This window comes from Natrix helvetica (assembly GCF_964273705.1).
Source record: "Natrix helvetica genome assembly, chromosome: Z".
NCBI classification, from domain to species: domain Eukaryota; kingdom Metazoa; phylum Chordata; class Lepidosauria; order Squamata; family Natricidae; genus Natrix; species Natrix helvetica.
The window spans coordinates 57,244,530-57,718,704 of NC_138554.1; the positions used below are offsets into that span (position 1 = coordinate 57,244,530).

At 41.3% G+C, this 474,175-nt stretch overlaps 10 protein-coding genes and 1 long non-coding RNA gene across 17 annotated transcripts in view; 5 read left to right on the forward strand and 6 right to left on the reverse strand.

Annotated features, from left to right (window-relative positions):
• The first annotated feature begins 629 nt into the window (after positions 1 to 629).
• Positions 630 to 99,115, forward strand: MARCHF10 (membrane associated ring-CH-type finger 10). Its single transcript, XM_081971250.1, has 12 exons — positions 630 to 710; positions 14,121 to 14,205; positions 20,590 to 20,695; positions 20,942 to 21,094; positions 38,318 to 38,495; positions 56,186 to 56,335; positions 57,751 to 59,131; positions 70,687 to 70,853; positions 78,799 to 78,908; positions 84,340 to 84,453; positions 85,631 to 85,664; positions 98,493 to 99,115. Exons 3-12 carry the CDS (start codon positions 20,609 to 20,611, stop codon positions 98,519 to 98,521), a joined length of 2,403 nt encoding a protein of 800 aa, XP_081827376.1. The 5' UTR covers positions 630 to 710; positions 14,121 to 14,205; positions 20,590 to 20,608; the 3' UTR covers positions 98,522 to 99,115.
• Positions 99,116 to 100,553: 1,438 nt separating this feature from the next.
• On the reverse strand, positions 100,554 to 209,877 carry MRC2 (mannose receptor C-type 2). Its single transcript, XM_081970080.1, has 30 exons — positions 209,274 to 209,877; positions 173,075 to 173,482; positions 170,296 to 170,469; positions 168,036 to 168,200; positions 165,947 to 166,060; positions 164,753 to 164,896; positions 162,384 to 162,566; positions 161,113 to 161,267; positions 159,187 to 159,291; positions 146,808 to 146,923; positions 146,398 to 146,546; positions 144,038 to 144,255; positions 135,535 to 135,677; positions 135,063 to 135,165; positions 134,349 to 134,487; positions 133,541 to 133,576; positions 131,981 to 132,141; positions 129,253 to 129,320; positions 129,036 to 129,136; positions 125,393 to 125,538; positions 124,643 to 124,748; positions 122,687 to 122,850; positions 119,885 to 119,993; positions 118,702 to 118,940; positions 118,200 to 118,368; positions 117,868 to 118,017; positions 105,729 to 105,848; positions 105,392 to 105,571; positions 104,535 to 104,561; positions 100,554 to 103,646 (listed from the first exon to the last, which is right to left on the reverse strand). The coding sequence occupies exons 1-30, from the start codon at positions 209,374 to 209,376 to the stop codon at positions 103,426 to 103,428; spliced, it is 4,416 nt and encodes a 1,471-aa protein (XP_081826206.1). The 5' UTR covers positions 209,377 to 209,877; the 3' UTR covers positions 100,554 to 103,425.
• Positions 209,262 to 227,988, forward strand: LOC309401116. The gene is made up of 3 exons (XR_014176760.1): positions 209,262 to 209,386; positions 227,047 to 227,172; positions 227,286 to 227,988. It is a non-coding gene; the product is annotated as an uncharacterized lncRNA (long non-coding RNA).
• Positions 227,989 to 234,445: 6,457 nt separating this feature from the next.
• Positions 234,446 to 274,674, reverse strand: DHX8 (DEAH-box helicase 8). The gene is made up of 23 exons (XM_081933335.1): positions 274,408 to 274,674; positions 270,423 to 270,508; positions 269,951 to 270,023; positions 269,099 to 269,181; positions 267,537 to 267,646; positions 266,454 to 266,753; positions 265,857 to 266,001; positions 255,373 to 255,573; positions 253,500 to 253,587; positions 253,001 to 253,098; positions 252,371 to 252,518; positions 248,919 to 249,100; positions 247,645 to 247,839; positions 246,275 to 246,460; positions 245,900 to 246,110; positions 244,420 to 244,601; positions 243,426 to 243,566; positions 242,029 to 242,184; positions 241,659 to 241,796; positions 241,099 to 241,227; positions 240,242 to 240,438; positions 238,405 to 238,584; positions 234,446 to 234,939 (listed from the first exon to the last, which is right to left on the reverse strand). The coding sequence occupies exons 1-23, from the start codon at positions 274,511 to 274,513 to the stop codon at positions 234,720 to 234,722; spliced, it is 3,555 nt and encodes a 1,184-aa protein (XP_081789461.1). The 5' UTR covers positions 274,514 to 274,674; the 3' UTR covers positions 234,446 to 234,719.
• Positions 274,675 to 274,759: 85 nt separating this feature from the next.
• MLX (MAX dimerization protein MLX) lies at positions 274,760 to 284,304 on the forward strand. 5 transcript variants are annotated; one of them, XM_081933337.1, is made up of 8 exons: positions 274,760 to 274,932; positions 276,346 to 276,382; positions 276,902 to 276,991; positions 280,061 to 280,185; positions 280,379 to 280,478; positions 282,124 to 282,223; positions 282,637 to 282,838; positions 283,315 to 284,304. In XM_081933337.1, exons 1-8 carry the CDS (start codon positions 274,912 to 274,914, stop codon positions 283,369 to 283,371), a joined length of 732 nt encoding a protein of 243 aa, XP_081789463.1. In that variant the 5' UTR covers positions 274,760 to 274,911; the 3' UTR covers positions 283,372 to 284,304. The 5 variants fall into 5 exon arrangements, with proteins under 5 accessions (XP_081789463.1, XP_081789464.1, XP_081789462.1 ...); XM_081933338.1 differs by having other exon boundaries at positions 280,079 to 280,185; XM_081933336.1 differs by having other exon boundaries at positions 274,905 to 274,994; positions 280,079 to 280,185.
• Positions 284,305 to 284,954: 650 nt separating this feature from the next.
• On the reverse strand, positions 284,955 to 293,465 carry PSMC3IP (PSMC3 interacting protein). Its single transcript, XM_081933341.1, has 8 exons — positions 293,346 to 293,465; positions 292,494 to 292,597; positions 291,891 to 291,980; positions 288,400 to 288,511; positions 288,080 to 288,225; positions 286,499 to 286,552; positions 285,518 to 285,577; positions 284,955 to 285,353 (listed from the first exon to the last, which is right to left on the reverse strand). The coding sequence occupies exons 1-8, from the start codon at positions 293,380 to 293,382 to the stop codon at positions 285,297 to 285,299; spliced, it is 660 nt and encodes a 219-aa protein (XP_081789467.1). The 5' UTR covers positions 293,383 to 293,465; the 3' UTR covers positions 284,955 to 285,296.
• A 23,907-nt stretch (positions 293,466 to 317,372) lies between these two features.
• On the reverse strand, positions 317,373 to 328,863 carry RETREG3 (reticulophagy regulator family member 3). Of its 2 annotated transcripts, none has more exons than XM_081970082.1 (9): positions 328,403 to 328,863; positions 325,579 to 325,685; positions 324,028 to 324,055; positions 322,995 to 323,121; positions 322,444 to 322,528; positions 322,044 to 322,181; positions 321,660 to 321,742; positions 320,585 to 320,717; positions 317,373 to 320,289 (listed from the first exon to the last, which is right to left on the reverse strand). In XM_081970082.1, the coding sequence occupies exons 1-9, from the start codon at positions 328,678 to 328,680 to the stop codon at positions 319,838 to 319,840; spliced, it is 1,431 nt and encodes a 476-aa protein (XP_081826208.1). In that variant the 5' UTR covers positions 328,681 to 328,863; the 3' UTR covers positions 317,373 to 319,837. The 2 variants fall into 2 exon arrangements, with proteins under 2 accessions (XP_081826208.1, XP_081826207.1); XM_081970081.1 differs by having other exon boundaries at positions 324,028 to 324,058.
• Positions 328,864 to 328,914: 51 nt separating this feature from the next.
• On the forward strand, positions 328,915 to 359,080 carry TUBG1 (tubulin gamma 1). Its single transcript, XM_081970837.1, has 11 exons — positions 328,915 to 329,122; positions 329,529 to 329,641; positions 333,295 to 333,462; positions 334,467 to 334,535; positions 339,446 to 339,525; positions 350,454 to 350,580; positions 351,406 to 351,492; positions 352,259 to 352,408; positions 353,641 to 353,793; positions 354,136 to 354,297; positions 358,713 to 359,080. The coding sequence occupies exons 1-11, from the start codon at positions 329,074 to 329,076 to the stop codon at positions 358,905 to 358,907; spliced, it is 1,353 nt and encodes a 450-aa protein (XP_081826963.1). The 5' UTR covers positions 328,915 to 329,073; the 3' UTR covers positions 358,908 to 359,080.
• A 2,871-nt stretch (positions 359,081 to 361,951) lies between these two features.
• On the reverse strand, positions 361,952 to 378,825 carry PLEKHH3 (pleckstrin homology, MyTH4 and FERM domain containing H3). Of its 2 annotated transcripts, none has more exons than XM_081971025.1 (11): positions 378,437 to 378,825; positions 371,177 to 371,235; positions 369,453 to 369,538; positions 369,150 to 369,344; positions 368,674 to 368,831; positions 367,464 to 367,572; positions 366,792 to 367,089; positions 365,514 to 365,721; positions 365,052 to 365,267; positions 363,419 to 363,630; positions 361,952 to 362,224 (listed from the first exon to the last, which is right to left on the reverse strand). In XM_081971025.1, exons 1-9 carry the CDS (start codon positions 378,581 to 378,583, stop codon positions 365,259 to 365,261), a joined length of 1,269 nt encoding a protein of 422 aa, XP_081827151.1. In that variant the 5' UTR covers positions 378,584 to 378,825; the 3' UTR covers positions 361,952 to 362,224; positions 363,419 to 363,630; positions 365,052 to 365,258. The 2 variants fall into 2 exon arrangements, with proteins under 2 accessions (XP_081827151.1, XP_081827150.1); XM_081971024.1 differs by having other exon boundaries at positions 363,419 to 363,645.
• A 37,185-nt stretch (positions 378,826 to 416,010) lies between these two features.
• On the reverse strand, positions 416,011 to 419,148 carry CCR10 (C-C motif chemokine receptor 10). The gene is made up of 2 exons (XM_081931979.1): positions 419,023 to 419,148; positions 416,011 to 417,169 (listed from the first exon to the last, which is right to left on the reverse strand). The coding sequence occupies exons 1-2, from the start codon at positions 419,065 to 419,067 to the stop codon at positions 416,114 to 416,116; spliced, it is 1,101 nt and encodes a 366-aa protein (XP_081788105.1). The 5' UTR covers positions 419,068 to 419,148; the 3' UTR covers positions 416,011 to 416,113.
• Positions 419,149 to 442,696: 23,548 nt separating this feature from the next.
• CNTNAP1 (contactin associated protein 1) overlaps positions 442,697 to 474,175 on the forward strand; it is a 51,829-nt gene continuing 20,350 nt past the window's right edge. The window contains exons 1-8 of the mRNA XM_081931877.1: positions 442,697 to 442,845; positions 444,650 to 444,751; positions 446,459 to 446,652; positions 460,551 to 460,698; positions 461,267 to 461,470; positions 465,241 to 465,425; positions 465,663 to 465,806; positions 467,619 to 467,892. Coding sequence (XP_081788003.1) covers positions 442,770 to 442,845; positions 444,650 to 444,751; positions 446,459 to 446,652; positions 460,551 to 460,698; positions 461,267 to 461,470; positions 465,241 to 465,425; positions 465,663 to 465,806; positions 467,619 to 467,892 — 1,327 coding nt within the window. The 5' untranslated portion in view covers positions 442,697 to 442,769. The remainder of the gene's footprint in view (positions 442,846 to 444,649; positions 444,752 to 446,458; positions 446,653 to 460,550; positions 460,699 to 461,266; positions 461,471 to 465,240; positions 465,426 to 465,662; positions 465,807 to 467,618; positions 467,893 to 474,175) is intronic.

Consider the following 474,175-nt stretch of genomic DNA (forward strand, 5'->3'; position numbering starts at 1 on the left):
CTGCTGTCACAGCCGATCTCAATTACAGTAGGCGCGCACACAGTCGCCTCTACGAAAAATAACGCAAACATCAAACTGCACTCCCTTATTTTTTATTTATTTATTTAGTTTGTCACTCCTGTACAAGATAACAGGAATAAGAATAAACATGAATAAGAACACAGGAAATGAGTACAAATAAATGGGGACAGTAGGACAGGGACGTTAGGCAAGCTGGTGCATCTATCACTGATAAGGTTACCTAATGAAACGCCTACAACAAAACAACGAAGTTCAAAGAGCGCTAGGGACCCCTCTTGTCAACTTCGAGCTGCAAATATTCTCCTTTATTGATATGAATGTTTATTGGCTCATTTTAAACTTTTTTTTTAAAAAAAAACCCTAATTCACAGTAATCACAGTCAGTGAATTTCCTCGCTGGAAATTTTCCTTCAAAAAAGTCAAAATATTTTGTCTGCGAGGCGAATTAAAGATGGCTTCTCTAAGGAAAAACTAGCTCTCTCTCTTTTTTAGCTCGTTTAAGATTATCTATAATTTCCTATCTCTGTGGTGCTTTACCATCACGGCATAGTGCGCACGCTCGTTCGCTCGTTCTCTATTCCCTAAACCGGAACTATGGGGTTGCTACGGAAACGGGTAGACGCTACCCGACAGCTTGGAGAGGAAGAAAGCGGGAAGGCGCCCGAGGCAGGCAGACCAAAAATAGGAAGGTGAGAGGTTTCTTGGCGAAAGGTCGTTCTCAGCTCATAGTTGTTTAAAAGAGAAATGGTTAAAATGCCCCTCCCTTTTTTGATTGCGAGATTAACTTTTACACATTACAGTTTGCTTACTATTGTGGGCGCAATTCCATTTCTGGCGATGGGCGCGGCGGTTTTTATATACTTAAGGCTCGCTTGTGAAGGACATCTCTTCCCCACTACTCCCTTACATTCTGTTCCCAGTATCATGCGGGTGTTATTTCAAAATAACAGACTTAATGACCGAGACACACAGGTACATATATATATATCCCTAGTTAAAATGTGACATTAATTTAATGTCTGCGAAGCAAACAGACATTTTTGACACTTGTTGCGTTATATGTGTATCTATATTAAGAGAACTGCAGCTACTGGAAACTATCACCTGATGATCCTTGGGGGGTGGGAGGAATTGCAGTCTATGAATAGACAGTTAACCTGTTCCATTTTGTGTTGTGCCTTCAGTCTGTTTTGAGTTTGGGGGATCAGTCAGGTAAGTCCCTGTATTCTTGGCATCATTTTAAAAAGTGCTTTGTCACTGTCTTCTTCCTAGGACTGCGAGTGGACTAGCCCAAAATCACCTAGTTGGTTTTGGGCCTAAAACAAAACTAATGATCTCCCAGTTTCTAGCCTGATCCAGCCTTTAACAATTCCATCAAATTTTATATTTTTAGTAGGACCATCCAAAATATCATAATAAAATTCACCCAAATATAACATCAGGCTAGATAATACAAAAGGCCATGAAGGATCTGCATGATCTACGTAGATTTAATCTAATAATACAGATTATGGTTATTTCATTTGATTGTTTTGTTTAGTACAAGTACAAATTAATTTATCTATGGATTGTCGATCCATAGATAAAAATGGAAATCTATTTTCATTTAGCTTAAAATAATTCAGTTTTCACTTACAACTCACAACTTAAAAAACATTTAAGATATTATTTTATCTTTTTCACAACACAGAGATATCCATCTTGCAATATGGATATAGGAAAAGATTTCCTCACTTATTTAGTTCTCCCTCATAGACAGCAGAAGAGACTCTTTTTAGTCCTGGCAGTATATTATATGTCACTGGCAGTTACTCCATCACTTTTTTCACCCCAAAGTGACCAGGGATTTCACATCATGTTTCTATACAATATTTTGGAATGTTGTTATACGTCAGCTTTTTAAAAAGCTGAAGAAAGAGGATTTTGAGGAAAAGCGAGCCGACCTGGCATGCATTACTGAAACGTGAGTGAAAAGGGGGATTCCCCTCTCAGAGATACGTCCAGCTGGTTTTGGGTTTGGCACCAGCTGAGACCCTAATGGAAGGGAAGGGGGGTGACAGTGGTTATTAAAGAGTCTCTTTTGGACTTCAGAGGCCTTTCTCCGCAAATTTCTGGTTGTGAAACCCTGTTTCTGAAGCTGAACTCACAGGATCAGTTGGGCTGTTTCTAGTATACTAGCTTTCCTGCTGTATGACAACTTCCCTGCCTGAACTGCTGGAGGCTATCTCGGGGCTGGTGAAGGAGTTTCCCAGATTTATGGGAGACTTCAGTCCTTGGGTTCAACCTTGGAAGCAGTCCAAGAATTCATGATCACCATGGTGGCCATGGGTCTATCCCAGATCAGGATAGTGTTCATACACCAAATCTGATTTTATTATTTGAGCAATGGTAACATGGCCTGGTGGGGGATTTAAGATTATCTCCCTTATCATAGTCCGAACATATCCTGGTATCCCTGAAATGCTCTTATGCCAGCTGATGGATCCTAATCTGTTCCAGAGCAATTGGGGGATATCTTGGAGATGTTGCTGCACGGTCCTGTCCAAACCTCCAAACCTTGGACAGGATCGTGGTTGTGTGGCCTCTTGACCCATTGTTCCCAACCCTCCCTGTGGTTCATGGAGAAGTTGCAGGTTTTAAAAGGGTTAAGACAAGCCTAAAGCACTGCTAGAGGAAGAGAAAGAATGACTTGACTGGACATGCTTTAGAACTATAAAAGGCCAACATCATGGCAGTAAGAGCAGCAAACAGTATTATTTCTCTGACCTTATTGTATCCTCAGAGTATCATTTAGTGAGCCTGTTCCAGATCACCTGTTGTTTACTGGAACAGGGGTGTTGGGTAATCATCTTCAGGGCCATGGAGAGGAATTTGTTCAACAACTGACAAGCAAACTCATTTGGATTCGTTCCGAGTTGGATCTCATGCATGAAGTAATTCCATGTGAGATACCTGGGACAAGGTCTTCTACAGTTATCTAGGAATAGTTTGACCCGTTGAACTTGAGGAAGTGGACAGGATCCTTAGTGCTGTCAGCGCACTACCTACCTATCAGTTAAATCCTTGTTCCTCCTGGATGGTGAAAGCCTCCAGGACAATGACTACCAGGTTGATTCAGGCAGTGATTAATATACATCATTATAGGAGGGGATATTTTGAGGGGTGAGAGGCCCTGGTTTACCCTGTCATTAAAAAAAAATCACATGATCCCACCTGCTTGGACAATTTTGATCCTGTTTCCAATCTTCCCTTTTTAGGGAGGTAGTGGAAAAGATGGTTGCCTGGCAGAGAGTTCTACACAAAACAGATTACCTGAATCACTTTCAGTCAGAATTCAGGCCTGGTTACAGGACAGAAATGGTATTGGTTGCACTTGTTGATCTCTGATAAGGGTGAGATGAAAGTAGTTCAATCATCCTCGCTCTTCTTGATCTCTCAGCACCCTTTGATTGACCATGGTATCTTTTAGGGCTGACTGCTGGGGCTGGGGTGGGATGACACAGTTTTGCTTTGGTTCAGCTTCTTTCTCCAAGGCTGGCCCCAATCAGTATTAATAGCAGGGTTGGGCTGCTCCATGATCGCTCGGGTTTGGGCAATCCTCTAGCGACGTTTCGGTGCTATTTGGCGGATTTCCAAATTCCACTCCTGGCTGGCTCTGCCCACCCCGTCTCACCCCACTCCAGAGTCTATGTGGCTGCCAGGTAAGTGCAAGCCTGCATGGAGGATAGGGGAGTGTGAAAAATGGGCCTCCCGGAGGCTCCAGAAGGCCAAGGCCCTCCAGGGTCCAAGGGAAGCCATTTTCACTCTTCCAGAGGCTTGAGGAAATCCTCTGGAGCCTGGAGAGTGCAAAAAATGTGCCTTCTGGAAGTTCTGGAAGGCCGGAAACAGGCCCATTTCCGGCTTCCAGAGAACCCCTGGAGCCTAGGGAGGGAAAACCAGGGGCCCTGCCATGGTGCAACCAGGCAGAGAACCAGTTACTAAAATTTTTGAAGCCTACCCCTGATTAATAGGGAATGAAAGTTTCGGCTCTCAACCAATATGTTGTGGCATGCCACAGGGCTCAGTACTTTCTCCGCTCCGTTCTAACATCTACAATGACAACTCTCCTGAGGTTCATTTCTGCTGGCAGAGGGTTTCAGGAGGCCATTACAGCTGAAAATCAATCTCGGGAGGGGCGCATGTGCCCCTCCTGAGCTCCGTTTTCACTTGCACAGTGCTAGCGAAACAAACTACTAACAAAAGTGGCATTTGATCATAAGGCAAGGAGGCATCGAGAAATGTTTACCCTTTTGCATTTGAGCATCCAAGAAGGGACAGGAAAGGAGAAAGGGAAAGAGGAAAGACAAAAAAGAAGAAGAAAAGGGAAGAGAGCAAGGAAGGAAAAAGAAAGAAAAGGGTAGAAAGAAAGAAGGAGAATAAAGAGGGAAAGAAGAAGAAGAAAAGGGAAAAAGGGAAGGGAGGGAGGGAGGAGATTATAATGAAGGAAGGTCTGAAGGAAGTCCTGCCTTAACACTTGGGCACCAACAGCCCTGTTGCCCTTTCACCATACCCTTGTCTCCTCCTATTGGACCCCTCCTGGTGGTCCATCACTTTTTTCACCCCAAAGTGGCCAGGGATTTCACATCATGTTTCTATACAATATTTTGGAATGTTGTTATACATCAGCTTTTAAACAAGCTGAAGTAGAGGATTTTGAGGAAAAGCGAGCCAACCTGGCATGCATTACTGAAACCTGAGTGAAAAGGGGGATTCCCCTCTCAGAGATGATTTGGGGTTTGGCATCAGCTGAGACCCTAATGGAAGGGAAGTGGGGTGACAGTGTCCTGCCTTAGCACTTGGACACCAGCAGCCCTGCTGCCCTTTCACCATCCCCTTGTCTCCTCCTATTGACCCCTCCTGGTGGTGGCCCATCCTATTGCTGAGGATGCTTTGGTTACAAAGCTGGGTCTTGTGTGGAGAGGGAGTGGGCCTCCCTCTGACCCACACACTATGAATAACCTGGCCAAGGAGAGCAAGAACAGCAGAAGCAGCCTCAAGGAGGGGATAAGCACAGCCAGACACTCCTTCAGGGAAATGGGGTTGGGTTGGGCTGTGGAGTCATGATGCCCTGGGAATTCGAGAGCTGGGCTGGGTGGTTGCCCTCTGCTACCTAGGGCTCTGGACAGCCTGTGCCCTCCGCAAGGCCTGAGGGGGACGGCGAAGCTCCTCTAGAGAACAAGAGTTTGATGGTCTCCCTGGTCTCATCTTCCTCCATTAGAGACAACAGATTCCCCCAGCCCTGCCTGGACCACCAAAACAGCCCCAACATGAGTGATGTTGAGCTGACCATGCCCACCTTGGCCATGACCCCTCCCCCTGAGTTCAAACACAACCCTGATGCAGCTCTCAATGAAATCGAGTCTGACACCCCTGATCTTTTTTTTTTTTTTTGCAGATTTTTAAAATTATTTTTCCCCTTCTACAACACATTATAGTCATTATATCAACATTGTTATGTCATCATATCTGTACATGTATATAATATTTCACTTCTATATTTACACACCTTTATACACAGTTCTATATGTATTTATATATGTTTTTCGGCTTAATTTTCTTGTTTTGAAGCCATTTGCACCAATTGTTCCAAATTTCATAATATTCCGACTCTTTTTTATCTTCTAATTTCAGTGTTAATTTGTCCATCTCTGCACAATCCAAAGTTTTTTTTATCACTAATTCATCCAAGGGGGTATTATTTTGTTTCCAGCATTGGGCAAATACTATTCTAGCTGTAGTTAGCAAATGTGTTAATATGTACTTAATTTTCTTTGTATATATCCCTTTGATTCTTCTCAGCAGAAAGATTTTGGGTTTGTATTTTATCTGTTCTCCTGTAATTTCTTGCATCCATTTCTAGATTTTTGTCCAATATTTTAGTGTTTCCAGGCAGGTCTACCATATGTGATTAAAAAGTCCCTTGTAGTTTTTTACATTTCCAGCAGGTCGGCTTCATGTTTAGGTACATTTTAGCCAATCTTGTTGGTGGTAGATGCCAACGATAAAACATTTTGTACATATTTTCTTTAAGTGCTGCTGATTGTGTTAGTTTATAATTTGTGTTCCAAATTCTTTCCCAATCCACTAGATCTATGTTGTAACCAAAGTTTTTGGCCCACACTATCATGCAACCTTCAACTTTTTCTTGTTCTAATGTTACTTCTAATAAATATTTGTAAATTTTTGTTATGAGTTTATTTTCCGGGCTAATTAAAATTTTATCTATTTGTTGTAATTCTGTCAGTGACGTGCAGTCAGGTGAGGCAAGTGAGGCACAGCCTCACCACTCTCATCATGAAAAAAAAAGTAAAAGGAAAAAGCTGAGCTAGTTGCTGCCTCACCGTGGATGACTCTGCTTAACCTCACTGGTGCTCTCCCTCCCCAAGTGTATTGACTTCCTCCCCAGGCCCCCATTCATTTCTCACACACACACACACACAGCTGGATAAAACTATATAAAAATCTAGCCCAGCTTCACTGATTACAAGTTTGAAAAGGCAACGTGGCTCCACCTGCAATCAAACTACACTTAGGGAGGGAGAGCACAAGCGAGCACTGAGGAGACCACAGGAGGAGGCAGGAAGCCAGGCAAAGAGCCATGCTGTAGTACACACACTTCCCCCCCAGCCTCTTTCTTTTGGAAGGCTCGGCTCGGCTCCCCTACGGCTTCTCTGCCTCTCCTCTCACCCCAGCCTGCCAGCAGGAGGTGGTGGGTGGGCTTTATTGTGTTCCAGGCATTTCCCACCCAGACAGCAGGCTGCATTTGCAATGGTGGAGGTGTTTGGGAAAGGCAGCAGGGGAATGGGGGGGGGGATGGCAGAGGAGCTGCTTTCAAGCCACTGGAAAAGATATCCAATCCAACTTTTGTGTGTGGGGGGGGGGGTTGTTTGAGAGTGAGTGAGAGAGGGAAGTGGTAGGAGAGATAGTCCAATCCAACTTCTCTCTCTCTCTCTCTCTCTCTCTCTCTCTCTCTCTCTCTCTCTCTGTCTCTGTGTGTGTGTGTGTGTGTGTTTGAGAGAGGGGGAGGAAGGGAGAGAGGGAGGAAGGAGGGGAAGGAGAAGAAAAAGAAAAAGAAAGAAGGAGCAAAGGAGAAAAACAAATGCTGTCACTTTAAATTGGAACTGAAGTCCACAAGTCTAAAAATATTTGAAACCCAGCACTGTGTCAGTGCCTTACCAGTCATAAAACTCACCGCACGTAACTGAATTCTGTGTATATTCCATATTCTTTTACATCTTCTTTGTATCTCGATTGTAGTTGGAGATATGGCCACCAATCTATATTTATATTTTGCTCCTTTAATTCTTGATTTGTTTTCAAATTCCCTTGGCTGTCTAAAATTTCACTATATCTAACCATTTTCGATAGATCTAGTGGAAAGCCATGTCGGTATTTTCATGTAATGTTTTTCTCTAATTTTATTCCAGACCTGTATCAGTGCATCTCTAATATAGTGTCTGTGAAAGTATTTTTGTTTCTTTTTACCCTCTTCCCATAGGAAAAAATGCCATCCCGCTTGCAAATCATGGCCCTCTAATGTTAGTATTCTTTTATTTTTTAAATTTATCCAATCCCTGATCCATGTTAGTGCTGCTGCTTTGTAATAAAGCTCCCAGTCAGGGAGTCTCATACCACCTCTGCTTCTGTCATCTGTAGAGCTTTCAACTTTATCCTGGCTTTCTTTCCTTGCCATATAAATTTTAATATAATCTTATTCAATTCAGTAAAAAAGATTTTTTCCTAATTTTATGGGGATTGTTTGAAATAAGTATAATATTCTCAGAAGTACATTAATTTTTATCGCTGCTATTTTCCCTTATAATAATAGTTGTAGTTTCCCCCATAAGTCTAGATCCTTTTTTATTTGTTGCACTAATTTTGTATAATTATTTTCTTTTATAGTTGAGCACTTTGCAGTTAGCCATATTCCAAGATATTTAACTTTCTTTGTCACTTGCAGTCCTATTATTCTTTCTAATTCTTTATTTTGTTCTTCCTTCAAATTTTAGTTATCATTTTAGTCTTTTCTCTATTAATCTTTAACCCTGCTCCCTCTCCATATTTTCCTAATTCTCGCATTAAGCTATTTCCTGTTTTTAGTGGGTCTTCTATAATGAATACCAAATCATCTGCAAAGGCCTGAATTTTATACTCCTCTTTTTAAATTTTAGTTCCTCTTATCTCCGAATTTTGCCTAATTCTTATTAAAAGACTTTCAAGTGTCAGGATAAAGAGCAGAGGTGATAGTGGACAACCCTGCCTTACTCCTTTCATTATTTTAAAGGTCTCTGTACTTTCCCCATTTAATAATATATTTGCCCTTTGGGTGGAGTATATCATTTCTATTAATCTTTCAAATTGGTCCCCTAATTTCATATTCTTAATTTGTTGTATCATGAATTCCCAATTTAAATTGTCAAATGCCTTCTGTGCATCCAGAAAGGCAAGTGCCACTTGTTTCTCTGGATGTACCTCATAGTACTCTAAAATATTTGCTATTATTGTAGTGTTATTCCTGATTTGTCTTGGGAGAAATCCATTTTGGTCTGAATGTATATAGTTATTTAATAATTTTTTCAATCTCTCCGCTATTATTGTTGTGAATATTTTATAGTCGGCATTTAACAACGAGATTGGCCTATAGTTTTGAATCTGTTTTTTATCTGCACCTTCTTTAAATATTAATGTAATATGTGCTCCCTCCATGAATCCGGTATTTTTGCTTTCATCAGTGCCTCATTGTACATCTCCAACATCAAGGGTTCTATCGATTTGTTCAATTCATCTATTATTTTGTACCATTCTGCTGGGAATCCATCTGGGCCTGGTTTTTTTTATTATTTTTCTGTTTCTGAATCGCCTGTTTCAATTCTAGTTTTGTTAATTTTTTTGACAATATTTCTTTCATATCTTCTGTTATTGATGGGGTTTCTTCTCCATTTAGATATTCTTTTATTTATTTTCATCTACTTGTTCCCCTTTATACAGATTCTCAAAGTACTTGTATGCAATCTTTTTCTTCCCTTCCATTGTATGTTGTAGTTCACCAGTTTCTTCTTGAAGTTGATATACTAATCTTTTTTCTCTTTCTTTTCTCAAAATATATGACAGCCACCTCCCCAATTTATTTGCTTGCTCAAAGAAGTTTTGTTTTGTTAGTTTTAGACCCTTTACCGTTTCTTCCTGGTCTAATATATTTAATTTATGTTTTGCTAACATTCAATCCTTTCTAATTTTGTCACTTTGTGGCTTATTTTGTAATTCTATTTCTACATTTTTAATTTCCTTGTCTAATATCTTCTGTTGTGTCCATTTTTCTTTCTTTCTTTCTTTTTTTTGCTGAATACACTATAATAATTCCATGGGAATAAGCTTTCATGGTGTCCCATAAATTTTGTATAAATGTCTGTTCTTTTGTGTTTTCCTTAAGGAATAATTCCAATTCGTTTCTACACTTTTGCATAAATTCTTTTTCTTTTAATATTTGCAAATTTAACATCCATCTTTGTCTAGTTTTTTCCCCTTTCCAGATTATTTTAATGGGGTTGTGGTCTGCCCAAATATTTGGTAATATTTCAATTGTATGTATTTCTGCCCCAATTTCCCCATTCTTCCATGCCATATCAATCCGTGATCAGGATTGGTGTGGGTTGGAATAAAAAGTAAATTGTTTTTTTTTCGGGTTCCATTTTTCTCCAAATATCTATCAGGGCTAGCTCCTCCATCATCTCAAAACAGGTTGGTAATACTTTTTTTATTTTTAGTTTTTTTGTCATTTACATAATCTTTTTTACTGTCTACTACCGCATTATAATATCCTATTACACAGATATTCCTCACTCCAATTTCTCTAATTTTTTCATGCAATTTTTTATAAAAGTCCTTCTGATTTTCATTTGGGGCGTATATTGCTACCAGTAGTATTGATTTTTGATTTATCCATATCTCTTATTAATATTCTTCCCTTTGGGTCTGCATAAATTAAATTTGTCTTTATCCCATCTTTAACTTATATCGCTATTCCTTTTCTCTTTTCTTCTGCTGATGCTGCATATAATTTTCCTAATTTAGGACACTCCAGGTATTTTATATCTTGTTTTTTAATGTGTGTTTCCTGTAAGCATATTATGTCTGCCTTTTGTTTTGTTAATTTTGCCGAGATACGCTTTCTTTAGTTGGCGAATTTAAACCGTTAATATTTACTGACAATAATTGAATTTCTTTTTCCATCCTGCTAATTCTCTACCTGTGTTTGTTTTTTATTAATTCTAGTTTCTTTTTTGGCTCCTTGTTTTTGGTCTCACTTCCTCCTCTCTCTGTTGTTCTTCCTCCTCCCTACTACTTTCTCTCTGTTCTCCTTCCATTATTCTCTGTTGTCGTTCTTCCTTGCTTCTATATTCCATCTCCTCTTTACTGCTCTGTTCCTCTTCCGGGCCTACTAGTTGCTCATATAAATCCTGTGCCTTCTCCAGATTGTCAACTTTAATCTTTTTCTCCTGCCAGGTTACCAGCATCCTTTCAAGTACCAACCACCTAAATAGTATATCAATTGTGTTGCCAGGAATTGATATTCTCTCCTTTGCTCCCTCACTCTTCACGAGATTTGTTTTAGGATTCGTATCTCTTTCCCTTTGTACATCATTGGCTCATCTCTTGTTATTTTATAAATTATATCTCTTACTTTTTTCCTCGCGAATCTGATGTGTACTTCTCTAGGCAATAGGTGTTTTCTGGCATAATTGGTGCTTACTCTGTATATATTGTCCAACTCATTTAGAATCTCATGTCTGTCGCTTTTTAACATCTCTGCTATTAATCCTGACATTATCATTGGTAAATCTTCCTCAACATCCCTGATCTAATGAAGCAAGTGGGTGAAATCATCCGTCACCATGGATTGAAATATTTGCAGTACGCTGTGATAGTCAACTCTATATTTCTATCTATAATGACCAAGTGATGATGTTGCTGCTTGGTGGTGCCTGGAGGCTGTGGGATCTTGGAAGAGAGGCAACTTTGATTGAATCCTGGCTTTGCATGCATGGAGCCCCAAAATCTTTAGTCCTAGATGGGGTGATACTACCCCAGATGGATCCCATCAACAACATAGGAATTCTCCTGGATTCACAACTCCTGCTTGAAGAGCAGGTGATAATCATGGCTAAGAGAGCCTTTGCGCAACTTTGGGTTATGTGCTAGCTGCAGCCTCTTCTGGACCAGGAGTCTTTGTGCTTAATCATTCAAGCTCTAGTCACCTTGTGGAATGACTATTACAATGTGCTCTCTATGGGGTTACCATTGAAGAGCATTCACAAGCTACAGCTGGTGCAAGTGTAGTGGCATGGGCAGTTGTTGGAGTCTAAGGGTGGCCCATGTCACTGCTCCATTACCTTCATTGGCTGCCAGTTTGCTTCCAGGTGCAATTCAAGGTGCAATTCAACCCTTAAAGTCCTTCACGGCATGGGTCCAGGCTACTTGAGGGACCATCTTATCCCACTGGGATTGGCTTACCCCACCCATGCCAGCAGAGGAGGCATGCTGTGGACTCCATCATCCAGGGTATTCCAGCTGGTGGGATCTAGGAGGTAAGCCTTCTCTGCCATTGTACTTGCCCTTTGGAACCATCTTGCTCTCAGAATGAGGTGGGCTCTAACCTTCCTGCTCTTCTGCAAGAGCTTAAAGAACTGGCTCTGCCAGTTGGCTTGCGACTCCAATGGAGGGGTTTCACATGGGTGATGATTGATATATTACTTCCTCCCTCCCCATCTTTTAATTGGGGCTCAGTAATTGAATCTTTACAGTATTTTATTTATGTCTTTTAGGTTTTGTATAGTTTTTACCTTTTTAAGATTGTAAGACACTTAGAAGTACCCTGTGGCAAGATGGGCAGCCAATAAATTTTACAATACAGTAGCAAAGTTGGAAGGTACCTTGGAGGTCTTTTAGTCCAACCCCCTGCCTAGGCAGGAAACCCTACACCTTTTCAGACAAATCCAACATTTTACAAATAAATAAATGTGTTGATACCTAAATTTAACATCCATTTTCTTCTGAATCACTGTTTACGTGGAATTGTATTTTTGAAACAATGTACGCATTTTTCAGAATATAAGACGCACCTTTTTTCCTCAAAAAAGAGGCTGAAAATCTGGATGTGTCTTATACTTCGAATACAGCATTTTTTGCCTCCCGAAGCCCCACCCCTTTACCAAAATGGCTGTGCATACCCTTATGGAGGCTTTCAGAGAGCTCCTGGGAGCTGGGGAGGGCAGAAATGAGCCATTTTGCCCCCCCCCCCCGCAGCCGCCAGCAACACTCTATAAGCCTCCATAAGGCTATGAATGCAAGTTTTTTGATTAAAAAACGGGCCCGTTTTTGTGAAAAATTGGCAGTTTTTTGCTCATTTGGGGGGAGCATCCCCCAGGAGCACTCTGCAGGCTATTCGTGCCTTTTTTTAAAAAACGGGCCCGTTTTTGTGAAAAACAGGCCATTTTGGGGAGGTTTGCAAAGTGCAAAAAAAAATTTCCCCCCTCTCAGAAAGCTCTTTAGTTAAAGTGATTGATGAGAATTAGATTGATCAAGTGCTGTGCCAGCAGAAACAAAATCTTAGGTGCTGCAGATTGTCAGTGATTTCTTTGTCCAGCACATGGATAAATACACCTGGAAACATCTACTTACCTACTTAACTACTCTCTCTCTCTCCCTGCCTACCTACCTACCTACTGTATTTCTCTCTCTCTTTCTCTCTCTCTCTCTCTCCTCTATCTACCTACCTACCTACTCTCTTTCTCTCCCTACCTATCTACTGTATTTCTCTCTCTCCCTACCTACTGTATTTCTTTATTTCTCTCTCTATTTCTCTCTTTCTCTCTCTCTCACTTTATCTACCTACCTACCTACTTAACTACTCTCTATCTCTCCCTACCTACCTACCGTATTTCTCTCTCTCTCTTTCCCTCTCTATATCTCTATCTACCTACCTACTTGGTGCATCTTATACTCCGGTGCGTCTTATACTCCGAAAAATACAGTATTTGCAAATTCCAGTAGATTATTTATTTAAAAAGCTGTAGACTTGATTCACACACTAACTACAGTACGTATTAGCTTTGGCTTAGCATGTTATGTGAATCCACTATTCTGATTTATAAATTACAGTTTATGAATTGTATATTTTAAACATAATGTTTGTATTCAATAAACCATTGTTAAAGAAGCCATGATTTCATAGATATGAACCCGATCACAATGTGTCCAGAAACACATATCTAATGAGCCAACATCAATATTTTTTAATATTATTCATTGAAATGCTTTCAATGAAAGAGATTAAGTTATCAGTATGAAAACAAGCTGTAGGAATTTGTCCAGGCAGTCATCAGGAATCAGAACTGATTTAAAGCTCCTCTTACCCGAAAAACAATCCTCAATCCACTTATTTGACTTGTATATAAATTCAAAATTGTTTTTTGCTGAGTTCAATTTGCCTGAATAGAAGTATTTTTATAAGGTGTAGTTGGTAAATCTAGTCTCCAGATTTCCAGAATTCTACAAATTTATACAAGTAAAATTTATTGCCAGAATGGTTGGATTTCAAGATTATAATTTTTATTTTTAAGGTTTTTTAATTAAAGACCAAAATGTGAAGTTTCTCTTATCAATTTTTATTTTAAAAGTATTGCCCCTCATCCCACAATGAAAAAAATAATAATTGGTTTTGCTGATTCAATGAAATTGTAGTGCATATCCTTTGGAGTCTCAAAGAAAAAACTATTTAGGGAAAAATATAGGCATGCCAGATTTAAAAAAAAATAGTTACCCATCTCTATGTTAGGGCAAATGATCTCACCTATGACGTATCAAAGTTCTCAGTATATTGTTAAGTCATTACATATGCCCAGGAAACAGAATGTTTGGACTTCAAAGAACCAAAGTATTTAGTTGCAACTCTGTTTCTCTGCCTTGTCTATAATATAATCTTCCATTTTTCTCATGTCCTTTCCTCCCCTCTCTGATTACCTTTCCTTTTCCCCATTTGCCTTTCCTTCTACTTTACATAGAGTGACAAGCCTGCCTCTAGAGGATCAATTCTGCACAACAGAGCACAGCAATGAGAGGGAAACAAAAGCTGCAGTGATCCTGAATGTAAGAGCATTTACAATTAATAGAATTACCACACAGAAAAGCAAATGGAAACTTATCAGTATCAGCAGAGAAAATGTTAAATAAACCTTAAATGACAGCAGTTATAACAGTTTGCATGCAGCATGGTATCCAAAGTTTCAACTCACTAGCCATTTGAATTCAAAATGAACTATGTTTAATTCCTTTAATTTTGATAAAAAGGATGCAAGATGTTTGAGTTCACATATGATAGTGATTAATAGAAAATATAGAAATTAGAAGTGCATTGTATTCTGATAGAATCTCTCTAATACTTTTAGAAACAAGAGTTCACATATATGCTGCTTAATCAGGACAGTACTATAGATTCAGAAAAAATATTTTATTTCATCACTGGAACTAACCAGGGGTGGTTTTCACTTACCTTCCCTACCGATTCACAAATGTGCACGTGCCCCATCCAAGCATGTGCTTTGCTCGTATATGTGCCATACATGCATGTGCCTGGCCACAAAAATGTCCCTAAATAGGACGACATAGAGCCGGTGGGTAGGCCCACCCGCAATTTCCACTACTGGTTCGGGTGAACTGGTCCAAACCAGCTGAATATCACCTCTGTACAAAACTAATATCAGATTTCCATTTACCTGAAGTAGAATGAATGATCAGATTTCTGTCTGCAAAGTACAGGTAGTCCTTGATGTACAATAGTTCATTTAGTGACTATTCAAAGTTACAACATCACTGAAAAAAGTTATGACCATTTTTCATACTTACAACCATTGCAACATCCCCATGGTCACATGATCAAAATTTAGATGCTTGGCAACTGATCCATATTTATGACAATTGCAATGTCCAGGGGTCATGTGATCCTCCTTTGCGACCTTCTGAGAGGCAAAGTCAAGAGGGAAGACAGATTCACTTAACATCCATGTTACAAATTTACCAATCATTTAACAAATATTTCACTTAGCAACAGAAATCTTGGGTTCAATTGTGGTCAGAAATCTACTATATTCTAGTCGATTAAACTCCACAGCAAATAGAAACACTGGTAGAAAAGAGGGAGGAAATGGCATTTTATACAATATGGTAATTCATGTTTTTTTCTTACTCTGGGGTCTGAGTCAGATTAAACAAACACTTTTGCAGACTGAATTGCATACAAAGCTATGGATTCAATCCTCAAATTGAATCAGACAATCTTGAATATCAGTATTCTTAGCTGATCCAGGTTACCCTGCCCAGATAATAATTAAATTATTAATTAAAGAGCTGAGTGAATAAAGTTGTTCTGATTTTCTTATCATTGTTATCATTTTAGCATAGATTTAAATTTAAAATTCCCAAGAACTTTTCCAACAATGATTCGTTGCCTTTAATCCTGGAGCATCCACAAATGCAGTAAAATAGAATAGATTAATCAAGCAATCAAGATGCTTCAAACAATACCTTTTCAAACAAACTTTTCTCTTCATTGTTTATTGTTTTCTTAAATTTGATGATATTCCAGCAATATATCTTTCAATAAATGAAACACTGCTTCATACTTTGCAATTACTAAATGTTGTTCCTTGTTACTTCTTGGCATTTGAAACTGTTAACTCCATCCCAGCACAATATTTTTGGTCTTCCACTAATTCTTGACTCATGCACTGTTTTTTCATATATTTGTTTCCAATTCAGTCTTCATTCAGTCTGTCTAAATGATTAAAACTCTTCAGTGTATTTCTTCTGTATTGCTAATATATGTTTTGTAGCCACATGTATTCAATATTCATTAATTACTGACCTTATATCTTATAGATTTACCAGATTTACTCTTGGGTTTTTGATGTTCTCTGAGTTTGCTTCTCTTCACAAAGAAATTCATTATCAGGCTAGGTAGCATTTTAACTTCTTGTGGAAATGTGGTTTATATGTAGTAGCTTGTCTTACCAGCCTCGGTTGGAGTATTGTTTGTTCCTTAATTGCAGGGTATTGTTTCTTTCTTTATTGTTTTTGTTTATCTGGTACTAGTTCTTGTTTATCTGAGGTACTGGTTAATAAGTATGTAGTAAAGAACAACATGTTTAGTTCTGTTTTGATTTTTAGTTGTTTCTTTTAAAAAAATAGTTTGTAAATGAGGTTTATCTCAGTGTTTCTGTTAATGGCTTATTAAATTGATTAAATTAAAGGCTATGGAGATTTCATAGTATCTTCTTGTTGCCAATTGGTGTTCATAGTTCTGGTCTATCAATTTTCTGCCTGGTTATGTGTGGGCCTTGGGATGTTGTTCAGAGTGCTGATGGTAACCTATGCAGCCGTAGGTGACACAGAATGTAGATATTTGTGAGACCATATATTTACAATTAATTAGTTAGGATATTAATTAATTAATTAGGAGAGCATTGGAAAACTCCAGGTTCTATTTATTAAACAATGTCATTTTATCTAAGAGACATGCCTTCTCTGTCACTGTGCCTACCCTGTGCTACTATATTTGAGTTGTAGTTCCCTACGACTGTGTTTGGGTTTAAATTATATACAGTATATTGCTTTCAGTCCTCCTTTATTGATTTAATTGATTGATTGATTGATTTAATTGGTCTGTCACCCAATTTCCCCTGCTCTGGCATCTTGGCTGGTGCCAAACTCTAAAGCAGGCTAAGCATAGCTCCAAGAGGGGAATCCCACTTCCTTCCAGAATCAATCAGTAACACATGCCAAGTCAACTTGTTCCTCTTCAATGAGATTTTGGCTAAAGGGCACCTTATTATTGACCAACCTGGCATTCACCAGGGAATCCAGGGCCTTCAAGTGTATGCTGTCCATGGTCTGGGATTGACCTCAGAAACTGGAAGATGTGACTAGTACTACACGTAAGAGGCATCGTCCCCTGTGATAACTTGCCCTCTGAGTGCCATAGCAGCCCACATGCATACCCACTTTAATTCATTAATCCCTTTAAATGGTGTCCTGGAACTTGACTTGTTTTCATTTTGTTTTTTTATCAGAAGCTCCTTCAAACCTTTAAAATGTCTTTTTTGTAAATCCAAAATTAGAAAATTATCCGTCACTCTTCTGATTTTTTTATTTGTGTATACTTTTAATTATTATGACACCAGCTGGTTTTATTTGTAAATCCAATATAACAACTTTTTTCCATATCATTCTTTTTTAGAACATAGAATAACAGAGTTGGAAGCCATCTAGTCCAATATCATTTCAGATAAATGGTTCTCTGGTCTTTTCTTGAAAGCCTCCAGTGATGGATCTCTCACAACTTCCACTGGTTGATTGTAACCTTTCATTTTTAAATCTATACTTAGTCCCCTTCTCAATCTTATCCAGTGAGGCCTGTTTCTCTTCTGTAATGCATTTTTAATCCATTTTATGATAGTGAACAATCTTAAAAATAATTTCTGAGTGCATTCTGCTCAGATATCCTTGTATCCATCCAAGTTAAGAGTGTTTTGCTCCATTTCTTTTCTTCTTTAATTATAATCTTTAGTTCTTTCTGTTCCTTCTAGTTTCCTATCTTCAAAGTTTCATCATTTTTTAGAAACAGGGTTTAGATTAATCTGTGGTATCAATGCATTTATTCAGAAGTTTGTATGCTCTCAACCATAAAATAGTCCTGATCTATCCAGTCAGATATTTCCAAGAAGTTTGTCTTATAATTTAATAACATTTATAACTAGCCAGATCAGATTTATCACTCGTTTTCAACATTGGGACTTATAGAGCAGAATCAGTTTGGGGAGATCAATATGAAAGAAAGAAAAAGAAAGAAAGAAAAAGAAAGGCCAGATTGGAAGGTCATCTGCATTCATTTTTATTTATTATGTAGGTTCAGATCACCTTCAGCTACTGTTCTGGTTTTCTAAGTGGACTATAAATTTGAAGTTTTTAACAGCTGAAAGTTCTGGCTACAATGGAATTTATAGATGCTGGTGACAATGCTCATATACTACTAAAATGTTCAACCAATTAAGCAGACAGAATTGGTTAATAATAGAGTATTAGTTAATAGTTGAGTAACTACTAACCCACCACCCATAAAACCTATGGTTTTTTTTTCTGACTGCCTGTACCAATTTTCCCCAGTTTTTAAATTTATATTTATTTGTTGTTGACTTTTCAAAATGCTTACTTTTTTTATTTGTGAAACAAATGTGAAAAAAATGATCAATTATGGCTGTTTATAAATCTATAAAGTACAACTATAAGGTACCACGTAAGCTTCTAGCATTCTCTATCAAACCAAAACTTAAGGAATTTCAACTCAGATATATAAGAAGTTGTATTCTTAAGAATTCTTGAATAGAAATTATAAATTGCTGGTATGTGTTTAACAATTTCATTTAGATTCTACATTATATAAATATTGTTTAAACTGAGAAGCAGTGAGAGATATTGGGAAACAGCCTTATCTAATTCTTTTGACTATTTTATTCAGGAACTACCAATTGTACCCATGTCATCCCACATAAGAACAGTTTGCCCCTCATTTTATTTTAAACAGATTGTAGGAAATCATCTACATACAGTTTTTCCTGTACATCTTACTGAAGTCCAGAACTCAGAAAAGGTGAAAGAGTATTGAAGGAGGTAGCCTCTTCTACAGTATGCCAGTCCTGCATATAAAGACTAAACAAGTTCAGGAGATGAAGCAAAAACACCTAGAGCAGTAATGGCAAAAAACATAAAGACATAAAATAACTTTGTCCAAACACAGACGCATGATCATGTCTGAGCTGTGGAGAGAACAATCAGGCAGTCCCACTTTTTTGCTCTTATTTCATCCATAGAATTTGACCCAAACCTGTTGTTCAAGGTTACACAACTCATTGGGCAAGCACAGGGTCAATAATTTCTTTGTAGCCTCAGTAATATATTTACTATTAATTTGTGGATAATATCTCACACATTTGCTCCAACTACAGTATACAGAGCAGAATCTCATAAAATGAGTTGGGCAACATCTGGGATTTATTTTAATGTCTAAGGATTGCATAGGATTTTCTACAAAATGCTCTCTGTTACCTGAGTCTAGATCCATCCTTCTCTTTGGCTCCTTTGGATAGCTAGGATATCTGCATGTGTTGGATTTTAGATATGATAAATGCTTCTTTGGGGAAGATGCCACAATGGACGGAGGGGTGGATGCAATTTTAGGAAAAAGTTTGGTGAAAACAGTGTGGCAATAGGGAGAGGAAGATGGATGCATGTAATACCCCAAAATATAACATTCCCTTTTAGATGAAATAGAAAAGTTCAAATCAATATCTATTTTATTTGAGAGATACTTCTTTCCTTTAACTGTTACTGGCAATTTTACAGCTGTTAAATGCAGAAAGGGAAGGATTAAGATATTTTATTGAGGGGGCAGGGGCAGGAAAACCCAGGTGGACTGTGTTGCTGAAAATGTACAGATGAGTTCATTGCCAATCCTAAATTCCTTAAGAAAAGGGATTAATTATTTTAAGCCAAGCCAAAAGCCAATTTATCTGTGGAGCATAGCTGAGCCCTTTCTCCAATCTTGCATAATTAGAACTTCTACAATTCATTTTTTAAAGAACAATCCTTCCAGTCCCTATAATATTTTTAATATCCCTCTCTAAGTAGAGACAGGGTTTATGGAAGACTAGAGTGTGGGTGATCATACTCGACTTTTGGCTATAGATTGTCTTTTTTTAATCTCTTGGTATTGCCCCATTAATTATGAGTGATAATTGTCAATTCATATGAAAACCAGAAATGGTAACTAAAAACTCATTTGTGTGCTTCTCTCTTAATCTTCTATTCAGTATGGAATATTATCAGCTCAAAGCATTTATTAAACTTTTGTGTAGCAAACACAGAGTATGGATCTATCCAAGACCCAAACTTTATTGCCAGTGAATCCAACTTGTATTCTATCTCCCTATGGCATACTTACTTAATTAAACTAAAAATACCTAAAAAATAGAAGGCCCTTTACTCTGGAACACTGTTATTGTCATGAACATTGTCATATGCACGCACGCACACAAACACACACACAGACACGCACACGCACACATGTACACACATATATATATACATACACAGTATATAACAATATAACCATACACATACATGCATATAGACGCACCCACTTCATCATATTAGAGTGCTTGTAACTTGATACAATCTTGATACAACCTTTTACCCACCCACCCCCCTACCCTCCATTGCTGCTTTCCCTTCTTTTGGATTCTGCTTTTTATAAATATGCTTAGTTTTAATTCTGATATCTTTTATATCTTCTAGTTCTTTATAATTTTTCTTATATTTATATTTTTGGTATACCATTTTCCTTTTTAAATGAATGTATCCTACCTTTCTTATGCTGGTTTGTGTCTGTAATAAATATGTAATTTGAATATATTTTTATAGGTTTTCCTGAAGTATTGCCATGTATGAAGCAAAGGAAAGACAGAAGTTTATCAGTGATGCTCAGTACCTAAGAGAGATGCAGCACAAGATGGATTCAGAATATCAGGTTATAAATTATATTTCAGTATCTTGATTTTCTTACAAAGAACATGAACCAGAGGTAGTCCCCAAATTAAACACTGTTGTCTGGGGATACTAGGATGACACATTCTTCAAGAAATCTGGAGAGTTTCTGATTGGGAAAAATTGGCAGACGGTGCTATGGATGTGTGGCCAGATTCAATTAACTATTGTTTGAATGTAAGCCTCCACATACAACTCATTTAAAATAGATATATGGTTTATTTATTAGGCTTGCCTGAGAAAACAAGACCACATTAAAGACCAGTCTGATAAAAAACGAGAACAGAGCAGACAAGAACTGAGACAGAGAAGTGTATCATCTATCTCTCCAGTACGTAAATATGAAAGGCCATGGATTTCAAGACTTCCTGTTAATAGACAGGCAAGTATTTCATAATTTTAGATGTGAAGTAGAAAAGAAAAATGTTCTGATAAAGACTTAAGCAGCTTTTAAAAATTCATAATCCTGGTGGATCAGCTGTCAATGTATTTTTTTTTAATTCTGGAGCATAGTAGTTCACATTACTGTACATCTTAGAATTATTGTGAAGGCTGAAGACCATAACTCTTGGAGAAGGTTCTGTGGTTTTTTTTTCCCAATTCAAGCAACATTTCATTCCCTTTAGGTCTTGTAATATTCTTACAGAGAATTGGAGCTTAGCGGTAGCACCAGAGGAGAATGGTGGTATTTTCCGGTGGTTTCGGTGGGAGGGACTACGCGTGGTTTGATACAGCCTGATTGGTCCAAAGACTGAGGGATTTTTCTTTTAGTGTCCTCCTTTCCCTCCTGGCCCCCAGTTCCCTCAGTCTTTGGTCCAAGCTAGTTTGGCTCCTGTGAGGTTGACTGTTTAATTGGTATATAATTGGAGATTTAAAATAAATTTATCTTGATCCTCTGCCTTAAGCTACGAGGTGCAAATTGCACTCTCAGGAAATTCCTGAGGGTGGGGGCTCTTTAGGAGCGCCTTACAGCAGCGCCGAAAAAGAGCGAGGCTTGATTTGAGGCTTGCTTAGCCTGGAAAGCCTCAGATTGCTACTTTAAAGCTTGTAAATCTCTCCGGCGGTTGGGAGCTTTCAAGTCGGCTCTTATCAAGCCGATCAGCTCACCGCTAGTTCAAAGAGCTGCCGCGCGGCTTGCCGCAGCTTCAAAGAGCTTCCCGGGCTGTTTGCAGAGCAAAGAAAAAAAGAGGTCGTTTTAAGTGCTGCTCGCAGCCAGCGAGGCAGCTGAAGATCTCCCAGGCTGCGTTTAAGCTCTTAGTGAGGGTTATCCCTCAGAGCTTTTTCCATCGAGCCGGGCAGCTTAATTTCTTCACCCACGAGGCGCGGCGGCCATTTTGGTGCGACCTCGTGGGCGGCGGCCTACTTCCCGAGTGCAATTAGCTGAGCAAGCAGGCCTGCAGGACAAGGGAAAGGCACGCTGAACCTCGTGTGCGGCTGCAACGAGGCTTCTTTACCTGAGACCGAAGCACAACTCTACTGGACACGTGAGTGAGGCATGGCTTCCACTATTTCTGATTCACAAGCCAGCGAAAGGGTGGAGGAGAGCCAGGGCAGGCTTAGGCCCAGAACAGCAGGCCCCAAGCCCTCTGCAGAGCAACGCCCTTCCAGAGCAACTGCCAGGGACGAGTCTAGAAGACAAAGGGCTCTGGAAAAACAGGTGGCCAGGGCTGAGAAGCAAGCACTGGCTTCTAGGCATGACTCCCCTATTAGATCTAGATCTCCTATGGGGGCACGGTCTCAGGCCTCAGACTCTCCTACTAGGGGCTACAGTCCTTCATCCCCTTCGGTCTCCCCGGCCAGGCCCAGGAGGGAAGTGACCTCTCCCTCCCCATCCATTTCCCCCAGAGGTACAATGGAGGATCCAAGAGAAGGGGGATCTGGTGACTATTTACCACCAGCTCAGTTGGCTCCACAGGATCCTTCCCGGGGTCCTTCGGAAGAGGATTTGGAGGAGTTGGAGAATTTGCCTCCCAATATTAAAAGACTTATTTCTACTGCAATTTACAAGGGCATTTCCTCTGGCCTAGCTCACAAGGATCCTCCCCAGGGTAGGCCTCACCCTGTGACTGCCACAAGTAGCAGACCTCAGATTGCTGATAGAAGTCTGGAGAGGTCTAGGGCAGCTTCCCCTTCTGTGGTCAGCGAGGGCTCCTTTTTGGGGGAACCTGCGCATGTTACTCTAGGATTTTCTGAAGATGAGGAGGACACCCCAGAAACTCCAGGCTTTCCAGGTCTTTTCCCTCCTCTGGCATTTAAACCTATGCTGCGCAAAGCAAAAAAGACCACTCAAATTGGCACGGGGCCCCCTCCGGCTTACCAGCGTAAGGACCCCAATCTGGCCATGTTTATCAACCCAACACTGAGAAGGAAGAGGTGCCTGCACCTCCCCTTTTCCTGGAGGTAGTTCAGGATCAGTGGGCTAAGCCTTCTTCTCTTCCTAATCCCAGCAGTAGCGACAAAAGCTACTACAATATGGAGAAGGCCTTCACACAGGCTCTTCAACTGCCCACAGTAGATGCCCCAGTGGCCTTGTTAGCCAACGCTTCCTCCGTAGTCACGGGTGATGTTGCTGATAAATTAAAACCGGAGGATAAGCGAGCAGAACTTGCCCTACGCAAAAACTTTAATGCTTCAGCATGGGCTATTAAGGCAGCCGCAGCAGCTTCTTATTTCAATCGTACATCAGTCATGTGGCTTAGGCAATTGCAAGACCGCATTCCTCTAGAAGACGAGCGCCTTCATCAGGACATTGCCAAAATCATTTCAGCCGCCCAGTTCTTGGCGGACGCCACCCTCGACTCCATTAAATTTTCGTCCAGAGCCCTAGCCACCTCTGTGACTACGCGGAGGCTTTTATGGCTCCGAAATTGGCAAATGGACAATAAGTCCAAATGGAGTCTGGCGGGGGCACCATTCACGGGCCCCAACCTTTTTGGTTCCTCCCTGGATCCTATTCTTGTCGAGAACAAGGACAAGAAAAAGGTCCTTCCGTCCAACACAAAAAAGACAGATAACCGCCCTTCAACCTTCCGTAGGTCATCCTCCTATAGGGCTTCAGAACAGGATTTCCGTCAAAACAGATTCACACCCTACAGGTATGATAGGCAGTATCAACGGAATTATTACCAGGACAGGAACAGGTATCAGGGTCAATCCAAACGGCCCTTTCGCGGAGGGGGCGGCCGTCCCTTCCGCAGGGGCAAATGACTCAAATCCGAGTCTGCCCATAGACGGCCGCCTGGCGTCCTTCGCGGACCAGTGGGATCGGATCACCTCAGATGCCTGGGTCAGATCGACTGTCAGGGAAGGACTCCGGCTGGAGTTCCTGGTCCCTCCCCCGACGCTCTTCAGAACCTTCCCCCTCCCCAGAGATCCGGAGAAATGACGCCTCACGCTTCTCGCAATTCAACACCTGGTCGAAATTCGAGCTGTCGAACCGGTTCCTCAGGGGGAGCGGGGTCAAGGAGTGTATTCCAACCTATTCGTGGTCCCGAAGAGCTCCGGGGGATGGAGAGCGATCTTAGACTTGAAGCGCCTCAACTCTTACATAGTATACCGGCGCTTCAAGATGTCTTCGCTCAAGTCAATCCTCCTCGCCATCAGACGAGGGGATTTCATGGCATCCATAGATTTAACCGAAGCATACTTACATATCCCAATTCGGCCATCCCATCGAAAATTTCTCCGGTTCTCACACGGGGAGCAACACTTCCAGTACAGGGCCCTCCCCTTCGGGTTAGCATCAGCCCCCCGTACCTTCACGAAGGTCCTGGCGGCAATGGCGGCTCACCTCCGCTCGAGACCGGTGAGACTCCATTGCTACCTCGACGATGTTCTCGTCCTCGCCCAGTCCCAGCCTCAAGCAGCGAGGGATGTTCAGGTCACCATTCAATTCCTTCAAAGCCTAGGTTTTTCCATAAACTTTCCCAAGAGCCACCTGTCTCCCTCAACGACCATACTTCACTTAGGCACAGTAATAGACTCAAGGGCGGGTCTGGTCCGACTCTCTCCAGACCGGCTTTCAAGCCTTCAGAAACTCGCCCGCCTCGTTCACTCAAGAAAGTCCGTTTCCATCTTGACCCTGGCACAACTGTTAGGCAAGATGGTATCCTGCATCGGAATTGTCCCGTGGGCCCGCCTCCATTCCAGAACGCTGCAGTGGACTCTAATCCCATTCCAGAGACAATTGCTCAGCAACTCTCCGCGACCCATTCGGATTCCGCCGGATCTCCGGTGGTCTCTGAAGTGGTGGTTGAAACCAACCTTGAATCGCGGGGCCGAGTTCTGGGAACCGGACAGAGTCACCATTACAACAGACGCGAGCCTGTTCGGCTGGGGCGCAGTGATGGAGTCCAGCCTGGCACAGGGTCGTTGGTCCAAATCCGACCTGTGCCACAACATCAGTTGGCTAGAACTCAAGGCGGCTCGCCTGGCCCTTCTTCACTTCCGGGACCATATTCACAACCGTCACGTCCTTCTCTTGACGGACAATGTGGCAGCGAAAGCGCACATAAATCGTCAAGGGGGGACGCACTCCAAAAGTCTATGGCTGGAGGCTCAAAAACTAGGCAGGTGGGCGGAGAAGAATCTGGCCTCGATCATCTCAGAGCACATTTCGGGCATTGCCAACCACCAGGCGGACTGGCTGAGTCGAGCGACCATGGATCACGGAGAGTGGCAGCTCGACCCGACCATATTTCACAAGATATGCCACCGATTCGGGACTCCTCTGGTGGATCTTTTTGCCAGTCCGAGCAACGCTCAGCTCCCACGCTTCTTTTCCCGCTTCCCGGCTCGACATGCGGAGAACACGGACGCTCTGCGGTGCCCGTGGCCTCCCGGCCTCCTTTATGCCTTTCCTCCCATTCCCTTGATTCAGGGCACCCTGAGGAAAATTGTTCTGGAGAAGGCCCTAGTCATTCTGATAGCCCCATTTTGGCCAAGACGCCCGTGGTTCGCGGACCTTATCCAACTGTCCGTAGCCCCCCATTGGCGGATTCCACAGGGGGAGGTAACCTTATTCCAAGGGGTTCTTTGCCATCCGGAGCCCGAGTGGCTCCAGCTGACCACTTGGCTATTGAGCGGAGCATCCTAAGGGGCGTTAATCTTTCAGCCAAAGTAATATCTACCATCGAGGCTTCTAGACGCCCCTCGACCACGCGTATTTACAACTCAACGTGGTCGACCTTTGCTACCTGGTGTGGGAGGTTTAGCATTGACCCGACCTCAGCCTCGGTCGCGGAGGTCCTGGAATTCCTACAACACGGGCTAGATCGCGGGCTGTCCCACAATACATTAAAGAGGCAGACAGCGGCCTTGTCTTCCATTCTTTCGGGGGTGGGGACGGGTTCTTTAACTCAGTCAGCGTTAATTAAGAGGTTTCTCAAGGGCGCTGCTAATCTATGTCCCCCTCCGGTACATAGGTTCCCCACCTGGGACTTGGCGCTAGTCCTTAGGGCAATGACTGGGGCCCCCTTCGAGCCCCTGAGAACAGTACATCTCAGATTCCTTACCTTAAAGGTAGTTTTTCTAGTGGCCGTTACTTCGGCCAGACGCATTTCCGAACTGGGTGCCTTGTCATCCAAGGAGGACTTGTGTCAGTTTCACCAAGATAGGGTCGTCCTCAGACTGGACCCGGTCTTCCTGCCCAAAGTCAATTCTGTTTTCCATCGTTCCCAAGAGATCATATTACCTAATTTTTGTCCGGCTCCTGTTCACGAGAAGGAGGTCAGTTGGCATCGTTTGGATGTCAGAAGGGCTCTCCGCATCTATCTCAGGCGCACCTCCTCCTTTAGAAGATCGGAAGCCTTATTTCTGTCCTTCCTACCAGGGACCCTGGGGGCTAGGGTATCCTCGGCCACCATTGGCAGGTGGGTCCGGCAGGCAATTTCGGAAGCATACCAGGCCTTGCACCTAACTCCCCCTCAGGGTATAACGGCACACTCTACTAGGAGCGCGGCCACCACTGCCGCCTGGGCGACTAGGGCTCCACTGGAGGATATTTGTAGGGCGGCCACCTGGGCCTCGCCCTCTCCCTTCGTCAGGCACTACCGCCTCGATCATTTCGCCTCGGGAGATGCGGCCTTCGGCCGTAGAGTGCTCCAACAAGTGGCGACCCCCCCCCTTCCACGTTGAGTTCTTCCCACCCTGGGACGTAGCTTGGGTATGTCCCACGCGTAGTCCCTCCCACCGAAACCACCGGAAAAAGAGCGTTGGTCCTTACCTGAACGCTTATTTTCGGTGGTAAAGGTGGGAGGGACTACGTTCCCGCCCGAAGTATAGAGGGGTCAGGGGGGGGTCGTTAATTATGATTTGTTGCTTGCTTTTGTGTTCTGTGTATTGTTTCCACGGTTATTTCCTTACATATGAATATCAGCTTTTCCATGCAACCTCGGGAACTGGGGGCCAGGAGGGAAAGGAGGACACTAAAAGAAAAATCCCTCAGTCTTTGGACCAATCAGGCTGTATCAAACCACGCGTAGTCCCTCCCACCTTTACCACCGAAAATAAGCGTTCAGGTAAGGACCAACGCTCTTTCTCCTCTGGTGAAGGAATAATAATATATTTTTGGAAATTTTTCTTTGTGAAATTTGCTAAAGTATAGACCATTCCATTTTCTAAGAGTATTGTTTGAGGGGCTTTCTTCTGTGTTCTGAAAAGAAGATTGCTTGTTTAATAGAGAATTAAGTAAAGATAACATGATAATATATCTCTCATAGGTTTAACTTTTCATATAAGGAACAAATATTAAACACACATATTAATCACTCTGTTGCTTTCCATGGTAAACAAAGTTAGGCAAGTGATAGAAAAGAAGTAAGAAATAATAAGGCAAAGAAATTATAGGATAAGGAAAGAAAAGGACAACCTATGGCAGAAATAGTACGGTATCCTGCATGAACATGAGGATTGGACTAGATGAACTCCAAGGTCCCTTCCAATTCTATTACTGTTATTGTTAATTGCAAAAGAAAATACAGTTAAATCCACAATTCACTATACCTCTCCATAATATTGCTTTCATCACATTTGTAAACTGCTTCATGCATAGCCTTTAACTCTTCAATCATTTCCCCGAAATTCTTCATTATAAAGTGGGTAAAAACAAACTTTTGTGAAAAAGTATATTCTCCTGTGCGCTGCTTGGAGAGTCCAAGCATGGGTTAAATTCAGTCTATTCGCCCAAGGACTGAGTTAATTTTCTTAGCCATGCCTCCTCTCCTCATTGAGGGCCAGTTCAAAAACTCAGTCCAGCCCAGTTCGGACACGTTTTTGGGGAGTTCCTCAGTTTTTGGATGAATAGACTGGAACTCTCCTAGTTAGTGATAGAATTTCTTATTTTTGTTATCTCCTTAGTTAGGAGGAACGAAATCTTTTGCAAGAAGTGTTTTTTACACTGCTGAGTGGATTTTGGAGGTTCCCCGCTCTTTATTGATCTACGGAGCTGTGGTTCGTGGGGGCGCTTCCATTTCCCCTCCCCCCCAGCTGCCAATTAACTGTATTTCGCCCAGAGGCCTCGGCGGAGGCTCCGGTTTGCATCTGGCAGCTCCCTTTTCATCCGAAAAAGGCACGGTGGCCATTTTGAATGCATTTTGGCGTGTTTTTCCAGCTCGGCTGTTTGCAGCAACCGCGCTTTTCCTTTAGCATGCAGATAGCCGCAGGGGAGATTTAGCCTTAGTTTGAGGCGCCAGCAAGGCTTCCTCCCCCAAAGAAGACCAGCAGCGGGTGACTTGGGAGAGCTTTGGCCCTTGGGTCATACTCCTGTCCTCAGGACATATCTGCGAGGCGTGCAGTCATCATCACACTCGCGCTGGTGCCAGGTCTACTGCTTTCCAGCCTTGAAGACCACTTCATGGCTGAAAGAAGCAAGAGGGCACCAGAGGACAATCCAGACCCCTCAGTGAAGCGCAGTAGGCCAGATCCACCTGAAGTGGAACAGAGGTTAATGGGCACTAAAGGGAAGAGGACCCCTAACCTCAGAGGTGGCAAGGCCTTATCCAAGGCTGAGGCCTACAGACATAAGGCCCTAGAAAAAACCTTTGAAAGGGCCAGGAGACTGTCCATTCATCTGGGCAGCCATCTAGGGATCCTAGCCCCTTGCCACAGCCTCAAGAGGTTTTTCCCCAGGGCTCTCCAGGGCAGTGTAATTCTCCACCAGTTATGGAGGAGGAGTTTCAGGCCTCTTCTACTGCAGCCTCCCTGGGGTATCCAGAGTCTTCCTCTATCCAAGAGGAAATATGCCCCTTTGGCTGTTCTGCCCTTGAAGAAGATCCAATTCCTTCTAGACAAGCTGGCAGGGAGGGGCCGGGGCCATCTGGATCCCCTGAGAATCAAGGGCCCAATCTGTCATCCCACATGCAAAGGGCAATTGAGCAGGCAATTGAGAGTGGCATAGATGCTGGTATTCGAAAGAAGCTCCAGGCCTCAAAAGCCACTCATGCCAAGACTACCAAGAAGCCTGTTCCAAGGGGCCAGGCAGCAGGTCCTCCTTCTCCAGGCACCTCTATTGCCACAGAGGAATCTATCCTGGAGGAGGACAATGCAGAGGAGCAGGAATTTTCAGAGGATGAGAATCCTCCTCCTGAAAAACATGCCTTTACGGGCTTATTCCGCCCTTCCATATTTAAGTCAATATTACATAAGGCCAAGGCCTCAACCCAATTGGGCGTTACCACCCAGGGGTCCTCCAACACCTCTGAATCTCAGGGACCCAATGGAAGGCCTCTTTGATGAGACCACCCCGGCACAGGAACTAGTTCCAGCGCCGGACATGTTTGTCAATGTAATTCAGAGCCAGTGGACCCAACCAGGTTCCCTGACCAATCTCAGTGGGGTAGACAAAAACCTTTACTCAGTGGAAAGCAAATTAGACAACTTATTGCAATTGCCACAGGTGGACACCCCCATTATCTCCCTTACCTCCAATTTGGTTCTTCCCTCTGACCTCCTTGAGGGACTCCAAGCCAAGGATAAAAAGGCAGAGAAAGCATGCCACAAAACCCACAAAGAGACCGCTTGGTCCATAAGAACCTCTTCCTCAGCATCATTCTTCACTAGAGCTTCGCTCCTGTGACTGAGGCAGCTGAGGGCTCATCCCCCATCTGCAGGGTCCAGGTGGAGGCACGATCTTAATAAAATAATTGCAACTGTTGAGTACTCGGCTGATGCTTCTCTCAATGCAGCCAAATTTGCCTCCCAGGCCTTAGCCTCTAACGTGACTTCACGCCATCTACTGTGGCTCCGTCACTGACAGGCGGATATGAAATCAAAATGAAAGTTAGCCTCTGCCCCCTTCAAGGGCGGGCAACTGTTTGGAGAACCCTTGGAGAAATTCTTAATTGAAACCAAGGATAAGAGGAAAGTTCTTCCTGCCACAACTAAGAAACCAGACAAGAAGGGAGGTTCCTTTTTTCGGAGGCAGCCTTTTCGGGGGTCTGATTCCTCGAATCCGGGCACCTCTTATCAGAGATCATATCCCCCGAAGAAATGACTGTGGTTAGGACAGGCCCAATTTCAGGGACAAGGGCCACCAACAGCAGCCCTTTTGTCACCCCTTTCGTAGCGGCTCCAACAACCATCCTTACTGCAGGTCCAAGTGACCACCAATGGGATCCTCCCATAGGTGGCCGGCTTCAACTTTATGCCGCCCGTTGGGAGTTGATGTCCACGGACGCGTGGGTCCTCAACACGGTCAGGCAGGGCCTCACTCTGGAGTTCCTCTCCCTGCCCCCAAAGACATTTGTCCTGTGTCTAGTCCCCACATCCCTTCCCAAGAGGGAACGCATGCAGGTGGAGATTCAACATCTCCTACAGATAAACACTACAGAGCCAGTCCCCATAGAGCAGGAAAAAAGAGGGTTTTACTCAATTCTCTTCCTGGTTCCCAAAAGCTCCGGGGGGTGGAGGGCCATTCTGGACCTCAAAGCTCTAAACCGGCATCTAGCCTACAAGCATTTCAAGATGCAATCCCTACAGACCATCCTGGGTTGCATCAGACAAGGGGACAGATTGACCTCTATAGACTTAAAAGAGGCATACCTGCACATTCCCATCTGCAGGTCGCACAGGAGGTTCCTCAGGTTCCACTACGACGGCAGGCACTACTAATACAGGGCTCTCCCATTCGGCCTGTTGTCAGCACTGTGGACCTTCATGAAGATATTGGCGGTGGTAACGGCTCACCTACACTCCTGACCAATACGACTACTCTGCTACCTCGACAACATCTTGATTCAATCAACGTCCAAGCCATCAGAGATGTCCAGCACACTATCTCCACTCTACAACATCATGGGTTCTCCATGAACCGGGAAAAGAGCCAGTTAAAGCCGACCACCCGCATCTTGCATCTAGGTGCACTCATAGACTCGGACTGTTGCAGAGTGTTCCTGTCTCCAGATCGCAGATGCAATCTCACAACCGTGCTCGCAAGGCGAGAGTAAAATAGCTGGCGTACATCATGTCATTGTCTCAGCTCCTGGGACTCATGATCTCTTGTATAAACATTGTTCCATGGGCACGACTAGACGCCCGCGAACTGCAATGGTTCCTACTCCCCATCCAGAGGGCGAAGGCCAGCAACCCTCCCAGGCATGTCAAGCTCCCCCTGAAGGTAAAGCAGTCTCTTCGGTGGTGGGAGCCATGGGCAGTGATGAAGGGGTGCTTCTTCAGAGAACCAGAACATCTGGTGGTCATGATCAACGCGAGTCTCCAAGGCTGGGGGGCTCACTTCCAAGAACAAGTGATGCAGGGCAAGTGGTCGCAGAGAGAGTCGACGCAGAGCATCAATCTCTTAGAACTACGAGCGGCCAGACTACCCCTGCACCACTTTCAGAGAGACATTGTGGGCCACCATGTGTTGCTTCTTACAGCCAACATAGCAACGAAGGCCCACATAAACCGCCAGGGGGGCACCAAGTCCAGGACCTTCAATGCAGAAGCAGAGACTCTAGGGAGGTGGGCAGAATGCCATCTGGCCTCCTTAAGAGCGGACCACATCTCAGGAGTGGACAACATGAGGGCGGACTGGCTGAGCCGGACAACTATTGACAACACAGAATGGCGTCTTCATCCGGACTCCTTTCACCAGATCACACTCAAGTTCGGCCTTCCAGTGATCGACCTCTTTGCCACTCTCAACTCCCGAGGTTTTTCTCAAAGTACGCCACTCCGCAAGCGGAGGGGACCGATGCCCTGCGATGCCATTGGCCGAACGGCCTCTTATACGCCTTCCCTCTGCTCCCGCACATTCCACAAGTGATCCAGAAGATTCTGGCCAGGGACGTGTGGTCAGGGGAGGCAGAGCCTCACCGCTCTCATCATTAAAAGATAAAAAAAGGGAAAAGGGAAAAGGCACACATGGTCCGATTCCCTGCCTTCCTGAGTCAACATGAAGGGGACTGCGGAGCGCGCTCTGCCGGCTCACGCTCCGCGGTCCCCTTCATGTTGACTCAGGAAGGCGGGGAATAGGACCACGTGTGCAGGAGGCTAAGGCTGTCTCAGCCTCCTGCACATATGGTCCCATTCCCCACCTTCTTGAGTCAACATGAAGGGGACCGTGGCTCGCGCTCTGCGGTCCCCTTCATTTTGACCCAGGAAGGCGGGGAATGGGACCACATGAGCAGGAGGCTGAGGCTGTCTCAGCCTCCTGCACACGTCCCATTCCCCGCCTTCCTGATGACATCACCAGCCTCACCAGCCATAAACCTCACCGCACGTCACTGATTCTGGCAGAAGGAGCAGAGGTTCTTCTCATCGCACCGCATTGGCCCAGGAGGTCCTGGTATGCGGATCTGGTCAGTCTCTCCATACGCAGACCATGGAGGATACCACAGGAGTTGCTGTCTCTCAGCCAGCGGGCCATAGTACACCCGGATCCCAATTGACTCCAGTTGGCCGTCTGGTCCTTGAGGGGAAACTCCTGAGGAGAGATAACCTGTCTGACAAAGTCATCTGCACCATACAGGCATCATGACGTCCCTCCATGACCCGCATTTATGACGCCACTTGGGCAGTCTTCGATTCCTGGTGCCGGTCCCACAATGCCGTTGCAGCTTCAGCTACAGTTCCGCAGCTGCTTGAGTTTCTGCAGGTGGGGTTAGACAGAGGTTTGGCACCCAACACCCTTTGCCGCCAAGTTGCTGCCCTGTCCACCATCTTAACTAGACATTCTTCAATCTCCTTGGGACAACATCCTCAGGTGAAAAGCTTCCTGAAAGGGGCTTCCAACCTGCCGCTTGTTCTCAGAGTCCTAACCAAGACTCCATTTGAGCAGATCGGGTCCATCGGTCTTCGTTACCTGACCTTGAAAACTGTTTTCCTCATAGCCATTACATCGGCCAGGAGGGTGTCGGAGTTGGCAGCACTATCGGTTCGTGAAGATTTGTGCATTTTTTCATGGTTACCGTGTCACTCTCCAGTTAGACCCGGCTTTTCTACCGAAAGTGAATTCTCTGTTTCACAGGAGTCAAGGGTAGTGCTCCTCAACTTCTGCCCTCACCCTCAGCATCCCAGAGAACACACCTGGCACAAACTATATGTCTGGTGGACAGTCCGCAGGTACATCAAGAGGACGAAGGTTTTTCGTCGTTCCAAATCACTTTTGGTCTCCTTTCAGCCTGGCTCGATGGGATGGAAGGTTTCTCTTTCCACAATAGGTTGCTGGCTGAGGGCTTGTATTAAGTTGGCCTACCTGCAACAGGACAAGTCTGTACCATCTAGAGTGACAGCACACTCTACAAGAAGCGCTGCCACCACGGTCGCGTGGGCGACCCAGGCCCCTGTGGAGGACCTATGTCAGGCTGCCACATGGATTTCTTCAACCTTATTCATCAGACATTATCGCATTGACTCCTATGCCGCAGCCGAAGCTTCCTTTGGGAGAAGGGTTTTACAACAAGTTGTAGCGACTCCACGCTCCTTGGATGTTCCGGTTTTCCTCCCTGGGACTGCATAGCTTGGGTATGTCCCATGCTTGGACTCTCCAAGCAGCACACAGGAGAATGACCATTGGCTTACCTGAACGGTCATTCTCTGGGTGCTGCGGGAGAGTCCAACTCCATCCTAGGGTCTACTTTCTTTCTACTGGATGGCATTCGGTTGTGTGGAGCAAAGAGGCTATTAGAAACACTGGAAGAGACACCGTGCACACGTCCATCACAGACCAACACCTTCGTTTTTGACCTGGCCCTCAATGAGGAGAGGAGGCGTGGCTAAGAAATTAACTCAGTCCTTGGGTGAATAGACTGAATTTAACCCATGCTTGGACTCTCCTGCAGTGCCCAGAGAACGACCGTTCAGGTAAGCCAACGGTCATTTTGTTTCTTTCAACAAAAAATTATTCTTTATAACAGATGACAGACTATTTCCTATCTTTCTAGGATGTAACATTTTTATCTCCATTTCCTCATGTTATACAAGTTCATTTATTTGGTCCATTTTTTCATCATATGTATAACAAGTTAATATATAACTTGCAATTATATATTCAATTTTCCAATGAAAAAACAACTGCCTCATAGATTAAACTTCTTATTGTATCATGCAATCTTTGTCTTGTATGTTTTAATTTTCAAATTTCTAGTTAACTGACATACGCTCCAAATCAGAATACTGCATCTTCTGCTTACAGAAATACACATGCATTCACATTCCCAGGAAACGTATCTCTAACTTAATCACCACAAGCATTCATATACATTTATCTATAAATATATTTAACACTCTAGATAGTGCATCCCTGCTTGGCATTGTGAACCATTTGTTAAGCATTTCACTTATTTTCATGCATAGTTTACTTTCATCTTTTTTATCATATTCAGCCATCAACTTCAAGTTCCTATTTGCACAATACTGAAAAGTTGCATCTTCTGACTTCAGCTCTGTTCACTTCTCACAAGTAGAGAAATAAGAGCAATTTCTTTGGGAGTTCCGGTTCCGGCGGCTATGGCGACAGGCAAGTCTTTGCCCGCTCCCGCTCTCCCGGTGGGCTTCCCCCGCTTCTGGGGGGGCAAAGGACGCCCCGAAGAGGCGTCCTGCCGAGGGAGCGGCTCGCGGAGGGCCCTGGCATCGGCGGCGGCTGGTGGGGGCTTCTCCGCTTTGCTCTAGGCATCGGGGAGCAATCTCGGAGGGCGCGCCTGCGTCTCGCTCCATGCCGATCGGGCAGCGCAAAATTGAAGGAAGCAGCGGCGGTATGGTGAGGTGCTTCCTTTCTCCATTCCTTCTCTGTTGAATTGATGGACTTTTCAGCAAGGTTATAAGTTAAACTTTCGGAGCTTCGTTGGAGGTGCGGTTAGCGGGGGGGGGATTTTCCCCCTCCTTGGACAAGCGGCTTGAAAAAATTTTGCTTTTGCCCCTAGGAGGAAGGAGGAGGGGGGAGAGCCAACTAATGATGCCTCACCCCTGTAAAAGTGATTTTCACTGGACTTAGTTTTATAATTTGTTGATGATTTGAGAACTTTGTGAACTTTTGAAACTTTACTATGCCTCTGAGCCTAAAGCTGGCAGGGCAAGATGGCACACTTCTGTTGTCTTCATGAACTGTGAAACCTGACTCCACCTTTAAAACTCAGGCTTCCGGTCTTTGTCTCCGTACTACCCAGAAGAATCTCTTGTGGATTGCTATTTCCTGAACCCTCTGGAGAGGAAACCTTTTCTTAATGCTAGATTGACCAAAGAAACTCTCACTTGTTTGGATTTTCTGCCTCCTGGACTCATCTGCCTGCTCTACTTCTCCAGCTGTCCAGTCTCTACACTGACTGACTTCTCTCTGTTTTATAAACTATGTCTCCAAAAAGACCACCACCTGGAAAACCTGGCTTTGCTACTTCTGCACCGACATCTGCAACATCCAGCCCTGCCACACAGTCAAAGATTACAGAAATGATGCAACCTAAGAGTACAGAGTTGGATTTGCTGCAAATGCTTCAACAACTCATACAGGGCCAGGAAGAAATTAAGAAACAATTAAAGGAAATGAAGGAAGAAATTAAAGAGAATCAAGTCCAAATTTATAAGAATTCACAGAGACTGGACCTTGTGGAGGGTGGGGTGGCGGAGGCGAGGGGGGGGTGGAAGTTCTACAGAAGAGTAACAAAGAACTTGATATTCAACAAATGAAAACAGAGTTTGAGAGAATGTCCTTTTATCTTAGATTTCAAAATGTTATAGAAACAGATGGGGAAAATATAAGGGACATTATGACCAACATCTTAGCTGAATACATACACAAAGACAAACAACAGATGGAGTGGGAGATAGATTTGGCCTATAGAGTGAATTCAGCATATGCCAGGACACACAATGTACCCAGGGAGGTTCATATTAAATTCCTTAGGAAAAGCACAAGAGACGCAATTCTGGGTGTACAAAGGGGGCAAACATTGACATACCACGATAGGGAGATAACCATCTTGAAGCAGATCCCCAAAAAAATTAGGGAGAAAAGGAAAAGTTATTCGCAATTGGTGAATAAATTATACCAGAAAGGGGTGTGGTTTAGATGGTTGATGCCTGAAGGGATGTTGATATTCTGGGAGGAGACAAGAATTAGAATTAATACACCCATAGAGGCTCAGGCCTTTATGGAAAAAAATAAAGCAAACCTAGAAAAAACAGAAGACTCTACAACGGTTATACAGGACACGGGAGGGGCCGGAGCTCTGCCAGCGGGGCGGAAGGGGCAATACCAAGAAAGCTCAGATCACAAAAATGAATAAGAAAACCACATTGTTATAAACATACCGAAAGTAATAGTGAAATTATATTTAGAAAATATGTTATAATATATAAGTTGATTGAAAACTTCTATTTCTATATGCTGATTTTACATGATTATGTATTAATGTTTTATACCTAGATGTATACTATGAGTTTGGAGGGAGGGGGCGTCTGCCATACTTGCAACTGCCAAAATTTGTATATTATTCCACATACCCTTTTCCTAGTAAATGTTTTAAAAAAACCAATAAAATTTTCTGGGGAAAAAAAAAAGAGCAATTTCTTTCTAGATGAGAGTTTAGACTAAGTTTATTTCTTTTGATTTTTTTAAAATTTGAATTTATTAGCCACCCAGATCCAATGGACCTAGGAGATATGAAAGGTTTTTATTAGTTTCTTTCATTCTAATATATTATGGTAGGAGAACTTGTTTTGCTCATTCTGATCCTTACCGTCTTGTTCTGATGGACAGATTAAATAATATGGAAGTGCATATGTCCTCCAAGATGCTTCCAAGTGGCCCTGTTTGAGAGAGTAAGAATTGAAGGATATGAGCACCAAGGCAGCTCCAGCACAATCTTTATGGAATAAATTTCCTAGAACAGGGAATTTGAATAGTAATATTTATAAAAGTATTTTTTTTTAAAAACAGTAATTTTTGTTGCAACATACTTGGAGATCTTTTGAATTTGAGTAGAGGCTTCCCACCTTTTTAAGCTTATTTAGAATTTTGAAAATATATATATTTAAAATATATCACAACCATTCTTACAAAGTGGCTAGAATGGAAGATATGGTTAGTTATAATACTTAATAGAAGGCAAATATTACTAGACTGCTCAACATCTTAAAAACATCTGCCTATCATTTTAGCATACCTTTATTTTTGGGCATGTGGACACACTTCTAAATAAATACTGGTAATAGGTTGCAGCTGCCACTTTATTTATTTTCTAAAAATCCTTCTGATATCTACATGGGTTCTAAATGGAAATTAAATTGATGCTGTATCATTGTAGCATGCTACATTCCAATTTAATATTTTTGCTTCAGAGAATCTTTAAAAAAAAAGTAGGGTTTATCTCAGTGGCAATATTAGTAGATGGTGTATTGGATGCCACATTGGAGACGGAGGCGCTTGGGCTGCAATTTACAGTACTTTCATAAACAAAGATGAAAAATAATTTTGAGCCTTATGTTTAAACCAGAAACCTTTCTCCTAGGCATAATACCGGAGGGGTTTAAGAAAGATACACTCTATCTAATCATACATATACTGACTGCAGCGCGCATAACCTATGCACAGCATTGGAAAAAAGAAAATACACCATCAGAGCTAGATATAATCAGAAAAGTGTTGGCCTGTGCAGAAGCAGATAGGCTCACTTTGGAACTTAAAAATAAAGGGGAATCAGAATATTTTGAGGTATGGAATAGATTTTATGACTGGTATAAGTTAAGATGACAAGACTGGAACAAATGTATATATGGCGATCGAACAGAAGGATAGACAATGTATTAAGTAGAATAACTGTTAATGGTTGAAACCAGCTGTACATAATGTGAATATATGATCACCCTGACCCCGCAGCATTGCATTGTTTTAAATGTAAAAACAATAAAATTATATTAAAAAAAAAAGAAAAATAATTTTGAGCCGAAGTATTTCTAATGCTATTAATATCTGTTGCAGAGGCAGAGGCAGGAAATTTCTTCATTTGACGAAAAGGAGTTTAATTTTTCCAGCCATAATCCTAATTGAAAGACTTACATTTGCCTCAATTAACATTAAACAGAAGAAGAAAGAGTAATTCTCCTAATACCGATATATGGGCTGTTAAAATTAATTTTATTGTTAATAGTTAAGTATTTCTTTTCAAATTACCAGACCCCGTCTGATGAAATTTCTGGAAGTGATCCAAAATCCAATGTAAAATCTCATGGGAATAAATCAGAAGCTAAATTTCCTGCCATTGGCAAAACATCTGTTAAACAGAAGCAAAAATCAAGCTCAAGCATGAAAAAAAATGAAAAAAGTGGGTCTGGCCCCCAAAAAGATATGCAAGGTATGTATGGAAAAATATTCTGGAAAATAAATTGTAATGCACATGATTGGAACTAAAGAGATTTTAAAATTAAGGAATTGTGGAAAAGATAGTTTGCAAAGAATACGTTTAATGGCCAAAATCATTGATTCATCTAAAGAAACATTTACTCTCAAAATCAATAGTTTTAATAGACTATTGGCAATAAGGCAATATAGGCAATAAGTGTAAAAACAAGCAAAACAGGAAATTATAATAAGGCTGAGTTATATAAGCACATAAAAGAGTCTTCTGATAAAAAGCAGTCATATAGTCTATTAGTCTGGAGAAAACAGTCATGTATAAAATCCATTAAAACTGGAGTCTTCAACCTTTTAGGCATCAGGGACTGGTTCTGTGAAGAGAGTTTTTTCCGTGGACCGGAGGGGACATGGTATTGTGTGCTGCCTAAATCCCACAGATGGAGCTTTGCTTGTTTGCACAGTCAGTGCTCATCCACAGACTGGGGGTTGGGCACCCATGCCTCAAAAAACTCTTCTTGAACTGTGATAAATATATAAAATACTACCCTCCTTACTGTAGGGTATCGCTTTCAGAATGAAGAACTGAAAAAAATTCAGATCAAAAAGTTTTACATGCATAACCTGAATATAAGAATTCCCCATGCATTTAATAATTTTGTCACTGTAACAAGATTAACCTGATGATAATATTGGAGAGGGTTTTTTTTGAGTCAAAGGGATCTCTGATTATTCAGCCTTATTCTCAAACTAAATGTAAATGTAATTAATATGATTTCTCTGCATGTATGCATTTGATATTTTTATACTTATATCACATTCAGTACAATTTGGTAACAACAATGAGAATTTCATCACAACTGCACCTAATATTTTAGAAGCAAATGGCTCTGGAGCCAAGTCTTTGACATCATCTTCACCAAAGGCTCCTGACCAAATTCATCTGCCACAGGATAATAGGTCAGGTGCTTTCTTAATTTATCAACTACTTACAAAACATAAACCATAAATCGGGAGGGGGGGGCACAATGAGAACTTTAATGGTTCCTCTCTCTCCCTCTTGTGTCTCTATATTTTATACACTACCTGTAGTTGCTGGAAAGCAATGTCAGGTTGAGGTAGGTAGACAGTTCACCTCTTCCAAAAGTCCACTTATTCTTTGGAGACCAGAACATTTTGTGCATTAGCCACACACTAAACAATTTCATGTGAAAAGATTGCTATAGAGTCCAATGGGCTTTATTGCAACTTTTTTCCAGTGTGTGGGTTAGTTAAGGTCTATACTAAAGAAAAATCCTCAACCAAAATTCATTTAAGAGTAGAAAGACATTTACTGCTTTCGCCAGAACCTAAAATAAAAAGAATAAAACATACTCCAAAAAAGAAAAAAATATTGGAATCATGTACAAAATAGTGATAGCCGTGATGGCGAACCTATGGCATGTGTGGTGGAAGAGGCACGCAGAGCCATCTCTCTGGCATGCCAACCGTCGCCCATTGCTCCTCTCCACATGCACACCGGCCAACTGTTCTTTGCACATGTATGCACATCAGAAACCTGAAGACCAAGTTACAAGTGCATGCGCACACTGGAAACCGGAAGCTCAGTTTCACAGAGCATTCATGCGGGCCCGGAAACTGCTCTTCCGGTTTCCAGCACTCCTGCACATGTGCGTACATGCTCCCGTTTCAGCACGCGGTGCCGAAAAGGTTCGCCAACACTGCTATATAACAATACTGTGCACAAATTCTAAGCCTTTAAATTTCACCTTAATCCCATACCAATATACATTTCATTTTATCCAAGTAAGCACAACAGCAGCTGTCGCATTTTTCTGTGTGTGCTTTTTTCCCTTCTGTGTTTATGTATGGTTGTGTCTTTTTGCCTTAGTGAGCATTAATTGACAAATGTCATTTGCCAGATCTACAGGAGAAGATAGGGTAAAAATGTCCTCTACCTGGATGGTTTCCAGAACCATTTCAGAGGCCTTGTTTTCTCTAGGGGTTCTTACCTAATTATAAAAAATAAAGTTCTTTGTTGAAAACAGGCACAACCATAGGCAACACTGATTCCAGCAAAGGTGCTAACTAGTTGTGGCTAATGCAAAATGCCTTTTTAATACGGTTTCCTGACAATGACAGTAAAAGAAGATTATCCAGAAGTGAAATACAACTATGTACATCTGTGCATATGCATACACAAACATATACACATTACATATGTAACTATAAGTGTTAAATAAATTAAAAATTAAAAAAATAACACAGTTCTTAAATCACAGGGAATATGGAAGCACAACATTGAACAGTCTAGGAGGATATATATGGATCCTTTGTGAGACAAAAGAAGCAACAAATAGAAGCCATGTTTTCTACTAGAAAATTTCTTCAGCATAGGATAGAAGATGAAACTTATCCAGGATTCCCTATAGAGAAAATATAAATATAAACCAGGCTGATTTAAACATCAAAGTTGCAGATATGTTACTTAAAAGCATTTTGATGTTTTCATAGCTTGTTAGATAGAAGGTCTCTGAAGAGAATCCTAGGGAGTAGACTTTGTTAATAGATGTTTAGTTAGGCTGATTTAAAGTTATCTGGTTTTTACACTGGATCCAAACCCATTGGAAGAAATATTAACTTTAGCTGTGTTAAAGAAACATACCAATCTCTGGAATCCACAGAGAGCCAGCTCATCTCTAAATATAAAAAAGTATTTTTTTAATATATTTCATAACTGCAAGAATAAATCTAATAAAATTAAACAAGAACTTCAAGGGATTTACCATTGTCAAGGACACTTGGGCATGATAAAAAAAAAGCTAAGAAAAGACTGGGTGATAAAAATTGGCTGTAGGGATGAAGTATGTTAGGGAGAATCTCAGAATAGCTATTATGGTTGGTTCCACAGTCACCCAGATTTGTAGAATGGATGTGGCATCTTTTGAGTCCATCTAAGATAGGCAGATGTTGTTATTAATTGGTATTAAAGGTAGTAATAATGGTTGTCATCATCCAGTTAGAAGCAAAATGCTATTTCAAACCTTACTAAAGGTTATATGTTCAGTTCTTACAAAAATATACAAAAGCAACTAAGGGAAAAGACTATTTGGCCAACTCAGTTGACATCCTGTAGCCAGCTAATTAAAGGAGCATGACACAAGTAGACACAAGTTGAGAGAACTTAAATCGCAATATTTTTATTTCCTTGAGGCTCATTTACAGATCAACATGTTCAGGAACATCTTCAGTTGGAGGACATCTACAATTAGACAACTCATTCATCTTAAGGGTGATACAGATAGGTTATATAACTGGAGTATAACGCTTGCATGTTGGTCTGCTTTTCAGATTTTTCTGGTTGGAAAATCTTGTAATATTGCTCTTTTTCCTATTTATACCTTATCTTTAGTTTATCAAGATACTTGAATAATTCCATATCTTATTTCCACTTAGTACATTATGCAAGAAATGATATACAGTAAGTTTATAAGTAAAGAACAGACCTTTTTCTAGTGAGCCCAATCCCATTATTGAGCCCAGCAAATTTAAAAGTTATAAGATTCAAACTTTCCATATTTTACTCATCATAAAATATTTTAAATCTTATCACTTTTCTGCCAAACAGAACTTATCTAGATTTTTGTGAAACCACTAGGAGTGATTTTTTGATTGACAATTTGAGGTATAATGTCATCAATATATAATTTGATACCTGAGGCCAATGTAGTGACAACATCTTGAACCCCTGCATGGAACATATGAATGTCCAAAATGGAAGAAACCTGATGGCCAACCTTTTGGGAAAAAAACTTTTGAGGGGTGCAGTAGATATACAATTGTATTTCTGATAAATTGATATCATTCTTAGATCATAACAACAAATTTTCTTATATTTGTAGTATTTCATTTGTCAGGTATATAACAAATGCTAATATTCTTTCTTTTTCCACAATTCTATATAAAATTGAATTGCTGATTTCATTTAAGATTCTGCATCTCTGAAGGATTCTAAGATTCCAGATATATCTCTTCAAGATTTCCCTTATGTTTCTAAAGCATCTGGGCCATATTGTTTTATAAATATCTGTTTCAGGTGTATGTATATATTGTGAAGTAGATATTGCAAAGTATTATCTTATATTTGACATAGTCATCCCAGATGTTTCCTACTATCTTTAAACGTGAATTATTCCATGACATCAATTTCTTGTGTGGGTTCTAGATCAGACATGTCAAACTCAAGGGCCATGAGCCAGATCCATCCTGTGATGTGTTTAGATCTGGCCCGCAGTGGCAGCATCACGCTGGTCTGAGAGATATAAAATCAGATGGTCAAGATTCTATGGGATTTTCGTATACAAACGGACAAAATATTGCTCATAACACTCCAGACATCACACTGGTTGAGAAAAATAAGGTTACAATCATAGACATCGCAATACCAGGTGATAGCAGAGTCAACGAGAAGGAACATGAAAAAATCACGAAATACCAGGACCTAAAATTGAAATTCAGCAATTATGGCACAAACCAGCAGTGGTAATTCCAGTGGTAATCGGCACACTGGGTGCTATTCCAAAAGCACTGGAATTACATTTAAAACAGTTAAAACTTGACAAAATCACCATCAGTCAAATGCAAAAAGCTGCACTGCTTGGATCCGCATGTATATTACGAAAATACGTTACGACGTCCTAGGCCCCTGGGTGAGGCCCGACTAGTAATCAATGCCAAATCCGGTGAAACAACTGGCCGCTGTGATACAATTGAATGATGATGATGATGATGATGATGATAATGAGGAGGAGGAGGAGGAGGACGAGGAGAAGAAGAAGAAGAACAACAACAACAACAATCCACTGAAGCTTGATGTAGTTGTGTGGCTTATGTGCTCTGAGGAAGATGAGAACTATGCCAGAGATTCAACCATACAGGATAGGTCTTATCAGAGGAGTCAAAAAGTGTCTCTCCCATAAAAAATATGGTGAGAAATAAATTTCAGAAAGCCATACTGGCCCAAGTTACCTAAGTTAATAAGGTCCACATTAAATGTTTGAGTTTCTGGATATCTGGTGAAAAATGGGCTACAGGACTCAGGACTATTGGCTGAGCACCAGGGCCAGCAGCTGCAAACTACTGGGAGAAAGGGTATTTACCCATTGCAAATATACAGTGATTGAAAACAAAGAAATAAGGATCTGTTATTACAGATCAAGTCCAACAAGAAGAGGATATTTGAAACGAATGCACCAGTTCTAAAAAGAACACATCCAAAATTAGAAAAAATAGAATAGAGGCTACCAAATCAATATTGATTTATAATATGAAATAAATTACTCACAGAAGAGATTTGGAAGAACTAAAAAAGTTTACCCAGAGCAAAGAAATCAAAGCCTGGCCAGAAGAAACTCAGAATATAGAGGCAAACCAGGAGGAATTGACAGCAGAGAAATCCAGTTGAGATGTACAATTGTTTTTATTTGGAAACCAAGCATCCCCTCTTCTGCCTCAGGAAGAACAAAGGCCTCTAACTAATGAAGTAAAAGAATTGAAACAAGGTATAACTGAATATCTAGAACAATACAAAAAGTTCGGAATAAGGCTACCTGCATTGAAGCTTGTTCCAAAAAAAACAGCACAAGCATTAAAAGATGCAAATTCTGCAATATCAAATATAAGCACCAACTCACTGCAAGAAACAAACCAACTAAAGTACGGCACTCCTGCAGTTACAACTAATATCTGGGAGGCAAAATCAACAAAGAAGAAAAAAACAAAGTGCACCACAAAAATGAAAGATTAGACTGGAAAATCAGACACAAGCAAGCTAGAACAGATGAAAGAAAAGAAGCTGAAGAATAAGAAAACCTAATTAACACATACCACTTAGAAACAAGGAAGATCAAGGAAGCACTGGAAATAATAAAGAAGCAAATAACAACTATAGCCAAGAATATCAGCAGATATGAAACTCAAATTGCAAATTAAAGGCAGAGCCTCCAATTTCAATCCAATCAGAAACATTTCTACCAATCCATCAGTGGAGAAATTGCAATGAATCAGTCAGTACCTGACAAGGAAGAAACAGTGCAGTTCTGAATTACAGATAGGTGATAACCCAAAGAAATAAAAAAGATGCAGAAGTTGAAAAGAAAGAACTAATAATAACAGCAGAGAAAAGAGCAAGGAAGAACCAGAATTGGTCAGCACCAGGTGAAGATGAACTGCATGGTTTTTGATTGAAACATCTAACTAGACTATATCCAGGTATTGCCAAGCAGATTAACAACATACTACAAGGAGATGAAATTGAAGAATGGCTAACTTCTGGGAAAAGCTACCTGATAATGAAAGATCTAGAAAAAGGGGCAGTACCAGGCAACTACAGGGCAATTACTTGCTTACCAACATCTTGCAAATCGCTAACTGATGTGATAGCTGATGCAGTCCAACAACATCTAGTTGAAAACAATCTCTTTCCACCTTTTACTTAACTTTATTTAAATTTATAAACCGCTCCCTCTCCCCAAAGGGACTCGGGGCGGTGTACAGTCAGGGTAAAAAACACCATACATACATATAGATAGAGGAGGCAATATACAAACTGTACAGTAAAATACAATTAAGAACAACGTTAAAATCAACCCCTAAAATCTACCCCAAAATTAAAAATAATTAAAAATTAAAAATAACTGCCAGGAGGATAAAAATAGAACTATAGATGGGCTAGGCCAGCTAATTGGAACATGTGGGTCTTGAGTTTCTTACGGAAGGAGCGGAGGTCAGTAGTGGTTCTAATGTCGGGGGGGAGGTCATTCCAGAGGGTTGGGCCCATCACAGAGAAGGCCCTACTCCTGGGCGCCGCCCGTTGGCATTGCTTGGTGGATGGCACCCGGAGGAGTCCCTCCCTGTGAGAGCGAATTGGTCGCAGGGATGTATGCGGTAGGATGCGATCCCGCAGGTAGCTAGGTCCTGTGCCATGGAGCACTTTAAAGATGGTAATCAACACCTTGAAACACACCCAAAAAACCACAGGTAGCCAGTGCAGCTCGCGCAGGAGAGGTGTTATGTGGGAGTATCTTGTACTCCCCATGATAGCCCGCGCGGCCGCATTCTGGACCAGCTGTAGTCTTTGGGTGCATCTCAAGGGGAGCCCCATGTAGAGAGCATTGCAGTAGTCCAGACGAGACGTCACCAGCGCATGAGTGACTGTGCGAAGGGTGTCCCGGTCCAATAAGGGGCGCAATTGGCGCACCAGGCGGACCTGGTGGAACGCCTCCCTCGCCACGGCTGCCACATGGTCATCCATCGACAGCCGGGCATCTAGGAGGACGCCCAAATTGCACGCCCACTCCACGGGGGCCAGTTGCTCGCCCCCAATGGCCAGCGATGGAGTCCACTGGTTGAACCGGGGCGCCGGTAGCCACAGCCACTAAGTCTTGGAGGGGTTGAGCTTGAGTCTGTTGTCCCCCATCCAGACCCGCACGGCTTCCAGGCACCGGGACATCATTTTGACGGCCTTGTTGGGGTGGTTCGGGGTGGAGATATACAGCTGCGTATCATCAGCGTACAGATGGTATCCAACCCCAAAACCACGAATGATCTCACCCAGCGGCTTCATATATGTGTTGAACAGGAGGGGCGAGAGGACCGACCCCTGCGGCACCCCACAAGTGAGCGGCCTCAGGGTCGACCTCTGCCCCCCTGCCAACATGCATTGCGTCCGGTCGGAGAGGTAGGAGCAGAACCACCGCAAAACGGTGCCCCCCACCCCCACCCCCTCCAGCCGGCGCAATAGGATACCATGGTCGATGGTATCAAAAGCCACTGATAGGTCTAATAGGACCAGGATAGAGGAACACCCCCTATCTCTGGCCCTCCAGAGATCATCCACCAACACGACCAAGGCCGTCTCCGTGCTGTGACCGGGCCAGAAACCGGACTGGCGCGGGTCTAGATAATCGATTTCCTCCAGGTGACGTGGGAACTGTTGTGCCACCACACACCTGTACAGAAAGGAAACTGCCCCAATAGGAGAGGAACAAAAGATCAACTCCTAATAGACAAAATGGTTTTGGAGAACTGCAAGAGAAGGAAGACCAACTGAATGTGGCACAGATTGACTACCAAAAGAAGTACACTTCCGGTTGATGTTTCATAGAGAATGGCTGGAAAATAGTAGAGCTCTGCTGGGCTCTGCTGGGCTCCATGAAATGCAGCCAGCAACTGCTTGCTACGAGACCCCCATGGGGTTAAGCTGCCCTGGAAGGGTGGTGAAGAAAGGAGAGGCACTTCATCTATCACAAGGAAACCACAAATTCCTTGTTGATCCGAAGAAAGCTCTCCTGAATGGGAGCAGGGACGATGGCCATTTTTGGTCAGTGACTTGATGGAACAATCAGTCACAATCGGGACACTAAGATCTTGTACTGGAGTGGTGTATGGACAGAGCAATGAAACTGGGTGAGAAAATGTCCAACTGTTACCTTAGAGATTTAACCTAAGTTAAAAGTTGCAAAAAATGATCTCCAAATGTTAAAAAAGCTGTGATTGGATTTATGGAGAAAGATTAAAGACTAAAAACTAAAAAGGAAGATTAAAAATGAAAGATTTAGAAGTAAAAGAAAAACCTAAAGGATGATTTAAAACATTGAAAGCTTGGAAAAGTCAAACAATATTGTGAAAAGTGACTATTTGGAGAAATTGCTTTTCTAAATTCTCTAACTCCCTTGACTGGATGACAATCAGCTGTTTTTCGACTTTTACACTCTGTTGAAGGCTGGAATTGGGAGCAAGGGAGCTCTACTGGAGGAAGAAGTTTACTGCTATGTGTAAAATTGAAAGGAAAGTGATGAAAGTAAACAACATCTGGAAAGCTACCTGACCTAGACTTTATTTTAGTAGACTATTTGGATGCTGGGAAATATTTCCTGAGCTTTTGAAGATTCCTAGGGCAAATTAAATTAAACACTAAAACTTCATTGGAACTGTACACCGAAAAGCGGATTTGAAAGATTTGAAGAAACTTGGTTGGCTAAGTTGGATTTGGGTTATCAACATCACTGGGGGGGGGGGGAGAGAGAAAGAAGAAAAGATAAATAAGACTTTAAAATCTGGACAATTGGGAAGGTGTAAATTGGAAATTATAAAGACTGAAAAGCACAAATTTATAGCATCTAAGAATTAGAAATTTAAGGGACTTGGAGGAATAACTTGGGAATTGACCAAATCTTATTAACAATTTATTTTTTCTTGAGTTTTCAGATATTGGGATACTGGGATATTAGAGGTATATTAGCGCATTTGAAAATGACCAGCAGGGGACAATGAAGTTTTATGAAGAAATGATAAAAATAGCGACAAAGAAGTTGATGGGAATATTTAAAGATAAAGATGTGGAAGTAGAAGGCTCTCAACAAATGGTGGGAAAAGATGAATATAACATACAGAAGACAGATGAGAAATTAGAATGAGTGGTGGAGGGGACAAAGAAAAATAAATTTTAAAAAGCAGATAAAAATAATGGAAAGACAGCAATATTAAATACTAAAAGTCAAATAGACAATCTCTTAAGAGCTTAGAATAGAGGGGGAAAAGGAAGATCTTTAAAAAATAATGAAAGGGTTATGGATGGATATTTAAAAGATGCAGCAGAAGGAGATAAAGGGTAAGGCAGAGGGAACAATCAGTCTGTGTAAAATGCTAGAAAGACATAAGATTCCAAGAGAGAAACATAAAAGAATCACCAAAAAAATCAATAAATGATGAAATTCTGACTTCCGGTGGTGCCGCTGTCCTTGGAAGACGTTCCCTTGGGAACGCCAGCCCGTGTTTGAATAACAAGCGGCCAGGATAGCATAAATCAGCTGTCCAGCAGTTTGAAAACCTCCCCCTAGGGAAAAGGGGGGGGAGGTGAGCAGTCTGGCAGAGAGTAGAGTCTCCCAGTGGCCCCAGAAGCAATTCTGTGGCGTGAAAGGTGCGAGCTCCCCAGGAAGCCCGACGATCTCATCACAGGACGCTTCTGCATTTGCAGAACAAAAGGAAGCGTCCACACCTGCAACTTCAAGTCTATTTTACATCTGAATAAGAAGCAGGCAGAGCAAACCAGGAGGTCAACAAATTGCAAGTACAAGCCTTAACTCCGTAGATTATATCTCTTTCTGTAAATTTAAAAGGAACTTCTTTTTTTAAAAAAAATGGCACCGGAGTAACAAAGGGTGTGTTGAAAACGAAAGTGAAGTGGGAAACTGATTAGCACTTGTTAAGTGCCTGTTAGTGTGGCTGAAAGACTTCAAAGAATAGTTGGACTTTCTGGACTGGACAAATTGGCTGTTTGAAAGCCTGATCTGAATATTTTGAAATGGCCTCTAAACAGACAAAATTCAATACTTCAAAAAGTGCCGGCAGTTCACCAGCACAAACTTCAAAGTTGCAAATTTTATTACCTCTGGTGGAAACACAATCACAAACCCTGACACTGGAGGCTCTACAAAATAACTTACAAAATGCACTAAAAGAACAGGCAATTGTCTTGGAGGGGAAAATTACAAGTGCCTTTAAAGATGTCTCTGATGAAATATCTGGAATTAAGGATTTAATCCAAACACGTAACCAAGAGATAAGGGAGGATATAGTTGAGGCATTTAAAGGATTATTTGGCTACGTGGCATCTCTTGATGAGAAGGTTGAAGAAATTAATGAGGCTAATACAAAGTTGGATAACAAACTTGTGGAGGCACAAATTAAAATTGATAAATCAGAGGCGGAGCTTACGATGATGCAATATAGAACAACGGAATTTGCCCTGAGCATAAGGGGGTTGAAGGAACATACCCAAGAAGACTTAAGAGAGATGTTTGCTGACGCTCTTGTTCAATTAACTGGGGAGCCAAAGGCCGAATGCCTCTGGCAAATTGACAAAAGTTATCACATTAATTCATGGATTGCCAGACAAAGACAACTGCCAAGAGATATTGTAATCTATTTTGTCACCAGGAAAATTAGGAATGAAATATTGCAAGCAACCTACAAAAACAAACTGCAAGTGGCAGGTCAAGATGTGATAGTACTGAAGGAAATCCCCCCCAAAATGTTGAGATCTAGAAAGGATTATGCATTTCTAGTGGACAAACTTAGAAAGCGCCAGATTCAATACAGATGGGAGACCCCAGCCGGATTGGTGGTGAACTACATGGGAGAAAGACATCGCCTCAACTCTGTTTGGAAGGCAAAAGATTTCTATAGTATGGTACTAAAAACAGGACGCCCTCCATCTCCAGGTCCCAAAGAAAGAAAAGAGACAGAGGACCCCAGGCAGCAAGATAACCAGGAACAAATTAGGGTTGTGAGTTTACTGCAGGAAACAGAAGAAATTATGGAACAAAGACAAACCCGCGCGGCTACTAAACGTAAAGAACAAGAATTAGTGTCCCAACAAGTCCAGATGGCAATTCAAGATAATATAAACATGAACACAGAAGCAGTGGGAGGAGCTAGACCGAAGGTAAAGTCCCAGCAAGATTTCCAGGCAGCTCTTTAAAAGCTTCAGTGTGCTAAAGATGACAACTAAATTTCTAACATGGAACGTCAATGGCTTAAATTCACCACAAAAAAGGAAAAAAATATTTCACTACTTGAAACAATTTAAAAATGATGTAATTTGCTTACAAGAAACACACATTAGAACGCAGGACCAGAAATACTTGATGAATGCAAGACTGGGATCGCATTTTGTAGCATCTGCTCCGGAGAAGAAAAATGGTATAGTTATATATTTAAGAAAAGACTTAAAAGCTGAATTAATTGAAGCAGATCCTCAAGGTAGATATATTGCAATTGAATTATTAATAGAAGGAAATAAAATACTCTTAACAGGAATATATGCTCCCAATCAACAACAAGAAAAATTTTATAAGTTGCTTCGCACCAAATTAACACAATGGGGCTACAGATCCTGCGTTTTACTGGGTGTTTAGAATGGAGCACTGGATCCTGTTCAAGACAAGAAGAGGCTTTTGCAAAATACCCAAATACGAACAAGATTACCTAAATCTTTTTTTGACATGATGGATGACTTTGAATTGAGGGATATCTGGAGAGAACGGAATGCTAAAGAATGGGATTTTACTTTTTTTTCTGATAGGCATCGATCCTTTTCCAGAATTGATTTTATACTAATTACAAATGATTTTTTTTCCAGGGTAAAGAAGACTAAGATATGCCCGAGAACTTTAATAGATCACAACCCGGTCTGGATGGAACTTGAATATGGAGACCGACCCAGGAGGTCTTGAAGATTAAATGAAAATCTATTTAGATATGAGAAAAATGTTACGGAATGTAAAAAACTATTGAAAGAATATTTTGCTTTTAATGTGCATAAGGGGATATCAATGGAAATGGTTTGGGACGCAAGTAAAGCATACATGAGAGGCATTTTAATAAATTTGAACAATGTTTATAGGTGCAGACAAAGGGAAAAACAAAGGGAATTAGAGGAAGAGATTAAAAAAAAGCAGGAGTTAATGTCTAAACCAGATGATAAGAAGACAAAAGAGATAATTACTTTACTGTGAGGACAGTTCAATATGTTAATGTCGGACCAGATAATATAGAGAAAGTAGAATATAAAGGGAAAGAAGTTTTTCAACAGGATATGATTAAAAAGACTTTTTTAGAATTTTACACCAGATTGTATGCTGGTGACAAAATACAAGGGTCAGATATAGACCGATATTTGGAGAAAGAGAAAACTCCTATACTTACAGATGAGCAAAGGGGAAGATTGAATCAACTTGTAACTGTAGAGGAAATCCTCCTGGCAATTAAGCAGTTAAAAATTGGTAAAGCGCCTGACACAGATGGCCTGACAGCAGTTTATTATAAAAAGTTATAACTAGAAATGATGGAACCTCTTAGGGAACTATTTAATAAAATTCAAATGGAAGGCAGGGTCCCGCCATCGTGGAAAACAGCTTTTATTTCATTGATTCCAAAAAAAGAACAGGATCCTACCCAGCCAAAAAACTATAGGCCTATTTCATTACTTAATACAGACTACAAAATCTTTGCTAAAATATTGGTAAATAGGTTGATGCCAATTGCGCAACAAACAATTCACAATGATCCATCTGGTTTTATACAGGGAAGGCAAATGAAAAGTAATGTAAGACAAATCATCAATATAATGGAATACTTGGGAAAGTATAACCAAGTCCCGGCAGTGCTTCTATTCTTAGATGCGGAGAAAGCATTTGACCAAGTTAATTGGCAATTTTAAATAAAAATACTACAAAAGATGCAGTTTGGAGAGCATTTCATGCAATCTATCAAAGCAATATACCAGAAACAGACAGCACAAATTATAGTTAATGGAGGCTTAACAGAATCTTTTAAAATTGAAAAAGGAACAAGATAGGAGTGTCCCTTGTCTCCATTATTGTTTATCTTAACCCTGGAATTGTTATTGAACAGAATACGTGGGTCTGACGAACTACAAGGAATTAAGATTAGGCACTACGAATATAGAGCGAGAGCATTTGCGGATGACTTGGTTGTAACTTTAACTCAGCCGGGGGAATCATTTATAGGTCTAATGAATATAATTAACCAATATGGTCAAGTATCTGGGTTCAAAGTAAATCTAGGGAAGACAAAGATGATAGCTAAAAATATGACTACGAATAAAAAAAAGAATTAGGAAGAGTAACAGGATGTGAGATAGTAAAAAAGGTTAAATATCTAGGAATTTGTATTACAACTTCAAATGGGAAATTATATAAGTACAATTATGAACCATTATGGCATAAAATACAGAGAGAATTGAATAAATGGAAAAAATTACAATGGTCTTTGCTGGGAAGGATAGCAACAGTTAAAATGAATGTTTTGCCCAAGTTTCTATTCTACTTTCAAATGATACCAATGCTTAAAAAAGACGCAAATTTGGAAGAATGGCAGAAAGGTATTAACAACTTTGGGCAGGAAAGAAACCAAGAATAAAACTTAAAATAATGCAAGATATACGTGAAAGAGGAGGCTTAAAAATGCCCAACTTAAAATTATACTATGAAGCAGCATCTTAGCAACAATTAGCGATTGGATCAACCTAACAGAGGATAGAATATTGAATGTTGAGGGTTATGATTTGGTATATGGCTGGCATGCTTACTTAATATATGACAAGAAGGTCGACAAGATCTTTAAAAGTCATATTTTAAGGAATGCCTTACTGCGTGTTTGGAAAAAATATCAATATAGGTTAAACGACAAAATACCTTTGCGGGGGGTGCCTAGACATGCTATAGAGAATATAAGTATAGAACAAAAACAAGATCTAACTACATATGTAGAACTCCTTAGTATGGATAGAGGTGCGCTGCAGTTGAAATCTTTGAATGTATTAAGAGATGAAAGGGTAATTCAAACCTGGTTCCAGTATGGTCAGTTACAGGCTAGATGGAAAAAAGACCAGAAATCCGGTATTATGCAAAGTGAGGATAACTTGATAAAACAAATCAGGGATCAGGGTCAAATGCACATAAAAAGGTTGTACAATGTATTGATAGAAATAGACTCAGAAACAGAATTAGTTAAAAATTGTATGATAAAATGGGCACAAAATTTTGAAGAACCAATAATGATTATTGGGATTGATTAAATCTTATTGAAAAATGGCTTTATTGGCATGTATAAAAATTGAGATATTGAAAATGTGGAACACTGAGTGATATTTATAATATTAAAATATTAGGGGTTAATAAGTATATTGTATGAAGAAATGTGATTGATGTTTACACATATTTTTGGGGAAAGTGATAAAAACTCAAAGAAAATAGTATAGTTTAAAAATAATGAGGTAAGAACACAACAAATGGGAAAAATAAAGAAATATAAATTTGGAAAATAATATAATATAGATTGATACATAGAAGAATATATTGACTTTGGAAAATAAAAATTCTGTATATGTAATTGTATTATTACTGTAAGCATTGTGTGAAAAATATGTTAATCTAATCGTTACACTGTCCACAAAAAACGTTGGTTAAAGAAAAACTGCAAATAAATATATACAAAAAAAAAGATTGACTACAAAAAGGCATTCAATTCTCTGCCATGTGACTGGATAATAAAGTGCCTAGAAATAATAGGAATCAATGGAAACATTAAAGCTTTATGCAAAGATCCATGGCACAATGGAAGACACAGTTGCAGGACAATGGTGAAAGACTAGGAGAGGTTAATATCAAGAGAAGAATATTTCAAGGAGATTTACTATCACCACTACTATTTGTCATTGCACTGTTTCCTCTGTCAACAATATTTAATAACTCAGCCATGGCTATCAAACATCAAAAACATCTGCCAGACTATCCCACCTCCTTTACATGGATGATTTGAAGCTGTATGGAGAAACAACATCTGAAATAGAATCGCTGCTCAATACTGTCCTTATATATAGCCAAGATATTGAAATAGAGTTTGAATTGGACAAATGTTCCACACTCACTATCAAATAAGGTAAAATGGTGAAAATTGAAGGGCAAGATGCCCCCTGAAAATAACATTTAAGAGTTTAGATGAAGATGATTACTACAAATACCTGGATTTCCTTCAAGATGACAACATCAAGCATACTGAAGTTAAGAAAAAAGAATTTAGAGGTAAAGAGAGTGAAGGATCTTAATATCCAAACTCAATGGAGGCAATCAACACCTGGGAAATTCCAGTCACTAGATACACAGCTGGAATAGAGGATTGGATTCAAGCAGAACTAAAAGCAATTGATAGGAAAACAGGAAAAAATAATGACAATGAATCATGTCCTTCATGTCCTCACAGTGACATTAACAGACATTAACTCTACCTATCAAGGCAAATAGGTGAGCGTGGAATGTTGGAAGTACATTAGAAGAAAAACGAGGGCTTTAGAAGAATATCTGAAGGACAATGAACAAGATGCATTGAAGTTAGTATACCAGGAAGGCTTACTGACTACTGGAGATATCAAACTGGCCTACAAGAAGGACCAAATGAAGAACGTAGGCATGGGAAGACAAAGCACTACAAGGCCACTACATTTTAAAAAATAGCAGGAAAAACATATAATAATGAGACCTGGCAATGGCTAACAGCAGGAAAGTTGAAGAAAGAGATCAAGGGACTAATTCTGGCTGCACAATACCAAGCCTTAAGGACAAAGGCATACAAAGTCTGAATTGAGAAGACAACAAAAGAAAGTAAGTGCTGTCTGTGCAATGAAGCTGAAGAAACAGTGGACATTTTGTAAGCTGCTGCAAGAAGATTGCCCAGACTGACTACAAACAACAGCATGACAAAAGAGCAACAATGGTGCATTGGAAAATCTGCAAGAAATATCATTTGACTGCCAGAAAGAACTGGTGGTACCATAAAATAAAGAAATTCACAGAAAAAGAAGAAATTAAATTGCTCTGGGATTTTAGAATTCAAATAGGCAGGCACCCATCATATAACACCCCAGACCAATGGTGGGTTACAGGTGGTATGCCCCGGTACAGGCGTACCGGATCCTGCCCAGAGCAGGATCTTGCAAGTTACAATTTAATATTAAAAAACACTTTTTCTAGTTTTCCATTTTTCATAGTTTAATTTTATTGATTTTGTTTTGTGGATTGGTCTATCTCCCAAAACGTGCTGAGGGCAGAAGGAGCTACCCATATGCCTCAGTATTTCAAGACCAGAAGGTGATGCTATACAATTTATTTCATTTTTAAAAAAATTAATATGCCGGAAAAGTTACATTAGGCATATCTTTCTATTATTTATTGATTTAAGGAACAAATGTCAGCTGTGATTTTTTTTTTGGAAGATAGCAGAAATTTATCAAGCTAGTACACCAAAGTAGGAAGTGGAGCTATGTTGAGGAAACTCAGAAGGCTTCTGGGAGGAGAGATTTGAAATCCCCAACTTTTCACTCTATAGCTAAGCTGCTACAGGAATCTAGTAGGTTCAGAAAAATGTCTCTGTAGAACTGAATCCGTGGGGATTTATTTTGGAGAGTGTATTTCTTCTAATATTAGTTACATTCAGAGGTATTTCATATAGAATAAATTGTGATTATCCAGTCTTGATTAAACTAAACTAAACCTTGTGGTTGAAGACTTCATCTGCACATCTGCTAACAACAAAGCAAGAGATTTAAAATCAGCATTTTTTAAAAGTTGAATGTAACTCCATCTAAGGCAAGATGACTCTTTGATTACCAGTATTTTAAAATAAAATAAGAAAATAACTCTGTGTTTGAATTTGAAATCAAGAGTATACCCAATATTACTAATAATTTAGGATTCTTGATGCAACTAATTCTATGCTCAAAAGATCTTTTAATTGAACATACTGTGATTCATCTGTTTGCACAATCCAAATTCTTCTTACAAATTTAAATGTCATAAAAGGCTGATTAATAACAAGATGATCTAAATAATTTTTGTCTATTAACTCCATTTCTCAGGGGAAAAAGATCAAACTCATTCTTCTTTCCCGGTGTTTTCCAAATGCATCTTGCATTCTTTATTATTAGAATCTCTTTAGCCTTCTACATTTATTATTCCAACGTAGGAATGTTTCTAAATTACTTTGATTTAAGATTGTCCCTATCTTAATCTTTCTAAAACATGTGAATTAATGAACCAATGTTTTTAATAGGTTTCCCAAAGCCAATTTTATCAAGAAAACAACAAATGAACCAGAGAAATGTGCTGGAAAATCCAGACTCTGAAACTTTTAGAAAAGCAGAAGGAAAAGGAAGGAAAACGCCACTGCTCCAGGGAATAGCAAAGATTGCTAGAGGATCTGGTAAATTCTTTTGCAAGTTGTGCTAATTTTATCCTTTTTATATATGTATGGAATTTTTCTTTAGATAGATTTCTTACTTACTTTAGCAGACAGAGAATGCATAGAATATTGTCAGGTTAATTGTAGCTGAAGGACAAAACATGAGCAAAGTTGATTAAAGTTAAAAGTTACTTTAAGCTTCTAAATAAGGCAGGTCCATGTATTAAAGTCCCAGTATGCAAAGACATAAAAATAAAGAGAAAAGCAGCAGTGTGTAATTATGTATCATAGTCTATGATTTTTCACATTTCCCTGGCATTTCCTGTAGCACTGATATAACATACTGTGTTGCTTTGGTGATTTGAGACAGAACTGTGGTAGTTATTTCTTTATTTTGGTCAGTAACCAATGTATCATTTGGCAGAATTACAAATATATAATTTTACATGCAATCCTCAATTGCTGTCATATTTAGAAAAATATAAATATTTCATCAAAGAGTATTACCATTTTTCCTATAAATTAAAATTAATTAAATGCAAAAAGTTTTCTTAATATAGAAAAACTAACCAGTTTTTAAATGGACTAGCTCAGAGATGGGGTGAAACTCTTCTTTCTCACTTGACTGAGCCCACCCATCCCCACCCCCGATTAAACAGTTTATCTCAGATATGAAAAAAAATTAGGAGGAAAACTGGGACTCAGGAAGAGAAAAAATAGTGGTGTTGTTTTTTAAAAGCAGCAACATTCTGTATGCAAAACAAAATATCTACTTTGATGTTTGGAGTGTAGAACAGGCTGGGGATTAGAGTACTGGATGGAAAGAAGCATTTCTTTATTTTAAAACTGCTTGTTCTGTCTGTATATGTATTTGTCATATAAATGTATCTGTTTTATCCTTATATATGTAAATTCAACTTTACACACGTGTGTGTGTGTGCGCGCGCGCTCAAGTTATAGAGAAAGAAACATAATATGAAAATATATATTTTCAAAAGATCCATGCACAGAAGGAAAGCAATTGGCCATTCCTGGAACAGAAAAATGTAGGCCCCAGCATATGGCAACCCACTTTTTGCACTGAGTACCTTCAATATCTTATTGCTAAAGCAAAAGTCTGGCTGCATTTTCTTAAACCAGCTTAAAATTAAGCCAGCATTAGTATGAGATAAGTAAGTGCAGATAGGCCTATTCTCTCACTGCATTTGTCAAAATATCTCAAAAATGAAACAACAATTAAATTTTTTTTTACTATAAATAATTTGTGGATCGAAAAACTTAACATTTATTTATTTATTCATCAATTTATAAAGCTTGCATTTCTATTACATAGAAAATGAATGCTTTTTCCATCATTGTTGAATCATTATATTTGATATTCAGGAAATTGGCTATAGACAAATAAATTATAAAAGCTAATTTTCTCTTCAATACAGAAACACAAAATATCACAGGACAAAAAAATGGTCCTATTGAGAAGACAAAGAAAAAAACCCAAGAAAAAAAGAACATATTCCAGTCCTCTAAATTAAACATAAATAGTAAACACCTAGACCATGATCTTAAGAAAGGAAATATTCTTACAGTAGCACAGCAGCCCTTGGCTAATTCAGTGGATTCTTCTATTCAGACTGCTAATAATTCTTCTTTATCAAATGAATCAAGTAATTCAAATCTTCCACCCATTAGAAATACCCCTTTGAAGTCCAAAGAAGATGATTTTTACACAGCACTAGGCTCAAATGTAGAAGCATCTGTTGGAATAAATGAAGACACCAAAAACGATAACTTAGAGCAAGAACATTTTTCAGTTGATCTTAACAAACCTCCTCTTCTTGATCAAAGTAGAGGTAGTACGATATCTTTAACACAAGTGGAACAACATAATTGTGAAACTGGAGTTGGGAGTGATGGAAGTAGAACTGAATTTTCCCATAGATTTTTACGACAACATGATGTAATAGTGGACTCAGCTATTGAACCACATTCATTAGGACAAAGAAAAGTAAGAGATCAAAAAAAATCTTATTCTCTTGAAGAAAACCTTTTGGAAGAGGCTCATAAAAATGAAAGTGAGCATTTGGAATGTAATACAAAAATCCCACAAGCAGGAAGTACAGCAGCTGTTGAGGCTCCTGGTAACTTAAATTCTCCTGAAGACTGGCAAGGGAGCAATGCGCGTGGCAGAGAAAGACAGAGTTTTGAGAGCAATCAAAGATGTTATGCTGGTTTTATTTCTGCTAGATCAACAGTGCAAAGACCTTCTATGCGTTCTACACTTAATATCCCAAGTACCTTAATACAAACTGCAAACAGAAGTGACATGGCAGGCAGTGTGGATGTTGCAACGGGTCCCGTGCAAATCACAGAACCAAATGGAAATCCAAGGTTAACTGCTCGCAGACAACTATCTCCCATAAGAATCAGGGATTCCTTTTCAGGTGCTGAAAGTTGCCAATCTTCGTCACCCACAGTCAGCCACTTTGATGATAGCAATCTGCTTGAGGACAGTATAAGCAATGGTCTAAGTAGCATATCTCCAAGCATTGCTTCTCATGATGAAGATAACTTTCTGAATTCCCACAGTTCTTCATCATCCACAGATTCTTCTCCTCCATCTCTTTTTCGGACAAACTTCACAGCACATCTTCACATGACTGGTCCTTTACCTGATCAAGTTCCAATTTTCCTGACAGTATCTGATTTGCGAAATCAAAGCAACTATATAAGCAATACTACTTCTTGTAATTCAATAAATACCAAAGAGATTAATAAAGCTGAAACAGACCCTGAGAAGCTAAAAAAGTTGCAAGAGAGGTGAGTAAAAACTAGTAGGTGAGGGAACATTGATACTTATATATTTTGTTTAGTGTAGGCTAAAATATAAAGAGTAATCTATTACCTTTGATCTAGAACTATTTTAAGCTATTTCATGCTACCATCATTTTTCAATTCCAGAGTTTAAACTGTAAACTCTAATGTGGAGAAATAGGATATTCTGTATAACTGATCAGATTTGGTGAAACATTTCTAGATTCATATATAATAAACTCTATATTTTCCAAACCTTGCTGCAATGAACTTTGCATACAACAAAATATTATTTTGTAATATGCAACATTAGGTAGGAGTATTATTACACAAATGATGCAATGATTCAAATGTTGTAATGTGCAATATTTGAATAATCATTCTGGCATCATTCAATTTACTGGAGTTTGGGAAATAATGGATACTCTCTTCCTTCACCTCCTTAAGGCTTTTTTGTACAGAGGTCTTAAAATGTGTAATCCATAGAATGTTTTTATTTATTGATTGTGTTAACAGGTTGTTTTCAGCTGTTCCACATGGGTAGATTTTCTCCATAATGATCCATCTCTAATCTGATGTTTCACATCTTCTGACAAAGCACTCATCACCATTGTAACAAGGTACAATAGTGATGAGAGCATTGCAACTGAATCCATCCTCCTAGCTACTGGTTATGTTATTTTGTTCTAACTTTCTCCACATTAGAGTGTTCCCAAGAGAGTTAGGCCGTTGTTGGAGGAGGAGCTGAAGTCACGACGAGACGATGTGTGATCTCAATGCTCTGAGATCGCAGTCGATACTTTTGCTGCTGGGTGGTCCAAACGGACCTAAACCGTCCTACAGAGATGGTGAACAGGAAGAATACGTCTTGTTGATCTCAGGGACATCGCAAAGTCCCTGATTGTTCCAAGAGAAGTTCTTCAAGCCGGTGACAAAAAATCCAGCCATTAGGCTGATGAAGTTGGGGCAGCTCCAAAACGGAAGGATACGGAAAGAGAAAGTGTTTCCAGCTGATGAGGAATTTTTACTGTTTTAAAAGTGACTGCCTATAAAAAACTTAAAATTAATTTAAATTGAAGAACAGAAGAAATAAGTGGCGGAATTAAATTTGGAATGGTTTTGGACAGTGGGTTATCTTACTTTTTAAATGCTATCTTCATGGATGGAATTTATGCAAGCCTTTTAAAATGAATATATTATGTTTTCTTCCTTCTATTTTTTTCTTTCTTTTAACCTATGGACTAAAGTTCTCCTCTTTCATTACTGTGGGTGTTTTTTTAACTCATTTAAGAATCGGACTTTTTAAAACTTGAAATACAAAAAAGATACAAAAAGAAACAAAGAAAATTGCAACATTGCAACAATAACACTGCTACTCGGAGGCTGGAGTTTGTGTATTAGAAACGAAACACTTTTTTTTTCACTGATCATCCTGGCTTAGCACTACAAGGTCTCACTGCTTGTTTATAGAGAGTGATAAGAAGAAAAGCACACAATATTCCTTTGAAGTATATTTTTAACAAGAGAAAGGTGAAAATGAAATGTTATTGTGAATCTATGCTTAATCTTGTTAAAACCTTCTAAGCTAGAGCAGCAGGGTTTGTTAGCTGAAGATAATGGCACAATTTCAACAGCAGAAAGAAGTTTTAAGTCTGCAAAAGATATTCTCAGAAATACAGAAATTATCAAATACATGTGAGAGGATAGAGAAGAAGTTGGAAGACAGTGCATCTAACAGCAAAATATAATGAAGAAGTTGAAGATGTTCATCAAATGGAAAAAGTGGTGGTTAAAATCTTAAAAATCAAAGAGGAAAATGAATATAAAGAAATTAAAATTGCTGATATTTATGGTGATTGGTTTGTTTCTGAAAATGGAAAGAATGGAATACTGAAAGAGGAATTAAATGGAGGGGAAATCTACTCCTTCATTTATAGATACAGAAGAAGAAAAAACAAAAGAATTTATGGATTTAAAGAGAGAGACTTTATTAGCAATATCATTGATAACACTACCGACAATCAAAGATTAGCTGATTAAGGAAAACAGAAGAAGGGCATCAAAATTACATGAGAGATTTTATAAGCAAAGAGTTGCTAAGAGGAGTCCATACAAAGTTGATTAAGGCGATGATTAGAGGACTGACACCACAAATGGCAGAAGATATCAGACTGTTTTGCTATTGGAAAGATACAGGTTGATAAATGGAAGAGTATAATTTAAAACTAGTTAAACTTAGTGAAAATTAGTGACAATAGATATAGTTAAATAAATAATTGATAATGATAATGTGTACAATGTGTAGTGTTATGATAAGCAATAATGGGATATGAATATGGAATGGTATGCATGAAAGAAAGATTAGAAATTCTTTTGGATTATATATAAAGGTTAATAAAAAAGAACTAAGTAAGATACAGTTACGTCTTGATTATTAGGGAGGAAATGTTATGATACAGGATATAATTAAATAAAGGAGGGATAATGATAACAACGTATATATAGGTATGGATACAACATAAGGAAATGGGATGTAAATTGTAAACAGTGATTTGGAAAAAAAGATTAGAAAACTTTGTTATTAAATATTATAGATGTTTAGCTAGAATAGGACATAAGGATTGAGTGTTATTGGAGGATTTTAGAAATAGTAAATGAAATGCCAGTATGTGGTTATGTATTAAATCTTGGTATATTTTATGATGAAGGTTGTTTAAACAATTATAGTCAAATGAAAATGGAGGTATGATGATGATAACATGTATAAATATCTGAGTTAAAATACTTGAGTTAATATGAATTATGTTTGTTGACTGTGGAATAGATGCACCTTTTTGTAACCAACTGATACACTTTCTACAGTATGTAAAGAAGGATGTGTTGTGTTTTGAAAATAAAAAATAAAAAAACTTTTATTAAAAAAAAAGAGTTAGGCCGTTGCATAATATATTCAAAATAGGATAAACTGAGCCTGGGCATTTGTGCCTCAAGTGAGAACTGAACTAATACATTTTTTTTTCAAACAAATTTTTTATTGGTTTTTACAAAAAATAATCAGGGAAAGGGATGGTGGATAAAGTACAAATTTTGACAGTTACATTATGCAGGAAATGGCCCTCCCCCCCATTCTCATAACTTTCATTTATTAATACATTAAATTGTTACTACTTAATAATATTTTGTCAGCATATTTTAACCTTTTATCTTCAAATGATTTCAATCATTTTATATCAGGCAGATTTTCTAGTTCATTTTTGTGATCTAAGTTTTCTCGATGTTGCCTCTTCTCCCCCCACCAGCAAGGCTCCAGCACCTCCCGTGTCCTGTATATCCCGTGTAGTGTCATCAGCTTTATCCAGGAGGACTTTGTTTTTTTCCATGAAGGCCTCAGCCTTCATAGTTGTGTTAATTCTAACTCTAGTGTCCTCCCAGAATATTAATATACCTTCTGGCAGAAGCCACCGAAACCACACCCCTTTCTGGTATAATTTCTTCGCTAGAAGCGAATAATTTTTTCTTTTATCTCTAACTTTCTTTGGGATTTGTTTCAGAATGGCTATTTCTCTATCCTTGTATTTTAATACTTGCCCCCTTTGTGCACTCAGAATCTCATCTCTTGTAGTCTTTCTGAGAAATTTGATGTGAACCTCTCTTGGAACGTTATGTGTTCTGGCATATGCTGAATTTACTCTATAGACCAGGTCAATATCCCATCCCAACTGTTGTCTGTCTGTTTTGATGTATTCAGCCAATAATTTTGTCATAATGTCCCTCAAGTCTTCATCATCAGCCTCAATTACATTTTGAAATCTAAGGAAAAAAGACATCCTTTCAAATTCCATTTTTATCTGGTGGTTCTCAAGTTCTTGATTTCCTCTCTGGACCCCTCTCACCTCCCCCCTCATCTCAGCCATCCCCTCCCCCAAAAGTTCCAATCTCTGTGAATTTTGAGCCGTTCGGTTTTGGTTCTCTCTGAGCTGTTCATTCATTTCTTTCAGTTGATTTTTCAAGTCCTCCTGCCCCTTTAAGAGCTGTTGGAACATCTGTTGGGTTAGGTCCACCTCAAGGGGCTTAGGCTGGAGCAAAGACGTTAGTGTCTGTTGTCCGCTGGGGCTGGACGCTGAAGATGCTGGGGCAGAGCCAGCAAAACCCGGTTTCCCCGGTGGTGGTCTTTTTGGTGGCATTGTAGTAAGAAGAGCTCAAAAATGTCTGTGTCAACACAGGGAAGAAACAATTGTAAAAGTGGATAGCCGAGAGAGATCACGAGGCAGGCAGCCCAGACAAATAAAGACCTTTTCTAAAGCCTAATCCAAGCAGTAAAGTCCATTGTTCCAAGTCCAGGATAAAGTGTATCAAGAGATATCTCTGAGTGTCACGGAGACAAAGACAAGATGCCAGCGGTTTCTGTGGGTGGAGTCAAATTTCAAAGTACATGAAGACAACGGAAGTGTGCCATCTTGCCTTGCCAGCTCCAGGATCAGAAGGCAACAAACCAAAAGTTTTCAAAGTTTTCAAAAAGTCAGATCATCATCTCATTTTCACAATTACAGTAGAAAAAATCTATGAGCGTGACTTCATTCCAGAGCTCACCCCCCCTCCTCCTCTGGGGGCGGAGAGCAGTTTAGAGCCGCTTATCCAAGGGGGGGGGGGAAATCCCCCTCCCTCCAGTCACACTTCCCAGGAACGGGTTGAAAGTTTTTCTAAAAAGCTGACAGTCTTTTTTTTCCCCCTTCAGTCAAGAAAGGGAACGGGGGGGATTTCCACCTCACCGCATTGCAGCTGCAGCCTTCAAATCGTCAATCTTGCCCAGCTGCCTTGACGCGAAAGCGCAGAAAAGCGCCTCCCCTTTTGCCTCCTGGTGCCTAGGGCGATGCAGGGAGCCCCCCCGGCTGCCGCCGACACAGGGGACCCCCCGCTAAACTGCCCCCTCGGCAGGGGCCCCTACAAGGCTCCCTGTGCCCCCCCGATCATTATTTTAAATTTTAAATCATTATTCTAGAGAGGGGGCAAAGATAAGAGACTGCAGTCTTGAATTGAGTGTAGGAAGGAGGCAAATGTTCAGGATAACCACACACTTTCTGTCTTTTGACTTCAAAGCAGTTCCTGATGATCTCTCTGAAAATGATGGGTTAAATGCTCAAGATAATATTGTGGAAAATGACTGGCTTTCTTCTTCTTCTTTGTTAGCTTAACTTGAAACTGCACGTGAACAGTTCATAATTTCCACAATCAGCATCTGGTCATATCTTTGATACTATAATTGAACTTCTCCATCACCTTTATGTTTTTCCATTAGGTGATATGCATGTATAGATGTATTATTTTGATCGTTTGAAGATAATGTTAGCTATGAAGAAATAGTTGGCATGGCAAAAATTGATTTTGGTTTTCTATGCCATACAATTGAACTACATTTTTCTCTTTCATATTTCCAATTTTGGCATTCCAGTCTCTAATCATAAGCAGCACCGCTTGCTTGCATAGTCTATTGATTTCAACCTGAACACCATAAAACTAATCAAACTCCTCTTTTTCTGCATTGATGGTTGGAGCATAAACTTGAATGACTAAAGGGTTGGTCACAATGGCTAATCAACATTATTCTGCCATTGATTGCATTGTAATAAAGTACTGCTCTTCCTATACCTTTTCTAATTATAAAAGAAACACTTTTTTGTTTTTCATGTCCTGAGTAAAACAGTGTAACCTAAATGAAAAAGTCCAATCCCAATCTATCTCGATTCACTACTGCCTAAGACGTCAATTTGTACTCATTCATCTTTCACCATGTTGAGTGCTTCTTAGAGTCCATATTCCTGCTGTAGTTCTGTCTTTGCAGGTACAGATTTTCTTTTTCTGAATGGAAAGTTGATGTCCCAAAGATTAAATCTAACCACATAATAAGCACCATTAGTACTCTGAAAGATCCTCAGCTGTTCCTGAGTAGCAAATTGAGTGCCATCCAATGTGAGGGACCCAGCATATAGCATTATATCGTCAGGCATTTTATATATTCTGTCCATATGATTTTCTTTGTAAAAATACAAAAGTGATTTACTATTGCCTTTTCTCATGTAGTATGAATCGATGCCTTTGCCAGTGTCACTAAAGTGACCATTTGCCTCTAGCACCTTTCCATTTTTAAAAGTAAAACTGAGCTGAACCATGTGAATTTCATTAGAAATCTAACATCGGTTTTCAAAAACAGATTGGGAAAAAACAAATCATAAATGAGAAGCTCTTTAAAAACTATTCTCAGCATACTATCTGTAAATAATGGGCAACTAATTTTTCTAAAATAGAGTGAACTTTTTAAACCAGATTGCTGATGAATGTAAATAACAAAATTTAAGAGCCACAGTGGCGCAACGGTTAGAATGCAGTACTGCAGGTTACTTCTGCTGACTGCCAGCTGACTGCAATTTGGCAGTTCCAATTTCATCAGGCTCAAGGTTGACTCAGCCTTCCATCCTTCCGAAGTCGGTAAAATGAGAACCCAGATTGTTGGGGGCAATATGCCTTTGCCTGCGGTATTTGTATTCATTTCTTTTGTTTATATCCATGTTTATATTTATATCTGCTATCTTGTACATGTTTGACAAACTAATAAATACAAATACAAATACACGGACTCTGTAAACTGCTTTGAGAGGGCTATAAAGCATTGTGAAGCGGTATGTAAGTCTAAGTGCTATTTCTATTGCTTTAAATAATTCTGGAATTTGGCAAGCATTTTTTGTTCTGTATTATAATACAATTTAATTTTAAAGTCCTTCATATTTAAAATCCCTTTGTAATGCGTAATAATTTTTTAATCATTGACAAGGGATTGTCAAATTTTTGTCTGTTACACCAAAAGTGATCATGCAGTCATGCTGCTTTTGAAGTTAATGCCAGAATGCATAACTGTTAATAATTTGTCAATACCAAATTCTAAAGTAGTGTGGAAGAATTTGAATTCCAGAAACTCTTTTTCAAGCAGAATGGCAAAGCCGGAGCAGGGACAAGATAAGAACTTTAGCTGACTAACCTGAGTTTTTTGGTTGGTTGGGTTGGCTGGCTTGCTTTTATTTTCTCTGTCAGTTCTCAAGCCATGCCAATCCCATTTTATTAATGGGATTATATGTAGCACCATTATTCTTTTTCCATTTCTCAATTATCACAGATGAACAAAATTGTAGATATTTTAAAAATTTAGACTATCTGTGGGTAATATTCCTGACTGCCTCCTTCCATAGTCATAGATGGGTGCAGTGAATACCAGTTCCTAGGAAGCAATAATGAAAACTATTATATTTTGATCATATTAATAAAGTTTTTTTTAAAAGCATCTAGCTGATCACGGTATAATAATCTGAAGTAGATGGGCTGTTATGGGAAATGTGCTCTCTTAAGTAAGGAACCAAAACATTTGGAGAAAGTTGCAACAAAATATTCTTGATTGGCATGCCCAGGTACAGTCCGCACTGGACTCCAAAGTCCACAAGATTATATATTTTCTGAAAAGGATGCATAGGACTTAAAAAGCAATATAAATTAGAACATGACCTTTACAGAAGCAATATAAAGTCTAATATATGGAATAAAAATTTAAAAATAAATAGTATCTGCTATTGTGCCCATATAGTCTTTCCCTTTACAACTTGTTTTTTGTTATCTGTCTCCTACCCCTCCTGGTCCTCAGGCAGTTTAGTTTTTCTGCTCTAATATGCTCGTGTGTAAGGTAGAATGTTATTTGTCCCCCACATGGACCTTTCATTTAATGTAGCAAGGTTTTTCTTATATTTCTTATGAACATGCAATCTTTTAATCAAAACTATTTAGCAATTAACATTTAATTAACAATTAAATCCAAATGACTGATATTTTCACAAAATATCTGGGTTCTTTTATAGGTAAGAAGCAAAACTAGAAACCAAAGAAGTTTTATATTTTAAAAAAGGAGGAGATAATTTTATAATTAATTAAAAATAAACAACTAAATTCGAATTCCATCTATTTTCTAAATAGAAACATTTATTTATGGAGCTCTATTCTGTCCTAATTTCAATAAGAAGAAAATCATTATAAAATAATTTATATATTTAGATGTACAATAATACAATAGCAAAGTTGGAAGGGACCTTGGAGGTCTTCTAGTCCAACCCCCTTCCTGGGATGGCGAACCTATGGCACACGTGCCACAGGTGGCACACGGAGCCATTTCTCAGGGCACGCAAGGCATTGCCCTATCAGCTGGCCAGCGTGCATGCTCACGCTGTCCATCTGAGTTCAGTCTTTTTTAAAACTATTTTTCGCCCTCCCCAGGCTCCAGAGGCTTTATAGGAGCCTGGGGAGGGTGAAAAGAGCCCCTCCCCCCCGAGGCCCTCCAGAGGCTTCAGGAGCTTCGCTGAAGCCTTCGGAGCACAAAAAAACGGCCCTATGGCCAAACCGGAAGTTCGGGAACAGACTTCTGGTTTGCTTGTAGGGTCCTTTTTAGTCCTCTGGAGGCTTCAGGGCAGCCTCCTGAAGGTCCCTGAAGCCTCCGGAGGCCTTAAACCGACCCTACAAGCAAACCGGAAGTGACTTCCAGTTTGCTCATAGGGTCCTTTTTAGCCCTCCGGAGGCCTCAGGAAAGCCTCCTGAAGGTCCCTGAAGCCTCCGTAGGGTCTTCGGGGGAGAGACTGTTTTTGCCCTCCCCAGGCTCCTATAAAGCCTCTGGAGCATGGGACGGCGAAAAAAGCATGCAGAAAATGGGGGGTGCATGCAGCACACCTGCACATGACCTCCCTGTGCTCCCCCCCTTATCGCACGCAAGCCAAAAAAGGTTCGCCATCGCTGCCCTATACCATTTCAGACAAATAGCTATCCAACATCTTCTTAAAGACTTCCAGTGTTGGGGCATTCACAACTTCTGGAGGCAAGCTGTTCCACTGATTAATTGTTCTAACTGTCAATACATCAATAATATGTAATATTTTTTTAAAAGACAACCTGATTTATTAAAGAGTAGACTGTGTTTCATGGACCTCTTTCTAAAGCAGGGATCACAACCCTTCACATCTCAGGGACCACTAAATTCATAATTTTAAATTCCGCAGACCACTAATATGATCTGTCTAATGACCGGTTGGGTGGGCATGCCTAGGTGATCATGTGACTGGCCAACTTGATGTCACTCACTTCAAGGGGCGCCTCACCATCCTCTACTCCCCCCTCCTCTCCCAGCCACACCTTGCCTGCCCTCCCAGGCTCCTCCAACAACTCCAAGAAGCAGTTGTTGGAGCTAAGCAGCCATCATGAGAAACAGTTGGCAAAACAGCTGGCTCAGTTCAAATTGGATCTGACCAAGAAGGAGGCTTAGCAGAAGCACCTACTGAGGACTACAAGCAGAGGCTTTCCAAGCAGAGGGAAGACCTGCAGAAGTGCAAGGTTAGGTACTGGCGCCTGGAGACTCAGTGAGCTGAGATGGTCATCCAGTTCCAGGTCATGATGTAGTCCAGTGGGTTGTTGCAAATCCCGTTCCAACCGTACCGGCAGCATCCTCATGCGTTCAAGCACCTCCGTGATGCTCCATAATGCACTGCGACGCTCCAGCTGCTCCGAAGAGCATCGCGCAAGCACTGTCTGCACCTTTAAACACCGGTAAGGAGCTCAGGAGGGCAGGTGGGCCCTCCAGAGCACTGTACCAAAACGGTATCTGGTGCTCCGGGCTGGCTCTGGTACACCCGTACCGGGGCATACCGCCTGCAACCCACCACTGAAGCAGTCCCACTGGAACAAGGCGCTCCGACTCTTCACCACCAACGGCGCTTCCCTCCAGGCTTTGCTGAAGCAGACCCCAAGTTGGAATTATTCCCCCCTCCAACCCGCACAAAAAGACCCCAAAGGGGGAGACTCTCTGCAGAAACACAAAGGTTCATTGCACGTATCCATCCCAGGGGGCATAGTTTGAGCACCCCTGATTTAGGGCAATATAAGAATGCAAATACTTTTTTTGCAGGCCACCAAAATTTTCTCATGGACCACCAGTTGGTGAACCTTGTCATAAGAGTTCTACTTTTTCTGGAAAGAACTTAGTATGCAATTAGTCTGAAGCAATTTCCATTAACTGCACAACATATTTATTAACCTGTGTTATGCCCAGATATTCATTTCTTTCTCTGAAGTGTTGCCCAAAGTTGGCAAATTTGAAAATAAATGATTTTTTTCTTTTAAATTGAACTTTTTTTCAGATATCATATTGAAATGGGGGGGGGGGAGGGCTTTAAATTTTTCTTTCCATGATGAAGAAATAAAGGAGAAAAAATTCTGCTGCTCTCTAGCAGGGTTTTAAATTCTTCAGAGGCTCCAATATTATAACTTTCCAAACTTAAGTAGAATTTGAATAAAAATCAAGTTACCTTGGTGCTCTTTGAGCTTGATAGTTTTCTTGCAGATGTTTCATTATCCAAACTAGGTAACATCATCAGTGATAGTGCAGATATCAATGTCATTATCAGAGGGCACCAAGAATTCCTCATTTCAACCATGATCTACAAATATGTTCTTTAATTGTTAAGTTAATTTCTAAATATAATTAAACAAAACTTACAGAATGCAAAATAACAGAGTTGGAGTAAATCAATCCCTGGTCAAGCAACAGACCTTACTATTCCAGACAAATGGCTGTCCAGTTGCTTCTTGAAAACCTCCATTGATGGAGCACTCACAACTTCTGGAGACAAACTGCTCCACTGATTAATTGTTTTCATTGACAGGAAATTTCTCCTTAAGTCCAGGTTGGATTTCTCCTTGATAAGTTTCATACATGTGGGGTTTTTTTTTCTTTATTTGGAGAATAAAGTTGCTTTGAAGAATAATTTGATTCCCCCTCTTCTCTTTAACAGCCCCTCAAATATTGAAACTGCTATCATCTCATCCATAATCCTTTTCTTCATTAGACTGTTCATCATGTGTTTTAGCCTCCCTAATCATCTTTGTTGCTCTTCTCTGCATTCTTTCTAGAGTCTCAACATGTTTTTCGCATTGTGGTAACCAAAACTCAACGCAGTATTCCAAATGTGATCTTATCAGTGCAATACAAAGTGGTACTAGCATTTCATGTGACTTTGGTATTACCCCTCTGTTGATGCAGCTTAGGTCTGGCTATTTTGGAAGCTGCAGCAAATTGCTGACTCATATTTAAATGGTTGTCCACTAAGACTTCTAGATCTCTCTCACAGCCACTGCTGTTGAGCCAGATACCCCCTATTCTATACTGTTCATTTGGTTTTGTAATAATTAAGTTTGGTATATCTGACCCTTTAATTCTGTAGTTTTTGAGAAACAAAGTTGTCTGCTAATTTCATTGAAGCCCCAAAAAAGAGACACTTATTCCTTTTGTAATTTTGTATTATAATTAAATTGAGTATATTCCGCATGTAAGAGAAAATTGAAAAGTAAGAAATTAATTGCTTCTTCTCACTGCTCCTTGATTTTGATAATTCTCCAACCTATTGTAGGTATGGACTTTTAAATGCCATTCTTCCAGATCTTTGGATTCAAATTTTGCAACATTGAAAAATTCCTTGTATTTCTAGTCTCCTGGCAGAGGACCCTGAAGAGGAGGGAGATCAGTGTAGGATATGCCAAATTGCAGGAGGATCTGTAACCAATCCTTTGCTAGAACCTTGTGGATGTGGAGGAAGTCTTCGATTTGTCCATGAGGAATGTCTAAAGTCATGGCTAAAGGCTAAAATAAAATCAGGTATGGTTACAGGTTCTTAAACAGGAAATTTTTGGTGAAGGGAAATACCATATTTTTCAGAGTATAAGACGCACCAAGGTTTTGTTAAAGGTTTTGTTTTTTAAAAAAAGTTTGTGCACTCTGCAAACCTCCCCAAAACAGCCTGTTTTTTCACGAAAATGGGTCCGTTTTTATTCCAAAAAAAGGCATGAATAGCCTTTAGGGGGCTTGCAGAATGCTCTGGGGGGGGAGGGCAAAAATGAGCAAAAAACTGCCCATTTTTTGTAAAAAAAAGGGGGCATGGATAGCCTCTAGGAAGCTTATAGAGTTCTCCTGGGGGCTGGGGGAAGGGTAAAATTGGTAAAAAACGGTCCATTTTTTGCTAATTTTTGCCCTCCCCAGCCCCCAGGAGGTCTCTGAAAACTTCCTAAAGTCTATGCAAAGCCATTTTGGTGAAAGGAGCGGGATTTCGGGAGGCAAAAAATGCTGTATTCAGTGTATAAGACGCACCCAGATTTTCAGCCTCTTTTTTGAGGGAAAAAGGTACAACTTATACTCCAAAAAATATGGTAGTTCACCTCTCTAAACATTGTCAACAAATACAAAAAGTGACAGACTCAATGAATGGAAGGCTTACCGGTATGTCTGTTATTGAAACTGTCACTGATTTTTTTTGAACTGTCAGAATTGTTTGTAAATTTTGAGTTGTTGGTTTATTATTCCCACTTTAATAGATGACAATAAATTAGTGAGATGGGAAAAAATTCATTTTTGATTTAGTTGCATAATAATTCTGCACACTAATATTTTCCCAATAATTGTACACACAGAGATATTCTCCTAGGAAAGTTCTCTTTTACTTTCTTAAATATCCAGGTGTGAGGTTTATTAACATTCTGGATTGATTGAAAGCACTGTAGTTATTCAATAATAAAATTAATCCTCCAAAATACAGCTTGACTAATAATTGTGCACACAGTGTACGCCTATGTATATGTATATATGTGTGGGTCATATGTGTATTAAAACTAAAGAAAAACAAGCAAGAATATGTGAGGTATGTATTAGACTTACACACATATTTAAAAAATTCTACGTAAACATTTTCAATATATTGTAACAATATATCATTATAATAATTTGTGGCTAATCTTAACTAGATACGGATTAGCTACAGATATTTTGATTTTATTTTTTATTGATTGGTTAGTCCAAACTTAGACTGCAGGTTAAGTTCAATGTACATGCTTAAGTAAGTCTACTTAAAGCACGTCAACTAATTATTTTTGGTGCACACACTTTCCATTGTTTAGCTTAATGTGTCTTAATCATATCTATTGTATTTATCTGAAAGGAAACAGTGACGTGCAGTCAGATGAGGCAAGTGAGGCACAGCCTAACCTCTCATCATCAGGGCAGCGAGTCATTCGATGGGAAACTTGCCTTTTGGGAGGAATGACCCAGCTTGGCTCCCGCTTTCGATCTGCCACCCAACGACCGAACGGAGAAGCGAAGAGGCAGGAGAGACAAAGCAGGAGCCAAGCCGAGTCATTCCTTCCAAGAGGCAAGTTTCCTATCGAATGACTCGCTGCCCTAGACTCGAGGCTCCAGTCCAGCCTGCGGTGCTTGCAGCCCCCGCCAGCTCCTCCAGTGACTCCCATGCTCGGCACCTGAGAGCCGCCGCGAGAGAGGCCGGCCAGTTTGCCTGGGCGGCGGCAGAGGTTCCTTTTGTTCTTTTGGGCGTGGGAAGTGGGGGGGGAGAGGCTTCCTCCACTCCGTCCGCTCCCCACCTGCGCTGCCCTCGCCCGACAAGTGCGCCCCGGATTCCGCGCAGCTCTGGCAGGCGGTGCCGTGGCCGAATCCCAGGATGGAGGGTGGCAGGTCACAACTGAGCATGCCTGACTGTGGAATTCTGGGAGTTGAAGTCCACAAGTCTACAAAAATTGCTGCCTCACAAGCTATAAACTTCACCGCACGTCACTGAAGGAAGATATTCTGAATTTTAGACCACACTGTGATTTCTTACATCAATTTACAAAATTAATTAATGGACCTTATAATGCATGATTTCACATTACCACACTTGATAAATAAATTATCTAAATTCCCCAGTAATCTATTTTTTTTAATATCTGCAGTTTTTGGCATCTGCAATCTAACTTCTATTCACCCAATTTCCCAGCACTCTGCAATATTCTTATATGTGATTGTTCTCTTCCTTTATATTATTTTCTTCACAGCAAAAATAAACAAGTGCACAGCAGAGAACTCTGCATCCATTCCTCCAATTTCCCAGAAATCCTAGAGATCATCTTAGGAAGATCTTCTTTCATTTTTAGAAATCAAGAGCAAGCTCACAATGCTCTGTTATAAATGTTTGCCCAAATTATTGTCCTTGAATAAGCAAGTAAATAAGCTATACTTACTGGCTTGTAGGAGCAGTGCTAGAACTTTATATGAAATTATGACATCAAAAAGTCTTCTATGTAGCAAGGACATGTGTGTGTTTCCATAAAGAAAAGAAACCCGAAATGGATGGATAAATGGCCCTTAAATTAGAGGGATATATGTTATAGACCAGTGTAGTGGTTTGATGGCCTGGGTCACTGGAACCAGCAGCAACCCAGGCCTACCGTGCCCACCGGGTGTTCCGGATGGGAACCAGGAGTGAGGGCGAAGGCACAAGACAACGGCTGGGGGGGGGGGCTGGGACATCTGCGGCCTCTGGAGGCCCTGTTTCAGGGTCATGGATAGGCCTGAACAGTCACCTAGGCCAAGAACAACTAGGCCAAGATTGCCCCCCCACCCATTAAGGAACCCACACTCCTTTGGAACCACCTTGAACAGTCTCCCACCTTCTGGTCATCTCTGCCATTTTACACAACTAGGGGATATTCGATCATTCCCCTCCCCCCCTTTTTTCATCCAAGTACATTAACGCCTCCTACCTCCTATTAAGACTCTAACCCACCATCTATCAACTTTTCTCACCAGCACCCTGATCCCACTGGGCTTTTAATTATCTATTCGAGGTTAGACCTACTCCGCCTGCGGGAGGCCCCTCTCTCGCAGGTATGGCCCTTGGCTCTCTCAAGGGCCTGCCTTGATGACGGGTTTGTGAACCCCGAGAGGTGGAAGAAACGGAAGCTGAGGGGCTTTTTATCTAAATGTTTTGTATTGTTATTAGGGGGTTCCAGGGAGGGGTGGGTGGGTTAACCAGGCCGGGAGAGGAGCCAGTGCCAGACGAACAGGTGAGTCCAGGAAGGAAGTGAGCGGGGTGGGGGGGGAGAAGGAACAAGTTATTCCAACAGAGGGTTGTTTTATTACAACGGTCGCGGGGAGGGGGGATGCGAGGACAAGAGAAGATCACAAGGTCGGTTGGGAGACCGTGGCTGCTGGCTACGCCCGGTCGTTTGTACCAACCCCTGCAACCTAGGTGGCCAGGAACTACAGAGCCAGGGCCTGCGGCTGATGCTTTGCAATGCAAGGTCCGTGACCAACAAGGCCCCCCTCATTAATGAGTTGATCTCTGAGGGGGAGCTGGACCTTGCAGGGATAACGGAGACCTGGTTGGGCCACGAGGGTGGTTTACCCCTCGTGGAAATGTGCCCACCGGGTTTCCGTGCATTCCATCAGCCTCGGGCCCTGGGTAAGGGTGGTGGGGTGGCGGTAGTTATACGGGAAGGTCTAGAGCCGAGGGAGTTCACTGTTCCTCAGATACCCGGGTGTGAGTCCCTTGGTGTGAAATGGGGCCGTGGGGTTTGCTGATCGTATACTTGGCTCCTCGCTATACATCAGCGGCCCTGCCCGAGCTCCTCGAGCTGATCTCGGAGACTGCGGTTGAGATCCCCAAGCTTTTGTTTATGGGGGATTTCAACCTGCCGTCAACGGGAGCAGCATCTGAGGTGGCTCGGGAGTTCATGGCTTCCATGACAGCCATGGACCTGACCCAATTAATTCAGGGCCCCACACATGAAGGTGGCCACACACTGGACCTTGTTTTTGTATCTGAGCAGTGGACGAGTGATCTGGGAATAGGGGATTTAGTTGTTACACCCCTGTCATGGTCAGATCACTCATGTCTCCGGCTGGACTTCCCTGGCGCTACCCCCCACCGCGAGGAGGCAGGACCAGACTGTCCAAGCTGGTACCGCCCCAAGCACCTGATGGAGCCGGATAGGTTCCAGACGGAGCTTGGGCCATTACCTGTAGCCCTGACCCGCGCTCGGTCGGAGGATCTAGTAGCCGCCTGGAATAGGGCGGCGGCTGGGGCCTTAGACCGGGTTGCGCCTTTGCGACCTCTCCTGCGGCAGCGACTCACCTGAGCTCCTTGGTATACCGAGGAGTTGAGGGTGATGAAGCGCCATAGGAGACGTCTAGAGAGCAGGTGGAGGTCCTCACGCTCCGAATCTGATCGAACACAGGTAAGAGCCTATTTACGGACCTACCTTGTGGCATTGAGAGCGGCCAAACGTAGATATTGTGCCGCTCTTATTGCGTCCGCTGATAACCGCCCTGCCGCCCTGTTTAGGGTGACCCGCTCCCTCTTATCGCAGAGGACGCGGGGGCGCCCTTGCAGGGCAGAGCAGAGGAGTTTGGGGAATATCTGCAGGACAAAGTCGCTCAGATCCCTTCAGTGGACCGGACGGGCCCTCAACAGTGAGTCTTGTGAGACCATTCTGGGAGGAGTTTGATTCTGTTGCCCCCGAGGATTTGGACAGATTGCGTGGACGGCTGCGACCCACCACATGTTTAATGGACCCGTGTCCCTCCTGGCTGGTACTGGCAACTTGGGAGGTGACTCGAGGCTGGCTTCTGGGCCTGGTGAACGCCTCATTGGGTGAGGGATCCTTACCAACTGCCTTGAAGGAGGCGGTGGTGAGGCCCTTACTTAAGAGGCCTTCACTCGACCCAATGGAGCTAGCTAATTATCGTCCAGTCTCCAACCTTCCCTTTCTAGCGAAGGTTGTTGAGAATGTGGTGGCGCAGCAATATCCACGACATCTTGACGAATCCGATTATCTAGACCCACGCCAGTCCGGCTTCCGACCCGGGCACAGCACAGAGACAGCCTTGGTCGCGTTGGTCGATGATCTCTGGAGGGCCAGAGATAGAGGTTGTTCCTCTATCCTGGTCCTATTAGACCTCTCAGCGGCTTTTGATACCATCGACCATGGTATCCTATTGCGCCGGCTGGAGGGGATGGGAGTCGGAGGTACCGTTTTGCGGTGGTTCGGCTCCTACCTCTCCGACCGGACGCAATGTGTGTTGACGGGGGCAGAGGTCGACCCTGAGGCCACTCACTTGTGGGGTGCCACAGGGGTTGGTCCTCTCGCCTCTCCTGTTCAACGCATATGTGAAGCCACTGGGTGAGATCATCCGTGGTTTTGGGGTTGAGTATCATCTGTACGCTGATGATACCCAGCTGTACATTTCAACCCCAAACCACCCCAACGAGGCTGTCGAAGTGATGTCCCGGTGTTTGGAAGCCGTCGGGGTCTGGATGGGGGACAACAGACTCAAACTCAACCCCTCCAAGACTGAGTGGCTGTGGCTACCGGCACCTCGGTTCAGCCAGCTGATTCCATCGCTGGCCATAGGGGGCGAACAATTGCCCCCTGTGGAACGGGCGCGCAATTTGGGCGTCCTCCTTGATGCCCGGCTGTCAATGGATGACCATGTGGCAGCCGTGGCAAGGGGGGCATTCCACCAGGCTCGCCTGGTGCGCCAATTGCGCCCCCTACTGGACCGGGATGCCCTGCGCACGGTCACTCATGCACTGGTGACGTCCCGCCTGGACTACTGCAACGCTCTCTACATGGGGCTGCCCTTGGGACGCGCCCGAAGACTGCAGTTAGTCCAGAACGCAGCCGCGCGGGCTGTGATGGGGAGTACTAGGTACTCCCACGTAACACCTCTCCTGCGCGAGCTGCACTGGCTGCCTGTGGTTTTTCGGGTGCGTTTCAAGATTTTGATTACCATCTTTAAAGCGCTCCATGGCACAGGACCTAGTTACTTGCGGGATCGCATCCTTCCACACACATCCCTGCGGCCAATTCGCTCTCACAGGGAGGGGCTTCTCCTGGTGCCGTCCACTAGGCAATGCCAGCGGGCGACACCAAGGAGTAGGGCCCTCCCAACCCTCTGGAATGACCTCCCCCCCGACATTAGAACCACCACTGACTTCCGCTCCTTCCGACAAAAATTGAAGACTCACCTGTTCTGACTAGCAGGCCTGGCATAATTATAATTATAACTGTTACCTCCTGGTAGACATATTATCAACTGGTTATTTTAGGGGAATTGCTTTTAATTTAATTTGTGTGATATTTCTAGGGGTTTTAAAATTATATTTATATATACTGTTTAATTGTACAGTTCTTTTAACTCTCTTTTTAACCTCCTCCATATTTAACTTTACCTATTTATTATATTGTGATGTATTCTTTACATGGACTGTACACCACCCCGAGTCCCTTTTGGGAGAGGGGGCGGTCTAGAAGCGCAGTAAATAAATAAATAAATAAATAAATAAATAAATAAATCCTTGAACCAGTTTCCCGTGTGGCGCCATTAGCGCCATCTTATTTTTCAGTTCTGCGCATGCGCAAAACAATTTTAATTGCACATATTTAAGCCCTCCCCCATTTTTTAACATTTTGCATATGTGCAGACCTATTTATGGTCAACTGCATACACACATGGAGTGTGCTTCAGACGCACGTGCAAGCAAAGCGAGGACACGTGCAAAATTGCATGTGCACTGAACCGGCAGTAATGCTGGCAGCAACCCGCTCCTGTTATAGAAGGATATGTGTATATAAATAAATAAAATCTATAATCCATGGATAAGAGAATGGAAGTACTTCTCAAAGAAGCAGAAATGCCTACTTTTTTGATAATATTTACTAATTTACTTATTATCCCTATTTTTTGGATTTTTACTAATAATGTAGTTCCTCTGTCTATATATTTCTTGTACTTCACAGATATATGAACATATTAAGGAAAGGTAGAAGCTTTCAGGTTTTTATAGAAGCTTATCCATTGTGGTGTCTGTGTGTCACAAATATGGACTTTACATATGCTCAGAATTATTACCAGAAACCTATATAGCTGAGATGATCTTTAGATAGGATTCTCACCTCCATTTTTGCATGACTAGATATATGTCCCCATTCCCTCCTTTTTTGTGTATGTGTTTTATTTTACTGCTGCAGTAGCTGCATTGTTCTGCACACATTTGAACAGTTAACTGGAACCCTTTTTATTGTTGGTCATTTTGTTTTTCTTCAGCAAATTTCTATCTTATTTATTTTTCATGTTGTTTTCTTGGAAAACTGCTAGTAAAAAGAAAAATGAGGTTTGCAGGTACCTGTTTCAGACTTCTCATATTAGGATACTACTAAACAACTTTCTATACATACTCAAAATGTGCAATAAATTGCCTCAGACACATTATATTTCCCTATAAATATAGGTAAGACCTAATTGAGTGTAATGGTTAAGACATTAGACTAAAAATTGGGAGACCAAGAGTTCTAGTCCCAGCTTGGGCATAAAGCCATCTGAGTGACTTGGATCAGTCGTTTTCGCAGTCTAGAAAGCAGACAATGACAAATCAGTTCCAAAATCTTACCAAGAAAACAGGAGGGACCTATCCAATTAGCCCCAATCATTTGAAGGCACACACCAATATTATCTTTATATTTCAAGCATGTTTCAGCTTCTGAGAGTTACTGTGTGGTAAAGTAAATTTTATAAATAAATAAATGTCTTGTAGGCTATAAAATGGATATCAATATGTTAACATCAGTAAACAAAATACTAATTCTATAATGGGATTGTGACTACAAAATTGTAAATACAGTTATGAACTGATCAAATATGTGGTATAATTAGAGAGTATATTAAACTATTTAATCTCCAGTAAATATATCTTACAAATAATATTTGTGTTGATTAGGTGCTGATCTTGGTGCAGTGAAAACCTGTGAACTCTGTAAACAGACACTCACTGTAGATCTGGATGATTTTAATGTGAATGACTACTACAGGAATCATCAACAGTCTCGGGTAAGAAAGCTGATAATCCATCCTTTATTGAAGAAAGCAAATATCTTTGATCACCTTCCTTGATGAAAGCTATATGAAATTGGAGATTCTACCTATACTTAGAAATCCAAATCTTTATATCTTCTATCTTCTTGGCTATTGCTGTCATTTGCTGCTTTATGATTTCCAGTGCTTCCTTAATCTTCCTTGTTTCTAAATGGTATTTCTTGATTAGGCATTATTTGGTGGTCTTGTTCTTCACTTCTTTTTTCATCTTTTCTAGCTACTGTAATTTGCAACTGATCTCACCTTGCTAATCTTATTTTCTAGCCTGATCTTCCATTTTGATGGTGCATTCTTTGGCTTTCAGTTATGACAACATCTGTGTGATTTATTATTGGTTTGTTTCTTGTAGTGAGCAGGTGCTTATATTTGATATTGCAGTAGTGGCAACTTGTAATGGTTATGCTTTGTCTTTGGAACAAACTTCAATGCAGACAACCTTATTTTATTGGTTTTGTGCTGTTCTACATGCTCAATTAGTCCTTGTTCAATTCTATTTTAGAGTTAGTTACTTCTTTGCTCCTTCTGAGGCAAAAGAGAAGTGTCCCTCATAGCTTTCAGAGGTGTTGTCCCAAAAGTTACTTCGTGTGAGTTTAAATTGCTCTCTAGACATCAGTTGAGATTGTGGCTACTGTTATAGACTCTCTGCTGCAAGATGATCTCCCTGCCCGGGCTCCTTGACAACATTTCTGAGAGCAATTTTATCTGTCTTCTCTGTGTATGGTTCTGAGGCTATTTACCACCATGACAGCCATGAGTGTAACCCAGGTCATCCCAGAGCCAGTATGGGACATTGGTCACTACCTGTTTTCAGTTTGGAGCAGTGCCAATTGATCAGAACTTGGAAGAACTGTCTGTGGTTCCCATGTCATGGTCAAATCATGCCCTGATAACCAAGAGATTTTTTTGGGTGTATTATTCCCCACTGCAGGGTGACAGAACTTATTTCATTGGTCCACTGATGGCAACAGAGGGTTCCAGATAGATTCCATAGGAAGCTGGGGCTTATTCAGAATAATAGAGTTGGAAGAGACCTTGGAGGTTTTCTAGTTCAACCTCCTGCTCAGGCAGGAAGCCCTATACCATTTCAAATAAATAGTTATCCAATCTCCTATTTAAAAAATCCAGTGTTCACTTCCGCTTCCGGGACCGAATGGCGACGGACTTGTAGTCTGCCGATCGCTCCCTTGGCGGGCTCCGAAAGGAGCACAGGAGACTCGACCAAGGGGTCTCCTGCCGAAAGGCGGCTTGCTGGGACCCCCCGCAGAGGCGGCAGCCGGTGGGGGTGTTTTTCCCAGCTTCGCCTAGGCGTCAGGGAGCAGTGGGGGGGCAAATCACGTCGCCTCTTCGCTGGACGGCCCTGGGAGGTTTCAGATCAAAGGAGAAGCGTGGCTGAAGACTGGAGGCGCGGATTCCACCTGGTGCTCTTTGCTTACTTTGAAACAAAGCTACAGATGTGTGTGAGTTGGTGTGCTCTGGCTTTTGAAATGGAAATTAGAGGGGGGTAGTTCCTCTATTACCCCCCCCCCCCGGAATAAGCGGCATTTGAAAGGACTCTCTCGGAGAGAGAGAATAATGACTGATTAGTTACTTGGATGAAGGGGAATGAGAATGGCTTTTTACAATTGCCAGAAATGATTTTAAAGTTGACCCTCGCCTTTAAAAAACAGGGAAAGAAAAACTTTTTGTGACTTCTCTCCCTGCGGAAGGGAGGGCCAAGATGGCGCCCGCCCTCCTTCCTTTGTCTACATATGAATGAAACTTGTCCTTTGAAACTGCTCCCAAAGAGAAAGTAAAGAAAAGTGGATTTTTGGCTGCACTCTCTAAGGGAAGATGGCACCTCTTTCTGTGGCTCTTCTGAGCTTTGATTATTGGAATTACTTCTTGGATTATCTCTCTATTGGAATTGTGGGTTTCCCTGCATTTATTTGCCTTCTGAGGCCAGCTCCGCTGTGGAATCCCCGGACACCATTTTCCCTGGAAAGGATTTGTATCTCTGAACATAACCAATGGCGGCAAGAAAACCACCGACTGGCAAGGCGCACTCTGCCCCGTCATCTGCTGCTCCCAGTCCCACAACGCAACAGTCTAAGATCACCTCATTGTTGCAGAAAGGAGGGGCTGGAGACGACACAAAGGAACTATCTGTTACGGAAATGTTTAAAGAACTTATGAAGGGGCAGAATGAAATGAGGAAAGAAATGGCAGAGGTTAAAGAAGAGCTCAGAGACGTTAAAGAACATATTGCTGGGAATAAGCAAAGAATTATGGTGTTGGAGGAGAGAGCGGCGGAGATGGGGGAGGAGCTTAAAATAACACGCAGAGGAAACGCAGATGTAGAAAATTTTCTGACAAAAATAGAATTTGAAAGAATGTCTTTTTTTCTTAGATTCCAGAACATGCCAGAGGAAGAAAATGAAGATCTTAAAGAGATTATGAGTACAATTTTTGCAGATTATATTAAAGGAGATAAGAAACAATTATGGTGCGATATGGATCTGGCATATAGGATAAACTCAGCATATGCCAGAAGTCATAACGTTCCCAGAGAGGTACATGTAAAATTTGTCAGGAGATCCACAAGGGATGAGGTGCTCGCGACCCAAAGGGAGAGACCATTGAAATACAAAGAGGAACAGGTCACCATTCTTAAACAGATCCCAAAAAAAATAAGAGAGAGAAGGAGGAAATTTTCCCCCTTATCAAAAAAATTATATAACATGGGGGTCTGGTTTAAATGGCTGTTACTTATGGTCTTCTGGGAGGGAAATAGGATCAGAATTAATACAATTCAAGAGGCGGAAGCCTTTATCAAAAAGAATCTTCCCCCCCCCAGAGGAGGAATTTAGTGGGAGTAGGGAAAAGGACAGCAAGACGCAAGACAAGGGGGGGTGGGGGGCGTTGAGGCCCCTCCAAGGGGCAGGGAAGAAGAAGCAATATCGAAAAGGCTTAGATCACAAAAATGAATGTATTTGGAATAATTGTAATTGTTGATACTACAAAAGTAACAGAGAAAAAATAGTAGAGCACATGTCTGATAATATTGGTTAAATTTGTTCTGATGCTTTCTTTTATATTTTAGTTCTAAGATTGTTAAATTTGTGAGTTTCTAGGGGAGATTCTCGCCACCAGTATGGAAGCTGCAAAAAAAAAATTTGTACACCCTTTTACCCTTCTCTATATATTTTAAAACCAATAAAAATTCTGCAACAACAAAAAAAAAATCCAGTGTTGGAGCATGCACAACTTTTGGAGGCAAGTTGTTCCACTGATTAATTGTTCTAACTATCAGGAAATTTATCTTTAGTTCTAGGTTGCTTCTCTCCTTGATTAGTTTCCATCTATTGCTTCTTTTTCCTGCCTTCAGGTGCTTTGGAGAATAGCTTGAATCCCTCATCTTTGTAGCAGCCCCTGAGATATTGGAATACTACTATCATGTCACCACTAGTCTTTTCATTAAACTAGACATACCCAATTCCAACAACCGCTCTTTAAATGTTTTAGCTTCATCCCCTAATCATCTTTTTTGCTCTTTTCTGCACTCTTTCTGGAGGCTCAATTTTTTTTAATATTGTGGCAACCAAAACTGAATGCAGTATTTCAGGTGTGGCCTTACCAAGGCATTATGAAGTGGTATTGATGTTTCTCGTGACCCTTATTCTATCCCTCTGTGAATGTAGGTTATAACTGTTTTGGCTTTTTTGGCAGCTGCAGTACACTACTGGCTCATATTTAAGTGATTGTCCACTATGACTGAGATCCTTCTCAGAGTTACTGCTATTGAGCAAGATATCACCTATGCTATGCCTGTGCATTTGGTTTTCTTGCGTAAAACTTACTTTTTTTCAGAATTGAATTTCATTTTGTTAGATAGCACCCAATGTTCAAGTCTGTCAAGATCCTTCCGTATCTTAAGCCTATCTTCTAAAGTGTTGACTATTGGTATCATCTGCAATTTGATGAGTTCCTCATCTATCCCCTTATCCAAATCATTGATGAAGATGTTGAAGAGTACTGGCACTAAAACAGAGCTTTGGGGTACCCCACTGAATACTTCCCTCCCTGTAGATCCAGTTCCATTGAGGACTACATGTTGAGCGTGGTTGGTCAGCCAGATATGAATCCATCTGGTGGTGATTATATTTAACTCACATTTTTTTCTATCTTATCAAGTAGTATGTTGTGATTTATCAACTATTTCAGTGAAGCCCAAGGAAATTATATCCACAGCATTCTTCTGGTCCACTAATCTTATCACTTTTTCAAAGAATGCAATAAGATTAGACTGGCATGATCTGTTTTTGACAAACCCATGTTAGCTTTTCGTTATACTTTGTTTGCCTCTAGGTATTCATTGCTTGATTATCTTTCCCAGAATCTTCCCAGGTATTGAAATCAATCTGACAGGACTATAGTTTCTTTGACCTATTTTTTTCTCCTTTTTTGAAGATAGGAACTACATCAGCTCTTTTCCAGTTCTTTGGTAGCTCCCAGGTGCTCCAGGATCTTTGAAAGATATAGTTCAGTGGTTCTGAGATCATGTCTGCCAGTTCCTTCAGAACCTTGGGGTGTAATCCATCTGGTCCTGGTAATTTGAACTCATTTAGGGTAGACAGGTGCTCATTTACCATTTTCTTGCCTATTGTTGATAGTTTGCTGCATGATCCTATTGCGGTCTTGATTGCCACCTGGAATAAGAGGGCAGAAAAGACACACATACTACCTTTCTTTTCTCACAGATCCAATCACTGTCTGTTATTTATAGAAAAGTTGAGGGGATCAAGTGGTTTAAGAGATGCCTGGACTGCTGCTGGAAATCAATGAATATTGTGGGAAATGTTGATGCTAGCAAGCTATTTCCCTTTTGTGGAAGACAGGATGATGGGATTTGTACTAATTTATCACACATTGAAGTGAGACATATTGAAGTAATGTCAGCACTCAAGTCTTCACCAGCGATAATAGGAAGCATGAATGAGTAAGATGGCTTGCAATTCACAATTGACATCTTAGAGGCATTTTAATGTATCTGGTAGGGCAGTTATCTGGAAAACATAATTAAGATCAGTTAGAAAAGCATAGTGGACTCTGGAATTTTAAAAGTGATGGTTTATGTGAGAAAGTACAGTTTACAAATCCTGTTCTAATTGCATAGTTATTTTTCATGAAATCATTTCTTCCTTCCTCACAAAAATAAAGTCCTCATATCATTTTCCATAGTGATGGGAAATATTCAAAAAATATCCAGTAGAAAAGATTTAAAGTTTTTATAGTTATCTTCTATTCATGCATCTTATGCCAGAAGATAATAGAAATATGCTCAGTTAAAAGAAAACTACTTTTTGATTCTTTTGTGGAATAAACTCATAATGTCTTATTTAACATATAGGCCCAGGATGAGCTGATGAACTCAGGCCTTTACCTTGTGCTGCTGCTTCATCTATATGAGCAAAGGTTTGCAGAACTCATGAGATTAAACTACAATCAAGCCTCCAGAGATAGGGTAAATAGCCAGAATAATATCTATTTTTTCTTTCTGTTTACATAGGAAGATTATCATTTCTTTTGTGTTTATCACATCTATTCACAGCAGCCTAGAAATCTCAGGGTTCCCTGTGTCACCACCCGATTAAATGAGTATAGGTAAATAGGAACACATCTCTTTTTTTAAAAAAAAAACAACCAAATTTTTATATAGAACATGCAGTACATTGATTTATTATTCTCCTGTCTTCTACTTTGTCCAAAACCATAATGCTGAAAGACAGTGTCAAAATCACCCAGCTGGCCTTCATGCCTAAAGGAGAACTAGAACATACGGTAGTCTATTAGTTTCAAATCCAGCATTTTGACCACAACTTTAACCTGGCTCTCATATATTTTACAACTTACGTTCTTTTATATAGTACAAATTATTTTATCTTTTTGTATAATACGCATTTATGTTTACATTTTTTGTAATATGCAATTGTTTTTAATTAGAAAATGTATCACACATTTGTGAAATAATGCTGCTTTAGAAAAGTATAAATTAATTGTAGATGTAATGAAGCTTCATTCAATATTAATACCTAACATATCACAAATGTCCAGCATACCTTGCATAGTCCAACAGTAATCATTCAACAAAGTACTGTTGTATTTAGAATAAAATGAATATTTCAGATACCTCAACAATATCCATTGAGATATTAGAAATCCATACCTCATTTGTGATATCAGCTATTAAATATCCAAGGTTGAAAGACTATGTAGTATCCTCTAGAGCAGTGTTTTTCAACCTTGGCAACTTGAAGATGTCTGGACTTCAACTCCCAGAATTCCCCAGCCAGCAAATGCTGGCTGGGGAATTCTGGGAGTTGAAGTCCAGACATCTTCAAGTTGCCAAGGTTGAAAAACACTGCTCTAGGCATGTATTAGGACATAAGCTTTTATCTAGTCACAAAGGAATCACATTTTTTAAAATTCCAGTAAACTGGATAAAATGTTACAGCATCTTAATTTAAATGATTACAATACTTAAATTTTAGTACTATGCTTTCTCCATTTATTTTACACTGGTTCTATCTTTTAAAAGACTTTTTCCAAGTTATCTCTATAACATTATTAAAGCATTGGAAAATCATGTTTCTGTTTATTATTAATAGAGATGTATATTAATCTTTTTTCTCTTTCCCTAGCTCTCAAGGCAACCTAGAACAGAGGAAAACCAAAGTAGGTTTATATAAGATTATGCAAGATGCATGCTATTTAATAATTTCTAAACATCTTATATGTTTTTTCTTACAGTGCCTAAAAATTCTTAACTAAGTTTACTACTTACTTGTGGCATCATTATGCTAAATTCTTCTTCTAGCATCAAATCAGATAGCAAAAATAAACCTTATATCTTATGTGACTTACCGTTTTTTTCAATCTCTTGAAGCTCTCTATTGAGAGTAGAAAACAATGGGATTCTGAAGTGTGTCCCAATAAGAAGTAGTACAACCAATATTGCATTTTCCAATCTGTTTTACAAAAATAATCAGTGCAGTGGCCAGTAAATTGTTAAGATTGCTTGATTTTTTTTGTTTCAAAAATTATATAGATGGTAGCATTGGTTTATATTTTATGAAGTTCCTAATCTCTCATATATTCAATTTTACAAAATGTGTAGAAAAAATAGTTCTGAGTGAGCACAACTATTGGTGTAATAAATCAGATTTTAAAACTGTATAATTAAAATATGTGTGTAATAACTATCATAATGCAAAACCAGCTATAATAAAAGTTGTTCTGTTCTTATTTCTTTATAATCTAAGCCCCCCCCCCCAACTCATGTTCAGAACTGTGCTGTGGAAGCAATGGGCAGGCAAGCACGCATGTGCAGGCCCATTTGTGCACACATTAGGTGGGCAATTGTACATGCACATCTCCATTTGTGTGAGCAACAGGTGCATGTGCAAGCAGTGGGGGTGCATTTCCACCACTTATGCAAATAGAGCTGTGCACATACTTGCTCCCTGCTTACCTGGAACTATCCCCTCTTCCCCTCCACAAAGCCAGAAAGGTTGGAGACCGCTGATCTAAGTCAATGTATAATTTGCATTATTGCTGAAGCAACAAGTGTTGAATGATACACTTTTATGGCACTCTTTCTCTGCCACACTATTCAGCATTGATTTATTCTTTTAGCAATAGAAAGACTGGTTAACAACTAGGTTGACCAACAGTGTCCCAAAACAGAACTTCGAGACAATAGGACATAATTTTTCTAGCAATTTGCTTAGCTGTTCCAGGATTAATCAACTGAATATTGCAGTTTGAAAGTTAAAGTCAAATGTAACAAGTTTAAGGGATCAGCAACAAATGACATAGATGGAATTGAAGTCAAATGTATCTTTATCTTGAAAATCCCAAAATGGACATTTGGTAGTAATATAATAAATAATAAAACTTGTAGCATTAGTTTGATGAGCTAAAGCCTTTATCAGATGTAAATCAGGATTGGCCACTTTTTATATTGCATAGGGAAATCAAAGAAATGAAATGAAAGCAGTGATAATTTTATGTGACACTTGAATGTATATAAGATAATCAAAGTGAGATTTTGCAACAGCAGAAATTATAAGAATAACAGAGTTGGAAGAGACTTTGAAGGTCTTCTAGTACAACCCCATGCTTAGGCAGGAAATCCTATACCACTTCAGACAAATGGATATCCAACATCTTCTTAAAACATCCAGTGTTGGAGCATTCACAACTTCTGGAGGCAAATCATTCTCCCAAGTTAGTGGAGCCAGCGGTCATCATGGGTTACCTCAGTCAGTAACCAATAGAACTGAATCTACCAAAGTGATGTCATCGTCTCTGAGGAGCATGCTCCCGCTTTTTTAGACTCAGTTCGATTGGAACTGGCTGTGCTAATCGCTTTCTACTCAACTAAATTTGATATATTGACTAAGTTAATTCGATTTAATTGGATTTCTCTAAAACAACAAACAAAATTACTTCGTCTAAAACAGTTTCTGGAGGCTCGAAAAAGAGGCTCGAAAAAGAGCTCTCAATAGCCTCTGAAGGCTAGAGAGTATTTGCCTCGTTTCTTCAAGGCTTGCCTTCAATTGCCTTCGGGCTTCTGAGGCTTTTCGGAGCAGCAGCACTGACTGCAATAGGCGTGGGAAGCTTTGCTCGCTCCTTCCCCTCAGCAAGCGAGTTCCAGGCCTCTGCCTTGCCACCTGTTCCGATAACTGCCGCTGCTGCCACCAGGAGCCTCTGAAAACCGCAGGGAGTCCTCAGAAGCCGCATGGAGCCGCCTCATCGCTGGAGAACGCCGCTGCTGCCGCTGCACCTTGCCAGACGTTCCAGCAACCGCTGCCCTTGTGCGGCTTTGCCCTTGGCCCCACAGCCTTGCTGCAGGGCCTTCAGTGCCCATACTTTCATTGCGGCCTCGACTACCTCGTGGTGCTGGCCCATAGGCTCTTTAGTCTCAGCAGCCATTTTGTTTGAGCGCGAAAATTGTCCAGCAGCCATTTTGAAGACCAAGAAACTGTGAGTACCGGCTATGGCCTCCTCTCCTATTCCTGGGCCTCAACTGCCTCCAGTCTCCGTGAATCCAGCCCCTACCACCGAGCCCCCTGCTCCTAGGGGCCGCAGGTGCAGGCCTGCTCCAGAGGAGACCATTGAGCTCCCTCCCAAGGATCCAAGACCCAACCAGGGGGGCATAGAGGATCCTCCCCCTTGTGAGGAGGACAGGGCCCCGCAGGCCCTGGCTAAGAAGGCCAGGTCCAAGACTAAGCATACTGAGCCTCGCATTTTTTGGGCCCAGAGGCCTATTCATTCCAGCCCTCCTCCTGACTTATCATCTGATTCAGAGGATGACATCTCCCCTGCTGCCTCAATTCTGCAGCCTGAGGAGGCTAGGGTCACAGAGGCTTTGGCCAACCGTGGGGATGATTTGGATTGTGGCAGGAGCATTACCCCTGATGAGGATCCCCTCTACCAGGAAGATATTTCTCCCCCCCCCCCCGCTGTCACCGCTCTTACTCACCAGGCATCTGAGGCCATTGAACATGGTATTGCAGCTGGCTTTAAACACAAGTCTTCTAATCGCTCTGCTTCTCGCAGATCTGCTCTTCCTCTAGCTCCAGGCGCAGGGATGGTGATCTCTTGGCTTCTTCATTGAACGACCTACCCAGCACCTCCAACCAACAGTTGGTCTTCGGGGGAAAGGATCGCCCGGCAAGAGACTCAGATCTATCAGAGGATGAGGGTCTTCCCCCTGATCCACCTCCCTTTGTCAGTTTGTTTAAACCTGCTGTTTTTCGCTCTCTCCTTTTTAAGGCCAGAAAGATCGCAGGCATTCCTTCTCCTAAGACGACTCAGACTGTGGAAGCAGACAAGGCTGACACCACCGATCCGCTCTTCACCCAGCTTATGGTGGAGAAGGAGGTAATCCCATCACCGCGCCTTTTCATAGACGTTGTCCAGAATCAATGGGCATCTCCAGGTACCGCGCCCCTTCCCAATACCTCGGATAAGCCCCTATACAATGTCTCTCCTGACCTCGCCAAGGCTTTGGAGGTACCCTCTATTGATTTGCCTATAATTGCTCTTTCCTCTCCCAACGCAGCCTCAGCAGCTCCTGAGGACACTCTGTGACCTGAGGACAAGAGAATAGAACAACTCTGGTCAAGGGCCACCAGGCCTCAGCTTGGTCTGTTAGAGCGGGCAGCTCCACTTCCTTCTTTAGTAGCTCCCCTCTCCTGTGACTGAGACAGCTTCAAGCTCGCCTTCCATCCAGGGATTCTTGGGCTTGCAGCGACATTAACAAAATTAAGGCAGCCCTAGAATACACAACAGATGCCTCCCTGGACACGGCCCGTTTCGCGTCCAAAGCCATTGCATCTTCCATCTCTACCCACTGGCTTCTCTGGCTAAAACAGTGGCAGGCAGAAGCACAGGCCAAGTGGAGGCTTGCCTCTTCTCCTTACTCTTCATCACTTCTCTTTGGTCCTCCATTAGAACCCCTTCTGGTAGAGTCCAAGGATAAAAGGAAGGTCCTTCATCCGGGGTTTTACTCTTGTCTCTTTATCGTGCCGAAGTCTTCAGGGGGCTGGAGGGCAATCCTCGATCTAAAATTTCTAAATCAATTCATCAGGTACAGGAGATTCAAAATGCACTCTCTCCTTTCAATTATGGAGAGTGTTCGCAGACACGATCTCCTAACATCAGTGGATCTCACGGAGGCCTACCTCCACGTGCCCATTCACAGGCGTCACAGACGTTTTCTCCACTTTGTACATGCGGGCCACCAATTCCAATATCGGGCCCTTCCCTTTGGGCTTTCCTCAGCCCCAAGGGTTTTCATGAAGATTCTTTCAGTCGTAGCCGCCCATCTGCAGGCCAGGCCTATCCGGATTTTCTGCTACTTGGACGACATCCTTTTGTTGTCCAGGTCTCGCCCCCAGGCCCTCAGGGACCTCCAGGACACCCTTTAGGTGTTACAGGACATGGGGTTCTCCATCAATAGAGAGAAAAGTCACTTCATCCCCATGTCTCGCCTGGTGCACCTCGGAGCCCTCATGGACTCCTCTCAAGGGAAAGTCTTCCTATCTCAGGACCGTCAGAGCAGTCTCAAGGAGTTAGCCAAGGAGGTACAAGGGAGACAGCGGGCCCTCTTCTTCAGCTGTCTCAACTGCTAGGGAAGATGGTCTCCTGCTTCTCCGTCGTCCCTTGGGCATGGCTTCACAGCCGCTGCCTCCAGTGGTTTCTTCTGCCATTCCAGAAGACCAACAGCAGCTGTTCTCTAGTGAAGGTCAGCCTGACTCCAGAGGTTCTGCTCCCTCTGGATTGGTGGATCTCCCCAGCCATAGCTCAGGGATCTCTTTTCAGGGAACCTCTGCGTCTCATTGTAACGACGGATGCGAGCCTCACAGGTTGGGAAGCTCACCTGGAGAATCAAGTAGCCCAGGGTCTTTGGACCAATTCCGATATCCCACAGTATGAATTGGCTGGTGTTAAAGGCCATCCACCTGGCCCTCCTCCATTTCCAGAACTCCCTTCACAACACCCACGTGCTGATCCGAACGGACAGCGCTACGGCCAAGGCACATGTCAGTCGCCGGGGGGGACGAGAGCGGTATCTCTCATGGAATGTGCCTTTCACCTAGAGACTTGGGCGGAAGCCAACCTTCTCTCTCTACACGCCGAGCACATCTTGGGGTCAGACAACACCACAGCAGACTGGTTGAGCCGCATAACAATCGACCTGGCAGAGTGGAGCCTGAATCACCCCATATTTCTTCAGCTGTCGTCCAGGTACGAGACTCCATTCCTGGATCTCTTCGCAACTGCATCCAACCACCAGCTGCCCAGATACCTGTCTCGATACACGACACCAGACGCGGAAGGGACGGACGCCCTAAGGTGCAGGTGGCCTCATGGTCTCCTGTATGCATTCTCTCCCTTCCCGCTGATTCAGAGGGTAATTCGGAAGGTGATAGAGGAAGAGACCAAGCTCATCCTAATTGCCCCCAATTGGCCACGCCGACCATGATACGCAGACCTGATCAATCTGTCTGTGGAACCTCAGTGGCTTCTACCAATGATTCCGAGCCTCCTTCATTAGGGCTCCCTCCTACACCCTAACCTGCGCTGGCTACACCTAACCGCTTGGAGGCTGAGCGGGCAGTCCTGAGGGCTGATAATCTTTCAGAGACAGTAATCAATACCATTCAGGCTCATGCCGCCCAGCTATGAATAGGATCTACGAATCCACATGGCAGACCTTCGTAGCTTGGTGCCGGGCCCGAGGAGTAGATCCTCTGAAGGCTTCAGTATCTCAACTTCTGGACTTTCTGCAACAAGGTCTTGATAATGGACTTTCCCCGAACACCTTACGGCGGCAGGTGTCAGCTCTCTCTTCTGTTCTATCTCTTCACCATGATGAACCCCTCTCATTGCACCCTCACATCCACAGATTCATTAAAGGAGCATCCAATCTCTGCCCTCGGGTCATTCACCGTTTTCCCTCCTGGGATCTGACCAAAGTCCTGGACTTCCTTAATGACCCGCCCTTTGAACCTCTCAGGTCGGCAACCTTACATCACCTCACACTTAAGACGGTCTTTTTGGTGGCCATAACATCGGCACAGAGGGTTTCAGAGCTGGCGGCCCTTTCTATCTGATCGGACTTGTGTGTGTTTCACCCAGACCGAGTGGTACTTCACATCGAGCCAACCTTTGTCCCGAAAGTGAACTCAGCATTCCATCGCTCACTAGACCTCACTCTTCCAAATTTCTGTCCTGCTCCATCTCACAGGCTGGAGCACAAATGGCACATACTGGACGTCAAGCGGGCGCTAAAGATCTACATCGCCAAGACGGCGGTCTTCAGACGCAGTGAAGCCTCTTCATATCCTTCCACCCTACCAACAAGGGGCTAAAAGCTTCTCCATCCATGATTGGACGATGGATCAGGTCGGCCATTGTTCAAGATTACAGCATGCACCATCTCACTCCTCCACCTAACATTACGGCTCACTCCACGTGAAGCGCGGCTACGTCAGCGGCGTGGGCGTGGCAGGCCTCGGTGGAAGAAATCTGCAAGGCAGCTATCTGGTCTACTCTAATTCGTTTATACGACATTACAAGTGGAGAGTTATGCATCGGCAGATGCAGCCTTCGGAAGGCGAATCCTCCAACAGGTCCTTCCTTCTTCCAGCTTCTAGGCCAGTCTCATGCCCTCCCGGGGACACGCCAGCTTTGGTACCTCCCATGCATGACCGCTGTCTCCACCAACTTGGGAGATGGGACGTTGGTTCTTACCTGATACGCCCCTTCTCCGGGCAGATGGAGACAGCGGTCATCCCCATCCTTAGGGTCCTGGCCTACCTCGCAGGGAGGATCTGGGAGCATGTTGTGTAGTCACCGAATGGAAAGCGATTGTCCACAGCACAGCAGTCTACATCTCCTTCGTCAAGAAAAGCAGGAGCATGCTCCTCAGAGACGATGACATCACTTTGGTAGACTCAGTTCTATTGGTTATTGACTGAGTTAACCCATGCATGACCGCTGTCTCCACCTGCCCGGAGAAGGGGCGTATCAGGTAAGAATCAATGCCCCATTCCATTGATTAATTGTTCTGTCAGGAAATTTCTCCTTAATTCTAAGTTGTTTCTCTCCTTGATTAGTTCCACCCATTGCTTCTTGTTCTATCCTCAGGTGCCTTGGAAAATAGTTTGACTCCCTCTTCTTTGTAGCAACCCCTGAGATATTGGAACACTGCTATTATGTCATCCTTAGTCCTTGTTTTCATTAAACTAGACATACCCAGTTCCTGCAGCTGTTCTTCATGTTTTAGGCTTCAGTCCCCTAATCATCTTTGTTGCTCTTCTCTGCACTTTCTAGAGTCTCCACATCTTTTTTTACATCGTGGCGACCAAAATTGGATGCAGTATTCCAAGTCTGGCCTTACTAGGGCATTATAAAGTGGTATTAACATGGATATTTTGAGTCCCTTGTAATTAACACTTGTGGGATGACAGAACTCAGCTTGTGTCTTTCCTGGAAGTTCTGTCTTTGAAGAATGAGAGTTCAAGATTAATAATATTGGAATTGTATGTGCTTAAGTGTCAGAAATTTTCATTTTATGTTTTTCTTTTTTTTTTGTTAGCAATTGATCTGTTTTTGCCTACTGTATTTAGGTTACACGAGAACATTGCTGATGCATTATCACATGTACAAACTTTCCCCAGTTCGTTTAGATTTGAATTCTGATGGTCCCCCACCTTGCATAGCTTGGGAAGCCAAGAATCAATAGTTTAATGACTATTCGATGGTCTTACAGCTATACAGAAATAATCAATTAAGAGAGGCAGTATGGTATAGGACTTAATGCATGGGTAGAAACTACAAGACTGTGAGTTCTAGTTCTGCCTTAGGCACAAAGCCAGGTGGGTGACCTTGAGCCAGTCACTCTCTCTCTCTCTCTCAACCCTAGGAGAGAGCTAATGATAAATCACTTCTAGAAAACGTGCCAAGAAAACTGCAGTCCACTGACTTGGAGGGACTAAAAACATATTGTTTAAGAAATATCTAAGATGACCTCTCAACATCCTGAACTTCAGAATAACAGAGTTGAAAAGAACTTTGAAGGTCTTCTAGTCCAACTCCCAGCACAAGCAGGAAACCACATGCCATTCTGGACAATTGGCTGCCCAATCTTTTTTAAAACTTCCAAAGATAAGAGCACCCACTACTTCTGAAGGGAAGTCATTCCACTGGTTAATTGTTCTGTCAGGAAATTTCTCCTAGCTTGGTTCTCTCCTTGATTAGTTTTCATCCATTGCTTCTTATTCGGCATTGTGGTGCTTTGATAAATAGGTTGACCCCCCTCTGCTTTGTGGCAGCCCCTCAAATATTGGAACACTTGCTATCATATCAGCCGGTTCTTTTCACTAGGCAAGATATACCCAACTCCTGCAACTGTTTATGTTTTAATCTCCAGTCCTCTAATCATCTTTGTTGCTCTTTGCATTCCTTCCAGAGGCTCAACATTGTTTTTATATTGTAGCGACCAAAACTAGATGCAATATTCCAAGTGTGGTCTTACCACAGCATTAAAAGGTGGTACTAACATTTCACATGATCTTGATTCTATCCCTGTTAATGCAGCCTAGGATTGCATTGGTTTTTTGACAGCTGCATCATACCGCCATCTCATATTTCAAGTGATTGTCCACTGGGAATCCAAGATCCCTCCTATAGTTACTGCTATTGAGTCAGATTCCACCTATTCCACTGTTTCTCCAAAAATAAGACCCTAACTTATATTTTTGGAGGCTCCAAAATAAGCACTTGGGTTTTCAGGGCGATCAGCCCAGCTGGGCACCCCTCCCTCCTTTTGTATGCACAGGAGATAGCAAGTGTGTAGGAATCAAAGGTATCTGGCAGCAGCTGCAGCCCACCAATCCCTTGGTTGTGGCCTCTGGGACTGCGCAGCCCGTGCAGCACAGGTGAGTTGATTCCTTGTCCAAGCAGCAGACAGGAGCGGGGGGGGGGGGAGGAAGGCAATCCAGATGCAGTGCATGGGCCGTGGGAAAGCTATGTTAGTGGGCCAGAGTGGACAGGCGGCTGTGGGAGACTCATCTTTGTGTGGCGGCACTGGCAGCAGATGAAGGCAGAAACAAGGTGAAAGACATGCAATCCCAATGTGCCGTGCTGGCCACAGGGAAGTTGAGAAATGTGATAAGCCTCCCATGGTCATCCGTCCACTCTGGCCCACTGACTCGCCTTTCCTGTGGCCTCTATGGCTTGCCTCCCCCTGCCTCTGCCTGTTGTTTGGACAGGGAATCAACTCACCTGCACTGTGCCGGCTGTGGCTGCTTCCGGACACCATCGGCCCATGTACGCCCACCCACTTCACTGGGACTTATTTTTGGGATAGGGCTTATAATTAGGCACGCTTAAAAATCAGGCTATAGCTTATTTTCAGGGAAATGCGATACACTTAAATCTTTGGGTTTTTTTCTTACCCAAGTATAAAATCTTGCTTTTTTCACCATTGAATTTCATTTTTTTTTAGGTAGGGTCCAATGTGGAAATCTGTCAAGATCCTCCTGGATCTTGAGCCTATCTTCTGGGGTGTTTGGCTATTCCTGCCAGCTTGGTGTTTGCTGCAAATCTAACGAGTCCTCTTGTATTCCTTTATCTAAATAATTTATGAAGATATTAGATTACTGAATCAAAGACAGAACCTTGGAGTTCCCTACTGCTTACTTCCCTCCACATAGATGTCATTTGATTAAGGAGTACACATTGAGTGCAGTTTGCCAGCCAGTTACAAATCCATCTGGTGGTGATGCTGTCTTTCCCACATTTTTCTAACTTACTAAAAAGTAGTTTTTGGTCTGCTTTGACAAATACCTTACTAAAATCAAAGTAGGTAATTTTTCTTTATGATGATAAGTCGGCTGGCATGATTGGCACAGACCCCTTTTCCTTTCAGTATCAGTTTCATCACCTTATGGATATAAACATGATCTTAGACATAGTTGTGCCAGTATATCCCTTAATGAGAAAAGTGTGTGCTAAAATTGTATTCTTAATCTTTGCAAAGATGCTGTTATAATGAAGAGTGAAAAATTCTTGAGTCAAGCCTCACTACTCTGAAAACTCCATAAAATGTTTGTTTACTTATTTATTTATCAAATTTAGAGATTGATCATCTCACTCTGGCCAATGTACAATTAAATTATAACTCTCAAATAATAAATTGAAGCCATAGTTCAGAATCTGAAACAACTAGAATGCTTGTTATTCAGCTTTACTGTTATTAATAATATATAATCATTATCAATTATCTATGGAATCTTAAAATAATCAAGTTCATAAATGTGATTATGTATGTTTTAGAAAGCCAGAAATCTCTTTATAGAACAGTGATAGTTCCCAATTTTCTGTAGTTACCTATCTTGAAGTAAATTTATTGAAATCAAACTTTATGAGTACACAAATAGTTTACTTTTGTGGCTAGGGACAATATGTTATCTTTTTCTCTTTTGGGATGTCAAAAAAGTTTGCTAGTCAACTGTATATTAAGCTATCATAGGATTTATATTACAGGTAATTCTTGACTTATGACCACAATTGAGACTAGAATCTCAGTTAAGTGAGTTGTTAAGCAAACTACTGCAGTTGTTCAATGAATCTTTTTCTGTGTCTAAATCAAACTTTAAACTGCCAAAATGAAGCCACCTTCTTGGCTCTGTCACTGGCCAGAAATAAGTCATTAGTACATGTTTCTGGTAGTAGCTACGTATCAGATGATGGGCTGGGCTCTGTATCCCTCCACATTCACATAGCATGTTGTTATCCACTAAGAACCTCCACCTGAGCCTATTAATTTTACATTTAGGCACTCCAACTCTCAACCTGTTCAGGGTCCTTCAGGTAATATAAGCAAAGTCAGATCCTCCAGCCATATTATGTACCATTAAGCAAATTTGTCATCTCCTATTGACTTACCTTGTTGGAAGCTAGATGGGAAGATTACAAATGGTGATCACATGACCCTGAGGTGCTGCAACCATCATAAATACATGCTGGTTACCAAGTGCCCAAATTTTGATCACATGATCATAAGAGATGCCACGTGCAAGGGCCGGTCATCACTTTTTTCAATGCTGTTGTAACTTTTAATGATTGCTAAATAAATGGTTGTAAGTGGATCAATCTCTTTATACTTCCTGAATACTTTCTTCATTAAAATGGTGGGAAACTATAGCACCAGGTTTCAGTAATCAAGGGTTCTGGAGCTATTAAAAAGGGAGTTTGATAACTATGCAGTCCTAACCTACCTGATATATAAAATTGGAGTTTTGCCCACACTCCAACATCACCCCCAGCCCACAGGAAACCAGAGTAATATTCAACCTTGATTGCTACTTAGCTGTATCTTAATAAAGATGTTGCAGTGCTGCTTCTTTCAGACCTTTTCATTTGGCAATAACTGCACATTTATCTAGAATACATTCTTTGTTCTTCAGAGTTTTTCATTCACTACTTTCAGCTACTGCCCGCTACTTTTGGTGACAGAGGGTACTTCTAAATAAGGCTCATGTCAGGCAATTATCCCGCTTATTTACAGAATTGTATTAAGAGTTCCAGATGACATGATCTTTCATCGGCATCCTTCCTGTGTTTTTCCATTACTGTGGAAAAATACTTTATTTCTATCTGTGATTAGATGTTTATATGGATGCTACTGTGTTAAGGTGGCAATCTTACTATAAAGGAATTAGGAAGAAAATATCATGATTCCCTAGGTTTCAATTCATGCAAGATGTTACATTTTTTTCTAGTTTTTAGAATCATTGCTCTGCAATGACAATATCTACATCATGGATGAAGACAAATATAGGTGTCCCAGAATAATGTTGCAGGAGCCAATCTGCATTGGTCACTGAGACCAGAAGTTTAGTCTTCTGAGCTCTTGGACTCATGCTGGAGCCAATACTCAGGGAACTTCTCTCTACCAGAATGTGTGCTTTGGGCTTCTACACATAGTATTTATATTATGCCTGGTTATGTGTAACCTCTGGTTCCAGTGATGAGCCAGATTGGATCATATAATATCTATAATGATTACTACCTATAGTAAGTTGGGGGCACATATTTAAAATAAAGAATTTTCTGTTATAAATCCATAAATCACTAAAATGCATTGTGCTATTTGCAGAATTTCAGTATCTATTTTATAGCAAGGAGACACTACAGTTCATTAGTTTTTGTATGGTCAACATCTGACATAAACTTATTTTTATAATCTCCTTGAAGTTAATAAATAAAGAAAACAGTTATCTGGAGAAATGTACTATATATATGGCATTTTTATTATATGACATTTCAGAAAAATACCCAATATATTCTGAGATTGAATGCTTGGAATATTGTCTTCACTTTGACAAATTAATTTGAATGTGTGAAATTCATATATGTATAGTATATGCCATGTCACAAGTACAGTATATTATTCTAGTTGATATTTTGGGATTCCAGTTATTTTAGTTTAACTACTAATAATGAAATGATAAATGTTTATGAATGCATAAACACAATTTTATTACTAATTTAGGAAGATTTTGTTAATACTAATGCATATTACTTTTTAATTAATGGCCAGTCTAATTTTTCTGAATTGTCATTTATTCCTTATTTTTTATATAGTCAATATCACAAACTACATATTTTCATTACTTATATTAAGCAATTTTAGCTAATTAAGGCCTTTGCAAATATAAAAAAATTCAAATGCAATAGTGATTCTAACACTTATTTTTGGATGGTCCCAGTTTGTTACAGTGGAACTAAATACCTTTACTTGGCCTGTTCAGTTCATTTTAATTCATTATATCACTGCTTAGAATTAAGCTAAATTTATTACATTGTTTAGAACTTTGCTGCGTACTTCAACAGCAGTATTCAGTAAGTTTAATATTTTTGCTGTTTTATGAGGCAAAAGAATCTAAAATGTATTGATTTATTTTATTTTATTTACTGCAGATCCAACCAATTCTGCCAACAGTGGCTAAGAACTGTCAAGCAGGATCTGAAGAAGTAAATTCCCTTTAGAAATCTGACAGAACTCTCCTCTACACCCTTCCACTTTCACCCGTTGATAACAGCAGGCCAAAATGAATATGTGCACCATTCATATTCAGTGTCACCTTTTTAAATTTAAAGCCTTCTAAGGGTCTAGGGTTGTTTGTGTGGTTCGGTTCTTGTCTTAAGTTGTATTACTAACATTTTTTTCAATACTATGGGTTATTAATAGCAACTTGCAAAGTGTAAATATCTCCTACTGACTAGCCAGCAACTGGTACTCAATCAACAATGGTAGTTTTGTTTGTGGGTACTTTTTAACTGAAGTTTAACAATCTTCTGGATGCTAGGAACCTGTTTTTCTACCCTTTCTTTAGAAGCCAATCCGCATAACTTTGCTATGGATCAGAGGCTTCTTGAAGATCCATAATCATCTGTATATTAAAATAAAGTTGTATGCCCCATCTGATAAAACAATCCGTGAGACACAGATGTAAATGAATTGATGTACTGTTGTATGAACATCTTGCCTATGATTTGCATGGCACAAGAATTTAATAAAATACACAATATTTTGTTCTCTTTCCAATCACCACCTTACCCTTTTTGCAGATTAGATAGTTTGCTTATATATAATACCACTGTTATACTATCACCCTTTTAGGAAAAGGATGGAAATCCAATAGGTATTTCCATCTAAGTCTAGTATTTAACAGTTTTTGATGTAAATTCTCTTTGATGTAAATACCTTGAGATAAACACAGAGTTTTCTTTAAACCTCACCTATTTTATTTTGCTGTACATCTTCTGGTGATTTTTTTTCCTTGGTGAGGACTGTTTCATTTCCATGCTTAGTACAGCATGTGCCATAAGTTCATGATCGTTTAATGTTATAACAATACCAACAACTGTAGCCCAGATATTTTGCCTCAGTTGGAGCCCTTAGAACCTTGCCATTATTTCCATCCTGCCAAAATAAGCTATATTTGAAGAACTTATTATGCTTCTAAACCTAGAGATAGCTTTTGAAAGTTACATTGGCATAAATTGCAACTCGAGGAACATAAGTTATAAATACAGGAAGTATTTTTGAAGAGTCCCTATGTCCACAGGAGGGAATCCAAGAATACTGATAGCTCTTAAAGTACTTTTGTAGTTCAAACATATAACATTGGTTACAGATTGGTAACCATATTGGTTACAGATGCATGAATCCGTGTCAGAGAAACTTCATTTCTTTGTTGCACTGCATGAACAGTGAATGCCTTCGGTGATCAAGCCGGGTGCAACCTTTTAAAGTTGTGCTGAATACCAATTCCTTAAATTCTTTTTAAATTCAGATTTGCCTATATATGATAGTAACTATCAAAACCTTTGCAACTGCATCCCTGAAAAGGAGTGATTTAAATAAACATATCTAAGACTAAGTAAGCATATTTCATAGATATAATCTAAAGCTTTCACTGGCATTCTGATTTTCATCTTGCTTTAGAGTTGATGCCCTAGTGTTAATTATTCTGACTATTCTAAAGCGAGATCATATGAATAATTTGTGAATCAATTTTAGTGACTATTTTTAGTTCTCTATTTCTAGTATGTTTCCCTTTATTTCATTTCTCTACATACTATATTTTGACTTAATTAGCTACCTTTATAATTCAAAAGGAGCAATGTTGCATACCATTATAAATGTTTGCAATTAAATTGGGATAAATTGTAAAGTTTGGCTAAGGCCAGAATTAAATAATGCTGATTTTTTAAAGTTGTTATGCTTTATGCATTCCATAACACAAAGGACTATCTATCTCATGATTTTGAGTTCTAACTTGAGTTCCATTACAGAGAAAAAATTAACAATGCTTATTTAGGTCATATAAAATAGAGTCTTCCCAATATTTATCAAAGCAAAGATCAGCATTGTAATACATCCTGAGAGAATAAAATAAATCACAAAGGGTAAGAACTGTTTCGATTCTTTGTAACTGTTGAAAACATGGGGGAAAAAAAACATTTTGCTGAAAATGATGGGAAAGTAAGCTTTATTCAAAATACTTATTTTTAAAAAAAGCTATAGCGATCTATTTAAAAATATGCCAGTTTCTTTTTTTAGCACCTTTTCACATTATTAAAAACAAATAGGAAATATTTAATCTGAAACATTTTCCAGTATATTCAAAACCTTCCATTAATGGCAGGATACTTCTCCCCTCCTTTATGGAATTAATAATTTCTAGTTACACTTGATTTACTCTGAAAGCAAACAATAAGCAAGACAATAAGAAACATAATGGCTACAATATAGTCATTATGGATAGAGAAACTGAGGGAATAGCAGCAGCTTGAATAGCTGGGAGAATGAAGAGGCTAATCTTGAAAAGCCTCCTATCCTTTCAGCTCTGCTATTGCACTTACTCCTTGAACACATGTTAGCTGGTCTGCCTGGCACAAGATATGCTTTCAAGACAATTCCCGTTAAACAAAACTGAACAAGCATGCCAGCTGTTCCTGGAGAAGGAACCTGTGCTTCTTATTAAAAAATACCAATTTCAGTGAACACACATGGTCAGTTTCCACAAGATATTTGCACAGAAATCCTGTCCTAAATATTATTGCAAAGTGATTCTACTCCATCAGTAAAATGGCGAATATTTTGTGCCCAATGCTATAAACCTTGACCTCTGCTGTAGCATTATTAAGATGCAGGGGGACTGCTTTGTCTCATCAGTGTGTCTCATCAGTGAGATGAAAAAAACATTGCACATGCTCAAAGGCAACTTGCCCATCCTACGACAGACTTTGAAACATCTAAATGCTCTATCTTGATTTAAATTATCCCCTGAGGAGAAAAATATTGAATAAGAGAGCCAGATAAAAATATATAGACACAAATCAAACAGTTGCCCATGAAACAGGCAGTTATGAAGGGAAAAGAAAGGAAAACAGGAAAGTTAGATTTGCTTTTGAAACTTCCCTTACTATTGTTGGTGTGGAATGTGTTTGGCTGTCTAAATGTCATAGGTATAGCTTTTTTTTTTTACAAACACTTAATATCCAGCTTAAGTGAAAAATCTGTTTTCATATACAATAAATTCCTTAAGTATCTAAGTTGTAAAAATATTTATCCCCACTTCATTGTCACAGTTACCACTCAGAAATATTTAATTAAAAATGAAAACGAAAAATAGAATGGCTCTCACAGGGTCCCTGTTTTAAATGAGGCTCCTTTTATTCTTTATTTTTGTAAATAATTATAATTATTATAATAAAAAGCCACTATTCTAAGCAGGTACAGTATTTTTTCATTGGTTCTTAGCATCTGGTATCCAAACCTTAAGTTGCCCAGCAGCCTATATGCTATTCTTAAATAAAAATAAAGGGTTTACTTTTTTCAAATGATTAAACTCATGTGGAATGGAACGTCAATTCACAGACCAGCTTTCTGTTCCTGAAACATGGCTGCCCAAAGTAGGAGGATAAATAAAATATTGAGAAGGGAATCCAAATGTCATAATACAAACTATGCTCCTATATGCATGCATACAGTATATCTCCCTCACACACAAACGTTTGTGTTGTGCTGGTCATTTTGTGATTATGATGAAACTCAGATTCTGAGCACATCTGGGTTCCAAAATCTGGATGATACCTTTCTGCTGAATCAGGTTTTATACAATGTGCATTATTGTTTCCCATTTGTGATATTACATAGGGTAATTACTGCTTTGGCTGCCCGCATTTATTTTAAGTGCTCAAACATTATTTCATCTGGGGAAATGTAATCTTGCAGTATAACCTTCTCGTTCTGATTATTCTTCTCTCAAAGATATAAAGATCTGAACACCACACCTTCTTCATATTCTTAATTACAAGGTTTTTTTTAATCAACGAATAGTAATTACACAATACTCTGGCCATTTTATGCAGTATTGTATAAAATATTCTAATTGCCAAAACATTTCAACATTCTTATATTGTTTGCCACCCCAAAGCATTCATTTATTTTATTTATTAAATTTATTTGCCAACCATAAATTTAATAAATACATCTACACTGGTGCTTTAAAGTTTGTGAATCCTTTCAATATTTATACATAAATATGACCTAAACCATGATCTGTTCTCCACATGTCCTAAAACTAGATAAAGAGAAACCAATTAAACAGATGAGTCAAAATATTATGCAGAAATATTGAACCTTTAAAGAGATTCACCAGCTTTTAAGCACTGCTGTAAATATTTCTGTCATGAAGCTGGCACTTGTAAATATGAAAGTTCAATGATGCTGCTTTCAATGATTTCAGGAAAAGGCTTTCTATGGAAATGGATTTCATGATAGCATCATGGCTTAAAAAAGAAAAAGTCCCTGGGCAGCAGTGGAATAGAAGATCTGATCTCAACCAAAAGAATTCAAGGGCCTTTCACATGGCTCTGAGAAGTAATGGAAGGACATATCAGAGAAAGAAACAGACAGGGTAGGAAGAGCAAGATGAAAAGATACAACAAAATACTTGTTTTGCTATTATTATCAGAGAGGAAAAAATGCTTATATACTAAGTCTCTAAAGAGATGTGAAGAAGTTGTGTAGCTACTTAGAGATTATAGGTTACAAAATGAGATTTTCCTTCCAAGAGATGAACCATCATTTTTCTCTTCTCTGAGTAGACAAAGGTAAACTGGGATTTCTTACAAAGCTCCTTTTAGTATTTCTCCTTTCACATCTCTCTAGTGGGTCGCTGCCCTGCCTTCCAACCCTTCTGTTGTTGACTCAGCAGTTCTGTTCTCCTCTCCTGAGAGGCTTTTTGAGATTGTTCATGACAGGTTCTTATGACCCTCCCATCCCATTCTCCCACCACCCACCATCCCTACCCAACTCCCACACTTGACAGATTCACTATTAGTCTTGTTGTTCATTCATCTCCATATCAGATACCAGGATGTTCTTCTCAGCAGATTCACTAGGAGTAGCGTTGGTGCGGCTATAGCGAGCACTCTCGAATGTCCCTTGTTCTGAAATCCACCGGCGCTTATACAGATAGAAGGCCACAGCTACCAGTGCACAGAGTGCTAGAGAGGAGAGGATGACTACAACAATGGTTTTTGTATTTTCCAGAAAAGCTGCAGTAAAAGGAGAAAAGTTAGGAGGAAAGATTCATTTTTATAGCTAAACAGTATTCAAAAAAAGAGTGAGGAAAATAACTTTGTGTGTAAAACTGTAAAGCTTGATGAACACTAAGAGATGAATCACTGAAATTGGGAGATTCCAACCCATTTAGAAACGGTATATATTTCATCTAAATATTTTGTGTACTCATAGACTTTGTCAAACTACTCAAAACAGCCATAACCTGCAATTATATATAGATGTGCTAAATTCAATTTGTTCAATTATTTCTACTACTTTTTTTTTCAAAGAATAATAAAATTTAAGTAAATGATCATTAGTAAATGATGCTCTACAAACTTTTTACATACAAGACATCATAGTGGGACTCCCATGGCAGTATCCATGCAAAATTATAAACTACATGTGTCTCATTGTCCTGCCCATCCCCAAAAATCTGGAGAGATACCAAAGCATCCTCTTTGGTAAAGTCAATGCACTCTCCAGTCCTGTTCAAAATTACCTATCCTGATTATACTTCTCAAGTCACTGCTTCTTTCACATCTGAGAGAGAGTGGGTGAAATAAGAGGTAGGAGGCAGGATGAAGAATTAAACGTCTATTTCTGATATGCTGTCTGCCTTTGTTATGCTTATCTAATGTAGTTCAAGTAGTGGAAATCATTAAGTTGAACAACCTGCTTCAAATACCTGCCATACAAAATATATTTATTTTTATTAGTTTTATTTACCTGCTGTTTTTTATATAATTTGGGCACTCATATGCAAGGCCTTGTATTTGCAGCATAATTAGATCAACTCTCACTCTATTAATTTCAACAGTGGTGTTAAAAGCTGTGTTGGGTTAGGCAACTGAACTGAGTGATAAAGGGACAAAGCATACCTGATTTGGAGATGGAGCTTCCTTTCGCTGCCATAGAAAAGACAAAAAAATAAAGAATGTCAGCTTCCTGTCCCAATATCATTTGACCTACCTCTCCAATGCTGTTCAAGCTATTCCATAATGACTCATATTCTGCTATAGCATCACCTGAGTTGTGATCAAATATGCCTTGATTTCAAACAATATATCTCCAATTTAGCCACATACTCAACAAGTAGGTAGATCATTTTTACATCTAGTGGACCCCTTAATTTTTGTCCTCCATCATAATATTAAACAAACTAGAGTAATACCTTAATTAACCCAACTTAGAAAAATGTGAACATATGTAAACCTTTCTGGATTTCTTACAATGCTTAGTCGGGCAGAATAGAAAAGATTATGTGCAATCCACTCACTGTCTTCCCTTTATCTAATAAGAGTTTCTCTTTTAACTGTCATTTTGCCTCTTAAAGAATTCCATAAGCCTACAGAATATTGCAGATTCTTTCCATTTCAATTGGCCCAATCAAAGACCCAATTCTAATTCAGGGCTACCACAAAGCAAGCACAGTTTAGACGAAAATAAAGAACAATGCAACCCAAATAATTCTTGTCTAAACCCATCAGCCTACTGCTTTAAATTCTCCCCGATTCCTCAAATTCATCCGTAGGTCTTCATGAAAAATTTGCTTTCCCCCAATAAAAACAGTTGTTCCAACCATAAAATGGTGTCTGTTATCATTTGTCCTTGCCCTAAAACAGATGGATGGGTAAGAACTTCCAACTCGTTTGCATTCTCCAGTGCTGTAGTTCAATTTAGGACTATTAAAAGCCTACCCTGATTTTATCTGTAGAAACTTAATTCATTTCCTTACCTCGAGTTGTCTTACAGATGACTCCCATGGTTACATTTGAACAAGAGCCCAGACGCCAAACACCATTGCTGCTCTGGATCCAATAGCAGCTATTTGGGCTGATCATGCTTGGTCCTGTATCATGTTGTCCCCAGTTAGAATAGTTTACAGCTGTGCTGTCATGCCAAACAAGCGTACCCCCTGTGCAGAAGGGAGAAACATGCTTTGTGTGATTAGTGAAAGAGCCATGACTTTCCAGCATAGCGCATTGCCACATTGCTGCAAATCAATTTCAAAGTTACCAAAGTTGTCCAAGTGCTAAACAGTAATGCAGTCTTTTCAATTCTGCTTGATTTACCTTTGGGATTAAAGGACATCCCCAGCCATACCCCTTTGGCTTGGCTTTCATAAACTTGTAGATGTTGCCACACAAAGATATTCTCCATCTCATCTAGGATGGACAGCACCGTACCTCCAACTGTGGAGAATAGAAGAGATGCAACAGCCTAAATATTTACAGAAGAGTTTACACTTCCCTGTGAGAGAAAAGCTTTGCCATAATTCATAGGCCTTTAAATTATACAATTCTGTGGAACATTTTCCTCATATGAAGGATATTCACCAGAATAAATATGCAATATATTTTACAATTATTTTTAATTCTAAAATATATTGCATATTTATCCTGGTGAATAAATGCATTTGATTTTATGCAATCTTCCTGTAAGGCTGAAGTTTACAAGAAAGAGAGCTTCACATACATAGGTATCTGCTGGGAGTGTTAAAATCTACAAAATGGCAGCATCATAATCAATGCTTTATCTCTTTTATCTCAGTGTCGGGCATCACAACCAGTACAAAAGGAAGGAATTTTAGCCAGGATGCCATATTCGCCATCCTGCAGATTTTGATTATTTTTTTAAAATGTCAAACCTATATGCCACCTATCTCATCAAAGCCGACTCTAAGCATTATACAAACATTCAACAAAAGCACCATATAAAATGTTTTTAAAAAACAACAAATCGAGACCATACATTTAAAATACAGTTAAGATGAAAAGGAAGAGAGCAACAGAGACTTATTGGGGTCCCAGGGCAATTGGCACTGGCAGGTCTTCAGGCCCTTTCAGAAGGCTAAAAGGGTGAGTACTGATCTCACCTGGGAGAAACAGCATTCCAGAGGAAGGGCCCTTCTCTGGGACCTTGCCAGCCAGAAGTCCTTAACTGCAGGGTCCATAGTATTATTCTTCTGATAGCATGGATGGATAGGCAAATCTCATTAGGGTGAAATGATTCCTCAATTTTCACCACCACTCCATCCCACCAAGCAACTGCATAGATCAGGGGTGTCCAAACTTGGGAACTTTAAGACTTGTGGACTTCAACTTTAAGACTTGTGGACTTCAAGCTATGCTGGCTGGGGAATTCTGGGAATTGAAGTCCACAAGTCTTAAAGTTCCCAAGTTTGGACACCCCTGGCATAGATGCTATTCATTCATCCATACCCCCACCTTTATTATTTCTATAAATAATTCAAAGTGGCAGACATACTTTTCTTCTCCTGTATTCCCCATAACAACCACCCTATGAGGTGGATTGGACTGAAAGAGCGCGACTTGCCCATAATCATCCAGCTGGCTTTCATGACTAATGCAAGACTAAAACTCACAGTTTTCCACCTTGTAGTTGGAAGCCACGCAGAGTCACTTGGGAGCAAGCTGGTCGGCATACAAATTTAATAAATAAATGCATACATACATAAATACATTACTTAACTGTACTCCTTAAAAAAAAACCATATTGCCAATCATACATAAAAGAATTGATTGGAGGCCCACACTGTGTTTCCAAACATCTTCCTCTTTGACCTGGACTGAATCAGAAATTTTCTGATTTGCTTCAAGCTGCCTATTTGTATGAAACAGATGCAGGAGTCAAGTTCCCTTATAGCCTCTGATTTTTAAATTTTATTTTACTGCAGTTTGATAGTGTTGGATAGTATTGGTGTGGAGCTTTAGCTTGGAAAAAGATACAATTTCTGCATCAAAGTTTCCACACATTATTCATGCATCCTGCTTTGCATTAAAACAGAGACAAAGTAGGAATAAAAAGATTTCTCCATTTCTTTTCTATTATTACTTCGTAGTTCTCTTGATATCTTCCCTTTTGTGTTTCTTGCATCAGCTTGGCAACAAAAGATAATTTTAGGATGGGGATGATAAAATGCCAAAAAACACTCCCTACTTTATTTCCTTTACAGAAAATACACACATAATTAATATCTGTATTACAGAAATACAGGTGGAAAAATATGACATTTGTAATGAATTAATGTATTTCAGTTTTGCTAAAATTCTCCTATACTCTCAGGCAGATAAAGAGTTAAAAAAAGAATTGTTGGATAAGAGATGGGCGGCAAATAAATTTCCTAAATAAAATAAATAAATAAAGCTGAAGTTGGATGTATGGCTGAGCTTCTATGGAAGATACTGGTGCTGAATGCCCTACTTGCACCTTAACTTGCTCTTTTTAGCTACTATCGATTGCTTATCCACACTGAATTCCCTTCTAAAGCAACTGAGAAATACAAACTGCCCAGGAAAGATGCTTCTCAAGAAGCAAAAAGAGTCAGAACTTGCATGAAAGAGGCAAAAACAAATAAACAGCAGTCCTCCAGCTGAAAAGAGGAAGTTAAGGACAAACTGCTTATTTAGGATCTGAAGCTGGAGTGAGAGAAATCCTTTATTTTAGTAAAAGACGATTTAGCAGGTAAGTAATGTCTGAAGAGAATTAATAAAAAGTTCAAAGTTTTACCAAAGAAGATATAAGACATAGCTGAGATAAGTACAGGTAGTCCTCGACTTATAATATTTCACTGAGTTCATTTAGTGACCGTTTGAAGTTACAACAGCACTGAAAAAGTGACTTATGACCATTTTTCACACTTACGAGCATTATAGCTTTCCCATGGTCAGGTGATCAAAATTCAGATGTTTGGCACCTGAGTCATATTTATGATGGTTAGAGCATCCTGGGGTCATGTAATCAATCACCTTTGTGACCTTCTGACAAACAAAATCAATGGGGAAGCCAGATTCATTTAACAACTATGTTACTAATTTAACCACTGCAGGGATTAACTTAACAACTGTGACAAGTAAGGTCATATAATGCACCATAAAATGGTGCATTTAACAAGTGTCTCACTTAGCAACAGAAATTTTGGCTCAATTGTCGTAAATTGAGAACTACCTGTAGTCAGGCCAATGTTTTAAGTACTAAAACAGCCTCTAGCTAGCATAAAAAATAATTGAGAAAGACATTATGTATCTTAAAATGCCTCTGGCAGATTCTGAATATTACAGCTAATGAACCTCTATATTAAACGGATCAATGAAAAAACAGAAGAATACTATGATAAATTATATAGAAACAAATTGTAACAATCTCTTCCTTGATCTACATTTGGCTGAAAAGGGCATATTATAGTACAGTACATGCCCAAAGAATTCAAAATTCCAGGCATGCAAAGTTGAATAAAATCAAGGGATATTGTTTCTAAATTAATGTATCAGAGATAAAATTCTTAGGAAGCTTACAGGCTGAAGAAAATGAAGTGGGGAGCAGACAAAGAGATTCATCGAACTTCTACAAAATGTAATTGCATTCAAGCCTGTAATAGAATTGTTGATAAAAATGGAAAATTGCTATGAATGGAGATATCCATTGAAACTTTAAAACTGCAAGGAACAGAGATAATTTCTATTATTCAGGACTTGAGTCAAATTCTGGCAGACTTGAAGATTCCCACTGATGTTGGCAAAATGAACAATTTGAACATCAAAATAGGCACAATTCCAAAAGGATGATCAAAATGAAAATATAGTAAAGGAAACTATATCGACCAGTTATGATGTAGTATAATATATAAAACTTTAATTTGCATTAGGACTTAAGGAAATATAGTTAAATTATAGCTAGTTTATTAAGATAAGGATATATTTTTATTGGGCAGCAAAACTTTTCCTCATTTAGAGCACAAAGGAACTTAGAGTGATGTTTATGCCTATATAGAAACTGAACAAGTTTGGGAGTTGGTTAGGAAGTGAACAAGAATATTAGGGATTTGGGGATAATTATAGGTGAAAGATTTGTGGGCATTGATGGCTTGACAAGTTTCAAAAGGGAAAAGGAACAAGTGTCAGGCATGCCTCCTTCAATATCCAAGGAAGAAAAACCTCAACTCCATTTTAATAGAGATAAAGTACTTTTACTAAATATGAAGTGAAAGCAGCAAATAGGAAAGCAAGATCTGAGCCAGAAAGGCGGGAACATGTACATATCAAATGCTTACCCAGCACCCTCCCCCCAATTCCCCAATCCAGTGTCCAATCTGCAGCTCCCTAAGGTGTCATGTGGGGTGCATCTTCAAATAGCCTCATCAAGTTGGTATGCGAGATGGTTGGCCTTGACCAAGTCCAAACATCAGTCACCGCAGAAGATGGTGAGAACAAAACTCCTCCAGTACAATATAATTCGCTTCCCCAATACCATGCCCCCACCCTCCCTGTTTTTATGGCAGCCAATAGTAAGCAAGCGTAGCAGAGGCTGACAACAAGATATAATCAACAAATCAACAAACAACAAGTTTACCCTAAACAACCCAGAATAAATTCGAATAATTTTAAGGCATGCCGGGTATCCACCACAGCATCAATAATATTTCATGTGTGGTATTAGTACATTTATCTAATTGATTTTTTTTGGAGATTTGAGAGATCCACTTTAAAAGTTATAAACTATTTAGACATGCAAGATCTATTTTGCTTCAATTTTTATGTTACAAGAAACCTTTTGGATAGACAGTATAAAGAAAAATATTTTGATATAGTATTTTTCTCTAGGCACTAATAAGTCAATATGGCTTGCACTTTTATTTAAAAATGCTTTAAACTTTATAGTGTAAGGATTATTGAAGGATACAGTGGAAATTTATATTCACCAAAGAAGAATGAGACACATTTCAAGTTATTATTGTTTAAATTTAGTCCCCAAATTTAGTCAAATATAGTTTTTTAGGAAAATATTAAAGATATTAGCAGTATTTGGGAAGGAGAAATTGATATTAGGAGATCATAAACATAAATGCAGGCACCTTTCAAGGAGAAAATATTAAAGGTATTTGCAATATATATTTAGATTATTGCAGATTCAATGATAGACACACTAACACAAGGGACAAACTTCCAATCAAATTTGTTCTATTCTAACAGACGTAACTCTTATTTCAGATTAGATTGTTTATAGGAATATGAAAAGATGGAATAAAATTTATCTAAGCATTTTATGCATGCAGTAACAGTAGTAAAGGTGGCTGTGTGTGTGTACACACACACATATACATACACACAGACATCCATAAAGCTGTGCAACTAAGTAGCTGGCATACACTGAACAGCACAATCAAGTAGCTAGCAGAAGCTAGGAGAATCTGCACAGAACATATACTGGACTTTCCTAAGTCCAGACAGGAGACGCTAGAGGAGGTTGTGGAGAATAAGAAAACTAAAATCCTATGGGGTTTCCACATAGCAACAGCACTTAGACTTACATACTGCTTCAAAGTGCTTTACAGCCCTCTTTAAGGGGCTTACAGAATCAGCACATTGCCCCCAACAATCTGGGTCCTCATTTTACTATCCTTGGAAGGATGGAAGGCTGAGTCAATCTTGAATCGGTGAGAATCGAACTGCCGAAAGCCTGCAGTCAGCAGTAGCCTGCAATACTGCATTCTAACCACTGTGCCACCATGACTCTAGATCCACACAGACAGATAGGTACTAGCCAATCAACTAGACATTGTATTAGCAGACAACAACCAAAGAGAGAGGTGGTGATATTGTCAAGTGATAGCAACATCAGGAAGAAGAGTATGAGTAGCTGGGGAAGTATCAGGGCCTAAAGGAAGAACTGGATTACACCCCAAGATTCAGAAGGAATTTGCAGACATAATGTCAGAATTACTGAACCATGTATTTTGAAGATCCTGGAGCATTTGGAAACTACCAGATGACACCTTCAAAAGAAAAAAAAAGGATAGACCTATCAGCCTGACATCATTACCTGGGAAGATTCTGGAAGAGATAAGCAAGCAACAAATTGGTGAGCACCTAGAAGCCAACAAGGATTTGTCAAAACAGAACATGCCAGACAAATCTTATTGGATCTTTTTTATAATATCACACAATTAGCGGATCAGCTAAATGTGTTGTAGATATAATTTACTTTGACTTCAGTAAGGAATTTGATAAACTAGACCACAACCCACTATATGATAAGCTAGAAAAATGTGGGTTAGAGGGCACGTGGATTTGTAATTGGCTGAGCAACCACATTCAATATGTAGTCCTTAATGGAAATGCACCTACATGGAGAGAAGCACGCAGTGGGGTACTGCCTTCTGTCTTAGGTACAATTCTGTCTTAGGATCAATACTCTTCATTCATAAATGATTTAGATGAAAGAATAGAAGAGTTTCTAAATGTTTTTTAAGAATTTGTAGGGGTTCTGGGGTTGGGGGGCGGGTGGAGGTCAGGAGTGATGACAGAGCCAGGTCACTAGGTGTGGTCGCGAGGGGAGGGAGTGGAAGGGAGGAGGAGGGGGAGGATATCATTCCTATACAGGGCTCTCTGATTCCAACGGTCGTAGAGAGGGGCAGATGCGAGGACAGATCAAGAACTCGTAGTCGGTTGGGAGACCGTGGTTGTTGGTCACACCCGGTCGCTTGTACCAACCCCCGCGTACTAGGTGGTCAGGAGCTGCAGACCCAGGGCCTGAGGCTGTTGTTATGCAATGCGAGGTCCGTTGTTAATAAGGCCCCCCTCATTTTCGATCTAATTCTTGAGGGGGAGCCGGACCTCACAGGAATAACGGAGACCTGGTTGGGCCACGAGGGAGGTTTACCCCTCGTGGAAATGTGCCCTCCAGGTTACCGAGCATTTCACCAGTCCCGGGCCCAGGGAAGGGGCGGTGGGGTAGCAGTGATTATTCGGGAGGACTTAGAGCCGAGGGAGTCCACTGTGCCACAGACATCCGGGTGTGAGTCCCTTGTCGTGAGGTGGGGCCCTGGGAGACAGTTGGGCCTGCTGATAGTATACCTGGCTCCTCGCTATATATCAGCGGCCCTGCCTGAACTCCTCGAGCTGATCGCATCGGTGGCGGTTGAGACCCCCAAACTTTTAGTGATGGGGGATTTTAACCTGCCATCGGTGGGAGAAGCGTCCGGGGGGGTTCGGGAGTTCATGGCTTCCATGACAGCCATGGACCTGACTCAACTGATTCAGGGCCCGACTCACGAGGGAGGCCACACTTTGGACCTCGTTTTTGTCTCTGGCCAGTGGTTGAGTGATCTGGGAGGAGGGGATTTAACCATCACTCCCCTGTCATGGTCAGATCACTCACTCCTCCGACTTGACTTTCCTGGTGCTACCCCCTGCTGCGGGGAGGCGGAACCGGAAAACACCAGATGGTTCCGACCCAGGCGCCTGATGGAACCAGATAGGTTCCAGATGGAGCTTGGGCCACCTCCTGTAGCCCTGACCCGCCCCCGGGTAGAGGACCTGGTGGTCGCGTGGAATAATGCGACCACCGGGGCCTTAAACCGGGTGGCGCCTTTGCGGCCTCTCCGGCGGCAACGATCCACCCTGGCCCCTTCGTTTACCGAGGAGCTAAGGGTGATGAAGCGCCGCAAGAGACGCCTAGAGAGTCGTTGGAGATCCTCTCGTTCCGAATTTGACCGAACACAGGTACGAACCCACTTAAGGACGTACCTTGTGGCATTGAGAGCGGCCAAACGTCAATATTGTGCCGCTCTCATTGCATCCGCAGAGAACCGCCCTGCCGCCCTGTTTCGGGTATCCCGGTCCCTACTGTTTCAGAGGCCGCGGGAGGCCCCTTTACAGGGTAGAGCAGAGGAATTTGGGAAATATCTGCAGGATAAAATCGCTCAAATCCGGAAGGATTGGGTCCCTTTCAGTGGTCTAGTGGAGACGTCCACGGCGAGTCTTGAGAGACCAGTCTGGGAGGAGTTTGACTTGGTTGACATCGAGGATTTGGACAGAATGCGTGGACGGCTGCGACCTACCACATGTTTATTGGACCCGTGCCCCTCCTGGCTTGTACTGGCATCCTGGGAGGTTACACGTGACTGGCTCCTGGGCCTAGTGAACGCCTCGTTGGGTGCGGGGTCTCTCCCGGCCGCCTTGAAAGAGGCGGTGGTGAGACCCTTACTCAAGAAGCCTTCCCTGGACCCTACGGAGCTGGCCAATTATCGTCCTGTCTCCAACCTTCCCTTTTTGGCAAAGGTTGTAGAGAGTGTGGTAGCTTATCAGTTTCCACGACATCTGGAGGAAAATGATTATCTAGACCCGCGCCAGTCCGGCTTCCGCCCCGGACACAGCACGGAGACGGCCTTGGTCGCGTTGGTGGATGATCTCTGGAGGGCCAGAGATAGGGGTTGTTCCTCTATCCTGGTCCTATTAGACCTCTCGGCGGCTTTTGATACCATCAACCATGGTATCCTGTTGCGCCGACTGGAGGGGTTGGGGGTTCGGGGCACCATTTTGCCGTGGTTCAGCTCCTACCTTTCCGGCCGGACGCAACGTGTGTTGGCAGGGGAGCAGAGGTCGACCCTAAGCCCCCTCATCTGTGGGGTGCCACAGGGGTCGGTCCTCTCGCCGCTCCTGTTCAACACATATATGAAGCCGTTGGGTGAGATCATTTGTGGTTTTGGGGTGGGATATCATCTGTACGCTGATGATACTCAGCTGTACATTTCCACCCCGAACCACCCCAACGAGGCCGTCGAAGTGATGTCCCGGTGCCTGGAAGCCGTACGGGTCTGGATGGATGACAACCGACTCAAGCTCAACCCCTCCAAGACGGAGTGGCTGTGGGTTCTGGCCCCCCGGTTCAACCAGTTACTTCCATCTCTGGCCATTGGGGGCATACAACTGGCCCCTGTGGAGCGGGCGCGCTGTCCATGGATGACCATGTGACAGCCGTGGCAAGGGGGGCGTTCCACCAGGTTCGCCTGGTGCGCCAATTGCGCCCCCTATTGGACCGGGATACCTTACGCACAGTCACTCATGCGCTGGTGACGTCTCGCCTCGACTACTGCAATGCTCTCTACATGGGGCTTCCCTTGAAATGCACTCGGATACTTCAGTTGGTCCAGAATGCGGCCGCACGGGTGATTATGGGGAGTACGAGGTACTCCCATGTGACACCTCTCCTGCGCGAGCTGCACTGGCTTCCTGTGGTCTATCGGGTGCGTTTCAAGGTTTTAATAATGATCTTCAAAGCGCTCCATGGCTCAGGACCTAGTTACTTGCGGGATCGTATTCTGCCCCATACATCCCTGCAACCAATTCGCTCGCACAGAGAGGGACTCCTCCAGGTGCCATCCACCAGACAGTGTTGGGGGGCGGCGCCTAGGAGCAGAGCCTTCTCTGTGACGGGCCCAGCCCTGTGGAATGACCTCCCTCCTGATATCAGGACCACCTCTGACCTCCGCTCCTTCCGCGCAAAGCTCAAGACCCACCTCTTCCAAGCAGCTGGCCTGGCTCAACCATAGTTTTATCATATCGCTCCTGACGGGTTTTTTAATTGTGTATTTTGTATTTTAATTGAGGGGATTTTAAATTGAAATTTTAAGTCTATTTTATTCATCTGTTTACCTCCTCCATGTATATGTATATGTTTATGTACTGTTTATATTTGTATATTTTATGTGTTTTAATTGTACGCCGCCCCGAGTCCTTCTGGAGAGGGTGCAGCTAATCAAATAAAATTTGATTTGATTTGATTTGAGGAACTCATTAGATTTGAAGATAACACCAAGCTGACTGGAATAGCCAACACTCAAGAAAATAGGATTAAGATACAAAAGGATCTCAACAAACTTAAATACTGGACTCTTATCTAACAAAATGAAATTTAGTGATGATAAAAGTAAGCTTTACACTTAGGCAAAAAAAAAAAGCCAAATGTATTCTTGGCTCAATAGTAGTAATTGTGAAAGGATCTTGGATTTATATATGAGTGTGCTGTAGCTTTCAAAAAAGCCAACAGAGTCCTAGGCTGCATTAAAGAGGGATGGAATCAAGATCACATGACGTATTAGTACCACTTTATAATGCCTTGACAAGATCATGCTTGGAATATTGCACCCCGTTTACATTAAATTACAATTTAAAAGAATATTTTAGTAAGATGATGTATCGTTGGTATTTAACACCAGATAGATTATCAAGAATGTGCAAAAGTATTTCAAATGAATGCTGGAAATGCAAATGTAAAGAAGGGACTTTTTATCACTTTTGGTAGACATGTGATAAAGCAAAGAAATATTGGAGGAATATTCATATTCAAATACAGAAGATTCTTAAAGTGAAGATAAAAATAAAACCAGAAACTTTTCTTTTGGGTTTAATGGAAAAAGACTAGGAAAAGAATTTGGAACTAATTTTCTATATGTTGATGGCAACAAAATTACTTTATGCACAAAATTGGAAGGATGCTTCAATCCCCACAATGAATGAATGGTTGCAAAAGCTGATGGAGTTAGCCAAGATGGCTAAATTGACTGCTTTGATAAAAGGAAAAAAAACATAAGTACGGTACTTTTGTTTCTTCTTGGAAACTGCTTCTGGGTTTTATGCTTGAGATGGGGAAAAAATGAAAATTTGATTTTGGGTCTTACTGATACGATAGATCTGTTATTATAGAAAGGGCTAGTTTATACTATTACGTAAAAGTAAAAAGTTGAGGTTCAATGTTAGTTCTTACTCTATTGGACCAAAGGGAGTCAGAGGTCAATGCCTTTTCTTTCTTTCTCCCTTCTTTTCTACACTTTTCCCTTTCCCTCCCATATTTTTCCTATTATTTGGTTTTGTAATTTTGTATTTTATATTATAAATTAATACAAAAGATTGACATATTAAAAATGGGGGGGGGGGGATATTGTATCCAGTTTTGGTTGCCATAATATAAAAAAGATGCTGAGACTCTAGAAAAAGTGCAGAGAAGAGCGACAAAGATGATTAGGGGACTGGAGGCTAAAACATATGAAGAACGGGTATGTCTATTTAATGAAAAGAAGGACTAGAGATGACAGAATAACATTATCAACCTATTATCCAAAGCACCTGAGGGCAGAACAAGAAGCAATGGCTGGAAATTAATCAAGGAGAGAACCAACCTAGAACATAGGAGAAATTTCATGTGAACAATTAATCAATGGAAGACCTTGCCCCCAGAAGTTGTGACTGGAGATTTTGAAGGGGAGTTTGTACAACCATTTGTTGCTGTTTGAATAGAGATTTGACCAGAAAACCTCCAATGAACTTTCCAACTATTATTCTGTACAGGATCTGGAAAGTAAAAGCCAAAGTGGTACCAGTGGTGGTAGAAACACTTAGTGTTACAACTTAAACTAGTGAATGGCTCCAACAGATCCCAGAAACAACATCAGAGCTCTTTGTCCAAGAGTGCAGTGCTAGGAGCAACTAAACTCCTACGCAGAACCCTCAGATTCTAAGGCTGCTGCTAGAGGACCCAGGATTGAGGAAAACATGCACCACCCGTAAGGGCAAGAAAGGCGCTTTTTATATGTCTATAATCTTTAAAAAGTGGAATAACAATTCTCATGGTTTCTTTGATGCTATGTCAATTCAATATGACAAAAGAAAAAAAAAGATGAAATTTGCAAATAGACATCTATCAATTTTTGGAAAAAATATTGTCAGAACATAATGGCATGACTTCAAAGTTTTATTAGATTTTGAAAGAAATTATGGTAAACCTATTTCGGGGCTAAAATGAGTCTGTGACTTAGTAGAAATAACTAAGCAATAACATTTGGCAGTCTCTATTCAGCATAAAAAAACCTCCTTTGAGTATCCATGCTGGAATTGCATTTGGAAATTTACATTAGTCGCATCAAACCCCAATAAGAACCTCACACATATCTTCTCAATATTTAGTGAGATGTTGGGAAGATGTAGATGAGGCTGAGGAGCTGGCAATCAAAGTGAATATTCTTTTATCTTTGGTGAGAATGCAATAAAATATTGGAATTTTGGAAGAATGTTCTTAAATAAATGCCTGACACAAAATAATTATCACCAAATATTCTAGATATCTTTGATGGGCAGAATAAGAAATAGAAAGAAGAGTAAGAAATAGCATACATGTCAAACCAAAGATAAAAGAATGTCACACAGCATTTATATAAAATAGGCAGTGTAAAAGAGAGGGGATTGCCCCTTATCCATATCCTCACCTATACCTTACTATTTATTTTGGGTCAGGGGTTCATGAAAAGAAAATGCCACTGGATTTGGACCTCCAATGCTTTAATTATACGCAACACTTCCAACGAGTAATAGCCAAAACAAAGAAAGACAAGAATCCATTAATTCTACCAAGATTCACCTTTCTGGCATTTCTTCACAGCTTCCTTCTGGCCTAGAATAACTTCCATGTGGAAAGCATAGCAATGGTTTCGGAAAGGAACCCAAGAAGAATCTTCTATTGTTTTCGGACAACTTCCATTGTAACTCCACTTGTGTGAAGAAAGGGGTCCTGAAGGAGAATACTTGGTTAGAAGAAACTTAGCAAGCACTTACATTGATTTTAGTCATTAAAAACAAATGACAAAATGATTTTTTCCTGATCCCTTCATTAAGATTCAGAGGATGAGAGAAGAGTCTCCTTATTTCAGTATTCCATCCTCTATCTGTATAGCTGTCATACAGGTATATTACCTGTGTTCAACTTGCAGATGGCACCTTGAAGCTTTGTGTTGCAAGTGGCAGTTTGCCATGTTCCATCTATATCCATGTATGCACACCCCACCATTTGTTGTGGTTCTCCATCTTGCCAGTTTGTGTAGGAGATGCTCTCATCTATAAACCATTCATAGTTACGTCTCCCCTAAAAAAAGGTCAATATATATAAGTTTCGCCACACTGGACTAATCAATCTGGCTACAAATCAAATATTTGATGGCATACATTTATCATATATACAAGCACCACAGAGTCACGTTGATAATAGTTCTCCATAGGTGGTTTTGGAAATGCGAATCAGTCAGCATTCACTACTTTTTTTATACCTTCACCATTTGTTATTCCAGAACAATAATTTAGCCAACACATAAATTCAAGATCATGTCAGACTCCTAGATATGCTTTCATTTTTTTGCATCTACTACATGCAAGGCAGGTTTGATTTACATGCTGTGGTTTCTAAATATAGTTAACTCACCTCTTCATTGGACAAACCAATCCAAAGTGGGGTATGGAAGCTGCTGACTACTTGAGTGAGGAAGGCCTGGGTGAATGGTTCCATTACATTTGCTAGACTTCCATTAAGACTCTCACATAACAACACAGCTTCATGCCATTTGAGTGGCTTCATCAAAACACGGTATGTGTTGTTAAGATATGAAAGAGTAGAGTTTAGAACAGGAGAGAAGGATGTTGAAGAAGGGTTTAGCGTAGGGTCTTGAATGTGGAGGAAGAATTTGGGAGAAAGAAAATAAAAGCTTGGTCATACTTTACAAATATACCATAGAGCCATTAACAAGGCAATATTGATTTTATTCAAAATTAGCAGCAATTTGCTGACCATCAAATAGTTTCTTAGTGTTTTATTCCATTTCACTAAGAACTGGATATTTTGGGGTTACTTTCTTATCGTTTCTGTGAAATAGAACTTTAGTTCTTTTTGGAAGCCACTGTATAAGGATGGTGACAGAATCAAGATATATTTATAGATATTATTATACCCCCTCATTTAAAACATTTATATTTAATTCTTTAGTTGGGAAACCTCACTCCTCATCTATGTAGTTAGACCAGGATAAGGCAGATGAGGATAAAGGAGAGAAGAATATTAACGTCTGTATTCTACTTCTGACTCTTGTTAAAGACTGTTTTCTCATTGTTAATAAAAAAATAGCAAGGATGTATCTGCTCCCTATCTAATTTAATATTTAATCAGTTGGAGTAAGGAAAAATGGATAGAACTCATGATTCAGATACATGTTGCAGAGAGAAACCAAAGGCCATAGCATCCTGAATAAGTGCTCACAAAAACAGCATTTTCAAGACTAATGGGTTTTGACAATAAACAAATTAAGGAAGTATTTTTAAGACTAATCAACCTTTCTGGGGTATATTCTGTGATGAGAATCAGTCGTTTTCATGAACATGCATGTAACTGATGAACAGAGTTGCTACCCATGAAATAATAAGTTGGCCAGTCTTGAAAATTCTACCAGATTCTTTTATCTGTGTTGTTGCCACAGACTATTTTTTCCTTCCTTGGGCATAACAGAAATGAATGCCTACATCCTTGGCACAAGGAATTTAAATTATCACAAGCCCTCTCTGCTAAGCATAAACTTAAGCCAATGTTATTTTCTTGCATTATTCCTAACTCTTACCTTTGCTTCTCTGGCAGATAAAAATATGTTTCTCCTCTTGGCAGTTCCTATCATCCCAACGGCCTGTAAACAGGGAAGGGAGGCCATGCCACATTACAGCGCAGTTGGTCTATGAGAAACAGAACCAGGAAAATCAAAATCATATACCTGCAATCACAATGAGTAGGTAGCTATCAAACAACATCAAGATTTTTTCTGAATGTCTATTGGCTTATGACCAAATAAATATTGATTTGATTAATGGATTGAGTGTGTCCACACCGAGTTGTCCAATTCTTGTCTTATGATTACTGCAACTTGACACCTATGAAACTGCTCTTGGCAAATGTTACAAGTATATAGGCAAAGCAGAATAGACAATGGGTTCCAGAGAAACACAAAAACAAGCAACACACTGAACAATAAACCAAGTTGTAGTTTTCACATAACCTGTTATACCTGAACAATAATCATGTTGTGGAATAAATAAGCCCGATAGCGTAGTATGCACAATATGTTGACCTGACTCCTGCAATATGTCAAACCACAATTTTAATTCATGCTACATGAACCGAACCAAACTGCTACTTCATCTTTACCAAACTTTGGAACTCATTACCAATAGTCCTTGACTGTAAACCACAATTGGGCCTGGAATTTTGATTGCAAGTAATTGTGGCAGTTAAGTAAGGTGCTGATATGACCACTTAATTCAACAATTGCAATCCCAGCACTCTGAGTTGTGAATGCTAAGTCACCAGACAGGTCAGTAAGTAGACAAAGGAGAAATAATAGAATAACAGAGGTGGAAGGGGCCTTGGAAGTCTTCTAGTCTAACCCACTGCTTATACCATTTCAGACAAATGGTTGTCCAATCTCTTCTTAAAAAGAAAGAAAGAGCTGCCTGCCAAAAGAGAATCCCTGCACTGAGTCTTACAAACTCAGATCCCAAAAATTCAAGCTTTGTTTCTTTGGCCCACTGCAGGCCATCTGCTCCTTTCCACGTGCAGAAGGGAACCATTACACTGGGATGAAAAAAGGAATCCCAGATCTCTGATGGATCTTCTTCTTCAGCTGGTTCAGAATGCAGCCGCGCGGGTTATTATGGGGAGTACTAGGTACTCCCATGTAACACCTTTCCTGCGTGAGCTGCACTGGCTGCCTGTGGCTTTTCGGGTGCGTTTCAAGGTGCTGATTGTCATCTTCAAAGCGCTCCATGGCTCAGAACCTAGTTACCTGCGGCATCGCATTCTACCCCACACATCCCTGTGACCAATCCGCTCTCACAGAGAGGGTCTCCTCCGGGTACCTTCCGCTAAGCAGTGCGGGCGGGCGGTGCCTAGGAATAGGGCCTTCTCTGTGATGGGCCCAACCCTCTGGAACGACCTCCCCCCCGATATTAGAACCACCTCGGATCTCCGCTCCTTCCGCAAGAAACTCAAGACCCACCTGTTTCGACTAGCCGGCCTGGCCTAATTGTAATTGTAATTGTATTTACAGGGAACATCTACTACTGACCTTCCTGGATGGCTTTCTAAATTTTAAATTTTGGGGTTTTAAATTGGTTTTAGAATTGTTTTTAATTATTTAATTAGTTTGGGTTGTATATACAGACGGTATGTGTGCGTTGTTTCGTCTGATGTTTTATGTTATGTTTTGTTGTTTTATACACGAACGGTCTGTACACCGCCCCGAGTCCCTACGGGGAGAGGGGGCGGTCTATAAATTGAATAAACCTAACCTAACCTAACCTTGAAGAGTCTTTCTACTTTTCAGAAACTTTACATTTATTAGTTTTTCAGGCAGAAAGGTAGCAAGTGTAATCTTTCTTAAGAGTATAAAAGCTAGAAAAAGCATACCTAGCTTTTAGAAAGGTCACATTTGCTAGCTTTCTGGCTGGAAAGGTTGGGAAGAAGCTCAGATCTTCTGGATGCGAGCTTCTTTTCTCCAGCCCAGCACCAAAGTTCTCTTCTGCATGGTGTGTGGGGAAATCTCTGGCACTGGCTTGGAGAAAAGTTTGTATCCCAAAGATCTTTGTTTCTCCAATGTTCCCTGCAAACAGGGGAAGGGAAGTCCTCCACAAGCGGCGGCAGCTTTCTCTGCAGGTTTCCACACTGAACTTTTGGTGAAATGAGCAGAGAAGATTGTAAATGGCAATCATGTAATTACAGTACTCTTGACAACCAGTTATAAGTACAAACAGGTTACCAAATGCCTAAAATATGATCACATGACCTTTGGGATAATGGGGGAATCAGAACTTCAAGGACAGATTGGAAGCAATTTTTTTCCTGAGTCTCTTGTAACTTTGAACAGTCATTAAATTGCCAATTGTAGGTTGAAAATGACCTCAGTTGCAAGATGTGCTACTAGCATCTTTGAAAAAACAAGTGGCTGGTTAATCTGTAAGTAAAATAATGTTGGCCTAGATACTAGTTTTAACACTAATTACAAATTTTAATATTTTTAAGAGATCACCTAAAACCAAAAATACTACCTACTTTTATTTTATATATTTATTTAGAGGGAAGAGAAGAATGTTCTCTGAAAATCATGCCAAATGTTTGAAGAGAAATAAACAAATTGTCATTTGTTTATGAAAACACACAAAAGGCCACTTTTTTGATTGACCAACTTCAAAAATTCAGAAGTCAGAATTCAAAAGCCTCATTCTAGAGATACGTAAGGCATAGCCTTTTCTCCTGCACTTTTTGGCAGGGAAGTCAGAATAGAAATTGTAATCCTGTTTGACTGAATATGTTTCCTGTACTTTACTTAATCCAGAGCCTTCATTATGCTATTAGGAGTAGAAGTTCAACTCACCGGCTGATCACTAGCAATGGATGTTCCATATCCAGATGGTTCTCCAGGGGCCCAGTTCACATACTTGACAGCCTCAGATTCTACCCAGAGAAATTCCTTCTTGGAATCATGGAGGCCAATCCATATATCAAAGGTCACATTTGGAAGAAGAGTTGTTATAAAAGCTATAAGGAAGAAACAAAGGAATGGAAAGTGCTTGGTGTGCGATTAGAGAAAAAGCAGTGAATATAGTGCTGTTTTTCTAAATGGAGCTAAGAACTCAAAAGTTGAATTCCACTATTCCCTCTATTAATGTTTCCCCATTGTCCACAGTATTGCTGTCCTCCCCTGGCTTTGTTATTACCTCTGTTTCACTGCAGTCCTTGATCAACATTCAAGATAAAAGAGAATTAAAAGCTAACATATTTTATACATCATGAGCTTCATTGGATGGCGTCAGAATACTATTTTAACATTGATACTGCCAAAGACATCAGCTCAGAATTGTTCAATATTATCTCCTCTGAATCTATGCTTGGACCATAGCATTAAAAAAGACTTGCCCTGGACTGAAACGGTACTCGTCCTGTCACTTTTTGGCATAGACTTAAGCAATCTTTTGGTAATAATGAGACTGCTACAAATATTCTACAATTGTCTTGTTTAGAATATACAGTTTAGTTGTTCAACAGCTAAAAAAAAAGCAGTATTTATATTTTCAGGGCCCTCTATTCTTTATTACTACTTCAGATATAACTGGAATCAGTGGTGGGTTCCTGCTGGATCGCACCGGATCGCGCACGCTCCCTTTCAGCGCTCCACCTGGCTTGCGCGCTCCCTTTCAGCGCTCCACCTGGCTCTCGCGCTCCCTTCCGGCGCTGAAACCGGAAGTACAGTCTTGCCCGGCCCTGGCGAAGCAATGACGCCTGCCTGCGCTCCACCAGCTCGGCTGGGAACGGAGATGTTTCCTCAGCGGAGCGGAGTGCCTGAAAAGACTTTTCAGGCGCTCCGCTCCGCTGAGGAAACATCTCCGTTCCCAGCCAAGCTGGTGGAGCGCAGACAGGCGTCGTTGCTTCGCCAGGGCCGGGCAAGACTGTACTTCCGGTTTCAGCACCGGAAGGGAGCGCGAGAGCCATGTGGAGCGCTGAAAGGGAGCGCGCAAGCCAGGTGGAGCGCTGAAAGGGAGCGCGCAAGCCAGGTGGAGCGCTGAAAGGGAGCGCGCAAGCCAGGTGGAGCGCTGAAAGGGAGCGCGCAAGCCAGGTGGAGCGCTGAAAGGGAGCGCGCGCGATCCGGTGCGATCCGGGAGGAACCCACCACTGACTGGAATTCACTCAACAAAATAAATTCTACTCTAGCAGAGAATATATCTGTTCTAAGCAGAATTCAGAACAGTTCGGGGATAAGACAGATATCCCTACCAAAGACTACTAACTATGATGCTGAGAGGCAAAGAAAGAAACAGATGAATCTCTGCCTATCACACATTGATTAAAAAAACTATTTTTCCCTTCCTGTGAACTGGAACATTATTTATCTTAGTGTTCTGGAAATTCCGAATTGATAACAGAAACCATTTTCAGAGGGACAACTGTTACCAACAAGAGAAGCTTGCACTTTTCTTTTAGTTATTACTGAAACCCATAGCCAATTACGATATTATTCCTTATTTCAGAAGAGATTATGCAGTATTGTGTAGTGCAACGTAAGTTCTGCCCTTCTAATATGTGCATGTAACCTCTCAACAGAAGTACAAAAAGAGCTTGCATTGTGAAGTCACTACACTAGTTTTCACTATCTGCCTCCCTCACCCCCCACAGACACTTTATTAGGTGAATTTTCCCAAGAAAAATACCACTCTCCCATTTTCTATTGAAGAACTCTCGTATCTATTCTGGGACCAAAATCTCTCCATTTTTCGGAGGCGGGACAAGCATCTCTCCGTGTATATGTACCCAAACACTCTTGGATAAAACTTACCTTGCTCAAGGAGGTTGGAGATGGTAGCCAATATACCTCCCTGAATTTCACATTTCCGTTTTGCCTCCAGCCATGTCACTTTTTCTTGATTATAGATCCTAAAGCACTATAAATGGTTTTTAACAACAGAGAGAAAGAATAAAAATCAGGATGTGGAGGAATCTTTTTGGTGCAGATTTATTTATAGTAATTTACTATTGCTCCTCTTATTATTCCTCTCTCTAAAAACACTTTTTCTTCCTTCAACAACCTAGTGAGGTAGTGTAGACCAGTGTCCCCCAATCTTTGGGGCACCAGGGACTGGTTCCGTGAAGGTTTTTCTGCAGATTGGAGGGGGCGTGGTTTTACGTCCTATGGGTGGGGCTTCACTTGCTTGTGTGGTCCTGTTTCTGGCATGCCAGGCCCAGTACCAATCCCAGGAGCAGGGAGTGGGGACCCCTGATGTAGACCAACCAGTAATGACTGAGTGAACCATACTAGGATTTCAGTCAAAAGTCTTATTGACCATAGTTTACATTTTACTGCACTGGCTCCTTGACTCATTTATTCTTATATGCTGAACATTAAGTAGCGAAAGGGCAACTCGACTCAGACTTTCTGGGAAATGTCCTGAAAAGGGATATTTGTGAAGAAATGGTTTCAGTGTTCTCCACAAACCTTACTTTTTCTTCTCACATATTCAGCTCAAACAGGACGCACAGACAGATATTCCTCTCAAATTGTCCCCCTTTATGATTTACAATAGAGTACCTTATTAATGAACGCATGCCAGCCTTGGGCACAGCTGCCAGGAGTTGGTACAGATAGTGATGGCAAGGAGGGCTGCACAGTGGTGATGTTGGTACGCTTGCAAATATAAGGCAGAGCCGTGAGGCATCTCTGGTCACCCCAGTCTTCTGCAGAGGATGGAGAAATGATGATGAGCTTCGTTCAAGGGATGTCAGAGCACAGTGGCCCTCTCAAAGAACCTGCTGTACTAGTAAATGTTACCAAGACTTGGTATTAAAATTCTGGCAGAGAAAAACTCAAAATATGAAAGTTAGGATGTTTCCTCTCTTACCTGCTGTGTCTAAAAAGCCATGTAGACCCACACCACTAAAATAAAATATAAATGAACGGAACTTTATACACATTTCCATATTAATGTTTAATTGCATTCCAGTTGTTAAAAAGAGAATGGAAAGTGCGGAGGGAAGACACTATAGTGGTTTAATAGCAAGGAAATAAGAACATGGGGCTGCCCTTGGGACGCGCCCGGAGACTGCAGTTAGTTCAGAATGCAGCCGCGCGGGCTGTGATGGGGAGTACTTGGTACTCCCACGTAACACCTCTCCTGCGCGAGCTGCACTGGCTACCTGTGGTTTTTCAGGTGCGTTTCAAGGTCCTGATTACCATCTTTAAAGCGCTCCATGGCACAGGACCTAGTTACTTGCGGGATCGCATCCTCCCACATACATCCCTGCGGCCAATTCGCTCACACAGAGAGGGGCTTCTCCTGGTGCCGTCCACTAGGCAATGCCAACGGGCGACACCAAGGAGTAGGGCCTTCTCTGTGATGGGCCCAACCCTCTGGAATGACCTCCCCCCCCCGATATCAGAACTACCACTGATCTCCGCTCCTTCCGGCAAAAATTGAAGACTCACCTGTTCCGATTAGCGGGCCTGGCATAATTACAACTGTTCCTCCTGGTAAACGTACTTTTAACTGGTTATTTTAGGGGTATTGTTTTTAATTTAATTTGTGTGTGTCTTAGGGGTTTTAAAATTATATTTATATATACTGGCTAATTGTACAGTTCTTTTTAATTCTATTTTTAACCTCCTCCATATTTGACTGTACATATTTAATTCTTCTATTTATTGTATTTTGATATATTCTTTGCATGGACTGTACACCGCCCCGAGTCCCTTTTGGGAGAGGGGGCGGTCTAGAAGCACAGTAAAATAAATAATAAATAAATAACAGACAGGAAAGAAGTCTACCACTAGGGACATTTCTTTGAGTTTGGTGCATTGCACAAAGTTTCTCCATGGTGGATAAGGATACCAATTTTGGCACTTGGCTAACTGGGAAAAAAGCAAGAAAAAAACATTTCAAGCTTTTTATCATGGGATTTTTTAATATTTATATTTGTTGAAATTGCTGCCTTTAAAAAAAAATCTACCTAGAAAGAATATAATGGAAACTGCAGTTCTACAATAACCTCAGAAATGTTCATAACAAAAGAGGTTACCCATGTTGAAGCTTTATATAAATAATTATATATAAATAATTCAACAGTACCTAAAATTGGGGGTGGTGGTGGAAGGGGAGGAGCTCCATCTGTCATTATATCTACCATGGGTATGTTTTTTCCATTGGTTGAACTCATCCGTCCATGAAATCAAGGAGATTAATTGGGCAAGTACAGGTAATCAAGTTACAACCATAATTGAACCAAAAGTTTTTTCTTCTAAGTGAAACATTTGTTAAGTGAGCTTGCCCCATTTGATGACTTTGCTTGCCATAGTTGTTAAGTGAATTGCTGCATTTGTTAAGTTAGTAACATTGTTATTAAGTAAAGCTAGGTTTCCCATTGATTTTCCTTGTCATCAAGTCCAAAAGCTGATCGCATGACTCTGAGACAGGGCAACTGTTATAATTATGAACCACTTATCAAGCATCTGAATTTTGATCATGTGACCCTGGTTGGACAGTGGTCGTAAGTGTGAAAAATGTGCTATTGTAACTTTGAACGGTCACTGAATGAACTGTTGTAAGTCAAGGATTACTTGTAGTAATGCAACTTTAAAGTCTTAGAGATAGTTTGTAGGCTAGTATTAATTAACTGCAATAGAAGAACCTTTCTCTGCACCTGGTAAAACTCTCTTTGCCTTGATGACTGATATTCAGTACAAATGAATTTGTTGGATTATAAAGTTCTTGACCACCACCCTCCTCCTCCATTATAAGTCACAAGATTCTTCTAAAAAAACCTTTAACAAGGTATGTTCTAAGAAATAGGATAAATTACAGAAATCTCAGCAGCTGCTTTGTTTTGCTTTCTGAATCCAATGTATCTCCCAGGTTCTTAAGAAGGAAACTTTCTCAATCTCCTACACATATTCCCTGGGAAAACTGTAAGAAGCTATTCTATTAATTGATAGATAAGGAACATTTGGATGGTTAATTGACCTGTTGGCTTTTTAGTGTTTAATTTCTTAATCAGTTCCTTGCAAAATATTCTCCCAATCTGGTTGGAAAATGTTTATAAATTTTACTTTATGCATTTTATACTATTATTTATTCAGACAATAATCGGGCTTAGGAGAAAATTGAGGACACTTGCATAATTTTGTATTGATTAACAAACAAGTCTAGAATACTGACTGGCAAATGAACTTAATTTCCCAATAACGATGGATGCTAAAGGCTTATTTTGAATTTGCAGTCAAATAAACATTTCACCACCTTGGATTCTCCTAAACATTAGAGAACATTTCTTGCAAGATCAATTTATTATCCTTCCATCTATTTTGTCATATAGCAGGTTTCCATGCTTAGAGTTGATTGAAATAGTTAAGCCATGTTCTATTTATTGCAAATGTTATAGGAATCTATATGTAAATTATGGTTCTTTAAACAAGCCTTCCATAACATTCAGATGAATTTCTTTATGTTGCCCATAAAGTAGCACAATTTTGCACAGCTGCATATAGAATACAGAAACAAATAATGATGCAAATTAAACTATCAACCTGTCAGTCACTCCAACTTCCGTATGTAATCTCGTATTGCTTTATGTTCATGTTTGTTTATTAATTATACAACTTTATATGTGACAACTTTCAAAGGATTTGCTAGTCTTCATTGCAGGAAAAAACATTGCAAAAATTCTGCTAAATCGTCTGGTCCCCCATCTGGAGCTGGGCCTGCTGCCAGAGTCACAACTTGGCTTCCACAAACATTATGGGATTATTGACATGATTTTTTGTCATGCACCAAGCACCAACTTCAGGCGAAGTATCAGGAACAAAGAAGCAAAGAAATGTCAGAGTTCCCAAATTTTCCAGCTTTGCAGACCGTCTGGGTCCGGTGAGGCGGGGGTGGTTCCATGTAAGCAGTGGGCAAGTGTGCAGTTCCATTTGTGCAAGTGGTGGACGCACCCACCCACTGCTCATGCAAATGGAGCTCACACTTGCCTGCTGCTTGTTCAAGTGAGGATGCTTGCCCATCGCTTCCGCGGCCCAGTTCCAAACAGCCCAAGGCCCAGTAGTGTGCTGTGGCCTGGGGATTGGGGACACCCGTGTTATGCCATATGCCAATTGGCCAAATATACAGTAAAGGTACTCAAGAAACAAATCAAATATCATTTGGGAATGTCAAGCAATTCCATGAATATCTATTACTAACCTCGGCTAGCTGTCATGTACACACACTTCCTTTCTTTGCTGATAAACTGTGGTTTGTCAGGTGCCCATGAGATGAAATTCAACAGAGAACCATCAGACCACCTGAAGGAAGTAAATGGCACAGAGGGAGGCTTTTATATTTTAAGCAAAGGTGAAGCCATGAAATGAAACATTTCTAGAGCAGTGACAGGTGTTAATGAAGAACACAGAAAACTCACCGAAACCGTCCATCGTTCTCATAGGTGTTTAATCCAATCCACCAATGTTCCTCCTGAACTCTTGAAAACTGGTCAAGGATTGTATATATTGGCATTAGAAATATCATCGTGAGTAAGAGGGAGAATGAGAATAAGAGAACTAATCATTTCTCTCCAATGTCAAACTACCTGTTGTGACTAAAAAAAATGCCATCCTGGGCCTCCTTTCATTATTCTAGCTTTTGATGAAACATGCCTTAAGTACTATTAAATAATTGTTGACACTGCAGCCTTCAATCACAAGTCCACCAATCTCTCTTTAAGGATATTAATTCTCTATTATATTTTCAAGGATCAAACAACATGCTTTTATATAACCTTACATATGCCGCCTTGTATATTCTTGAAGAAAGGCAGAGTAAAATATCAATGAAAGTCGGCCTTGCAAATGCACACAGGTTCATTCTTAGTAAGCTTCAATTCCCACATAGCTTACCTATACATGAAGCCATAACTGCACACAGCAAGCTCTCTTATACCAAACCATGTTGTTTTGTCTAGCCCAGTATTTATTTAAAAAAACACTTTATTGTTTTTTATTGTTTTTGTCTTTTTATCACATATTACAATCTTTATATCAACAGTTTATATCAACATATCAAAAACAATAAAAAATTATTACAAAAAAAAAAGAAGAAGAAAAAGAAAATAAATAAATAAATAAACACTTTACCATCACCTACAAAAAAAACTCCATATTAGATCTGGCAGTCTTCCAGAGTTTGGCATTCTTCAGATGTTTTGAATTAAAACTTCTACTCAGTTCAGCTAGCTTGCCCACTGGTCTGGCTAAGGTTTTCATTGAAGCCATCTAATATGCACCTAATGTACAAGGCTAAATTATACAGTGTAATAGGATCACTTTATGGATAAAAGTTACCTGGCCCTTCCATTAGGAAAATGGTATTAGTATTAGGATCATTCCAACAGCATGGTCTCATTAGTGCTATATTCTTTGTAGGTACTTTTAAACATAGAATAAAAATAATTATGTACATTAATCCTTAATCCTTCACCTGAAAATGCCAGAAACTGAATCTGGGAACTTGTATATTCAAAACATGTGTTCATTTACCAATCGCACTGGAATGTAAAGTTCTCTAACACATCAATGGAAAAATAGCTTTCTTTTTTAACTTAAAATAAGAAGTCAAAATCACAATTAGCCATGTTTGAATTAAAAGATGCATACACTACACTTTGAACACTTAAACCTATTGGACTGCCATTACATTTATATCGAAAAGAGCTTTAAAAACAGCACTTGGTTGAAGATGTAGTAAGGATAATGCTTCTTTAAAACATATGCTTCCACAATATTTTCTTTTTTTACCAAATTTGGCAAGAAAGTGGTGGATTGTGTAAATATGTGCAACAAAAGCTAAATTCTTTTGGAGGACAATGTTCTTTTGAACTCTAGTCAGTGGTGGGTTCCTGCCGGATCGCACCGGATCGTGCGCGCTCCCTTTCAGCGCTCCACCTGGCTCGCGCGCTCCCTTTCAGCGCTCCACCTGGCTCGCGTGCTCCCTTTCAGCGCTACACCTGGCTCGCGCGCTCCCTTTCGGCGCTACACCTGGCTCGCGCGCTCCCTTCCGGCGCTAAAACCGGAAGTACGGTCTTGCCCCGCCCCTGGCAAAGCGACGACGCCTGCCTGCGCTCCACCATCTCGGCTGGGAATGGAGATGTTTCCTCAGCGGAGCGGAGCACTGAAAAGACTTTTGGAGCGCTGAAAGGGAGCGCGCGAGCCAGGTGGTGTGCTGAAAGGGAGCGCGCGCGATCTGGTGCGATCCGGCAGGAACCCACCACTGACTCTAGTATATGGAATTTGGATGACCTACATGGATTTTTCATGCTCTTGCTATGGCTAAGGCTGATATTGCATCATTGGAAAGATAAAGGGCCTCTTTTAGTCAATAGATTGAAGGCTTGATTACACTTACTTACAAGCAAATTGTTTATAGATGTATACTTGTATAGACAACAATAATGAAATATAGGATTCACTTATATAGAATACATGTATATGATAACTTAAAAATGATGCTTGTATAAATATATTCAAAAATATTGAATAATATTTGCATTAGTTTAGCAAATATGAAATTGTAACTATTTACTATTACAATGATACTATTTGTTTCTTTGTCCTATTTTTTTCATTATTATTTTTGTTAAAGCACTTTTATATTGTCTTTTTTTCTCCCCTTTCACAATATAAGCATTTCCAAATTATTATCTTTATGTTTTTCTTTTTTCTTAATAATTAAAAAGCAATAAAAATAAATTATATAATATCCCATACAAATTTGCAAAATTAAGTTATGATATAAACAGAGTCTTGTTTTTTATTTCTTCCTTCAGACCACCCTCCCAGCTACCAATCATCAATACTCTCTTCTTGTAATAGGCTGCTTTGCGAATGGATGAGTTATCAAGGGGGTAATTCATCCTCCACAGATTTTGTTTTCTAGAGGAAAACAAAACTACTTTGTCTTCTTTTTATAAATCTTTTCTGTTTCTTACAAATTCTTCCATTTTTGTTTTATCCATAAAAGAATTGTTTTAGATGGATGGAAATATGGAAATGTCTTTTGATTGATCTTAAAACCCCTACAGTTCGTTCCTAAGACAACCCAATACCAATTTGACATGAATTCATCACATCATCATATTTCAGACAGTGTCCTACCTTCTTCAAGTTTTGGCCCAGAAAATCCAATTCAGTCTGACTATGAATTGACACCAATTCAGCTTGAAACCATGTGCAAATCCGTTGAGCCTGCACCCAAGTTGAATGGTGATCAAAAAACTTGTATTCAGCATCCTGAAACTTTAACCACTCATTACTCCCTGCAGAGAAAGTGAGAAAATAACTGGTCTGTCCTCTTTTTAGCTGTACAAAAATCAACAATACAGCAAATATCGTAATCATCGAAGGAATCATTTCTCTTATTTAGTAAGATACTCTTTCATTGATTTGTTTTTTGTTCTCCTAAGAGAAGAGTCTAAATTCCTGAAATACTGGTGAATGGGTTTCACCTAAATCATATCAAATTTCTGCTCATAAACTAATGTAGGTGAACATTATCCTCATTTGCATATAATATTTATGAACACAATATCTTGACCATAAATTTCTTGCCATCTAGATACTGTTAGAGTATATAATCCCATTCATCCATCACTATTGCACACAGTGAGTGGGACTGACTGGAATTTGATTTCAATTGCAATATGTTTCTCACCCATGATAAAATAAATGTCAAATCAAATTCTTTGAGCCTGGTCAGTAATCCACACTCAATAAAACTTATTAAATATAACCTGCGTAGTAGAGCTATAAGAGCGAACATACCAAATAAAATAAATATCATGCTGGGGCAATCTACAACACAATAACTTGTTTCGGGAATAAACACATTCAAAATCAAATGCATGATAGAAAATCACTTCTTGCCCCGTAAGACAGAAGTTTCAACAAACTTAACTTTCTTATTGTTTTAAGAATAATCAAAGTTGCATCTCCCACAAACATTTGCATTAAATGGAATTTGTGCTGAATATAACATTGGAGTGGAGGATTAGATTAATATTATACAGTAAAAATAAATGCTGTGTTCAGCTTCGGTCAATTATTTTTCTTTTTCAGTTTATCCAGATCACATATGACTTCAGAAAACATAATCATAATATACTCAGGTGTATACTCACAAAAGCCACCATCCCCTTTTATTTTAATCAACTTTTCTTTCTGCTGCCTCAAGCACTGATCTGTCTTTTTGATGTAGGGCCTTATTGACAATGATTATTGCCTCCCTCCCTTGGCACTTAGTTAGGGACCTGCGCTTTCTCAGAGCTCTTAATCCACATGGCACATCTCTTAAAACTGCGTCATACATATTAGGCCTATGCAAGTCCACCCAACTTCTAGATATCAAATCCTTTCTAGTTTTAGTTGATTAACAAAAACCCTTACCAAACACCTGCTGAAAAAAATAATTTATTTTTAAAAAACCTAATCCACTACAAAAGTCCACTGATACTGTGGGATACTACCATATTTATGTATGTAAGTCTTGACATCCATTGTTCATAAAATCCTTAAAGCATAATATTAACGTAGTTAGCTTTAATTTGCATACATCAGAACAAACATATGTTGTGTATACAAATCAAAGAATGGACATAACTTTACAGGAATGGGGGCAACAGAATTAGGATATATAGATCTAAGACTAGACATACTCACCTTGGATGGTTGTTTCTGGTTCTTTCACCTCAGTCCCTATTGAATGAATGAATGAATGAATGAATGAATGAATGAATGAATGAATGAATGACAGATCACATGCCCAACAAGCATATAAAACTGTTTTCAAGAAAGCAATAAAATGAATCATTTAAAATAATCTTACAGTCTTATAATATTATAGTAAACAATAGTCTTTATTTAAAACATCCATAAAGCAAGTGAATTTATTTCCTTTTTTAATTAAAATAGTTATGGATTCTTCTATTTCCTTCACTGGCAAAAGTCAGAGCAATTAGTAATGAGCTATCCACATATATCTGAGAGTTAGACAATAGCTGCCATAATAATGCATCAATAAAAATAAAAGCAAGTGTAATGGATAAAGATAATTTTTAAAAAATTCAGGACAGTCATAAAATAAAATGTAACCTTGCAAATCAAATGGGGCAAAACGGTCTCAGTCTGAAAAACACGCTTTAACTATATTATTCATGGGGTCTACTTAGATGGACATTCTCAAAAGTAACTGACAGCTAGTAGGCATTTTTCACAATTAAAATTAGTTAGTAAATCTTTAAAATCTCATATTTAAAGACATATAGAAATGAAGAAATAAACAGCAAAATTGTGATAGAGATGCTTAGTAGTATTCGTAAGTACATAAGCATTCAATTCCCCAAATAGAAAATGGAATTAAGAATACAAACCATGTCCAAACCTTATCTCAAATACCTTGTGCTCTGCACAATCTCATCACTTCTTTTATTCTGCTTCCCCCCTGCCTCCTCATTACAATCCCAATCACCTTTGGGCAATTTGCAGATCCAGTCCAGTTTAATTTCACACTGAAGAGGCACCCACTGCAAGGATGCCAAGTCCAAGGCAACACAGTTACGGATGTCGTCATTATCATGATTACTGCGGTCAAAGTTGTGATAAGAAAACTAGAGGCCAAAATCAAATGGGAAACAATTAGTTCCAAAGAGATTTGGAGAAAAACCCTCAGATCAGATTTGGCTGTAGGTGCAAAAAGATTCAGATAGGTTGCTCTTGATCCTTTGACAACTCTTATTTCCTCCTTTTCCTGAGTTATGCTTAGTTTTCTAAAGGTTAGAACATTTTGGGTGAAAAAAATGAAATATTTTCTAATGTTTGTGCTTTAAATTATTAAAGTCAGAAAAAGGAGACAGATATTCTTTCTGCAAAACCCATATTTTTCCAAATTCTTTTCAGGTATTTCTAATGTAAATATTGGCATTTAATTTGTTTGATGCATTGAAGTACAAAATACAAAATAGAGAGAATGTTATTTGATTTATTATAAAGTTTATAGGTTTTTCTGTTTTCAGTGGAAATTTTTTGGCTAATTGGTCTAAGCAGACAAAATTAATGCTATATTCAACAGCCTGTAGCTCAATTTGTAATTTTAAAAAAGCTGATTCAATAAATAAACTAATAAATACTGTCTAAATATTTACACTTTTCCATGTATATTCCAAATAGAAAATCCACTACTCACTCCAACACCATCACTCCAGCTCCAACTTCCCCCAGCTCTAGGGCTACGGCGATTCAATCCAATCCAAAACCAATGTTGCTCATGAATGTCAGGCTCCGACTCCCTGGGTCATAGCAAAGGGGATAAAGAGATGATTGCGTAGATGAAAAAATCAATTTGACATAATTAAGAGTAGTAGTCTGATTTTGTTTTTGATGCTGAGAAAAAGTTGAGCAATTCTTCTTCTTCATTTCCTCTAATGATTTGCCCCAAATAAAAGTATTGCCATGATTTAAGTTATGTTTTTAGTGAGGTCAATTTGGGTATTTACAAAATATATAGAAACTCTGGGTAAAATTACCTTATACTCTGCCAATGCGTCTATATATTCAGGAGCACAGAGAAATGCACAAATGTATATAAACCTGTAACTCCAAAGTATACATTTTCTAATTAGTCACAAAATTACTTAAGTACTTAATTTATTCCTCACCCAAAAATCTTGTTGAGGGTATTGGCTACAAAATGTTCTTCCTCATAATCACTCAAGCTCAAGAGCTGTGCTTTTAATTCCTGACAGAACAAATGTGCTGTGATCCAATTTTTCTTTTCCTGCAGCTTATCATAGCTGAATACCTGTCCAAAAATTAAGGAGAAAGGGTAATTTTACGAATTTATCCCTGTTATTATCGCAGCATGACTGACTCTGGTTTTTGTTAGAAATGTATGACAGGATATGTCTCACACAAATACTGCACTGGAAAATGAAATCTATCCCATTAAAAGAAGAATGCTCCATTGGAATAATATCCCTTCTCCAGAAGACTCAACAAAGGCAGAATTTGATGAATATGCAAAAGGAGCATCATGATTTCTCATGACCTAGTTGGCATTTGGAATAGGATAATGTGAATCTCATGTTTTTTTATTCTATCTAAAGCCTTCAATATTGATTGGGGTTTGGTTTTTTTCCTTATTTAACCAAAACCATATTTACAGTAATGTGTGATAGAGCTAAAATCTATTCATTATACCCATTACCTTTCTCCTCAGTTCATAGTCATAAAACATGTCAATTTCTCTTTCTTTCATCTCATCTCTTAATTTATTCTCTGGTATCCTTTGCTCTTACATTTAAAGTCATAGTCCTCTATATTTATTTTATTTTTATTTATTTTTGGTGTTATTATATACTATTATAATTTGAATGGGTAATTTACAAACAAGGACAGCAATACAGTACATTACAATGACACAAACACCAGGCATTAATCTTCCCCCCAAACTTTCTTGAAAAGTACTGTTTGAACTAGGTTCTGGAAGGATACCAGACCAAAAGTGGGAAATGTTTCACAGTGAAAAAGCATTATCTAGAAGTTTTGCCATTCAATCTCTCTGTAATGAGGATTCTATGTAGTTTTCTCAGAGAGAATATTCAGGAAGGTACCTAAGAACCAAGCAAAATAGCACTTTGAACTGTATTTAGAAACCAATGGATAACACATGACAGTTTGCAATACAGAATAACAAAGTTGGAGGGGACTTAGGAGGTCTTTTAGTCCAACCCCCTATTCACGCAGCAGACCCTATAACATTCCAGACACATGGCTATCCAACCTCTTCTTAAAAACCTACACTAGTGGAGCACCCACAACCTCTGGAGGCAAGAACAATTAATCCACTGATTAATTGTTCTTATTGTCAGGAAATTTCTCCTTAGTCCTATGTTGGATGGCTCGATAATTTTCCGTTATTTTCTTGTCCTACCCTCAGGTGCTTTAAATTGGCATCCCTCTTCTCTGTAACAGCCCCTCAAATCTTGAAAGATTACTATCATGTCACCCCTAGTCCTTCTTTTATTAGAGTAGATTTACCCCTTTCCTGCAACAGTTCATCATACGTTTGTTTCCAGCCCCCTAATCATCTTTATTGTTCTTTCCTGCATGTTCAACATATTTTTGTATCATGGTGAACAAAACTGATGCAGTCTTCAAAGTGGAGTCTTCCCAAAGTAGTATAAAGCAGTACTACCAAATGTAATGTCCCTAAATAACAATTCCCGTTTCCAACTATCTAACAAGTTTCCTGCTATATTTTACACTAATTGCAACTTCTAGGCAGGCTTCAAAAACACATTTTTATTACAAATATTTTCACACTATTCTGCAGAGCTAAAGGATTTCTGACTAGCAAACCAAAATGCTGTGACTGTATCACACCAACTAGGAAATGCAATCACATTCAAACTGTAGCATTTATGTTGAATTATGAAACTTCTGTATTAAAATCAGTTCAAGTTAAAATCATTCTTTTTTTTTCTTTATTCCTTTGAGTATATAGTGATGCTTATAAGTTTGTTAACCCTTTTGAATGTTCAATATATATTTACATAAATATGACCTAAAATGTGACCAATTTTCCACACAAGTTCTAAAACTAGATAAAGAGAACTCAGTTAAACAAATGAGTTGAAAACTTCAGATTTATTCATATAGGAGATGATTAGGCTGAGCCTGAGGGTGGAGTAAAATGAATCATCAGATTGGAATCTCTATGCGCCCATAAGAAACTTAAATCCAGTCCCATTTGAAGTATATTGACTCTTACCTGGCCTTGACTGCTAGTAGATCAGATTCTTGTGAATAGATAACATGAAATAAACTGTAGTTTTTTTGAACTCTATATATCCTGGTTCCTGATTTCTTGCCCCTGACAGTTCATTTATTGAGGAAAATGATCCAAAGCTACATATCTGCGGAGGGCAAAAATATGTGAACGAACGTTGGTTCTTACCTGAACACTGATTTTCAGGGAGGTGTGGGAGGGGCCACAGCGGGGTATTATCAAGTCCTGATTGGTCCAGAGACTGAGTGGTAATTTCTTCAGCCACGCTTCTCATTCCTTCCCTTGGCCCCCGGTTTTCCTCGAGGTTGCGGCAGTGTAGATAGATCTGAAAGGACACAAGAAGACAACCAGGCCACCCGCAGCCCAGGCTCTATAATCTATGATGCTATGGATATGAATAGGGCGGGATGTGGCCCCTCTCGCATCTCCCTGAGAATCAATGTTCAGGTAAGAACCAACGTTTGTTCTCCAGGGATAGTGCGGGAGGAGCCACAGGTAGGACATACCCAAGCTACAGTCCCCAGGAGGGGTAAAACCTCCTAGTCCATAGTGGCCAGGGTGGCCACAACCTACTAAAGAACACTGCGCTCAAAGGACACCTCAGCGGATGCAAAGGCATCCAGTCGGTAGTGTCAGATAAAAAGCGATGGTGTTTCCCATGTGGCTGCCCTGCATATATCTTTGAAAGGAGCCCTAGTAGACCACGCTGTCATGGTGATAGCACTCCGGGTGGAGTGGGCCGTAATGCCAGTAGGCAATGTACGACCTGAGGCTTCATAGGCCATAACAATGGCCCTCCAAAATAACCAACGACCAATTGTAGACACCTGGAAAGAAACTAACAACGCCTCCGATCTACGGATCAGAGCCGTGCGCCTGAGGTAAATCCGATGCCACAGGCGTTCCCTATTGTGAGTGGACCCCAGGCAGAAATTCAGGAGCACAACCTCCTGAGCTCTATGAAATGGGGTATTCACCGTCGAGATAAAGAAAGGATCTAATCTAAGAACCATTCTATCCTGATGAAACACACAAAGGTCTCCCCGTGATAACAGAGTGCCCAGCTCCGAGATGCATCTGGCAGATGTTATGGCTATCAGAAATGCAACCTTGAGCATGAGGTGTTGTAAACTGACAGTCTATAGGGGTTCAAAGGGATGTCCTGTGAGAGCCCAGAGGACAAGGGGCAGGTCCCATATAGAGAATCTACAGGCAGTGGGAGGGCAAAGGTTTGCCATTCCCCTAAGGAACTTTTTAATAACAGGGAGTTGCGAGAGTGGAATCTGATCTTCCCCAGCAAGTACAGTGGACAGGGCTGCCACCTGATGTCAGATCGTACTATAGGAGAGCCCACTTTCTAGTCTGTCCTCCAAAAATTCCAGGACCTGGGGAGCTGAGGCTGTGGCAGCTACCACCCTGTTTGATGTGCACCACCTGACGAAAGAAAACCACATGGAGTTATAGATCCTCTTAGTCGACGATCGCCTCAATGCCTCGATGGTCGAAATGACCCTCGAGGAGAAGTTGGTATTTCTCAGAAGGCTCCGTTCAAGTGCCAGGTGGTCAAATAGAGCCACTGGGGTTCCGGATGTTGCAAGACCCCCAGGTACAAGGAGATCTCCTCCTGTGGACTCCTCCATGGGGAGGAGGGGAAGAGACTGACAACAGCATTAAGTCCGCATACCACAGTCTCCTGGGCCAGTGCAGCGCCATGAGTATGACCTCTGCCCCCTCTGCCTCTATCTTCCTGATTGTTCCTGGAAGGAGGGGAAGGAAAGGAAAGGCATAGAAAAGTCCGCTCGGCCATCAGCTCCAGAGGGCGTCCATTCCTTCTGCTCCCCTCGTCAGAAACCTCAAGAAGAACCAAGGGAACTGGGCATTCGCTGGGGTCGCAAATCTGATAAAATAAGCTGGGATGCAACTGCCACTCCCTGTGATCTACTGTGGCCCGGCTGAGCCAGTCGGCTTGATGGTTGGCCGACCCCGAGATGCGTTCCGCCACCACTGACGCCAGGTGTACTGAGCCTCTATGCCTTGAAACAGAGGGCCTTTGAGTGAGTTCCTCCCTACCAGTTGATGTGTGCCTTTGCAGTGATGTTGTCCGTCAGGAGCAGTATGTGTCGGTTTACCAGGGACAACTGAAATTGCCGGAGCGCCAGCCAATCCACCTTCAACTCAACTCACAGATCTGCTGCAATCCAATGACCTCATGCCACCTGTGATCCCATCAGCGCCCTCCAGCCAAAGAGGCTCACATCTGTCATCACGGTGAGCCTTGTCGGCTCCCTGAACTCCAACCCCCAGAAGAACGCTGGGGTGAGCCACCAGCGCAGCAACAGTCATACCTGAGCGTGATAGAGATGTTGGAGTTGCTCATGAGCCAACATTGGTAGGGGATGAGAGCCCACTGCAATGTAGGCACGCCCAAGGCACGATCCCTATGTACGAGATCATTTTGCCCAAGAGGCGGGACAATCTATAATGGGAATAGCTCGTCTGAGGCGAATCTGTCGGATCAGGTTCTGGAGGCTGGACCAACAGCCGGGAGACGGAAGAACTACCCCTGCCCTGGAGTCTATAATTGCCCTCAGATATAGGAGCCTTGTTGTTGGCGACAGATTATTCTTTGGAAAATTCATGAAGAACCCCAGGTCCTACAACGTCTGGATGGTGACTGGGCCTGGATCAGGATGTTGTCCAAGTAGCACTGGAGCCTCACTGGGATGGGGCTCAGGCAAGCCACCAAAGCTGCTAGGACCTTTGTGAATGTCCTCGGGGCTGAGCCAGCCCGAATGGGGGGGGGGGGAACTGATATTGGTAATGGGACCCGCTTGGGAAAACCTGAAGTATTTGCAGTGTGATGGTAGGATTAGGATGTGCAGATCTCTCTGAGATCTAAGGATGCTAGGTGATCCCTCCCGTCTGATCCCCTGAAAAATGGATCTTAGGGAGGACATTTTGAAGCATTCTGTAAACCAGGTAAGCATTCAGGAGCTTCAGATTTAAGATCACTCTCCACCCCCACCCCCTGAACTCTTCGGAACAACAAAGAAGTTGAGTAAAACCCCAACCCGTGTTCTGCCAGTGGAATTGGTTCGAACGCCTTGATTTCTAACAGATGGCGAATAGCGAGCTTCATGAGTTGACGCTTTACCGATGTTCGAAAGGTTCTGAAGTAGTTCAGAGGGGAGGAGAGGAATTCCAACCTGAGTCCTTCCCTCACTGTGCTGACGACCCAGGCATCAGATGTGATTAGTTCCCACTGCTCTGCAAAGTGAGCTAGGCGGCTGCCTATAGGAAGGCTTGGGTTTGAGTCATTTCCCCTTGTGGCAGAGGCGACCCCCCCCTCTCGAAAGGGTCATTTGGACTGGTGTTGGAACCTGCCCCTGTCCTGAAAGAACGTTCTGGGATTCTGTCTGTCTGACCTGCCTGGAAAATATCTCTGCTGATGGTAATCCAAGTCTGTGGACCGGAAATTGGGCCTGTGGCTGTAAGGCACTGGGCGCAACTCAGGGCACTTTTGAGTAGTGGGCAGGATCTTTTTCTTATCCTTATTTTCGACAAGAATCAGCTCTAACAAATCCCTAAATAAGTCCAGGATCACGTCAGTGGAGAATTGAGTCTCTGCCACTATTTTGGTAATATCCTTACTCAAATGATCATTTCATGGGGGGATACGCTCCTGCAGTTAATGCAATCACAGCAGAGTGGTGCGGTGAAAGAAAGAGGCCACCGCTGCCTTAATGGCCCAAGCCAAAGCCTGGAAATTCTTACTCAGGGTAAGCTCAGCTCTCTTGTCCTCAGTCATGAGCTTATCAGCCACGTCCCCAGAAACTATGGCCGAGGAAGTTGCTAAAGCTGCAACTGGGCATCTATTGTGGGAACCTGGAGTGCCTGTGAGAACCCCTGCTCCATGTTATAAAACTGGCGGTTGTTGCCAGCCAGATTAGGTAGGGTCCCTCGTCTGGCCGACTGCTTCTTAACAATTTCCAAAAACAGCGGTGGGGCTGGAACCTCCTTCCTGTCTGTGGAGGTATTGGTGAACATGGCCTGATTAGGATCCAGGGCCGTGGCAGTAGCCGGAGCAGAGGTTCCTAGGCCCAACTTGGTTGTAGCAAGGGCCTTGTGCAAAAGGGGCTTGAATAGGGATGGAGTGAATAGCCCCCAAAAGGCTGGAGGGTCTGGAGGTAATGTCTCCTCATCTTCTGATAGTTCCATCTATTGTTGGGACTCCTCCCCCATAATAGACCCTTTGCTGGCTAGCGATGGAGATTGGCCTCTGCTCCTCATGTGGCAAGGCCCTCCCTTGTGACTGGGCATGTTTGGACCCTGGGTAGACCCCTTCTGTTGAACCAATCCAGCGGCAATGCCCTGAGAAATGGCTGTGGCTATAAGCCTGCACAAGCTCCCAGGTAAATGATCCAGAGCCTCAGGATCCAGATAGGGGTCAACCTCATCCTGTGGCACATCTTCATCCTGTGGCACAGGCTCCTGAGGAGTCAGAATGGGCCTGAGATGAAGGTAGTCTTTCGAAGTCCCCTCCAGGAGGTCACCCATAACATCCCTAATTGCCCTTGGGGACAGGAATGGAGAAGTGGAAATATCTCGCCTGGAGCCCCTCTGAACTCCAGCTGGAGAGAGAGGGGGAGAAGGAGGGGAGCTAAAGCAGTGGGCTGGAGACCTGGATCTATGGAGAGGGCTCGGCCTTTCGTCCTGGACCTCCCTGTTTCTCCGCCTGGGCCACCCTCTTCTCAATACTGGCTCCACTGCTCATCCCTAATGGTAGCCCAGGATGGTCACTGAGCAGCTGAAGACATGGCAGCCTGCGCTCTGGTATGTGGCCTTGAGGACTCCTCCTCGGTCTTGGATAGCATCTGAAGGCCCCGGCTCAGGCTCGTTTCTGGCAGCTGCCATCTTAAAACGCATGTAGCTTACTCAGTGATGCTGCTTCTGGCTGCCCCACTGCAATGTCCCACTCCGACAACCTGCTTGGTGTCTCAGTCACAAGGAGAGGAGTCCACCATCTTCTGGAGCGAATTCCAAGCAGCTCCACGGTCTGCTTGTCGCACGGCCAACCTTGCGGCGCCTCAAAATGGCCGTTGCCGTGTGTTTGCCTGATGGCCACTGCTTTTCCACTCCTGGAAGGATTAGAAGCTGGCATTTCCCGTCAAATGGATCACGGCTGGCCCCAGGGATACTAACCCCAGCTGAGCTGCTGTGTCCGAGGCCTGGCATTCCCTGCAATGGGAACCAAAGATGCCACATGGCATGGAAACTGGCAATGGCAGCCAAACCAGCTCCTGAAGACCCCAACAGGTGGCAACGAAGAACGGCCCCGATAAGCCCAGCAGCAAGTCAAATTAGAATTTAGAGTTTCCAATCATTCAATTTAAAAGTATTCCTCTATTTTCAGGAACCAAGGAAATCTAATTTCCTTCGGACCAGACTAAGACGAAACTGGGGGCCAAGGGAAGGAGTGAGAGGTGTGCTGAAGAAATTACCACTCAGTCTCCGGACGAATCAGGACTTGATAATATTCACCTGTGGCCCTTCTTGCACTATCCCTGAAGAACCTCCAGGATTTATCAGTTCCTTTGAAGGGGGTTAGAGTCATGCTTTTCAACCAATGGGATGATAATCAGATGTTAGTGTTTGTGAGACCACAATCAGAAGAACGCTTGGCATCAATGGTTTGTATACCAGGGTTAAAAGGAGAAAGTCACTACTCTCCAAAAAGAATACTGATAGTCATTTAGTTTGCAAAAGACCACATGGAGAAGCCAGAAGGATACTGGAAGAATGTCCTGTGGATAGATGAGATCAAAAAAGAACTTTTTGCCTTGAATGAAAAGCTTTATGTTTGGCAAAAGGAAAAGCATAAGAATCTTATCCCATTTGTGAAACATGGTGATTGCAGCATCATAGTTTGGGGCTACTTTGTTGCCTCTGGACCAGGATGGCTTGCCATAATTGATAGGACTATGAATTCTGAATTATACCAGCTAATTCTGTAGAAAAAAACCCAGAATATATGTATATAAACTGAAGCTCCAAAGAAAGTGCATCATGTGGTAAAACAACAACACAAAACACAAATTATACAACCAAAGAATGATTAAAACACAAGAAAATGAATCTTTGGATTAGCCAAGTCGAAGTCCTAACCTTCATCCTAAAAATCATTTTCCTCAATAAATAAGAAGTCTAATATTTTGACTCACCTGTTTAATTTAGTTCTCTAAATTAGAGAATGTTGTGTAGAGAACAGATGTTTTAGTTCATATTTATGCAGGAATATTGAACATTCAAACTTTTAAGCATCACTGCAAATCACTAAAGTGGTTGGGTGCCTTCCTTTACTCAGGACTTACTTTATAGCAATATCTCAGCTTGGAGGTGGTGGTCCAACCTGAAGGACAAGTACCAGTGAGGCTGGGTGTAGGATGTGGTGAAGGAAGTTCAGGGTTTACTGGTGTCCCCAGATTCTGCCTGCAGATATACTTGGCCTTGAATGTAGTGCAGTTCTTTACTTCCCACAGGCCCATGGCACTTCCTGTGGCCAAAGCAACACAGCCACCTTTGTTATAACCTAATAGGTTCATAAGAAAGAGGAAATCCACAAGAGAAAAGGTTTAAGCTTATATTTTCTTTTTGACTCACAATACCACAAGATTGCTACCAATACAAAATCTGACCTTTCTCCTTCCTTGAATCATAAAATACCATTCTGATCTTCTCAGATGTGTATTCAAGCTGAAATGTTATTGTCATATTGATTGCAAACTTTTTATAGGAAGATGGCTAGAGACTGAAGTTAGTATCATACATCTAATGAATGTTATATATGGTGGATACTGGGGAAATATACAGTTTTTTGTTTTATTTTTTCATTCCAATGTTCCTTGTTCCTTTGACTCAATTTCCATAGTATTATTTTGAAACACAGATAATTTACTATTGTTATTGTTGTTATCAAATTTACATGCTACTCATTTCATGATTCAAAGAGACTTTGAACAGCTTACAGCAAGATAAAACACACAAATATCTGACACTTGTATATATAAAAACAGATTAAAGTTACAAAAACTAAAGCAAACTTTTAAAAAAGGGTTTGGAGGGAGAGGTGCGGGTGCCATCTTTGTTAGTGCACCCACTACATCCAATCAACAGCTTCTTCTTCAGGACCCCATATCAGCCAACATAGCCATATTTTAAGGCTTTTTCTGAAGGCTAAAAAAAAAGAGGGTGGATCTTACTTTTGTGGCAAGATGTTCCAAAGGGTGGAGACCATGGCAGAAAGGGCTCCTTTCCTGGATCCCAGCAGTCAAAATTCCTTAACTGATTGGATCTGCAATAGGGCCTTTCTGTCAACATGAGCAGAGCAGGCCAATCCCATTGGGGAAAGATAGTTGAATTGCACCCAGAAGCGGATAGGCAGCCAGTGCACTTTGCATAACTGTGGTGTTAGCTGTGTCACCTTAGGGGCCTCCAAAACTGCCTGTGCTGATCCATCCTAGACCAACTGTAGCTTCCAAATAGACTTCAAAAGTAGCCCCATGTACAGCGCACTGCAGATATCCAAGCGGGAGATGACCAGAGCAAGAGTGATTGAACAGAGTCTCATAACGTAGAAAAGGGCACAACTGGCACATGACAAAAAGTTGTGGGAAGGCTCTCCTATCCAGAAGTGCTATCTGCTCTTTGAGCAGGAGATATGGGCCTAGGAGAATCCCCAAGTTGCATACCAAGTCTACCTAGGGTAGTACCACCCTACCCAGAACTAAAGATGATAAATTTCTGGGTCCCAAGACTTTGCATACCCCCAGGCACTCTGTCTTACAGAAGGTTCAGTTGAAGCCTGTTGTCCCTCACAAGGCTTCCACAGCCTCCAGACACCACAAAAGGACAGCCACACCATCCCTTGTGTCATCAGGAATGGAGATATAAAGCTGAGTATTATCAGCATACTGATGATATCTCAACCTGTGGTGTTGGATTATCTCACCCAGCAGTTAAAAAGGAGAGAGTACCGAGCCCTGTGGCACCACACAAAAGAGCGGCCGTAAGGTTGATCTCCTGCCCCCATTAGCATCTATTGGAACCAGCTACAGAGAAAAGAACTAAACCAGTGCAACACTCCACCACCCAGTCCTAAATTCAGCCAGTACAAAAGGATGCTATGGTCAATGTTATAATGATAACTATTTTTCTAAAGACACTGATGTGTGCAGAGTAATATGGGGCCATAATGAAATCCTGAATATTTTTGTTCTCAGATACAGGAATAAATGAGGTGATCATAATCTAAGAAGGAGATGTCACTAATCATGCAGCATATTATATAACCCCAGAAAGTCTAAGAATTTCCCCCTGTAGGAGAAGATGTTTTGCAGAGAAGATTTTGAAATAATATAGCTGGAACTATGCACAGTATTTCAAATGGAGCTATACTGTAATTCAGTAAGATACTGACCCTTAAAATAGTAGGTAGTATCCATTTCTTAATCATTCTTAATATGAACATTTTCATTGCTGATTCACACAAAATTAATGTTTAATAATGCAAACTATAAGATTTTTTTTCTAAAAGACCACAGTGTATTGATATACCACATCAATATAAATACAAAATCAGACTTGGTTTTTTTTTTCTTATATTCAGTACTTATAACAAAGTATATAAGAGTGTATATACTTATGCTCTTTGGAATATGATATAAACTTTTACCAGGTTGGTTGCGGTTCCAATGGGTATAAGTGACTTCATCTCCACTCAACCAATGGAAAGAACCGGTTTCATTTATGTCTTGTAATGCAGTCCAAAAATATTCATCCTCCCAGCCATAGATGAGGCTGCTCACATAGGCCTGTTCAAACCTGGTCCAGGAAAAAAGGAACAAATCATTTCCTCACCTTTTTCTCCAACCCTAATCTTTCCCCAGAGGTTCTGCTATTTTACTGCTATCTCGGGCATCCAAATAGCACATACTCCTTCCAAAGGCAACCAAGAAGAAAACGGGTAAGTACTTCAAAAGCTTTACACTGGAGTATCCAGAAGCCAATCTCACTAATACCTGATTTTTTTTTTAATGCCACAATACAAAAAATCCTCTTGGTGATTTATGGCAGGATACGTACCTGTTGGTGATGGTAACCAGGGCAGAGCCAAAATCCATGCACATCTTCCGAGCATCGCTGTATATCACATGGTCATCCCCCAGCCAATAACAGGATGGACTGTGCCATTTCCAACCCTGAGCAGAACAGAACAAGATCGTCTTCAAATTGCCATGTCTGCATCAACAATTACATTATTTCTTCTTTCACAAAATAAAGATTGAAAATATTCCAAGAATTTTTAACTGAATGAAATGTTAAATTGCCTTATTAAAAGAACCTTATTTAGAAGGGCACCAAAGAGATATTTTTATCTTGTTGTCTATCAGGAGTAAGGCTACCAGACCTGGGCTGCAAAAATCTAGACAGCCATAAGATGAGAGGTTGATCATTTTCTTTAATTCGTTCCTGCTATTTTTGTGGTCAATGTTTTGCAGCCCAGATCTGGTAATTCTTAGCATATTGTCGAACTCAGTCACAAAGTTAGAATGGATGGGACAAACAGACTCCAGCAACCTACAGTAGCTGAAAATAGTATCCAGATAATTTTTGTCCTCCTTAGTCCTTCAAGCCATAATTGATGGTAACAATGGAAATATTACTATCTGCCAACAAGAGAGTGCCAGGAAAGAATTAAAAAGAACAACTGAAGGGGAGTACAACTGACAGTGCTCCTTCTGTGCTGCTGATCTCTATTATTCATCACTGCCTAGTAAACCTGTCACAGGATAAGCAAAGAACATAGGGGAACATGGGAACTGCTAAGTTTATAATCAATTTACATAAACAAATATGTTTATATCCATCAACATAATTTCTTATAAGATTTGTAAGACAGGCCACAATTTGCAAAATATAGCATTTTCTACATGCTAATTAATTCCTCTAACTTGAATGCATAATTGAAACAGTCATTATATTAATAGCAAATTAAAAATATTATAATAATACTAAAATAAAAAATTAAGGTTGTATGCCACCAAGAGTCTTCCAAGTGAAGCAGGCAGGCATAAAACAAAAGCTCTGGGAAAGGGATGCCCTTACAATTTTCTCAGTATTTACACAATGCCTTTCTTTGGTCCAAGCCAGGGGTGTCAAACTCGGTTTCATTGAGGGCCGCATCAGGGTTTTGTTTGACCTGGGGGGGGGTTAAGTGAGCGTGGCCAGGGTGGGCATAGCCAGCTTGACATCACTTGTGTTGAGGGTGCCTGGCATGGCCCGAGCACTCTGCCAGAAAAAACAGGATTCCAAGCTCTGTTTTCAGCTGCAATGGCCTCCTGCAACCCTCTGCCAGGGAAAATGGAGCGTGCGGCGGCCCTATCGAGCTCCATTTTCACTGGCAGAGGCACCGCAAGCCAATCCTTCACTGTTTCCAGGGTGGCCCGCTGAGCCAGATCTAAGCACCCCATAGGCCGGATTCGGCCCTCAGGGCTTGAGTTTGACAACCCTGGTCTAAGCGATGCCATTCCCTCCGCAGTGCCCTTAAACATTTTCCCTAATTTTTCCTTCCTGTACCCCCTCAGCCTACAGGTCTTAGATACATCTTTTCCGGTTGTATGAAACTGAGCCTTTTATTTATATTTGGGAACTGTGAGATTCAGCATATGGAATTGTTTAAGGAGGCTAAAAGGGGCACAGGTTCTTTTCATGTCTTGGCAGCCCTTCCACGGAACCAAATACTATAATTTGCACCAATAATCCAAAATACGCTTCACCTCAAATTCTTCCCCTCAGTTTCAACTATGAGATAGGAGCATGGTGGGCAGAAATACACACAGGCCAATGCAGCTGTTCCAGCTCAGGATGGAAATCAAAAACTGGATGTGCGATTAATTCATGGGGCAGCTACAGATGAAAGGCTATAGGAGTGATTTGTACAAGAACAGGATATAGTCCAATAAACGTAGCATTCAGTTTGATGGCTAATAGCCCTTTTTAAAATCATCATAGTTCCATTCAGCAGAAAAAATTTGCCAGAAAGAAAAGAATTCACAGTAGGCAGTTCTCAAAATCTAGAGCAGATTATATAAGAACAACTCTGGACACAAAATCAAAAGTAACAGTCTTTACAACAAAGGCAAGATATTTGATAGAGGCTTAAGACTTCCCGAGAATCTGAATCTCACTGACAGAAGTCCACTTCTTGGTTAGATGGTGAGTAAAATGGTTAAGGCAGCTAAATTAGCAACAATTTAATTTTAAAAGAGAAAATTGTGGTGAAGCACATCAGCCTTATTCTACTGGGGCCATAGAAATTATTCTATTAGGTCTCTGGATTTTATTTTTCAACTAAAAGCCAAAACAACCAAAATGGTCTGCTTTTTGCTTCTGCAAAAACCAATGCCAATCCAAAACAGTTCAGGATAACTTCTGGGTTCAAATTAAAATTCATTTTACATTTCATGTCTGCCACTAATAAAAAGTCAAAATTTGGATGAGTGGGAGCACTATCGTTCACACTTCCATTAGCCATAGTCATGACCTTATATGAACTGCTTTGAGGACCATATTTTAAAAATTATTTAACTAGAAATTGATGAGTCAGGTTTACAAACATTATCAGTCTTCTTTGATAAAATGAGATGAAATTGCTTTTACTTTTTTATAAATGAGATTAAGCAACCTTAAACCAGAGATCAAACTTCTGGAAAGGGAAATGAGGGTCAAAGAAATGTTGAAAAGTAACACTAGAATGGGCATAATCAAAATTTTATTTTTCTTTTGTCAGGGCTGACAATAGACCGAATGTACTTTTGCATCTCGATTCCCACAAAGGAAAATCATTCTGCTTTGGGATGAAGCAAATGGGTACAAGCCTTTTAAAAACTCTCCCCCCTGCTCCCCACCAAAAGGGAGTGAGATTTTTATCCTGATCTCTAAGGAACCTCTGGGAGCCTCAAAATGAGGGAGTGAGAAGATGACAGACAATGATTGTGATGTAACTTAATCAAGATCTTATATAACTTAGACCAATGTTTCTCAAGCTTGACAACTTTTATGATATGTGGACTAGGGAATTTTGAAGTTAAAATCCACATATCTTAGGCTGCCAAGTTTGAAAAACACTGTCATAGACAATAACAGTAACCCAAAGAAAGTCCCTTAAGTATTTCAAAGTTTGTTAGATTTTTATACGTTGTGTATCTGAGAAATCTTATTTAAATGATAATTTAATATCAGTTAATATGTTATAATTTAGTCCAAATGAAAAATTTGCAAAAGATATTACCATATCTAAATATTTTCTCATCTGCATTTTGTTTAAAAAATACAACTCTACTCTTGCTATTCTAAAGGTTTTTTTAACTGAAGATGTAATCATCCGTGATTATCTTCTTATATAACATTATGCAAAAATGTTAACAAAAATGGGTGAGAATCATATTGCGTACACTTTCAAAGGTATCATTTAAGAATGCTGTTAGTTTTCCTTATAATTATCTGATTGATAGTCCTAAAAGATAGTAATGAAAATGTTATGAACATTTAAAACTATTTATTTTATGTGTCATATAATAACTTTCCCTCTCTCCCTATATACACAGATACCAAGCATTAGTAATCTCTTATTATTTACTATGTTATTTATTTCTTCTTTTGAAGGTAACCACAGAATTTGCTACTATCAATGCAGAGAATAAATGAGAATAAATAAAAGCAGTTTACTAGTTAATCACTTGAGACGTAAACAAACAAAAAGATAAACAAATAGTAAAATGACATGCAAATTTGCAGGCTCAAGAAACTTCAGGTTTCTATTGTATTGTATTGTATTGTATTATTGTATTGTACTGTATTGTATTATTATTGCATTGTATTGTATTGTATCATTGTATTGTATTGCATATTGTATGGTATTGTATTGTATTATTGTATTGTACTGTATTGTATTATTGTATTGTACTGTATTGTATTGTATTATTGTATTCTTCTGAAATAGAATTATCTCATATACAAACTATATAGTAGATTATCAGTTTGATAAAGTCAGAAATTACAAGAATGGAAATCTAACACTTTGAAAACAAGTTCCATTAGGTCTTGGTCACATCCATAGTTTTTATGCTTATATGATTTTATTCAAGTTCCACCTTAGTGAAACTGAATTGGGTGATCTGGGACCAGTCACTCTCTCTCAACTAACCCATTTTAACAGTGTTCTTGTTGTGGGGACAATTGGATGAGGAAAATGTGCTGGATATGTTTGTCAACCTGAATTATTTGTATTAACAATAAAGATAGAAAACAAACAAGCAAACAAATACATTTATATATGCATAATTGCAACTTATTGCTTCAGTCCTGATGTACTCTAGGTGGTGCCTAGAGAATTGTTTCCTGAAATTCTTGAAAAGAGAAATTCTGGGACAATTGTAGTGGTATAAATTGCTGTTAATATATTAAACACATAGCAATACATGAGGGAAAAAGGCTATTTAAAAGGAAGTTGTTCTTCTAGCTCTGTCGATTATTAAGACAATGCTGACTCCTCTTGGCTATGTGAAAAAATGTTTAGCACGGAGTAAGGTTTTGAAGAATTGTCATTATTTTAAAAGTAAGAGAAATCTTGGAAGTTACCCTTTCTTCATTCAGGTTTTTAGTCTTGCCTACGAAGACTAACTAGACATCCAGCAGTTGGGCTCTTTCATAAAAGGCGCTCCTGGTTATCATATGGAAAGAAACAGAAACTGCTGATGCTTGTGCTGAGTTATGGGGGACAGCAATGGAATAAATAATATGGGAATATCAGCATGTAAAACAGAAACAAAAAAAGTGTAGGCGCAAAGAATGAGAGAGGAAGGGGGGGGGTCATCACAATTTTCTGGGAGATGGGAAAACTGGATTAAAATCATGTGTTTTGAATTTCCATTAAGACCCAAATAGATGAGTCCTATGTTTTTGGATGCATTTCCCCAATTTGGCAAAATGGGAATAAGGGTAGTCTTTTTAATTGAAATAAAATTTAGAGGGAAAGATATGGGAGCGTAGAGATCTTTTTTTTTTCTTTGTTGCCCAAGCATACTTTTAAAATTTGGAGAGATAGGTGCACTTACAAAATGGACACAATGATGGATCTGGCCAGTTACAAAATACTTATTTACAGTAAGGTGAAAGAAAGAATTTAAAGAGCAACAAGGTAACTCAACATGAAAAAAGTGAACAACTAATATAATTAAGGGAGGTTTCATAGGAAGCTGATGATAATCACAAATCAATTCCAGATTTCTATAATAAAAGTTTTAATGAAAAGTTATACCTAATCCTAAACTCTCCAATTCTGAAGTGAAATTGATCAGAATTGCTATAAGAAGCCAAACTTCTCATAGTAATTTGCAGGATCAAGGCCTCTTGCTTTGGACATGGGGTTGGACTAGAAGATGTCAAAGGTACTTTCCCACCCTATGATTCCTTTGCCTCCATCTGTCTGCTGCTAGCATAGTCTTTCCCAGATAAATGGTGTTTATCTTATGGACTTCAACTCCCATAATCTCATGCTAATGGCTAGGAAAGCTAGACTTTTATTCAACCTAATGGAATCTTACCTCTGCCACTAACAAACAGGCAAATTACACCTACTGAATTGACACAACTATTAGCTGGTTTTTAGATTGCCATCATTTTTGTATCCCCAATCACTGGGATACACAATGAGGATTAATTAAAAATGTACATCAACAAGGTAATTTTGATCCTTGAATGGGAAGTAAAGCTGGGGAAATAATTCTAACTAGTCTTACAAATCTTTCAGGTAAATATTTCCATAATAAAACACCTACTGAATACTGAAAAAAACACACATTTTCCCTTCGCTCTATAATTGCTGCAGAGATAGAAAGACTGAAATATTCTGCATTTGGTCAGCTGGAATGTATATGCCCCCTGGGCATGGATGGGTTGCTGGGACACTGTAACTGGGCACTGTAAATCTCAACAGATAACATGCAGCAATTGTACTTTATTTCCCAAATGGCAAAGACAGCAGATTGGTCTTATGACCATATCAAAGCAAATAATGTAAAGGTAAAATTACATGATCTATTTCCACAATAAAATAGGTAAAAGAAACTTGTAGTGAGCCGGGAAATGGTGGTCGGCGTGCGCGCGCCGGCCTACTCCGGGAGACTGCAGGCGTCAACGGCTGTTGGAGCTGGCGTTTTGGCGGTTATGAACTATTCAAGATCTGTATGGCCGGCGTTTGCGGGCGTTTTTGTAAGCCACGACAGCTACGACGGCCCGAGGTGAGAGCAGCGACGCCCTGAGCGGCTAGCGACGGGGATGCGATGCGTCCCACACGAGGGAAAGCGGAGGGAGACAATGGCCGCGGTGGCGGCCCAGAAGATTATCGGGGGCTCTAAACATCAGTTCTCCGACCCGTTGGACCCGCTGGGAGCCCCGAGCCTACCAGAAGCCCAGTGGAGGTCGTGTGAGGTTTAAGCTGGGCTTGAAACATCGGAGATCACCGGAGTCGTTGGAGGGCGCCGGAGGCCGGCGGAAGGTGTGGAGTGAAGAACAGAGGCCGGCTGAAATGGCGCGGGAAGGTTTGCGGGGAGCCGTCGCCCCCCCCTGCCCATTTTGCATAGATTTTGAGATCGGTTTAACCCCTTACCACCTGGGGCTTGGAAGGACTGCAGGGAGCTGTTGCCGTCGCCCCCCCCTGCCCATTTTGCATAGATTTTGAGATTGGTTTAACCCCTTACCACCTGGGGCTTGGAAGGACTGCAGGGAGCTGTTGAACCCCCCCCCCTGCCCGCTATGGATCATCCGCTCACCCTCTCTCGGATTTTTAAGAACTGCCTAACCCCCTACTATTGAGAACTGTAGATTATAGGCTCTACCTATTTTTTAGCCACCCCCACCTATTTCTTTAGTCACCTCTCTCATCTTGTAATCTTGGTTGCCGCTCTGTCATGATTTTCAACAGGTAGACTCATTCAACACTTCTAGCACTCAGAATCGATCTTCAGCTCGGTGTATTTATTTTCATGTATTCGAGGTCCGACCTTATTTTACTGCGGGAGTCCCCCCTCTCGCAGGCATGGCCCTCCGCCCTTACAAGGGCCCACCTCGAGGATGGATGCATTAATCCAGAGAGGAGGAGGAAGAGGAGGTTCAGGGGTTTTTTGTTTAAATGTTTGTTAAGTGTTTTAGGGGGATCCAGGGTGGGGGGAGGGGGCAGCCAGACCAGGAATGGGGGCAGGGCCAGGTGAACAGGTGGGACTGGGGGGGAAGAGAGCGGAGTGGGGGAGGGGAATGAGAACGTCGTTCCGTTAGAGGGTTCCTACATTCCAACGGTCGTAGGAAGGGGTGGATGCGAGGACAGAAGAAGATCTTGTAGTCGGTTGGGAGACCGTGGGCGCTGGATATGCCCGGTCATTTGTACCAACCCTCGCATTCTAGGTGGTCAGGGTTTACAGAACCAGGGCATGAGGCTGATGTTGTGTAACACAAGGTCCGTGGTTAATAAGGCCCCCCTCATTTACGATCTGGTTTCTGAGGGGGAGCCGGACCTTGCAGGGATCACGGAAACCTGGTTGGGCCACGAGGGAGGCTTACCCCTCGTGGAAATGTGCCCACCAGGATACCGTGTATTCCTTCAGCCTCGTGCCCGGGATAAGGGTGGCGGGGTAGCGGTAATTATACGGGAAGGCCTGGCACCGAGAGAATTCACCATACCTCAGCTATCCAGGTGTGAGACTCTAGGTGTGAGATGGGGCCCAGGGAGTCAGTTGGGCTTGCTGATTGCATACTTGGCTCCTCGCTATGCATCAGCGGCCCTGCCTGAGCTCCTCGAGGTGATTGCGGAGGTGGCGGTTGAGACCCCCAGACTATTAGTTATGGGGGACTTCAACCTGCCATCGACGGGTGAATCATCCGAGGTAGCTCGGGAGTTCATGGCTTCCATGACAGCCCTGGACCTGACCCAAATAATTCAGGGCCCCACACACGAGGGAGGCCACACGCTGGACCTTGTTTTTATCTCTGGTCGGTGGAAGAGTGATCTGGGAATAGGGGAATTGGTTATTACTCCCCTGTCATGGTCAGATCACTTGCTTCTCCGTCTCGACTTCCCTTCCGCTACCCCCCATTGCGGGGAGGCGGAACCAGAAGATCTTAGATGGTTCCGCCCCAGGCGACTGATGGAACCTGATAGGTTCCAGACGGAGCTTGGGCCACTGCCTGTAACCCTCACCCGCACCCGGATGGAGGACCTGGTGGTCGCATGGAATAGTGCGGCGGCCGGGGCCTTGGACCGGGTTGCGCCCTTGCGGCCTCTCTGGTGGCAGTGAACTACCCTGGCCCCTTGGTTCACCGAGGAGCTGAGGGTGATGAAGCGCCACAAGAGACGCCTAGAGAGCAGATGGAGATCCTCTCGCGCCGAATCTGACCGAACACAGGTAAGAGCCCATTTACGGACCTACCTTGTGGCACTAAGGGTGGCTAAACGTCGATACTATGCCACTCTTATTGCATCCGCAGAAAACCACCCTGCTGCCCTGTTTCGGGTGACCCGCTCCCTCCTTTCACAGAGGCCGCGGGAAGCCCCTTTGCAGGGTAGGGCAGAGGAATTTGGGGAATATCTGCAGGATAAAATCGATCGGATCCGGAACGAATGGGTTTCCTTGAGTGATCTCGGGGAGACACCGGTGGAGAGTCTTGAGGTACCATGCTGGGAGGAGTTTGACTCTGTTGCCGCCGAGGATATGGACAGGCTACGCGGGCGACTGCGGGCCACCACATGTTTATTGGACCCGTGTCCCTCCTGGCTTGTACTGGCAGCCTGGGAGGTTACACGAGACTGGCTCCTGGGACTAGTGAACGCCTCGCTGAGGGAGGGGTTCCTACCAGCCGTCTTGAAAGAGGCGGTGGTGAGGCCCCTACTTAAGAGGCCTTCTCTGGACCCAGTAGAGTTAGCCAATTATCGTCCTGTCTCCAACCTTCCCTTTTTAGCGAAGGTTGTTGAGAGTGTGGTGGCGCAACAGTTCCCTCGGCACCTGGAGGAAACTCTCTATCTAGACCCGCGCCAGTCCGGTTTCCGGCCTGGGCACAGCACTGAGACGGCTTTGGTCGCGTTGGTGGATGATCTCTGGAGGGCGAAAGATGGGGGTTGCTCCTCCATCCTAGTCCTATTAGATCTCTCAGTGGCTTTCGATACCATCGACCATGGTATCTTATTGCGCCGGCTGGAGGGGATGGGGGTGGGAGGCACCGTGTTGCGGTGGTTCTCCTCCTTCCTCTCCGGTCGGACGCAATGTGTGTTGACGGGGAGCAGAGGTCGACCCTGAGGCCGCTCACGTGTGGGGTGCCGCAGGGGTCGGTCCTCTCACCTGTTCAACACATACATGAAACCGCTGGGCGAGATCATTCGAGGATTCGGGGTTGAGTGCCATCTGTATGCAGATGACACTCAGTTATACATCTCTACCCCGAACCACCCCAACAAAGCCGTCGAGGTGATGTCCCGGTGTCTGGAAGCCGTGCGGGTCTGGATGGGGGACAACAGACTCAAGCTCAACCCTTCCAAGATGGAGTGGCTGTGGCTACCAGCGCCCCGCTTTAGCCAGTTTGCTCCATCTCTGGCCATCGGGGGGGAACAACTACCCCCGGTGGAAAGGGCACGCAATTTGGGCGTCCTCCTAGACTCCCGGCTGTCGCTGGATGATCATGTGACGGCCGTGGCTGGGAGGGCGTTCCACCAGGTGCGCCTGGTGCGCCAATTGTGCCCCCTACTTGAGCGGGACGCCCTTCGCACAGTCACTCAGGCCCTGGTGACTTCCCGTCTTGATTACTGTAATGCTCTCTACATGGGGCTCCCCTTGAGATGCACCCGAAGGCTCCAGTTGGTTCAGAATGCAGCCACGCGGACAATCTTGGGGAGTACCAGGTACTCCCATGTAACACCACTTCTGCGCGAGCTGCACTGGCTGCCTGTGGCTTTTCGAGTGCGTTTCAAGGTGTTGATTGTCATCTTCAAAGCGCTTCATGGCTCGGGACATAGCTATTTGCGAGATCGCATTCTACCCCATACATCCCTACGACCAATCCGCTCACACAGGGAGGGTCTCCTCCGGGTACCCTCCGCTAGACAATGCGGGCGGGCGGTGCCCAGGAGTAGAGCCTTCTCTGTGATGGGCCCAACCCTCTGGAACGAACTCCCCCCTGACATTAGAACTACTGTTGATCTCCACTCCTTCCGTAAGAAACTCAAGACCCACCTGTTCCGGCTAGCCGGCCTAGCCTAATCAGAATCATAAGTACAATCTATTACTGACCTTCCTGGATGGCTTTTTAATATTGTAAATTTTGGGGTTTTAATTTGGTTTTAGACTGTTTTTAACTTGAAATGAGTTCGGGTATTGCACAGACCGTATGTTTATGTTGGTTGTCTAATGTTTTGTTGTTCTTGCTTTGTTGTTTTCTTTGTACTGTCTGTACACCGCCCCGAGTCCCTGCGGGGAGAGGGAGGCGGTATATAAATTTAATAAAACTCAAACTCAAAACTCAAACGAATAATAAATGTGCTAAACATAGAGAATCTATGTTCAGCTGAATACTTTGTCTTTACCTGATACGTCAACCTGTTCAATAAAGCAGGTTTTTAGCTGAATAGTCTTGCTTATACACTTAACAGCTGCTCACAATCTGTATTTCCTCCTATACCCAGGAGGAAATAGGTCAATCTTGATTTAGATCAGAGTGGGCTATTCTTTCAATATTTAGGAAATAAATTTCTAACCCTATAGGGGCCTACAGTTGACAATCAAAAAAAGATGAACATTATCTTCAATTGCTGGGGCACCACATACAAGTAATCCTTGACTTATGATAATTCATTCAATGACCTTTTGACGTTACAATGGCATTGAAAAAGGAAACTTATAACCCATGCACAAAGTTACAGCAGTTACAGTGCCTCTGCACAGTTCATTTGTGGATGAATTTAGATGGATGGCAAGCTGCGCTTATAATTACAGGTGTGTTGCAACCCTACCACTACCTGTCTCTCCCCCCCCCGCCCCCCTGCCCCCCAATCTATGCTCTTTTGGCCACCTTCCACAACAGCACATGCAACGACAGTGCCAGGCCCAGGACTGGAGGGGAAGGTCTTTAGAAGTCTCAATCAATTAACACTGAAAAATGCTGCCTCAAACGACACCATAGACAGCCATCTGTGCACAAAGCCACCCCATTGCTCTGCACTCCACAGGCATGCTGCATCCAGCTTGACTTTTACCCTTTTTCTCCTCTACTGATGAGGAGGGCCTGGCTTATCCCTACTGTATGTGAGGCAGCTGCTGGCTGTTCCAGGCCTTCTTCTATATGTGAGGCAGATGCTGGCCACATTAAGCCTTCTTCCCGAGGATGCTTGCACCATTCTCCAAATCATGGGTACCATTCAGTCTCCAAATCATGTGCCCATTCTGTCTACCTGCAGTAGTCCTCGACTTACAATCACAACTGAGCGCAAAATTTCCATTGCTAAGCAAGACAGTTAAATGAATTTTACTGCATTTTATGGCCTTTTTTACCACAGTTGTTAAGTGCTCTGTGCTCTTAGGTTAAGTAAGTAATATGGCTGTTAAATGAATGACGCTTCCCCAGTGACATTGCTTGTCAAAAGATCACAAAAGGTGATCACATGACCCTAGGACATTGCAGCTGGCATAAATATGAGTCAGTTGCAAAGCGTCAGAATTTTGATCACGTGACCATGGGGACGTCACAAAAGTTGTAAGCATGAAAAACGGTCATAAGTCACTTTTTCCAGTGTCTTACCTGTAGCTTCAGTCACTAAATAAATGGTTGTAAACCAAGGACTACCTATACTTGTATACATGATCTTTCATGGTATGGCAAGGGATGAAAGTGCCCATATTTGTCCTTGGAATCGAACAATTCGAATCTTGCTCTAGAATAGGCTTTTCTCAGAAATTGTATCACTCTCATGGACAGGTATTTTTCGATTTGGAAAGTGTTTTTGTTCTTAGCCAACCCATTTAAAGTTCTACTTTTGTCAATAACTGTGTGTCAGTTTTGGCCCTGATATCTAAGATGCTCTATTTAAAAATGTCCTTTGCCTGGGAGGCAGTCAAGAGTAAATATTGGGTGGAAATACATGCTGTAAAATAACTTTGCTAAATTGCTTACCCAGCAGGTGTGCTGAGCCACACCAGACAGAAAGCATGCTTGCTGATTTCTGAAGGGGAAAAAAAGCTTTCACATTCCTCATGCTTGCTTTTCTTCCATTTTAATAAAACCAACTTTTTAATAAGAACAGTTCTACATATGCCAGTCTTTGAGCCACAAAATGCAGCTTCTGGGTCTCCTCCTTTTGCACCTATGTGTATGTATGTATGTATGTGTACATGTATACATATATGTTGGAAAATAATGTCTTTACCTTTCTGCAGCCATGGTCCTCCTCTTTCCCTTGACTTACTCGACCTCGTTTCTTACAGACAGAAGGCAATGTCTGATTGCAAGGACTGTCGTTCCATCTTCCTTCCTGGAAAGAAGCACAGAAATTTCAACTTAGTAATAGCTACTTTCACAGTTGGGTCCAGTTTCTAAATATTCTAAACATTATTATTGTATCTTACCAGTTTCCTGGGTCAACTATATATTTACAATTTAAACAGTTTTGTAAACCCTTTATTTTATGAAAATTTCTAATCTAATACTAGCTTAATCTTCATGATACCTTTTGCCTTTTGTATGAGACTATCCATTTGTATTTTGTCCAAAATGCTTTTTGCAATGCTGATCTGTTTAGCACATGCCTGGGCATATTTCTGCAACAGTTGTTTCAGAAATCAGTTTTTAAAACAAGTAAACCAACTTTCCTTCTACATACCATCTCCCAGGTATCATAAACCAAAATGTTTGCAATCTAAAGAAATGCTATAGGCCCGTGATGGCGAACCTATGGCATGCGTGCCACAAGTGGTACGTGGAGCCATTTGTCAGGGCACGCGAGGCGCTGCCCTGTCAGCTGGCCAGCGCGCATGCGCGCGCAGGCCAGCTAAGTTCACCTTTTTAAAAGCTATTTTTTGCCTTCCCCAGGCTCCAGAGGCTTTATAGGAGCCTGGGGAGGGCGAAAAGAGCCTCCCCCGCCCCCCCCGGAGGCTTCAGGGAAGGTCCCTGAAGCCTTCGGAACGCTTAAAACCACCCTCCGTGCAAACTGGAAGTGACTTCCGGGTTGCTCGGAGGGTCGTTTTAAGCGTTCCGAAGGCTTCAGGGACCTTCCCTGATGCCTTCGGAGCGCTTAAAATGACCCTCCGAGCAACCCGGAAGTCACTTCCAGTTTGCACGGAGGGTGGTTTTAAGCGCTCCGAAGGCTTCAGGGACCGTCCGAGGCTTCCCTGATGCCCTCGGAGCGCTTAAAACGACCCTCCGAGCAACCCGGAGTTTGCTCGGAGGGTGGTTTTAAGCGCTCCGAAGGCTTCAGGGAAGCCTCCGGACAGTCCCTGAAGCCTCCGGAGGGCCTCCGGGGGGTCGGGGGAGGCTCTTCTCGCCCTCCCCAGGCTCCTATAAAGCCCCTGGAGCCTGGGGAGGGCAAAAAAACCATGTAAAAATGGGGGGGGTCGCGTGTTGTGCGCGCATGCGCACTGGGGGGGTCGCGCATTGCATTATGGGTGCGGCACGCCCGCACTCGACCCCCCTGCGCTCCCCCCACTTGTGGCACGCGAGCCAAAAAAGGTTCGCCATCATTGCTACAGGCAATAGGAATGTGGCAGTTTTAAATATTTTAAAAGGGTTATTTAATCCTGTTATACAGCAAATAAGTAAATGTTTGAAATTTATCAATATATCTGGATCAGTGATGGGTTGCCAATATTTTTGCTACTGGTTTGGGCACGCTTGCGTGTGCGCTCACAACACTTCTGTGCAGAAGCTTCTGCACACGTGCAGAAGTGAGCAGAGCCTCACACCACCGCAATTACTGGTTCGCCAGACCCGGGCTGAACCAGGAGCAACCCACCTCTGACCTGGATGATCCAACTATAAAAAGCAAATTAGAATGGATTCCTACAAAGCTTTGTCTGCTACAGTTGTCTTAAATTACATAATTGTTTTGGGCAAAGTTGGATAAGTTATTTCCAAATTTCTTTACAATCAAATCTGTTATAAGAGAAAAAAAGAGTTTAAAGTGCAGATCCCTTAAGATTCCAAAATAACAAGTCATTAATGAGGAGTTATAGTTATTCACCTAAAAATACATGGTGTTATTTTGATTTTTTTGATGCATGTGATATGAAGAGTCATCTTTATGCTAAAATTACATATATTTCTCTTATGATAGAAAGATTTCCAAAATTACTCATACCGGCCCCCAGATAGTCACACAATCTTCAAGGCTATCTCGGAAATTGTTGGGCTCAAAAGGATGCCAGAATGTAAATTGCACTGGTGTGCTGTCTGACCACTCAAAATTCATCTGTAGTCGAAGATCATTCAGACCGATCCAAAGTTCTTCAACATCTGGCACAGCAGGGAACAAAGGGAAGAGAACTTATACAATCCTTTTCTGCGTATATGTTAGTAATTGCATTTGTATTCACTACATCACACAATGCACAAGAGGCATGCTTTTTTAAATTTACGCCCTCTCTAATGAAGAAAAATTTAGCAAAATGCTGCTAAATTCATTAAAGCTTCCATGAAAACAAGGAATTTAGAATTTGGATGTAGCACCCAGAAAAGTTGTAACTTCCTCTGCTGTGGTTTATCTTCACCTTTATTCCCAAACTACTGTAGCTCAATTTCATCATTGCCTTTATCCTCTCTACTCCCTGTTCTTTTCAGGAAGAATTTTCACAAACATACAACACAGTGGTTCATTCTAAAATTTCAGTCAATATCATAAAAAAATCAACTTAGATTTTTAGAAAAACCGATTTAATCCTTGAGGAAAAGCCTCAATTGATCCAAACTGACCCAAAAATCAGCAATCAGCTAAATGAAGTGTGATTGTCAAAATGAAAATTCAAGGCTACATCCCAGCCAATCAACATTTTTAATTGAATCAAGACTTATTGGGAATAAGAAGGATCTATTTCTTTTTAGCTTAATTCAGTATTCTGTCAAGTCAAACTTGGTTCTTCTTAAAATGCTAAACAGAATCAAATCTGGTTATTATTTGGACATGTAACTATGAGAAAATATCAGGGCTAGCCTAGCCTAGAAATCTTAGAAACATGGAAGGCAATGGCAAACAATTTCCATATTGTTGCAAAGAAAATTGTATTTATGAAGTCACTGAAGTTTGACCGACGTATTACCATTTTAAAGCTACTTCCCACAGAGCAAACTAATTGGATAAGTATCTACATCTAAATCACATCTTATTTTCTGTAAATTCTATCATAGAAGTTATCTACCCATTTTGCAATATGACTACAGGGAGGGAGAGATTGGGATCACCAATCTTCTACTCTTCTCTTTTTCTCTTTGACTGCCACCATGGCAATCATTTTATAAATGAGATTACTGCATAGCCGCTGCTTAAGGAGAATGCTTGGGATACTAATTCAAAATTCTGAGTACACCTCAAGGTATAAGAGTTCAGAGGGCATGATAAAATCAATTATTCCTTACCTTGCTTAATTTGCTTGGTGACAAACTCCAGTTCAGAGAGGGTATGGATGCTCACCAGATCCCCTTCACTGCGCAAGCAGGTCTTTTTGGCATCTATCCAACTCTTCTTTTCACTTATCAAACGATAGCAGTTAGATTGGAATGGTTGCCAGCTGGGATCACAATCAATCTTCACTTCAGATTCTACTGGGATTATAGTACATAAATTTAAGAGAATCAGAGAACCATGGGACATTCTCTACAGCCAAGATCTATAACTCAGAAAACAGAACACTATAAACCTAGCACAGAACTGTACTTTCTGCCATATAAACTACTAATTCTTTAATTACAAATATCAATAAAAGGATTCAAACTAAAAGCCTCCATTCATAGTTTCTTTTCAAACAGAATGCACATATTTATTCCCTTCTTATTCCTTACATTGGTGCCCTAAGCAGTCTTTTGCCTGTGTATTTCCTTCTAAAGCTAAACCATTCAATATATCCCTCTACCCAAACCCTCAAAATAGTAATAAAATAAATATTAAAATAATCTAACAAATAAAAGCCTGATGAAAAGATCTTACAGATTTTTTTAAACATTGAGAGATTAGGAAAATACATCCAGGGCCTGAGAACAACACAATGTTCTTTTTATGTATCAGAAAGTGAGCTTTCCTGCTGATTAAAAAAAATGGACAAATTTATCATGGAAAAGACAGGACTTATCCCTACAGCCCCTTGCTCCAACTTATTATGTCCTTACACAAAGACCACCATCTTGGTGCTAGCTTGCTGCTAAGCAGGAGGCTTAAGCAATGAAGCAAGAAAATGGAACTTTTCATTGAAAAGCTAGAGAAGATTTCCTACATGACTGCTTCACATTGTAGAGATCAGTAATCTTCATAAGATTGGCAAGCTCGCTGGGCTCCTAACCGGTCTTTGCAAAATCAACCTGTCTGTTTAGGCTGCTAGAAAGAATGCAACCATGCACTGCAAGCTTTCTGCCCATAGCTCAGGAGAGCATCAACCTCATGGAGAATGTGTCTAAGATCTATAGGTAAGCTTGATATAACTTCCGTTTATGGTTTTCACTGATTTTTATGAACTCCTATAAAACAATAGATGGAAGATGGTAGGGACTGGCAATTGCTGGAAACACAAAGTGAATACACCTCTAAGAAGCTGCTTCTCCAAAGTGCAATGCCTGTCCAGTGCTCTGACTCAAAAGCAAAACTTTTAATTTCAGGAAACCATAGCAATTGGCTTAGAATCAAAACTCTGGAAATAAATTTAAGAGGTCATGCAATCCAATCTGTATTCAGGGCCCAATTTAGTATCTTTGGCTATCTAGCCTCTCTTTAAAGACCAATGTGAAAAATCAAGCCTCAGGCCAGGAAAGAATCTGGCAGCAAATACAGCTGAGAAGAATCTTGTGAAAAGAGCTGGGAACCCAGCACTGAATTTATTTCTTCACAGGCTGGCAAGGGCTGATTTTGTATGCAGAACAGGTTTACAAAAGGCACTTTGCCTGGGTGGGATGACAGGGTTCTCCCTTAGTAAATGGTGATTGTTGATTTGTTGGTTTCATTTTTCCTCTGCTCCTACAACAGAAGGAGGTACCTGCCACCTTTATTATGAGGGTAGGAACTCTATTGGCATTTTTTCCAAGGCATAGTAAGAGGAATTTGCGGCTACTACCTGAAAATCCAGTGAAAATCAAAGCGCATTCAACAAACCTACCCCTTCAATGGGAATGCAAATCTGTCTAAAAAGAGGTTACCTCAATCCCTCAGATCGCTTCTTTATTTACTTATAGCTTCTCCAGTTTATCTGGACTTATTTTCAATTTGATCTTACCTTTTGGCAAGATCATTTATTGAACTTGGATAGCATTCAAGAGTACAAATTCTTCTGCTGAATTGGACAAGTAAGGAACAATTAAACTGGGCATCTCAGCATACTGAAAATATCCCACTCCGAAAAGATTACTTGGTCCTTTTGGAGTGGGATATGTGACTTAACTCTTTTCAATGCCTTTCTTCAGTAGATCCCTATTGCAGCCTCTTGCAAGCTAGAGTGGAATATATTTTTCCGGCAAAGAGGCACTGACCTCTAGCTGGTCTTATTTTGGCCAATTTATTCAGGTAAGAAGGTAAAGGCTAGACACATAGCTTGTGGACTCATTTAATCCTGTCACACAAAAATCCTACGATAATATACAATACATTTCCTCATTTCCCATACAATTTCTCCAGTACCAAGACCCTGTGTGAGATTTTCTGCAAAGATCCATAGACATTTTATATTCTGCAGTATTATTATTGTTTGTTTTTAAACTAAAATATTCAAATTGTTTGGGTTTTTTGCATTTTCCAAATTACGCACCTGTGAAGTATGTATTAGAAGTGGCATTTGGTTTCTTCTTACAGATATATGGCAAAGCAATGCTGCAATCCCGATTCTGCCATCCTCCTGAGGACTCTGTCCGTATCACCCCACAGTTTTCTTCATTTGGATTATCAGGTTGATCTATAAGAGAAGAAGAAACCCTACCTCTGCAACAACCAATCTTCAAAGAAAAAAAATCATAATCCAAGAAGGTTTTCTATATTAAGGATTCAACCTTGGATCGACTCTGAATTTCAAGGATTGACAAGGCATTCTTTTCGGATTTTGTTATCAGAGATGAAAAAAATATACATTGTTCTGATGAAGATGAGGCTGCATATGGGAAGTTAAAGCAATTTCTGTCCAATGCTGCAAAATAACTGGATAAACCAATCACAGAAAAGGAAAGATCTCTATATCCTCAAAAATATCATCGTTACAAAATGTAATACTAAGTTTTAAGATTAGCCACCTTATTTCAAATAGTTTCCATTCCTCGCAAAGGATGGATTTTGAAAAATGTATTACTATTATCATATTATTTTAAATTGTTCATTAAAGCCAAGCAGTACATCTGTAGAGAAAAAAGGACTGTTTGACCGAATGTTTGCTAACGATATCACATTTGGGATGTAAAAATTCAAATATGTTCCTTTCACTACCATCTAGGGGCTATTCAAATTACTACATCCCAAATATGGCAGCCCTACTTCGACTTAATGACATATACTTCTATCATGCTAAAAGTATATGTCATAAGTCAAAGTAGACTGCTATATCTGGGATGCAGTAATTTAAACAGCCCCTAGATGGTAGTGAAAGGAACATATTTGAATTTTTACAGTCCAATGTGATATCTTGTATTATCCTAGGTAACATTTTATACAATAGGAATCAATATAGTTAGTAAGCATGATTTATTTATACCCTAATTATATGTGTGTGTGTGTGTGTGTGTGTGTGTGTGTGTGTGTTGTAATTGTACTGATAAATAATAATAAATAATATATATATAATGCTGGTTTTGTTGTATTCGGGTCTTTTCCCGTGTAAGGTTGAGATTGTCTTTGCAACGTTTCGGCAGGATCTCACCTGCCATCTTCAAGCTGTGGGCTTAAAATTTTAAATTAATATATAATTTTATATATTTGTATAATCTCATTCAGTTTTCAGTCTCTGTGTTCAACTTACCGTTTTCCCAATTGAGGAACTTCAAGGGGGAGTTGTCAGACCACTGCCAGCCCCCATTGAGGTCCAAATCATTAAGCCCAATCCAGAGTGTGGAACCATATCCTGTCAGTAGTCCTGGTAGAGTCAGAGATAGATAAGAAAGTCACAGGAGCAGATCCTCTACCGTAAGTCATACTAAGCCATAATGGCACCTAACAACATACTTTTCTCCACAGTCCTGTTAAACCTTGGTTATAGTCAGCTACCCATTACACACCAAGCACAAACTAGTCTTCTCTGAATCTCTTCTCTTCTGAGCCATCCATCTGCAGCAGACCGCTTTCTTTTACAATATTCATATTGCATATTCCAATATTTTATATAGGTAGAGGAGTGTGTGTGTGTGTGTGTGTGTGTGTGTGTACACACCGTTTCCCCCCCAAAAAAATAAGACAAAAATGAGGTGCAGGAGCCAGTGAGTGTGGTCACCTCACGGCTCCTGCTGTGTTGCGTGTCACTGGGCCTGCCACTCTTTTTGCGGTGGCCATTAGCATGACAGAAGGGATGCGGTGGCTAGGGTTGTGAGAGCGGCTGCTAGGTAACGGTGTGAGGTGCATGGGGAATGTTCCCCCCCTCTCCCCCCCCTCCGGCCTTACCTCACCTCATGTCCTTTGTGCAGCAACCAACCAGAGGAAATGGCGGGGACCAGCTGCGCATGCGTTTAAGTATTTTTCTGGGAGGGCTTATTTTCGGGAAGGGCTTATTTTACCGCATGCGCTCAAAAGCCCGATTGCCTTATTATCCGGGAAGGTCTTATTGTGAGGGAAACAGATATGTATATATGAATGTGTGTGTGTTTTTGTGTTGTGTGTGTGTGGTGTCTGTGTGTGTGTGCTAGTCTTGTTGTATTTGGGTCTTTTCCCATGTAAGACCCGAATACAACAAGACCAGCATATCTATAAATATATATATATATATATTCTCTGTATTGATATTCATTTTATTAAAATACCAAAGAATATCCAACAAACAGGGACGTGCGGTCAGGGGAGGCAGGGGAGGCAGAGCCTCACCTCTCATCATGAAATAATATATAATATATAATAATAATATATATTTCCTCCCATCCCTTTTACATGGTTCCCGCTAAGCTCCGATAAGGAGAAGAGCCTTTGGGGAGTGAAGAGGAAGAGGAGGGAGGAGGAGGAGGAGGTGCGCGCGGGGGCCGGTGTCAGCTGGGCAACCGGCGGAGGCAGGAGGGTTCTCAGAAGCGGCAATAAACTTCCTGCCCCCACTGTACTTTGCGCGCTCCTTGCGACTACAATAGACGTCCAGAAATGGCAGGGGCTGTTGGGCTGGAAGCCCAAACCCCATTAGCCACAAAAGCCGCTTCTGGACGTATATTGCAGTTGCAAGGAGTGCACGAAGTCCAGCAGAGGCAGGAAGGTTCTCGTCATTTCCCAGTCGCTTTCGTGGCTTCGTCATCAAGACGAAGTCCGGGAGCGCCGACAACATTTCTGCCTCTGCTGGACTTCGTCTTGATGATGTTGCCACAGCTCCCAGGCACAGACGGACAGAGGTAGCCAGAGTGGCACCAAGGCAGTCCGGCGGGCGAGTGACTGAGGATCAGGCTGCCTGATCCTCCATCGCTCGCTCGCTCGCTCGCTCTTTCGTCCGCCCGGACCGCCTCGGCGTCGCTCTGGCTACCTCCGTCTGGCCGCGCCCAGCAGCTGCGGTGACATCATCAAGACGAAGTGGTTTGGAGGCGAAGTGCTTTTCAGTGCTTTTCTGTGCGTCTGGCGTTTAGGTAGATAGCTGGATGTCCTAAACACCAGACGCTCAGAAAAGCACTGAAAAGCAGCTGCTGTTTGGGACTGCGGAGCGTGAACCTCAGCCTCCAGCACATGTGGTCCCATTCCCTGCCTTCCTGATGACGTCACCAGCCATAAACCTCACCGCACGTCACTGCCAACAAATAATCAGTATTGGAAGGCTTATTGTTAGTCTTTATAATTGAAAGAAGGATAAACATGTCAGTCTGCAGAGCAAAACATTTTTCCATCTCTTTTACTAGGAGAACCTGTTTCAAGTACATATTTCCAATGCTTACCATTGATGTAGGTCTGCTCATGAATCGCAGTGATGCTAAGCAAGCCAGCCCCCTGCTGCTCACAGCTCTTTCCAGCCTCCTGCCAAGACAGGGTGGACTGGAAGTTGAATTGATAGCAGCTATTGGTGAGTTGGTCTCTGTCCCAGAATGTATCACAGTCATTGCCTACGAGGACAAGACAAAAAGGAAGTGACTCCAGTTAACACAATACGTCCTCACCTTAAGTTAGCAAATGGATTCAAGAAAAGCTATGCATTTTTGGAAATTCATTCTACAGCTTGTTAAGTTGTGTGGCCATGGTTGCCTAGGAAATAATCATGTGAAAAAAGAAAAAAAATGCAAGGTAGAATTGTTGGATTCAGAAGACTATAATGTACCAAGCATAAACGTATGTGTACTTTTCATAAAGATTGCAGCAACTGCATAGAAAGATACATTTCTTGAATGCTCAATTTGATATTAAGTTTTTACTCTTATTGTGAGACATATAGTCCTAGTTTAACAATCCTAATTTGCGTCAGAATTTCTGTCACTAAGCTTAGGGATAACTTCATGTGCCTGCACTGCTTAGCAACTGTTTTGGTAATCCTGGTTAGTCATAAAGCAAGAGTTGGTGCCATTTTTTAGGCGAGAACCACATGCTTATCCTGGCCTGCATGAATTGCTGTCTCTGTCCTGCTGCATTCTCCTCAGCCAGGCCCAGCCAGGCCCAGAGAGCATCCTTCTGCAGACAGGCTCTGCCCTCTTACCATGCTTGCCTCCACTTCAACTCCCCCTTCACCTCTTTGGCCACCGTGCACTCCACTACTACCACCACCTATTATTCGCTTGCCATTCCCAGCTGCATCCAGCTGACCTTCGCAATCTTCCTCCCACTGCTGATGCTGCTGGCCTCTGTGACATGACATCTCAGGAGACATATGGGACGGAGGGCGATGGGCAGTGAAGTGGAAGGCAGAAGGGCAGCAGAGAGGCAGGGGTGGCAGAGTGCAAGACAGCCAAAGGGGCAGAGACGGGAGGGAGATTGGTGGGTGACAGAAGTTGTATGCTGTGATCATAAATGCAGTCTGCCATGTGGCCAAATTGATCGTGCGCCTGTAGAGATGCTGCAATGGTTGTAACTTTGAGGACTGGTAATAATTACTATTTGTTCAATGTTGTCATGGCTGGACAAATGGTCATTAAGTGAGGACTACAATAACAGTTCACAGTTGCAACAGTGATTAAAAAGTAACACTGTGACCAATCCTCGTATTTATCACCTTAGCAAGTCTGTAAAACAATGAAATAAGATTGTAAGCACAATTAAAGTTTTACTTAGTGGCTGCTTCGATTAGCAACCAAGTTTCCATTTCCAATTGCAGTAATAAATAACAACTATAGATAAATCATTCATTCGGTGACCATTCAATGTTACAACAGCACTGAAAAAAGGTGAGCTTATGATTGCTTTTCACACTTAACACCTTTACAGCATCCCCATGGTCATGTGATCAAAATTTGGGCACTTGGCAACTGGCATGTACCTATGACAGTTGCAGTGTCTCAGGACCATATGATCACCCTTTGTAACTTTCCATCCTGGCTTCTGTCAAAGACTATGGGGGAAGCCAGGTTTGCTTATAAAACTGCATGATTCACTTAACAATTGACGTGATTCATTTAACAACTGTGGGAAAAAGATTATAAAATGGGGTGCTACTCGCTTAACAACCATCTTGCTTTAGCAATAGAAATTTGGGGCTGAACTGTACTTATAAGTTAGCCTGTATACACATATGCATTTGTATACAAATCCAGTGCCTATATAAACACCACTTTTCTACGAGTTCTATTTCACTGTTCTACTTACTAAGTGGAAGGATCAGACATAAAATGCAGGAAAAGAAAGCAAGTACTAGAGAAAAATGCATACATATAATTTGAGCCTAGTTACAAAGTAGCAACTAAAGGTAGGAAGTATAGGAAAACAACATAGGTGAGTTAAGTTGACGGGAGGGTGGCAGGAAAGAATAATAAGAAGCCCCAGGAAAAATCCATAAATATTTGTTAGTAGCAGAATTATTCAGGAAATCATAGCCCTAAGCCTTAGGAGCCTTGCTGTGAAAAGGAGAAACAATAAAATCTCTTGTGGAATATAGTTAAAAAGAAAGAAAGAACCCATATAATCGCACATAGTCACCATCCTTATGAATAAACTGAAAAGTATTAGCCTAGGGAGTCATATGCCCACAATTCTGTACAACCAGAAGCAGCTTACTCTTAACAGGGCAGAATCCCCATCTCTCATCCTTGCCATAATCCTGTGTGGTGGCACACCAGAGATGACCGTCTCCACGCCCCATACTTGTACAATCATGAAACCACTGATTATCATACTTGAAGGGGATGGTGCAGGGCTTTCCATGAGAGTTGCCTTGAATAGTGTAAATTTCTGGAAAAGAGAGAAAGCTACAGCTCATATTTGTCTTCTGCTAGAAAAAGGAAATGTTTATAATTTTGAACAAAAGGTTTGGCAATCAACACTTTGCAATCCAATTTAAGAATCAATAATTCTGTTATGGATAGCCATAATCAGCCTATGCTGCCTAATTTCAAATTAATCCAACACATATTTAATTGCTGGAAGATTGTTCCAATCCATGTATGACTGTACTTCCTCCCCCTTCCCTGCCCTGCCCGCAATAGTCCCCCCACATACTCTCCAGTATAATCTATAAATTCTGCATCAAGTGGAGAGCAATACATTTAGAAAATTCAGGATTTATTTGTTGAAAAAAATCAAGTTGGCAGATGGCTAAAACATAACAGTAGACCATTTGCACTTAAATTCATAAACATTCAGCAGATAACCCAGTCCCTGGTAGTGTTTGAAAATGTGCTACTTAACTCTAAGGAAAAAAAGATTTATTCCCATCAAGAATGATGATAGCTAAATAATGGAAAAGTTACTCCTATAATTCGTTTTATGTTTTGGCAGTATTTGAACAATTAATAGTTTTCAGAAAGCTTGCTATGTTCATCTTTTCTGAAAACAATCTTTTCTGAAACTTTAAAGATTATCCAGTTTAATTACTGCTATATGTAATGATAAAATTGGTTAGACTAAGATGCCACTAAGATGTCTTTTTGTGTTAATAGATGGATTATAGATCACAGTAGATTAATACAAAATACAATTAAATGAGATTGAATCTTTGAAACATGGTTCTTTATGTGCAAAGACAACGGAGAGCAAAGATGTATTCTTTTGGGGAAAAATACACCTACCTATCTTACCAGTTATAGGTTACAATTCCATACGTATTATTAAATTGCTTTAATCTGAATTTGCTTGGGTTATTCATTTTTCATAATGCAAATATCAATCTTAAAATTCTGCACTAAGGTTGCCCAAATTCTGGATTGAGAGAAACTAAATCCAAACTAAATAAATCTGCGTTTATATATTTGTTTTGGAAAACATTTAGACCAATGAATTTGCAGTGCTCTTTGTTCACTTTTTTGTGTCAGAGACTTCATGAGATATGTTGCTAATTTTCTTCTATTTATCTTAAAAGAAACTTTATTTTACTTTTCTAATAGAACTTATACATCTTAGCATTGTCAAATAACTGCTTCTGTACAACTGTAAAACTATAAAATATGCATAAATGCCTGCTGACAAAGTTTTGGATTCTCACTAAACTACTCATAGATCCCATCATTCAGATAAATTAGTAGCATTTAAATTATTTGAAATCAAACTATTAATTGAATACTCTGAACATTCTATTTAGACTGGATTTAGTGTAATAGCTGAGCCTGGACTCAAATCAGAGCAGAAACCACTTGTTCACCATACAGCTGTTTCTCATACAAGCTGAGGCTCATTTTAAATGGTAAGAGATATTCAGAATGAATGGCGGTTAATGGCTTTGGAGTTCATCCATTCTTTGGAAAAATGGAATTCTAAATTATAGTGAAAATCTTGAAATAGCAGATTGAATCTTTATATGTACTTTGGAAGAAAGCAAAACTATTCTGATACTATTGTGTGATTTGTTTATTCAGGTTGATTTTGGGATAATGGATGAAACCTACAAAATAAACAGTAGGAATTTTAGTGTATCTACACTATCAAGACTAGAATTTAACAAGGAAGCCAATATTTTTAAAGTATTATTTCCACAGATTTAGAATATGATTAGTAGCATTCTTGAATAAACAATCTTAATTTAATTCCAATTACTGTTGAAGAGATTAGTTGGAATTTATGATGGGTTTTCTTTCCATTTCAGTTTGAGAAAAATCAGTGAAAACAGGTGACAGATTGTTGGTTTTGTATTTTGTTTGTCTCTCAAGGAAAGCTATGATCAGAGAAATGGCAACTTTTCTATATTTGCTTTCTAAGATTTATATTGAACTATCAACAAATATTGCTTATAACTAGATAACTAAAGTGAATATGACAAAGGTGGATTGAAAGTGACTTTCCTCATATAATAAATGTAAGAATTTACTGTATAAACTAACTAATACTATGTTGCTGTAACAACCAATACAGACTACCTTTATTAAAAAAAATTAAGTAGTAGATTATCATCTAAACCAGATAGTGAGGATTGGCTACCTATAAATCCTACAGATATTGCTAAACTGCAGTTCCTAGTAACTCTAGCTAGCCAGGGCTAAAATTAAGGGATTTTTGGGAACATCCAAAAGCCCAGAAATTACCCTTTAGTTGCTATAGCAATGATCTGATAATGCTTGGACAATGAAAGTTTAATGCTGTCTTATCACCATCTTGCTCTACTTTCAAGATGCAAATGGCAGATGGCTACTGGAAGTAAAAATGCTAAATTATACAACTTGAACTCATACACATGTATTACTATTAACCTGTACCTGATATCTGTTTTATTTTTTGCTTATAATTATAATAAAAATATCTAAAATATATTAAATTTGGATAGTGCAGAATAACATTTTTAATTATGACATGTGCAATGATAGGAAACAACAACATTAATTTTTCAGTCTTCTAATATGGGTTTTACCAGAGTATGGCCTAGAGCACAAATCTTCATCATGGCCATAGATCTTCCATTGTCCTCCACGAGCCTGGTCACCTCTCTCAGCTGGTGTCAGTGACCAGTTCCCCAACCTCGAGCTCAAATACTGGGAAAGCTGGTCCCCTAGATTCCGACAGTTCCACCGCATGTTGACAGATTCACGGTCACATTCATAAGTGGCCAATGCATGGGTAGTGGCACTACTGTTTGCAGACTTCCAGGAGACTCCCAAGCATTGCATGTTTCCAATGTTGAAAAGCCGATTCCTGGAAACCCATTTCCACTTCTGAGCAGGAAGACTTGCATTACAGATTTTAGAAATTTTCACCAAAGAATCCTTTGTTTCCAAGCAGCTCTGCAGACCATTGTTATAGATGAGGAATATCCCAGAGTCTGAGAAAATACAAAAAAAAACCCACAACAACAATTATTACTATCGCTACTGAAGGTTCAAATACAGAAAACCATTCAGTATCAACTACCTGACACATATCCCCAAATACATCACAAATGAAGCCATCTAAATTTGATCTTGGCACGGAGTTAGAAGCAGACAATAAATATGGCAGAAACTATTAGTAAATTAATATGGAATGGGAAAAGACACGGAGTGAAACGAAATGTGTAGAAGACACCAAAGAGAGAGCTGGTCTTCGGATCTTCCAAATCTAAAACTATATCAGGAAGCAAGCTGCCTAACACACACAACAGAATGGATAAAACCCCTGAATAGTAAAATGTCAATTTTGGAGAGGGCCGATATTAAATTCTGGACTGATTGAGGAGACGTAAGACAGCTAAGGTAAGTTGAACAGCGTTTATTTAACAGAACTCAACAATAGATAACTATATACAAGATTCAGTACCTCGCCTGCTTGACAGCTATTTATATCGGAGCTGTCAAGCAGGGTGACCAATGGGAACAAAGCAGACAGCCCGCGCTTAGCTAGCCGCGCCTTAGCCAATCAGGCGCGGCTGAGCTGTTGCCGGTTGTCAATCGTAAGTTGAGGACTTAGGATCGGTCGCAAGTCGAGGACTCAACACTTCTTCCCCCATAGCGAGGACGCATGCGTGGCAGTGGCACATGCATAATCGCTCAAAAGGCAGGGCTGTGCCGGACTCACCCAGAACGCCTCAGTTGCGGTGGAGCATTCGACAAGGTAAGATGTCCCTGTGGTAGCTCCTCCCCAACGGGAGTGGAGCTCTGGGTGACGTCATTGGGACTTACCCTTGGAGGCGGAATCAACGAACCAGGTAAGTGGAACAGCAGCGACACGGATGGAGGCGGAACTTGGACAGGCTGCCGGAAGGCAGTGGCCGGGTAGGAGAGGCCTGACTGGAGGAAGGCCTCATTTGGAAAGGGGCAAAATGGTGGCGCGTCGGACGGAGGAGGTTCCTGGTCAGGCTGCTGGGCAATGGCGGGCGGGTAGGAGAGGCCTGACCGGGAGAAGGCTTCAGGTGGAAAGGGGCGCTTCAGTTTATCCACATGGCGCCGCCACTCGCTCAGGGAGTCCGACTCTGTAAGAACAGGTGCCGGTTACTGCGGAGATAGTGGCAGGCACCTACCTCGGACCCCCCCGAGAAATTCCTGGCGTAGACCAGGTCACCCTCCCCAAAGTGTAGGGGAGAAGCCCCCAGGTTGCGAAGCTGCTGTGTCTTGTAGCGGGGGTGCAGCCTGTCCAGGGTGGCCCGCAGGTGGAGGCCCATCAGCAGCTCGGCGGGGCTTTTGTTGGACAGGGGGCATGGGGTGGAGTACTGACCGAGAAGGTAAGCCGCCACCTTGTCCGGCCAATCTCCTCGGTCCATTCTGCCCAACGCCTCCTTGGCCGAGTGGACAGTACATTTCACCTGACCATTACAAGCAGGGTAGTAAGGTGCTGTTGGTGCATGGGTGGATCCCCTGTTTGGCCAGAAATTCCTGGAAGGTCGAGGAGGTGAAATGAAGTCCATTGTCAGTCCATGACGGTGTCCGGCAACCCATGGGTTGCAAACAGATGTCATAGGCCCAGTGTGGTGGACTATGCAGTTGTAGATGGCATGAGCATGAGTTCCACCCAATCCGAGTAGGCGTCCACGACCACCAGAAAGTTCTGACCATGGAAGGGACCTGCGAAATCCAAATGGAGCCTAGACCAGGTTCCCCTGGGAAGCTCCCAGTCCCTAACAGGTGCAGCAGGGGGAGAGTTCCCCTCAGCGGAGAAGGTCCGGGAGTAAAAAGCTATGGGGGCTTCTGAGCCATTGGGGAGGACATGGCTCAGAATTGCCCCCACACCAAAAGGGGAGGCATCACATGCTAATGTCTGCGGCAGCTTGTCACTGTATTGGACTAAGACAGCCGCTGACGTAAGCATAGCTTTGACAGCCGTGAACGCATGCGCCTCGCGGCTGCCCCACCACCAGGCTGCAGATCAGTCGAGAAACTGATGCAGCAGCTCAGCAAGTGATGCTTTGTGCAGAAGAAATGGCACATAGAAATTTAAAAGACCGAGGAACACCTGCAGCTGCGCCTTAGAGGTAGGAGTGGGGACGTTCCTGATGGCTGCTATTTTAGAAGGAGTGGGGTGGATGCCCTGAGCGTCCACAAGGAAACCCGGAATTCCACCCTAGGCACAGCAAAGGAACATTTGCTGCACTTCAATTTTAAGCCCACACCTCTGAAACAGTTGAGGACCTTCTGAAGGACTTTGATGAGCCCTGATCGACTGCAGGAGCAATCAGGATGTCATCGAAGTAGGGAACCACGCCTGGGAGCCCATGGAGCAATTGCTCCATGAGGCTCTGGAAGATCCCTGTGGCAACGGAGATGCCAAATTGTAACCGGCGACAGCAGAAAGCAATGGGTGGCAATGGTCTGGGCAGCCGCAGCCTCATCATCCACCGGGAGCTGCTGATAGACCTGCGCCATATGCAGTTTGGCAAATATGCAGCCCTGCCCCAAAGAGTGGAGCAGGTGCTGCATAACCGGAACTGGATATGGATTTGCCTGGAGGACGAGGTTGATGGTCGACTCATAGTCAGCGCAGATCCTGATAGACCTGTCAACCTTAACGGGGACCACTATGGGGGTCTCCCATTTGGTCGACAGGCTCCAGGACTCCCTGCGCCAACAACTTATCTAGTTCGGCATCAACCTTCGGCATCAAGGCAAATAGCACCCTGCGAGTCTTGAGCAACCTGGGGGTCTATGTTTAAAGAGATAGGGGAATCCTTATATTCATCTAAAGTGCCGTCAAAGACGCCAGCAAACTCAGAGATGATGTCTTCGACGATAGGTGATATGGTAGAGGTTCAATGGACTCCCATGAGGGACAGGCCCAGCGAAGGGAACCAGTCAAACCCCAATAGGGCTGGCAGGGAGTTCCCAACTACCAGGATGGGAAGCTTCCTTTGGAAATCCCCATAGTTCACCCAAACAGCATAGCTGCCCAGGGTAGGAATTTGAGTCCCCTGGTAATCTTTTAAAGTTGTATCTGCAGGTGTCAGCTGGCTGCTTGAGATGGCAGAGCACATCTTGGAAAGGGCACTCCAGGACAAGAGGGAGCGGGAGGACCCCAAGTTCACCTCCAGGATGCAAAGAGACCCTTCAATGAGCAGGGAAATCGTGAATTTTTTTCCGTCAGCTGAAGCTTTGTTGACCGATGCGGAAGGGACATCTGGCTGGTTCTTGGTGATCATGTAGCAATCGTCCCTCTGGGTCTGCTGTCGGCGTTGCTGGCAGTTTGGAGCCGGGCGGTAGTTGGCTTGAGGTGCCAGTGGTAGGGTATACATGAGCGAGGTGGCCTTTCTTTGAGCAGCGGCAACAGCTTTAAATGGGCAGGCGGAACAAACGTGATTGCCACCGCAACCCAAACAGGCAGCCGTGGAACGGTTGGCAGCTGGTGGAGGCAGTCTTCTAGGTTGACCCCGGAGACGGTCGACCTGATCTTCCTCCAGATCGTCTAGGGGAGCTAGTTCATTTATGAGGCAGGTTCTTTGTGGAGGTGCGATTAGCTGTTGGCACCGCTGTATTTCTGCCGTAGATTTTTCTGACAGCTCGCCGGCTCTGGCTTCTTCCACCACCTGCTGAAGGGTGATGTCTGCTCAGGCTAGCAATCTCCGCTTGAGGTGTACATCATGGACCCCACAGAAGAATTGCTCGACCAGCGAGTCATCGAAGTCGATGAATTCGCACTGTATAGCCGCTGTTCGGAGAGACTGTAAGAATTGGCTTACAGTTTCAGTGTCTTTCTGAACACATTGAGGGAACGCATAACGGCGGACTATACAGGAGAGAATCGGTGTGTAATGATTTTTTAGTTTGCCGATGAGTGTGTCCCAGTTCAACTCGTAAACCGCCAAGGCTGAAGTGAGAGCCCTGGCAATGTTGAACATTTCGGGTCCACACAAGCTGAGGAAGAAACTGCATTTTCAGTCCAAAGGCAGCTGGTGGTAATTGTTAGTGATGAGGAAACACTCAAAGCGTTCAAGGAAACCGGGCTAAGATTCATTGGCTGTGCCGAAGGGCGTGAATGGAGGCAGCAAAGCCATAGCAGAAAGAATCACGCTGAGGTAAAAAAAATTTTTTTTCTTTGTACAAAGAGGAAATTTATTAATTTTTCTTCTTCCATAGCTTTCACGCTGGAACCCTCAGCATCCCACCTTCGTCGCCAGTATTAAATTCTGGATTGATTGAGGAGATGTGAGACGGCTGAGATAAGTTGAACAGCGTTTATTTAACAGAACTCAACAATAGATAACTATATACAAGATTCAGTACCTCGCCTGCTTGATAGCTACTTATACCGGAGGTGTCAAGCAGGGCAACCAATGGGAACGAAGCAGACAGCCCGCGCTTAGCCAGCCGTGCCTTAGCCAATCAGGCGTGGCTGAGCTGTTGCCGGCTGTCAATTGTAAGTCGAGGACTTGCGGCCGGTCATAAGTCAAGGACTTAGGACCAGTCACAAGTTGAGGACTCAACAGCCGATTTAGGATTTCATTGATGCTTATGGTAGAGTCACAAAAGAGGGTAAAAACATAAAATGACATATTATCAAACCAAGTTTGATAAACATATGGAATATAGGTAGTCCTCAACTTTCAAACACAATTGAGCCTAAAAATTCTGCTGTTAATTAAGACACTTGTTAAGTGAGTTTTGCTCTGTTTTACGACTTTTCTTGCCACAGTTGTCTAAGTGAATCACTGCAGTTGCTAAGTTAGTAATACAATAAGTGACTCTGTCTTCCCCATTGACTTTGCTTGTCAGAAGGTTGTAAAAGGTGATCACCTGATCCTGGGACACAGTTGCCAAGCATCTGAATTTTGATCATGTGACCAGGGGATGCTGCAACAGTCATAAATGTGGGAAACGGTCAAAAATCACCTTTTTCAGTGCTGCTGTAACCTGAACAGTCACTAAATGAACTGTTGTAAGTTGAGAACTACCTGTACTCAACAATTTCATCCCTCACTTCTCTCTGAAATCCTTTTCAGGTTGGAGACAACAGAAAGCAAAATATAATTACATACAGAGATATGGATTACTCAGATTCCACAACCAAATAAAAAACAACAAGAACTGTTTAGTGAAAGGTGGGATGTATCATGGTTGATGTATTTACAAATAGGCAGAAGAATAAAATCAGATCTCAAAAAGGAAACAGAGATGTTAAGCAAAAGTGTGAAATTCATACAAAATCATCAATATTAATTAGGATACTTATATACCTTACCTAAGTATGATAGGGAAACAGAACACACAAACAAAATCTGTTTTGGAAAATGGATGAAAAGTTTCAAAGACGCTATTACCATATAATAATGGAAATAATTATGGAATAATCTATAAAACTCACACCATAATTTTAAGGAAAATTTATGTTAAATGTTTTGTAGATATTTCAACCAAAAACCATGTAGTTCATCTTCAACTGGTGCGGACTAATTCTTTTATCTTTCTTGTTCTTTTCTCCACGATTTCTTTATTACAAGTTCCTTCATTTCAACTTATTTTTTCTTTCACCCCCTCCTATATCCAAGCTATATTCTTATATTCCTTTGCGTTACCTACATATCTACTGATTTTCTTGCCTATGGCTGTTACTTGCTGATTTATAATTTCCAGTGTTTGCTCGATCTTCCTTGTCTCTATGTTTTTTGTTTTTAATTTTGGATCAAAAGTAAAATAATCCCAAGCGCACAATATTGATATCCTAACATACCCAGGAAACTACAGACCAATCAGCCTGAGAAGATACTAGAAAAGGTAATCAAAATACAAATTGTGAACATCTAGAAACAAATAAAGTTATATCTAGAATAAACATGGCTTATTAAAACCAGATCATACCAAACCAATCTTATGTCATTCTTTGATAGTGACTAAATTAGTGGACCAGTGAAAAGCTGTGGACATAGTATACTTTGATTTCAGTGAGGCATTTGACACAGTAGATCTCAACCTATCTCTTGTTAAGCTAGAAAAATGTGGGATAGATAGCATAATCGCCAAATGGATTTGTAACTGGCTCACAAACCATACTCAATGGTACTCTTAATGGTACTACATCTACATGGACAGAAGTAAGAGTGGAGTACATAAGGTTCCATCTTAGGGCCAGTATTCTTCAATATCTTCATAAATAATTTAGATGAGGGAATAGAAGGGGAACTCATCAAATCTGCAGATGATACTAAATTAGCAGGAATAACCAACAACCCAGAAGACAAGCTCAGAATGCGAAAAGATCTTGACAGACTTGAACAATGGGCCCTATCCAACAAAATGAAATTTAATGTAGAGAAAAGCAAGGTTTTACACTTAGGCAGAAAAAAACCAAAGATACAAGTATACATTAGGTGAAATCTGGCTCAAAAAAGTAACTGTGAGAGGGACCTTGGAGGGCTAGTGGATGATCACTTAAATATAAGCCAGCAATGTATGGCAGCAGCCAAAAAAGCTAATACAATCCTTGGTTGTATAAATCTCTGTTTATGGTTCTATGAGGCACAGAATCAAAATCACATGAAATATTAGTATTGCTTTATAAAATCTTAGGAGACCACATCTGGAATACAACATCCAGTTTTGGTCACCGCATTACAAAAAAGATGTTGAGGCTTTGGGAAAAGTGCAGAGAAGAACAACTAGGATGAAGCCTGGAGATTAAAACATATGAAGAACAGTTGCAGAAACTGGGTATGGCTAGTCTAGAGAAAAGAAGGACCAGGGGGGTGACATGATAGCAGTATTCCAGTATTTGAGGGGCTACTACGAAGAAGAAGGGGTCAACTTATTTTCCAAAGCACCAGAAGGCAAGACAAGAAACAATGGATGGAAACTAACCAAGGAGAAGCAAGCTGGAATTAAGGAGAAACTTCCTAGCAGTAAGCACAATTAACCCGTGGAACAGCTTGCCTTCAGAAGTTGTGGATGCTTCTCACTGTAGCTTTTTTTAAGAAGAGGCCAGACAGCCACTTGTCTCAAATTGTTTAAGGTCTTCTGCTTGAGCAGGGTTTTGGACTCGAAGACCTCAAAGCTATATTCTGATTGATTATCTACAATTATTACTAATATATTTATTTTTATTTTCAATAATTAATTATTTTCAATAATTTAAACATTCTAAATCAGGGGTGCCAAACTCAATTTCATTGAGGGCCACATCAGGGTTCTGTTTGACCTTGGGGGGGGCTGGGCAGGGTGGGTGTAGCTAGCTCAATGTCACTCGTGTCGGGGGGGGGGGGCGCTTGTGGTGGCCCAGGTGCTCTGCCAGTGAAAACAGTCTTCCGAGCTCCGTTTTTGGCTGTGAAGGCCTCCTGCAACCTTCTGCCAGAGAAAATGGAGCTTGGGCAACCCTCACGAGCTCCATTTTTGCTGGCAGAGGCACTGCAGAGTGGTTCTTTGCTGTTTCCAGAGTGCAGATGATACTAAATCCAGATATAAGCACACTGTGGGCCAGGTCTGGCCCCCGGGCCTTGAGTTTGACACCCTTGTTCTAAATAGTAGCATTATCATAATTGTTAATTATATTAAATATTACTGTATTGAAATTTACATTGAAACAATATAATGTATCAAGGTTTACAATTACAATAAAAGGGAAAAAGAAAAATCAGACGATAAATATGAAATAGAGCCTTAGAACATAGAATGGGGTTAAAAAAGATCTTTGAGGTCTTGATGTGGGAAATCCTAGATTCAACAGTCCCACATCTGTAATCAAACATTTTGGAAAGGAATGACTAAGTTAGTTTGCTGAGAGTAGGGACAATTAACGAGAATGATATATAGTACTTTGATTGCAAATAAATATATACTCTCATAATGTTTTACTTGGTGTTTTAGTTCAAATTTCCAGTAATGACTAATGATCAACTTTCTTGTCTTAAACTGATTTTTTCCCAAGAAAATTCTTAGCAGGATTTCTGGCTAGTTGTATGCTTTCAGCTCAGAAAATATGAGTTCTGAGACACCATCATTTAAAAAAAAAAAAGTTAAGCACTTTTAGGATCTTTTTTTAAGCAGCAAAAAGAGAAACATAAACTCCCCTTCCAAACAAAGGCCGACAGCACATTTTAAGAAGAGTTAGCTTTCCCCAACTTGCTCTATATTCTTAGCGTTGTGGTTTTAGAAACTTTCAGGTCACAGTAAGCTAACTCAGCAAAAAGTGTGAGTGAGCCAAAAAAACAAACAAAAAAAGCATCAACTTACTCTAAAAACAAAGGGCTAAAGTTGGAAAATTACAGCTTGTAGAACTTAGAAAATTACAGCCCCCAAAAGTTTCATGACCTTTTGCTGCAGAGAAAAAAAGGAAAATAGTCATCAGTTACTTGGTTAATAAAGAGTTACTAAAATTAATTACCTGATTAGTAAAATCTTGGCTCTAGTTGGAAGATGTTTCTTCTATTTGATCTATTATAGTAAAATTCATGTCTTTAAGGGAGATGAAAACTTTAGCAACAAGAGCAAGCATGGGCAGACCTCAGAAGGAATGTGTCTATCTTGCCCCTCATGTAATTATGCCTTTCTTTAGGACTATTGCATTGTAGATCTTCTTTGCAACCTGGTGAAGAATCTGACTATACGTTGCTATGGGCCTTTGTATGTTTGTTCATTTATCAAATTTATATGTCTATATTGTGGGCAGTATATAACATCTATACTTAACAGATATCAGAACACATTGTACACAGGTAAGAGTCATTGGCTGGTTTCTTGTTTAAATTTCAGATGTAAGCTCAGGAAAAAAAAATAAACTCCCATAAAGTATTTTTCCAGTCCCTTCAAGTCCAAGTTACAGAAATGGGAGAAACCACACATGAACATTACTGCAATTATGCAATTAATTTCAAAATATGATAATTTTACAGTTCTTATGGGGCCATCATTTACACCAAGAATCAACATTTAAAAACCTTTATTAATCAAATGAGATGATAGACCCTGAAGTCAGTTAAGTACAGTAGCCTGTACCAACCTGATGCGTTTCAGAAATGTTAGGAATAGTTATTTGTTGAGGATGAAAGGAGCAGAAGAGTGCTTGCAATGCATCTGGAGGTCACTAGGCTGGGAAAGCTGCACTTCAAATAAATTGTTTGCCCTTCCTTTCCTTTTCTCTCTTTCCACTTCTAGTTTTTTTCTGCTTCCTCTTACTTTTAAATATTATTATTCAGTCAAGATTGGCAAACTTCTGGTAGCATGTCTTATTGTCTAATCACCTGATTATTTTATCACCTTATCATTTTACACTCGTACCTGGAAATTTGAAAACCATTATCCTCTACCTAGAAAAATGACAGGGGAATTCTTTATTGGGAGAAGAGTTTTAAAAGTTAACATAGTAAGCACACCCACAAAAATTTGATCCTCCACGCTTTTTCATATGTGTGATATACATTAAAAGGGATGAAGTTTCAATTGTGTAATCATCATAGCCATCTTGATCTTTTGGATGGCTCCTAAAAACAGCATCATTTCTATGAAATTAAATTCTCGTAGCATTAGTTTTAATGCCAACCTAGAGAGATCAGTGTAGAAGTGAGACAGGCCATCTCGACCTAGAGAGATATGATTTGTTATGGAAATTTCCTAGTTAAACTTCAGTACATTAATTTGAAATTTTTTAAAAAATGAAGAAACACACTCATTTTCACAGCAAATTCTCATGTTACAAATACTGATACTGCTATAAAAATTATCAAGGAAGTAAATACCATTTTCTTTTCTAGACAGCTGGATGGTAATTCCCTCATGAAAGTTTACAGAACAGCTGCTCTGCCTCAAGGCAATTATTTATGGTATTTTTCAGAACAGCATCATAATCTCATCCTGATTAATATTCTAATGAAAATACTGAGTGAAATGCTGCTATTCTCAAGGGAGATCAAAATTCTGAAATATGTCAGACAACCAGACTTAATTTTTTCTTGACTATCTCATGAGAGCAAAAGTCACATTCCAGCAGGCTCAGGATACAGAAGTTGCCAATAGACACCAATCTGTGCTTTACTTAATTAAAATCTATCATATAAGGAATACCAAGTTGAAGCAGCTATAGTCACTAACATAATTTTTCCACACTACTTTCAATAAAAGAGCCCAGACACACCACAGGGAAATTATGTTATTGGCAACTGAATCACTTTGTTCAATGAAATGTTGTTTCATCTTCCTTGCTACGCAATGCAATGTTGTCACACACTTTGCCACATCTGCATCAGAAATACCCAGATGTGTTGCCTAGGGTGACCTCAAGCCTGACACTACATGGAGTCCACTTTGTGGGATGATGTTTGAGATCCCTGAATCCAGACATCTGACATGTCCAATCCAAATATAAATTTTCATAACACCCCTAGAATCACATATAAGAATCCAAGCACAAATAGGCTTCTGGCTATGGATTGAATACAACTGGGCTCAGATTGGATGTAATTACCTACAATATTTTCTTTCTGTAGAGGAAAAAAGATAACACACTGAATGGATTTAATTATAAGATAAGCCAAGAACACTGACAATTTTTGACTGGAGCAAAATGATCCCTTTTGTCTATTTTTCCCATCGTTTTTCTTTTCTTTATTTTAGATTTGAGGAAGTAATATGACAAGACTATATTTTTCACTGTTCAGATATTTTTATATATGTAATGACAACGGTTCATGCAGTTAAGAATAAAGAACATAAAAGCATAATGAGATATCTTATGCAATAATATAAAATGCACAATTTATAGAAATAGAATTAATTTAGAGCCTTTGACAAATAAAATGGAAACAACAGAGTAGATTGGGAACTGAAGTGAAGAAGAGATTGTTAATGAAATAAGTAATGGAACATCTGAAATCTGAAATTAAAGTAAAACAATCTTGAAAACCTGATAATGAAAGTAGAGGAAGATGAGAAAACTGAGGGAAAAATGAAGATGGAGCAATGGACAGAATTATAGGCCACAGACACAAATTAGTCAGTTGGCTAGACTGGTATCAGGGATCCAAGTAACACCCCTAATGAAAGAAGACTCCGAGGTTTGAGTTTCCTCAAAGTTCCATTTTATTAGAGATGTCATATTGGCACATCTGGGAAAACCCGAATCTGAAAGTTTCCAAGTTTTTCCCACCCAGAAGAAAGTTCAAGTCCCTGCCCAGCACCCACATGTCCATCACATGATCCAATCAGGCACTTTCCAAACTGGAGATGCTTCCCAGTCATTCATCACAGCTGCAGGGCAAGTTAACCTTGACTTTCTGAGAAAGAATGTTATTATGGCTACATAGCACCCGCACTCTATATAATTCCCCCTCCCATTTTCCCACAGTAGAAAACGTGGCAGGCCTGAAGTCCAAAAGGTGAAAGATGGCTTCCAGGTCTGACAATTGGATTAAAGAGATTCCCTTTCTCTCACAGGAAGCATCCGTGTCCCAAAGGTAGAAGAACAGGGTTGTTAAACTCCCGGCCCGCGTGCCAGATGTATCACACGCTGGTCACGCCTACACCAAACCAAGTAATACAACTTTGAAAACAAACCAAGTAATACAACTTTGAAATGGATGACTGGAAGAGTTGTTAAATATGACATTTAAATTTAATCAAGTAATTGGATTACATTGTTGGGGACAATATACTAACGCTTAAACTGCTCAGAGACTGCTGTAGGGGTCCCCATCCCCCAGTCTGCGGACCAGATATGCAGCATGCCAGCAACTGGGCCGCGCAAACAAGCAAAGCTCCATCTGTGGGATGCAGCGAGCACATGAAACCATAATTCTCTGCTCCACGGAAAAATCTTTCTCCGTGGAACTGATCACTGGTGTCCAAAAACAATTATCCCCTGCCCATGGAGATTCCCCAAGTGGTTCAAAATTCATGACTCGAAAAACTTTTTCCAATGGAACCAATTATGTATCCTTTCACTGGAGGACTTTTAATCCACTTTTTAACATATTACAGGTATCCCCAAGTTATGATAGTTCACCTAGCCACTGTTCAAAGTTATGACATAGCCCCCCCAAGTACTTATGACCGAGCTCTGAAATTAGAAATGTTGCAGCATCATAGCAGTCGTTCACACTTATGAACAACCGCAGAGGCTCTGCAACATTTGCCCTGCCTATTTCCTTCCCATGCCGGGTTGCCACAGGCATTAGGCCTGTGGATATTCACCTCGCGAAGATCTAGCGAGCTTTCAGTTTCGATGTTTTGATGCTTCGGGTCTTCGATGCATTTGCAGAGGCCTAAAATACAGCACGTTCACATGAAATCAGAAGCATGAGATGTTGATCTTGCCTGATCTCAAAGTACTTTGGGTCTCTGTTCTCTGTAAAAGGAGGCCTAGATGAGTTCTGCAGCAAAAGGCTTTGCAAATGGCAGGAAGGCCTGAATCACTGAAGCAAAACCCCTTGACCAAAGGCTTGCCGATGTCTACTGGGCTGAGAGATTGCGCCCCTATAGGCCCGGGATGGCGAACCTATGGCACGCGGAGCCATTTGTCAGGTACACGAGGCGTTACGCGTGCTGGCCAACTAACTTCAGCCTTTTTTTGAGGCCATTTTTCACCCTTGCCAGGCCCCAGAGGCTTTACAGGCAAAAACACCCCCCCCATCCTCCCCCGGAGGCCCTCTGGAGGCTTCAGGAGCTTCCCTGAAGCCTCCGGAGCGCAAAAAACGGCCCTATGGGCAAACCAGAAGTTCAGGAACGGACTTCAGGTTTGCTCATAGGGCCGGTTTTAGCCTCCGAAAGGCCTCTGAAGGCTCCGGAGGGCCTCCGGGGGGGTGGGGGAGACTGTTTTCGCCCTCCCCAGGCTCCTATAAAGCCACTGGAGCCTGGGGAGGGCGAAAAAAGCATGCAAAAAATGGGGGAGAGCACTGGTCATGCATGCATGCATGCTGGGGTCACGCATTGCATTATGGGTGTGGCACGCCCATGCATGACACCCCCCCCCTGTGCTTCCCTCCGCTTTTGGCACGTGAGCCCAAACAAGATTTGCCATCACTGCTATAGGCTCTGGTCATTTTTTCAAAAACCTTTTGACACCAAGAACAGAGGCCAGGAGGGACACACACATCCCTCCAGGCCTCTTTTTACAGCAGCAAAGGCCTTTCCTCAAGTCCCTTGCCATTGAGAATGAAGCTTCTGTTCGCCGTAGCAAAGGCCTTTTCTCAAGTCTTTGCTGCTGAGAACGGAGGCCTGGAGGGACACATGAGCCCTTCCTGGGCTCCATTCACAGCAGCAAAGGCTTTTTGTAAAAATGACTGAAGCCTACAGAGGCACAATATCTCATCCCTGTAAGCCTCGACAAGCTTTTGCTCAAAGCAAAACTGTGGCAGAGAGGGTGGAGTATGGATACCCCCTTGATTGTCAAGATCTACATAAGGTAAGTAACCCGGATGGGGGGAAGTATGAAATATCTCAGTAGGTGGGGAAAGCACTAGCCTCCCTCCATGGCTTTCCCCACCCTGAGATAGTTCATGTGCCTGAAGAAGTGTGGGGAAAGACGAGGCTTGACACACTGAGGAACGTCCAACTCTATTTATTAACGTTTAACAACAGCAAGCAATACAGGAGAGAATCGCCCGTTCCTTAGCCTGACAGCTATTTAAGGGAGAGCTGTCAGGCCGAGGAACCAATCAGGAGATCAGATCAGCCCGCCTTCAGCCATGCCGCGCCTGATTGGCTAAGGCGCAGCATGGCTGTTGCTGGCTGACAACAGGGGGAATTCCCCGGTCGTAAGTCGGGGAGGAAAGAATACAACACTCCTTCCCCCCTAGCGAGGACGCATGCGTAACAGTGGAGCATGCGTAGTCGCTAAGATAGGCTGGGCGGCGTCGGACACGCCCAGAACGCCTCAGAACTGGGCAGACCGTCGGAGAAGGAGGTGGTGTCCGTGGGAGCTCCTCCCTGAAGGGAGTGGAGCTCCGGGCGCCATCTTGAAGGCCTATCTCAGACGGAGGTGGAGGCGGAGACTCAGGAGCAGGTAGGCAGGGCCGGGGTGGCGCGGCCGCTGGCGGGCTTGAGACAGGGAATTTTGAATTGCTACTAGGGAAAGGCTGGCCTGATTGAGGGAAGGCCAATATCGGGTGCAACGGAGGAGCTGGTAGCCCCACGGGGGCTGGGACTCTGCAAGGCTGTGGAAGGCGGAGAGCGCTGGGAACAGTCTCTGTTGGAACTTCTTGCGGCCTGGGCAACGGCCACGGCGGGGGAATCGGGTGCGGCGCCAACCCCAGGGCCTCTGGTGGAATGGTCGAGGCCGACCTTGCGGGGTTGTTGTGTGGATCCGAAGGTTCGCGACGCCTTAACTGATCCATGTGGCGGCGCCAGTCTGCACCGTCGGCGGTCCGGACCCTGTAAGAGCAGGGGCCGGTTACAGAAGTGACGGTGGCAGGCACCCACTTAAGATCCCCGGAGAAAGCCCTTGCCCAAACGGAATCGCCCTCACGGAAGGAGCGGGGAGGGGGCCCCAGGTTGCCCGGCTGTGCCTCAGAATAGGTTGGGTGCAACCTATCTAAGGTGGTCCGCAGGCGCCGGCCCATCAGCAGCTCAGCGGGGGTTTTCCCTGACAGTGGACACGGGGTGGAATGCTGAACCAGGAGGTAAGCAGCCACCCTCGTGGGCCAGTCGCCCTTGTCCATTCGTCCAAGGGCGTCCTTGGCCGAGCGGACAGCGCGTTCCGCCCGGCCATTGCTGGCCGGATGATAGGGAGCGACTGGGGCGTGCCGGATGCCCTGGGTGGCCAGGAATTCCTGGAACACGGTGGACGCAAACTGCGGCCCATTGTCCGACACAACGACGTCTGGCAAGCCGTGGGTGGCAAACAGGCGCGTTAATGCTCGGACAGTGGCCTCAGCTGTGGTGGAGGTCATGAGGATGAGCTCCACCCAGCGCGAGTAAGCGTCCACCACCACCAGGAAAACCTGGCCTCGGAAGGGGCCGGCGAAATCCAGGTGGAGGCGTGACCATGGGCCGCGAGGAATCTCCCACTCCCGCGGCGGGGCCGCTGGAGGCGCTGGATGGAAGACCTGGCAGGTCGAGCACCTGGCAACCCAGGTAGCTATCTCGTTGTCCAGATGGGGCCACCAAACATAGCTGCGCGCCAGCGCCTTCATGCGCGCAATGCCAGGGTGGCCCTCATGGAGACGAGACAGCACCTGTTCGCGCAGTGTGGGTGGAACGATCACCCTGTCCCCCCACAGGAGGCACCCACTGTGAAGGGACAGCTCTAGCTGCCTGGCCTTGTAGGGGTGGTGGTCGTCGGACACCGGTCCCCCAGGCCACCCCCGCAGAACCCAGGTCATCACCTGGGAGAGGGTGGGGTCGGCCAGAGACGCTGCCGCCACATCGCCCGCGGAGAGCGGCAAGGCGAGGTCTGCAATGGCCAAAACAGACAGGCAAGGCACTGTCTGAGGGTCGGAGACGGGCAAGGGGCAGCGGCTGAGGGCATCAGCGTGCCCAAGCTGCTTGCCAGGGCGGTAGACCAGGGCATACGAGTATGCCGCTAGGAACTCCACCCAGCGCGTCATCCGGGGTGACAGAATGGGGGGGGGTCGGACGGTCACCGGCCAGAAGCCCAAGGAGCGGCTTGTGGTCAGTGAAGAGCGTGAAATGCCGTCCGTAGAGGTACTCGTGGAACTTTTTAACCCCGGACACGGCAGCCAGAGCCTCCTTGTCGATCTGGCTGTAATTTCTCTCCGCTGGAGAGAGTGTCCGGGAATAAAAAGCTATGGGGGCTTCCGAGCCGTTGGGGAGGACGTGGCTCAGGACAGCCCCCAAACCCACGGGGGAGGCGTCACACGCTAGAGTCAGGGGCATCCTGTCACTATATTGGACTAGGACTGCCTCTGACGTCAGCATGTCTTTGACAGCCGCGAACGCATGCACTTCGCGGCTGCCCCAGCGCCAGGCCGCCGATCGGTCGAGCAACCGATGCAGCGGCTCGGCTAGTGACGCCTTGTGCGGCAAAAATGGCGCGTAGAAATTTAAAAGCCCCAAGAACGACTGCAGCTCCGCCTTAGAGGCGGGGGTGGGGGCGTTCTTGATGGCTGCGACTTTGGCAGGGGTGGGGTGGATTCCGTGGACATCTATGGAGAAGCCAAGGAAGTCCACTTTAGGCACAGCAAATGAACATTTGCTGCGCTTTAATTTGAGACCCGCGCCCCTAAAACGGTCGAGGACCTTCCCCAGTACTTCGAGGAGTCCTGAGCGGCTGGATGCAGCGATCAGGACATCGTCGAAATAGGGTACAACGCCAGGGAGCCCATGGAGCAATCGCTCCATGAGGCTCTGGAAGATCCCCGGGGCCACGGAAACGCCGAATTGGAGGCGGCGGCAACGGAAAGCCCCTCGGTGGGTGACGATAGTCTGCGCAGCCGCCGCTTCGTCATCCACCGGGAGCTGCTGGTAGGCCTGCGCCATATCCAGTTTCGCGAAAATACAGCCCTGCCCCAGGGAGTGGAGCAGGTGCTGTACGACAGGGACTGGATAGGGGTTTGCCTGAAGGGCCAAATTGATGGTGGATTTAAAATCGGCGCAGAGGCGTATGGAGCCGTCGGCCTTCACAGGGACCACTATTGGGGTCTCCCAACGCGAGTAGTCAACAGGCTCCAATACGCCCTGCGCCAGCAAGCGGTCAATCTCCTCATCAACTTTGGCCCTTAAGGCAAAAGGCACCCTGCGGGCCTTCAGCCTAATGGAAGCAACCTGGGGATCTAAGTTAAGAGAGATGGGGGTGCCCTTGTATAGACCCAGCTGGCCGTCAAAGACGTCCGCGTAGGCGGAGATGACAGCAGCTATGTCAGGGGGCGTGTCTGAGATGGAGTGCACCCCCTGCACGGAGAGACCAAGGGCGGGGAACCAATCCAGCCCCAGCAATGCAGGGAGGGGCTTCTCAACTACTAGGACTGGCAGGCAACCCGAAAACCCCCCGTATTCAACCCTGACCGTATAGCAGCCCAGGGTTGGGATAAGTGACCCCTGATAGTCCCTTAGGGCCACGGGGCTGGCAGTCAATTGGCGTTTAAGGACGCCGGGGCACAGTTTGTGAAAGTCAGCCCAGGCAATTATGGAGCGGGACGAGCCGGAGTCCACCTCCATTACACAAGGCGCGCCCTCAATGAGGACTGACGCCTTGATTCTGTCCGCACCTGCGGAGGCCTGGTAGATCGCCTCAGCAGGGGCGGCTGCTGGGCCTGGCTCCACGGTGTAGCAGCTGGCTCTCGAGCGCGGCTGGCGGCGGGGCTGCTGCGGTCCTGCTGTCATCTGCTGGCCTGTGGCTCCTTGGGGTGGTGGTGGTGGCAGCACAGCTCGGCAAACTTGGGCCAGGTGCCCCTTTTTCGAACACCGGCGGCAGATGGATGCCCGGAATGGGCAGGCGGACCGGTCGTGGCTGCCCCCGCAGCCAAGGCAGGTTGTCAAAGTCTGGCGCGGAGGTCGCGGGTTGCGGCGTCTCTGCAGTTCTGCCAGGCGAGCCACGAGCTCTTCCTCTTCTTCAGCCGGGCTCGGCATGGGCACCAGCTGATCGATGAGGCAGGTATGCGCTGGGGAAGATGGAAACGGGTGGCGGTCCATCTCAGCGACGGATTGCTCAGACAACTCCACCGCCCGTGCCTCCGCGACCGCCTCTGCCAAGGTGATTTCTGGCCGAGCCAGGAGACGCCTCCTCAGCCGGCGGTCCCTGATTCCGCTGACAAATTGTTCCACCAGGTTGTCCTCCAAGTCCGGAAACTCACAGGGTATAGCTGTGGTCCGCAAGGACTGGAGGAACTGGCTGACGTCTTCGTGCGGCTTCTGGACGCACTGACGGAAAGCGTACCGCCTGGTAATTTTCGATGGGGTCGGGGCATAATGTCCCTTCAGCTTGGCCATCAGCGTATCCCAGTCGAGATCGTGGACTGGCAAAGGGGCTGCCAACGCCCAGGCGGCGTTGAACATCGGGGTTCCGCAGCTACTGAGAAAGAAGCTGCACTTCTCCTCCATCGGGATACCCCTTTTCCCGTTGGCTCGCAGGAAACACTCGAAGCGTTCCAAAAATCCCGCCCATCCTTCTCCCTCGGTTCCGAAGGGAGCGAACGGAGGAAGCGAAGACATAGCGGCTTGGAGTTGTGCGGCTCGGGGAGCTAAACTCAAGCGGCTGTGTGAAGAGGTTGGGTTCCGTCAGGGTCGTCGCCTCAGGAAAATCCCACCTTCGTCGCCAGTGAAGAAGTGTGGGGAAAGACGAGGCTTGACACACTGAGGAACGTCCAACTCTATTTATTAACGTTTAACAACAGCAAGCAATACAGGAGAGAATCGCCCGTTCCTTAGCCTGACAGCTATTTAAGGGAGAGCTGTCAGGCCGAGGAACCAATCAGGAGATCAGATCAGCCCGCCTTCAGCCATGCCGCGCCTGATTGGCTAAGGCGCAGCATGGCTGTTGCTGGCTGACAACAGGGGGAATTCTCCGGTCGTAAGTCGGGGAGGAAAGAATACAACAGTGCCCTTAACAACCTGTGTATTTGATTAGTGAATGCGTAGGCAAAAGCAGAGAGTGATCACAGTCAAGCTATATAATTCACTCCTACGAATCCTCTGGTTACGAATATACTTGGCAGGCACCATTACATTCGTAACTCAAGGACTACCTGTATTTGATTATAATTCTATATAAGTTGCATATTAGAATTAGAATAAGGTATACTGTTCTGCCTTGTTTTATTTTTATTTTCTGCTTTTTTAGATGCATTGATTGTAATTATACATCATCCTTTGTAGATCCTTCTTGAAAAAGAAGATTCACAGCAACTCCCAGTCCTCTTGTAAAACCTATTTTATGTTAACTGTCAGTTTATAACAATAAGGTGAGAAGTGTCCCAGGTTTTACTGATTAGTATCCAAATATCCATGTATAAATTTACTTTTTCAAAACAGTGTTATGATCTGTATAGTATTTACTATACAGATATAGTATTCATGCACCCCAAATGGTAATGAAGAAAATAGTTATTTTTCATTATTAATTATTATTCTTAATTAATAGTTACAATTTAAAGTTACCTAGAGAGACATTTGGGGATAACAGACTAAATATCCTGGTTATGAGGAACAGGCAACTGGAAGCTCTAGAGCAGTGATGGCGAACATATGGCACGCGTGCCACAGGTGGCACGCGGAGCCATTTGTCAGGGCATGCGAGGTGTCCGAGGGGTCAGGGGAGGCTATTTTCGCCCTCGTCAGGCTCCTATAAAGCCTCTGGAGCCTGGGGAGGGCGAAAAAAGCATGTAAAAATGGCATGCGCACTGGGGGGGGCGCGTTGCATTATGGGTGCGGCACGCCCGAACATGACCCCCCCACGCTCCCCCCACTTGTGGCATGTGAGCCAAAAAAGGTTCGCCATTGCTGCTCTAGTCTAGAACTATTAAATCAGAAGAATAGCCTGATAATCCCATTCTCTTCCCTTGAAATGATACTAAGAAAATCAATTCTACAGCATAAAACTGCCTCTCTCTGCTCTATAGCAGCATTTCTCGTAACTTTAAGGCTCCGTTTCTAGAATTTCCAGCAGCATAAACTCTAAACATCTTTAAATTGCTGAGAAACTCTGCTCTAAAGTAAATAAACATTGCCAGATCTGGATTCAAGTCTTCACACATGGAAAGCAACTTAATTTGACCTATACTGTATCTGTACATTCCGTTTTTGTTGCCTAAATGTAGAACCTTACTCTTTTCACCATTGAATTTCATTTTATTAGATAGTGCCCAATGTTCAAGTTTGTCAAGATTCTTCTGTATCTTAAGCCTATCTTCTGGAGTGTTGGCTATTCCTGCCAGCTTGGTGTCATCTTCAAATTTGATGAGTTCCCCATTTATTCCGTCATCCAAATCATTGATGAAGATGTTGAAGAGTACTGGGCCTAAAACAGAGCCTTGGGGTACTCCACGGCATACTTTTAGATCATCCATAACTATATTCTCCTTCTCAATCTTACATGTCAGTACAAAGAGATGTTAAGTCATCTTCTAGAGAAGATGGCTTATCACTCCAGGAACATAACGAGGCCTGACAGGAACCTCCTCTAGGAACAGATCTAAAGAGTGTCAAAATCCTCTTTGGTTTTCCTCAGGAAAGGATAGGAATAGAAACTCAAATCTGCCTAACAAGGAGGAAGAAATATACAATCTCCTAAACTACCATATTTTTCAGAATATAAAATGCACTTTCCCCCCCCCCCCCAAGGGTGAAAATCTGGGTGCGTCTTATACACTGAATACATAATTTTGGGCTTTCCGAAACCCCACCCCCGCGCATCCCATTTGTTTTGCAAAAATGGACACGCAGAGGGTTTGGGAGGCCTGTGGAATGCTCTTGGGGGTTGGGGAGGGCAAAAATGAGTGAAAAGGGGCTTGTTTTTCACAAAACAGGGGTGTTTTTGCCTTCCCAAGCCCCAGGAGCACTCTGCAGGCCTTCCAAACTCTCTGCACGCCCCATTTTTTGCTCGCTTTTGTCCTCCCCAGCCCCCAGGAGCATTCTACAGGCCTCCCATATCCTCTGCACACCCCTTTTTTTTACCTCCCAAACCCCCCATGAGTTACGTTTTTGCCCTCTCCGGCCTCCAAGAGCACTTTGCAGGCCTCCCAAACTTCCTGCATGGTCCATTTTTCACAAAAAACTGGGCATGCAGAGGGTTTGGGAGGCCTGCAGTGCGCTCCTTGGGACAAAAACATTTTTTAAAAAAATTTACCTCTTCAAAATTTTCATGCATCTTATACTCCGGTGAGCCTTATAGTCTGAAAAATATGGTATATAAATGTATCCTTTCTTAAATACCTGTATGGGAAAAGAATGCATTTCCATATTCTGTGAGATTTTATGGAGACCAAGAGAACCTTTTCTTGCCTTTCATAGGGGCCTGGGCCTTTCTTCAGGATAGAAATTCTAAGAGCTTTTCAACCTGGAAACCTTCGCTGCACTCTTGATAGGAATGGTCTCAGCAATCTCCTTTTAGCTTTCCTGCTGACATGTTGCCACTGAATACATTTAGTCTTTTCTCTCACACACAAGCATGAAAGGCAAAGGCATATAGATTACATGGTTTCCCTCTGCTACCCCCACCCCCCAATCATTCCTCACAAGTAATTTCTTTCAGGAATTAAACCATCTACCAACACACATGCAAGTTAATTATTTATAACTATAACATAGCCTTTATTTTGCTTCAAAAGGCAAAAGTCTTCCCCCTTAAATTAGTTAGTGTCCCGTCTCCTGTTTACAATAAAAATTAATGGGGAGCTGTTCATCTTTCTATTCATATCCCTGAACTTAAACAAAAATCAATCAAAGCCCATCTGCATTTCCCACCTTCATCAACTTGGAGTGACAGCATTACGATTCATTCTGGCAGAACAAAGCTGCCTTTCTTGTAGGAATGAAAACCAAAAGCCATAAGGGCATCTCAGAAAAACGCCTAGGCCGGGAGTTTTCAAACTTTGCAATGCCACAATCTCCTAAAACAATAAATTGATTTGTGCAATATCACCAACCATTAATAAAATGAATCACTTCATTAGGGTTGGAATTAAATAAAACATAAATAAATAGCTTACTTTTAAAAATCAATGTTTAAGCATTTAACAAAACAATGATAGAATCATATAAGTTATTAAAATAAAATGTAAATTTAAAACAAATTTAAATCCATATTTTAATGAAAAAGGATAAGCTTGTTTACTTTTACACAATCCCAGAAATCTGTTAAATTTTTAAATGGACATTCATTTTTCTCTCCATATTTACTTTCAATAACTCTTTGCTCTTTATAGCAACAACTGAGGACAACACAGATTCACTGAAAAAGATTCTTATAAATGTTTACCGATGCTTCTAAAAGATTCTTTAAGTTTTGTCATATCTCTGAACAAAAATATTTTATTTAAAAGATGCCTTTTATATCTAATCAAAACATGTATGTATGTATGTATGTGTGTGTGTGTGTGTGTGTGTGTGTGTGTGTGTATGCTGGTTTTGTTGTATTCGGGTCTTAGAAAAGCCTCTTACAACAAAACCAGCATACCTACACCCGTGAAAATCTACGAAAACAAATATATATATAATGACTTTATTTATTTATCAGCACAAATACAACATATATATATATATATATATATATATATGTGTGTGTGTGTGTGTGTGTGTGTGTGTGTGTATGTATATGTATGTATGTATGTATGTATGTATGTATGTATGTATGTATGTATGTATATATATATATATATATATATATATATATATATATATATATATATATATATATATATATATATATATATATATATATATATGTGTACGTCTTTGGTTGTTCGGGTTTTCTCCCGCGTAGAGTTGGAAGTATCTTCACGACGTTTCGATGAAGTCTCATTCATCATCTTCAGGCTGCTGCTTCCGGCTTGGTGCTTCCGGCTTGGTGCTTCCAGGTGCTCCTGGAAGCACCAAGCCGTAAGCAGCAGCCTGAAGATGATGAATGAGACTTCATCGAAACGTCATGAAGATACTTCCAACTCTACGCGGGAGAAAACCCGAACAACCAAAGACATACATACAAACACCCGCGAAAACCTCAGAAAACACACACACACACACACACACACACACACACACACACACATATATATATATATATGACAGGCAATAATTGACAGGCAATAATTTGACAGGCAATAATTTGACAGGCAATAATTAGATGAAGATATTTTAATAGGGTTCCTTTATTGAACAGAAAGTTATTTGATAATCTAAAAGGCTTTTTTCCTATTCTATGATTCTAAACCAATTAAACAGGCAACTATACAGAATACAAGGAACATAATTTTCAAAAGGAGTGTTGTGTTAGTTATCCTTCCATTGACACTATCTTCCCCATCATAATTGGGTCACACATACCTATAGGACCAAATATTCAGCCATAAGCTTTATGGGAGGACGATTTGCAGGAGAACGAGTGGCAGTGAAATTATGTGGTAGCAGAGGCTTCCTATGGTTAGCAGGCTCTGGATTGGCCACACTTGCCCTACATGGTTTGATAGTAGGATATCGGATTGACTGTCTTTGCAATGTGTTATCCCATTGCCATCTCCCTAATACCAGCACTACCCTTGTATCCTTTTGAGGAGTTAACTCCTGACATTATTTGGAACATGCCAACAGCACTTATATTTAGGTGCTCACAATGCATATTTTATAACAACTTCACCATCTAAGATGAACCTGGAATCTTCTAGATGTAAAACTGAAAGGCTGGTTAAATGTAAAGCCCCTAAAAATCTGGGCTTAGAAAGAGGGGGGGGGGAGAAATGACTTTTCAAGTAACCACGTTTCCCCAAAAATAAGACATGCCCTGCTAATAAGCCCAATCGTACTTTTCAGAGCATGCACCATAATAAGCCCTCCCTTGAAAATAAGCCCGCCCCCAACTATTTAAGCGCATGTGCAACCGGTCCCCGCCATTACCACTGTACCACCTACTGGTACAGCTTGCGGGGCAAAAAGAGGGCCCGCCGCAAAAACAGCGGCAGGCGAAGCAAAGTGCTTCCACCCCCCGCCCTTCCCTCCTGTGGAAAAAGAGCCCGCCGCAAAAAGAGCAGCAGGCCAGCAATGCGATCACCCCTCCTGTCTGTTCCTTCTCGCGCAAAAATCACCACCCACTCCAACCAATGGTAAAGGCAGCCTGCCTGGTTCCCTTCCCCGCCGTCCCTTTAGCGAGGGGTGGTAGGTGGAAGGGAAGAAGCGAGGTGCGCCTTTTACCTTTCCAGGTCCATTGCGTTCCTCATCCTTTCATCTAGTGAAGCCCCTTGTAAAAAAAAACCTCGCGAGTTGAACTCGAGTTTTTTTTTTACAAGGGGATTCACTGGACAAAAGAGCAAGGAACGCAACGGACCTGGAAAGGTAAGAGGCGCGCCTCGCTTCTCCCCCCCGCATTGGGTGAGGTGGGCTGCCTTTACCATTGGGTGAGGTGGGCGGTGTTGGGCCGTGAGGTGCACCTCTTACCTTTCCAGGTCCGTCGCATTCCTCCCCTTTGTTTTCAGGGAAGTCCCTGGTAAAAAAAAAACCTTCTCGCGACTTCAAGAAGTTTGATTGAACTCGCGAGAAGGGGTTTTTTAACCAGCAGCCTCCCTGAACACAATGGCGAGGAACGCGATGGAGCTGTAAAGGTAAAAGGTGCGCCTTGCTTCTCACCTGCCCCAGAAAATAATAAGCCCTCCTCCTATAATAAGCCCAAGGCCATATTTTGTGGGGCAAAATAAGACCCTGTCTTATTTTCGGGGAAACACGGTATTTTTACAGGTAGGTTTTCTTCATATATTGATGATTGAAATGAGGCTGGTTGAGGTAACAGGAAAGGAAAGCTACAACAAAACTATAAAAATATTGCCCTGGAAAAAAACATTGCCTGCTGTCTTCACTGCTGAATGAAAATGTTTTCATTACTACCGTAATTTGCTACATTAAGCAAATTCCTTGTATTAGTTTGGGTTTCATTTACATAATCATTACAAATATTTCAGTTTTTGAAATAACATGACACATTCAGGTTGAATATAGCCACACTTTCCTATAGGTAACACCATTGTGCGACTTAGTCAATGCCTGAATATTCCCATTGTGCTATGTTAGACGTTGCCTAATTAACCACAATTGTTACTCCATCTTTCCATTTATCTTTATAAAACTACCTTTTAAAAACTTTTAGTGCTCTCAGGTTGTTTCAGTGGGAAAAATCTACAATACTGGAGGCATTTTGATGTTTATAGATGACACCTTTATTTAGAAATGTAGTAAATGTTACCAACTGTAATGGCCATTTGATGACAATAAATAGAAAGAATATACAAAATTATTCAATGGCCATTGTTGAGTTAATCTTTATAAAGGTTGTACCTTTTGACACAAAACTACTGAAGGTTAAACAGTGCCAAATAGACCCTCAAAGTGAATTGGAATTGTTATTTGGAAATTTGGACCAGCTCATAAGTAGACTTTGAATAGGCTCATAAACTCATCAAAGCTAAGATATACATTTGGCAATGCTGTAACTGCTTCCAATATCTAGCTAAAATTATAAATCACATTTTGTACAATTTGTATTTGCAAAATACTTCAATAACAGATCCACAAAATACTGTTCCCCTGAAAATAAGACCCAGTCTTATATTTTTCTGGTTGCCAAAATAAGCACCATGGCTTATTTTTAGGGGAGTTTTTTTCGCAGCCACAGCAAAGCAGGAGGCGAGGCAGGGGGCTGCAAGACGAAGCCAGGTGGTGGAGGGGTGGAGGATGAAGTGAGGCAGGGGGTGCGGAGCTGCTCCATGTGCCCTGCAGTGGCTTACCAGAGGGCCCCGCAGCCAGGCCATCAATGTGTTGACAACTATCTGCCCTTGCAGCAGCAGCTCCAGCAGTCCTGTGCAGGATTGCCGGCTTGGTTCTTCTCCTTCCTTGCCACAACGAAACAGGAGACTGAGCAATGCACCAGTGCTGCGGCCACTAAGCAAGGTGGTGGGGGGTAGAGGACAAAACAAGGCATAGAGGTGTGGAGCTGCCCCATGTGCCCCGCACTAGCTTACCAGAGGGCCCCTCAGCCAGGTCATCAACATCGAAAACAGCTGAAAGTGTCCTGTTGAAGTTTTGACTTTGGATGGGTTACCTTTGCATAATCAAGCCCTGGAAGATTGTGGAAAGTGTGTGCTTGAAAGCAACACACAGCTTCTCCCAGTAACAAGAATTGCAGGCAACTCTGTGCCTTTCAAACAATCTTCCAGAGCTTGAACACTAGTTACAGCAGTTTTCAGCGCTGCTCAGCTTCTGACCCCACCACTCCCAGGCTGGTTTGGTGGATGGGATTGACTTCTGCCCTCCCCACCGCTGTGGTCTGAGACCATCCCCCAAATCACACCGCTGTCAAAGTAGATCCTGGATGCTGCACTGCAATAGGGAAAGGAAAAGTGGAGTGAGGGAAGGAGGAGGGGGAAGAAGTAGGGAAAGTGGCTGAGTGAGAAGTGGGACCATCCCAGCTGCCACTGTAGCGAGAGAGCAAGAACCAATCCAACGTGTGTGTGTGTGTGTGAGAGAGAGAGAGAGAGAGAGAGGGAGGGAGGGAGGGAGGGAGGGAGGGAGGAAGGGAGGGCTGGCAGAGGTGTGATCTCTTCCTTTCTTTCTCCCTTACTTCCTTGTACTGCACAGCAATCACTGGTCCCCACCTTCTCACTGGCCTGCATTGCCTCATGTCTGGAAATGCCAGCCCCGTTTTCTGCCACTTCTCCTTCCAGCATTGTGTTCTTCCTTCGAAAGGAGACGCAGAGTGATGCAGACCAGTAAAACAGGGGTGCCATTTCCATCACATGCAGAGCAGCAAAAGTAATTGAACTTTTTTTTTTAGTCCCACAAACGTTTTTGTTGCCCTAAATGCGGAGGCAGAGAAAGCAACAGAGCTGGAAAACAGGTTAGCAAAGGAATGCCTTGGGGAAGCGACGGGAGCTGGGCAGTGGTGCTCTGCGGCAGTGGAGAAATGCAATGGAGCTGGAAAGCCGGTTAGTGAAGGAATGCTTTGGAGAAGCAAGGGGAGCTGGGCGATGGTGCTCCAAGGTCTCCAGCTCCACGGCGGTGGAGAAACACAATGGATCTGGAAAGAAGGTAGCAAGGCAAACCCGCAAGGATTCTAGGCGCTGAAACAGGCCCAACTCAAGGCAAAGCCAGCATCTACGGAAATGCAGCGGTGGAGGAGGAGACAGTGGTCACCGCTGGGCATATGATCTGCAGGGCAGGGGGGACCCAAGAAAGTCCCTCTAGCAGCAGACGTAGCTGATGCACAGTGGTGGCAATGGCCTTTCGATGTCACTTCCCCCTGGCTCTGAAACAGTGGAGGGGGTTTGGGTAATGGGACCGAGCCTTCTCTGTAACATGGCAGTCCATCTCAGGAGGGGAGTGAAAAGGAAGAGGCAGGCTGGCAGGCAGCATTGAATGGGTGGGGGAAGAGCGCCAAGTGCGGAGTGGCCTAGCTACAGAGGCCACCACCTGCGCTTCACCTCAAAGCGGTGCCACAAGCCCTCCTGCCTTGCTGCGGCTGCAAGCAAGCAGGCAGTGGGATAGAGTGGGTGGGGCTTAACTAGGGCTTATTTTGGGGTAGGGCTTATATTAAGCACAGGCGTGGAGAATCTGGCTAGGATTTATTTTTCGGGTAGGTCGTATTTTTGGGGAAACACGGTAGTAATTTAGATGTGGTACATCTCTATACAGCAATGAATACAGAGAAATATTTATTCATTTATTTAAATGTAGATTTAAAGAAAGCATATGATGAAGATAGTAGGATTGAATTAGGGATTCAGCAATGTGAAGTTGATTGCTGAAGACAATCTTAGTGGCATATGATGGAAATAAAACATGAGAGAACAAACCATGCTTAGAAAATTGTTAAATCTTAAGAAGGAAGTAACACAAGAATGTATGATGTCCCCTTAATAATATATTTGTGGACAAAGTGTATGAGATACTGTGATGATAGTGGAAATATACTGTTTCAGAACAAAATATATTCCTATTTTTCTATGAAGATGATGCGGTATAGCAGATAACGGAACAGCTTGAAGTGAATCTCAAGACAAATTACATGATGCAACAAAAAGCCTACATAGAGAAACACTACATGAAATAAGAAGTAAAATGGATTGAACAAGTTCAAGTTGTACGTAGATGGCAAAAAGCTAGAACAGACAGATAAATCAATAAAGCCTTTTGTTACATTCTCCCCTCCTAAGAGAGTTCCACTCCATTCCCTTCTTATTTTCCATAAGTCCCTCGTGACCTGGTTTTGTTATTAGGCCTGAAGTCTCAGGGTACTGGGTGTTAGTATAAACTAGTTTTAGCTATGTTTCCTTATCTGATGTTTTTAATTTCTTTGGTCTACTATTTTTCTGCATTCTGCATAATGTCCGAAATGGGATAGCACAATAGGTATGTTTTATAGATATTTATGGAAGAAGCCTGGCTGGTCCATGATGAATGCATCTCTCTGACCATGGCTATCAGTGGAACATTCAGAGTCAAAGCAAAGTCTTGATTTTTGTTATTGTACATTGTGATCCTGAGAGATCACAGACTTCACCAAGACCTAATGAATAGATTTAGATGTAAATTGAACTAATATTATAGTTTTGAATTTCCACTTCTTTTGAGGGCCAAGCATAGCAATGACTAAATGCTCATTTCATTTTATATACATACCATATTTTTTGGAGTATAAGACGCACCTGAGTATAAGACGCACCAAGGTTTTGAAGAGGCAAATTTTTTTAAAAAAGTAGGTAGGTAGATAAAGGGGTAGAGAGGAAGAGAAAGAAAGAGAGAAATACAGTAGGTAGATAGGGAGAGAGAGTAGGTAGGTAGGTAGATAAAGGGATAGAGAGAGAGAGAGAGAGAGAGAAATAGAGAGAGAGAGAGAAATACAGTAGGTAGGTAGGGAGAGAGAGAGAATATGTAGGTAGGTAGGTAGGTAGGTAGGTAGGTAGGTAGGTAGGTGGAGACAGAGAGAGAGAGAGACAGAGAGACAGAGAGAAATACAGTAGATAGGGAGAGAGAGAGAGAGAGAGAGAGAGAGAGAGAGAGAGAGAGAGAGAGAGAGAGAGTGAGTAGGTAGGTAGGGGGAGACAGAGAGTAGGCAGACAGGTAGATGTTTCCAGGTATATTTATCCTTGTGCTGAAGAAGGAAATCGCTGACAATCTGCAGCATCTAAGACCTTGCTGGCACAGCACTTGATCAATGTAATTCTCATCAATAGTTAAAGAGCTTTCCAAAACGGAAAAAAAAAGTTTTTGCACTCTACAAACCTCCCAAAAACGGCCCGTTTTTTGCGAAAACAGACCCATTTTTCCCCCAAAAAAGGCATGAATAGCCTTGGGCAGGCCTACACAGTGCTCAGGGGGGGACAAGTAAAAAACAAAAGAATTGCATGCATAGCCTTATGGAGGCTTAGAGTGCTACTGGGGGCTGGAGGGGCAAGAAATGGCCAGTTTTTCACTCATTTCTGCCCTCCCCAGCCCCCAGGAGCTCTCATGGCCATTTTGGTGAAGGGGCGGGGTTTCAGGAGGCAAAAAATGCTGTATTCGGTGTATAAGACGCACCCAGATTTTCAGCCTCTTTTTTGAGGAAAAAAGGTGTGTCTTATACTCTGAAAAATACGGTATATATTTAGTATTCAGACACTATAAAGTTTTGAATTCTAAATATGAACGATCACACAATGATTAATTAGTTGAGGCTATTATTATTCAGGAAACTGCCCAGAGCCATTTGCTATGAGATGAGATGGGCAGCAAATAAATTAATAAGTAATAAATAAATAATTAATATAATTAAAAATAAAGAAATACATTTCTTTTTATAAAATCTACCAATTGTGACTCAAGGACAATTTGACCAGAGGGTGGGGTGGGAAAAAGGATTATTATGCAATATCCAAGAATACTTAACAAACCACAATCATGCTCTAAGATCACCAGCAGTTTTTTTCTCCAATGCTGCCTTCATCTCTCCCTCTTTGCCTATGAGTAAAACTTAAGTTATTGTTCATTGTACTGATATTTTAAAAAGTCTTATCCTTGTTATACAATGCTTCATCATAAATTACTTTGGTGGCAAAGCCAGATAACTGTTACCAAATGTTATCAGAGGTATGTTTGAGAAGCATTGGGAAATATATGCATATATCCTCCTCTCTGGTCATAGCCAACCTTCACTTCAGAATACAAAATACAATAGCAGAGTTGGAAGGGACCTTGGAGGTCTTCTAGTCCAACTCCCTGCCTAGGCAGAAAACCCTATACCGTTCCAGACAAATGGCTATCCAACAACTTCTTAAATACTTCATGTTGGGACATTCACAACTTCTGGAGGCAAGCTGTTCCACTGATTAATTGTTCTAACTGTCAGGAAATTTCTCCTCAGTTCTAAGTTGCTTCTCTCCTTGATTAGTTTCCACCCATTGCTTCTTGTTCTACCCTCAGGTACTTTGGAGAATAGCTTGACTCCCTCTTCTTTGTGGCAACCCCTGAGATATTGAACACTGCTATCATGTCTCCCCTAGTCCTCCTTTTCATTAAATTAGTCTCCAGTCCTCTATTCATCTTTGATGCTCTTCTCTGCACTCTTTCTAGAGTCTCTACATTTTTTCTATATCGTGGTGACCAAAACTGAATGCAGTATTCCAAGTGTGGCCTTACCAAGGCATTATAAAGTGGTATTAACAATTCATGTGATCTTGATTCTATCCCCCCGTTTAGCCTAGAACTGTGTTGGCTTTTTTGGCAGCTGCTGCACACTGCTGGCTCATATTTAAATGGTTGTCCACTAGGACTCCAAGATCCCTCTCACAGTTACTACTATTGAGCAAGGTACCACCTATACCAGTGATGGCGAACCTGTGGCACGCGGAGCCATTTGTCAGGGCACGCGAGGTGTTGCCCTGTCAGCTGGCCAGCGCGCATGTGCGCACTGGCCAGCTAAGTTCACCTTTTTAAAAGCTATTTTTCACCTTCCCCAGGCTCTAGAGGCTTTATAGGAGCCTGGGGAGGGCGAAAAGAGCCTCCCCGTCCCCCCCGGAGGCTTCAGGGACCGTCCGAGGCTTCCCTGAAGCCTCCGGAACGCTTAAAACCACCCTCCGAGCAAACCGGAAGTGACTTCCGGGTTGTTCGGAGGGTCGTTTTAAGCGTTCCGAAGGCTTCAGGGACCGTCTGGAGGCTTCCCTGATGCCTTCGGAGCGCTTAAAACCACCCTCCGAGCAAACCAGAAGTCACTTCCGGTTTGCTCGGAGGATTGTTTTAAGCGCTCCGAATGCGTCAGGGAAGCCTCCGGACGGTCCCTGAAGCCTTCGGAACGCTTAAAACGACCCTCCAAGCAACCCAGAAGTCACTTCCGGTTTGCTCGGAGGGTCGTTTTAAGTGTTCTGAAGGCTTCAGGGAAGCCTCCGGACGGTCCCTGAAGCCTCCGTAGGGCCTCCAGGGGGCAGGGGAGGCTCTTTTCGCCCTCCCCAGGCTCCTATAAAGCCTCTGGAGCCTGGGGAGGGCGAAAAAAGCGTGTAAAAATGGGGGGGTTGTGTGTTGTGCGCGCATGCACACTGGGGGGGTCACGCATTGCATTATGGGTGCAGCACGCCCGCACACGACCCCCCCTGCGCTCCCCCCACTTGTGGCACGCGAGCCAAAAAAGGTTCGCCATCGCTGACCTATACTGTACCTGTGCATTTCATTTTTCTTGCCTAAATGTAGAACCTTACTCTTTTCACCATTGAATTTCATTTTGTTAGATAGTGCTCTATGTTCAAATTTGTCAAGATCCTTCTGTATCTTAAGCCTGTCTTCTGGAGTGTTGGCTATTCCTACCAGCTTGGTGTCATCTGCAAATTTGATGAGTTCCCCATTTATTCCCTCATCCAAATCATTGATGAAGATGTTGAAGAGTACTGGGCCTAAAACAGAGTCTTGTGGTACTCCATTGCATACCTCTCTCCATGTAGATGCAGTTCCATTGAGCACTATACACTGAGTGCGGTTGGTCAGCCAGTTACGAATCCATCTGGTGGTGATGCTGTCCAACCCACATTCTTCTACTTTATCTAGTAGTAGGTTATAGTCTACCTTATCAAATGCCTTACTGAAGTCCAAGTAAACTATATTGACGGCATTCCTCTGGTCCACTAATTTTGTCACTTTGTCAAAGAACGCAATAAGATTAGTCTGGCATGAAACCCATGTTGGCTTTTGGCTATTACTTTGTTTATTTCTAGGTGTTCAATTTCATTTGATTATCTTTTCCAGGATCTTTCCTGTTATTGAGGTCAGGCTGATAGGTCTATAGTTTCCTGGATCTATTTTTCCCCCTTTTTTGAAGATGGGAACCACATCAGCTCTTTTCCAGTCCTCTGGTAGTTCCCCGGTGCTCCAGGATCTCTGAAAGATATAGTTCAGTGGTTCTGAGATCTCGTCTGCCAGTTCCTTCAGAACCCTGGGGTGTAAACTGTCCAGTCCTGTTGACTTCAGCCATTTCTCTCCCTACATTTCCCCTCTCCATTAATATTTTGTTTCTTGGATTCCAATTATATGTCACCTCCCTCTATCCTCTCTATTTTGACTTTCTTCAGTGCCCTCATCAGTAAATATTTCTCCATTGAGTGGTGATATGCTGAAAGGAAAAGCTACTAAGCCAGATAAGAAGACCAACCATTATTTTGCCTATAACATGTGGCACAATCAGAAACAGGACAAGAACATTCAAAAGTGTCAGGATAATGCAAAGGTAAAATTCGACTGGTTCGGACTGGTTGGAGCAAACTGGTAGGGACAATTTGAATTGGTTCACCGAACCAGTAAAAACCACCGTTGGTGGCCCCGCCCACTCGCTGCTCACCTCTTCCAGCCTCTCACTTGCCCTGCCCACTTGCCCCGCCCACTTGCTGCTCACCTCTTCCAGCCTCTCACTTGCTCCGCCCACTTGCCCCGCCCACTCGCTGCTCACCTCTTCCAGCCTCTCACTTGCCCCTTCCAGCCGTTCGCCCTGCACACCCACCCCTGTCCTATATATGTTGCCTTTGCCACACAACCCAGCTAATTATCTTGCCAGTTGCCTCACCCGTTCAGTTCATTAAAGGTAAGCAATGCATTCCACCAGCTTGCCCTTCACCTTGGGTCTGGGGCCCAGAGACGTGCCATTCCCTGAGGCCTTGGAGCCGCCGCCCACTCACTGTTTGCCTCGCCCAGGTCAGGCAATTCACCATTCCCCGGCTCCAGCCTTGTCCCAGAGCCACCGCCAGCTTGCCTTGCTCACCTACCTTCACAGCTTGGGGGAGGGGACATGACAAGGTTTGGCTACCTTTCGCTCCCAGAAACTTCCAGCCGCCGGCCATTTTTGGCTGCACGCGAACCCCATTGTATGCCAGTGCCACTCTCAGTTGGACCAAGCCAGGAAAATGGCAGCAGCCAGAGGGACGGTGTCGCAGCAGTGCTCCTCAAAAGACAGTCGCTGGCCGCAGTCTTTAAGGTACAATCCCAGGAGAGAGGGGGGACCATAAAGGGAGAGATTGTGGTGGGCAGCTGCCTTCTGAGCAGCTCTGCTGTGAAGGGAGGGAGAAAAGTTTGGTTTCTCTCTGCTGCAGCATTCAATGTGGCTGCTTCTCTCCTTCTAGAGTTCATACACACAGAGCAAACATGAGAAGGAGTTGAGAAGCAGCCAGGTTGAATGCTAGAAGAACTTGGCCCATTGAACTTTTCTGTCGGTTCTGTGGGTGTGGCTCGCCATGAGTGATGTAAAGTTGGCCACGGCCACTCAGTCACATGACCTCCCCACCACCAAGCCACAGAACTGGTAGGGAAAAAATAAAATTTCATCACTGGGATAATGATTTAATAACTGACCAGCTGCTGTAATGTTGTAATGCTATAACGCTATAATGATGATGCAATGGTAACAATGAGCCAGCAGGGTTACTTGACTGCTATCGCTTTAAGAGGCTGTAATATAAGAAAGGCCCTTTGAGGGCTTATCTTTCTCTCTCTGTGTGCTTCTGTGCTATAGTTGATAATTGATTGCCTGACTTTGCCTAGTACATGTACGTATATAGTTCTTGTAGATAAACCACTATTTGAAAGACAAACCTGTTTACTGTATTTTGCTCCTGAGTTGTCTAAAATAATCACACTGCACACTCTGACAAAAAAATTCAAGAGAAATGGGAAAGAGATTGACAATTGGAACAATAGCAAAAAAAAAATGGTACTCAAAGAAGAGTGGATAGTAGGGGGAAAGGGATATATCTCTTGATTCTCTGAAGAAAATTCAATCTAACCAGCATGATCAATGACCAGAAATGCTAAACAAAAAAAGTTCAGTAACATTTGAAGGCCCCAGTTTTCATACTCTTCTTTTGTGCTGTAGTTTAGTGTAATGAAACCTGATTATTATTTTAATTGTTATGAAAGCAGGAAGTCCTTGTTCCCATTTCTTCAGTAACCATTCAAACTTAGCATGGCCCTGAGCAAGTGGTACTTACAATTGGTTCTTCAAGTTCCAGCCGTCTCAGCAGTCACATGATCGCAGTTTAGATGATCATATCCCAGGATGGGTGACATGATCATCAGTTATGACCTTCCTTGCCAGCTTCTCACACCTCTTCCTGTTTAAGAGCCTGCACATTCCTGGGGCTACATCGGCATTTGGGACTGCCTGTTGCTAACTAATGCAGTCAGATGATATTGTGCTTTATGACCACATCGCACACAAATTCCAGTCCCAATTGCTTTCTTAACCGAGGACTATCTGTATTGGTGTTTTTCTCAGCTCTTTCAATCAGAATAAAATAGTTACAACTTGGTTTTTCTACAACTTTGCATACAAAGAGCCACTTCTGACTGGTTTAAAGTAAATTGGTATGGCATTAATGGCTACAAATCTTCCTATTTTGAGTCAGATTTGTCCAATAATGGCAAAGTCACATGTTTAAATAGACATGGCAAATGGATTCTCCTCCTTTAAATTGTAATATATGTTAACCTGTTATTATTTCAAGTATTTGCAACAAATAAGATCGTGGGTAATTTTAGATATGCATCACACTGCAATGCTGTTGTTTTCACCAATTAATTGATCAGTAAAAAGCTGGAGTGAGAGCAAAAGCGTTTTTTAAAAAAACATATATCATTGATCTGTCTCTGGATTAGTCTATTAAATTCCCTCCCTAATTTAGCAGGAAAAAATAAAGGGAAGTGGGGACAAGGATAAAACAGACATTGAGAATTTAATACAAATCTTGGAATCCATATCTCTCCTCTACAAATGGGTAACATTTTTGTGTGTTTGGACAACTCTTTGTTTTTTGTGGGGAGCTAGTTTGGTGTAGTGATTAAGGTGCTGGTCTAAAAACTGGAGACTCTTGAGTTCTAGATCTCTCTCAGGCATGAAAGCTAGTTAGCCATTCTCCATCAGCCCAACCTACCTCACAAGGTTGTTGCTGTGGGGGAAATAGACTGAGGAAGTAATATGTATGTTTCCTGCCTTGAGTTACATATAAAGTAATAAAGATAGCGTAAAAATCTAATAAATAAAATAAATAAAATTAACTCTAGCATTCCCTATAAAGGTTGACTGGCATACTGTATGTGGGCTTTATTATGCCTTTATTATGCGTTGAGAGCAGCAGAACTGAACTGCAGTTGTCCTAGAGTGAAATTCCCAAATCTAAGCCTGAGTATTGGGATTGCAGTTTTATGTGCCAATTTCCCTTCCTAGAGAATTTGTTCAAATGCAAAGCAACTCTGGAAATCAACTCTTCCAACTATAGATGGCTTTTGTTCCTGGTGTTGTTGTTGGAGAGGGGCAAGAGAAGCAAGTTTAAAAAAACAGCCTGTCGTTCACGCCAACCAGTCCCCCTCCCTTTGCCATTCCAAGTCACATCTGGTTTCATTCAGGTCTCCCCTTCCTTTACCACTCGCAGGCAACCCCCCCAAGGGCCGAGCAACTGTCCAACAAAAAGGAAGAAGGAATGGTGGGGAAATTTACTAAATTAGTGGGGACTCCGAATCCTAGTCCTTTAAAAAGAAAAAGAAAAAAAGAAAAGCAGGGTGTGCTACAATCGCCTTCTCTCCAACCCACACCCATCTCACAACACCGCAAATTTGGAAAGAGAGGTTGGGGGAGCATACCTGAAGGAAGAGCATAGAGTCCGACTACAAGGATGAAGAGGATGCCCAGGGTGTAACTTAGCAGGCGAGGCCGCGTTGAAGAGCGGGGTCTGGGAAGCTTCATCTCGGACGAGGTGAGAAGACAAGTCGATGAGGCTCGTTGGATCCTCTTTCCTCTTTCTCCTCTTGGATTCTCCGGCTCCCCGTCGCCGCGCTGTCTGGACGCAGTAGCTTTCCACCTCCAAACCCTCCTCCCGTTAGGAAGGTGATGGAAGAGAAAGACGGGGAGATGGGAGAAAAAAGAGAGCCCCCCAATCCCCTCCCTGCCCTAAGAATTCAGACGCTGCGTCACGAACCCCACTGGCTGCCCAGCCAGTTGTGGGCGGAAGGGAAAAGAGGCGGGGGGGGGGAGTGAGGGAGGAAAATCTTTCTTTAAGACTTCCAAAGTGGAGGCAAACTTTCAGCGGTTTGGCAACCGGGACGATACTAAGCGGAATTGCAACACGTTGCAAACGGGGTGGGGGAAGGAGAGGGAGGGAGAAAAGCTCGATCCTTTTGGAAACTTTCTGTAGAAAAAAAAACGTATCTCCTCCCTCCCTCCTTACTTTCTTAAGGAGCGACCACTTCCACGTTAATTTTTGCTCCCGCGTGTATTCGAGCATTGCGCGTAATGCAACGTGTACGCGTACATGTCATGTCTTGTTACATAGCCTTTTAAAGAAAATGTAAACAAAACTTGCTACAGCAGAGAGTGTGTATAGAATGTGGAAGGTTCTGCCTTTACCTTCACTACCACAAAAAAGTGTTCTGTTGCCATTCAAGAACTCCATCGTTATTGTATAATGCATGCATTTCACCTTAAAATATGTTACACTATCTACGTTTGAAGTAATGAGAATATCAATCCCCATCAATTTCTCATTTTTAACATAAAGCATGTAGTCTTTATTACTATTTTCTGTAAGTGGTGATTATTTCCCATTAACAGGAATAGGAATAAGACAAGTCTTTCCGATAATGGATTGAACTAAAAACCTCATAAGCCTCAGCAAACATGTCTGCCTTTGGGTTGAAATGAAATTGAAAAATCTTGGAAGACACCAGGTTATGCATCCTGTGCTAGACCTATCTATAAAGTCCCAGTCCTTCCTCAAAGCCACATGCAATCAGGTCAAAGTGTATTTCTGGTTAGTCAACTGAAGAAGTGGATTTAGAGACTGAAAGTTTACGGTATCAGACATGCCAATATAGTTTTGGTAGCAATAGGAAAGTGATCTGCAGTTCCTGGGGAAGGGAGGGAGATTTATTTTTTCAACTTCTCAGCTTAAGGTATAGGTCCCATGGTACACTGGATAGCACATATTTTGCTCCCTGAGCACTTTTGGGTGTTTCTTATAAATATTTGATAGCTAATCACAAAAATAACCTGTAATTTAGCCAGCATTCAGTTTTATATAAATTTTCTGTTTTTTTCAGTGTACACTTTTCAATACCTATTGGATATCTGCACACATGAAAGAAGCACAAAAGCATGGAACTGTTGTCATCCTGACCACTCAAATACAACTGAGATATCTGTAGAAATCTAGAAGTAGTGCTTGTGCTGCTTGGAATGCAGCTCAGATATACCAAGTACTGTTGTTACATATGTGAATGAAATGATACATATTGAAAGAGAAGCTATGCAAGAGGTTCACATTACATTGAAAAAAATGGCCATGCTGGAAGAGTTTGTTTTAGGACAGAAAAAATGGCACATGAACCACTTATTGAGCCCATAAAGGTATTTCTGTTTCACATAAAACTTGGATTGAAAAATTTTGTGAAAGTGATGAAGGAAGGTGAAGGTTTTCATTGTTTGAGACAGCTGTTTCCAAGAATAATTGATGCCAAGATTAAATAAGGCATTTTTGTTTATCCACACATCAAATATGTCATCAATGACAAGCAGTTCGATGATTTGTTAGTGGGGCTAGAGAAAATAGTTTGGAAAGCATTCAAGGATGTCGTTGAGAATTATCTTGGCAACTACAAAGCACCTAGACTACATTCAGCTGCTGACAAATGTCTTACAGCATACAAGCTCATGAAGCACAACATGTCATGGAAGATTCATTTTCTGCCTTCAAACTTGGCTTTTTCCCAAAAAATCTATGATGTTCATCCATTGTGTTTGAAGAGGATATTGACATCTAACAGGTTGTGGGCTATCCACGATGTGTCCACAGGTGGATGGTAAGGCTTATACGGGCATGAAATGTTCTGCCACATGTCGGGCAGATGTATGTATGTGCACCATTGTTGCAGCATTTGCAACTCTGGCTTTGCGGAGGGCTCGCTTCTCTTGCGTTATGGTTGTTCTTCTGTCCTCTCATGTCTGGTAGCCTTGGTGGGTCAGTGTGTGCCATGTTGATTGATCTTGTGCCAGGGTTTCCCAGGAGGTGGTGTTGATATCCAGGGACTTGAAGGAGACTTTCAATGTGTCTTTGTATTGCTTCCTTTGTCCCCTGTGCGATCACCCCCCCAAAATCTAGATTTAGTTAGTGAGAACATGGTAAAAAGTTTCACCACGACATTGTCACAATGAAAGAATGGTATTAGGGCAACTGGAATCCATTAATGATGGCTGACTATTGTTGGACACTGCAGCGAAATGCATCAGATACTTGAGTACCTATGAAAATCAGCAGCACCACACTTTTGTCCCTGTTGATCTCATGCAGCATATTATATAAGCATATTTAAGTCACAAGTCATACTTTGAAATATGAATATTAAGAAAAACAAGTCAGATCCATCAATATACACAAGAATAATTCCCATTTTTGCAATAAAAAAAATTATAGCAGGGAGTAGAAAATTTCCCCCACCCAAACGTCGCTTTCCCCCACTACATTTCTGCACGCAGATTGGAGATACTGCACCTGGAAATCTGCTATTTTTCTGCAGTGAAGATTGTGGAGGAAAAAATAAACAAAGTGATAAGGATGGTGGGAAAGAGAAAGTTTTGACTAGGGGAAGAAGATATATGAGTATTGTGACTTCCTTTCTTTACAAACCCAAACAACAGCTGTGCCCACAACAGAGTGACCTGCAAAACTTGCACAGAAGGCAGCAACATCTACCAAAATATCCTGCTATGATCAACTTCCCTTTGTCTTCTAGCAGAGATGTGATACTCACACACAAAATGCTATATATCCAATTGATCTGTCCAGTTAGCAATGCTTTGTTTCACTTCCTTTTTTATAGATTTCTTTCATATTCATTCTTTTTATCCTTACCTGTAACTACCTGGAAATACGTGATTTATTAGATCTCATGACGTATTTAAACTGCCAGAATCAGAAAGAGTGAATTTTCTGTCCAGCTGGGTGTTGCCTCCAAGAAGAGACAACAGTTTGTTTCTTGGCTGCATCAAATCTTAGAGAAATGCCTCTGATATTAGTAATACTTCGTGTCAGAAAAATCGGAAACCTACTGCTAGCTACATAACAGCCTCAGATATGCTGACCTACAAAAAGTGAAGGATTCAAAATCCTGAGATACTCAGCAAATATTTAAAAAAGCATAGGAGCACTAAATCTAATTGATAAAGAAAGGAAGGGAAATGCCCTATAAAAGGAATTATCCTGGGGTGACATCAGTAAGTCCAATTCTACCTCATAACACATCCTTGCATCAACAATATTTGAGAGCACTAGCAGCAGAGCTTAATTTCCAGTTTCCTAAAATGCAGTTTAATCGTTTATGTGCTTGAGCTGATTCAGAGAAATCGCCAGTCTATATATCGAATCCAAAGTTTACCAAATGAGTCATTCTATGGGAGATTAAGGAATTGAAATCCCGTTATCATTTCCTGTCTCCAAAGAACACAATGTTTAGTAAGGGTAAATGACAGAAGACCTTCGTATAATGGGGAAGAAAAAAATATTTTATGATTCAAATGCAACATGGTTTGCAGCAAAATGTTATAGTATGACATAACAATATAACATAACATGTTATAGTATAACATGATATAACACATAGTATAGGATAGTAAGAACAGAGAAAAAGTCCTGCTGGATCTGCTCAGTTTCTCACACAGGGTAGCCGGATGCGTTATGAAAGCTCACATGTGTAGACTGAATGGCTTCTCCATTGTCCTTCCCTGGCTGCTAGTAGATAAAATACACTGAAAGGATTCCAGGGAGATTAAATACGGAACACTGACTTTTAATTCCCTAAATTCAGTACCCTTTTAAAACTCTGTATTTTGGTGGCCATCTGTATTTCTGTTGACACTGAATTCCACTGTTTAAGACTGCAATATGTACTGTTCCTTATTTCAGAAACTCCTTAAAGTTAGTTGATGACTTCCAAGTTCTATTTTGAGGGGGGGGGGGACTGTATTCCCCATATCATGCATGATTTTATGCCTGTTTTTATTGTTGAGAGTCATTGTGGCTTGATATAGTAGTCCGAACTGGGAAGACCAAGCTTGAGGCCATCATGTGAGCCAGTGGTAGGTTACTCCCGGTTCACCCCGGTTCAGCCAAACCGGTCGTGGAATTCAGGCCTGGGTCACAGAACCAGCAGCGACACAGGCTTACCATGCTCTCGAACCGGTTCCTTCGCCGCCGCTTGGCCGCCACAATTTTGGATTTTAGTGACTGCACATGCACAGTTCATTGTAAATTGTTCTACGCATGTGCGAAGAACAATTTACATTGAATAGTGCACGCGCGCGCAGCTTGCGTCTGACACGCACAGGGGTTGTGAACGGATAGTAAAACTGGCAGGAACCCACCCCTGATATGAGTTAGCTGATTTTGAACCCATCATCTCTTAGCCCTCCTTACACTATGCAAGGAGGGAAAGGGGGAGATATCTTTGCATATTGCCTTGAATTTCCAAGAGTAAAAGAAGAATATAATGGCAACAACATGCCTACCATCCCTGTTTAAATGTTCCCTTTATTTGTATCCATTTCATGTATTCATAATCATGTTCATACTTATATCTGTTATCTAATACATGCTTTACAAAATAAATAAATAAATAAATAAAAATAAAAACCCCAATTGCCTTCAAATAGTCCCGCTCAGGTTTCTGTCATTTTCATTTGCTCATGTTTCAGTTTTCTGTTTCTTCCTCCTAACAATCAGCATTTCTTGGCTACTGATTATTTTCATGATCATTACCCTGATTAATTTTGTTCTTAATCTTTGTTTCCCATAAATCTAGTATATCTCTTCCTGCATGGATTGTTGATACCATTTTGAATTCAGAAGGACCAACTCTTGCAAATTAATAAAAATTGTGTGACCTTGTTTGTTTTACAGATCTTGGGAAAATAATACCCAAATATTTAGGAGTTTGTGTCACGTTCCGGCGTTCACGTTGAATACAAACAGAGATTCAGTTTGTTTGGTGAAAAACTTTTATCTCTATCTAACAAAAACTTTTATCTCTATCTAACAAAATATGTGATAACCAGCATTAAATGACAATGATACAAAGGTAATCAAATCCAAGTCAGTTCTAACCACCACCAAGTTCTAACCAAGTTAACACCACCACCCATATATATATATATATATACCATTACCCCACCCAGCTCCACCCAAACTCCACCCAGATGACACCCACCCACCATCACCAATCACCATGGCCCACACCTCCAGCCACACCCCCACTCAGTGTCATCATAGCCTCTTTCCTGGTTAGCCGCATCCAAGCAAAAGAGTTACATCAGAGTATGCAGTTGCACCCGAGTAGAAGAGCCACATGCAGCTATAGGCTCAATTGACATCAGAGAGGCAATATCAACGTGGCAGCGTTGTATGGTGGGCATGGCGATGGACAGGGTCCCCCTGGATGGCAGCCTGAGGGCTGACAGTTTGAATATGTTTTTATCTGTATGCTTTTTACCACTACTGGACAAAGTAAAAGAAGAATTTAAAGACCAATTGGGGATATTCATTTTTGACCTTGGATAAGGCAGCACTTTCTACTTAAGATTGATTCACAATCCAGGGTTTTTCATGGATTCATAGTTGGCGCTTAAAGAGCTGGTATCATCTGTGGCTAGGAAGGCTTTTGCATAACTGGTATGTCACTTCACCCTTTCCCAGATTAGGAACACTTCAGACAATTAAGTCACTAATACTTTAATCATCTTGTGACTTGACTACTACAATGCTCCTGATATGGGACTATTCTTGAAAAACAACCAGGAGCTTCAACTGGTTCAGAATTGTAATGATATGTAGCAATTGCCTTGAAGACGGGAGAAGAGCCACAACAAGAGGTCTTGTAATATTGTGTTAATATAACATTACCATAAACTTGCATTAGGTCATTTGGCCATACTTCTTGTTTGGATTATCTTTCAAGGCTGGCATCAGTTTTCAAGTGCAAAAGTACATTTTCCCCCTTTGTCACCTTTACAGCCCAAGAAAGTGGACAGGGTCCCTTCTGAGACATTTTGTGAGCTCCCCCACAGCTCTGCCCAATCTCCCAAGACCATTCGCACATACCGTTACAAGAATGCAGCAATTACGGGAAGGCCTCATCTCTGTTTTATGAGCCATATTGGTTGCCAGTTTATGTCCGGGTATGATATGAGATGCTACTTGTTATCCATATACAGCTCTGGGTAGTATAAGGGTCTGCTTATTTGAGGGAATGTATCTCTTCCATAACACATTCCAGACAATTCAATCTTTTAGGGTTGGAATGCTCTGTGTTCCTTGGATCAGAGTTCCCCAACCTTTCTGGGTTAGTTTCAGAGTGGAAGGGAAGGGAGAAAGAGGGGATGGTTTTGTGGGGAGGCAGGCGAGCAGCCATTACTCCTGTGAGTGGTGCTGCAAGCACCTGAGACGTTCACACGAGTGGGGCCCGGTTGTGATAGACTGCAGCCCAGTAGTGGGCCATAGCCCACAGGTTGAGGACCCCTGCCTTGGATTATACAATACCATCTCCTAGGGCCCTGGAAATGTGTCATCTTTATAGCACTCCTGCCAGAGGTGGTATTCTGCTGGTTCGCACCGCTTCAAGCAAACCAGTAGTCGTGGCGGCGGGAGGCTCTGCCCACCTGCCCAGACATCATCACGGACACTCTGTGTGCCATGTGCACGCTCCTGGTTCCAAGATGGCAGTGAAGTTAAGAAGATTTCATGCCTGATTCCTGCCCTTTGGAACAAGACTCTCCCCAGGATCCTCATTTGTTGATGTTCGTAAGTGTTATCAAAGATCTGGCTCTTCAACCAGGATTTCAATGTGGGAGAGTGAGACTTCTCATTTTGTTACACTGGCCAAATTTTATCTTAATTTTTAAAGTTTTATCTATTTTATTATTTGATTGTTATGAGTCACTCAGAGTTGTTGAGCATACAAGTTTAAGAAATTATTCTTATTTGAGGCAATGGAGAAAGATGTAAAAAAAATCTTAGAAAAATAAAGGTAGAATCTCACAAGATGAAGGGTACAATATTGGAAAAAGAATTGGCAATCCACTAAATGAGCTAGTTCAGGTGCAAGGATTAGCTATAAGCATCTTAGAATCTTAAATTTTCATTATTAAAAAAAATGACAAACTCTAGTCATTGTAATGTTTTTTGGAATTAATTATTGGAGTCAGGGTGTTAAATAGGCATACTGTAAATGGGTATCAAGAAAATATTTAAGAGGAAATGCAAGAACATTTCTTCTTAAATATCAGCCCATTCTGAGAAAAAGGAGCGGGTGAAAAATAACATCAAGATTATCCTTCCTTAATTCTCTTTGGAATAAGTGGGGGCAGAGGAAAACTCTATCATGCTTTCAGGATTCTGTTATTGTAACCTAAGACAATAGAGTTCCAGTAGTCTTTGTCGTATCTGTTTTCTAAGCTGTACCTCAAAAGAGTAACATTGATTTTTCAGCCTCACTACTTTCTGATTGGAGAGACATAGAACTTTGACTTTGATCATGGAGATGGTACCAGATCTCTGGGACATTCTACTATCTGCAAAACAACTTTCTGAAGCACTGTTAAAACACAACAGCAAGTGTATGTATAGATAATTAATTTGATAAAGCCAATATACAGCTAATGCAGCATTTGGAACAAATGGTATTTCTTCCATCTCATGGAAATTTGCTGGAGACATTTGGAGGAACCTGGGATTTCTGACTTTCATGTTGCAATGTGACTTGCACATGGTGGATCAACCATCAAGATTCTTCCAGGATAAGACAGTGAAATAGGCAATGCCCTGCTTTAAAGCAATGATCCCTTGCCAGACAACTAGTAAAACGTGCAGATTAAGGTGCAGAACCAGGAGTTGGATTTGTTCCCTAGCACAACCTCTTAAATGAGGTTTCACATCCAGTATTCTACAGGGTAGTATATCTGAAAGCCATGAGTCCTTTGCAAAATAATAACCACCTTTCCCAAACCCTCAGAGGTCATGGCTTATGCCATAATCAAAACCCAGGAGGTCACATTTCTAACAGTTTTGATAATACAAGCCAGCTCAAACTTTTCCTTTCAAATATTTTATGTGGAGAACCTTATTATGGGTACATCTGGTGTTAAGCAGCATCAGCCTAAGAGCAGGGCTACCAAAGAGCCTAGGATTTTTTAAAATTACCATAAATTAAGATACTGAAGGCTATATAAAGGATATATGAAAACAACTATAAAGGTAAAGGTTCCCCTTGCACATATGTACTAGTCGTTACTGACTCTGGGGGCACTGCTCATCTCCGTTTCAAAGCCGAAGAGCCAGCACTGTCTGAAGACATTTCCGTGATCATGCGACCGGCATGACTAAATGCCGAAGGCACACGGAACGCTGTTACTTTTCCACCAAAGGTGGTCCCTATTTTTCTACTTGCATTTTTACATGCTTTCGAAGTGCTAGGTTGGCGGAAGCTGGGACAAGTAACCAGAGCTCACTCCATTATGCGGCACTAGGGATTTGAACCGCCGAACTGATGACCTTTCTGATTGACAAGCTAGCGTCTTAGCCACTGAGCCCTAAAACAACTATACTTTAACCAAATAAGAACATTATTTTCTTTTAACTTCATATTCATTCTCATTTGTATTATATTTTAAATATCTCAATTAATACAATAATTAATTTGGTTGAGATTGGCCTATAGGTTCTATTGTCAATTTTTATCTTGTATGTTTTATTTTACTCTGTATGTTCCATCTTTGTGCATCTATTTTGTAAATTTTATTTAATAATTTTTATGCAGTCTGGGTCACTGACCTGTAATAAAGACACTGATAGGGGAAACCTCTAGAATATAAATTGAAAACAAAACCCACTCCCTTCTAGCACTGATGGTGTTACCTAGTTTTGGGTAATGAAACATCTGCAAGGAATCAACTATGTGCTGAGAGGATGTCAGGTTTGCTGCAAGGTAGAATTTATAGGTTTTAACTTGAAGTAAAATGTATTACATTATGAAAATAGAAAAAGACCCTACAAATTCTGTCTTGTTACTAAATATGCTTATAAAAATTAGACACAATGATCCTAATTGTAGTTTTAGATCAAAAATTGCAAGGGGTATGACCATCAAGATTTCATCCTACACCATCTGACTTTAAGTAAGAATGGCAATACTCTAATAAAATTAGATTATTGATAGATACGGTATTTTAATCATATAAATTGAGAATTATGAAGCAGCTATAGAAGTTTCACTGGATGAAAATACCTTTGATGCAGTGGTGAAATTCAAAATTTTTTACTAGCGGTTCTGTGAGCGTGGCTTGGTAGATGTAGCAGGGGAAGGATATTGCATAATTTCCATTCCCACCCCACTCTGGGGCCAGCCACACGTGATATTTGCCAGTTCTCCAAACTACTCAAAATTCTGCTACCAGTTCTCCAGAACCTGCTGAACCTGCTGAATTTCAATTATGAGAAACGCATTTCCATTTTGTATTACTTCTTCGATTAAAATGTATTATTCCAGACTTAATAAATGTATTATACTAAGACTCAGTTAAGTTGTATTTGTGATACTCATCAAGCATGCTCCTTATTTTCTCTCATATTTAATTTGATAATGGAACTTTTGGCTTGGCGTAAAGAATTCCATGAAAAGTAGCTGTAACTGACCACAGATTATTTGCAAATAATGTTCTGGGCCTTCTCAAATGTAGCTTTGTGGAAAATGTATAGTAATGTGTTTTGGGAGATAATGATTTGGAATACATCTAATATTTTTCAATAAATAGCTTTCTACGGAAATATGTAATTGTGATTTTATATTATTCAAATTCTTTTAAAATATGGGGATAATTATTCATAGAAAAATATTCTTTTAGGTAGATTTGTATATTTCAAATAGCTAACAAAAATTAATGGAAAATACTTATATTTATTCTTGCATTAATGAATTCTAGGGAAGAGTAAATATGAAAATGAGCATTACATCAAGAGTGCTAAATACTATAAGTGGGATATCTACATGACTTATATTAAGATATTTTCAACTATTTAAAAGTTAAATTATGAAAGTCAAACTCCAAAATGCTCATTTTCATCAATTATGACTTTCTTATTAAATGGAAAAGAGGAGAATAACTTTTAAATTTTCCGTTATATCCCTGCTCAATTTTTATTGTATCACTACAAAACCAACACAGATTTTGTATTGTTAGGGATTATTTGTAGAGCTATTCTTCGGCACTTTCAAAATCTTGGCAAGTTGTTCATTCTAAATGTAATAGAAACAATATTATCTTTCTAGCATTTTTAACACTGAAGGTGGTCTAACATATCTGGAAGACAAACTGATCATTGCTCCCTTGAGAAATGAGTGTTTTGAAATAATTATTTCAAAACGATGGTTATTTTTATTAAAGTATGAGCTGAAAATGGGACAGTTAGCCCTAATCAGTTAATTAATTATTCTTTTCGGTGTTTGAAAGATTACAAAAACATTATACTTATGCCAAAATAGCTGAATAGCAATGCATTCTATTAAAACATTAGACATGCTCTTTATTTAGACCAAATACATTGCCTCAAAAGCCTCTAGTTTGGAATGTATTAGAGATATTTTTTTAGAAGCTGAAGCAAAGATTTAGATTTACTAATAATTTTAAAACTTTATTAAAACTAATAATATACTAAAATAAATATTGGTATACAAGAGAATCAGAGGGTTTTAAGAAATGTTAAATAAATTCCTTATGATCTTTAAAAAAAAAGATTCATGGATCAAAAATATTTTGGATTTATCAGAAGATGTCAAAAAATGTTCGTTGTCAAATTTTTTGTGTTGGAAAATTTAACCAAATCCTGTGGTTACCTATGAGATATAGTAAGTGAAGTGTTCTTGGAAGGGCACTTGAATTTAAAAATATCAATATATTGGTAAATGGCATTCTGAAAATTTGGAATTTGTCTATTTGTGAATAAATTTTATTTACTTGTTTGGTGTGTTACCCCCAAATCTGGGTGACTTTGGGACAGGCATTCTCTCTCTACTATAAAGGAAGCAAACCACTTCTGAAATCTTGCCCCCCAAATTGCAACTTGTCCAAGCTATTGCCAGAAGTCAAAATTGTCTCAAAGGCACACATCAAAATCATAATAATCATATAAAATGGTGACCAGTGATCATAATAATAGAGATTAAACTTAAAAAGTATTAAATACACATAATTAATGTTGCATTTATATTATGTTTGATTTAGCTTTTTTCTTTTTCTTTTCTTGTTTTGTTTCATTTGTGATCACATACATTCTTTTGTTTTCTGTTTTTATAGTTGTATTCAAGCAGTGAAAAACTGTGGAAACGATTGACTTGATGTGCAGGTGTTGCCCTCCCACTAATTTCAAAAATAGCGTTTATGTTAAATTAGATACTGTTGAATAAACATGTTTGTCAAAATGATATATTCTTTGTTCAGAGGATTTAGAGCAGGGAGGGCAATTAATTTTCCCTAGCGGCATATACGAGACTGAGACTGTTGTAGAGACAAAACCAATAGGGCCACCACTACATTGCTGCTGCCATGGTCCCCTTCACTGCCTCATGGTCCCAATCACCACCATTGTCACCATCACCATGGCCTAGATAGGGTTAACCAAAAGGTTAGATGTGGCCATAGAATGCCCAGGTCTGGTTTAGAGGAACAATTAACTGGAACAATTAATTCACAAAATTCAAACTTAGGCTGGTGAATGTGTTTGAGAGAGACTGTATTTTTTTAAAATTTTTATTTACAATGTAAAAAACAACGTAAACTGTAATCAGAAAGGAAGAGACTTCCAATCTTCAGAACAGGAACAAACTTAGTAATTCTATCATCTCTGCCTTCAACAATTTTTTATTTTTCAGTATTTCAATAATTTCTTTATATAGTTCTGAATCAGATAAGGTTTGTTTCAGCTCTTCATCCTGCAGATCTTTAAAATCCGTCATTTCTTCTTTAACAACTTTTGGTCATAATCTATCCATAGGAGTAGACGCTGTTGCTGACACTGTCACTACAAGTTTCTGTCCCCATTCTTCAAATATTTTTTGAAGTATCTCAAATATCATACTCCTTTCTGTAATTTGCCTCAAAACTAATCAAAGACAAACAGTAAGACACTTCTTTTTCTTTTTCCTTGTACTTGGAAATCTCCCCTTTTCATGTGCAATTTCTGAAATTGTAAATTCTCAAATTTAATCTTAAATTAGATTAAACAACAATTCCCACAAAGTTGCTATTTATTATAATTATTTCTAAAAACTTATAGTAAAAGTTCTAATATTCAAATTTTATTTGGTCCCTAGAGTCATTTATGAACTGTGGTTATTTCTTAAATTAATGTCTAATTTAGCTTTTTGCATTTATTTCAAATTCTTCAAATTCTTAAAGAATGAGGTAATTTAAAGAATATAGGTAATTTCTCTTTTCTTCTGGAAAGAAGGTAAACTCATCCTGTGACTTTTCAGACTTGTTGCTTTCTAATACTCCTATAGGGGATAGGTAATTTTTGAAAATTAGATATTGAGATAATGAACCTAGTATCCTTTCAAAAGCTGTGGTTGAGTGAATGATACCTTCCTTTCATCCCCTCAAATCTGCAGGAAGCAGCTAGTAGTGGTTTCCTTGTGAGGAGAAGCTATCTAGAGCATAAACAAATGATCTCCTATCCTATCCTTATCTGGAGAGGTTTTGTGAGATTGGTCTACTACTTGCTGGTGTTTTAGCCATGGCCACATCATCTTCTCTGTTTGTTTGATGACCTGCTAGCTCAGCATTCCTTATTCAGAAGTCCTAAGACAGTGTTTATCATTTTAATGACTTTAAAATATGTGAACTTGATGGCTGGGAATTCCACTCATCTCAAAGTTGCTGAAGCTGAGAAACATTTTCTAAGAGATTCAACATCTAAGGAGATATTTGAACCATTTGTCTTCACTCAATGATTAGGAATATAATATTACAGCTTTAATGGACTTTAATTTATATTATCCTAATTGCTATTCTGGTTGGGAAAAAACAAAAATTGATGCAAAATATACCTGGAATATATTTCCTCATAGTTGAGAAAAGCTGAACTACTGAATTTGCCTAAACAGAGAGTTATAATAAATAGCAATACTATTGCATCAATACATGTATTTTTTTTAAAAAAGTAGCTGATGCAAGTTGTGAGCCTGACTGAAACTTTTATCATTTCATTCTGAAAAATATAATCTAAGAGATACTTTAGAACAGAGTTTTTCAAACTTGACAATTTTAAGATAAGTGAACTTCGTGCTGGCTGGTAAATTGAGGATTTGAAGCCATACATCTTAAAGTTACCAAGTTGGGAAACATTGCTTCAAATTCACCCTTGCCCAGAAATGTTCTAACTTAGATTTATAGAAAGAAGCTTTTATAATGTTTATGACATTCGAATATTCAAAACCATGACTACACAGTGGTGCAAAGCTGAACAATATATTGCAGAAATTCAATTTGCTTAAATATCAGTTTATGCATATTTAGATATTATATCATATTATAAGACATATAGTCAATTTTCTAAGAGCTCCTGCAACCAAAGGATTACTCAAGGCAATGGAAGTCTTACAATTGTGCAATTCTGAAACTAATCTGTGCCATATTTGATTCTAATTTAACCACACTCCTTAAATGAGACATTATGCTGGAGGGTATCATCTAATCTACTTTTAAGAAAGAAGATACACATTTCATATTTAATATTAATCCACTAACACCATGTTGATGTTTCTTTCAATGCAAACAATTATGTATTACAGAAATGCCAAAGAACAGAACATCTTTATTTTAAGGACTTCCATATAATTACAGAAAAATATTAATGGGTGAAATTAGTCTCGGTACAGATATGAATTTGATTTATCATTTCTCTCCAAATATATCATAAATTTTCTGTCTTTCTAGGAGAAAAAATATAGTGTGAATTTTTCCTTTGGGTACAAATATTTCATCAGTTTCAGCGGTTACTATTTAATATTTTGTATTTAATTTTGTATACTGTTTTTTAAGTATTTAATTTTGTATACTGTTTTTTATTGTGTTGTCTGTACACCGCCCCGAGTCCCCCCCCGAGTCCCTTCAAGTCCCTTCGGGGAGAGGGGGCGGTCTATAAATTTAATAAATATATATAATATATATATATATACTAGAAGATAATATTCCTGTGAAACTATGAATGAGAGCTCTTAATTTTTCATGAGATATTCAGTATTCACATTACTGAAATGTTACTCAAGGCAATGGGTAAATTTCCAAATAGAAATAGTTATTCCAGCAAATCAAATTCCAGCAAACCTGTGCTCATTGTCACTTGAATATCTGTCTAGAAATGGTGATTAGACCTGAATAATTCTGCTAATTTGATATTTTACAATGATCTATCCAATACCACTTTAAAAATTAAAATAATCCAAGACAGATGTTGGCAGACAAGTGATTTATTTCCCTAGAAAGAACTTATTTACTTTGCTATTATTATTATTGATGCTTGGAAATTGTGAAACTAGTGATCGGAGCTGCTGTCTTTCTATAAATCTTGGTGGGGGTGTGTGGAGTGCTGGCGTTGTTTCAGTAAGTAGATTGATTGGATGTGTGGCTGTATCATGATTGGTAGATTGGTGCTGATTGGTGCTGGATGTGTATCCATTGTTGTTTTGTGTTGTAACATCCTGGGTGGTGAATGGGGCTCGTTTGTTGACTAGGGCTGGTTTCCAGATGTCTGGTAGGTGGGAGGTATCGTCACGTTTATTCATGTTGTAGGGGTGTTTCTCTATTTCGATAGCTTCCATAATTATTCTCTTGAAGTGTTCAGTTTTGGAGATTAATCTGGTTCCTTCAAAATTAATTTCATGTCCTGTAGCATTAAGATGCTGGAAAAGGGAGGAAGTTTTTTCTTTTTTTCTTACTGAGTTCTTGTGTTCTGGGATGCATGCATTTATTCTCCTGTTTGTTTGTCCTATGTATGTTGCAGGGCAGATTTTGCATGGTATTTAGTAGACTCCTTGGTTTTTTAGCTGGATTTTGTCTTTGGGGTTTCTTAAGATGTTGGCTATTTTTTGGTCAGTGTTGAAGGCTGTCTTGATATTATGTTTGTGGAGAATTTTGCTGATTTTATCTGTGGTGCCTTTGATGTAAGGGAGGAGGGGGATGCCTTGGTCCTGTTCTGTGTCTCGGTTTTTTGGGGGGAGTCTCCCTTTGGATTAGGTTGGTAATTGTTTTTCTTTGGAATCCGTTGAAGATTAATACATTTGTGAGAGTGTGTAATTCAGTTTTCAGGTGATCTTTGTCGGCTAGGCGTTTGGTTCTGGAGATGAGGTTCCCGCCTACGGACATCTGGAAACAAATGAGCCCCACCCACCACCCAGGCCATTACAACACAACACAAAACAAAAGACACACAGCCAGCATCAATCAGCACCAATCTATCAATCATGATGCAACCACACGACCAATCATTCCACTTACTGAAACAAAGCCAGCACTCCACCCCACCAAGATTTATAGAAAGATGGCAGCACTGACCACGCTTTAAGCCCAAAACCCAGCCTGAAGATGGCAAGTGAGACCTCGCCGAAACGTTGCCAAAACAATCTCAATCTTACATGGGAAAAGACCCGAATACAAGAAGACCAGCATACCTACATCTTTGAAAATCTACGAAAACACACACACACACACACACACACACACACAATTGGTCTCATCATTTCTGGCTTAGCTATCAGGCTTACCATAATGGCATATTTTCTCCCCACCATGGAATAATATCAGGATCTGTGAAACAGCAAAAATAAGAAGTCTCCTCCAGTGACTGTACAGATTACTCAGGGCAAGACAAAATTGTGAAGCAACCATGCTTCTGCAATAACACTTAACTGCTTGAAAACATGAGTTCCTTATCTTCCCCCAAAAAATTAAGGCTGTAGCAAAAGACAGAAGTAGTTTTGCTTAGTGACCACAATTTGGACCAGCAATTCCATTGTTAAACCCATGATCATTAACTGGAAAATTACGTGACAATGAGTTTATGCTGGCTGGTCAGTCATGCAGCGAGATATTGTGTGACTGTGACTTGTGATTTTGCTTCTGGGTTCTCCCTTAACTCTCTTTTCAGAGGCTGGTTGTGAAGCACAAGAATGTTGATCACATGATCATGGTACTAACACATATTTACCATCTGTCACATCAAAAGCTTTTTTTAAAAAAAATTTATTCCTGACTCATGGTGACTTCCTGGACAAGTCCCTGTAGTTTTGTTGGCAAATTTTCTGGAAGTGGTTTGCCATTGCCTGCCTCCTGGAGAGTAAGTGACCTATGGCCAACCAGCTGGCTTTGGTCTAAGATGGGAGTACAACTCATGGTCTCTCAGTTTATAACCCGATGCCTTAACCACTACACCAAACTAGTTCTCCATGACCTTCCACTAGAAAAAAAAAACACATTTAAAATTAAAATAGCAAGTAAAATGTGTTATTGTACTTTTAAAAAGTCCTACTTAAGAGCCTTCAGACATAGACTATCCTCCCTTCCCCAGTCTTCTCTTTTTAAACCAATCCTGACCAGTTCCTTTAAGGTTAATAATCCAGACTCCTTATGGTAAATAACTCCAGCTTCTCCATTTTATCTCATGTGATACCAGAATTCCAAGTATGGTCTTGCATACCTCCATAACAATGGAGCTACATATAATGAGTTTAAGGCATTTTACTAATGCAGTTCAAGATTATGCAAGCTGTTTTAGATATTTCATCATTCAGTTTGCTGATGTTCAGCAGATGTTCTATTAGAAGTCCTAGGTTTCCATCCAGTTTTATATCTATATGTTCCTTTTTTGCTATGTCATGTCATTCTGCTGAATTTAGTCCAATGTTCCAGCCTGTCAAGGAATCATTTTGAATGAAGATGTTGTCCTCTTAAAAGTGTATTATCATCTGCAAATTTAAAAGCATCATTTTTAGAATATTAGAGCCCACATTTCAAAAGGGCAGATGCTGTTGCAATACTATTTTCATCAATGCCCTTTCTTCTATCCTATGAGTGCTACTTCAGGAATACTTGGGTTCTTACAACACTTCATTTGAAAATAGACACACTATTATGCCTTACTGGTACTGTATGATGTAAATCTACCTGTATAATCTTGTGCAAAACAATTGGTTCAAGGATATGTACTATTTATTGTTACTTAGTCTCTGCTCCAAATTAACAGCACAATTTTAACTATTTATAATTCCTGAATTTTTTTGACATTAAATTCTCAACTATTTCTTTTTTCATTATCTTTCACAGCAGAACAGCAGTATAAAAACAATTAACCCAACTGGAAGGAGAAATCAGTGTGGTTTCTTAGACTATGCTATAAATGAATACTGCTGAATAGTGTTGTTATCCCAAGAGTAGCCTATAGTTGTGATGGTAAGTACATTTTAATGGAAATTTGCATTTTGTATAATTCACTGCAGCATATCTGTTTTGAGGCAATTATTTTTGGAAAATCATTTTATAGCATTCTATCCAATTAATCACAGGGCCTACAAAGCTATGGAAAAAAATAATCCAAAAAGAACCTCAGATGACTCAAAACCGGAACGAAAAAAACATGAAGTATGTAAGATCCATCATGCAGGTAGACTGCCTTGAGAACCTGCAATTATGAGATTTACCAAAGCTTGCAAAGATGGGTCAGTTGAGCCTGAACTGAAGACAATCCAGAAATTAACTGCTGCTGTTGCTGCTTCTTTAGCTTCATTGCTTTAATATGCATTTCGAGGAAAGAAAAGGAGTGTGATAATTTCCCATTTGGAGAGTAAGACAAATTTAATCTTTAAATTTAAAGACAAAACACTTTAGAAGAGGAAGTTGCTAACAATTAACAATTCACCACCACATGGTGGCATCTGTTTCACAACTGGGGAAGCGTCAAGGATATCAGCTAGGATCTCTTTTAACTGTAAGCTCTGAGGAAAAGTATTTGAATTATTCTCTGCTGACTTGACCTTAGCTGTTACTAGCAAAAAAAAGCCTTCTGATCAGTAATTTCAATGGCAGCAAATGCTAAGGATAAGTATTTGAGGCAAAACAGTGACTTAGAGCACTTGGAGAACTGAACAAAATACTTGTCTGCATCTCCTTAAAGTGGTTGTGTTTGACTTGAGAAATTGCAGAGAGGTGCTGTTTGTGCAGCACATTCCCCAAACACTTTTTCACCCTTGAATCTCAGGTGCTTCCGAATCCTAGTAAATGTCCTGCAATAGCAGATAGTAGGGGCTATCACCTTGAAAATAGTCAAATTTCAAATTTGTTAGCCGCTCCCTCTCCGCAAGGGACTCGGGGCGGCGTACAATAAAAATATACATACATACATATAGACATACAGATACACACATATACATACATATACATACATGGAGGAGGTAGTAATCAAACATATATCACATTAATAATAATAATAATAGAAAATTAAAATTAGCCATTAAAATATCCCATGATAAAGTACAATTTAAAAGGACTGTCAGGAGGAGGATAAACTACGGTTGAGCCAGGCCAGATAATTGAAAGAGGTGGGTCTTGAGCTTTACACGGAAGGAGCGGAGATCGGAAGTAATCCTGATGTCAAGGGGGAGGTCATTCCACAGGGCTGGGCCCATCACAGAGAAGGCCCTGCTCCTGGGTGTCGCCCCCCGACACTGTTTAGCGGACGGCACCCGGAGAAGTCCCTCTCTGTGTGAGCGGATTGGTCGTAGGGATGTATGGGGCAGGATGCGATCCCGCAAATAACTAGGTCCTATGCCATGGAGCGCTTTAAAGATCGTAATCAAAACCTTGAAACGCACCCGATAGACCACAGGAAGCCAGTGCAGCTCGCGCAGGAGAGGTGTTACATGGGAGAACCTAGTCCTCCCCATAATCACCCACGCGGCCGCATTCTGAACCAACTGTAGTCTCCGAGTGCATCTCAAGGGAAGCCCCATGTAGAGAGCATTGCAGTAGTCCAGGCGAGACGTCACTAGCGCATGGGTGACTGTGCGCAAGGCATCCCGGTCCAATAAGGGGCGCAATTGGCGCACCAGGCGGACCTAGTGGAACGCCCCCCTTGCCATGGCTGTTACATGGTCATCCATGGACAGCCGGGCATCCAGGAGGACGCCCAAATTGCGCGCCCGTTCCATGGGGGCCAGTTGCTCGCCCCCAATGGCCAGAGATGGAAGCAACTGGTTGAACCAGGGGGCCGGAAGCCACAGCCACTCCGTCTTGGAGGGGTTGAGTTTAAGTAGGTTGTCATCCATCCAGACCCGTACGGCTTCCAAGCACCGGGACATCATTTCGACGGCCTCGTTGGGGTGGTTCGGGGTGGAGATATACAGCTGAGTGTCATCAGCATACAGATGTATCCCACCCCAAAGCCACGGATGATCTCGCCCAGCGGTTTCATGTATGTGTTGAACAGGAGTGGCGAGAGAACCGACCCCTGTGGCACCCAGCAAGTGAGGGGGCTCAGGGTCGATCTCTGCTCCCCTGCCAACACACGTTGCGTCCGGCCGGAGACGTAGGAGCCGAACCACCGTAAAACGGTGCCCCTGACTCCCAACCCCCATAGCCGGTGCAACAGGATACCATGGTCAATGGTATCGAAAGCCGCCGAGAGATCTAATAGGACCAGGACAGAGGAACAACCCCTATCTCTGGCCCTCCAGAGATCATCAACCAACGCGACCAAGGCCGTCTCCGTGCTGTGCCCGGGTCGGAAGCCGGACTGGCGCGGGTCTAGATAATCATTCTCCTCCAAGTGACGTGGAAACTGTTGGGCCACCACACTCTCTACAACCTTCGCTAAAAAGGGAAGGTTGGAGACTGGACGATAATTAGCTAGCTCCGCTGGGTCCAGGGAAGGCTTCTTGAGTAGGGGTCTCACAACCGCCTCTTTCAAGGCGGCCGGCAGAGACCCCTCGCCCAACGAAACGTTCACTAGGCCCAGGAGCCAGTCGCGTGTATCCTCCCAGGATGCCAGTACAAGCCAGGAGGGGCACGGGTCCAATAAACATGTGGTAGGTCGCAGGCGTCCACGTAACTTGTCCAAATCCTCGATGGCAACCGAGTCAAACTCCTCCCAGAATGGTCTCTCAAGACTCGCCACGGGCGTCTCCACTGGACCACTGAAAGGGACCCATCCCATCCGGATTTGAGCGACTTTGTCCTGCAGATATTTCCCAAACTCCTCTGCTCTGCCCTGTAAAGGGGCTTCCCGCGGCCTCTGAAACAAGAGGGAGCGGATCACCCGGAACAGGGCAGCAGGGCGGTTATCTGCAGACGCAATAAGATAAAATAGTGGCTATCATCTTGAAAGAGCATGAGATTCTAAGAACCAGAAGAACCTTACCCTCCTTCAGTCCAAGCTAAAAAAACCTTAATTTCAGTAGTTCTTTTGAACTGTTAACAAGTGCAACTTTTAACTACTGTGTGAAGATAAGTTGCTTATCTCAAAGTACCATGTTAAATTATCAAAATAAGTCTCCAAAGAATACCAAATAAAGTATATTGATTTAAAATAACCATGATATACTTTTCTTAAACTAATCCCTTTAAAGGCTTCACTACAATGGATGTCCACCAGCATTTCCCTCACAACATATTTTGTTGCTGTTGTTGAGTTCAGTGGGTTCAATTCAATGGTCCATTGATCTTCTCCAAGTCTTATGATTCTTAAGGCAACAGATTACAAACTAGGAGACTGGATTCTACTCCCACTTTGGGCATGAAGCCAACTGGGTGGTGTTGAGCATGTCATTTTCTGTCAATCCTAGGAAGAAGGCAATGACAAAAATCACTTCTGAAAACCTTCCCAAGAAAATTGCATGGACTTGTCCAGGCAGTCTCTGAAAATCAGGTATGATTGAATGGAAGAAAAAGGATGACCAATTTACAAAGTAGCCAGGCAAATCAGTGGTGGGATTCAATTTTTTTAAACTAACGGTTCTGTGGGCATGGCTTGGTAGGCATGGCATGGCTTGGTAAGTGTAGCTTGGTGGGTGTGGCAGGGGAAGGATAGTGTAAAATCTCCATTCCCTCCCAACTCCAGGGGAAGGTTACTGCAAAAATGCCAATTTCCTCCCGATCAGCTGGGACTCGGGAGGCAGAGAATAGATGGGGGTGGGGCCAATGAGAGGTGGTATTTATTATTATTCTCCAAACTACTCAAAATTTCTGCTACCAGTTCTCCAAAACTGATCAGAACCTGATGAATACTACCTCTGAGGCAAATACTGCTTATTATTTAGTAGGAAGTTATTTTTTAAAAAAATTCTATGTCCACATTTTTTTTAATTAAATGGCAACAAAGAACATTAGGGAAACAAAAACATAAATTGTTAGCATTGGGAGGAATTAAGTGCTAGGTATCCTTTTTAAAATTAATTAACGTAACTGGAATGCATAATTACAAGTACATAATGCGAGTCAGATAGAAGAGTAGTGAATGTTCAAATAAAATCAGATCATATTACATTTGTCTGAATTATCATTTTGTGCAACATAAACATGTACTAAAGCCTTTGTAATCTGAGACCTGTCGGGATTGTAGCGCCACAAAAAATATCAAGCAGGACCTTTTTGCTTGAAGTAAGGAACTTGTCTGCTTCTACTCTATATGAAGAGCTTTCATTATTAACTTCACTTTTTACTAATGAGAAACTGCCAAAAATAAATTCTTTTTATGGTATCTTCAAACAACATGTATTTTGAGCCAAATAATGTCCTAACCCAGCTTCCTTTCCGATTGCAATCTCAAAATTACTTTGTGGTATGCCGGTTTATTTAAGAGAACAGAGCCAGAAGCGTTCTTGGAGGTCTTCTATCTAGTCCAACTGCCTGGTCAATCAAGAGATCTTATACTTGTGATGGCGAACTTATGGCACGCGTGCCCAAAGTGGCATGCGGAGCCATGTCACCTGGCACATGTGGCATCACCTGTTCCTCTTCTGGGTTTCTGGTGTGCATGCACACGCAACAATCAGCAGACCTTTGCGGATGCAGCAGTGTCGGAAACTGGAAGAACTGGTCTTCCGTTTTCTGGCGTGAGCATGCGCATAGGCCAGTTGTATAGCAGTAACCACAAGACTTCCCAGCCTGTGGGCAAGGACATACCAGAAACCAGAAGTACATTTTCCAGCACATGCATGCCCCCTGGGCGACGTCTCTTCCTGGTTGCGGCCCAGATAAGAGGGCATGAAGTGCTTCCTTTTCGGCACTCAGTGCCCTCACATGCATGCTCCCTTTTTGTGCCAAAAAGGTTCACCATCACTGCCTTGTACCACTTCAGACAAATAGCTGTCCAATCTCTTCTTAAATATTCCAGTGATGGAGTAGTCACAAATTCTGATGAGAAGCCATTCCATTGGTTAATTATTCTCACTGTCAGGATTTTTCCCATTAGTTTCAGGATGATTTTCTTCTTGATTAGTTTCCATCCACTGCTTCTTATCCTGATGCTTTGGAAAATGGATTAACACCTCCCACCTTCTTTGTGGCAGCCCGTCAAATATTAAACTCTGCTATCATATCCCCCCTAGACATACCCTAGACCAGACATACCCAATTCCATTCTTCATATGCTTTAGCCTCCAGATCCCTAATCATATTTGTTGCTCTTTTCTGTACTCCTTCCAGAGTTTCACTCTTCCCCTCTCCATAGGTTCCAAGGCCAGCTCTCTCTTTTGTTTTTCTAAACATTTAGAATATTTCTAAATCTTCTGTAAGCAGATTATTTCTCCTCCAACTTTCCAACTCACACCAATTTATTCTTATAAATTAATTTAAACCAGATGTTTCACTGTTTGGCACTATAGCTAGGAATTTCAAGCTGCCTCTAGCTGAACATATGCTAGCTCCTTGCAGTGACAGACAAATTGAGCCAAATAAAACCATTGGATATCACTTTCTCTTTTCTTTTCTTCAAGACCTCAGAAAAATACATGCCGTTTGAAGATACCATAAAAAGAGAATTTATTTTTGGCAGTTTCTCATTGTATAAAATTGAAGTTAATAATGAAACCTCTTCATATAGAGTAGAAGCAGACAAGTTCCTTACTTCAAGCACATAAGGTCCTGCTTGATATTTTTTGTGGCTCTACAATCCCGAAGATCAGAAACCACAGAACAATAGTAGAATTTCCTGCTGCTTTTTGCCAGGAAGTGAAATAACCAAGAATACAAAATCTTCAATAAGCAAAATGCCCCTATAATTAAAAAAAAAAAAAAGCAAAAAACAAAAAACAGTATAGGGATCATTCATCTTTTTACAGTCCCAGATGTGGAAAAAAAGTAATCCCTCCACAGCTATCATTTTAACTCAATTTTAAAAAAATTGTAAATAGATTGTAAAACTATAATGTAAAAGGCATCAAAGAAGCTGTACAATTCATGGTTGCGTGGACCATCACTTCTTTATGGACATATGGATGAAGCTGGTTCTTCCTTAATATATATTTACTATCTTTAAGTTCAGAAAATAAAACGGAAAAGTTCTGCAAATTTGGGCTCTCCCTGACATCATGAAGACAGAAAGTATCATCAAATAATTGCAGAAAAGATAGAAGAGTAGCCAAGCACTATTGTTTTTTTTTTATTTAAAATTAGCAATAAAAAATACTGCTTGGAAAAATAATAGATAAAATACAGGAATATTGCTTTAATGCAATAATGCAATTAACATTTTACGTTTAGTGTAAAAATGTTAATTGTAATGTAAAAGTCCACCCTCTAAATGGCCTGCTTAAGTTAAAAAAAGGGTAGTCAGTGTTATTACCTCTGAAAAATGGACCACAGAAAAGGTAAGTGGAATATACTGAGAACATTTAAGGAATGTACGGTCCTTCCCTAATATTTGACTTTAAGGCTTTAATTCCCACAAATAGTGGGAATCGAAAAAGAGAAATCTTGGAGAGGGTTATTCAAACAATCTATCGAAAAGTGATAGAAAAGATTTGGAAGAAAAAACACAATACATATAAAAAGAAAAAAGAGAGAAGCTAAGAAGAGAGGATAAAAGGAGAACTAGAAAAATTAATGGAAAGTGGAACATTAAAGAGATTAAAAAAGAGAAAATGATTAGATAAGGAGAAAGGGAAAGAAAGGGATATATTAGAAGAATAAAATGAAATATGCTAATATTGGTAATCATATGTAGCTAATTAAGATGTGAGAGAATTATATTAACATCATTAATTGTGGAAACTAATTAAGTAAAATGTTTATTATACAAAAACTGAATTTGAGGACATATGTTACTTATACAAAATAGATGGAAAATGAAATGATAAACTTGGTTCATTTTTGAAGGGACAAATAATGATATTATGTGTTAAGAAAATATTAAATCTAAAATGGAAAATATGGAAAGAAAATAATATGGTTAAAATTGGAATTGGAAATATAATGTAAAATGAATTATGTACATGACAGAATGTTAAAGGGGGAAAACTGGGCAACACTTTTGTTTTCAAAAGAATTTTAAATTTGTAACAAAAAATAAAAAAAACTTTGGGGGAAAAAAAGCCTGCTTGGGTTAAAAAAAAAAAGGTAATCAGTGTTATCACCTCTGAAAAATGGCTTTCTTATATGTAGAAATGGGCATTTTTCTCATTTCTACTATAGCACCAATGATAACCAGGTTCCAATACTAGACGTTCACAAATTAATATTGAAATATTAATTTATTAACCAACATGTTTGGTAACTTTTGAACCATGGACAGTGTAGAAATAGAAGAAAAAAGTCTGTCTAACAATAGGTGACTTCTCTGAAATTGACAATGGTATCAATTAGCTGACGGTAGTGACTTTCAACTGCCACATTTCTTCGCTTGCCTTGAGATTTAAGAAAGATGACAATACATGGCCAAATATGCCTTAAATCAGAGTGTACGTTATAGAGATATCGAACAGTTTGTGGCCACACAAGGATGAGGTTCACCGACGCCTGAATGCCCGTGATATCCTCCAGGCATTGGGCTCTTCGTAGCGATTGTAAAGTGGCTCCAGGCGCTGCTGCTTCTTTTGCTTGCTTAGCTTTGTGGGATCAGAAACCTTGAAAAAGGCTGGGGCAAACTCCACAAGCCAGCGGGGATCTATGGTGGTAACCTCTCTCATATACTCCTTGGTTGTGAGCACAAGCTCATGGTACACCACCCTAATAATAAAACAAAAAAAGATAAGAATGTCATTTTCTTTTCAAACAGAACTCTTCTGCCTTTCATATACATTATACTATATAGAAGGACTGTGACACACATAACAACACTCAGGCTCAATTAATTAAGAAAGGAGTGTAGATGCTTTATATTTAAAACTATATAAAAGCAATCTAGTTAGCATCCACTTGAGTATAGTGGTCCAAGGCTGAATAAAGAACCATTCTAAAGTGGCAGAACTTGTCTTTTAAAGAAAGGAGGAAGATCATTGTTCACAGCAAGGCATAGCTCCAGATTTGGCTCAGCTCTTTTAACTGCAGGCATCTTATTGTAGATGTTAGAAGTTAGGCTAGAGCCATGATGGCAAACCTCTGGCATAGGTGGCACACAGAGCCCTCTCTGCGGGAACACGAGCCATTGCCCCAGCTCAACTCCCTCATGCATGCTCATGCACCTCCTGCTGGGCAGCTGGTTTTTGGGTCTCTGCTGTGCATGTGCAGAGCACATGCAGAGGGCACATAGGAGGCTGCGCATGCATGTGCAGGGCGTGGGACATATATGCTGGGGGCACACATGGGGGGCCATGTGCACATGCATTGGGGGGGCGTAGCATGCAGAGGGGTCACACACATTGCATTATTGATGTGTGCACACGTTTTTGGCACTCAGCGTCGAAAGGGTTAGCCATCACTGGGCTAGATGTTCTTAAATCATTTGACTCAATTACTCCTGTTCCAAGTCTCAAATAATGCATTAGTCCCACAAAATAGATGGACAAAATGTTTTTTTTAACCCAAGCGTTTTTGCAGCAACAGTCCCAAATAGGATCCTTAACTCACAAAGATATAACCAAATTACCTTCCTGGGACTAATTACTCCCAATTTAAGAATCCTAGCTGTAGACTTTTAAGTAAAATTTCAAATATTAGATGAATTTTCTCTTAATGCCTGTGGTATTCACTTAACAACTGCTGCAAAAAAGGTAAAATTGAACATGGTGATCTGCTTAATGACAACAGAACTTACAACAGTAATTTCTGGCTCAATTGCGATCGTAAATTGAAGTCTACCTGTAATGGTGACAACAGCTGTCACGTCACCATTAAAGCTTTATACACTGAAAACAAAATCTTGAATCTAAAAGCTGTTGTGGAATCTGTATAGCCGAATCTCTCAATTACAACATGTCACATGAGACAGTTGGCTATGTATCTATTCTGTAAGATTCCATTAACTTTCAGTTGTATCACACCAAAGCAGAATTATACCATAATAAAGGTGGTAAACTTTATTATCTTGGTAGAAGAAATGCAAATTCAATAAATTCAATAAATTCTCTAGATTATGATGTTCTAGGGCAGTGGTCGGCAAGCCGCGGCTCGCGAGCCACATGCGGCTCTTTACACATTTTAAAGCGGCTCTTCTGTGTGCCGAGCGCCCGCTCCCCTCCCTCCTCTCGGGCACTTCAAAACAAGCGCCCCTTTCCCTTTTTTCTTTTCGACCCACAATGATTAGGGAGGATCCTGAAGTCGGGCGGGGACGAGAAGCAAGGAGGCAGTTAGATTTTTGCTGGGAGGGGGCGGGGGGGGGAAGCTCCTTAGCCTCCGTTTCTTTTTCTGCCTCCTCGCTTCTCGCCACGGCGTGATCGGCTAATTTGCTACTGCCCGCCCGGCTCCCCGGTTAGATTTTTGCTGGGAGGGGGCGGGGGGGAAGCTCCTTAGCCTCCGTTTCTTTTTCTGCCTCCTCGCTTCTCGCCACGGCGTGATCGGCTAATTTGCTACTGCCCGCCCGGCTCCCCGGTTAGATTTTTGCTGGGAGGGGGCGGGGAGGAAGCTCCTTAGCCTCCGTTTCTTTTTCTGCCTCCTCGCTTCTCGCCACGGCGTGATCGGCTAATTTGCTACTGCCCGCCCTGCTCCCCGGTTAGATTTTTGCTGGGAGGGGGCGGGGGGGAAGCTCCTTGGCCTCCGTCTCTTTTTCTCCCTCCTCGCTTCTTGGGGCTCCACCAATGGGGGAGCAAGGCCCGCCCAGCACCAGGCTTTGGACTAACCCAGAGGTCTGCAAAGTTGGCTGTTTTAAGACTGGTGGACTTCAATTCTCAGAATTCTGGGAGTTGAAGTCCACCAGTCTTAAGAGCCAATTTTACAGATCCCTGGGCTAATATGATTGATGCCCTTGGTGGACTTCAATTCTCAGAATTCTGGGAGTTGAAGTCCACAAGTCTTCAAGCTGTCAGGTTTGAAGACCCTGGGGTTTTTTTTCTAAAGGGTTGAGGGTGCGAGGGTCTTGCAACTTGACAGCTTTAAGACTTGCATGCTTCAATGCCGGAGTTCCTGAGCCAACATGACTGGAGGAGGAATTCTGGGAGTTGAAGTCCACAAGTCTTCAAGCTGTCAGGTTTGAAGACCCCTGGGTTTTTTTTTTCTAAAGGGTTAGGGGTGCAAGGGTCTTGTAACTTGACAGCTTTAAGACTTGCATGCTTCAATGCCAGAGTTCCTGAGCCAACATGACTGGAGGAGGAATTCTGGGAGTTGAAGTCCACAAGTCTTCAAGCTGTCAGGTTTGAAGACCCCTGGGTTTTTTTTTCTAAAGAGTTAGGGGTGCGAGGGTCTTGCAACTTGACAGCTTTAAGACTTGTGTGCTTCAAATGCCAGAGTTTATTGAAACTAAAAACAGTGTACCATCCTATGTATTTTCGGTTTTAAAAATGTGGCTCTCAAAATAAATTTCAATCGTGGTTCTGGCGAGATTTGGCTCAGTTGAAAAAAAAGGTTGCCCACCACTGTTCTAGGGGCATTTAGACCTATTTAAGAGGATCTCCACACATTTGTAAATACAAAATACTATCATTCTCGATGCATACAAATTCCTCAAGTTCATAGCAATATTTTTTGTTTCCAAATTTCTAGCAGTATAGTTGTTTCACAGTGCAACTGTGAAGGAAGCACTGTGATGCAGCAACTTAAGGACACTGGATCTGCTAACCAGAAATGGTCGGCATTCTAGTGGTTCAAGCCCTGGTAGCTCCTTGGGACAGGATGAGGTCCTGTCATTTGCCTCTAGCTTCTGCCCTACTCACCCAGCAGTTTGAAAGCTTATTGTAAGTAATTAAATGGGAACCACTTTAGTGGGAAAGACTAGCTGCGTGAAGAGAATGAGAGTTGGTGCTGGACCTGCCCAGACACAGGATGAGATTGACAGAAGGAGCCCCAGAAGATGTCATCAACCTGAACACTGCTAGCCAGATAGTGCAAGCTAGTTCACCTCCCATGGAGCACCATGGATAAGTGCGCAGGCACTAACTGAATGAACCAGCAATTAAGCTGTCAAGACTATTCTGTAAAAATATAGGTCTTCTTGACAAAGGTATGCTATACAAAATAAAGTGTAATTTCTATTTACCTACTTAAAGGAAATTCAGCAGATATTCAAGTAGACATAATTCTGATTTCAATCCATGTCCTTACCATTCAGGCTGGCGGTTGAAAAGAGCACTTGAGGGATGGATATAGACCACTTGCTGATCAATCAAGGTCCGGTAGCCCTCTTGTGGGTCCTTTTTGGCTGCATTCCGGAAGAAACCACTGCAAATGGCTTTCTGGACTCGTACTGTTGCTTTTCCACAAGATACCACATCTAACTTGTGCCTGTTAAAATCAAGGGGTGATGAAAGGCTTTAGGACCAATGTGTTCAATAGTGAGATCCTCTGGTGCATCCTGTTAAATATTGCCTCCTACTGTAAGCACATTCCTAATCAATTATAATCCAAACATGAGATGTACCACTGCTTCCTTTACTACTCAGTCTCAAAAGACTGAAACCATCCATTATTTCAGTGATTTTACTATATATACTGATAAAAGGAATATTAATTTTAAAAAGAGGTTAATTGACCTCATGATACTATGATGTATCTATCCTTAGAAAGATCAGAATTGTGCAGGCAATGATTTGTTTGTTTGTTTGTTTTATTGGATTTATATGCCGCCCTTCTCCCAAAGGACTCAGGGCGGCGTACAACATTAAAAAACACATATCACAAAAGTTAAAAGGAAATTAGATAAATATCCAAAAAACAAACCCAATTAATATGACAATAACATTAAAAAAATCAGATAAAATTAATTTTCTCTGATACATCATGGATATAAACATTGGTGTTTGAAGATGATTTTCAACTTGGGTATTAGAGAAGACTCTTAAGCCTATCATCAATTAAACAAAAATGATCAGCGTAAGATGTTATATTTTGGACACTATATGAAGCTACTTTGAAAAGTACATAATACCAGAAAAAGTGGAAATAAAGACAGGATGACCAGCAGCAAGGTAGATTAACTCAATTACAACAGCAATGAATGCACTTTTGTGAGACACTAAAGGCTAGATTAGAGGAGGACGGTTAGAGGAGAAAGTTTACATGGTCAGCAAAAACCAACTTGGTGGCAGTTAATCGAACACAGGTACAGCATGACCAAATCCTGGGAATTTGCATATTTTATTATGGAAAAGGTTCACATTATTCCAGATAAACCTGGTCTGTAATTGGGTATTACTCTATAGACACTGAGCTGGGAGATTAGGATCCTGTTGGTGTTTTTCAGTTGGATGAATTTGTCTCTAGTAAAGTGTGTTAACAGTTTCAGATATTATGTGTGATTTTACTTGTCTATGCTGTCCTAAATCACACATTAGTGAATGACTATGCAAACTGATTCAATCAATCAATCAATTTCTGTCAATTTCTTGTTATATTCTACATCTAGTTGTTATTTTTTCAAAATCTTTTCAGATAAGGTAATAAGATAACTTTATTGTCATTTTTTTTACTCTGAGCACAGTGGCTCACATTAAAAACGTATTTCTGTTGCCTGTTCTCAAGAGTATATATTCTATATGCTCTATATATTCTATATATATATAGTCTCAAGAGTATATACAATATCTACCCAAACACAAACCTAACACACATACATAGGCTAGATACATACATAACTATACCTGCACGCATGCACGCGCGCGCGTGCACACACACACACACACACTAATCACTGTCTCTTTCTGTCTTTGAATACAAGGCGGAAAGAGGAAAACTTGAGAGATCATAAAGTTGATGCTGTATGGAACAAAAGTATGACTGAATCTAGATGTTCTGCTTCAGATACCATGAAGCCTCCTCCCAGAAGGTAATCTTCAAATATAACACTAATTATACTCAAGGCCAGATGTTGCCAAATATAGTTTCCCATATAGCCTGTTTTTTTGCCCAAAAAACAATTTTCCCTCGTATTTCATTAACTCACCTATCCATTATTCCCAGCATTTGCTTACGAATATCCTGGGCACGACGTAGTGAGCGAGCTTGGATAAAATTTTCATAGCACCAGGGATTGGAGAACTTATTGTTCTTCCAGGAATTGTAAACAGCCAAAAGTGTGAGATGATCTCCTTCAGTTTGGTGGAACTTAGCTTTTTTCTGGTCAGCAAGTGCTTGCTTGTCCTACATATATGAAATAAAATTAGCCTTATTTAATTTATTCCTTTCAAGTATAAAAATATACATCTTTCTAGAATGGTAAATATATTTTGTGATGCAATGTTAGTAAGTATATTTAAACCAGTCACGTGCAGGAAAGATATAGATATAGATACTGTGTATGTATATATATACATACACAGTATCTATATCTATAGCTATAGCTATATCTAAACATGTCAACCATCCTTTTACATTACTTTGACAGGAAACTATATGCTTAAAACTAAAATTGAACAAAAGTTGCACATTTCAGAATTACCTTAGTCTGTGCTATTGGAGCATATGTTATTGGAATTAGTGCTCTTTCCTCATCTGCATTACATTAGATTTTACAAACCTAACAGAATTGATGTATAACTTACTAATGTTTATTAAAAAAATAAGTAAGAAGGGTAATCAAATAATGCTTGAACATTTAAAAATGACTTAAATAACATCTTCTAAAATCAAGAAGCTGTTGCATGATAAAGATAAGGATGGAAATCAAGTTTCCCATTCCCACATCAAGTCTGCATTTTATCAGATCAGCCATTCTTCTCCCATTCCCTGGTCCAGGCTGCGAGTAGAGCATGGCTGCTGGGTAACATGCAATCTTTTTCAATCCAATGCTTCCCAATTTACCTTTGGTCGATAGAAAACATTTTGCACAGACAGCATTGAGACAATGGTGAGCATTTCCTCACTGCAACCTAGGTGCACTGACATAATGAGCATCTTGCAAAGCATAGGCTCCAGTGGGAACTCCGCCATCTGCCAGGAAGGAGAAAAACATAATTGGGTTGAAATATCCCCGAGTAAGGTTTAACTTGCAACCCTTTGTAAAAAATACACATAGACCAATAGCTCCATAAGAAAAAACACCAGTCCAGAATAAGGTACTATCATTGTCTGCTGCTGCTAAAGATTCCTTCCAGTCCCTGAATCAAACCACTGTGTGAGAGCCAACAATAAATCTACCTGCTTAGGGGTATATCAAAAAATATTTTTACTGTTTCAATCTATAAATGTTCCAATAGGTTTCCACCTATAACTGCTGACGGACTTCACAAATAGTTGACACCAGTGTGGGGCACAGACAGGCATCCTGTACACACCGCTTTCCCGAAGGCTACATTACTTTGGATATTACTTTCCTTTGTTCAATCACACACTAAAGAGAATCTGAATAATGCTGATCCTACCCTGCGCCCCAGTCGAGTGAGCAGCCCTTCATCATCCAAAGCTCCCAGGGTATACAGTTGCTCCATTGCAGTGATCAGAGTCTCCATTGGGGGGGCATCCATGAAATCGAAAGACAGCAAATCATTGATACCCATAGCCTTGAATGTATCAGAGGGGAAGAAAAGATAACAAGCATTGTTCACAAAATCTGGCAACTTACAAAAGTTATTTCCTAGGCCTGCTCCCCAAAATATCACTCTCAATTTTATACATTAATTTGTGTGAAATCCCCCAACTTCCTTCTTTATAAAGACAGCTGGCAAGGCTTTTTTTTTTTTTTTTGAAGATGTTGAACAAAATCGTGAAAGTCATTTAGGTGCCAATGCTCACCTTAAGAGATAATACGGTGCTTGCCAGATTAGTTCTCTGAATCTCAGGCACATTGGTGGTCAGCATCTCATCACGGTAGGCCCGCTCTGTGTAGAGTCGGTAGCACTTGCCAGGGCCTGTTCTTCCTGCTCTTCCAGCTCGTTGCTTAGCTTGGGCCTATAGGAATCACAAATTAAAAGATATATATAGGGGAATTTATTCCTTCTGCTTACCCCCCCCCCCACACACACATATTTTAATTTGCATTAAAATTGGACACAGCATGGTTGCAATTCAAGACAGAAGAAAAATTGAAAAATGGAAGGAATGCAGCAGATAATAGAATATGGCATAGAAGTGTTACAAAAACAGTTCAAGAAGTACTCTATGGAACTCATGAAAAGATTTTTATATATTCTAAATAACATGGACATACATTTAGCATTCAAAGAAGATCAAGGTTCATTTTAAAAAACCCTCATCATCATCATCATCTTTTAATGACCCCATAATCCCATGAGGGGTAGAGTCTGGGAAACTGGATGGAGCTGAGTTGCCGGATGCCCTTCTTGTTGCCAATGCGGAACTAAATTCAGTAGATATATTCTCATCATGCCCAGAGAGAAATCTGCCTCTAGCTAGGATTGAACTCACAGCCTCCTGATTGTGAGGCAAGAGCTCCACCTCTAGGCCACCGCACCACTCATTCAGTTAAAAAAAAAACCCTCCAGCCTTTAAAAAAGAACTGAATGTTAGAGGCATCATTGTTTGAATCCTGACGAGTGGTTACTCTTGTATAGTGTCAATATGGCCCACAATGATATAATAAACAAAGAGTGCCATAATAGGCGATTTCAAGGCAAAAGCTTGGTACAGAGAACAAGGTAACAGAACATTTTTAGAATTTATGTACAGGTAGTTCTTGCTTACAACCACTTGTTCAGCAACCATTTGAAGATATGACAGCACTGAACAAGAGATACTTACAAAGTTCCTGTCTGTTCTATCTAATAATGTGTGCTCTGCTTTGCCATCCTTCTTAGCCTTCCTACACCCTGCTGTGCCATCCACCCACCTGATTCTCTTTTAGCACCCTAACCTAACTTGCAAGCAACCTTGCATCGGGCCTCCCGCATTCCTTACCTGGGACTCTCACCACTTCCGACTTAACTTATGTGTCTTATGGTTACGAGAGCAATCAGATTGCTGGAAACGTCATTGCTAAATGATGTGGCCACATGGCATCACACCACATCATATAGTAACAGCAATCCCAGTGTCAACTGGGACCACCTCTGTTGCTCTTCAAATATTGGAATAAGATAAATACACTCTCATTCACTGTAGAAATTGTGCTGTGTGTACGCTACCCTTAGTAAAAGCTTCACGTAAAATAGTATCCAACAAATACAGGATACCTGAGAAATTGGTGTCACAACCAGCTGGTCAATCCCTGTCTTGGAGTTGTACACTTTCTGCTTCACAAAACCGGGATCAACTACATAATAGATACCATCAATTGTAAGTGAAGTTTCAGCAATATTTGTGGCAATGACCACCTGTAGGGGGACAAAAAGGAATGGCAAACAGTTGAATATAGCAAGAAAAAAAGTAGGAGTGAAAACAGGATTACTATTAAGCTACTTTTTTTTGCTGATAAATATTAAAAGACTGTACTCAACCCAAGAGGGAATAACTACATTTTTGGTATTGATGTTGTTCACATAGACTGTGCTGAAGCAAATCCATTACTGTTGCTTTTTAGTTCAGCAAAATCCTATTTGTGACAGAAAGCCACAAAAAATAAGCTTAACATTCATAGTATTCTAACATAGAATCCAAATGAATTTGTAAATATCTTCACTGAGAAGATGCTAAATTTATAATCCAATTTTATCCCCCCCCCCCCCAAAAAAAAGACATCTGAAGAATAAAACAGAGGGCAGGGAATGAAGTTTTAGGTTAATTGAGGCTATTAAAATGATAACAAGAAATAATACATACCCAAGAATCATTTTAATTTTTCACTCAATATATAAACTTCCTGATCTATTTATTTATTTTATTTATATGCTGCCCATCTCACTGTCAAGCAACTCTATTCTGTCTTCAATTTACCATCGAATATCTGCAATTTCCTCTCAGCACCTCAAACACATCACCTCCCCGCCGCTTAATGAAGCCATCAGGAATTCCCATATTTATAGAACGAAAAAACAATAGGAATTAGAAAATGTCTTCCAGCCTTTTAGCAGGTTTCAAAGAAACATTTCACTTTTGAGAACAAGATGCTCGATAGACCCCCCCTGATCTAGAAAAGATTTGATTATTAATTATATTAAATTGGAAGATAACAACAGTCTAGGAAGTAACCCCCCAAAAAACCAAAACCACACATGTGGGAATAGATACCTTTCGACTTCCCGGGGGAGCTGGGTCAAAGATCCGTGTCTGCATCTCACTAGGTAGTGCTGAATAAACAGGCAAGATTATCAGCTCAGGAACATCCGGACCGAGGGACTTCATTCGCTCATAGAGAATTTCACAAGCTGTATCAATTTCTTCCTGGCCAGTCAAAAACACCAAGATGTCTCCTGCGTGGAAAAAAAAAAAAGCAAGTCATATAGTCAGGCCAATATAAAAACAACACTTACAATTAAGAAACAGATAATGGCATGAGGTTTCAGATTTTTCTTGTGATTTGTTTTTCAGTCTGATTTGATTTTAAAAAAAGCAAGTATGTGGCTTTTACAGTTGTGAGATTACACTAAAAATAGACGGAGTAAAATTTGCTGATTTTAATGATTTGTTCTGAATAATGGAACTATAAATCATCCAGGAGAAAAAGAAACATAATATAGATACTTCTTTGCTGAATGAAGATGAAAAATCAGATGAAGTTGATACGTTAAACAGAGCATGGTACCCATTCTCCTGCTTACTAATCAATAACGGTTATGTAAATCAGATAGAAGAAATTTAAAATTAGGAGATATACTGCAACTATGGATGGGGAAAATATACTGGTAAGACTAGAGTATGGCAAGACAGGCAGTAAATACATTTAAGAAATAAAAAATTTTATGATATGATTTCCCCTGAAATTTCCATTTTTTTTGCTCGAAAAGCCTATATAAAAATTTGCTTTTTTATCTAGTAACTTTATACAGAAATTCTGCCTTTATTCTTCAATAACATATTGAATATTTCTCCTTTTAATATATAAGCTGGTTTAGATATATGTTTGTATTTAAGTAAAGTTCTCATTTAACAATATCAGAATTGTATGTTTGTGACTGCCAAAGAAACCCAACAATGTTAAAAAGACTCTAAATTAATAGCAGATATCTCCTCAGGAATTACTTTGTCCATAAAAACTAAAACTCTTTACACTCGAAATGGCAAATGAGGCTCCCAAGAGCAAGAAAGGTGTCTTATCAGAGTTATTTACATCAAATATTTTTATTCTGTCTCAAGGAACAGGTATATTCACTATAAAATTTTTATAACTTCCACTGGAGGCCAAACCTCAATAATAAATATTTTGCATTTATTATTAAAAATGAAAAATCCCATTTTGACAACTAGTATAAAATGAAAAGGGATTGCAGAGCTAAAAGAGTTTAGACAATCAGAGGCTTTACAGAAGCATGCAGTCAACCTTTTTCAGTCTCAGGCCCATATTAAACTTTGGAGTGCTCACTTGGGCATTTGAGAAGGAATGAAGAGAGATTGTAAAATTATTCTGGACTAGTTCAAATTTTAAGTAAACTGAAATCAAATTCAATATAACAAATACGACCAATATAATTACACTAAATGTAAATGAATTTTTCCCAGTTTGAAAGCAACTTCTACAGAGTTTCAACATCATTCTCATTCCATAGCTCACCTGGAGGTTCTGTCAAGTGGATCTGCATGACTGTAATCAGGCTGGCGTCTAAGTAATCCGTCTCAGGTTCCTTGGTGTAGAGAATCTCGACTGGGTATGTCCTACCAGGAATGGTGAAGATAGGAGCCTCATAGAAATACTGAGAGAATTTAACTGCATCCAGTGTAGCTGAGGTCACTATTAATTTCATGTCTTGTCTCTTCTGAACTGTCTGCAAAGAAAAAATGGGGCACATTAAAAAAAAAAAGAAGACAGAATATAAACAGAAGGATCAATATATGGTTGAACCTCAAGACAAACTTGCTGCTTTGCTTTCTTTGAGCAATTTTCTGTTTCATCATTTTAGCATTGTGGATGATTCGAAAGAGTTCATACCTTTTTCAGGAGACCAAAGAGTACATCAGTATGTATAGTGCGTTCATGGGCTTCATCCAACATTATGATTGCATACTGTGTCAGATCCGGATCAATGAGGCACTCGCGAAGCAGCATCCCATCTGTCATGTATTTGATCACAGTTTCAGGACTAGTGCAATCCTCAAATCGGATAGTATAACCAACCTTCAAAAAATACAGCAAAATTAGTATCAGTGATGAACTCCTTCACTCTTAGAGAGTGATATTAAGGTGAATTTGTTTGGAGGCAGGAGGTACAAACAGAACAAGGACAGCCAGCCTTTAGTTTGGTGGTACATCTAGAATTCGAGACTTCGTTATGGACCCACTTATAAAAATCACTACATGGTTGAGAGTTGCCTTTTACAACATGGCTGCTCTACTAAGCCTGGCCAATTACAAATACCCACTATGAAGCAACGTACCTACCCCCTCTAGCCCCACGGGATAGCAGACCTCTTCAATTGGCAAGGCAGAAAGATCAAGGATAGAATTCCAAGAACATAAACATTCAGATCAGTAGTTTTATTGTGAAAAAACTAAAGAAGCCATCTTGGAAGAATTCCAGCAACTGCTATGCATCATATCCCAGCCCTATTTATTCTTTCAAGAGGGAGATTGGGTTTCTATCTGTTTTTTATTTAATAATGGATACAGACTTAGTTCTGATCATGAGAACGAGTTCTCACATAGGGTATTCATTGCCACTCAAGTGTATTTATTTATTTATTTTCTGAATAGGTGGGATATTTGAATTACAGATGCATATCTTATTTTCTAACAACATGTTTCATCAATTTATGTAAATTTCACAATTTAAGAACCACATCACATAACTTCAGAAAGTATCGTTATTGAAAGAAGTAAAGTTTGTAGTCTTTAAAATTTGGGGAAAAATTAACAGTCAGATGGTAATTTTCACAAAATAAGATATTCATGTTTTGCATATCTAATTGAAATAAATTATGTAAATTAACATATTCAAAATAAGCAAATTGCAGAAACCAAAATATGCATTTCTTTCAAATTAACCAAATGAAGCTTTTTTTAAAAAAAGTCCTGCATGATTCATAAAACAGCAGGTACTAACAAACGGGGAAGAAATTTCTGAGAAAGAAAAGTGATTACTGTGTACAAACCCAGATCTAAATTCTAGTGAGTAAACGCTCCTATCTGTACAGGTAAAGGAGAAAGTTTTGTCATGGCTAATTTAGAGTGAGTGAAATAGCTTGTATAATTTTTTTGAAAACAGTTAACTTTAAAATCAGCTGCTTTAAAATCTTGTTATATTCCTTTTTTTTTTCAGTACATTGCAGAATTAATTCACAAAACAGCAGAATACATCTTACCTCTTGTCCTAGACAACAACCAAATTCTTCTGAAACCCTCTTAGCAACAGACATGGCAGCTACTCGACGAGGCTGAGTGCAGCCAATCTTCCCACGGGTGGTGTAGCCAGCTTCAGCTAGGTACTGTGTGATCTGTGTAGTTTTCCCAGAGCCAGTCTCACCAATGACAATCAGAATCTGGTTATCATGAACTGCCTGAAAAAAGTAGGGTGAAGCACTGAAATAGTCTCATTTAAAAGAGAATGGGTGTTCAGGAGGAATCTGGTTGGTGTTGTTTGCTTTTCAAATCAAATCAATAGCCACCACAGTGCAGAAAACAAACAAGTAGAAGGGTGAGTGTGTCAGATCAAGATGAGGAATTTGCTAATTAATCTTACGGATCTTGTTTCAATTCTTGGTTCTAACTATTAGGGATAAGAGGGGAGGAAAAATAAAGTGACCACGCTGAAAAATACAGGCAAATCTGGGCAGGATTTTCAGTGATCAAATCTCCTATACAATAGTTTGATAAATAGTTTCCATCTTCTGCACGATGTAGCTGTCAAAATTTGTACCCATACCCATTACCCCTTTCCTTAAAACTTTGTAAAACCAATAAAAAATTTCTTTTTTTTTAAAAATGAAGTTTTAGACTAACTTACTTAACCAGAGGGTAAGGAAACCAGAAGGTTTCCAACTATGAATGAAATACAACTTCCATCATTTTTGCACCAACAGCACCTGGGAATTCTGGCTAAGCAAAGTCAGGATGGACACAGTTTGCAATAGGTTATTTTTTCATTACTTTCTTACTGACAGCTGTTTAGTCTTCAGATAAGTCATCTTGGGTATTTGATAAAAAGCAGAAAAATATTTAACAAATAAAAAATTTCCTTTGAGTAAAGTTTCATTCTGGTGATATCATGAATACATAAATGCAATTGTCCTGAAAACAATACATAGCCTTTTTGTTTTCCTTCTGTTTATTTTCTAGTATATAGCCCTGTTTCTCTGTAGTGATCTTCCATTCATGTAATAGTGAGACGTAACCCTGCTTAGTATCTCAACCCAAATGTCAGCCAGGTGTTACCACATGCTAAGTGCATTTTTGATAAATGAAAACAATGTATTAAATAATTACATCAAAAATCCCTATTTCAAGATTTTTGAATGCAGGATTCAAAGATTAAGTAAAATTCAAAGTATGTCCAGATTAGATGACTAGGAATAGGCAAGATATTGGATTTAATGATCCTTACTCTGATTCAAGTCAATTGCTTTTCTTAAAGATTTACCTGGATAAGTTGATCTTTCAGACGAAAAATTGGAAGACTTTCTCGCTGTTCAATTATTGACAGTTGTGTCTTTTTGCCATAAGAAGCCTTGTTGCCTCCAAAAGCATGCTTCTTCCATTCAGGTATGTCATTGGGCATCATGCCAATACCCCGCATGTTGGCTGCAATTTGCCTTCCATCCACTGGGAAAGAGGGAAGAAAAACCATGAGTCTGAGATCGATATTGCAATATAAAACAACTGACGGGATGCACTAGAAAGGGATAGTCATTGAAGGAAGGAGCAAGAGTAATCATACAAACAAAACTATATTGAGAAAATGTATATTATATGTTGGTTTGCTTCATTTGCCCTGTTCTGACTATCCGTCGCTCAGGTGGAATTCTAAATTGTATTTGAATAACACACTTAACAGAATGAGAGACAATCCTGATTTAAGATAATCTCTAATCTAAAGGAAGGACCAAAAAGATTTGTAGGATCACAATAAAAAATACATGCAATACTCAGTATTACTCATTAGAGGTTTCCAACTTCTGCTGAAGCCAACACTGGAATTCTTTTCTACTCAATATACGTGAGACATAGTATCATATATATAAATGTAAATGTATGCACATATATCTGCCAGAAGCAAAATTATTTCAAAAAAGGGAAGGATCAGAAAAGAAATTGTATTAACTTAATAAGAACAATTGAAATAATTAATTGGTAGCTATTTATTCCATTACAATAATGAAGTATTTAGAGTCTGACTCTGATCGTGAATCTGATGACATTGCTCCAGCTGGGCCTATGCTTCAGAACTGTCAGCCTTACGAATCACTAAATCAGAATTTAATTGAGGCTGATAAGTTATAGGCATTTCCTGTTCAGCTAGAGCAATCAGATGCTGAGGCACAATCCCCAAACCCTAGGTTTAGAGTATACAGAGGATAGAAGAATAATGTTTCTCAGTGAGGCTTCTTGCAAAATGAAGGGCAAGGCATGAGTGATTGCAATTAGCTGGCAGCAGACAGATTTAGATCCTGCGTTTGCAGTCCTTGTTGGAGATAACGATTTGGCTATCCAGCACCTGAATTGTGTTCCTGCTTGTTTGTGACTCTTGACCTTTGGATTAACTGATGAGCTGACTTGGCAACCTGGGACTCTTGTTTTGGACTACAGGTAGTGCTCGACTTATGACAGTAAGGGAGTCTGCCCTTTCTGCCATGAGTCATCACGTTTTTAAATCAAGGCATCCACATGACTGACCCAATTTTACAACTTTTTTTGCAGCAGAGTAAATGCTGTAGTCATTAAATGAATCAATGTATTTCCAAGGGCACCTTTTTTTAACCTGGAACAGAAGGCCAGTTTCCAGCAAAAAGTATTGTAAATTGTGTCACATCCGTGCAGAATATTGCAATTGGTTGTAAAGGTGAGCTGGTTGCTAAGCATCTGAAATGCAGTCATGTGGGGAGGGAAGCAGCCATCTGAATGCCAGAACTAGGTGATAAGTATCTTTGGGGAAGTTGTCATAACTTTGAACGGTTGCTAAACTATTGGTTATTAAGCTAGGACTACATTATTGCTTCTTGGATGATTCTCTTCTGACAAGAACTCTTTATTAGGCATTTGAATCATATTCCTGTCTGCTGTTATCTGGCTAAACTGCAATATTCTTGCTTCCAAAATACTGTTTCTATGTGTGTTTGTCAGAAATCTTGAAACAGAGCATCTGTTAAAAGTAATTAACTCTCCACGTGCCTATTATTAACAATTTTCTCAGTTACTCTCATATGCAGAAATATAATGTATGTTTGCCTGAGCTGTGTTGGCACAGTGATTAGAATGTAGTATTGCAGGCTACTTCTGTGACTGCCAGTTGCCTACAATTTGGCAGATCGAATTTCACCAGGCTCAAGGTTGACTCAGCCTTTCATCCTTCTGAGGTGGGTAAAATGAGAAGCCAGATTGTTGCGGGCAATATGCTGACTCTGTAAACCGCTTAGAGAGGGCTGTAAAGAACCTCTCTTTACACCTCTCTTAGACTTTAAATAAGTCTAAATGCTATTGCTATTGCCTACAAATATATTGCTCTATCAGAAAAAGGGAAGAAAGTATGATGCAAGTGGGATAATTTGAAGAAATAGCTGAACTACAAATATAAAAGAAAGCAGTAGGGACAAAACTGGCAAGGGAAGCTGAAGAAGAAAGGAAAGTGAGAAAAGAAAGATTTATGTGTTACAAAGAAGTTATTTTCACTAGATGAGCACCTCTCATACTATCTCTATTCAATGGCAGCTAAGCCTGCTGTTCAATGGCAGCTAAGCTTCCCTTAGCCCAGCGATCGCGAACCTTTTTTTGGCTCGCGTGCCATAAAGGAGGGGCGTGCAGGGGGGTTGTGCGTGGGTGTGCCAAACCCATAATGCAATGCGTGACCCCCCCAGTGCGCATGCACGCATGAGAGGCGCACCCCTCCATTTTTTGCATGCTTTTTTTGCTCCCCCCAGGCTCCAGAGGCTTTATAGGAGCCTGGGAAGGGCGAAAACAGCCTCCCCTGCCCCCCTCCGGAAGCCTTCCGGAGGCTTCAGGGACCTTCAGGAGGCTTCCCTGAAGCCTCCAGAGGGCAAAAAATGACACTACGAGCAAACTGGAAGTCACTTCTGGTTTGCTCGTAGAATCATTTTAAGTCCTCCGGAGGCTTCAGGGACCTTCAGAAGGCTTCCCTGCAGTCTCTGGAGGCTCCGGTTTGCTCGCAGGGCTCTTTTTAGTCCTCCAGAGGTTTTAGGGAAGCCTCCTGAAAGCTCCTGAAGCCTCCGGAGGGCCTCAGGGGTGGGGAGGTTCTTTTCACCCTCCCCAGGCTCCTATAAAGCCTCTGGAGCCTGGGGAGGGCGAAAAATAGCTTTTAAAAAATTGTGCCCTGACAAATGGCTCCGTGTGCCACCTGTGGCACGTTTGCCATAGGTTCGCCATCCCGGCCTTAGCCATTCTGTATTTTTTTCAGCAAATGTAAGATCCTCCCTTTTCCTTGCTCAAAAATAATTATGGTAGGAGGAACACTATTTTCTTCTCATTTTGTTAATATTTGAATTTAATGGTGGATGATGGTGGGTAAAAGAGGACACAGATTGTTAGAGACAATATGCTGACTTTGTAAACAACTTAGAGAGTCCTGTTAAGCATTATGAAGCAGTATATAAGTCTAAGTGCTATTGCTATATCCATATGGAGACACTATAGGGCCACTTCGGGCACGCGTGCCATAGGTTCGCAATCACGGTTCTGTTTCATAGTAGACTAATAGGAGGAAAATACTGGGGAATTTCACAAATTAGAAGCAACTGTTTTGTCAAGCAGATTTCCTACCATGTTGTGTGTATTTAGATTTAAAATAAATATGAGTGTTAGATGGTTTCAAATAAATTGCTTGTGGAAGACAAATAATACTGAAAAAAGGTTTGGGATTACCATCTGGAAGGGGATCCACCCAGTGTTTGTTGAGCCCCATGGGAATAGAATCCATCTCTGCTTCCCGCTGGGCTTGCTTCAGTTCCCGCCTCTCTTTAGCAAGTGCACTTTGCATCATGGCTGCTTGAGACAGGGAGCCATCAGGATTCTGGAATCAACAAGAAAATGTTGTCTTACTTCTTTCTTCAGATTTCCTGAATCTGATCCTGACTGATTCTCAACCATCATCCAAAACACAAATGAATAGGAAAAAAGCAAGGAGAACTTGACAGTCATACACAATTTTAACAGTGAAGAAGGCAAAGTCAGAAAACAGAATTAATGTGGGTTTTTTTTTTGTAATTTGTTTAATGTTAATTAATATTCTGTTAATGGCCATTAACAAAAATAATAAAAAAGAGATGAACTGCTGAGATTCCTGGAACTGATGTAAATAAGGGAAAGATAATACCGTGCTTTGCACATATATGTGGAAGAATATGATGGGAAAGAGTATTAATTTGTTTTTAATCCCCTTTCTTTGTCCTTCTGTACTTTGAATACCAAAAGCATTTTAACTTTTCACAAACCCATCTGAATCCAGTATTCAAACATTTCTATGGAGAGACCCAAGAACAGTATTTTTTTTACCTTCACTATTTTAATGGGGCTCATGTCCATGCTCTGTTTTGTATGACCTCGCAGAAATGGTGGTTCCTCTTCTACCAATTCAATTTCCAGATCCTCATCTAGGGTAACAAATTAAAATCAGCTCCAATTTTAATTTAAAGTTTCTTAGTTATGCGAACCAATTACTCCACACTTTATTTTCCAACATACAAATCTAACCATCATACACTTGTGGTACAACATTATTTTCTATTGCCGAACAGCCCCGCCATAACTTTATTTCAATACAACCCACAGTTCTGGACTCTGGATTGCTGGAGATAGAAAGATTATAAACAAGCTCTCTTCCATAACATGGAAGTATCTTAAGCAATTACCTGAACTGACAGTAATCTGCTGAAAAGAATCTGAATTAGGCATTCCCAAATTCAACACAAATGAGGAGCAAAAAGAGTAACTACTTTGTGAAACACACTGATGCGTCATATCTAGACCATTACTAGATCTATCGTGGTTTTACCTTCCTCATCATCAACCTTTGGCAAGATTCCAGTTTCTTCATCAAAGTCAGGAAACTCCTCCTTGGAAAGCACGTTTGCAGCAATCATCTGAGAGTAAGGCAAATGGTTATATGTGTCCTCAAAGACACAACAAAGAGGTACTACTTTTTCTAAGCAGATTTTGTAAAAAAAAACAAAAACCAAAACCATTCTTTTCCTATTGACATAGAATCTTTCATAGAACTGCCAAGAATCATAGTAACTATAAGAACCATAGTAACTATAATGAAGTTGTCATGTTCAGAGCAAGGCGCCTCCCTTTACCAATTTGAGAATGGGTGAATTTGGGATTGTTTTGTGTTATTTGCTTCAATGAGTATTTGAAAATGCAATAAATTATCTTAATACTGTATAGCAGCAACATAAATCCCAGATTCCTGTAGGAAGGACTTTCAATATGAAAAATATCACAGCTAAGGAAGCTACCCAGATTTTGTGGTCACCTGTTCAATTTCATTTCACAGGAGTATGAAATATCTCAAACAATGGCCTAACAGGAAACAGTACAATAGGAAAGTTCTGCCATGCTACTTATACCATCTTAGAAAAGCGGAAAAGGATTTCTCAAGATGACTTACTACATACAGGGAATCCTCAGCTTATGACTAGTTGCTTAGCAACTGCTTGAAGTTAAAAGAGAGGTCCCCAAAACTACTGATAACCCTGTATCGAAGTTACAGCCACTGCAATGTCCCCACAGTAATTCACTCTTATTTCATATTCCAACTACAGGGAACTGTAATGCCCCCTGCAATCTCCCTCACCGTCCTGCCCTGCAAGCCTTGGAGAGGAGGCCCCACAGGTTCCCTCAGGACGTAGGCCTCCTCCCCTCTCCTGTCACAGATTGCACATTTACCTTTTGAAAATTTCCAGAGCTCTGGACCTCCCACTGGGGAAGGACAGCAGGCCATTCCAACACTCAGCATTCCTGGGCTGCATGAACGAGTCCCAGAAGCAGTTGTAATTTCATTGAATAGCCTCACTGTTTCCCTAACCCAGTCTGCACAGCACTGCCATGGTGGTTTGGTCACACTGCGGCTTCTTCTATGATATGGCTGCATGGCCCAGAAATGCTGAGGGAAGGCCTGCCATTCTAGCCCAATATGAGGTCCAGAGCTCTAGAGATCTTCAAAAGATAAGTGCACAATGGGTGATGGGAGAGTGCAGAAGAGGCCCAAATCCTGTTATGACCCAGTGAAGGAAAAAGTAGACTCAAGGACTGTGTGGTCTTAAACAAGACAAAGATTAATTTGCATAATAGTAAGCACTTCAATCCACTATCCAACTCACATATTATACAGAGCTTTAAAAGTTATACTGAATACTAAATTGCATATCAAAATGTAAAGTATGATAAACAGAGCTTAAAATAACAAAATTAGCATCCCCATTAATAAGATGTATTCTATGAGCAGTCTCAAATATAATCTAGTTATCACATTATTTACCAGTCATGGCTTCCAAATAGCCTTCAATGGTCATCATTATCACCTACTGCAATAGTTAAGCTAGATGGCTTTATTAGAAGATGGTAAACAATGGCCAAGCTTCATGATCAGCTGACAGTCTAGAGCAGAATCGCAGGATACTAAGTTGGCAATTGATTCATATTGGAATATCCAATTTTCTGAGAAAATGCCTGAAAAGCCTGCTTTGGTATCAATAGGAGGAAATACAAATATGTATTTAAAAGAAAATCTGTTAAAATCCTGGGCTTTTTGTTAGTTGTCAGGTCTGAATTGGGAGATGAATTCCACAGGCTGCTTAGCAATTGGAAAACGTTCTGTTTTTACAGCAGCCAAAAGTTACATATTTCATAACGAAAATTATTACCTGCTTAATTTCCCATTTTTCTGGATCTGAAATACGAGTGAGACGCTTTCGTTCTAATGTGTCATCTTCTACTTCAGGAGCACTGACCAAAGATAAGTGAGTGGGCCTGTCTGGATTTCTCATGGCTGTCTCTTCAGACTCTCCAATGAGGTTGCGACGTCTATTTGGGTTCAAATCTTCTCCTGTCTCTTGATCTACATCCTAATACAGACATGGGAGACAGTTCCATAGTATAATAAGAATTTACCTTTGTATAAGGGTACTGAGAGTTTAGTTCTGTAATCTGCAACAAGGCATATTCCCAGATGAGCAATTTACAACATGTCCAATAGTGACCACAGCTGCATCAAATAACAGAAAATAGCAGAAAATTCTATGTTTGTAGCTGTATAATTAGATGATAATCTTGTGATAATCTTGGTCTGTGAACTCGCATAATGCTTTGGAATAGCGTCAGTTACACTTTTTTCATTGTTTCTTTCAAATATTCAAGAAAATTTATTATTAATTAAATAGTATTCATAATATAGCAAGAGAGGGGAGATAAGGAGTTTGACAGTCTTTTAAAATAATATTTGGAATATCTGATGGATATGAGGTTTTTTTTTCTGAATCTTAAAATCCTAAGAAATATACTAAAAATTATTTAAACAACTCACTTGTTAACAGTCCAACTTTTTATATCAACATTCCTAATATCCACTTTAGTGAAATAGTTTATTTAAAACGACCATTGACTTACCTGAACAGTCCTTCTATGTGCGCTGCGAGGGGAATCCAAGCATGGTTAACTTTGTCCATTAGCCTAGAGACTGAGTTATGTAATTGTTGACCATGCCTCCCCTGACTGGGGTAATTCAGTTTTGTACGAAGGCTCAGCTGATCCAAGAGATGGAACAAATGTCACGGAATGCAATAGTTAAGAGGTAAGTAAACCAACGATTGGAAGAGTAGGCAAAGGTCAACTGCCTGGACCAGCCGAAGGCAGGTTTGGATTTCCCTCACAGCGCACATAAAAGGTAAGTCAATGGTCATTCTCCTGTGCGCTGCTTGGGGAATCCAAGCATGGGACATGCCAAATCAATGAAGTCAAGGGCAGGAGCTAGGTTGGTCAGGGGCCCTAGGTGGTGAAAGAACCCTCTGCAAGACTTGCTGCCCAAAGGAAGCCTCAGCTGAGGCATACATATCAACTTTATAATGTCTGATAAAGGGTGATAGTGATGACCAGGTCACCGCCCTGCAGATGTCTTCCACTGAGGCCTGTGTCACCCAGGCCACCGTGGTAGCAGCACTCCTGGTGGAATGGGGAGTGATGCGTCTGGGAAGCGGTCGGGATTGACTGTCGTAGGCAAGGGCGATACACACTTTCAACCAGCGTCCGATGGTATGTGAGGACACCTTCTGCCCCATGGATGATGGCTGAAAGGACATGAACAGGGCTTCCGACCTTCTGAATGATGCAGTGCATTTCATATAACAACGGAGCGCTCTGCGAACGTCAAGGTGATGGCACCGCTGCTCCTGTGGATATGAGTGTTGTTGAGTCAAGATAGCCCGCTCACATGCCACACGGCGATCGTAGCACCTTGGGTGGCAAGGTAACCTTGGTCTGCGAGTGGCTGGTGTGGGCCCTCTGGAAAGAGAGCTGGAACCACTGAAGCGGGTGTGTGTGGAATCGTGCCCAGGAAACTATGTCTATGCATGACACCTTTTTCCCAAGAAGTTGGGAAATAACTGCTAACAGTAACGACCTCTGTCGTAGCACTTGACTCACCAGGGTCTGCAGGCTCTGACGTCTCTCCTGCGATAATGATACCTCACACAAATCTGAGTTGATAAGAGTCCCAAGGTGCGATAAGGACCTGGTCGGGTGCAGATGGCTTTTCGGAAAGTTCAGGACGAATCCGTGACACAGCAGTGTTGATTGTGACTTGTAGGTCCCGGTGTGCCTGGACCCGGGATGATCACAGGATCAAGATGTCGTCTAAATAGCAATTGACTCTTATGGGCGTTGATCAGAGACACAGCTATTACCGCCAGCAACTTTGTGAAGGTTCGTGGTGCCAAAGAAAGGCCGAATGGTAGTGCCCGGTACTGGAAATGGCGCCCAGCAAAGTAAAATCTTAAGAACCTTCGGTGTGCCGGATGTATCAGTATGCCTCCTTGATGTCGACGGAGGTCATCAGGTCGCCTTGGCGAATGCAAGTCAGGATGCTTTTTAGAGATTGCATCTTGAACCTCTGATACTTGAGGTACAAGTTGAGCCATTTCAAGTCTAGGATGGCCCGCCATCCTCCAGAGCTTTTGGGGACTAGGGATAGTATCGAATAGACGCTGAGGAGGAGGAGGAGCCAAAGTTGCAACAACACGCCGCACAATCTCAATGCTCTGAGATCGCAGTCGATATTTTTGCCACTGGGTGGTCCAAACGGACCTAAACCGTCCCACAGAGACGGTGAACAGGAAGAATACGCCTTGCTGATCTCAGGGACATCGCAAAGTCCCTGATTGATCCAAGAGAATTCTTCAAGTCAGTGACAAAAAATCCAGCCATTTGGCTGATGAAGTCGGGGCGGCTCCAAAACAGAAGGATATGGAAAGAGAAAGTGTTTCCAGCTGGTGAGGAATTTTTACTGTTTTAAAAGTGACTGCCTATAAAAAAACATAAAATTAATTTAAATTGGAGAACAGAAGAAATAAGCGGCGGAATTAAATTTGGACTGGTTTTGGACAGTGGGTTATCTTATTTTTTAAATGCTATCTTCACGAATGGAATTTATGCAAGCCTTTTAAAACGAATGGATTAAGTTTCCTTCTTCTATTTTTTTTCTTTTACTATTCTTTGTAATCTATGGACTAAAATTCTCCTCTTTCATTACTGTGGGTATTTTTCTAACTCATTTAAGAATCGGACTTTTTTTAAAACTTGAAATACAAGAAAGATACAAAAAGAAACAAAGAAATTGTAACGTAATACTGCTACTCGGAGGCTGGAGGTTTGTGTATTGGAAACAAAACACTTTTATTTTTTTTCACTGATTATCCTGGCTTGGCAGTTCAAGGTCTCACAGCTTGTTTATAGAGAATGATAAGAAGAAAAGCACACAGATCTTCCTTTGAAGTATATTTTTAACCAGAAAAAGGTGAAATGTTATTGTGAATCTATGCTGTTAAAACCTTATAAACTAGAGCAGCAGTGTTTGTTAGCTGGGGAGAATGGCACAATTTCAACAGGAGAAAGAAGTTTTAAGTCTGCAAAAGATATCCTCAGAAATACAGAAATTATCAGATAAACGTAAGAGGATAGAGAAGACGTTGGAAGATTTAGTACACCTAACAGCAAAATATGATGAAGAAGTTGAAGCTAATCAAATGGAAAAAGTGGTGGTTAAAATCCTAAAAATCAAAGAGAAAAATGAACATAAAGAAATTAAAATTGCTGATATTTATGGTGATTGGTTTGTTTCTGAAAAGGGAAAGAGTGGACTACTGAAAGAGGAATTAAATGGAGGGGAAATCTACCCCAGATGGCAAGATACAGAAGAAGAGAAAACAAAAGAATTTATGGATATCATTGATAACACTACCGACAATCAACGATAAGCTGATTAAGGAAACAGAAGAAGGGCATTGAAATTACATGAGGGATTTTATAAGCAAAGAGTTGCTAAGAGGAGTCCATACAAAGTTGATTAAGGAGTGATTAGAGGACTGACACCACACTGGCTTTCGCCCGGGACCCAGGCTGGCCCGTTAGATTGGTCTGGCAGCCGGGCAGAAGGTGGATAGTGCGCTGGCTGGCTGGCGTGGTGACTGGCGTTTTTTTGAACGGAGCGGTATGGAGCGGAGAGGCGGTGAAGGCCCTGAACGGAGGGGGGCTGGAAGACAGAGTTGGTCTGCACTGGAAGGACGGGAAGCTTCATGACAGGATGGCGGTGACTCATAAGAACCGAGCGGCTCGAACAGCGATCAGCTGTGAGCCCAGACCAGCGGGGGGGCCGCGAGAAGGAGAGAGAGGCCCGAGCGAGACCCGAGGCGCCGGAAGGAGGAAGGGAAGGAGAGCAAGGCCCGAGGCGCCGGAGGGAATTGAAAAGATCAGCAGGAGGGCCGCAGAGAGGCTGCAGGCCACAGGAACATCAGCGGCCGCAGGATCATCAGCGACCTAGGCAGAAGGTTTGACTTTATACCCTTGCCATGCCTATCACAACACCCCCCCACGCATTTACCACTCATTTACCTGGGCTACCTGCCCCTACCACCCATTACCTCCCAGTCCTCTCTATTTACCAGTTGGCTATCTTTTCCTATCTTATCTTATTATTCCATCAGCCCATCATTTCCATCAAGATGCGGACTATATCCATCTGCCTATCCCCTCAGCCAGGACTATTCCATCCATTCCATCTAGGATGTGGATTTATCCCCTAGTGGGAAACTGTGGTTTCACTAATCCATACTAACATCGACAGCTCCCACTTGATGTGCTTTAGCCCTGTTCTAACATGTTATACTCGAGGCTAGACCTACTGCGGCTGCGAGAGATCCCCCTCTCGCAGTTATGGCCTCCAGCCCTTTCAAGGGCCCACCTCGAGGACGGGTTGATTAACCCAGAGAGGTGGAGGAAGCGTTCTTTGAGGGGTTTTTTAACTAATTGTTTTCTAAAAATTGTAAGGGGTTCCAGGGATGGGGGGGGGGATGGACCAGGTCAGGAGTGATGGTAGAGCCAGGCGATTAGGTGTGGTCGAAAGAGGAGGGAGCGGAGTGGGGGAGGAGACGGAAGACAGCATTCCATTACAGGGCTCTCTGATATCAACGGTCGTGGGGAGGGGCAGGTGCGAGGACAGATTAAGAACTCGTAGTTGGTTGGGAGACCGGGGGTGCTGGTTATACCCGGTCACTTGTACCAACCCCCGCATACTAGGTGGTCAGGATCCACAGACCCAGGGCCTGAGACTGTTGTTATGCAATGCGAGGTCCGTTGTTAATAAGGCCCCCCTCATCAGCGATCTAATTCTTGTGGGGTGCCGCAGGGGTCGGTTCTCTCGCCACTCCTGTTCAACACATACATGAAACCGCTGGGCGAGATCATCCGTGGCTTTGGGGTGGGATATCATCTGTATGCTGATGATACGCAGCTATACATCTCCACCCCGAACCACCCCAACGAGGCCGTCGAAATGATGTCCCGGTGCTTGGAAGCCGTACGGATCTGGATGGATGACAACCGACTCAAACTCAACCCCTCCAAGACGGAGTGGCTGTGGCTTCCGGCCCCCCGGTTCAACCAGTTGCTTCCATCTCTGGCCATCAGGGGCGAGCAACTGGCCCCCATGGAACGGGCGCGCAATTTGGGCGTCCTCCTAGATGCCCGGCTGTCCATGGATGACCATGTAACAGCCGTGGCAAGGGGGGCGTTCCACCAGGTTCGCCTGGTGTGCCAATTGCGCCCCTTATTGGACCGGGATGCCTTGCGCACAGTCACCCATGCGCTGGTGACGTCTCGCCTGGACTACTGCAATGCTCTCTACATGGGGCTTCCCTTGAGATGCGCGCGGAGACTACAGTTGGTCCAGAATGCGGCCGCGCGGGTGATTATGGGGAGGACAAGGTACTCCCATGTAACACCTCTCCTGCGCGAGCTGCACTGGCTTCCTGTGGTCGGGTGCATTTCAAGGTTCTGATTATGATCTTTAAAGTGCTCCATGGCACAGGACCTAGTTACTTGCGGGATCGCATCCTGCCCCATACATCCCTACGACCAATCCGCTCACACAGAGAGGGACTTCTCCGGGTGCCGTCCGCTAAACAATGTCGAGGGGCGACACCCAGGAGCAGGGCCTTCTCTGTGATGGGCCCAGCCCTGTGGAATGACCTCCCCCTTGATATCAGGATTACTTCCGATCTCCGCTCCTTCCGTGTAAAGCTCAAGACCCACCTCTTTCAACTGTCTGGCCTGGCTCAACCGTAGTTTATCCTTTTCCTCCTGACAGTCCTTTTTTAAATTGTATTATTATTTCGGGGTATTTTAATGACTAATTTAATTTTTATTATTATTAATGTAATGTATTTTTAATTATTACCTCCTCCATGCATGTATGTATATGTATGTATATGTGTGTATTTTTATGTTTATATGTATGTATGTATATTTTATTGTACGCCGCCCCGAGTCCCTTGTGGAGAGGGTTCGGCTAACAAATTAAATTTCTATTTCTATTTCTAAATGGCAGAAGATATGAGACTGTTTTGCTACTGGAAAGATACGGGTTGATAGATGGAAGAGTATAATTTAAAACTAGCTAAACTTAGTGAAATTTAGTGACAATAGATATAGTTAAATAAATAATTGATAATGATAATAATGTATACAATGTGTAGTGTTATGAGAAGTAATAACTGGATATGAATATTGAATGGTACCCATGAAAGGAAGATTAGAAATCCTTTTGGATTATATAGAGGTTAATAAAAAAAAGAATTAATTAGATTCAGTTAAGTCTTGATTATTAGTGGGAAAAATGATATGATGCAGGATATAGTCAAATAAAGGAGGGATAATGATAATAACATATATATATATATATGTATGGATACAACATAAGGAAATGAGATGTAAATTGTAAACAGTGATTTGGAAAGGATTAGAAAACTTTGTTATTAAGTATTATGGATGTTTAGCTAGAATAGGATATAAGGACTCAGTATCATTGGAGGATTTTAGAAATAGTAAATGAAATGCCAGTATATGGTTATGTATTAAATCTTGGTATATTTTATGATGAAGGACGTTTAAACAATTATAGTCAAATGAAAATGGAGGTATGATGACGGTAACATGTATAAATATCTGAGTTAAAATACTTGAGTTAATATGAATTATGCTTGATGACTGTGGAAGAGATGCACGAAAGTCTTTTGTAATCAACTGATACACTTTCTACAGTATGTAAAGAAGGAAGATTTTATGTGTTGTGTATGTTTTGAAAATTTAAAAAAAACAAAACTTTTTTTTTTTAAAAAAAAGAAGCCTAGTCGTTCTTGCCCCTGTGGTACACTTTCTATGGCATTGATTGACAACAGATGTTGGATCTCGGTGTTCATCGGACGCCATTTTATTTGACACCTGGGTACAGGGCACCTGATGAAACGCCTTGGGGGAATGGTGAGAAATTCTAGAGTGAGGCCCTGCCTCATGGTCTGGATGGCCCAGGTGTCGGAGGTGGTTTCTGCCCACTGGTGGACGAAGGCTGTTAGGCATCCCCCAATGGGCTCCACCCCATGTGAGTCACCGGTATCTACGAAAGAACTGGTTGTTGGCGCCACGAAATGGCCGCTGTGCCTGGGGCTGCTGCTGGTTCTGCTGCCGGTCCCTATCTCTGATCCTGGAACGGTCCTGGGCCCTATCCTGAGGTTGTGTATAGGACCTGGGAGTTATATGGGGAAGTAGTGTACCCCGAATCCCCAGCCCAAAATGGCTGCCTTCTATTGTAGGGTTGTTGTCTCCTGTCTGTACATCTACTGGTTGATGGGAGGACTTTATGTTTGTCCCTCGTCTCAATTAAAATTGGGTCTAACGCCACACCAAAAAGCGAACCACCTTTGAATGGGGTGGAGGCCAGGCGCCGTTTGAAACGTAGGTCTGCCTGCCAATGGCGGAGCCAGAGAAGGCGACGGGAGGCAATATTGTACACTACCGCTCGAGATGCAAATTTGGCTGCATTGAGGGTAGCATTAGAGGAAAACTCTAACGCTGCCATCAGTTTGTTGACATCTTGGTGGAGATGCATATCATCAGGACCAAGCCTGGCCTGTAATTGCCTGAGCCACACTAGCGATGTCCTGTTGAAGAATGAGGCTACTGTGGCAGCCCACAAAGCCCAGGCAGCTGCCTGGTGCGTTTTGTGAATGACCAGCTCGGACTTATGATCCTCAGCCTTGAGGCCCTCCGAAATTTCGGTTGGGATCAAGACTGGAGAGGCCAAGGTCACAACTGGAGGGTCCACCATAGGGAATTGGAGACTCCCGTCCAGTTCAGGGTGGAGGTGTAGAGCTTCCTGTCCCCATTGCTAGGTGGGGGAACAGCGGTTGGTTGGGCCCATTGTTTTTGAACGTCTGAAAACAGTTTTGGAAAGGGAATGGCATCCTGTTCCTGTACCTGCTCAGTGAACAAGTGCTCTGTGGAATCAAGTCCTACCGCTGCACTAGCCTGGGTGGAAGTGCCACCCATATTGGTTGTTGCTTTGGCCTTGTATAGAAGAGATTTAAATAAAGCAGGTTGGAACAAGCTGGAAAATGCCTGCTTGTCCTGCACTAGGCCCTCATCATCAGAGAGTTCCAGGTCTGCCACCCCTTCTTCTTCACCTAACACCGATCCTTCACTGTAGATTGAGGGAAGCGGTGATGGGGGGTTAGCCAGGGATTTAAGGGTGTCCCTAGCTGAGGTTGCAAGCCTGGGCCTCTGGGCCCTGCGATGCAACTCTGCATCCACACCCTGTGAGATGACTGCTGAGGTCATGTTTTGTAATGCAGGGGGAAGGTTAAACTCAGAACCTTCCTCAAGTCTCAGCCCAGCAGCTGTGGGGGTAAACGTGGCTGTAGGCTCTGAACGCGTGGGCACTGAAGCTGAGGCTGGGCTGGCCTCAGAAGGACTGGGGGGAGATTGGGGCCCCAATTCCACTTCCTCAGTTGCCAGTTCTAGCGGGATAGGGAGGTCCGGAGACCAACCCTGTATTCCAGTCAAATGAATGGGAGAACCAGGTGAGGGGCCTTCAGCTACTAAAGCCGGAGGTGACCTGTTGGTGGCCACGGGGGCTTTTGATTTAGCCTTGTCCTTGCGCTTGGTGGCCCTAATCAGAGCCATGGATGAAGCACGAGCCCTGTGACTAGCAGCGCTAGTGGTGGCTCTTCCTACCTTAGTACTGGCGCTGGCGGCCTCGGAGTGCAGCGGGGAAGAGGTAGAAGCCCCAGCACTGCCTCTGCAGATGGAATGATCAGCCATAGTTACTAATAAGGAGTTGAAAGGCTCAGCTCACGACTCAAGATCAGAGGTGATTGCCGGAAAGCCAAATTAGAATGATTCTGAATACTTGCAAAGAAACCAGGTGCGCTGGAGCGTGTGAGGCTAACCAACCTCCTCAGCTCCCAGAACAAGCTGTTAGTGACGTAGGTGCCATTTGGACGCAAAACACTAAGCGCACCCCTTCCTGCTGTCCCTCAGTGCTCAGAGAGGCGGCGTCAAAAATGGCCACCGCGGCAGAAATAGCGTGAAATTCAAATGTTGAAAAAATGGTGACTGCTTGTTACTAAGCACTGTACGAACCACAGCCAACATGACCGAAGTCAATACGAAGGGAATGGCAGCGCCGCAATCCTGAAGTGACGAGTCATGTTGGGCTGATCGCGCCCTCTAAGCAGATCGTGGCCACTCAAACCGAGATGAGAGAGGCGAACCTACTTTCACTGCGGCACCCGCAGGGCAGAGAACGGCAAACCGACTCACATCCGCAGCAGCTAGCTGCTGCAATTCTTCCAATGCGCTGGTCCCCCTGGCTGTGAAAGCCTTAAGGGGACCTGCCAAAACACCAACGGGAACAAGTCTAGCCCGGCGTAATTGCTGCTCGTTGAAACGAGCAGGCAACAAGGCTCACGCTTGCTTGAATCACAATTCAGTCCAAATGCACGAAATAAAACCAGACCAAAGAAATCTAGAAAGAACAACTAATTGAATAACAATAATAAGGAATAAACAAAAAGAAATAGGAAGTAATTTGTCTAATGTCCTAGAAGAGAAAATTTTTACGTCTCTTTAGGCTGGCTGAGTTAAAAAACTGAACCCTTCCAGTCAGAGGAGGTGCGGTCAACAATTACGTAACTCAGTCTCTAGGCTAATGGTCAAAGTTAACCCATGCTTGGATTCCCCAAGCAGCGCACAGGAGAACTCTAGATTCAAAGCCATCTACAATACATTCTGAAATTAATAGTACTTCAAAACTTTTAGACATTAGCATCCTGACCAAGAAGTGAAGTCAAGAATATGTTAAATATACTGCCATTAGCCATTTTAAACAATTCCTCTTACAATAACTCAAATGTGTTTTTTTTAATAGTTTGACAAATAAGTTGAACTAAAGAATTATTGCTGCTACTCAGCCATTATTTCCAAAAAAGATCAAAAAGCTACACTTCATTTTTCAAGTTGTGATTAATGCAGCACATAAATCTGTCATATAAATAACAGTTTCTGTTCTAACATCACACAAATAGCAGGAAATACAAAAGAACTCTGGCTAAAAATCAAGTTAAGTTTCTATTTGTTTCTGATGTTAAAATGTCATAGCTGTCATACAATATTTTCTAACTGTACTCATGGTGGTTTGTATTTCACCTATTCCACTGAGAAACTGAAATCAAAACAATAACAGATCTAAAAGTCAGCAGAGTAAAAGTCAAATTATCTAATAGACAATAGAGAGGTCTTAACTTACTTTCATGCTAAGGCTAGTTTTTGAGCCAGTGAAGGAGAGTACTTTGACCTTGACCCGCTGGCCCTTGCTCACTACATCAGCCACATTAGCAACTCTTCCTTCCCTACGTAATTCTGAGATGTGGACCAGTCCTTCCCAGCGTTTCCTAAAGGAAGTAAGGCCCAGGAAGAGGAGCAAGAATAACTTAGTGCTGTCTTCTAATACCAAAAGCACAAAGTATTTTAGAAACATTAGTTCTTCCATAGTAATACTATTAGCTGACATATTTGATTTATATTCTTAACCTTTATAAAGTTGCTTAACATTAATTCTTTAATATTTACAAGAAGCAATTCACTCCTACATAACTTTCCTGATTATTGGCTAATAACTTCAGTTAAAATGTAAGGCAATTTTATAAAAACTGCCAAACAAGCCTTAAAAATAACATAAAATCTTTCTTCAGGAGTTGACATATATAACATACAGTACTGAAATAATAAACATTCAAATAGTTTGTAGCAATGGTTACACTACACTGAATATACTAAAAAGTATAACGTCTAATATTTTTAAAATTGTATCGATTTTCAGCAGGATAGGGATGACATGATATACCTGAGCCCTTCAAGCTGAACAAAACACCCAAACTGCATGATGCTGGTAACTTTGCCATTGTAGATGTCACCAATGGAAGGCTCTTCAGGTGGAGGGCGGTCCACATGCTTATCCCTCCATCTTTCACTGCTTTTCTCACCAGCTCTCTCTCTTTCTTTGTGGTCCCAGCTAGGACTTCTGCTCCTGGAGCGGTATCTGGATTTACCCTTATGTCGTTCCCGTGTCCGGGAGCGAGAGGGTGATTTTCGTTTCCGCTTTCGATCTCTACTACGACTGCGACTCCTATGCTTTTTCTTGGTTCTATCAACAAAACATACTGAAATTATACTCATTTCTACTTAGATGCCAGTCACTACAGTACAACTTAAAATGGTTTTATGAATCCCAATAATTGTTACTGCTTGGATGATTACCTGTGATGCCCAAAGGAGACTCCTTTATTCTTCTACAGTGTTATTTGCTCTTATGGGTTTTTTTTGTTGCATCGGATATATTTATAACAGTTGCAATTTTATAATACTTTGAATACAGAGAGAAAAGAAGCAAAAAACTGCTTCCTATTTCAGACACGTCATTAGAGATTAGTGAGCAAGAGACCAGATACCATTTGATTCTATTGCAATAGAAAGTGTGTGTGTGTGTGTGTGTGCATGTACGCGCTTTCAAGTCAATTCTTAATTCCTGGCTACTGCCTGGACAAATCCCTGCAGTTTTTCTGATTTTAGAAGTGATTTCCACTGCTTTCTTTTTAGGGCTGAAAATGACTGATCACTCAGTTGGTTTTGTGCTTAACATGGGACTAGAAGTTAAGTCTCCTGGTCTAGAAGCCTCTTAACTATCACACCAAACTGACATTTGATGTAAAGCTACTAACAGAAGAATATCGATAGCTATTAAAAATACAGAAATAAAACTGAAATATTGTATTACATCTTTACCACAGACTACATCCCTATTTTGCCTAATCTATTTGCAATTCTTTGAAAACATGCTTCATCTAATATAAAAATATTAAGCTAAATAATCTATAATTTTTAAGGTGAAAAAAATCTTTCTTAGAGAAATAAGACAAAGGGAACTTACTGATCTTCATTATTCCGGTGTTTTCCCTGCCTGCCCGCAGATGGCATTAAAGCTTCTAGCTCTTGGAGAGCATCGGCAGCCACTTTCACATCATCTTCATCCAGCATTGTCTATTCAAGAAGAAAAAGTCTTTAAGGCAGCAAGATATTCCCTCAGCACTTCTCTCAAACCTATATGATGGCAGTTGCCATGTGGCCTTGGGAAATATTATATATTTTTGTTTTTGGCACAGCTGCATGACGTTTCCGTAAACAGATTTCATTTCCAGAAATGCAGTGAATGTCCAATTAAGTAACATCACCGTGAATAAATACAATCTGGTACAAACAATACTGAGAAAATGGAGTAGATAATAGTCAAATCAAGTTTCAATTCCCTTTTCTAAGACAGCAACACACTATGATAAATCTACCTAAATTTTCAACGATCTTTTTATTTTTTCCTTAAATGTGTTACGTATGATATTTAGTTGTCATATCTTGAAATCCTCACAAGCCTTCTGGTAAAGGGACAGGTAATCACCTATCTCTGATTGTTTCAGAGGATCCAACAGGACGGGCAGGTTTTGGGTCTCTTCTATGAAACTACACCACCAAGCAGGACCCACAATATCTGCCCTCTAGAAAATCAAATTGCACAATATTTGGATAGCCCCAACCCTGCTGCCCTTTTGTAAGGCTTTAAAAATCATGCAGATGATTGAAAAAGGCCTTGAAAAATACCCAAAGTTATTGGGAGTCAGGCAGCATATAAATACATTATTAATAAAGATATGTTTTCAACTACATTTTAAGCCCTAGTGGCTGTAGGGTTTAGAGGGGTTTTGTGCTTTATATATTTATTATTTTGTTTTTAATCCTATGTCAGCAGTACAGAGTCAAATGTGCAAGTTGGACAACCATGAAAGTCCATTAAGTAAATAAATAAAGTTAATAAACTAATTTCCAAGTAATTCTTTGAATAGTCACAAGAAATTATCAAGACATATAGTCAAACCAAATCACTACCGCCCCAAAGAGAGAAAGTGATTAAATAACAGATCTCCATCAATTTAAGGCAGTAGACATTTTTCTATTGCTTTGGGGGAATGCATTTTTTATTCATCCTGAAAACTTCCTTCATTGGCTATATATATAACCTCTTCTCTCCGATGCCCTTTTAACTAAAATTATTTGTGGGTCTTGCAGATTTTTTGCTATGTTGCTCCCAATTCTTTTCTCATTCTTACACAGCTGACACTGGTACTGATAGTTGTGACAGGATTTTATATTTATGGTCATCACAGTATCCTTGCTGTGATTGCAATTTATGATGTTCCCTGCCAGCTTCCCACAAACAAAATTAATGGGGAATCACCCAGAAAGTCAGAAGGGAGGTCCTTAATAATCTGCACAGTCCTTGCTTAATGATGGACTGTTGTAACTGCCATTGCTAAGTGGCAGTCATGTGATTTTCCAACTTATGACATATCACTTAATGGTCTCAGTTAATATCAGTAAGAATTCCCAACTTCTTTTACCCTAAATGTATTTGTCAGTAAAGAAGGAAACTCTCACACCTACCCTGACCATGGGATTATCTGGCCGACACAAGGCTGGAAACAAGTCCTTCAGCTTATCTTTTTCTGTTTTCGGTTTAATAATATCTAATGTGATAGCAAAAAACAAAACAAAAACCCACATAAATTTAAATGTATTTTTCTTACGTCACAAGAAACATTTCTACTTTTTAAAACTCTTTGAAAAATATTCTTTATTTTTCTTTCCTGCTTGCATGATTTTGCTAGTCATATTGGAAAGCTTGGAAAATGGGAACAGGATAGGAAAAATGATATTTACGAGATAAAGTGTATGCCCAACTATTTACAGAATTTGAAAGAGTTTCCAGAGAGACTTATAATATACTCACTCTTAAGAATAAGCAACTCAAAAATCTCTACTGTCCTACTAAAATGTGGGAATATTTTTTTGCTCACAGTTTCACAAAGTGAAAAATTATATTTTCATTTATATATCCTGATTATGTTGTACCATATACCTCTGGAAAGGCAAGTGCTTATTTTTTGAAGGCATCTTTCACTTGAAGAGGCTACCTTCATTTTAACAAGATCAAATGCTTGGGATATCAAGGAACTATTCATTGAAAGTCTGCAAGTAATGGCAGCAATCTATTTGCAAGATTAAATAACACAAGAACAACAATCCTTAGAATAATTGATGTAGCTACTCCATAATCTGTTTTGGCCTCTAAACATATAGGACAAGTTTGTCTGCCCCATTTATTTTAAAATTTTACAATTTCAATGACTTAAAACCAATTTTTAATTGCAACTTTCTTTTCTCAGGTAAACAAATTAATCCATATCCATAAGAATCCACGTGTCTTACAATTGATGAACAGCAAAAAATATTAACCTTTGCTAGTGGAAGCTTTTGCAGGAGGTCGCATTGTCTGTATAAGACGGAGCAGATTGCTGACAAGGGAGTCCTAAAATGGTAAAAAAAGAAAAAGAAAACAAAATTTCTAGAAGCTTGCAAATTTTTTAGTAAAGTAAAAAGTATGTTAGTAAAGTTTAATAACAATAGAGCCAACATCCCTCCCTAAAGCAGTATTGTACTGTATTTTTTCTCGGTTGATGACACTTTGACCTTTGAATGATTTGATATGGACCCACTTAAGAAAGTAAGGGGACAGACAAAATTTTTACTTTGAATATTGTTAATATGAATATTTTTATTATATATTGAATTATTTTCTATTCATTGAATATTAGAGGTTACAATTTGGTAATATGTATGGAGCTTGTACTCAAGTATTTGGGAGCCTCAGATTATGTACTTCTCATATACCACATGATATCTTCAAAAGAGTTTAACAATTCCTTACTGTGAACTCAGCACCATTCTTCACCAGAGCTGTTTTGAAGGCATCAAAGTTTGTATTTCTCTCTGCAAGACTGATCACAAATTCGGCTGTGAAAAATTAAGAGAAATTATTATGCTGAAATTATTTAGACACTCAATTCTACTTTATTCATTTAATTTTATGGTTTCCCATTGTGAATAACAGTGGCCAATAATCAATTGAAAACAATAAGGAAATAATTTAAAAAACCAATTAAACATCATCGTTAGCATGACTCCTAATCTACACAAATATTTCTATTAAAATAAGCCCACTAGTATCTTAGCCCAGGTCCTCAATGTCTTAGAAAAGGCTAGCAAGATTGGGAGCATGCTGTTCCATAGGGTGAGCACCATAATAAAGAAGGCACACTTTACATGTACCATTACATGATGCTGTTTGATAGAAGAGACTTGTAGAGAGGATAGGAAGAAACAGTAGGAAGACAGTGGCACAAATAACCTGGTTTTGTGATATGAATACCTTAATAATTGATAACCAGAATCCTGAATACAGCATATAAATCCAATAAAACAAACAAACAAACAAACAAACTGAATAGCATAGCATAGCAAGAGCAAGGATACTGAAAATTGCCAAGAGAACAAGGAGGACTAGAGTGCATTTATCACTACATTAGATGAAACCTGGGTCAATAGCAGTAACCTTGAAAGGGATTTTGGAGTCCTAGTGGACAATCAAATATGAGCTGGAAGTGTACAGCAGGAGCCAAAAAAGCCAATGCTAAGTTGTATTAACAGGAGGATAGAATCATGATCATGTGAAGTATTAGTATTTCTTTAAAAAGTCTTAGTAAGAGCATACTTAGAATACAGCATCTAGTTTTTGTCACCATATTATAAAAAGATGCTGAGATTCTGGAAAGAGTGCAGAAAACAGCAACGAAGATTAGGGACTGGAGGCTAAAAAATTAAGAACCGTTGCAGTAATTGGGTATGTCTAGTCTAGTGAAAAGAAAGACCAGGGGTGACATGATAGCAGATATTTGAGGGACTTGCCACAAAGAAGAGGGATCAACCTACTTTCCAATGTACCTCAAGGCAAGACAAGAAGCAATGGATGAAAACTAATCAAGAATTCCAAACTACAACTAAGGAAAAAATTCCTAACAGCAGAACAATCAATCAGTGGAATGGCTTGCCTACAGAAGTTGTGCATGCTCCATTCACTGGGGGCTTTTAAGAAGAGACTGGGCAGCCACTAGTCTAGAATGCTATAGGTCCTACTGGGTATCCTGTTTGAACAGGGGCTTGGACTAATCCCTTCCAAGTGTTATTCTGCTATTCTCTCTGGAGATGATCAAGTGCAATTAATATCTCACTACATCCAGGTCTTGAACCTGCAAGGGGATTAGATAATCAGCTTCTTCCAGGGTTCTCTGAAGTCCCAGTCTGATCACTTTTTCTACAGTCTTCAACAAAAATGGAAGAGCAAGAATTCTCCAATAGCATTTGGTACAGCTACAGTTTCCTGAGGCTGGGATGAACTATCTCCTCCTTAATTATTAGTGGCACTACGCACTCACTCAAGAACGAAATCACCATGACATGAATATAACTGTTTCATGGGATACCTTAGACCAAAATCTTAATAGAATAAAATATTTTTTATTGACCAAGTGTGATTGGACCCCCAAATAATTTGTCTCCGGTACAAATACATACAAACAACAGTGATGAATCATAAATCATAAGATAAAACAACAGTGAAAGTCATTAGAGATCAATAGGAGATGATAATAAGAAAGGTGAGAAAGATAATAGCAATACAGCACTACTATATGGGTAAATATCCTTAGGTATAAGATAGGGAATTAGGTGTTTAACAGAGCGATGGCATGAGGGGTAAACGTCTTTGTGTCTAGTTGTTTTAGCATGCAATGCCCTATAGTGGCATCTTGAAGGGAGGAGTTGAAACAGTTGATGTCCAGGATGCGAGGGGGGGTCTATAGATATTTTCTCAGATCTATTTCCGATTTGTACAGTATACAGATCCTCCATGGAAAACAGGCTAGTTGCAATTGTTTTTTCTGCAGTCCTAAGGATCAGTTGAAGTCTGTAACTGTCCTGTTTGGTTGCTGTGCCAAATCAGACAATTATAGTTGTACAAATGACACTGTCAATAATTCTTCTATAAAACTGTATCAGCAGCTCCTTGGGCAGCCTGAGCTTTCTGAGTTGACACAGGAAAAACATTGTTTGTTGTCTCTTTTTAATTATTCTAATGTAAGTTGTCCATCTCAAATCCTTATTTAGAAGATTATAAAACCCAGAAACTTGAAGATCTCGATTGCTGATACTGTATTGTCTAATATTATAAGAGGTGATAAAATAGGGCGGCTCCTCCTAAAATCTAGTATCACATCTGCAGTTTTAAGTGTGTTCAGCTCCAGATTATTCCACTGCACCAAAGGGACAGTTGTTCAGCCTCCAGCCTATAAGCAGATTCATCACCATCTCAAATGAGACCAATGACTGTTGTATCATCTGCAAATTTCAGTATTTTAACAGTACTCTTAAAAATTTAAATTGGGATACCTTAAATACTTAAATTGGGATAGGTAACATTTGCTTCCACCTCTGCCATTGATTGTTAACAGAACCAGAGCATCACAATTAATTTCTGTAAGCCAGAACATATAAATAGGGCATACATACTACTGATACAAAATAACTCAAGATAACAAACAAGCAATCTATACAACTTGTGTCATGAAAGAAAAAATGTTCAGCATAATTAATCAAGCTGACATATAGAAAGATGCAGGACCTGGGATATTAATTTTTGTACTGGGTATCTTGGAACAGCCACAATTAATGGCGTATTTTCTACATATATTGCTATTCTAACTTCTTTGCTATAAATATATATAGATAAAATAAAAACAAACATAAGAAAACAAGAATTTTCTATTGATTTAGGGCAACATACAATTCTGCCTCTCCTAGGGAAACTGTTAACAGATGCTCAAAATGCAGTTGTAATTTAACAGCATACTAAAAAGCGTGCCAACAAAAGCGTGTATAGTCAAGGCTATGGTTTTACCAATTGCAATGTATGGCTGTGAAAGTTGGACCATATGGAAGGCTGAGGGCCAAAGAATTGAGGCCTTTGAACTATGGTGCTGGAGAAGACCCTGCGAGTCCCTTGGACTGCAAGGCGATTAAACCGGTCAGTCCTAGAGGAAACCTTACTGTTCTTTAGAAGGCCAGATCGTAAACATGAAACTTAAATACTTTGGCCACCTAATGAGAAGGAAGGACTCACTGAAGAAGAGCCTAATGCTGGGAAAGATGGAGGGAAAAAGAAGGGGAAGGCAGAGAACGGGGTGGCTGGATGGAGTCACTGAAACGTGAGGATAAATGGGCTCCAGAGGATGGTAGAAGGTCTGGAGGAACGTTGTCCATGGGGTCGCAATGGGTCGGGCACAACTTTGCAACTAACAACAACAAAAAATGTAATGCTATGTCACACTGTTTTACAGGTTCCCTCCATCTTCTTCAGAACCAACAGAAGCAAAACAAGCCTCATTTTTGCGATTGAGTCCTCCAGTAAATGAAAAAGGCACAGCTACCTCACAAGACTGCAATCAAAGAAACAACAAGCTCCGTTGGAGGAAATACAGGCCCAAGCAGCTCTGCCACAAGAATTCACTGCGCAAAGCAGCAGAAGACTGGGGAAGAAATAAGGCGGTGAAGACAGATTAAGGCAGGGGTCTCCAAAGTTGGCAACTTTAAGACTTGTAGACTTCAGCTCCCAGAATTCCCCAGCCAGGCTGGCTGGGGAATTCTGAGTTGAAGTCCACAAGTCTTACAAAGTGGCCAACTTTGGAGACCCCTGGACTAAGGGGACCGTCCATCAGGCGCCTGCCAGAACCCACCAGCCACGATACCACACGGGAGCCTTGGCTCCCCTCCATCCCACCCCTCCAGTCCAAGAGACCCACCTAGATCCTTGTCGTTGATGCCCAGATGGTTGTCGAGCTCCGTGCAAACTTTGGAAACGAGCGACAGATACTCGAGCTTGGCGAGCTCATCCGTAGGATCCGCCATGACGCTCCTAAATATCTTCCCCGTCCAGCCGATCTCCAGCAACGAACACTTCCGGCTTCCTGTCCTTACACGCGCTCCATCAAGAAGGCTTAGAGAACAGGGCGGGTTTTATTCCAACGGCGCCCTCCGAAGACCGTCTGGGAGAAGCCTCTGGGGGGGATTTCCAGTGATATTCCCTCTCGGCCAAGATGAATTTAGGACAGATTTAAAAGGAGATGCGAATCCGCAGCCATCAGCACATGGACAACAGACAGGCCTGCGCTATTTCTCAGCTCCAGGATGCAGGAGAGCGCAGTGTTAATGAGAGACCAAAGAAACTACTTCTCCCAGCATCCCTTGCGATCCAAGCTCCTTCCCGGAAGTGTGCTCTCCGAACTTGATTGGCCGTTCTGGAGGCGATGCGTGAGCATGTGCCAAAGGTAGGGGGGAAAAGATGGCGGAGCCGTCGAGCGTCTCTTCGGAAGCTCCTTGGGGAGGAAAAGTGAGCGACGCGAGTAGGAAAAGCGAGGGGCAGAATCAACTGTCAAGGCAGACAGTGTTGTTTAGGATAAATTTTAGTTGTTTGTTGGGATCCAGTATTATAAAGTAGTAGTCTAGCGAACCTCTCTGAACATAGGAAGGTTGCTTTTTTTATTTTTTGCCGTGTTGAGTTAGCCGTAGAAAGTTGTCTGTATTGAGGAACTCTTGCCTTTTCGTTGCCTGTAATTGGGATGGGAGTGATATTTAGGTTGGGTGCCTGCAATATGCTAGGCTGAAGGTAGCCAATACATTAGCTTGGTTCAGTGAACAAATGCAGCCGGTGTGATTGCGCTCTTTGTTGTGCAAACTCTCAACTGGATTAATTGGGTACACGATGGTTTAATAAGCCATGGAGTAATAAGTTGTGTAAACACAGCCACTGGCTTCTCAGGAATATTTCATGCCAAGATTCGTTGAATTTGGTTTGTTGCATAGATAGCATAATAAAATAGACACTTTAAGATTCTAAAGAGATTACTCCTGAAATTAATAAGACTGTTGCTCCATTGATAGCAGTAGCTTTTTCTGCCATGATAATTAAGGTCTGGATGACGATGTTTGTTTATAGGTGAGCTAGTAAATTTGCTGCTTATCTCATTGCAAGCTATCCTATAGAAATGAAGACAGACAACATTAAGTTCCCACCTTAAAATTATAGATAGCAAATATAAATGTGATTGGCATGCTCAAAACTATATTGAAAAATATTTATCTGAGACTTTATTGATTGCACTTTATTAAGCATTACTGTGATTAGCATGCTGGATAGAACAGAAGAGTGACCAACTTTCTAATTTATATTACTGTATTTTCTTTGAGGCAAAATATTGTTTCCCTCATATCCAGAGTTTGAACTTTATAACTTTTAATGTTGCAACATGTCATTGCTTCCTGTCTTGTTTCTCTATTGCAACAAATTGTGCAAGGGTAAGACTGAAGCATTTTAGGGGATTATATACTTGCATTGTAATTTAACTCTTTCCATAGGGATATTTTTTCCACAGAGGAAAATATACAAAATGTTGGCTTAGTATTGTAAAAATATGCCTTAGTTTGTTGCTCAGAAATAGACCCAAAACTGATGCTACAAATTGGGCTGTTTCTATGTGTGTTTATAGACAGTGCTTACTTATTTTATATATTCTATGTGAGATAACAGTAGATTCATTGAATATACCTCTTTGTATAGTCACCATGGAGCTTTAAGAGATGCTTAGGGAAATGTATTTAATACAACTCACAGCCTGAGTTATCAAAGTTGAGCAATGGAGAAATGATCTCTTATATTTTCTTTTTGTGACATAATTCAACAGGTTGATATTTCTTATAATGACAATGGGCTGGATTCTGGTAAGTTTTAATCCCTTTATCATTCTCTTTCCCTGTAATTGTTCTATGAAGAATTAATACTAAGGAGTTTACACATTTTAGTTTAGTAGTTAGGAATTATTTATGGTTGCTTCCATTTCTTATTTTCCCAAAGTTTGTTCACATGAGACTATTCAAGAAGCACATAGTCTTTGCTTCATATTGTGCTTTGAATTAGTTCCTAATAAAATAGGGAGGGAATAGTACCCTTGCTTTGAAATAAAAATGACAAGAGAACCAATTGCAGTGGAGGGGAAGGAAGAAAGGAGAAACTAATTTTGCAAATGTTAATGCCATTCATTGCAGTGCATAGAATACTTGCTGACTAAACAATCACTCTTTTGTATGGTATAATTGCAATCAATACCTATTAGAATCTTTGCTTCAAGTATTGGCAGGGCTATCAATTTTAAAAAATATATAATTTATTGAATAGCAAATGATATCTAAAGGATTACTAAATTAGTTTGAGTTATGAATACTTTTGTGTTTATCTTCTAGCACTCTTTGTGGAAAACAGAAAAAAAGTGATGATCGTATCAAGAGCTAATAGTATTGGTTCTACCAGTGCCTCTTCAGTACCAAATACAGGTATGGATTGCTTTCTTTCCTCTCTGTAAAACTCAGTTTTCTATTCTAAGTGTGTAATGAAATGTACCTTTGTCTTATATTCTTAATTTGTTTCTAAATGGTTGTAAATAGGCAATTCAAAATGGTAAAAGCTATCCACTACTTCAACATCTTCTTTATTAGTTCTCAGTTTAGTTGTTGTATTTGTTGCCCTTAGTCTGGTCTTTATATTTAATCTTAGTTCCATTTTTCACTATGCTCCTTGATTTTCATTGCTAGACTTTGCATATCATTTTACTTTCAGCTATCAGAGTATAATCATCAGCATAGGTTAAGTTATTGATGTGTCTTCCTCCAGTTTTAAAATCATCCCCATCCTCTTCCATCCAGTTTCCTTCAAAATATATTTCACAGGTAGGTGGAATAAATAAGCAGAGAGTATACAATCCTGCCTCACTTCGTTGCCACCTTATAGCCATGTTCTGTCTGTAATTTAATTTCCTGACATAGATAGGTTCCACATAAAATAGTGGATTTTTTTTCTAAGCATATTTTACAGCTTGAAATGATCAAAGGCTTTTTTATGATTAATGAAGCACATGCAGACTTTTATTAGTTATTCGTTGGCTTTCTCAGTTATTTAGTGTACATGAACAGTAATATATTTCTTCCTCTGCTGTTTCTGAAATGACCTCAAACATTTAGCATCTTTTCATGTAATCCTGTAATCTGCATTGGATGATTCCAAGTATTATTTTACTACCACGTGAAATCAAGGATATTAATAGAATGATTTTCAAATCCTATTAAGCAACCTTTCTTTGATATTGGCATTTAGGTAGACTTCTTCCAATATATGGATCAGTCTCTGGATTTGCTAGTATAAATTGGTTAAAATCTGGACGAATTCTTTTTCTATTGCTTGCCATATTTCTTTAGATATCCCGTCAATTCCTATAGCCTTCTGACTTGGTAATGACTAGAGTGTTGATCTAATTTCATCTTCTATTACTAAAGGTTCTTGTAAGTAGGGAATATCTTCTAATCAGGTGACAATAGTAAATCTTTTTTTTATTTGTGCAACACAAACCCAACATTTTGGAAATTAACCTAAATCAGTGTAACCTTGCTTTGTGAAAATTGTTAACTGTAGATTTAGAAATGGCATTTCTTAATTATGCCAACATTCTGTAATTCTAAACAGTTCCTTCCTAAAGTTTGGGTAGGCAAAAACTAAGTCTACACAATCCACAATTATTTTCAACAGATGTTATCTCATGAATTTCTGACTGATACTTACTTAATTTATAGCTATTGAAATAATTGTGCAGACAGATACTGAACAGTTCAGCAACTCATCCCCAATCGCATAACCCTCTGGTGGATTTCTTCCTGTTGCTTCCTGAATTATAGAATACTTTTGTCTATCTAGTATATTCCTTTATTTCTAAACACATTCATATTTATTATTGTTCCTCATCACCCTTGTCACAAGTTAGATTTTTTTAAAGACAGAAAGGGGTCAAAAAACAACAATAAAAATCATTTTCAAATAATTTATTGAGTTCCCCCATCCGGGCGTCATAAAAAATCTTAAACAAGTAGAGACTGGAATAGTTCTTCCAACTGTATTAGTCATTCAAAGAAGGTCTAGGGTAGACATGTCAAACTCAAGGTCTGTGTGCCACATCCGCCCCACGATATGATTAGATTTGGCATGCAGGACCACCTTGGAGATAGTGATGGCCCGGCCCCTGCTGCCTTGGCCCCAGCCCGACACGGCGTTCCCTCTGGGCACGCACACAGGAGGTGGTGAGCACATGGGGGCTGGCGTCCTCAGTGAAAGGGAAACACTTGGTGGCTGCAGGGCTAGCAGGTAGGCCTGGCCGATGAGCAGGCCACTGAGGCAACAGAGGCACTGGTGGCGGGTGAAGTGCTGTTGCTGGGGCTACTACTATGCACTTATCTACAACAACTTCATGGTGACCACCTGGTGCCGGAACACAGTCACCACATAGTAGTCCCAGCAGCAGCACTGCACCTGCCGATAGTGCCTCCGCTGCCAAAGTCCCGAAACTGAGATGGCACTGTGCGTGTGCATGTGCTTGACTGCCAGCAATTTGGGGACGTGAGGAGCTTGTGGAGACCAAATTGTCCCGAGTTAGCTGGTGCGACTTGTTCCATTCCAAGTCAGCCATGCCCAATGACTGGCATTGAGCCAGCCACACCCACCTAGTTGCAGTGACCTAGCTGTGACCACCCAGCCATGCCCACCTGGCTGCTGTGAGTCACCATAGTCTTACATGCAATTGGCCCTTTGAGGGCAATCATAATGCTGATGTGGCCCTCAATGAAATTGAGTTTGACACCCCTGGACTAGGAGATTTTTCCTGCATTCTACTTTTATTATTTTTGAAGAATTAATAGCCACCGATATATATTTAATATCTGAAAGTGACAGATTATTTTTATTATGTTTCAAATTTTTTTTTTCTGTTTTAGATAGATTGCAAACCAGTTTATTCATTAGTTCGGGTACACATTATCTTTTCTGGTTTTCCACATGATCCTCCAAAATTTTACTCATTTTAAACTTTTTTTTTTTTATATTAACTGCAATTGATTTGTGGGCTCCTTTCAGGATACCAATGGATGCAACATTGCTGATTGCTGCCTTATTTAGCATCAGTTACATAGAATTCTTTATTAATCCGAGTCTTTCTGTTACGTATCCCAAAAGTTTGTTAGTTTTATTAAACAAGTTGGTTCTTCACATTTCACTTAAACATTTTATAGCAGTAAGCAATATAGAAGTAAGCAATTTTTCAATTGCAGTTGAAAGCTGAAGGAATCATTTTCTTAAGTATCTATGCTGAAATGAAAGTGTCTTTTAGGGACTATTTTTTTAAGTTATAAAGCTAAGGTCAAATTACTCTTCTTTGACTTCAGAAAATAAATCTGAGGCAAAGCAATGCTGTTAATGGTTCTTAAATAGACTATTGGGTCTTCTTTCAATATATTGAAACTTTGTGATTAGGAAATTATTGGAAGCACTCACAATGACTTCCCTTCCTTGCTTTGCCAACAAAGACTCTTTTCATGCCACAGATGATGAAGACTCTGATTACCAACAAGATACCTACAAAGAATCATACAAGGATCGCCGTCGCCGTGCTCATACACAAGCTGAGCAAAAGCGGAGGGATGCTATCAAGGTGAGAATATGACAAACTATATATGTATGCTTGCTATTTGTTGCCATCTCAAATTTATTACAAGTTTACAAAGCTTCCACTTTGGAAGAACAGGAATAGATTTACTGACCAGGTTCTACTATTTGTTTTTAATTTTCTTGTATTATGTGGCAGATTTGATACGTGAGTTGTAATGTTTTTGTTTTTCTAACAGAAAGGTTATGATGATTTGCAAGCAATTGTACCCACATGCCAGCAGCAAGATTTCTCAATAGGCTCCCAGAAGCTAAGCAAGGCGATTGTGCTGCAGAAGAGTGAGTAGGGCTCCCAAGATTATCTGTGTTTCTTGGCCTGTCTCCAAGATCCGTTATAAGATTCCCAGAAATTTATACAAATTTCAGATTTTGCATTATATAACTATTAAATTCTGTAAATAGATGAATCTTACTACTGTATTCTAACAAATAGAACAAAATAGAATAATCACTTTTCTGATTAATATATTTTAATAAAAGGTGTGAATATCCATGAGCTTTGTAACCCACTTTGTAGTAGATAGTGGCTAGATTGTTGGAGAAATAGGGGAGGGGCTATGCAGATTATATGAGAGAGCTTTGGAAATGTGTCTTATTTCCCAACAGACTACCACTATTGAGCTAGCAGTTGCTTAATTTCAGTTTAAATCTTTTGTCAGTTTAGCCATTCTGTGCATTTGCGAGTGACCTGCAGCTGATGAAAGCTTACGCTTTTAACTAAAATTTACCGTATCTTTCGGAGTATAATACAAAGCTTTTTTCCTCACAAAAGAGGCTGAAAATCTGGGTGCATCTTATACACTGAATACAGCTATTTTTTGCCTCCCCAGCCCCCTCCCCCTTCACCAAAATGGCCATGCAGAGCCTGTAGAAGGCTTCCAGAGAGCTCCTGGGGGCTGGGGAGGGCAGAAATGAGCAAAAAATGGGCCGTTTTTTTTACCCCACAAGCCCCCAGCAGCACTCTGTAAGCCTCCATAAGGATATGCATGCAATTTTTTTGACAAAAAACGGGCCTGCTTTTGCGAAAAACAGATCTCCCCCCCCCCCGGGAGCACTCTGCAAGCCCCAAGGGTATTCATGCCTTTTGGGGGGGGGGAACGGGGCCCATTTTTGCGAAAAACAGGCCGTTTTTCGGAGGTTTGCAGAGTGATCTTTAACTGATGAGAATTACATTGATCAAGTGCTGTTCCAGCAGAAACAAAGTCTTTAGGTTTGTCAGCGATTTCCTTCTCCAGCACATGGATAAATACATCTGGAAACATCTACCTACCTACTCTCTCTCTCTCTCCCTACCTACCTACGGCATTTCTCTCTCATCTACCTACCTACCTACTCTCACTCTCTCCCTACCTATCTACTGTATTTCTCTGTCTCTCTATCCCTCTACTTACCTACCTACACACACACTCTCTCCCTCCCTACCTACTGTATTTCTCTATCCCTCTATCTACCTACTCTCTCTCTCCCTATCTACTGTATTTCTCTCTCTCTCTCTTTCTCTCTCTTTCTCTCTCTATTTACCTACCTACCTACTCTACTTACCTACCTATCTACCTTCCTACCTACTGTATTTCTCTTTCTCTCCCTCTCTATTCCTCTATCTACCTACCTACTTTATTAAAAATTTGCCTCTTCAAAACCTTGGTGCGTCTTATACTCAGAAAAATACGATACATCTTTAACAATAAAAAAATTGTTATAAAAAGACGCTTAGTTTATTGCCATCATACACTAACATGGTTCTCCAAAACTTGTTAGTCTTAGTGTTTGTCAATCTATTTAACTCTGTCTTCATTCTAGGGGATGGAATGGCAAATTTAATGTAACTGAGGGTAGAAATATCTGAATAGCCAGATGTTGTGTGTTGGGCTTTGAAAAGACTCAATGACTCCTTTTCTAAATTACTGCTTTCTCTGCTACCCAGCTATTGATTATATTCAATTCTTGCACAAAGAAAAAAAAAAGCAAGAGGAAGAGGTTTCCACTCTCCGGAAAGATGTGCAGGCCTTGAAAATCATGAAAGTGTAAGACATGCATTTGTATATTCATGATTCACTAGTTGACCTCCCCAAAATAAAGTGTGGCATTAGAAAGAAGAGCAGGGAGACCTATGTTTTAAACTACTTTCAGTCATGAAAGATCACGGGCTAATTTTCTTAGCTCAATCGGGGCTTTGATTTTCAGGAAAAATAGTAAAGAATGTTACATATGTTACCTTGAATATGTCTACAGAGAGGAGACATATATTTTTAGTTTAACAGTAAATTCCATTTTGTTTGAGAAATGTTTACTCTGTAACATGATTATCATTTATTGTTACAGCTCTTCCATCCTATCATTAAGAAATGTTTTCTACAAAATAATCAGTTTATTATTCTAGATCTGATTATTCCACATGTTTTCTGCGAAATTAACTAACTACATACATGTATTTCAGAAACTATGAAGAGATTGTTAAAGCTCACCAGGACAATCCCAGTGAAGGAAAGAATCAGATCTCAGACCAAGTGAAGTTCAATGTTTTCCAGGGTATCATGGACTCCTTGTTCCAATCCTTTAATGCCTCCATCTCAGTAACAAGCTTTCAGGAGCTCTCAGCTTGTGTTTTCAGCTGGATAGAAGAGCACTGTAAGCCACAGGTAATTCCAGAACGTATGAACATATAGCCAATATCACATATAGGAAAAATACACTTGATTTGCTTGTGGTATCCTGGATTCAGAGATAATCATATTTAAAAAGTCATAATGCAGATATCCATTGCTGTACCTTAAATAACATTAGTCTCAGCTTCTCTGGCTGGCTTTTGTGTTTATTAAATAGCCTAACAGTGGCAGAGATGGTCTTGTCTTTCACACCAAAGTCCTCTTGGCATTGCTTAGGAGGAAAATAAAGCACCTGAATGGAAGCAGCATTTTTTTTTCATAATCTTGCTGCAGATGGCTAAAACATTCTATTCCAATGCTAAAAGGTTGAGAAACTGCCATAGTCAGACTTCAGAAATAGAACAGCGATTGTTTAATTCAGGTAGAATTCTACATCTACCATGTTTTTCAAAGGATAGATTATACCAGAAACTGTTTGCTATGAACTTACTTAGTGCCTTTTTCCACAGACCCTGCGAGACATTGTCATTGGTGTACTGCAACGACTGAAGAGCCAACTCTACTAATCAAAGAGAAAGCTTTGAAGGGGCCTAATTTGGAGATATAGGGCCAAGAAGCTTTATTCCTTCCAGTAATTCCATTTCAAGCTTTTTTAGGGCTACAGATTGGTTTTACCTCTGGAATCCCCTCAGTTTACACTGCAAGCTCTTCAGATGAGCAGAAAAATAATCAGCTCTCAATTCATGGGATTGCTTGCTCCCATCTCTTTTTCAAGCCTTGGCTCTACCTGTTCCTATGCATAAATGTAGTGGATATATAATATGAAATGAAATATACCAGGATTTTACAATGAGCCAAATTCTTTTCTTAATGTCTCTTCATCTCAGTTTGGTAAATACTTTTTCTAAATGCCTAGATGTTATATCTAAGGTTTGGTTCAAGGAGCAGTAGCTAGTGTAATGATTATAAAAACAAAGCTGTTTTACGTACTACCATGGCTCCATGTAGCATTTACCTTGGGTTAAGGGCAGAGAACCAAGGAAATTAAGCAATAAACTGCCTTCCTTTGTATAATACATTCTGATAGTCTTGTAGAGAGCTAGTAAGTCATCTAGCAACAACCTTATTGTGTAGCCAACCTCCAGCTTTTTAAAATTAACCTATATGCAATCATTATTTGCCTTCACTTCAATTCTATGGATTAAAAGTCTGAATAGGCTTATCAATTACGTTGTATTAGCAATGAAGGGGAAATACCTTTTAGTCTCTTGCAGCCTGGTTTCTATAATAATGCAATGAAGTGAATTAAGCCAACTCCCTTCTGCAGCTCCTTTTTTTTTGTTTTATTTTTTGCTGCAAAGGTGGGTCCATTGTCTTTTATAGGCATTGCTTTCTGGATCTACTGCTGGTTGGTGGAGAAGGACATTAACTCAGACAACAACTTGCTATTTTTTTATTATGACAAACAGTTCTAATAAATTTGCTATGTGGTTGAATGACTTGTTGGCTTTGCCTGATTTTATCTAAAATATTTTAAAAGACTCTGGACCTAGGTATTTAGGTTGAAATTACTCTAGTTATTTCATGGTAATTATATAAAATGCTAATTTCCAGACTGGGGGATATCCTATTATTTTGGACTCTGGATCCACTGACATCTTCATGTAGGACTTTCCACAATATTGGTCCTTATTTGAAGAGGGGTCAGCAACTTGAAATGTCAAAGTGAATGTTATACATCTGGCTTAAGGCAACAGTATTACCTTTAGCAAAAATAAAGACCTTGTGCTACTGAAAATTTGTACTTTACACCCAGACTTTGGCAACATGATCTTGTAGTGCGACTGCCAGTCACATGGAACCATACGTGAGTATGCTGATCTTTGATCCAATAGCCACTTGCCCAAGTCAGGAAACTAATCTTTTAATTTCAATTTTCCAAGGTACATTGTTTTTCTTCCATGTAACAAAGAAGAGGTAAACCCAGCTGTTTTTCCTCCCACAATTGCCCAATTAGCTTGGAGAAAATGTATTCAAAGTATTTGCATCTCACAAGGTGACTCATAGCATAAAGCAAAGCATGATGGCTAAATAACAACTGACATTAAAATTTCCCCAATTCTTGGTGGGATAATAAGCTCACTCTGAATAGTAGTAGTGTTGCTTTAATGACATAATATGCTGTTAATACAATACACAGGCCAATTACAGAGAAAATACTATCAGAAATTCAAGTATTTTTGAGCCACCTCCCCCATTTTCTCAAGTGCATATTAACATTTTGTTCTAACTTCTTTAAGAACAAAACAATGAGACTGATTAGGAAGTCCTATGGAGAAATACTAGCAAAAAACTAAACAGTGTAAAATGGGAGGTGTGCTTATCCCCAATGAATGCAAATTTTTTTTTTAAAATTCTGAAAATTAGCAATATAGAATGAGAAACTGAAACTTGAATGCTTAGATTTAAATTACGCAGGTGAGATCTTGGTTCACACAGAAGGTACTGTAACATTGAAATCTTCATCTGTCTCAATGCCAACTTCCTCCTGAACAAGAAACAACACATATTCTTTTAAGATGTAATAAATGAAAATAAGAGCATTCTGCAGACCATACCTGGCACAGTAGTTGAGCGATCCACAGTTAGAACTGACCAAGAGCCTGCTTACATACCTGTGGCTCTCAATATCAGTTTACATGTAATACTCACAAAGAACTGTTTCTTGCTTTTCGGGTAGCCTTCAAGGATTGCATCAAGTAATTCTGTTGCCTATTGAGAAAGTTATGTCATATGTTTAGTTGCTATCCTTTCTACAAAAAGATTGGCAGACAAAAAACACAGATCTGGTAATTATAGGAGAAAATATATGAATTTGTCTTAACTAGTTGAAAACACGACTGGTTAGCAATTGGAATTGGTAAGCAATAAAAATAAAAATCATTTTTTCAAAATCTAAGTCATAACACTTTTTCTATCATTTTACATAAATATGATTCAAAAGGGAAATAAGAAAAAAGATAAAGGAATGTCCATCTTAAGGAGATACAAAACTTCATATTAAATTCTTATTAAAAAGAAAAATCAATTGGAAATATTTTGTTAAAAAACAAAAGACTGATTTATGAAAAAATTAAAAAATTCACAATTATTTGTTGCTATGCTGCCTTTTCAATAATCCCATTTCCCAAATTTTTATTATAATTGATCCAAAAGGTCAAGTGTTTGGTTTGGTTTAACAATTTACACAAAGAAAATGAACGTGCAGTTCTTAGAGCACACATAACTTTCCATATTGCTACATTTTTCAACAGCTGAAGCTTCCCAAAACATCCATGCCAAGAAAGTTATACTCTTATTTTCAACTAACTTGTACATATATTAATTGTGTATTTTATATTATAAATTTTATGCCATGTTTTATTTTAATGTTTCTGACACGAATAAGCAAATTATTTTCAACACAAAAAGAGGAAGTATGCACCCTTTTGTTTAACAGATAATAGGCAGGAATCCCTGCATTCAAAACCAGATTAAAATATGCATGGAAAGTGAGTCTGTAGCTGTATATTGTAAGGTATCATTTGAATCTTATCTTTTACATTTGAAAAATAGGATATTTAGAATGTATTCTGTTGGTTTCCTAGATACACACTCAACACATTTTTAAAACCGTAAATAGTTGTGCCTTACCATTCTCTTGCGGCGACGCCATTCTTTGCAGTACAGCTTTTTCTCATTGTATACCTGCAATCAACAAAACCCAAGCAGTCCTTATGTTTTCAGCTCAGACTGCAGCCAGCTTTGATTTAGGAACAAAAGCTGCAGCATCCAAAACTGAGTGTAGACAAACTACCTGCAAGAAAAGGGCCTTAAAAGAACATTCATGTTTATTCCCATGTTAATGCCAATTAGAAGAGGCTGAAAATCTGGGTGCGTCTTATCGAATACAGCATTTTTTTGCCTCCTGAAGCTCCACCCCCTTCACCAAAATGTCCGTGCATACCCTTATGGAGGCTTTCAGAGAACTCCTGGGGGCTGGGGAGGGCAGAAATGAGCAAAAAATGAGCCGTTTTTTGCAGCCCCCAGCAGCACTCTATAAGCCTCCATAAAGCTATGCATGCAATTTTTTTGACAAAAAATTGGCCCGTTTTTCTGAAAAACGGGCCGTTTTTTGCTCGTTTTTGACCCACCCCCATCCCTCCAGGAGCACTCTGCAAGCCCCCCAGGGCTTACCTTTTTAAAAAATGAGCCGTTTTTGGGAGGTTTGCAGAGTGCAAAAACATTTCTTCCCCCGTTTTAGGAAAGCTCTTTAGTTAAGAGTGATTGATGAGAATTAGATTGATCAAGTGCTGTGCCAGCAGAAACAAATCTTAGGTACTGCAGATTGTCAGCGATTTCCTTCTCCAGCACATGGATAAATACACCTGGAAACATCTACCTACATACTCACTCACTCTCTCTCCCTACCTCCTACTGTATTTCTCTCTCTCTCTCTTTCTTTCTATTTCTCTATATCCCTCTACCTACCTACCTACCCCCTCTATCTACCTACTATATCTCTCTATTTCTCTCTCTATCCCTTTATCTACCTACCTACCTACTCTCTCTCCCTACCTGCCTACTGTATTTCTCTCTCCCTCTATCTACCTACCTACTTTTTTTTAAAATTTGCCTCTTCAAAACCTTGGTGCGTCTTATACTCCGGTGTGTCTTATACTCCGAAAAATACAGTAGATTCTAATTAGACACTTAGATTTTCAATGCTCTTGATGTATGCCAGGTTGTGGGAGTTCCCCAGATCCCATGAAGAATTGTTAGCAAATAAATATTTACAATGTTGTAAATTTCTGTACAATTCATTAGCTAATGATATGTGCCATAAACTAAATGGGCATAAAGCTTATTATATTGGAGTACTATGTAATAGTCTTCCATATACTAAGCTTTATGTTATATTTAATGCTTCTACTCTTCCCTTTAGATTTTTATACATATTTATTTTATATCTTTTAGCTTTTTTAAAAATCTGTTTTTAACTGACTGCACCTTAACCCTCTATATGCTGGCTTGTGGCCATAATAAAGATTTGATTATTAGCAAAGAACAATGTATTTTGGCGTCCTGGGACTGTCCTCTCTCTGATGCTTGACTTAATTTCAGGACTTCCACTGCCCTTATATATGGTTGCTATAGGATAGTGAGGCAACCGGAATGGGCAGTCTCAACCATCTCTTTCTCTGCCACTGGAACCTCCCTTTGCAGCTTTGTTACCTTTTCTTTCTCCTCAGGGGACACATGATTGGCAGCAGATTTGATCCGTTCCAATTTCTCTGTATAATTGGCACAATCTTTTTTTAACTCTTCAATTTCTTTAACCATCTCTGGGGTTGTCATAGAGCCTTTCAGTTCTTTCAGTTCTGGAATGGAATTACTAGTTAGAATTGCTGAAATAGTACTGGTCAGTGGGAAGGTGTGCAGGCATTTCAGCTGCAGCTCAGATACAAACAGTTCTCAAAGGTTCCATGCCACTCAAGCACTCAATTGCACATGTATTCACATTTAACAAACAGATTTAACCTTCCTGAACGCACCTGATTCCATGTGACGACAGTTCTGTTGGAGTGTCTGAACTTTGCAAGACAGTTCTGAAATCTCATTGTCCAAGCCCTTGAGATCTGATTCACTCATATTACCAAAACGATTCTGGAAAAACATGTATAGGACGAAGCATAAATCTAAGATGATCAGCAGAAGTTTTATGTATATTTTCTATTATGCTATAATGGCATAAACCACATTCCAAGCAATCAAGTTTTTGTGAAAATAAAACCTTTATTGTATATCCTCGTACTATCCTTATAGTATATTTAGCCAATGCACTTCTCTTCCAAAACAATCATTATCTATTTACAAAGAAATAATTTTCAACTGAGAAGCAATTTGCTTATTTAATAAAACTGTAAAACAGCATCTCCATCAAGCTTCTTTCTCTGGAGCTTAAAAATTTGGTGCAAAAGTATAAAACTATTTGTCTTGTAATATTAAGCTTCAACTTAATTTACCAGTATATAAGAAAATTCCATCATCTTCTACAATATAATAGCAGAGTTGGAAGGGACCTTGGAGGTCTTCTAGTCCAACCCCCTGCCTAGGCAGGAAACCCTATACCGTTTCAGACAAAGGGCTATCCAACATCTTCTTAAATACTTCCAGTGTTGGGGCATTCACAACCTTTGGAAGCAAGCTGTTCCACTGATTAATTGTTCTAACTGTCAGGAAATTTCCCAGTTCTAAGTTGCTTCTCTCCTTGATTAGTTTCCACCCATTGCTTCTTGTTCTACCCTCAGGTACTTTGGAGAATAGCTTGACTCCCTCTTCTTTGTGGCAACCCCTGAGATATTGAAACACTGCTATCATGTCTCCCCTAGTCCTCCTTTTCATTAAACTAGATATACCCAGTTCCTGCAAACGTTCTTCATATGTTTTAGTCTCCAGTCTCCTAATCATCTTTGTTGCTCTTCTCTGCACTCTTTCTAGAGTCTCCACATCTTTTCTACATCATGGCGACCAAAACTTAATGCAGTATTCCAAGTGTGGCTTTACCAAGGCATTATAAAGTGGTATTAACACTTCTCATGATCTTGATTCTATCCCTCTGTTGATGTAGCCTAGAACTGTGTTGGCTTTTTTGGCAGCTCCTGCACACTGCTGGCTCATATTTAAATGGTTGTCCACTAGGACTCCAAGATCTCTCTCAGTTACTACTGTTGAGCAAGGTACCACCTATATGTCCCTGTGCGTTGCTTTTCTTGCCTAAATGTAGAACCTTACTCTTTTTACCATTGAATTTCATTTTATTAGATAGTGCCCAATGTTCAAGTTTGTCAAGATCCTTCTGTATCTTAAGCCTGTCTTCTGGACCGTTGGCTATTCCTACCAGCTTGATGTCATCTGCAAATTTGATGAGTTCCCATCTATTCCCTCATCCAAATCATTGATGAAGATGTTGAAGAGTACTGGGCCTAAAACGGAGCCTTGGGTACTCCATTGCATACTTCCCTCCATGTAGATGCAGTTTCATTGAGGACTACACGCTGAGTGCGGTTGGTCAGCCAGTTACGAATCCATCTGGTGGTGATGCTGTCTAACCCACATTCTTCTACTTTATCTAGTAGTAGGTTTTGGTCTACTTTATCAAATGCCTTACTGAAGTCCAAGTAAACCATATCGACGCCATTCCTCTGCTCTACTACTTTTGCCATTTTGTCAAAGAATGCAATAAGATTAGTCTGGCATGATCTGTTTTTGACAAACCCATGTTGGCTTTTGGCTATTACTTTGTTTACTTCTAGGTGTTCGCTAATTCGTTGCTTGATTATCTTTTCCAGAATCTTCCCTGGTATTGAGGTCAGGCTGCTGTAGTTTCCTGGATCTATTTTTTTTTCCTTTTTTGAAGATGGGAACCATATCAGCTCTTTTCCAGTCCTCTGGCAGTTTCCCGGTGCTCCAGGATCTCTGAAAGATATAGTTCAGTGGATCTGAGATCTCGTCTGCCAGTTCCTTCAGAACCCTGGAGTGTAATGCATCCAGTCCTGGTGATTTGAACTCATCTAGGGTAGACAGGTGCTCACTTACCATTTTCTTCCCTATTTCAACTTGTGTTCCTAATCTGATTTTTGTGGTGCTGTTTTTGATAGGTTGGACTGTTTATCCCTTTGTGTAAAGACAGATGCAAAACATGAGTTAAATGGTTCTGCTTTCTCCCTGTCGCTTGTCACCTTCTTGCCACTTTCTCCCAGCAATGGACCAATTGTTTCCATAATCTTTTTCTTGTTTTTAACATGTTTGAAGAAGCTTTTTTTGTTATTTTTTACTTTTGTGGCAAGCCTTTCTTCATTGTGAGCCTTAGCTTTCCTCACTTCATCTTTACAGGCTCAGGCTATTTGCTAATATTCTGTTTTAGTTATGTCCCCCTCTTTCCACTTTTTATAGTTATCCTTTTTGTCTTTCAATTTGTCAGAGTTCTTTATGCAGCCATGCTGGTTTCTTTTGGGAACTGTTCTTATCTAGTTCAGTATTCGGTCAACTGCTGGCTAAATGGATTCATCTGGGAAGCTCACATGCCTCTACTAGAGCGTAATAACTTTCCACTTTAGTTTCCTAATAACTAACATTTTTATTTATTTAATTGTTCTTTTGTTATATTTCTATCCCATCTTCCTTCAGAAACTCAGAATGCATGAAGAATTATGGCACTCCCTCCCTCAATTTACCCCTGCAAACAGCAGCTCCATGGGATTCATTGGCAGACACAGTAACTGGCCTAAAGTCACTTGGGGGATAAGAAGAAATATGAATGTGGGGTTCCTATGTCCCAGGCCAATACCTTCATGGCATGCATCCTGCCATGCATCAAAAACCAGAGCTGTCTAGATCAGGGGTCTGTAATCTTTGGGCCGCAGCCCATTACCAGACTGTGGTGTATTTGCAACTGGGCCACAGGCTGGCAACATACGCCTGCATGTGCAGCTTGATTCATGCAAGCGGTGGACTGGCGCACACACGGGTACATATAACTCAATTCGTGTATGGCGGGCTGGCACGCAGGCAGGTGCACGCGCAGCTTGACCTGTAGTTCAGTCCAGTTCCCGTCTCCCCTCCCCCACTAGCCGCCTCACCAAGCCACAAAACTTAAGTACCAGCTACCACACATCTTCCTGCTGCCTGTTTCTGCTGGCTATTTACATATCCAGCCCAAACAAATGTTTAATGTAGCTAGCTAAAAAATACAAACTGAGATCAGAAGTTAATTCCAATTTGTAGAAGTGTTGGGCTGGCATCACAGTCTTTTAAGTTACTAAAAGACTCTGGAAAACAAAAGTTGAAGATGTGAAACAGCTGGTATATAAGATGGATTTAGATAGCTCTGGTTGTTGATATTGGTTATTGGTTTTAGAAAAGGACATGGATTTTGACAGTCCTTGAAACAGACTGAATTAGTTTTCTTGCTGAGGCTTTGTTTCTGTTTTTTTCCCCTGGAGTGATAGAAGTTAAATTTAAGTTTCACAGAATGGCATTTCACCTGATCTGGAAAATAAATCTTCTGTTTCCCATAAACCTTTTCGTTGATCTTCCCTTGCTGAGCCAACTGCTCCAGTGCCTTCACTACAGCCTAAATCAAACAGAAAACAAGAAGCAGAATGAGAAAAATTCACAACAAAATGGAGGGCTGAAATGAAAACTGCAAATTGTTTGAACATCAAAGGAAGACGAAAATTTGACAGAGAAAATTATTTGCTATAGGAGAACTGAGCACAATTGTTCAAAATACACATGGCATTTCAGAAGAAACCTGCCAACCCAGGTGATAGAGGTAGTTGGGAGTTAATGCCAATATGTGAATGTGTCTGCTTAAAGTGTAACATGCTGCATAACACAGTACCAATAAAAACTGATGCCATAAGCAGAGAAACCAAAGTATTTTTTAACCAATCAGTTTCTCCAATGGTTCATGTCATGAACATTATGAACATTCGTTATTCTTGTAGATTAGGATTATGTTAAGTTAAAATACCCAATTTGGAGAATTTAAAAGATACGTAGCATACATTTGGAAAGTGAAGTGCAATGTTATTTTGACCGCTGGAGCTAACACAAATCCCACACTGCTGACATCTTGTCTTACCGTCTTGCCCAATCCATGTTGTTTCTGTAAGTTGCTAAAGACATCCTGAGCACTATGAGGCCGGTTCTGCTCCAGAAGATAACGTAGTAGGATGGCAGCACATTCTCCAAATCAAAAAGGAAAAAAGAAAATTATAACGACAGGCTAGCATATGAGGAAATCACATAAAAACAGAATCTTTTCTCATATATAGTTCAATATTTGGAGAATGAATAACATTTTCCATCTGTTAAAAAAAAAAGCTAGGCCATAAGCAGAGAAGCTTACTGCAAAGCTACTAAACGCCACACAGCTTTGTCAATATTCCAGCAATATGTCTTATTATGGTATAGACTGTGATATCTTACAATATAATATCTTGTATTATATATCTTACAATATAATATCTTGTACTATTTATATCACAATAGCAAATTCATTGGTAGACCAGTGACCATTGATAAGTATAAAATATTTTTTTCTTTTGCCTCTTAGTTTGCATTTTTAGCTGGTATTTTTTTAATTTCCTTTTTTTTAAGAGTAAAGAGTTACAGAATAAGTATATATCAAACAAACACTGCAAGCCTTTCCAAAGCAGCAACACTCCCACACATTTCCTGGCGATGGTGGGAAATGTAAAATTTGGGAAATGTCCGATTAGGGTGTTGTTTAAAAAAAGAAGGGGAATGCGAAGATCCTACACTCTGCATCCTATAGTTGGGTTCGTCTTTCAAATGCTGGAAACAAGGGAGTTTTATTTTATTTTTTTAAATAAAGCGGATTTCACGATAAGCCCGCTTTGCCTTGTATATGAAAAGCGGAAGAGGACTAGGGATCCGCGCAACACCCTCTTTGAGTTTCTACTTGCGTTACCATCAGATGCGTCGCGCTTCTTCCCTCCTCCGCTCATCCTGATCAAGGCGGGACTCCTGTAGGAAGCGGAAGCTCCTGCCTGAGACAGAAGCCCCAAAAATAGATATATGTCAAAAAAAATCGACTTCCGGGTTGAACGTCAACGTCATTTGGCGATCCAAAGCTGTCTTTTGCCATTTAAAATGACTAGTACTAGCTCATCTAAGTCTCTTGGCTGCCTTTGAACTCCTAGGGACTGAAAAAAGGAGCCAAGAAAATTAGATTTTCCCCTGCTATTTTCTGAGAGATAGTCACGATGGATGTTAACTAACCTCTGTTTTTGTTAGAAACCAGTGACAGAAATGCCTGGGGATATTTATATTTATATCCCTTCTTTATTATTATTATTATTATTATTATTATTATTATTATTATTATTATTATTATTATTATTATTATTATTATTATTATTATTATTATTATTATTATTATTATTATTATTATTATTATTATTATTATTATTATTATTATTATGTTACAAATAACACTTATGGAGGTGAAAATGCCTAATATTCTTTCTTCCTTCTAGTTTCTCCACAACAACTTTGTAAGGTGGTTTGGGCTAAGAGAGAATGACTGGCCCAAAGTCATCTAGCTGGCTTTCCTTCTTAAAGTGGGATTAGAACCCAGTCTCCTGGTTTCTAGCCTAGTGCTTTAACCACTAAACCAAACTTCACTTTCCTTCCGCTTTTCCTACCATGAGAGATTTCTCAATGTGAATGGGTCTTCCCATGTATAAAGAATATTATAATATGAGGTTGATACTTGTTTCATGTGCCTTGAATGACAATCCTGATTCGATTTGTTTTATGATCCATTTATTTATTTTCATGGCTGTCTATGATACTCTCAGGAGTCTTTTCCAACAGCAAACTTTTTCTTCTTCAAAGTCCAAAGTTGCATCCATGGAACAATGTTTGCATTTTCAAGATGTATGGACTTAAACTCTCAAGAGTTCTACAGACAGCAATCTGTCTAGGGCATTCTGAAATTTGAAGTCTACCATCTTAAAGTTCCTAAAAATGGAAAACACCCATATACCATTACAGAGAAAAACAAACAAAATTGTGATCTCTCTCTCTCTCTCAATCTATATTCAATATATTAGTAGTTTTAAGAATTTGTTAACATTAAAGAAATAATTATACTGTCAGAAATTGGTAAGTTATCCAATTGTTTTATTATCATAGGTTGCAAAGTAAAACTACATTTTCCTTTGTACTATTGGAAGAAAGGTCCTTCTGGGTTCAGCTCCAAGTGGGGGAAAAGACACTGGAGACATGGAGGCTGCTTGGAAAGATAGTTTAATGGTGGACAGGACCACATGGCTTGTGTCCTATTATTAGATATCCCTGAAGGCTTTAATCTAAACCAGGGCTGTCAAACTCCTGCCCGCGGGCTGGATGTGTCACATACTGGCCACGCCCATGCCCAGTTTAGCGAAGGGGGGTAAAAATCCCGATACATCACATGATGATGCCAGGCTGGGAGTTTGATACCCCTGATCAGTATCATAATCACCAGTATCTTACAACAATCTAAGCTCTTCTTTAGTAGCATGTTGGGTGTCATCTGTCTAATGGGGAATCTGACATACATCATCATTCTTGCCTAACAAGGTTTGCAATATATATCAAATTTTGCAATACATGTTACCAAATCATAGATGAGTAGAACCTTATTATAAACAAACCAGGCATTTATTCTTCAGAGCTTGAGACTTCTAGGATTCAAGATTGGAGTCATTAGATTGGAAGTAAGGATTGAGGTTACGTGGGTGATTCTGTTTTCCCTGGAATGGCCCCTCCAGTGCCCGCTGCTATACATATATTCCTCCTGAAACCAGAATTAGAATGCTTCCCCAACTTAAAACATCCTGCAATAAGGTAATATTGAAGCAGTACACTACACAAAATAATCAATAATCCAATAGTTAATAAAACATATATTATCTTATTATAACATACTAAGTAGTGGATCAAGCAGAAGCTAACAATCTGGTGAACCACTCAGGTTGGCTTTTCCCTTCTTACACCTTTCAAGTACAAATACAGTTTCTACTAGCTTCATTTTCAATAAGTAAGCTGTTAGAGATTCAAGTTGGTAGCCTGAAACACCTCCTGATAGTGCTGACCGGGAATGGTATTCCTCCACCACAGCTCTGATCTATACACTCTCTTTAGATTAGGCTCGCCTCAGTTTACATTTCACCAGATGAGTCACCCTTATGTGTCTTATTAGTAATCTCCCCAGAATATTTTATTTTTTTTACATCACAATGGCAACAATGTTGGGTGCTAAAATCACCATTGGATTCCACCAAGCATATGCTGATCCAAGGCATCACATGCCAGGCCTTCACTGTTGATGCCTCCTTTCTTCTGAATCAGTTTTGTACTTTTAACACATAAATCATCATATCAGCTTCCTTCCATAAAAGACTCCCAAACTTTACTCAAACTGATTTCTATACTCTCCATTCCAGCCCACGAAGATTGGTAATAGGCCACAGTTAATCACAAATTTGGGGTGAAGCATAGTCACTCTGCACATCACGCCATTCTCTCAAAATAAGGAATTGGGTGAGAATTCTGGTGACACCAAAAAGCAGTGGGTTCTTCAACAATATAATATGTAACCTGCCATAATAGCAGTTGGCAGTTCAGATGTTGGGTAAATTCCTAAAACAAGGCAGTTACACAGGAATAATCCTAGAGGAGTAAATGAGAATTAGAATATCAGCTCAAAGAATGTCAATGAAATCCAACTAAATTATCTCACGACTCCGACACTACCATGTATGTAGATTACTGGGTAGTATGAGCTCCTAAAATAGAATTGAAAGCAGAAGAAAAATATGTTGGCTGAAAGTTAGAAATCATTATTCAGGTTGGGATTTAGTGGCACAGTTTTAACATGATATTGCTCCTTTTCTTTACCATAATATTTAAAATCTATATAAAGCTTCTATTGTTTGCATTCTTTCAAATGGACTTTGATTTCTGGTGACTGCATAGAGAGATCCCATGCAACTAGCTCACAATCATCCAGCTACCTTTTATTTTATTTTTTTATTAAAAATTTTAAATAAATTTTACAATTATCATCCCCCCTTACCCTTCTCTCTTACCGCCCTTCCTCCCCCCAACCTCCCAGAGCAAAATACAGGATATAAACATTTAACAACCATATGCTAACATAAGCTAACTTATGCTAAAGCATATTCTTATGCTTTAACTCCCCCTTTATTAAACTAACTTGGAATAAATTGTAGTGTCCTTTATGCCTTCATTCATAAGCTAACTGAATTTTTTTAGTCCGGTATTTGTTTTGAATATAGTCAATCCATCTTGTCCAATCCAGCTTGTACTTCTCATCCAAATGATCTTTCAAATACGCTGAAATTTTGGCCATCTGTGCTAAGTTTGCTACTTTTAACATCCATTCTTGGATAGTAGGCAACTCCTCCTTCTTCCAGTTTTTTTTTTTTTTTTTGTTCTTAAAATTTTTATTGGTTTAAAAAAATTTTTTTACAAAGGAAAAAGGGTAAAAGGTTATGAAACATTTTGACAGCTACATTGTGCGGGGGGGGAGAGAAGCCCCCCCAGGTCTCACAACTTTTACAAAAAAGAAAAATAGAAAACTATGAACATTTACATAGATATTAGCAGTTTTAAATTTAACACCAAATCATCAGTATGTTTCAATCATTTTACTTTTGTCACTTCCTTAAAAATACATTGTGACAACATTTGGAATAGTGTTTCAATTCACTTTTGTGATCTGAGTCTTCTTGTTGTCTCCTCTCCCCCCCCCCCCCGTCCACTGGCAGGGCCTCAGCCCCTCCCTGCTTTGTATCTTGTGTAGGATCCCACACATCACCTAATAGAGCAGTATGTTTTTTCATGAAAGCCTCTGCTTCCGCCACTGTATTAATTCTAATTCTACTGCCCTCCCAAAAAATCAACATGCCTTCTGGTAGCAGCCACCTGAACCAGATCCCATATAATTTTTTTGCTAAGAAGGTATATTTCCTTCTCTTATCTCTTACTTTCTTTGGGATCTGCTTAAGAATGACTATTTCTTTATTCTTATATTTTAATGGTCCTCCCCTCTGAGCTCCTAGAACTCATCTCTTGTGGTTTTTCTAAGAAATTTAACATGAACTTCCCTTGGGACATTATGTGTTCTTGCATAGGCTGAATTAATCCTATAAATCAAGTCAATATCCCACCCAAGCTGTTGTTTATCTCTGTTAATATATTCTGCTAACATTGTGGTCATAATCTCTTCAAGATCTTCATTTTCAACTTCTGGTAAATTTTGAAACCTAAGAAAAAAAGACATCCTTTCAAATTCCGTTTTTATCATATGATTCTCAAATTCTATATTCCCCCTTTGGATTGCCTCCAGGCCGCTCCTCATCCCAACCGCACCCTCCTCCAGTACACCTATCCGCTGCTCATTCTGTGTAGTTTTTTGTTGTGTCTCTCTGAGCTGATCATTTAAGTCCTGCAACTGTTTTTTCATTTCGTCCTGTCCCTTTAAGAGGGCCTGAAGCATCTGCTGAGTAGAGAAATCCTTTGAACTCTCTTCAGGGGCTTTAGGTTGTAGAAAAGACCCCAACTGTGACTAGTGGGCAATGGGGCTGGACGTAGAAGATGTTGGGGCCGATGAGGCCTTTCCAGATGGTAATTTTTTTGGACCCATCATGAAGCTCGGAGATAGTTATTGTTCTATACAAAGAATGGTGTCCGTAGGAAAGCACAGCTGGTCGAGGCCACCAAACAGGCAAATCCAAAGGAGAACAAGTTGTTTAATTCAAGACCAAAGCAGATGGGTGGATCAAAACATTCCAAATCCAGGGAAAAGGTTTGTTTGAAGAGGCTCCTGGAGATCTCTGGGGTGAAAATTAAATCAAGGCAAACAAAGTCTTTCAAGAGAGGAGTCTCATGCTCACAGGCAAAGAAGAAAGAGGAAGTGAGCCATCTTGGCTCAGCCAGCAGTGGTGGTTAGGAAACAGCAAAATCAAAATTCCCATAAATAGCTTAAAGAAGAATCAGTTCAACCATCCTTTCTCTCACAGTTGTAGTCAAAAGAGAAAAACAAAGAAAAAAAGGTTTTCTTTTCCTTTTCCCCCCATTAATCAAGGGAAGTGAAAGTATTTTAAAAATTTTTGAATTTTCTCTCTTTCCCTCGCAAGGGAGAGATTTTCCAAGCGCCGCTTTTCCGAGGGGGGTGGAAATTCCCTCCCCCCTCCACTTTTAACTCTTTCACTGGTTGAAACAAAGTCCAGGAAAAAACTGCAGAACAATCAATAAGCAGCCGTTCCAGGGGGTCCCAGCAAGCCACCCCTACGGCAGGGCGCCACTCCAAGGCACCCTGTGCCCCCCTAGAATCCAGGGGAGCCCACCGAGGCAGTGAGAAGGCAGACGCACACGTCTGTCGCCTTCGGCTACCAGAAGTCGTCCTTCCTTCTTCCAGTATTGCGCCACCAACAATCTTGCTGCCGTCGTTAGGTTCAAGATCAGGTTAGTCTCTATGACAGTACAGTCTGAAACTATACCTAATAAAAACAACTGGGGTGTAAACTTTATCCTCTTTTTCAACATATTTTGAATAACCCACCATATTTTTATCCAAAATGCTTTAACTTTTTTACAAGTCCACCAAATATGGTAGTACGTGGCATTAACACAATCACATCTCCAACAGTTAGATTGTAAATTCGGTTACATACAGGCTAGCCTTTTTGGATCTAAATGCCATCTGTACAACATCTTATAGAAATTCTCTCTCAAGTTCTGAGCTTGTGTAAATTTTACATTTCTTACCCAAATCTCTTCCCATGTTTCCATCATTATTGGTTCCTCAAAATTTTGTGCCCATTTTATCATACAATCTTTAACTAATTCTGTTTCTGAGTCTATTTCTATCAATACATTGTACAACCTTTTTATATGCATTGAACCCTGATCCCTAATTTGTTTTATCAAGTTATCCTCACTTTGGATAATACCGGATTTCTGGTCTTTTTTCCATCTAGCCTGTAACTGACCATACTGGAACCAGGTTTGAATTATCCTTTTATCTCTTAATACATTCAAAGATTTCAGCTGCAGCGCACCTCTATCCATACTAAGGAGTTCTGCATATGTAGTTAGATCTTGTTTTTGTTCTATACTTATATTCTCTATAGCATGTCTAGGCACCCCCCACATAGGTATTTTGTTGTTTAACCTATATTGATATTTTTTCCAAACACGCAGTAAGGCATTCCTTAAAATATGACTTTTAAAGATCTTATCAACCTTCTTGTCATATATTAAGTAAGCATGCAAGCCATATACCAAATCATAACCCTCAATATTCAATATTCTATCCTCTGTTAGGTTGATCCAATCGCTAATTGTTGCTAAAACTGCTGCTTCATAGTATAATTTTAAGTTGGGCATTTTTAAGCCTCCTCTTTCACATATATCTTGCATTATTTTAAGTTTTACTCTCGATTTCTTTCCTGCCCAAACAAAGTTGCTAATACCTTTCTGCCATTCTTCCAAATTTGCGTCTTTTTAAAGTATTGGTATCATTTGAAAGAAGAATAGAAACTTGGGCAAAACATTCATTTTAACTGCTGCTCTCCTTCCCAGCAAAGACAATTGTAGTTTTTTCCATGTATTCAATTTTCTCTGTATTTTATGCCATAATGGTTCATAGTTGTACTTATATAATTTCCCATTTGAAGTTGTAATACAAATTCCTAAGTATTTAACCTTTTTTACTATCTCACATCCTGTTACTCTTTCTAATTCTTTTTTTTATTCGTAGTCATATTTTTAGCTATCATCTTTGTCTTCCCTAGATTTACTTTGAACCCAGATACTTGACCATATTGGTTAATTATATTCATTAGACCTATAACTGATTCCCCCGGCTGAGTTAAAGTTACAACCAAGTCATCCGCAAATGCTTTCACTCTATATTTGTCAACCTATTCACCAATATTTTAGCAAAAATTTTGTAGTCTGTATTAAGTAATGAAATAGGCCTATAGTTTTTTGGCTGGGTAGGATCCTGTTCCTCTTTTGGAATCAATGAAATAAAAGCTGTTTTCCACGATGGTGGAACCCTGCCTTCCATTTGAATTTTATTAAATAGTTCCGTAAGAGGTTCCATCATTTCTAGTTGTAACTTTTTATAATAAACTGCTGTCAGGCCATCTGTGCCAGGCGCTTTACCGATTTTTAACTGCTTAATTGCCAGGATTTCCTCTACAGTTACAAGTTGATTCAATCTTCCCCTTTGCTCATCTGTAAGTATAGGAATTTTCTCTTTCTCCAAATATCGGTCTATATCTGACCCTTGTATTTTGTCACAGCATACAATCTGGTGTAAAATTCTAAAAAGGTACCAATCCTGTTGAAAAACTTCCTTCCCTTTATATTCTACTTTCTCTATATTACGGGATCTTTGTTTTTTCCTTAACATATATGCTAGCCATCAACCTGGTTTATTGGCGTTACAAAAAGTGTTATGTTTAGCATATAGAAAATTAGTGGCTATCTGGTCCGACATTAACATATTGAACTGTCCTTGCAGTAAAGTAATTATCTCTTGTCTTCTTATCATCTGGTTTAGACATTAACTCCTGCTCTTTTTTTTAATCTCTTCCTCTAATTCCCTTTGTTTTTCCCTTTGTCTGCACCTATAAACATTGTTCAAATTTACTAAAACCCCTTTCATGTATGCTTTACTTGCGTCCCAAACCATTTCCATTGATATCCCCTTATGCATATTAAAAGCAAAATATTCTTTCAATAGTTTTTTTACATTCCGTAACATTTTTCTCATATCTAAATAAATTTTCATTTAATCTCCAAGACCTCCTGGGTCGGTCTCCATATTCAAGTTCCACCCAGACCAGGTTGTGATCTGTTAAAGTTCTCGGACATATCTTAGTCTTCTTTACCGTGAAAAAAAAATCATTTGTAATTAGTATAAAATCAATTCTGGAAAAGGATTGATGCCTATCAGAAAAAAAAGTAAAATCCCGTTCTTTAACATTCCGTTCTCTCCAGATATCCCTCAATTCAAAGTCATCCATCATGTCAAAAAAAGATTTAGGTAATCTTGTTCGTATTTGTGTGTTTTGCAAAAGACTCTTCTTGTCTTGAACAGGATCCAGTACTCCATTCCAATCGCCCAGTAAAATGCAGGATCTGTAGCCCCATTGTGTTAATTTGGTGTGAAGCAACTTATAAAATTTTTCTTGTTGTTGATTGGGAGCATATATTCCTATTAAGAGTATTTTCTTTCCTTCTATTAATAATTCAATTGCAATATATCTACCTTGAGGATCTGCTTCAATTAATTCAGCTTTTAAGTCTTTTCTTAAATATATAACTATACCATTTTTCTTCTCCGGGGCAGATGCTACAAAATGCGATCCCAGTCTTGCATTTATCAAGTATTTCTGGTCCTGCGTTCTAATGTGTGTTTCTTAAAAGAAAAGGAAAAATGTTGGGGTTCTTTTTTTTCTCTTGTCTGTTTGTCTCTTTCTCTGTTTTCTATGCAACCACGTGGTTTAAGATTTGTGCCTTCCCTAATTTAACAGATTTGTGCTGGGAATGACTAGGATGTGTAAACCTGAGAGTTCTCTTTTTCCCCGCTCTTATTTTCTCCTTGTCCTTGTGTAAATGTGTGTCTAAGCCTTTTTCACCCTCAAGGTAATTGTAACTAAGATGTCTCCAATCCAAAAGACAAGAATTTTAAATGAAAGAAAAGAGTAAACTGAAAAGAAGAAAGAAAAAGAAAAGAAATTGCCTTCGCTCAGTTTGTCGGGCCCAGAAAACTAAGTGAAGGGAGAGTGGAATCTTTACTTTGCGTTTGTGTGGCCAACAAAAACAGAGTAAAGAGAAGTATTTTTTTCCTTCCTTCCTTCACTGTACCTTAAAGTAACAACCCAGGAAATGTTTTAAGTTTGTTTACAAGAAAAGTTTCATCCTTGCATTTATTGTGTGTTTAAATGATTTTACCTGTTCATCTCTTTCCTGAAGCATGTGAATCCAGACCCCATTTCTCATCTGTGATATCCCCATAATGTTACCAGTTTATCTGTTTAGTAACTGATTGTTTTATTTTTCAAACTCTGCCTGCAAGCTAACTACACCCCCACGCCCTCCCTTACCTCTAATCCTCCAACAATGTCTTTTCTGCGGGGGAGGGGACCTTGTTCTCATGTCTTTCAGCTCTGGAAGATTATACTCTTCGAGGTGAGTATAGATTTTTTCCCCTTTTGAAGGGAGGAGGAGAGTGTTGCCTTATATATGCATGTATGAGATGAAGGACATTCCCACTAGAGGTTTGCCTTCAACCTGAGTAAAAACCCTTTGCACATCTATCTGGCCAACCTACTCTATTGGTCCTAAAGTAGAAACCTGGCCTCCTAGTTACTTGCGGGATCGTATTCTGCCCCATACATCCCTGCGACCAATCCGCTCGCACAGAGAGGGCCTCCTCCAGGTGCCGTCCACCAGACAGTGTCGAGGGGCGGCGCCTAGGAGTAGAGCCTTCTCTGTGGCGGGCCCAGCCCTGTGGAATGACCTCCCCCCGGATATTAGGAATACCTCTGACCTCCGCTCCTTTCGTGTAAAGCTCAAGACCCACCTTTTTCAAGTTGCTGGCCTGGCTCAACTTTGATCCAACTATATCGCTCCTGACGGGTTTTTTATTTGGGGTATTTTAATTGCATTCAATTTATTTAGGGGTTTTTAAACATTGTGTTTTTACTTGTTTTTATCTATCAGTTCACCTCCTCCTTGTATATGTCGTATATATGTTTTGGTATATGTTTTGTTATATGTATGTCGATATATTTATTTCCTATGTTTTGTTGTACGCCGCCCCGAGTCCTTCGGGAGAGGGTGCGGCTAAGAAATAAATATTTTTATTATTATTATTATTATTATTATTATTATTATTATTATTATTATTATTCCAGAAGGCAGTTTTGATTTAGATTTTGTCAACAAATTTGCTGATTTCTGGCCACCATCAAATGAACTGAAGAGAAGCTCTACCTGAGTTTCTTCTCCAATCTCCTTTGTTGCCCAGACATTCAGAAAGCGTGTGGGCTAACTCCCAGAACCTCTTTTAAATACAGGTCTGCAAAAAAAAAAAATTTCGAGAGCTGTTTTGGTTATTTCACATAATCTTCATGTTTTTTGGTGCACTGAATCTGAAAATGACCTCCATTTTGTCATAGGACATCACATTTCCTGACAATTTAGGTAACTATGTTAAATAAGGCAATATCTCAAAATAAATGGAAATAGACTTATAAAATTAAAGTTTTATTACAATATTTTCATGAAAATCCTTTTTTGAACTGAACTGAAATGAGCTCACCTACACACACTAAACTCGATTCTTCTTCCTTTTGGTGCATTTACGCTTGTGAGTAGCATCTGGAATGTCTCTCTGAAGCATCCAATGGTAGTCTGCCATCATTGTAATGCTCCATTTTCCCTGGTATCTCCTTTCCATCTCTTTAATGTCTTGGTGGAATCGTTCACCTTGTTTCTCACTGACAGCTCCCAAATTTTCAGGAAAGTAGTCAAGGTGGGACTGGAGGAAATGCACTTTCAAACTCATCAGGCAACCTAAAGCTTGAAATGCTTTCAGCATTCTTCTGACGATCTTTTCGTAGTGAATCTTTGTTATTGCCTAAAAATGTATGTACGACTTCTTTAAATGCAATCCACCTTTCTTTTTGAGGATCCGTCATGGTATTGACAAACTCTTGATCAACTATAAGCTGTCAGCATTCCAAATATCATGCAGAAATAAATCAGAGTCCAAGGCAGAGTTATCCTTAAAGTTCTAATTTAATAAAACAGACACGTTGGCACATCTGTGAAATTCCAACTCTGAAGAACTTCCTGGAATTCCACCCAGTTGAAAGTTCATAATCTTATGCCCACTCCCATAAATCCATCACATGGTCCAATCTTCTTCTTCGACCCTGACAACTCCACCCCGCTGGTTCCGGTCAGGTGTCGAGGTGCGGAGACAAAAGATGACCTTGGCTTCTATAAAGAAATGACAACAACACATTCCACAATTCTACTCCTTTCTATCCCCCCCCCCATTACTACAATAATGAAACAGTATAGTGAAATAAAAGAAAGTGTGGCAGGCCAAAGATTCTTAAAGGAACCACTGCAGGCCTGACAGGCGGCCTCTCTTCAAAAAGAAAACGGTTTCTGGAAAAGAGAATTAAAATTAGAAGTTACCATACACAATTAACCACCTCTGCCTCCCCCAGGGGGACCCTTTGGCTTATCGGGGACCTTCTCATGGAATTGTTTCACGAATTTATCTGCTTTTAGATCCCAACTTTTCACCCACGTAGCTTCAGACAAAGGGTACCCCTTCCAATGCACTAAATATTGTAAGCGACCTCTATACAGCCTGGAATCTAAGATTACTTTCACCTAATAATGTGTTTCCCCTTCTACCACTACAGGAGGGGGAACTTGGGTGGATGGCCTTATGCTAGACCCCATTACTGGTTTCAACAAGCTCAATGGAACACCGGGTAAATTTTCCCTAGAATTCTGGGTAGGCTGAGTCGAACTGTAACTGGGTTAATTATCTTTTCTATTGGGAAAGGATCTAGAAATTTTGGACCCAACTTCTTACTAGGCATCCTTAATCTTATGTATTTAGTAGACACAAAAACTTTGTCCCACCCCCGAAAGGGGGGTTGGAGGGAGCGATGTTTATCAGCTTGCTTCTTGTATGCTTCTGCCATATCTGCTAGGGCCGTGATGGCGAACCTATGGCATGCGTGCCACAAGTGGCACGCGGAGCCATTTGTCAGGGCACGCAAGGCGCTGCCCTGTCAGCTGGCCAGCGCGCATGCGCGCGCTGGCCAGCTGAGTTCACCTTTTTAAAAGCTATTTTTTGCCTTCCCCAGGCTCCAGAGGCTTTATAGGAGCCTGGGGAGGGCGAAAAGAGCCTCCCCTGCCCCCCCCAGAGGCTTCAAGGACCATCCGGAGGCTTCCCTGAAGCCTCCGGGGGCCGGGGAGGCTCTTTTCACCCTCCCCAGGCTCCTATAAAGCCTCTGGAGCCTGGGGAGGGTGAAAAAAGCATGCAAAAATGGGTGCGTTGTGCGCGCATGCGCACTGGGGTCGCACGTTGCATTATGGGTGCGGCACGCCCGCACATGACCCCCCCGCGCTCCCCCCACTCGCTGTGCTAGGGCCTTCTTCATATTTTCCCATCCCTTCTTTAGTGTGTCATCTATTCATTCAGAGACATGGAGGAGGGAGGTTCTTTAGGTAGCTCAGGCACGGGAACGAATTCCAAGCCACTGGTAATCTGGAAAGGAGTTAATCCGGTACTGCTGTGGACCACATTATTATATGACACTTCGGTGAAGGGTAGCAAGTCCGACCAGTTGTCTTGCTGATAGTCCACATAACACCAGATGTATTGTTCCACCATCACATTGGCCCTCTCTGCTGCCCCATTTGTGCTGGCATGAAATGCTGAGCTTAGTCCCTGTGTGGACCCGATTGATTTGAAGAACTCTCTCCAGAACTTGGCGGTGAATTGAACTCCGTGATCTGAAATGACCCTTTTTGGCACCATGCAGGCGATAAATGTGTTTCACAAACATTTTCGCTAATTTCTTTGCAGATGGCAGGCCTGAGCAAGCGGTGAAATGCACTTGCTTGGAAAACAAATCAATAACTGTCCAGATTACGCTATTACTGCTGCTGTCTGCAAGCGATGAAGTCCATTGCGATCTCTTCCCATGGTCGGCTAGGGCTGGCCACTCATTATAGTAGTCCAGGGGGCTTTCCCGGCTGGGTTTTCATCGTGGCACAAGTAGCACAGCTTTTTACATAATCTTCCACCTCCGATTTCATCTTTGGCCACCAAAATTGATGCCTGGTGAGGTGGAGAATTTTTAGGAATCCGAAATGGCCTCCTAGTTTCGCATCATGACTCTGCTGTAGCACTTGCAGCCTCATTTCTGCAGGGACGTACAGTTTGGACCCCTTCCAGGCTAAGCCATCATTCACCATTAGGATGTTCTTGTTGTTGTTGAACCACGGGTCTGTCCAGAGTGCCGCTTTCAGCTCGGTCTTCAGCTTATCTTGGCTTCGAGTGGTGACGAGCTGCCTTTTGGTGAGAGGGAGATATGATGGGCCTTCTTTTCTCTTTTGCAGTAGTACCGTGGATATCATGACATCACTGCCATCCGTTTGGATTATGAATGGTCATTCTGGATCGGGATGTTGCAATATGGGCTCTTGGGCAAAGAGCCGTTTTAATTTCTCAAAGGCTTTTTGACAGTCCATTGTCCACTTTAATGGTTGGTTTGCTTTCGGCTTTGTTGGGGAAGGGCCCATATTTAATAGCTCAGTCAATGGTAGGGCAATTTCAGCGAAGGTCGGAATGAACTGTCTATAAAAATTTGCAAATCCAAGGAAGCTTTGTAGTTGTTTGCGAGTACTTGGAGGTTTCCAATCTAACACTGCTTCACTTTTCCTGGAGGTTGCCCTAGGTTTGAAGTCTATTGCACAATCTGTGGGGCGGTGAGGTGGAAGGTAGTTTCCATCTTCCTCACTGAACACCTCCACCAGATCCCAATAGATCTTTGGGACTCGTTGGATTCCCGGAGGTTTGGTGTCTGCTGCAGGTGCTGCAGGTTCTGGATGGTTTGGGCTGTTGGGTCCAATCATTCCTGGGTGGCCTTTTGGCTCCACCACTGGTAACGGCCCAAACCCAATAATTAATTTTCTAATGCCGCCCTCCCACTTGATAGTCGGTACCCACTTGTCCAGCCATGCAAGTCCCAAGTTAATTGACTCCTGCATTCTAGGGGGCACGATGAATCTGAGGAACTCATAATGGCAGCCTATCATCAGCTTTACTAATTCGGTGATCTTCGTAGCCGGAGACCCCCAATTAGGGTTCCATCTACTTGCTCAAACTGAATAGAATGGGTTAGGGGTCTTATGCGTATACCTAGTTGCTCCACTATTGACATACTGATTAAGCATCGTGTGCAGCCGGTATCTACGATCGCCCCAACTTCCCCTTCTACCCCCGTTTTTGGTACTTGGAGTTTGGCTTTTATCTGAAAGGGGTGGATAGGTGCACTCACCATTGGGTCGTCTATGGCATTTTCTTCCTCCTCCTCCTCCTCCGCCTCCTCCTCCTCCTCCTCCGAGGTGGCCAGGTCTTCTTCATTGGCATGGCTCTCCGCCTCCATTGGCTGTTGTACCAGATGACTCTTTTCTGGTGGTTTTTTGTTTTTTTTCATTGCGCTGGCAGGTGGTTGGCGCGGTTGTGGAACAGGGGCTGGAGCCCAGCATTTTGATGCTCTGTGGCCAAGCTGACCGCATCGGTAGCACTTTATAATGGGCTACTGCATCGGTAGAACTTTATAATGGGGTTGGTGGAAGCTTTTCAGTTTGCTGCCTCTGCGTTCGGTGGGCCAAAGGTTTTTTGGCAGGGGTTCCGGTACCAGGCTTTCAATAGGTGTTAATCTCGTGGTCCAGTATGATTGCAGTAGTGTATCAATCCTGGAGACATTCTGGGATCCCCCTTATGGCACAAGCTTCTTTCAGTTTGGGATCTAAGGCCTTTCTGAAGGTGTAGACCAAGAGTCTTTCTGGCCAGTATCGTAGTCTCCCAGGTATTCTCCGGAACTACCAAACTAATTCCTTCATGGGATGACCACCCTGTCACAATTCCTGGATCTGGTCTTCAGCATCCACATGTTGGGCAACATCGTTAAATCGGGTGCACATCAGTTGGATGAACCCAGTTACATCATCTAATTCAGGAGCTACTTCCTCATGAAGCTCTGCTATCCATTGTGCAGCCTCTCCTTCATTCATCCCCTTGGCTATTTCTTGGATCAACTCTCGATCAGATGGGTATTGTGGGCCTACTTGGTCAACGAACGCCAATACTCGATTCATGAAGTAAGCCAGCTTATCTGGGGTCCCGTCGAATGTTGCATGAAACCGTGGGGGTGTTGGAGGAGGGGGCACTGGTGGTTGAATAGGGGCAGCCTGTTGGCCTGCTGCCTGGGGTGTTAAGCCCCTTTGTTGGGCCACACCCATCGGTTGGGCAAAAGCCTGTTGAGGCATTGCTGGGGGGGGCTGGACCCGGTGGTGGTCCCAGTCCCTGGTTCTGCCCAGGGGCAGCTATCTGGAATGGCGCCATCTGCTGGGAGGGGGCAGCCATCCACTGACATTGAGCCCATCCATGACCCGGAAGAAAGCCCACCCTGGGTTGCTTGATTCATGGGCTCGGAACCACCCCTTTGCAGCTGGGGGGAGGTGAATGTGTTCCAGGCCCCTTTCGGCTGGCTGGCTTGATCTTCCCAATTTGGTTGCACTTCAGGAGCGAGGGGTGCTGATGTGACTGGTGTTGGGTTTTCCCCAGCAGTAAGGGGTTGGTTTGATTCGCTGGTTGCTGTGTGGAAGGAGCCAAGATCTCCACTCCACTGCGTAGTAAATTCTCTACTAGGAAAGGATAATGTGGGCTGTGCCAGGCTCCACCTAGATGGTCCTGGGGGCCCAAGGGGTTTGATTCCACTCATGTTTAGCCATCCGAATTGGTCTTGGAGGCCCCTCAGAGAATGGCTGCGTGAGGGTGGCTGGGATCTCCATTCACTAGACCTTCTGGCCATCATCCAGTCGTCTGTCGGAGTTCCCCTGGTGCCCCCCTCTCCTTCTAGCAGGCATTCTTGAGAAGCTATAAATCCTGAGGCTTCATCTCGCAGGTCTAATTCCATCTGCGAGGGAAGTCTGGGGTTTGGTTTCTTTCGCCGGACTCCCAGCCGGAGTTCCTTTTCTCTAGCTTCTCCAGCCTTAACCATTTCTTTAGAAGCCACATAGATAGTATCGACAAATACAAACATTCCATTATCTTTGGCCTTCTCTGCTGCATTCTTTTCTTCCTCCATCTTCACTGAAATTTCATCCTGCCCAGTATTGGGTCAGAACTTGGATTCAGTACCCCTATAAAAGTAATTTTTTTAAGGGAGAGTTGGAATAATGTCAGCGTTCCAAATATCATGCAGAAATAAATCAGAGTCCAAGGCAGAGTTATCCTTAAAGTTCCAATTTAATAAAACAGACACGTTGGCACATCTGTGAAATTCCAACTCTGAAGAACATCCTGGAATTCCACCCAGTTGAAAGTTCATAATCTTATGCCCACTCCCATAAATCCATCACATGGTCCAATCTTCTTCTTTGACCCTGACAACTCCACCCCGCTGGTTCCGGTCAGGTGTCAAGGTGCGGAGACAAAATATGACCTTGGCTTCTATAAAGGAATAACAACAACACATTCCATAATTCTACTCCTTTCTATCCCCCCCATTACTACAATAACGAAACAGTATAGTGAAATGAAAGAAAGTGTGGCAGGCCAAAGATTCTTAAAGGAACCGCTGCAGGCCTGACATAAGCCTTCTAATGTCTGGTCCGATGAACACACTTTTCTTCAATTTGCCTCCAACAGGCATGGAAACTTGGTGACCAAGTATTTTAAGCATTCTCCATCTTTTGGAAGTGATTTTACAAATTGCTTCATCAATCCCAATTTTATGTGGAGAGGTGGTAGAAGAACTTTATGGGAAGGTACCAAAGTTTCTCGGAGGACATTTTTTTCACTGGCTGTTACCACCCTCGGCTGCCAACTCTTCTTGGTACAGTGATTTTGTCGGTCTCGACTGTCCCATAGACACAGAAAACAAGGGTATTTGGTATACCCAGCTTGTTGCCCGAGCAGCATGCACAAGACCTTCAAGTCCCCACACACTTGTCAACCATGGTCTTCATATTTAAGTTTACGAAGAACCAATTCCAAGTTCTTGTAGGTTTCCTTCAAGTGTACGGAATGACCTACAGGTATGGAAGCGTAAAAACGGTTGTGGAGTAAAACTGCTTTGAGACTTCTTTTTGAAGAATCTATAAAAAGACGCCACTGCTCTGAATCATATTGGATTTTAAATTGACCCATCAGACCTTTGACATCGATGCAATAAACCAACTTGTCTTCCTGGGCGAAGTAAGGAACGAACTCCTTTTTACGATGACTGAACCATGAAGATGATACTCCTGACAACAATAAATTCCTGCTTTTCAGCCTTGATCTGAGTAACTCAGCGGCATCTTTGGGAAGATTCAAGTCTCTTACCAAATCATTCATCTCCTCCCGAGAAAATAATTTTGGTCTTGTATCATCTTCAAAGTCAGAACTTGATTCGTCATCTGGTTCAGGTATGACTTCACCTTCACCGAAGCTAGGTATCTCTTCCAAGGTAGCAGGGGGCTTGGGTACTGGTATATCTGTGCCATGTGGGACGGGACGAATTGCTGAGTAAAGATTGGGGTATGAAATGGAATGCTTCCATTTGGAATTAAACCCTTTCACATCGCATGAAAAAAAGTAACAGCATCACTATGGTTCTTTTGCTTTCGCCATATCATAGGAATCCCATAACGGAAAGATTTTTTCTTACCCTTGAACCAGTTTCGGAGGTCCTCAACACCGTTTGCACACTTTATGAGGTGCCGAAACTTTACCTTGATCTCCAATTTTTAGTCCAAAATATGCAAAGTATACTTTTTTCACAAAGTCTTTAATATTCTGCTGTTGCTTCAACACTGTATATTCACCACAGATGAAACAGAAACTGTCTGGCGAATTAATACACTTTCGTGGAGCCATAAGATAATGGTTGAAGAATGACGAGCTAACATGAATTGCGATGAAAAAGTGTGAACAGCCTAGAACCAAGAACCTGATGATGATTCGTGCACAAGTGTGGCATGCAGGATAGAGCAGCTCTGTGTCTGTACACGAGATGTCACAGTGCTGGCCACGCCTCCTGCACTGACCGGAGATGCTGCTATCTGCCCTGTGTCTCCCTCCCACTGGATTTTTCAGGAAAGATTAACCCCTTCTACCATTAGAAGCACAGACTTAAACTTGCTTAGATAACCCCTTCTACCATTAGAAGCACAGACTTAAAACTTGCTTAGTTTATGTATATATTGCTGACCATCAGATTTACAGTGCTATATTTTTTTTTACATAACTCGGACAAACCCTTTAAGGTTTTTTTGGCATTTTATATCTTAAATGCACTTAAGTGAATTAATTAATAGTAATTTGGACTTTAAATTTGGTTAAAAACCCATAATATAAAAAAATACCAAAAATTATTTTTTTATATAAATTTGAAGACAATTTTGCTTGTTGTTGCAAATCATGATGTCTAGGAGTTTTTTTCAATATTGTATTTGTTTTCAGCACACCAAAATACATGGAAATTAGATGAAAATAATCAAACAGCTTTTTAGTCGCAGACCTGTGAAATGTGTCTCCTTATTTTTTTAAAAAAGGGAAAAAGCTTGCCAAAGTGACTGAGGAGTTCACAGGGATATGTTAAAAAGCTGTTGCAGCAGTAATAATTGTCTTTAAAAATAAAAGTGAAGCTCAAGACCCCACCCAGATTAACAATCTAGTTCTTAAGGAGATAGAACAACGGGCATAACTTCGAGCAAAAGTAAGAAATTTAGCAGGTAATAAAAAAGTAAAACCTGTCTGAATGGGAAGACCTAAGTAATTGGATTTGATTAATTTGATGTAAAGGCCTGAAGGTATTGTTTCATGGTATTTGTGCATGTATGTGTGTATGTAATCATTTCCAGACCTGGAGGGAAGTTGAGATCCCTTAATAATAGAAAATGGAGCTCATTGGCTTATGTACAGCTCCCTGAAATAATTGTAATAACTGCTTTGCATGAAGAAAGAATGAAATGGGGTTTTTGTATGTGAAATTAATTTACACAAGCAGTCTGATTGCAGTGCAAATGTGAGTATGTTGATGGTAAAAGTTGGCATGAATGTACTTTGATTCCCTTTCATATAAAGAAACAGTAAGTTGCAAGGTTGTTTAATGGTACGTGTGTGTATGCATGTGGGTTATCATTTCCAAAGCTGAAGGGACGGTGAGATCCTCTAATAAAAGAACATGAAGCTTGGTGGCTTGTGAAAAAAGCTTCCTGAAATACTTATTATGATTGGTTGGCATGAGCAAGCATGAAGGTCTGATTGCAGTATGAATGTATGTGTCCCTGATGCTCCAGGGAGAGATAAGTGAAGGGATCCAGAGACCTGTGATTGCCTGCATGAATTTCCCCCCTCTTCCTTCTGGGTCATTCTTTGGAAGGAAGCAGGAAAGGCAGGGAGAGTGAGTGTCTGCTCATTTTTACCATGAGTGTGTGTATGAAATGCCCCCAGTGATACCTATGAATGCCTCTGTGCATCCCCCCCTTCTTTCCCTTCTTCCTTCTGAGTCATTAAAGGGGGCTGAAGTTTTTTTGCTCAGTTTAACCACTTTTTTCTCTGTCTCTTCTGAGAAATTTGGAATAAATGGGTGACCTACTCCTGCAACTTTACCTTTCACTGTTGTGATCTTTTTATCTGCATATAAAAGTTATGCAGTTACATTTCCTTTTCTGCTCTGAATACAATTTTGATTTTTTCTTCTGGAAATTTTTGAGGTTTAAAATGCTTAATTAAACCTATAAAAAGAAGTGATTTTGAGATATTTTGCTTACATTTGTAAATGGTTTAACATACTTAATGAGAATTTGCTTCCATCTGAATGGAACCTGATATTTTGGAGTGTTGACTCAAAGTACCTCTTTTTTTTAATTGCAATTTTTTAAGCTGTTCTTCTTCCCTCCCTCTTTTACGCCTGAGTGCATTTTTAAATGCTTATGAGTGCTCTACCCTATGATATTTTATTTGTTTGTTTGTTTGCAACACAAGTTGTTGTCCCTCTTGGAAATTTACTCATCATTACAAAAGTGTTTCAATCATAGAGGCAGTGGGAATGTCATGTTCCATGAAATTTACATCGTCTGCCTTCTGAAATAATGTTTGGATTTCCACACTTGGACAGGATGAGGGAAATCCCACAACATGAGACTAAAGAGATGGCTGTAAAGAACTGTATACTTGGTGTCTCCTTTTTTTTTTAACCTCAGAAACAAAGGACAGCTAGCTCAAACCATAACTGTCGAATTGGCTGCTGGTGATTGTGTCCTGATAACACCGGACATGAGGGAAAAAACTTAGCCATGCCTGGGACAGACTCTACCAAGCCTGACCGACCACTCTTACCAGCAAGCTAAGCCTAGTACCATCCAGCAGATATGAAAGGACGGCCTCTGAGATGAAGAAGTAAAGACCAAAAGACTCTCTTCTATCCCCAGAAGACAGCTGTAAAGTCTACGGGGGAAGGTGGAAATTTATTGTAAAGTTTTCTTTGCTTCCTTCACAGAAATTCATTGTAAGGTTTTCTTTCTTGTCTCATTTATATTGTAACCAGTTTAATGTATTCATGTAAGAATTGTATTTGAGAATGGCTAGCACAGCAAGTACTGAACACCTTAGATTTCTGTCTAGTGGGAGGGAAATTTTGTCCAAAATGTATTTTCTGTATTGTAGAAGCAGCCACACACACACACACACAGAGAGAGAGAGAGAGAGAGAGAGAGAGAGAGAGGGAGAGAACCTATTCAGAATTAGACTGAAACTATCTCCTTGATTTACCACCACACAAAGCTTCTCCTAGGTTGATTTGCCCTGGCACAAAAGCCTAAGCAGCGATATCTCCCTTTTAATCCCATGGGGGAGGATCAATTCCCCTCAGGCGATTCTCCCACTTGAAGAGTAGCAGAAAGGATCTTCAAAACTCAAACCTTGACTGTGACTCCAAAAAATGATGCTGCCCAGTTGCCCAGTAAAGCAGGATACGTTACACTGGTGGTCTCATGAGTAGGAGTCCCCGGGCTCATTGTAATTTAAAAAATATTAAATAGCCTGGATTGCACACTAGCTAAACTCAATATGGCCTCACTAAAATAAGATCTAGGGCAGGTTCAAGAACCATCCCTTGGAAATGGGCAGCCTGTAGTTTTTTTAAAAGGCAAAACCATAACTGCGAAGAATTTTGGGATTTCTTCTTGCTTGAAACCTGTCTGGAAGCTCACAGAAAGTGATAACTAATTGACATGGAAAATTGGATACTGTAAATTTCTTTCCAGAAATTGTATCCTGGCTGCTAGACCTTCATGGTTGAAAGCTCTCTGGGAGCCACTGAAGGGATCCTTCTGCTGTCTCTCTCAATGCCTTTTCACCAGAAAAATTAAGTCTCCTTGATCTGACCAATTTTAATCTTTTGTCAAGAACCTGTACGTTCCACTCACCTGTTTGGAAAAAAAAGGAGGGATTGTGGAAAGTTATCACCCAGCCCTCTCCCAGAAAAATTAAATATCCTAGAAAATATTGAAAAGGCAGATTATATTTCCCTGGATGTGAAAAGGAAGAAACATGTTTTAAATTGAGAGTAGCTCCCTGTAGCTTCCTGCCTCCACCCACTTTGTCAATGGGCCATTAAGGTGGCCAAGCCAGGCCCTTTACATAATAAAGAGTTCTCCCCTTCAGCTCCAGGGGGATGGGATTAAGGCATGATAATATTGACCCTTTACCCAACTCACCACATGGCATCTGAGAACTCAACCAAATCTGGATTCAAAACGCAGCCTACAGAGTTGCCCCTGCATGGCCCCATGGGAGTCTGACAACCAATCCGAATACAAGCTTAAGATCAAAGGCCAGGGCATAAAATCAGGGACTCAGCATCTCAGTCGGGCCTTCTCTTTTTCTCCACCAACACTGAAGCATGTCATTACCTTTTATTTATTTATTTATTTTATTTATTATTCACACTTATAGACCGCCCCCTCTCCCGGAGAGGACTTTCTGTTCAGGACTCAAGCCATGTGGTCCTGTCCACCATTAAACCATCTTTCCAAGCAGCCTCCATGTCTCCAGTGTCTTTTTCTCCACTTGGAGCCAAACCCAGAAGGACATTTCATTTAACACTTGAATTCAGGTCACCTCACTTGAATTCAGGTCTCCTCACTTTGTCCAACATCTGTAATTAGTTCTTGTGAAGTATCTGGAGAAAGTTAGTCATCAAATTTGGTTGAAGTATCACCAGTTTGCTGATGATTCCCTCCCTCTCCCCAAACTGGTTCACATAGAATAAAAAAAGATGCTAGTTTTAAATTGCTATGCAAATACTGTAAGAGTCTGGATGGTATAACAAGTTGAGATTGAATCCTGGCAAAAAGAGATTGTTCCATGGTATTGAGTGGCTTGGCTTTTCTATTGTCTCTGGAGAGGGTTATACTAAGACTTGTGGTTTTAGTTCACGTTTCCTTTGCTTTACAGCTTCAAAACGATTAAGACCCCAAATGGCAGAAATGTTTCCAGAATTCAACTCACGTGAAAGCTGGGTAAAATCTTAAAGCCCCTTTTCTTCACTTTCCCAGCATTTGGGATGCTCTTCCTGATACTAGAATAACTAGTAAGAAAGGAATTAATATATGTATATGTTTCAGTTGGAGAGAAATGGATTATAAGAGTGTGAGCAGGTATGCAATGAGAAATAAATGGCATCTGCTATTTGCCTAGTGGTCTCTGGGCTGTGAAGCTCTATTTAGGGAAAAAAAGATAAAATTGATTAGGGTCTTGTCAATTTCAGGTAGTAACTGCAAGGTAAAAGTCAATTAATTAAGAACTGAGCTTGTTAACTTGTGGGGAGTGTTGTACTACAGAGAAAAGCAGTTCAGAAAGAGATTACAGTACTTATCTAAGCATTTCCCTCTCTGCAAAGGGAGAAAGAAAAAGCAACCCAGGACACAGGATAATGTCTACTAATTTGTTAATGGTGAATATGTAACTAAGGGAAAGGCAATGTGGTCACAAGTGTGGGCACTGGTCAACAAATTACTTTTTCATTACCATTGTAATGGCATTTGCTATCTGAAGCAGTTGCTAAATGAGGATTACCTGTATGGCAAAGTGGTCTATTTGGGATTGCAATCTGAAATCGGCAATGCATAAAAAAAAACCCCAATGTATATAATGGATACAAGTTGATTCAGCAAAATAACACTTTGCAGGTTTCTGAGTACAACTTCCGGACGCTAGTTTTCACTTCTAAATCAGTATATAGTAAAATCTTATTTAATAAATTTACATGCCACCCATCTCACTACCAGGGTGACTCTTCAAAAGTAAGTCTTAGGATACTCATGAGATGGCAATTTTCAAGTTAACTCTGGAGAGCCTGTCCTGCTCAAGAAGTGATGCTCTGGGTTCCCTCAATTCAGAGGTTGAAAAAAGCAGGAGCTCTAAAAGTAATGGTTGGTGCTGTATGAGCTCACCATATCCTGAAGGATGGCAGTAGCTGAATAGAATTTGAAGAGCACTTGTGCTGGAAGGCAAAGACACTGAACTTAGTTTCTCTTGGGCTTCCATACTTTTATAAGACTACCTATCTTAAACTGAGAGACAATAATTGTATAATGTTGAGAGACAATGGATGGTAAAACAATGGGAGAATATACATTTTTTAAAATCTTTCAAAAAGCAAACTTCTCCAAAAAGGGTACATATACAAATAGCCAATGTAACGTGAAGTTCAAATCTATCTTCAGTCACTCTCACTCATTAAGTGACTTGGGTCAATCACTTTTTTTCACCTCAAGCGAACGTAACACGGTTAACATAAGGAATAAAATGAAAGATCCCTGTACAGCTTGTCCTTCACTCTTGGAGGAAATGCAGGATATAAATCTAATTGTACATAAATAAATCACATTCCAATAACTAGTACTTAAATGACATAGCACAATATGTGAGTATTGAGTATCAGATCTAAATTATTTTGTTTATATGAAAAACAGTACAAAAATAACAGCTGATCTAAGTTAACAATTGTATGACACTGTGGGCCAATAGGAGAAGTATTCAAAGAAAATTCTTACTGTTGGAGCTAAAGAAATGAAACAAACAGGATTTTCCCCCCTCAAATACTTTATTTTGCAGCAGATACAGCAGATAAAAACACTCAATAAAATGTTTAAAATATATTTAACTATTAATACAATGGAGGAGTGTTTGATGGTCTTATTGCACAAAACCTTTTTCTATTCCACATCACATAAAATCTAATTAAGTAGTAAGTTTTCCATTTCCATTGTTTGTTTTACTGTATTGTATTTTGTTTTCTATGATAAACAATACATTTAAATCAAAAAATTATTTACTTTAAAAACTTCTTCAATGAGACAATTTACTATAAATATACTACAATGTTGGCTGATTTATAAACACTCAAAAAGGCAATTAAATACCATGATATTGCCACACAAATGCTATCAAACCAAGCTGTTTTAAATTTACAATGTATTACCTTCTTAAATATTCTCTGCAAGAATGTGCTATTAGTCATATAGCATTAACATCACAGTATTACTGTCCAATAAAACAATAGGCAGTATTTTACGAAGGTCTTTTAATGCTGTATGTTGGGAAAAAATAGGAAACTTCAAAACTACTCAGTCTGCAAAAACCATGCAGATTGAATTGCTACTATAGAAATACGGAGCAAGGCTTTCTAACTGGATATGCAAATGCACAAGTTGTTATAAGTAGTTCAAATCTAAATAAATGTTTAAAATATAAAAGCACAGCACTTATTCAAGTCTCTTTCGTTCAGAGAATCACCAGGATGGCTTTCCATCAAGGATAATTACTTCTAAGTACAATCTTCCCATAGTTTAGTATAGAAATAGTTTGTGTATGGAATTCTGTACAGGAAATTACAGAGCACCAGAATAATTAACTCATAAGTTCCTCACAGTATGAACTATTTAAAGAAGGCTTGTTTTTTGTAGGCCTGCAAAATAGTTTTAAGATGAATGCAGCAAAAAAAAAAAGTACTTTGCTGGTTTTACTCAAAACAGAAAGACATAAGCAGTATATGCCATAGTATTTATAACATCCAGATATTAGCAGATGTTTTACTGAGATGGAATGTACCTTCACAGTAATGCAATCAGTACAACCAAGATATACCAATTATTCTATTAAGTCTGATGAAATTGGTCTTCAAATGGAATGTTCCTGTTCTCAGAATTCCACGTCTCCTTTCCACGTCATGTAATTTTGTTCCCATTTTGTATTCTTAGGGAATTTCCCTAAAAGAATTATCATTAGGCAGTGTAGCCCACTTTTATGTTTTGAAAACTGCATTCAAAGCTTGGAGCAGTTGTTCTTAGGATTCTGACCTTTGTCATCTTTCAGTGGAAAACAATTAGCTTCCTGAGTAAGCAACTTATTTTTCTTCAGAAAGTAGGAATCCATCTGAGAGCTAAAAAGCTTCAGATAACATGAAATAAGGGCATGCCAACAATAGTGGGACAAATCAGTATAATAGACTGCTTGCTGGGTATAAGTAATTTAGATATATTCCAATTTTGAAATCAATATAATTAGAGAGACTTGATGACTTCTAGAGTGAAATAGAGCAATTCTTTCATGAACTGTGGTGGAGAGAAGGTAAAAATCTTCATTCAAAAGTTTATAGGGATCTCTTTGTGTGTTTTATTGCTGTAATTTTGTGTGAGAATATCTCAACTAGGGTTTAAATAAACTATGTATTTGGAATCATTACATGCAAATATTTGCTAGAGATAGGAGTAATTTCTAGTACCTCTAAGTCAGTGATGGCGAATCTTTTCAGCACCAAGTGCCCAAACCAGAATGTTTGTGCATGCGTATACATGTGCGTGCGCATGCCAGAGCACCGGAAACCTGGCCAGCGTGCACATGCCTATTTTTGGGGTGTTTTTAGGCTGTTTTCAGGCCGTTTTTCAGTGCCCACAAAGACCAGCTGGCTGGTGCGCATGTGCACAACAGAAACCAAAAGAGCAGCTGGCAATGGTGTGCATGCCCACTGAGAGGGCTCTGTGTGCCACCTCTGGCACGCTTGCCATAGGTTCGCCACCACCGCTCTAAGATCTTGGGAGCTTTATTTATATGTATATACAGATGCAAACAAATATAGTGTCTCTGTGGATATATATTTCTAGTAGTAATGAAAATTTAAATCCTAAACGAGAAATTGGGAAAAATACTCACCTGAAATACTCAGTTTGTTAACTACAAGACAATTTCTGACTTGTTTCTCAAGATCTGAAGCCTATCTACTGGGCCCATGTAATAAATCAGGCAGGATTTTTTTCCTTTCTTTTATTAATTAGGAGTGCAACATATGGCAAAGTACAAAGGTGTAGGTCACAAGAGCCAAATTCTTGTGGTTCTGCTATAGTAGTCTTTTGTTCTAAAATTTATACAGTTCCCCAAATTTGCCAAGTCAGATTAGATATGAAAACTGCATGATAATATCTTATTCCTGCACCTGGCTCTTCTAATTCTGGTCCTTTAGATAAAGGAGCCAGACAAATGCCAGATAATTGTTATTGGCCCCGGGAATTTGAAGGATCCATCTGATTCAATTCTGATTGATCCAATAGTTCAAAATCATCTCCTTCAGCATCTGTATCCAGCTCTGAGCTGGAGGTCCGAAGGAAGGCCTTGGCACTTCGCTGCTGTCTGTTGCTATGCACAGCAACTGACTGGGAAGTTCCTGACAAGGCTAGCTGAATCATTCCCCTGGTCACAAAACCAGCTAAGTCATCTGTCAGATTATGCATTAATGGAAGCTCACTCAAGAGGAGTTCTGAAGTCACTTCTTCCTGTTTATGACACTGTTGGTTCTGTTCCTGGGCCTGGTTACGGGGGGCAAGGCTTGGAATGCCAATGCTGGTGTCATCCTCATCATCTATGCCGATTATCTCAGGGTTGATAGAAGGGAAATCTGGAAGATCCCGAGCAAAAGATTCCTCTGGATCACTGTGGCCATCAAAGTCTAAAGAGAATTTTAATGGGTAATTACATTAAAGATATTGAGTTCTGAAAGGTTCTTGTTCAACAAATAAAAAGTCATATTAATCAGTTGATCTTAGCATTTATCTTCCCATATCAAAGTCACACCTCAACATCCAATTTAAGTGCAAACATTTTAGAGCAGCTCTATTATGTTTTCATACTGGATAGTTTGGTTTTTGTTTTGTTTTGCCTTTTTATCCCAATGGACCTCCAAAGTGGTTTAAGTGATATTTAATGTCAAATGCACCTTGCATGTTTTCCATGCATCTACGTACCCTCAGAACCTTCTGTCAATGGTGTTTGGCCGCGGGATAAATTGAAGGTCCCATTCTCAGTATAAGACACTTCTGCGTCAGAATGCTCAGAGTCAGAGAAAGTCAGTTCTTTGGCAACCACAGCATCATCCAACTTGGGGGGGGGGGGGGGGAGGAAAACAGGTTTGAATACTTTTGACAAAGGCAATTGTACATAATTAGTTATTCCTGTCATCCTTTTTCTTCTTTTTGTTTGTTTTATCGTTTCATATTGATTGTTGTAAACCACCCAATTATTGGGAGTTGGGTGGCAAAATAAAGATTATATATACTGTAAGTCGTACTTACTTAACTATGCCAATTTTTACAGAACTGTAAATAATTCTATTTCTCTCCAAGAGTTCACTTGAAGAGTTCAGAATATCAAAAATAAGCATATTTAAAAATACCCTTCTCACAATGACATTTAAATATTATGTACTAACAACTGATTTAAATACACTAATCATAAATAAAAATTTGCCCAAGAAGTATTTAGATGCTATATTAAGGGAATCATACCACAGAATAGAGTTATGGGTAAGTATAAAAAAAATCTTGAAAGCAAACAACCACCATAATGGTTACTGCACACTTTTATTTTTTGTTGATTTGTTGTATGTTTATTGAATAACTTTTAATAAATATGAATGGTTACAAGTTTGGTCTGCTTCTCTGTATTCTGTTGAAATATGGCCTACAGCAGGGATCCCCAACCCTTGGGCTACGCAAACAGCAGGTGAGTGCACGAAGCTTCATTAGCACATGGGAAACCGTCACCTCCCGCCCATCACCAATCCACGAAGCCAGAAAGGTTGGGGATCACTGGCCTATAGAAAATAAAAACAAAACTGCTGGAATTGGTGAAAATCTAACTACTCTAAGGAAGAAGAGTCCGTACCTGAGATACCCAATAGCATCATTTTTTAAAAACCACCTCTTTATTAAATAATCATTTATAGATACTTCATTCTTCAAGTCATGAAAATACTCCCCATTGCACTCTTTCTACAAATTTCAAGAATATGCTACTCTTTACCAAAGTCTGTGATTTTACCTTAGGACAAAAAGCAGCAAGCTCTTCTTCACTGTCACTCTCATCGGCTCCAGCAGGATGCTCCCTCCAAATGTGGTGACGTGCTAAAATGAAATTAGAGATCTATCATCAGAGAAGTAAATTGAAGAAAAAAGGACCAAAACAAGATTATTTACAGAATAAGGTTCTAGAATTTGAACATCTACAAGAAATGGCCATTTCCCCCAAAAAATCTGCTTAGGATAGGAAAAAGTTTGTGAATATTCCATAAGCATATTTAATAATTTCATCCAAAGCACAAAGATGACAAGTCTTTCGTGTAACAATAAAAAGATACAGTAGATAAAATGTAAAAAAAAAAGCCTCTCGCACTCAAAGAATGGTGAAAGTTAGTGTCAAACTCACACTGTCTCTCCTTATGTTTGGACATCATATAGCCACGAACACTGAAGTCTAACCGCTGCAGAGCTGGCTGTAGTTTGGTGTACAGGCGTTGACTCAGGTTATGGTATACAGCAAGTGGCCACAATAAGAAAGAAAGCACTGGAGAAAAAGTGCGATTAAAAGACTACTATTCTATAAACACCTCCTGTTTTACCCCCGTTCCAAATATTTTGGAACAGGTAGGTAAAAAGTAAGGTTGCTATAATGAACATTTTACAATGCACCACAGCAAATTCAAATTGAGTATGGTTAACTCACTTTTTAACCCTGCATTTTAAGATGTTTATAAATGATCCCCCATCCACCCCACCCCCTTTCTAAGAAAAGTATTCTAGTATCCAGTCGTCCCCTTGATACTCACTTATGAGATAGGCAAGACAGACACCAGGGATATAGCATCCTAAGACAGCCAAAAATGTAAGGACACCACAAGCTAAAAGGCAGAACTGCAAAAACAAAACAAAACCTTGAAATCAGTTTGTGTTAGGCAAACTGGTTATGATTCAAAACAATTGTAGGTATATTTGGACTGCTGCCAATAAACTGCTTTTTGAGAAGTGGTATCAAACTGAAATTATATATGTAGCTGAGGTTGGAGCATGGCAGGAGTATCAATTTCAGTTGCCTTCAATGTATAAGTAATGGGGACAGAATCAGGACAATTCTGGGATGTTGGTTGAAAGCTGCATCAAATAAAAATGGGATATGCTATATTCTCTATTCTTGTACACCCTTATTTTTCCAATTTCCATTTTCTTATGTGTATAAATTATATAACACAGATGCCGGTATATTATATTCTTATGCAGAAATATTCAAACATCTCCTTTCTTAGGTTTCTGCTTTGGGGTAGCTTTCCCCCATCCCACAATTAACACATGGTTGCTACTACTACTTGGGATTGTTTTTCACCTTGCCAGGATTTTGTTTTTTGAAACTCAGCAGGCTTTTCATGAAGCTGTCTCCTGTGATCCATCCTTTGGCCAAAAAGTGGCATAGTTCAGGAACACTCAAAAGTCGAGGATGAACAAAGCCCCAGCTGAAAAAAAACAGATTAAAATCAGATAAAAAACCAAACTATTTGTTGTAAAATATAAATACACTGAATAGAGTTTTCAAATAGCTGCATTTCACTTACAAATATTATTAATATTTGTAATGTACATCTTACAGATAAAAGCTAAAGTGCTATTTGTCCTGCTCAAATCCGTAACAACAATAGAACTTTTACTGTGGTATACTGACCTCCAATCTTAATGGATAAAATATCATCTGGCTTTTCATTAAAATGCAAAGATACTTAAGCAGAGAAAATATTTTCTGAGTTAAGAATCTGTTACAGCAGTAATAGATTTTAAGTAATAGCATTTTTGCAAACAAATTCCTAGAAGTTAATAAGACTTTTCATGAATAATTTGAATTGGACATGAGCCAAAGAACTCATCTTTGGAGATAGTTCTAGTTTGCATTTGAAAGAGATAATTAATTTCAAGTAAACAATCTTGACTATGTACTAAGAGCAATTAAAAAGCAGCAAAAAAGAGTTTTTTTCTCTTGCCACTGAAAAGAGTGACTTACAATTATTTTTCAACTTATGACCGTTGCAGCATCCCCATAGCCTTGTGATTTACATCTGGATGCTTGGCAACTGACTCATATTTATCACAATTGTAGTGTCCCTGCTCATGTGACCCCCCTTTTGCAACCTTCTGACAAGCAGTCAATGGGAAAACCAGATTCACTTAACAACCATGTTACTAATTTAACAACTGCAGATATTCACTTAATAAGCGTGGCAAGAAAAGTTGTAAAAGCCACTGGGCAAAATTCACTTAACAAATTTCTCACTTAGCAACATAAATTCTGGGCTCAATTGTGGTTGTAAGTTGAGGACTACCTGTACAGACAATAAAATACATAATTAAGGTGACTTGATTTTTCATACCTTTCATTATCTAGTTGATCAGGTCTTACTGCTAAAACATTAAAGATACAATCAGGATTAGTTGTGAAAATAATGCCTGGAAATATACTAAGCTGAATAATTAAAACATAAGTTGACATGGCATTTTATTACTGGTGGTCATGAATAGAAAACAGGATGGACATTCTGGTTTATAAACTGTTTAAGAAACTCAATTACATACCCTCCTTTCCTTCTTTCTGCAGTTACTTAGGAAAATAATGCTAATTCCTTTACTAAATATCATTACACTAGACTGATAATACTGCATTATCAGTTACGATGCAGACCCACCTACTATCCTTCAATCAACAAGTACCAGGTTGACTGGTATTTGGATCTTTACCAGTTGACAATACTGGGAAGAAACTAAATAGACCTCTTATAGTCGTACATTATTTACTTGTCCATCACCTTTGAAAAATATTGTTGGCCTACAATAAATGTCAACAACTGTTTTGGAAGAAACCATCTAAACATCTATTAGACTTGAATCTTTCTAAGGAACCTAGAGTGGCTTTTTGTCCTTAGAAGAATTTAGTGACAGATATTGGATTGAAGGTATATGGGCATGTATATACAACACACTAAATCATAATGCAGTTTTTTGGCTTTCACTTGGTATATTCTGTGAAATGTGAATTGCAGTTTGTAGCCAATGGCTTATCAATAATTATGGTTTATTCAATAAATGGTTAAAAAAACATGTGTCCATAGGCAGGTACCGCAACAAATTCTCTTATTGTGTTCTATGGAATCAAAAAATTAAATCTTGATTTCCTAAGTCCACACTAATATATGCCTGTTTTTTCAACTGGTGCCCTCCAGATGACTAGCATGCTCTATCAGGCTGCATATTTCTTTTCTAGGCTGAAGGTTGCACATGGCTTTTGAATGGCATGCTGCCATTTAATTTAACAATGTTTATTTTAATTAAATCTAAATGTAAATCTGATAATTCTCCAGTAATGATTACAACATTCTTTTTCTTTTTGTTATATAAAAATTACAACTTTATAACAGATTTTGATCCACATTTTGTGGGAAGTGAATGTGTAAAAAGTCTTTTCTGTATCATGTCACTTGAATATTTTTTAATTTTTTACAGTTTCATAACATAAGGAAAAAAACATTTGCTCCCAGGCTGGCCTACACTACATATTTTCTTCAATTGTGAACTCCATAATTACTTTCTACATATTCAGGCATTTAAAAATGAATAGTGCTATTTCTTTTATCCAATATTAATATATTTTCGGATTGAAAACTATTACAATTTTCTTCTTAAAGTTGGCTTTCTGTAACTGTAACATACTATTATTTTTCTCACTTGATATTGTTGTGTACAGACTAGCAGTGTAAGGAATCCTTTATTATACAACTGAGGAGGCACACAAAAATATTTTGTGGTGTTGGGGAACTTTGAGGAATACCAAAATTCTCATTTAGCTTCAGTCACAGAGCCTGGTAATAATATAATTATATTAGATGAGAAATTATGAGATGTAGTTACCAAAAGGAAAATGAGCATACCTTTTATTTCAGGCCAGATTCTATTCTTCCACTGATCTAAACATACTATTAGTATTAGGGTGAATGCAATTAAGAATATCAGATGAAGAGAGGTCAGGGCAAAAAACCTAAAGGAAAATAAATCCAGTTAGTGCAACAGGTTTTTTTTGAGTGGGGATTATTATATAAAAAGAACAGGAAAACTTACCTGAGCCACCAAAAAGAAATCAGAATAAATAATGCTGCATTGTTACCAACTCTAGATTGCCAGAGAACAGAAGATATTGAACAGAAATAACCCAAAGAGCTTTTAAAATTTCTCTTTCACTTTCCAAAGTTTTCTATAAATCAAAATTCCTAATTAAAAGTTTAATCCAGTTTTGAATGATATGACATGAAACTCCAACTCTAACTAAAATAGCTCTTTAAGAATAAATTACACAAGACAACATCTTTGCTAAATTGGACGGTTTGCATTATTTTTTTTCAGTTAACTTTTTCTTACTTAAGATATTTTTCATGCAGTGTGTTGGCTTAACAAAAGACTGATGATGATTTAGATGACAGGTATCAAACCCATGGCATCACAATGCTATCACGTGAAGTATTACATCTTTCCCCTTCGGAGAGCTGGGGTGGGCATGGCCTGTGCCTGACGTATCTGGCCTGCGGGCCGCCAGTTTGACACCCCTGATTCAGATTAACCTGAAAGCACATTAGCCTTTTAGTGACTTTCATATGGTGTATAATGAGTTTTTTTCCTTTTGGATTAATATGGATACATTTACTTTTGGCTTTAAAATATCTTCTGTTTCTGTCATTTTTAAAAAATTGTAAAATCTTTTAATAAAAATTTAAAAAATATAACTTAGAATTATCAATTTGACATTGTATAATTGATTATGAAAGAACATTGTATCAATGTATAATGTCGTATTAAGCACAATTACACAATAAAAACAAAAAATAACTTAAGTACATTCTCATTGTTGGAATCAGAATTACTGACAATGCTTTTTAAAGGAGTAATTATTTTAAAGCCAAATCTAAACAACTGAGCATTAGTGTTAAGTCCATGACAGTATCACTCAACAGTGGTCATCAAATGACACATTAGCACGTTTTATGAAAAAAGAATTGAAAACATGCTTGTTCCTCAGTGAATAGGAACCATATCTTCAATTCTTTGCCAAACATAACTAGCATTATTGTGATGGAACTGCATCCACTTATTGTAACAATTTGAACTACCAAGACATTAACTGCATTCATCTTACAATGATTTAATCAAAAATAGAAAAATTCATTCAAAGAATTCAAATTCCCATATATAACAATGATAATTTGTTTTTTATCTTCCATGTAGAATGAACATGCCTTGGAGTTTTCTTTCTTAATAAATACAGAAAATAACAATATCACAAATAAAATAGAATCTAATGGCACATTTTCAGAAAAACAAACTTTCTGCTGCACAGTGACAAGATCAAACTTCAAAAACTTCTTAAAGTTCTCAATAAATATTCCACTATTTCCCTGACCTAATCCTCTGTTCCATTATTATCGGCTAGCCATCACTCTGCTAAACAACTAATTCCCACAACACTGTCAAATTATTTAGTAAGACTGTATTACTATTATTCTTCTCATCCTTCCTAGTACCTATCTCTTCCCACTTATGACTATAACCATGTTCTACAGGGGTGTCAAACTCGTGCCCGTAGCTCAGATGCATCACATGTTGGCCACACCTACCCCAATATATCAAAAGGGGGGGAAGTCGCAATATGTCACATGACGCCATGAATTTGCCACCCCTGCTCTAGAACAACTCTGACTAAAGCACAGTCAGTTACAGGATGGAATCAGATCTGCCTGGGCAAGAACATGGTTTTCTCATTGTTGATGATGAGAATCAGCGTAAGAAATGTAAAGGAAATCTATAAAAATACCTAAAGTTCAAAGGATACTGCTAAAAATAATGGAAAACCTCTGTATTACTCTAATTACTGACCTTGCTGCACTATGAACTTATGACGTCCTCTTTCTAAAACAGCATTCTAACAATTCCATTAAGTTTATAAAGAATTCTAATTTAGATTTAATTTAGCCAATACTCCCTTTAATCTACATGCATTTTCAGCAAAAAGCAAACCTTCATGAACTCAATATGGTTTAATTTGCCTAACGGGCCATTTAATTAGGCAATGGTTTTTACAGGCTTCTCTTGGTAAGTATGCATTAAAACAGTGACCTTTACACAAATACTTTCACTTCAAATAAGCACCCCCCCCCCAAAACAACAACAACCCAGCAATAAACAAGATAACAAAAGCTTTTTAGTTAGTTCCAGGACAAGTTTTTCTGTGGTTTATTTTCCCATTCCCTTTCAATTAGGTATAATAATGGAAATAGGATTTATCTTTTGCATTCCTAATTATGTGGGGCTTTTGAATCAGAGCTGTTGTGAGCAGAAGCCTGTGAATGAAATCTTACATCCTCTATACAACATCAACATTGGCCTGCTTTTCTTGCAGAGAAGAATCACCTTATTGTGCCTTTCCCCCTGATTTCCAATTTCTATCATTGGTACAAAGCCCAGCTCTCTCTCTCTCTCTGTGTCTATGCGTCTGTATGTATGTATTAATAAAGGAGAATATTTGTAGCTCAGGGTTGCAAGAAAACAAGCAATTCAGAAAGCACCAAGGACCCCTTATGTATGTACAGTATGCCATCCTCGCAAGCCCCTAACCAGAGACATTCACCCTCGGTCCTGAAAGGGTTGTTTTCCCCTTCCTCCATGCCCACATCCACGTATCCTCCTCCTTTATAAGGCTGCTCTCACCCGAAGACTGCATGAGCGCCAACCCAGGCAAGGGCGCTCCTTGCTGGCTTCTCCCAGGTGAGCGTGGCCTGTAGAGCTATCAGGATCGGCTCGTAAGGCCCGAGGTGGGTCCTCAAGAAAGCGCTCAAGGCGCGCACTCGCTGCTCCCGCTCCGAGGACGGGGCCTCGGCATCAGTAACGAGGCCTCCGCCGCCGCCGCCGCCGTGGTTAGTGTCGCTACTACTGCCGGCAGCCCGTCCTGCTGCTTCCGCCGCTGCCATTCTTCCTTCGCCCAGCATCACCGAGGGACCAGTGGAAGGAAGGGTAGGATTACCATTCTTCGTCAGCAACCGTTCCGGTCGCTACCGCAGTAGTTCGAACGTAGCCGCTACCCTAACAATTCACGCACACTCCCATGGCCGCTCCCGTGCCGGCCTAAAGCACAGGAAGTGACAGCGTTGGGGGAACCATCTTGTTGTACGGAAAACCACGCTTTTGTTTTAATAGCTTCAGCGCATGCGCGTTTGGCAAAAGCTAGCAAGGAAAGAAAGCGGCAGTGCGATTAGCAACGGCATATTTGTGTGTGTGTGTGTGTGTGTGTGTGTGTGTTTTAAAGAAAGCGGGAACAACTCAGGGAAGGATCGGTGTTAACCCTCAGAAGAAGAGGATCCAGATTTTAATCCACACTCACTATGCCGCGGGAGATTATTACTCTGCAGCTGGGGCAGTGTGGCAACCAAAGTAAGGCCAAGAGAAAAGGCCTATGGGTGTTGTGTGTGTGTGTATAGCAGTGGAATCGGAACTTGGATTGTGGGTAGAACTGTTTGAAAACAAGGGAGATTGTCCCTCAAAGGAGAAGAAGCTGCCGTCCAATTTTTTTTTTTAAAAAAAACAGAACATTAAATTCTGTTCTGCCCCGGCTGGCAATCCGGGCAATCGGGGTAATTGATGTAATTCCAGGCTTTTAAAGTATAGGAAATGGCATAAGAACCGTATCAAAGATAATACTGTCATATCAGGATACTGTGATGTGGAATTCTAAATAAAACCCATCTCTCTCTCTCTCTCTCTCTCTTGAAACAATCTTACTCTGACTCCTGTAGGGTAGAAGAAAAATGCCTATTTTTGTACTTTTATGTTTTTGCAGTTGGATTTGAATTTTGGAAACAGCTCTGCGCTGAACATGGTATTAGCCCTGAAGGTATTGTAGAGGAGTTTGCCACTGAAGGCACTGATCGCAAGGATGTATTTTTCTATCAGGTAAAATATTTTTTTCCCTTCCATTTCTACTATAGGGTCTGTGGGTTGTGTGCAAGGGATTGAAAGAGCCTTGTTTGTTAAAACATAATCCGCAACTCATCTCAATTTATTCATGTTTGCTTTACTTTTAGTAGTTTTAGAAGTTATCCAATTGCGGGGTAAATAAACTTTTGGTTGAAAAAGACTCAAGATTTAAAAAGACAGTTTACGATTGATAAATTCACTTATGCACCAGAAACTTTGGAAACTATTGTTTCTTCAACAGGTTAAAATGTTTATCTTTTATGTATATTTGAGGTTGATCGTATAAGCCACTGTACCTATATAAACTAGAGTAGATGTGAACCAGTGGTGGGTTGCAGGCAGTACGCCCCAGTATGGGCATACCGGAGCCTGCCCGGAGCACCGGATACCGTTCTGGTACGGTGCTCGCCCGAGCTCCTTACCTGTCTTTTAAGACTTCCGCACACGCACATGGCGCATACAGCACCTGCGCAACACTCCGCAGAGCAGCTGGAACATCACGGAGGTGTTAAGATGCATGTGTGCGCTGCGCAGCCATGTTGACACCGCCGAGCCCGTTCCAACCGTACCAATTGGAATGGGATCCGGAACCCGTTCCTATTAAATAAAAATGATTTTTTTAAAATGCCTATTTTCAGGAGGCAATCAAGTGTCATACTATTGTGGTGTTTCTTCCTGAAAATCTGTAAAGTATTTGGGACAAGAATACCAAAATCAGCCATGATAAAGCATTGAGATATCAACATCTAATCCTAGATTGTGATGGCCTTATGAAGTTTTAGTCATTTAATATATATGCATATATACTTTAGCTGTAGTATCAAAGACAAGAACATCATTATATATATTTTTTGCTGTTCACATGTAACTGTTTTTATTTGGGTACAGATAGTCTTCAACTTACAACAACAAATGAGCCCAAAACTTATGTTAAGCAAGACAGTTGTTAAGTAAGTTTTGCCCCATTTTATGATTTTTCTTGCCACAGTAAAGTGAATTACTATAGTCGTTAAATTAGTAACACAGTTGTTAAATGGATCTGGCTTCCCCATTAGCCTTGCTTGTCAGAAGGTCACAAAAGGTGTTCACATGACCCCAGGGCACTGCAACTGTCATAAATATGAGCCAGTTGCCAAGAATCAGAATATTGATTACATGACCATAGGAATGCTGCAACAATCATAAGTGTGAAAACAGACACAAATTACTTTTTTCAGTTCTGTTGTAACTATGAATTGTTGTAAGTCGAGGCCCACCTGTATTCAGTTTTGAAGTAAACCACTGGCTTAGAAGATATTTCCATTGAGAGAACTCTTGATTCTTAGACCAGTCTCCAATATCTGGGGGGCTTTTGGTATGGGATGAGTTACACCTCAAATGAATCAAGAAGAATGTCTTTGGAAACCAGTTGGCATGCCTTCTCCATCGGGCTTTAAACTAAAACTGTACAAGGAGGGAGAATAATTTTTACAAAGTAATTCCAAGCACAAGAAGAAAGAAGGTAAGAAAGAAGGCAGACTCACAAAACAGGAGGTGTAGAAACCAGAGGGTCAGTTAAAAAGGACTCAGATGCCTATACACTAATGCTCAAAGTATAAGGAACAAACAGGGTGAACCTGAAATCTTCTATTGTTGCCATTGCTGAAACTTGGTGGGTTGAAACCAGTGACTGGAATAGATACCTTGAGGGATTTACGTTGTTCAAAAGAAACAGTGGATTAATATAAAAGGGGGGGGGGGGGAATGACATTGTCAAAGGTGTATACTACACCTACTCAACCAAACAGGAAATTAATGAACTGTTTTGCTATCAGTTAGGTATGTATGAAGCATACCACAATAGTAATGGGGGATTTGCACTACCCTGACATCAACTGGGAGACAAACTACACCTAGTGGAAGGTTCCTAGTAGGAAACTTTGTCTCCCAAATGATAGAGAAGGGAACTAGAGGGTCAGGTATACTAGACTTAATTCTCACTAACAGAGTTGAAATAATAGAAGGGGTTGAAATTACAGAAACTTTGGGGTAAAGTGATCATGCAATACAATACAATGAAAGCACGGGTAATAGACAGAGCCTAACAAATATTTTGACTTTTAAGAGAGCTTGCAGAGAATTCCATAGATGGAAATTATTAAGGGAAAAACAAATCAAGAAGCTTGGGAAAAATGACGTTATAAAAGCCCAAACTAGCTCAATATATTTTTGAACATATTTCTTTCTGAAAAAAAAGAGCTCCCCAAAAAACCCAGCTTGACTGCATAAAGAACCCTCTTGCAAATTGAAAGACAAAAGGGACAAGTATAAAAAGTGGAAAGGAGACACACAATTAAGGCAGAATGCCCAAACTTGCAAAGATAAAGCAGGAAAGCTAAGGCTCAGAATGAATTTGGGTTTGGAACAAATCTCAATAACAACAACAACAGCAACAACAACAACAATAATAAAGTTTCTTTCAATATGTGTAAATGAGAAAAAGTCAAAGAAGTGATTGGTTCACTAATCGGGGGAGGATAGCAAGAAAGTGACAAGCAGCAGGGAGAAAGTGGAACTGCTTAATAGGTACTTTCTATCTGTTTTTACACACACACACAAAACAATCCAACCTATCAAAAACAGTACTGTAAAAACAGATTAGGAATATAAATCAAAACAGACAAGAAGATCTTGACAGACCTGAACATTGGGCCCTATCTAACAAAATGTAAGTGATGAGAAAAGTAAGGTTATCCACTTAAGGCAAGAAAGATGCGAAGAGAAAACTGGAAGGCGATAAGATAACATGTCAGTGAAAACACCAAATCTTATTTTCCAAAGCTATCGTTCAGAATGATCATCTTAAACTAGAGCAAAACAGGTTTCTGCTAAATATTAAGAAAACAGTTTAAATACTTTGCAGGTAGAATCCGATTTCTAGTAAAATAGAGAACTCTTTTAAATACAATAATACCTTTTTTCTGAATAATATTAAAATTACAAATTTAATATTAAATTTATGATAGATAAATTGCTTAAACATTTTACTCAATCTAAAATATGCAGTCTGGCTTCTTCACTGCTATGAAACAATCACTGCTTGTTCTTCACTCTTTCCTCCTCCTCTTCTCTCTCTACACACACACACACACACCAGTGAAAAACCTCTAAGCATTGTCTCTTCCCCCATTTTTTAGCCACCCCTCTGCCATGACAGCATATATACAGTATATATAGGAAGAAAGGGGCAAAACCTTTCTTTCCCCACACCTACATCTATTCTCTTTAGACACTTGAACTTTTGTTTGTATATGATAAAAGATGGGGAGAACATGAATCCTGCAATTATTGAATTACCAGCCACTCTGGTATTAATATTGGTTTCATCACCATTATTGAGTATATCAGAGACTAAGCTGTCTTCAGTAGTTTAGATATGTATTCAAAGTAAAAAAAGATGAAGATAGGAAGCATAGAATATAAATAATAACTGTGCCCTCTAGTGGCCGCTGTTTATTCTGTGCAGGTCACTCTTGCCAATTGTTATCCATAACCAGTGCCCATGGGTGAAGGGTTATGGGAACTGAATTTCAACAAATTTGAAGGGTAATTCTGCAGATTGTTTATGGTATTTTCTTCCCTATTTATAGGCAGATGATGAACATTATATCCCACGAGCTGTTCTTTTGGACTTGGAGCCACGAGTGATCCATTCCATTCTGAATTCTCCATATGCCAACCTTTACAATCCTGAGAACATATACCTATCTGAGGATGGTGGTGGAGCTGGAAATAATTGGGCTAGTGGCTTTTCACAGGTAAAGTAGTCAAGAAGCATGGAACAAACGCCCTTTGATTCCTCTCTTGGGCATAATTTTATAAACTTAGTAGCTTCCCAAAACCTCTACTTTGTTTTGGAACCTGATAGCCACTCACCCATTTGATAAGTCTTTTCACTCCCTTATCTTACTCCTGCCTCTGTGTGGGAGGACCATTTTAAAACATTATATTCACAAGAAGAAATTCCTGGCTTCGATTTAGGTCTCAGTGCCAATCTGGGCCCCAGTTACAAGTGCTAAATGTTATCATACCTGAAATACTATGAAAATCTGGAATAGTGGCCCCTCCCCTCCTTTTATGTATATTGATCGGACTGTACAAATTCTAGAGCATTGGGGCCTAATTATTATTGTGCCTATTTACAGAAATGGACATCTGCTAACTATCAGCCTATCAGCCTCTTAAGTATAATAAGTAAGTCTATGATAGACATACAATAAATTAGTCAATTGGATTAACTTAGAGCATGTACTGGCAGATGAGCAAGGGGGGGGGTTCAGATCTGGACACTCTATTTATGGGCATGTCCTTATTCAACACCTGGCTGAAAAATACACATCCAAACCAGATTCATCATTATATACTACATTTATCAATTTCAGGTCTGTATTTAATCTAGTTCCCAGAGAAAAGACTCACAGACTCAATTTATAATACCTAATATAATAATCAGAGAAATACTGATCTTTTTATGTGCAATTACTGTAATTGACTCAGTATGAAGTAGTTTCTCTGAATGTGGCCAAATTCTGCTATACTATATGTAAAACTAGACTATACACTGTTAATTCATCACAAATTGCAATATGTTATTCTGTCTGTCTTTTTATTTTTATTTTTACTATTACCATTGTTTTAATGCTTTTATTTGCTGGTCTGTGACCTTAATAAAATTGATTAATTTATAAACTTAAGTTTATAAAGAAAGAACTTTGATTTATAACTGAATCTAGAATAAATAGTCTTGTCTCGTGATTTACAGGGAGAAAAGATCCATGAAGATATTTTTGACATTATAGACAGAGAAGCTGATGGCAGTGACAGTCTGGAGGTAAGACAGACTTGTGGTGCTGACCCTTTGATTACTTATAGATTTCTAGACCTGGGGAAGGCTAGTACTGGACTTCAGTGGCCATCTGTTTAGCCTCAGAATTAAGGGGGAAAGGAGAAATCTCTTGGCATGCATGGGGAAGAGTCCTCAAATCTAATGTTCCCTGCCAGCTTTCTCATTGTCTTTCTGGGAAAGCTGGCAAAGAAGATTGCAAATGGAGACCACATGATTGCAGGGCACTTGGTTATAAATGCAAAGAGGTTGCCAATACCTGAAATGTGATCATGTGACGGGGAGTTTTATAATGACCAAAAATGCTTTATGGGCTGTAAAGTACCTGTTCCCAGGCTGTTTTGATCGTGAATGGTTGTTAAACAAGCAGTTGTAAATTGAGGACTACCTTTAATATGGAGACTGTCTTCTGATTACTCCCTGCAAAATAAACTTGTAGAAAGTAGACAATCTGATAATCTAGTAATAATCTATTACTAGATTCTTATTACTAGAATCTAATAATAAATATCTTTCATTCTTCTGGAAGATTGAAGCAATCAGGATAAATGTTGATGCAGTATATTTAAACTATGTGACTTATTTTAAAAAAAACTTGTCTTCCCTTATGATAGAGATTCTCTCTCTCTCTCTCTCTCTCTCTCTCTCTCTCTCTCTCTCTCTCACACACACACACACACACACACACACACACACACACACACAGAGCAATCCTATGGCATAGGTTAGGTGGGTATAGCAGCAGTGACTATTCTAGGGTTACTAAATTTGTTACTTGGGGCTTTGAATTCTAGCCTCCCTGTCTAAAAGCCAAGGCCTCCCATTTTGAATGACTGAACTGGAATCCTGGCTTTGAAAATGAAAATTTTAATTTATATCACTCTCCTGACTCTGGGTTAGGTTTTTCTATTTAAAAAACAGTTTCTCTAAGCTGCAATTTATAGACTGAAAGGTTATAAAAGCACATAAAATGGCAATTTTATAGTGGGTTAAAGATAGAAAGTGATTCATATCAGGTAAATGATAAACGAATAAGCATAGCATGTGAAAGTATTTTAATCATATGGGCACAAGATGATATAAAACAACAGGATTGTTGTAGCCTTCAGGTTACCACCACTCAGTCAGATAATCATTCATTGGCACTGAATAGGGGACTGTTGTGACTGTCGCAGTATCCTGATCATGACTTGGGTGCTTGGCGATTGGCTTGCAATTATGACAGTTGCGGTGTCCCACAGTCATATGTTCATCATTTGTGACCTTTCCTACTGGATTCCCACAAGGAAAGTCAATGGGGAAGCATGCAGGGGTTCATGAGTTGTTTCCATTCTTTTTTGCATGCCTCCCCATACTCCATAGCACTTGTCCTTTTGGCCACAAAAACACATTCTTTCTCAGAATGAACATACATCAGAGAGTTGTTGGGGAGAAATAGGTGATAGAATGCTATGTTCATCATTGAGCTTCTGAAGAAAAGATGGGATAAAGATGTCACAAGTAAATAAATAAAATCAATGAAGGTCTTATATAATGATCTGATTAAGCAGAATACCCCTTTATTGTTATAGAATCAAACATTAATTTATAAAAGAATGTCTCTTCTTAAAAACTGCTCCCCCACATTTCAGTCCCCCACTTTACATTATATATGCCTAGTGAAAAGTCTGCTAATAATCCTGCTTAGCCTATAATAGTTTAGCAGAATCAACAGTCTGCCCTTTTTAGAAGATAGCTGATGATTGCAAACCCCTAATTTTAAAAATACAACTCTATTGATTTATAAAAAAAAACACTGCCAGAGTATTTTATTGCTCTACACTATTTTTAATTAGCTCAAGTGCAATTAATTTCTTAGATGTTGTTAGACATTTTTTGTAAAACAAAGTTGTATGTATGTATGTATGTATGTATGTATGTATGTATGTATATGTATTTGTGTTACAACCCCTGGTATGCCCAAATCCCAGTAAGGATTCAAATCCCTGTAAGGGTATGGCTAGCTGATGAGAGCTAAATAGCTTGAAATAGATCTATACTAGTCTCCCTTTATTTATTTATCAGCACAAATACAACACACACACACACACACACACACACACACAAAATACAGTATCTGTGAATAAACTGAATAAATCTGTGAATATTCAATATGAAATTACCAGAGATTCCAAGTAAAGCATGCTTCTATTTTAATGATATCAAATATAAATACTTTTTGTAAAAAAAAATACCAAAATTTCTACTACAGGTAGTCCACAATTTACAACAGTTCATTCAGTGACCATTCAATGTTACAACAGCACGGAGAAAAATCTTATGACAGTTTTTCATGCTTATGACCTTTGCGGCATCCCTATGGTCACGTTATCAAAACTCAGATGCTTGGCAACTGATTCATATTTATGACAGTTGCAGTATCCTGGAGTCATGTGACCACCGTTTGCCACCTTCTGACAAGTAAAGTCAATGGGGAAGCCAGATTCACTTAACAACTGTTACTAACGTAACAACTATAATGGTTCACTTAACAACTGTGGTAAGAAAGATAGTAAAATGGGACAAAACTCACTTAACAAATGTCTCACTTAGCAACAGAAATTTTGGGCTAAATTGTGATAATAAATTGAGGACTACTTGTATATCATTGTTTATTAGTATTACAACTGTAGTGTTAGAGGTAAATATTTAATTTTTCATATATATGTCAACCAGAAAATATTTATTTCAGATGAGGAGATTTCTATCTGTTAATTGAATCTACCTGACATCTAATCATAATACATATAAATAAAATGTAAAAAAAAAAAGGCAACGGGTTAACTCAAATATTACACTAAACTTCAAATCCTTCTGTTAACCATCTGTTATTAATTAGTTATTAACTTGTATTTAACTAGTAGATAACAATATGTCATTTATGATTTTTACTTTGGATGTTTTTCACTTTTATGTTCTGCTACTAAAATAGATTTTTGAATGTATTCTGTTTTCTGCTGGACTTACAGTACAAATTTATGTAATCTTTTACATTTCGGGTAGCGTCTTGTCTAAGATAATTAGAGCACATGACTGCGCCCACTTTACCACAGCTCCCCCTCCCCTGCAGCTGATGCTTTACAGGCATTTATCATCAGCTGTCTCCCTGCCAGCGTTTCTCCCACACCAATGGTCTGCTGGTGTTCCTCCAACACACCCTCCTCCTGGGCGATTTGCCAAAGGATACTTGTCCATGGCTAGTCCAAAGCACAGGACAGATAACTGTGTGTCCCCCACTTTGCAGATTCATGGCAAGGCAGTACTGCCAGGCGAAGATTCATGGTGCTTCTGAAAGGGAGAGATTGACTAACGTCATCCAGAAATCAGGAATTTGTTTTCAGTTTCAGGATCAGCTTCCTGCATTCTGAAGAATATGTCAAAAAAGTTTGCATAACAAAGACCCCAAGGAAGAGGCATGATATATGTGAAGGACCCCCTTTCAGAAAGAGAACTATCAACTGTGCCCTGAAAGCTTCTCCCACCAAGCTCATTCTCTGTTATTTCAGTCAGCGAAAATAAAATGAAAACATTCTCTCAGAGAGAGAGAGAGAGAGAGAGAGGCGGGGGGAACTCAACCTCCCTACCCCACACAGATGGAATTGGATGAAATGACATTATGCATATGGAAATGTCCAGAAAGTTGTTTGCAACAAATGTTGCAATCCCAAAAAGTCAATGTTTTCTCGTGATAGAAGCATAAACCACTAATCCTGACTATTAGTCTCCTAGTTGCTACGTTTTCCTTGATCTTTTTACGATGATGTTTCCAGTCGATTTCAGTATCGCACATTTTCTCCTCTTTCGCCTTCTCATTTGTCTCCCCCTCCCCATTTTCTTCCTCCACAAACACGGTAATCTCTTTTTAAGAAAACGGAAGACTAGCAGTTCCCCATATAAGATTAAGCTCTAAGTATGTTATAAAACTATGTACTTTTCTCTATAATAAAAGCTGTTTAAGGGGTTTACCACAGCTTGAAACAGAATTATAATTTACTTCTTTTCAAGTGTCCAGCCCATAAGTTCTTCTCAATTCAGTCTCTTTCTCCTCGTGGAATTAATGAGATCGGATTTGATCAAGGCAGTGATTGCAATCCCTAAATTATTAGACTCTGAACACATCACTGTACTGATGTGATCACTGGGGAGGAGAGCAAGGATATCCTGATATTGAAATCCACTAGAATTTCAAAATCAGGTATGGATATCAATATCAGGCATAACCTTTCTCTCCCATGTGCCCCCTCTTCCCAAATCACATCAGGACAGCAATGTGTTCGGAGTCCTAATAATTTTGGGATAAGCAACTTTTGTTAAAGAAAGAAGCAGTTAGTTTTATAACATAATGATATGGGAATTCATAGTTGTATTATTCTGCTTCTTGCCAGGGAAATCACCCGTTTCTCTCCCTCCCCCCAACTGTTCCAGTTTCCACTTCAAGAATGTGAGCCGAAAAGGGACTGCCTCCAATTGGAAGGCAGAGTGGGGATGCGTGGTTACTTGTCCTGCACTGCTGATTGGCTGGGGACTAGTATCCTTTGGAAAATTGCCTGGATGGAGGGTACATTGGCAGGAGAGAAGTGCTGGCAGAGGACCAGTCGACGATACATGCCTGTGATGGGGGGGAAGGCGGAGTGAAGTGGTTAATTGTCCCAGCTGAGGAGCATGGATATTATTTGGCTGCAGAAAAGAAGAATAGCTAACTTTTAGGACATTAGTGCTCAGAAAGAAAATTGCCTTATGTACATTGTGGTTATATAGCTTTAATATCCATTTGTCTCTCCTCTTGATACATTTATGTGCACTGCTATTTATCCCATAAGAGGATAGCATGTATCTTTTTCCTATGTTGTTTCTTTCAGGGTTTTGTGCTGTGTCACTCCATTGCTGGTGGGACTGGCTCTGGCTTGGGCTCTTACCTTCTGGAGAGGTTAAATGACAGGTGAGTGATGGTCACAAATGTGTTTTTTTGCTCATGTCTATTCTCCATTTGAGTAGGAAAATTATAAAGCAGTCAAGTTACTTTGGGGAAATCTGCTAGCTGGCAGACTTAGAAGATACATAGCTGACTCAATAAGGTCTGCCCCACCCAATCACCAGCTTGGACAAGCCTTGTAGTTTGTACAGTTGTAACTTGAAACAAGAAAAAAGATTAAAACAATCAGTTTTGATCCCTCAGGCAAGAAGTGTTCTTCGGTATTGGCTAATGAAAATCACATTTATTTTTGTTGGATAACATAGTGTTTTAAGAATTATGACTATAGAACTTTCAGAAATTGTGAGGAAGGATAAACAGGCACATGATGAAAATTAAGTTAGGCTGATCAATAACATGCCAAATATTCTTTAAATGTAGCCAATTTTCATTATGAGATGATTTCAGAGGAGCAATATTTTTGTTCTTTCCAGAGATCCACAGAATGTTTTGAATCTTATCCCTAGCACTGCTTATAGTTACTGTTTCAGTGGTGGGTTCCTGCCGGATCGCACCGGATCGCGCGCGCTCCCGTTCGGCAAGGAACCCGGAAGTAAGTTCCTGCCCTGCCCCTGGCGACGGGACGGCGTTTGCCTGTGCTCCACCAGCTCAGGCGCGACCGGAGACGTTTCTCTGCGCAGACATGACTTCAGTGGAGTGGTGGCAGCCTGGCAGGCTGAGCCTGCGTCCCTTTCAGAAGCTTCGCTCCGCTGAGAAAACGTCTCCGGTCCCAGCCGAGCTGGTGGAGCGCAGGCAAGCACCGTCCCGTCGCCAGGGGCGGGGCAGGAACTTCCGGGTTCCTTGCCGAACGGGAGCGCGCGCGATCCGGTGCGATCCGGCAGGAACCCACCACTGTACTGTTTGTACTATTCACTTCCTTGCATCCTCTAAGAGTGCTGAAACATGTGGAGGCAGTCTTATGTTAGACTGAATTTTTTTAAAAATATTTTTCTTATTGGTTGTGAATAGGAACTCTTTTATTGAGAGACTGACAAAATTGTAGGTAAGCATGCAGAGATGGATAAATTATCTTTTTTATCAAAGAGGGAAGAATGTATAGAAGTTATAATTCTCAGTGGAGAAATTATCCCCTTAGTGTTATCATGCGATGTTCCTGAATGAATTGTTTGTAGTGTTTTCAGTTGTTCCTGCGATGGAATTTACAGTTAGAATTACAGTTGATTTTCCACATTAGTGGAGAGATTGTTAATTAAGATCTTAATTAAGTGGACAAAATATAGACACTTGTTTGAAAATTTTAAAAATCTTTTCAGCAATATTTCAATAGACTTTAATAATATTTTTAAATACATTTTTGGTATTATGTTTTTTTTTCTGTAGTAAGAGCAATTGCTAGTTGTTACATACAAAATTCTCAAAACTGTTCCATGTGATATTTTAGCAAAAAAAATAGTTAATGTACTTTTCATCCAAAAACTAACAATGAAGCAGAACATTTTAAAAGTAAAGCTTACTTTGCATTATATGTCTCAACTAAGTTCTTTGTTAAATATATTATCCATATGGTTGTAATGCTATCTGGCTATCACAGGACTGCCAGGTACATTCTAGACATAGAATCAACATTTCATTTGCACTTGACCAATTTAGGTTGGCGTAGTAGATAAAGTATCAGGCTAGAAAATGGGACACTGAGTTCTAGTCCTGCCTTAGGCACAAAGACAGCTGGGTGATCTTGGGCCAGTCACTTTTTCTCAGCCCAAGGAAGGAGGCAATGACAAACCATTTCTGAAAAATGTGGCCAAGAAAAACTGCAAGATTTGTCCTGGTAGTCTTCAAGAATGTCTTCATGAGTGGATGGAAGAAGCCCCCCCTCCCCAGTCTTACTAAATTTTATAAATAACTAAGCAACAAAGTGCTATGGTGCAATCAACACAGCACTGCAGCTGACAGAATAATTGATATTATATACTCATGGGAGCTTGCCAGAGAAGTTTGGAAGACCTCATAATTTATTCTGACGTATACTACTCAATCTGAATTGTTTACGGTCAAATGGCTGGCAGAATTTCCTACAGATCACACTGATATGATTGTTCTCAGTAGAGGTGGAGATAGCATCCAGGAATGGTTAACACCGTCCTTTCTCCTATTGGACTGAGTCTGATTACTAATTAATTAACAAGCTATATAACCCGCCCTTGTGGGTGACTCCACCCAGCTTTCGACTCAGTCCACTCTGGACAGTCATGTTATCCGATCTCTCCAGTAATTGGAATTTGTAGTCTCAGTTGCAATTATTCTAACTATTATTCAAGTAGCTGTGAAAGAAGAGAAATGGGCTGGTATCTCAGAGCCAAAGGATCTACCTTCCGGGATTTGAGGCTCTCGGGGGAGGCTCGCTGAGGCATAATCATTCAGCCTCGAGCCACAGGTGTGTGTGTGTGTGGGGGATGACGCATGCTGACAATTCCAGCCCAAATTACACTTTACGCATTGGAATTAACCCCCTCACCTGATTCTGACAGCCAATTGCACAGTGCAAGCTGTGAAGCTACAGGGAGCCGTCTGGCAGCTCCTCTGACACCTCCCATTCGGACTAATTACCGGAGCCACTGAGGCGACAGGATTGGAAGCTGGTGAAGCACTGAGCGGCGTGAGGCCCTTTCAAGGCCCTTTCGGAGCTCCTTTCAGGCCGGAGAGCCTTTGCAGAGGCTAAAAAGAGGCACGTGCAGCCGTTTTTGGCCCGAGAGGCCTCGGTGGAGCTGACAAGAAGCGCGGTGGCCATTTTGGAGGCAAAATTTGCCACAGACGCTATTTTGTTTCTAATGGTCGTTCGCTGAGACAAAGGCAGATAGCAGCATGGCAGAACAGCCCTCTGTCAGGGAAAAGGAGAGCCAGGAAGGATTGCTCTCGATTGCCTTGGGGCCTGATCCTCCTGCCCCCCTCCTCTTCTCTGAGCTGCAGTACAGCCAAGTCTCAGGATAAAGCCTCTAAGACTTCTAAATCCTCCAACAAGAACTCTAAACCGAAGAAGGCCTCCAAGCCTGGGGGAAAGGAATGTACCCCACAGGAGAAGATTGGTCCCCCCGCCACTCTTCTACCTTCAGGCAAGAGAGCGGTTCCCTCAGCAGCACCAGGCCAGACCACTGCTCCCCACTTCAGTTGGACACTAGCCCCGGACCGTTTAGCCCAATGCTGCCTGTCATTACAACTGGGCTGTGGGGGCAATCTGTGGAAACCCCAGGCCCTATGGACCCACGTCCGCTGGGCAGACATGTTGAGCCCACCTTTACACCCACGTCAGCCGGCCTCCGCCCTGAGTATACAATGCCTGCCTACCTACCATGCCTCCTGATTACTAGTCTATCATTGCGGAGGCCATTAAGCAGGGGATTGCAGCCAATTTGCAACAGTGATTCCTGCTACTCCCCTACCAGCCCCCCAGGTGCACACCATTAGGGAGAGGGCCCCAGACCCAGAAAGGGAGCGATCGCCCCAGCGATCTCGCCGCAGCCGTTCTCCTGCTTCAGAAGAAGGAGAGATTAGGGAAGCCGAGTTATCGGAAGTGGAGTTATTGGACGAGGAAGGAGCCGCTCCTGATAAGCCGATCACGGTAGGGCTATTTCCACTGGCCCTATTCAAGCCACTTTTGTCCAAAGCCAAAACTGCAGCTGAGATGGGAGGCCAGGTGCAGGCCTCCACTGCGCCCGGGGCGTCCCCATCAGCCTCTACATGGTTTACTGAACATAAAGTGGAGGCAAATACCACCCCAGCCCCCCAGTTATTCGTGGACATTGTTCAAAGACAGTGGGCTATACTGACGTCCGGCCCAGCTCCTTCCAGCTCTGATAGGCGCTATTACAATGTGGCGGACGGGCTTGATAAACTTTTACTTTGGCCTGTGGTGGATGCCCCTATTTTGGCTCTACATTCAAACACTACGCTTCCCGGATCCTCCAGGAGGAGGTTCTCAAACCAGAAGATAAGAAAACAGACCAGACCCCACAGCGTGGCCACCAAGCGACTGCTTGGGTGGTCCGGGCTTCCGCAGCAGTTTCATTTCTCTCTCGATCTAGCCTGTGTTGGCTCCAACAACTGCAGGAGAGAATCCCGGCCGGGGACTCCAGGGCCCACCAAGACCTTAATAAAATTGTAGCCGCAGTGCAGTTTTCAGCAGATGCCACCCTGAGTGCCACTCGTTTCGTCTCCTGGGCCATGGCATCTTCCGTGCCTTCCCGCCGCCTTCTGTGGTTGCACCAGTGGCAAACAGACCTACATCACAAGTGGCGCCTGGCATCAGAGCCATACAGAGAGGGGGACTATTTGGGGAGTCCCTTACACTGCTCCTCATTTAAGGAAAAGATAAGCATAAGGTACTACCCATTAATTATAAAAAGGGGCCTTACCGACCTGGACCCTACCCCAGGCGCCAGGCACCAAGGCAGCAGGATTATGGAGGCTCATTTAGAGGTCAGGTTTATGGTTCCCCTAATTTCAGACCACCGGGGGGGGGGGGTTGGCCAACGCCAAAGGCAACAGTCATATTGCCAACAGAGGGGCAATCAGTCCAAATGGCCCTTTCGCGGTGGGGGGAACCGGTTCTACGCAGGCCATGAGCAATCTCACAATCGGTTCCCCATTGGGGGGAGGTTATTACATTTCGCAGACCAGTGGGAGACCACTACTTCGGACCGTTGGGTCAATTCCACAGTTAGGGCAGGTTTGGCCTTTGAGTTCCTATCTTCTCCCCCGTGTTTTTTCATTAGGTCCCCAATTTCTAGCAATAGACAGTGACAGCTGTTGCTGATCTCGACCATCCGACATCTTTTGGACATCGAGGCTGTCCAGCTGGTGCCGGATGACCAGAATAGAACCGAAGGATTCTATTCGGTATTGTTTGTTATCCCCAAATCCTCGGGGGGTTGGAGGGCTATTTTGGATTTGAAACGTCTTAATAAATACTTGAAATACCGAAGGTTTAAAATGCATTCCTTGCAATCGATTTTAGAAGGGTTTAGACAAGGGTACTATCTTGCCTCTATTGATCTGACTGAGGCATAATTACATATTCCCATCCTCCAGGAACACCGTTGTTTCTTACGTTTTTGCTATGATAGTTGCCACTATCAATATAGAGCCTTGCCCTTTGGCCTCTCATCTGCCCTGCGGGCATTTACGAAGGTTTTGGCAGCCTTGACGGCCCATCTAAGATCCGTGCCCATCCAGATCATGTCTTATCTAGATGATATATTGTTAATGTCACGCTCTGTGGAGGGGGCCACAAGGAACCTCGACATCACTCTTCGGGTGCTCAAATCCCATGGGTTCTCTGTCAACCACACCAAGAGTCCCTTTGCACACACCACACATATCTCGCATCTTGGGGCTTGGATTGACACAGTGGCGGTCCAGGTTTTCCTCTCAGAAGAAAGACAGGATAGTCTCCGCCTACTGGCGGCTCAGGTAGAGAGGGAACAACAGGTATCGCTGGCTACCTTATCTAAGCTACTGGGGAAGATGGTCTCAGCCATTTCTATTGTACCCTGGGCCAGACTGCATTCCAGGGACTTACAGTGGTTCCTCCTTCCTTTCCAAAAGGAACAAAGAAGCACCTCCCTCACCAGGGTCATCCTACCTAGGTGAGACAATCCTTAAGCTGGTGGAGGTCACCAGCCATCGCAAGTGGGTGCCACTTTCGGGTGGAGGATAGAGTCACGATTACCACGGATGCGAGCCTTAGAGGTTGGGGGGCTCACCTGGGTGTACATATTGCACAAGGCAGGTGGATGGAGGATCTATCCATTAATCTGCTTGAACTTAGAGGTGTCTGTCTTGCCCTCCTACACTTCATATTTCTCATCAAAGGGAAACATGTCCTCGTTTTAACTGACAACATAACAGCCAAGACTCATGTTAACAGACAGGGGGGTACCAGGTCAAGAGCATTGATGGGAGAGGCTAGCAAGCTAGGGATCTGGGCGGAGGATAACCTCCTTTCCATCACAGCTGAGCACATATCAGGGGTTGATAATATTAGGGCAGACTCTCAGCTGTTCTACCCTGGATCAGGCAGAGTGGAGATTGCATCCTTCTCTCTTTCAAGAGATTGCACGACTGTTCGGAGTTCCAGTCATGGACCTGTTCGCCTCTCCAGCCAATGCTCAGCTGCCTCGGTTCCTCACATGATTTCCCACAACAGGTGCAGAGGGGACAGACGCCCTTTGCTGGCCCTGGCCTCAGGGACTACTATACTCTTTCCCACCGCTTCCGCTATTACCCAGGGTTGTGCGCAAAATCATCTTGTCCAAGACGGAGATCATTCTTGTGGCCCTGCATTGGCCACGACAGCCCTGGTGCAGATCTCAGGCATTGTCTGTGGAGAGGCCCTGGAGAATTCCGCCTCTGCTAGGGATTGCTGGAGCACTCGGATCCCCGGTGGCTCCAGTTGAGCATCTGGCGATTGAGCGGGACTGTCTGTGCCTTGACAGCTTTCGCCTAGGGTAATAGACACCCTACAGACATCCAGACGGCCCTCCATGGATCGCATTTACAACGCCACCTGGAGAATCTTCTGCACTTGGTTTTCTGAAAGGGAAATAGTATCTACCTCTTCGTCGGTTCCCCAGGTCCTGGAATTATTACAGGATGGTCTGGACAAGGAGTTGTCGCCCAATACACTTAGGAGACAAGTGGCGGCCCTGACCACCCTATTGTCTTGGGGAGAGGAACAATCATTGTCACATCACCCGGCGGTTCAGAGGTTCTTGAAGGGGGCTTCCAACCTTAGGCCACACGTGGTACACAGATACCCACATGGGATTTAACTAAGGTTCTCACTGCACTCACCAAAGAACCATTTGAACCCATACAAACAATTCCATTGCAATATCTCACTTTGAAAATTTCATTCTTAGTGGCGATCACCTCCGCGCAGAGGATTCCTGAGATCCAGGCCTTGTTGGTTAGGGAGGAATTGTGTGCATTTCATGTGGACAGGGTAGTGCTAAGGCTGGATCCATCATTTTGACCTAAGGTTAGCACATGGTTTCATCGTGCACAAGAGATTGTGTTGCCGGACTTCTGTCCATCACCGTCTAGACCATTAGAAGAGCAATGGCATATTCTGGATGTCCGGCGTGCCCTGCAGATGTATATTCACAGGACGGCAGATTTCAGGAAGACAGAACATCTATTTGTTTCATTCCAATCATCATCCCTGGGACAGAAAGTGTCGGTCACTACCATAGACAGATGGGTGAGATGGTGCATTGTATTGGCCTACTCTTCAAATCAAGAGCAGATCCCTCAAGGGATTACGGCCCACTTGACCAGGAGTTTGGCCACCACCACAGCGTGGAATATGCAAGCTTCCCTGGATGAAATCTGCAGGGCAGCTGCTTGGGCATCCCCTTCGCCCTTTATTCATAATTATAGGCTAGACAACTTTGCCCCGTAGGGTTCCACAAGCAGTACATGGTGACTGCTAGTCTGGCAGTCTCCTCCCTCCCAATAGGGACTAGCTTGGGTATGTCCTATTCCTGGATGCTATCTCCACCTCTATTAGAAGAGGCGTATCAGGTAAGTATCAACGCCCTTTCTGAACATGCTGAAAGTAGGGGCAGCCAAATATTTGTATTCATCATTGAACATGGTGATCTAGTGCAGGACAATTACCAGCATTTCATATATAGATTTAGAGATGCATCTGATGGTTTTGCAAGAACAAGCATAAATAGAGAGATCCACAGTCTAGAAAAAGTCACTGAGCCTGTTTGTGTATTACAATGCATACACCTTTATAAAGAATCACATACTGTAGAATTCTTACCATTCTATTGTTATTGCTTCTTTCTTTGTTCCTGTGGTGGAACTGATTAGCTGCAAATAACGCAGATGTACATAGGGAGAAAAGAACAGTTTCTTTTTTTCTTTCCAAAGTACAAATAGTACGATTTGTAGTCTTTCCATTTTTATGCTTCATAATTGCCTGGTCAGCTCTCAAACTCCATTTCATTGCCCAAAAAAAAAACAACCCTGGATTTTGTAGTTGTGCTTGAGAACAAAGAAACAACTGTGTTGTCTTCTTACTGGACTTGTGACTGTGCCATCAATTTGAAGTCAAGCCCAATTTCTGGCTAAAAAGCAACATTTGTATCTACTTTAAAAGAATTTCTGGGTGACAATTTGAAGAAAGGTTTTGTTTTGAATCTCCAGTATTTGCATTCGCATTGTTCATCTCTGAGGGAGACGCCTGTGTTAGAATTATGCCTGGCGATAGACTTTCAATCATAAGACCATTAGGATCCTCACCCATTGTCTCTTATTCCAGATTTTCTAGATTATGCTCAGGTGGCATACGTTTTCACAAAGTTAATCTATCATCTGATCAAAATGAAAGAAGGACGTGAATCATTAATTGCATTTTATACATGATATGGCAAGTTTAAATAAACAACTTTGGCATGGTGAATTGCAGGGTAGTTTTTTCCAGATGCATGGGTAATTTGGAGAAGTATAGATGGATAACATACCAATCTTTTCAAAAGCTTAAATACATTCTGTAGACACAAACATTTTACTAAATTGGGAAAAAATGACGTTTGATCTACCCCAACGGTCTCTTTAGCTTACTAGGTCTCTACAGAAGGAATCCAAAAGGGCCTGCAAAAGTGCGATTTATAGTTCCATGTAAAAAACCTAAAAATGTAACAGACGCATAGCATTTTCCTAGCACTACTAATTTTTAATAGAAGATCTATTTTTAATTTTGCAACTAGATAATACTGCTAATTTTAAAGAAAAGATGAAGGTTTACTTGAGCAAGCAATATTTCAGAAACCAACCATCCTTTTTACAACTGCTATTCAAGCATCCAAGTCCTCTTGCCAATTCGTGGTCTAAACAGATGCATCAAACATTGCATTTCACACCATTGTCTTCCAAGCAGAGAATGGGGGAAGAGAAGGGGATGGATCTTCTGCCATTTGCAATTTTTCCAGGTTGCTTTTACCAGCTGAATGAAACGATGACTTTTTTGGTCAGAGTTGCTTGCAATGAAGACAGCATTTTAGCAGTAGAGGCACTTCCTGGAAGGTATAGTCCATTCAGAATAAGCACAGATTAATTTAGAAATTCTGTGGAATACAGTTTCACACTTTGACAAATCAGATGGGTATACATTTTTTTTTCTGTTTCAATTTTATATCACCTCTTTTTTTCAGTTCAGCAACAATACCTTATCATGTAAATCTGTATACGAACTTCCCTATTCCTCTATCCTTACCATAATACTGCAGCTGAATAACTTTGCCTCTCCCCAGGAGTTAGACTCTCCTGAAAGATTAGGGACAGGGAGTCAAATGACAGACTTAGTAAATTGGATCACAGTGCAACAAATAGGCTATCACTTGTGCCGACAGAGGAGGCATGCTGCAGGTCCCTTCAACCCAATTATTCCAGCTGGTGGGGTTCAGGAGGAGGGCCTTCTCTGCTTCTGCCCTCTGGAACATCTTGCCCCCAAATGTGAGCTTGGCCCCAACCCTCCTATCTTTTTATAAGGGTCTATAGATGAGACTGTGCCAGTCAGCTTGGGGCCCTAATGCGGGAAGAGTACAAGTGAAGATGGTTGAGTAATAACTGTAATAACAGATTGTTTTGGTAATTATCAACCCTTTTATCAGTGTTATACATTTTTGAGGGCATTCTGGTCATATCCTAGGGAATGGATGTGTTTGTTGCTTTGCTCAGTTTTTCATCCGTGCTTCATTGTCAGTTTGCTATGGTTTTCATTTCATTGAGGTTCCCAGCATTTCTCAATATTTTATGATGTACTGTGACATCTTATTGGCTACGCCAGCTATCACTGCTGACTGACTGCGTCGTGCCATCTTATTGCAGGCTGGACTGCAGTCTTTTCGCCAAAAGGGCTGGCTTTGGACTGATTTTACAGAAGGAGGCTGCTGCTATTATTGAGGATTGGACTGGTGTTGGGTGCTACTGAATGCTTAGGATGAGCTTTTAAGGGAACTGGGAGGCTACTGCCAGACATCTCTGATTGTTGAGGCTTCTATTTTAGCATTTCTGCTGCCTGATGACTTGCCACTGTCTGTTTTTTTTTTCCTCATTACTGATGTTTTGTGGGATGCTGGATCTTTGGGGGAAGGGCAACAATAGAGTGCAGGCTACTTTGGATGCCCTCCCCCTGTGAGGGGCTACTTTGCTTGCCCCTGGGCAGGAATGAAGAAGTAGCATGGCTTCATTCTTCTTTTTAAAAATGCCTTGGTTTTAAGTGTGAATGAATGGTTGCCTCCTAGATAAAAGCTATGAGAGGAACTGGTGGTTGTTGCAGGGGAATCATCTTGCAGTGAGTAACAGCGGTAGAGGAGGGAGCCTTCGGCCTTTATGTGTTGCTGCTACTTAATGATGTCAGGTCAATCTGCAATAAGGTCTCCATTATTCATAATTTAATCAATGGTGAGAGAGTCATCCTGGCATGCATTTCCAACACCTAGCTGGGCTCAGAAGGGGGAGGGGTTTGCTCTTTTGGAATTGAGCCCAGGTGGTTTTGAATGTGGAATAGGAATTGCAGTGTGGCGGGTGTCATCCTGGAGTCCCTTATGGTCTCTAGGGGCACTGCATGAGAGGTTTCTGGATGTGAGACACTGTTCATTAAGTTGGGCTTAAGGCTAAGCTTGGTCAGTTAGGTTACTACAGTTGCACATTTCAGTACTGAATGCTCTTTTCTGGTTAAATGGAAATGGAACATTGGTAGTTTCTTGATGGTTAGTCTCTTATATTAATTAAAAACTTGGAATTGGCTTTTAGAGGCAATACTAGCTGTCCTGTCAAAGAACAAGTTTCTTATAGTACGTACAGCAAAGAAATATGTTACATCTTTTATTGTAATACTGAATAGGTAACCATTTTTATAGGTATCCCAAGAAGCTGGTGCAGACATATTCTGTCTTCCCCAACCAGGATGAGATGAGTGATGTAGTGGTGCAGCCGTATAACTCTCTCTTGACACTCAAACGTCTGACAGAGAATGCTGATTGTGTGGTAAGAAATATCGATAGAAAAGGCCAGTACTTCCCTCTGACGAAGAAAGGACATTCCCTTCATCTAGTTATAGCACCTGGAGCATTTCATCATTTACCTAAACATAAGTACATTATAGTAGGATGATTTTATTGCTAAGCAAGCATTGTTTACGTAGGCTTTCTTTTCTTGTGTGGCTAAAGTTGGCATAAGATGAGGTGCTTACCACCCAAGATCTCGTTGCTAGTTCCTGTTCTATTTCCTATTGATTCTGTTTGGTAAAATAAATTTTCTGTGAACCAAGTTTGACTCCTGGTAGAATATCCATATAGTTTTTGGCAATAAGATATGGAAGTGGTTTGAAATCACATTCTGGTTAAGTATTTTATTAGATTATTATTTAAGCATACAGAAACAATGTAGCTACAAAAGAAATTGCATAAGTTGATGCTTTTCATAAAATTTAATTTTTCCTTTGATCAATGATAGTGTGAGAATTTTCTTCAGCTAAAAAATCAACTGCAAAGAACACTGATAAATTCTTAATTTAGGAATTAATTTGATAGCTGTATTTAGATTTTCCCTTTTATGTTATTCTTGTTTGTAGAAGTGTTATTCTGGATAGAAAAACTTAACATAGATATTTAAATCTTTGCTCTTCTTTAAAATAATAATTATTTATATCCATTTTCTCTTTCTTCCTTTTATCTGTGATTTAATTTTCTTTTAAATGTTATTTATTCATTTTATTTGTTCGGTAAACCTCACAATTCTACTTAGCAGGAAAAGTGTGCCCTCTTGTCTTTTTGGTCTAATAATGCTTAAACCAATTTTCTTTTTTAACAGGTTGTTCTAGATAATACAGCTCTGAATCGTATTGCTACTGACAGGTTGCACATCCCAAATCCCACCTTTTCCCAAATCAACCAGCTGGTAAGCACCTAGGGAGGCTTCCTCAGGCTTCTGAAAAAGAAAGATTAGGATCTGAATCATTCACAAGACTATTTTCATAAGGTAGTCAGAGCTGAACAGAGATATGAAGATGATAGGAAGAAATTCTGAAGTGAACATTATTTAATTCTCTAGGCATCAATGCCTTGATTTTCTATATTTTAAAACTGGAACATAAATACCACTCTGAAGAAGACTGTACATACATTTAAAACAAAAAAGGTGAGCGTTGAAATGTAGAATAGGTGACATTTTCTATGCTCTTGCCTTAAAATTATGGGAAGCTCACTTTTTGTCAACAGTAAGCTGTTCTAAAATGCTGACTCTTGGTTTTTCCAATTTCTTAATATATATTTCAGTTTTGAGGATAATTTTTACGCCATTTATAGATGACTTTGTCATGACAGTTTCCATGTTGTTTTGGTATTGCTGTCCATACAACAAACCTCTATATCTAAGAAATGCTATATGTGATCAGATAATTAACTGATTCTCCTATGTACAATCCCAGCTTATTGGCCATAATAATTTGTAAGAAGAGCTAGCAAATACAAATATAGTGGTTGTACCGTAACTATTTACCATTTTGAAAATTCTCATCGTTTGAAATATGAGAAGTACAACTCCTGAACACACTTCTGAACAACTCTGGAAATTTTTGGCTACATTTTTCAGGATGTTAGAAACTATAGCTGTCTCCTTGATTTCTTGGGAGGATGTCCTGAAACTTTTTGTCTTTTCTGTGTAGGTCTCTACTATAATGTCTGCCAGTACCACCACATTGCGCTACCCTGGTTATATGAACAATGATTTGATTGGGCTGATTGCCTCTCTTATTCCCACGCCTAGGTTGCACTTCCTTATTACAGGATATACACCTCTCACCACTGACCAGGCTGTAAGTGATTTGACTTTAAATCAAGATCTGGGTGTCTTCATACTTCATTACAGATTTTCACATTGTATTTTCTGTGATACATTCAGATGATATGAGATTGGATAGGAATGATGTCGGGACAATTTCCATGTTAAAAGGATGGCCAAAGATTAGATTCCCCTGTCAGACCATGCTTTGCTTAACAGTAATTATTGAATGAAACACAATAGTTGCCGTGAATTAGGGATTATAAACCCATAGTTACATACATCCCAACAGCACTGTATTTTTATCCTTGCAACCTAAACAAACAGGGCTAATACATTAGGGAGTACCTTTTTCTGTTCTTTCAATATTTTGATGGGCTTAAGAAAAAGTGTGTGCCTTAAATATTAAAGATTGCTTATCTATAGCTTTCTGAATATCCTTCAAATCAAATGTTACTTACTCAGTAATGTCCCAGTGTGATTATTCTTCTCCATTGAAAGTTTCAAGGTGGGCACAAAGAAAAATAACCTTGATTTGAAAGTACAGTGATTGGTTTTACACAGCAAGTTAAGGTTTTCAAGCAAGGCAATAGTACTTTGATATTGTTTGAATTGGCCGTACTGCCCTACATGTATTGTGATGAAATTACCAGTACTATCAATAGAAGCATGAGCTCTCCTGCAGCAATGTTCCCAGAATGCTAAACAGCTGTCTTCATTTTTTGTTCTTTTCAACAAGCAACGGGACAGGATGCCGAGGGGCAGATCACAAGGGTTAATGATTCGAAGGGTATCGGTTGCATGGTGTTTTGTAGTGGGGTGCACAAGATTTTTGCTGTGCATTTTTCTCTTCTCGCCACTTTTTCTCTTCCTTTTGGAAATGGGATGCTCTTACATTATTTGTTTGCTTTTCTAAATGTGATTATATACTTTGTCAAAAATAGCCATATTTCTCTTTTTTTCCCCTGTTGCTTACTATTTAAGGAAACAAATAGTATATAGAACAAATTATAATTTTCCAGATTCAGGGAAAGTCACCTTATATAAGTGGTGTGTGATTCTGTAATTTGGTCTAAGTTTTGGATTGGAACAAATGTTGTTTCATAGCTTTAATGCATGAAACCAGGCTATTGGCCTCTGCATAAATTGTCTTTAAATGAAGAATCCTCCCAAGCTCTGTCTGTACTCTTTTTTTCTTTTGTGTGCAAAGACAATCTTCAGTTCTTCCACTAAATAATATATACTTCTGTCTTATTTTGCCCATAGGTGGCCAGTGTGAGGAAAACTACCGTTCTTGATGTCATGCGTCGGTTATTGCAGCCTAAAAATGTGATGGTATCCATGGGCCGTGATAGGCAGACAAACCATTGTTACATTGCCATCCTTAACATCATCCAAGGGGAAGTGGATCCAACCCAGGTCAATAGCTTGAGAAATATTGGGCAATTGTTTTAGTTGTATTATTAAGGCCTATCGCTTCTGATAATAGCAATGATGAAATAATTATACTTTTTAATGTCAAATCATGTATAATGTACAAGTGTTGATTTGTGGCAGGGATAGCCTGTGATCTTCTGTGTTGATGAATTAGAAATCCTATACATTATTCTTGGTCACACTCTCAAATTAATGGTACATTTTGAACATTTTTTCAAGATTACTTTTTTCAATAAGCTTTTCTACTATTGTTATTCCTCATTAAAGTTGAATAATTGTATTCATATACATACTCATAGTTACAAGCTATTTACCCCTCATCAGGTCCATAAAAGCTTACAACGGATCCGAGAGAGGAAACTGGCCAACTTCATTCCTTGGGGCCCTGCCAGCATCCAAGTGGCACTTTCAAGGAAATCTCCATACTTACCATCAGCCCACAGGGTCAGTGGTCTCATGATGGCTAATCATACCAACATTTCCTCGGTAAGTTTGATTGGGACAATTCATGTTGTAATTATTTATTTAGGATCTTAGTGATCTTGTATCTGAGATAGTAGCATGGAGATGTGCAGCAGTTCAGATGTTATTTCGAAAGATGCTTTGGAATCAGAGGAGTGGGAATATAGGATACTCTTGTAAAACAACCATGCCGTTTTCCAAGATCTGCATTCGTGGAAAGATATAATTGTAAAACTTTGCAGTCAGACAGAATATCCATTCTCCCATGCAAACCAAAGCAGTCCTTGGATATTGACTTGAAGGTTCTGCACAGCTCTTAATTATTTCCATCTACCATTCCAATTACTTCCCGTTTATATGCGACTGCTGGAGACTGTGTTGTTTACAGTGGTCCAATAGAGGACAGGACTGAAACAGAACAATTAAACAACTGACAATAGCCATACCATTGCCTCCATTGTTTTGACATCTCACTATTTCACAAGAAACTATATAACATTGGTTCTGTGTCCTTTTTAAAATTAAATTCAGAATTTAGTAGATGATTTCTCACTTTCTCTCACTAATGGCTTTGAGCTAATACATCCATTTTCTAAGTATAGAGTTCATGATTCAGAAATAGTTTACATTGATACCTTTAGGAGTAAGAAATACAGGTTTAGGAAATGTGATTACTCGAGAGAATATTTTATGTCATGAAATTTCTGGTGAATGATTATGGGGGAAATATAGCACACTTTCATTTTTTGTATAGATTGAGAGGGGCTATTTGGTAATGTAGCATGGGGTTTCTGATGACTGAATTTACACAGTCTTTTACTTCTCTGGATTCCCTCCCTGTAAATAAGTCTATTTGATCACAAGAAAATAAAGGTACTGTATTTTTTGGACTTTAAGAAAAACTCCCCCCCCCCCAAAAAAAATGGGTGGAAATGTCTATGCGTCTTATAGAGGTAATGTTGCCGAAAGCATACTCACCCGCCAGCCCCCATCCACTGGCCTTTTCCTCCCAGCAATTTGCCTCCTTGCAGCAAACAACCTGGTCAGCTTCAGTACAGCCTGATTTAACACGAGCAACTGATTGGTGGTTGAGCTGCCTCCCGGAATACCTCTGATCAGCTGTTCCAGGCTGTGGGAATAACTGGTGTCGTCATCGCCCATCGCCTCTAACATCTATTGCCGCCACCTCATGCCCCATTTTTGGCTTCCGCGCGTCCCGTTTTCAGCCTCCAAACGTCCCACTTTTGGCCCATTCCAGATGGTGGGGATTGCCGCCACTGCCTATAACCGCTGCCTGGAACGGGCTGAAAATGGGACGTGCAGAGGCTGAAAACGGGGCACACGGAGGCCAAAAAATGGGATGCAGGGTAACAGAGATGGGCAGTGCCACCGCCAATGGGCAGCAGCGATCCCTGCAGCCTGGAACAACTGATTGGAGGTATTTTGGGAGGTATATCCAACCGCCAATCGTGCTAAATTAGGCTATGCTGAAGCTGACCAGACTGTTTGCTGCAAGGAGGCTAATTGCTGGGAGGCAGAGGCTGATTTTTTTCTTATTTTTCTCCGCAAAAGCTAGGTGTGTCTTATGGTCTGGAGCATCTTATAGTCCGAAAAATGCAGTAAATACCAACCATCAGGGCTTTGATCCTGGATGTGTTTGCTGATTTAATATTTCTGCAGATATGTGACTGAGCAAATAGGGCTAATTAGGCTTCAGAATACAGCAGTGACTTTTGGTTGGAAAATGCCTTGTCCTTTGTAATCGGAAATCATTTCCAAATGCTCTGTTCAGTGATCCATCCAGACTGAATATGTTTGTTGTCCTGCTCATTCACATGCACATTTAACAGTGGTTTAGGTTTATTAATATTCATCAGCAATTCCCTTCACTAAAACTCCAGAACTGTCCCAATTAAGTCCAGCCAAAATCAGACCAATGCTAGTCCACAGAGCAATGGTCACAATGAGTCCACAGGACACTTGAAAGTTTCCCAAACAAGAAGACAAATCCTCCAGGCTAAATTAAATCCACAATACAAGAGGATACACAAAGCAAGAAAAGGATTCACAAGGCACGATCCAAAGTCAAGATAGGAATTACAATGACCAGGAAACACACAGCTAGGGAATGAACATATTGTTCCCATCATCATCTCCGTCTGTGCTAAATAGCCAGTCTCTGATACAGCCCATCAAAAGGGGCAAGGTTGCCTCCTCATATGTAATCAGGCTGACCTTCGCTGCTACTGCCTTTTCTCTGCCCTACATATTCTTGGATTGGGTGCAGAAGGCAGTTCCTTTTCCTCATCCCTAACCAACTGCAGCTGCATGCTTTCCCCACCTGAAGCCTAAGGGCTATGCTGCTAAAGCTGTGCTTCAGCCAAATCACTCTCAGACGGCTGCTCACAGCCATTGACCAACTGCGACTGGTTCATCCTCCTCCAAACTGACATCTGGGGACGCATGGGGGAGCCATCACAATATGTGAATCTGATACCAGGATTATGTTTATATTTAACTTTCCCTGCTTAGGAGATAGATCTCAGCTGCTTATTTGAAATAGTTACAATATACTGTTTGGGGAAATGTGCTGAGACATCTTAACCTAGTGCAGTTTAGGAGGCTTAACAATGGCAATAGCTATGTCTCAGATATATTTTGTGGGGCATATGTTTGATCTATAGGGCAAAAACCTGGTGATATCTTTGATAAAAAGTTATAGACGAGAAGCTTAAAATTATTATGCAGTTAGGATCAGATTATCAGCAATGTTTTCTCTACACAGAGGGCAACTTTTGGGATAATGTTCTGGAGAGTGAAGATTTCTAATAGCCATTTTTATACTTTAATTGGTAATCTTATTTGCATTTTGGCTCAACTCTGGAATAGAGAAGCACACATTTTTATCAATCTTCTGAATTGAAGAAATAATTTGCATAGTCATCTGAGGAACTGAGAATATTAATATGGTTGGAGAATGTATCATAATTTCTTCTTTTGTGATTAAAGAGCATTGTACCTTGATGGTTGCATCATTTCCTTGGAAATCAGTCAGAGAAAACAGCTTCTGTAGCTTAGGACTTTTCAACTGCATTATATTACAGGTTCCATCTATGCATTTAAGCCTCCTGAGACTGCTGGATGATTCTGTTTTAAGCTTTGAATTGAAGTGTCATAAACATGGAGATGACAGTGGGCTGTACTTCCAATTTTCAATTATTCAATTACCACAGTTCTACATCATAGGGAGGGGTAAACAAATGAAATACAATCTTGATAAGTTGAAGAAACCGATAGTCAGAATTTATAGCAGTTTGGGAGAAGTTGTACAACTCATTCTTGATGGATTATATTTCTTTTTATGAGACTTGTGTAGTAATTTTAACTTTTAATTTGCCAATTAAAAGTCACTTTCAAAAACATAAACCTCACCATACTTATTCATATCACAAACTACATTATTCCAAAACTTTGGTGGGACTGCCTTAATGCATTTGGAAACTGATTAGTCAAAAAGTGTTTTGTTTTTACTATCTGAGCTCAAGGTTAACATCAGACCAACAATCAAGTAAACAACACCCCAATCAAGAAACTGCCAAACAAGCAAACAGTCCAACCAAAGAACCTATAAATTACTCCCCACCAATATTGATAGACAAGCCACTAGAATTTAAACTGACAGCAAATTGCACTCCTTACTAGCTTTGATGATACCCAATTTAAGTAATGCCATGTCTGCAAGAAAACAAGCTGAGATCCATGGGTATTCATCTGGCTAGCCACCTTGCAGCAATCAGCTTCAGCATGTTATTGCAGTCTGATTCAGCACAAGCAGCTGATTGACAGTTGGTTCGGCCTCCCAGAATACTGCCAATCAGCTGTTTCAGGCTGCAGGGATAGCCACAGCAGCTGATTGTAGCCTCTGCATGTCACATTTTTGGCCTCTGCATGCCCGATTTTTGGCCTCTGTGTGTTGTATTTTCAGCTAGTTCCAGGCGGCAGGGATTGACAGTGGCGATCCTGCAAACACCTCTCTAGCAAAATAGAAATAAACCCTAATTTTTCAAAATAAAAATCCAATTGATCTCCCACTGTATGCCTGGCTCTGGCTCTGGCTCTGGCTCTGGCTCTGGCTCTGGCTCTGGCTCTGGCTCTGGCTCTGGCTCGTTCAACCTGCAGAGTGTAGTAATTTCTGGTGATGGCACCAGTTACTAACTGCATCTTCCTTCTCCCTTTTAAGCAAAATAGCGGCAACCATAGTAAGGAATCCTCTTGCTCTTAGTGTATAATACTTGGAACTGAAAAGAGCAATCCATAACTTTGTTTTATTGTTCCTGTGAAGGATGCTTGCCATTGTTAGAGGCTTATATGATTACTCTACTCCCTCTCTGTAAAATCCTTCCCTATGCCTTTTTTGACCAGTTGTTCTTTTCATCTAGCTCTTTGAGCGTACCTGCCATCAATATGATAAACTGCGCAAGCGTGAAGCCTTCCTGGAACAGTTCCGAAAAGAAGACATGTTCAAAGATAACTTTGATGAACTTGATGACTCCCGAAAGTTTGTCCAGGAGCTGATTGATGAATATCATGCTGCCACTCGGCCTGACTATATCTCTTGGGGCACTCAGGAATAATAAATTAATTGTTAATGTGATTTATATGTATGGAGTAAGTAACTTTCTGTTACTTATATCTGGAAGTAGTTGCAGATCTCTCTCCAAGAGAAGAGATTCCTTCTGTACTGTTGGGTTTACAACTGTTCATTTAACTTTGACTATTCAAAATTATTAAAGCTTTGAAAAAGTGACTAGTAAATTTTTTCACTCTTAGGATCGTTGCAGCATCCCATGGTCACGTGGGGTATCTGTGAAAACTCAAATACTTGGCAATTGGCATGTATTTATGATGGCTGCGGTATCCTGGGGTCATGTGATGACCTTTTGTAACCTTCTGACAAGCATAGTCAATGGGGAAGCCAAATTCACTTAATAACCATGTTACTAGTATAATGAGTGCAGTGATTCACTTAACTGAAAAGGCAGAAAGGTCATAAAATGAGACAAAGCTCCAATAAAAACTCTTTGCTTAGCAATGGAAGTTTTCGACTCGGTTCTGATTATACGTCAAGGGATACCTATATTGGTGAGCTATCATTAAGCCCAGCTTCCTCCTTTCTAAAGGGATCTGGCTAGATTAACATCAAGCAATATACAACTGCAATTGCCTTTATTTTTAACAAAATGCTTTTTCTATGTTAAGCTATGTTCATTTGCACTTGCGCTTATTTAAACATGTTTCTGCTGAGGAAGCCTCAGAGTGGAGAATGAAGTGAAATATCTACAAGCATTTTAAAATAATCCAAACCTGTATTTCCTGCATACATTTCTGGCAATTTTGTATTACCCAGCATTTAATCTGCAGAACCATTAGCATATAATAGATGAAGTAAGATTAAAACAGGAAGGGTAAGATAGGCAGGAGTGGCCTGGGTATCTGTGTAGTTATCTATGCCACTAATGAAGAAACATAGTAACTGATAGTGAACCTACTTCTGCAAATAATTGCTTCATTTTGTCACCGATAGGCGGACTTATTTATATTTTAATTTTTCAATCTGTTCCTCAATGATGCTTATATATTGCAGGTATTATAAGACATACATGCAGGAAATTACAATTACCATAATAACTAAGATTTCATATAATTTGAGACAGCTCACTTTATTCTGTTGTTTACCTACCACAGTGATTTTCAATAGTTAATCTGCTCTGCTCCTGTGTCATTAATCCTTCTATTGCCCTTGTCACTTTCAGGTGATCATCTGGTAGTTGGGACCACTTTTAATACTTTTTTAATTTTCTTTTTAGAGTTCTGCTTAATTTCCCCCCATTTTTTCTCCTCCCTGAAAGTGGCAAGTAAATGCCTTCATTTGATTCTGTCTTGAAAAGGGAGTTTTATACTCATTCCATATTTCTCCCTGAACTCATTGTAGTCTTGTTAAAAGAGCCAGAATACCAACAGCTGACAGAAAAACCTAAGGCAGGCTGGGTTGGTGGAGGGATATCCCTTTTATGCTTTCCTGCCTCATGGAAAGCCAGAAAGAAAAGTATGTGAAGAAGCTTGAGACTCTGCCTGCCTGCTTGCCAATCAGCAGGATAGTTTTCCAAAAACAGAATGGGACCGGATTTGCTATGAGGGGAGAATCTGGCCAAATAAAGATTAGAAAATAAGCCAAAGCAATCTAATCACTGTGGAGAAAAATAATCTGGAGAAACCTGAGCCAATACATAATCTATGGGAGAGGCTATTGGGCAATGTCTCTGAATGTTGCTGACCTTGCTATTTTTAAGCCCCTCCCTCCTCTTCTACTCATGTGATTTAAAATGGAGCAGGCTTGGAAAGAATTTTGGAAGCCAGGTTGCCATTAGCCCAATTTTTGGGAAAAGTAAAATAAAAAGATAATGCTTTATTATAGCGTTGTGTATGTCGTGTTTTGTGAAAAGTCAGCACCTTGCTATTTGGGAGAGAGTGTATATTCTGGTTTAAAGTTGTGTGTTGATCAGGAAAGCAGAACAGGGCTTAATTTTAAGAAAGTTACTAGTTTTTAAAAACAATATTTTATCTATTGTATAAGCCATTTCTCTATGTGGAAAATAGTTGCAAGCATTTAGAAGCATTTTTTTTCCTTTTTGCCTTTAAAACATGTTCATAATTTCTGGATTCCCACGGAAAGATTATAAAGTAATTTCTGGATTCCCACGGAAAGATTATAAAGATTATGATGTTGACTATTTCTCTCATAGAGAAGCTACAAGTGCTTGGAAAAATATGTTGGTATTCTTTAGCTTTAATGTGTAGAGATTGCAGCCATCCTTTTAATATATCTTGATCAGCAACACTCCACAATAAGGCTACAGGTAGTCCCCGACTTATAATAATGGAACCCACCACTAATCACATGTTGCGACAGTCATTAAGAAGACCCATGATTGCCTTAACAAACCCAATCCCTGCTCTTCTCATTGGTCATCAAATGAACCAAGGGGTGCTTCAGTGGTGGGGGAAGTGCTGGGATACTTACTGCAGGCCAAGCCTGCATTGCAGCACCTCTCCAGCTCCCATATGGCCTGCCCTGAGTACTCCCCTACTCTGAAAAAGCCCATGCTCTGCTTCCCATCCTGCTGGGTCAGCAATCTTCTCATAGTTTGTCCCTCTTACCACGTGGACTTCCTATATTGAGGCTAACTATCTCCTAATATGCAGGGAAGTTGAGAGGCCGAAAAGCCAGCTTTCCTTCTCAAATGTAATGTCCAGAATGCAATTCAAAAGGGCAGATTTGCCAATGCCCAAATTTTGTTCACATGACGCAGGACTGCTGCAGTGCCTGTAACTTTGTAAGTCCCTCTGTTTAGCACCATCATTATTCAAACAGTTAAATCAAGGACTACCTCTAAATAATTGCTATTTATCCCTTAATATATATTCTTTAGAGACATCCACAGGAAAGAAAATAATGGCTCTGGCTAGTTTCTTTATCCTTTGTTTGATAGACTTTGTCAGTAGGAATAGTGTGCCAGTTATCATCCAGATGAAGAAAAGGGGCATGAAGAGTAAAACTCTTCAGCTTTCTTTGCAACAGAGTTTTTTTTTTTACACATGAGACGAGGAGACATTTTGTATAAAAAGTATTTAATGAGAACAGATGTGGAAAACAAAGATTTCCTCTGAATAGAAGACATAGTTTATCGACTCCTTAGGAGCAAACAGTATCACTATTATTCTTTTCAAATGACCAGAATATATGCTGATCCAAAACATTTGCCAGGATACGTAGGAGCCAACTCAAAATTCTACCACTGGCATTTTGGGGAATATTTCCCTGTTCATGTGATTTCTGGGAGTTCTTGATGTTGAACATGCTTGTCTGTTGATGCTACAGAACTGTCTTCATCTGAAAAAAGAAAACAACAGATCTTTGGTGTCCGATAAACACGGGTCCTCCCAGCCTTCCAAATACTCTCTGCCTCTTGGACAACCCCAAAACAAAGAGAAAATTAAAGAAGGGTTTGGTATATACCCTTCCAGTCAGAAAAGCTGGAGAAATGTTAAGGACACAGAATATATAGAAATGTTCTGAATACCAGATCTGTCTGTGGAACTTAGTTTGCTTCAATCAACCTGCATACATAGTTAATTAGCAACCTAGTAAGAATACGTTTTTTTGTTCAAATTTGTCAAAGTTGGGTAAAACCAACTTGCCATATTAAACAAACCACATATGGGGGTTTATAGATATATACAAAGAGTTCAAGCAACCATGTTCTTACACTTTTATGTTAAATATTTAACATGTGCATTAATCAAATGTCACACACACTAATACAGCTGGACTCAGAATGGTACAGGAGTGCAGAGCTTTCTGTCAACACCCCTGCGTTTGCTATTGATCCCTTTTCTCATACTGAACAGACTTTCAACTTGATGTACAGATGTACAGACTGTTAACAGAAAGTACTAGCATTTTTTAAAAAAAAAGTTAGACTAGGACAAATAATGTGTACACCTACATTTATTCACCTGTATCAAATTTCTGTAATTGTCTCAATATACAGCAAGGATGTGATTGTAACTACTTATCAAGAGCAGCACTTCAGTTATAGATTGTTTATTATTTCAAAGTCAAATAACCTTTTTCGACTTTCCCTGTTGGGTTACTGTACATAGTGTGAATGACAGGAATTTTATCACTTAAGCAATGTGGGCCTATTATATTTAGAAATATTATGCAGCTCACCTGAAAGTCCTAAAGGTTAGCATTCCCCTGGGTGTAGAACAAGTTGACTCGGGTTGGGAAAAAGATACCTTGGCTAACTATGTATAAAGGTGGAGGAACAGTGAACGTTTGCAGTAATACATTAATTAAAGCAAAACTCACCCATCAAGAGATATTAAAATGAAATCAACTATCTAAGTTGCCTCTGGACAATTCTCATATGCATCAACTATTAATAGAATCAAAAATAATTCTTAGTCCTAATTAAGATCTTAACCAAACTCCTAAAATATTTCCATGTGCCCTTTCACATAAGTGGCTTTGTCCAAATTGGTACCAATCTATTCATATTCTCCGGATGGAGTAACTCACCTGAGAATACCCTGGAAAGGGCAGAGCTAATCACTTTCCAGACTTGTTCAGAGAAGCTTCCATGACCTTCAGTTGTCCCATACTTCATTTCTTCTGATTGTTCATGATGGCCCATATCAAAAAAATAGCCTTCAGGGTACCACTGTGTAGATGTTCTTGCTTCTCTACATATTGCTTGGCCAAAGAAGATCCAAAGTCCAACAGACAGTGCCCTAACAAAAAAGATCCTGCAGATAGGTAATGGTATATAATTATAGGATGTGAAGGTAGTAGATCATAAGAATAAAGCAGGTTAATACAAAACAGCTGGTTGAAGCAGAGGCATAACAAAGTTGCCCTTCAAATTCTGAATGTCTCCTTAAAGATAGGATACTACTACTGATGGATAGTTTATATGGCTGAAACAATAAACCGGCAGAAAATTCATGTTAATTTTGGAATAAAATTCTCTACTTTGGGCTTTACCTCTCACACAGGATGACCTTATCTCCAGCACTAAAAAACAGTGCACACTGCTGGCTGTTGCAAAGGATTAAACTCACATTGAGACATTGAGAAACTATAGTTTCTTAAGTTTCCAATATAATGCCTGCCTACCATAGCTAGAATGCCTGCCTACCATAGCTACATCTTTAGGTAAGACATTGGGGTAGGGACAGTTTGTGTGACTATTTCCTACTATTTCAAAGTTAACAATAGGGGTTTCTGACTTACAGAATGCAGTTTCCAAATTGCAGCTTTAAAGTCTTGCAAGCTTGAATGTTTATTTTGCTTAGTTCTGTCCCAACTTGACAAAGGGAGGCATCTCCCTTGCAAAAGCATGCTACAAGAACCATAGTGGCACAGTGGTTAGAATGCAGTACTGCAGGTTACTTCTGCTGGCAGCCTGCAATTTGGCAGTTCGAATCTCACCAGGCTCAGGGTTGATTCAGCTTTCCATCCTTTCGAGCAGTGGTGGGTTTCCATTTTTTTTTTACTACCGGTTTGCTCGTGCACATGCGCAATGCTTCTTTGCATGCACAGAAGCATTCAGGCGGAGCCTCCCGACACTGCCACTACCAGTTCGCCCGATCCGGGCCAAACCAGGAGAACCCACCTCTGCATCCGAGGAAGGTAAAATGGTTGGTTGCAGATTGTTGGGGGCAATATACTGACTCTGTAAACCAGTTAGAGAGGTCTGTAAAACACTGTGAAGCGGTATATAAGTCTATGTGCTATTGCTACTCTTATGTATTCCTTCAGTCATCTATTTTATACAACTATCTCTCAATACATTATCTGTTGCCCAATAATTCTTAAAAACAAAATATAATATAAAAATGATAAATAAAAACCTACACAACACGATCTGCAACCAAACTGTAAAAAACCTCCCTTCCTGAATCCCTTATGGATGGGACCCAGGTAACACCTCTTCTGAAGAGTCTTATGGGATTGGTGGGTGTAATTGGGAATAGGTGGTCCCTCATATAAGCCAGTCTGATGCCATAATGGTTGCTGCAGTCAGATAGGCTCTAGACTTTGCTTTTTTTTTTTTACAATCAAGATTATAAACACAGTCAACTCTTGATCCCTTTTTTCAATTTAGCTATAACTGACACACATATTTTTAAAGGGGTTTTGTTTTTCATACCTGATAAAACTATTTAATACATTCTTTGAACAGGGTTGCTTATGCTGCCAGTTCTCCATGTGGAAAATAAGTAAGTTGGGGATTCAGGTCACACCCAAACGCAACATCAGTTCTTGAGTCACCTGGGATAAGGTGACAAAGGGGGGGATGACAAAAGGCCTAGTAATGTCCAGTAGGAAAGTATTCAATGCTGCAAACGTCATGGTGTCAAACATGCTGAAGAAAGATAAATGGGATAAGGGGAGGAAGAAACTGATTTAGCAATTTATATGGAGAATAAGAAGCCAAATGTAATTGTTCTACCAGACTACATAGTTAAATGATACTATCTAAGACTAACTCTTTGCTGTTGGTAAGAAACTAGAGTTGTAGAACTTGCTATTTCTAAGAGGAGATAGAAGTTATATTACTAGTATCAATTAGACCCTTTTTTGCATCCCACCAATTAAGCAATCTTCTCACCTTCTGGGCTGTAGCATTAGATGTGATGGCCACATAACAGGTAGTAGTGCCAGAACAATGCGTGGAGTGTGGGATTTCCTGGCTTCCTATTAGTGTCGCAATCTCATCCAAGGAGGGCACACACTCCTGCCCTTTGCTTTTGTGCAGGGCTTGTGCGATTAAATGTCCATAATGGGTCACCGGTGATCTTGGGAACATTTTCTCCACCCTATTGGGTTGGGGAAGATATGGTATTAAGTGAGTGATTCCATTAAGCTTCATTAATAAGAATACTGCACTGACTTCCCTCCAGGATGGCATGCTGGGTGGTGGTGGTGGTGGGGATTTGCTTCTCCTGCCAATAAGCAACCGATTTTGCTACCAAAGCAGGTACCTTGACTGCCAGATCATATGGGAACTGCTAGGAATGACCCAAGACGAATCTTGGACGACCGTGGACTCTCAGTAATCAACAGTAATCAAACAGAGGGGATAATAATTGTAAATTTTGCTTTTTGTCCTTTTTAATGCACATTTTTAATGTTCTGTCCATTTTGGGGTGTTTTTTTTTGGTTGCTTGTTATTTTTTTGGGAATTTGTATTTTAACTTTTTGAATTTTTAAAAAATCAAAAAATTACTAGCGCATGAAATTGCTTGGAAGGTTTTAGGTGGAGGGCATATTTCAGTGTTTTAGAGGCTCCTGCTGGACCGAAGCTGTTTTTCAAATATTGTTCATTAAACATTCTGAATCAAACTGAAGAATAAAGAAATAGATATGTAAAGAATATTGCATCTACAAAAAAATTCCTTCTAAAGGTCTCTCTTTGCACATTGCTCAAATATGTCAAATGAATTATCTTTCTAATCCACTTCCTGCCTACTAGACCATAAGCAGTCTTAATGGAAATGTATTGGCAAACTGGAACTATGTTGTCTCTGAACACATTAAAAAGGGAGGGATCTTTATTCACACCCTTGCGAATAAGAGCTCCTCCATATAGAACAAAGAAGGATGTTGAACACAGACACTCCCCCGCCCCTTTCATATCCGTCAGATTGGGTGAAATAGTTTTTGCCAGTTGCTCTGCATTCAGACCACAGTTTGTGACCAAAGGATTTCACTAAGAATGGGAACTCATGGCCATCCAACTGTGGCTGAACTACAGCTACCAGCAGCACCAACTAGTAAAGCGCTAATGGTGAAGGCTAGGAGTTGTAATTCCTCAACAGGTGGAATTCCCCAGTTTCCATTTCTGCATTAGGCACGTTTTACAATGTTTCCCATTTCCCTGGCTCACCGCTGCAGATGTAGATGCAAATAGCAGAGTATAGGCACAGAAGGTATAAACATGTAGCTCATGCACACAAGCAGCTGCCAATAGCGCAAATCTGTGGGTGCCCCAGGAATAGGGGGCTTTGTTGTCTGTTTCACCAGTTGACAGAATATTTCATCCACCAGGGCTGGAAGGTCATGGCAAGTTTGCAGCACCCCCTGCATGAGAAGGATTGGATCTCGCAATTCTTCAAGCTGTTGTAGTGAATGGAAGAGCTTGACGGCTTCATCACGAAGTCCTGCATAACCTTGGCCACCCTGAGCTGCGAAATTGGGCAAGGTTGGTGTGAGGAGAAGAAGATAAGAAAACAATATTTAAGCCCTTGCTCTCATTTTCTCTGTAGGGAGGGAACTGGTATATTTCATGCACACAGTTTGTATTTAGGTCAAGTACTTTAAATATTGAGTGGTATGGGATTTATTTTCATTTAAATTCAACACAGTTGATATTAATATTTTTTAAAATATTTTAAAAGGTTCCTTTTCTGGCATCTTAAATTTTAGTGGGGTGGTGAGTTTTGGAGGGTCCCTCAAGGCCATGCTCCTGAAAAACCATAAGCAACACAACTTTAGCACATAACAAATAATGACGTCAATAAGTTAAGGATTCTGATTACTAGCAAGAAACCCTACCCACCTGCATAAGGGAAGGGCAGAAGAGGTGCATAAATTGGGCCAGCTGTATAACATAGGATGGGATTGTTGCGATAAATTTGATCCAAGATTTCTGGGCTGTTGTGGTTCTCCTGCAATAGAGAGAGGAAAATGTGGAGGGAAGAGAGAGATCTAATCTATATTTCTACTTATTAAGATTACTAAAATTAACACCAGGTTCTTCATGAACCTTCTTCATTCTTAGAACTGGGGCCCAATCTCTGGAGTTGCCACATTCCAACATAGCACCTTCCTAAGCAGAACATGCTAAGATGACTGTTATTTTTGTAAAGGGCATGACACTTCAGTAATTGCCATTATCTGTGACGCAGAGGCTTCAAAAATCTTCCAATCTCCATCTGTATTTTATAATGTTAGTAAATCTTAGGAGAAATGGGTAATGTATGTACAATAGTACAGCTATGGAGATGAATTGAAATTAAATAACAGAAATAGAAGTAGTCCTTGATTTATTCATTTAGTGACTATTCGAAGTTACAACAGAACTGAAAAAGTGACTTATGACCATTTTTCACATTTATGATCATTGCAGCAGCCCCATGGCCAGGTGATCAAAATCCAGGAACTTGGTGACAGGTTCATATTTATGACATTTGCAGTGTCCCAAGGTCATGTGATCCCCTTTTCACAAGCAAAGTTAATGCGGAAGCCAGATTGAATTAACAACCGTGTTACTAACTTAACAGCTGCGGTGATTCACTTAACAGTGATGGGAAGAAATGTTGTAAAATGGGGCAACACTCACTTAGCAACTGTCTCGCTTAGCAGCAGAAATGTTGGACTCAATTGTGGTCATAAGTTGAGGACTATCTGTATCTTTACACTTACAAATAATTAACTGAAATTGAATTTAATGAATATTCATAGCACCTTTTTGAACAAGATCTGTTCACTGCCATGTGGTTTTAAAAAGTAAACATAAAAACATTTTGATGCACTTAAAATGGCACTGAAATCAAAGCTACCAATTTAACCATAAAGGATTGAGTTCTTGGCCCACTCAAAACATTGCATGGGATTATCTTTTTCTGTCCCCACTTCAAAGAAAAATTGTTGCATGTTTCCCTTGCCTATTTCTGCCAAAATTCTCTCCCAGATCCCTATTGCTAGTTAACCATGCCCCCACTCCTACTCCCAATGGCGCACGTCCTTGTGCTCATTTGGTTCCTCACCTCAATGTCACGCATGAGGAGCTGTGTGGGGGTCTGCAAAGGGGCCTTGCTGATGATAACCTTCTGCAAAGCACAAACCCAGTGTACAGCTTCATTTAAGTGTTCTGTATACAGTCGGTAGCAGTGCTTTCTGCCAAAAACTGTCACTGCCCAGTAGCCTGCAGGAATGGGAGAGAGAAGTACTCATATATAATTAACATGAAGATAATCATAGATAAGTATAAGGAAATTTGACCTACTTTCTTAAAATGTGTGGGTTATATTTTCACTATGCAAAAAGGGAGTAAAAATTAAAAATGCTTCTTAAATAAATATATGGACTATGGATATGTTAGTGGCTGACCACAGCCTGGTAAGAAAACTAAAAAAATCAAGCTTTTGTTGAAATCATTCATTCCTGTTGCCACAAAGAAACTACAATGGTATTAAAGCTGAGCACAAAATTATTTAACAATGCAAAAGCAGACAATCTTTACCTGTTTCCTTATAGGTTTGCTTGTCAGGCCACAGCACAGAGCAGAGGCTGGTGAGAACAAGGGATCCAAGGCGTTGGGCACTCACATCACACCCGCTGTAGTAGTCCAGAGAATCCTCTGTCAACACAAACCAGTATTTGCGAGGACGCAGCCAGGGAGTTTTAATACCTCCTCGGACCTCTCTCTGCAGCCAGCCTGGAAGATGGAAAAAAGCTGAGTCCCTTCAGCCTTAAAACCATTAGATTAGATTTTTTTTTTAATTTGAAAGGGCAGGGGAGGAGAGAAACAAATCTAAGTTCCCACCTTTCACAATAGCATCAGGTTCATGTTGCATCCTTCCACAGTTCTCTGTGATAAGACTGTGTGTCTCTTCAGTCACTGGCAAAGACCTGAAGACAGCAAACAAAGAAGCAACAGGGATCAGTCAGGCCTACATTAATACAAATGAAAGGAGACTGATTGATCTTTCCTTAAGAGTAGACCTATCTTCAGTCCCCCTACTCCTTACTCCAAAAAAATCCAATTTGCTGGGAGCCTGATGTTATCTATCTCACTCTATGGATTTTCATTTGATGGATCAGGAGCCACTACTGATTACAGCTAGATTTTAAGTCATAACAACAGTACTGTATTACTCAGATACATACATCGTTTTACTAATGTGAGCCCGAGAATTTTTGGAAAACCTTCAGGTGTTTTCTCAATGGATTCTCACTTCTGTATACTTCTATGCTTATATGGGGTATAATTCTCAAGTCTCTCTCTTTTTTTATAAGGAAAGAGGAAGAATATTGCCACCACCACCACCATCCCCCCAAAAAAATCCCTTTTCTTCCATAGTTGTGGGAAACTGGTCTGAGATTTTGCACTGTTAACCTCAGACTAAAAATAAGCTGTTTATATAGAAGGGCTGCCAAGAATTTGGGAAACGAAGGAGCTCAGTTGAAGAGAGGATGCTGGCTGGATTGCCTGAGATGAGCGGGGAAGAGATACAGAGAGAAGTCTTGGCATTTGCGCATCGGAGAAAGGGGGGGGGGGGGAGAAAGAGAAGAGAATGCCTCCTTCTCCTCTTCCGCCTCCCTATTCATGATTCTTTATAGCAAATTCTAGATAGTCCAACCCCACAATTACTGCAGATAAGCAAATTTGTCTCTGCAGGCGTTCATGGCATTATCGACTATTTTTCTATTTCTATTACCACAATTACCTAAATGTCCTAGTACCACAATTAGGCTTTGCGGCTCAAGTAAGAATTAAGTACATTCCCAGGTTCTTCTTATGTGCTCCCCTCTCACACACCCCTGCTTCTGTCCTGTTCCCCCTGTCCCTTTCTCCCTTTCTCCCTCCTGGAACAGAATTCTAGTGGCCTCAGCCTCACAAAAGAAACTTCTATTTCCCTCTCCTTTTTCCCAGGCCCACCTTGGCAACAGATAAGAAACAAGAATCACTCGCCCAAATAGTTACTTCCTGCCTGGCTATGCCTGATCCCAGCTGGGAACTATTAGCTCTGAAGCAGAGTGGGAGATGTGTGGGTCACCAGGCAGAATTCTTTCCATGGATTTTTTTGGCTTTCCAGCTGAGAACAAACGGAAAACATCAGGATCGAACAGAGCAGATGCACTTGGAAGGTATTAATTTGGTCTTAGGGGGGAGACTTGGGAATTATACCCAATACTAGGGTTGTACCCTAAAGTGCGAATTAATCATGAACATTATGCTTTTTATTTCTTTCTCCTCTTTTTGCTTCTCAGTTTAACAAAGTGTCAGCTGGAAGCCTGAAGATGAAACCTTTGTCAAGAGGAAAACCATAGGGAAAGGAGGGATATGGAGTTTCTGGTCTGGAACAGGGGAAGTTTTAGAGGGGAAGTTTAATATTTTAGAATGTTAAGAATCTCCCCTTTTTTATGAGAACAATAGCCAGAAATATGACTCTGGCTAACATGTAGCATTCTCCCACGAAAGCACAGCAACTTCCCCACTGCAATGCCAGTTTCCCCCTGCCTCTTATCCAACTCTTTTATGCTCACCTTTCAGAACAACTGCTAGCACGACTGGGTTGAGTGAGATTCACTTGCAAGGTAGAGTCCTGGGAAAAATGGGGTGAATAGAGAGAGAGAAAGAGAAAGAAGAAGAATGTCATCAGAATTCATTCAGAGGCATGAGAGCAGAAAAATGAGAGCAGAAGACACTCTGGAAGACCTAGAAATTAGAATTCCAAGATAGATACTATGTTATCCTGTAATTTCATCCTTTATGTATTCAAAAGTAAAAGGCTATTTAAACAGAAGATGGGAACACATAAATAACATTCATACAGGCATGACGCCTCCCAACCCTACAAGGAAGTAAATTATTAATTTGCACCTTTCCAGGCTGCCTAGCCTGCACTATTGCCCCTCCCAAGCCAGAGCCTGGCTAATCAACCTTCTCACATCCTGCAAGCTGCAGCAGCTGAACAAGTTCCTGTATCCTCAGCCGACCTCGGTGCTGGGCTGCAGTCTCTTCAGAATTGCACAAGCACTCTGTTGGGTAAGATACAGCCCAAAAAAAAAAAAAAGTCCTATTGTAGCCAAAGCTCCCTTCCCCTGCAAAGGGAGAGGGGGAAGAAGCAGACAAGTCCTAACAGAAGACAGGAAACTGTAGTCTCAGGCACCTAATTCATGCAAATTCCCTAATATTGGCAAAATTGTAAGCAAGTTTGAGATTCAGTTGTGATAGTTTGGTGGAATTATAGGATCTAAAACTTTGTACACTTTGTACACAGTCCCCACAAAGGTGCCCCAAATAAAAAAAAATGATGCTGGATTTGTTGTAAGCTGCAGGGAGCGGAGAGAGAGAGAGAGGGAGGGAGGGAGGGAGAGAATGAGAGAGAGAGAGGGAGAGAGGAGACTATATATAAAGTCAAACTGAATGGCAAAAAGTAGGGGGCTACTGCAACAGGTATCGAGTAATGGACAGGACACCAACTGTCCTGTGCCATTTTAACACCTGTTGTAACTTGGCCCAAGTTGGCATAGATCATCATAATCCTGTAAGGCAAGGAGACTAGCAACCATCAACAGAGCATGGAAAGATTGCAACATCAGAACTGAAAAAAATAAAAATATCTAGGAAACAATTGCAAAAATTAATTTTACCCTCATAATTCACTTCTAAAAATTGTATTCTGAACTGCAGATATGGATGGATTATAAACTATAAATTATGGTTTAAATTATGTCTGAGGCACTTAGTAAAGACTATAAAACATTTTATAATCTTAAATGATGTTTTTGGTTGAAACTTAGTTTTTTGCAGTTATATAGTGCTTTTCACATTTCTCAGCCACAATTCTCATGTTCCAGTTCCCTAGAACACCGAGACACGATAGAGCTTGTGACTGTTAATGCCATCTAACTGATTTTCAATATTTTCATTCTGGATGAGAAAGAATGGCATGTATTACTATTGACAGTTACATGCACATGTAGGGAAGGAAAGTAGGGGCAAAAATACTGAGGATGAATAGAAAGATGCACTTTTGAAAACAGGCATGATGTAAGTGTCCTTATTATCATGAGCGAAAAAGACACTGAAAAAAGCAAAGCACATCCAAACATTCATGGATTAACAAGGCTAGCTTTGTTTGAATTAATTACTGAATTTGTAATTTGTAAGTGGACCAAAACAAATCTGACATTTCACTAATGCTGAAATGTACAACTTTACAATTCTTCACTTTTATAGCAGAGTGAATCAAAATCAAGAGTATAGCATTGCATCCTATTAAAATTTCGTCATGTTCTGACTCCTCAACATTGTTTTTACAACTTTTAGAATACGAGGGTTGAAATATTCTTCCTTCAATTATCCGTTACCCTTCCTGCTGCAGCCAGTTGACAGTCACTTTATTTTAGGAGGCAGATACCGGTATCTCTAAAAAAAGGCTTCTGTCAGAAATGTAGAGTAACTTATCTGGAATTTAATTCCCATAAATTAAGAAGAGAAATATGAAACTTTAAATCTTTAGGACATTCTACAGATTTTCATTAAAACAATGAATGGTATGGATCATACCTCTGAGATACTCAGAGCTAACAATGACACAATGTAAGGCAGGAAAAGAGTGGATGAGGAAAAATCTGACAGCTTGCCGAGCAGTTTTCTCATCCTTGCCACTGCCATTATTTGCTTGCAACTCTTTCTCTATGTGCCGTTTCCTCAACAACACTGAAAATAAATAGATAAGGCTCATGCCCACTGGTAAAACAGCCGTCGCCCAGTTCTTACCTAAATGAAGATACCTGCCTGACAAAAGTATATTTATTGTTTGGGGCTGTCGCCTACACAAGCTGCCAACTCAGATATACAATACACATTTTCTCAGGCTCTGACATACAATCCACCTTTAAAAGGCATGACTCTTGGTTCCATACAGATTATAAATAAAATAAATATCATCATGTCCAGCCTGACATGGACAAATGGCTGATGTTACACATTCAGCTTCCTTATTTGTACTGGGAACATCAGGCTTGACTTAGTATCACACCAAAAAAATAGCTAGAAAAGGAGAGAAAGTGCAATTTATAACATTCCAGTACCATCTGATGGTCCATTGGGAGCACTTTATTTTCTTTGTCACTTTTAAATTGGTGGCCACAGCATTGATTCCCGGACAGCTGTTATTTATCTTTAACAGCAATGAATACTTGCATTTTTATATTTGAAGTTAAAGAGAGTGTGCATGTTGTAGTTTTCATTTTTTTTAAAGTTAAATTTGATTTTGTTTGCATTTAATGGGATTGGTCTCAAGGAAGAATCTTTTTTACACACAAACCTCTAGGTTACATGGCCAGGAAGTTGTGCTATGAAATCATGCTGCTTCCTTGTAGTTTTATCATTAACTTGCCAGAAAGTCAGCACAGATTGTGAGAGCCCTACTTCTCTCCTACAACAAAGGTAGGGGGTAACATGACAGGTGAGGTTCCAGAGACAAAGAAGTGACAACAGGAGCTGACAAGCTGCTACCCCAAAATAGGAGATGTGGAGACAAAAGGGCTTAAGGGGAAGAAAAGCTTCATCACAGGCCATTCTATTACAGTTACAAATTCTGATTTATAAAATTCAGAGTAGCTTATCCAAATTCACATGGCAGAGGGTTTTAGTGATCCAGGGTAGAAAATTGACTATCGGTAGTAAAGACTTATGGTGTAAAAATGTTTATTTTTAAAATACCTTAACTTCTCTTGAACTTCTCTTTTCAACAGGACTTCTGTTGAAAAACCAGTCAATTTTAGGATTTTTTAAAAAAATGAGCAGGAAATTAAAATAGACATCATTTGGCCTCAAATCAATATTCCCCTTATTTGGAATTTTACACAGGAAAAGTGGAACAAAAATAAATTTACATTTAAGTAAATTTAAGTAAAGACTATATGTGGAATACTGAGACGAATGTACTTTAAAAAAAAAACCAGTAGTGAGCAAAACTATCAATAAATATAGAACAAAGAGATCAAGTGGGAGAGCTGCTCCCGAGTCTAGATAAAGGCTACGTTTACATAATTGGATGCAATACCATGGTACTAATTTTGTTTGGTAGATTTGTCAAATGGAATTCTATAGGATGTAAAATCCAAGAACTTCTATTTATCATGGGAAAAAATCCTCCAATTATATCACATAGCTAGAACATAAAACTGAAGTAAAAACAACTGAAAGGGAATGCTTGACCAAAACCTCAAATATTAAAGATTTATAGAGTATTGCCTTTCTACAATGGAAACAATGGCAGGAAGAAATTTTCCAAGGGTACAATAGCTTCCAAAGTACAAAAAAAAAAAAGCTGCCCTTTTAAGCAATTAGTAATTGGTTGAAATAGCATATACACGTCAATGTATTTCCAAGTTTCTGTTTTCTGATTAAGAATCTCTGTTTCCATTTCTCCATCTTTCAGTTCTGCTTTCTGCTCCCCACCCCCCAAATGTCGGGGTTGAGCCAATGATCTACCCTATCTCAAGCATGGCAGATGCCCTCTGAATAGACGATAGTTCAGCATGCCTAGTTGACAACCACTGCACAACTGATTTCAGTTTCTGATCTCTCCAACCTGACAAATGTCAAGTTCCCATTTACGAGAAGATCCTAGTAGCTTCGTGCGAAACTTATCCACAGATAGCACAGTATGAGCATATAATTTAGGAGTCAAAAAAGATAACAGAGGGTAGTTATAGAGGTTCATATAATAAGCTTGATACGGAGGGAGAAATATTCAGAATCTTTTTATTAACCTGGCAAAAGATTCAAAAGTAGCAAAAAAAGAGATTTTTGAATTATTGCATATTCAATTCAGACTAGACGCACCAGAAGATGCAGTAGCTATGGATTTAAAATAAGTTTTCTTTAATTTGGCATTTATCATACACTCTGGATCAGTGATGGCAAACCTTTTCGGCACCGAGTGCCCAAGACGGAATGGACATGGGCACGCCGGAGCCCCAGAAACTCAAAAGAACAGAAGAGCAGCTGGCTCTGTGTGCCACCTCTGGCATGCATGCCATAGGTTCGCACCATCACACCTTTAGATGCTATTCCTGTAATCCTCAGCCAGTCATTGATTTTAAAAGAGAGCAATTTATGGGGGGGGAAGTCTTATCAGAGGGTCTTGGAGCGAAATAAAAATGGTAGTTAGAAAGGTAATCTTTTCCTTTCATATCAAGGAAGAATGAAGGAGGGCTGTTGATTCCCAGAATTTTTTTTATTTGATCACTTGAAAATAGGAGGATGGATTGGGAGCTTATCCAGAATCACTCCTCATTTTACCCCTGATATGGGCCTTGTCAAGATTCTCAATTCTCAGAATAATCCCATTGTTGTGGTGGGTGTAGACTATATTTGGAACATTTGTTATCCTTTTCTTTTAATTGATTCCGTATGCTTCCCATCTTCTTGCTCAGAAGGATTAAGCAGAAAATGCTCCTCGGCTTCTGCAAGACAATGTGGGGTTGAGGAAATGCTCCAAAAATAACTTGCATCCAACTACCCCACCAACCACTTGGCACTTCCCTGTAGCATACTTTTAGCACAAGGCCATCTTTGTCCCCCATCCCCAACTTGCCATCAAAATATAGTTTCATAATTTCTCCTTAATTGATGATTGGGGAGCAAGGGGGAAAGTGAAAGAGGACAAATCTGTTATGCAGCTAAATGTAGGGGGATAGGCTGGCTGGTCAAGGTTATTACCCACCGGGCAGATGATTCTCTGAAAACCAGGTGGGTTTTTTTCTTCCGACTTTTGGGAATTCTAATAGCAGATTTGTAGAAAACAAAAGAACTCTAGGCTAGTTTCTTCTAGCAGCTATACTGAACTGCCTCAACATGTTATGTCTTGTTCATCTTGATGATCCTTTTTTTTAACCTAAGAAAGAAAGCTTGAGAGAGAAACTCCCGGAAAAGAAAATGTATCCAGCACATCTGAGCTCTGAATTAAACTGAACTTTTTAAAGATCCCTTGGGGATTTAAAACTAGCCAGTCCTCCAGCCAGCCACCCACACCTCAATTTAGTTTTGTTAGAGAGGACAGCTTGGCCTTTTTACTCTGCCAAGAAGTGACGCCATGAAAAAGATTATCCAGACAAAGGAAATATTTCCTTGGGGACTGAAAATTTTCTGCCCTAGTATAGGCATCCTCATGCCTTTAAAACATAGTTTCATTTGAACCAGAGCTCAGCAATCTGAATTTGATTGGGATGAGAAAGATTTTAGATATGCTGTAAAGCCAATGTTAAGTAGGTAGAAAGTATCTATGAAAATCTGTCTCTTGCAGTTGCCAAGCAAACCTGAACGTAATTTCTGGAAATACACAGAGCTGTTATATGCTTCGTACTTGATTCCCAAAATCCAGTTTGGACCAGAGGGCAAATATAGCATGTTTGTAACTCTAGAAAAGAACTCTAGAAAAAGATGTGACTGCTTTAAAGAGCGCAAGAAACACTTGATTGCATACCTGTGCAGACAGTTGGTAAATAAGAATGGAAGAAACAGTTCACCTTGCTAACTTGGCTACTTTTTCTGAAGGGAATGACCAGATTCAAATGGCGGTGGCAGAGGAATTTTCTTTCTGCTTCTTAAGGGGAAAAGAACAGCAGAACAAAATATGAGGTCAGAGACCTGAAGGCCCTACAGTGAACACTTTTGTAACATTTTGATGGGCTCTATATATTAGTTGTTCATGCCAATCAACACACAGCCTTGTTCTCCATCACTTTGAGGCTCAGCTCTTTGACCCTCTGTCGTAATTAAAAGGAAACAAGGAAGCAATTCCAAGCATCCAAGACAACAGCTTGTCCTATATAACTCATGGCACATGAATTGCATAAATATGAGGAAACATATTTTTTCTGCTCACCTAGGTCAGCATACCACTCCTGCAGTTGGATTAATTGAAAGGTGAAGAACATTTTGCTGTTGTAGATTTTGCTGTTGTAACAGCTTCAGTCAGCACAGTCCATTTTGATGTGTGATGGGAGTTACCATACAGCAACACCTAAAAGCTCCCAGGTTCCCCATTTTGAGGTTAATTTGATTTCTCTAGAGCAGTTTGAAAATGGAGAATGTACATACTTGTGGATAAATCCATTCATGGATAATCCAAACCTGATTTCAGCCCTTAAAATTCTCAATTTATCTGTTATATACATTAGAAGGAAATCAGTTAGCTACCGAGATATAATAGAATCCTTGTGGATTAACACTGAGAAAATCAATCAAATTAAAAGGGGGAAAATTAGGATGAGAATTAAACTAACAACAATAACAAAAGATAGAACTCCTCTACCAGAATAATATCATTTCTTCCAACAATGAATCTGAACATATGAACTTATCTCGTTAATGACAGCTATACTGTAATGCCAGTAGCTTTGAAGGACACCAGGCTAGAAAGGCAACATCAAGGATTGTTCCTTTGCAACTCTTTAAAATAAAGCAACCGAAGAAGAATGTTGGCCCACATTTAATCTGACTCGATCCAGTCAGTGAGCACGTTCTAAGTTGATACTTAGTGGTATCAGAAGATCTTCCAAACCGGAAAAATTTCCAAGGACCACTTTACTCTCTTTTTATTATTGCATCGTTAGTATTTGCATAATATCTTTTGAGTCCCCAGCAGAGGGGTGTGGAACACATCGAGGCAAGCATTTACTCCCCAGACCACAAAAATCGTAGTTTTTCCTTCTAGGTCTCGATAGAATTCCCAAAAGAATGGAACGAAGTTCTGATGTTCCTCCCGCCCGCGCGCAGCTCACCTCATCGCTTTGCCTGCGTAATTCAAAGGATTCTTCAACTTCTTCCTCACCGGCCACCCCCTTGCTTGCCTCACAGTAGTCACGTCGCAGCAAGGTGAAACCTTGCCTGCAACACAGCAGCCACCATAAGCCGCCGGGGAACGGCATTCGTAGCTTAGGTCTGTGCAGTAAAAGCAGGGCAGGAAGGAAGGAAGGAAAAGGAAGGAAGGATTGGGCTGGGTTGGTTGAGGCGCCCAGGGCGCGCTCAGAGAAAGCTTAGAGAAAGATTTTGGCGCCTTGACCTAGCCGTCTGCTCAGCTTGCTTAACCGGGCTCTTGCCCCGCCACCGCTCTCTCCGCCCCAGACCAGGAGCGGGGGAGGGGCACGGCAAGGCCCTGCCGGTTGCCCAAGAAAGTGCCACCCTTTCCGGAGGGAGGGGGGGAGGAGAGGCGGCGGCGGTGTATTTCATCACGTGGGTTGGCTTGGCCGGGAAGGGACGACCGGTCAGTCACTCCGGGAGCGTTCTCTTTCCTCGCTCCTTTGGCTGGAAACGAAGCCAACGTTGAAATGCTTCATGAAAAGCATAAAGTATGTTACCAAAAGCGTCACTGGAACAGGGTGGTGTAGTATTTATTTCCCGGAGAATGGAAAGCGGAGGGCGGGAATGGGAATGGGTACCAAGAGATCTGAAACTTTGCAGGGCAGTAGGAAACCCGGGACAATAAAAGGCATCATTCTTAAATCATTGGGGCTGTCTGCACCATCTACTGACACTCAGACTGGCCAAATATATTTTCGACTAGCGTTTGTGAGAATCACTGCAGGTCAAGTACGGTAATGATGGCTCTCTCCTGCAGTCCCAAGAAATGGGGTGAAGTGATCTAAATTAAGATAACACGAGAACGCTGCTAATAAATTGAAATACTTCCCGATAGGAATCACTATTGTAGAGAACGCCTTGGCTTCCAGGTGACCTTGAAGCAAAAGCAAAAGTGACACCCAATGTATGTGAAAAATAATTATTTTGAAGAAACAAAAGGTTTTTATTCTCTCTGAATGATTAGAACTAGCACTTACAGATTCTGGACTGCTAGGTCAGTAGCACATAGCAGGTAGATAGGTTAATTTAAATTTAAAAACAACACCGCTTAAATCCAGGTATTCTTTCATTGCAGAGCTGAAGGCCCGCACTTTTACTTGCCAGGTTTTTTACAATGATGGCAGTGAACTGAAGGGCAAATGTACCAATCCCTTTACCAATGAGGCTTTCTGGAGTCTCTCTGTAGTACAACTTTGATAACGTCAGGGTCTGTGGACGTCAACTCCAGGAATGTTCCTCTGGCAGTATTCATACTACGCTTTCAGCTACAAATCCATAAACCAAATATGCATTCACCTCACGTTATCCCCTTCTTCAGATTATATACAGTTTTATTGATGTCTGCAATTTGCCACCTTGACCTGAAATAATCATTTTGAAAATTGAATTTACAACATACGTAGATTAGCTCTCAGTAACCAAAGACAGTAACTGAGTATCATATGCACTGAGCCTGCAGATTCATACTCAGTGTATTATTAAGTAACAAGGAACATCCGTGCATTCCTCCCTCCCTCCCTCCCTCTCTCTCCCTATGTGTGTGTGTGTGTGTGTGTGTGTGTGTGTGTTTGCATGCTTCATGACCTGACTTGGAGCTTCCCTTCTGGTTAGTCATTGTGGGAAACAGGATGTGGACTGGATCAGTTTGGGGGCTTTTTCAGCTTCTTGTTATGCTGTTAACTCTTGTTTCTCCTTAGCTATTTTTGAATAGTGAGATTTGCAGTTACTGAAAGTGACATTCTGTCCAGCTTGTCTCATTATTGATTTTGTATTGGGTTATGGATAGCTCTGTATAGCTCTCTTCTGCAAATCCTTTTTTCTCTGCCAGATAATAAGTATATTTTAAAACTGAAAAACATTCAAACTTTTCAATTTCTTTCCATTAGTACCACTAATACTGTGTGCTTTTTAAAAGTGAAACAGTGCAGTTTAAAAACAATATAGGTTTGCTGTCTAGATTGATCTAAAACAAATGTAGGTTTACTCTTTAGCTTGATCTGAAACATATTAGAATATTTGAAGATAGAAGCTTGTCTTCAGCAGCTGTAAAGGATTTACTCAAACTGTGGAGTAGCCAGAGGGTGATTAATTCCATTATTTCCCCAATTAAGGAGCTGCTCCAGAAGTTTATAGCAGACAAGATAGTTTTTCAGTGGGGGAGAGGGAGTAGTCACATGCGGGTATTCTCAAAGCCTGATTGGTCCAAAGACTGAGAGCAAACTTCTTAAATACTCCTGCCTTCCATTCTTGCCCAGTTTCCTCTCAGTCTATTGGTCCAAGCACTGTTTGAGATTGGTTGTTTAGGTAGGAAAGTGAAATTGTTTTTATTTTTTCTTCCCTTTTTCAATTGGATTGTTAATTTGGCTCAATTGGTAACTCTAAAATTCCAAATTGCAGCTGCGGCCCAAAGGGACAGTCCTTTCTGCCTCGGGCGGTTTTGGGGGGGCGTGCTTCCTCCCCTCCACGGGCCTGGAGTTTTAGCCCGATCCCCGGGACTGTGGGGGTGCCACACTGCAAGGGGCGGCTGACGAGCGAGTCCGGGCCTCCCAACTACGACTGGGGAGAGCCGGACCTTTTGTAATCGATAGAAGAGCGCACGAGGCGCCTGCGGAGCCGCCGTTTCTCTGCCAGGCGGCTGCTGTATTTTAAAATTAAAGCAGCGAAGCGCGAGTACCTTGGGGGGGAGTGCACGTTGGTGTGCGGGGCCCCAGGAACTTTATATGAAGCTGCCTTGGCCCCGGATCTCCCAGCGGGGCGGCAGGCCCTTCCACGGCACTCAGGGATCGGCGCCATTGCCCGACTTCACCTGGCAGCCATTTTGAGGCTGAATCCACGTGTGCGGAGCTAGGCCTTGGCCCGGGCGGCCATTTTGGACAGGCCTAGGCCGGCAGGCCCTGGTCTACTGGGCAGTTTTCAGGTCCAGGTTCTGGCGGGACCGACAGAGGCCTAATTCCCCCGAGCTTCAGGACACGTAAGTGGGGCAATGGAGGAGGGATCGGAAATCCCCGAGGGTCAGGTGGAAGCCCCTTTGATGGAGAGCGGAGGGCTGGGGCAAGTGCCTGGGCACAGGGAGCCCCCAGCCAGGCCCTTGGCCTCTCATCATCCCTCAAGGACCACTATAAGGAAGGAGGCCAGGAAGCACAAGGCCTTGGAAAAGACTTTTGCCAGGGCTGAATGACAGGCTAGGTCTTCTGGGCCTATTTACACCAGCAGATCCAGATCTCCACTCAGGCCTGCTTCAGCTTGTTCCTCCCCAAGAGGGTTCAGTCCTTCTTCTCCCTCGGCCTCTCCAGCCAGATCCCGTAGCTATTCTAGATGAAGGGGGCATAGTTCACCCTCTCCTTCGGTTTCCCCAGGCTCAGGGAGGGATAGCTCTGAGGACCCCTTGGAGGGTACCTCTGGGGGCCATTGTTCTACCCGTAGGTTGGCACCACGTGGTCCTAGACCTCATGATAAGGACATGGATGAACTGGAGAATCTCCCTGAAGGGATCCAAAAGCTCATTGCTACAGCCATCTTACGGGGCATTGCCCAGCGGGATAAAGGCACTCCTCCAGATCTCAGGGGGGATCAGGCCGTTTCCATTATAGGACCTCCCCCTTCCCTGGTTAGCGAGGGGTCTGTCATGAGGGAGGAAAACCTCCAGGATATGGGGTTTTCGGAGGATAAGGATGCAGCGCCCCCTGATCCTCCTTCTTCCTTGGGCCTTTTTCCTCCAGCCGTGTTCAAGACACTTCTGAACAAGGCAAGGAAGACTACCAAAATTGGGACTGGGGATCCCACTGTGCCCCCACCTAGGGACCCCGATATGGCCATGTTTTCAAACACGGCCACTAACAAAGAGGAGATTCCAGCTCCTCCCTCATTTATGGAGGTCCTCACCAACCAGTGGGCCCGGCCATCCAATTTCTCTAATCCAGGGAGCAATGACCACCTTTATAATGTGGAGCAGACCTTTGCACAGGCCATTCATTTGCCTGTTATTGACACCCCGGTAGCTACTCTGGTTTCTTCTTCCCCGGTGGTGTCCGGCGACACGGACAATAAGTTAAAACCTCAGGATAAATGCGCAGAGCTTACCTTGCGGAAAAATTTCAATGCTACCGCCTGGGCCATAAAGTCTGTGGCGGCGGCATCATACTTCAACCGCACTATGGTCATGTGGCTTCGCCAACTCTAGGATCACATCCTGATCCAGGATGAACAAATCCACCAAGATCTCACTAAAATTATAGCTGCCTCGCAATTTTCTGCGGACACAACCCTGGACACGGTTAAGTTTGCGTCCAGTGCTCTGGCCACTTCTATCACTTCCCGCCGCCTATTGTGGCTTCGTAACTGGCAGATGGATAACAAGGCCAAGTGGAATTTGGTGGCTGCCCCCTTTAAGGGTCCCAACTTGTTTGGGGAGGCTCTCAATCCCATTTTAGTCGAGAACAAAGATAAAAAGAAGGTCCTGCCATCCAATTCAAAGAAATCAGAGACTAGGGCTCACCCCTATCGTAGGCAATCTTATAGGGTTTCTGACTTTGACCATCATTGGCATTTTCTTCCTTCAGGTCAGACAGACAGTTCTCTCGGTCGTCTTACCAGGACTGGAACCGATACCAGCATCAGTCCCAGCAACCCTTTCGAGGCGGCGGCAGTCGTCCCTTCTGCAGAGGGAAATGACTCGAATCTGAGTCATCCCATAGGTGGCCGCCTATCCCCTTGTTCCCCAACCCCCGGGCCGCGGACCGGTGCCGGTCCGTGGATCAATCGGCACCGGGCCGCGCGGCCACGCACGTGCCTAGAGTACGCCGCGCACTAATTTCTAACTGCCGCGCAGCGCCAGCGTCGCATATTTGGTGTGGACACGCACACGCGGTCTCCAGCCAGCTCCAGCTAAACGCAGTTCATTGCCGCCTGACTTGTGTGACTTCAGGATTCTCCTTAATCAGTGTAGGTCAAAAATAAAAAAGGGAAAGGGGCACTTCAAAACAAGCGCCCCTTTCCCTTTTTTCTTTTCGACCCACAATGATTAGGGAGGATCCTGAAGTCGGGCAGGGCTGAGAAGCGAGGAGGGAGAAAAAGAGACAGAAGCCAAGGAGCTTCCCCCCCGCCCCCTCCCAGCAAAAATCTAACTGGGGAGCCGGGCGGGCAGTAGTAAATTAGCCGATCACGCGGCGTGATCGGTTAATTTGCTACTGCCCACGCGGCGTGATCGGCTAATTTGCTACTGCCCGCCCAGCTCCCCGGTTAGATTTTTGCTGGGAGGGGGCGGGGGGGAAGCTCCTTGGCCTCTGTTTCTTTTTCTGCCGCCTCGCTTCTTGGGGCTGTTTTAAGACTGGTGGACTTCAATTCTCAGAATTCTGGGAGTTGAAGTCCACCAGTCTTAAGAGCCAATTTTGCCCAGGGATCTGCAAAATTGGCTCTTAAGACTGGTGGACTTCAACTCCCAGAATTCTGAGAATTGAAGTCCACCAAGGGAATCAATCACTCTCAGAATTCTGGGAGTTGAAGTCCACAAGTCTTAAGAGCCAATTTTTGCCCAGGGATCTGCAAAATTGGCTCTTAAGACTGGTGGACTTCAACTCCCAGAATTCTGAGAATTGAAGTCCACCAAGGGCATCAATCACTCTCAGAATTCTGGGAGTTGAAGTCCACAAGTCTTCAAGCTGTCAGGTTTGAAGACCCTGGGGTTTTTTTCCCTAAAGGGTTAGGGGTGCAAAGGGTCTTGCAACTTGACAGCTTGAAGACTTGCACACTTCAATGCCAGAGTTCCTGAGCAAACATTTTGGTTGCTAAGCAGGAGCGTTGTTAAGTGATACTGGCATTATATAACACTGGAACCATCTCGTTGCAAAGAAACAAGCTCAGGGTTCTCATTGATTTGGCATTCTAGTGAGTTAAATAAAATAAATCACTTTATATTCATTTTTTGGTGTAGCTGTATTTTATTTTGAAGGCATGTTTAAATACAATTAAATTAAAATTATTAAATCAAAACAAGCGGGCCACGGAAAAATTATCAAACATTTACCGGTCCGCGGCGATAAAAAGGTTGGGGAGCACTGGCCTATCCCATTATGCGGATCAATGGGACGGGATCACGTCAGACCCCTGGGTCAGATCCACGGTTCGTCTAGGCCTCAGGTTAGAGTTTCTCTCCATCCCCTCGGATCTCTTCAGGTCATTCCCTCCGCCTTGGAGCCTGGAGCGCCCTGGCCTGATGGATCAGGCTATTCTTCACCTGCTTGACATTCGGGTGGTGGAGGCCGTTCCCTCGACGAAACGAGGCCGGGGCCATTATTCCAACCTGTTTGTGGTTCTGAAGAGCTCGGGGGGCTGGAGAGCCATTCTGGATCTCAAACGTTTGAACCAATACCTGCTGTACAGACGCTTCAAGATGTCCTCCCTCAAGTCTATCATTCAGGGTATTTGAAAGGGAGACTTCTTAGCGTCAGTAGACCTGACAGAGGCCTACCTTCATATTCCCATTCACCCAGCTCACCGCAAGTTCCTGAGATTCTCTCACGGGAACTGCCATTACCAGTACAGGGCACTACTCTTCGGGTTGGCTTCGGCGCCCCGAACATTTACGAAAGTACTGGCGGCATTGGCGGCTCACCTCCGATCCATTCCGGTGAGACTCCAATGCTACCTAGACGATATCCTGGTCCAGGCGGGTTCGCTACCTCAGGCGGTCTCAGACCTGCGTCTCACCATTCGGTGTTTTCAATCTCTGGGGTTTTCAGTGAACTTCCCAAAGAGTCATCTCTCACCTTCCACGCATATTCTTCACCTGGGGACAGTCATAGATTCCGTGTCGGGGGTGGTCTGTCTCTCCCAGGACCGACAAACATGTCTGCGGCAACTGGCAAGAAAGGTTCACACAAGTCAATTAGTTTCTGTCCTCACATTATCACAGTTGCTCGGCAAGATGGTGTCTTGTATAGGGATAGTACCATGGGCCAGACTTCATCTTTAGCCTCTTCAGTGGGAGCTCATTCCGTTCCAGAGGGGACAGCTGAGCAACTCTCTTCGGACCCTACACCTTTCTGCGGGGGTTCGGGCCTCTCTCAGATGGTGGATCTCCCCGGCGATCCAGAGGGGTTGTTCCTTCTGGGAGCCGGAGAGGGTGACGGTGACCACGGATGCGAGTCTTTTCAGTTGGGGGCCCCTGATGGGCTTATGACTGGCCCAGGGCAGGTGGATGGCTTCGGATCTCCGGCACAATATAAATTGTTTGAGTTGAAGGCAGTGTGTCTAGCCCTGCAACATTTCCGAACCTCGATGGAGGGCCGTCATGTGTTCCTCCGGATGGACAATGTGGCCGCCAAGGCCCACATAAACCATCAGGGGGGGACCCGTTCCCGGGCTCTCTGGTTGGAAGCTCTCAGACTCGGCGCCTGGGCGGAAAGGCACTTGGCATCCCTGGTCTCGGAGCACATCTCCGGCCTGGAAAATCACCAGGCGGACTGGTTGAGTCGAGCGTCTCTGGACAACGGCGAGTGGCAGCTCCACCCAGCCTTGTTTCAGGGAATCTGCCGGAGGTTCGGCACCCTCTGGTAGATCTGTCCACCACCCCGGTGAATTCACAGCTGCCGCATTTCTTCTCCCGGTTTCAAACCCGGTTGGCGGAGGGCAGAGTCTCCCTCCGGAGCAGGTGGACAGCGGGCCTTCTCTATGCCTTTCCCCCCATTCCCCTGATTCTGGGGACCCTCAGGAAGGTGATAGTGGAGAAGGCACTTGTCATCGTGGTAGCTCCATATTGGCCCAGGAGGCCTTGGTTCGCGGACCTAGTCCAGTTGTCGGTTGCTCCGCCGTGGAGGATTCCGCAGGAGGAGATAGTTCTGCGGCAGGGGGTCCTTCTTCTTCCAGAGCCCCAGTGGCTCCATCTAGCCATCTGGCTCTTGAACAGCGACTTTTGAGGGTGGCTAGCCTGTCTTCTGGCGTCATACACACCATTGAGGCTTCTAGGCGCCCATCAACGACCAGGATTTACAATTCCACCTGGTCGGCTTTCGTCAGGTGGTGCACGCCACTTGGGTTTCCCCTGAGGGGACGACCATTCCGCATGTTCTAGACTTCCTGCAGGGAGGTCTGGAAAAGGGGTTGGCGGTTAACACCCTGCGCAGGCAAGTGGCGGCTCTGTCTTCGGTGTTGGGGGGCGGGGGGGTCTTCCTCTCTCTCTCAGGTTCCACTGATCAAGCGCTTCCTAAAGGGGGTGGCTAATCTCCGGCCTACCCCCATTCATAGGTTCCCTACTTGGGATTTGCCCCTGGTGCTCCGAGCATTGACGGGTTCCCCATTCGAACCCCTCCAATACGTTCATCTGAGGCTTCTGTCCCTTAAGGTGGTTTTTCTAGTGGCAATTACTTTGGCCTGGCGTATCTCAGACCTGGGCGCTCTTTCGTCCAAGGATGGCCTTTGCCATTTTCACCAGGATAGGGTGGTTCTTCGTCTTGATCCTATTTTTCTCCCAAAGGTTAACACTCCCTTTCACAGGGCGCAGGAGGTCATCCTGCCTGATTTTTGTCCAGGCCCGTCTGGTGATAGGGAGAGGCTTTGGCACCGTTTGGACTTGCGTCGTGCTCTGCACATTTATCTCCGGTGGACCACGGGGATTCGCAAGTCGGAGGCGTTATTTGTCTCCTTTCATCCTGGGATGCTGGGGACCAGGGTGTCCTCGGCAACCATTGGCCGTTGGTTGCGACAGGCTATTGTGGAGGCCTATGGGGCGACGGATCAGCCCGTTCCCTCAGGAATAACGGCCCATTCCACTAGGAGTGCCGTGACCATGGCAGCGTGGGCCATTAGGGCTCCTTTTGAAGATATTTGTTGGGCGGCGACTTGGGCGTCCCCGACCCCTTTCATCCGGCATTATCAGCTGGATTCGTTTGCCTCGGGGGAAGCGTCGTTTGGTCGGAGGGTCCTGCAGAGAGTAGTGGCGGATCCTCCCCTTGGGCCGTAGTTGTTGTTCATTCCCTCCCTGCGACCGAGCTTGGGTATGTCCCACATGTGACCACTCCCTCTCCCCCAGTGGAAAAAGAATGTTGGTCTTACCTGAATGTGTCTTTTCGGGGGGGGAGAGGGAGTGGTCATGACCTGCCCTGTTACATGGTGGTGGGCCCAGGTTAGGGCCGGGAGGGTTTTTCCCAGGGTTGTGTTTTGTTGTTTTTCAGTTCTGGAGTTCATCTTCGAGGAAACTGGTCAAGAATGGAAGGCAGAAGTATTTAAGAAGTTTGCTCTCAGTCTTTGGACCAATCAGGCTTTGAGAATACCTGCATGTGACCACTCCCTCTCCCCCCCTAAAAAGACACGTTCAGGTAAGACCAACATTCTTTTTAAAGAAAGTATGACTTCACCCTAGAAAGTCTCATGGAAGAATAAAACTTACCATTCTCTTGCAGCACCAATCTCAAAACCAAACACCCCACCCCACATGGCTGCTTTTAAGGGAGGGAAGAGCTTTTGCAGGGGATTCCAGGAGTTGTCTCCTATTTCGACGACATCTTGGTTTCGGCTGCAAACGATTTTGTCATCCTCAGCCACCGCATGCCCAATGGAACCAAAGCCCCTATTGCATTTTACTCCAGGACCTTGTCCGCCGCAGAGCGGAACTACAGCCAGCTGGATCGTGAGGCTTTGGCTGCAGTGGCCGGAGTAAAGAAGTTCCATGAGTATTTATATGGCTGGGACTTCGAACTGGTTATGGACCACAAGCCGTTGTTGGGCTTACTGGCTGGAGACCGACCTACCTCAGTGTCATTATCACCCCACATGGTCAGATGGACCATCTTCCTACTCCTACCATCTCATCCACCGATCAGGCTCCACTTTGGGGCATGCTGACGCTCTCAGCTGCTGCCTGCTGCCTGAACTTCTCACTGACCCTACCCCCGAGACGCCAGTCCTCTTCATTGACTGTCTTGAGACTGGGCCTGTCTCGTCCAGTGATGTTGCCCACCACTCTGCAAAGGACTCTACCATCAAGCAAATTATGAACTGGGTGTGGCGGGGGTGGCCCAAGGGGCCTGTTGGGGTTGATATAAATATATATTTTACCAAGTGTGATAAATTATCAGTTATTAATGGCTGTTTACTGTGGGGGGATCGGGTCGTTGTTCCATCCAAACTGTGCATTGCAGTATTAGAGGCTTTACACGTAGGGCATCCTGGAATTGTCAGGATGAAATCTTTGGCTAGGAGGTACATTTGGTGGCCTAACATGGACAGGGAGATCGAAGAATGGGTGGCTACCTGCACACCATGCCAGGAGTCCAGACCAGCTCCCCCAGAGGCACGTGGGAGTGACCTCAAGCACCATGGTCTAGGGTGCACATTGACTTTGTTGGCCCAGTTCACGGCCAGACATTTCTCGTAGTTGTGGACGCCTACTCAAAATGGTTAGAGATAGTCCTGATGACCTGCACCATGGCAGAAGCGGTCATCAAGGTGCTACAGAGATGCATGGCCTGCCCAACGTCTTGGTCTCTGATAACAGGCCCCAATTCACGGCCATGCAATTTGGGACCTTCCTAGCAGCTCAGGAAATCAGGCCTGCCCTGGTCACGCCATTCCATCCGGCCTCCAATGGTCAGGCAGAGAGAATGGTGAGATCTGCAAAAGAGGCAAGTGTTCTCACTTGTTGCACTTAATAAAGAGCTGTTGTTACCATTAAGCCTGTGTGTGCCTATCCATTACCCAATCTAACATTAATATTTTAAAAATTACTCAATTCCATAGTAATTCCAATATCTGAAATATCTAGAAGCACAAATGCCAATTATTAACCAAATTTAATCAGTCTCAGGATTATATCTCAAAGTCCACAAAATTTCTAGTCCCTAATAATTATAGTTTCCAATATAGTTTTTACACACTTTTAATAACAATAATACAATTCGGTTGCCTAATCCTAGACTTACAACTTCTAACCTTATTTTTAATGATTATAATAAATTCTATTATCTATTGATATATATGCTGCTATTTTCCACTTTGTTTTTTCTACTTTTTATCTTTTATTTCTATCCATCATTTTTACCCTCTTCCATCATTACCATCATTTATTGACTTTTTCTTTCTTTTCTTGGAATCTTATATCTCTTTCTAACATTTTTATACCCATTAAATATTGCCTTTGTCTTACCCCTTGTCTCCTTCTGCATGCATCCTTTGAACACCCACTGATAGCCCTTTCTTTTTTTGGAGGAGATTTTTCTTTTTTCTCTCTGTTCTATTATAAACTCTTAAGGCATTATCTATTGATTCATGCTTATTATTCCTTTCTCTTCATTCTCTTCATCTTCTTGTATCTTATTTTGCTTTGTCTCCTCCCCCACTTTTTCTGGTTTCTCATCTCTTTTCTGAATATTATGTTCATCTTTTCTCTCCCCCCCCCCGTTTGTTGAACATCTTCTACACTCACTTCTTTATTTTTTGACAGTTCCTTATCTCCTTATTGTTCTTTATTGTTTCATGTGTACTTTAAGGCATCAATAATATTTTTTCATACGCCTCTATTATCCCGCTGAGTCATTTTATAATTATTTGATATATTAAAAATGCTCAATATATCTCTGATGTTCCAATGTCCCAATATCTAAAAACAAAGCCATATAGTTATGGTTTTCCAGCACCTTCCCAATTGTCCAAATTCTGAAATCTTATTTAGCTTTTCTTCTTTTCTCTTTTCTTCTATCACCTTTCTTCTTTTGCCTCATATAATGTTCTGTCAAATAACCTTAATAATCCAAGTCCAAATTGATCCACCAAATTTCCTCAGATCTTTCAAATCCACAATCCATTAAACAGTTTCAGTAGAATTTTAATTCTTTGCAATTTAATATGTGTTAAGAATCTTCAAAAAGTATTTCCAAACACCCAAAACAACTTCTGGAATGGAGTCAAGGTCAAGCCGCTTTCCAGGTGTTGTTTAGTCCAGGGGTCACCAACCTTTCGGACCTCAGGGACCACTAAATTCATAATTTTTAATCCCATGGACCAGCAATATGATGTGCCTAATGACCAGCTGGGTGGCCATGGCTAGGTGGTAATGTGACTGGGTGGGCATGGCCAACTCAATGTCACTCACATCGAGGGGCACCTCGCTAGCCTCTACTCGCCCCTCCCCTCCCAGCCACTCCTCCCCTCCCCACTTGGGCTCCTTAGGGCCCCAACAGGAAGCAGTTGTTGGAGCTAAGCATCCACCATGAGAAAGAGTTGGCAAAACAGCTCAGTTCAAATTGGATCTGATCAAGAAGGAGGCTCAGTAGAAGCACCTCACTGAGGACTACGAGCATAGGCTTTCCAAGCAAAGGAAAAATCTGCAGGAGTACAAGGTCAGAAACTGGTGCCTGAAGGCTCAGCTGGCTGAGTTGGTCAGACAGTTCCAGGCCATGATGCAGTCCCATTGGAACAATGACCTCTGGCTCTTCGCCACCAGTGGCACTTCCCTCCAGCCTTTGCCCAAAGCCCCCCACCAGGAGGCCAAAGCAGACCCAAGTTGGAATTTCTGCCCCCATCTGACCAATTGTGGGTTGCAGGCGGTACGCCCTGGTATGGGCATACTGGTGCCTGCTGGGAGCACCGGGTACCGTTCCAGTACGGTGCTCCGGAGGGCCCACCAGCCCGCCCTCCTTACCTGTATTTTAGCTCTTTGGCGCTTCGTGCACACACACGGAGCATACAGCGCCTGTGTGACACTCCGCCGAGCACCTGGAGCATCGTGGAAGTGTCGCAGGAGGTAAGGACACTATGCAAGTTCATGTGGTGGATGTCGGGTCCCATTGCACCATACCGATTGCAACAGAATTGGGAACCCACCACTCCATCTGATCCAGACAAAAAGACCCCGATGGGGGAGACTCTTTAACTTTAACTTTAACTTTTATTTAATTTATAAACCGCGCCCTCTCCCAGAAGGGACTCGGGGCGGTGTACAGTCATATTAAAACACAATAGCCGTAGTTTGAGGACCCCTGATTTAGTGCAATATAAAAAATTCAAATAATTTTTCTGTGGATCATCAAAATTTTCAAGCAGACCACCAGTGGTCCATGGACCACCAGTTTGGTGACCACTGGTTTAGTCTCTCTCTTTCCTTTATGTGTATTAAACAATTCTCAAATTTGTTTTGAATCTTTAAATAAAAGCATGAAAGGCTGTCAGAGCACAACAAATTAAGAAATAACATTGCCTTATTCATAGTAGAAGCCTGGCATGATTCAAACCTCTGAACCTAGCAGTTTCCACCATTAAAGTTTAGCAGATGCCAAACATGCTTGAGCTTGCCCTGGCTCACAAGTTGGGTCAAGCAGCATCTCAGTGAAATTAAGTGTGTTTAGCCTGAGTTGTGGACACAGGATATAAAGATACAGCACATTTGCTTCCATTTGTAGGCTGTACCATTTTTTTTTCCGTGTGTGTGTGTAAATCATATTTCCATATGAGAGGTAGAGTGGTGCATCTGTAACTGGTGGGATGAGGAGACACATGAGTAGGAACTGCAAGAGTTGAAGGAGTGTGTGACTGAACCATCTCCAAGAAGGTGAGAGGAAAAAGACCAGACGTGACAAGGCCTTGACAGTCAGGTTGAGATACTAGGTTAGCCCAGTCTTCTCTATTGATTAGGTAGCAATGGGTTAGATATCACTATTATAAAATTGTTGCAGTTGGAGAGTGATCAAGGAGCTAGGCAAACTGAGAGTGAAAAAAAAAATGGGGAGATTGTAGTTCCTCCCAGTCCCTCCTATTTTCCATACAGAGGAAAATAGAATAGAAGATAGGGATCAATCTGTGGCAATAAAAAGAGATCGCAGTCTCTTTTTATTGGACTTGGACTTGGCTGGGGCCAATGAGTGTTATATCTGAAGGAGCAGAAACCTCTACTGGCATGAATGGTCTTCTATAATCAGTGGTGAAGCAGCAGAAAGTTCTGCAATATCTTATTAAGGCTTGGTTAGATATGGATAGAGGACTCCTCTGTCTGAAATCTGCCTAATTAGGTTTTAAGTGGTACACCATTCTCGACTCCAGAGCAGGAGAGGCTGGCTGATGTTAATATTCCATGAAAATGTGATGAGTAATAATAATAATAATAAATTTGGATTTATTAGCCGCTCCCTTTCCAAGTAGGACTCGGGGCGGCGTACAATGGAGCATAAAACATAAAAAATATATAACAACACCAAACGTACATACATACACAACATACCTACATACATACACGGAGGAGGAAACAAATTACATCAATAGACAGTTAAAAATCAACTTTAAAATACCCCAATTGTAAAAACCCAATAAAAATTAATATTTAAGGACAATTTAAAACAGTTTGGAGGAATGGGAAAATTACGATTGCGATTGAGCCAGGCCGGATAATTGAAAGAGGTGGGTCTTCAGCTGTACACGGAAGGAGCGGAGATCGGAAGTAATCCTGATGTCACGGGGGAGGTCATTCCACAGGGCTGGGCCCATCACAGAGAAGGCTCTGCTCCTGGGTGTCGCCCCCCGACACTGTTTGGCGGACGGCACCCGGAGAAGTCCCTCTCTGTGTGCGCGAATTGGTCGTAGGGATGTGTGGGGCAGGATGCGATCCTGCATATAACTAGGCCCTGTGCCATGGAGCGCTTTAAAGATCATAATCAAAACCTTGAAACGCACTCGGTAGACCACAGGCAGCCAGTGCAGCTCGCGCAGGAGAGGTGTTACAGGGGAGTATCTAGTCCTCCCCATAATCACCCGCGCGGCCGCGTTCTGGACCAACTGTAGTCTCCGAGTGCATCTCAAGGGAAGCCCCATGTAGAGAGCATTGCAGTAATCCAGGCGAGACGTCACTAGCGCATGGGTGACTGTGCGTAGGGCATCCCGGTCCAATAAGGGGCGCAATTGGTGCATCAGGCGAACCTGATGGAACGCCCCCCTTGCCACGGCTGTTACATGGTTGTCCATGGACAGCCGGGCATCCAGGAGGACGCCCAAATTGCGCACCTGTTCCATGGGGGCTAGTTGGACGCCCCCGATGGCCAGAGATGGAAGCACCTGGTTGAACCGGGAGGCCGGAAGCCACAGCCACTCCGTCTTGGAAGGGTTGAGTTTTAGTCGGTTGCCATCCATCCAGACCCGTACGGCCTCCAGACACCGGGACATCATTTCGACGGCCTCATTGGGGTGGTTCGGAGTGGAAATGTATAGCTGAGTATCATCAGCATACAGATGATATCCCACTCCAAAACCACGGATGATCTCGCCCAGCGGTTTCATATATGTGTTGAACAGGAGAGGCGAGAGCACCGATCCCTGTGGCACTCCACATGTGAGTGGCCTCCGGGTCGAACTCTGCTCCCCTGTCAACACACGTTGCGTCCGACCAGAGAGGTAGGAGCCAAACCACCGTAAAACGGTGCCCCTGACTCCCAGCCCCTCTAGCCGGTGCAACAGGATACCATGGTCGATGGTATCGAACGCCGCCGAGAGATCTAATAGGACCAGGATAGAGGAACAACCCCTATCTCTGGCCCTCCAGAGATCATCAACCAATGCGACCAAGGCCGTCTCCGTGCTGTGCCCGGGTCGGAAGCCGGACTGGCGCGGGTCTAGATAATCATTTTCCTCCAGGTGACGTGGGAACTGCTGTGCTACCACACTCTCTACAACCTTCGCTAAAAAAGGAAGGTTGGAGACTGGACGATAATTGACTAGGTCCGTTGGGTCCAGGGAAGGCTTCTTGAGCAGGGGCCTCACCACCGCCTCTTTCAAGGCGGCCGGTAGAGACCCCTCACCCAACGAGGCGTTCACCAGGCCCAGGAGCCAGTCGCGCGTAACCTCCCAGGATGCCAGTACAAGCCAGGAGGGACACGGGTCCAATAAACATGTGGTGGGTCGCAGACGTCCACGCAACCTGTCCAAATCCTCAATGGCAACCGAGTCAAACTCCTCCCAAAGCGGTCCCTCAAGACTCGCAACGGGCGTCTCTACTGAACCACTGAAAGGGGTCCATCCCATCCGGATTTGAGCGACTTTGTCCTGTAGATAATTCCCAAACTCCTCTGCTCTGCCCTGTAGTGGGGCTTCCCGTGGTCTCTCAAACAAGAGGGAACGGGTCACCCGAAACAGGGCGGCAGGGCGGTTATCTGCAGACGCAATAAGAGCGGCACAATGTTGACGTTTGGCCGCTCTTAATGCCACAAGGTACGTCTTCAAATAGGCTCGTGCCTGTGCTCGGTCAAATTCGGAGCGGGAGGATCTCCAACGACTCTCTAGGCGTCTCTTGTGGCGTTTCATCACCCTTAGCTCCTCGGTAAACCAAGGTGCCAGGGTGGTTCGTCGCCGCAGGAGAGGCCGCAAAGGCGCCACCCGGTCTAGGGCCCCGGTAGTCGCACTATTCCATGCGACTACCAGGTCCTCCACTCGGGGGCGGGTCAGGTCCACAGGAGGTGGCCCAAGTTCCGTCTGGAACCTATCCGGTTCCATCAGGCGCTTGGGGCGGAACCATCTAATACCTTCCAGTTCCGCCTCCTCGCGGCGGGGGGTAGCACCAGGGAAGTCCAGCCGGAGAAGTGAGTGATCCGACCATGACAGGGGAATAGTGTCTAGATCCCCTATTCCCAGATCACTCGTCCACTGGCCAGAGACAAAAACAAGGTCCAGGGTGTGGCCTCCCCTGTGAGTAGGGCCCTGAATTAACTGGGTCAGGTCCATGGCTGTCATGGAAGCCATGAACTCCCGAACCCCCTCAGACGCTTCTCCCATCGACGGCAGATTAAAATCCCCCATCACTAAAAGTTTGGGGGTCTCAACCGCCACCGATGAGATCAGCTCAAGGAGTTCGGGCAGGGCCGCTGAAGTATAGCGAGGAGCCAGGTATACTATCAGCAGGCCCAACTGCCTCCCTGGGCCCCATCTCACGACGAGGGACTCACACCCGGATGTCTGCGGCACGGTGAACTCTCTCGGCTCTAAGTCTTCCCGGATAATCACTGCTACCCCACCGCCCCTTCCCTGGGCCCGAGGCTGGTGAAATGCTCGATAACCTGGCGGGCACATTTCCACAAGGGGTAGACCTCCCTCGTGGCCCAACCAGGTCTCGGTTATTCCGGCGAGGTCCGGGTCCCCCTCCAAAATTAGATCGTGGATGAGGGGGGCCTTATTGACAACGGACCTCGCGTTGCACAACAGCAGTCTCAGGCCTTGGGTCTGTAGATCCTGACCACCTAGTATGCAGGGGTTGGTGCAGACGACCGGGAATGACCAAAAACCCCGGTCTCCCAACCGACTACGCGCTCTTAAACTGTCCTCGCACCTGCCCCTCCCCACGACTGTTGGTATTAAGGAGCCCTGCACAGGAATGCTATCTTCCCTCTCCTCCCCCACTCCGCTCCCTCCTCTTTCGACCACACCTAGGTGCCTGGCTCTTCCATCCCTCCTAACCGGTTCCCCCCCCCATCCCTACAACCCCTCCCCCCCCATCCTTATAACCCCTTACAACTTTTAAAAAACACTTAATTAAAAAACCCCTTAACGTGCGCTTCCTCCACCTCTCTGGGTTAATGAACCTGTCCTCAAGGTGGGCCCTTGAAAGGGCAGGAGGCCATAGCTGCGAGAGGGGGGAATCTCGTAGCTGTAGTAGGTCTAGCCTCGTATATAACATGATTAGACAGGGCCAAAGCTCGTCAAGTGGGAGCTGTCGGTATTAATATGCATTGGCAGCCTCAGATCCCACTAAGGGGATAGTCCTGGCAAAGGATAGACAGATGGAAAAAAGTCCACATCTTGGATGGAAATGATGGGCTGATGGAAATAAGATAGCCAGCTGGTGAATAGAGGGCTGCAGCTAAGGGGTAGTTCATAATGGGCGGTAGGGGCGGGTAGCCCATGATAGAGAGTAGTAAATGAGTAGTAAATGGGTGGGGGGGGCGGGTTGTAGTGAGCACGGCAGAATACAGAGTCAAACCTTCTACATGGGCCTCAGGTGTTCCAACGCCTCCATTTCGTGGCCCGCCTCTGCCTTAGATAGTCCTCCGTCCATTTGGCCACCCACAGTCGTTGTTATTGTTATTGGTGTTATTATTGGGGTTATTATTGGGCCCGGGGGGGCCTGGGGGGGCTGCACCGACCTCCATACGGCCTCCCTGCAGCCCTCCTGCCGATCTCCTCCGGCGCCTCAGGCCTCGCTCTCCTTTCCTTCTTCCCTCCGGCGCCTCGGGCCTCCCTCGGGCCTCGCTCTCCTTCTCTCTTGGGTCGCCACCATCCCTCCGAAATGCCTCCGAAATGTCTCCAACCAGACCACCGTCCTCCAGCCTCCTCCAGCCTCCTCCGCCCCCTCCACTCAGGCCTCCACCGCGTCGCCGCTCCGCCGCTCCGCCGCTCCGGCTCAAAACGACCAGCCGCCATACCGCCAGCCGCCCTGCCGCTCAGAAGCGCCAGCCGCCATGCCGCGCCGATCGGCACATCATCCTCCTCCTGCCCGGCTGCCCGACCGACCCGGCGGGCCAGCCTGGACCCGGGCAGGGGCCAGCATATTCGGCGCCAAGAATCCCGATCCTCAAGCTGGAAATGAGGGTCGGCAGCATCCCTGCCCGTCAGAGAGCCCTCCGCATTAAGCGGAGCTCAGAGGCAGCCCTCCATTCCCTCCGGAAGCTCCTCCTCCAGCTCTGTGACCTGGTGCTTGTTTCACAGATTGCAAGGGTAAGGTCCTATATGTGTTAGGTGCTGGGAACCATCTGTCAGTTCTCCCAACTAAACCAGACAGGAAACATGACTAGATGAACTAATTCTACCTTACTGTAAGGGTACATTAACAGAATCTTAGAAGTCTGAAGTACAGACTTCCTGTTGCCACTGTTGGAAGAAATTTCCTTGTGGGTTCAGTTCAAGCAGGTAAAAAGACACTGGAAATGTGGAGGCTGCTTGGAAAGATGGTTTAATGGCAGACAGAACCACACGGCTTGAGGTCCTGAACAGAAAAGGGGGGGGGTCACGTGCTTCAAGATGTTGTGTAAAGACAATAAAGAGAGAAAAGAAGGGGCTTACTGAGTTTTTTTATATTTTCTGTTCAGCCCCACATCTCCGTTTCCTGTTCCTGTGTAAGAAATGTATTCTGATTGGTTGTCAGATTCCCACGGGACCATGCAGGGACAACTCTCTAGGCTGTGTTTTAAGTCCAAGTTTGGTTGAGTTCCCAGATGCCATGTGGTGAGTTTCTGTAGAAGGTTAATCCTATCTTTTTTATGTAGAGTAAACTAGCTCAGTGCCTCTAATGGCCTATTGGGAAAGGTGGGGGCTATTAAGAATGAGTCTGTTTCCTGCCTAAAAATATGTTTCTCTCTTTCTGATCCAGGGAAATATAATATTCTGCCTTTTCAATATTTCCCAGGCTATTTCATTTTTCTAGGAGACGGGTGGGTGCTAACTTTCTACACCACTTTTAACTGCTTGATCCATTAAGGCGGATCCTTTGTAAGTTTTTTTCTCTGACAACTAAGCCACTGGGATCTCTGACTCTTGTGTCTGATTGTTTCCTAGGCAGCATCCCTTCCCCAAGGTCATTCACACAGTTCCATTGGAATCTGGGAGGTTTGCTAGACTGTTGCCTCCTTTGCTGCCTAAATAGCTCCTTTCTGAGACAATCAGCTTCATTACTATGGCTGATAATTTACTTCCAGCAGACAATTTACCCCAGGCTCTTTGTGCTAAGGAATTTCAACCTACATACTTTGGTTGCATGATATGACTACTCATCGTCTGTGTTTTAAATTGTCACAACGCGGTGGGAGCTATAGTCTGGTTTGGATTTCATCTCAGAAGCATCTAGTTTGTGATTTTAGGGTGGAGGAGACTGTCCGTCCGTCCACTCACTCACTCACCTACCAGGGGTGGGTTGTTGCCGGCATTGCTGTCAGTTCGCTTCTCGTGTGTGTGTGTGTGTGTGTGTGTGTGCAGTTGACTGTAAATTGTTCTGTGCACGCACAGAACATGAAAAAAATGACTAAAAACCAAGATGGCAGCGGCAGCGGCAACCGGGGAACTGGTTCAGGGCATGGCCAGCCTGCCGTCCCTCCCAGTACAGCAACACAGTTCCAATTTCCACTACTGGTTCGCCCGAACTGGTGCGAACTGGTAGCAACCCACCTCTGCTACCTACTTACCCATCCCCTTTCAAAGCAACTCTGGGCAGCTTACAGCATTAAAAGCATTTAAATAATAAAATAAATATTTCTTAAACAAATCAGAAATTACAATCAAAAATAAATTGTAGTTAAAAGATGGGGAGGGGAAGGAGCAGGATCTGGGACCCAGAGTTTGCTTCCTCTGCTGGCATGGAGGGAACAGTCCAGTCCCAGGGGATGAAACAGTTCCTTAAGCAGCCATGCCCCGCAGGACTTTAAGGGTAATAGCAACACCTTGAATTGCACCTGGCAGCAAACCAGCAGCTAGTGCAGCTTGCAGAGCAGTAGTGCAACATGGTCCACCCTATGGGTCCCAAGAAGTACCCATGCTGCTCCACCCTGCACTAGTTGAAGCGTCTGAATGTTTATTCATAGATAGCCCCCCCGTAGAGCGCATTGCAGTAGTTCAGACATGATATGACCAGGGCTTGAATGACTGAACCCTGGGATTCCTGATTCAGGGGAGGTTGTGACTGGCACACTATGTTAAGTTGTGCAAAGAATAACAGACTAATAGAGTTGAAAGGGACTTTGGAGGTCTTCTAGTCCAACCCGCCCTGCTCAGGCAGAAAAAACTGAGGATGCCAAAATCTGAGTGGCAGGCCTGGGAAAGGTATCAGAATAACACTTAGAAGGGACCTTGTGTGTGTGGGGGGGACCCTATACTATTTCAGATAAATGGCTATCCAGTCTTTTCTGAAAAACCTCCAGTATTGGCGCACTCAGAACTTCTGGAGACAAACAGTTCCACTGGTTAATTGCTCTCACTGTCAGGAAGTTTCTCCTTAGTTTTAGGTTTCTTCTCTCTTTGTTCAGTTTCCATCCATTCTTACTTGCCTTCTGGTGCTTTGGAGAATACATCCCCCCCTTCTTTGTGGCAGCCCCTCCAAAGCCTGTTCTGTGACCTGCCTATCACACTCTTGGGTAAAACATGTGAGTCACTTCCTCTTTTCACTTGTCCATGAAAGTACATCTATAGTACGTAGATGCAGATAATAAAGTGAAAAAAAGGTGAACAACATTTTTACAGAACTATAGATACATTGAGGCCAGGTGTGACAAGGAGTGGCTGGGAGGGGAGGGGTTAGGCAAGGCACCCCTTGATGTGAGTGATGTTGAGTTGGCCACACCCACCCAGTCTCATTACCATGCGGTCTCACCCAACTGGCCACGTCAACCCACCCAGTCATTATGGCAGATAACTGGTTGTTTAAAAAAAATGAATCCCACCACTGCCTGCCTAGTACCCTTAGTACACTTTAGCTTTATCTCTTGCTATTAGGTCAAACAGAATATGTGGTAGAAATCTTGATCTAGGTTCAGAAAAATCTGGGTGTAGTGAAACAGGCTCCAATTAAATCCTAGGAAGAAAAGAGTACAGTTAGAACAGAAGCCCTCTGGTTCCATGGAAGTTCTATCTACTGTTCTGCTTTTGGTTACACATCCCCAGGAAAAGCTGGGGTGCAGTTCGGGAATTCTGGACTCATAGCCTTGCTGTGTGTTAGATATCCCGGCTTTAAAGAGACTGTGGCCGGTCTTAGTGAGTGTGCCAAGTGAATCAGCCCCTGGACTAAAAGGCTCAAGGCAGTGGTTCATATCTTTGTCATTTCTAAGATTGCGGTAATTTTTTCTATGTGAAGTTGCCAGGCTGAAAGCTGCTGAACAGATTGCAGCTATGTGTTTCCTGAGAAGCTACAGTTAGTTCAGCAGTATAACGTCCATTTTATGAGAATTCCTCTGGTTGCCATTAGGCTTTGGAGGCACTTCAAAGTGTTGAAGGCTACAAAGTCCTATATAATCTGGATTCTAGTTATTTTGGGGCTGCCTTCTCCAGATAGAATCCACAGTCTTACACAACTTTCCTAGGGGACAATGCTGTAGATACACACCCTAAAGAGATTGTGGAGTGGACACACACACACACAAATCTCCATGGCACCCTCCCCATTTTAGAATAGTTTATACTCTTGAGTTCTTGCCCCTATCCTTTTATTCTTTAAGAAATAGATTTAAACCAAAATCTTCTTCAGGATATTCAAGGACTGGTTTTGAATGAAAAACAGTAACAGGCTTTTATTTTTTTTAAAAAAATTATTTAGCATTAGTTGATTTTATAGGTATTTTAATATTTATAACTGTCTAGAAACAGTAGCATAGAAATGATTGCTATACATACATTTAATTAATTAATTAATCCAGGGGGGCTGTTTTCTCTGCACTCTACACTTAGCAGAATAATAGAGTTGGAATGGACCTTGGGGGGGTCTTCTACTCCAACATTCTGCTCAAGTAGGAGACCCTACACTATTTCTGACAAATGGCTGGAAACGGTTGGAAGGTTGTATCAGGGAAAGTAAATTCCGATGTCTTTTAGCGGCAATTTTGTTTTTTATTCCTCAGAAAATATACAGTTTTTACTATTTTCTTCTTGTTCCTTGAGTCTCTTTTAACCCTAACTCCTCTATTGAGGCAAAATGACATTAATTATGATTTTTCATATTTCATGTTCCATTTTTATCATAAACCCTTTATCTTTATATCTTGATTTTCCAACCAATACTTCAGTATTGCTAGTGTTTTATATGCTTTTTCAAAAGAATATTTTTGAAATCTTCAAATTTGTGGCAAAAAGTTATTTATCTGATCTCCATGTACATAAACTAAGTGAAAATGGGAAACAACCCTGGTTCTAAATTATTTGTATTCAAGATGACAGAGTCAATTAGAATAGTTTATATTTCCTTTCATCCACATGTGGGAAGTAGTGCTAACTGTTAAAAAGCTAGAATTTCCAGAGGCTCTGGAAATAGTAGTTTATTGTAAATTGTGTAATATGTATGCAGAATCAGTTGTGTAATATGTATGCAAAATCAGTGAAAATTCCGCATCTTGTATTTGGAATATAAATTGTTTTACTTCTCCTTTTTACTCTGAGAAAGCAAAAGAAAAAAAATGAAAATAATAGAGTCTCAAAGCTATTAACAGCTTATTGTTTCTGTTTTATCAACTTACAAAATAGAGTAGTTTGAATTTAAGATCAGATATTTCTGTACTTCATGAAGAAAGTTTTTTCCAATGAACCTGGTCAGAGGAAAGTGCATTTGTTGACTGCACATGTTGCAGCATGTCTGCAAATTTGCCTGCAAATAAACAACAAGAAGAAAAGGCAAGGAAACAGTCGGTCCATTAAAGAGAGAAGATGGCAAGAAAGTGACAGGCAGCAGGGAGAAAGCAGAGCCAATTCTTTGCATCTGTCTTCATGCAAAAAAGAAACTACAGCCCCACCTACCAAAAAACTAACCGTGAAAGAGACTAGAAATAAAAATTAAAATGAGCAAAAAATGGGAATAGAGCACCTATCTGATCTTGATGAATATAAATCATCGGGATCTGATGGATTACCATCCCAGAGTTCTGAAGGAGTTGGTGGATGTTATTTCAGAACCATTGTATCATATTTTTTAAAAAAGCTTGGAGCACCAGGGAATTACCAAAGGATTGAAAAAGAGCTGATGTGGTTCCCATCTTTAAAAAAAAATCAGGAAACGACAGACCAATTAGCTAACATCAATACCTTGTAAGATACTGGGGGGGAAAACAGATCTGTGAACATCTAGAAACAAATAAAGTTATAACTAGTAGCCAGCAAGGATTTGTTTAAAACAGAGCTTGCCAAACAAATCTTATTTCATTCTTCAACAAAATGACTAAATTAGTAGACCAGTGAAGTGCTGTGGACATAGTATACTTAGATTTCAGTAAGGCATTCAACAAAGTAGACCACAACTTACGTCTTGGTATAGTAGAAAAATGTGGGATAGATAGCATCATCACCAGATGGATTTGTAACTGGCTGACATACCATACTCAATGAGTAGCCCTTAATGGGACTATTTCTACATGGAGGGAAGTAAGCAGTGGGATACCACAAGTCCCTGTTTTAGGCATAGAATAGAATTAGAATGAAATCTTTATTGCCACTTTAAATGTACACTAATCAGCATACATTAAAATAAAATTCCATTGCATTCAGGTCTCAAAAGATAAACCATTATGCATATACCTCACCCCGCACACACACGACACCGATATACACCACTTCGCATGTATACATATATAGCGAAAAAACTGAATCCTGTGAATTTACAAGATGGATGGCATGGGGAACAAAGCTGTTACAGAATCTAGTAGTTCTGCTATAAATACTTTGAAACCAGTGACGTGCGGTGAGGTTTATGGCTGGTGAGGCTGGTGACGTCATCAAACCGCATGGTTGCTCCGATCGCACGGGCACAGCCCGACCAGAGAAGTTTCTCTTCTCAGAAATGTCTTCTCAGTGGAGCTCCTGAAAGGGACAGGCAGGCTGCCACAGCTCCACTGAGAAGACATTTCTGAGAAGAGAAACTTCTCCTTTCTCCTCCTACCCCCCCCCCCCACTTCTAGCACTGATGATGTTATCTAGGCATTTTTTGCATCGGGCGAGCCTGGGATCCTTGCAAGGGGAATGGGACCACATATACAGGAGGCTCCTCAGCGCCAGCCTCAGATCAGCGTGAGCCGCGGTCCCCTTCCCCTGCACACGTGGTCCCATTCCCCTCCTTCCTGAGCCAACATGAAGAGGACCGCGGCTGCGCTGATCTGAGGCTGGCACTGAGGAGCCTCCTGCACACGTGGTCCCATTCCCCTTGCAAGGATCCCGGGCTTGCCCGATGCAATGGCGAGATCAGCGCACTTGGGGCTGCTGCTGCAATGTCCAGGGAGGCTAAATCAAGCCGCGCGCCTCTCCCAGCCACTTTCGCGGCTTCCCGGAGTAATTTTTTTTTTCATGATGAGAGTGGTGAGGCCCTGCCTCCCCTGACTGCACGTCACTGTTTGAAACCTCCTCCCAGAGGGGAGCAACAAAAAAAGACCGCAGTGGGTATGAGCGGTCTCTGTCAATGCTTTGTCCTCTAAGCACATAGTACTTATAAGTAGTATCCTGCGTGACAGGAAGTGAGCATCCTATAATCTTCTCAGCTGTCCTCACCACTCTCGGTATGGACCTTCTATTTGAGGCGCTGCTGCCAGCAAACCAAACAGGGAGACAGTTTGTTAAAACACTCTCAATCGTGGAGAGAAGGAGAAATATGTGCTCTCCTTATCTGATGCAGGGAATGCAAACACCGATTTGCACGCTTTACTAAAGATAATGTATGAAGAGACCAAGTCAGATAGTTAGTATTAACCCCTTAATACTATTGACTACCTCTACAAGTGCAGCCTTGATATAAAGTGGAGTATTATTAATCCAATTTATAGGCCGCTCCCTCTCCACCAAGGGACTCGGGGCGGCGAGTATGACTATGCCAGCTCTTTCTAAAATTAACAATGATCTCCTTTATTTTATTAACATTCAAAACCAGGTTATTTTTATTGCACCAGTCCAGCAAAGGCTTCGCCTCTTCCCTATAAGAATCTTCATTGTCATCCTGGATAAGACCCACCACTGCCGTATCATCTTGCATACTTCACAATACGATTCATGGCAAGCTTGGCACAGCAATCATGGGTCATCAAGGTGAACAGTAACAGACTCAAAGCACAGGCCTGTGGGGAACCCGTACTCAAGGAGATGTAATTGGAAACTTTTCTTCAAACCTGCATAAACTTATTTTCATAAATGACTTAGATGAGGGAATAGAAGGGGAGCTCATCAGATTTGCAGATGACAGTAAACTGGCAGGAATAGCCACCACCTCAGAAATCAAACTCATGATCCAAAAGGATTTCAATAGACTTGAACAATCGACTTTATCCAGCAAAATTAAATTTAATGTGGAGAAAAGCAAGGTTTTACACCAAGGTAGGAAAAACCAAAAATACAAGTACATATTAGGCGAAGCCTGGCTCAAAAACAGCAACTGTGAGCAGTGATGGGTTGTGGCAGCCGCTACTGCCAGTTTGTTCAGGGCTGTGCCGTGTGCGCATGCACAGTACAACGAAAATTGCTCTGTGCATGCGCAGAAGCCAAGAACAAGATGGCAAACCAGTTCGGGCGTGGCAGGGCTGGGTCGCTGCTGGTTCCAGTGACCCAGGCTGCCAAGCTACTACCAGTCTGAACCAGTAATAACCCACCACTGACTGTGAGAGATATCGTGGAGTCCTATGGATGATCATTTAAACATGAGCCAGCCATGTACGGTAGCAGCCAAAAAATGTTAATACAATCACTGGTTGTATTAACAGAGACGTAGAATCAAAATCAGGAAGAATTAGTACCGCTTTATAAATCCTAAGTAAGAGCACACCTGGAATACTGCATCCAGCTTTGAATTACAAAAAAGATATTGACACTTTGGAAAAAATACAAAGAAGAGCAACTAAGATAATTAAAGGCCTGGAGGCGAAAACATATGAAGAACGGTTGCAGAAATTGGGCATGGCTAGTCTAGAGAAAAGAAGAACTAGGGGTTGACATGATAGCACTATTCCAGTATTTGAGGGACTGCCACAAAGAAGTGGGGGGGGGGGACTAATATTCCAAACCATCTGCAGGCAAGGAAAAAAACAACAACAGATGGAAACTAATCAAGGGGAAAAGCAACCTGGAATTAAGGAGAAACTTCCTAACAGTAGGAACAATTAAATGATGGAACAGCTTGCTTTCAGAAGTTGTAGGTGCTTCATTACTGGAGGTTTTTATGAAAAGACTGGACAGCCACCTGTTTGAAATGGTACGGAGCAGGGGTGTCAAACTCAACTTCATTGAGGGCTGCACCAGGGTTGTGTTTGACCTTGGGGGGGGGGCAGTTGGGCATGGCCAGCTCAATGTCATTCATATCAGGGGTCCTTGTGGTAGCCTGAGTGCTTGCAGCCATCCCCAGCTCCACTTTGGCTGGCAGAGGGTTGCAGGAGGCCATCACAGCCAAAAACGGAGCTCAGGAGGGCTGTGCGTGGTCCTCCTGAGCTCCATTTTTGCTGGCAGAGGCAAGCGGACCGGTCCACTGTTTCCACGGCAGCCCTGTGGGCCAGATCTAAGCACCACCACCATGGCCCAGATCCAGCCTCCGGGCCTTGAATTTGACACCCCTGGTATAGAGTCTCCTGCTTGATCAAGGGATTGGAGTAGAAGATCCCCAACTTCCTTTCCAAGTCTATTCTGATTGATTGAATTTGTCACTTACAATGAAGTGGGAAAATGGCCATAAGAAGGCTTGAGTTGGTCCGCCACACAATTATTTTTTTAAAAAGTTCCTTCTTTTTTTCCACAATTGATTTGATAGAGATTTTCTGAAAACTTTGCTCTCTTCTAAGACTTAAGTGCCAGAACTGATTGAAAATATTTTGCTTACTCTACATGAAGGATATAATAATATCCATCTCCACTCTGTGGCTACAATTAGAGATCAACTGCTCAGGACGTTGAATTTTGAGTACTTGGGAGAAGATTAGACCCTTCATTATATTTGAACTTACAATGGGAGCAGAGGAGACGATCTAGCACCCAATCTAACAACTCGCGGTTACTTTGCGTTAGAACCCGGCATGATTTATGGCCTGAAAGAAAAATGCTGCAAGATGTCCCACGAACAAGGTGGTCTGGGCTGGCTGTGTCTCTGCCTGCTGAGTCAAGATTTTTTTTTCTCTGTTTTCTTGTATTTTGGGAGAACATAAACCAAAACATTCAGCACCATGCAAATATTGCCACTTAAGTGCCAGCTGTGGGGAATGGCAACATTCCAAGAAACTTTCAGGTGAGCGGGCCAGAGGACAACTCCTGGAGATGTTGCTTTGCATTCTTCTACCCCAGGATCTCCCTTTTCCAATTAAGAACCATGTACAGTATATATATAGATCAAAGGACAGTTTTGGAAGTGTGGAGAAGGGCCTTCCCTCACCATTGAATAACTATTGGAGTCCCTGTTGTTATCTGAGCTTTTGCTTGAAGACATTCCGTCATCCCAAAAGGTAACATCATCACTGTACCCCAATCAAGTTCACAGGGCATCAGTTCAATTGCACTCTTTTAAAGCCTGGGTATAGACACCCCCACCCCCGTTGGATGTTTGCGACTTTGTGGAAAGAAAGACAAACCCTTGTAGTCTGGGTCTGGTGTAGGACGACTCCAGGCTTGCCCTGGCTTCTGGTGGCAAAAGCAGCCAAACTGGCTCAGCGGCTTTGCCATTCCTGCTTTTTGGCCTGGAGTGCTCATTCAACCAAAGAAGAGACAGAACCACAATGGTTGTGAGCAACTCACTGGCATTTTTATCTTCTGGCAGGGCCTGGAAAACAGGCGTTCAGCTCTTTTTGCTTTCCCAGAATGACCAGCCTTATGTGTTTTAAACTGCATGTAGCTTAAAACGTCTAAACAATCAGGGAATGTCGTGTCACTTGAATTGCAGCCATAGAAATCTTGACTGGAAATATTTGAACAATACAGCAGCGATTTCTGTTCTAACTAGTGCAGGAAAATAATGGAAACTAGACATTAATTTCCTACTTAAAGCAAGATCTTAGAGTAACAGATCACAGATTTTTCTTAAAAAACGTAAAATTACACATGCTCATTAAATATTAATTTCCTGGATTATTTATTCTAGCAATTAATAGTGCTTTATTCCTGTGGCATACAGAGGAAAGGCCTTATTCTAGTAATAATTTTAATTAAGAGCACAACTGAATGGGGATATCCATTTGTCTGAAGTGGTATAGGGGTTCCTGCCTAGGCAGGGGGTTGGACTAGAAGACTTTCAAGGTCCCTTCCAACTCTGTTATTCTATTCTATTCTATTCTAATTCCAAGTTCACCTTCCTTGTTGAACTGGTGTCAGAAAAAAGAGCTGGAATAGAATATAATCTATTAGTATAACGGTAGAATGAGTGATTGGAGCAGCAAAGGAAAAAGGGGACTCTTAAAGACCAGTCTGTCTTGCTTGTTCAATCAGGGTAATGGGTGACCAAATTGACTGATGAATGGGTCCAGGAAACAAGCAGTCAAGATCTTACACACACTGCATTTCAGATAATCACAAAGGACAAAGCTTATAAACAAAAATATCAGGGGGATAGCTAGAGATTTGAGACAGGAAAGTAGGTATCACTTTAATCATGAAACTGGATTGGATTTCATAAGAAAATGTAGCACTGTTTTTCATAGATTAAATAGAGAATAGTATCTCTTATTAGAAGCACACACAGAGTACAAGAATATTTGTTACATGTAACATCTTTCTTGTGAATGTCCCATTTATATAGGCATTTATCACTTATTTGGAATGTATTTTTAATTATTCTCTTCCCTGAAAACTGTGAAATTGCATGTATATAATAGGATATTTTAAAGGCCTGATGAAATGAGCTATAATTAAGAGAAGCAGACTGGTATACTATATCTATCTATCTATCTATCTATCTATCTATCTATCTATCTATCATCTATCATCTATCATCTATATCACAACAATATTGCAGAGGGGTAAAGCAAATTGTCAAAATTCCTAACAAAAACATAGAAAACAGTGTACAAGTTTCATGTCTTTAAAAACATTAAAAGAACCACTGGTAAAATATTTAAAAAATTATTTTGCAAATTACATGTAGTCTTTTGGTTTCAGATAGGAATGCAATAGGAAAGCAAATAATTGGCATGATTTATAGTTTGCTGCCTCCTGCAGGTGATTTTAGAAAACAACAATCCTTCTACATTCCAGACATACCATGTCTTTGACATTTTACTCTTCTACAGTTTTAAGGATTCATGAAGGAGGATAATTAAAAATCAATTTTAAAAAGCAAATTAGTTTAAACCTATTAATTAAACAGATGAACTTCCTCTAAAAATGTAAGGGTCAAAGAAATGAAGTACCCCCCCCCCAGCTTATATATTTGCTGTATCAATATAAGAAACTTAAATATTCTAAATTGGATCATTTCCAGTTTACAATCTGGCATGTTGACCTTCAATCATATTCTACCTAAGATGTGCTTGATGGAAAAGATCAATGGGTGGTGTAATATAGAGCATGTTTTCTTACACACATCCATACATAACTTAGGAATTTTTTTAAAAATATGCCTCTACAGAATACCCCAAAAATATGAACATGGATATACCCAGCACTTAGCCTCTGTGGAAATCTTACAGCTTTTAGCCGATCATGGGCTATCAATTCCTCCATCACAATCAATCATAGTGGAATCTATTTTGTGAAGATGGCAGTCTGTCTTACAATACAAATTACAATACTTTCAAATTTACCATTGCAGGAAGTATGCACAATTCTCTGCATGCATGGAATTGAATCAGAGGTATGTATGAAATAGAACAAATGTGTGAAACCTTGAAAAAAAAACCCGCCTTTAGAAAATTGCTTTAGTTGTTATAGTGTATTCTTGTATTCCAGTAGAAGAAAACTACAACAAGCTTGACTATTTTCCTCTTAGAAAGCAGTGAAATTTTTTTTAAAAAACTGATAATTAAATTATTTCCTTGTTTTTTACATTATGGCCATAAAGTTAGGTAAGGTAGCAGTCCTTGATGAATGCCATCTATCAGCCTAAATGTGCGATTTAAATTGTTTTTTTTTTTTAAAAATATCCTAGAGCAAACAATGAAAACAAGATCTAAGTGCATCTTTTACGGTTTGACTTGTCCGTATAAACAGTCATAGAAGTGAGCCCAGCAAAGAACAGGCAACCCTGAGAGCTAGATTGATATTATAGTTAAAATGCTAATCTAGCAATAAGGAGACTGTGAGCTCTAGTCCCACCTTAGTTATGAAAGCTGGCTGCATGAATTTGGGCTGGTCACTCTCTTTCCTTCCAATCCGTTCATAGGGCTGCTGTTATGGGGAATATAGGAGGAGAAGGATTTATTATGTAAAAATCTAACAAATAAATAAATAACACCAACTAATGGATTGCTTCATTTTAACATAATCCATGAACAATTACCATAACAGCAAAACTAATATCTCAGCCTACAAGAACCAACAAAGGAGCAAATTTATTCCTTTATCGATGTGAAGTACAACTACACAGCAATATCTTTAATGCATATGCATTAAAATGCACAATTTGCCCTTGACAAACCATCTGCAAAGCTCAACAAAGCAACGTAACTCCACCATTTGCAATCTGAAAGTTCAACAGTGTAATCCCTATAATGCAAGTGATTGCATACTTGTAAGGCAATGCGTACACTGTAACACTTAAAACTTTCGAATAAAACAAATAAATTCACTTAAGCGGGAAGTAACAATCTTTGTCTACAAACTATTGTCAAACTGTTTGCAGTATAATGCTTTTTAAGTATTTAAAATGTAGTTTGGTTGTCGTTCACCTCTCCCCTTCATTAGTTCAAGCCAATGTCGGTGAGGTTGGAATCCTGCCTGTTCTTCTTTTGCTTAATGAATCTCCAGGGAAAAATTAAAAAGAAAGGAATCATAGGAAGTTGGAATACTCAAAACACTGAAGTGAAATGAAACGTACCATTTGGTTGTAACATCTGGACAAACACAAAATATTTTGTTTTAAGTTTGGCATTAAATTCCAGAACATTGAATGTTTTCCTTGGAAATCTTTGTACACCCTTAAACCAAGTTTCCTTATTCTATCTAGAGAAAGAAAACTTTCTATTGTGGAGGACGGTGATGACGCTTCTGCAGCAGTTGCAAGGAGCTCAGTTCAGCATCAAGTAGGCCCAGAAAATGAATTAAATCTGCATATGACTCTCATTTCTTAAGCTTCCCAGACCTGACTAATGCCTTTTACACAACAACACCACACAGCAATGATCACATAATACCAAGAGAATGGAGAGGGTCCACAGAGAATACTCTACAGACTCCAAAGAGAAAACAAATTATGATAGTACCTGGATCCATTACCTGCACATATTGGCTCAGTTTTGTTCCCTCCTCAACAGCTCATCTGGCAAATCCCATCACTGGTTTTTGTTGGACTAAACAATCCCAAGCACACAGAAGGGTTAATTGCAACCGTACCGTGTTTACATTTATAAGTTTACATTGTGATGGTTTCAGGTTCTGGATGAGTCTTTTAACCTTTCCGTATTTGTACCCCGTTACTGATTCTCCCACCCTCTCATGTTATGGTTACCTAGAATAAGGTCTTTTGCCCTACCTCTTGGTGAACATTATTTGAACAGGAAGTAAATTTTATCTTAGTTTTTCTGAAGTTGATGTAATTAAGAGAGTCATTTGGCTCATGGAGGGAGGGCAAAGGAAAAGGAGAAAAATAGAGATAAAAAGCAGAGCTGAGACTGAAACTATGCAGTCATTTCTACTCTTTACCATGCTTTTTGGCGCACAGAATAACTCATAACAGGAAAACTTTCACCTCACACGTAAGTCCTATTTATTAATATCCAAGAGCAGAGAAACAATGACTAAATACTGTGAGGCAGGCAGCAGAACTGTGCAATTTTGGCACACATCTATCACTTTTCATTATATAGGCTGTAATACAGTGGGCAATGAAACAGGCCAGGTTCAGTTTGAAGTCGACACTGCTTCCGAAAGGAGACATTTTCTGCCCTTTTACCTCAAATGAACATGTTTACTTGAACTATGAGTTGAAGGTGCTGTGGCTTCTTCAGTTTGCGGCTTCTTTTGTTGCCAGACTGAATCCTACTAACTTTGTGGGGACTTGTGACTGCCTGTTTATAAGTACAGTGCAAAAAAAGAAATCAAATCACCAGATGCATACTGGTTCTGTGCGGCTCACAGCTTTTCTGGGTGAGCTATAGGTCTTAATTTTCTCAGCTCCTTTTCTTTTTTTCAGAAGGAATCCCATCTGTTCTGCAGCTGCTCTTACATCTTGCCTTATTTTTCCAGAAAACATCTAGCTAACCATAAACTAATGATCTGTGTGTGGAAGACACCCTGAGCTATGATTAGACAAGGAAAGGAAAGAAATATTTTAAATAATTATGTAGCATTTGTGCTCTGATTTGGGTCTGAAAGCATACATGCCAAGCAAACCTACCAGTAGGCACATTTCTGGCCAAGATCATATCCCATGTTTTGCCAAAATAAACAAAAACTAAAGTGTGGAAAACCTACCACTGCCAACTGAAAAGAAATATAGAGAAATTAAACCCATTATTGATTATTTTATAGATTTTTAATAAAAAAAACATTTTATCTCTTAAAGAATTAAAGAAAACAAGCAAAACCTAAGAAGAGCTGTGTTCTGCCTGACAAAATGCAACATTATCCCCGCAGTAATCATCAGACATGTACAGGAGCAGCCTCTTGCTCTCTTACTGGTAGCTAATTGAAAAATAAGCTCATGGTAATATCAGAGATCCTTAATCTCATGGTCTTATTTTCCATGAATTGTACTGTGTCCTTGGAAAACTGCCTAAATTAATTATAACAGCACATTCTCCAACCGGAAATTCTTATCATTCCTGTCCTCTACTAATTTTTTGCAGAATATACATTCCATTACTTCCCTGATTTAAGAAACTATAAATATTGTAAACTTTCTTTCCTAAATCAACAAATAATAATAATAATAATAATAATAATTTAAATTTATTAGCCGCTCCCTTTCCGAAAAGGACTCGGGGCGGCGTACAATGGAGTAAAAAACATATAACATTTACATAAATCCATGACATACATAAGTACAAAGACACACATGTTCGGAGGAGGTTAACAGATACAATACATAGACAATTAAAAACCATTAAAATACCCTAATTACAAAACCCCATGTACAATCCAAATTCAAAATGTTAAAAAACAGACAGTCAGGAGGAGTACGAGAAAATTACGGTTGAGCCAGGCCAGATAGTTGGAAGAGGTGGGTTTTCAGTTGTACACGGAAGGAGCGGAGATCGGAAGTAATCCTGATGTCCCGGGGGAGGTCATTCCACAGGGCTGGGCCCATCACAGAGAAGGCTCTGCTCCTGGGTGTCGCCCCCCGACACTGTTTGGCGGTCGGCACCCGGAGAAGTCCCTCTCTGTGAGAGCGGATTGGTCGTAGGGATGTGTGGGGCAGGATGCGATCCTGCATGTAACTAGGCCCTGTGCCATGGAGCGCTTTAAAGATCATAATCAAGACCTTGAAACGCACTCGGAAGACCACAGGAAGCCAGTGCAGCTCGCGCAGGAGAGGTGTTACAGGGGAGAATCTAGTCCTCCCCATGATCACCCGCGCGGCCGCGTTCTGGACCAACTGTAGTCTCCGAGTGCATCTCAAAGGAAGCCCCATGTAGAGAGCATTGCAGTAGTCCAGGCGAGACGTCACCAGCGCATGGGTGACTGTGCGTAGGGCATCCCGGTCCAATAAGGGGCGCAATTGGCGCATCAGGCGAACCTGATGGAACGCCCCCCTTGCCACGGCTGTTACATGGTCATCCATGGACAGCCGGGCATCCAGGAGGACGCCCAAATTGCGCACCTGTTCCATAGGGGCTAGTTGCACGCCCCCAATGGCCAGAGATGGAAACACCTGGTTGAACCGGGGCGCCGGAAGCCACAGCCACTCCGTCTTGGAAGGGTTGAGTTTCAGTCGGTTGCCATCCATCCAGATCCGTACGGCCTCCAAACACCGGGACATCACTTCGATGGCCTCATTGGGGTGGTTTGGGGTGGAGATGTATAGCTGAGTGTCATCAGCATACAGATGATATCCCACCCCAAAACCACGGATGATCTCGCCCAGCGGTTTCATGTATGTGTTGAACAGGAGAGGCGAGAGTACCGAACCCTGTGGCACTCCACATGTGAGAGGCCTCCGGGTCGATCTCTGCTCCCCTGCCAACACACGTTGCGTCCGGTCAGTGAGGTAGGAGCCAAACCACCGTAACACGGTGCCCCTGACTCCCAACCCCTCCAGCCGGTGCAACAGGATACCATGGTCGATGGTATCGAAAGCCGCCGAGAGGTCTAATAGGACCAGGATAGAGGAACAACCCCTATCTCTGGCCCGCCAGAGATCATCCACCAATGCGACCAAGGCCGTCTCCGTGCTGTGCCCGGGTCGGAAGCCGGACTGGCGCGGGTCTAGATAATCATTTTCCTCCAGGTGGCGTGGGAACTGCTGTGCCACCACACTCTCTACAACCTTCGCTAAAAAAGGAAGGTTGGAGACTGGACGGTAATTGACTAGGTCCGTCGGGTCCAGGGAAGACTTCTTGAGCAGGGGTCTCACCATCGCCTCTTTCAAGGCGGCTGGTAGAGACCCCTCACCCAACGAAGTGTTCACTAGGACCAGGAGCCAGTCACGTGTAACCTCCCAGGATGCCAGTACAAGCCAGGAGGGACACGGGTCCAATAAACATGTGGTGGGTCGCAGACGTCCACGCAACCTGTCCAAATCCTCGATGGCAACCGAATCAAACTCCTCCCAAAGCGGACCCTCAAGACTCGCCACGGGCGTCTCTACTGAACCACTGAAGGGGGTCCATCCCATCCGGATTTGAGCGACTTTGTCATGTAGATATTTCCCAAACTCCTCTGCTCTACCCTGTAAAGGGGCTTCCCGCGGCCTCTCAAACAAGAGGGAACGAGTCACCCGAAACAAGGCGGCAGGGCGGTTATCTGCAGACGCAATAAGGGCGGCGCAATGTTGACGTTTGGCCGCTCTTAATGCCACAAGGTACGTCCTCAAGTAGGCTCGTGCCTGTGCTCGGTCAAATTCGGAACGAGAGGATCTCCAACGACTCTCTAGGCGTCTCCTTTGGCGTTTCATCACCCTTAGCTCCTCGGTAAACCAGGGAGCCAGGGTGGTTCGTCGCCGCAGGAGAGGCCGCAAAGGCGCCACCCGGTCCAGGGCCCCGGTAGTCGCACTATTCCATGCGTCTACCAGGTCCTCCACTCGGGGGCGGGTCAAATCCACAGGAGGTGGCCCAAGCTCCGTCTGGAACCTATCTGGTTCCAACAGGCGCTTGGGGCGGAACCATCTAATACCTTCCGGTTCCGCCTCCTCGCGGTGTGGGGTAGCACCAGGGAAGTCCAGCCGGAGAAGATAGTGATCCGACCATGACAGGGGAGTAATGGCTAAGTCCCCTATTCCCTGATCACTCATCCACCGGCCTGAGACAAAAACAAGGTCCAGCGTGTGGCCTCCCTCGTGAGTAGGGCCCTGAATTAACTGGGTCAGGTCCATGGCTGTCATGGAAGCCATGAACTCCCGAACCCCCTCAGACGCTTCTCCCATCGACGGCAGATTGAAATCCCCCATCACTATAAGGTTGGGGGTCTCAATCGCCACCGATGAGATCAGCTCAAGGAGCAGGTGACCCATTTTAAAGACATTTATAGCACCAGAACATATACAAAGGCCTAAGCACTACAAAGGGTCAGATGATGATACATACCATTAACCTACTAGAGATGTTCATCATATTAAATTTGCTCTTTAACAAGAGCTAGAATGAGTTTAAAATTTAAATAAAATGTGTATTATTTCATTGCTAGTTTGATTTACCATTGAATTAAAAAATCAAAGTCACTTGAGTTCTCTTTAAAGGTAAAGGTTCCCTTTGCACATTTGTGCTAGTCATTCCCGACCCTAGGGGGCGGTGCTCATCTCTGTTTCTAAGCCGAAGAGCCAATGTTGTCCGAATATGTCTCCGTGGTCATATGACCTGCATGACTAAATGCTGAAGGAGCACAGAATACTGTTACCTTCCCACCAAAGGTGGTTCCTATTTTTCTGCTTGCATTTTACCTGCTTTTGAACTGCTAGGTTGGCAGAAACTGGGACAAGTAACAGGAGCTCACTCCATTGTGCAGCGTTAGGGATTCGAACCGCTGAATTGCCGACCTTTCTGATCGACAAGCTCAGCATCTTAGCCACTGAGCCACTATGTTCCTTGAGTTCTCTTTAGGAGGGGAATAACGGAATATGGTCAAGGGAAGAAAATTAGGAGGTATTTATTTGATAATTTTATACAATCCCCAATTCTATTTCTCCCCACAAAAATCCCATGAAGTAGGTTTTACTGAGAGAGGGTAGCTGGCTCAAACTTACCCTATGAATCTTCATTGCTGAAGGCAGAATTGAACCTGGGTCCAAGAACTAATTTCACGGGCTAATACACACTGTAGTTCTATAAATCTCTCCTTTACATGCTCAACAGGACATAATCTTCTTCCTCCTTCCCAGATCCATTGGTACTAACCACATGGGCTTGAGCTACAAAAGATATTCTCCAATTGGGGTCCAGAATTGGGCAGGACCGCTAATTGTCTCATTTGTGGATTATTCCCATTCCATACATTCAGAACACAGACCAAATAACTTGCCCAGTACACACGTAATAGTAAATGTAAAAACAAACAGAACACAAGTTTTAGCATTATCCAAAATTGAAGCTTTATTGTCAAAAATTGCAGAGACCATGTTAAAGTTGCACACTTCCCTGAATGCAAAGCCAGGCTTCCAGAATGCCAAGATTCTTTTGAGGTGGGCAGTGCTGATGTTTTCATGGGGTTCTTGATAGTCCTTCCAGATGGGTAGTAAATGAAGCACAACGGCTACCACTCCTGAGTCTATCATTGCAGCATGCCCAATGCCCCACGCAGCCAAACTCTCTACTTAACCTTTGCAGGTCCTTACGGAACCGCACCCCCAGGAAAGTATGAAGCACAGGATTTAGGCAGCAGCGAGCAAAAACCAAGCCACTGGTAATGAGGAGGGCAAGATCACGCTGAAGGCTTACTGTGCAGCTTGATGCCTGCTGGCCTATCAAATCTGCTGTATCTAATAAGGTGAGTAGGGCATAAGGGAGTTGCAAAACCAAAAACAGCAATACCAGGGCCAAAATGAGCCACAAGGCCTTGTGTGACTGGGCATAAGGAGAGGACCAAATAGTACGTGTGATGGCTGCATAGCAGATTACCATGATAGCGAATGGTAACACAAAACCAAAGCCCACTTGCACTAAGCAAACAGTAGTTCTGACAACAGTCACCCTGCAGAGCTGAAAGCCTTTGTAGTCCTCCACATGAGCATACATGACATTGGGCACTGCTAGAGCTGCTGAGAATAGCCACATCAACCCTGAGCAAAGCTTGCCCCAGAAACTGGCAGAGGGGCGCATGCGGCGGGCAACGGGTATCCACACTATGGCTATGTAGCGGTCCAGGGTAAGACTCATGAGGAAAAGAAAGCCACTGTAAAAGGTCAGGGCATGAAAGCCTTGCAGAACCTGGCACGCAGTCATGCCCAAGTACCAAGTGCCCATCATCCCAGCCACGCCCACTGGTAAAGTCAAGAGGAGCAGCAAGTCCGAGATAGCCAGATGTAAGAGGAGGATGTCACCAAGGAACTGGACTCGATGGTAACGGGCACGAACTAACAGCAAAATCCCATTGCCAAGAAAGCCCAGAACACAGAACAGGACAACCATGACTGGAAGATAGATACGTGCCACCATGCGGATAGCCTTCTTTTCACATAACTCTGGCAGGTCTGATGGGAAGTCCCATGGATACCATTCTGTGCTGACTGGAGGCTCATTGGTCCAAGGAGCTTGTTCCTGCAAACGAGGGGAGGAAATAAGCATCTATGTGCTGCTCTTCAATACATGTAAAACAAAATACAGGTAGTGACATAGACTCCTCAGTGATTTGTGGCCCTGGCATTGGTATATCTTTTGATTTGTTGCCACTATTACAAAGTTTTTTTCCCTGGAAATATTACCCCTGTGCCGGAGTTCCCAGCAGGAGTTCTCTAAGACAAATGTGTTTCCCATCCTTGAACAGTAGTTCTCTTATCTTTAAAAAAAAAAATGAGCAAGGCTCAATTTGAACTAAAAAATATCAGGATGTGGTGCAGATTGTAAAATGTAATTTTCAGACCAGATTTTAATTCTGACTTATGCAGAATGCCTGGTTCTTGTCAATTAGTCATTGTTGCTTATTTTTCCTCTGGTCTTGTAATCAATTCTTGGGCATCAAAAGCCTACAAATTATTTTTGAAAAGCTGAGTTGTTATCATAAAGATGTTATTTTTACTTTTAATGTTTCCCCTCATTCCATACACTCATGCATTTTAATGGCATTAATTACAATGGTGGAATGAGAAGCAATGCATCCAACATTTTAAGTTGCCATTCTTGGCAGTAGTGATGTACTCAAGTGCTGAAAAGCTCTGATCTGTTCTCTAGCATTTGTTCTTTTATGGCTGCGAACATTCCATTGCTGGAAATTGCTCTGAGAAAAGTTTGTCCTGTTCACGAAATGAAAGCATGCAGTGTTTAGTCATCAGTGCTCTATCAGTGCTCTATTGCTAAATGAGGTTTGATTGCTCAATGCAGATTATCTATGGTGAAGACTAAGTTGATATACTATTCATTGCTGGCCATAAAAAATGTAAAAAATAATGAACCAGGAACAGCTGATTTGTATGATCAAAAATGAAGTAAGCAACCTTTGAAAGCAACCATCAAGTATTATATAGAAAGGGCTAATGATCTGATTAAGGACAATCATTCAAATCCAAAAGCCAGACTTTGGCAAGAAAACACAAAATTGCCAATTTCTGGGATGCAGATAGTGTTGCACATAGTTTTTTTTTTTTAAACTTGGCATTATTATCAATTCAAAATGCTATGTTGCATATGACTTACACCTTTTCTCAAAAGTGGACCAACACCATCATGGGCTTCTGTTTCCCTTGAAGGGGTAAAATCTGGACTTGGTTGAAGAGATAACTTCTTTTGTGATGGTTTTAGGAAGCTTGCCCATTATTGACAGAGGTGCATAGTGAATGATAGTTTCTGTAGAAAATTTTGAGGAGTATTTTCCTGTTTCATTAATTAACACATCTTTATTTGAACTAAAGTTATAAAAATGGAAACATTGATTTTTCATTCAACTGTTATAGTTCTACAAACTTGTAAATTTGGTGCAGACAGAATTGAAATGTAATACAGTTTATAGTTCTTACATATAAAGTTCCTTATTAATCTAATTTTTAATTTAATCAGAACAAAGTAAAATAAAGCATACTGTTAAATTTCAAGTTTTGAATACTTGGTTTAAATCTTTATCTACTATCAATCACATATAGAGATATATTTATAAAACTGGTTGAATCTTAATGCCCATTCCTTATAGTAAATAATAACAAATACAAGCTGAATGGTAGCTATTCCAAATTCATTTAAATTAGAAGAGATCGGGGAGTTCACATTTAATTAACTCTGTATGTTGCCAACAACTCAATGCAAAAACAGTTTGAGAAGCCTTTGATGCCTGAGATAGGTATAAAAAAGGTATTAAAAAGGTTATTCTAATCTTCTTTTGCATCGTGCTGAAGGCAGGACCTGGGACTCCAAAGGATGAGGTTTTCTTGGCCGTTCTTAACAACAAGTATATTCCTACTTACTTGAAATTGGAGCTGCTCATCCATCATCAAATTATTGTTCCTCATCTGTTTGCTGTCTACAAATATTATTTAAGGCTTGTTTTAAGTTGACTATTCAGCCAGTAATGTGGCTGATACTGAGAGGACGGTTCCCCTGTTTGATAGTGAAAAAGCTGGTCTGTGTTATTCTTAGATAAATTATTTGTAGCTATGGCATGGAGATTATGAACCATAGATGTTACATAGTCAAAATCTGATGGATAGCACAATGTATAAAAATTGAGTGCAATCTTACACATAAGGTAATTCTAAAACAAAAAGATGCATTCCTTGATGTGATTTTTTAGCTTGAAGATACTTCAAGTTCAATAGATCACTCCCACCCACCTGGTCTCTGCCTATACTAGTTGGTTTTGATGGGAGCTGACATCAAGCAAGACCTAAAAGGCCCCTATTTCCACCTCTGGCTGTAAATGTCAGATTTATAGAGGCTACTGCTCTGAAGCAAGTATTTTGGACAGCAATCATCACCATCTTTCTACAGTCCTTTCATGTTTTCTTTAAAACAATAGTGCTCGTGCACAAGAGATAGTAGCACAGACAAGGTTTGCTCTTTCATTTGTGACAATTGGGGGAAATGAGGCGGGAATTAGGGGGGATTAAAAGTAGGTGTAAGAAAAGAAAATGTGGGAGCTAATGGTTAAGAAGGACCATGTCCAGTATGTAGAGTGAATTTTTTTTTTAAAAAAAAACCCTATTATCTATCTAAAACCAGAAGCAGAAGCAAGAGAAGCCCATCACTGGAGAAATCAAATATTTTTGTAAATATAGCTGGAATTCAGGCAAGTGCAACTATTCCTACATAACCTTCTTCAACAGAATGAGGAATATACTTCTATCTTTGGGCACAACACAAAGCCAGCATGGAATATCAGTTAAAGTGACCACTAGAAGGCATCAAATTACTTCAGATGCTGGTAGCCAGATTTTGTTATTCTATGGAGTTCAAATTCTTTGCCAGGAATTGAAGTCATGGATTTTTGCACTTTAGATGACTATATATATAGGACATTAACTTAACTATCCAGGTCCTGTATGTCTCAACATTCCTAGTAAGGATAAAATTGCTACTGTAACATGGTGCTTCCTGGTGAAAATTAAAAACATAGAATATATACCATGGATTCCTTGGTACTCTCTGAACTTGGTTGTTTGCTTGCAGATGTTTCATTACTGATTAGGAAATAATCTTAGTACATAATATGCACTGTGTAAAAAAAAAAGAGAGAGATTTTCTCCTTTCAAGTTATATAAAACCTTGAATATGGAAGGACAACATAATACAGCAGCAAAATCGCTCTGCTCTGAAAGCTTAAGGGGAGGCCGACTGCAGTGCATATACCATCCCGACAGAGAGTACAATTTGCTATTTCCACTGCCAGTCCCTATCCTGATTCTATTCTAAGTTAACTGCCAAATGCTACTAATCCTCTAGGGAGAAGGTGAATTTGTGGCCATTTACTGAGCTACAGCTCCCGGGAAATCACAGTCAGCATAGCTAATCCTGGGAGTATCTTAAAAAAACCATCCCTTTCTATATATTTTATTTGTATTATATGTTACTAATTGATTTATATCTTTTAGTATATACATGCCTAAATATTTAATAGATTCAGCATAAATATTGAATTGATATTTAAATATATGGGTTACCAAATTTTCATCTATTGGTATCAATTCCAATTCCAATTGAGACCAGTTTTTTACTAAAAGCATTGAACATTCGCATCAACTCGCATCATAGTAGTGTGAGGTTTATAAATAAACAAAACATATTGTCTGCAAATAAAAGCAGTTTATGTTCAGTTGGGTTATGTATACTACAGGTAGTCCTCGACTTACAACAGCTCAGTTAGTGACCATTTGGTGATGAACCATTTTTCAGTTATGACTTTTGCAGCATCTCCATGCTCACATGATCAAAACTCAAACACTTGGCAACTGGCATGTATTTATGATGGTTGCGGTGTGCCGGGGTGGTGTGATCCCCTTTTGTGACCTTCTGATAAGCAAAGTCAATGAGGAAGCCAGATTTGCTTAACAACTGGGTTACTAATTTATCAACAGCAGTGATCCACTTAACAACTGGCAAAAAGGTCAAAGGTGATGCAAAACTCACTTAACAAATGTGTCACTTAACAACAAAGAAATTTGGCCTCAACTGTGGTCATAAATTGAGGACTGTCTGTAGTCTAGAGATCTCTCTACATTGTCTAATAGCACAGGCCAAGGGTTCCACACAGATATTAAAAAGACAAGGTGAAGATGTTTCATTACAAAATGGTCATTCTTATCTAGTTTCTCTAAATAGTGGGAAAACGAGAGAAAAAATGCCATTAACCTTTACTTTAGATGTAGGCGACTCATATAATATTTTGAACCCTTTTATGAATTCCAAAGGAAATCTGAACCTATTTAATACAGCCAATGTTTATTGTTTATATATTATATATTCTGCCGAAGGGTTTTTCACCATTACATTTGTACAAAAAAGGACTGTCTAAGACAGCATTTTACTTTAGTTATAACAAAGATAATGCTTCTTTAAAACACATGTCCTATACTGAATAAGTTTAGAGAGAAAATAGTGGACTACAGACATGACTGCAGCAAAAGCTAATTTTTTCAGAAGATAAAATTCTCTTGAACTATATAACTAGAACATATAATAAACAACTGGACAATGTAAATGGATTCTCCATGTCGTTACTCTGGTTTGAAATTTGATCTTGCAACAATGGAAAGATAAATATATAATCCATTCAGGCACGGATTGAAGATCTGATTATGCTTGCCCTCTATGAGTGAATTACCTATAGATTTTGTATACACAAGTATTATGAAATATGGAACACATTTATAAAAAAAATAGGTTAAAGAATGAGTATTATAAATTAATATACTGTATATGTACTAGAATAATACGGTATTTACATTTAGATAATTATATATAGGACGGACTGTAGTTGCTGTAATAATACATTATATTGTTTATTTTCTTTTTGTTGTATGCTTTCATTTTTAAAGCCCTTTTTATGTATAGTTTTGTATGTATTTGCATTATAACTCTGTTGTGTTTTACTTTTTACTTTTTAAAAATAATAAAAAAGAATGCTGGGGATTGTGACTCAAGAACATCTGGGCATCCACAAATCCTCAACTCTAGTGCACAGTTGAAAGCCGTTGGCTACTTAAAGGGGGGATGGGAATCATTTTTATGTGTTCAGATCTGAAGAGACCTAAATAGTCCCTTCTGCTTAAGGCTGGCTGGAGTGCTAGTCTTAGGAAAGAGAATATCCTGCCAGGGTTTATTGGTCATTATATTTATTCTCATTAATATGGGAACTCAGAAGATTAATATATAGCCTACAATAAGTATTTTAAAAAGTATTCTCTAAACTCCAAGCAGCAGTACAACTCTTCTGTACTTAAGCTATTGCAATATGCAATATTTCTAAATGTTGGTGGCAGATGTTTACTTGCCCTCTTTCTTAATTTGACCTAAATATAGAAAGCAGCTTATCTGAAGGCTAAATCTTGACTCCAGAATATTGCAATATGCAGATGAAAGAGGTAATGGCAGTGAAGAAGCACCACATATTTATCTACCTTTTAGAGTGAGGGGGAATAAATGTAAGGCCTGTCTCTTAGGATTTCATTTCCAATCTCTTCTAGTCTGCATGAACCAAGCTTTTATTTTGTTAAAGTAAAATTAGAGTCATTTCCTCATTAATAAATTAAAAGAGGGTAGGGACAAGAACATGACTTTATTCTTCATCTCAGCTGAAAAATCAATTTGGCTTTAGTCTTAATACGTTTTTGGATTTCAGCAAGTATCATCCTGTAATATCTTTCCCTTTTTGGGGCTCCATGAATATTTCGGTTTAGCTTTACAAACTAAATGTTTTGTCCCATATTTTTGGGAGAAGAAAAAGAAGGTAGGTAATGTTCTCCACCTGTTTTCTTCATTACATAACAACAACAAAAACCCTCCTGTGTTTAAATTTTTGTTGTCTTGAAGATGAGGGACAATTTCCAACTGTCATGAAAACTGTAGACAAGATGAAGGTTCTTCTGCTCTACTAGGACCCCCTCCCAGGTCCTGATACAAGGAAGTAGGATGATTGAGGGTAGACTCTATATCACCCACCAACATGGATCAGGCACTACAGAGGATCTAGGCAATGATGGCAAACCTTTTCGGCACCGAGTGGCCAAACTGATATGCCCAGGCATGCATGAGCACCGGAAACCTAAGACCAGATGCACGCACACTGGTCTTTGGGTTTCCAGCATGCACAAGTGCACCAGCCAGCCGGTCTTCATGCGCTGGAGCGCCAGAAACTGGAAGAACAGGTGGCCGGCATGTGCATACACACTGGCCATCTGGCCTTTTGGTTTCTGGTGCTCCGAAATGTGCAACATGCATGTGCTTGCTGGAAACCAGAAGAGTAGCTGCCGATGCCACGCATGCCCACAAAGAGGGCTCTGCGTGCCACCTCTGGCACATGTGCCATGAGTTTGCCATCACGGATCTAAGGGTAAATAAGGGCCTCCTGTTAAAACAGGAGAGGAGATCCTTTTTGGCTTTTATTGTACTAGGACTCCTCACCCTCCAATTAGGTTTTGAAGATATCTAAATCTACTACTTTAGTCATTATCTGAATTTGCATTGCTGTTAGTTCATGTAACAAGAGCAGCTGGTAGATGTTCTTGCTACTATCAGAAAAATCCATATATAACTCTACCATTTTTTGCCTCATAACAATAGTAAAGCACAGTATTCATGCTACTCTCTCACTGGGTTCATTGTTGATAAGAACTACAGATTGGTGATTATAATCATATGCCGGTTTAATTTGTATCACCTCTTAGGCTAAAGGACAACAGTACATTAAAAATACTATCAATGGAATGCAGCCAACTATGGCCTGTAAATCAAAATTTAGTCTAGCCTAGTATATACACTCACCTACTCTAGATTCTTCAATAGTCAATGGTTATGGATTAATTTACTATGTGAATTCACACTGATTGCCAGTGTGTAATATGGTATTTCCTAGTATGGTTCTTATATCTTTAGCAATTTCAAAACTGGTTAACATTCAACAACTTAACCACTACTCTTAGGTAGTAGGAGCTTCAGTAACGGTCTTTTAAACAAAGTTATTATTTTACTAATAACTTTTGGTTTCATCTAGCAACACCTGGAACTTTTTATTCTCACTTTCACCCTCAAAGTCTATCGGTTAACTCACACATCAATGCACAGGATCCTCAAAGTCACTTGGCAAGTGAACAAATAAAGTGAAGACACTTTCAAGAAAACCTATTTGCTGATACTGATTAATATGTTGGAATGTTGTATTTCCTGACACATATCAATATAAACTTTGAGTCACTGCACCTAAGAGCAACATATAGAAGTAACTGATATGTTGCTGGCTGACTAACTGATGAAACACACTCAAGATACTGTCCTCAATGGAATTACATCTACATAGAGAGAAATATACAGTGGAGTACCTTAGGTTCTTTCTACTGTTCTACCTTCTACCTCCATATATGCAGTAGAGTACCTTAGGGTTCTTTCTCATCTAGGAAGAAAAGCCAACACTTTAGAAGATAGGCTCAAGATCCAGAAAGATCTCGACAGACTTGTCTTATCCAACAAAATGCAATTCAGTGACAAGAAAAGCAAGAAAAACCAAATGCATAACTATAGAATAGGTGGTAGCTGGCTCAACAGTAGTAACTGTGAGAGGGATCTAGGAGTCGTAGTGGACAAATACTTATATATGAGCTGGCAGTGTTCTGCAACTTCCAGAAAAATCAGTGCAGTCCTAAACTGCATCAACAGAGAAATAGTATGAAGATAATAAGTATTAGTACTGCTATATACTGATTTGGTAGGGCCACACTTGGAATAGTGCATCAATTCTGGTAACCATGATACAAAAAGATGTTTTAAGGAATTAAACATCCATTTGTCTGAAATGGTATAAGGTCTCCTGTATGAACAGGTGGTTGGGCTAAAGGACCTACAAGGCCCCTTCCAACTCAGTTATCTTATATTCTGTTTCAGTTGCAAGAATAAAACTGAACTATTTTAATCTCCCTGTGCTGGATGAAATAGTTAACTAGCTAGTTGAAGTTCGCCACTTCTGGGCTATAAAAATCAGATGAACTCTAAATGAAGGTTTTTTTCTGTTTTGCTTTGCTGCCATCTAGACTCATGTGGATTTTTTGGATACAGATGCTGTAGCCCTAACTAGTTTCTCATTTTTTTAAGTAAAAGGTTTGTTCAGGTTTGTTCTATCATTATAGAAGGCAGAAATGCATACAGTACCAGGATATTGAGGGACTGCTCCCTTGTCTCAGCATGCATCCTCACTCTTCAGCCCCAGATTCAACAAAACTAGACACTAATGTAAGGAACTTTGGTAATGTAAGACACAATTCCGTAAATCTAAACTAAGAAATATATTAAAAAAACTAAGCGAGGGCTGAACAGTATTTTTAACTGTGGGAATTGTTCTCCTCAAGTTTAGATTTAAAAAAACACCACTTAAGTAATATGTTAGTCCTAACAATTGATGGCATATAATCAATCAATCAATCAAGAGTGAAACAGGATTTGTCACTGACTAGACTACCCAGTTCTTATAAAGTAACTTTCCTTACTTGCAAATTTCTATGTGAAGCAGATTTTGCTTTGTGGATTTGATCAGTATTTAGTGACCATTCCATTGTACTTCTTGAATATAGGGATTTTTGAAATATCTCTGTATATTTCAAAAAAGGATATATGTTCTCTGAATACAATACATTTTTCTGCTGTCTTATGTAAGGAGTTTCTAAACTCAGTAGAATTTCCTCTAAAAACCTTCACAGAAGAAACTACTTCTGGGACAAGTAGCATACATTACAAAATGAGAATAAGCTGAAACTATGATTCTGTTGAATAACTAATGCCAGAACTGATCATTCATTACTTTCTTAAAGCAAATGATGGGCACATTAACACCATGACTATAATTTTCCCTGCTTTAAGATGTCAGGAAATGGTTACAATCTACTTATCAGTAAGTAGATAAGATTTTCTGTACCCACAGCAGGGGCGGGCAAGATCTGAGGGGTTGGGACTTGGGAGCATATCAGGGAGTCACAACAATTTATCTGGCAACTTGGTGACAATAACTGGACCAAATGAGTCCATTTTTGTGTGTGTGTTTTTTGGTATGAAAAAGTTAAGAGTTGGGAATGAGAGCATGTGGTATTTCAAAGACAAATTGTTCCCATTCTCTCTCCCCCCCCCCATTCTTCAGAATAAAGCTGTTAGATCGGGGCAGCGAGAGACAGACTGCGGACACGAAGTGACTTAACAGCTCTTTATTAGTAATAATAGTGATCCAGCTTATTTGGTAGTCGAAGGGTTCCCCTTTTATAGGGATTGGGCACGCCCCTCGACCAATCAGAGGGATACCTGTTTCCCGCTGTAGGAGCGGACCAGAGGGAAGACTTATCCCGATATATGTTAATATCTAACACCCCTCCCCTCCTAGATGGGACGTTGCGGTAGGTAACATAATCCTTTAGGTAGGTGGGTGTTTGTCTTGCTCGGGAGGAACGTCGTAGTTCGGGTTGGCTTGAAGTGGCTGCAGGACTGGGTGCGGGTTGGTTTGAAGTAGTTGCAGGATCGGGTGCCTTTTCTATTTCCCGTTCTGGAGGTCTTGTGCCTTCGTTGCTCGGGTGTTCAGGGGTTTGTTCAGCTGCGCTGTCTGGGGGTTGCTCTGCTACGTGTGTGTAGTCTTGTTCCACGCTTGGCTCGCCGGCGTCGTTGTTTCCTATGCTGGGGTTTTCTTGTGGCTGACTTTCCGTAGACAGGAAGCTTTCGTCTTCATTTCTAAGGTTGGAGTGTGTTAGGCGACCCCGCAGTTGATCGATGTGCCTTTTCCAATTCCGCCCATCTTCTAGCTCTAGCAAATATGATCGTGGACCCGTGATGCCTATGACCTTTGCCGGCATCCATAATGTTCCCCCCGTGTAGTTGTGAGCGTATACTGAATCCCCTACTCTGAAAGACCGGACCTTACTTGTAGAGTCTGGGGGAGCCGTGGCAGAGTAATTCGGGTGGAGCCGGTCTAGGTGAGACCGTAGGCGACGGCCCATGAAATGATCGTCAGGGTCGATCCTGTGTCGACTTCTAGCTCGCAGGGTGAGCCCTCCAAGAGGACTGTGACTCTCAGCCTTTTGGGCCGCTTAGGGCGGACTTGATGTATTGTGGTGAGATACGTTCGCAACTCCTCTCTCTGGGTCAACTCTATCTCATCATCTACATCCTGAAAATACTCTCGTTGAGCGTCTTGATAGAACGCTCGTTCAGCTCTTTGTGTGTATTCTCTCTGGGGATACGCTCGCTCAACTCCTTGTGAGTAATCTCTCTGGGGATACGCTCGTTCAGCTCTTTGGAAATGTTCTCTCTGGGTAAACACTTGTGGATTTCTCTCTGGGCGCCCTTTTTGATTTCGCCAGGCCCCTGGGTTGGGCTTCTGTTGGCGGTACATGGGTGGCTGCCGTGAGGCAGGGACTCCGCTCCGGCACACTCGTGCGATGTGCCCAAGTTTGTTGCAATGCGAACAAACAACGTTCCTGAACCTACAAGTAGACCTGGGGTGATTCCCTCCGCAACTTGCGCAGGGCGGCAAACGGGATCCGGGTCTCCCCCCAGGTCTCAAGTGACTGCTCTGCATCAGGTGACTGTCCTCGAACTCGGGATTCTCGTAGTCAGGGCTTGCGTCCTCGTAGTGCACTCTGGTTTGCCTTGCTGCTGGCTGGTTTATGTTGGCCCCTCGTTGTATGGTTACAGATGATTTCTCCGCTGATTCTGACGCTCGTGCTTCGTTTAACGCTGTCTGTAGGGTTAAATTCGGGTTTGCCAACAGCTTCTTTTGCAGCGAAATGTCTCTTAACCCACAGATGAGTTGCTCTAAGATGTGTTCTTCCAGATCCCTGTATTCGCAGTGAGCTGCTGCTTTTCGTAGGGCTGCAACATATTGATTAATGGATTCTCCCGCCTTCTGAGTCCTCATGTTGAATTCTTTGCGGCAGACATGGCGGGAAGGTTTTGGCGCGTAGTGAGTTTGCAGAGTCTGTTGCAACGTTGTCCACGATACTGCTTGTATTGGAGTAGGCGCGGTGAGGTCTCTGGCCGTATTGAAGACTTCTTTCCCGCAGTAGCCGAGGAAGATGTTTTTCTTCCTCGCATCAGTGATCCCCGTGTATTCGTTCGCTTCGAGGAAACACTCGAAACGAATCATGAAGGCTTCCCATTCGTCGTTTGCTGGGTCGAAAGGAGCGGGGGGAGCATGCATCGCCATCTTCTCTGTTTGAATTTGCCGCGCTGCGGTGATCTGAGATGGCTGTCGGAATTGCTGCCGAATTCCTGGGCTGGATCAAATCCGGAGATTCTGGAGGTAGCGTTCTTCGTCCTATCTGTCTCTCGATCCCACCTTCGTCGCCAATGTTAGATCGGGGCAGCGAGAGACAGACTGCGGACACGAAGTGACTTAACAGCTCTTTATTAGTAATAATAGTGATCCAGCTTATTTGGTAGTCGAAGGGTTCCCCTTTTATAGGGATTGGGCACGCCCCTCGACCAATCAGAGGGATACCTGTTTCCCGCTGTAGGAGCGGACCAGAGGGAAGACCTTTCCCGATATATGTTAATATCTAACAAAAGCATTTTCATATAACTTTTTAGACATTTTATAGTACTGGCTGGCTACCTATGCATGGAGTTTAGTACATTAGAAGTAAAATATATGGGAAAGTCTTTTCTTTGGTCCACTGATTTCCTGGGAAACATTCAGGCAAAAGTGCTCCATTCCAAATGACTCCTTAGAGACAATCTTTCATTTTGTACTGGAATGAAAAGAATGTTCTAAAACATATGAATTTTAATGCATTTGAAAGGATCCCAAATATTTGGGATAAATGTTATTTCATATTTTACTATGGTCTTGATAATTAATCTGCTCCACCAAATGTTGCCAAAGAAAGAAAAAAAGTCTAATCATACAGAGCCTGGTAGAGAAGATAGCATTTTTTTTCCAATTTACATAAAAGTGTAGTTTGTCTATTTTTGTGCATAAAGTATTTTCACAATTTAGTCAATTGCAGTTTATTCAAAAATATGATGAAACAAGCTTTGGCTTAACACGCTGTGGGATTTAGTCTTTTGTTTCAGGATTCCGTTTTGCAGAGCAAATTCTTTGTCACTTTTAAAACACGCCTTCCCAGAATCATTCTTATGGATTTTATTCCTTTTTTTTTAGGTTTAACATTTTTATTGAGTTATAAGGTATTGTAAAATACAAAATACAAAAGTAAATAGAAAAGCAGTGGGAAGGAGATGGGGAAGAGAAGAGAGGATAAGTGTAAGGTGAAGGAGAAGGAGAAGTAAGAAGGATAAGAAAAAGACAAGAAAAAGGAACATTGAATTCCGACTCTCTCCGTTGCAGGAAAATAAGGCTTTAACATCAAATCACAACTTTTTGCTTTTTCGTAATAATATGAATCAGCAATTTCTTGTAAAGATCTATCAATCTACTTGGTAAAAACCCAAAATCAAAGTTTCATTCTTTTCCAATTCAAGCATGAAGTTCTGAAGCCGTCTCCAAGTGGAAACAAAAGTACTTATATTTAAACAAAGTAGTCAATTTTGCCATTTCAGCCAACTCCATCAAATTCTTCAACCATTGGTCTATAGTAGGAATTGAAGTGTCCTTCCATTATGGATTTTATTCTTGAAAACTGAACTAGGATTTGAATTTGCATCAAATTAATTTTATCAGGTTAAATCTGAAAGTAATATCTGTAGATGGCAGGAGTAGCTGAAGTGGGGCTGATCTTAGAAGCTATGTTATGTCCCTGTTGAACTTCTCCTGTAGTTTTCAGAACTGTTAATTAGGAGAGGGAAAAAAGGAAAATAATAACTGCCATAACTTTATCAAAGATGATTTCATGGATGCAGTGATAAGAAATAAAGTTTGATTCAAAGATGTTCCTACCTTTTTATAGCTTGGAAGGAAAGAAAGTTTGATGGGGGGGACATAGATGGACCTCCCCCCACAAATCAACTGAACCCTCAGTATTGGAGGCTTTACTTTTACAGTATGTGATTTCCAGGCAATCTTGGAGAAGATAAACAAATGCCAAAAAGAACAGGACCTAACTCCTTATAAAATTCCATCTGGCAGGGAAAGCCTACTGTCCTGAATGTCTCCTCAGGATCTGATTTTCTTGAGCTTCTATTTTTTTTCCATCCATTACTTGGATTCCCAGGTCACCACTTAGTTTTAACTCTTTCACTGTCCAAATGTCTTGAAATGTAATGGTTTACTCAGGTAGATTTCCATTTAGAGAACCAGGATGATCTTTTAAATGATACATCTAATCAATTCTAATCAGTGTCCCTCCTGGTTGGTGCTGGCCTCCTGGGAGGGCTCACGAGGCTGGCTACTGGGACTGGTGAACGCTTCGTTGGGGGAGGGCCGGATGCCGGCCGCCTTGAAAGAGGCGGTGGTCAGGCCCCTGCTCAAGAAGCCTTCTCTGGACCCAAAGGAACTAGCAAATTATCGTCCTGTCTCCAACCTTCCTTTTTTAGCAAAGGTTGTTGAGAGTGTGGTGGCTCAGCAGTTTCCGCGTCACCTGGAGGAAGATGATTATCTAGACCCGCGCCAGTCCGGCTTCCGACTCGGTCACAGCACGGAGACGGCCTTGGTCGCGTTGGTGGATGATCTCTGGAGGGCAAAGGATGAGGGTTGTTCCTCCATCCTTGTTCTATTAGATCTCTCGGCGGCCTTCGATACCATCGACCATTGGAGGCACCGTGCTACGGTGGTTCCACTCCTACCTCTCTGGCCGGACGCAATGTGTGTTGACGGGGGAGCAGAGGTCGACCGCAAGGCCCCTCATTTGTGGGGTCCCACAGGGGTCGATTCTCTCGCCTCTCTTGTTCAACATATATATGAAGCCGCTGGGCGAGATCATCCGTGGTTTTGGGGTGAGTTACCATCTGTACGCTGATGATACTCAGTTGTACATTTCCACCCCAAACCACCCCAACGAGGCTGTCAAAGTGATGACCCGATGTCTGGAAGCCGTACGGGTCTGGATGGATGACAGCAGGCTCAGGCTCAACCCCTCCAAGACAGAGTGGCTGTGGTTCCCGGCTTCCCGATTCAATCAGCATATTCCATCGCTGACCATCGGGGATGAGCAATTAGCCCCGGTGGAAGGGGCGCGCAACTTGGGCGTCCTTCTTGACGATCGGCTGACCTTAGAAGATCACGTGGCGGCCGTGGCAAGGGGGGCGTTCCACCAGGTTCGCCTCGTGCGCCAGTTGCGGCCCCTTTTGGACCGGGAGGCCTTGCGCACAGTCACTCACGCGCTGGTGACGTCCCGCCTGGACTACTGTAACGCTCTCTACATGGGGCTCCCCTTGAGGTGCACCCGGAGACTGCAGTTGGTCCAGAATGCAGCCGCGCGGGTTATTATGGGGAGATCGAGATTCTCCCATATAACACCTATCCTGCGCGAGCTGCACTGGCTTCCTGTGGCCTACCGGGTGCGCTTTAAGGTACTGGTTACCATCTTCAAAGCGCTCCATGGCACAGGGCCTAGTTACCTGCGGGATCGCGTCCTGCCCCATACATCCCTGCGACCCACTCGCTCACACAGGGAGGGGCTACTCCGGGTGCCGTCCTCTAGAGAGTGCCTGGGGACGGTGCCCAGGAGTAGGGCCTTCTCTGTGGTGGGCCCTACCCTTTGGAATGACCTCCCCCCAGACATCCGGACAACAACCGATCTTCGCTCCTTCCGTATGAAGCTGAAGACCTACCTGTTTTGTCAAGCCGGCCTGGCATAACGTTACTATCTTGCCACCCCAGGTCATTTTACAATGGGAAATTTTGTTTTTAATATTTTTGGGGTTTTAAACTTTGTAAGTATGCTTATTTATGGACTTATTTTTACCTCCTCTGCACGATTTTATGGTGCTATCTTGATTATTGCTCTGTACGTCGCCCCGAGTCCCTGTGGGGAGAGGGGGCGACTAATAAGTTCAATAAAATAAATAAATAATAAATAAATTAAAATATGAAGGTTCTCCCTCAATGACCAATAGTGAAAGCCTCTAAAATTATGGATCTGATTTCTCATCTGAGATCAGAAAAAGCTCCTGGGGATGATTTATTCTCGCCTGATTTAGTTGCAACCTATTCTCTATTTTGCGATTGTGGTGACATGCAGACACCACCACATTTGTATACCTGTACTTTGTGTCCTGATCTGTGTACATTTGAGGACCATGGCAGCATGACAGAACACACTTAATATTGCTAGTTTCTGGGCAAGAACTGTTTAACTTGTACATTATTTTAATCTTGTGTTTTATATTTTAAATTTTATGTCATATAGTATGTCTTACTTGAATTGTGATGCTTCTGACATGAATAAACAAACCTCTTAACATGACAATCACTTTTGAAGCAGTACGTATCTGTTAGATAGGGCAATGAGAAGGCAGACTCAGGTTTAACGCAACAACAGCTCTTTATTACAACAGTCAAGTATGTACAATCCAGCAGCAGTTAAGTCTGACAGCTCTCCTTTCATAGGGAGCTGTCAGACCTCTCAACCAATCAGATTAAACCTCTGTTCCTGCCTGAACAGAGGACTGGAGTGGAAACCACGGTAGCTTGTGTAAATATCTAACACCTCTCCCCTCTTTGTCGGGACGTTCCAATTGGTCACATAGTCCTTGAGGTAGGCAGGTCTTTGTTTTGTCCTACCAGAACTGCGCAGTTCATTTGGAACTGGCTCTTTAGGCAGGTCGGACGGACCTGTTTGCTCTCCAGCTCCGCTCTGTGGAACCTGCTGGAACTTACCCCAGGCTGCGGCTGGAGTTCCTTGGGTTTGTTCGCCTGGAGCTCGCTGTGGGCCTGCAACCAACTCAGATAAGTCTACCGGACATTTCGGGTTTGAGTTGTCTGTGAAAGGAGTGAATGTTTGCTCCTTTTGGGTAGGGCCTTGGTCGTTTGGTTTCAGAGTTTCGTCTGGTACCCTAAGGTTGGAGTGGGAGAGGCGACCACGGAGTTGGTCAATGTGCCTCCTCCAATTCCTACCGTCCTCTAGCTCTAGTAAGTAAGAGCGAGGCCCGGTGATGCCTATCATTGTAGCAGGAATCCACAGAGTTCCCCCGGCATAGTTGTGGGCGTATACTGAATCCCCTATGCTAAAGTTCCGAATCTTGCTTCTGGAGTCTGGGGGTGATGTGGCAGAGTAATTTGGGTGTAGCCGGTCTAAGTGGGACCTTAGACGGGGACCCATGAGAAGCTCGAATGGGCTTCTTCCCGTAGTGGTGCTTGGCGTAATGTGTTGGATTAGCAAATAGTGATCAGCCCATGTTTGCCAATCACCCGGGCCCATTCTGGCGAGGGTCTCTTTTGTTGATCACACCATTCGTTCCACCTGTCCATTTGAGGCCGGATGGAATGGCGCGACTAGGGCATGCCTGATTCCCTGGCTATCTAAGTAGGTCGCGAATTGCATGGCTGTGAATTGGGGCCCATTGTCTGAGACCAAGACGTCGGGCAGGCGATGTGTGGAGAAAAGTCTCCGTAGCACCTTGATGACTGCCTCTGCCGTGGTAGAGGTCATCAGGGCTACCTCTAACTATTTCGAGTATGCGTCCACAACTATAAGGAACGTTTGGCCATGAACGGGCCAGCGAAGTCAATGTGCACCCTAGAACAGGGTGCTTGAGGGCGCTCCCACTCCTTAGTGGGCGCCTCTGGGGGAGCTGGTCTGGATTCCTGACAGGGAGTGCAGGTTGCCACCCACTCTTCTATCTCCCTGTCCATGTTAGGCCACCAGACGTAGCTCCTAGCCAAGGACTTCATCCTGACGATGCCAGGATGCCCCACATGTAATGCCTCCAATACTGCCTTTCGCAGTTTGCTTGGAACAACCACCCGGTCCCCCCACAGTAAACAACCTTTGATTACCAACAACTCATCATGTTTAGCAAAAAATATTTTAAAATCGGCCCCAACAGGCCCCTTGGGCCACCCCCTCCACACCCAGTTAAGAAACTGCTTAATAACAGCGTCTTTGGCGGAAAAGCAGGCAACGTCAGAGGAAGAGACAGGTCCAGAGTCCAGGCAGTCAATAAGAAGGACCGGTGTCTCAGCAGTGGGGTCGGCCAACAGTTCAGGTAGGGGACAGCGGCTTAAAGCATCGGCATGTCCCAACGTGGAACCAGGGCGGTGGATGAGCTTGTAGGAGTAGGCAGCCAGGAAAACAGTCCACCTGGTCATGCGTGGGGACAAGGAAACCGGAGTAGGTCGGTCCCCAGCCAGTAGCCCCAACAAAGGTTTGTGGTCTGTCACAAGTTCGAAATCGCGGCCATAGAGATACTCATGAAACCGCTTGACTCCCGCTACCACAGCCAAAGCCTCTCTGTCCAGCTGGCTATAGTTCCGTTCAGCGGAGACAAGGTTCGCAAGTATAAGGCAATGGGGGCTTCCGCACCATTGGGCCTGCGGTGGCTGAGGACAGGTATATTAGTACTCCCTGTAGTAATGGATAAGCTGAGTCAATTTAACGTGTTTTTTTCTATATTGTCAGTTTTATATTTTCTTATTTTCTACCTCTGACTAGGATGTCAGATTGGTCAACCCAATGCTATTGACTGATGGCAACTCCTTTTAACTGTTGGCCACTTTTGGGCAGCAGTATGCAGGATTTGCAAGGTACCATCAAATAATAACCTTCTTGTTGATATGGAAATGCTGAAGTTAATTTAATTTGTATAGCTACTGTTAAAACATTTTGAAATGTTTATGGTAGATATTTATTTCTTATTTCAATTGGCTTCTTCTTTGAAGATTTCCTTATTATCTAGTATTCTGACATTTTAAGAGTTATTCTTACTTTCTATGGCTCAGTTGATATTGTCATCTTATGCTGGCTAATGGCTCTAATTTCCATGGCTGATGCCAATTTCAGGTGCAGTTTGCATATTGCTCTTGGGAAATGTTATGTCCCCAACATGTTTATTCAGAGTTGGCTATGTAGGCCTTCTTATCTTCGTGTTGTATTAAAGGAAGAAACTGAAATGGAACCAATCTTTTTTCTATCCACATGTTTTTTGGACATCTTTCCTTTCATAAGATCCACGGTGAAGTCTTCCCTTGCAGCAATGTGTTTTCTCTCTGCTGGTCAAGCTGCACATTTCTGTTTCAATTCAAGCTTCTGCAGTTTATTCTCTGTCCTCCATTACCTGTCACTCTCTAGTCTCCAAGTTCTCAGGAAATTGCAGTTGGATTTTGTTGACATTTTCCCTTGGGTCAAACATTCTAATCTTCATGTCCTCACATTTTTAGGGTTCTCATTCTATGTACTTTTATGCCTCCTTGAAAATATATAATGTGGATGATTACTTCTCTAGCTCTGTTATAAATGTTCATCATTCGTCAGATTTTAGGAAAGAAAAAGCCATAAACCTGATTATGATTCTTTGTGGTTTTTCTTTTTCACTTAAGTTTGAGAATAGGAGGGATTCCACTGAACTTTCTAACTTCAAATAAATTAACAGATTAAAAAAAACTTCAGTTAGCTTGAGTTGGTACTAACTGCTGTTCTCTGTAACAGTCTAATCCACCCTGTCCCTGCTGCCATGAAATGGGGCATGATGTAAGTTTGCATATGACATAGTGCCTTGGGCGTCAATGATTCAGAATAACAATGTTGGAAGGGATATTGGAGGTCTTCTAGTTGAACACCCCAGCTCAGGCAAGAAATCCTATATTAGCTTTCCCTCATGACATTGTTGTACTCTGTCCACACTTCCTGGGAAAAGCAGAGTAAATCTGGGTCTACCTAGCTACCTTACTCCAGAGAAATCTTCTCTCTGAAATTAGTTTACTAGGAAAGGAATAAGGAAAGAGCAATCCAGGGGTGAAATGCTAGCAGTTCAGACCAGTTTGGACTAATCCCCTTGAACAGGTAGTAAAAAATACTACTGGTTCGGGCGAACCGGTATTTCTGACAATCAGATAGGCAACAATCAACTGTGACACACAATTTATATTTGCTAGAATCGTTGGATTTCCTGCTTTCTATCTAATCTAAATCACATGGCACAATGGATTCCCCTTCCTCACTGTTCTACTTACCTTTGCAGACTCAAAGGCTTCAAAATGTTCCTTTTTTAGTGCTGTGCAAGTGCACCTCAGGCACGCATGCACAAAGCGCACCCTAGGTAGCAGACTCACTGAACCGATAGCAGACTTCAGAGGATTACAATGCTGGAGCAATTCCTCTTTTCTGGATAGCCAAATCTGGCAGGAGGACATATGTCAAGGGCTAGATTCTTGGGAAAAGCTGCTTTGCTTTTGTGCTGCTTTGTGAAAAGCGTTAGGCCTTTATTTTAGGTAGCAAAGTCAAAAGCATAGAAGAAAGTTGAAGAGGCAAAAAAGGAAGAAGGGCTGAAAAACACTTTTCTGGAGGAGTTGATCTCCATCAGCTGTTCCCTCCAGCCCAGGATCTTATATGAGAAGCACTCATCTCAGAATAAACTAAATAAATAAATGACCAAGTTCTCAGACCATTAAAAATAAAGCACAATCTATACTGCAATTATAATATAACAATAAAACTATTAAAAAACAATAACACATTAAATTAAAATAATCTATACTGCAACTAGCTTTATTGACCCTAATGTACTATTGCACTAATGAATTCTGGCCTGATGCTGCTGGCTGGTGCTTCAATCTGATTTAGCTAAACTTCCAGCCAACAAAAGATGAAGGGGTGGAGAGAGCTTGGCCCCTGCGCTTGATTGGAACTCCACCCCTGTGATCCTTACCATTTGATTCACCCTTTTTCTTGCCCATTACTTAGATTAACATGTCATCCGTTTAACTTGTTTTGTGTTTGAAGGTTTTAAAATAGATTTTTGCCACATTTACTACAGTATGTGCTTCCTTTATCGTAAAGTCCAGGTTTGATTTTAGCCATCCTGCTTACTTACAACTTAACTTCCATAAACCCTTTGGCCTTCGGGAACCAATATTCTTCTGCAAGTTGGAGGAATAGTGTAAACTCTGGGGCAGTGATGGCTAACATTTTTGGGCCGAGTGCCCAAAGCACGTGCGAAACCCCAAAATGTAATGCGCATGCAGGTCCCGTGCATGCACCATGCCTCCAGTGCATATGTGCACGGCCCCACCACATGCACCCTGCCCACCTGTGCATGTGCCCCACCTCTGCACATGCTTGCACCCCTGCATGTGTCCTGCCCCCTCACATGCATGCATGCCCTCCTGCATGTGCCTTGTGTGTGCGCGGCAGAGACCTGACAACCAGCTGGCCGGCAGGAGATGTGCGCGCATGCATGGCAGAACTGAACTGGGGCGATGGCTTGCATGCCCACAGAGAGGGCACTGCATGCCACCTGTGGTTTGCCATCCCAGCTCTAGGGTCAGCAACTCAGACATAATTATTAATAACATACTGTAGATATTCTAATTTGATAAGTAACTTTTGAATATCTCTATGTTGCAGGGTACAATATTGCACAGAAAACTCGAGGCTGTTCTCTATTCTCTGCTTAAAATTAATTTACAAAGGTAGACAATAGCGAAAGCCAATTATAATTGCAGGACGTCTTTTCCTCCCCTTCACTGCCTTTCTGTCAAGAATCACTTATCTCTCCAACCTCGAGTCACTTATGCATCATCTATCTACCCTCCTCTAGGTACCCAATACTTTTTCTCATGCTAGTTGGTATAGTTTTATCTCAGTCAAAAAAAAAAGAAATACCGATCCATCTACAATACATGCTTAACTCCTAATCCTTCAATTTGCAGATGGAAAAGACTGATGAAAAGATGAAGGGAAAATGTGAGTAAGAGTCTGGCAGGTTCTGACCAGTTCTGGAGAACTGCTAGGAGAAATTTTGAGTAGTTTGGAGAATCGGTAAATACCACCTCTGACTGGCTCCGCCCCCATCTATTCTCTGCCTCCCGAGTTCCAGCTGATCAGGAGGAAATTGAGATTTTGCAGTATCCTTCCCCTGCCATGCCCACCAAGCCACACCCACCAAGCCATGCCCACCAAACCATGCCATGCCTACCAAGACACGCCCACAGAACCGGTAGTAAAAAAAATTTGAATCCCACCACTGGTTCACATTTTGCACATAAATAGACTTTGAGTTTTAGCTTATAATAATAATAATAATAATAATAATAATAATAATAATAATAATAATAATAATAATAATAATAATAATAATAATAATAAATAATATTTATTTCTTAGCCGCACCCTCTCCCGAAGGACTCGGGGCGGCGTACAATGAAACATATGAAATAAATATGGACAAAACAAACATATAACAGAGACATATACCGAGACATACACAAGGAGGAGGTCGGCTGATAAATAAAACAATTAAAATACAATATTTAAAAACCCCTAGATAATTAAATATAATTAAAATACCCAGTAAAAGCCCGTCAGGAGCGATATGGTTAGATCAAAGATGAGCCAGGCCAGCTGCTTGGAATAGGTGGGTCTTAAGCTTAATACGAAAGGAGCGGAGGTCAGAGGTATTCCTAATATCCGGAGGGAGGTCATTCCACAGGGCTGGGCCCGCCACAGAGAAGGCTCTACTCCTAGGCGCCGCCCCCCGAAACTGTCTTGTGGATGGCACCTGGAGGAGGCCCTCTCTGTGCGAGCGGATTGGTCGCAGGGATGTATGGGGCAGAATACGATCCCGCAAGTAACTAGGTCCTGAGCCATGGAGCGCTTTAAAGATTATTATCAAAACCTTGAAACGCACCCGATAGACCACAGGAAGCCAGTGCAGCTCGCGCAGGAACGGTGTCACATGGGAGTACCTAGTACTCCCCATAATTACCCGCGCGGCTGCGTTCTGGACCAACTGTAGCCTCCGGGTGCATTTCAAGGGAAGCCCCATGTAGAGAGCGTTACAGTAGTCCAAGCGAGACGTCACCAGCGCATGAGTGACTGTGCGTAAGGCGTCCCGGTCCAGTAGGGGGCGCAATTGACGCACCAGGCGAACCTGGTGGAACGCCCCCCTTGCCACGGCTGTCACATGGTCATCCATGGACAGCCGGGCATCCAGGAGGACGCCCAAATTGCGCGCCCGCTCCACGGGGGCAAGTTGAATGCCCCCAATGGCCAATGATGGAATTAATTAGCTGAACCGGGGAGCTGGTACCCACAGCCACTCCGTCTTGGAGGGGTTGAGCTTGAGTCGGTTGTCATCCATCCAGATCCGTACAGCTTCCACACACCGGGACATCACTTCGATGGCCTCGTTGGGGTGGTTCGGGGTGGAAAAGTACAGCTGAGTATCATCAGCGTACAGATGGTATCCCACCACGAAACCACGGATGATCTCACCCAGCGGCTTCATATATGTGTTGAAGAGGAGTGGCGAGAGGACTGACCCCTGTGGCACCCCACAAGTAAGGGGGCGTAGGGTCGACCTCTCTTCTCCTGCCAACACACGCTGCGTCTGGTCAGAAAGGTAGGAGCCGAACCACCGCAAAACGGTGCCCCGGACCCCCAGCCTCTCCAGCCGGCGCAGCAGGATACCATGGTCGATGGTATCAAAAGCCGCCGAGAGGTCTAATAGGACCAGGATAGAGGAACAACCTCTGTCTCTGGCCCTCCAGAGATCATCCACCAACGCGACCAAGGCCGTCTCCGTGCTGTGACCGGGGCAGAAGCCGGACTGGCACGGGTCTAGATAATCATTTTCCTCCAGATGTCGTGGAAACTGGTAGGCCACCACACTCTCTACAACCTTCGCCAAAAAGGGAAGGTTGGAGACAGGACGATAATTGGCCAGCTCCAAAGGGTCCAGGGAAGGCTTCTTGAGCAAGGGTCTCACCACCGCCTCTTATCATGATATAAATGTCTACCGTGATTCACAATAAATGTGGTTTGCAGCCTTCAGTTGTCTCCAACCTTCCCTTTTTGGCGAAGGTTGTAGAGAGTGTGGTGGCCTACCAGTTTCCACGACATCTGGAGGAAAATGATTATCTAGACCCGCGCCAGTCCGGCTTCTGCCCCGGTTTTCAATTTATAACCATTCATTTAGTAATTGTTCAAAGTTACAATGGCACTGAAAAAAGTGACCGATTTTCGCACTTACAGCCATTGTGACATCCCCATGTTCACATGATCAAAATTTGGGCGTTGGCAACTGGCATCCTTTTCTGACAGTTTTACTGTTCTGGAAACATGTGATCACTATTTTAATCTTACCAGATGGCTTCCCACAAGCAAAATCAATGGGAGAAGCCAGATTCTTTTAATGACCACATGATCCACTTAACAACTGCAGTGATTTGCTTAACGGCTATGCCAAAAAGGTTGTAAAATGAGCAAAACTCACTTAACAACTGCCTTGATTAACAATGGAAATTGTAAATTGAAGACTGCCTATATTGAATAAATTTCAATTTGGATCACACATGTAAACAAAACATGGCTTAGAACAGTGTGCAAAACCAACTGAAGGCTGCAATCCCTTCAATTGTCATAAATCCAATCCATTTCAGTGGCACTTACTTGATATACTAGTAACTTTCAAACATGATCCAAAAATGTACTCAGAAGTAAGTGCCATTTACTTCTGAGTACATTTTTGGATCATGTTTTAAAGTTGCTAATATATCAATATGACTGGACTTCCATGGCATATTCAACACTAGCGAACATATTTTAATCTAGCCTGCTTCATGAACTTTTATATTTGGATAGTGATCTTTTGTGTTGCATAAACCTAGAAAATTGGGTTAACTCAACAAACCATGATGACTCAAGTGTACACAGCCAGATAGAACATCTTTATAGCCTTTGTTTGACTGTGGAGATTTTCTATAATCCAGATCATGGTTTCCCCAAAGGTGCCTTCCAAAAGGCAACTGGACTTTTTTCCCCCTGAACTGAAACAAAGAAGCTTCTTGGATAAGAAGTGAAATGTTTTCAAAGAAAAAACCAAGAAAGTCCAGTTGCCTTTTGGAAAAGCACTTTTGGGACATAGCCTTTTCTATCTATAAAATGGAAAGAGTATTTGTCATGAATGAATAAGTAAGTAAGTGACATTAAAGATGCTAAAAATTCAAATGAGTTGGCCAGGACTACAAGTTTTGATCATTGTAGGAAATCTGTGAGAAAGCACTTCTGGATTTATGAAGAATATATTTCCCCATTAATGTTGGCCTCTTAAAAGTAAATATTAATGTGACACACTCGCATTATAATTTGGACCTTATTTCATTATAAAGCATAAGACCTGGAATATGATGGAAAAGAATAGCAGCAACGGGATAGATCAGGGGTGTCCAAACTTGGGAACTTTAAGACTTGTGGACTTCAACTCCCAGAATTCCCCAGCCAGCATGGCTGGCTGGGGAATTCTGGGAGTTGAAGTCCACAAGTCTTAAAGTTCCCAAGTTTGGACACCCCTGGGATAGATAGAAGAATCAGTTAATTAAATACCTAAAAGTTTGATTTACATATCATTTTCCCCACCTTCCTTTTTAGATAGTCCCCTCTAATATGATTAATTACATGTGAAATAATGAAGGGATATCAGTATAAAGTTTTCAAAATTCCCAGGTGGAATGCTTTGAAGGTTTGTTAGTTTTTGATATACCTTCTCGCTTAAACTATTCATGTCAGGAGGGACGTTCCATGTTTATGTTATCATTTTCAATGAATTAATAATGAGTTAAGTTGACAGGTGAAGGTACACCAGGTAATAGTTGAGCTTTTGGACTGGCATCAGCTCCTAATGCATCCATAGAAGTTCACCAACTGATTTTGGGTCATTCTCATTCTCTCTCGCAGGACTTGTGAGACAACTGGGAGGCAGACACACAACTTATTTTATTAATTTAATTTGTACCCCACCTTTATTATTTTGTAAAAATAATAAAAATAAACTCAAGGTGGTAAACATTCTGCACACACCTGCCTCCTCGTATTGTTCCCACAACAATCCAGTGAGGTGGGTTGGGCTAAGAGAGTGTGACTGGTCCAGAGTCACCCAGCTGACTTTTGACATCTAAGGTGAGATTTGACCTGGTAGACTCCTGCTTTCTAGTCTGGTGCCTTAACCACTAGACCAAACTGGCTCTATATACCTTGAGCAATTCTCTGAAAGGCAAAGCAAAAATATATAGGAGGTTTCCAGTTTTCCACATAATACTCTGCTTCCAAATATAATACTGTATTGATTAAACTGATGACAGTTAAACTGCAACTTACTGGGAGGGCATTAAGCTGGGCGCCTTACACAGAAGCTGGGAAAGTTTAATTTTGTAGAGAAAAATAGTACATGAAATAAATATTATAAATAAGCCCTTACAGGCTGGTTCGAAGATAATGCTGACGAAGAGCGCCCTTCGATCGCCATCTAGCCTACTTCTCCAGGTATCCCTTGGTAGGTATACGCAGGCGCACCACCGCAGTGGAGCGCGCGTCTGGCTGCTCGGGGCAGGAGGCGGCGGCTGGCGGAGCACACGTGGGCCAGCGGCCAGGCGGCCGGGCGTCTGAGAGCGGAGCAAGTCGTGCGGCTTTGCAGCTTCACCATGGGTGGCAGCCGGCAGTTTTTCGTGCTGCTCTTCGCGGCTTTCCTGCATCTCTACAACTGCAGCTGGTTCAAGCGTGAGTGTCCCAGGACAAGGCGCCTTTGCTTTTAGCTGCATTGCGGCGGTAGCAAGTATCGGGCCGGGCGTGAAGGAAGAAATATTGCGATGGGGAAGGGTACGAGCCTCGGGCGTCTCTCCCTAGCGCAGGGGTGACTGCGGCGCATTTGAAGCAGTTGGGGATGCTGCCTTTGCGCCAACTGGGGGGATGCGCCTCAAAGATCTTGCTCCGCTAGGTTGCTGAAGGGACCCGAAATACGGTTGAGGCTTCCCTTGAAGAACATCTTGCTTCCTCCCTCTTCTGCCAAAGAGTTCGGCAAGGAGCCTGATCTCGGGGCGGGGAAATGGGGGGGGGGGGGAGAGGATTCCTGGTTGCTGACGGAGTGGGACTCAGGAATGAGGTTGATACATTCTAGTCAAACATTAGGAAAGGCCTGGACACTTTTTCAGTAATGCTGTTTCCTCACCTTGTTCCTCTCCTGTGCCAATAAAAACTGATAATAGGTGTCCCCCAAAATCATTCCACGGGTGATTTGCAGGAGACCAGGGTTTTATATTGGCTTGCCCTCACTCCTTCTTCTCTTTTACAAGAGATAAAGACCCTGTTTTTTGCAAGACCCTGGTCTCCTGAAAATCATCCCTGGAATGTTGGGGCACACCTTTTATCAGTTTCTATTCGACTCCTGGCCTTTTGCAGCAAGTGACGTCTGTCAAATGCCTGGGGCTATAATTTCCATCACCTGCGCTAGTTATGGAGGGTGGTACTTGTAGTGTTAGGTGTAATCCCAAAAGAACTTGGTTTGGTAAAGAGGGCTGTGAATTCTTTATCAATATTGGTTACAAAGGCCGATTCTTGAGCCTTGAGTGGCAGTTTTTCCCTTTTCCATCCTCTTCTCATTTCCCCAAACTCTGCAAAATGGTAAACATTCTTGGACCATTTCTTTTCTTCCTTTTACCAAGCATCTGTTGACTTTGCATTACTTCACTTTCAAGGGATTTGATGGAAGAAGGAGAGTTCTGTGCCCATTTTTGCAGAAGAGGACTCGATTCTACGCAGTTCAAGCAAATTTTTAGAGTGTGGCAGAAGGATCAGATGGCCACCTACTTGTGTCCTTCATTTACTGTACATTTTGCTTGAACCCCTCACATGTGTCCATCTCCCGTTATTCTCTTTCTCTCTCCATGATAACACCTTGCTGCCTACTTGTTCTGATGTCTCATAGATGAGCAGGAGGGAGGGATGAGAAAAGATTTCCTCATTTTGCTCTCCCGCAGATAAAGGCAAGAGCGGAGCCTGCAAGGGCGTGTCAGCCACTCTCTGCAGTGGGAGAGGACAAGGGAAAACAACTAGGGGAAGAGGAGGGAGGGAGGGAGGGAGGGAGGGAGGGAGGGAGGGAGCAATGGACAGCACAGAACTGAATAGCCGGATGGAATTTCAGCCTGCTGTTATATTTCTGTTGTTTCACCATGACTGACAGCCACAAACCTTTGCTTTTACACCAAATTACTTTGGTTTTCTTCCGACTTATTTCTTCAAAAAGTATTATATGGGGCATGCTTCTTTCTTGTGGAAATCTATACCCTAATGCAATGTAACAACAGACTAAAAAGTGAAGTCTCCTTCAAGTTGAGCTTGACACCTACTGATTTCATGGACACGTTTATGTATTTTCTTGGCAGCAATAATGGGAGTGGAACACAGCGCCACTTTCTGGGATTTTAACTTCCCAATCTTGCCTGCAGCCTGGTTTTTTCACCCATCCCCAACCTAGCTGGCTCCTGGCTTGGCTAGAAGGATGACTTCTTCCCACTTTCCTCTGTAGGTCGCTGTGATTATGAATTGGTTGGCCCTCTCTATGTTTGGAACCTCGGTGCATCCTCTCATTCTAGCATCTTCCGTGCTGCTACGTTTGGTCGGATTTATGGTAAGTTCAACAGGCAGAATTCCTGCCCCCCCCCCCCCGAATTCTCTCTAGTTTAACATTTAACTACAGCTAAATTAATTCCATATTACAAATTTCAGAAAGTTCAAAGGACGTTCACAAGCAGAGCATGATGACACAATCTATCCTTTTAATTCCATATATGTGCAAAAGTCACAATCCCCATAGGGCAGGGGTGTCCAAACTTGGGAACTTTAAGACTTGTGGACTTCAACTCCCAGAATTCCCCAGCCAGCCATGCTGGCTGGGGAATTCTGGAAGTTGAAGTCCACAAGTCTTAAAGTTCCCAAGTTTGGACACCCCTGACATAGGGCTAGTGAAGCATGATAATAAGACAAAAATGTAGCCTTTTAGGATTGAGGGTTTCCAAAAACAATTTCCTAGCAGTTGTTTCCTAGCTACTTTTGCTTTGCTTCTTCTGACATTGGGCCTAGCTAAACAAATCAGGGAGCCTCCATCTCTGAATTACAATTTTTTAGCATTATGTCTAGATTGAGATGTATGGCTATTCTTTTTTTTGTGCCTTCAAATCAGTGTGGACTCCTGGCAGCTGCCCATATAAATCCCTGCTGCTTTTTTTTGGCAGGATTTTAGAAGTGGTTTGCTATTGCCTCCTTCCTAGAGGTGGGAGAGAGTGACTGACCCAAGGTCACCCAGCTTGCTTTGTGTCTAAGTCAGGACTAGAACTCATGACCTTCCAGTTTCTAGCCTGATGCCTTAACCACTATACTAAACTGGCTCCATTGTTTTCCTAGAAAGCCTGAATTGGGAACCAAGGACAAATCTTTTGCAAATCTGCCTTGTGAGGAGATGTGAACCTGGCATCATGGTCTGGAATTAATGAAAAACAAGCCATGGATAAAGGTTCTCTGGTTTGGTTAGTTGCGTTGCTTACATCAGGAGCAATCAAGCAGAAGATACCAGGATACTTGATCAATCATTACATTGTGATTGCCTGCTATTGACCCAGAACCTCCAGACAAGAACTGAATCACTTTGTGGCCATGACTCTCTTTTCCAGAACCTGATGGGGTTAAGACAATGGTGTCTTTGACATCATTCATTGTGGATAATGATGACTTTGGCACTTTACTATACACCACTGATGGCGAACCTTTTAGACACCGAGTGGCCAAACTGTGTGCGCATACACATGCCCAAATTGAAAGGTGAACGCATGCACGCAAACGTGTGCATGCACAGACATGTGTGAGCATGCACATGCGTGGACATGTGCACGCACATGCACGGACATGTGCACATGCGCAGCAGAGACCTGAAGACCAGCTGGCCGGTGGGAGGCAGGGCATCCCAACACCGGCAGTGCGGCAAAAGGTAAGATCTTTTTTTTTTTCGTGAGCTTCTGTTTCGTGGTTTGCAGGGAAACAGAAGCTCATGAAAGAAACACCACGGAGATCTGACCTGGGGCGACAGCACGCATGCCAGCAGAGAGGGCTCTGAGTGCCACTTCTGGCATGTGTGTCATAGGTTCACCATCATGGCTATACACCATACTTCCATGGCACATGATAGAAATCCAGGAAGGTCCTTCCAAACTTTTCCCCATCCCCCAGATTGGGGCTTGCTGGATTGGATGGACACAACTATTTGTTTTCTGTTTTTTTAAAAGAAAAGCAAAATATTATATATTTTCATTAGTCTCTCATCTATTTATATTACACTGTACAGGTGCTGGTGGTTGGTCACCAGATCCTCAAGACAAGCATCCATGGCTCCAGATTGATCTGACAAGGAAAGCACATATAAAAACCATTGCTACTCAGGGGACCTTCAATACCTACAATTGGGTGACACGCTACATTGTCCTCTATGGTGATCATCCCAGCAATTGGAAGCCTTATTTCCAACAGGGGGGCAACTGGGTAAGAGAGAATTTGTGGCTTCTGCCCTCAGATGGAGAAAGGGGTGTAGCATGCAGTATAACTTCCAGATATTCCTGTATATACTTACATATGCATTTATTCATCATCTGTTCCAAGCAGGGAGGTCATTCTGTTATGAACTGGATGCCTTCAGAGATATTCTGTGGCACTCCAGGGTAAAATGATATTCCATCACGTTTGACTGAAAATGAATCTGGATTGGACTAAAGCTTCAGGAGCAGTAATGTTTTTATCTTTTATACCCTTCTAATTTCTTACCTTCACAATCCTTTTCTTAAACATCTTTTACTTATTGTCCCTTTTATTTATCATGTCTGCTATCTGTTTGTCTGCTTTGCTTGGGAGTGTCACTTCCCTGTCTTGCTTTCTTCCTAGACTTAGACTAAGGTGCTTTTTAAAAACCATGTTAGAATGTTTTTCTATTTTGCTTTGTTCTGCTTTTTAAAAAATGTTAGCAGTTTTATTATAATCAGAATTACCAAGATGGCTCATTGGTAGTTTCTGTGGCACAAGGGTCAAATATTTAGTTTCTGATGAGGTATGAATTTAATTTGACACATGCAGACATTATATTGTGATAGAATGTGTATAGTCAATCTTGTTAATTGTATAAAATGCATTGTTTTTTCACTACTGAAGATGTGAAAGCTAATAGCCTGCATATGTTTCAGATTAGAATTCCCTTTATTTCTTTTATGTAGCCTGGCTGGATGCAATAAGTCTGGATTAGTAGAAAAGCCACCCATAGTGACTGTGCAAAACGTAGTCAGTTGGGGAACCATGTGGTGTCATTTAATTTTTTTTTGCAGAAAGTGGCATGCAAATTGTACAAGCATTTAAAATTAATTCAAGAAAAAGGTCACTTAATTTGCCTGTTAATCTGAGCTATAGTTTATAATCAATCCAGTGCTTTTCTAGCAAGTTACACTACAGTCTAATACTGTGGGTAGTTTATAAAGGTAAAATAAGAGAGACCCAGGTTCAAGTTGAGATTCCATCACAGAAGTCTATATTTCTTAGGCAATTTTCTCACAGGATTGTTATGGGAACAAATTGGAGGAAGAAGCAGCACTATCCATACCACTTGATATATATATATATATATATATCAAGAGATACATAATTTGAGTCAGTTAAGCTTAACGTTTTTATTTTGTTTCATGCTCTCCTTCCAGGTTCTATTCAATAAAATGCCTCTACCAGACTGACTGTAACCTGCCTTTCTGTTTCCAGAATGAGATTATAGAATCTGGCTTAATGCCACACAGAACAGAGTAGACAATTTTTTTGGGATTGAGATTGCATGTTTTATTTTGTTTTCAGAATATTTTGGATTAAAATGGAAAATTTAGATTATTTCTTTATTTAATTCAACTAATTAATTAAATTAAACTAAATTAAATCTAATTAAAATTAGATAAAAATTTAATACAAACTAAGGAAAATATAAACAAGAAAAAACAAAGCAAACTGCAAAAAGGGAAAAAAAAGAAAATGGGGAAGTGTTTCCTTATCATATATCTCATTTTTTATCTATTACAAATAATAAAACTTCATCTTTTAATCTTAATAAAACCCATTAAGAAGTACTAAAAATAACTATAACAATAATGATATACTGGTAGTCATTGACGTATTACAGGATCTGAACCCCAAATTACGCATATGCTGTTCATTAAGCTGGTCAACATGTGGTTGTGACCAAATTTATGACTTTTTTTGTGACAGTGGTTAAGTGAATGGTAGGGTTGATAAGTGTACCCATTGTCTTGTGTTTTGTGTTTTTTTTACTGTAAATTGGAGCTAAATGCCATTTTTCCAGCAAAAAATAGAGACAGAAATTATAATCATGTGACTTGGGATCAGTGGTGAAATCTAATTTTTCCCTCCACTGGTTCTGTGGGTGTGGGTTGGTGGTGGAGTGTCATGTGACTGGGTGGGCGTGGCCAACCTTTTTCCCCACTTTTTAAAGCATTTTTCCCTGCCGTGAAAAAATGCTTTAAAAAGTGAAAAAATGCTTTAAAAAGTGAAGAAAAGAGCTTCTGGTGATTGCGCGGCTTAGCTGTGAGCTGGGAGGATTTCACCCTTACTTGGGATGCTGTCAATAGCTGAAAATGTGGGCCAGTTGCTAAGCACCTAAAAATGCAATCATGTAACTGGGGGGGGGGGGGATGTTGGAACTTTGAATCTAAGTACCATTTTTAAAATTTTGTTGTAACCACAATGGTTGTTAAGTGACAGTTTTGTAAATCAAAAACTACATACTTTAGACTAGTAAATCTATTTTATAATTCTTTACACAATATTCTTGTAATATTTTTCTAAAAATAGGGAAAAATCATTATAAACAATTTTTTAAACTTCATTATTGAAACTTAATTAAGGAAATTTAATTGGATCAACAACTACTATGGTAGAAGCAATAAACTGAAAATATTAATCTTAAATCCCTTGAAATGATGTCCCACAAATTAATGTCTTGCCATGTTTCTTAATCTTTTCTCAATTATGGTTTCATAGCTTATCACTTTCACCAAAAATACAAAGCTTTGTTGTTTCCCTATCTTATCCTATAAACAAATATTTAAGGTTTCATCATTCAGTCCTAGTCACAGTGCAAGTTTCAAAATTATTTTTCCCCTTCCTCTGAAGGGTGCAAAGACATGGGGCTGAGGTAATGTCACTATAAGGTTGGGTTAACCTCCCTTTTGCATAAATATTCCCTCTCTGTATATTAGGAACATTAGAGGATCCATAGCCCTGTTTTTAATGGGTAAAATTTGACTCTTTGATTTAAAAGTCAGTGTATCATCCTGAAAAAAGGAAGCTTATACTTCATATAATTATTTTATATGACATGTTACCACTAGGTTAAAGACAGTGACAATATCTTGGGCGATACTAAAATTGTACACACATTTCTAATGTCATCTATTCCACAGATATTTTTATCATGTAATATTAATATTGGAGCTTTCATTGCTTGTTTTACATTCCTCGGTCACTTGTCATTCTCTCTTCTGTCTCGGTGCTTCTCATGATTCATTATTAGCTTTGCATTACCCAACAGAATATTAATCTGATTCAGGAGATCAAATGTTGTCTTCTTTGGATGATGCTAACTTGATCTGTTGGCAAGTGTATCTCAGTTCATTCTGGATTTCTCTATAAATGTGAGGGCTGTTACTTAACTGAAATTGCACATTTATTTTGGTCCTCCTGATAGAACTTGTGTTAGTCTTCACAATAGGTTTTTTTTTGGCTACTGTTCTTTTTAATTACTGATTATGACAAATCCTTCTGATCTAATTTAATTTGCATCTGGGTTCTTGGGTACAATTTTGCAAATTAAACATTCTATGATTGTTACTGAAGTGGAACCATTGGATTGTTTTTGTATAGAGTATCAGACCTGCCCCAATGTGGTCCCTTAGGAAAGAAAGACTCTCAGCTCCATTAGGTTGAAACAAATCGTTCTTTTACTAAGGAAGTTGATTGCAGTAAAGTCAGGCTAACTCTATAGTTTCCCACATGAAAAATATACAGAAAAGATTCCCTTCTCCCCTTTCCTTTGTGACAAATCCCTGCTTCGCCAATCAGAGCTCACCAAGATGTTATGAGAATACTGAGATGTTGTGGACAATTCACATTCCTTTCTTGGGATGCATGGCCTTGGTGCCTCTGATACAAGTCAGTTACAGGCTTCTCTGATCTTCATCATCTTTCATTCCCTCCTCCCTATTTTCCATCACACACACACACACACACACACACACACACACACACACACACACACTCTGACCATTTGTCCACCCTTCTCCTCTCTAGCCTTTGATGGTGAGAACTGGCAGGAATTGGCAAGACTGACATAGAGTTACTTAAAACCAGCCAAGTAATACATTCTTTCAAAAGTTATAACTTAGATTTATAGCTGTCAATCATTGGTTGTAGCAGGCTGTACTTATGACATGGATGGGCGTTGCTTTATTACGGAATAGAACTAAGAATTCATCTTCCTGTGAGAGAAGAAACTTTGAAGATTGTGGATAATGGGAGTTGGTTATAATGGGAGTAAAATATGCTTCACTGCAAATTGCAAATGCTTTTCATGTAGGGTACTACTTGTTAAGAGATTATCAACACTTTCCCATTTAGCTACTGTATTTTAAAAACATATCATAGCTATAATTTATTTGATTTTATTTAAAACATTTATATAGCCAATATATAGTGTCTTCTATGATCAGGGCCTTAACAAGGTGAAGGGACTTGTGTGTGTGGTTCCATAGAAAGAAGAACTGATGGCAGGTAGACAAAGCAGTTATAGACTGGAGCCCACTAGATAAAAAGCATCACGAAAGAAACGTAAAACAAGATGGATTGATGACATCAACAAGTATTGTGGGCCCAATTGGCAAAAGGAAACTCAGGACCATATTGGTTGGAAACATGTTACAGAGGTCTTTATCCTGCAGTGGACAGACAATGGCTATGATGATGATGATGATGATGATATTATTATGTAGATAGTAAGATTGTCCATACTTGCAATACCGAGATGCCTGGAAACATAATGTATAATAACTATGACTTTTAAGTTCAGAAATAACAGCTTCATTTGTTATCTAGGATCTATTTGGCATATGTATGATTGTCAGTTTTTTTTTTCAAATGAAGATTATTTTTTGGGCAAAATATTTTAAAACCTTGATTTGACTCTCAAAACTCTAGTGTTGCATGCTCTCTGTTTTATGATCTGGCCTCATTACATTTTTTTCTGGTACTTATAATATCCCAGTAGAGATAATAATTTGGACACCATCAAGAACTAGGCTTTGCCTGTGATAGGCAAAAAAAATCAGCGCTGGATGCGAGTGAGGGCTAATAATTTTATATTCAATTTAATATTGTTTGCTTCTCTGAACAAAACATCTCTGCTTCTTTTAAAAACTAAGCATCTTTTACTACAAATGTTTTGCCTTGATGATATTTTGCATGAAGATTATATTTCATCCTAGAGAACTATTGCTTCAAACAATCTGTGGTCATGTTAATCCTCAGTAAGGCTGTAGATGAACATATAATCCATGAAAACTGAAATTCCCTCCTAATGTTCAAGGAGTGCAGACATTTCCTTTTGGAACAACTAGTAATATAAATTCCAAAATACAATATTTCAAATGAAAGCTTTCAATAGGAGTTAATGAACGTAGGAAAATCTGGATATTTCTAATCTACCAGAGTCCAGAAGAAGCATCCGGTAGTAAAAACACCTCAGCATCTCCAAAATGTAAAATTATTTCATTACAAGTATATCTCTCTCCTTTTATAGGTCTATGAATATATGTATCACATTTCTTGAGCATTGATCTTATTTGTGGACATCAGTTTCTGTTCTGTAGTTGTGTTTCAACCATTCCCATTTATTAATTTGATTTCTATAGCCATGTATCTCATGTATGTGACTCTGGGCAGCTTACAATAAAATAGAGTAAAACAAATATTTGTTTTTTTATTGTTTTAACTGTTTTCTATTTTTAGAATTGTAAACCAAGCCATCCAGAGTCACTTGACTGAGATGGGCAGCTATAGAAATTGAATCAATTAATAAATAAAATTTAAAAAATAAAATAAAACACAAAATATGAAATATAAACACATAAAAGCTGAGCACTTGAAAATAACCATAAACAAAATAAAAACTATGTTCTCAGTCATACTTTTGAAGCAGCAGGGACAGGCATAAACCCAAGTTTTTGTGAAAGGCCAGGAAGGAATAGTCTAATTTCAAGTGGAACAATGGAATTAAGTGCCATAAGGTAGTGCCATAGCAGAAAAGACACTCCTTTTGAGCTTTGCCAGCCAACACTTAGTACATCTATTCTAGTGTGACTTTACTTTGTAAATCACAGCAATGACATTCTAGCTGTATAGAATATATAGGGAGCAGTTTATTGGAGGGAAACTTATGGTTGTTAGGCAAGCACCATGGAGAGTTACTTCCTCATGACACACTAGGGCGCTGCAATAGATGCTTCTGAGCCCATAAGATTGCTCAACTGTCAGTAGCATGTATTTTGAATATTGTTTGAGTACTGCCTCTAAAGTATTACTGGCAATATCAAGCTTTGCTGCTTGATCTACAGGCAATGCAACAGAAGATGAAGCAAGCCCTAGAAATATTTATAGATGGATTCTAAACCCATTCTTGTCAGCCTCGCTAGGTGAATCAGGGCGGGAAATCAACTCTGCAGGAAATTAAACATACTTTTAAATTAAGATTGGCTAGTTATAGCATAATCTTGCAAGTCAGATTGTGCTCTACCTCCTTTTCCTTCTCTTTATAATGTAATGAATTAGAGCAGTGGTGAAATTCATTTTTTTTTACTACTGGTTCTGTGTGCGTAGCAGGGGAAGGATACTGCAAAATCTCCATTCCCACCACACTCCAGGGAAAGGTTATTGCAAAATCTCCATTCCCACCCCACTCTGGGGCCAGCAAGAGGTGGTATTTGCTGGTTCTCCAAACTACTCAAAATTTCCGCTACCGGTTCTCCAGAACCTGTCAGAACATGCTGAATTTCACCCCTGAATTAGAAGTATCTGCCTGAATCATTTTCAAATGCAGTATTAATCTTGTGGCATTCAAAATGATTTCAGCCCCTTTTGCCTAGAACAGTGGTGGGCAACCTTTTTTTTCAACTGAGCCAAATCTCGCCAAAACCATGATTGAAATTTATTTTGAGAGCCACATTTTTAAAACTGAAAATACATAGGATGGTACACTGTTTTTAGTTTCAATAAACTCTGGCATTTGAAGCATGCAAGTCTTAAAGCTGTCAAGTTACAAGATCCTTGCATCCCTAACCCTTTAGGAAAAAAAAACCAAGGGATCTTCAAACCTGACAGCTTTAAGACTTGTGGACTTCAACTCCCAGAATTCTGAGAATTGAAGTCCACCAAGGGCATCAATCATATTAGCCCAGGGATCTGCAAAATTGGCTCTTAAGACTGGTGGACTTCAACTCTCAGAATTCTGAGAGTTGAAGTCCACCAAGGGCATCAATCATATTAGCCCAGGCAGGGATCTGCAAAATTGGCTCTTAAGACTGGTGGACTTCAACTCCCAGAATTCTGAGAATTGAAGTCCACCAGTCTTAAAACAGCCAACTTTGCAGACCTCTGTGTTAGCCCAAAGCCTGGCGCTGGGCGGGCCTTGCTCCCCCATTGGTGGAGCCCCAGGAAGCGAGGAGGGAGAAAAAGAGACGAAGGCCAAGGAGCTTCTCCCCCCCCCCGCAAAAATCTTATCAGGGAGCCGGCGGGCAGTAGCAAATTAGCTGATCATGCGGCGTGATCGGCCAATTTGCTACTGCCTGCCCGGCTCCCCGGTTAGATTTTTGCTGGGAGGAGGCGGGGGGGGGGGGAAGTTCCTTAGCCTCCGTTTCTTTTTCTGCCTCCTCGCTTCTTGTCCCCGCCCGACTTCAGGATCCTCCCTAATCATTGTGGGTCAAAAAGAAAAAAAGGGAAAGAGGCGCTTGTTTTGAAGTGCCCGAGAGGAGGGAGGGGAGCGGGCGCCCGGCACACAGAAGAGCCACATTAAAGTGTGTAAAGAGCCGCATGTGGCTCGCGAGCTGCGGCTTGCCGACCACTGGCCTAGAAGTAAACTCCCTGGGTATTTCTGATAGGTTTCTCTTCCTTCCTCTTCACACAACTTTATGAGCTTTTGACTTAGCTTTTAATGCATACCTCTCAGTCACTGATTTACAAAGATACTTCCTGTGAGTTTGTAGAAACATACATGTTTACAATTTCTCCCCCAAATAAGTGATCATTGGATCTATTTTTTCTGCACTTTTTCTCATTGTTCAAATACAACATAATTTCTTCAATATTCTTACATTGATTGCACTTAGCAATCTTGTCAAAATATCCTGCCCCTTTTATGTATCTTTTGCCCAATAAGTATCCCTCATGCCCTTAAATCGGTAGAATATAGTGCCTTAATGATGACATAAAGTTTTCTTGCCTGGGTTCTTACTAGCCCTCCTTTTTCAAATTAATTTGGGTGGCTAGTGCTCATTTAAATTTCTTGATCTTAGCCCTGGGTTGCCCCTGGCCCTCTCAAGCTTTGTTATCATCTGCATAGCTTCTTCCAGGTTGACATTCACCATGTGCTGGATAATTTCATTTCTATAAAGTCATAGAAATCTTATAGCTTTCTCATTTAGCTACCTTATGCAGGTATAGTAGGTTCCCCAGTTGCAGTATTCTTTAGTGGAAGCAAACTTACTCATGATTTAATTTTGTCTTGAATAGCATCATCATAAAAGTGGAAGGTTTCAAAATATGTTCTGCTTTTCTGGCCCCATGGCACAAAAGAGAGCGCTTGAATAATGTGTTTTATTGGGCCCAAGAAATGTGCTTTCTCTGTTGTGATATCTGCTTCTCTCCCCCCCCACTCCCCATGGATCTCTATGACTTCTACCAAGTGATATTCTAAAAATCTTTGAAAACCTGGCTGCAGGACAGGGTGACTGATGGGTTGGATGTGGTTTTTGTTTTGATTTGGTTTCTGTTCCCTTCTGAATGGCTGTGATTTGTTTCCTAATTTGTTTTGTTCTTGCTTTTCAAGCATGTAAACCAACCAGGGTAATTTGGAGTAATTAAATTAAATAATAAACAAAGCTGGATTTTTCTTTTTGCATTCAGTCTGGTAGCAGTATTGCAGCAGGAGAACCTCTGCTTCTATTCAGGCCATCAATAAGTCTGCTAAATTAGCAAACCTTTGGAGTGGAAAATGTTTATCTTGCTAAATCTCAAAACTGCAGACCTTCAGGTTTCATAAGGAATTCTGCTATAAATTCTGCTCTAGATGCCTGATACCATGTTTTTTTTTTTCTTTGCAAGGTGGCCTCCGATTGTCATTTAAACAATTAGAATGCAATTTTTTACTGGAAGAATAATGAAATATCCACAGTGAAAGATAGGATTATACAATTGACGGAGTTAATGAGAAAGGCAAAACTGACTAGTTTGGTCAGGGAAAATTCTGTTTTATTTATTTTTCTTTAATTTTAATATTTTTATTATGGGACAAAATTTTTGCAAAAGTAATAATAAAAAGGAATGTAGTTTATTTATAAGATTATTAAATAATTCTATTTGTATTATATTTAGAAATATCTTTTCTGGTTTTATTGTTTTTAGTGTAAGCTACCCAGAGTCCCTTTGAAGCAAGATGAGTGGCAAACAAATTTAATAAACAAATAAATAACAGTAGATGCACTCTATCTTAGCATAGGCAGAATGCTGGCATATGATGCTACATACTGTATACAGCATACAGAAGAATGCTTCTTATAAGAGTGATTTCTACAAGAGTGTAAAGCAATAAACATTCAAAAACATGCTGGACCACAGGTGTCGACTATAGGGATGTCCCTCCATCACCCACTTCCTATGTAGCCTTCCTCCCTTAGCTGTTACCACCATCAATTAATTACTGTTTAGGCTGCCCACAGCTCCCTGAGCTGGGGATTGTTTCAGAGATCAGGCATGTACAGGGTAGTAAGTCCAATTTGGGGAAAAAAACAATAAAATTCTCATGCTTGTCAAAGTGGATTGAGTTTGGAAGACAGTATTCAGGGCCTGCAGAGTGTGTGTGTGTGTGTGTGTGTGTGTGAGAGAGAGAGAGAGAGAGAGAGAGAGAGAGAGAGAGAGAGAGAGAGAATAAGTGATGGATTCCTTTTGAGGTCACCTGAGTATGCCACTGACAGATATCAGATTGTATCCTGTGTCAAAATAAGAGTGAAAATACTGTAATATGTACTCTTAAGGATGACTTACAGTTGCTTCTGATGTTGCTTGGGAATCAAATGAAAGCATAATAAAAAGAGAAAGAAAAGAAGAAAAGAAAGAAAGAAAGAAAAGAAAAAAGACAGAAAGAAAGAAAGAAAAAGACAGAAAGAAAGAAAAGAAAAAAGAAAGAGAGAAAGAAAGAAAGAAAGAAAGAAAAAGAAAAGAAAGGAAAAGAAACACAAAAAGGAAAAGAAAAGAAGAGAAATAATAAGGTACACAAATAAAATAAGGATACAACAAGAAATTGGCATGCTTCTGCCTGAGTGAAGTAATCGTAGTCTCCTTTCCCTATATGGAAACCTAGATAACTCTTTTTGGTTTTGGTTTTCTAGTTCTTTCTGGCAAGATGTACAGAGAATTCTTTGCTGGTTAGGATCAAATTTCATTACAAAGTTTACAAATCCCTCATCCACCATTTTATTAAGTACAAGGGTGGACAAATTAAAACCTCAGAACTATACAGGTAGTCCTCAATTTATGATCACAATTGAGACCAAACGTTCTATTGTTAAGCAAGGCAGTCATTAAGTGAGTTCTGCCTGATTTTATGACACTTTTTTTGGACATAATTATTAAATGCAGTTGTTAAGAGAATCATGAAGTCATTAAGTGAATCTGGCTTCATCCCTTGAATTTGTTGTCAGAAGCCAGCTGGGAAAGTCGCAAATGACAATTACATGTTCCCAGTTGGCTGCAGCTGTCGTAAATACAGACAGATGGCACATACCCAAACTTTGATCATTTAACTATGGAGATGCTGCAGTGGTTGTAAGTGTGAAGACTGGTTATAAGTCACTTTTTTCAGTGTCATTGTAACTTCAAACAGTCGCTAAATGAATGGTTATAAATCGAGGGCTACCTATATGTCACTTCAGATTGAGCTTAAAATAATTTCCTATCACTTTGAAATAGAAAACATACAGAAACTGTGATTCAAGTTGTAAAACAGGCTTAACACATGGTTTGTGTGTATTGTTTGTGTGTATCCCAAAGGTGCATTTTTCAAGAGGCAGCTGAACTTTCTGGTTTTTCTTTGAAGATGTTTTCCTTCTCATCCAAGAAGCTTCTTCAGCTTCTGAAGAAAAACCAGAAAGTCTAGTTGTTGCCTCTTGAAAAAGCACCTTTGGGACAACCATGATCTGGATGACTGAGGATCTCCATAGATATTGTTTGTGTGTGTCTAAAAGAACTCCTAAACCTTTCTGAAAAACTTGGGGAAAAATGTTCATGGACCTGTCAATTAACATTTTTAGGTTCCTCTGCTATTTTAGATATAGATCCCAGGCATGCATTAACTTTAGCTTAGCATTTTGTATAAAGCAGCAGTTGAAGTTCATGATTTATAGCTTGGTGTTATATGAAGCCAGCCAAACCTGACTTATTCAGCGAAACATGATAAACTCTGTGACTTATTTGATACAAGACTTGGAAAAGGAAGAAAAGAAGGACATTTTGTTCCACTTCATTCTGCCAGGGGCCTTTAATCCAGGATAAAATTCCTTATTCTTGTGGGAAACCAGCCTCTCCTGTTTTAGCGGAAACAATATACAGTGGGTTCAGACTCACATGCTCCATACTGCATTACTCAGTGCAGGCAAGAAAAAGTATTGGAAACTTTTATACCTGCTTTTTGCAGAGTCAAGATTCTCATTTTGATTGGAATTTTAAATCATGGTTTGTTGAATATTTCATAGTGATGCAACATACCAAGCCATTGTTTCTCAGCCTTGGCAACTTTAAGGTGGATGGATTTCAACTTCCAGAATTCCCCACCCAGTCATACCTTAAAGTTGGAAAGATTGAAAAACAATGTATAGTGCTAAGCAATTAATAAAATACTTATTTATGAGTGAACAATACATCAGGAAAACTATCATAAATTGGAATGATAAATTGAACTAATTTTATCACTAAAGCAATTAAATTACCGTAACCAGTGACGTGCGGTGAGGTTTATGGCTGGTGAGGCACTGACACAGTGGTGGGTTTCAAATATTTTTAGACTTGTGGACTTCAACTCCCAGAATTCTACAGCCAGGCATGCTCAGTTCCGATTTAAAATGACAGCATTTGTTTTTATCCTTTGCAAAATAAGTTTCCTTTTTTCATTTTCTTTTTCTTCTCCCTTCCCCTCCTTCCTCCCTCTCTCCCTTCCTCCCCCCCTTCTCTCTCTCACACACACAGAAGTTGGATTGGACTATCTCTCCTACCCCCTTCCCTCTCTCACTCACTCTCAAACAAACACACACACACACAAAAGTTGGATTGGATATCGTTTCCAGTGGCTTGAAAGCAGCTCCTCTGCCACCACCACCCCATTCCCCTGATGCCTTTCCCAAACACCTCCACCATTGCAAATGCAGCCTGCTGTCTGGGTGGGAAATGCCTGGAACGCAATGAAGCCCACCCACTCACCTCCTGTTGGCAGGCTTGGGTGAGAGAAGAGGCAGAGAAGCCGGAGGGGAGCCGATCCGAGCCTTCCAAAAGAAAGAGGCTGGGGGAAAATGTGTGTGCTACAGCATGGCTCTTTGCCTGGATGACTCTGCTTAACTGTTAAAAAAAAGCCTCTAAAAAGCACCCTCTACTATGAGGCAGAAGAACTGCATGCCTCAGGAGAACTGCATGCCTCAACTACGTCAGGAATTTTTAGGCTTTTAACCCTTGCTTAACTCTGCTCGAGTGATCATAAAATGCCTAAAGTCAGATTAGATGAGGCATGCAGTTCTCCTGCCTCATAGTAGAGGGCGCTTTTTTAGAGGCTTTTTTTAACAGTTAAGCAGAGTCATCCACGGTGAGGCAGCAACTAGCTCAGCTTTTTCCTTTTACATTTTTTTTCTTTTCATGATGAGAGCGGTGAGGCTGTGCCTCACTTGCCTCACCTGACTGCACGTCACTGACCGCAACTATATTCTGATAGATAACTGGGCAAGAAAGAAAAGAAATGATAGGGAAGGGACAGTGGAAAGAAGGAGAGGAGTACTTAGATTAATTACCCATCACCCCTGATTTTGGTGGTTTTAGAATGGAGGTGGATAATAACAAATTAAAAGAGTATGCAATCCAGTTCTCACATTGCATAGACCCCTAACATGATGTAGCTTAATGTAATTATGAGTCAGTCCACTATAGGTGGTTCAGAAAGCAATAGTTTTAAAAATCTTTATATAATATTATATTATGAGTACAGACTAGAATTTTAACTATGGATGATGACTTGCATTCTTAGATTATATGCAGATGTATATGTACATGTATATTCATGCAACACACACATATGTATGCATTCCTATATTTCTCATGTTGAAACAGATTTTTTGTTGATTTGTGTGTGAAGAGACTAACAGAGAGGATTAATTCTAAAAAATTCAACTTTAATTTAAACTCAAAGCAAATGATTAATATTAATTTGCTGTTTGATAGTTTTCAGAAAAAAAGGCAATGATTAAAGATAGATCTTCCTTACTTTTTTTACTTTACCCAATATCTATTAAAATAAGTTATTCAACCCCAGACACATTCAGTTCCTTTGCTATAATACATTTAATACATATTGAAAACTTATTTTAAAACCCGTGAAAGACTTTTGTGATGGGAATGAATTATATAAGGAGATGCCGTAAAGTGACAATTTTGTTTCATCTAGTTCAGGGGTGTCCAAACTTGGCAACTTTAAGACTTGTGGACTTCAACTCCCAGAATTCCCCAGCCAGGAGTTGAAGTCCACAAGTCTTAAAGTTGCCAAATTTGGACACCCCTGATCTAGTTCATTGCATTAAATTGTGCCTGGCTATAAGAGCTGGCATAAGCCCTTCCCCAACTGACTATACATATCTTTTATAAGTGGGATGATAGAGACGGAATGTGAAATGTATGTGTTGTTTCTTATCTCTTGTTGGTCTCGGATTCCCCCACCCCACCCCCATTCGTGAAAACCATTGTTACTTATGCAATATTAAAAGCCCAAGTATTCTTAGCCCAAGTAGCATTTCCAACTTTTGCTTTTCTTCTTTCTGACCTAGACATTTTTTGGCAATGTAAATTCTAGTGGTGTGGTCAGTCATGACCTTCATTACCCCATTTTGGCTCGCTATCTCCGGATCATTCCTGTGGCTTGGAATCCGCAGGGTGCTATTGGCTTACGAGTTGGCCTTTATGGATGCTACTATGGTAAGTAATTCTGCTCAGAATAATGTCCTTTAGCTGAACTATAGAAACCAGAAATTTGTTCTCAAACCCCCCCACACACTTTTCATAAAAATGGAGTGAGAGGGATGCAAGTGGAACTTGAAGTGCTTGTCTTTCTGTTTATATCGCTTAGAAGGAGTCTTTTACGACAGAAATACAAAAATATCTGTGGATAAATTATTGAGACACATTTTCAGCCTTTTGTTTTGAGGCAGAACTATGATTGCCAGATTTATTTTCCCATTTTTCTTCTTAAGGTCTGAGAGTGGGGTGGGGAAGGATGGAAAGAACTTGTTTTCAAGTTGTATTTTTCCAAGTGGGGTGTTTTGGTCAGAGTGAGACCAAATAAGATGGGGAGCAAATGGCGTTGTATCATGGAGAACAGGGAAAACTTGATCCCTGATGTCGAGCCTCTTCAGAAGTTCCAGATATGCAAGCTTAGCATTGGCCTGGATTTAAATGGTCTCATTTGGGATTATTATGATGAGCTGGTGGTCATTTGGGGAAAGGACTTGACTTGTGATAACTATATATTGATTCTTTCCTGCAGATTCTGAAATCTTATATTTTGATGGGGATGATGCCATTTCTTACCAGTTTCGCAGCAAAAAAGTTCGTTCCACGGAAGACATCATTGGGTTCAACTTCAAAACAATGGAGCATGAGGGCATCTTAATGTATGCAGCGGGATCTCAGGGAGATTACATCAGTGTGGAACTTCAGCAAGCCCAGCTGGTTCTGAGCATAAGTCTTGGTGAGATCAGAAGGAAGAAGCATGAGCTGGATAGATGCCAGGATTCTTTGTTGACATGCCAAAAGGGGAGGAAAATGGTTGACACAATTGATAAGCAAGTCAGAAGAGAAGCAGCCATGTTTCTTTCAAGTTTGAATTGAGGCTAAATGTACTTATGAATTGTGGTGTATATCTCTGTCCCAAACAATAAGGAGTTGTGGAGAAACATTTTGGGGGGATTTTTTTGGGGGGGTTGGATGAAGTCATGGGAACTGTGTATTGTTTTATTACATCAACCTGAGATTACAGTCAAGTAGACTTCAAAACCAGTGAGCACACCCACCAAATCTGTTTCCCCCAAAATAAGACTTGGTCTTATTATCTTTTGGGCTTGAAAATAACCACTTAGTTTTCAGGGAGGTCTTTATTTTGGGACATGCAGGAGTCAGAGAGCATGGGGGCTGACAGGAGTGGGAGTGCAGCTACCACTGGCCCCGCCCTCTCCATCCCACTGCCTGCTTTCCCGCTGCAATGGGCCAAGCTCTTGGCATGCCTCGGCCTTCAGTATGTCAGGCAGGAGCAGTCCAGTAGGGCAGCCGAAAGCAGTGCTGTCAGGAGGGCGAAGAGCCCACGCTAGGCCAGGAGAAGCAAGGGCAGTCACTTAGCCACTTTAAGACTTGTGGATTTCAACTCCCAGAATTCCCCACATCCCCTCCATTTTCCTTCCTTGTGACAAAGACTTGTGGAGGGAGGTGTTAAATGTTAACATTTCAGAAATGTTACCTGCAGGAGTCTTTCGATGCTACCCTCTGCCGCAGGTGCAGAGTAAACCTCCACTTTCCCTGTGCAGGATTGCAAGGCTGGAAGTTTCAGAGAGAGCATTTTTTGGGATGTGTGTCTATGCAGGCCTCCTCAAGGAAAGAACAATCTGCAGGAAAATGAGGGACAGGGATTTTTCTGCCAATCGTCCTTTCCTTGAGGAGCCCAGCATAGACATTCATCCCAAAAATGCTCCATCATAAGTCTTCAGACTTGCAATCCTGCACAGGGAGGGTGGAGGTTTGCTCCAAAGCTGTGGCAGAGCTTTGCATGGGAGGCCTCAATGGGTAACTTTGTGTTGCGCATCTTGCTCAAGCGAGAGGGGTGCAGGGCGAGGGCTTGGCAGCAGGGAAGATGGGTTTTTGGGGTGCAAAGGAGGAAGGAGCGATCCCCCCTCCATCCTCCGTCCTACTGTAGGTCCACCATGGAGCTTGTGCAGGGCAGTGTGACCGCTGGCAAAGGGGCACTGGCAGGCCAGCAACAGGGCAGATGTTCCGGAGATTTGGGCTGAGTTACCCCACACCAGGCAGGAGCAGCCCAGCCAGGAAGGCGATGAGGCCCTGCAAAGCCAGAAGTAGCAAGTGCAGCAGACCCAGCAGCCGGGCAGAGGTGGTGGTGGGGAACCAATTCCGTGCTGCATAGGTTTCTGCCTTGTAGCAGCAGCATGAGCAGGACCCAAGCTCCAGGCCTGGTGGAGCGCAAACTGTGGGTGCCTCCTGCTCCAGAGCCACAAGGTGAGTTGTGGAAGAGAGAGGCCCTTGGTTGCGAGGTTGCCTGGCGCCATAGATGGGGCTGCGTCTGGCAAGAGTGCCTGGAAACACCTCCAAGTACCCAGAGAGACAAAATGAGAAGCAGCTTCCAGCCCTTGCTTGCTCAGCTGATCTGCAGGCTGCAATTAACAGGCCGAGCCTCCATGAGGTAATCGGGGAAGGGCTGCCTCCTGTCTTGGCCACCCCCAAAGGTATCCATCCAAAAGTTAAAAGATGGTTTCCAGGTCTGACACCCACTTCACTAGGCCTTATTTTTGAGGTAGGGCTTATATTAGGCCCATCCCCCCAAAATCAGGCTAGGACTACATCCCAACTATATTTTTTTACTGTTAATTTTCTGTTTTACAGTATTATCAGTTTCTAAATTAAGATTTTAATTCTTTTAAAGACTCATTTTCTTCCTCTTAAACATTTTTACATCTTTTCTCTGGTCTCATGCACTACTGGAGCTATGTCAGCATTGTGACTTCCAGAATTTCCAGTTTAATTTGAAAACTTTAGTAATTGGGGGAGTACCAATAGCCCTGGAAGATCCATGTTGAGAAGATTCAGTGTAAAGATTCAAAGTAAAGACTGGATAAACCTCAGAGCACATTTCACTCTTTGTCATTCCACTGAAATCAGTCCTCAGAACAAGAGTTAAAAGTCTGAGTAAATAGAAGGCAGACTATGATTTTATTGGTAGTATTTGAAGGAAATAGGGTAAAAGAGGGGCTTGACCTGGATTTAGCTAAGTGTAGAGTTTATAATTCATTCCAAGGTGCAAAGGGCATTGGGGAGAATTCCCTAAAGGCTAGCTGTTTCTCCAGGGGAATTGATGCTTGGTCCATTTAGCCCTTTACCTCCTTTCAATAAGCCATCCATACCATGAATGAAGGAATAGAAGTGAATCTTTTTTTGGCTACTTAGTCTAAGGTTATTGCTTAGGTTGGGGGATAAAGCACCTACTAGGTCCAACAGAGGTGTTCAGGTTAAGGTGTGTACAGAATATAATATTCCATGTCAGCATGTAACTTACTGCCTTCTTCTTTGTAACAATGAAATCAGGCAGTATGAACTCAGTGTGTTCAAGCCATTTAATTGTGACAGCCTATTTAAACACATGATTTGCCACAATTTTTAGTATTGGTGTTGTCTTGGGGGAAGGCCAAAAGGCAGGGCGGGGAGTGTGAAAATAACTTTATGTAAGTATTAATCAAATAGTGGAAGGAAGCCTCCCTACAACCACCATGTGCCAATGCCATTACATGCAGGAACGGAATGTGGGAGTGATGTATCACCAGAATATAGGAACAAGGAAATTGTGTTGAGAACTTTTAGAACCTCTGCACTTTCCCTCAGCCAGTGCATATTAAAACTTTTTTCCTTTTCCTTTTATTGTTACCAATATGCACTTGGTTTATATTTCCCAGCAGGGGATTGACTTGTGTCTTTATTTCCATGTGCAAATTTATTTTCTCTTATACTGTCAATTAGACTTTGTTTAATCTTTGAACATTGATCAGATCAGTCGAGCAGAAATAGTGAGAGGCTCATTTGTAACATTCCAAACAGTCAACGTTATGCATACAGACAGCAAAACTGCGAGTGCTTTTTGGTATTACAATAAAGGCAGATAGATATAATGACTTTGACTAGGTATTCTCGAAACACACATTTCCAGTTTCATATCAGGGCAAAATGCTGAAATTTCGCAGTCTGTTTAAAGAAAATTGGCATTGAATTAGCGTGCAGCTTTTTTTTAGTGAGCTAGCTAGCGCTGCCTAAAGTTGTGAAATGATGCACTTACCCCTAAGTACTCTTTCGCTGAAGGCTAGATTTGTTTAATGAATTTTTTAGACAGAAATGCAAAGTCTTAGAAATGAAATGCCTCAGGATTTCTTTTCTTTTGTTTGTACAGCTATTTGAAAATGGCACTGAGAAAAAAAAAGGGGGGGAAAGGGAATTTAAAAAAAAAGCAGATGACTTACGAGCTATATAAAACTGATTCAATTAGTACTCCATATAAGTATTATCAATTTAATATTTTAAAATATTATTAAAATAAAATCAACATTTGGTAGTTAGCAAATGCAGCCCATAAGGTAAGAATAATCAATGCTTATCTAATCTGAGTATGTCCTTACAGTGAATAAGACAGAATCTAGTATTTGTTGACATTATTTCTAATGTCATATTTTTGATATGGGTTTCTACCATCAGGTAACAGCTCATTAAATATGAGCGGAGGGGAGACAACAATGAAGCTGGGGAGCCTCTTGGATGATCAACATTGGCACCAATTTCGCCTTGATCGCTATAGAAAATATGTCAACTTCAGCCTGGATGGGGAGATTCTGCAATTCCGCCTCAATGGGGAATTTGAGCAGCTTGACTTAGACACAGAGGTGATATGCCTTGCAAGAATTTACACTGCGATAATGCTCATTTGGGATATGAAATTTGAAACCAACTGAAATGTACCTCTCCACTTTTCCATGGAGTTGATATCTGCTGGGAACTTTAATGACCTTTAACCCTATATTCCCTGTCTTTCATTATGACCACATGATCTATGTGCAGCCGTTAAAAATCAGGAACCTAATTGACTCCCAGCTGAGTTGTGTCCTCCTTGTTTTCTGCAGATCTTTTTTGGAGGCGTGAGAAACAACGAGAAACAACGTCTTGTCTATAGGCCAAACTTTCGTGGCTGTATGGAAAACATTGCTTACAACCTGGTTTATATTTCTAATTTAGTAAGACGTCGGCATCCCGCTATCCGGGTTGAGGTAAGAATTAACGTAGGTTGAGTCTAGGACCTACAGCAGCCTTACCTGCTTAGAAGCCTTGCAGTTATCTGGACTTCAGCTTTCAGACTTCCTCAGCCACTGTGGAAAGTTGAACTCCACACATCTGGAGGATGTGTTTGGGAAAAGCTGTTCAGTGACAATGAAGACAAAAACTGACTCTATTTTAGTTGGAGGCAGACTCTTGGCCTGTTAATCTCTGCGAGTCTGTGCATAAGGTGAAGTTGCTTTTGTCTTGTAATTGATCCTGCTGCTGCCTGTCATCTGATTTCATTCTAAGTGAATTGATTTTTCATAGCTGTTCCTGAAAAGGAAACTCCAGTTTAATCTCCTCTAGGAAAACTGATGTTATGAAAGCAGTCCTGATGTTTCCACTTGGTAAGGAAGGGGGAAACAAAATTGGAATATTCAGATTGGCTGGAAAATATATGTGAAGACAATTAGCAAAAAAATCTAAGGGTTCATGTTTTGGAGAGATTGGAATCATATTTTTTTTTCTGTAAAGTATTCTTACTCCAATTTTTAATGAACAAGACTTCTATATCCTTTAAAGTGAAAGGATGTGTCTGCAGACTTACAGTCTAAAACCTATTATATAAAATAATAAAAAGAAAAAAAAAGCAAATTCAGGCACCAATTCTTATAGTTAAATAGTAGTTTTTCTAACATTTACTAACCAACAGCTCAGAATGATAAAGTGGTCCTACTTCCCAGCCTTGTTTGCTGTACCTTGATGGAATAGTTACTGCCAGATGACAATTCAAAGAAGAGTCTGATGGATCCAGTTACTGGCAGAAATGTATGTGTTTTGCATGCATTATTTGAGTTCTGCTGTGGATCCGTGCTAAACCTAAATGTTTTGAAAGACCTGAAATTGCTTCCCAACTCTGGGAAATTTTTCTTAGCCTTTTTATTGAGCTCCTTTATTTCCAAGACTTTCCATGTTCTCAGCATGCAGTATAATAGTTCTGTTGAGGTAAGTCCCTCTATTTGAACATAAAGGAAAGATATTATGACGCACAGAATTGAATGCCTCATAACATCGCTCACCTGTGGAGTAACTTTTTTTTTACAGCCTGATGAGTTTTGCATGTGTAGAAGTGTGTATGTGTCTCTGTGTGTGCACCATACACTTTCACACTTGCTCACAAACATTATCTCCCTCCTTTCCTCTTCCCTCCCAGCAACTTGCTGTAAATTGATGAATTGCTGTTGCTATTAGCAAACCAGTCATCTAGTGAATGGGATGGGAACCAGACTACTTCCTCTTTTGATATTAATTGCAGCAGCAATCAATCAAACAATCCAGCTCCTATTGGTTAGATGATCAGGATGATCCAGCTGGCTAGTGAGAAAAGTGGATGGGGCTCTCTGTTGTTCCAAGGTTTGCTCGATGGATATATTTCTTGGACAAGGTTGCTGAATATTTCAATAGGCAATTGCCACTCAATGCTAAACATGAACAAGAAAGTAAGGAAGGGACTGAAAGCTCCGCTTCCACAAGGCCATAAGACAGTAACATCTTTTGTTTTAATGTCTTCCTTAATGTAAAATAAAGATTCCTTACTAACTGTGTTGTGTGGAGTCTCTGGAATGTTTCAAGAGTTAGCTAAAGGAAGGAGCCCAACAGAGACATTTTTGGTGGCCAAGGCAGCAGATTGTGTCACCATATACAAGGCATGTGGATATGGGAGAAAATGCACGTGGCCCTTCCTTAATGGACTTGCCTTCTCCATTTGCTTTTGCTTTCCTCTGTGAATATCACTGTAAATGAACTTTCTCTTTTTGTTGCAGGGTGAGGTGGGCAATTTCTGTCGGGACAATCTCTTGTTCCCTTTTACCTTTGCTGGAGTCAACAACTTCTTGCAGATCCCTGGATATCCTCGGCGCAATACGCTGGCAGTCAGCTTCCGTTTCCGCACATGGGATGTTGTAGGGCTGCTTATGTACACATCCTTTGCTGATGATCTAGGATGGCTTGAGATGGTCCTGAGTGACGGACAAGTCAATGTCACAATTGCTCAGCCAAAAACCAAAACCAAAACCAAGAAGCTGGAATTTGCAGCAGGTAGGCAGTAAGATAAAGAGGGTTAGGGTTTCAGTTAGTAAATGTATTCCAAGGTAAGACTCCAAAGCATGTTACATAGTATGTTCCTAATGTTGGAAAGGTGCTCTGTGGGAGAGGTGAAAAGGAAGGTTGATATTGCTGGATCCACTTAAAGGTGGAATCTAGCTTGTTGGATTGTTTCCTTCTTGTCCAAAGACTGGAGAGTTTAGGGATCTAAGGCAGATATTTTTCTTTTCCAATTCAATAAGAAACCATAACTCTCCTTGGTGCAGATAAGGTTTCTTGGTTGGGCAGATTCTCCAATTCACCCTCACAGTTGGATGTGGTGGTAGTATAGGGAAAGCTTTAGTTGTAATGTTGCCTTCTGGGTATTTATGCTAGCTTTCAGCAAAGGCTGTTAAGGATGTTGAACTCTTGCCTCCTCTCCTGTTACTGGCTGGTCTCAGGTTTTCCCTTGCTAATTTTACTTTCTCACAAATTGATGTCTGCTCCCCAACTAATTTGAATATTGGTAGCTGGACAGGCTGTGCTTTGAAAGAGGAGAAGTAGTGGCTGCCAGCAGTGCTTCATGTGATTCATTCCACAAACAAGCTTCCCCTGGTTGTTAATTGTAATGAATAAAGAGTTGTTGAGTGTGTGTGTGTGTGTGTGAGAGAGAGAGAGAGAGAGAGTTATCTGATGATGGAGTCAACTAGAATGGGGAAGAATCTCTGAGATCTAGGTGTTGAGGAATTATCTTGAAATAAAGGCTTCTTTGGTGTGGATAAATTTTTAAAAGCAGAACATTAAAAGATGGGCATGTATAAATAATGTTAAGTTTATTAAAAAGTTAATTATCCACTCCTGCAGTAATAAGACATTCTCAAGCACTTTTGGTGCTGCTTTCCATGCAGATTTAGGTAAGATAGGACAGTGCATGATGCTTATTTGTACTACCCAAGCTTTGGCCAACTTCTAGCAGGTCAATTTCTAGTGTGAAAATACCAATATAAGAATGGAACGTGGTCTGCTGCATCTCCGTATGGAAAATATAACAATTTCTAAACTATATCTGCCAAATGGAGAGTCAATGACAATATGGTCAAATTTTTATTTACCAATTAATAACATTTTTATAGCAGAACAGTTATAGTGCAGTGAATGATGGGCAGTGAGCAGTAATGTTTCCAGACTAAAAATACAAATAATAACAAAATAAAGCAATTTCATTGTATTTAAGTACAATGACAATAAAGATTATACTTATAAATACACATCCAAGATTAGCTTCATGACAAACTTCAAAAACAAAACTATCTCTCTTTATTTTAAGTGCTTAATATTTCCATTGAACTTGAATTAAGGCATTTAGCCAACATTAGTGAATAATATGAATTATTGACTAAAATGTATAACTGGATCCAAGATGGATTGTACAATGAGTACTTTCTTTGTGCAGGTGCATTATTTATTTGTTTGCTTGTTTGCTAATTTCAGATACATGATCCTTGGAGGGGCTAATAATTAAAAACAAAATAAAATAATCCACAAAAATATAAATAACGCAAATAATAGCTGAACAATTAACCAAAAATAATATTAACAATCATCTCATTTAATACAACTAAGAAATGGGCTCACGCATTCCATTAGGACCCAAAGCTCAAAATCAATCTAAAATTTTACATACATACATACATACATACACATAATATGAAAATAAATCACTTGGCTCTTTTGGGTAATATGCTTTGCCCAGATTTTGAAGCCAACAGAATGTGACAACTTTGCAATAAATAGCTCAACATCCTATATTGACTCTTTTTAAACAAAAGCATTTTGAAGAGAAAAATCTCGTTGGCAAGAAATTATGGGTAAGTGTTTACCAGATCTCTGACTAATATTAACATTTAATTCTGATCAGGTTTGGGGTTTCTTCCATTTGAAACTGGAAAATATTTAGTAAAGTATCTTTCAAGTCGGATTGATATCCTGAGGATTTTATTAATATATCCATGTAGTTTTCTTGCAAATGAATTGAGTGTAATTTCTTCCTCCTCCTGCTTTTTTTTAGTTTCACAATCTAGCGTTGAGCCATTATTTGTATATTCCAAACTGGGCTTTTTTTATTGCTGTGTGTAATGGAAACGAAGTTATGTGACAAAGAAAAATCAATATATTTTAGACAACAATTTTCTCAACATTTCTCCTTATTTTTAGAGCACTCTTGAAATGACTGTGTAGACTGGAAATTCAGGAAGTTATGTCCCTACAGAGCTGCAGCACAAAAAGCTACAAAATGTGTTAGATTGGGCAATGGATAGGCACACACAGGCTTAACGGTAACAAAGCTCTTTATTAAGTACAACAAGTGAGAACAATCCAGCAAAGGTTGAGTCTGGCAGCAGCTCTTTTATGTCCCGCACGCCACAAATTATGCGGTCCAGAATCAGCTCGTCCAGGTCTTGGAATTCGCAGTACGCTGTGGCCTTGCAAAGCGCCACAACGTACTCATTAATTGACTCGCCCTCTTTCTGGTTCCTGATGTTAAACTCATGCTGGCGAACGTGCTTGGACGGCTTGGGGGCATAATGGTCTGCAGGTCCCAACCCATGTGAATGTCTTCATGACTTCCACTCTCAGTAATGGGAGAACATCCCACTTGAAACCATGCCAAGAACACTTCATAACCTCATTGATCAAACCAGTTTTAGGAGCAACAGTGTTCCAAATCAGCAAAGAAGACAATGACTTGGCCTTGTCAATAGAGGACACAGAATTTCTGAGGCTCATGGACAAGGAATTTCAACAGAATGCTACCAAGAGTTGGGTGGCTCCACTATCCTTTCGCATACCAGGCAACGGCTTCCAAATAATCATGAGCAAGCTCTCTCTCGCCTCTTCAATCTGAGATGACTCATGAGCAGGAAGCCTGCAATGAAAGGTCATTTAATAGAGTTCATGGACAAGATGGTCCAGAACGGAGATGCAGAACTTGCTCCATCTCTGAGAAATGGTGAGGAATGCTGGTATCTGCCATTCTTTGGAGTGTACCACCCACAGAAGCTAGGTCACATCCGAGTAGTATTCGATGCCAGCTCGCAAATCCAAGGCCCCTCTCTGAACAAAGTCCTGCTCACAGGGCCTGACATCATCAACAATCTGCTCGGTGTGCTCATCCACTTCAGGAAGGAAATCAGCCATCATGGCTGACATCCAGCAGATGTTCTACTCATTCCTCATCAGGGAAGATCATCGGAACTACTTAAGTTTCCTGTGGTTTAGCAATAAAAAACACAAACAGCAGATAATGGAGTACAGAATGCGAGTGCACATTTTCAGAAATGGCTCTTCCCCGGCAATTGCCAACTATGGCCTGAAACATACTGCTTGTGTGGGTGAAGCCAAATATGGTGCAGATGCCAGACAGTTCATGGAACAGGACTTCTATATTGACGACGGCCTAAAATCCATGCCCACTTCAGCAGAGGCCACAGACCTATTAAAAAGAACGCGCCAGATGTTGGGGTCATCCAATCTTAAGCTGCATAAAATTGCATCTAACAGTGAGAAAGTGCTAGCAGCCTTCAATCCTGAAGACCATGCTAAGGGATTGCAGGAACTTGACTTCGGCACAGATACCCCCTTTATTCAACACAGTCTTGGTCTTTATTGGGACTTGAAGAACATCTTCACCTTCAAATCCCCACCTCAGAAGAATGCTTTCACAAGAAGGGGAGAAGGATGTTTATGTTGGTTTTGTCATGGGAAAAGCGAAAGTAGCACCACAACAAGGTCACACCATGCCAAGGTTGGAACTCTGCGGGGCCGTGCTGGCCGTGGAACTTGCAGACCTGATAACAAAGGCAATGGACCTTGAGCTGCAAGCCACCACCTTCTACACAGATAGTAAGGTGGTGCTGGGCTATATCCACAATCGAAGCAGACACTTCTATGTCTATGTCAGTAATAGAGTAGACAGGATCAGAAAATCCTCAAACCCAGAGCAATGGTGGTATGTACCGACAGATCAGAACCCAGCAGACCACACTACGTGTTCTATTCTTGCATCTCAGCTGGCAGAATTGACCTGGTGGAAGGGCACAGAGTTCCTGGCTTGCCCAGACATCCCCATGTCGCAAAGATCAGAACAATACGAGCTTCAAGACCCAGATAGTGATGCTGACATACGACCGGAGGTACCCAACAAGTCTCCCAGACAGGACAAGAAGCCCACTGTCTTGGCCACATGTTTGTCAACAGCGATAAAGGAAACAAGAAAACTGATCCTTAATCACCCCTTTGCCATAGGTCGCTTCGAACGCTTCTCCAGATGGAGACCTCTCATATCAGGGGTGGTAGTGATCGTCCGTTTCCTGCATCACAAAATGGGCTTCCCAGTCCACCATGCCCAAGCAGAGAGAGCCATTCTGAGGAATGTGCAATGAGATGCGTACCCAGTGGAATTTGAGTGCCAACCCCTTCTGAAATCCAGTTCATTTCTAAAACTGAATCCATTTTTTGACTGCCATGGCTTACCGTAGGTAGGAGGGCATTTAGATAAAGTTGAGGTAACCTCAAATCTCAAGCATCCTATCATCCTTCCTGCCTGCCAACATGTGACAAAACTGCTGGTTCAGTACCACCACGAAAACGTTCAACATCAAGGCAGACACTTCACAGAAGGAGCGGTTAGGGCTACCGGAATCTGGATCGTAGGCGCCAAGAGGCTCGTCGCCACTATCTTACACAAATGCCTGCACTGTCACAGGCAATGAGGTGCGACACCATGCCAGCTGATGACATGCCTGAAAGTCTTAGCACTGAATCTCCTTTCTCCAACATAAGTTTAGACATTTTTGGCCCCTGGTCTGCCCATCGGACCAGAGGAGGGCAAGCTAACAGCAAACGCTGGGCTGTACTTTTCATCTGTCTCAGCATTCGAGCCATCAACATCGAAGTCATAGAATCCATGGACAGTTCCTACTTCATCAATGCCCTAAGGCAGTTTCTGGCGCACAGAGGACCGGTCAAGGTGTTTAGATCTGACTGCGGCACAAACTTCGTAGTAGCTTGCAAGGAATTGAAGATAGGTGAAAACAATCGCCTAAACCCAGCAATCGAGGGCTAGCTACTTGAAGGCCTGTGACTGTGTATGGACATTCAACCCTCCCCATGCATCCCATATGGGAGGAGCGTGGGAGTGACTGATAGACATAGCCCGCAGAATCTTAGACTCCATGTTGACAAAGGCGCCTTCACTGACACATGAGATCCTACCACCCTCATGGCAGAGATGGCAGCTATTATCAACTCCCGACCTTTGGGTCCAATTTTTATGGATCCTGAAAACCCAACTATCCTCACCCCAACCACCTTGCTGACCCAGAAGACAGGGAACTGGCCACCACCAGCAGGGAACTTCATTCCCAAGGACATGTATAAACAACAATGGAGAAAAGTTCAACTGCTTGCCAACACATTCTGGAAGTGCTGGAAGCAGGAATACTTACCCTCCCTGCAAGATCGCCACAAGTGGCAGCGCAAAGAACCCAACCTCGAAGAAGGAGATCTTATCTTGCTAAAAGACAAGGACACACCTTGAAACTCGTGGCCAATAGGACTTGTGTGCCAAGTTCTACTCAGTAATGATAGACTAGTTTGCCAGGTGGAAGTTCAAGTTGCGAAGCCGCTGGAGTCAGGTTGCGACCAGCAGACTTCCACCAAGAAACTCTACACCAGACCAATCACCGACCTACTACTGCTGCTACAGAAGACTGAACTAGAAGATTGAACCTCAAGCTTTGCATGTTTTGTGTTTACATCATTGTTCGCATTGTTTGATGTTATGCCTTTGTGTAACTCAGTTAATTAGTTAGCTAGGTTTGCATGCCGATGTTATGGCTCTGTTATCTTAGTTAATTAGATAGTCAAGTTTGCATTGCTTTATGCCATGCCTTTGTTTAAGAACTGTCTCCTCTAAGAAGCTACCTCATGGGAAATGTAGGCAGAGATTGCCTTATGGGAAATGTAGTTCCATAACATGTGATCACGTCTCTGTTTCTGATTGGCCACTGGAGCATTCTGCCCGCATGCAAAGTTTATAGCCAGTCAGTTTTAAATGCTTTTGTGAATTGGAATAGTAGTGCTTGTATCTCTGCTCAGCATGGGAGTGAAATCATCATCTTTTTACACCACATGATGGGCCAGATTATGGAAAGTCAGAAGTATCTTAAGAATGCCTGATAATAAACTTGATCTGAATAATATTCCTAAGCGTGGAGTTAACTGCATGCCCCAAGGA

What these genes read in the sequence shown, in the direction of transcription:
- MARCHF10 (XM_081971250.1), top strand. Translation starts at nt 20,609, where the DNA reads ATGTATGAAGCAAAGGAAAGACAGAAGTTTATCAGTGATGCTCAGTAC. An exon ending in CCCCCAAAAAGATATGCAAG is followed by an intron (nt 38,496 to 56,185) that starts GTATGTATGGAA and finishes TGTTTTTAATAG; the next exon opens with GTTTCCCAAAGCCAATTTTA. An exon ending in CTAAAAAAGTTGCAAGAGAG is followed by an intron (nt 59,132 to 70,686) that starts GTGAGTAAAAAC and finishes TTGTATTTCTAG; the next exon opens with TCTCCTGGCAGAGGACCCTG.
- MRC2 (XM_081970080.1), bottom strand. Translation starts at nt 209,376, where the DNA reads ATGAAGCTTCCCAGACCCCGCTCTTCAACGCGGCCTCGCCTGCTAAGT. An exon ending in GTGTGACTATCTGGGGGCCG is followed by an intron (nt 159,292 to 161,112) that starts GTATGAGTAATT and finishes GCTTCTTTCCAG; the next exon opens with GAAGGAAGATGGAACGACAG. An exon ending in CTCCAACCTCCTTGAGCAAG is followed by an intron (nt 122,851 to 124,642) that starts GTAAGTTTTATC and finishes TCTTCCTTATAG; the next exon opens with CTTTTATAACAACTCTTCTT.
- DHX8 (XM_081933335.1), bottom strand. Translation starts at nt 274,513, where the DNA reads ATGGCGGATCCTACGGATGAGCTCGCCAAGCTCGAGTATCTGTCGCTC. An exon ending in AAACTAGCCTTAGCATGAAA is followed by an intron (nt 255,574 to 265,856) that starts GTAAGTTAAGAC and finishes TGTCTGTATTAG; the next exon opens with GATGTAGATCAAGAGACAGG. An exon ending in GCCCCATTAAAATAGTGAAG is followed by an intron (nt 252,519 to 253,000) that starts GTAAAAAAAATA and finishes TGTTGATTCCAG; the next exon opens with AATCCTGATGGCTCCCTGTC.
- MLX (XM_081933336.1), top strand. Translation starts at nt 274,947, where the DNA reads ATGGCGGAGCCGTCGAGCGTCTCTTCGGAAGCTCCTTGGGGAGGAAAA. An exon ending in AAGCTCCTTGGGGAGGAAAA is followed by an intron (nt 274,995 to 276,345) that starts GTGAGCGACGCG and finishes ATAATTCAACAG; the next exon opens with GTTGATATTTCTTATAATGA. An exon ending in GCCTTGAAAATCATGAAAGT is followed by an intron (nt 282,224 to 282,636) that starts GTAAGACATGCA and finishes CATGTATTTCAG; the next exon opens with AAACTATGAAGAGATTGTTA.
- PSMC3IP (XM_081933341.1), bottom strand. Translation starts at nt 293,382, where the DNA reads ATGAGCGGAGGAGGGAAGAAGCGCGACGCATCTGATG. An exon ending in GAAGCGCGACGCATCTGATG is followed by an intron (nt 292,598 to 293,345) that starts GTAACGCAAGTA and finishes TTTGATTTGGAG; the next exon opens with AATGTGCTGCCATCCTACTA. An exon ending in CCCCTGAGGAGAAAGAAAAG is followed by an intron (nt 286,553 to 288,079) that starts GTAACAAAGCTG and finishes TGTTGATTGCAG; the next exon opens with GTATACAATGAGAAAAAGCT.
- RETREG3 (XM_081970081.1), bottom strand. Translation starts at nt 328,680, where the DNA reads ATGCTGGGCGAAGGAAGAATGGCAGCGGCGGAAGCAGCAGGACGGGCT. An exon ending in GATCAACTAGATAATGAAAG is followed by an intron (nt 323,122 to 324,027) that starts GTATGAAAAATC and finishes GTTTTTTTTCAG; the next exon opens with CTGGGGCTTTGTTCATCCTC. An exon ending in TTGCTGCTTTTTGTCCTAAG is followed by an intron (nt 320,718 to 321,659) that starts GTAAAATCACAG and finishes CCCCCCCCCAAG; the next exon opens with TTGGATGATGCTGTGGTTGC.
- TUBG1 (XM_081970837.1), top strand. Translation starts at nt 329,074, where the DNA reads ATGCCGCGGGAGATTATTACTCTGCAGCTGGGGCAGTGTGGCAACCAA. An exon ending in AGGATGTATTTTTCTATCAG is followed by an intron (nt 329,642 to 333,294) that starts GTAAAATATTTT and finishes CCCTATTTATAG; the next exon opens with GCAGATGATGAACATTATAT. An exon ending in CAGAGAATGCTGATTGTGTG is followed by an intron (nt 350,581 to 351,405) that starts GTAAGAAATATC and finishes CTTTTTTAACAG; the next exon opens with GTTGTTCTAGATAATACAGC.
- PLEKHH3 (XM_081971025.1), bottom strand. Translation starts at nt 378,583, where the DNA reads ATGCCGTTCCCCGGCGGCTTATGGTGGCTGCTGTGTTGCAGGCAAGGT. An exon ending in TACGCAGGCAAAGCGATGAG is followed by an intron (nt 371,236 to 378,436) that starts GTGAGCTGCGCG and finishes CATTTTTCCCAG; the next exon opens with GACTCTACCTTGCAAGTGAA. An exon ending in TCTGCCCTTCCCTTATGCAG is followed by an intron (nt 367,090 to 367,463) that starts GTGGGTAGGGTT and finishes CCAATTTCGCAG; the next exon opens with CTCAGGGTGGCCAAGGTTAT.
- CCR10 (XM_081931979.1), bottom strand. Translation starts at nt 419,067, where the DNA reads ATGAGGAACAATAATTTGATGATGGATGAGCAGCTCCAATTTCAA. An exon ending in ATGAGCAGCTCCAATTTCAA is followed by an intron (nt 417,170 to 419,022) that starts GTAAGTAGGAAT and finishes CCTCGTTTGCAG; the next exon opens with GAACAAGCTCCTTGGACCAA.